This window comes from Colletotrichum lupini, chromosome 4 (assembly GCF_023278565.1).
Source record: "Colletotrichum lupini chromosome 4, complete sequence".
NCBI lineage: Eukaryota > Fungi > Ascomycota > Sordariomycetes > Glomerellales > Glomerellaceae > Colletotrichum > Colletotrichum lupini.
Genome location: NC_064677.1, coordinates 2,424,812 through 2,963,515, shown reverse-complemented (window position 1 = coordinate 2,963,515; position 538,704 = coordinate 2,424,812). Strand labels below are relative to the sequence as shown.

Here is a 538,704-nt window from a genome sequence, read left to right as displayed (position 1 = left end):
AGCTCGTACTATAGCTTAGTAATTAATAATAGCTTTTAATATTTATATTAAAAAGAGTAGGGGAGTATAAAATATAATCTTAGTAAGTATAACTAAGTAATTTAAAATAAAATATAATTAGGGCTATATTAAAATACATATTAATAATAGTTAGTAATATTAAATATCGAACTATACGTAACTAGTAATATTAATAATAATAAAAATAGTAAAACGCTTATTTTAGGATACGAACCTTAGTAATAAGTTTTTATAATAGGGTATAATTAGCGTTTTATACTAAAGTTATTATATTTAGTATATATATATATTTTAATAACTCCTTTATTACTATATTCTATATATATAACTATTATTATAATAACCGGAATAGGGATAAGGATTATTAATAACTATATTAAATATAAAGTACTTAATAAAAAAGATATGAGTTATATACTAGTATTTATATATAAGAGGATAGCGGACTTAATATCCTAATTAATTACTAAAAGCTATCCAAAACCTCCTCTCTAATTTACTATCGTCTTACTTCTTTTTAGTTTTATTACTTTAAATCTCGTTTAGTAATATTCGAATTATAGGCGAAAATTCTTAGAAAATTTAATATTAAACTTACTTACGGTCTTTAATAAATACTAATCCTTACGTAACTATATAAACGCTTATTAGGTTTATAGAATAATATTTTATATAATAAAGTACTAATCGTTATTTTAACGCAAGGCTTATACTTTAATAATAAGGCTACGAGAGGTATAAGCTTATTTACCTCCCCTTAATAAGTAAAACTAAGTATATTATAATAGCCTTAATAAGGATAATCGGGACTTCGATAATAATAACGACGAAAATACCGACTAGGATAATATTACTAACCTTAATAGACTTATTTATCCGTATTTTATTTACGATTAAAAGGAAGTATTTAAAATAAAGTAGGCTTAAATCTAATACTATAAAATACGTAAAAAAGACTCCTAGCTTAGATAGTAAACGTACTAACGTAACGTTTAAACGTTTTATATTACGAAATCTGCGTCTTTTATCGAGATTTATTTATCTAAGTACGTAAATATATAGTATATATATATAAAGTAAAAGCTATATTATATAAATAATAAAGGGATTAGTATAGAAAAGAGCGTTATACTTAGTTATACTAGTAGGTAGTTAAAAAGTTAAACAAGATACTAAACCTTAATAATAAAGCTTTTAAAAAAGAAAATTCTCGTAAACGTATATAAGACGTAAAGGTAAAGTGCGCAGACTAAGAATATATATATAAAAAACTACGTACTACTTATAACGTTAATAATTAGTATAATAAGCTATACTTGAATCCCTAATATTATTAAATTCTAATTTAAAAATAGAATATCCTAAATAGAGTAGTTTATTCGTATTTATATATCTAATACTTTTATTAACTATTTCGAGCTAATTTAAAAACTATTTAGTTTTTAATATATATATTCATAATACCGAACCTCTACTTAATATAAACTATTCGTTATTAAAAAGCTAATTCGGCTTGCTCCCCGGACGAATCTAAGCTCTAATCTTTTATAATATTATAATTCCTCTTTAATATAAGTTAAAGTAATAACTTTAATTAATATTATTTAAAAACAGATTATAGTCCTCTTACGCTTTCTTACTATCGTTAAGTAATAGTTACGAAAATATATTATAAATAAAAGTACTATAAGTATTAAAGTTCTTATTAATATAGTAAACTACTTAAGTAATTAGTTCTAATCGATAATTAGTATATAAAATTAGCCCTCTTTAGTATATACTATATTAATCCAGAGTATTCGACTTTTTATACTTATTATATAGTATTTAAGAGATCGTAATAACTATATTAGTCTCTATAACTTAGCTATATCCTCTTTCCTAAATATAAACGTAATAGCCGTACTAATAATAATTTAAAATATAGTCCTTATATTAATTATAGCGCTATATATCTCGTTAATAAAATATAATACGGGTATAAGCTAAACTTATAAACTACTCTTTTTAAATATTATCTTAATTAGCGTACTATTTTTAAATTATAAGCGTACGTAAGTAATTTATAATAAAGAGTTTATTATTTTAATAAGTTTAAGTTAATAACAATATAAACTAGCTTAGTATATAAATTTAAAACCTAGGCTTTATATTATAATTATAATAATTTCTACTTTATATCCTAAGTTACTATTAAATACGTAATTAAAAGGGGAGGGGCCTAAGGACCTATAAAGTCCTAGACTTAATATTTTGAGGAGGGATTTAAAAAGAGGTCGGATAATCTAGGTTAATTAGCTTAGTAAGATATATAATAACTATAATAACTTATAAAGTAAGAAAGGACGTTAATTTTAGCGAACTAAAGGCTAAAGGCTAATATAAAGGGCGTCGTATTATTTTTTATTTATTTAATATATTTATTAAAAAATAGGTCCTTAAAAACAAAGTATCCCCGCTCAATAATCGAGCTCTATAAAATAGGTATTAATTACGTAATAAAAGTCGAAGCTATACTATTTAAGATAACGAAAAGAGGGGATATAGTAAACTAAGTATAGGTTATATTAAAATAGTTTAGTACCTAACGTTAGCTTAGGCTATGTTATAAAAATAAGTTATTTTCATATAATACGTAATTTCGTTAGCGTTCTTTAGTACTAATTTAATAACGAGCCTAAGAAAGAAGGATAGAGTTACTAATCTATATTAAAAATATAAAATAAGGACCCATTTTATTATATTTATTATAATATAATAGATCTTTAGTATAGTTAATAATAGTATAATAAATAGGGATAAGTATAGTTATATTACTTAGAGTAATTTACTAAGCCTATAGTAGATCTATATAAATAAGTAGTATCTATTTTTTATAAGGCAATCCTAGCCCGGCTATATAGTTAACTAAGTAATAATTATATATAGTAAGTATTTATAAAAAGTAAGGTTTTAAAAAAGAACTACTTTATTACTTAGAGAATTAATTAACGTTACTAAACTAAGGGCTTATTAAACCGTTTCGAAACGCGCTACGTAGTACTAATACGACCCGCTACGTAATAACTTAATATATATTTTAACGTAATAAACCTTAAGCTAGATTTAATATTTATTATTATTACGAGGGAGGTAACGGTAGTAAGTAACGAGGACTTAGTATTATAAAAAGTACGAAAATATCTTATAAAATTATAACTAAACTAGACGTACTAAGAAATTACTAAAAATATAATTAAGTAAGTAACCGAGATTATTAATAATAACTAGCGAGCGATAATTACTTAAGCTATAACCCTAACTAAAGAATGCGTAAAGCCCGTTAAGAATAATAACAAAAGTCTACTCCTAACGAAATATAAATAGATTAAAAAGCTATACGTAATAAAAGTAGAGATTATATATATAAATAATTATCTAAGCCCTAATAGCTTAGTTAGGGCGTAACGAACTATATATATATTTATATAGCGAGTTTTACTTAAGCGCGGTATTTTAGGTGTTATTATAATACTATATATTATAGTTTCGTAATAGTAAATTTATAGAAGTATTATTTTATAATTTAGCTAATATTACTTTTTAATCTACTAGTATATATTTATAATAAGTATTAACATTGGATAAGTACTCACTAAGGCTTATATTAATATATATTAATATAATATAAAATCTCTACTATAAATAAATAAATTACGGCTTTATAAATATAAACCTAGATCTCTTATTATCAAAGAATCAGTAATATAACTACGATTTATATTAGTACTTATCTAAATATAAGAAATCTATCGAGGTTCCTTATTTCAACTCCTATAAGCGGTAGTTAATATTATTAAATATAATATATAGAATACTTTTTATACGTTATATATCCTCTTTTTCCTCCCTATTTCTCTATTATAAACATTTTATTCCTTAGTTTTACTAGCTTTATTATAATACTCTAATAGTTTCTTAATAAAACTATAAATAGCTATACTAGTTTATTATATATTTACGGGATATTAATAGTTTATAGTAAGTTCCTATATAGAACTATAGGAGGATTCGTTAATACTTACCTTAGTTAATAACCCTTTTTAAACTTATAATATATATTTAATATTCTTTAGTTTTAAGGGCTAATATTTACGATCCCGATAAGGTATACGATATATTAAATATATAGGTTTCTAACTAAGCCTTTTTTTAAAATACTAGCTCCTCGCTTATTATTATAAAAAGTAAACGAAGAAAAAGTATAACCTAGCTCTACCCTAATATTATAATTAAAAAGAACCTTTAGTTTATACTTTGAAAAGAACCGCTATACTTTTAGTATTAAGGGTACCGTTTTATTTTATAATATATATAAAATAGAGTATTATTATTTTTATATAATATAATAATAGTTTTATACGTTAGGTACTCTTTATAAGTTCTAAAGGACCTTATAGAAAAATATCGCGTTAAATATCTAAAGTATTTTAAAAATAAAACCTCGATCTTTAAGAACTATAATAATAGTTAAAAACGAACTATTATTTAAAACCTTAGACCGATTAATATTATTATTATAAACGAATAGTTTAAATAGACGCTTTTTAAAAATATTTATTCATTCTTTAACCCTAAAGCTCGGTCTTAGTATATAAGCTACGGGCTATTATATTAAAGAGGTTACTTATTATTTAGCTATCTTAGAACCGGAAAATCTAGTCTTAGTATATTTATTATTAGTTATTTTAAACTAAATATTTATATTCTTTTCTTTATTATTATAAATAATAAATAACTCGGTACCTTATTTAGAGAGCTTTTTTAATACTATATTATCCTACTTAAGGATATTAATATTATTAATATAACCTAATTACGTATATTTAATACTAATAATTTTAATTCTTAATTAAAAGATTTATAAAAATTATTAAAGTCGCTCGGGGCTATTTTACTATCTAGGCTCCTTAATATTCTTAATAGCGTCGTATTATAAAAAGGGCGCGTTTTTATTATAATAATAAATTATATAGAATATTTTGATAAAGCTTTAATCCGATCTAGCTACGTTAATAAAAAGATCGAGTTTTAGTTTATAAATACTAACGTAATTAAAAAGATATTTAATATTATATTTTAATAATTAGAAAAGGAGCTATTTAATTTAGATAATTAAAAAGAAAGTAATAAAAAAGTCCGGAAATTAGTAAGTTAATTTATAGCCCTCATACTAGAGCTAGAACTTAGTTTTACTAATATTCTTTTTTTTAATAAATAAAAACTTACCCTTAGGTACTTTAGCCGAGGTAGAGGGATAGGTATCCCGTATTAAAAAAAAAAAAAGTACTAAGATAAGGAAATTTAAAGCTTTAGAATAATTAGTTTATAATAGTCTCTTTATTTTAGTTTCTCCTTAGTCTATTTTCTTTAATATTAGCCTAACTCTTAGCTATTCTTAAAATACGTTATATTATCTTAATAGTATAAATAATAACTTCTAAGCATACTATTTTATATATTTTAAAATACGTTCTATAACGGATTCTAGTTTTTTTATAAAACCGCCTTTTTATTACTTATTTAATATTCTTCTTTATATACTTTATTCTTATACTATAAGTAGGCTAGGCCGAGACTTTTAGAAATAAACCGATTAAACTAAATAGGTAAAGTAGTACGGTATTAGTATTATAATTACGGTCTTTAGTAAGCTAAATATAAATAAGTTAGAGGAACTTAAGTTAACTAAAGTACTAATATTTATAATCTTAGAAATTCTAGTAGTGTTTATATATTAGTAAACTTTTAGGAAGTATTATAAAATATAAAACGGACGATTTTATATATTTTACTATTTTAGTTAGCTATATTACTAATTTCGTTTATTATATTACGGTTATTTTTTATCTAAACCTGCCCTTATTAACTTAGTAATAGCTTTTATATTAATATAAATTAATCGCGTCGGAGTTAGAGAAGGAGGTATTACTCTTTTATTGTTATTACTATTATTTTAATACTTTATATTATAATTAACTTATTTATACTAAGAGCGAGTTTAAATTAATAAGTACTTAAATCCTCGCTAGTATTAAAATTAATAAAAAGAGGTACGTAGTTCTTTACTTTTACGTGCCTTTTTAGAGATCTTTTTTAATATATTATTATATTTTACTACTTAAGTATTAAGAGCTATAGTAGTATTATACTAAAATAAAAGAGGTAGTTCCGTATAGAGGGCCCGAAGGATAAAAGTAAAGATTTATATAATAGCTATATTATAAAGCCCGTTCTTATTATTATCCCGAACGTTTAAGCTAGGTACGTATATAAAATAATATACGCTATTAGGGTTATTTAGAATATAAAAAAAGACGAACGCTTTATTTGTATATATATATCCGTACTAAATAGCTATTATATACTACTTATTAATAAAAGAAACCCGTTAATTAATAAACTATACGCATAATAACTTTCTTTTTTTATATTATATTACGACCTTATAAGTAGTATATATAAAGTAAAGTAATACTAAAAGTGTTTTATAAGAGGACTTTATAGGCTATTTTATAGGACTATTAAACCCTTTAATAAAATAATAAGTATATATTTATAGAATATTAAAGGAGCGTTCTAATAATTATTTATTAAAAGGGACTAGTTTAGTATACGTAATATTAAAGTATAGAGTCGTAGGGGCGTTAGGAAGTATTATAAAAAGTATAAATTAAGTTATCAATATTAATATTAAAGATTTATATAGTAGGATGCTGCTATTATTAGCCGTTTTATATAAGCACAAGGCCGTCGTATAATTACCTTTTAACTATAACGCTAATACTAAGGTAACGGACGAATAGGGCAAAACGTCTTTATTATAGGCTATTAAAAAGGGGGACGAGGTTATTATATAACTACTCCTTAACTACGGCGCTAAACTTAATATAATAAATAAATAAAATAAGACGTTATTATTATAAGTTATTAAAAACGGGTACGAGACCGTTATATAGCTTCTCCTCGATTATAGTACTAATACTAAAGTAGTAAATAAAGAGGGCTAAATATTATTATTATTAGCTACTTAGAACGGGTATAAAGCTATTATATAATTATTATAAACCTATCTTTATAAACGTAATTAAAACTAAATCGGGTCCGTAAAGATAAGATATTCTTACTTAAGTATTTACTATAAGAAATACGATAAACTATAGTAAAGTTAGGTTTATAATTTAAATTTTTAATGTTTATTTATATATAGAATTATTTAATATTATTAGGTTAAGTACTATTAAGAAATATTAAAACGCGCTATATAATATTAATATTAATACGATTTACTACGTAATAACTCTATATATATCCCGACGTAATAGATTTTAAGCTAAATCTAATATTTATTATTATTATAAAAGGGGTAATAGTAATAAGCGACGAGGACTTATTATTATAAAGGGTATAAAAGCTATTTATAAAATTATATTTAAACTAAATAAACTAAGAGATAATTAAAAGTTTAATTAACTAAGCAATCGAGACTATTAGTAATAATTAGTAAGTAACTACTCGAGCTATAACCCTAATTAAAGAACGCGCGAAGCTTATTAAAAATAATAATAAAAAGCTATTTTTAATAATAAGTAAGTAGATTAAAGAGCTATACGTAGCGATTAAGATTACGTTCGAGGTATAAAAGAAGTTAGAAATATAAAATAAGAACGTTAAGGTAGAGCTTTATATAATTATTACGGAGCTATAAATAGTTAAGAGCGAGCTATAAGCTATTAAAAAAGAGCTATAAGCAATAAATAAATAATACGTTTATATAATTCGTTTTAACTACATTCTATTAAACAAGCTTAATACCCCTAATAGGGTTTAAAGCTTTATTAATTATAAGTATCCTTTAACGGACGAAGATAAGGAGTTTAGGTATATAATTTTAAATTACTAAAATAGAGAGTACGATTTTATTAGTACTATATATAATAAGATTAAAAGCCGTTATAAGGCTTAGTCTATATTTAATGTTCTTACGGACTCGACTTATAATATATTTAGTCTCCTTACTAAGTATAAATAATTTTTAGCAAACGAAGAATAGAGGAAATAAAACTACTCTTTTAAATTATAAATTATAGTATAATAAATCTAATATAAATTATATTTATTCGACCTAGTGCCTCTATACGTATAACTTAGTTAATAAATACTATACCTAAACTAAGTAAAATAAGACTATTATTACTATTTAACTAGTTAAGTTAGCGCTACTATACTAAGTTAATATAATATTTAACTAATTTATTAGTCTTAACTAATAAAACGGGGTTTAAGTAGGGTAGCTTATTAATAAGGCTAGCTAGCTATACTTATTAAGCTCTTAATTACTATCTATTACCCTAAGTATAAATATACTTAACCTTATTTCTCTAGGGGAGTATTATAAAAGTAAATAATAAAATAATATAAATAAAATACTTACGTAGAGTAAGCTAAAATACTTTTATAACTATAACCTAACTTATTATTATATTAACTAGAACTAGTATAAAGGCCTTATTTCGGACTAAGTAAACCTAGACCCTTTTTTAAACCCCTTTCGGGCCGTATATTCTTAAATACTAAGAATATACTTAAAAAATACGATTATAATTTTCTAAGTAAGAGTAATAAGCTATTACTTACGTTTTAAATAGTTTTTATATATGTCGTAATATAGCTAGTACTAACTTATAGTAATAAGTTAGATTTTAATACTTTAGTTCGTATTTCGTACTAAACGTCGAGTCTAAAGAAATTATCTTATAATAATAAGAGATTTAAACTATTTAAATATTAAAGTCTTAATATTATTCTATTCTATACCCGGTACGGTTATTATATAAGTACTTAACTATTAAATTTAAAAAGTAAACTTTCGAAGGCTAGGTCGAGTTAATAAGTATCCTATTTAGTACCGGAGCCTTTTATCTCGTTAGTAGTACGATATAAAAAAGCTTAGATATTAAATAATAATATATATATCTTAGGGTAACTATAGTACTAAAAAGCCGGGAGCTAAGCTATTATTATTAAAAGAGATAGCTTAGTTACTCTTTAACTCCTATTATATACGTCTTAGACCTATTTATAAACCTTTTTTTATATACTTAAACCCTATATATACCTAACTATTTTTATTTAGTACTTAAGCTTAAAAAGTATTTAGTTAATAATCGTATATTACTTTTTAGGGGGGGGGGGGGGGGGGGGGGGAATTTGCTTAGTTAATAAGCTATTAGTTTTAACCGCCGTATTTTTTAAGATTACCGTTCTAGTAAGTTCGTAAATATATATATATTATTATTAATATTTATTAACTTAGTTTTAGTACTCTTAAATATAAACTTCGGTCGCTCTAATTTAAAGTTAGGTAGTTCGGATATACGTACTATTTTAAAAAACTATTATAATCGTACTTATTATGAAAAAGGCGTTAAACGTATTCCCTATTTAATATATACGTTAGTTAAGCTTTTAAAAAAAATACTTTTTAAGCGTTCGGGATTATAAAAGTATACTTCTTATTTAAAAATAATACGTAATTCGAGTTTTTATTAGCGTAAGCTAGGAATAGGTCTAGCTTTAGGCTAGGATATTTAAGAGCGTTTAATAGGTTTCGATAGCGCTCGTAATACCGTTTATAGAGCTCTCTTTTTAAACTTAATTATTTTATTTTTATTTAGGCCGAGTATATTTTCTAACTTCTCTATAATAGGTTTAGGGTATTTAAAAATAATTTCGTTACTATTACTATTATTATTATTACTTTCCTCTTTAAGAAAATAACTAATATCTCTAAGTTAGATATTATAGAAATCGGTAAGATAAGCGAGCGTAAACTAGTATTATTTAGTTTATAAATCCTTTAAAAAATAAAAATCGTTCGCGTTCTAAAAAAAACGTTTAGAATTAGGCTTAAAAATACTACGTCTAGGGTAATATATAATAATAAGTTAGATAAAAAGGGTTAGATTTTTTAAAGTATTATTCTATATAAATACTTAAGACCGGCTTATCTTAGCTTTGAAGTATTATATTTAAACTATAACGTCGTCTCTAAGCTTCTTAATATCGGCTTTTAACTCTTATTTAATATTATTAATAAAACATTAGATAAAAGCGAGTTTAATATTTAAATACTTATTTTAAAAATTTCGTAAATCTATATATTCGTTATAAAAGAGGTACTATAACTAGTATTTATTAAAAGAAAAAGAGGAAATAGGCGTTATTACTATAATAATAATAATAAGAGTAGTAATAGAAATAACTATTTATAACGATCGGAATAGTTTAGTTATAAGCACTATAGTATAATATTATTAAAATATACTTTAATAAGCGCTTATATTAAGAGGAGGTGGGCTATTAAGTACTTATTAAGGGAGTTATAGGGTAGATCTTAGGCTTTTATTAGCTATTTTCTCCTTAGCTAAGCAAAAAATACTTCGAGCTAAGTAGCGCTTCGTATAGTTTTATTAAATATTACTAACTATAACTAGTTAGAACTAAGAGTTTATATTTAAGGCCTAAGTAGTAATACTATAAACGTTTATATATAGTTTATAAAAGCTACGATATAGTATTATTACGTTATACCTATCTATCCCTCTCTATATTTATATACTAACCTCGGGTAACTACCTAGTTATAATATAGTATATTAGTATAATCTACTTCATAAATTATAAGTTACTAGCTATAATTTAAATTATAAATATATTTCCGTACTAAATAGAGGGGTTTAGACTTATTCCCTCTAACTTAAACTTATATTTTTAATAAATAGTTATATAAGTAACTAAGTAAAAAAGCGTACATAAGTACGTAGGGATATAAATAATATTTTAAATAGTACTAACCGAGATAGCTCTTGATAATATATATACTAAATCTAGGTACGAAATAAGGGCTACGTTAATACTTATAATAAAAGGGTATTTTAACGCGTTATACTTATTAATAATACTATTTCCGAGCGCTTATTACGATTTACTACTTAAGAACTATATATAGTAACGGGAATAGAATTTTAAATAGGTAATTTAAAGAATAAATAGTATAAATAATATATAAAGCGAAGTAAGTATTGTACTTAATTCTTAGTTATTTAGCTTTTAATAGCCTAGCCTTATTTATTTATTACTTAAGAGCGGAGTCCCTACTAACTATATAGCTTAAAATCTTAAATATAAAATATATAATAAAGCCCGTAGAGGGGATTATAATTTATTAAGTTAAACTTTAATTATAGTTCCAAGTTAAGAACGTAAATACTTAAGTATATAATAACTAGTAAGGAAACCGGATTTTTAAAAATATTTATATTAAATAATTAACGTACTATTAAGCTCTATTTATAAGCTATTATAGTAAATTATAAGTCCGTATTAGCTACTTAAGCAGTACGTAATTTTAGTTTATAATAAGGTAGGCTTATTATAAAACGTATTACCTCTCTTTACGTTATTATAGTTAGAATAATAAAAGGCTAGTTATAATACGCAAATTATATAGTAGGCGCCTACTTTAGAATATAAGCTTCGATTCGTTTTGATTACGTTTTTTAATTATATATTACCTATATAGCGTAGTATTTACTAAGCCTGCTTTAGTTTATAATAAAGGCTAAATATTAGTAAAGGATTATATTAATAATAATAAATATATATTACTTCCTTTTTATAATACGCATTATCTTTTTAAACTTAATCCTATATAAGCTAGATTAGAGTTAATTTATATAGTTTATTATACTTAGTAATAAGTAATAGCCGTTATTAAAGCTAAATAAGGTATTAAGTAGATTTTAATAAAGCGCCGTAACTCGTACTACTTAATACTATCCTAACCCTATATTTTATTTATAAATAAGCTACTATAGCTATTACTAAAGGTTTACTAAGGCTTATTATAATAATATTAGACTTTTTAAACGTTAATATATTTATAAAAAAGGGAGCGATATATACGCAATACTATAATAGCTAGTTATTATAGTTAATAACTTTATATTAATAAGTTAAGTATTTAAAGTCGCTTCGTATTACTATACTTATTATTAAGAAGGCTATTTTACTTCTTCTAAAATACTTACTCCTATAGACTTAGTTTTTATTTCGTAGCGACTACTTAGTATATATATTAATAGTAAAAAAGTTATATAGCTTTTACTATTATTTTAATTACGATTTCGATACGGTTAGTTCCTTCCTTAACTAGGACATTTTATCTCGAGATAAGTTTATAGCCGTAATTTCCAAATATATTTACTAGCCCTAGGTTATATTTAGTATTAAGGCTATTTTAAAACTAATATAAGCTAGCTCGGTTATACTTCCTTATATATATAATAGTAAAGTATACTTAGAATTAAATAGATATATACTTAGCTACTTACTAATTACTTTTATTAAAACTAATTTATAAGCTTTTAAAGGCGCGTTATTAATATATAAGTCCGTAAAGGCTAATAGTACTACTACCCCTATAAAGCATAAAAAGGATAGTAGAGCTAGACGTATTTTAGTAACTATTATTAAAATAAAGAAAATCGGTAGCTTAAAAACTCTCGTATACTTATAGGATAGCTATAAAGTATTAAGGGCTTATAATTAAAATATTATTAATAAAATACGAGAGGTCCTACTTAGCGAACTAAAAAGTAATTTAAATAGCGCGTTTATACTAAAACGACTTAATCTTTTTAAAAAGTAAGTAGCTATAACTAATTTAAATATTTACTTTTTTATTATTATTAAGCGCTATATATTATTATACTTCGATAGTCTATTTATATAATATAGTAAGAGACTTAAATAGAACGATAATTAAAATAATAAATATAAATAGCGCTTCTTAGTCTCTAGTTAATTAATTTATTACGAGGCTTTTCCTTAGTACTTTATTAATTAAAAAGTAGGCTAATTAGGGGCCGAAGCTTAAAAAGAAGTTATTAAAAAACGTATTTAATAAGTAGCTAACCTTTAAAAATAAGCTAATTATACTAATTATCAAGTATAAGTACGGGGTCCTTTTACTTTTACTAAGTAATTTAAAAGGTAAAGAGTTAATATATAGTATCGTTTACTTAATTAAGTACTAACTCCGTCTATATTCGATAACTTCGTAATAATAATCTGCTCGCGGTACTAAACTAATTAAATATATATATTTAACTAAAAAATAGTATCTAAGCCCTTATAAAAGTACTTCTTAGTCTAGTTATATAGGGTATTTTACCTATAGTAAGGATTAACTTAAAATCGTATACCTCTATATTATAAGTTCGAAACCTAGCTTCGGAGCCTATATTTCTAAGGGGCCTATTATTTTAGTATACTATTATAATATCTGAACTAAACCTCGCGCTATTAACGTAGCTAGCTCTCTATTTAGTAACTAAATACTATAATAGTACGGCCGAGATAAATAACTTTTTATTCCACGCTGATAACTAATATTTATATAATATTAGCTAATATAAGAAATATTACTAAAAAGTATAAGTAATCTTTATAAAAAGAGCCCTTGACCTTATTTTAAAAACCCCTACTAATTGGAACTCTTAAAAATCGTTAAAATAAGATATAATAAAAGCTCTAGAGGAGCTACTAATATTAGTTAAGATAATATCGCTATAAACTACTTACGAGAATATACTACGTATATAAATAAGCGCTAAAAAACGCCGATCTTATCCTTATTACTAAAAGAATAAGGATATTTAATTACGTTATAAATATTTATTATTTTCCGTTATTATCTACGCAGTAAATAAAGATACTTAAGTTAGTTTAGTACCCGAATATTATTATAGTTTATAAAATATATAATAATAAAGTAAATCGTTATATTACTTACGGACGTATATTACGATTATTATAAAAGGCTATTAATAACCTATTTCTTAATCGTTAATACTTAATGATAATCTTATAATAAGTCTCCTCTTATAAAAGCCTATTTTATTTTATAAGTAAATATATAGTTAGGATATTAGTTTATTTCGAGAGAATAGGGTCATAGTATAGCTAACGTAACTACTTTTATATTTTAATATATTTTCATAATAGGCTTAAGCTAAGTACTATTTAATTTATTATTTATTAACGAATTTAGTACTAATTAAAATATCTAAATAGCTAAGAAATTCGTCGATTACATAGCTATAAAAAAGACTTAGGTAATCTAGGCTATATAGGGATAGAGCTAATATAAGGATATATAAAAGAGGGCACTAACTTTAGGCCGGATAGTCCGAAGTATTAGGGTTCGGAAGTTATAAGTTTCTTTTTAATAATAACTATTATAATATTTACGGGCGAGTTAAGCGAGGCTAGCTTATATTAATACTTTATTAAATTAATTATTAATATATCTCTAGTATTTCTTTTTACGTTCGTAATAAAAGAAAAAGTTAAAACGACTAGTTATAATATAGATATAGTAAGAATATAAGTATTTTGGATAGTTAAAACGAAGTTAGCGTAAAGTAAAATATTAAGTATTAAATTATTTAAGTCGAGAGCTTACCTAAATAGACTCCTATATATATAGCTTTACTTATATAGCTTTGCTTATATATCTTTGCTTATATAAAACTCTATATAAATAAATATATGCTTAAGCATATTCTTACGCAGGCGGCTCTGCTCGAGCGTACTTATATATAAGTAGCTCTACTTAAATAAAAATAGGTAATTAAAAATAAGATCAAGCTAAGTAAAATTATATTAATACCGCAATTTTCCTTCCCAATAGAAATAAATAAGAAGATTATAAGTAAATAAGCTTAGTTCTTTAATAGTCGTCTTAGTTTTATTATTATTTAATAGGTCTTTATTTATAGCGAACGCCTCAAGGATAGCGTCCCGTAAACCCTAATTAGTATTAATAGTAAAAATATAGGCCTTATTAATAATATATAAAAAGTTACTAAGATACTAAACTTATATAATAATAACCTTAAATTTAGCTATAGTAAGGTCCTTAAAGCCGTTAATAATATACTTTTTTATTATTATATATACCTTAGTATATAAAAATAAATAAGATATACTTATAGCCTCTTTTTACTCTAGCTCTAATAACTATAAGAAGCTATTTATATAAAGCGATTATTAGTAATCTAAGAAGTAAAAGTATTATATTATTATATTAATAACGTAAGGGTCGTTATGAAAAAGGGTAATTAAATTATTAAAGAATTCTTATATTGCTACTTATATTAGTACTAAAGACTTTATAAGCGAGAAAAGTTTAGTTGATTTTAAAAAGATTATAATATACACTAATTAAAAAATTAAATTATAAATAGACTATAGCATAATAAATAAAATAAGTTTTAATAATAAAGCGAATTATTAAATTTAAATAAATCCCGGTTTAATAAAAGCTAAGATATTATAAATAAGAGATTAAATAAATAGATAAGTAAATAGGGAGCGTTACTTCTTAAAGAATCCGAAGAGGTCTTTTTAAAGTCGGCTATTAAAAGCTATTATAAATTAAGCTATAATAGTTATGAGGTTAGGAGCTAAGGCGAGTACTAATAAAATAGGCTCTTTAAATAAAAAGAGCTCTAAAAAAGCTCTATACGTAGTATAAGAATATTTAAATATACTATTCTTTTTAAAAAAATCGTATTATAATAATTAAGCGTTTTATAAAAATTCCGGAGACTTAAAAGTTATATTTATAAATAACGGGTATAATAGCTTTTTATTAACGTAGCTAGCTAGTATTAAAACTTAAAAATATAGCTCTATAGCCGGAGTTATAATAGACCCTAATTCTTTCAGATCTAAATAGCTTTATATATATATTAGTATTTTAATTATTCTTATATAATATATTTGCTAAATATAAGGACTTAGAAATAACTTATAGCTAATAACTAGGCCGATAAATTATTAAAAATAAGGCTAGTTATACCGGGGAGTACTACCCCTATAACCCCGTAAACTAAGTAAATAAATATTTAAATAACCCTTATTTTATTAATAACTACTCCTTAGTTAGTTATTAACTTAATAATAGCTAGGGGGTAACTATTATTTAAGTAGTTTATCCTTAATATAATTACTAATAAGTAGCTTAGCTTAAGGAGACTTTTATTTATAGTTACTAAGGCTTACCCTTTGGGGTAATATAAGAAGGCTAAAAGACTATGTTTAATATAAGTACTCTATAATATAAATCTCCGACTTAGTAAAGTATAATATCGTAATTTTATTATTACTATTGTTACTAAATATATTAACTATACGTTAACTAAGACTAAAACTACGTATATTCTAAATATTACGTTTAAAACGCTTTAGGTTACTTATTATTATCTTATATTATATAAGTATTAAGAAAATAAGTTCTAATATCCCGCGCTAGTTATATATTTATTAAGGAGGAGTTTTAGCGAAGCTAAGAATTTTTAAAAATTCCCTTACTATTTAAGTAATAATCTGCGCGGTGCGACGTAGCGGTAATTAAAAGCCTTAATAATAAACTTAGAACATATATAAATACCTAAGCTATAATTAAAATAAACCGGCCGTAATTAGTAAATTACATAGCTCTTTAATACTTCTAGGTCCCTAAATAATACTATAATTATATAAATACCTTTTATAAACGACTCTTAGTTCGTTTATATTAATTTATATATAAAGAGCTACGGAGAAGTAGCGTAATAAGCTTATTAATAACGAGCTAACTATTTTTATTTTTAAATACGTTTCCCTATATCTATTTAACCGTATTATTATAGTATTTTATTAACGTCCTATTACGCTAACCCCTCTTATTAAAATTAGTTTAGATATTATTTTACTTCCCTTATTAATATATAACTACTAATAGCCCTTTGTAAGGATATTTTATAGCTATATTACTTAGCTATATCTCCCTATTAGCTATTTGTAAGTAAAGTTTCCTCCCTAGTTAGTAATAAAACTCTTTTTAAACTTATTAATATATTAATCCTCGGAAGCATAAGGAATACTCTATTTGTTTATAGGTAATAAGAGTACTACCTAAGCTAGTTCTTAAATCTATTAAAATACTATACTACTCGATATTTATATAGCGACGGAACCTGCTTATATAATTAACAAACCTATATATAGCTCGAGTCGACCCGGTAGAATCCTTCGTTTCTCTAAGCTTAATATATTTATAAGTTATATTAGCGGCTATTTTTAATATAGATATTATATCAGTTCTTTAACGGTATATTAATCTAGAGCCTAGCTTTATTACTACTACTTAGTCTTAACTAAGTAGTCGACTTTTTTCCGTTCTTTTTTAGGTCGTATTAGTCAACTAGTAAATATCCTTTACTAATCTTATTAATTATATAAATACGTCGCAAAGCGCTATAAACCTTTAAAAGTACTTATATAGACTATATTATCGTCGTTCGACTCCTTAAGTAATTATAATCTAAAGCTTAATATAATTATTATAGTATACTTAACTATATTAAATAGCCTTCGCGCCTTATATATAATAAATATAATAAGCTATATAGGTAAAAAGGGTAATAACTGTAGAAAGTTAAAAGGGTAACTAGGTTTTTTAATTAGGCTCTAATTTGCGGGGCTAATAGGGGTCTTCGCCCTTCTTTATTAAACTAGCGATAAATAGAGTAAGTATATAAATATAAATAAAGCCTATTAGTTCTTTATTATTCTCTCTCTCTTTTAGATTTACTCATAGCCTTTTACTTAAAGTATCCTAATTATTTCGGACCCCTACTAAGTCTCTAATTTAGAACTAGAGCTAGTAATATTATACTCTTAAACTCGGTCTTCTAGACCTACGATACGTCTATAATATATAGTAATATATATATATTACTTCCTCTTTTATAAATATTAATAATGTTTAAAAAGCTATTCGTTACTATAATAGACCCTTATAAACCTCTAGTAATGGCTATAGTAACTTGTTTTTAAGCGAAATGTAGGATCGGGATTATTAGATATAGTACGAGTAATAGTACGTATTTAAGAGCTATTTAAAAATATCTATAACCGGCTTCTATAGCTACTATTCTCCTATTATTAATTATAATAATATATATATAGTAAGGTAGACTTTTAGCACAGCTTATATAAGTTAGGTTTAGAAAGATAAAGTGTATTATTAAGAGGAAGTAATATATAATTAATACTATACTTTTAGTTTAGTAAGCTATAGTTATATTACGATTTTAGAATGCTTATAGAAATAGGAAATAGAATCGAGGTACTTAGCGGAAGTATAAGCGATTTTAAAATCGGATCTATTTTAAAATCGAGGCCTAGCGGAAGTACTAGCGATTTTAAAATTAGATCTATTCTAAAATCGAAGTACTCGGGCTATAGAAATACGAATCTGCTTTTTATTTTTAAAAGTATATTATAAAGTTTCGGGAAGATTTTAGTATACCTATAGCTTTAAAGAAATAGATTTATTTTATTATTTATAATCCCTATAATACTTAAAGGGACGACTTTTATTTAAAGTCTTTTTAAAACTGGGTTACGAAGTATATATAACGAGATGTTTATAAATACGTATATATATAAAAGAAAGGGATATAATAAAAGTATAAAATAGCTACTACGGCTTAATAGTATACGACCCGCTTTTATAAACATACCCTACTAATAATAGTCTAGTCTATTTTAAAACTATAGTCTTATTTAGAGGTATTATTAAAATTAATAAGTAGATTCTAGTCTTTAGAAACCCTAAAACTATCTTTAAAAAGCTAAACTTTGCGGCCTTTTTTTATATTAGAAAAAGGTAAAAAAGTAAGCGGCTAGTAAAACATTTTTTATAATATTAATGGCTTTAGTACGTCCGTATATATTCTAAGGTAACCCTACTAATAGTTTTAATTAGCTAGCTACGGATTATCTTACGGCTCCTTTATATACCCCCCCCTATTACTAATTTTAAGTTCGGGGAATTCTCTATATTATAAATATTATAGTAGCTTTTTTTAACGTAGTATAGCTTTATTAACAAATCCGTAGTTATTTAGAGCTTAGTTTATTACTAAGTTCTAAATACCGCGGCCCTTTAGTATAATAGCTAGTTAGTAGCTCTTATTAATTAAGTAGTTTGCGTAAGTAATACTTTTTTAAAATAGGACCCGTAGGCTATTATTCTTAATAATAAAGTAGTCGACCTAAGTACTATTTAAAAATATAAGCGCAGAGGAAAGCGTAATATAAGTCCTCTTAATATAGTCCTAGCTAGTTAATATAAATAAAGACATAATACTCTAAAAATAACCTAAGTAATACTTACTTTATAAAATCTTTTATTTAGTTAAATAATAGCGCCGCAAAGTTCCGAGATATATTTATTAATCCTTATACTTTATTAAAAAAAAGTAGTTAGTAATATTTTAAAAGCGTTGAATATCTCTATTTTCTAATTAATAATTACGAGTATCTAATAATTTTTATTATAATTTAATATTTAATCTACTACGTTAACGTTAACTAGTAGTATTATATTATAAAATCTTTTAGCAAACGCATAGGCTCCTAAGGGTAAGAACGGCTCTGAGAACTATATAAGTAACGGGTTTATAATATAAAGTATAAAAGTACTATAAATTAATTAAAAAATAATAAAAAAAAGGATATTATTAATATACCGTCCTAAGTAAAATTAATCTAGCCTTTATTTAAAATAAGCTTAGTCGCGCTATAATAACTAACTAACGTAAATATACTTAATTACTTTATTTATTAATTTTATAATAGACCTTAAAAAAGGCTTATAACTAGTTCTTAGTTTAGTAATAGAGTCGGGGTTATAATTAGGACCGACGTTAATAAAAAATACTATATTTAGTTCGGCCCTATACTTAGGGCTATACTCTATTATTAAGTTAACGAAATATATATTACGAGATACTAAGTCGGCTCGGTATTTTCTAATAATAATATAATTAACTCTAGTTAGATTTATATTAGTCTTTATAAGTAATATCGAATTTAGAAGTATATTAAACGCGTTCTTTTTATAAGTTATAATAAAAAAAGTAAATAGTAAGCGAATAAATAGGACGTATACTTATGCCTTAATAAGCTTATTAACGTTAGAGCTTAGAGAAGAATTTTATATTAATAAGGGTTTATAAACTAAATTAACGCTTAATAATCGACTAAGCTAACTAAAGTAGTAGAGATATTACCGAACGATTTTATTAAGAAGCTTAACTTCGCTTTTAACTCTTAATAAGGAGTAAAAAATAGTATTTTATAATAAGGAATTTAATAAAAGCGAGTAGTCGTTTAATAAGTACTATAAGAAATCTAGGATTACCTAAACTTACTTAAGAAGAGCGGGAAGCATATCTAAACCGTTTTTTAGCTCGTCGCATTCCTTTTTTAATAATATAACTATAGTAGCTTTATAAATTACGAGCGTTTTACATAAGGAATAGGAGGAATTTTCGTATATAAACGGGAAGGGTTTAATACTACTTTTGAAAAATAGAAATAATAAATAAAAGGCTAAGTATAAATTAACCTCTATATTAGTAATAGCTTACTCATTCTCTTATCTATTTTATTCCTTACGGCGCTTATATTTATTTAATTATTAAAACTTTAGCTTATTTACTAAGCGCTACTAATTAGTTAATAGCGCCGTATTAGTATTTTTTAAAAAACAATATACTACTTAGTATTACTATTTCCGTCGTTTTAACCCCTTAATACCTAAAGTAAACATTTATTAAAAAAGCACTAAACTTTAAGTATTCGTATTAGAAAATATTAAGAACGGTAGTAATATAGTAATATTAGTTAATATAGTTATTATATCCCTTAAAGCGCAGCCCTAGAATATTATCCCCTAAAGCGTAGCCCCTAAAAGCATCTCCTATATATATCTCTTATATATATTCCCTAATACGCATTATTTTAAATTATTTAATAAAATATAATTCTCTATAGTAATTATATTAACAACGTGCTTTAGCTTAGCGCGTTATATAACTAAGTTTTTAAATAAAAACTAGTATTATTCGTAAATATATAAAAACGCATCCCTATTAACTAGCTTAGGGCTTTATATATATTTATATAAGAGTCCTCTAGAGTAGTATCCTTAGGCTATTAGAGCTTATTTACTATTATTAATAAACGTCCTAAGTATATCCTAGTCTAGGCTTAATTATAATAATATAAAGGCTAAAAATAAAAAACTCGATTTAGAATAAAGCTAGAGGCTATTATAACTAAACTATTACTAACGGCCTTATTTTATTATTAATAGTATTTAAGGCTTATAACGGCGTACTTGATATAAAAAATATAATACTATATATATTCTATTTCTTTTTTTTATATATACTTTTAAAATATAAAAAGCTAAAACGTACTATAATAGGCCTTTTTAAACGTTTAATAATAGTTAGATTTTTTAATTTATATTAAAAATAAGGAGATAGGATAATATATAATAATAAGACTAGCGAGCTACTTTATAATTAACTTTAAAAAATCTATCTTCGGCTCCGGACGGTTTATATAACTATTTAGAAAGTCGGTATTATACTTATTAATAGCCTTTAAATAATATAGGCGCACGAATATAATTCGTATTAGCCGTTATATATTTTATAAATACTTTTATACTATTCGGCTATATATAGCGCCTAGTAAATAGGTATATAGGTATTTTAATAGTATATATTATTACTTAGCGAATAAGCTAATACTACTACTATACGTCTTATTAATTTAAAAAATAAAAACATGGCTAAACCGGATTATAATAACTAAGTAAGCTAGCTTAATAAGAGGAAGTCGTAGCTTAAATAAGGGGCTATAACTTAAGAATAGTCGGCTAAGGTCTAACGTTTTATTAAACTTAAATATAATATAATCGAAGTATATACTTAACTTATACTTAATCCTTATTATAATATAAAAAATAGTTAAAATATATTATATAAGGTAATATTCCTACTCCCGAACTTATTAAAAATATTTACTACGTAAATAGTAAATAACTAATATCGTAAATAGCTATATACGGTACCTAAGATTATTATATATTAATAATATAATATATTATACTCTTATAATCTTAATAGTACTTTTGCGCTATTAAGCTTAATAATAAGGAATAGATAGAAGATCGATACTAAATAAATATCTATATAGTATTATACTATTTAGATATTATATACTTTATATAATTCAATTTAGCTATTAGCTACTTACCGTCTTACTTAGAGCCCGAAGGTATATTACTTTATAAATAGCCTATTTTATAATTCTTAACGTTAATAACTCGCGCTAATAGGTAATAACTCTATTTTTATAGTAATTAAAAAAAATAACAAACGTTACGTTTTAAGTAAACTATTAATATTTATAAACCTTTCTTTTACGGCCTTAATATAAATAAACGAAGTAAAAAGGTCTTAGTATTAGGATGCGCTATTTTTATTAGTTTAGCTATTTACTTACTAAGTATATTATAATATAGCTATATAGTTTTGTCTAGCTCTATAGAAGAGTAAATACGGTATTAAAATAATATAAAATATAAGTATTAATAACCTCTACTAATTAAAAGTGCGTATTAAGCTAAACTAGAGGTTATAATATAGCTAGCCGTAATAAGCTTATTAACTATTTTCTTAGGCCTCCCTAATATTAGTATTAAGTAGTATAATATTTTTATTACCCTAGTTATATTAGTATTTAGTAATTATTATTAAATTACGTAGTTACGCAGATTTTTTAGTAATATCCGTCCTTTTTATACTACCCTTTTATAATACCTAAAGTATAACTTTTCGATCCTAACGTTTATTTTTTTAAGTTATAATAACTTAATACGAGTAAATAGCTAGAACGTATTACTTATTATATTAATATTCTCCTAAATACTTACGATACTTAATACTTAATATATATATTAATTACTTATTAAGGGCGTTAATTTAAAATTCTCGCTCCGGCTTTTATAACGTTATATAATATAGCTAAAGAACGTAGAGCTTTACTTATAACCGATCGTATTATAATACTCTATATTTTATTATATAAATAATATTAAAACGTTAATAAATACTATTCTCGCTTTTTTTAAGCCCGGTATTAATAAATACGATAGCGCGGTGCGTAAAAGGGTTTAGTTATTATTATTAAAAAGTATCGTCCGAGCTCTAATTTTTATAAAAAAGGGGAAAGAGGGTATTCGGCTCTATTTATCTTAATTAAAATAACAATATAAGGGATTTAAATAGGCTTAGTATATTTTTATAAGCTTCGGAAAGTTATAAAGTTAAGATATTATTATACTTAGTAATTAAAAGAGCGACTTACGATTTAAGAATTTCTTATCTATTCCTAAGTACCTAGCGTAGTAATTTACTACTTTTTTAACTCTATTTTAATAAGTATTTAGGTACTAGTATAGGTCTTTAATATACTCTTAAATAGTAATATATTATTAATTATTAATATTTTAAAATATAGAGAAGCTAGTGCTTAGAAAAAACCCTAGGTTTACCCCGCTTATTAACCTAGGTATTCGCTCTATTAAGTATCAAAAATCTACTTATAAGTTTAGTCCTAAAAAGTTAAATATAAACCTATACTAACTAACGGTCTCTTATGCGCATTTAGTATAGTATATTAAATATATTATATTTATTAAGTATATTAAGTAGGGATAAGCCTTAATATAACTAAAATATAGTATAATCCGTAATATAACATAGCTATAATAAAATACGACTTAAATATAACGAACGTTAAAGTATTAATAACTAATATAATAAGTTACCTTTAAGCGTATTAATAAGTAGCTTTTTAAGCGTTAAGTAATAGTAAGAAAATAATAAAAGCCTAAGAAATCTCTCTAATATAATTCCGAAGGCAAACTATAGGATAATATTAGTATCCCTATTATAGGGATATTAATCGATTAGTTCGAACCGTAGTTTTAATAAAGTAAGTTAATTAATTATAAATCTAGACTGCTACGTAAGTATAAAAGGGAGGTTCTAACTATAGGTTAAGTAGGCTACGATAATTAAAAATAGGGGCCCTAATTGGCCCCTGCGCAGCCTCGCCGTACGCCGAGGTCGAATTAAACTTCTAATCCAATAAATAAAAATAAGAAGTACTATTCCCTATCTATTTATATATATATATATATATAGTTTATTACGCCCTAGCTAAGCTATTAAGGGCTTAGATAACTATTTATATAATCTCTACCTTTATTTATATCCTTACTTTCTAAAAGCCTATATAGGTACTATTTATCCCTATATATATTATTTTTAAAACTCCTTTTGAATACTACGGTTATTTGTAATATTAATAATAAGCTATTTTATAGTTATTTTTTAAAGTATTTAGCGTCTTATTATTAGCGGCTAAAGCTAGTCCTATTATTAATAATACGAGGGTACGTAAGGGGTTATTGTTAGTTAGTATATTAATATAAGTATTATATAGTTCTATTACTAGCTAATCTATATATTTAACCTCTCCGTACTTATTATAAACTTAATCGTCTCTTTAATAACGTTAATATATAGCGTTTAATTATTAATATTAGACGCGCTCTTTTGTTATAGTAGTGGGCATTAGGGCCCTGTAGGCCCTATAGCTTAGCCTTAGGCTACGAGGCTAAGCTTTTAGTAATTACGTAATAAGCTAGACCGCTAGGCCTAAAGGGCTAGCTCGCTAGCTTCTGCCCACTATTTTATTTTTTCCCTCTTTATATTAAGTCTTTAGTTAATTAAGTTAATATAATAACGTTCCGACCTATCTTAAGTTCCCTTTTATAATACTACTTAACGTTACTTAATTAACTATTCTCTAAAAACAGAACGATAATATCTTAATTAATTACCTACTTACTATCCTAACTAGCTACCCTTACTAAAAAAGCGTATAAAAAAGCCGAGCAATAGCTAACTAAATTAATTATACGTAAGTAGCGTAATTAATACTCCCTAAATATATACCCCCTTTACTAAAAGTAATAATTAGAGGATATAGCTAGGGAGGCCAGGTCTCCTTTTATACTAACGGCTTTTAATAAAGTCGCTACTTCTATAAGTCTTAATAGAGCGTCGTAAGCCTTAATGAAGGCGCTAAGCTCTTAATTATCGATCTTAAGGTCGCGCTATTTAATTAATTAATAAAGTACTTTTTACCTTCTATTACTTAGGCTAATCGCTTAGCGTACTTTAATAACGTAGCTAACTAGCTTATTTTACTTATTTATATTTATAATAATATCCTTTTTAAAAAGAATACTAAGTAATATATCGACCTCGACCTTATTTAGGAACTATATTTTAAAAATAATAGAAAGACCTTACTTAAGTAAATTAAATAATAGTTAAAAATACGTATTACTTAGTACTAATTAGAGCAGGTCCTAGTTTTTATTATTAACTAGCTAAGTAATAATACTAAGTACTTATACGCAATAACCTATAAAAACCTCGACTTTATATATATTATTATTATAAAGCTCTATATTATAAACAAAGCCCTTATTCAAGCCTATATTAATAATATAAGTATAGCTAAAAGACTAGAATAATTAGAGAACGGCTCCTAGGCTAGCTCTATTTAAAATATTACTACTCTTAGTATATTAAAATAATAGCTAGTATACTTAGAAACGTAGGGTAGCTACGAGACTACTTTAGCCTCGTCCTATCCTATTACCTACGGCTCTTTAAAAACTACCCGACGTACTTATCTTTATAAGTAATAATACTAGCTTTAAGTTTAATTACTAGCTCTAGTATATTATAAAGCGCTTAGAAAATACTAATTATAATATAAATAAGTACTACTTAGAGTATATTATTAATAAGATTAAAAGTAGCGCTACGGAGTTTATATACCTAATACTAACTTCTAATAAAATTACTATAGCTAAGTAACTATTTTACGAGCTTAAGTCGGCTTATACTAGCCCGACCGTTATAAATAATACTAATTATAAGCTAGACGTACTTATAATTATACTTAAAAACGTTTACTAAAAGTACTTTATATTTACTAAGCTCGCGCGTATTAATAAGCTTTTAAAATCTTAGTAAAAGCGCCGTTTTTATAATAAGCTACTTATTTGTTTTTTTATTTTTGCTTTTGCTAGCTGCTCGGGCGATTTTCGATGTCGTTTATATGGTATTAATACACGGTATTAGTGGATACTTACACTGTCTCGCTAGACTATTTTTTTTAGATTTTCTAACTTTTTAACTTTCCCTTTTATAAAGTTCACAACTACGGATAATAATAAGCTACTTATATATTTTCGTAACTAGGCTATATTAAAGTACCTAGATAATATAGCTACTTTCTAAAAGTATACTAAGTACGTTACTTAGCTAGCTAACGTAATATAACCCCTTTTTATAGAGGACCGCCCGGTTAAGGCTTCTAACTAGGCTCGCTAGACCTCGGGTAAAAGTAATAAAAGTACTAGAAGTAGCGGAAATAATAGAGGTACTAAAGGTACTAAATAGGACCGAGGTCGTACCTCTACTCGCAAGACAATCCCTAAAGCCCTATATTAAAAGCTTAAGGATAGCGGCGCTTATTTCGTTTATAATAATACTAAATATATCTTTAAGGACTACCCTAAGAAACCGAAGATTATTATAGCTGCTATTAATACTACTACGGGCCTTATTAAAATAGAGTTAGGTTTAAAAAACTAAAACCCCTAGTAAAAATAAACTGCTAGCTAGGGGATACGTATAAAAAAGATAGAAAATTAGTAATTAATTTAGTAAACCTATAGGATCTTATAGGGGGCTAGCCCCTTAAAATAGAGCTTATATTAGTATTTAATAAATATAGAATTTATTTAAGAGCTTTACTTAATATAGGAGCTAATAAGTACGGATTTATAAATAACTACGTAACCCCTTTATTATAATAGTTCTACGCGGCCCTATTTTATAAATTATTATACTTAATCCTTATTACTAAGTTTAATAAAGAGCGATTAGATAATACTAGCGTAATATAGACCGCTAACTTATATATTAATTAACGGGTCCTTTTAAAAGTACCCCTTTTTTAGCTTAATATAGGCCGCTACGACTTAATCCTAGGGTAAAAGTAGTTTAAATACTACGGAGTAAACCCTAATATTCGCTACTAATAGCTAATATAGCCTAAGGACCTATTATTATAAAAAACGCCCTCTATTATTATTAAAGATATTAAGGACTTATATACCCCGGAAGTTATTAATATATAATATTAAATTAACGCCGATTACTAATAGGACCTATTCGAAATAGATATAACCTACTATAACTAAAAGCTCTAATAATAGTAGGTAAAGGGTATACTAATTAGGATATTACTATGCCTACTAAAAATAATAGCCCGCTAAATATAATAATTAAACGAAGTTAAAAATACGAAGAAAATAGAACGCGCCCTTAATAATACCTATATTACCCCTATAAAGAGGGCTAGGTAATAAAAACTATACTTAGTAATAGTATAAATAAATATTACTTTTATTAGTACTCCCGCTTTTAAAAAGAACCTAAGATAGAACGACGTTAAAATAAGCTCTATATTATTCTATAAGCTTAACTATATTATAAAAAATAAAAAATAAGAGGTAGACTTTTTATATAACAATAACTAGGTTACTTATAACCTTATAATAACGAACTTATTAAAGTATTTATAGCCCTAGACCGACGTTTTTAATAAGGCGGCTAGCGATATATTAATACTTTATAAGCTATATAACTATAAGATCGAGCTCCTAGATAGTAATAAAAAAAGGCTAACTTACTACCCTCTATATAAGTAGTTAGTGCCCAAGCTAGAGGCTATAAGAGCCTATTTATTAAAATACTTATAAAAAGGATTTATCGAGCTAAGTAATACTCCTTTCGCATTACTAACGCTATTTATAAATAAAAAAGTATAATAATAGTTTACGCTTTTATATTAACTTCTATAAGCTTAATAAAGTTATAAAAAAAGACCGCTACTTACTATTACTTATTAATAAGACCCTCGCGCAGCTAAGTAGGACAAAGGTATTTACTAAACTAAATATTAAGTAGGCCTTTTATTATATCTAACTTAACCTAGCCTCCGAGGACTTAATAACGTTTAGAACCCGCTACGGGGTATATAAATATAAAGTAGTACCCTTCGGGCTTTATAACGGGCTTACTACGTATTAATAATATATAAATAGAATACTAATAAAGTACTTAGACGACTTTTATACGGCGTATATAAATAATATCCTAATTTTCTTAAATAACCCCTTTTAGTACCAAGAGCACGTTACTAAAGTACTAGACTACTTACGGAAAGTAGGCTTATAAATAGATATTAAGAAGTATAAATTTAATATTACCTCTACGAAGTACCTAGACTTCGTACTTTCGATAGAAAGTATATAACTAAACAAGCAAAAAGTTTTTATAGTTAAAGACTTAAAGCTACTTATATTACTTAAGGATATCTAGTCTTTCCTCAGGTTCTATAACTTTTATAAAAGATTTATAAAGAGTTACGGCTACTTAGCTAGGCCCCTTATAAAACTAACGAGTAAGGGAGTTCTTTTTAACTTTAGTACTAACTACGAAATAGCTTTTAAAGTTATAAAACTAATACTAATATCGGCGCCTATCCTCTATTACTTTAAACTAAAGCTACTAACGTAATTAAAAACTAACGCTTTTAATTTAGTATATACTAAAGCGCTATTATAGTAATAAGAGGATAATAGGTTATAATACCTAATAACTTTTCATTTAGAAATAATAAGTAGTGCAGAGCTTAATTATACTATTTATAATAAGGAAATATTAGTAATAGTATTATACTTAGAAAAATAGTATATAAAGCTTATAAGTTATAAATATAGGTTCGACGTTATTATAAACTATTAGTTATTACTATTCTTTATAACTAAGCGCCTACTTAACTTATAATAAGCCTACTAAGCTAATATACTAATAGATTTAAATTTTTAAATTTATTATTACTTAAAAAAAAAGAACGTATTAATTAACGCCTTTTTATAAAAAATAGAGGATATCCGTACTTAGTAAGTACTAAAAAAGGCTAATAGGACTTAAGTCCTCTTATTATTAAGACTATTATCCTCTAATATTATAATAGAGCTACGGGCGCTATTAAGCACCGTAATTAATTAATTATAGTTTATAATTAGCTCGCTCTTATTAAAAAACGAGCTCTAGGGGTACTTATTAATAAAGAAGATTTTAAAGCTTAATAGAGACCTTATTATAGCGTCCCTCGTGCTAATATAAGTATTAATAACTAAAGGGCGCGAGCGCTAGTCTATTTAAAACGACGGATTATTAATAATAAATAAGAAGCTCGTAGTACTTAAAGAGGAGAACTTTCGTATTATAGTTATTTATAAGGTCTATAAGTAAAAGCTCCTCGCCTACCTAGGGTATAATAAAGTTATAAAAATAATTAAATAGTAATATTACTAGCCGGGCCTAATAATAGATACTTATTAATATATACGGAACTACTATACTTATTATTAATTATAAAAGCTGCGCAATAAGCCCTGAGGGGAGCTAAGGCTATTGTTAGTACCTAACTACCCGTAGTAATATATTTTTACTAACTTTATAACTATCCTTACTAATTAAAAAGGATTTAATAATATTTAAATAGTAATAAACTACCTAAATAAGAGGGCAATATTTATTCCTTATTATAAAACTATTATAATAAAAAATATAAACTAAATATTTTATAAGCGGGTATTACTTATTTTCGGCTTACTAAAGATTATTATATTAAACCGAGGCCCCTAATTTATCTCTGACTTTTAGGGGGAGCTTTATAAGATTTATAAGGTTAAGTTATAACTATTAATAGCGGACTACTTTTAAATAAATAGCTAAATAGAGGTACTAAACTAATATATTTTATAATAGTTCAGATTACTAATTAATTAGTATTAAGATAATTAGAGTAATATGCTATTTACGATTGACTTTACTTATATTACTTAGCTTAATAAAATTATAAAGCTATTACTATACGAAGTAGAATTCGGTCGTTAGCTACGGCTCTTTTTTAACTAGTCTAAGCGAACTTACTAATTCGGCTTTATAAAGGAAAAGCTAAACCGTACTAATACGTAATATATAGCCCGTAGGATATACGAGGCTTAGGAAACTACTAAGAGTAATATAAAAGTTATTTAAGTACGATATAAGAGGTATACTAACTACTACCGGCGCCCGGACGACTTAAAGTTAAGAAACTAGGTCTTTATTAATACTTCGTATTAAAAGTTTACTAATATAAATAAGCTATAATAGCCGTAGGCCGAGCTATAGCCTATCGTTAGCGCCGGATAGGGGGGTATATAGATTATTAAATTATTAATAAATAGCTAAGTATACCCTATTTTTTACTTAAGTAAGCTAAAGAAGGCTACTAACGACCTATTACCTAGGTAGAACTAAGACCTACCGCTACTAATTATTAATAATAACGATAAACCGGAGTACGAGGTCTCTAAAATCGTTAAGTTATAATTATATAAAAGAAAGTTATAGTACTAAGTAGATTAGAAAGGGTATAATATAAACCCGACTTAGTATAATATAAAAAGCTTTAAGTATATACTAATAGCGCTCTAAGCGTTTTATTATTAGTACCTAATTACTAAGGGCCCGCTATAGAACTTAGATATATAAATAAAAGCTATTATAATTAGTAATTCGCTATTACTAAAAAACGATAATAATATAATAATAATAATTATAGCTATAAATTCGCTAAGATAAGAAGTAATTTAGAGGTTTATTTTTTAGCGCTATAAATAGCGCCTTTTAGTATAGAGGGGGGGGTAATATTATAGTAATAAATATTAGGGCCCTATAGGCCTTGTGGCTTAGCCTTAAGCTATGAAGCTAAGCTCTTAATAATTACGTAACGAGCTAGACTACTAGGCCCAAAGGGCTAGCTTACTAACTTCTACTTACTATTCTATTTTTTTCCTCTTTACGTTAAGTCTTTAGTTAATTAGGTTAATATAGTAGCATTCCGACTTACCTCGAGTTCCCTTTCGTAACACTTTTCTCTAAAAAAGTATAATAAGTTCTTTTTATATAATTCCGTTTATTAAAGTATCCGAGTCCGTTATACTATTTATTATATATAATAGAAAAGGAAGTACTCTATTATTTTTATTACTTATTTATAAGCGTATTATACTAAGGTAGTTATACTAATCTAATATAAGTACTAATTTAGTTTTATTATACTAATACGTAGTTATATTAAGATATTAGCTTCTTTTTAAAAGAGTCCGATATATAACTCGCGCGTATACTTTTTTAATAAAGCTATATCAATCTTTTTTAAATATACGCTTATATTATTAAATAAAGCTCTATATATCTATAGTATAGTTTATAAAGCGATTTTAAGTACGGTTAAGTAAGCTCTAATAGCTTTTTTATATAATATCTTACTTAGTCTCGTACTTTCCTTTATTACTACTTTAACTACTTTTAATAAGTTTAATTTTAATACTAATAAAAGCTAGAAGAGTATTATTCTATTACCTTTTTTTTAAAGAGCTTATATACTAGTATATAGTTAGTAGATCTCTCGTTAACCTAACTACTACTACGGGTTACGGATTACTAAAACTACCGCCTTATTATAAATAAATATATAAACGGCTCGGTATTTAAACCTCTTTAATAAAAACCTTACTGCTTTTATTAGTACTATTAGCTTTATTATATACGAGTTCTATTCTATTTTTAGAGCGAGCGTGCGCAAGGCTTTTATAATATTATTATCTTTTTTAAATAATATAAGTAGCGTTATAGCCGTTCTATAGCCTATAACCCCGTTTTTTATTAAGCTCCCCGTCATTATCCTAACTACTTATTTTAATTAAATTACTTTTAATACTTTAGCTACGTTATTATTAACTATTATATATATTCTCTCTTTTTACGGGGCTATTAAAAATGCTTTAATAATCTCTAGTTTATTAAGGAGTAGGTCGTAAAATGCCTCTATTATTAATTAAAAAAGTAATAAAAACTATTTAAATATTACTAACTATAAACGTTAAAATAAATAAGTCTTAAAAAGACTTTATATTCGTACTTAGAACGTCGTTAACCTCTTATTATATTTTTCTCGTACGAATTAAATACTTACCTCTACTTTAATAACTATTATAGCTACTATATTAAAGGTCTCTATAATTACCTAAGCTCCGACCCTTTATACTTAGTTAATTACTCTTATTTATATTATTTAATATTTATATTTTTAAAGGTTCGATATATAATTTATTATTAGTACTTTAGCTATAATAAAAAGCTATTTAGCCGTTACTAATAATAGACTTTTAAAATACCTAAGCTCTAATACCGCCTCTAGCCCTTTTATCGTTACTTTTATAATATACTTTTTAAAACGAAGCTTTATATTTATCGTTACCCCTAGTACTTTAATATAGTCCTTTAGTTAAATAATATTACGTTTAATAATAAAGCCGGTTAAGTTTAGTAATAGCTTCTAATTATATATAAAATAGATAATAGCCGTTTTATCCTTTTTAAAAGTTACTCCGCTTCGTCGTTCCTACTTAAGTACTTAGTTAATAATATTTTAAATACTTTAGTAGTTTACTTCGTATAATTAGCTAATAACCTACGTAATATAATTATTAATAAAAGCTAGCGCGCCCCCGTTTTTATTAATTTAGTATTATACGAGGTCGGTATTAAAAAAAAAGAATATGAGTAAAAATAATAAGCCTTAAAGTAGCCTAGCTTATAATAATAAACGAGCCTCGGATTCGTAACTATTAATTAAAATACTTATTATTTTATAAGAGTAAAAGGTATTAACCTATTTTACTAACTTTTTAAAAATACCCTGCGCCTTAAGTTATTATAATAATCTCTTTTTATATACCTTATTATAAGCTCCCTTAATATTAAAACTAACTAAACTAATTACTTTTCTCTTTTTTTATACTTTATAAATATACTCTTATAATAATACTAGCGCCTATTTTATAAACCTTTATTTATACGCGCCGAAGTAGTATATAAGAAAGAGGCTAAATAACTTAATTACATATAAAATACGTTTTATTAAAACCGATTCTAGTACTTTTTTAAGTATTAAGAATAGCGAGATTAGTTACTAAGCTTTTATTATGCTATAGTTACTTTTATTTAGTTTTTTTTAGTAAAATAATCCTTACGTATTATTATTATTAAAGTAGCGTCCCTTTATTTAGCAAGGTTTAGAAAAGTATTAGTACCCTCCTTTTTATTATTAACTATATATACTTTTATACTATTATTAATAGACCGTTTTCTTTAGGTACTTTTTATAGCTTTATTATAAAAAGCTATTTTTTTATTTCTCTTAGTATAAAGTTAAGGAAGGGTACCGGCGACCTCTATAGCCGCTCCCCCTCCTTTTTAATTATGTTAAAAAAAAGAGGGAAGAATATAAAAAATAGCTTTTTAACCTACTCTGCGGCGTCTTTTATTAAGGAATTATTAACTCTTTTTAAAAAGGGGATTTTATTAAAAAAAGCCCTTTTATTAGTATTAAGATACTTCGCGGCCTTTTAGATATTTATATTCTTAATTAAAAAGTCCTTTTAATAGCTTTTTTATTATTAAATAGCGTTATAATATTATTTAGCGGCCGAGCGGGCGCGTTTCTTTAGCTTAGGTTAGGTATTACTTACCTTTTTCTCTACCCTCGCCTAGTTCTTTTAATAAGTATAAATCTACCAGAGCTATATAAGGTCGGCCGTTTACTATTTTTTTTTATATAAAAATAGCTTAGTTTTAAGAGTTAATATTTCTATTATTTTATATTTTAGAAATATTAATTAATCTATTTACTACTATACTATACCTCCCGTTAGCGATCGCCCTAGGTTTACTTCTATTTTTTCATTAATTTATTTTTATAGGGCGTTTTTAAAAAGGAGCCGTAGTTAGCTTTTTATTTTAAATACGGTAATATCGAAGGTTATCTCGATTACTTAGTAGTCCGACCCGTAATTTATTTTATATAGGGCGTATTATACTACCGTTCTTACTATTTCTTTAAATATAAAAAATAAGTTAATTATTATTACTACCTTATTCTTTTCTTACGTCTTCGTACTTTATAAAAAGAGGCTATAAAATAAGTACTTATTTATTAAATCGATAATCGGGTTTACCTCGCCTTACTTATTTTTTAATATATTATCCCCTTTTTATAAATAGTCGTAGCGATTAAAGTCTCTTATTAAAACGACGTTTACCCTTTTACTTATTCTTTTTCAAACGTTTATAATAACTTACCTTAGTAAGTTATACGCTTACTATAATATCTCTAGCTTTTATACCGGTACGTATACTAATATTATTAGTAGTTTTCGGTCTAGAAGCCGGACGACGGCCGCCGTAATATTTAATAATAATATAAGTAGCTACTCTACCTCTATATCTCTATTTATTTATAATAAACTTCTAATCCCCTATTTTATTTCGTCCCTCTACTCCGTTAGAACTATCCTTATTTATTTATTATATTTTATTAAAATAGTAACGACCTTATTTTTTATTTTCTATACTTATAGTTTTTATATTACTAAAGTTATAAAGTTACGTAGCGCCTTATTATTTATTAAACTCTCGTAAACCTTAGCCTATTTTTTTATATTTAGCTAAAGGATCTAGACCTTTTTATTTATAAAAATACGAATATAGCTTTAAATAATTCTTATTAAACAACTCGTACGGTCCGCTATAAGGAACGTATATTACGATCGTTTTATTATATTTAAAGTAATAGTAGCCTATTTTAATATATCGTTTATATACCTAGAGGTTTACGTACTAATACGCTTTATACTTAGTAATTTACTAATAGTTATAATATTATTAAGGACGTAGCCGCTACTTAAATACTATTATTATACCGGACTCTTTTTAATATAAAAGAAGTTTTTAAAGATTAGTTTATACGTATTACTAGCCTTAGTTACGAATACGACTATAGACTTATATACCTTAGGCCTATTCTTTTTACTTAGCTAAGATATCTTAGTAACGTTAGTCTCGTTTTCTTAGCTAATATCTTAGTTCTTTTTACGTTATTAATTTTTATAAAATAGAGTTCGTCTTATAAAACTCGTATACCGGGACCGAAGCTCTTTTTTATAATCTACTTGATAAGCCTATATTTAGTATTATTATAATAAATAACCCGGATCCTATCCGTATTTTTTAAATTTATTATAATAGCCTAATAATACTAACTACCCTATCCGTTTATTATATATATCTCCTTCTCTATTATAGCCCGAACCTAACTTACGTTAGGCTTATTATTACTTTTTTTAACTCTTAATATATTAATTATATAAAATAGAGTATTACTACGGCTCGTTAAAGTTATATTACTTAGTATAGCTACTTACGAGTTACGACCTTACCTATTTAAGTTACTTTATATAACGTTTATATAAGATATGCTTAGGCTATTTTATATCGTAATTATTATTATAATTACTTCGAGGCTTTTATTCGTCTTAGCGCTTTTATCCTCTACGCATTCTTTTATTACTTTTAGCTCTTTTTTAATAACTTATAGCTCGCTCTTAACTATTTATAGCTCTAAAATAATTATATAAAGCTCTATTTTAACGTTCTTGTTTTATATTTTTAACTTCTTTTACGTATTAAGTATAATTTTTATTACTATATATAGCTCTTTAGCTTACTTATTTATCGTTAAAAATAGCGCTTTATTATTATTTTAAATAAGCTTCGCACGTTTTTTATTTAGGGTTACGGCGCGTATAGTTACTAGTTAGCTACTATTAATAATCTTAGTTACTTATTTAATCGCGTTTTTAATTATCTCTTAATACGTCGGGTTTAGTTAAGCTCTTAAGGATAGTTTTCGTACCCTTCGTAAATATAGGTCCTCGTTACTCGCTACTACTATCTTTTTCGTAATAATAACGCTTATAAATATTAAGTACTCTGTTTTTTAATAAGTAGTAAATCTACTAGTTTATCTTAATAAAAAAAGGCCTAAATAAGCTATAACGTAAAATAGAAAACGGTCTTTTTACTTAGTAAGCGGTTAAGCTTCTTAGATAGTAGCTTATTAATATAATAAGTAATAGAACTTAACCCGGTTATAGAGGAGATTACTTCTTTACTATATAACTCTTAAAGTAAGTAGTAAAAAAAGTAGTAAAGGTGCTTAGAAAAGATAGTTATTAAATTAAGTAGGCGGTATATAATACTAGCTAAGAGCTATTATTTCTTAAGGTTATTATTAATAGCGCTAATATCTCGTCCGATTATTAAAAAAAGCAGTATTACTAATCTCTAAAGTAGTATATATAATACTTTTAAGTAGGCGGTATATTATTAACTCTATTAAGAAAAAGGGAAGGCGGTATATAACTAATATTAGTTATAGTATAAGTACTCTATTCTTAATAACTAGTATATATAAGCTATATATTAAAATAGGGTCTATAGGCGCCCCCTTAGTATCGTAGCTCGAATAGCTAGGAGTATTTTATTAAAGTATTTATTAAGTTATTAAATTAGTAAAGTAAGGTCTATTATTCTTCTTCCTTTCTTATTAACTAACTATTTATTTTAGCGTTTTTTAAAAGCTTATTAAAAAGGGGTAATCCTAGGGCACTATTGCGTAGGGACTAATCTAATTAGTTATATAAGTATAGTGCTTAAGAGAAGTTATCTAGGTTACGGCGGTAGTAAAGAGATAGATAATTATAGTAATAAAGAATACTAGGATTATAAGTATATTAACGCTAGTTTAGTATACTATAGAGTAATCGCTAAGATAATAAATCTATATTCTATACTTCGTAATAGGTTTAAACTTACGAATCGTAGTAAATAATAACTTTTATTTTAAGTAAGCGGTCGGCCGGCCTATATACCTAAATAAAAGCGATATATATTTAAAAAGCGGTATATTTAAGTAGTTAAGCCTCCGAACTATAGTCCGCTAGTAGTTAAAATAAAGTATTAAAGGACGCGACGTAATTAAGTAAGTAGTATAAATATATTTTATATAACGTCGAGCTAAATTAGTAAGTAATAAAGCCCGCAAGATCGATTAGGGACTTTATTGAATAAGCGGTTAATAAAGCGGTAAGTACTTAGTAATAATTTATTATATTACGTAAGTAGTGTCTAAGGGTAGTTGAGGCTCTAAGCTAATATATCCTTATAATTAAAAAGTAGTTAGAAGTAGCGATTAAACCTTAACTTTTAAAAGAAGGTAGTATAATAAAAATAGGGGGGCTACTATTAATATTTAAACTTTTTAAGTAAGTAGTATATCGCTAAGTTATATATTAAATAAGCAGAGCCTAGGAAGGTAGTATAGGATATAGTAGGGTTAAACCTTTTTAACAAGCGGTATAGCTAAGTAGCTACTATTACCCTTTTAATAATACTATATTTTAATTATAATTAGCTATAAGCATAGTCTTATAGAAGTTATATATAACTATTAAGTTATATTTAATTATCGTTCGTAAATAACGCTTACGCGAGGGTCGTTTATTTTATTTTTTAAAATTAATTATATACTACGAACTAACTAGGGAAGTAGCTATTATTTTTTAAAAAGTCCGACTTAAACTATAAACTAATATAGGTATAGCGCACGCCCTCTACTAATTATTATAACGTTTTACGTATTAATCTATTTAATTTTACTAAAGATTTATAGTAGCCGAAATAACGGTTATAAAAGAGATAGTCTAATTTAAAAACTAATTTAATACTTTGATTTAGTACTATAACGAACTTATAGTATTCTAATAGTTCGTCCCGGAAATTTATTAAAGAACTAACGGTAGATTTCTTTTTAATAAAGCTTCCCCTCTCGCTTTAATTTATATAAACATCTATCCTCGTTTTTTAAAAAAGCCCGCTTATATCCTTATAAGAATTATATAAGGTTTAATTTAAATAATAAAGGACTGGGCGGGGACTAAATTACTTTTAGTAGGGCTTAGTATTAATAATAAGGGGGGTTTACTTATTACTATTTAATTATAAACGTCGTTATATAACTAATAATAGTATACTTAAGGGCGAAGTTCGTTAGAGGAGCGAAATATAAAGAAAACTCGTTAAATATTATAAGAACGTAATCCGTATTTTACCCCTTACCTAATACGCTTTTTAATTATATAAGATTAATTATATTAATCTATTTTATAAGCTTTACTACTCGCTACGACTTTCTCGTTCTTAGAACTTAAGTTAATATTTTTTATAATCTATAACCTTTTTTAGACGCTCTTATTTTATTAATAAATTCTTTATAAGAGTATGCCCTATATCGTTTATTACTAAGCTAGTTAAGAGAGCTAAGGGAACTACTCCTCTTATTAAATAGTTTATTATTACCTAAAGACGTAGTCGGACTCTTATTAGTATTACTTTTAGTGTTAGAATTAATTTTAGTATAGTTATTAATAGGGGCCGTACCCCTACGGGACTAATAAAAGACTAGAGTTAAAGGGGCTAGAGATAGAGGAGCTATTAAGGAAATAAGGGCTATATTATTAAAACTTATAATACTTTAAGGCGCTAGTAATAATATATAGCTAGTTAAAAAGGGTTTAGTAATAGTTTTAGGCTTAGCTTTACTTCTTAAGTTAATTTTAAGTTCCTTAACGCTAAGGACTATTATTTTCTTAGAAATAGTTAGTCTAAGGACGAGTTAATTAATACTAAGTATAACGCTATATCCGCTTTTTTATAATAATATTATTATAAATAATACTAATACTAGAAACGTTAAGTTATTTCTAGTTAACTATATTATAAAATTAAAAATCCTTAGCGTAGTTATAATAGGATTAAAGCCCTCTTAAGTTCTCCCGTTACTAACTAACTACGATCGATAATATTCTAACTAAGCTAGAAAACTACTTCTTAGTAAAACGCATAGCGGGATATTTTATTACTCCTATTTAAAAAGCGAGGTAATAGCTTTACTATAAGTATTAAGGGTTATTTTTAATATAAATTAAGTATAATTACTAATTACTTAGGGAGCGGCTATATCTGCTTTATTTTTAACTTTATAATACGATATTAGTAATAAGTTAGCTAAAGCTTTAGTAAGTATAGAGAGTCGGAAAGTTATAGGAATTAACGCTTCGAATAATAATTAAGTAGCTAATATCTTAGTTATTTTAATATTAATCGTCGTATTTAATTTTATTATTATAGACTTTTTTATTAGTATAAAAAATAATATTTCCGGTCTAAAATCGCTACTAGTATAGTAAGAAGTGCTGTTTATCTAGGTAAGTATATTACTAACTATTTTTAAATAGGCCTTAGAAATAAAAGTAGTAGGGTTTACGTTAGAGCTTATAGCTCTATAGTACTTATAGGATTTAGTTATAGATTATATAACGATTTCCTCTATACTAAAGGGGGATATATTACTATTCTATTATTCTTTTTCTTTAAGTACTCGTTAACGGACTACTAGTCTTAGTAGTTAATAAAAATAAATATTATTTAAATTAACGGATATAGCTAGAGAGAGGACTAAATAAGCGAGATATAGAGGACTAGAAGTAGTACTTAAAAAAGAAGTTAAAAGTATTTTTTTTTTAAAATATATAAATATATACTAACTATAAATAGAGTTACGCTACTTAATTAAAGTCGGCGTATTCGCTAGAATACTAATAGTCTTATATAGTTTTATAAATAGTACTAAAAATCGTCATTACCGCTTCTTTAGCCCTTCTTAAACTTTAGCTTATTATTTCCTAGCCTATTTAATAAGATTACGGAGGATAAAAGTATAACCCGAAGCTTAAACTTACTTTTATAATCCCTCGTAAAATTCGGAATTACTAATTAGCGGCATAGTACTACGCCCCTAACTTAATAATAAAAGTAGTTATTAACTCCTAAAAAAGAGGTATTTTTAAATAGATTATACTACCCTCTACTTAAGTAGTATATCTTATAAATATAGTTCCTAAAATATAGTATAAAGTATATTTATAAAAAGTCTAAGGTGTTAAAAATACGTATAATAGCTATTAATTAAAATAAACTTAAAAAGCGCGTTTTATAAATCGGACTAAATAAGAGTTATAGTTAACGGGTTTAATATAGAGCAAATAGGGAATATTAGTAATAAAATAGGGGTAATAACCGAGGCTACCCGAATAGTATTAAGAGACGTATTATTCGTTTATATTATTATAATAAAAGATAAGCGGGGTAATATTAATATTACTAGCTTTACTTAGTAAGTCGAGTTATTAATATCTTTGCTAAATATATACTAAAAGCCTTATTTCTTTATTTATATTACGTTTAATATACTTTTAGTATTTAAATAAATATAGCGAAAATAAGTAGATTAGGGTAAAAAGGGAGTATCTAGTTTAGTTATATACCCGGAAATATATATAGTAGAGACGTAATAAGGAGCGACGTATTAAGGGTATAGAATAGGAGTAGCCGGCTTGCGACGTCCGTAAATATATTCTAAATAAAAGGAAAAAGAGGATAATTAAGAAGCGGTAGTATTACGAGTTTAATAAGAGAAGTTATAGAGTATATGGGAAGTTATTATTATAAGTTACCCGTATTTACGTATTTATAGGCGTAGTTCGTTAGCGTTTATAAGGGTAGAGGTATAAAATAGTAAGGACGCTATACCCGAACGGGGGTATTACTAAATCTAGAGGGGAAAGTAGCGACTCCTCAATTATTTTAATTATATATATACTTTTTAAAATCGAACTAAAGCTTTTTTAATAATTTATTTTTAAACGTAATAATATAAAACGATTAAGAAGTTTACTTTTTTAATCTAGTTAATACTATCCTCTTTTTTTTAGTTATAGCTCCGTTAATTAAAATCGTATTAACCTAATTAAAAGAGGTACTTTATATTATTTTTATAAGTATTAGTAGTTTTTTTAAAGTACTATATTACGAGAGTCCTTTATATCTTATACGTTTTTATTATATATCCCTAAAAGCTATATATCCGTATTAATTCGTTATACGTCCCTATTAATTTCTAGTATAAATACAAAAGAATATATAAAGGGTCCCCTAATTTTTAATAAAAAGAAGTATATAATATAAAATTTAGCTACTTATATAAGCTAATACTAAAAGGTTTTATATATATTAAAATAAGTATAACTCGCTTTTTAAATAGGTAATAATAAGTTAGGAGTTATTTTAATTAATAATTAAGTATAAAGCGTAATATATTTAGCTTTCTTTAATACGTAATATATAATATATCCCTAACGGATTATTTTATTAAAAGAATAATTTCTCTTATTATTAATACTTAAAAGGACCTATAAAATATTCTTATTCATAATTTAATAAAATATTATAAATATTACTTTATACTTTATATTAATATTATAAAAGAAATACTTTAAAGTACTTAAATAAGAATAAAAATAAAAAAGAAATAAATATAAAAATATTTATAAGCTTTTATTTTACTAGCTTATTTCCTACTCCTATTTCCGTTAATTAAGTACTATTTTTACCTCTATTGCCCTATTTAAGCGATCTTATTTTATAATAAACTTATGCTCTTTATAAGCCTAGTTTATTAAAAACTTATATTTTTTACGTTCTTATTTAAGCTTAAACTCTTATTCTTTTTATTTTTTATCCTCTTAGATCTTATTAACTTGTATTTATTATTATTTTAAATATAAGATAATTTATATTTATTTATATTTATAATTAGGTAGCTTATTTTTATAAACTACTATAAGGTACTAAAGAACTCGGGGGGTTTCGACTTTTATTTAATAAAAAAGGTACTTTAAAAAATAAAATACTTATTTCGTATTAAAACTAAGTATTATTAAAATTATTATAATTATTAAAACTAAAGCTATTAAAGTTCTTACTTTAAGAACTACTTTATTAACTAATAACTAAATCTTTATAAGTTTTTTATTAAATATAAGATAATTCTCTAATATTAGTTTATAAATTCTTAGCCCGATCTCTTACTTTTTTTTTTAGTTTAATAGTTAATAAGTATTTATTAAAGCGTATTTTAAATATACTCTAACGTTATATTAAATCTTAAAAACGGCTTATAATACTAATATTTCGATATAAAGTTATAATATATTTATAACGCGTTATAAAATCCCGCAATATTAGATTCTAATCTTAGTTACGAGTACTATTAAAGTTAGCTAATACTTATAATAGCTAATTATTAATACGTATTTATTAATTATAATAAGTAAAGGGAGATACTAACTAGTTTAAATATATAAAACTAAGTAAAAGATCTTAATTATATTTATATTATTAAGTATTAGAAGCTAGCTTTCTAAAAAAACCTTAGTTATCTTATTATAGAACCCGGTTATAATATATAGTTCTTATTTATACTTTATTTAGTTAGTATATTACGGAAAGTTTTTTATAAAATAATAAGTTATTATTAATTAGGCAAGCCCCCCGACGGAGCAATCTGCCGGGGCCGTACTATATATTATATATTAAGGAAAACTAAGTATAATACGCTCTATACCTAATTACTAACTAAAACTCCTAACCTTTTACTACGTAAAGTCCTCCTAAGTTCTAGCCGCCTATAGGGCGAGCTTTACTTACTTTAACGCGCACAGGACCTCTTAGTACTAGCCTACGTAAGTAACTAGGTCTAGTATAATCTATTTTTTTATATAAGTATTATTATTACCCGGGGGGTCTTATAAGAGCTATTTAAAACGCCGGCTTATTACCCTAACCTTATATACTTCCGGCCCGTTTATTATAGTTATTATAACTAGGCCGGCGTTAATGTACTAGATTTTAATATTTATATTAGCCCGGCTATTCATAGCGCCTATAATATTACTTAGCTAAATTCTATACCGCTAGAAAGTACTTTACTAATCCTCGGGTATATTTACGTTAATTATAATAGCTATAGCGTCGAGCTAGCCGAGGGCACCTAGCCCGAGAGGAGTAGACTTATTAACGGGTATCTTTAAGTTCTTATTAAAGTAGTATTTTAACTAGCTAACTTCTTAACTAGTTATCTAACTAGCTATCTAAGTAGTAGTTTATATATTAATAAGTTTATTTAGTAGATTTATTTAGTAGATTTATTTAATAGACTTATTTAGTTTAAATAGAGAGTAGCTTTAAGTAATATTAGAAATAATAAGGATAAAAAGAATTTTTACGAGCTCTAGTACGAAGAGTAGTAAATATTAGCTTATTTAGCCCTTTTTCTAAAAACCTCTACGTTATTATTAAAGTTTAGAACTTCTGTGGTTAAAAAAGGCCGCCTCTAACTATTACGGCTAACTATTACGGTTAATTATTATAACTAACCTTTACTATTAACCTTTTTAACTAGCGCTGCCGTAAAGTAGCTTACTTATCCCAAATTAAATAGTAATTTTTATATCGAAATTACTATATTACGTTAAGCACGTACTTAGGATATATTATACGTATTATATAATTAAAAAGTATACTATATTATATAATTTCCCTTAAAAGCGTGATCCCGATAAGGTTAATCTTTTATACTTATAAAGCTAGAAGAAAAACTACTATATTAATTAGGCGAGGTATTAATAAGAAATATTTTAAAAACATTTTAAAACCATTTTCCTCTTTCGAAATATTTTTAAAATGTTTTTACTATAAGCTATATATAATAAAATATAATATTTATAATAAATTATATTATATAGCTCGTTATAATTAAGCGCCGTTTAATATTTTAGGAGAGATATTATTACAAAGGTAACTTTGTTTACCTTATTATTCGCCTTATTATCAATATTACGTAAGCAACTTCTCATATAATAATTTAACTATATTACTCTCTTTATTATAAAAACCTCTTTTATATACGCTTATTTCCCCTATATTTATATATTCTTGCTTCTATATAAATATTTACTTTTTATATTCTTTATACAAATATCCCGCATTACCTCGTTAAAGCTATACGTGCTAGAGATATTAATATATTATAAGTAGAGTTTATATTATAAGAATAATTTTTACCTAGGAGTTTTTTAATACTTCTTTTAAAATATACGTAATATAAGTATATATAGTTTTAGACTTACGTAAGCTATATTTATTAAGGGTTAAACCTTTTAATAAAGTATTTATCTAAGCTTTTAATTACTATATTTACTTAATCTAAAATAATTTTAAAAAGGCCGGTTTTATAAACGTATTTCTATTAGACCTAAACTTAATACTTTCGCTCTAGGATATTAAATATAACTCGAAATATATAGTAGTATATATTTATAGTTTCGGTATTTATATAGACCTATATAAGAAGCAGAGCTTTATAAGTAATATATTAATAATTTTAAAATAAAGGTTAAGAAATATTTCGGAAACATTTCTAGTATTATAATATACTTTTTCGCTATTTTAACTATATTAACCCTAAATAATTTCTTACTAACCTATACTCTTTATATATTTATAGTTTATATTAATTATAAACGACTTTATATCGTCGAACTTTTATTATTCTGCTTATTTTTTAAAAAAAAAGTAAATAACTATATAGTTAGTATTAGATTAGTACGTATATTAGATATACTATATACTTATTATAATATTAAAATAGCTATTCTTCTTATATTTATAAAGAAACTTATATATATTCGCTTCTTTACTTTTTTTTATTATTATAATATAAGAGCTAAGGTCTAACTTCCCTTAGGAAATAAAAGAATTTATTATTTATAAATAATATATTATAAAAAGTCTATTTTTATAAGGCTTTAATAAATATCTATAATTATTCGCTCCTTATTTTTAACTAAGAATTCTTAAAGTTAAGGAGATTAAAAAAAGGCGTTTAGACTCGTACTTAGTTTATTAATTCTTTAGAGAATTTAAAAAATACTTTAAATAATAGCTTTTAAAGTTTTATTTAGTAATAATAGAGGATAATTATATTTATTATAAGACGTTAAGATAATAAATAGTATTATCTTAATATCCTTTAGAATAAAGTATCGATATTTAACGGAATACTTTACTACTTTAAGTTTAAGTAGTAGTCTAAAATAAGTTTTATTTAGTTAGTAATAACTTAGTTTTATCCCTTAATAAAATATTTAATAAGCTTATTATAAGTAGGACGTTTTTAATAATTCGATATAAATATATAGTATTCTTAATCCCTTTTCTCTATAAATTGCGCATCCGTTTTATTTATAACTATTTTAATATATTATATATAATATTTCTAATTTAATAAAATTAAATAAAAGTAGTAATTTATCAGTCTTTATAAAGGATGCGAATTTTAGTATAATAAGATCTATTACTAAAAATTAATAAGCTCTTATTAAGTTTTTTATAAGTTATTTATATTATTTTATTAAATAATCTTATATATATACTATATTATATCTTTTTTAGTTTAAGGAAATATGTCGTATTCTATTCTTAATATATAATACCTTTTTTAAACTTAGTATATATAGTATAAATAGTACTTTATTTAAGAAGAAAACGATTAGAAATGTTCTTCAAACGTTTTTAAAATGTTTTTTAAATAACCGGACTTACTTAATAATCTTTTTTATAATATTAAATATCTTAACTCTATTTCGTAGTATATTATACTTCTTAACGAGGTCCTTTAAAATAATTATATAATAAAAGTCGTTATAGGGTATATATAGATAGGCTTTGCTACCTTAATAAGTATAATAATATTATATTATAAGTATATCTCCTAAAATAATACTAATTATTAAAAAACTAGTAATACCTCGTCGGGTATTATATTAAATCTACTATTTTTTAATAATTCTTAATATTAAGAAATAGAAAGTTAAATATACTATGTCTTATAGCCGCTCAATTTCTTTTATAAATAAGGCTTTAGTTAAAATAATAAGTATAACTTTATTATTAATAGTTAGAGGAAACTTAGGTATACTAGCTGTATATTAAAGCTATTATACTATAATAATACCTTAGTTATTTTAAGTTTTAGTACGGATATTTAAGTTATTAAAAATAATAATATAATTATCGGAATTATTATTTATAACCTAAGTATTATATTAATATTTAATATAGAGGTTTAATTTATATAATACTTACTTATTTAATCGACTCTTTATAAATAGGAGCTCGATATTTATAAAAACTAGGATATAAAATAAATACGCTATCGTAATCTAAATTTTCTTAGATATTTTATAATAAATTAAATTCGCTTTACTAAAATAAAAGTATTAAAATAATATTATTATTATATATAATAAATAAGTCTTATAAAAATAATTCTATAAAGTCGGTTATAATAAGTAAATTTTAATATAATTAAGAGGAGATATAATTAAGAAATATTTTTAAAATAATTTAGTAAAGCGTAAAGTAGTATATTCCTTTATTATATAAAACTCGTAATATTTAAATCAGTAATAAAGCGATTATATAATAAAATATTTCTAGCCCCTAATTAGCTAAAAATTTGCCCGGGGATCTACTAATAACTAAGCACTTACTACTATACACGGGACTCCTACCTTAACTAGGGGGGGTTATTATTAGTTTATTGAATCACTCGACATAGGTGAGTAGAAACGGCGATGGAGTGGTTAGTACGTATATAGACGCACATACACGTATCTTAACGTTCATCTAGAAAGTATGTACCGGCAACTATTAATTGCTCCAACTGTGCTTGCATGTAGTCGGTATATTTGACCATTGAGAGGGATAGGCGTAGGCCCCGGAGACAAACGTACACGTCCATCAACCCCCTCGATGGACTCTGCATGATGTGCCTATCTCCCCCAGACATGTCTATCTTCCTCCATTTGAGCAAGCCTAGAGAACTAGAAGACGAGGATACCTATGTCCATCCTGTTTCATTTGTAGATCGACCTGAGGGAAGAGATTGGCTACTAAGCCCCTTTCTGTTTTCCCTCCTCGCCCTGCTGCATAGCTGAGGCCGGAAGCAGGTAAGGCAAGCAGGAAGGAACTTCGGGCCTTTTTCTCTGCCTCTCACACACTCTCTCCCCTTCGTTACCTTTCGTTCAAGTACCCGACAGTTTTGTGGCCTTGTTCCTGCTAAGACGAGTAGAATACACACGTCAGTCAAGGAGGAAAGAGGAACGAGATGAACAGAGCGTACACATGTCAATCACCAAAGTTAACGAAAAAAAGAAAACTCGAAAGAAAGTTATGGTCGATGAAGCCAAAAAAAGCTATAGACAGGATAGACAGGATAGACGGGACTTCTCGATCTTGCCTTGCCCTCTCACTTTCTTTCCTCAATACTATTCCATTTCCCCTTTGCCCCCTACCCTTTCCGTCCCTTCCCTTCCCTCCCAATCCCAAGCCATTGTGTATGTGTATATTTGTAGTCTTTGTTTTAGTACCAATGAAAAAGCCAACCCGCCCCTCCTGGTGGAAAAACAAAAAAAGGTTTGATTTTTTTTTTTGTGTGATTTTGTCTAATCCGCTTTCATATCCCATTCCTCCGTCAGTGATGCTGCTGCTGCTGTACCCGAATGCTAAAACCACACCTCCCTTTTTTTCTCTCTCTCTGTCCTTTTCTGTCTCATTTTACCATTCTTGTTGGTTGTTACCGGAAACGTGAAAACCCCTTCTCCCCTTCTGAACCAACCCCCTGCTCATAGGCATAGAATAGCCGGTGTCAAGGTAGGCAGGCAGACAGGGGAACAAGGTTGATGCAAAGTATTTGGAAAAAAAAGAAGCAGAAAAAATCAGCCCACCCAGCGTCTGGCGCTCTTGAACATCCTGACCCACGGGCCGAACTCTCCCCAACCCTCGACCTGCTCCGTGGGGACGTAGCTGCCGACGTCCGCCATGATGGTCCGCTCGGGATGGGGCATGAGGGCAAAGACCCTGCCGTCCCTGCTCCTGACGCCAGCCACGCCGCCAGGGCTGCCATTCGGGTTGTACGGGTAGGCTTCCGGCTCCGCGACCTTGAGGCAGTTGTCGACGTAGCGGAGAGGCACGAGGCCCTCGCCGCTCAGGTCCTCGAGGGCGTTGGGGTTGGAGAAGGAGGCGCGACCCTCGCCGTGGGAGACGGCGATGGGGAAGGACGAGCCGTCCATGCCGTGGAGGAAGACGGAGGGCGTGGCGGCGCGGGACTCGTCAATCTTGACCATGGCGAAGCGCGCCTCGAACTGCCTGCTGGCGTTCTCGACGAACGTGGGCCAGTTCTCGGTGCCCGGGATCAACTCCTTGAGACGGGTAATCATCTGGCAGCCGTTGCAGACGCCCAGGGCGAAGGTGTCGGGTCTCTTGAAGAAGTTTTCAAACTCCTGGCGGGCGTGCTTATGCTCGAGGATGGACTGGGCCCAACCAACGCCGGCGCCAAAGACGTCGCCGTAGGAGAAGCCACCGCCGGCCGCAACACCGACAAAGTCGGCGAGTGAGCGGCCTGCGAGGACGTCGGACATGTGAACATCGATGGGGTCAAATCCGGCGGCCTTGAAGGCAAAGGCCATCTCCTTGTGACTGTTGACGCCGACCTCGCGCAGGATGGCGACGCGAGGTGCCTTGCGGAGGAGGCTGCCGAGGGAGGCCGTCAGGGGCATGATGTTCTCTGACGGAGAGAAGGTAAGGTTGTACGACAGACCGGGGTCGGCCGAGTCGGAGACGATGGCGTACTCGCTATCTGCGCACGCCGGGTTGTCTCTCTCCCTCTGCATGGCGTACGACGTCCTCGACCACCACTGTTGCATCTCGGCGCGGTCAAGGCTGACGATGGGGGTGTGGCCGCCGTAGCGGATGTTGAGGGTCTGGTTGCCCTTGGGCTGGACGACACCAAACGTGCGGACGAGGCCGGGAGGAGGACCGCAAGTGGCGAAGCAGCGCTTGAAGTTGGTCTCGTCCTCCTTGCGGACCTGGAAGACGGCCCCGAGCTCCTCGTGGAAGAGGGCCTCGAGAATGTCGTTGGGGGAGCCGGACTTGGCGATGCCGTCGAGCATGAGGTCGGCGCCGCAACGGCCGGCGAACATCATCTCGGCGACGGTGGTCAGGAGACCGCCGTCCGAGACGTCGTGGTAGGCGAGAACGACGCCGCTCTTGTGTAGCTGCTGCAGAGCATCAAAGTAGTCCGTAATGAGATCCACGTTGCGCACGTCCGGTGCCTCGTTGCCCATCTGTCCCAATGATTGCGCCAGGGCGGAGCCGCCCATGGCCTTCTTGGCCTCGGCGAGGTCGACGTAGATAAGGATCGTCTCACCGACGTCTTCGACGCGGCGCAGCTGAGGGGTCCATGTGTTGCGGACGTCCTCGACGACGGTGACGGCCGTGATGATGACGGACATGGGTGCTGTGACGCTCTTTGCCCCGCCAGACTCGCGGTCCTTCCACGATGCTTTCATGGAGGTAGAGTCCTTGCCGACGGGGATAGAGATCTTGAGCTGAGGGCACAACTCCATACCAATGGCTTGGACGGCCTCATAGAGACCGGCACCTTCGCCAGGGTGGTTGACGGCGGCCATCCAGTTGGCTGACAGCTTCACACGGTCGAGGCGGCCCAGGATGTCAGCAGCGCCGAGGTTGAGCAGACTCTCGGCGACGGCCATGCGAGCCGACGCTGCGGGAGAGATGAGAGCCAACTGGGGCTTTTCGCCCATGGCCATGACTTCACCAGTGCGAGTCTTAGAGTCAAGACTGAATGAGGTTGCCGTGACGGCGCAGTCGGCGACTGGAGTCTGCCAGGGACCGACCATCTGGTCACGGATGGACAGACCTCCGACGGTTCTGTCACCAATCGTGATGAGGAATGACTTGGAGCCAACGGCGGGCATGCGGAACACGCGCTCAGTGGCGGCGGTGATGAGGCCGGCGGTGTTGGTGGCCTCAGCGGCACCGGCGGCAGCGAGGGCCTCAGCAGCGTTGAATGCGGGGAGATCCAATCTGCGGGACTCGACGACACGCTCGAGACGGCGGCCGGGAGGGAAGAGGGCGTTGAAAGGCAGGTCAATGGGCATCGGCTGCTCGGGTGAGTCGCGGTCACTGAGAGTCAACTTGGCGTTGCCTTGTGCGTCCTGGGCGGCAACGGTTCCCACGTCGGAAAAGGGGCATCGTTCACGACCTGGAGAGCGGATTAGCATGATACAACAGCTGTGCAGACATGATGGAGAGGGACTCACGGCAGATGCTGACGAAACGGTTGATATTCTCCTTATTGACGAGCAGGACGTAACGCTCCTGGGCCTCATTGCACCAAATTTGCAAGGGGCTCAAGCTGCTGTCCGCGCTGTGAACCTGACGCAGCTCGAACTTGCCGCCGAAGCCAGCATCCTTGACGAGCTCGGGGAGAGCGTTGGACAGACCACCGGCACCGACATCGTGGATCATGGCAATGGGGTTCTGGTCGCCGAGAGCGGCGCAGGTGTCGATGACCATTTGGGCGCGGCGCTCCATCTCAGGGTTGCCGCGCTGGACACTGGCGAAGTCGAGCTCGGCAGTGGCCTCGCTGGAGTCGTTGGAGGAGGCAGCTCCTCCACCGAGACCGATGAGCATAGCAGGACCGCCGAGAACGATGGCATGAGCACCGTCGTGGACGTCACCGAGCTCCTTGAGGGCGTGTTGAGGACGGACTGTTCCAACACCACCAGCAATCATGATAGGCTTGTGGTATCCGCGCCACTCTGGGGACTCCTCCTTGCCGACGTTGGTCAGGAGAGTGCGGAAGCAGCCGAGAAGGCAAGGTCTTCCGAACTCGTTGTTGAAGCGAGCGCTACCGATAGGGGCCTCGAGCATGATATCGAGACTGCTAGCGAAATGAGCGGGCTTACCCAGATCAACCTCCCAAGGGGCCTTCTCGTCCGGGATCAACAGGTCAGAGACCCAGAAACCACAGAGACCGGCCTTGGGAGCAGAGCCTCTGCCGACGGCACCTTCATCACGAATCTCACCTCCAGCACCAGTGGCGGCACCAGGGAAAGGTGAAATGGCGGTGGGGTGGTTGTGTGTCTCAACCTTGACGAGGACGTGGACGACCTCCTTGGTGAGCTTCCAGCTGCCGGTGGAGTAATCGGGGGCCCAGAAGCTGGCAGTCTCACCCTGGAGAACGGCGGCGTTGTCGCTGTAGGCGGAGACTGTGTACTCGGGGTTGGACTTGTGGGTGTTCTTGATCATCTCGAAGAGACTCTTGCCCATGCGCTGCTGATCAATGGTCCAGTTGGCGTTGAACTGCTTGTGGCGGCAGTGCTCCGAGTTGACCTGAGCGAACATGAAAAGCTCCACATCGTGGGGGTTGCGTCCAAGGTTCTTGAAGACCTGGACGAGGTACTCAATCTCAGAGTCGTCGAGAGCCAGGCCGAATTGCTTGTTGTACGACTTGAGAGTCTCAACAGCCTTTGCGGCATCGGCGTTCTGAACATCTTCACCCAGAATGTCAACAATCTCCAATGGGAATCGCTGGCCCTCAATGAACATGGCGGAAAGATCGGGGCGCGACAGGCCAATTGTCTCAGTCATACGGTCGTAGACAACATCCTTGAAGGCGATTTCATCTTCAGAGACGGGGTTCTCAAAGGTGAGGGTGATGGCCCTGCCGCGCTCGATACGGTCGATGTTGTCTGCGAGACCGCAGACGTGAGTGATGCTGGTTCCCTTTGAAGACCAAGGCGAGATGTTCCGCGGGGTAATGTAGTAAGTTTTCTGGGTATCAGTGTTGGCGGCAATCTGAGCGATTGTCTGGTCGGGCAGGCCGAGCCATTTTGTCAGCTTTTGCTGGACAATGAGGTTGTTGTCACTGTTCTTGAGGTGAACGTAGTAGACCCAGATGCCGGCAACGCTGACGACCTTGTTTGACGCAGCGTCGAGCTTGTTGATGCGCGTCTTGAGCTCTTCGGCCTGCTTGGTGGTGTAGGCCTCCTGGCCAACGAGGATGAGAAACTCCATTCTGCCTACAGTGGGCGTAGGACACGGAGAGCGGCCTTCGATCAAAAAGGAAGTCTCGCCCGGCGTTCGTGGATGTCGGGTTGGCGATAGAGATAAGTTTTTAGGCGGCGGCATCTTGTGAGTCTTCCGCTCCGAGATGGCGGGGTGATTTTGAAATTTTGGTGGGGCAGCTGCAGATAGGCGGCCGATAATGAAAATCGGAGGCGTTGGTGACTTTTGTTTTTCTCTCGTCGACTGGAGGCGCGGGGCACTAGACTTATTTTGTGGCGGTGGAGTGGCTCTCCCGCATTTTGCGCATTCACCGCGACAAATGTCACTGTCACTGCCTTCAAACTACAAATGTTGCTGCTTGACGAGGTCCACGTCCGGGAGTCAGGGGCGCATGAATCGTGGCTGGTGACCTCTTTCTATTGTGTACCCGTACCCACATAGGTAGGTATCTGTTTGCCCTCCTCACTGTCGAAGTGGTGAGTGTGCCCGCTGTCGGAGCCTTTGTGTCTTCCAGGTTCCAAGTTGTTGCTATGTATGTGGCTAGTGCGTCGGTCTGGGTGTGGCTGGTGGGGTCAAGCGGAAAGAGGCGGCCCAAAATAAATCCAGACAGACACAGATGGGAGAAGAGGTCGGTGAGGACGAACAAGAACTATCCCAGAGACGTCGTGACTAGTGCTTCACTTCTTCGACTCTCGAGACCCATCACTGGTCGGAGCATGTGTCGAATCATGGGTCGACTTGGGATGCATGACCGAGGGCCAACCCGAGCACAGCGAGGAAGCCAGTCGTTCATGCTCAGGCCTGCCATCGCAAAATTTCCATCCGATGATGCCGAACTCAGGTCCATCACAATCTGCAACAGTACTCAGGTCTACCAAGACTTGTGGCAGCAAGGACAAATCTAGCGTGCCCGTCCTGTCGTAGCGCAATAGATCATCAGGTTTGGTAGGCACGAAGGTGTATCCGTAAGGTAAGGTTGTTCAGAACTTCAGGTCGAGCGTGACCTTTCCACTGCGAGTCCCGCTGTAAGATCGCCCAAACTTTCGGGATGCCGGGACCCTCCCACCTCTCCGTGCGACTAAATGGCCGTCAGCTGGCGGCACTTCATCACTTTCCTGCTCTTCCGCCCGCGTCCTCCACTCCCGCCCAGGTGCTGAACCCTGTCACTGCCACTCAGGCTCTACCTTCTCAGGTACGGAGCATTGGATTGCCGTACAGAAAAGGGCACTCGGGACATTTGGCAAGAGGTCAAAGGCGACGTCAGCAAAAAAACAAGCAATTCGCTTCACTGGTGGGAACACTGGAAAGCCCATACCTATCTTAGCTTCCAAACTGATTGGCTCCCCTTATAGCAATACCCATCTTCCATTCTCCAATTTCTTAGATCGGTCTCGACAACTCTGCGATTGCCCGCCCGCCGCGCTCCGCTTCGTCACTTCTTTTCCTTTTGACGCGTCCGTCGATTCTTGGGACGACTTGGTCCGGTTCCCCTTTCCTGCCAACCTCATCCAACTTGTCTTGTGCTCCTGACTTTGCTCCATTTCGCTCCAACATCTTGCGCGCCGCAGCATTCGCATCCTCAACCGCCGCAATCATGCGCTGGTTAACGTCCTTTGCGGGCTATCTAGCCCCCATCTTCCTCATCATGTCGCCAGTTCTCTCCTATAGCGACCAAGCCCTGTCGATGCACAAGAACAAGTCCAGCGCAGGCTTCTCTCTCGACATCCCGCTGATTATGCTGGTAGCCTCTCTGTTGAAGTACGTGGAGCGCATCTGCCCCGTCTCTTCCCAAGTAAGCTGACACAATTCGCATTCACGCAGGATCTTCTACTGGCCCGGCGCGCGATTCGATACTGCCTTGCTCATTCAGGCCCTCCTCATGATTGTTATGCAAGTCATCTTGCTCAAGATTGCTCTGGACCACCGCTTGCCGCCATCGGCCAAAGGAGGAGAGGCCGCGACGCCGTTCGCCAACGTCAACGACGGTCCTGTGTTTGGCGCACAAAGGCCCTACCACTTCTGGCAGTGGAGGTCACCCAAGCCGTGAGTCTCTCGCCTTGCGCAGCGCATCCTGTGCTACGACTGACAACTGCCATAGGTACTGGCAATTCCTCCTCTATCTCTTCATCGGCTTGACCGTCTGCGAACTGCTCCTCGCGCCCGTGCGACCCGTATACCAAACCTACTCGATGCTCATCGGCTACATTGGTCTCTCGGTCGAGGCGACGCTGCCCCTGCCCCAGATCTTCTCCAACTCGCGGTCCAAGTCTTGCAAGGGCTTCCGCTTCTCCGTGCTGGCGAGCTGGCTGATTGGTGACGCTATGAAGATGTTTTGGTTCTTCACGTCGACGACGGAGATCCCCTGGGCTTTTAAGCTGTGCGGCATGTTCCAGGCTGGATGCGACTCGTTCCTCGGTGTCCAGTATCTCATGTACGGAGATGGCGAGAAGGGTGAGATCAAGGAGCACCCCATGTCCCAGTATCCTCAGTACCCTAACGGGGTCTACAAGCCTCCTTTGCCCGAGCACGTCAGTGGCAGGTCCAGTCCGGCCGGCCGAAGAACCTCTAGCCCCTTTGGCAAGGAATTACGATGAATCGCAGCCATCTCGATTACCTGCTCTTCCAATGTAAGATGGTTATTTGGGTTCAAGATCTACCGATATGTACGGAGACGTCCCGCATCGCAGCGGTGTAAATTCTGCGAAATGTTGTAAAAAGATATGGGAGACATAGCTTAGACAGGGATTAGAAAAGGAGTTTCAGGGGCCAACATCCTAGGGCCAATGGTAATTGCCGTGGGACTGCAGGGGTCTGATGAGCGAACGAGAGCTCAATCTTCTCTAGATGGTGGCCAACGTCGTTATCTAGCGTTAGTGAGTACTTTACCGGCTGGTTTTCGAGACGGCGTTTGGCATCACGAATGGCGTAGGAAATGTTGTCCTGGGTGACGCACATTCATCTGGATACCCAAATCTTTAAATACATGCTTCAGAATTTTATTTGCATTCATTTTAGTTTGCTGAACAAGTAGTAAACCTGGCGACCAAGTCGTTTCTTAACTGGGTCTCACCAAACATCGCCAACACCCAGGAGTTGCAAAGGCTCCCAACCACCCACTTTTCGAGTTGGCCACCCAACTGACGACTGCCGTACCACAGCATTATCGTCAAATCCAATCTGAAGACGATTGACAACTCGAAGAGCTGAAGTCCAACATTGATCCTTCTAAACAACCAAACAAAGAAACGCTCACTTCTAATCTTATTTTCATTTTCTCACCCTTTCAATTTCAATATACCACGCCATATCGCCAGTTCTTTTGTCTGCCTTATATTCTATCCCACTGTTTACTCCTTCACCCGGCCAACCAGCAGCGAATTTCCTAAATCGTCGAAGCAGTTCTCCAGACACCAAGATCGACGATAGAGCAATCCGCAACTCGATATATCGGTTTTGAAAAGGAACTTGGGGCTTTGTCGGATGGTCTATCAACTTGCCCTCTAAGCTAGTCTAAGGAGCTCCGTCGCCGCGCCTCGCGCATCAGCAGCATTCATCCCAGTTCGGTTTCTGGTCTAGTACTTGGGTGTTCCTTGTACTGCGCGAAGAGCAGTCAGACTTGAGATCTGATAGAGGACATTCTACGTCAAGATCTGGCTGCTTCGCGGCTCATTATCCGGGTGGACAAAGAGCTCGGCTGGTCTGCGCCAGGCTGGAGAGTTGGACGGGCCTTTACTCAAGGTAAGCAAGTGCAGTGTATTCCCTACTGTCCAGAAATTGCCAAGAGACGAGTGCTCTAGATTAGATGTCGTACTCCCGTTTTGGATTCTTACCAGTCCATTTGATGGACTTTCGCTTCATTGAAAGTTGCGAGAAGTAGTATGATGGCCTGGCTTTGGATTCTGCTTCATGCCGGCGCTGGTCTTGAAGCCTGCTTTCCCGGTTTCCGTCTTAGACACACGTCAGTCATGGAAGGAGAACAGAGGACTTGGAACAGCTTCACCAAGAAGTGCTTCGCTTCTCGTATGACGCTATTGTCGTTCCCTACACAGAAGCATCATCTTCTTCTCCCTCTATCCCACGCATTGCTATTGCCTACAGCAGCACTATTTACCAACCTCCTTCATGCATTCCTTCCTGTGAGCTGCATTTGGTCTCGCAGGACTTACACTCAGACAAGATCCATCTCTTTCACCTTCCTTGACTTTCAGTCTCACATATTACAATACGCTTTGGCTGACTGGCTGACCTGTTTAGCCCGAATCCCGCCTTGACTACCTTGCTCGGTAGACACGCAACTGCGGAACCTCCTTCCTCGTGTAAGTCAATACGCTTGAGCCGCTCTTTCCCCATTGGGCTCGTCACCGTCTTCCCGCACTTCAGAGCAGCACATCCTTTCATGAGCGCAACCTCACTCTTCTTCCCTTGCCTCACTTGAACTCATCTATTCACACTCTCTCCTCTTCACCTCACACTCGGTGCCAAGAGCTGACATCTACACACACTTCAGAGGCATACGGCAAGCTGCCTATCACAGTTTTCGAGAGACTAGATCAAATAGCCGTCGTGCTCGGTAAGTTTACCGATTTATCACTTGAGATTCCTCTCTGTTACCAATCTTTGGAGAAAGTGCAGAGAAATTGTCGCCTGCCGCAATTGCCTGTCCACCTTTTCTTACCACTCCACCTTCCTTCTTTCCATCTGAGCTCCTCCTCCTTCCCACACTCACCCACCTCCGCACTACCTACCTCGCTTTATCCCTCGACACGTACCGGGCTTCTACCTTCTACACCACAACACAACACTCTCAACATCCACCCAGGCCTAATCCTTCCATCTTAGGTCACTCACAAACAGAAAGCCCGCCATCACCAACAGGTATATATTCACTAGATCGTCACTGATCACCTTTTCCACTGCGCTGTATTCCTTTCACTTCTCTCTGTGACCCTTCCGTCGACCAAATACTAATCCGCCTATTCTATAGATCACAGATGAAGATGGCTCCTGCCAACTTCAAGACCTACGAGTCTCAGGCTCGACTGCTTCGCGCCATCGTGGCCGCTCACTCCGATGTCAAATGGAACTACAAGGGTAAGAAATACGCCTGTTTCCTCTCTTGCCGTTCAGCCCAATCTTCTTTTTTCGTCTGTATCAATTTTTCTTCTGCATTTCTCCATGGTCGACGTCATTCCTGACGTACGGCAGACATCCAGAAGTTCTACGGTTCGGATATGACCAAGGACGCTCTCAACCATCGGTTCAGAGCCCTTAAAAACCAAGGATATGTGCTTCGGGAAGCCGATGGGCAGGGTGTGGATTGCAAGGCCATCCCCGTGGATCTTCCCAAGGAGAAGAAGGGTAACCGCCGCCTCTGCTTCTACGTTGATTTCCTCGCTTTCAATCATCAGTTTCCTAGCCGAACTTTCCTTCTATACATTGCTCGACTTCGCTGTCTCTTTACTACGATTCGACAGGAAGTATACTGACATGAGAAAACAGAGATTGCCAAGTTCTTCGGCGAATCCACTGCCGACGGCATCCAGTTCCAGTTCCGTGGCATTAAGAAGGACGCCGAGTCCCTTAAGCAGACTGCCAACAGTGGTGGTAACCCCGCGTCTATCCTGACTTTCACCGGCGGTACTAGCAGCAACGTCTCGACTCCTCGGAAGCCCCGAACCCCGTCTGGTGCTAAGGTTCGCGCCTCGGGTGGTGGTCGTTCTACCACGGCCAAGAAGACCATGCCCATCAAGACTGATCCCATGTCTGACGATGATGGGGAGGGTAGTGATGCCGTCGACTATAACGCGCTCGAGGACACTCCCTCCAAGACTCGCGTCCACAATGTCCTCGACGGCCGTGTGACTAAGAACAGACCCACTCCTCGTCGCAGCGCAACGCCGAGCCGCGCCGCTACTATCGCTGCGGCTGCAACTATTGCACAAGCTGCTGCCGTCGACCTCACCACCTCCGATAGTGAGGTAGACACCCCCAACAATGCTTCGGGCTACGAGCTTCCTCCCATCGCCGAGGCCAAGCCTGCTGCCGTTCAGCATCCGTCCTTTGAGGAGGCTGTTACTCAGCATCAGACCATCATTCAGCCCGACGCCATGGCTAGCTTCACCGGAAATGACAGCTTCGCGCAGTCGATGGATGCAGCTATCTTCAATCCCGTCAACAACATGAATGATGAGCTCAACTTCAGTTTCGCCGAGAGCATGGTGAATTCCAACGGCGGCTACGACTCTTCCTTCATGGGCACCGACGGAGAAATCTGAGCTGGCTTTACGAAGGAAGACCTGGGATACGAAGGATTCCGAGGTCCGCTTTCTTATGCCGCTGTTCTGACTTTTATTCCGAGTTGTGGCATCGATAACTCCTCTTACGGACTGGGATTTTGGCGTTGGGCTTGGACTATTTCCTTCATCCTGGATGGATATCGGCCACTGGTAGCATGTACAAAACAAAACGAAGGATACCGAAGTGGGATTTCCCCTATGCGTCTATAGATAGATGGACCTTTTCTCACCGAGCTCACCGAGCTATATGCGTGGAAGAGATTCTCAATGAGATACCAAGGCACTAGGCCGACTTGATTTGCACATCTCGGCATCGTGTTTTTTCCGTGACTACACACTTTTCAGTGATGATTGCCATAAGTCCATGGCACATTTTTATCTCAGTACCAGTATCCCAAAGATTGGGCTCCGACCATTACCTCATGATGTCTATTGCGGTCATCTCTAGATACCTAGCATGATCGACGGGATTTCACAATGCATCAAGTCGGATATTGAAGGCAATAATTGACGGGTATCTCCTCTTTCACTCATGGCTAGGGGTAATCGCAACTAAATAGAAGGACCAAGTCCTTGTGCACTTTACTATTTTTTCCCTTTGCCTCTTTCATTTTCTCCGTTGTTTTTTTTGTTAATATCCTAAATACGTTAAACCTCCTCAGGTCTCCTTCTCACCCGACAACAACTTCCACAGCGCATCCCTCTCGACGTAGTCGTGGTGTATAATGTTGACGAGCCAGTACTCGGAGCCTATCCGCTCTAGAAGCGCTTCGCTCTCGCTGCCCTTGCCGTAGACCTTGGCCCACTCGCCCCAGATCTTGAAGGCCTCCTCAGCCCAGGCGCGGAAGCTGACCTCCTCGATGATGGTCGGGGTGATGATCTCCTTGCCGGGGAAGACGCCCCACGTGACGGCGTTTGTGCTCGCCTCCGTGCCCTCGAGGACGAGGCCGCCGCTCGCGTCCGAAGAGACAAAGTCGCCGGCGCCGTTGGCGGCGTAGAAGCAAATTGTGTTGTCTCTCACCTCGTTGAGGCGGGCGACGAGGCCGGCCCAGTCCGAGGAAGGGATGAAGAGCTCGACAAAGGCCTTTTGGAAGACGAAGCCGTGCTGAGGGCCCCAGCCGAAGGTCGGGTCGCGGGAGGGGATGCCGTTGACGGCGGGCTGCGAGGCGACGGTCCACCAGCCGCGGGTGTTGAGCTCGAGGAGCTCCTGCTGGATGATGTTGGATTCGGGGAGGAGCTCTTCCTCGGACCAGGGGATGGCGGCGAGCTGGCCCTTGATGTGGCGGATGAAGAGGTTGTTGATGTCTTGGACCGTCTTGGGGGTGCCCCAGAGGCGCATGGCCTGCGTCACGGACATGTGCAGGCTGACGCCGTAGCCGTCGATCTCACCGTAGGCGGGGGAGCGGGCGTCACCCCAGCGGCCGTTGGGAAAGTCGTCCCACGTCGCCTCGCGGCCTACTGCGCCGACGCCCTCGGAGATAGCGAGGGTGTTTGCGCGGGTGTTGACGGGCTCCGAGACCATGAGGCCGGCGGTCGTGGTCTCGTATGCGGGATTTGAAGCTGAACCGGAGACGATGATGCGGTTGTGCGGGTCTGAGCCCATTGAAGATGGCCGTCGTCCGTTGGAGAGAGTGCGGGTGGCCGGGTGAGGTATCGGGGAGAGGCCGTTGAGCTGGACTGCGGGGACGGCAACGGGGACGGGAATGCCCGGGCCATCGTCGATAATAGCTTCTTCGTCCTCGATCTTAGGGTCAGGGATGAGGCCCGTCCGTTCGAGGATGAAGGACACGGCCTTTTCGAGGTTGAGGGTGTAGAAGTGGAAGCCCTTGGGGCCGGGCGTCCTGCTCTTCACCTCCTTGACCTGCTCGACGAGCTCGCTGAGGATGTCGACACCGACCTGCTTGACCTTCTCGTCGTCACCCTTGGCCGCGTCCAGTCGGGCCATGAGGTTGTCGGGGATCTTGGCGTGGCTGAGCTTGGTCGTCCGCTTGATCATTTGGTAGCTCTGGATAGGCATCAAGCCGGGGAGGAGGATGATGTCCTTGAAGGCGCCGCTGGGGTGTTCTTTCAAGATTTGTTCAAAGTTTTCGTACGCCTTGATATCGAAGAAGAGCTGGGTCATGATGAAATCCGCACCGGCCTGGACCTTGTCAACCAGGTACGGGAGGTCGTGCTCGAAGCTCTGTCCCTGAGGATGACTCTCATCTGCGTGTCCCTCTGGGTAGGCTGCGACTCCTATGCAGAAGTAGTCGCCGTAGTTCTTGCGAATGTACTTGACCAGGTCGACGGCCCAGACGAAATCCTCGGCGTCATCGGTCTCAGAGTCCTCGGTGTCGCGGTACTCGTTCTTCCGCGGCGGGTCGCCTCGCAGGGCGAGGATATTGCGGATACCTAGGGCCTTTGCGTCCTCCAGGGCCTTGTCTATGAGCTTGCGGCTCATGTTTGTGCATGTCAGATGAAGACAGGTGGTGAGGCCCAGCTCTCTCTGACATATCTCGGCCAGTTCCAGAGACTTCGTCGAGGTAGATCCGCCGGCTCCCCAGGTGACGTTTACGAAGAGAGGCCTCAACGCTCTTTCCATTCTATCTAGACGGTCGCGCAGGTTAGAGAGACCCATGGCCGTCTTCGGCGGAAAGAACTCCAAGGAGAAGTAGTTGGCGTCTGCCGGCAGAGCGGCGATCTTATCCGTGATCTTCTCCATCTTGAGGGCGACGAGTTGAAGCTCGTTATCTTAAAAAGAATGCTTGAGATGGTATTTTAGGGATTCAACGTGTTTTCCTCCTTGATCGTGCGTTGAGTAGAAAGATTACTCGGCGTTTAAGACCGTTTGAGGATTCCTTTGTCGATATCAGACCGCCACGGAGGGGCAGGGCGGGGGACGAGTCTTGAAATTTGATACCGCCAGGTAACGTGGGGAGCTTGGGGATGAGGAATGAGGGAACGAGCAAAGGGGTTACAGAAGACTCAATCGAACAGAGCTCCTTGTCTCAGCCGACGAAATGTGACGTGATTGGCTTGCTTGCGCTGTCGTCATTCCCCTAGAACGAACAAGTTAGATGTGCACCCGCGAAGATATTCAAAGACGCGGGACATTGAAAATGATTTTGGCGGGGCAATTTCTTTTTTGGAGATAGCAGCCCGCACTGTATCACCGACTTCGGATGAGGCGACCAAGGTGCGGCTAGGCGCGGTATACACAGTGTTAGCAGCCACGTAAACGGTTTTTAGTTATTCCGCCGCCCCCTTCTTTCTGCCGTCTGTTGCCCTTGGAGAAAATCGATCTCTGTTGACAACCTCAATGCACCATCTTAATAGTTTCGAAAAGGTGCCCTTGACATATTGTCCAATTCTACCTTGCCCATAGTAAGAATTGCAATGCATCACAAAATCCAAACACAGATTCCCCAATCACGACAGAGCCCCGTGCCATGGTGTTGGTCGTAACACCTTCCTTCACAGATGATATGTCCCAGGGGTGTGCGGAACAAATGACGTTCCCCTGCAGGACCACCTGCCAGTCTGCCACTAAAATCTCGCAGGGTAGGGGCGGAGATGCAGGGGTCCATAAAGCTCTCCGTTTTTGATGGAGCTGCACAGCAGCTGCAAACGCGACCACTGCTTTCTTCGCTTCAACCCGCGATAGCGTGACGCCGTTGCATGACTCTAAATTTGCTGCATTTTCTCTCCTCCACCAACGACCACTACCGACCTACCTTTATCTGCCCAACGACCATGACAACATCGTACCAATGCAATTGATACACGCGAAACATGTTGGCCGCCTCTGGTCCAGTTGGTCCATCGCGACCTTGGCGAAGAATACACGACCGTCCCCAGCACTAGTAGCTATTCGACAGCCTCCGTCTTTCGCAAGCCCGTACTTAGCCAAAGCGACGCAACGACGGAGCTATGCTGATATCAAGCTCGACTTTAACGCTCTCGACAAGAAATGGCGCCAGAAATGGGACGCTTCGAAAGCTTCTGCGGCAAACGATGACTCAAGCAAGCCGAACCAATTCGTCCTTCCAATGTTCCCATACCCCTCCGGTACCTTGCACCTTGGCCACCTGCGCGTATATACAATTGCCGACGTTCTCGCTCGCTATCACACCATGAAAGGGTCTCGCGTGATGCTGCCAATGGGATGGGACGCATTTGGTCTTCCGGCTGAAAATGCTGCCATCGATCGTGGAATCGCACCTGCAACTTGGACCAAGACTAACATTGCCAAGATGAAGGAACAATTGGAGGTTATGAATGGCAGCTGGGACTGGGAGAGGGTTTGTTTCCTAGCTCGCCACCTCTTCTTTGGCTGACATGATGTCTCTCAGGAACTGACTACCTGCGACCCGGACTTCTACAAACACACCCAAAAGATCTTCTTAATGATGCTCGAACGTGGCCTCGCCTACCAAACCGAAGCAGAGGTTAACTATGATCCTGTAGATATGACAGTCCTCGCCAACGAGCAAGTTGACGCAAATGGATGTTCTTGGAGATCCGGTGCCAAGGTTGAGAAGCGCCAGCTGAAGCAGTGGTTCTTCCGCATCTCCGAGTTCAGGGAAGCATTGCTGAAGGATCTGGACACGCTCGCCAAGAATGAGGCTTGGCCCGAGAGGGTCTTGGCCATGCAGAAAAACTGGCTCGGAAAATCGACTGGCGCCGTCATCAAGTTCCCAGTCATGGCCATGGGCCACGATGTCCACGCAGCTATCGAAGTCTTCACGACGCGACCGGATACCTTGTTTGGAGTTCAGTATCTCGCCCTCGCCTCTACCCACCCGATCGTGACATCATTAGCAAAGGCAGACCCTGAGCTTCAAGCTTACTTAGATACTCTACCCGCATTGCCTAAAGACTCCAAGGTCGGTTATATGCTGCCCCACGTAAGGGCTGTCAACCCGCTGGCATATCACGAGCAGACTCCCGATGACACCAAGAAATCCATCCCGGTGTATGTTGCGCCGTATGTTCTCGGCGACTACGGCGAAGGCGCTGTGATGGGTGTTCCTGGTCACGATCTGCGGGATAATGCTTTCTGGAAGGAGCATCACTATGATGAGCCCGTGAGGTTTGTGCTGGCGGCTTCGGAAGACGAGTCAACTTCCGCGATTGCGAACGAACCGTTTGTGGAGCATGGTGTCATGACAGCAAACAGCGGTCCTTTTAGGGGTAAATCCTCCACCGAGGCTGGCCGGATGCTCATAGGCATACTGGAGGCAGCAGACTTGGCCAAGCCTGTCGAGAAATGGAGATTGAGAGACTGGTTGATCAGCCGTCAACGATACTGGGGAACGCCTATTCCTGTCATCCACTGTGGCTCCTGTGGCCCAGTACCTGTTCCAGATGATCAGCTGCCGGTCACATTGCCTGACGTCAGTCAGCACTGGACGGATGGAAAGGTTGGCAACCCGTTGGAGAGAGCCGAAGATTGGGTAAACACTAGCTGCCCTAAGTGTGGCAGTCATGCAAAGCGGGATACAGATACCATGGATACCTTCGTCGACTCGAGTTGGTATTACGCGCGTTTCGCGGATCCTCACAACACATCACAGCCTCTCTCCCTTGAGGCAGCAGAATCACTGCCGGTGGACCTTTACATAGGCGGCATTGAGCATGCCATCTTGCATCTCCTATATGCCAGGTTTATCTACAAGTTCTTGGCCACGACAGAACTGTTCCCTGCTTCTGGTGAAGCTGACACAGTCCACGAACCATTCAAGAGACTTATCACGCAGGGCATGGTGCACGGCAAGACGTACACCGACCCCACGTCAGGGAAGTTCCTGAAGCCAGATGAGGTTGACTTAGAGGACCCTGCAAACCCTAAAGTTGTAGCAACGGGGGCGACGGCAAATGTGTCGTTTGAGAAAATGTCCAAGTCCAAGTACAACGGAGTGGACCCGACCGAGTTCATATCCAAGTACGGCGCCGATGCGACCCGAGCTCACGTTCTCTTCCAAGCGCCTGTGGGCGACATCCTAAACTGGGACGAGGACAAAATCGCCGGAGTCACGCGTTGGCTGCATAGGCTTCATGACCATGCAGCCAAACTTCAGGAGTTATCAGCCGAAGAAAAGCCCATCGTGGCTTACTTCGAAGAGCGCTCAAACAGCTTGTCTTCTCTCGGCGACAAGGAACTGGCTGTCTGGGATGCTGACGCTGCCATTTGGAGGGCGGTTCAAGGAACAATTAGTTCCATTACCCAGTCCTACGAGACTGTTTATCCGATGAACACCATTATTTCGGACCTTATGAGTCTGACCAATACCCTTCAGGAGAACACTGGAGCGAGCCCACTTGTCCAGAGGGAAGCGATGTCCGTTCTCCTTCGGATGATGGCTCCAGTTGCACCAGCATTTTCCGAGGAGTGCTGGAGTCTCTTGCATCCCGAATCCGGTTCCATATTTGAGGAAACCACCTTCCCTGCGCAAGACAACACGTTGTCCCTGTTGAAGCCGCGTAAGCAGCCAGTGGCTATCCAGATCAACGGAAAGCTGCGCGGTGTTGTAGAAGTTCCCAACCCTCCATCTGGTCTGGAGGGTGAGGCATTACGCGACTGGATGGTCGCGGAGGTTCTCAAGTCTGATGAGGGCAAGGCCAAGTTTACTGGAGGTCAATTCGATGTCACTTCCCCGAGAAGAGTCATCTTGGCTCGTGGCGGCAAGACAATCAACTTTGTAGTCTAGAGGTGTAAAAATATGTGAGATACCCGGTGGTTTGTACAACATAGAAGCCGAAACAAAAAAAGAAATCAACATCACTCGTCAAAACAACGACATTAATTCACTGAACTTGTCTGCAATGCTCGGTGTTGAGGCTGTCTTGGGTATACGTCAACATTCGCATTGAGACATCCGCACTGATAGTTCAAGGAACGGGCTGGCAACTCAGAGGCCTACTTAGAACCTTGAGACTTTGCGACTTTCATAGCACAATCAAGTGCGGTGGTTGATCTAAATTCTACGCTCTCAACTAACTCCTGCTTTCTGCTCGTTGCGCATTGCAAGGCCTCAAAGTACCACTTTGAAACTCCCCATATGCGCCTTTTATGTCGTGTAAGTATGTATCTCTATCATCTTTTCGTCTACTCATTTTTTTCATGCGATCTTTGTAACGATCAACTCGCCCTCGCCGCCCTCAACTTCTAGAAATGAGCCAGTCTCGAGCTTCTTCTTCCACTTGCCACTCTCGTACCGTCCCAGAATCATCGTCATTCGCAGCAAGGCCCCTTCACTGGAAGCATGCTCGGCGCCGCCTTCTGCGATGGGCGTGAAAGTCCACCGACCAAAGGCCCAGTTGAGAATGTACCGAGATTTTGGGTGCGGCGGCGTGGGAATTTGAGAGTCCTCGTCCGAGTCCCTCACCGTCGACGACGCGGTCAGGACGGCCTTTATGCGATATACTTCGTCCTTTGGCGCGGCGCGCAAGAGCTTCTGCAGGCTGTCTGCGTTGACAGCGGCGTCCTTGGGGCCTTTGAGTTCGATTGAGAGTACCTCAACCTCTGTCTGATGGTCGTGCGCGTGGTCCTCTCCCTTGTGATCGTGATCGTGCGTGTGCTCTTCCTTGAGGCCCTGCGCGAGACCGCCATCCACGCCAAACACAAGGTCAGCGCCGACCCAGCCCTTCTTGCTCTTGACCCAGGGGATCTCCACCTCGAGGTCACCCACCCGGTCGAGGACCTCGTCGAAGCGGTCCTCGGAGCACAGCTCCCACTTGTTGAAGACGATCAAGTCGGTGTACTTTGCCTGGATGCGCGCCGTGTAGCTCGTATCCTCGTAGCCCTTCCAGTTCTCCGTGTCAATGACGCTGATGACGCCGTCGAGGGTGTAGTTGCCCGTCTCGCGCGCGAGGCGGTTGACCTCGAGGGCCAGCGTCGCGGGAAAAGCCGAGCCGCTCGTCTCGATGACGATGTGGTCCGGGCGGACGGTGGCGTGCAGCTCGGCGAGGGCGACGCTGAGCTGGCCGACGAGGTTGCAGCAGATGCAGCCGTTGAGGAGCTCCTGGACGCCCGAGATGGCGCTGGAGGAGGCCAGCTGGGAGTCGACGGCCAGGTCGCCGAATTCGTTCTTGAGGAGGGCGAGCTTGTAGGACGGGTTCGCGGCCTTGAGCTGGGGGAGGAGATTGAGGATGAGCGTCGTCTTGCCGGAGCCGAGGAAACCGGTGATGATTGTAATTGGAATGGGGGCCATGATTGGCAAAAGAAGAAAAACTCGCAAAGTGCGCGCACGCGGGTGTCGGTAAATTCTACAAAAATCGAAGAACTGTGCACAGAACAGCTGGGAGAATTACAGCTGATAAGCTTTTGGTATTTGATGTCTGTATTGCCTACATCAGATCACCGCTCAGGTTTTTTTTTGGGTTGAGGAAAATGGCGCCGCCGCTCGGGAGCGGGTTGTCGCGTGGTGGTGGGATGGAGGGGTCGCAGAGCGCCCGGATAGTCCGATAAGAAGCCTGTGTCCGATAAGAGCCGATAAGGAGTGTTTTCGACTGGGGATTTTAAGGTTATCTTAGCGGGCAGCCAAGGGAGCTACAGTGCCGAGCTAGGCGGTTTGACGTCATTGGCCCCAGTTTGCGGGTGGCTCACACCATCTTTCCTGCATCACATCGACAGCACCCAAGCAAACCATGGCAAGCACGGCAGGCACCAGATCAGCCGTCCTCCCCGAAAAATCGACTTGAATCGCACCAATTCTCCAACGAAAACCTGGAGGAAAAGGTCCTGTCCCCCGCCCAGACTTATGCGATCATAGCCTGGAGCTGGGACGCGCGGTCACCGTCTGTCCCCTCCCTCGGCCAAGTCCTTGCTTTGCTGCATTCAGGTCCAGCCCAGTCTACCCCAGCGGCCCCATACCTACACCTCAGCCCGCGCAAAACCGTATGCCACGTTTGGATCCTGGCCGACCTTACCGTATTACTTGAAGTAACCCCCTTCCCCAGCTCCTCCAGCCCTGTCGGGCTATTTTCTCCTTCCATCTCACATTCTAGTCTATCAATGCCTGTTACTCCGCCACACTCGAGAAACTCAATTTGACTTCACAAGAAACTCAGTACCCGTATTCAATACTATCGCCCTACTGTCACTATCGTCTCTCTCCTCCGCGGCCCATCTGATATCGCACATCGATCCACCGTCTCAGCCCTACCACGTTGACGACCACACCATCATCGCATCCGAATCCCCTTCCCACCTATCACCCGACACCAATCAACTAAGTCTCAGCACAGCCACCCATCATGTCCGCCGAACCCAACAGCAAGTTCGCGCCTGAGCCTCAGATCACGCACAAAGGCCGCGAGTTGAGCTTCAAGCAGAAGCTGGATCAAGCGGCCCACGACGCCCGTAAATCCGAAGAAGAGCCCAAGCAGAACCCTATTGTCGAAAAAGGTTGGTAAAGCATCACACCCGTCCCGCCTTTGCAATCATGTCAAATCACATCACAGCAGTTCCAATAACCTCTACAATTTCCAAGCATAACCCTCACCATCCAGCCCAGCCCAGCTCCGTCCTAGCCACTTCAGTCCCCCCCCCCCTTGGTGTTTCCTCCATCCAATTTGTCGAGAATACGTGTAGCTCATCATGGACCAATTTCCACACAAAAAAGTGACACAGTACATTCCAGCCGCCGCCAAGATCCTCGGTAACCCGCAGGAGGAAAAGGAGGAAAAGATTTCGCGTCCAGGAATTCCAGGACCACCCGAACGGCCGTACGACGACGTCCAGGTGGAGGAATTCATCCGCCAGCAACACCGTAGCAAGGGAGAAGACGGCATTCTTCAATGAGAAAACAAAGCGCGACCAAAAAAAACGCCTGTGGCAGAGACCCAAAGCAAAAGGAAAGCACCACTAAAGAAAGCCTGGATACACACAAGCCTTCTGATTGAAATTGGGCGGCGTTTTTCTTTGGTATCTCAATCATTCTCGGGGTTTTTTTTTTTTTTTTGGTTTTTTTTACGGAAGCCTTCACGACGAAATGAAAGCTGGCTTGAAATTGGCACTCGCCTTCCCTTGTCCTACCACACTGTTACCCCTCGCAACGTCATCCCATAGCGTGATTCTGTCAACGGGCTTGGCGGTGATCAAAGCGCGGGGAATCCAACTACCTAGCATTCAACTTCACCACATCAAGCGAGAGAGAGAGAAAAGGGGATCATAGCAAAACACCCAAAAGGAAAAACCTGTATTCGTACTTCAATCTAAAAAACACAACAAACAACGTTATTGATTCAAAATAATATCGCAACACCTTAGGGCCCTTTGTCCACCTATGTCAACTCCGCTGTGGGCAGCAGTAGCCCACAAATGCCGCCAATTAGTAAAAACAAAATGACAACTTTCTTTCATGTATGAGAGAAATCGAGGGAAACTCCCGGGAATTATAGCCAAAAAAGGGATTTACACAGGAACAAGGATCAAAATACCCGTATTTCCATTTTGAACCCCTTTCTCCGTGAAACCCCCTTCTTTTTCCTTTTTCCCTCCTCTTTTGATCTTTGGGGACGCGAGCACACGGCGTTTGTGAATGGGGAGATGCCATGAATGAGAATCAGAAGACTAGAGAGTAGTGGTCGTCTTAAGCAAAGATGGTAAGGCCGGCAGCCATTGCGATACCGCAAAGGAGGCCGAGGCTCTGCTTGAGAGACGGTGCCGAGGCGACCTGGACTGTGGACGGCTTGGAGCCGGAAGCACCACCCGTGGCGGTTGAGCCAGAGGCACCGCCACCAGAGCCGCCAGCGCCAGACGCACCGGGAGCACCACCAGCACCTCCAGCACCACCGGAAGAGCCGCCGGTCCCGGGAGCACCAGATGCGCCAGGGGCACCAGGAGCACCAGACTGAGCGAGAGTTCCACCGGGAGCACCACCGGCACCGGGAGCGCCAGACGCACCGGGAGCGCCAGACGCACCGGGGGCACCGCCGGCACCAGGAGCTCCGGAAGCGCCAGGAGCACCACCAGCGCCAGGAGCACCGGACTGACCGGGCTGGGCAGGAGAGCCGCCACCAGGGGCAGCGTTGTTGTAAGAGCCGTAGCTGCCGTAGACACCGTAGCTTCCGGCGCCCTGGCTGCCAGACGGAGCAGCGCCGTTGGCGCCACCGCCGTTACCTCCAGCACCGCCGCCAGGGGTGGAGCCCCCGTTGTTGGAGCCACCGTTGTTGGAACCACCGCCGTTCTGGCCGCCTCCGTTGTTGTTGTTGTTGGCTCCGCCTCCGTTGCCGGTACCCTGGCCGTTCCCGTTGCTGTAGGAGCCGTAGGAGCCGTACACGCCGTAGGGGGCGGCAGTGATGACGGGGTTGGCGTTCATGGTGACACCGTTGCCGTTGATAACGACGTTGGCGGTAGGCGTCGGGATGGGGCAGATGATGGGGATGGTCTTTTGGGCGCAGGGCTCACAGTAGACGGTGGTGGGGGCGAAGCAAGGGGGGATGTCCTTGGTCACGTACTCCCACGGCTGGCCAGTGCAGACTTCGGTCACTGTGTAAGTGGCCATCCACGACGTGGAAGGGTTGGCGGCGAGAGCCGTTGTCGTGTACACGGTGGTGTAGACATTGGTGGTTGCGGTGGCGGTGACTGTGACTGCCGGGTCGCAGGTGAAGAAGGCCGAGGTGGTGAGGGCTCCGGAACTGAAGGTCGTATCAGCAAGTCTGTTTTATACGAGAGGCGATGGTACTGTATCGAGAAGGGGATACTGTTCTCACCTCATCTTGACTGTTGCTTAGTACTAGCTTGGGGGAAGAGTTGATTAGGTGTATATGGTTTGAGGATTTGGAATTAGTTGTATGGGCGAGCGAGGGATTAGATTGAGCTGTACGGAACGAGCGACAGACAGGTTATCCTGGAATTACGGAACGAATGTGAGGGGACAGAGTCCAACGAATGACCGGGTGAAGCGAGAGTTCTTCTGGGGGGAAGACCGGGGGACGGGGGGGAGGAGAGAGAGAACTGGGGAACGAAAGAGCTTATCCGAGAGTTTCCTTCATCACGGCCGGCCTCTTCGTCTTATAGGGAGAGATCAGCGACAGTCAGGAGCACGGCAAAAGAACGAGCCAAGAACCAAGAAGGGGATTAGCTGGAACACTCACTGGCCTGACGGGCCCCTGGGTACGTTGTCTCTCCTCGACTGGCTGTACGGAGTATGAAAGCAAGCATCTTGGTGGGAATGCCGGGACATTGCGGTACATTCCTCAGTGCCCGGGTCCGGACGACGATGGTCCCCTTGGTAGGAGCCGTTGACATCAGACATGTCCTTTCCATCCTGCGCGAGAGGCAAAGCATGCGGTAATATCCACCTTTGAGGGCCGGAGTGGATGCTAGAGGTGGTGCGGCTGATCCGAGAAGTCGGATTGAGGATAACCATCTTCCAATTCCTTGGTGTTGCTTGATTGCTAGAGGTGGGGATACTATCACCCGCTTGGCAACGACGACAGACGAAAAGAGGCAAGGGCACATATTGTGTTTGCCGGGATCAGAGACTCAGACGGGTGCCGGGGCGTTGACGCGCAGCAGCATTGCTCGGAGAGCATGGCCAAGAATGCAGCCAGGGGCTAAGACATGTGGCATGGTTACACCTCAACGGAAGGAAAAGAGTGGATGAGGGGGAGAGAGAGAGCGCGAGAAAGAGGGCCTATGGGAACGCTTTCAACCGTCTGTCGACTTGTCTTCAGAAACCAAGACACGTGCAAATTCGGGACTAACAGTCTAGAACCCAAACCGCTGTTTTCTCGTGCCTGGGTCTTTCTCCCTTGTACCTGAGGCTCTCACGGCTGTGTCTCGTCCTTTCGGGATTTCGATCGACCCTCACGGCAACAGCACTGGGAATGGAAGGAACCAGGAGGGACGGAGGCTCCCTTACGGCAGGAACTCCTACAATAGCGGATCCACCTTTCTTCTCTTCATGGTTCGCTGAGGAGTATCTTAGGTAAGGTACGAAGTGCAGGCCATGCTGACTGCACCTTCCTTTCCTCCAAAATGACGAGAGGTGTCATTGGCATGCTCTCTGCCTTCCACCACTTTCATACAAAGTTTGAATCCAGTTACGGCACGTAGGGAATGGCAATCATGGCATCAATCCAGTCTAGCCCATCAGAATGGCGTCAACTTAGGTAGACAGGGGATGAGGCTCAGGGCATTCTTGCATCACTTGCCGGCGCCGTTCCTGGCTACCCAACGGAGGAGCGAAGGTCAGAGAGTCGGCACTTTCCTCCAAACCGTCATATCTCTTCCATTCGCAAACGGAAATCAAGTCCACGGCTAGGAGTCAGTGAGCGGCTATCCGGGTTCCTGGCACCACAGGTCTCACTATTTCAAAGATAGCGTCGGGTTTTCTTTCGACGATCGTGGCGAGCACCAAGCGCGGACAAGAATTTACGACCCATGCCAGTTTTGAGAATATGGCATGTCCCCCATCAACAGCATCCCTCACCCACCGCCCGTGAAATGGGCCTGGGGAGAGACTTCCTATAATCCAGGGAATTTTAATCTGCAGAGCGATCCAACTCCGAAGAGAGGAAAAGGCAACGCGACACCGTGAGAAAAGACTGGGTGTAGGTCGTGGCAGCTCTGGGTTACTTTTTGATCTAAGGAAAAGAAAAAGAAGAAGAAAGAGAGAAAGAATTTTCGCAGCGAGCCGCCCTTTTGAAGCTGCTGGAATTCGGCGCTAGGCCGTTCTGGGGACCCGACCCATCGGTCTTACCGTGCAAGACACATCTCTCTTACTGCTCGTCGGCACTGTACGACACTGCAGAGATTTCTGCCAAATCCACAGTGTCCACTTGGATTGTGTGGGTCGCGCCCTTCAACCTAACCTTCACCGTTCCGGTGTTACCATCACCACGTTGATCACGCATGCTCAGGAATAAGATTATCATTCAGTCCCGTCTAGTCTAACCAGTCGAAGAATACCATCATACCAGAGAAACCAGGAAACTCCATTGCCACGCGGAATGACACCGAAAACATCAAAAGCCAAGATTGTTGGACTCCGCGGGCTCGACTCGCTCAAGTAGCCTGCCAGCCCTACATTACGAAGTGCTTTCCCCCCTCCCATGATCACAAGCGCCTGAACACCAAAGTATGCATCTACCATTAGCCGGTTCTCATGCCTCTCTCTCTCTCTCTCTCTCTCTCTCTCTCTCTACCAGTTCTTGGTGACCGTCATGGTTCTTGATCCCGCTGCGTAATCCTTGGCGTAGTCAGTGCCGATATACCGGCCCTTGAACGCCCAGATGATGATGCTGGGCAACCTCCACGTTCCCATCTGGCCGGTAGCCCTGCTCCGTCCAAGCGTGATGCCGGCCACGACCTTGGGGTCGACGACATACGGCGCCGGCCTGGGCGCGCCCGTGAAGTGAGCCTGGATACTCTTCACCACGTGCTGCACCTGCAGGTCCGCCAGCCGCCCGTACCCGCCCTCGAGGTTGCCGACGTCGCCCACCACAAAGATGTTGTCGTGGCCGACCGCGCGCAGGCTCTTGTCCTGCTTGACGTACCCGGGCGGGTCGAGCATGTTGGACGGCAAGAAAGCGGTGTTGGGGATGGCGCCGACGGTCGGCAGGTACGCGTCCGTCTGGAGCGTCGTCTTCTTGCCGCTCTTGTCCGTGAGCTCGAGCGTCTTTTGGCCGTTGGCCTCGGTCTTCACGCTCGTGACCTTGGTGTTGTGGATCGTCTTGATATTGAGCTTCTGCAGCTCATTGAGCGCCGCCTTGCGCACGCTGTCGGTGAAGGGAGGGCCGAGGGGCAGCTCGTCGTTGTAGATAAAGTAGACGTCCTTGCTGCGCTTCTGCGAGTACTCGAAGCCGATCTCGCCCACCGTCTCGGTGCCCGTAACGCCGCCGCCGGCGACGACGATGCTCTTTGCGTCGGAGAGCTGCCGACGGATGTCGCCGAGCGCCTTCTTGGTCTCCTCCGTCGTGCCGACCTCCTTCCACGGCATGCTCTCCTTCGCGCGGGTGCCGGTCGCGATGACGACGGCGTCGTAGGCGATGGACCTGCGGCTGCCGTCGTTGACCACTACGTCGACGGTGTTCTTGTCGTCGTTGAGCTGCTCGGCCTTACCGATAATGACCTCGTAGCTTTCCTTGGGGTACTTTGCAAATGACGGCTCAATGGGATGGAAGAGCACGTCGTCGCCAAATTGGCCAGGCACAACGCCGCGGACGGAAGCGAGGCTCCAGTAGCTGTGAAGCTTGGGTGTAAGTGGATGACGTCTTGCATAGTGCGTGTGTATGTGCGTGCTACGCCACCAAGTATGGGAACTTACTGCTCAGAGTTAGGCGTCACCAATATGACCTTCAGGTCCTTTACCAGCGGCACTGTATGCTTCAAGGCATGGTGTGCAATGGGCAGGCCGGCAAGGCCAGCACCAAGAACGACGAGGGTAGGCATTATCGCGTGGCTGTTGAGACTTGCGGTATGTTGGTGTGTGAGGCAAGATGGGGGGATGTTGCGTTACGAAGCTTCTATAGCTTCGGGAGCTTGGTAAGGTAGCTTGCAAACAGCGGTAGGTCGTATGAAGGGTTTCTGACCCCCCTTACAGTTATGCTAGGATGTAGCTCTGCCGGGTTTCTGATTCGTTTCGAAACGTTGGGAAGATGTATGAGTTGAGGTGGATAGGCAAACTAAACCCTCTAGTATCAAGGAGCAGAGCGTGGCGACGAGAAATGCTTTATACAAGATTGAACGGGGCAGGACTTTGGTATGCATCAACTCGTGGTTAAAGTTGTGGACGATGGGGAAGTCGGACTTCACAATTGCGCCTAGGTTTTTTTTGCGTTCAATGGGGCGCCAAGGTGTAGTACGCGGTGTAACTCGGAGACATTTCTGCTCCGTTTCGCTGTAGAGCACCCGAGCCATCGACAGGGCCTCCCGGAAGTCTCAAGTCGTCAACCCCGGACGGATACCCAAGACGGAAGGAACCACACCTCAGATAGAGATCTAGACGGGTACCTCAGGTGCTAGATTGATCATTGTGGGCTGTGACAAGACGCATCGTACGGATTAGCCGCTCGGGGCGGATACAGTTATTAGTCAGGTAGGCGACTACAATCTATTACCTGTAGACTAGGCGCGCGAGAAAAACAGGTGTAAGTGACTCATGCAATGCTTTGAAAGGGGGAAAAACATCCGCTTGCGCTATTTGCAAGGGAACAAATGCAAGAAACGGGCCTAGATCAAGAAAGACATTGAAAACTGAGTAGCAACACTTGCAAGGGAAAGCTGTGTTTGAGAGTGCGAGTGAGCGCGCGGTGCGGAGCGGACTTTTTTGCAGACACTGAGACATCGAAGGGCCGGCGCTGGCATGACTAAGGATCCATATGATGGCAGGTCGTGACGACCCTCTCGGGAAGGAAGGGCGTGACGAGATCACATGATTGTGCATGTGACTCGGGGATGATCAGCACCCCGGGCCCGTGCGGAGGAAGGCCACCCAGCCAGGATTTCGGGGACTGGACCCAAATCCCTCCGGACCGGCCAGGTCCTTATCCCGAGCTGGCTACGTTCTTGTCCCGACCCGGCCACGCTGTCCCTCCGACCTCGATCTTGACAGTCCCGGGGGGCTGAGTCGTGGCACTCAGTTGGCTGTCACCACTGTTGCTGTCAGCAACATCGACCCATCAATTGCGCTGTCATGATGGTTTATCGGTGGGAGATGCAAGTTTGCCAAGTTTGCGCCAAAACCGTTGGCCTGTTTTGGCTCTCCACGATCCACAGGTAGGGATGTGGTGCTAGCGAGCGAACCATTACCAGGATGTCTGTACGGAGGACTGGGATCATAGACATCACTAAGACGAGCTAATCACAACTACAAAGTGAACGAAACGCAATGTGGCCGCGTCTTAGCTATTGTATTGGCATGCTGCTCTACCCTATATACGACTAGCACCCCTCCACATTCAGCTTATAGCGGCAGCCAGGAAAAGAAAGGAAAACATCTTCTGGCCTCTTCAGCAAGTGTAACAAAAACTCCCCAACCTGGATCACTTTCTGTGCCCGTAACGACCCGTAAAGGTTACATGAAGACGAACAGGGAACCGATGAGGCAGAGACCCATGGTCATGAGGCCGAGACCAGGAGCGAGGCTGAGACCACTGGCGCGGGCAGGGTTCGACGGCTGAGCACCACCAATAGGGGGCGCGCTAGCACCCGGCATACCGGGCATGGGCATCGTCATACCGGGAGCCATGCTCATGCCGGGCATGTTGGGCATACCGGGCATTCCACCGCCACCGGGGGTAGTCGGGGTTCCGGCAGGAGGCGCAGGGGCGGGCATCGGCATCGGCTTAGGCTGCATGGTACCGCCTCCGCCACCGGTGCTGTTACCGCGGCTACCTCCACCACCAGTTCCTTGACCAGCACCAACGGGTCCGGCGTTCGTAACGCGGAAGAAGTTACCGGCGACAACCTTGTCTGAGAGACCAGCCGCCATGAGGCCGTTCATGACGTTGAAGTCACGACGGCTCTGAGCCGCGCCGGAGAGGGCCATCAGGCCTTGCTGCGTAATCATCGTGTGGTCGACCGCGACAAAGGTGTATCTATGGCTGAGAGGCTCTCTCGCGGGCGGGTTGGGGCCAATGTACGGCGCCAGAGCGGCTGCGTTCATCTTGTTCTGCATGAGGAACACCTTCTTGGGCCCGGCGGTCGTGTTGAGCGTCGTCGGGGTATCGGCAGACATTAGACCGGTCTGCATCCAGTGGAGGAGAGTTCCGGTCTTGGGAGGTTGGTTGGTCGGGACGTCGATATCCACCATTATCACTGCATACTGGCCCTTGAGCTGCTGCTCGGTCGCAATTGTGGGTTGCGTCTGACTAGCTATTGGGTTCTTGTTAGGTTGACCTCGCTCTTTGGTCTCGACCGTGTGAAAACTTACAATCTCTAGGCAGGTTCACGCCATCCAGTGCCGAGATGCCTCCGTAAGAAACAATTAGGGGAGTGTTTGATTGGGGCATAAAGCCCATGGGCGTAGCGGCCGACGTCAACGTCGCCGCCGCCAGGACGGCAATAGCCTTGGACAACATTATTAAGAAATATCTTGAAGGAGCGGACAGTAAGTCGCTACTGTGTTTAGAATCGAAAGAAAGAAAGGAATGAATAAGAACAACACGGCCAAGCGGAAAGACCTGGCTCAACCACAACGTCGTTTAACAGGAAAGAAAAAGAGTTCAGGCCACGCTCATCTTGCCTTTGAGCGACCTGCCCAGACATTATCTAGGGCGCCTACTCTTTTCGCCTCAAGTAAACCTTGGGGGTCATCCGTGGGTGCGGAAACATTGTCGATCCAGGGTGAAACGCAGTCTTAGCACTATTGTTACAAGACGCAACTGCCTGCTGCATGAAGCATTGGCCCGCGACCACACTTCCTGGGCCTCGGGAGATGCGCGTCGATGGACGGGGAGAGCCTGTACCTGGATTATGCAGGGTTGTCCTTATTTGAACTTAACAGGAACAAGCTGCGACTGCATGTTGCGACATCGCGCCCAGCCGAGGGATCGTGAGTTCTCCGCCCTCTGTCCGCCTTGGGTGTTTGCTTGAAATAACGATACACCATGCCGAGATCTCCAGCATTACCCCGCTACTGCCTTCTGTGCTCTATATCCTCCCAAGCGACCCCGGGAAAGGCCCTTTGAACCTGTCCAATATTGCATTGGCAGAGTCTGTGGAGATAAAGGTTGGCGATCATTTTCGCTGGCTGGAGTAGTCAGCTAAGAGATGGGATGCTTATGCGACGCCGGCATAGTTTCTGGACTTAACCCGAGGTCTGTGTGTTGGGGATGCGCCCTTACTGTCTTCTCCTAGAGACTGGCCATTGCGGTCAAAGCCAATCACGTTGTGTTGAGCTGGGCTCCGGCTCTCTTCCGTGCTGATAGTTGAGTGTAAGCCAATGACAAAAGTCCCCGTGACTTGCGAGATCAAAAACAACAAAGAATGATCTTTTCTGCTACGGCGCTCCCAAGAAATGGGGAAACGGATGCAGCCGGCCTGGCTTCAAGGAATCCATGTTGACCTAGTGGCTGGCACAACCCCGCCACTGCGAGTACTGAGTTGCAGGAGACCATGAAACATCGGCCTTTTGTTTCCGATGCTCGGCATCCGGAGTCTACCAGTGTCTTCGCCAATGGCCGTCCGGAACGTATAAACCCCAAAAAGGACGCCATCTGAACTTCACCACGAGGCCACAGGCTGCAGAGGAGATATTGCCGGTGAATATGTGCGCAAAGCCCAAATTACTGCTCGTCGGTGATCCAGCGGGTGATCCGGCTTATTGCGCAACAGACTTGGTTCAAGGAGGGAATTTAGAGGTGAAAGTGAATCCTAAATAACTGGAACTGACCCAAATCCGGATAGGAATGAGGCTCAAGCTTGTCTCACCTACCAATGACCTTTTCAGCAGCAAAATCGGCGTCAATGAGTCGTCAAGGCAAGGCTTGCCCGCCTAATGCGCCTCAGAGCCACGCCTATGTTGCATTCATATAATCAGCACCAGAGTACTGTGTGAACGCAAAGGTTCCGCGTGGGATGCCGACATCGTCAAGTTGCTTTTAGTGGTGATAGGAATGGTGCCTGGCCGTGGTCTATTGGCTTCAGCTGATCGACTGCGCAACACCAGCGATGGGAGTTTGCAGGAATGATCGTCCACCGTCGTCCTCTCATGAACACCCTTCTGCCACCTTGGATGAGCACAATGTGATTTGTCGCCGCAAGAGTGTTTGTCTGCTCCAAGAGATCGACAATGCGCACAACTCAATGGGGTCTCCCAGCCCGAACACTAATGCATTCGTACACTTTGGCTTTCTACGAGCGAACTCACCGTCCAACTGGTTGGAGGACATGATAGCCATGGCTGAACCACGATGACCCTCCGATTCCCTCAATTGGTAGCAGGGTCTGGGATGACTGATATACAGACCAAACCTAGACTTAGGTATTCGATGGTCTGCGGCGACTCAGAACACTCCGGCAGCGGGGTTGGTGGAGGATCGGCAAAAGATCGACCTGGGCTGTCGATTGTTGTAAGGCGAGACAAGGGTCCTTTAGGTAAGATCAGACGGGAGTTATCGTGACACACGTTGATGGATTCGACGGTCGTCATCCTCCTTCCCGTCTGCGTATTTGCTAGACAAGTCGTATTGTAATTCGTCGCGACTACGCACGTCTTTGCTCAGGAACGCAAGCGTCTGAACAATATTTCTCGGGCGGTCGATGCCGTGCCTACTCCCTTGGAAGTCCAGTTAGCATCCCAAGATCACAATCTCATGTAGACAGATTTCTCAAATACCGTGTCAGATCTGATGTGTGGTGGTTTCATCTGAATCATGTGCCCAACGTCGTTGTACGAGAGAGGAGGAAATCAACCGTGTGTCACTCGGAGGGGTTGATGTGAGCACAGCAACAAAGGCATACCTGCTTCGCTTTCGCGCTTGGAATTGAGTGAGGAGCTTAGGAACCTTGCTGTAAGTAGGCAGTGGGCGTGTTGGTACATACATTAGAAGGGCAGCCTTTCGGCCGGAACGAAGTGGGTGATATCGTATGCTGCACTACATCATCAGGATGCGATAGGAGGGAGAAGTTTGCCAAGCCCACTGATTCACCTAAAGTGGAAGTATGTGGGTGGAAGGGCCATTTTAAGGGCTTGTACAACCTTCCACGTTGCGCTTTTCTGACGATATGCCACCATGACGAGTTGGGAGAGAAGGACGCGCCGTTTGTATGAGCCATTAGTCTGGTGTCTCTCTCATTTTTCTATCCTGGTTACGGCAAGGACGATTGCCCGCGTGTCCTCTTGACCGACACGTGCAAGATAGATTACCCTACATAGGTGGTTTTGGTCCTTAACGTCACTTCGACCACTGCAATGTGCATTGAATTAGAGACTATCACCAGGATGTGAAAAAGTTATTCGGCAAATCATCATACCATCAAAGGAAAGTTCAATATGATGCACCTGGGCAGGGACTATTTTGTAGTGGGTTGAGAATGATGGTATCACGTAAAATAAGCTAATAGTTATCCCGTTTGCTGCCGAAGGCTTATACCACCTGCTGGGCTTTTCGAATTCGAGAAGATTCAGGGATATATCTGGTACTCTACCATTTGGGTGGCTTGCGTTGGTATGCCTCAAGGAAGGAGCAAGTAGACCTGGTTATCTCTCAAGAATGACTTCAATAGAGCCTTTTATTGGTCCACGGTTGAATGGTCACTCACTGATCCGAGTATCGACCGGTCTTCATAGGGGTAGTGCCGATTTCCGAGGTCAGAGTAAGAATTGCATACTCGAATGCTCCAAAAATTGCCTTCCCTTTTTAGACTTGTGTTTCGGTAATCATAAACTCGGCCACGCTAGAGTCGTACGTCTACTTACTTGAGATACAAAGACAACCCTCCTTGTGACTTGTTCCTCATACTGAAGAGATGTGCTACGCGATGGCAGGCTATGATAAAATGAAGACTTTTATCAGCTCCGGGGGCAACCACCACCACATAAACCATGCAACTGAGCAAAACCACCCTCGTGATGTGCTCGCTTGGCCCAGACCTTGAGTGAAATCCCTCTCAACAAGGATACGACCGTCAGGGTATGATGATAGTGGCGATTTAAATAGGACGATCAGCCAGCTTTCCCGCCACGCTCGCGTGCTTTTCAAAGAACGGATAGGCAAACACACCACAATTGCTTCGTCGAAATGCCGTCAAGGTTGACAATCTGACGTGAGTCGAAATCCACTGGTAAGAGCACCATAGGTCTCCTCTCACAAAGGATTAAACTCTAGATGGCTCAAGAGACTGCTCCAAGAAATCTTAAGGTAAGATTATGAGAGTTAAACCATGACGAAGAATCGCCAGTCACCACGCCCTCCCGCCCTGGGCGACACCCACTTTCATGATCAACTATAATTGGATCTGGGGGCCAGAATGACGGCACAGGCGTTGTTTAGTAGGACCATGAGGTCCTCTAGGTTACACTTACAACAACGCCTGATTCACTGACCGGTACGGCGTGGTACACCTCCGATAGGATTCTAAAAGTCTGGGGCAGTGAATATGGAGCACTCCTCCATCGCAACCTTTTCTTCCACGCTGAAATCCGCCTACGTTGTGGCCCGAATTGGCGTGATAGTGACGTACTATGGATCATAACAAGGAGAGAGACTGAAAACCAACAAGTCCCCAACGCTGATATGATATAGTAGACAGACGGGTCAACCGCCACAGACCCCTTTTGCTGCGAAACACGCACATCGACCATACAACCCTACTTGGACCGCGGCCGTATCTCGATCTCGATGTTCGGTATTGAGATGTAAAAGACGCTCGGTGCTCGATGCCTGCCCAAATTCTACCCGAGTCCCGTAGTTAACGAGCAAGCTTCGATATCGCAGAGAGGGTCGCGCGTGAGGAGTCGGAAAGGCCGTCAGGATGACGGAGGATCGCCGAAGAGCTCAGCGACAGCCAATCATTACTGGGACGGTTAGCGGCGAGGATCTCGTTGGACGACAAGTTCAAACCCCTTGGGCCCCAGTAAATTCGGACGCAGAGGTGCCGTAGAGTGGCGGGGGAAGGCACCGGGACGGTCAGAGAGGTTTTGGGGATCAAAGGGAGCAGTGGAAGAAGAGGACTCGGCGTGCTGCTATCTTCTCTGGCCCCAATCAGGCGGTTCAGTGATGCTCGAGCCTAGGACTATCATCGCTAAGTTTGAGGGTACGTGGACCTTGATACTCTCACGGTGGATCGGGGACTCGAGGTCGGGGCTCATCATTGTGGACGAGGCGTCGGCCGACAACTCTCTCAGGCGTAGAGGAAGCCATAGATGTCCGGTTGGGAACCATTCTCTAGAGGTAGTATAACATCATTCATGACGTTTCAGAGGATGTTTCCCCAGACCTCCACGACCCCTCGGCCTCCATCAAGGGCCCATCGCAGGCGAGATCGATGCCATTATGCGGGCCATTTGATCATACTGCGTGGTCCAGCCGTTGGGACGGCTCCTACCGTGGCCGAGAGTTGAGGACGCAGGGGCGAAAGCAACCCTCCTAGCTAGTACATATTTGCCAGCTGTAATTCAGGGGTCGTCGTTGAGTACCGGTATGCTGTCACAGACGACCATCCGCCCAAAGTAGGAGGATTGAGATCTGATTGTGTGTGCCAGCTCTTCGGGCATAGCGGCCGGTAGAGATGAGCTGAGGTGAGAGGCATGGCGTCATCACGTGTGATGGCATACCTTTGGCGGACGCGCAAAGAAACAGTTTCGTTCATATCACTTTGAGGTATGTGAGCTCTCCTTCTTTCTTGTGGTCCGGGTCAGACAAGAGTCAGGGTCTGGAACCTTGGCGCGGGCCTGTGTCTCCATTCGAGGCTGAGAGGAGCTCATAGAGAGTGTGGGTAGTCATGGTATGATGCAGGTGGCGGGAACTGCTTCATGGGTGCCCCCATAGTATAGACGGGAGGCTTTTTTTTTCTTCATTGTCAGCCGTCGTAAGGGTCGCACGATGATGAGAGAAGCTGTGGCAAGGGGTGATGCGAAGAGAGGGGGAAAAAAGAATCTAGCTCTCATAGCAGCTAGGTGTGCATGACAGACAATGCAGCAATGCTCGAGCGAAGCGAGACGGGAGCCGCATTCTAGCTAACAAACGTGCAAATCTTTGAAGATCTGAGAGAGAAGAGGGTTTCTCTCCGCCTCGTGGAACTCGGTCTAAGCGGGCTGTCGACGTAAAGAGACGTAGAAAGACGTAAGTTGTGGTGCTGTCCGTGGTGCTATGAGGTCGTCGCGCGTATCATTCCTTCCTGTGACGGAATGGACCAGCGTTTGAGCCTTTTGGGGGAAAGGGGGGCGTGTTTGTGGTGTGTGTGACGGAGCAGCTTGTCAAAACGTTACCAGGGAGGAAGGGGAGAAAATGGAAGAAAACGCTCGCTCCAACGTTTTGATTGGTTAACTAAAGCGAAAAGCAGGGGGGTATCCGACCGTCGGACCAGGGTGAGAAAAAGAGCAGCGAGTGACATCATAGGGCGCCGGGTTAGTGGCGCAGCGTGACTTCACACGAGACTTGATTGGCAAGACCTGACGACACACCAACCTCCAAACAGCTCCAACGACGTAAACTGAGGCAAGGCCGAACAAACTGAGAGGAAGGACGAGCTGCCTTCCGTCAGCCTTGACGTCTGTGTGTCCCATCCAGCCAGCCCCAAAGTCTGAATTTCTGTCGTCTGCCTACGGATGTACTCCCACTATTCGTACAAGCTACGGCCGGTTCGAGGTCTATCCGTCGCAACGGATACGTCCTGGCCACATGCATCCATCCATGGCCCATCCTCCATCCCTCCCCTGAGAGCATCCATCCCTTCTCGCGATCCCCCCGGCCGTCTATCTTACGTTACGGTTTACTGCGTATCGCGTACCTTCCGTCACAACTGTCTCGCCACGGTCGAGAGCGGCCAATTATGCTCCAATGAGGTTCTGGGCCATTACATAGCTTCCAAACGCGCAAACCCGCCGTTTCGGTTGCTTTCCTTTAGCGACAAAGTGTGTTTTCTTTCTTGTCAGATCTCCCCGGCCTTTCAACCCCAGCGTATATCGGAGCTTTAGTTCGCAGACCCCTGACGTCCTGGTAAATCTCTCACCCGAAGAGAAACGTCTCCAATTTCTCGGTGAGGGTCAGATCAAGACCGAATGCGGCCTACGGTACAATGAACCTTGTCTGCTCCTCCGTGACCCGGCTCCGTGATGTCGAGGGCCGGAATTTGTTCAGAGCTTCCTTGTTGCTGGTCTTGGCACCTTGCTGGCTTAGTGTTCAACTCTGAATAGCTTCGGCATGGGCTAGATCCGGTGGGACCAGGTCAAGTGTGGGAGGGCGTGATGGGGCAAGCCGCACGTCAAGATGCCCCTGACACGGGAATCATGAGAATCAGCGCAGAGGCCTCTGCTGAATAGGGTTGCCACCGAAGGGGGGAGAAGGGGGCAATTCCCATCCTCATCATTTCTTAGGGGAGGGGGGAATGGGAAATTGAGGCCCAAGAGTGCCGAAGTCAGTCTCGCCGCCATGGCAAATTTCTCAAATTCCCATGCCGACGGAGGATGGTGGGCATGAGGGCATCATGGGAATTTCCTACAGGTACGTCCCTGGCCCTTGGGCAAGCATGGTCACGATCTGGACAGTATTCCCACTAACACGAGGATCAAACCAATGATAGCCCTCAAAGACGGTGGGGACCCGGGAGGTAGCAGTTCCAAAAAGTTGCCGAATGGCTTCAGATTTGGCGGCTAGCCTTCCACACTCTTGTTTGGGATCCGTGCCTTCTGCCTTGACGGCATGGTGTCCGCGCCCCGGCACAGACCAGGGACGTCAAGTTGCACATAGTAGTGGTGAAAGGTGAAGTCTCCACTGCCCGAAAAGGTTGAGGGCGACGGCGGACGACCAGGGCAAAAAAGAAGGAAGGTGGGACACTGGACGGACCCACTGGCAGCAACGTCCACACCCGGGGTCCGGCCGACGCAGACGCTTCGGCCAATGACGTCTGCTCCACCCGCCGATCTTTGACGACAAGTCTTGCTTGGCTACTGCTTGGCCGCGCCGTTGCCAACCTTTCACTTCCCTTACACCACATTCCTGCTACTCTAAACAAGACAAGACTTACTACCGCCCATCTCTTTCCCGTCATTGACCTATTGACTAGGGAAGCTCTGGTCAAGTGCCAGTAGCGCCTGTCTTTAATGTGAACACGCTTCTTTTTGGCTGGCTTGTGACCCCCCGGCCTGAACCCTCATCGTCGTTCGTTCGCGCAAGCTGCTTGCTTGTGGATGGCGACCTAACCGTGAGCTTGCTTGCTTCCCCTGGACCTGGATGAGATAGACGTATCATGCAGCTGTGGCAGCACAATCGTACAACGAACATGCCGACCCTCCATCAGAGTTGGGGGAGGTTTCAAGCTTTCGATAATGCCGTCCTCCTGTAAGGTCATGGGGTGGCCAAAAAATCAAGGGTCCAACACACCTTTGAGCCTTTGGCGTCGGGATGGGCACGATGTTCGAGACAATCCTATTCGCTTGCAGTCTGGCCATGTCTATCTCGACGTATTGATGGGACATGGATCAGAAACCCCTCAAGCCTCTTTTTCTCAGGGTCTCCCGTCCAGCTCCACGCCCCGTCCGCCGGTCCAGAACCTCCAAGCGTAGGAAAGCGAAACGGAGAGGGGACTGATCGTCGCTGTCTTTGTCCGAGATTCGGGGGGCAGGTATTTTGACATGTCGACAGCTACTCCAAAGAAGCGCGAAAGGCAGAGAGGAACAAGCTGTGCTCCGTAGGTACGCGTGAGAATGTGTGGCCAGTAGGTACCGGTAGACATGCCCGGTGACTTTCGGTGTGGACAACTGATCAGCAGGGTCTTTCCGTTCTCGGCCACCTCCCGCACCCGCAAACCACCTCTCTTGTGCCCTGCAGTGTATCACCGTACCGCTTACTGCATCATCAGCCCTGTCCGTGGCAATAAACCCAGCAGTGGGCGAGGTCTGCTTGATTGGCCCCTTGCGCCTCGACCCCCGGCCCAGTTACGCCATATCGTGCAGGCCTCACCCGGGGGTACAGCAGAACGCTAAGACGCCGTCAATCACTGCCGATCCCTAGCGAATTGAGTGTAGGCGGGATATGCAGCAGCTCCTCTTTGCTGAGTGGGAGGGATGAGGGGGTGAAGAGGAAGGAACGGTGCCTGCTTTTCTCTCTCACTCTCTGTGCGTGGGCAAGTTGCTCTACTCTGCGCTGCTCAATCTCGTCTCTTCCCACACTCAGACCCCCTCCCCCTCGACCCTTGAGAAAAAGGGAGGGGGGGTGTACCTTAGCGTAGGTCCCATAGCTTGCAACATCCGCTAGTGACGGAGGACCCTGTGTTTTGCCTGATGGGCGACGTGCTGCTCACCACCACCACACACACGACCCCGTCCTGCCCAACTTTCCCTACGTCTGTGTTCACCTCTAGCCTTGCAGCGAGCCTTTTCGCCCCTCTTATTTTCTTTTATAAACCCAGGACCTTTCCTGCCATCCACCGTATTTCGAATTCCGTCGCATCAGCACCCAGCTTCAATAACAACAACTTCACACCGTTCTTAAATACATCTACAAATTTCTATATCTACCCAACGCTTCCATCACATCCAACTACCGGAAGCAATCTACCAACCCACAACTACTCCTCACACGCCTTAAGCCTCTCATCAGCGGCTTACTATTCAACAACACCACATATTGTATCTAAATCGCCTCCATGAGCCCTTCCACCATGCCCGCTCGCCAGGACGCCTACTCCGTCTCCATCCCTGTCTCTCCTCCTCCTCCATCAGATCTCTCCACCTACATGCGCTCGATGCACCAGCACACCAAGCGCCAGATGGAGGCTGCCAACCGCTCCTCTACGAGAAGATCTGGCGGCCGCACGAGTTACCCTCACAACTCTCACCACTCCTCATCCAGCCACGATTCATCGTATTAAATCATTTTTGATACACCATAATGGCTACTCCATTCATTGACCCTTTTCACCGGGTCTTCGGCTTATCACACCGGTCTTTTTATCGGCTTGAGAGCCTATTTTCAGCGACTGCGAATAGCAGACAACAGAATCAACTCGGTCTAGCATGATATTAGCGCGATGGAATCAGAATCTGGCAATATTAGCATTTGGCGCGAAAGAGTTTGCTTTAAGATGGCGGGTATTGTTTATAAGGGGAAACCCTCAGGCGTTGGTGGTTTGATGGTTATCGGGCAGCTTCACCCCGTGATGTCGAGGGTGATCATCCATGATTATGATAAGAACGAATAAATCATTACAATCGCTACAAAATCAATTACAACTTCTCTCACTTGTGATGTCTCATCATCTTTGCACCCCATAGCCGACCTTACCCAGAACTGCTTACAACTCTTCTGATGCGCATATGTCACAAAGGCCAGTTAGCATACGATCAATACATATCTTCACACCATTGTAAATTCATAACCAATCCTGCGGGGTACTGCAAAACAACATACTACGATTACTTCTCATACTCTTCCACCATCCCTCCACAATCTAGGACTTGCGACCACTTCCAGCAGATACTCCCTAAAAGGGCGGCCATCCTTTCCATCACTACTTGGAGCCACCAACCCTGCTACGATCGACGCGATCCAGACACCCAAACTCTGAATCGCGCAATCAAAGAAGAAACCCACAGAGAAAGAGAGAGAGAGAGAGAGAGAGAGAGAGAGAGCCAAGAGGTCGGTTGCATTACCGAACCTTGGAGTCTATTCACAAGCTCAACACACAAACGCGAACATGCGCGCGCACGCACACATACGCATCAGCTTTCGCAGCGCTGGACCTGTCAAGGTGGAAGATCGACAGTGGAGCTTGCGCAAAAGAAAAAAAAGCACAGACAACCCGGGAACATCTAGAACACAGCAAAGGACAAAATAGTGCGACGTACAAAGCGAGAGGAGGAGGGGGAACGGTCGAAAGTGACGTCTCAACAATGCTGGATGGCTAGAGTTTAATCATTTCGCTAGGTATTCATCGTCCGAAGAATGAAAAGTCAAAGGGAGATAGAACGAGAGGCGGGGAATGGGGGTGGGCTTCGACCCCTTCTGTCGGTGTTGCCTTTGATCGCTCAATATTCGTCTAGTACCTACAATGTCCTTGTACGTGTGCCCTTACGCCATCAACCGTCTGTCCACCCAATGCCTTGATTATGTACCCTGCGGAAAAGAGTCTGTGCGGTAAATCTCCGTTTTCCGAAACGCCATGCCCAAAAATTAAAGTTTACCACCAAGTACAATAACAGCCCTATTCATGATATGAAAGAGAAGAATGACGTGCAGCTGCTCGCCATTTCCACTGCGCGGTGATGCAGATGGGCAGCGACAAAGAGTCAGGGGGGAGAAACGAAAACAAAAATTGCTGCAGCCACGCCCTGGCTTGTATTCCCATATGGCACACACCTCTCAGACCAGCGAAGGCTTCTTTTTGATGCCAAGCGCCGCAGAGTAATCCTTCTTCTTCTTCACCACGCGTTTGGCGGGAGGCGGCGGCGGCGGCATCATTGAAGTATCCCTCACGGTCCCCGCCGGTGCAGCAGTCTCCGACTTCTCCCCTGACATTGAGGATGACGCTGCCACCGCCAATAATGAGGAGGAGGATGTGGTTGCTGATGGTCCACCAATGACCCCTCCGTCAAACTCATCGTCGTCGATAATCTCCTCTCCAAGCCTCTCCCTCGCAGCGGCGAAAGCCTTCCGCGCAGCCTCCTCGTCCTCCTTCTCTTGCCTCGCCCTCTCCTCGTCCTCGGGCCTGACGACGTACTCGGAGAAATCCACGCCATCCTTTTCAGACCGCTGGATGCGCGCGTTGCGCTGACGGATCTCGTCGAGCGCGTCAGCGGCAGCCATCTCCAGCCTCGCGTCCTCGTTCTTGGCTTCCAGGTCCGCCATCGCGTTCTTCTCCTCCTCGCCCGCGGCTTCAGCCTCCTCGCGCTCCAACCGGTCCAGCCTCTCGTCGACGCTCTCCTTCTCGCCCTCCTTGTTGCGCCAGGGTTCCATGTTCCGTATCGCGCCCTTGATTACGGCGTAGTCGGCGATCTTGGGGTCGGTCCTGATGATGATTTCCGCCGAGCACCGCGTGCACTTCAGGTAAAAGCGGTGAATCTGGATGTTGAGATATCGCTCTGCTTGGTTCGTCTCCTTTCTGGAGTTGAATTTGCGGCCCTTGTAGATGTATTCTCCGCACGTCGTGCACTTCATCGAAAAGGGCGCCATGATGCGGACGGTCTGGACCTTAGGGCCGGTCTGCTTGGGACCGCGCTTACGCGTGAGGGCGGAGGGATCGAAATCCGGGGGGTAGTACTTCTGGAGCACTTTGCGTTCAGACATTTTGAGCGATGGGCTTCCGCAAGGTTATGCGACGATAGATTCGGGTTCGGTAGGCGCAATTGTGGGTGAAAGCGAGGTTGTCGTTAAAGTTTTTCGAGGTGTTGATATCTCGCAGGCAAACCGTGCAGCTGTGGCGGATGTCACTGATGGTGGGGCACCGTGCCGTATCGGGAAGCCGGCGAAACAGAACACCCGGTTACTGATTACGGTCATGCTTACACAAACATTCAACTTCCGTTTCTTTCAAACCGTTTCACATGTGACCATTCCTGCCAAGAGTCTCATGAAGGCACCAGTATCTTCAACTCATTCGTGAGATGCTTCTAAAAGGCCATTTCCATGATCACGAACGAGGAGGTTTCAGGCTATACTTTGCTGTTGTTAGTTCTTGGCTACTCGACTAGAAATGGATTACTCCAAAGACCGGCCAAGATCATGCTGCCAGCCCTGAAAGAACGTGTGAAGTTCTCGGAAACAACCGCTGACGAGCCTCAGCAAACCCGCGAGAACAACTTTCCCTGTCTTCACGTGTAGAACCAAGGTCCACCTTCCAGCAGAGTCTAGAACTGATCACGAGCACCCTGGCTTGAGCTTCAATTTCCCGAGTTGGGCTCTCTTTCCCAGTTCCTTGCTCTTACGGATACTCTCGGGCACCAACGCAACACTCAACTCAAATCGTGGACGGCCACCGTAGACGGATCATGGACTTCCGCAAGGGAAACGCGCGGGGGCACGTCTATAGAGTAAAGAGACGTTACATGTCGGCAGGTCTTTCACCCGCTCGCCAGGCGGCGCCTTAGTCGGCGTCGACAACAACACACTCACACCCCCTCTGGTCCCAAAATCGTTGTAAGGGACCCTTGGCTTCCGGTCACAACCGTTGGGCCCCACCGTCGATCTTGCTCGTTCCAAGGTTCGAGGCTGTCTGGAGAGGGAAAAGTTGGCATCAGTGAACCCCGTCCCCTGGCGGGCAGGGGCACGAAGTCCATCTTGCCTCGATACCGCCGGAGAGACGTACAAGTACGTCGGGCGGCATCGTGAACACCGTCGTGGTGTTGTGATTCCCGTCGGTTCCGGCACAAGCAGTCTCGTGGTTGCGACTCCAAGGGTCTACGCTAGCAATCATGAATCACCACACTAGCAGCCTAGCACACCTTTATGCGAACGATGTTCTCTCTTTTTCAGGGACCACAGCCAACTAAGGTAGACTACCTAAGTGACCGGATCAGCTCATCAGATGCAACACCTAGGAGAAGTGGGTTGAAGCTCAAGTCTGCTGTAAGGTATTGTCGAGGCATCGCACGATACGGTTCAGTAAACCTCGTGTCCTGGCGGCACTTACCGAGCATCGTCTCATGTTGCTCTTGACCGCCCACCAAGTCAACTTGATCATCTCTGCAGGATTCCAATAATTTCAATCTGCTGCAGGACCCATCTGCAGTGGGAATGAGTTGGCGTTGGCCCGGCGGTTTGACAGGAGTATGGGAATCAAGGAATCCCATGTCGATCCCTATCCTTTTCCGGAATTCTGTAAACTCTAATGGTTTTGCGGGTCTCCACGACCAAATTCTCAATGCTGCCAGCCGTCCCCTACCAACTTGGCAAAGCCTTCAAGCGCCCTCCTTGACACCCACCTCCAGCATTTCAGCCAGGAGGTCCCATTTCACAGCCGCCTCGTCGCTTGAGGCCCTGGCAACCCCTCGTAGCCCCCCACAAATGAACTTTAGGTGCCTCTCAAAGTCCGTCTTAATCTCCCGCAAGCATTCTAGGTAGCCCTTGCCTGCATTAATTGCACCCCTTTTGGTTCTGGTCCCGAGACGCTCCGCACCTTCGTCGTCACTGTCTTCGGCGTAGACAGCCGGTTTTCGACGGCGGGGACTCGCTTTCATCGGCGAGGACATGATGGAAAGACGAGATAGCTCCTGTTGTTCCTCGGCCTCCTCGGCGACGCTAGCGCTTTGTGCGTCCTCGAGTTTCGCGGCTAGGTCCATGATGTCCAGGATGCCACTGCGTATTGGATCCAGTTTTCTGCCGAGACATGCAGCGTCGATAACTTGCTTCACGAAGGCTTCGTGAAGCCTGATCATGGCATCTACATCATAGGCCTCTCGCATTTTCCAGCGGAGGGATTCTGTGTAAGGCGCTAGAACCAGCGTTGCCAGGTATGTCTGGATGCAGTTACAAAACCACATCAACTTCGAGCGGAGCAGGTAGTACAGCGCTTTGCTACCCCATACATCGCTTCTCGAAGCAAGCTCTTCGAGGATCCGGTTGCGTTGGATGAGGCCGATGGCGCGTCTGATTTGCATGAGAAATGTGAAAACTGCTTGGTATGGGGCAGCTGTGTCTTCGGTGACAACGAGCTGCACTGGCCAGGGAAGACGGTACTGGAGGGTGATTTCTGGCAAGGCCGTACGGATGAGATCGCGACCAGCGACAACAGATTTCTTCTGGCCTTCGATCCGGACAGTGACAAAGAGGCGTGTGGTATCAACTCGTGGCGAAAATGCCTCCTGAGCCAAACCAGTCAAGGAGTATCGGTCATGCCAATCGGGCCTGAGGGCGTCTAGCCGGGCGAAAATGCCTTTGCATAATTCATCAGCCGCAGCTCCATCAGCCATGAGAAAGAGGTGATGCAGTGCGCCAATATTCGACTCTAGGTTGCAAGAGTCAAAGAGCGCCTGTTTCAGAGTTTCCGAGGTCGCATGATATTTGCTCTGCATCCATAGAGTGAAGGCCGATGTGAATAGTTCGGGGAATGGTGCAAGTTCCAGGCCCGGCGGGCAGACCGCTTCGAATGTTAGAGGGGGTTCGTGATCATCCCAGAGTTGACGAAGTGCATCAAATTTTCCAAGATGTTTGAGAACAACAATACTTTTCCCAGCCGTGAAGATTTTACCAACACTTGGCTGCAGGAAGCTGGGCGCATGCAAGACCCCTTCTGATGTTCGCCTCATTTTGAATTGTTCTTGCCAGACCTGGCGCAGCGGAACCTGGGTTGGCGACTCAGACACGAAGAAGATCTTATCGCCTGGCACGAGTTGCCCCTCTGACATCCAAAGTCGAATTGGTCGGAGATAGACTTGAAAACAGTTGAAGAATATGCGTCCTAGGAAGTCATAAGTCGAATCGCGACCTGAGAGCTGGGCTCTGCTAATTTCATCGTAGACAAGCTCGAGAAAGCGGAACGCTCCACCATTCGCAGGATCGTAAAGCTGCCTTATAATCTCTGAGAGAGATACTAAAGGTTCCATCCTTGGTCTGAGTTCCTCCAGGACTGCTGCCATGCTGATGACTGTATCTTCCCGCGCCACTGCCAGACTACTCTGGATATTGGATAACCTTTCGTCAAAGGATTGCAGACAGGCAATGACATTGTCACGGAAAACCTGAAAGAGAGGCGCTGTTTGGGATCTCTTCGAAAAAGTTCGTATTTGGGAAACTTGGCGCCCGCTTTCCGCGAAGCTGCTCACAAGGGCTTTGTGTGTATCCCATTCAAGACTGGATATCTGGTAAGCCGGGTCGGCAAGACCATCTTTCTGGAACAATGTCGTGGGTAGGCCTTGTAACATGAAGAGGGCCTCTCTCATCGCCTGGAACTCTGTGATGGCGACCTTCTGCGGTCGGGCTGAAGACGCAGTCTTCTTGCCTTTCACCCTCCAAGCCTGGCTATCCTGAACAACCTTGAGGGCTGCCTCGTCAGACGAGGCAATCTCGAAAGCCTCCGGTCTCCGACCAACTGATGTATCCAGAGTTGAGAGAGATGTCTCACCAGATACACTTGATGTATCTGACTTGGCCTCGCCATATTCATCGCCAGAGTGATCGCTGTAGTCAATGGTGTTCCATATCTCAGCTTCCTCGTGCCATCCATCCTCTTTCGCGATGTCTTCCCATCTAAGCGGCGGTTCGAGGTCTTTGTCGGGCTCTCGAAGGAGTTCTAGGTCGCCAAGTCGGGTTTTCTGTGTTGGCTTATCGGAAAGCTCGAGGAGAAAATGAAGTATGTCAGGGTGCCACTTCGTTCGGAATTCTGATAACGCATCGAGCCGCTCCTTGAAGGCATCTGCCAAGCCTTCACGATGGTGGACCCTAAATCGCTCCTCCAGGCCGACAAGCTGCTTGTCAACGTCGAATTGATTGGTGCGCAGGAAGTTGTGATGCTTGAGACTGCGATGCGAAGACTCGCGCAATAAATTGAAGCGCTCCCGACTGATGTGCTGCCGTTGGTGTTAGCGACGGGCCGAGCTGCATTGCATTGTGTATGCCCATGCAAGATGGGATGAACCGTCTCCCACCTTGTCCGGTGTCGATGTGATGATGACCTCAACCAGCTCGTCGGTCAAGGCGCCGAGCTTTGCAGCGAATGTCATTGTTTGTCGTCGGAAGTAGCCAGGCGGAGGATTTCAAGGTCAGATCATGAGAAACAGGGGGGCATGTGTCGGCCTTGAGCTAATCTGTCGGCATCGTCAGGAGACGCGTTGTAGAAGTGCTTGTCGCAAGTACACGCGACAGCCATCTGGAGCGCAGGTGGTGTTAGGATGCCGGCCGAATAGAGGGGCGCGCGGGGGTACTGATCCTCCCTTATCGCTCATTACAGGGGTGCGACAGCTGGACAAAGCGCCCATAGGTCCTTGGTTCTTCCAATGCAAGACGCTAATTGGCAAATTTCACGGGGTGACATCAGCCTCAAGCATCCAACGACCTGGGACAACTGCCATCAACGCCCCCTTTTCCGATTTTTTACGCGTCACTCTTCAATCTGGCCTAGTGGTCAACAAATCTCCCTTCCACACCACCGAACGGCCCTCAAAAACCGACGGCACGAGCCGCGACCGAGAAATCTCCCACCACTCGATCGACTTCGACGACCTGGCTTTTCCGCTAGCCGTTGACTATTTGCGCAAAAGTCGAACCTGACATCGCTCGACGGCTCGACTTGTCCAGATACCTCCGCCTTCCCACATCATTCCCACGACTGCTAGCTTGCTTCCAGTCCATCTGCCAAAATGGCGGTCGCCCGCCCAGTTCGAGCTCTGGCGTTAGCCGCCGTGATGCTTTGGTGCTTCTTCCTTTACCAGATCTTTGGCCCCGAAAGGCCGATAAGCCAGAAGCCAGTGCGCTACGAGAATGGACGGGACCCCAACTTGGATCGTGAGTTGCGCCTGCAATTACTACAGTCATCGCATAGATCACTGACGACAATATCCGTGCACAGCTACCGGTGAACCTCAAGGTGTTCTGACATATGTCTCCGACAAATATGCCCCCGGCATCGAAGACTCCGCTCGCATCAATGCCACATTGTTGGCGCTGGTCAGAAACGAGGAATTAGATGGAATGATTCAGTCAATGGTCGATCTCGAGAGAACCTGGAACCATAAGTTCAACTACCCATGGACGTTCTTCAATGAGGTTCCCTTCAGCGATGAGTTCAAGAGAAGGACTCAGGCGGCCACCAAGGCTGAGTGCAGATACGGTAAGCTTTTGCGACGATTCCTTACGCAATTCTCGCGCTAATCAAACTTGTTAGAACTCATCCCTAAAGAGCACTGGGAGATGCCCTCTTGGATCAACAAAGACCTGTACGAAGAGTCCGTCAAGATCCTCAAGGAAAACGACATTCAGTACGCCGATAAGGTTTCGTACCACTCCATGTGCCGCTGGAACAGTGGCATGTTTTATAGGCACCTTGCCTTGCAGCACACCAAGTACTACTGGCGTGTCGAGCCTAAGGTCCATTTCTTTTGCGACGTTGACTACGATGTCTTCCGCTACATGCAGGACAACAACAAGACATATGGTTTCACCGTCAACCTGTACGACGCGCCCAAGTCCATTCCAACGTTGTGGCCTGAGACTAGAAAGTTCCTCGCGCAGCACCCCGAATACCTCCACGAGAACAACGCCATGGACTGGCTCACCGACAAGGCTGGTCGTCCCGAGAACAACGTTGATGCGAATGGCTACTCTACCTGTCACTTCTGGAGCAACTTTGAGATTGCCGACATTGACTTCTGGAGGAGCCAAGCGTATGAGGACTACTTCCAGCATCTGGACCGCGCTGGGGGTTTCTTCTACGAAAGATGGGGCGATGCTCCTGTCCACAGCATTGCTTTGGGCCTTTTCGAGGACAAGTCCAAGATTCACTGGTACGTTTTGCCAAGCCTCACGAAGCTCCATACGGAAGATCAGTCAATTAACATGCACCAGGTTCCGCGACATCGGATACCAGCACATTCCCTTCTTCAACTGCCCCAACTCGAACAAGTGCAAGGGCTGCGTAACAGGCCGCTTCACTGATGGCGAGGCCTGGCTGCACAAGGACGACTGCCGCCCGAACTGGTTCAAGTATGTCGGCATGGACTAATCAACCGAAGTGGTTTCAAAGCACGATTGCTGTTCTATGTAATTTTTGGTTGGCACCGATTGGGGATTTCCAGGGAAGCATCTGGGTACATTGGTGTTGGGCGTCTGCGGAACATCCACTTGTGTGTGTAGAGTACCACGGGGTCAGAGACGGACATGACTCTGTATGATTTGGAACATTTTGTTAGATACGTGAACGTCCGGAATGACGATACCTCATCACTGTTGCGATTATATCATAGCGATGCATCATATATGACTTCTAGAGTGAACCAAAGACAGTAGCTATCCCTGACGTGCCACCGACGCAGAACTGATCTCCCCATCCATCGGCCCTCCAGGCCATGCAGCTGATGACGTTGCTCCTCTCCTTCTCCTTGCCATCTTTACCTAGCATTCTCTTCTTGGGCTCGAAGCCCTCTGGGCACGGCACCCGGACCGTTGCAACCAGCTTGCCCGTCAAGAGGTCCCACGCCCATATCTTGCCGTCACCGTTCAAGCCCGAAGGTCCCGTGCCGGCTGTAAGCTCATCGCCTGCAATGACATATTTTTCCTTGCTACCGAGGACGGCCTGCACGCGCAACTCCTCATTTCTCCATCCGTCATCTGCGTACGTCTTCAGGCACGTCCCGCTCTCCCGGTCCATCAGCCGGATTTTGCTGTCCAACGATCCGACCAACATGGCTTTGCCGTCCCGCGTGAGCTTGAGACTGGTCACGCTCGCCCCAATGACATCCGTCACGCAACGTCCCATCCGGACATCGTAGCTCCTCACCCTCCCGTCAACGCTGCCCGCAATGACCTCCGCGTCCCTCACCGCGAGCGCCGTGATGGCGTCCTTGGCCTCGTCCAAGACCTGGATGGGCTTTGCCGAGTTGGATTTGGCGTCCCATACGCGCACGCTCGTGTCGAAGCCCCCGGAAATGACGAGCGAGTCCCCGTCGCCGGCGAACGAGACGCAGTTGACGCGCGCCGTGTGACCGTGCGCGTTGCCGCCGAAGCGGCGGATCGTCTTGGCTGTGGCGACGTCCCAGAGGAAGGCGGCGCGGTCGCCGCCGACGGAGGCGAACCGCTCGTTGTCAGAGGAGACGGAGAGGTCGAGGACCTCGTAGCCGTGGGCTGTGTAGGTCTGAATGAGGCGGGCTTCGGGGACGGCGGGCTTGGTGGTTCCCGGCGTCTTGCTGCTGTTGATGGCTGAGCTGTAGCGCTGGGGCTGGTTGTGAGATGCCGGGTTGTAGAGCCTGATGTTGCGGTCCGCTGAACCGGTGAGGATGTATGTTCCTGGCGATGCTGAATATGAGACAGCATGAACGGGTCCTACTTGAAGTCAGCCTCTGATCCTTGTAAACTGCCGAGGAAGTCGACTCTTGTCTTTTCTTGGCCTATGAGTTTAATGGCCAAACGACGCAACTCACCATTCGAGCCCAGCAAGTGAGCGACCGGTCTGTCAGGAAACGACATCTTGAAAGGTCGGCAATGTGCCCATCACCGTGTATATCTGACCAGAAGACTACAATTTTTCATTTCTCGACGAGATACAAATTTCAAATTACGATGCGTCCATGTTTGCTCTCTCTTGCTATAGAGGAGGATTGATGATCTTGCAGTGCCAGTGAATAAGTGTTTGTCTGGGTGGATCGCTTTATTGCATATTTGGTACCCACAGAGACAGCTTCGAATGATTCTCACATCGCGAGCACTCACAGTCTTATCACTGACAGCTAAGAAATGCTGGCGAAGACTTAGAATATCACATAACAGCAGATTCTGTTGAAGGCAAGGTCCTTTGGTCCACGGCTGGTCCTGAATTCGGCATCGCGCCGGCTGGCGTAAGGATAGGCTTCAGGGACAACGTTCAGCCGGACTTTTTCATCAATGGCCGGTTGGCCCAATGGCAAGGCGTCTGACTACGACTAAGTGTGTTATCAGGAGATTCTGGGTTCGACCCCCAGACTGGTCAATTTCTTTTGCATTTTGGCTGCCATGAAGCAGCTACATCTTATTTTTTGTCTTCTTATCATCATCGTCGTTGGCTCATCTTCATCCTGGGCAAGATGCTTTTTGCACTGTCATGCTCTACGACAAAGCAAGAAGCGCGCAATCGACGTCCGCCGTGATACCCTCGTCAAATCCTCTGCCACATTCATGGTGCCCTTGATGTTTTGGCCACTCATTGAGGACGAAGAAGACTGTGATGCAGGACGCAGCTTGAGCTCTTCCAGTGCCTTTGCTAGCCGTTGGATAGCTATGGGCATATATTCCCTTTTGTCGGTGTAGACCAATCTGAAGCAGCCCGGAACCGTCGATAGGGAGAGCTATGTGAATGTCAATCATCTCATTACAGTTTTAGTTGACATGAAAGACCTACTTCTCCAGGACTGAGAAAGACACCTGCTTCATGCAAAAGATATCGACAGAGTCTCATCTCGCGGCTTCCGTCGCGTTCAGCCGAATGCTCACCGTGATCCAACCAAGCCGTCAGCTTGATGAAGATGAACACCCCACTGTTGGCCGGCACGAATGGAATTCCGCTCTCCTTCAAGAGCTGCGTGGTCAACCTATACTGCGCCTCGAGTCGTTCACGGTAGATCTTAAGATGTCTACCGACAGCTTCCTCGTCAAGCAAGAAGTGCGTGAAGAATGCAGTCGAGAAAGTCGAGACCCATGTAAACAGCACTAACCTCCTCAGAGAACGCCAGAGGAGCTCGTTCCGCGTCACGAGGAATCCGAGCCGCAGACCGCCGCAGCCAAAGTCTTTGCTTGCGCCGTACATGCAGTGGATGTTCTCAGCGAGCACACCGCGAGGTGGATCATCCTGTATGCTTAGCACGGAGGTGAATGGGGGAAGCGTCTGTCCATCTGCGTCCGTTATGCCGGCAAAGGTCGACATGGCGTAGATCTCGTCGGATAGAAGGTGCATGTTCTTTTGTCCGCAGAATCTCGCAATCTCGACAAGGGAAGTGCTTGGGTAGGTCCGGCCGCAGGGGTTGCTCGGGTTACAGAGGAGGAGGGCCTTGGGGACAATACCGTCTGCCAGAGCTGCGATGTAGGCTCTGGAAATTTCTTCAATGAGCAAAGGGGCAGACTTCTCGTCAAACTGGCTCTCAATGGGCTCGGGGTTGACCTTGATTAGGCTGACGCCTGCTCTGGCGCACAGGTCGTGGGGAAACATTATGTAAGTTGGAGTGATGACCATGATGCCCTCGCCTGGATCGCACATTCCGAATGCCATCATGTCTATGAGTGAGGTCACGCCGTTGGTCACCAGTATGTCAACGGATGTGACTGACCGCGCAGGACCGAAATAGCGATTCACAAAGCTACTCATTGCATCGGCTAGCTCTATCGACCTATTATTAGCAAATAGTATAAAGGCCTTGGAATATACTTAATACTCACCTTTCGGTCCCATAACATCACCGTATCGAGTTGCTGTAAGATCATGTCAGTTCAAACTCTCGACCAGACTACAAGCTACTCATGCCTTTCACAAAATCGTAAGCCTTGGAAAATCGGTCCATCTCTTCTGCCAGAACATCGCCCATCAAACCATTGATGGCACCGGAGAGGTCAATGACTCCATCAGGGCACGTAGCTGGGTCGTACTGCGGGAGTTTACTGGCTTCATTTTCCAAGTCGATGAAGCCTCCGGACTCCAAATTTGCCAAGGCTCGCGAGGATGGCTTGATAACGTGCTTTCCGGATGCCATGTTTTGGGAAACACTCAATCATTGATGTGAGTGCGATCCGGAGTCGAAGCCTATACCCCGCCCGAAGCTGATGTCGGATAAGATACGGTGCCTCCGATCTGATTCGGCGTGATGAGATAGCCGAAATTTTGATCCTGGCACTCTACCTTGATTCGTCTCCATAGTCGAAGAGTCTCCTCGCCCGTGAAATGGTGTGCCCATGTATCAGATTGTCACGAGAAACTCACGTTGATACACCAATTATGTGAAGCTGATAATCGAGATCAATCCGATCATCCTGGAAGAGGTTCATTTTCCAGGCTGCAGTTCTCCCACGCCTTCACTTTTTACTATCAATCCAAGTCGCAAGGAACCTCAGACGCCGTCAATCATGACAGGAGCTGATCTAGTTTCTAGCATTCCACTCATCACATCTGGACCCTTTCCCGCTGCCGTTCCGGCCTCATTCCAAAGAACCACGGCATGGCGCAGTCTCTTGGTGTGGCTTGCAAGGGAAGACCCCTTTCATTTGATTCTCTAGCTTTCACGCGCAATTCGAAATCTCAGGAACAACCCGGATCGTTGGGTCCGAAGGGCGCCGACGGCTGCACACGCGCAACCGACCGTTGATGATCAAGCTCATGGCTGGAACGTTTCTTTACGCCATCTGGACCCCGCTTGTCTGATCCCAATCACTTGAGGCGCACAGGGTCCAGCTGAACCGTGGGCAGCAGAGACACGATGTCTCTGTGTAATCAAACTGGAAACACCACTGATTCCTCGCGGGAAATAACTTCATCGCCGTTGCTTCCCTTGTTTCATGACACAGGTTCAGGTGCCTCGTCTCCTTCAATAAAGCTGTCAGTTGTGAACCGCAAAGACGGGAGTGAGCCAGCTGAGGCACGCATGTAGAAGCGCCCTGAGGAGAGGTCCAGCGGTTACAGACGTTGGGCCCGCTGAGCGACTGCTAAAGATTAGGGGGTCTCAGGCGCTAAACCGGCAGAAACCCCACCCTCAATCGCGGAACGATCCTTACATTGTCACCAGACCTAAGCTACCATTAATACCCACTGGCCCAGATCGTCTAGTTGGTTAGGATGATACGTTGTGGTTCTTCTATACAGCGATCCGTGTTGACGGCGGTTCGAATCCGCCTCTGGGCAATAACCTTTTGCTTTTGCCACACATCATCCTTATGAAGTCGAAAATGGTGATCTTGACTACTCTGTGCCGTATTATTTGTTCTCTTGCAATATTGCAAGCGCCTGACATATTCTGATGTGGGATGGTATTTTAAATGCGTATATATCCAAGCTTTTTGAAACTCAGTCTCATAGACGAATCAGGACTGATCGAACATTCCCGCTGCCCTTGACAGTAATCATCTCCCTATCGACATGGAATGAACTCATTTCATCTTCTTCGGGCGATAAGTCTGGCCAGTCCCTCCAGAGCTCGCACAAAGCATGCCTCGTAAAGTCATTGCGTCTGACGAGCTTGACAACCCTAAGAGCCTGTTCCTCATCTCCCACCTCGAATAGTAAGACTCGCGTCCGTAGCCGACTTCCAATGTCGAGCAATCTGGCGTAAAAGACGTCGGCATGATCACACCCCTCATACGTAGGCACCATCTCTCCCGGCACGAGCGCGAGCTTCGGCTCGTACTTTCGCACAGAGTAGCCCATCTGGCCCTGACCATAGGTCCAAACCTTGCGTGATATGTACGGCGGGTTTGATACCAGTACATCGCATCGTTGAAGCGACTGCATATCAGCCTCCTGGAAGACGTCTGCTTTTCGGAAAGTCACCTCCTTGTCGGGAGACGGCGGTATTAGTGAATTTGTAGCCATGTTGCGCCGCAAATTTTCTCGCGAGAGATTGACAGCGATGGGCGAGACATCAACGCCCGCGACGCTAAGCTTCTTGGCCCATCGTGTAAGACGCTCGTACAGCGCGAGCGCGATACACCCAGTGCCCGTACAAAAGTCCACGACCCGCAGCTCTCTGTTCTCGAAACCAGGCAGCTGGCCAAGCGTGATCATGTCGGCCAGATGGATCGCGTACGCCTCCGTCTCGGCGCGCGGGGCGAGCACGCCGGGCCGGCACTTGATGTCGAGTGCTCCGAAGGGCTGGGAGCCGAGGACGTACTGCAGGGGCACGCCGCGGCCGCGTTTTGCGCAGAGGCGTGCGACGCGGGCTTCTTGCTCATCTTGGCTGGGCAGAAGCGCTCTTGATGACGGCTGCCTACCGCTGCTTGCGACGTGCGACCTGATCCAGCGAAGCTCGGTCACCGCGGAGGGTACATCGCGGCACGCCGGCAGGAGGACGGCGGCATGGGGTGAGATGGCGTGGGCGCGGCGGAAGAGGCAGGGCGGTAGGCGAGGCATCTACCGCGGTGCGCGCACGCTTACTTTCTGTGTGTTTCTTCTCTCCGGCCGCTGACTCACTGCATTGCGCGTCATGAGGGGAAAGGATGACTAGATGGCGTGAGGAAATTCGTGGATGAGATGAAGTTTGTGTGAGGAAGACGAAAGGGTAAACCAGGTGTGAGGTGAAAGTTTTGGGGGAGCTTGGGAGCTTGGAGCTTGGGCCACACCGAGCCGCATACACCGCGGGAGGTCGAGCTTATTGAAGCCATCGTCGGTACATTGGAGGCCTGGATAGTGGAAGAAACAATGGTCTTTCTGGTGAAATATGTTAAGAGTTCCAAGCTTCCAGGTGTGTTTAGTATGTACGGGTAACCAGTGTCTTATTTCACTCTTGTCGGTGGGCGGAATGAACAGAACCCGACTGTCTCCCGTGCCTGACTTGAATTAACACGGCTCTCAACCATGATGGTTCTAGATTCTGCAGCCGCACGGGATTACTAGATTGCCTCACACTCCCCATCGGTTCCGTCAAGGTTGTAGAATCATGTCCTCAGGGCTCATCAATGGCTATCTTGGTCTCCAAACTAGACACAGCTTCCACTTCCTCTGAAGACTCTTCCTGTCGGCATACTTCAGGAAAGCACCTAGTTTTCTACAATCCATCCTATTTTCCTCCTTCAATCCAATAACTTCTCCATCAAACTCTTGCTATCAAGTCACCAAACCACACATCGCCGGATCAAATCACACCATACCTCAGCTCCAAAAAAACAATCACTCAACTCTCAGAAAAAACGAAATAAGCAAAAACCCAACTCACAACCAAACCCCTCCGACAAAATGCACTTAAGACTCCACCACTTCGTCCTCCTCCTCGCAGCCCTTCTCTGCCTCGTCGACCACGCCGACGCAAACCGCTCCTACTACACCTGGTACCGCAGAAGGTGCTGCAACCAACCGGAGCGGAAACTGTGCAGAGAAGCCCTCGTCCGCTGGAGGTATTGCAACGACGCTGCCCGCAGGGGCGGCCTTCCGCCGGGCCCGTGCATCTGGACCCAGCAGTGGTGGGAAAGGGCTCACCATGCCTGCAGGCCCGGTATCGAGGGCCCTACGGACTGGGTTGATCCCGATAAGCCTGTTCTCCCCCAGGTCGAATATTAGAAGTGAAAACATCGATCTTTTCTTGTTTTAGGGGGGGGGGGAGGGGAATGTCCAAGAATACGACGATGGAATCAATCGTGTCACTCTATTCGGTTCCGTCATAATGGGGATTCGAAAATGGGGGGTTTCCTCGACCGAGCGAGTTGGAAGGATGTTGGTATCGCTTAGGGGCTAGAGACATCGCCTCGTAGTACCCAAAGTCAAGGGATGGAGGCATCCCAAGGTGCTCTTCTTAGGTGCGGTATTTCGACTCTCAGTCTCCGTCGTGATGTATGGAGCTCCTGTACTTAGCCTATTAGCGCGGTTCGGTCAGTTTTCATCTAAGTTGTTAGCCCAAGGGAGTTGAATGATGTCATGTGACACGAACATTACAGAGACATCGATAATATTGAAGCATCAGGGCGACCCAAAAGGTAATAAATCATAAAGGCTTTCTTTTTGTTCCGAAATAACGACTGGGTAATCGCGACTAAATCTCAAATTCGTACAATACTGTTACAATGTCTCAAACCCCTGAAAGGTGATTGAGATATTATCCCATCCGTAAAACTCCCCAAATCCGAATGGGCGAAATAAGTAACGTCGAAGAAGAACCTTCACACCTCCGTAACCGTGATGTTCATGACGTTGTTCTTGTAATCCTTGATAAAACTCTCGTAGCGCGGATAAACCTCCTCATCGTCGACCCGAAGCCGGTCCTTTTGACCCTCGTTCCCTTCCTCCTTTTCTTCTTCTTCGTCGCCGACTTCTTGCTCCTCCTTCTCGATGGCGTCGATATCCTCCTCTTCCTCTACCTTAGTCTCATCTCCTTCCTCATCGCCGTCCGAATAGTCATCCCAGAAATTCCCATCCTCAAAGTAGTAATCCGCCCACTCGCCGTAGACCTCCGGCTCAGGTTGCTGTTGTTGCTGCTGTCCCCCCTCGGAATCCTCTTCCGGCCGCGCTTCTGGTAGCCACGACTGGAATCTTGATATCGGGGCCCCTGTATTGAGGATCGTATCTTTGGAAGAGCGCCATGAGTACTTCCGCGGCACCGGCTCAGGGCTTATGTTCATCTGGTGAACAATGTGATCTGAAGGCGGAGGCGTCATCGGTTCGGATGTCGCCCGTAGACAAGGGTCCGTGAACGGTGTAGCAGGCCGATCTTTCACTGGCGTCAGAAGGGGAGGCGAGTATGAGCCAACAGACTCGTCCCCGACGACAGTGGGTGACAGCGCCTCGGAGGATGAGCGGACAGTAACTCGCTGAGGGCATGGCGAGTCCATGTCTCTCGACGAGAAGAGGGACTCGATGCTGTCATCGGACCAGCGAGATGTATTGGCTTTTGGCGTGTGAAAGCTTAGCCTTGATTGACTGCGGGGCACAGTCGGCGGTGGAGAGAGGGGGGCAACACCGACGGCCACTGTAAGACCGCATCGGGGCTTTTCTTCGACGTCCCCTGCGTCACTAACACTGGGTGTGCTGGTGTGGTATGATCGCCGTGATGCCATCGTCGACTTGGTCGAGCTTCTGCCCACTTCCACAACCTTGGCCGGGCCGGAGGAATTTGTTCTCGCGAGACGAGCTTCCTCCAAGTGCACACTTTCGACCCTCACGCTCCGCAGATACCTACGGTCCTCGGCCTCCTGCTCGTCCGGGTACGGCCACATCTTGAGGCCCGTCTTGACGCCTCCCCTCTTGTGTTCTTCTTGTCTCTGCAAAGACATAAGGAATGCCATGCACTGTTCGTCATTCGGAATGGCCCGTTTTGATATCGGTCGTTCCGGCCTGTCAGGCGTATGTATAATTCGAAATGACGAGTCCTCGTCGAGAAGCTTTGGCGGTAGCGTTCTGGGTGATTTGGGTGATAGAGGGAATCTCGGCGATTTGGGTGAAAGTGGAAACCTTGGCGACTTTGGGGATTTGGGTGACTTTGGTGATTTAGGAGACGTCATGAGGTTCTTTATCTTGAGGCCTTTCAGGTACGGCGACAATTGCGTGGTCCAAGTCGATTTCCTTCCATGATCATTCATGTTGACTGTTTGAGGGATTGTCCATGAGGAAGGCAATGCCGGCGGGGTTGGGTGTTTAATGTCCATGGCTTCAAAAGAGGCTTCCATGAAAACCACTCCTCTTGACAGACATCCGAGGTAGGGGAAGAAAAACCTGGATGGCGAGAGTTCAAGCTGCTTATGCACCGTCGAGGGAAACTCTTTGTAAAGGCTGCAGGCGAAAGCCCATCATGGTGGTCCGGTCGCTGGCAGACAAAGAATGCTTAGTTGAATAGCTTCTCATTTCGGCCAAAGACACTGAGGAATGTGGCCGGCCCCAAAAGAGTTTACCACCACATGCCTTTGTTCCGGGTGATGATCCCCGACATAAGCCGTCTACACGCTGGAAAAAAAATAAACGCCAAAGTATGAATTAACCCCCGCGTGGTTTGACCTTATCATGGATGTTCTCCCTCGCAGGATTTGAGACATTGCCCCACCACGAGTTCAGACTATAGCCCAACCGTGACAGTCATGTTATTACTCAGGACCAACATGACGGGAGGGAGCTCGTGGCAGAGGACTTCAACGTCCGATAGATACTGCACGCTCGCCAGCTCATCCTGGCAAGTCCCCTCCGTGGGCACGGGCAACGTGGTGAACATGACGGCTGTATCTTTGCTGTTTTGCCGCATCAGCTCATTGAGGATGACATGCTGCGCTCGCGATGGCAAATCGTTGAACGAGAGCGAGATGCCTTGCGTCGAGTAGGGCGAGCCGGGCCCGTCTGCGTCGGGTCTCGAGTCTAATCTGTAGCGTCCCACAAGTTCCGCCATGTTCATGTGGACGTCGCCTAGATCTGCAGTAGACGCGACCGAAGCTTTGCGTGATCTGCACGAGAGTTCCGCAAACGTACTATTCGGCTCGAACTCTTCAGCCGCCGTCACCGTCATCTCGGGCACAGGCCGACTGGAGAACCGTCCTGCGGAGGACTGTCTTGAGAATGCGGGTTGTTCCGCCCGCGGCGTCTCTTCCTCGGTGGTGTCTGCAAACATGATTGTCGGACCAGACGCACCCTCCACATCGGTTCTGGTCTCCGGCATTGGACGACTTGAGAACCTCACTGCTGATGATTGTCGAGAGAGCGTTGGTCTCGTTGCTGGGGTTGCTTTCCCTGATACACTTCCCGAGGTCGCATCGTAAGTGTTGATACCCGCCGACCGAAACCCGCCCATGGAACGAGCAGATATGTTTCGATCAAGCACAGGTCGTTCCAGCGGAGTTGGAGGCGCTGACACGTTTTCGCCCCTTCCCACGTGGCTTGGGCCCGCCTGACCTTCAGAACGAGCTTGTGACACCATCGTGCCGTATGATGCTGCCGGTGCAGCGCTCTTATTCGATTTGCTCCTTTTTTGTTTCGATGGACTCGTGAGTAGGTCGTCGCTCTGGCTTCGCCCTCGTCCTCGCCCAAGTAACAACGGCCGCCTGGGAGCGTCGACCTCTGGCATCTCGTCCTCGCTGTAGTCACTGCTGCCAGGTTCAAATTCAGAATCGGAATCAAGGCAAGATGGTTGTTGTTCTTGATCACTCATCTCACCGTCGGAGCCAGAGGCGTCTTCAAAAACCTCATCTCCCAAGTGAGACGTATGAATTCCAACACTGACGCCAAGGCGGGACAACCTCGAAACCGTCGGCTTCCTGGGCAGTTCCCCAAAGTGCACCAGACTTGGTCGCCGTCCACTTTCAATATCGTCCAGTGATACATGCGGGTTGAACACGCCAGGCCGCCCTGCGGTTGACTCGATGATATTCGCGAAAGACGTAAGCTCTTCGGTTGAGTTCAGATTTGGCTCACGGCCTCGGAACCTCTGCAGGTCGTCCCACCACTCTTCATCCTTTAGTATATCGTGGACCATAATCTGAGACTCGAGGTCGTTACTTTGGCCGTTGATGATCAGCTCATACGTATTGAGGTGTCCGGAAGCCAGCCAAAACACGATGACCTCGGCCTCGATCCTCAGCTTATCTAGCAAGGCCTTGACTCGCGCCCTTTCTTCTTCCACTTCACTTTCGTACTCCACAAACACCATGACGCGAATATTGTATACTTTGTGCCATGTCGGAACGCTGTAGAGGATATAGCCTAGTTGGAGAATCAAGGTATCTGCAAATGTATCAGCGAAATTCGTATTGAAACAACAATCCTGCTCACATGTGTCGAAGTTGGTTGTCAAGACACTTTTCCCATCTGACAGAACTTCTGCCGACATTTGTATCGGCCAGAGATCGAGATGTTTCTTGACGTTGGCTTTGTCCTTGCGCGGCGTTTCCAGATTTTCAAAGCCTTTGCCAATTGCGACATTCAGTTTGTACCTCAGAGCGAGATCTTCCAACATAGTCATGTAATTGGTCACACTCATCATGCCCTCTGTCTTCATCACATCCGTAGGCAGCATGCCTTCCATCAGACGCGCTGATGTGTCGCCTCGTCTCCTGCGTGAAGGCCTCTCTTTGGCTTTGGCCTGAGGGCGGGCGTTCATGTTCGACGAGCTCGGTGCTTTCGGAACCTGGAAAGAAGGTCGAGAATCTCGCAGCTCGTCCATGTTGTAGAATCCCATGACAGCAATATTTGGCCGCATGCCCCCTAGCCCAGCCGATAGAATCAAGTTTCGGATACCCCAGGTAATGGTTGGGGACATTGTAAGCTGCACGAAGGCCTTGATACGGGAGAACTCCGAGATGTACTTTGTCCATGCTGCCTGTTGAAGTCTGGCTTCGTGAACGCCGCTGTTGAAATCGTCCGTCACAATGACGTGGCCGAGAATATAGAGACCGCCTTTCTTTACGGAGTTGCAGAATTGAATCAGTCGAGTTTGGCTCCTAGGATTGTTGATGAGCAGAATGATTTGGGGCCTCCAAAACTTGATATGCTCCGGCCGCAATCGCAGCAAGTACTTTCTCACTTGGTGGTAGATGAGATTTTGCGAGACGTCGCCCCATCGCTTTGGTGGGCTGAGATAGTGAATCAGGGAAAAGAGAAAGATGAGCAAGCAGACTGCAGTAGCCGCATAAGTCTGGTCGATGAAGAACATGGCCGCTGCAGACATGATGCTGCCAGCAAAAGCTGTCTCCCAACTGAAGAACTTGAATGCAGGCCGAAAGTTGGGAGCTGATCCTATCTTGAGTAGGAAACATGCCAGGTTCATGACGAAGAAGGTCATCTGCTCTCTGTTAGTCCCAAACAGCTTCGTCTAGACTGAGTAAGCGGGTGCTCACCTGATAGCCCATGGAGATTAAAGTCGCAATCTGGTTCAAATTGGCGAACATGGCGATCTGGGCAAGCACATATGTGAGGATAATGGCTTGAATTGGTTCATCAGCCCTCTTCGTTCCTTTCGAAAATGGCAGCAGACCGGGCAGCAACTTGTCTCTGGCCAGGGCTTGCATGAGCTTGGCAGCACCAATGAGTCCCATCACGGCGGAGAAGAAGGTGACGGCACACTCTCCTGCAAGGATCAAAGGTGGAGACAAGCTCGTGACCGATATAATGTTTGTGTTGTTGAGAAATGAAGCATGCGTTGTGGTGGAAGCCATGGAGAAGACTACAACCAGGTACGCAATGAAGGTGGTCATCATCGCCCAGAGAGTTCCCTTCGGGATGTCTTTGCTAGGATTTACCAGATCTCCAGACATTGAAGCCCCTGCGAAGATTCCTGACGTGGCTGGGAACAGGATGGCAAAGACCTCTCGAAAAGTTTCAAATCCTTTGAAAGACTCGCTTTTTGTATGGGGAGCAAAGTTGTCCACCAACGTCTCGATACTAAAGCCGGTGAATCGTACACCAAGTCCATCATCTCGAAAGGGAGACTTAAACGCGGAAGATATCGGAATGCTTATAATGGCGAGACTCAATATGACAAGCAGCGCATTGCTAGCCTTGGCAAATATGCCGCTCCCGGCCAAGCACAATCCAGCACAGAGCAGCAAAGCCAAGGTTTGGAGCATGTAGACAGTCCAGTAGCCTTGGGGAAAAGACCCCCCGACGTTCAGCTTTATGCAGTCAATGAGACCAACAACATTGAGAGCGGTATTGAGGACCTGAGCGAGGTAGAAGAGCATCCCGATGGAACCGCCAAACTCAGGGCCAAGAGACCGCGAGATTACGTAGTAGGCGCCTCCGCCCTTAACTTCGCCATTTGAAGCTATAGCAGACAGAGAGAGCGTTGTCAAGAAGTCTACAAGATAAGCCGTAACGAGTAGTCCTGTGGTTGTTTTGTTAGTGTAGGCTTAGACGGAGTGAGCGCGTCTGTGTTAGTAGCTGACGAACCAAGCATGCCCAAAAGCCCAACTTGACCAAGAATCCAGCCAAAACGGAGAAACATGAGAATGCTGAAGATATTGAGACAGACGGGGATATAGACCCCCGAAACTGCACCCAACTTGGCCTTGGTACTGGTCTGCTCCATGCTGGAGAGACTCGGTCGTCTGTCGTCGCCGCCCATAGTGAAGGTCGGAAAAGGGGGTCCGGTCGTAGTCAACAGGTCGAACCGGATCTCTTCCCGGATAAGGGGACAGGGGAATGCGCCACCTCCACGATCGTTTTCCTCGGTGCCGAACCACAGTGAAGAGCCGACACGACAAAGATTTGACGAACTTCAGTGACGGAGATGGGATGGTTGCTCGTTCGGTCAAGAACAACTTAACGGTGTGGGAGCGCAGCGCATAGGTATATACGTTTGAGTCCCCGCCCTTAATCGCACCAGTGTGTAATGTTGGACTGGGCTGGCTAATCAACCCCCCAGTGCGTCCAAGTGTAGTTGAACGATGGCTTGCGGCGCGGCGGCGGTGATCACGGCGACCAGTAAGAGAATGGCCTGGTTGGGACGGCGGGCCGCACAGGCATCCAACTGGCCCGGCGCATGTCTCGCGTCTTTCTCATCGTCTCGTTTTCAGGGTTCACCGTTCTGCGAGCCAGGGATATCTGGGGCGATCCAATGCAAGCCTCTCCAATACCCCGCGTGCCGATTGGAAAGCTGCGATATGCTCCAGCCGGTCGCGCCGTGTTTGTTGGTGGTCCACTCACACAAACAAGCACCAAAGTCTGGGAAATGCAGTGAGATGCAGCACAAGAGGCCGAAGCAGGAGGACGAAACGACGTCATCCAGCAGCGAAGGACAGATCGGACAGGTCAGTCGCCAATGCGTGACAAGCGGTCACTGTGGTAGCACTGTGGGTTGTGCAGAGCCGTTTTCTCGTGTCCAAGGATCTGTGAGGAGGGGTAGTGACTAGTAGGGTATCCTGCAGAATCGAGATGCGATTTCTTTGGAATCCCCTATGATATCCCGTAGTGTAAGGTACCTGTGATTAGGTAGCTTCTGGACGTTGTCGGTTGGGGGTACGTCGCCCGCTTTGCCCGATCCCCCACGAGCCTCGAGAGAGCTTCCATGCCACAGATAGATAGAGACAGGCGTGGTAGGGCGATGGGCATGGCATCACAGGCCAACGAGAATAGCGTCAAGTGTCAAATGCCTGGCATCTGCCAGCCATCTGGCTCGACATTCCATCTGATGCTGGCGTGGCAGGGTTCGACCTCCAAAATAGAAAACAAGAGACCGGTCGGTTGACTCAGGCGCATGACAGCGGTAAGCCGGAGATTCCAATGGGATGGGCCGGATTGGCCGCTGGTACCGCGAAATTCGAACGAGTACCTAGTTACCAGTGTGGCTTTGCCGCTTATCAGCCAGCAGCATGGGAGTGTCAGTGTGGGAGTGTCGAGTGTCTCTGCTTCATGACTCGATGATGGGGTTTCAATGCCGGAGGTGAAGGGTTGGTGAAGTGAACCTGAGGGTGAAGAGTGTAGGCGCACGGGATGCGAAATCAGCGATGCACCACACCCAGACAGACACCAGGTACCGCTACATGCGCGGGCTCATTCGAGTCTTGAGGTGAGGTGCTGTTCACCTACCTGACAATTCTGGCCAAGGGAGGTGAGAGGTGGAGAGCTGCCGAAAAGCACCCGCCGCGGGGCTCCAGAGTCCAAAACACGTTCATACGCAGCCCGCGCCAGGATTAATGAGCGCGCTAGCCCCCCACTCTCTCTCCCATTTCACCGTGCCACCGTCAGAGCAAGAGGAACAAGTGAGGCGGAATGTGCATGCAGCCAATGACATCTGTTCGCTTATTGTAGCGGTCGAGCTGTGCCTTACCTAAGCTGGTAAGATCCGATGGGAACCTTGGTTTTTTTGGTAGTGTGCGCTGGCAGTAAGACGAAATACTCGGCTCATTTCTAGTAAAAACTGTAGGTCGTATCCATTATGAGGCGTTTAGCAAGTCTCGAAGTGACCGGAGGATGGCCGGTCATTGGAAAGAAAGACACATATCCCAGAGATTTTCGCTGTGCTGTTTTGCTGTGCTGAATCAGACATGCGATTGACGGTCAATACCAGCCAGTCCGATGGCCAGAAGCAGAGGTCCTGGCGTAGGTAGTAGGTACAGTCGAATCTGCGGTTCCCGGTCAAAGTGTTCAAGATATTACATAAGGAAAAAGTCAGAGATGAGAGCAGAAACAGAGGGAATGGAATAAGACGAGAAATAATGATCGGAATCACCCAAGTAGACTATGTATTGTTGTTGTACCTAGGGAACTCGAGACAGCGCTGCAGCCATGTAGATAAGTAGATGATGCATTCGCATCTCATCGTTGGTTGCTGGAGCTTACCAGCTGTGACGTGGAGTAGCACGGCGACGTGATTATTCAAGAGTACCGTTACCAAGCACTGAAAACCTAGGAGACCTCGCAACCCATGTCTGAGAGACTGAGACAAGACCTCACCTGGAGGCTGGGGCAGCGTAGAGCGGCTAACACAGGCACAACATTGCCTTGCAGGTTCAGTACCAAGCATGGTCAGCATGCCCGGAGGGTGGAGCGAGGAACCCGAGAGAGCTCCTGGGTGCTACCTTAGGCTGTCGGTTGTCATAGCCCGACGGGTTTCGGCAGCGCAGCCACAGCTCCCGACACCACCCAGGGCCTGCTACAGCGTATGAGCCTACAGGGCAGGGCAGGCTGCCGCCAGGTAGCGCTACCTACCCGACGCTATCTGTGTGAGCCACAGACTCTCCAGACCTGCCAGATTAGGTCACCCGACCCGCTTGGAAGCGGCGTCCTTATCACGGGTTCCCAGTAGCAACAGCTTCGAACGCACATCCCCCCAAGCCGTGCGCTGCAATTGATCTCGTCAGCTGTCTTACAACTGAGTCCAGGTAAACTCTCCCCGTACTTGAATCGAACCTACGTCTTCTCCATCATCTAGCTCTCCTTCTCTTCCCGGTTCCGTCCCATCTCATCTTCTCCCGCCCATGACACCTCGCTAACTTTGTTGTCTGTTGTTGATCCAGTTCGGAATCTGCAACGCTGTGGTTGGAGGCTCCTCGATATACCGAATACCGGCATCCGATAGTCCGCGACCGGTTTCATTAGGCACCATCATGGCATCTCCTTCGAGAGATCCCCTCAGCATTCCCAGGGCCGACTCCCCGTCCCGACAATTCGGCTCTCTACCTCGAGCAGACGCCACCGCTCGCCTGGCATCGCCCGTACCCTCGCAGCAATATGGCACTCCCCAGACCGGCCGCTTCGTCGGGAGCTCAAGTAGGCTAGGCGATGCCAGCGAGACGGCAAGTCTCGCTCCTCTTGCCGGAGCTGCTCCTTCAAGCGTTCAAGGTCCCGGTGTCTCGGCTCTCGCCGCCGCCTTGTCCAACTCGCTGGGGACATCTCCACCGAGGCATGGCACACCACCGGTGCGCTCTGCCACCCCTCCGGCACGACCTCTTTCCCCTGCTGCCGCCGGCGCTCAGCTTTCGAGCACGCCCATGACCAACTATGGATCTTTCGACTCTCGTTCGCGAAACGCCGGTGCTGGTGCCTACGAAGACCCCGAGATTGTCAAGAGGCATTTGGTCCAGCCCACCGACGCTGCTTCTGAAGAGTCTAGCATGCGTGATGGTGTGAAGGGCAAGCAGGCCGTGAACGCCGACGCCGACACCGGACTGAACGAGGACGAGTTTTCGAGTTTGCAGCTACAAGGCGGAGACGTGACTCGAGGCATTTACAAGTGGACCGAAGAGGCAGAAGCCCGTAGCAAGATGCAGCGCAGCAAGAGTTTCAGCGTTTCGCGTCCGGATCCCGAGACTGATATTCTTGATATCAATACAATCAAAGTTCCCGGAGGTTTCCGTCGCAACTACCTCCGTAGAGCGGCAAGAAGCCCCTCCACGGCCAGAGATGGTGGTGAGCGCGGCGAGGCTAGCGAAGCTCCCCAGCCTCGGCTGCTGACGTCCAGCTTCCTCGAGTTCCTCTCGATATATGGTCACTTCGCAGGTGAAGAGTTGGAGGAAGACGACGAGGCCCTACGACCCGGCGAATACTTCTCCTCAGGCGAGGACATGTACGAAAGCGACGACGAAAGCGATGACGACAGAGAGCCTATGGAAGACAGCGCGCTGTTGACACCGTCGCGCCACAGAAGGAGACGCAAGCAGCGTGGCGGCAGTGGAAAGAACAGTCCCATGAGTGCGGCGCTGCTTCTGCTCAAGTCGTTCGTTGGTACGGGAGTTCTCTTCTTGCCTCGCGCTTATCTGAACGGTGGTATGGTCTTCAGCAACGCTGTCTTGCTTGGGGTTGCAGCGCTGAGCTACTACTGCTTCGTTCTATTGGTCACGACTCGTCTCAAGGTCGACGGATCTTTTGGTGATCTTGGCGGCATTCTTTATGGCAAGTGGATGAGGGCGACTATCCTATCGTCTATTGTTATAAGCCAGATCGGGTTCGTGGCGGCGTACATGGTCTTTACGTCAGAAAATCTGCAGGCCGTTATTCTAGCGGTATCGGACTGCAAATCCAACATCGCTGTCAAGTGGTTGATCCTCTTGCAGGTGCTTGTCTTCCTGCCATTCTCCCTACTGCGAGACATCGAGAAGCTGAGTTTTACTGCTCTGATCGCAGACGCCTTCATTCTACTTGGTCTTGCATACCTGCTATACTACGACATCCTCACCTTGGCCACCAATGGTATCGCGGACATCATCCAGTTCAACCGCAACGACTGGACCTTGTTCATAGGCACGGCAATCTTTACGTTTGAAGGAATTGGCCTCATCATCCCTATTCAGGAGTCGATGAAGAACCCCAGCAAGTTCCCTCGTGTCATGTTGGCGGTCATGATCATCATCTCGGTCATCTTCATCGGCATGGGTGCCATCTCCTACGCCGCCTACGGGTCCAAGACCGAGACTGTGGTGCTCCTCAACATGCCCCAAGACAACAAGGCTGTCAACAGTGTCCAGTTCCTTTACTCCATCGCCATTATGCTGTCAATTCCTCTGCAGCTTTTCCCCGCTATCAAGATTACCGAGAATGCGTTGTTCACCAAGAGCGGAAAGTACAATCCCTACATCAAGTGGCAGAAGAACCTCTACCGCTTTTTCTTTGTCATTCTTTGCGCTGTCATCGCATGGGGTGGTGCGGATGATCTAGACAAGTTCGTTGCCCTCGTCGGTAATTTTGCTTGCATTCCACTTGTCTACATCTACCCGGTGAGTGCAATCATGCACATGACCTAATTTGTCAATATAGAATCTGACTGCTAACCCTCAAATAGCCCCTGCTTCACTACAAGGCCGTTGCGAGAAACAGGCTCTGGAAGATTTCTGATATCATACTCTGCATCTTTGGCTTCGTCGCTATGGCTTATACCACAACCTTGACTGTTTACAGCTGGGCTGGTGGCTCCGATGGTGCTAAACCTCCGGCATACTGCGACCGCAGGGGGAAGTAAATCGGCACAAAGCGCCTGAGGGAAACGCATGCGACTGCATTTTTTAATTGTCATTCAGTGCTGTCTGAAAAGCGTTGGGTAATCATTGCATGGATTCCAGCGGGTTCTTCAAGGGTTTTGGACAGCATCGGCCGGTCGTCAATGAGCATGGGCTTGTACATAGACTGAAGAACAAGAGGCTCATCGCCACGTTTATAGTTCTGTATGTGTATACGTAGCAGTGGTTTTGAATCAACTTATCCTTCAACTCCTTTCGAAAATCATCTGAGGACATAGAGGCCAAGAAAACGAAATTTTCTTATGGCTTAGCGAGTTTCAATCTAATCTATTGAGGTGAAATGAAGGTCAAGGAAGACGTGGAAGGTCGTAATAGCTTATGCACCGCCACATTTGTACATCTGTGGCGCAGCCTAAATCTCTAGGACCCACTACCTAGGACTCCAGCCCATCTTTACTGAGAAGGAGCCTGAGCTTCACCACGTCCAACTCACTCACCAGCATCTCTCATACCCCGGCTGAACTCTCAAATTCAATCACATTACCAACCAAAAGGTAGTCATCAATTCCTCGTCATGAAAGAACGTTCCACTAACCATAATAGAGTCTCACTTCGGTATTCTGCGTTCAGTTATCTCCAACTACGCATTGTCTTCAGCTTTGTCCTCAAAGTCTCGTTACAACCGACTCCACCCTCCCCTTTACTATCACGAATCACCAAGATGAACGCGCCTGATCGGTGAGACAATCTTCACGCTTTTGTTTTGTGAGATTTGGAGGGAGTCTATGTCTGCCTGGTCGGAAGACGGACTCGAAACGGCTTCACCTTGTTATGATTCCCTTCAGGCTTCCCTTCACGTCACCCTTCCCGTCACCCTCGAGGAGGTGGCCATGGTCTTCTCCTGGCTTCCTTGCCGGGCTCTGCCAGAGGCTCCTTCGCAAGGCACGGAACTACGTCTTTAAATCTCTATCCTGCATTTCAACATTGCTCCTGTTTTTCCACGCACATAAACCATCGCATCACTGCTTTATCAGGCATATCAAAGACTCCCAGACTCCAGAACCACCCTCTCTCAACGCATCTGAGCCACATCATGTCTTCCCAATCTGAGAACCTTCCTCCTCGGCGCGTCTCTTTGCGAGTAAACGGAACCCGGAAATTGAACTAACTCTTTCATAGTTTCGAGCTCTTCCTGCTCGGTGAAGGCGAGAAGAAGATCGAGGAGAATGTCTTCTCTGGTACGATTTGTACACCCTTCAACCATTTTCCTAGCCATTCGGCCAAGCTAAACGCCTCCCAGGAATGTCCAACACGTCCGACTTCGTCATCAAGAAGGAGGACCACACTCTTGGCAACCTCCTGTCCGAGCACCTGAAGATGCACAAGAACGTCCTCATGGCGGGCTACAAGAGTAAGGCGCATTGCCCTCCAACCAGCGTCAAGCATACTAAACCTTTGTCACAGTCGCGCATCCAAACGTCCCCGAGATGTTCATTCGAGTCCAGACAGACGGCACGATCACCGCCAAGGAAGCCTTGGTACAGGTCATCAAGAAGCTCATGCAGGACTTGTCCCACCTCAGTCGCGAGTTTACTCGCGAGTTCGAGCTTCGTCGTATGGTCGAGGCCGGCCGTTCGAATCAGCAGGGCCAGTAAGGCGGACATACGAGACGATGGTTTACATCTCGCGTGGGATTTTTCCTCTGGGCGTTAGGCGGATAAGGTCATTACGGAATAACGGTCTGATACCGAAGTTTGGCATGGGGAATCGTCATATTGGTTTTCGTATTCCGGGCTGAGATAGGGCCTCGGATTAAAAAAAGTTGATCATTGCGCATTACGTCGTCAATTTCGCGATGCTCTGAAAGGCTCCCTACGTGACATTTTTTATGTGTATGCCCAGTCCCTTGAAGCCCTCTTTGGTGCTGTCTCCTTGGGTAGCGAGTCAACGCCTTCAGCCGTCATGGCATTGCTCGTACCACCCCTGGTGCCTCCCTCATGCCATCCTTTAGGTTATAGAAATCATGAACCTAGTCTATCTATGATCTTGAAGAGCGGCTGCCTCTGCTCAAATGCGACCCTTGTCCAAACTTCTTCATGCGGTCACCGGACCCTCTCCTCCAGGAATGAGCTGCTCATCATCAGTCTCTCTCCTCCACTCTCTTAGAAAACCCAATAGGAAACGTGACGTACCATGCAAATGTTGTTGCCGTTCAGCAGGATCTTGGGAAGCTTTGTGTGGTTGCCAGAGTAGTCGCTAGGCCGTAGTTAGCAGGGGTATACGTTTCCGTCAAAACGGCCACATACAATTCTGTCACGTCCTCCAACACCATGTCTGTTTTCTCGTTAGATATTTCCAGCCATGGGTAGCGCAACATTCAATATTTACTTACTGACGTAGTCATCGAAACCCAGGAGCGTGCCGCTGAATTCTGCCATCATTTGAGTCAGCAGATCAGGTTCACTCGAGCCCTTGATGGTCAGCTGTACCCTTGTCACCCTTCATGACAACCCAGATCCTCGATCCAACACATTTGTCGATAAGTTCTATCTTCGTCAGCTTCGACGATCTGCATTCATGGGCTTGTCCACTCACCCAGAGGGAGCAGTTGCGACGCCATTTTGCCGCTTAAATCTTTGAATCTGGTGGAGATTCTGAACTCTTCACGTTTGAAGTCTCCTTACAGGGGTTCCGCAGGGATTAAAGTCGTCGAACGAAATGATGGTCGTTTTGATACACCAAACGAAGGTTCTTTGCCTGACCAAAACGGCGCTGCTCAAGATGATGGACGTCGTGGACTTAGGCCGGAGGGGTGAGCGTAGAGGCCCATGTCAGGTGACTGCGCGATGAGCTGTGAATGACTAAGCCACATCACTGGAGCTCCCAGCTGTCGTTGCCGCCAACTGGGCGCGTATCACCCACAGAGCCTACTCCGTACTTTAATTGAACCCCTCCATCACCCACGACGCGTCTGCCTGAAGAATACCGTTCTTCACTTTGTCGCGCCAATGCCCGGTGGCAAATATGGCGCTCCACTCCCCCTTCAGATGCACCCGCGAGTAGCGGTGATGAGCTTCCCTAGACGCAGCAGTTCTATTCTATATAATCATCGACTTTTGCCGAGGTCGGTGCTGGTCCAAACGTATGAACACCGTTTTCACCAAACTGCAAGCTGCCCTTGGCTTTTCACTGACAGTATCGACGATTCGCAGACGTTCCAAATCAACAATGTATCCTTCTTCCTACGCCAGACTATGGAACCCCATTCGAGGCATCGTCTTCGGCCAAGCGAGTCAGAACGAGACATCCCATCCTCGAGTGGACATGTTGCGTTCTCTCCACACCACGACGCCAGACAACAGCCAGCCCTCAGTCGCGACGAAGCCGAATAACGAGATTATCGACTCTGACAGCGATGACCTGCCTTTCTACACCGCTCCGGAGTACCAGCCCGCGCTGGACAACGTTCCCACTGCCCAGACGCTCCAAGCAGAGACCGCAGGGGGTCCGAAGGAGGGCAAGGCTGAGGCTGAGACGAAGGCGGCTACAGAGCCAGCAGATCCTCCGCAGACAGACTTGGATTTCAAGATCCCTCTGCCGGCATTCCGGAAAGCCCAAGCTGCAAAAGAGAACACGGGAGACTCATTCTGGTCTTACACGCTCTTTCGAGGACCATCGGTAGGCGGGGCCGAGCAAAAGGTCAAGGTGCACTACTGCAAGACCAAACACACCATGGAGAGAGTGTGTCAATACTTTGTGAATGATTCAGTCCTTGGGTTCGACCTCGAGTGGTTCCCGGATGCGAAGAAGACCTCGGGTCCGAAGAAGAATGTTTCCTTGATCCAGGTCGCCAACGAGAGTCGGATCGCTCTATTTCACATTGCCTTATTTCCCACCGACGACTTTGTCGCTCCGACATTTCGGAAGATCATGGAGGACTCGGATGTGCGAAAGGTCGGCGTGAACATCAAGGGTGACTGTACGCGGATACGAAACCATCTGCAGGTCGATACGAGGGGAGTCTTCGAGTTGAGCCATATGTATAAGCTTGTGAAGTACTCAGCAAGTGGCGAAGTGAGACTGATCAACAGGAGGCCTGTACCTCTGGCTACAATGGTCAAGGAACACCTTGGTCTTCCCATGTTCAAGGGGCAGGATGTCCGGTCGAGTGACTGGTCCCAGTCCCTGAACATGGACCAGCTCATGTGTAAGTGTTAGCAGAAACTTTTCTCTACTGCTTGCTAACTCCGCCTAGACTCTGCTTCAGATGCCTATGCCGGCTTTCAACTATTCCATGTTCTCAATGGGAAGCGCAAGAGCCTCGATCCAACTCCGCCGCTCCCGTATAATGCTGAGCTCGGCCTGAACATCCGGCTCGCAGACGGTGTCACCCTCCCAATGGCAGAAGAGAATATTGAACCTCTGGAGGCTGACCCGCGCAACATCTCAGCACCTCTGTCGGCCTCGGAGTGCCAAGCAATCAGAGACAGTCTCGAAGTTGAGGCAGATGGCGAGGGTCAATCAATCGCCGAGAGCGTGAGAGCCGCCAAACTGGCTGCTCCAACCCAGAAGCGCCAAAAGGATGCCAGGGTCGTTGCTGCCGATGAGAAGCTGGCCAGCTACCGGACCACCATCAAATCCCTCCACGCCTCACCTTCCGCCGTACGAGCCTACTTCATCTGGAACGATAACGAGGACCTCACGCCCGAGGCCGTTGCCAAGGTCCTCCGAGACCCGCCGCTCCAGACGAACACGGTCGTGAGCTACATTCTGGAGGCTCTCAAGTTGGAAAAGCTGTCGTTCGACAAGAAGCGGCTGCGAAACGAGATTCTGCACACGCTGCCGAAGGAGGTTCTGCAAGGCAGGTACAAAGCTTTGATGTTGGAGGCTCATAAGCCCGATACTGGGGCCTCTTCTTCGGTTGCGTGAGATGATGCGCAGCTACATTCACGAAGAGGGTAGCATGACGAGTCAGCGAACCAAGAAAAATACGTCGTGTAGTTCAGCATTGGATTCATGCATAATAGAGATACCCGCATTGGTTACATTTCACCTCCCTCCACGAGCACAGTCTTCGCTAGTAATCAGCAGCCCGTGAGAAAACATATGGACGCGTCAACTCTTTGCCAATCGCCGAGCCGCACGTCAGCCACAGCCGCCCCTGCATGTTTCGAAACATGAATTGCGGTAGAGCTCTTTGATTGGTGCTCTTGTTTTGTCTTCATGATGTCTGCCGTCCATTGCGTATTCCACCGTAACAACACGCACCCGCCCTCGATGAACTCTCATCCCTATGGCTTCCATTATCGGCACCAAAGACGGACCAGTGCATCAACAAGCACCGTCCGTTGTAGTCGATGGCCGAGCGGTACGAATTCTGGCAAAGAACGTATGTTGGCTCACGGTCTTACATAATGCCATGGATAGCTTGTTTTTTTCTTGCGCGCAATAGGTTGCGGGGTCGAATCGACTTTTTGTTTTGTTTTGAGCCACAGGAATTTACTGTTATTTTTGTCATTTTCTATCTAACCATTTTCTTGGGTCAATTATTCAAGCTCTTCATGCATGTCAGTAAGCTTGTCGTGGTGGGGAGAGGCACAGCACAGCACACATCATCACACCGGACTTGTACTATTGACTCCTATTGCCTGGGTGACATGACTTTGGGGTTACACGACATGGGAGACCTACCCCATCGTCGTCGTCGTCGTTGTCATCGTATCGTTTGAATGGGTATTGGACGATATCTCTCGTCACAGCCACAATCTTGCGCGACGCGATGATACGTCGTTGACATTGTCTACGACTGTCGGCGCGTGGTGTGAGGCCTGTGGGCTTGATTTCAAAGCCTCTTTTCTAATTTGCCACATTTCCAAGTCAAGGTATAAGAATAAATGTATATGTGGAACAAAGGATATGTTCGGCCGAGTTTAGAATGCCGTCATTGTCTGTAGAGGGTACATGCGAGATGTAGCAAGCAACATGTTGCGATACGAGATGAACTACACGTGTGGTGGCGAACAGGTTGATGGGGACGGGTTGAGAGCATGGGATACTCATGACTATTTGGCCTCGAGAAAGATGCCTCGGTTGCTAAACAGAAGGAAAACCATCTGGGCTGTTATTCTATCACAAATTATAACCTTCTTCGACGGTTCGTCTCTTGTTGGGGTCTCAGGGAGGTGGAAAGTACAAGAATATCATCAACATACAACATAGTGACGATTGCCAACCGTGGAAGAAGCAGATGCCAAGGAGATTCTGGATATCACAGAGCAGCGATTGCGAAACGATGCTTGTTTAGTACACATGGGTTCAGACGAGCATGTATTCATGACCTGTTCAGTCGCCCTCACAACTATGATGAAGGGGAGTTGATTCAAGTCCTAAGCCAGGCCAGCTCAGATGTCTTTCGCAGTTGGCCACGACTGACATCCGAGGTTGAAGATAACTCGGAATGGCCGAGCGAACAGGCCTCACGGCTTTGCAGCGAGGAAACAAGTTCGACATCATCCCGAATCCGTCGCAGCTTGCGACCGGCCTCCCAAGCAGATCATCATCCGATTGTGGCCCGCCCGATATTTCCTGCTTTTTGACGTCCTTGCCTCGCCGTCCGAAGTTTGGCATTATAGGGCTGTCTCTGCATCTGCATTAGGGAACTCTCCACAATCTCTAGAACTAGGATCGTGCTCGGTCCTCGACAAAGTCGTGAGGTGACGTCTGGGGTGTTCTCGGAGAATCGCTCGGGCTGTTTTGGCGGTGCTTTTCCCGTACGGTTCCTGCCTCTTCCATGCATCATTGACATGCTTCTGACCCGAGACCTTCGTTCGTGTGATCGGATTGCGAAACCAATCCGCAGCTCTTTCTTTTCTTACCTGCGTTTAGGACCTTGGCGTGTGGACTTCACCGGGTATTGTGGCAGATTGCTACGGCCTACAGCCCGGTGATCCCGATTATCTGGCTTATACGAGGTATGGTACCAAGGACAAATGACTGCCATATTGAAATGCTCATCGTTTACTCCAAACGATCATGTAGCCTCGAGGCTTGCTGAAATCTATCGAACTGGAGATGAGGCACTCGGTCGAACATGTGATACATCTCGGCCTAATTCTACCAGGTTGTCGAGTAAAGCATGGCTATTCCATCCATGCTAGTAACGAGGCTCGTTCCTATTTTATGTCCAGTGGCTTCTTGTCTTTGGCCAGCGTAAAAAAGAAGGGTCTTAGCCGTGTCCAAAGCCCTTTGCGATCCCACTTGTGGATGCTGCCAACCGATCGGCTCATGGTGCTTGAAAGCTTATCGAGATAGCTGTGGAGAGCCAAGGGACCAAGCATGCTCTTCAGCTTGGTGACCAAGACTGATATCTAGACTTCAACTCGAAACCAATGGCAATTCGAAGAGCAAATGAGCAGTGGCACCATGTGGGGCACAATGAAGCTTAAGCCACACCCAATTTGCACCACATGCCCTGGATATTCTCGAAATTTCGACGAAAATCATCGTGAAATGCTCTCTGTAGTGCCTGGGGTGGCCCTTTGCCGTGAACTTCGACGTCAAGGTATACTGCATAGTCCACAAGACGGTCGATACCGCAAAGGCATATAAGGGTTTGGATGCTCATAGGAGATACTAGAAACAGGTAGCGCTTCGGCTAAGGCAGTATCTGGCCGAGGCTCCAGACTCTCGAAGGCTTCTTAGGCAGTACTGCGAGTTCGGACCGTGCCAAATTCATCGCGAAGGTGTCGTGTTAAACGTGATATGAGAACAGATGTGGAGGCAGTATACGGACAATACCGAGACCCGAACTTTTGTCTAGATCTAGACTAGCACACCAAGCTAGAGACTGGCTTCGCGGCCGTTGTCAAAAATTTTGTTCCAAGAAGGAATCGCTAAGGTGGACTTAGGGGGACGCTTCAGTCCTTGGCATAGTCATCTCACTGTCCAGCTGGGTCCTGCACCGAGTGGGACGTCTGCCTCTACACGTACGCAGTAGTCGCTACCTTAGCCGGTGAGATTGCAGATGAAGGTGGGACGGGACCAGATCCGTCATGACATCAACCAGGGATGTATCCGTCAAGTAAACGGGTCTCGATGGGCGCTATCAAGTCAAACACGGAGAATGAAGGCTCGGAAGCAACATCCTTGGTCCCTGGAGGCTTGGAAAAAAACCCTGCAGTTTCCAGGTGGCCCATTACAGGAAGCAGTACCAAAATCGGATGGCACAACTGATGCTTTCTGCTGAATGCTGCCAAGTCCGAAGCCCCTTGGGCGTGACATGTGGTCGCGAATGCAAACGCGGTTGGATGTGCAGAGGGAACCAAGAGAGAGCATCAGCCACGGCATCAAAGCAATTATTTTGGACCGGCCGGCGGCTGCAAAGCCGGGAAGCCGCCACTGGACGTTTTCAGCGGGCAATTGCCAGCTGAAAGTCCCCGCTGACAAAATGCAGCTGCGAGTCGCGCTCCATCCCGCCCCAAACAGTTGGGGAACTGTCAACCGTGAACGTGGCAACGAACCGACGCCGCCAGCCGCAGCCGCCCAAGAAAGAAAACAGCCAGGTCAAACGATGCAAGCAAGAGATGCCAGTGAGCTAGGTATGGTGCCGCAAGATAAACCAATGGTGAGGAGGAGAAACACCAGAAACCCAGAGAAGCACTGGCCAGTAAGACGACCACGAACGGTTGCCACACGAAACTGTCCGCCCTCCTCCCTTGCGCTAGTGTAGGTAGGTAGTCGGGTGTTCCCAAGCCATCCGCCATCTGAACCACCAATCTCTAGTGTCTGCTTCCAAGTTCCCACTTCTCTTTCTCTCTCTCTCTCTCAAGCTGCAAGTCGATCGAGATAGCGCGCAGCCGCCGCTGGTCGCCGTGCGCAACGTCTGGGTGACGACTTGGGCTGCGTCGTCGTTGGTGCTATTATCCAGTTGCCGCTTCCTGCGTCTCTAGCGCCTCTTATCGCACTGCCGCCTGCAAGCTCCTGCAGAGGTGAAAGCCAGTGGCGTTGTCGCACAGCTGCCATGACACCGATGTGTGCAACCTTCACGTCGCCTTCGTTTACCTCTTTACGGAAGCAAAAACAAAGCAAATAGTCCGGACTCTGTAATGAAAAAGAAAAAGAAAGTGGAGTGTATCTGTACCGCAGGTACTCTGGAACGTTGACTTTGGAGACGTCGGGAATATTCTGCATCGAGCGGGGGCAGAGACTGCATGTTTCAAGAAGTTTACCGGCGTGACATGGACTGTAAGGTAATTTAAGCTGCGAGAAAAAAAATGAGCGACCAAAGATTCAGGGTTCCCGCCGGTCCAGGCTTGTTTCGGGGGCGGGGAAAGCTGTTGAAATGAGGAGACGTGCGGAATGGAATGCTTCTTTCCCTGGACGGGTTCAGCTCTACCGGTTCATGGAAGACGCCTAGAAGACTTGGGCTTTTCCTTTGTTCTCATCTTTGCAGGTTCATTTCATCTGGCACATGTCCGAGACCTACATGAAGACTCTTTCGGGGCTTAAGCTGCGCTAATCAACAAGGTGACGACGACGACGACCAGACGGCGCAGATTGGAAAGCACTTTGTATATTTGGTTGCATATCAGGTAATCAGAGTTGGAGATGAGGCCCAGAGGTGAGTTGATGCGGTCCAGGGGTGGAAACGACCAGGTGCGGGTTGGAAATGAGAATAGCATGCGCCTGAGGTGGGAAACAAAATGGCGGTTTATGCCGCGTGGTTGACGACTACGTAGTAAGGTAATAGTACCTTACCTAAGTACGTATTCACAGTTGTTGCCAGCTGCAGAGATAAACTCGATGGATGTATCTGATGTACACTTGCATACCTACTCCGTCTTGTCCATATTGCCAACAGGATTTCGAAATTAAGAGAATCGACGGGTAGAGGCAGCCGTTTACGCCGGGATCTTCAGTGAAAGAAGGAACTTTCCAAAGCTCCTGACTAGCAAATTGGGCTCCAGTTGACGCAGCGGGGACCAAAAAGAAACGGCTTGATCCCGTGGCGTAGTAGCCCGCTACGTCAGTTCAAGACATTTCACACCAACACATTCGATTTGACCCGTTTCATCGAGGTATTTTCCTATCAGCATCCGGCTAATGCTTCCTACTAGTCAGGGGTCTCGGCAGCAACAGTGCACAAGCAGCGCCGGTTCCTGAGCCGCCACACAACCATCACCTTACACTCAATGACTCTGAGCCCACCCAAGACTTCCAGTTTCTGAACCACTTCTGCCACTCCCACTCGCCCGCCGCCCGCCCGCGCCTTCTCTTCGGCGCGTCCTCTTTAGCGGGCGGGCATTCCACACTTGCGAGACCTGGCCATCCATCCCTGTCTCCTATCTTTTCGTCCGTGGGCTGCGGCAGTTCTGCCCGCATGTCCTCTGCCGTACAAGACAACCCGAACAGGTACTTACAAAAAGGTATGTACCTTAGGTACCTTGCACACGAAATAGTCGCCTGCAAGAGATGGTAAATTTGGAGAGGGATCCAATCCAAGCCATCCTACACACCCATCCCTTCATCAATCATCAGTGTACTGTGTAGGTTGCCCTTTCGCCCCTTCCTAACACCGCCCCGAATTACGAGTACGGTGTATACTCCGTACGGTACCTTACAGTACTGTGGGTTTCTCGTAGGCAAAGATCTATCCAAAAGACCCGGAAATCGTCTGCCAATTGATTGTGAATCGTGGAAGGGGCGGCACCAACTTGACGCGCGAATCTCCGGGTCCCCTTCTGCCAATTTACCAGATTGCCAGATTGCTGAGCTTTGAATGAAGTCTTTCGAAGCCTGACGCCAGTCCTACGACGTCAAACGCCGTCCCATCCATCCCCCTCTTCCATCCCAATGTGCCAATCCTACCCTTATTTTGCCATCGCCATCCCGCTGTTGCAGTGACTTGACTGAGGCTGGGTTACCCAGTTTGTCAGTGCGCATTTGACCACCAAGCAACTTGCCCTGTATTCGCTGTACCACTTGTAGTAGTGTGATGGGAGTCGAATAGCGTGGATGTACCTCTATCTGTGATTGTACACGACATTGAGTGGAGGTCGTAGTTGCAGTGCTCCTGAAGATCAAAGATAATTAGCATCTACACTATGTTTGCCATTAATGCCAACTTCTTCTCCCTGTCCTGACATGAGCCGTGCTTTTCTGATTCTCCCCTTCTCGTCTTCATCTTCATCTCCATCAATCACTTACTTCCCACAGTCGTTGCCTACATTATCGTTGCACACACTCTCGCATGCAGAGCGTTCGTTATCACACAGGAAACATCCTCACCGACCTGACCGACACTCGCTCGCTCGCTCGCTTTCGCGTCGCAATTCGTTACTAGTGTCCTCTCTCGTTCCCTCTCACCTTGGCTTCACCTCGTCGCAAACTCCGCAGAAGCAGCAGACCTACCTACCTTATTGTGCCAAGGTACCTTACTGGAGTAACCTCGCCGTTCAGGGTCGCCGCGGCACTGCTTGCTTTTTCTCCCTCTGCTTTTTTAGTCTTTTGGTTTTGCTCGAGCAAGGAAGGCACCGGTTCATTTTGTCTAATGAGAAAGGAGAGACCAGGGGTCCCCCTTCTCTCCTAAACCGTTCTGAAGGTCCCACTTTCACTCGAACCCCCTCCTTCCCTCCCTCTCTCATCCCCAAGCCACTCCCAGAAGCCCACCACATCCACCACCATCTCGTTCTTACTACCACGAATACCCAGGTATCCTCGCTTTTTCCTGAGGTATCGACCAAGACTGACTGGGGAGGAAACACTGACACTGGGGCTCCTTCCTTCCCCTAAAGTGCCACAAACCACGCCGGGCGCCATCCACCAACCTGACCAGACGAAGCCTCAACGTCTCCAAATTTAACCCTGTCCACCTACCTTACCTGCCTGTCCAGTCCCGCTATCAGAGGTGCTCTTTTTCTTTCCTGGCCCTTAGTCCCTGAGGTAGCGAGAGAGAAAGATATCAAGGCACAGCTACCTATCGTTACCGCACTATTTTACCTGCCTCCACTTATTCTCCTGCGTCGCACTGAGAGCTGCAGCACACCTCACTCTCGCCTCCCGTCCTTCACTGCACTAACATCTGCACCCGCCTGGCACACTCGAGGACCGCGACGGGTTTACTACGCCATCGTCCCCAACTCTAAAAATTCCACGCCCCGTCAGACATAAACACGGGCACCTCACAATCCAACCCTCGCGGCCCGCCCCTGACCTGACCGCGCTGCCTCCGACCTCGAAGCCTCTTTTTCCCTCCAACAACCCAATTCACCACTCAGACCGCATACTTTCGCTGGTTGTGATTTCAACACTCCTTCACACTTTCAACCCCATTGCGAGTCGACAATACCTCAACGGCGGTGGGAAAAAACACAGCATCCTAAATTAAGGAGACTCCCACCCAGCACCTGCTGTCATCTGTCTTTGACGATTCGGCCGTTACCCCTAACCTCAACGCCAACGACCAAAGGGGTAAATCGACTTCTTCAACACCCCCCAACTTTCGCTGCCGTTTCCTTACTTTTCCACAACCGCAACCGGTCGATCGCGTCTCTTTATCCAACCCCGGAACAGGATCATTGTCTTGTCAAATCGGCCAGGGGCCCTATCGCCAATCATGGCGAACACGTACGTTGGCATCCGTTCTTTCAATCGTTCAGTCCCCTTTTCTTGGGACGCCTAAGAGGACCGAGACATTGACTTTGCCATGACAGGTTCGGCTTCGGTGCGGCTATGCGCTCTCTCTGGCACGATCTGACCAGCTACGACCGACGTACGTTTTCCCCTCCCGAACGACCTCTGCAACGCCTACCTTTGTCACAAAACTAACTTACCTTAGACTCTACGATTGACTCTCCTCACCGAACCGGTCGCCACGTTCCTCTGAATCGCCAGAGCGGCATCCTTACTTCCGTCGCGACAGCCTCCGAATCCCGCGCCGATGTATCCTCTCCCTTCGCCGACGATTATAACAGATTCTCGCGCGAGAACAGCTACCAGGGCGGTGGCATGCCCTACACACCAACTAGCCCCAACCCTTCTGCGCCTTATTCCCCAGGTCTGAGATCTCAATCTGCTCGCCGCGAAAGCCAGCACGATGGCTTTGAGCTACAGAGCCCCGGAGACGTCCCCATGCAGTCTTTCCAGGATGGCTCACCTCCTCCCCCTCCCGTTTCCCACTCGTGGAAGAAGATTGACGCTTGGGCTGAAGAGCACTACCCTGAGCTGTGGGACCAGCTCTGCGAGGGATGTACTGATAACGATCTCAACGAACTGGAGCATCAACTCGACTGCTCCTTGCCCCTTGACGTGAGAGAGTCACTGATGGTTCACGACGGCCAGGAGCGCCTGGGAATGCCTACTGGTATCATCTTCGGCTCCATGTTGCTTGATTGCGAGGAGATTGTTCAGGAATGGGATCAGTGGCGCAAGGTCAACCAGGAATTCCTCTCCGAAGCGGCTTACCAAAGACCTGCCGCTCTCCCCAAGGCCCTCGGCAGCAGCAACCAGGCATCGTCTTCCAGAGAACCCGCATCTCCTGCGGCCGCAAACAATGGCTCTTGGCGTCAGGACCTCATTGCTCGCCAGGATTGCGTGCCTCCCAACGCAGTGCAGCGATCGTATGCCCACCCAGCCTGGATCCCCTTGGTGCGCGATTGGGGTGGAAACAACCTGGCTGTCGACCTCGCTCCCGGTCCCAGCGGCAAATGGGGGCAGATTGTTCTCTTTGGTCGCGACTACGATACCAAGTATGTCATTGCCCGCTCCTGGGCTCACTTCCTCGCCATGGTCGCGGACGACCTCTCGTCTGGCAAGTGGTTTGTGGATGAGGAGACCAACGAGCTCAAGTTGCGGGAGTTTAAGGAGACACGTGTTGAGCCTCCCTACTTTGGCATTCTTCGATGGCGAATGGATCAGAAGTACGGCCGAAGAGCTGCGAAGCGCAGATCGGTTGCACCTACTAACAGAGCCGGATCTCCCGCTGGATCTGGCGCCAACTCTCCGTACACGAGCGCGAGCCCGACATCAGCCGAGCCTAATGGCGAACAACGAGGAAGATCAATGCAACGACTGGGAGGCACTTCTCCGATTGCCAGCCCCATTCGCCCTGGTTATGGCAAGTCCAGCCCCCTGGCACGAGTGGCCGAGGAAACCCCTCTGCCGGAGCTGCAGACAAACGGCCTCAAGCCAACGAAGCTTGTCGAAGTCGAAACTCCCCGGCCGAGCGAAGAGACCCCCAAGGGCTCCCGCGTGTCGCTACTTTCGCACGTCGAGACTGCGGAGGGCGAAGGAAAGGAGAACGCAAACCCCGCTGGCAAGATGAATGGCACCGCCAAAGCCAACGGCAAGCAACCTGAGGTATCGGAGGAGCCGATGAAGGAGATCGAGATATAGAAGGTGTGCAAAACTGGATACGACAGAACGACGATACGGTTTCCCCTATTCTCGGGGTCTTGTTACGCGACAAGGCCCGTCATACAGCAAAACATCGGCGTTTGAGGCGTCCGTGACTCTAATCATTATGAGAGGACGTCCGCAGGGGGTCATACAACATTGAAGACTTTTTTTTTCGAGCATCAGGGAACACGGCGGCTGGGCTTATTTCCAAGTCTATTTTCTTCTTCATTTTTTCTTCCTTTTTGGGCTCTCTCTGGAAAGGGCCGGGACCGGAATACGTCGGGTGGGCCTCTGCCCATTCTGAGGTTTCTGCAGTCTATGGACATAGCTGCGCGGCATACGTACATTCGCACCAACCTGCCATATTCGGCCAATTTTCGTGGGCAGCCTTGCGGCTGTCTCGAGATGGGCGTTGCGGACCACGTCCTCCTAGATGAGGTAAATGGGACGATAATATCCCAAGCTGGAATTGGTAGGCGTGCCGGTAATTGTTAGTGTACTATTAGGACCTTTTGTCTACTTCTTTTTATCTCGAGCGCTCCGAGGCAAGGGCGTAGGATTAGTCCTCAATACAGGTTGGCTGTGACGGCCTTGGCCAAATCGTATTCTGTTTCTCGTGTCAATATGAATTAGATAGGCTTTGCGCCTACGTGCATGTGTTTGGCGTGCAGCGGCATGCGCCCCTCAATTCCTCGTGTTCCGTGCTACTGGGACCGATTCGTGTTTGCGGGGTGTTAACGGGGGTCAACCTGAGCCCGGAGCATGGCGATGAACCGCTCCGCTTCGATCGGATCTACGAGGAAGGTTCCACGCCGTGTCTTGAGCAATGAAATGTCGTTCATGAGCACGGGTGCAGGCAGTGTCATGTACGAAGCAGGGGACTTGGAGGTGTAAGCTATGAGTTGACTTGCTGATGGCGTCGCAACAGCACATATTTACCAAGGTAGTCTATACATATGAGAGAGACTAGGTTCTTTTCCTCGGTTTCGATCATACTTTCGAAATGAGTGTTTTTCTATATTGTCTCGTTCCCCTTAGCTCCCTAAGATATACAGAGTCAAGATGCACGAGTACCTTTGCGATGTAAAGATCATGTGACATGTCGTGGGTCACGTGTGAACGGCAAAGCTCCGGGACAGGGATGAGGTAGTGGGACTGTGACGCCTCAGCTGTGCCGGATCAACGTCAAGGCGACCAACATCCGGAGCCCGTGCCTTCGTCACCCAAGCCTAGCCTTACACCGAAGCAGACGACAGCAGACGACGAGCAACGCACGCGCGGCTCAATCATCCCCCCCGGCGATATACCGACGACACTTTTCTTCTCCTCCAAGAGCATCGACTGCTCGAGAACACTCCCGACGAAACACGCCCAGATCCCCGCCCGCCCGACCCATCTACAACGATTCGCAGACTGGGAGCTATCTTCAGCTAATCGCTTCCGAAACCAACTACACCTCATAAGCCAATCCATCCCATCACCACATTCGCAACTATGGAGGAAGAGCGCCTCTGGAAGTTCAGCAAGCCGGAATGGCTCAACAGCGCTTGGGCTCGTAACTTTGGCGTCTACGGCGCCGGAGCTCTGGTAAGCTTGTTCCCTCTTCTCTCGCCTGATGGTCACCCGCCAGTGTCGTAGGATAGATAGCACGCGAAGGAACATCAGCTGGTTTCCTCTTCCTATCAAAGCCTTCCCCAAAAACCAAAAATCATGAGAACAGAAGATTCAGAAACCCTGCTAACCGTCGTCAACCCCCCCCAGTTCTCCATCGCCTTCTACGTCATGCTCGACTCCGCCGTCTGGTCAAAGTCAGCCCGCAACGGCTCCGACACCCACGTCACCTTTGTCGACTGGCTGCCCCTCATCTTCTCCTCGCTCGGCATGCTCATCATCAACTCGGTCGAGAAGGCGCGTTTGTCGGCCGACAGCTTCTCGTACAGCGGCAACGGCGTCGCGTGGAAGGCCCGCGTCGTGCTGTTCCTCGGCTTCGCCGCGCTGGCCGGGGGTATGGCGGGCGGCGTGACGGTCTTTGTGCTCAAGTTTGTCGTGCAGGATGTCGCCATGCCGGCGCTGGGCATGGGCATCGAGAACGTTGTCGCGAATGCGCTCGTGGGCTTGAGCAGTGTCGTGCTTTGGATCAGCCAGAATATGGAGGATGAGTATAGCTACAACCTTGCTCTGTAAATGGGGGAGAAGGGTGCTTTGTAGGTAGTCAGTGACGCGGGGGCTGGCTGGTCTTCGTGGAAGAGTCGTCCTGAGGTTATGGCATGGACCTATGGTATGGACGAACCGGGTTGGTTCATCCAGAATGGCTGAAGATTGTATGAATCGGGTGATTCGGATCGCAGGTGTATAATTATAGCACTGAGGATACTGTGGCGCATGGGTTTGACATTGGCGGCATGGCTATAGTCTACTTTATTCCCTTTATTTGAGCCTTCTTTTCGCAGACTCTTCGGTCTCTGTCCATTTTCCGCGTCCCGAAAAGTCCAATTGTCACCACTGACTTCGGGCTTACCGGTTTGTCTGCTTAACACAGGGATGCTGGGGCTGCAAATGAGAGCAAAGATTCGAGGAATCCTGGTAGCTTCTTTGGTTTCAGCGTGGAGAGAGGATAGTACATAGAATAATCTCTCCTAGAGCTGGAAGTCACAGTAAAAGTTGGCGATAAGTAGACAGAGAAGATTCTCGTTCCTTGACGAAGAATATTGACACGAACTCATCCTCACTCTTGAGCACGAGGACCAGAGATTGTCGCGTATCCATGACCATGAGTGCAAAGCAGGCAGGCAGGTGCTGGCTAGCCCTACATCAATACATACAGTACGTATCAGACCTTCATCCGATGAACACCCACGGAAAGGAGCCCATACGCCCCCTCTCATGTCCGTCACCAGCCAGCAGGCGCCCGTCTAGGTCGGCGGTTCAGGTCAACCTGGCTGGGTGGCGGAATGGTTAAAGGTCGACAATTAAAATCGGCAACCAGCCTACTCGACGACAGGCTTAGCGTATACGAGTACCCGAGTTCGAATCCCAGCATGAGCGCCCCAGAAAAGTTCCCAGCATGAGCACCAAGAGATGTAGCCACACCGGTGGTGAACTCCTTTTTTGTTCTTAGGTGAGTGCTTTTGTCTTGCGTCATGGCGTCATAAGAGATAGTATTTTGACCCGGATACTTTGATTGTATTACGCCAATGACTCCGAGGGGTTTGTTACTTGAATTGTATATTAGTCTTGTACTGGGCGTGTGCACTACAGGGCGGCTTTCTGGCAAGGAAGACGTCCATACCGTCGACGGATCGCGGCGGTCGTACTGGTGGTCGTCAAGGAACTGTTTCCTTAGGTGAAATACACCCTGTCCTATATTTTTATTCATTCCAAGTAAGCCCCTTGCATCTTTACTGATGAGTTCAATAGTTCGGGTGTTGTAAGCGGCTTCAAGTCGTGAAAGTCTCGAAACCAAGGCACCACTTCTATCCCGATTCGTTTCCTCCACGTACCACAACAACGGCCTCCTCGTAGTTTTCCTTCACTGGTGTTTACTATACGTGGGTCAGTTAGGTATACCATGGCAACATTCACTGGAGTATCTGTTATGGTGCAAGAAGCTTCTGCGGAAGAGGCTATGGTATGCCAAACATCGCTATGCTGTTCGTATGCGTGAGCCGCCTCTCGTATACAACTACACGAATCTACAATAGCGTACATTGCGTTGCTAAATTTCTTGGACATGGACCTTCATCGATTAGACAAGTACAAAAGTCCAAAAAAGTTACCTCGAGTTATATCTATCTAAAATATTTATAAGCAAGGGAGCTGCCTGGTCCCCCTTTCTCTAATGCTATACACTCTTTTGTCTTAACTACCTCCTCTTATTATAGGAAAGATGCTAATGTAGTATCAAATATTATTTACTACGGCTTCAGGCGGCTCGGCATTGAATTCTGGGGAGATATTTTGTGGCGCAATAATTATACAAAGAGAGGCTATAGGTGCTCTCGCTATACAACTCCACAGACTCCCCAAGTGAGTCTCCATCGTCAGGGTAGCAAAATCAGAGAGTTCAGTCCTTCTCGGTTATACGGGAACGGGTTCCACGTATTTACGTCGATCACATTGTGATCAAGAGGACCGCCTCTTTAGATATCAACACACTACCACTGTCCTCTCGATTCTTCCATAAGTGAATTCCATATGGAATATAATTCAGGCCGTTCTTAGCGAAGGGGGGGCGAAAGACGCAATTACTAAATAGCCTCTATCATTGATTAAACGTCATGAGTTTACCGCTTCCAGAACGTGGGCCGTTTCTAGCGCAGTAAACAAAAGGTGCTGCCCACAGGTTGGACCTTCCATCCTAAAAACCCAGTCGTCCTGGTGGTAAAAGGGAACCAGTGACAGACTTAATCATACCTCTTTCAGTACTTTCCTGTAGTGGCCGAAAGCTAAAGAAGCCTGCAGAGCTCAGGGCCTACTATGTTTGCCGAGCAGTTGACAATATGGCTCATGAAAAGACCTCCCATTGTTCCTTCTCTAGAGGCGTTCGCTCAATATATAAATGCCCGCTACGTAAACAGTCTCATCACGAAGGGATCACCACGCAATGATAACATCGTGCTCCGCGAATCACAAACTCGCAGTTTGGACATGTGTCGATTTCCGGCGTAGGTCCGCCTCGCCTTGTATATGCTTTAGAGTCAGTAACTATCCAGAAAATAAAGCCTAGATCCGGGTCATATCAGGACCAGCTTGAACCACCACGAACGACCATCTTCTTCTATAGACCCCCTTGTGAACAATCAACGACCAGAACTATACGATGCTGAGCGGTTTAGGTGAAATTGAGCCTATGCCACGACTGATACATTGCTTCGCCTCTCGCTATACGTGGCCACTAACCCCGAGGCCGAGATCTGCCCAGAGTTCGTCTTCCGACAACTGAGCACGACAGTGCCGATACTACATCCAGATGTGCAAACGCGGCCTATATATATATCCATATTAGATCGTACAAGAGGTCACGGAAGGGAGTCACAGCTTCGACAACGGCCCGCCAGACAAGAACCGACTCTCGGAGTCGAAGCCTGGAAGACCAAGTGGATTGATACATGCCTTTGGCTTCCGTTGCGCCGCCGAGCTGGTTTCACTGACTAGAACGGGTTGGAATCAGAATGGAACATACCACGGGGAACGAACCAGCAATCAGCTGTTGTTCGCAATTGCTCCCATAAACCAAATAGGAATGAGTAGTGACAAGTTGTTCGAACATGACAAGCCGACAAAAAGCTTGTTAAAATGAGCGGGGGATACCGCGATCTACGAATGGTGGAGAGGATAGTGTCCAGTAAAAAGGTATGTTTGGACCCTATCTCGCCCGTCGCCTTATTGTACTTAATAAACATACGTATCGTAACCTCGAGGCGGCAAAGGTGGACAAAGCTGGTACATCATCCGTAAGAGATCATATAGTTCTTTGTAATAGTATCGTGCTTTGTCTCCCTCATCGTGAAGGATCTACGTAGGGCTACATATATGCATCGTGGTCTATCTCAGGGGCTCATACTAATCGCCACCAGAGATTAGGGACTACACTCAGGGCAAACCCACAAGACATGAAGGACATATCGTTCCGAAATCCTCACCTTCCCTTTACGGAAGGTTCCAGATAGGAAAGGGCTTACAGCATCGAGTGTCAACGCACGACATCTCGATGACAAGGGGGGATTCCAACAAACCGGAAAGCACCTCACAGCTCCCCGACGCTTACACGGAAGACGGACAGCGCAAACCCGGGAGTGAAGCGTATTTACTTACTCCACAACGCTTCCCTCGTGAGTCGTAAGCCGCAGCGTGTAAACGACACTCGGAGGCCCTGAAATGGGCACCACCGCAGGGTCTTATCAAAAAACCTACCCATAAAGCCCCAGACCCCTCCGCGGGCCGGCCCGAAACAAGAAGGTGAACCGTCGACGAGGAAAACCTCCGACGACTCCCGGCCAGGGACGGGTTGGGGCAAGACTCTGCCGGGCCGAATCAGTGTCCCTGGGCCCCCCCACGCCCACCTCAGACCCCTGGATCCCGCTTGAGTGAAGAGAGTCGAGCACGTTTGGGGGCGTCCGTCTTCTCTTGGCAAGTCAACGAGACATTGATCTATATCCCAATCGGCACATACGACGTAGACGGATTTGTAGAATCCTAGCAATGTAGCAAAGCATGAAAAAGAAATCTACGACTTTCTGTGAGTAGAAAGAGGGCCACTCGCTTCAACACTCTAGCCAGACACTTGTCTTGGAAACACCGCAAATCAAAAACCCCGTACCTGCGCCGTGGCACACCTTTGGTCGGGTGGCTGTTGTCTCGTTCAGGAGAATCGAAAAATTCGGTCAAACAATCAGGCGGTGAAGAAAGAGTGAAGAAGAAATTTTTGTTGGGAAGCCGGAGAAAAGGAAAAGAAAAAAAAGTTTCTTCGACAGTCTCATCTCACCGCGCCACAACCCTCTCGAGAACCCGTCGGTGAGAGACCGGTCAACGTTTGCGCACCGACAGAAATTTTTCCTGGCGTTCAGACATGCAGGCGTTGAAACATGTTGCGCTGTCAAAATTGGTGTCATTCGCGCTCCCGGGCCTGCAGAACCTGTCCGTCATCGGCAGATGAAAGAGAGACAGAGAGGGAGACCAAAAAAAAAAAAAAAAAAAAAGAGGCTGCTTTGAACTCGGGATCCGCCTCCTGCCGATCCTGTTGGGCGGGAGATGCGCCCTTAGACCGGCGGCGTGCGTAAGAAGGCTTGCCGTGAGGTGCCACGACAAGACGCGGCTCGGAGGCGGCGATGGCGGCGACAGGAGAGTCCTCAAAGCACGTGGAACGATCTCATTCAGTCAAGGGAGCCGCCGGCTGACTTCTCTGTCTCCCAGACCGGCGATATGGGCTGGTCTTTGCTCCTCATATCGCAACAACAAGCATGGCGCGCCTGACGACGCTCGCATCAGAGGTCTCACCGTTGTTTGGCAGAGAAACAACCGGCCATAAATCTAGAACGAAGACCTAGTCGTCGTGCGAGAACCGAGAATAATTGAGGCCGTTGGGAGAAAAGAGCTGAAGATTTCACATCGAGTGAATCAGGATGCCATCGGTACGAGTCACTGGCACCATCTGGACGGGGCGCTACAGCTGCTTTCCGGAAAGGCTGACGGTGTCCTGCAGCGAGGCGTCCGAGGCAACTCGATGATGCAGGTGAATGAAACATCTCTGTGGTTGTGACACAAAGCTCTGCAGCACAACATCTCTGAACACCAGAGCAGACCAACCATGCCGCCATCATCCATGTAGCGTGCCGTTGCAAGGTTGAGGTTGGAGGGTGGTGATACGGGTTTAGCTCAGCATGCAGGTCGCTCGAAAGAGGTGAGGCACAGCAACTCGCAGGCACCCATTGAAGATGGATTGCTTCAGGTGTTCCCCAAGCAGACCGGTAGCTGATCTTGCGGTGGCGGGCTGGCTGGCTGTGACCCATGGCCGGACTGGCGATCTCTCCGAGAATCTGTCACGAACAAAACCAGGTTGGTTTCTGCAAGATGCTTCGTCAGGGACAAGATCATCGACGTGTCGTACGATGCGAGCCAATGCCGGGTCTCGTGCGTGTAATACGCAAGCCCATGTCAACGATGATGGCAATCCGAGATGAGAGAGGGAGGCGCCTTGGAATCGCCATCAGATGATGAGCCATTGGAGGTCGCTGCATTGCTACAATGTCGAGTTGGTGTGTACATCCTCAACATCTTGGCCGCCATCAGTTGTGATAAAAATTTCAATAGTTAGTGAATATGCACGTACCTGGCTGAAGACCATGGACCTAATACGGCAAGGCAAACTTACAGATGCCCATGCAAATTTGACCGAAGCGGGATTTAGGACGGGCGTCTGGTTGGCGATCTTGCCGAGCAAAGACACTGCCCGGCAAATGCTGCAGACGACTTGCTCTTCTTCTGTAAAGACCAAAGGTTATCAAAGTGACCGTCGCATCGCAGGGCCCACTCAGCAATACGTCCTGCCTCGTGCACAATTACAGAAGAGTTACATTTGACGCATGCTGTCAGAATAGCACCGTTCCGTCTGATACGCGTTCGCACACCTTACTAGCGGCGGTCGGTGAGAAAGCAGCAGCCGCCGAATGATCCGGGCTTTGTGCATGGAGTACACACACCGAAATAGCTCGGTGGCTGTCGGAGATACGTCAAGGGATCTCAAGACCTTAGTCCAGCCACAAGTTTGTTAGAACTTGCAGCTCGCCATTATTGGTAGCATGCGAGCCCGAGGTGTATTGAAACAGTCCAAGACTCGAAACTTGCCGACCTTTGAGCCGCTGTTTTGCTGCTTTGAACTTGTTTGGCACTGACAGCCCCAAGAATTAAAAGACGTTCGCCTCAAAGCGAGTGACCCAGAGCTGAGCTGCATACTGAATGCCTCAATCTAGAGATTACCGGTATGATGGTATCTCGAATCAAGGTCAATCTTTCCATGTCACATGTTGTCGACAGCAAAGTTATCGGACCTTTGCGTGTAATGTTTGTAATGGCAGATCATTTGGCAGCATTTGTAGCCCATCCATTGGCACGGGCAGCCCTGGTAACTAGCCGGCCGCTCGAGATGGGTCTCTGATGCTTCCCCGGGGCCCTCACCGATGAGAATTCGGGCCAGAATTTGTGGGTAAGAAGTCGAAAAGACCAGGCATGATTCGACTGTTCGGCACACCAAGCGGTCTCAACCCCAGCGATTTCCCTTGCGGCTGCAGGCGGCCGTTGCAACTTGGCATATCCATGGTTGAGGGATGAGGTCTGGTGACGATCCATCCAATGGTGAGAGCCGCAAAAATTGCTTTGACCAAGTTCATGTCTGTGCGGCAAGTAGCTAGCAATCCGGGTCAGTTGTTCTGCAGTTGGGTCGGGATGCACTGACATCTCTCCACTCGCAACCAAGAAAGGGTGTGACGAGAGGAAGTAGGAATAACATCGCCCACGGGACAACATGCCTTCTCTCTTGCAGTAGGCTGGCCTTTCTGTGGCGCAAGATTGTCCTTTGGAGTGTTTGAGGACCCACCATCTATCGACCGTGTGACGGTAAAAGTACGTTGCGCGGTTGCTTCGGTCGTGGGATTTCGCAGTACCGGGCCAGGCCGGAGATAGCAAGCGTTGACCTGAAGCCTGTTGAGTTGCAATGCCTGGAACTCTGTCGTATCGACGTGCTTCACTTTTGTCATATATCTTTTCTTTCTCCAACGGGTAATTTGGAAGGGTTTCATCGGGAATTCTGAGTTTTACGGCAGAATGCCACGTTGGAGTTCAGCCACGCGAACGACGAGCGGCTTTCATGGACCGCTTGCCGTCCGTTGAGTGCGCCATCCCATGAGCAACGTCTTCAACCCATGCCCCTGTGCCCTTCCCGATGGAGGCTAAGTAGGTTGGCGGCGGGATGGTTGGAATGCCATGGCCAGGAGGTCTGGAAGCCATGCGGCTGCCGCGAAAGGGATGCGGTGACGAGATGTAGTGCATTACCGCTCGGCTCAGGAATTCAGAGGAGGCCCTGGCAGGCCAGTCAACGGATGCGTGGCAGGGGGCCGACATGGGAACTCGCACACGTCTTAGTCCAACGACAAGCTCTGTCTGTGCATCTCAACCAACAGGAATGGAACTCCTTCTCCCCCAAAGATGGCCTGCAGGACATTAAATGCAAGTCAAACAAGTCCGTGACCCGGAGCGCGCCTCTCTACTGCCGTATATTGAAGCTGTGTACTTCCAGAGACGCAGACGCAGACGCGGACGCAGTAGGCAATCCAAATCTCGAGGCTCACGTGGTCGGAAGAGGGTATCGGATCAGACGTATAAGGTAAGTGGGCAACCCAACGCAAAGGTCGAGTCGGCGTCGGTGGCGGACCAGCCATGGTAGCCGAACGATGATCAGCCAGTCGCAGAGAACCCGAATGTGACTTTGAGGGCGACGACGGGAGCTCGTGGTTGCCAGTTAATAACGCACCGTAGGGGCGGATTCTTTCGACGGAGGCGGGCAACAATATTGGCCAGATCGGCCGACCAATCCGGGCAGCGACGACACGGCTGCAGGGACAAGCCAGCGCCCACGGCGACTGAGAAGGGGGGTATTAGTCAGGCCAGCCCACAGCTTTTCAATATGATGCTTCATGCCGTATGGAAGGCCAGGCCAGCGAAGAGACAAGGTACGTCGCGTTACCCGAGAGCAGTGTGCCAAGACTTGCTGGTATACTTGACTGGCGATGGCGAGGTATGTTGTAGAACTGACCTCGTCAGCCCAAAAAGCCTTCAGGGCGAGCGACATAGAGAGAAGACAGCGCAAAATTTTTGGCACATTGCGGCTTATGTGAGGCTAACCCCCCTCCCCCCCCCGGTCCGCGCTTTTGTCAATCGTGTGGTCACTAGTCCGTATGCCCGCGTCGCCCGTTCCTTCGGAGGTTTCATTTCGGCAGAGACAGGGCACCGGGCTGCAGACTGGATGCCGGGACGGAAGAGGGTCACCGCTGGTGTGTGAGGTGTGCGTACGTGTGGTGGGTGGTGGACATTGCTGGATGGGAGGCTGCGCATTCGATGACGAAGAAAAACAGCTGCGCATGGTTGCTGTAGCAGATTTGGTCCGATTCTCAAGCCCTGTTTGGAGACGGTGCAGTGAGCCGATGGAGACTCGGGCAGGAGCTTCAGGCACACGAACCCCTTGGTGAGGGAAGCTGACGACGTTGACAACCTGTGCTGGGTTGATTCAAAGTAAAGCTTCAATGGCTGAGGTGGTAACAAGAACCCAGATACCTTTGGGCGGCTTCTGGGTGGTGTGTGTGATTGTGAGAACTCAGAAGTCTCACAGTGAGTCGCTGCCCGCATGGGTGGGTTCACAATGTCTAGGTAGTCTCCTTTTCCTGAATCCTGGGAAGCTGCGTGCGTGCCGGCCGGTTTAGATGTGTCCCCTGATTATTGAGGCTCCCCGTTGCGTGGTACGATACCGATACAGCTCCTGTTCGGCGGCCGTGGTTGCCAATAAAACCTGCCACGATCCACGGGGGAATGCCCCTTGCGGCTCGTCGTGTCGAGCTTGCCTCGCTAGAAACGCCGGACTGAATATTATGACCATTGGCACCGGGGTGGGAGGGGAATACCCAGCAAAGAGGAGAGCACCTCAGGAGCAGGAGCAGGAGCATGAGCTGGGGCCAGATGCGCCTAGAGTGCCAGGCAAAGAATAAAGAAAAATGATCAGATGCTGCTGACCTCTGGTGGTCCAGGTGAACCTAAAATCCATCATTAGCGTCGCATGAGAAAGGTCATGAGACCTGTTTGTATCCAGAAAAAGACAGACCGAACCCTGGGGGGCTGCGCCGCAGGACGGGGTCTGCTAGAGAGGTACCATTGCTAACAGTTCCCACAGCCCACTACGCTCTCCTCCTCTTTCCTCCACAAGGGACCAGCCAGCCCACTGCACCTGAGGTGAGGTGAGGTGCAAGCCCGTAGTCCGCAGGTGAGGGTTCTCTCTTCATACGGTGAGGTACGGAGTCGTGAGAGTGTCGTGAGGGTGTACGGACACGCTTACTCGTGACTCTCGAGCCGTGATGTGATTATTTCTTTCCAGAGTCAAGTCCCTTAGGTAAGTTCCATTCTTTCCTCATAAGTTTTGCATCCATAGGATGGAAGGTACCTAGGTACCGAATTTTGTTTTTGCGAGCCCCTCCTTTAGTCCTTCCCGCCGTTGAGCTCTGGCCCTGGGCTGCCATTGGATGATAGACAGCCCGCTGCTGGCGGCTGGCCTACCTACTTGTAACCTTGCCCGTCATTCTAGCACTCCGTACCGAGTGCCTAATTACGCAGGAAAGTGAAGCATGTCACATGCATCGAAAGCTTAGGTAATGATCCATTGTCGAATCCTGCCTTACAGGTTACGGATACAGCATGGCAGCAACACGCGATTATATGGAGCACGTGGACAAGGGCCCTTGAGCCAAAGTGACGGCGTGACGAGAACACATCCCAGGCCCCTTGCTGGAGTCCCAGAAAGGCGCCCGCGAGTCGTAACCACCAAATCACAATTCCCAGGCACCCCAAGTTGCCTCCAAGTTACCAGAAAAGCAGGCCAGCCGACAAAAATAGACCCGCCGTTGCTTGCTGGATCCAGTATGTTGGTCAAGAGGCTCAAGAACCCATGCGCTTCCTGGCTGCATGATTCAACAAGCTTGCCTATCCAGCCAGTATCGAGTACGGGGTGCTCCTTTCTCGACTCTCCGTACCTTACTGCGTAGTACCTCACCTTACTACGGATACTTCGTACTGCGGACTGCCATTGTTATGCTGCCGCAAACTTTGGGCGCACGTTCTACCTCGTTGAAGCCCAAGCCCCAAACCAGGGCCGGGAGCTTGGACCGTGCGATGACGTAGGAGTCTTTCATCAACATGAGGCATTCGCAACTAGACCAGCTGTCATTACCTCAATTACTGCATCGCTGTGGGCATCGTCAGGAAATAACACATCCAACTATAATTGCCCGCTTGGCATGATCGGATGTTAAAAAGAGTGACAGCGCATCTGCCCACCAAGATGGTTGTGGTGGCTTGCAGCCGTAGCGTACTAATGCCGATGTGCTCGCGACAATCAGATAGACAGACGTTGGACGAAACTAAATCTGTGTTGGCTCGACTGCGGCAACCGCCAAGTAGTTGGACGTATGAAAGCCATGCCCATCCAAAGTCAATGGCTTTGATGGCCCCTTCTGGGTCTCGCACTGCGTGCAAATCCAACCCTTGTCGATCCAGTGCGGCCATTTTGGCTGTCGTTGTCGTCCAACTTCATCGTCGACTTGTAGCTGACAACGTCGCTTGCAAGGCCCTACCTAGCGGCTCTCACATCTCGATTCCGGCAAGGGAAGCCACAGAACCAGCAGGCAGATCCTACTATGCTGTCACGGCCCAAGGGTTGACGGACCCAGGCAATAGCAACCGGTTCGTGCGATGACTCCACTTGGTTGCTCACAAAGAGCATCCGCTCATGGGGATTGGTGTCATGCTGTGCCTCCATCAACTACTGTACTGTGCTTGGCCCGTCTTGCTAATGTAGTGTTGCTGCGATACATACTTCGTGAACGACTTTGTGGTCCTGGAGAAACACCAACTTCACATTGGCGAGCTCCAGGCTCCACCCTCTCGGCCCCTCCTCAACGAGACGCGAGCCACAACCACGACTCCTGCTGGGCTCATTGCCCCGCACTTGGCCGTTTCCTCCACACATGGGAACGTCGTCATAGGACCTTTCGGACAAGTCTCTTTGGCGGGGTTGGGCCCTAGAGGGGACAAGGCAATATCCAAGGAGGAGTGGGAGGATCCAGGAGCACAGGAACCCGGAGCCACAACAAATGAAGAGTCTCCGTGGACTCTGGAGAGAGAGAAAGTTCCAAAAGTCCATATCTGGGTTTCCCTGAGACTCTTTGCCTATCCCATGGACGGTGAGATGCGCAAAATCCCTCTGCTTTCCCCTTTTCTCTCACCCCTTCTCTGCTGTTGGCCGCCCGCAGCAGGGCACGCGCCAAGGCAAGCCGCAAGCCACGGAAGCTCTGACCATTGACTAGCACCAGCTTTATCCCTTCCCATCAATCCAGGCATCCCCTCCTCATCGTAGCTCGGCGAGGTTCAACCCAGTGACTGCATCCCTGCTCTTGCATGTCCAGACGGCCGAAGAGACTGTCAGAGGCGACCAGAGCGTCCTGGACTCCATTCGAGTGCAGAACATATGCGGCGGGCGAATCCCAACATAAAAGAAAGCATGATGTGAAAACTCTTTGCCCACCCACAGCGCCGTCAGAACAGGGGACTCTGCAAATCCAGGCCATCCGCAGCATAGACTGGATTCCTGGACCTGGAATCGCTGGACACAATGCTGGCAACTAGCTACTGCCAAATTCGCCGTCAAGCTGCTCGAGATGTAGAGAACACGCATTCTAAGGTGGTATGTAGATGAGTCTGCCATCCTGCAGGTAGAAAAACCTCCATCGGCGGTCGGATGTGGCGACTATGAACTGCAAGGTTCTGCGGTTGTCTTGACGCTGTCTTGATCTTCCAAACTGGAAGCGTTGCTGTCACTTCGAGTCCAGCCGTGTCAAAGGTAACATGTCGTTTCCACGAATGGCTAACCCAGGGGAATATGTTGTTCTCTGCCTTGTTAAGAAATCTAGTTGATTCATAGTGAACATCGAATCTTCAAGCAACGAACGATCAAAACCTCTCGTGCGGCGTCTAGGAGGCGGGCAGGGCCATTGGGAGCGTGGCGGGCCACGGAAGAAATTGAAGTCAGGTTGGAAGAACCGTGCGAGTGCCTATTGGACCCTGCAGAATCGGGGCCGCTCAGCAGGTTGGTCTTGAGGCGCATTGGTAGCCGGCTACGCAAGATACTAAGGTAGTGCGTGCCTTAATCACATCGAGTTGTCGCGCGTCGTGTACTAGGATGATACACGTAGAAGACCCAGCAGGTCAGCTGGCCAAAGGTACCCGGCAGTACCCTAGCGAATGACAGCGGATTAGTGGACACGGCCCGTTTTGGTCCAAGGTACGGTAGCAAATGTGGGATGAGCAATCCTCGATGGCCGGGAAGAGAGGGGTTTGTGGCACGTACATGATGGAAGCGTTATGGCCATGATGGAGGCTGAGAAGATGAAAGGGAGTTGACTGCTTCGGTATCTCAACGGTAGATATTGAGGAAGTATCCGTAAGGTAGGCAAGCAACCTAAGGCAACACGGCAAGATAGACTCGATAGTACTTGGGGGAGGCAGGGGCAGTTGCTATCACCTCTCCTTACCTACCCTTACAGACAGTCCGACGGTGTCTCAAAGAAACTACCGGCCTATTAGGTAAGGAAAGTCTCCGTACGTGTGAGTAGGCAAGCAAAATGCTCGTTGGGTTCTTCATCCTCCACCACTAGGGCTTGTCTGCAAAAGCCGCACCGAATGTTCCATTGGGATGTTGTGAATACTCTAAAGATTGTGATGAATGTGTGGAAAAGATTCGTATCGTATTGATTCTTTTCTTTCGCTTTTTCTTGCAAATGGGAAGCCCAGTCCGAACCCAAGTTTCTCTTCAGGTAGGCACGCAGATGCATACTACCCCATGTGCCTGCGTGCGTGCCTACCTTACCTTAAGTTACTTGCTGACCACGTCGGGTACAGAGTACTTGAAGGTATAAAATCAACTAAGGGAGAACGAGTGAACGGCCATGGTATTTACTGTGCCACCTACCTTACCATGACGGAAGACACATGTGTACTTGAGGTAGGCACCATGTTAGGTGGTAGGTACCTAGCTTCCATTGAGAAGAATAAGACAGAAGAATACGTATTCAAATGTTCGTAGCTGGCTTGGAAGACCTGGACAGCTGGGAAATAGCACGGCAGGTACCTTACTGAGGCAAGCCCGGTTGACAGCTGGAGGAGCAGACAGGGAGGTACTGCGTACACATCCATTGGCTTTTTTGACTTCCGCTTGCCGAGTTTTAGCGCCTGCCTCCCCGTCTCAAAATGAGCACATGAGCAAGCCTGGTGCAGCGGGTCCTTGTCTGGAGACGACGAGGGGACGACAATGAAAGGCTAACCTGGAGCCATTCGAACTGCGTGTCCCGCCGGTGCTTGGACCCCACCTCACCAGAGCTCTGGACTCAGCCTGGACTCTACATTAGGCACTCTGTAACAAGGTAGACTCGATGGGTTTGTCAACGGAAGATATACAATAGCACAGAAGAAAAAGACATCTATTTGATCTGCTCTCTACCCGTTGTGGGCGGGCAGATTTATCGACTTGAGTTGCTGATTCTGCCGTTAGTGTTTTGCTGCGTAGCGGCACTCTTCCTGGTCGATCAAGTGTTGTCTTTCAACCTGCCTCGAGCAAAAGCAGCGTGTCGTGCGTAGATCATCTCAAGTTTGACTTGCGTCGAGACTCGACAAAACCATACCCATCTGACTCTGCAACGCAACATCCCTCAATGCCAGAGTTTGGAAGCTCTTCAGTAATGAAGTGCTGCGGTTCTCTCCCGAACCGCACGCAACCTTGAGCTACTTTCCGGCACCTTGAGCACGGCCCCTCTCTGGATCCCGGGTGGTCTGCTCCTTCGAGAACCGTAGTGTACCCTCACGTTCTCGGCGACATGTCCTGGACTACATCACTTGCTTCGACTAATAATGTCGTTTCCATTGTGTATGGACAGTTGCATGGCATTCGATATCTTACTGTCTATTCGGGTCAACGTTCAATCTCGAGTGTGGTTCAGACGATCAAGCTGGGATCTCTTGTTGCCACTTCTGGGAGCCGCTTTAGGTACTTTGTCTGTTGCTTTGTGGGATAGGCCCGACAACCTTGAGGAAGCAGTCTTGCGGGAGTCCATGGTGTTGACAAGCCTGAGAATACTCTAGTGACTTGCCTGTTTAACGTCGTTCGAACTGTCACCGTAGACACCAAATTGTGTTGTGCGTGTGCTCTGTTCAGTCATTAAATTGCGAGCAACTCAGGCACTAGGCAGTCACACTGAGAATGAGGGTATCGCGAAGAAGGCGGATGAAGAGAAGGAAGGCCGGGAACCAGAGTCCGTGCAAGATCTATCATGAGGGGCGTCTAATTGAACATAACTTGATAGTGGGCCGAGGAGAATTGTCGAACGTGAAGTTGATGGCGATGTGGTATCCTGGCAGAGTCGTACTGAGGTAGCCGCGGCAAGTAGCAATGATGAGGTAAAAGGTACTGAGACATTTTGCCATGGATGGCGACGATAGCTTCAGTTCGTTTGCCTAGGTATGCATTTTCTGATGCATTTTTATTTTATCTTTATTTCATTGATATCCCCTCCCCCTCGTGCCGTACTGAGATGTACATACTTCAGCACCCCAAGGCTCAGGTAAGGTCAGTACCTAAGTAAGGTAGGTACCTAGGCCACCCCCCTTGTCCCAGTGACTGGACTTGGGACGCACTCCGTCATTCCTCGTCCAGCTGCGCGCGCTAGTCTGCCCTGCCGTGTGGTCCGCGAGGCCTCAAGCCCAAAAGGCAAAAGACCACAGAGCAAGACCAAGACGCACAATCCACCCCGGGCTGCGGGCTGCGGGCTGCTGCCCCTCTTTCGAAGTACCTCCCTACCTCTCCCCTGCCGTGCCAGGCGTGCCAGGCGTGCCTTCCCTCGTACCTCACGGATACCTTACCTTACCTTACCTTGCCTACTTCAATCCACGTCTCCACCACCGACCACTCCTTCCCACCAACCAACCCACCTCGCGTTTCTCTAAACGGCGTGACAACATCCTCCTCCTCCCACCTCTTGGGTACCTAACCTGAACTTCACCAAACCTGAACTTCACCAAACCTCTCACCCCCCCGTGCATTGCTCTTCCTCTTCTCACCTTCAACTGGCATTTCGCCTCGACTTTCGTCGTCTCCAACATACAGATACCTCAACGCAAAGCTCCCCTCCATCAGCCACCAGCCATTACACCCATCTGTCCTCGAAACCACTTCGGTTCCAAATCTCACGATCCTTCTTCGCCGCCCGAAGAAGCACTGTCTCCCGTCTGCCCACCCGCACCGCAACCGCACCCGCACCCGCAGACCACCACCCACCCCAGCAAACCAAAGCTCCCCCAGGCAGTCATCGCCTCTGCTCCATTTCTTTCTCTTTCAACGCACCTTGCCTGTAGCCGCCGGCCGCAACTACTCTGAGAGCACCACGAGAGGAGAAAGGTTCATTCTACCATCTTTCTTGTCTTCCTACAATCCCGCCTTCGTCGACAATTTCCAGTCATTGTAAGTAATTCTTGCCTTTCTCCCTCTAGCTAGCCCTCCTCCATCCAATTCCTCTCACTTCGTGTCCCATGAGGCAGAAACAACACCATCATCACTATCCTTGAGCTTGCTTGATCCGCCTGCCCTGCCCCTCAGCGACGTACTGTGCCGTCATCACCACATTCCCCCTTCCCAGTCCACTTCCTCCTTCTTCACCACTCGCTTCCACAACGCTGGACCGCAACCCGCCGAATCTTTCCCTGTTTCTCGGCCCGTCATTAGCAGCTCACCTACACGCGAGAGAAGTGGTCTTTGCTGTGTGGTGGTGACCTTAGTTTCCGCCCAAGGTGTTTCTAGGTAAGGTAGCTGCTTCGCTCGCACTACCAGCCTGCACGTACCTGGCATTTTCCCCTCTGCCTGAGCGAAAAATCACCTCACTGCGTACTGCATGCATAGCGCAGCGCATATACACACAACACTGCCCACCCCCTCTTATCCTCTCTGTCTTGTCTGTCTTCCACGTCCTAAACCTGTCCTGTCCTGGCTTGCTCTGCCCTCCTCTTCCTCCGCTGGCTGCTACCTCACCTCTTCCAATACTTCCGCTTCTTCTGCTCCTCGCCTTGCCACCATTCGCCTTGCATCGTCGCCATCATTCATATTCCCCTGCCCTGCCATTTCCTCCCTCTCCCTGTCAAAATACCTCCCCACCCCGCACCCCTCGACCGTCCGTCCGTCATCCTCGCTCATCACTGCTCGTCGCACAACACGCTCCATACCCTGCTCCATCGTCAACCTATCAATCACCACCGACTTGTTCGAATCTTACACTGCCAGACGGGCTGCTAATCAACCAAATCATCAGCCCCCCGGAGATTGCTCAACGTCGACTTTGACACAAATCCAAAATTCCCTTAGCGGGCGAGACTGAACCGATCCCCGACGCGAATCCGCTACCGGCGCCGCTCTCAATTACAACCTGCCTCGCGACCACACCTGCATCCATTTCTTTGGCTCTCGAAGCAAGCGATTGGTTCGTCGGCTCCCTACTTCACTCTCGTGCAATCACCCTTGCACGAATCCCACGCCAGCGAAGCATAGTTCTCGTCCTCCGCTGCCCATCACGGCCCGCCTTCGAGTCTCGGATCCGTTACCCCTCACTCCTCTCGATCTCAACTTGCCCAACTTCGGCCAACAATAGCAGGGCTTTGCCGTGCTGACAACACCTTCCGAGCCATGGCGCAGAACCGCCCCGCCGCCTTCAACACTCTCAGAATGGGAGGTAAGCTACAGCCAGCTGGAAACCAATTCCTTCCATGGCCATACTAACGTGACTGCCAGAGGTTATTCGCGAAAAGGTCCAGGACGGGATCACTGGAGAGACAAGAGATCTCCAGTACACGCAATGCAAGATTGTTGGCAACGGCTCTTTTGGTGTCGTCTTCCAGACCAAGCTCTCGCCTTCAGGAGAAGATGCGGCTATCAAGCGTGTCCTCCAGGACAAGAGGTTCAAGGTTCGCCATAATATCTACCGATCATGTTTTGCTATGGCATGCTGACTTGTCCAAAGAACCGAGAACTGCAGATCATGCGGATTGTCCGGCATCCCAACATCGTACAGCTGAAGGCGTTTTACTACTCCAACGGCGAACGCGTAAGCATTGTCCTATGCCCGAACCCGAATATAAGCTGACACGACACAGAAAGATGAGGTGTATCTCAACCTTGTCCAGGAGTTCGTTCCCGAGACCGTTTACCGTGCGTCCCGTTTCTTCAACAAGATGAAGACGACAATGCCCATTCTCGAGGTTAAGCTTTACATCTACCAGCTCTTCCGCGCTCTCGCCTACATCCATTCTCAAGGCATTTGCCATCGTGATATCAAGCCTCAAAACCTTCTCCTTGATCCTACTTCAGGCATCTTGAAGCTTTGCGATTTCGGTAGCGCCAAGATCTTGGTCGAGAACGAGCCAAATGTGTCGTATATCTGCTCTCGATACTACCGTGCACCAGAACTGATTTTTGGTGCCACAAACTACACTACCAAGATTGGTGAGCTAATTGATACCGTCGGCGAACCCCTAATGCTAACATTTTATGACAGATGTATGGTCTACCGGTTGTGTTATGGCAGAACTGATGCTCGGACAACCCCTCTTCCCTGGAGAGTCAGGCATTGATCAATTAGTCGAGATCATCAAGGTCCTGGGCACTCCAACACGAGAGCAGATTCGCACCATGAACCCTAACTACATGGAACACAAATTCCCACAGATCAAGCCGCACCCCTTCGCTAAGGTCTTTAGGAAGGCAGATGCGAACGCTATCGACTTGATCGCGCGCCTTCTTGAGTACACCCCTACCGAGAGACAAGCGGCTGTGGAAGCCATGGTTCATCCTTTCTTTGATGAGCTGAGAGACCCGAGCACGAGATTGCCCGACTCTCGTCATCAAAGCGGCGAGATTCGGGATCTGCCACCTCTTTTCGACTTCACTCGACATGGTCAGTATTCTACTCCGATTACGTCCGCTTCGTAATTTCTGACAACTTTGCTAGAACTATCGATTGCCCCGAACCTGAACCACCAGTTGGTGCCCGCGCACATCAAGCCCGTACTCGCAGGAAGAGGATTGGACATTGACAACTTTACTCCGATCCCAAAGGCCGACATGATGGCCAAATTGGATTGAGCCAGCCGAAGACTTGTCCAGGAACTCAGCGCACTCGTGGATCGTTCCCGACTTATCTCGGCTGCAAGCCTATCGTTCGACCAGCGCACACCGAGATGGAGTTCTTGCATGAAATGTAGGGGCATCGGCCTCGACCGGACGATGGACCAAATGACGATGAGATGTTACACGTGCGATGACGACTTGAAGCTGGACTGCATCGAATGCTCAAAGCGCAAAGGCTTACTGGCGAGGATTTGCGAGGTATCTTGTGCTTCGTCAAGTGTCAGCCCTTCCACTACAGTGTAGAGGAGGCACGGCAAGAACTGGGCTATTGGGGTACGCCTACGGATTCCGCAATACATGACCACCTTTTCATAGGAGGCTGTATTGCTGCGTATTGCGAAAGAGGCCATTCTGGACTATATCACGATACAGGATTCTGAATGGCTTTCAATTTGTTCTTCACCTTATTATCGAAAACGCTTCAGGACGCTTTGGCAAACGATTGTCTGGACGGCTCAGCCTCACCTTTCTTCGTCTTCTCGTCACTCAGTATGGTCTGGCAAGACTTCCTCAATTATCAGAACTCGGGAGTGCAGGGAAGATACTACGTACGATTGTGGGGTTAAATCATCTCATGGTTGCTGGTAGAGAAAGGAGGAAGCTCTGGAGTCGGGATGCCCTCTCCTGTTGGTTGGGAGACGTGGGCGGTAGGTCTGGATTGGTATTAGGCATGATTCCGAGGAAAAGATTTTAGCTTTCTCTGTTTATTTATGGCAACGCAACGACGGCGAGCCAAGGAGGTCAATTAAAAGGGTCGGGACTGGCTACTTTGCTCAGACATTGGGAAAGGCTGCTATTATGAATTTGGCTCGGAGTGGCCTAGCAGAACAACTGTCAGGCAATCGACTCTATTCTTCATTCTGGGCTCATGGCTGGTATTGTTTCACACTTGTTTGCATGTGATGATGTATTATTCTCGACCGCCGAAAGTAGAAACTTGAAGCCAAGAGACCATTTAGCGAGGTCGGGTGTACAGAGAGGTATTCACACAACGTGAGGATACGAGTGAGGTACCTAGCTATGGCTCTAGCGGGAACCTGGGTGTGTCCTGTATCTGTGTGGTTCTGCCTCAGGCCAAAACGCAACGTCTGGTGGCAGGCAGGGGCTCACTGGGGCCAATGGACACGCACCTGCCTTAGTACCTGAACTCACAGTTGCTAGCAGGGGAAGCTCGCGTCTTTCCTCCGTCACTTTTCGATGGATCCTGCCTCGAGGCTACGTGCAACTGAAAGATCTCGTCCCCGGTTTACCAATTGGCCTTCTCACACACACCATCACCATATCTAACCTTGCCCAATCATCAAATACGCAGCTGGTTGATATGGGCGACTACGAGAGAAGACGTTATCATGGTGGCGGTGGCGGCGGTGGAGGCTACAACAACAGGAAGAGAAGGTATCGAGGTGAGCCTTTCTCCCCATTGTGCACCTTGTCTCTGTTTCAGCGCAATCTCGCCAACTGACTCTGGCTACGACAGACGACGACGATAACGATCACCGACAGTCGCGACGAAGGATCGATACTGCGCCCCTTCCTGTGAGAGTGCGAAGACAGCTCCTCTCTCTCGCCGAATCCCCGCTGCGACGCTGGCATGAAGAGGTCCAAGGCATCGCGCACGTCGTCGCCGAAAACGCAGAGGACGCCGAACTCCGCGAGAGCTTCGTCAGTCTCGTCTTACAGCTTTCGCTAGAGCAACCGCTCAAGACACCGTTCGTCGCTGGTGTGGTTCTTCTCGTGAACACGCTGAAGCCCGAGATTGTGGATGAGGTTCTCACCAAGCTGAGCGTCGCGACTCAAGAGAAGATCCAAGCGGGTGAATGGAGAGATGTGAAGCTCTATCTCAAGTTGCTTGCGTGCCTACAAAGCTCTTTGGATGGCGAGGGAATTTTCCCCGTCCTCGAGGAGCTATTTGGCCGAGCGGTAGACTTGCAAACCGCGAGCTCTGATGACGTAGATATCCTTTGTCCTTCGCTATGTTTACCCAAGTTGCTAACATCCTAGTAGACCATTGGCACCGAGCTTGTGAAGATTATTCTTCTCACGATTCCGTACATCATGTCAGCAACGCCCGATCAGTGGCTCCAAAAAGCCGCCGACCTGATGGACAAGACCGAAATCATTGCCTCGGAGCCTCACGCCCTGCAAGTTCTGATCGATCCGTACCTCGCCGAGAAGCAAGACCAGCCTACCGGGTCCATGAGCTTCATCGGCATGCTACAAAAGCAACTGCAGCATGAAGCGGCCAACGGCTGGGAGCTATCTTGCCTGCCTAGGCCCTGGAAGCTGCCCCTAGAGGAGATCGAAGCACAAGAGAAGCTGGATAATGCTACAAAGCATACCCTCCCCACCATCACAGTACCCGAGAAGATTGTCGCTGGATCAAGACCGCTATTCCCTGAAGTCTACTATTCGGTTTATAGCACTCAGGACGTCGAGTCTGTCCCGCCTGTCACGGATATTGCCGCGTCGCTGGTCAGAGATGGCCTGGTTGATACGATTAACATTCTCGACTTCAACCGCAACGTTACTGCGCGGTATCTTATTGACCTAGATTGCTACTTCTCAGACTCAACTTTCGTCAAGCGTGCAACCCCCTTTGACAGACTTCGGGACGTCGAAACTGGCCGCTCAACGTGGAAGCCCGAGGATGTAGCTGTAGATGCCGTGTTTTCACAACTCTTCCAGCTTCCACTTCCGGAACACAAGCTTGTTTACTACCACTCAGTCCTGACCGAGGCCTGCAAGATTGCGCCTGCGGCAATTGCTCCCAGCTTGGGTCGAGCAATCCGGCACATGTACCGCAACTCTAGCCGAATCGACCTGGAGCTCTCTCAGAGGTTTGTTGACTGGTTCTCGCATCACTTGAGCAACTTTGGCTTCACCTGGAAGTGGACGGAGTGGGTTGATGACGTGTATCTGCCTGACCTTCACCCTCAGAAGGCATTCATTATTGGCGCTCTCGACAAGGAGATCCGGCTCAGTTTCGCTCAACGTATCAAGGGCACACTGCCCGAGCCATACCAATCACTGATTGGGCCCGAGAAGGAAAAGGATGTTCCAGACTTCAAGTTTAGTGATGAGAGTAAGTGACGAGCTGCGATTAGCGAGAAGTTTAGTAGACTGACAGATACGATAGGTACGCCCTTTTCTGCAGAGGGTCGCGAGATCGCTGCTCTGCTGAGACGCAAAGCACCTGACGAAGAGTTCCAGCCGATTATCGAACGGATCCACTCACTTGCGATAGAGCGCAGTCTGGATCCTTTGGTGACGAGCACCGATGTCTTTGTCACAGCCGTGTGCTGGGTCGGGTCCAAGTCGCTCAGTCACGTACTCGCGTGCATTGAGCGCACCAAGGATCGTCTGCTCGACGTTGGCGCGGCATCCGAGGCGGCTAAGTCCCAAATCATTACTGCAGTCATGTCGTACTGGGCGGCGCAACCCGGTGTTGCCATTTCCATCGTCGAAAAGCTTTTGAACTACTCGATCCTTTTGCCCATTTCGGTCATTGAGTGGGCTCTCTCCGGAGGCAGCCACGTGCAAGGACAATCTTCGGGCGATTCTTTGGCGCAGCCTCACGTCTTTGAGCTGGTGTTTGGTACCGTGTCCAAGGTGACTGGCCGCGTCAGACAACTTCTGACCAAGGAGGCCGAGGCCGACGAGGATTTGAAGGAGAGAGACACCAAGGCGATGCGCGATCTCTTCAAAGCGATGGAGGATGCGCTAGTTAGCTGGGCTTCAGGCAGCAAGGACGAGATGATGGAGGAGATGGACGGAGCCGGTCAACGCGATGCCCTGCTTCGCCGCTGGGGTGAGCGTTGGCTAAGGGTGTTCCGCCGGAGGTCCGCCATTGAGGAGGCCTTCATTTTAGAGGCGAGCAAGGAGCAAGTTGCTCTTGACAACGCCGTCTGAGTCAGCCTGGCTGATACTGACACGACGGGCGTTGTCCTTCGTTTTTCAGGCAGCGTGCCTTCAGTATGTATGATTACTTGAAAATGGTTCATGGGTTGGCAATGGACCAGGCGAAAGCCCTGGTGGATATGAGATCAAGGATTCCGATCTCGACAAGGTAGCTCAAAACAGGCACAGATTCTTTCCTAAGCAATTTAGTATACAATGGTGGTTTCAGTAGCCGAATGAGTGACCTGGACAGCGGAAAAGGCCATTAACGTCATCGGTCCAACTTGTGTTTGATTGTGATAGCGGACAAGCCCGTTGCGCAGGGTAGTAAGTCGGTCCCTTGTGACTTGATACTGAGTACGTCCTCAAGCCCCTGTGCGGAAGTCAGCGGATGCGGGGCATTGTTCAGCCTGCTGGCCCTAGCGTTGGTCCCTTTTTTGCGCTGGAGCCATGATTGGATATGCCTAGCTCGGCGGGGTGGAAGTCTCCTGCAAGGCTGACATCAAGCTTGGGGACAGGAAAAAAAAAAATTGGAAATGCCCCGTCTATCAACCACCGAACTCCAACATACGGGAAACCAATCGAAGCCACTCTCGCTGCCCTCGGACTATTACTTTATCACAGGGTATAAAGCAACCAAACTGTCCGGTATTTACGAATATCAGGTTCAATTTCGATTCTCACTCGGAAGCTTTGAGCCAATCGCAACAAGAAAGATTTCAGACCCTCTTCGCAATGGAGTCCTCAGTGGCCCAGGTGAAGGTGAACTTCACGACAACGCATGAGGATTTGCAGTTGGACGAGAGCAAGAGGCAGTTGATTGTGCCCGCAGGTATGCATGCCCGACCGGATATTCCAACCTACTGGCTTCCCACAGACTCTGACCTTGTACAACTCATCTATAGACATCAAGCGATATGGCCTCTCAAGGATATTGAACTCCGAGTCCATGCTCAACACCTCCTCCCCCGTGCCTCTCGACTTCCTCGTCAACGGAACCTACCTACGAACCACGATCGAAGAATACCTCAAGGAGAATGGCCTCTCCTTCGAGACGACGCTCACGTTGCAGTACGTCCGCAGTCTGCTGCCCCCCGTCTACGAGGCATCCTTTGAGCACGACGACTGGGTCGCCGCCGTCGACGTACTCTCCGCCACCTCGGCCGCGGGCCGCTGGTCCGGCGACGCCCTCGCCCACGGCCAAGACCGCATCCTCTCCGCCGGCTACGACGGCCTCGTCCGCATCTGGGACGGCTCCGGCCAGTGCCTCGCGACCTCCCCCTCGGCCCGCGCCGGTGGCCACGCCAAGCTCCTGACGGACGCCAAATTCCTCTCGTCGACGCAGATCGCCTCCGTCGGCCTGGACCAGAAGGTCGTCGTCTGGAAGTACGCCGAGTCGGCCGACCGCTTCTCGGGCGAGCTCAAGCCCACGCTCGAGCTCCACGGCCACAAGAAGATGATCAACTCGCTCGCCGTCCACGGCGCCTCCAAGAAGATGCTCACCGCCTCCGCCGACGGCCGCGTCGGCCTCTGGCTGGCCTCGAAAAAGGGCAGCCCGGACGTCGACGCCGACGACATCCCCGCCACCCACGCCAGCAGCGTCAAGCGCGCCAAGCTCTCCAACTCGTCCGTCACCGTCCCGCAAAAGGGCGCCCTGGCCATGATCCAGGCCCACGCCGCCGACGCCTCCGTCACGGGCGCCGCCTTCCACCCCACCGACGCCACCGTCGCCTACTCCGTATCGGCGGACCACACCCTCCGCACCCTCGACCTCACCACCGCCTCCGTCGTCTCCACCCTCACCACCCTCCACCCGCTCCTCTGCCTCGCGCCCATGCCGCGCAACTCCTCCCTCGTGGCCGCCGGCTCCTCGGCCCGCCACGTCACCCTCCTCGACCCCCGCGCCTCGGCGTCCGCCACCTCGGTCCTCACCCTCCGCGGCCACGCCAACATGGTCTCGGCGCTCGCGCCCTCCCCGGACAACGACTACAGCCTGGCGTCGGCGTCGCACGACGGCACCGTCAAGATCTGGGATCTGCGGAGCGTGCGGCCCGCGACAAAGGACGAGGGCGGCGGCAGCGTCAGCGAGGCCGTCTACTCCATCGGTCGGGAGTGGCTCAAGGGCAAGAAGGCGCCCGCCGGCGGCGAGGGCGTCAAGGTGTTTGGCCTCGCGTGGGACCAGACGTGGGGTCTGGTCAGCGGTGGCGAGGACAAGAAGGTGCAGATCAACAGGGGGAGAGATCTCGTTGCTTCTTCGTGAGAGGATTGGTGATGGATGGTGCTGGGGTGCTGCGAGTCTGAGTGGCGGGATGTATGGGTGAAATGTATGAGAGAGATGGAAGGACGAGAAAAGGTGGATGCGGAAGAATTACGAATTGTGTGCCTGTGTTTTCGTGTACATGTGGTTGGGAAAAGTTTGCTGGCATTGAAAAAGCTATAGACTACAAGAATAATACCCCCCCAAAATTTCATAAAGACTTGCAGGGTGTCATTTCTCCCAGATTTCGGTGATGAATCGGAAACGACAACTCTGGTGTGTGTGTCGTAGCCAAGCAGTAGGACCGAAACCACATGATAGGGCAAGTCCAGATGATGTCAGTAACCCTCTTTCTCTGTTTCTCTACCTCTCCTGAACGCCTCGCAAAGTGCAAGTAGAGTTAAATCATAGCCAGCCAGCCGTGATCGAATCAACTACACATCATCAGCCATGAAAAAAAAAGACCACTTCTCTCCCCGTCTTCTAAGTCTGCCACATGTGCTCGCTAAGCCCAAGCATCTTATCCGCCATCTGCCTCTTGGCGGCGCTGGCGATCCCCCGCTCGGGGTTGGACAGCTGCTCGCTGAAGCACAGTTCCAGCAGCGTCCTCAGCTCTTCGTAGCTAAATGTGTCAGACGGGTCCGCGTGCTCGTCCTTGTCCTTATCTTCGCTGGCCTTTTCGACAATAGCGTCGGGTCCCTTGTCAAAGAGGGCAAAGTAATTTGACGCGCGCGCGAGGTCGACGCCCTCCTCCACGTTCTTGAGGTTCTGCTGCAGGACCAAGATGTTGAGCTGCATGCGGCCGCATCCCTTTGCGTTCATGGGCGAGACAAAGGCAGCGTTGGTGACTAGGTAGTCGTTGATGAGCAAGCCCAGACCGGTGCGGATGAAGGCCGTTTCCTTGGCGCGAAGGTACCGCGCAATGGTCTCATCGTAGAGGACGAGGTCCGAGTTGAGATTGAGGATTTGCGGATCAGGCTCCGTAACTTCCTGGTCGAGAAGATAGGGGGCCGTGTCGGTGGACAGGGCAGTGCGGAGGGAGTAGATAATTTCGCATCGAATCTCCATGTGGAGGGTCAAGAGCGCGGTGCCGGCAAGTTCTTCAAACGACGAGACGATTCCATCGAAAGCCCTGGTATTTGTGTTAGCAAGGCAAGAATGGCATGGGGACTTCAAGAAGAGAAGAAAACTTACTGGACGGTCTCCTGCGTCATTGGCAGACACACAGGTCCATCTTCGTTTGTCGCCTTGTTGGGGTCGTTCATGAGCGTCCACCGCTTGCTCGAGCCTCGGTTCATGTTTGGGCGGGAAGAGTCGGATTCGTTGCGAGTAATGTGACGCAGACCTGAGATCTTGACTGCAAGCCACTTCATGCTGGTATATAAAAGACAAAGAGAAGAGATGGTGTCTTTGTCTTGGATGATGTCGGCCATCTCCATGCGCTTCTCATTGGTCTGAACAATGAGCAAACCGACTTCCTTCTCGAGAAGTTCGCGCTCCAGTGTGTCCGATGTCCACAGTTGCTTGATAGTTTCTTGGACATCGCCCTCCTCTAGAGCCATCGCTGCGGACATGCGTAGCTTTGTGGGTTTGTCTGGTTGCGCCTGAGTTTTACTCACAAGGGACTTGTACCATCCAAAAGCACGGTCGTAGTATCTCATCATCTGGGTAATGATGAGCGTGCTCAAAGCCTGATCGTGTGGGATGGTGCCCAGCATGCGGCAGAAAGCTGTGACAATGGCAAAGAAAGCTGTCGTGCCCTTGAAGACGGGGCGTCTGGCAACTTGAGTCCATTCCTGGTCTTGTAAAAATGTATCAGCTTCGCCAAAGATGGTATCACTCAACTTTCCGAGAGTCTCATCCAGCTGAGGCTGGAAGACGTTGACCAGGAAGTTATCCAAGAAGGACGTCAATGTGCTGGTGGCAAGATCTGAGCCCGGTGGTACAATCATCTTGAGACGCTGAAGGAAGACAAGAGTAGGAGGGAGGAGCAAGCTCATGTTGAAGACGCTGGGCTCGACCAGAGACTTGTATGTACCAGTTGTCTGCTTGTTCTCCCAACCTGTAGCGCCTCCTCCTCTCTTAGTGCTGCCCTCGGGTACTGGTCGCTTCTTGTCAGCCCCGGCCTTCCGAGAAGTGTCGGTCAAGCCGGGAACGGCAGATCGGATAATGCTCTCAAGAGCCTCGTATTCAGTCGTCATATCAACAGCTTTGGGGTCGCCCTCAGAAAACTTGAATAGGTGCTCTCTAGCGACATCCTTTTTGCCATTGGCATTGGTCCCAAGCTTTGGTGATGTACTAAACTGGTACACGTCGGCGTCCGTGGTGACGTAGTTGTGCAGCAAAGAACGAATCTCGTTCTGGTAGAGATTCCAAAGCTCCTTGAAGCTACCCAACAGGGCGCTGTTGTTTCCAGCGCCTTCTCGTCGGATGAGGGCCTTGATCGCCTCGTGGAACACGCGGTGACCCTCAGCAATAGCCTCAAACTTGCCAAAAAGCGTCCACAGGAGATCGTAAATGACATCTGCTCTCATTTGGGTCTCTCGACTGCCGTAGATGTGCAGTCCCTGAGAGTTGGTCGAGCCGCCGCGTAATGAGCTAGGATGCCGTTGGTCGACCTCGTTAAGTGTCTCATTCACAATGGTAAACAGCTCGACAGGTAGTCTCTGCTTGAGGGTGTCAACAGCCGTCTCTAATCTTCCCAATTTGTTAAGGGACTCCACGAGCAGTGACACGTATGAGAAGGTGTCAGCCTCCGGGTTTTTGGCCGGATCTTCAGTCGCCGATGCTTCGAAATCCATGGCGTCCAAGACCTGGTGGAAAGGAGCAATGGTGATTGATTCGTAATTGCCCTCCTTGAGAGCGCCTTGAGTCTTGGCGAGGTTCTGCCACCGCTCTTGACAATACGGCGACTTGAGGTACAGGTGCTCATGAAGCTCCTCAACCAAGATGTCCATGAGTGCTGTATCCTGATTGGCAAGGTAGCCCCTCAGATCGCTCAGAGCACCAATATCGTCCAGCTCTGGTTTCCTCAGTTTGCGCAGAGCATTCTGCAAGACCTCGACTGCGCTTAGGAAGCGCTTCTCGGAGATGCGGGCTTCTAGTTGATCCGGCACCAGACGCAGCTCCTCCAGCTCGTTAAGCGTGGTGAGCAGCTCATCGTAAGCCTGAGATGTGGCCGAGAGCTTCTTAAGGTCCGGGTCCGACGTGCAGAGGCTCACCTTGGACGTCAGCAGGGAGTCCTTGAGCGTGCGCACCCTCTTCTGCGAGGCCTGGATGCTCCCCTGGATCTTGTGGAACGTTCCGATCGAACTGTTGAAGCCCTGGTGGTGCTCGTGGACGATGCCTTTGAGGGAATTTTGCAGATAGTCGTGCGTCTGTCGGAACTGGTTGTAGTCGTGCGCGCGGCCTACGGAGCTGGTGTCGAGGAGCTGGAGGGCGAGCTGGACGGGCACGCAGTCGGTCTGGCACATTGCCGGCCACTCCACCTTGACGCGCTCAAGGACCTGGCCAATCTGTCTTTCCGCGTTCGTCTCCTGGATGCGCTCGCGGCTGCGGACTGGCGGTGGGCCGCCGCTTCGAAGTGTAGGTGGTGATCGGGGGTTCATCGCTGGCGGTGATCCCACGGCGTATCGGTCACCGCCGCCTCCTCTATCGCTGCCTGAATATCCATTCCCGTATGGATCGTAATCCTCTTCTTGCCTGCCAAAGTTGCCATATCCGTTGCCGTTGCGGTAGCCGCCGCCACCGCCGTACCGATTGGACATGGTGCGGAAGCAGGTATGTATAGCGAATTAGGTCGGTAGGGAGGGGAATCGCATCGCGAACGAGGGGTCGTCAGGCAGTGAGGACCGACAAGTATCGGTAGGAAGCGATGATCGGCTCGGAGGAGAGATGCGGCGCTTATTCTCGAGTCAATCGTGCTGTCAATCTGTTGGTGACCGGGCGAAGGGGGGTGAGGATTCCAAGTTGATGAAGTTGTATTCGTGGTTGAAGTGGACGGAGCTGGCTTGTCAACCTGGAAGGTGCTGGCGTCCCGCTGCAGCTAGGGGTGCCGGATGGCTCTAGCCCAGCCGTCCGCATGCATGTTTCAGCGATGTTTGGATGTCACCCAGGGCTATCAGTGGTTCGCTTCAGCGGTCGACATCAGTTCTCCACCAACCCCGGACGGACTCCATGCCAATTGACCCGCCCTGCCGTCTCGACGCGCCGTTGCGCCGCAGACGCTCCTTTCTCAACTCCCGACACCGAAGCTTGAGACCGGGGCTGCCGACCGAGCCCGTTACTCACACCGACTCCTGAACAATGGGATGCCTGCTGGAATAACACGACGCCTTCTGAAATTCGGATCCAAGTGCTACGCTGCATCATCAGCCGTCATGTCGGAACAATTTCCCATCCAGCCTATTGGGCGTTTCTATGCCGCAAGCCAGCCGGTCAAACGACCAAAGGTATGCATCCCGGGTTTCTTGTTCCGGTGGACATCTCGTCAACATAAGTCTCACGTATCAATGAAATAACTTGACACATTTTGACTAACACAGATCAGGAGTTTGCTTGCTTCTCATATGACGATAACCATGAGTTCCATCTAGGCGACTCTTCATTGAGATACTACTACCCACCTACCCTCGGCGCCGACCTATCCAAAGGCTATGATACCTTTATCAAGCACGACGACTCTCAGCCCGAGCACCTAACAGCTCTTCTCAAGACGATCAAGGCTCACGAGGAGGAGACGGGTCAAAAAATCGACGCCCAAATCGTGACATGGCGTGGCATGATGACCAAGGCATGAAGTTACTCCTGCTATCCCTGTCCCAGGCTCAACTAACCAAGAGAAAAACAGATCATGGCATCGCCCTTTGAGGATCGTGATGGGTTAGTCTTGCATCCACCATTGCAGATTCACTCAAACGATTGGGGGCTGACAGCACAGCTAGCTTTGAAATGAACGCAACGCTGTACCAAGTGCGCATGAACACACTCCCATAAGTTCCGCATACAAACAATTGAGCTGACCAAAACATAAATCAGGACTGCATGTACGGCAAGCACAGCAACGTCGTGACGATTCTATCCCTTCCGGCCAGACTGACAAGTGGAATAGTTACATTGAAGAGAATCACGAGTACAAAGTGGCGTCTCAGAAGCAGCAAAACGCACAGCAGAGACGGGGACCGATCCCGCCCGAAGTGATGCAGTTCTGGGGTATACCAGAGCCTCTCTTCTTCCTCTGCCAGGGAGATGAAGTATGCTGATAGGAAACCCAGGATACAAGTTCGAGACGTTGGCCACGCTCCCCAACACCTGGGGCGAAACGCCCAGAGAATACATCGAGAACAGAGACGTCGAGGTGGTGAACAACAAGGCCCAATACTGCTCCGTAGTCAGGACTGGTATAGGACAAACCGTAATCTGCATAGGCGGCGAAGTCGACGCCGGTACGTCGTCCCTCATCTCGCCCACTCAGCTTATCATCATCACCTATTGACATTACGCTACCCTTTCCAAAGTCTGGGACTCGAAGCCCCAAAAGCAGGGCGCCCCCACAAACTGGGTCGAGCTCAAGACCAGCCTCGCCATCCGCGACGACCGCGACGTCGACAACTTCCACCGCAAGCTCATGAAGTTCTGGATCCAGTCCTTCCTCCTGGGCGTCCCCAAAATAATCGTCGGCTTCCGCAACCGCCACGGCACCCTCACCGACGTCGAGGAGATTGAGACTGAAAAGATACCCGATACCGTCCTGCGCCGCGGGAAAGCGACGTGGAATGGCGACATGTGCGTCAACTTCGCCGCCGAGTTTCTCGTTTGTGGGTTCTCTCCTCCCTTGCCCCCTTACTCCCTTCTCATCTCGAACTCTCTTACTTTCCTTTTTCCATAATTCCTCTAAACCTACCTTCTGCCGTGCCAATTTTACTACATTAGCTGCTTGAGTATGAATAAAGCCGTCACTAACCCTCAGTCGCAGGGCTTCGGCAGACGATCAACGATGACGGCGTGTGGAGGATACGCAGGCGGGCGGGCGAGCCCACCATTGAAGTCTTCAAAGTCGACGAGGCCGGGCACGGGGAGCTCTTGACGGACGACTTCATCAACTGGAGGATAAAGCTCTCCATGAAGAATGTCCCATTGGCGGAGGAGCCATAGGTTACTACTTATCGGCTAATTCAAATATCAATCACGATGTTTTACACACAATCTCCACGCAAACGGGAACATGAATCATACCGCAACCAATGCCTCTTCATTGTTGAAAAAACGCAATCTTAACGCTACCTAGGAGGTATCTAACTACTACCAAATAAAGACACCAAAAAACGCCAAACCCAATGCGAAGCAGAAGAGCGAACATGAAAACCCGAATCGGCCGCGTGTAGACACTCATCCCGTCGTGAAAGTAAGATCATCAACGGAAAAAAGTCAGTCCCATCATCAGCGTCTTCCATCCGGATAGAAAATGAAAACCAAGCCTAACCCTCAGTGGTAACTCTCCAATCTGCCAAAAGCTGAAATGAAAACTCTCTCCCAATGCTTTTTGTGTGTGCTGTCCAACCCGGTATGCTGCGACGTGTTCATACACTTCTCATCATACAGCATGTTTCTCGTGAATAACAATGTTGTGTCAATCTTTACCCATATCCTTCAGATGACCGCCAAACAGAGATCGGAGCTAGACCGCTGGCCATCTGATTCTCAAGCCCTCCGTCCACCGGCCGTAAAGCACGTCCGATAGCTGCTTGCAGTGTTCCATACCGGGCCGGGGAGGGCGACCGGGATACTTGGCTTCCACGGCCGTCTTCTCGCTACGTTCCTTCTCGGCAGATTCGGGTGTCGCAATCGACCCATTGCGCCTCCTATGGCTCTTGAGGTGTGGGTTGTTTGCTGCCATCATCAGCTTGGTCGGGCTGCTTGATGGCGTGGGAGCGGCGCTCCTGATGATAACCGTTCCTTGGGGAGTGCCATCCGACGGAATCTTGACCGATTGCTGGGGCATCAAGGCCTGGTTCAGCTTGGGATCCTGGGAGACAGCTGTCATCATGTTCTGCATGAGGTGGTAGGCACCCTCGGGATCAACAGAGTCCAAAAGCGCGAAGGCATCGGTGAGCTTCGCAAGCGCCTCCCGCCTCTGCATGCCTGACGTCTGCGCGTGGAGCTCGGCGAGGGTAGGGTCCAGGACCCTGTTAAAGAGTCGCCGCCCAAGCAGCGCCTCTTTGCTATTGGTATCAATCGCGGCTGCCCGCATCGGTGCTTTGTTCTCATTGCCCATAGTACCCTCAGGCGAAGTGTCCTCCCATGCGGTGACGGAGCCATCCGAGGGCACCCGGCGGAAGAGCCGCACGGAGGACCCAGAGTTACCGTACGACATGTCTGGTTGTAAAGGCCGTCGAGCAACGGTCGAGCGAGGCGAGCCGTTTGTTTGGATCTGTGTGCCGGAACTCTGGCGGCTCGAGGGCTGGCGACGCACAGTCGACCGGCGAACTGTCCCGGGAGCGGGTGACGAAGGGCCGAGCGGCGCGTCCTTGGGGTCGAGCCGGCGCATGGCCTCCTCTGCCGCAAAGTAGGAAGGCTTCCGTGCATGACCATTCGGCCGCTTTGGCGCCACTGACTTGACCGTGTCAAACACCCATTCGTCCGTGTCGTCCCTGGAAGACATGGTATGCAGGGTCTCTTGGTAAAAGGTGGGATGGGACCTCCGGTTCTGGTTCGCATCCCACATCTGCTTGCGCGCAATCAGCTCCTGAAGAGCCTCAACTTTGCCCGCCGATCTAATGAATCGGTGACGGAGGAGATCTTTAGCCGAAGGCCTGCGATCGGAGTCCTTGACCAAGCACTGTGCAACAAAATCCCTAAAGTCCTTGCTGAAGTTGTTCTCCAGTCGTGGAGGAGAGTTCTTTGGGATGTGGAACAAAACTTTCATCGGATGAATGTGCGCCAGGGGAGGTTCGCCGTTGGCCATCTCCATGGCAGTGATTCCGAGAGACCAGATGTCTGCCTTGAAACCATAGCCATCCTGTTGGATGACTTCGGGGGCCATCCAAAAAGGAGTGCCGACGAAGGTGTTCCGCTGGGACTTGATATTGGTCAATTGAGCGGCGACGCCGAAATCGGCCAGCTTGACTTTTCCTGCCTCGGACAAGAGAACATTGGCAGCCTTGATATCTCTGTGGATTTTGCCCTCGGCGTGGAGGTATTCGAGGCCACGAAGAAGCTCTCGACAGATGATGGCGATGTGGACCTCGGCAAAATTGGCGGGTTTGAGCTGAGGAATGTTAGCTAGCCGGACTCCGGCAAACTTATTGCGCCAAGTGACATACCAAGTCGAGACATGAACCACCACCAAGATATTCCATGACGATCCAGAGCTTGTGGCCGCGCAGGAAACTGCCTTTGTATTGCGTGACGAAGGAACTCGCGCATGTACTCAGCACAGCGATCTCGCCTTGGATCTCTTGAATGTCATCTTCGCTTGACTCGAGGTCGATCTGCGCAGGCCTTTGTTAGTCTGTTGTTCGTAGTACACCAGGTCGAAGATGCGATGCGTCGACTTACATGTTTGATGGCGACCGTCTCGCCAGTGGCCTTTTCAATGGCTTTGTAAACGACACCGAAACTTCCACCTGGACATCATGTCAGCGCAATTGTTTCCAAAAGGACGTAGACAATGGCAAGACTTACGACCGAGCTCCTCCAGAACTTGATAGTGTTCGGCGACACCCTCGTCGGCCATCGCGGCCGATTTGGACGTCATTGAATCGTTTTTGTTCGCTCAACAGAATTCCTTGCAGCAAAGATGGAGTGGGAGGGAGGGAGGAGCTGGCGACGGTCGACCCGGGAGTCCTAGACCGAGGGATTTCGAGAAGAGAGTTGCGCAGGCGAAGCGACAGTATGCTAGGAGAGTTTCGAGAGAAGAAATGGGTATCCAGGGAACGGGCTGTCGTGTGTCAGTCAGGACGGCCTGGCTTGTGTATTTAGGGCGGACCAAAAGCAATTGGGTTTAATAAAGCAAGCGGATCGACAGCAGTCTGGTTGCTTGGGACAGCGGCGGTAGCGGGCGGGCTTGTTCGCTTGTTCGCTTCTCGAGCGGGAGTCCAGGGCCTGGTCCAAGGTGAAAGTGGTCTTTTTTTCCCCCTTGGTCTCCCACTTTGGCCGTGGGACTGTGGTGCCGTGGTCGAGTGTCGAGTTGGGCGTTGGACGGTGCTTCGTCGCAAAGCTCGGGCCCTTTGTTTACTTTCTTCCGTTTTGGTATAGCTGGGGGAGCTCCGGGGAACCGCAATTTAGCACCAGGGGGGGTACTTTGTAGTGTACTATGAACCGGGGCGAGTCAGCCGATCTTGCGACGAAAAAAGCAAGCGAAGAGAGATCGGTCGAGAGCCGCTGTTTCTGAAGCATCGTGAGAATCGCGAACAAGAAAGAAAGCGGAGGAGGAGAATAAGATGTGGGAGTGGTTGGTGTTTAGTGCTTCCTTGATATGCATGAGAGATGGAGTGAGAGAAAGAGACGTACGGATACAACGGGCGAGGGCGAGAATGCAAAGTGTGCTACGTGATTAGAAAGAGGTGTGCTCACTGATAGCTGTCGTGTGAGTGCTTGCGTCGTTTGCATGCCAGAGAGATGGAAGGATTGCGAGCGTGACCTTGATCTGGCCTTGATCCGGCTTGCAGACTTTCTTGTCGCCCGTCAGTCTGTCTTGCCATCCAAGTTTCGTGCGACCTTATTCGACGCGCCAAACGTTAGCTGCGTTGCCTTGCAGATTTCTGGTTGCCAACGGCAAGTGAGTCGGCGCCAGACAATGTGTTTGGTGTGCGATGGTGCTAAGCTAAGGTATGCAGGGCCTCCCCATGAGACGGCGCTGCGTTGTTCATCGCACTAAAACGACGTGCCTACGAGTGCCCCTGCTTTTCTACAGAGAACATCCTCACTCACGCCTCATTCTCGTCTCTCGTTTTTGCTGTCATCCCAGGTCCTCCCAGGTTTGCTGCTAGGAGACAAGCCTTTTTTTTTTTACCGACTCTCTTAAAAGCTGGCCGGGGTTGGATTCCTCTCTCCCTTGCCGAAGCTGGCCAAGACAATGTGCAGGCTTACGCAGTATATGGATAGTCGTATCTCAACGAGTGATACGTACTGCAAGGGAGAATCTACCTTAGTCCAGTCTCCACGCATCTGTGTATCTGCGACGTAATACTCCGTGGGCAGCTGGGCGATAACACGACTTGGATCAGGCAAGCTGAAGAGAAGGTTAATAGTGGGAAAGATGACGGGGTCTCTGCCCACCTCAAGCCTCAAGGTACCGAATCCAAGTGCTCTGAAAGGTGCGAAATACTTGGTCAGTGGTCCTTTCGGCATCGCAGGCGGTGACCGAAAGATTTCCAAGACTTCTCCAAGGTCCAGGGGTCTCAGATGTGCCATGCCAGGCTTAGCGCCGCGCCAAGGAGGCACTGAGAGGGTCCCACTAGTCGCCGGTGGAGATGCGCCAGCCGCACAGGAGGTCGCAACCCGTTACAAGCTTGCCCTGACTTACGGCAAGTACATACCTATTGTATTGTGTAAGGTAAGGTAAGCCTAGGCCCTGATTTACAGGTACACAAGGTACCTTACCTTACTGCGTCCAGTTGCCAGTGTTTAGACTCCCCTCTGGAGACTCCCGACGTCCCCCCGCCAACGAGCCCCTCTGTTTGTTGGTTGCCCCGGGTCCGCACCCCCGGCTTCGCTGACATTCACCGCATCCCCTTCTTGGAAGTCGTGTCCGACAGATCGACTTTCCACCCGACTTGTACTTTGTTCCGCCAACATTGACCATCTCCCACACCACACCCGACGTCAACTCCCATGCCCACGCCCACCTCGCGCATTTACCAACTGCCTTTACCCACTCAAACAAGGTCATTGTCGCCGTGCACGCGAGCCTCACCTGCATTCCTCAACAACAAACTCCCAGAGGCTTGCAAAAAAATTCCCACGAGCCCTGAATTCTCTCTCTCGCTTGCCTCTCGCTTCGCTGCGGGAGCTCGATCTTGTCATCATTCCTTGCCACCAGCCTTTGCGCGCGTCCACGCCTTTGCATGACCGTCACGATACCTCATTGCAACTTACACAATCGCGTCAAATCAACTTGTCACTGCGTGAGCCGAGTGCCACGCTCCGCCAACAGCCACTGAGGCACTCGACATCAACACGCAAACACTCCCATTCCTACCAGCAGCCTTCCCGATTGCAGGTGCATTTGCCGAATCTTCAACATGGTGCCTGCACCGCAATCTCTACCGACACGGTTCCCGTGCTGGTGCAGAGCCGTCTACTCTTGGGGCGGAGAGGTTTGTTGCAGCTATTCGAGCCTCGATGAGAGGACTGGCTTTCAAAGTACTGACTTGACTTCCCGCAGTCTAAACGAGATCTCGGCTTCATCGAGGGTGATTTGATCGAATGTCTTAACGCTGGAGATGGTTCATGGTGGACAGGAAGACTATGGCGCGACAGAAGGACTGTGGGAGTGTTTCCCTCCAATTTCGTCGAGGTCCTCCCCGCGAACTTTAGACCAACGACGAGGTCAGCCAGCCCTCTCCCGGCAGAGAACACACCGAGTCCAAGCACACCTCAAAAGTCGAGGACTTTCCGAAAGCCTTTCGAGGCCTATTCCAAAGCACCGCACTACACCGCTGCGAAACAGCCCGAGGTGTACCGGACGAACCCAAATCCGAGGCCTAGAGGGCACTCTGGAGAGTCGATTCACAGTGCAATGGAGGAGCAGACCAGAAGAGACCGGTCACCGGCCCCGGAAGCCTTCCTTTCGAGAGAGAACTCTTTCAATGAAACCGCCTCGACTAGAATGCGAGCATACACGTCGCCAGCCCCAACCGGTTACGTATCGCGGGGTAACTCGTTCAACGATGGCGCGCAACAGCAGTACATGCCGAGAGGAAGGACTCCTGTGCCAAGAGGAAGAACACCCGTTCCAAGGGAGAGAACACCAATACCCCCTAGAGAAAGAACGCCCGTCCCCGACTATGGCCACGGCCACGGATCAAGACAGAACTCTTACAACACGGAAAGGGGCCCGTCTCCCATACCGCCATCTCACAACTTCCACTCAAGAGGCCCGTCACCGGCTCCCTCAGTCAGCTATAAGCCTTACCGTCCTCCCACACGAGAAAAGGTGGATTCTCCTCCACCCCCGGCCCCACCTCCGCACCGACATGTAGCGGCTTCACGGCACAAGCAAAGCATATCCTACGACAGCAGGCACGATAGCTCTCGTCAGGACTCGCATGGCTCATTCGACAACCGCTTTACTTCCAGTCGACATGGGTCGGGTAACTCCTTTGACAAGCGATTCGATGTCGTGCGGCAGGACTCGAGCGCCTCATATGATAACCGCCATCCTCCTCTGGACAGGCACGGCTCTCATCTTTCATACCAAGCTCATCGGCCATCGCCGATACAGACTCAGCGGCATCACTCCCCAGCTCCACCTTCGCCATCAGCAAGCCATATGACTCCCTCGCCTTTGCGAGAGGCAATGGATGGCGTGATCGAGCAGCTGGACGCACTGGGAATGCCTCGAGATCCGACACCAGAGCCGCCACTGGATCCGTGGTCGCCCGAGTCGTTTGATATGGTGAATGACCGCGCTAGGAGAAAGAACACTTACCAAAGACCACAGACATCCATGGGCATAGCACAACAGGACGAAGGGTACGAAACCTGGAGCGGCGGATCGTCACGAGACCAATCCTATCATAACGGACATCGGGAGGATAAAGAGCAGCTACCTCAACTGAGTAACTACGTCGAACGTATGGAAAGTCGTCTCAAAAAAATGCATCAACATAGCGCAAGTATGGCTGACCTTGAGGATGAGGCACCGAAGCCACCCCCCAAAGGCCAGTTATACGAGAGACCCAAGTCTTCGATGGGTGGACCGGAGGAGAGGAAGCTTCGCGGGCGCAAGTCGGCTTACGACATTGGCCGCAACGTCCTGAACAGGACGTTTACGACGAAGACCAACTCTACCAGCGCCTCCTCAGGCAATCAGAGTTCGACGACGCAAAGCAGCGACAGGAGTTTGATGAGTGGGTCGTCAGCCGGCGCTATTAGCGCAACGAGCGCTGGCAGCTTCGCTCGCAAAACCCAGAAGCGGGCCCAGAGTGCCCTGGGCATGCGTGATGCTGATATCGAGCGCCCAGAAACCCCATTCACCGGGGTTACATATCACAGCAGTCACGCCTCAGAAGCATCTCGGCCAAAGTCGCAAGCTGGCTTTCATGAAGATGCTGGCCTTGGAGGCCTCGTCACCCCAAAACCCCCAAAGAGGAACATCTTCAAGAAGCTCCTCGACACAGCCAAGACCGGGGTGGCATCCGGGCGCAGTAGTATTGCCATGGGTGCCGACTCGCCCAGATCGTCGCCTTTTGCTCGCTCCATGCCCAATGTTGCCGCTCAAGCTGGTGCTAGCGTATCCAACTTGACCAACTTGGGTAGCACTGGCTTCGGTAGGGAAGCAGCCAGGGAAATGGGCCTTGCAAGCGGAGTGGACTGGGTTCAGGTCCGCAGAGACGTCAATCGATCCAACTCTCTGAGTAAGAACGAGAGGAACGAGCGGAAAGACCGCTGCCAAATGCTCGACTACCCTGCGTTGAACCCAGTCGATGAGTTGTACGAAGGCATGGAGGGTGACGAGGGCGCCGACGGTCAGCCTGTGGAGGACCCCATCGACTACCAATCAATAAATCTCACCCAGGTGGACAAGAACTCGAGGTTTGTGGCTAGCTTTCCACCAACGACGACAGCACAGAGCTTGGCAACAACCTATGTATGTCGACCATACCGCAGCGACGTCCAGAGACTGCGGGCAATTTTTACTTGGGTATCCGAGAAGCTTGTCTGGGAAGAGGACTTTGAAGGCGAAGTAGACACTCGGAGGGTACTGCAGTCAAAGCGAGCGAGTGCCGAAGAGTATGCGGTCATTGTGTACGAAATGTGCTCCGCCGTTGGTATCCAGTGCGAGGTCATCCGCGGGTACCTCAAGACGCCCGGCGAGATTCCAGAGCACAATATCATGCCTCGGGCGAATCACTGGTGGAATGCGGTTCTGGTCGACAACGACTGGCGAATGATTGACTGCTGCATGGCCAGCCCTTCATATCCCAGGCGGCATCTCTACTCGAGTGCTAGCAACAGCGCCGCGGACTTTTGGTGGTTCCTCACGCGGCCGACAGAGCTCTGCTGGACACATATCCCTGAACACCACACTCAACAACACATGTGCCCGCCACAGGCTCATGAAGTTCTCCTCAACTTGCCTTGCGCCTGCCCTCCCTTCTTCAAGAACACGCTCGAGATGGTCGATTACAATACGGCAGCAACTCGCATCGAGGATCTGGAGATGGTACATGTCAAGTTCAACGCTCCACCTGACGTCGAGATTGCTGCTGAAGTCGAAGTCCGCGGCTACACCAGAGATGTCGATGGTGACGTATTCGAGAGCGGCGAAGTTGTGAAAAAGAGAGCGCTGGCTCAAGCGGAGTGGTTCAACGGCACCAAACGATACACCGTCAAGGCTTTGCTGCCTGGTGATGAGGGCCAGGGAGTCTTGAAGATTTATGCCGGCAAGCGTGGTCTGATGCATAGCATCAAAGACATTCCTCATCCAGTGGCATTCGCGCTGCCCATCATTCATACGGGCGAGAACCCTCCGTACGAGTTTGTGACGCGGCACCCGACGCCTCATGCACAGCGTCACGATATCTACGTTGTTCAGCCTCAATGTCAACGTCTGGCTTTGAACAACACTTTTGTTTTCGCAATTCGGCAGCATCCCAGCTCTGCGGGCGCGGTCGGCTCGGTGATGACACCGTCATCCAATCCTGGAGGCGCAAGCCCAATCCCCTTTATAAGACCGAGCTCTGCCATGAGTATGACCGCCTCCAGCGCCAGCGGCTCGAACCTCAGTTCAGCAGCTGCCGGTGGGAAGAAGCCAGCCAAGTTGGCGATTCAGACTCCTGGCGGCAAAATTCTCCGTCTTATAAGGAAAGAGGAGCGCAGAGGAGTCAGTGTCGGCAGTAGAGGGGCTGAAGAGGATCTCAGTGATGGTGGGACGTGGGAGACCATCATCAAGTGTTCTGAGAAGGGAGTGTGGAGGGGGCTGGTATTGGCAGACCGCACCGCCCGCTGGTGCGTCTTTGCCGAGTGGGTATGTGTGGGATGATCATGCCGCGATTCACTGCGTCGTTTGTCTTTTGTTTGATTTGAAATGCGCGAAGGCAATGTCGAAAAAAGGGACTTGAGCGGTTATGACTGGGTGGGCTCGGGGTATGCATATCTCGGCGTTTTCTTTTCTACCGGTTTTTTCTTATCTTCTTCTTTTTGTGTGTATTTGGGAACTGGGTATCGATCGGTTGGAGGTCTTCGTCACGGCTGTGGGAGTTTTTCTAATGTACGATACATAATGGGAATCATGCATGTCCAGGCTAGGATGGTTCTGTAACATAAAAAGCTTACGCGAAAATGCAGTCAATGAAGTAAATGATGTTCAATTTGGTTGTTCCAGGTCGCGATGTTTTGACCGTGTAAGTGAGGTGCGAAGTGAGCTCGGTGAGGTGATGAGGTAGGTGCTACATGAGGCACTGTGTTTGCCTGTATTCTTGGTAATCCGCACTGCCCCTTATCGATAACTACCTCACTGCATTGCGGTGCCTGGACGACCTCACCCTCCAAATGTAAACAGAGGGGCGACCTGCGCTTACACATTACGAGCCCCATACCTGCCGACTCAATATTCAATCCCCCTTTTTTGAGAAGCTTCAACATCCAACATCCTTGTCTTATTTTACGAATTGAGATCCTTGAGTTGTAACAGCAGGAAGACGCTTCCTATCCTGCCTTGGCAACTACACGTTTTATAACTGAGAGGAAGTATCAGAAAAAACAAGGAAGGAGGATCGGAGATCAGCGACTCTTTATCGCCGTTACAGCATACTATTCCAACAAGAGACGGAAAAGCAGGCGAGGGAGAAAGATGGCAGACAGGCCCTCGAGAGCCGTACCACCACCACCGCCCGGCGCCCCGCGACGAGCGGTCCGACGGAATTTGTTCCAGGGACTTACGAGGCGAGCGACGGGGACTACGACGACGGGAACGATGGGGCAACCCATGGCCTCTACTGTCGGCGCGGGATCTGTATCTGCCACTGCTGCTGCTGCGACGATGGGAGGAGCGGGACCAGGCGGGAGCTCTTCAACTGCTGCTGCTGCTCACGGCAACGGTAACGGTCATGTCGGGGGCGGCGAGACGCTCCGCCTCGATGTCGATGTCCTCTCTGACGGCGGGCCGCCGTCCGCCATGGGACCCGCAGAGATTGTGGTGCGCGACGAGCACGGCGAGATTGAGCTCGGGGATCTGCCGACGCTGGTGTTTGACGAGGCTGATGAGGCTGCTGCGATGGACGATCGGGAGGAGAGCAAGAGTGAGACTTATTTTCTTCCCTCCCCCCCCCCCCCTTTTTTTTTTGTTTTGATTTGATTATTCACGGTTCTTGCTCTTGTTCTTGTTCAATTTTCTCTTTGTTTTCTAGTTCTTTGAAAGGGGTATTGATTTTTTATATGTAATGCTAACAATGCTTTTATGGAAGAGCGGCAGCGGCTCGCAGAGGCTGTGAAGCAGCATCAAGTCAACCATACCGCCGTCCGTGAACAGCCCGAAGGTGAGTCCCCCCTTGCGAGATACTTCTGTGTCCAACTCTTCATTGGAGGAAAAAGGGGTTTCTAACCGGCTCCTGTACGAAATAGAGCTCCTCGAAGCCGTCAAAGCCAGTTTACGAGCCAAAGTCTCGGCTCTCGCCGACGACAATTGGATGTACGAGGCCGAGCCGGAGCTGCCCCGTGGCTTCTGAACACGATGCCCAGCGTTTCCCATCTGGATATCCTGGTCGTTACCTCGACGACACATGTTTTCAACGTCTGGTTCATTACGAAGCGCGCTCTTACGCACGGTGGGCATCTACGCCGAATCGACGGAAACCCTTTTCATCTAATCCAAGCCCTCAGCCGCGGGTGCCTCCACCCGTCTTGTTGCGGGACGTCTCTGCTGAGGGGCGCCACCACCACCGGCGCCACCAAACAGGCTGCCCATCATGTCCATGAGCGGATTGCTCTGCCTTGGGCGCGAGATGCCAAAGTACATTTCGGCAATAATCTCGAGCGCCTCGCTCCACGCGCTGACCTCGGAAATGTTGGACGAGTACTTTGCCAGGAGCTGCTTGTAGGCGTCCGGGGCGCCGCGCTGGATCGCCAGCAGGAGCAGGCCGAGGAAGTTGAGGAGGGGCAAGCCGGGGAAGATGCGCAGGTCGGCGCTATTGCTGCTGACGTCCTGGACGCCGAGGCCCTTGTTGTCATCGCTGAGGGAGGAGGCGAAGAGGCGGTAGCAGGTGTTTGCGGCGCGGACGTTGCCGACGAGGAGGTAGGGGAAGATGGCGCGGGCGGCGTAGAGTGGCGCCGTGTGCGAGTCGTCCTCCTTGTACCAGACGTATTCCATCTTTGCAAGCACCTCGGCTGAGTCCTTTGTTCCTAGCACCAGGTGTCGTTCCGCCTCGTAGGCGTCGTGTTCTTCGGCGTAGAGGGATCCGGCGACATGGTGGAGGTCGGTATCGCCGGCAGGGTACTCGCCGAACTTTGATGACCATCTATAGCCCTAGTAGTTAGAAACAACTAATCGTATTTCTACCCCCCCGATGTACTGCCCCATGAAGAATAGATCCATGGTACTCACGCAATAATCTCCCCGATAAACTTCTTCCTCGTGGGCTCCTGGGCGGCGAACAGGCGCAGGAGGGTGAGCAGCTTGCCCTTGTTGGCGGCGTCGGGCTTGAGCTCGGCCTGCTTGAAGACGTCGACGAGCATGACGGCCAGGTCGCCGCCGCTGCCGCCCTGTTCGGCTTTCAGTAGGGACTGTGCGACATTGTAGAGAATATCGATGGCGGCTGGCCAGTTCGCGGCCTTGATGTAGCGGGCGGCGACGACGCGGGTCTGCTGCTGGGCCTCGTAGAACTGGCCCTCGCCGATGCGGGCCTGGAGCCGCGTGATGATCTTTTCAATCTTGTCTCCTTTGGCTGCCATGTTGGGTGGGTTGTCGGGAATGCCGTCTAGGTGTCGACTTTCGGAAGGGAGTGGGGTGGTAGGAGGGTGAGTGAGGTGAGGGCGCTGGGTGAGATGTGACGATGTCGTTTTGTAGCTTGCGCGGTGGCTTTGGGAGTTGAGATGGTGGGGCTTTGTGGCAGGTCAGGTACCTCTTCCAGGCTGTGGAGAGAGCCCCTCGTTTAGAGGGAGCTTCGGTTCCATTCTGTCATTCTTTCGGATAAAGTACGGGTAATGAGAGCTCTCCAGCCGGGGGGTGAGGTTCCCTGGTCAAAGCACCGACCACTACTTTATTTACGTAGTCCAAATGTTGCCTTTCTTCCCCCTTGATTCTCATCTTCACCAATCTCTCACTTACACTGAGAGAGCGATGGGCTCTCCTAGTCAACCTCACGATGATAAGAGTGCGATGGAGCGACTTTGATATCTCTATCTTCCCTGCTATGATCAATTGGAAGATGTAAGCCTCCTCCATAACTCGTTCTTCAACGCAGTGAACTCCGACTTTGTGCGGGATACCGCATCCAGGTTCTCGACCGCCCGCCGCAAGAGATACGACGTACAATCACCAAGAGAGCCCCAGCTCAAGCACTTGTAGACCTCTATAGGGGCATCACTTTCCGATCCCTTTGCATCGACTCCCTGGTCTGCAAGCTGGAGCAGACTGAAGCTGACTTCGTCGGCCATGCCCAGAAGCTGCCCATACTGAATCTTGATCAAGGCCTTCCCTTCCTTGGCGCGAGTTTGCTGAAGCTCGTTGGCCTTTAGGACGCTGTCCTTGTTGTGCGTTGCAAGGAACAACTCGATGCCCGGGAATGACTTCCCGCCCGGCACGCCATAGTCTCTGTAACCTTGTGACAAGAGCTCCCGTGCAATAGAGTCATACGAGTCGTCGGTTGCTTGCTTGGTATCATTGATCATGTGCCTTGGCTCTGAGCTGATATAAGCTCCGCGCACCAGTTTGATACCGAGGACAAAGTTGTCCTTGTGAGCTAGCGCCACGTGCTGAGCCAGGGTATCCGGTGTGCTCTTGAGATAGGCTTGGTAGGTGTTGAAGACGACGGCGCCTCTTTCTTTCGTGTTGAAGCGGCGCATGAGGTCTATTGCTACTGCGTCGATTCCGGGCTGTACTGGAATCTGTTCGGCGTCCATGAAGATGCGTGCTCCACGCTCCACCGCGCGAGAGCATACGTCTGCGAGAGCTGACTCCATCTGCGCTGGCAGGGGCTTCCTCGAAGTGAGCGCCTCTGAAACGGCGGCACCGGCACCAGTCAGTCTAAGGAGAAAGTCAGCAAATCACGAGAATGCATATTGATGTGTTCGGGGGCGCCTACTTGAGAGCCAAGATATCTCCTTCACTGAGCATATCCGCCGTTTCCAAGACACCCTCACGCCAGGCGTCGATCCCAGCATCTGACTCGATTACTGAAGCGGAATCCATCTCCTTCAACCCCCGACCACTCTCTTCTTCTGTCGTGTTGTCGACCACAATCTCGCGAGCGTACGTGAGGATGGCTCCCCGAAACCCCATGCGCTTGATCTCCGCAATCGTCGACGTCACCTCGTGTCGGTTCTCGCCGGCGCAGAAGTGGTTGTACATGGTCTTCTTTAGTATAGCGTGCAATAAAGGATTCCTTTGCACGTCAAAGACCCAGGTTCGGTGCGAGTCGTTTAGGAATTTCAAAATAGCCAGAGACGGGCCCAGCAAGATCCGGTGGGAAGAAATGGTCGCCACCAACAGGGACCGCAAGAGAATCTTCAAGGGCAGCTTGGAGTGTGGTGGCAATGTTTCTGGGTTCCCTGAAGTGGTGGATGCGTATCGCGACTGGAAACGTGTAAGAGACGCATTGTTGGCATAGTGAACAGCTGGATGTCGCCGGCTTAGAAGAGCTGCGAGCCGCTGGCTGTGAGGGTTTGACAGAGACATTGTTCGCTACTGGGGTCGCATCCGGCGAAATTTGGTTCACTCGATACTATGCGATAGAAATTGTAGGGCGAGCCTATTTGAATACCTTCGGTATCCTACATCTAGATGCGGCAACCCCTCATGATACCGTCGGACGGACATGTGTACCGTAGCCGATTTCGGGCACTGTGCCACCGGCAATGCGACATATTCCAATCGCTTCCCAGTGCAGCCTTCGGCAAGCGTAACGCGCTGTGGGATAATATCTCTCTATTAACAACAATCAGAAGAATAACTGATTTTGAGGGATTGGTACGCAACGGTTAAGGTCATTTCCTGACTGGACAGTCCATCTAGAGTGCGGGATGATAATATAGCCAACGTTTCGAAGGGCAGCGGACTTATACAAAAGTCTGGAGACAGTGAATAATTTCTCAAGTCATGGAAGAAAAAGAACACATGAAACTTATTCAAGGCCTGATTTTATGAGATTTGATCTACTGTATATCTATCACATGGATCGTCTCTATATCATGGAGTTTCAACTGAGAGCCCCTCTTACAAGCTCAGCCCTGCAAGTGTGTGTTAGCCAATGCCGAAGCGTGTATAGGACTGGCAGTAACGGAATGATGAACTGGTCAAGAACACTTACGTTGCAAAAGTCCCAGCAGACACAGGCATCGCCCTCAGCAACGCTGGAACAAGTCCTCGAAATAGTCCTCGAAACCGACCCTCTCTCCAAGTCTGGCGGAAAGCGTCACGCATAGTCAAGTACTTCTGGCCTCTCCCAAACCCGTCGCTCTGCATCTTACTCTTGATCACATCGAGCGGATGACTCCCCAGCCACAGCGCCTCGCCCGCAAGACCTCCACAGACGGCAATCTTCCAGCTAGCTAGTTCTCTTCTGTCCTTGACGCCTTCCCACGCCATCGCCATACTGAGAAATCCCTCATACGCGGCAAACCAGATGCCGTACCCGTGGAACTCTCTGTAAAGTGTGACGACCTGCCCACGGTACAGGCCCTTGATACCGGAGTGCTGCGTGATCTTGCGCACGCAGTCCCAGGGCCCAGAGTATAGACGGGCTGCGCCGTTTGGCTGAGTCTGGAGCCTGATTCGGACATGTTCGATTGGTCCGGATATGATGCTGTTGGTCAGGCCCGCGGCTCCTCCCACGAGGTAGAAGTCAGATAGGGAGAGTGATTTGCTGTTCGTTTTAGCGTCGGTTGGGTAGATTTCACGATACTCTTCGAGTCGCCGGCGGAAGAGTTGAAAGGCGCCGAATTGTATGCTGACCTATTCAATGTTTGGTATGGTCAGGCTGAAGCACGTTCCCTGAATGCGGTTATACAACTTACACAAGCACCTACACCTAGCAACGGAGCTAGAGTTCCCTGGATTTAAGTGTCAACTACCGATTTCATAGACTACAATTAGTCAAAGCTGACCTTGTAAAAAGCCAAAGGCCCTTCTTTAGTCCAGATGCTGCGGACCAGACCTAGGGCATTTCCTCCTCCGCCTTGGGTTTGAAGGCGCACTTTTACGAGGTCTGAGAGTCTTTGGTAAGTAACTGAACTTATACCACAGCCTCATGGCGTTTCAAGAGGCTTTTGACGGGTAGAAGTGTAGAGGGGTCGGTTTACCGAAAGGTTGGCCTATGCAAGACAGTGTAAGCCAAGTCCATTCCTACAAGATGCAAGACTCATTACGGCGAGTTACATACCTATTAGAACTTGCGCTATACCTCCTGCAGCTCCCGAGGTTATATCCTTGACTGAATCCAGGGCCGTAGTCCCCATGGTAGCGATTGGAGATCCGGTTGTTGAATTAACGAAAGGGGCTGGACAGCAGAAACTCGGTGGCTTTGACAAGTCAAGTAAGACTGATACGCACGGCGCAAGCAAATTGTAAATCAATATCCGTTAAAGACTTCTGGACATGGAACTCCCCCGCTGGTGACATGCATTAGGATAAGAAGAAGCGGTGGGGGCCATTCCGGTCAACGAATCGGCTACCGACACTATCGCTTGGTCAAATTGCCGACTTCACGGCAATGTGCCACAAGTGTCGGCAACGGTATCGCGATGCCGGAGCTCTGCATTGCGGCTCCCAAGACATATAAATGTAATCTTCATAGTCGATTTTCGCATTGCCTTCATTTGGACGTTAGAATTTACCGACAACCAATTCCGAAACTACTGGCACATCAAAATGTCTGTCTCTTTAGTACGAGGTCTCACGACCCCTTTTCAAAAGGCAGGCCGGCTCACAGCGCCATCCTCTCGCTTCGGAGTCAACTCTTGGCCACTCGAAAGAAGCACCAGGGGGTTCGGCAATTTCAAGGCACCTCCAGTCCGCAACGAGCCAAATGTAAGTATTCCGCAGTGAAGCATAACTCACGATAGGTTAAAGCATCAGCTGACAAAACGACCCCAAGCCATCATATAGCAAGGGCTCAGTCGAGCGTCAGAAGCTCCAAGATGCGATCTCACGACTGAAGAGTAACCTTCCCGTGCGAGTACCATCCCTGGCACCTGAAATCGTAAGTGGCATCTTCGCCCATAACTCGCAGCCTTTCGGCTCTTGGACTTACATACTCTGTCAATTCCAAAGACAAACGCAAAGTCAGTCCTAGCCAAGCAATACCTACCAAGCGACCACTCCGTCGCGTTGGCCGAATACGCCCAGACGAGCCCCGAGCAGGTGTCAATAGCCATTGACAGGGCGTTGGAAGCCAAACCCGCGTGGGAGAACACGTCTTTCAAGGATAGGGCTGCCGTCTTTCTTAGGGCGGCGGAGCTCATTGCGGGAAAGTATCGCTACGACATTATGGCTGCGACGATGCTCGGGCAGGGGAAGAATATTTGGCAGGCTGAAATTGACTCGGCAGCGGAGAGTTGTGATTTCTTGCGGTACGTTTACGAGAAGCAGATTCGATCCTCCGTACATTCCAACTTTCGCTGACCATTGATGGGATGTGGTAGTTTCAATGTGCATTACGCAGCTCAGCTGTATGACCAACAGCACGCGTTGACTGATGCCGGTTTCATGAAGTAAGTGTCCCCTTCTTCTTGTTTAAACGACCTAGGGGAGAGAAAATTTTGTTACATCGTACACGATCTAACGGGATCTACCAGTCGAACAGAATACCGACCGCTAGAGGGCTTCGTCTACGCCGTCAGCCCCTTCAACTTCACCGCCATCGGCGCCAACCTGACCGTCGCACCCGCCATCATGGGCAACGTCGTCCTCTGGAAACCCTCCGACTACGCAATCTACTCGAGCTACCTCCTCCAAAAGGTCTTTGAGGAGGCCGGCCTGCCCGCCGGCGTGATCCAGTTTCTCCCCGGCGAGCCCGAAGCAATCACCTCGGCCGTCCTCGACCACCCCCAGTTCGCAGCGCTCCACTTCACCGGATCCACGGACGTCTTCCGCCAGCTGTACGGCAAGATCGGCGAGGGCGTCGCCTCGGGACGGTACGAGAGCTACCCGCGCATGATCGGCGAGACGGGCGGCAAGAACTTCCACCTGGTGCACGGCAGCGCCGATGTGCGGAACGCGGTGGTGAATACTGTTCGGGGCGCCTTTGAGTATCAGGGGCAAAAGTGCTCTGCGACGTCGCGTCTCTACGTCGCCGAGTCCATCTGGCCAGAGTTCAAGGAGATGCTTTTGCGGGAAACGAAGAACCTGAAAGTCGGCTCCCCCGAGCAGGTCGACAACTTCATCGGACCCGTCATCCACGAGCGCTCGTGGACAAAACTCCGCGAAGTAATCGACGACGCCCAAAAGGACGCCGCAGTCGAGTTGCTGGCCGGCGGTCACACAGACAACAGCCAGGGCTGGTTCGTCTCGCCCACCATCTTCCAGACCAACAAAGCCCACCACAAGCTCATGAGGAACGAGCTCTTCGGCCCCATCCTCGCCGTCCACGTCTACCCGGACGCGAAGTACGAGGAGATGCTCCCTATGATCGACTCCACGACGCAGTACGGGCTGACGGGCGCCGTCTTTGCCCGCGACCGGAGCGCCATTGAGGCGGCGGAAAAGGGGCTGCGCCACGCGGCTGGCAACTTCTACGTCAACAGCAAGAGCAGCGGTGCCGTTGTTGGGCACCAGCCTTTCGGAGGTGGTCGTGCGAGCGGTACCAATGACAAGGCCACCAGCGTAAATCTTTTAACACGCTTTACCAGCATGAGGAGTATGAAGGAGGACCTTGTCGGCGCAGACACTGTGTTGTACCCTTCGAATGAAGCTTGATTCAGGCTTTTTCTGGCGTCTGTAAGATTGGCCGGTAGATTCTGGCTAGATCTTCTTCTGGCTGCTTTTGGAGCTGTTGCTGTACCTTATTTAGATGTCAAATGTAAAATCCAACATGTCCATACCAGTGAGACCCATCAGTTGCATGTGATTCTCGGCAAAAGTGGCCGGAGGGAAGTCAGCATCCAGACCTACATCGAACGGTGCCTCTTCTGGTAACTCAGGCGCAGACGTTGGCAGTGCAACATCTTCAACCACGAGTGCTTGGTTGGGTGTAGATGGGTTTCGAAGCTGGAGCAATGCAGCAGCTTCCTCCCACATTGGCGATGCGCCAGAAGCAGCTTGTGCAGCTTCTGAATGAGCACGCGACCGTTGTCTGGTTGCATTGGATCGATTTCTTTCAGTTCCAGATGCGTCTGTGTTCCTGTTCAGCCAGTCTGTCCAGAGAAGGTACTCAGAAGCCTCTTGGTTGACATCCCCATCGAATTGTGTCGAACCGAACGGCTTGGCCTTGGCCCGTGCCTCCTCGGCGATGGAGATGAGTGCCTCTACAAATCGTACTGCCATTCGACCAGCCATGTGCAAGTCAGCCATCCTTCTGAGACAGCGCAGACCGAAGGCGACTCGGGCATCGTAGGCCGAGTCTCGCTCCAGAATGCCGGTAAGGATCACGATGATTGTGGCGATACTGCAACCCTGAAAGTCCGTAAAGGATCTTGGGGCCATGTTTCCAGATTGACTAGCGTCTTCGAGTATGTTCAACATCTTCTTTGCCGCGATGCCACATGATCTGAATTGCCGCGTTATATCATCATCTTCCGTCGTTCGAGGCTCCGGTAAGCCTGATGCAGCTGACCGTAAATGGCTCCGAATCTTTGTAACGACAGAAGTTTTACCTATCGCAATCCAAGCAAAGTAGTAGTTCAGGTAGAGGTGGAATACGGCGCGATAGTATGGCGAGCGAGGTTCCACGTTTGGGAGACGTAAGTTGGGAGGCAGAGATCGTTTCCAGGTTTTTAGTGAAACCTCAAAGTCTTGCAGAGGGGGTTGAGAATTGCTTGACCACGTACTGGACCATTTCGAGTCAGTGGGAAAAATCAATAGCATGCATCAAAAGATAACTCACGCCGGCTCAATGAGAGTGTCAATGATTTTGACAAATTGCGCGTTGGCTACTTGGTGATCCAAGTTATCGAAGCTTTGCAGGGCATCAGTTGCTCGGCGCTGAGGCAGATGAGCTGTCATGACATCCTGAGATATCGATCTCGGTCGATTGAGCTTGATTGTTAGAGTTCTACGCAGAGGATATCAGTCCGGGTTCACTGTGATGGAACTGGGTGCTGGCAAGTCAACTAACCTTTCGAGAGAAAATATAGCCCACCATAACCTTCGTCTCATTTCCCTCTCATGGCTGTCGGTGTCCGGCTCTTCTGATTCATGATGCAGTCCAAGAGCGATGGCTTTCCTCAAGGCAAGACCCATATACAGGTATGAGGCCCCTACCGCACTCGACGGCATAAGGTATATCCCAAGGACGAACGCCGCTTTGACAGAGTACATACTCACTCTATCCATGGTGTCTGCCATCAAGATCCGGGCATGACCGCAAAATACCTGTCCAGGGTCTTCCGCAGGAATTTGAAGAGACCCAGACAGAGCGGATGGTCGGGCCCGCGGACTCCAGTGAGCTCCCAGGGCAAGAACTGACAGCAAAAGACATAGGAAGCTGGGATCCCGACGAAGAGGTGAGCTCAAGTCGTTGTAAAACTCCTCCACCTCAGCCAAGAAAGAAGGTTGATCAAAGTAGAAGAAGCAGTCGGTTCCATGTTGAATACAGAGCTTGCTCAGAAAGATGGCTACAGATCTGGGTGGGAGGCTTTCAGTGGCCGCCTGCAAGCGGATTGCTTCCGCAGACTGGTGAGATGCAGTGGCTCGCGACGAGCGAGCTTCAAGTCTAGCAATTTCTCTCTCGGCGGGTGACGAATTTGGCTCGAGATAGAATGCGTTTCTAAGTCTGGATAGAAATCGTGGCCACATGAAGTTCTCGGGAGCGTCACTGTCGGAGCAGAGATCCCGACGTGATGACTGTGTGGTGTCCGGGACATCAGCAAGGGGATCGGGGCTCGGGCTGGGACCCAGCTCTGCCAATGATTCGTCGTAGTCTCTTATAGGCGACTGTAGTACTCCTGGGGATATGCTCAACCGCTGCGTGACGAAGCTGCAAGTGTGTGACCCCTGAAGACATCGTTGGCATATACCCGACGTCGTCTCAATGCATTTGCTTTTACGGGCCTTGCAACGGGTACAGGCCCGAGGTGCCCGCTTTCGATCCTCGTCTGCGATTCTACGGCGACGGCTCCTGCGGGATGAAGGGACCGGAGTCATCCCGGTGGCCGTACCCAGTTCTTGTTTGAAGCCACAAGATAAGGGTGTGTGGGTGAAGAGTTGGCAAGGAGCCGCAAGATGGACATATTGCCGACGGTGCGCACGGGCCATTACATGGGCGCCGGGCCGATGTATGATAGTCATTCCTCTCTCTCAACTACCTACCTTACCTTACTTGCAAGAGTCACTTTGGAGGTTTTACTTGGGGGAAAGTGAGCAATTTATCTTGCTGAGAATTTGGAATGAAATCGTATTGAATCATGTAGTCTTAATTTCCGATGTAGCTGCCTGACCTTGAAGGTCTCTGAGGTTACTCGGCTCATGTGAAAGCCGGTATACCCGTGATAGCTTCAATTAGGTAACCCCGATGCTGTTTGTAAGGCGTTTCCATGCGGTGACACTACCACCTACCATTTTGGGAAGATATCGTTGAATGTGCCATCAATCTACCTAATTGCGAAAGTGGAACTCAGTCATCCATCCACACACCTACCCATCAAGGTAACGCTTACCTTCTCTCCTCTCACAATCAACTCACCAAGGCAGAACTGTGTGCAACGTGAAGCCATAATACCCTGGCATAAATGTTGAATTAAATCATGGCTCCCTAAATATTCCCAATATGCTCTATTTCCATTTCCCAATTCCGTTCCCTCCCTTTTTTTGGTTCATGTATATTCTTACATGGTATCATTATATTGACGGTGTTGAATGGACCCTCATCTGAATCATCCTAGTTTAAGCCTGGGCAAAGGACTCGATGAACTTGGCCAGCTTTTGGGCACCCTCGAGAGGGATAGAGTTGTAGTTGCTGGCACGAATACCGCCGACGCTGCGGTGGCCCTTGAGGCCGGTGAGACCCTGGGCAGTAGACTCCTTGAGGAAGGCCTTCTCCGCGGCGTCAGTGTCACCGCCCTTGGTGACGCGGAAGCAGATGTTCATGCGCGAGCGGACGCTCTTGTCGGGGACGATGCGGTAGATGTCGGGGTGAGCCTCGAGGGCGGAGTAGATGAGAGAGGCCTTCTCATCAGCGATGGCCTCCTGGCCGTCGACCTTGTTTTGGAAAGTGCGGAGAAGCTTCTTGAGGACCTGGCCGGCGATATAGACACTGTAGAGTGGTGATTAGTTGAGTGGATAGAAAATGTGGATAGATATAGAGGAATGACTCACTCAAAGATGCTCAATGTGTTGTACAAGCTGTTATTTTTGGCAATGGTCTCGTAGGAGAGAACAATGGGGGCGATAGGGAGACCAAGCTTGCGCATAAGCGCAGGAGAGGGCTGTGCGGCAAGAAGGCTCTTTTTGATGACGACGACGGTGATACCAGTCGAGCCAAGGTTCTTCTGCGCACCAAAGAAGATGGCAATGAAGTTCTTGACGGGGATGCGCCTTGAGAGGATGTTGGACGACATGTCCGCCACGACAATGGGGCCCTCGCCATTCTCCTTGGGCGCCAGCGCACTAGGGAAGCCGTTGAACTCGACACCGTCGACCGTCTCGTTGTCGCAGTAGTAGACCATGGCGGCGTCCTTGCTGAGCTTCCAGTCCTTCTCGTCGGGGATCTTGCCAAACTTGCCATCGTTGATCTTGCGGGCGTCGGCAGCGACGTTGACGAACTCTGGGCCGAGAAGCCTCGCAGCCTCGGCGCTGGCCTTTTGACTCCAGCCTCCGGTGACGAGGTAGTCGAGCTTGAGCTTCTCGTCGACAACCTTGCGGAGCTCGGCGACGACCTTTTCGTCATTCTCATCGGTGGCACCGAGGTTGGCCAGGACAGCGTCGCGCTGGCGGGCGATCCAGGCGCCGACAAAGTTGTAGACGGTGGCGGAGAACTCGCCGCTACCACCGGCCTGCATGAATAGGACCTCGTAGTCGGAGGGGATGTCGAGGTAGGTGGCCAGGTCGGCCTTGGCCTCTTCAATGATCTTGGTGGCGATCTCGCTGCGGTGAGAGTGCTCTGCAATGCCCAGACCGGTGCCGTTGAAGTCGAGGAGGGCTTGCGAGGCCGTCTCGAGGACGTCGGTGGGCAGCAGCGCGGGGCCGGCGCCGAAGTAGGTGATGTCGGCGCGGGAGGGCATGATGGGCGGAGCGGTTTCTTCGGGCGGGTTCAATTGGAATTGGGTGAATTGGGTTTGGGCGAGATTCGCACAAATGACAGACACAGGAAGGGTTCTTGGCGGAGAATCGAATGGTAGATCAATTAGATTTATGTAGGGCTGAGACTTGTTCTAATGAGTCACGGAAGACGGAGTTGCGGTGGTGCCAGAAAAAAAAAGTTGCTATTCCAGACGAGTAACCCCGCCAAAATGCGGAAGAGACACCGGTGTCGGAAACAACGACAGCGAAAAATAACGTGAGTGGATGGAGGGGTCGTTCCCCGGATTCTAGCGTGGGGATGCCGCTGGAATTGCATCTTGCTGGCCCGTCACCCGTGGCCCGTGGTGGGGCCTGGGCTTCTATGTATTGCTCGCTTCGGCCACTGCATTTGACTAGGTAGGTACTATCCTTAGGTACTAAGCACCTAAGGTAAGGTAAGGTAAGGTAGTGACAAAGCACTGGATCAGTGGACAGTGAGTGGTAGCTGCACCTCATGAGCAAGGTGGGCGGGGGTACCAGGAAAGGTAAGCTTGGGGGGCCTGGGGGGCCTTTCCTTCCCTCGTCACGGAGGCTACCCTCACCCATGCCCCTCGCCTCGACAGGGGTGTGAGATAGAGATTGGGCTGGAACGGCTGTCATCCACTGCCACTGCCGTGCCGTGTTTCTCTCAACCCCATCACCAAACTGATCAACTACCACGATTGCCACGCCCCCCTTCCCCTCGATCGACGCCCTCTGCAGACTACACCCAGGGAATGCGACCTTAATGGCACGTCTAGCCGTTCCCGAACGTGCCCCCTTGTGATTGAGATCGCCGTATCAGCCTCTTCGTCGGGAAGCTGTTAATAAGATAATGTATTAATATCCCTCCCCCTTCTCGTCTTTGATGCAGGTCTCCCACTCTCTCAAGATTGACCTACATAAAACTCCCCCCACGTATCCACCGTTTTTGATATCCCGTACATCACGTACATACACCTGCAGCTTCTTCATTTGTCTTTCTGTACATTGTGTAGTAGTATCGCGTTTGTCTTCGTGTGCTGATTCGCGTACTCAAGGGACGAGGATTTGTCAGAAGTGCCGCCGGGCATGGCGGACCGCAAGGGGGCGGACGCCGCGAAGCATTCCCATTCCATTCCCGCGGCGTCTTTCCGTGAGTATCTCACCTCACTTCACTAGCAAGCACGGCTTTCCTTGGCAGCGCATCTCTTGGCTAATGCGCCCCCTCCTCAGCTACGCACAACTCGCCGAGGACCTGGTTCTTGACGACAGCCCTCTCGCCGCTCATCATCAGGCTCATCAGACTGCTCCTGGGCCACGGAGACTATGTCGTCGCCTGTCTGCCACCGAGCGAGATTGAGGACGACGGCCGCAGCGCCGAGTTCAGAGAGTTGATCAATGAGTGTAAGAGCAACCGTAAGGACCGCGAAGGGTGGAAGGACAGGATACGTGGTATCCGCTGCGATGGCCGCGTCATGGGCCAGTGCGGCGCCGCCGTGGCCGAGGCCGTTCAGGTGTTCGGGAGGATCGACATCCTCCTCTGTTGCAAATCTGAAGGTATCTAATGACGAGCCCCCGTTGAATGACAATGATACAATGCTGACAACCCCTTAAACAGCCGTCGTGGGGAGCGTGGAGGAGTTATCCACGAATCCTCTGACACAGAACCTAGTCCGCGACCAGTTTGAGACAATCTTCTTCTCACAGGTCAATTTCATCAAGGCCGCCCTACCGCTGCTACGCTCACAGCACACGGGACACATCATCATCCTCTCTAGTACGGGCGGCCACATCGGCACACCGGGGATGCCCATCTACACATCGGCCATCTGGGCCCTCGAAGGCTTCTGCGATTCCCTAGCCTACGAAATTGCTCCCTTCAACATCAAAGTCACCATCGTGCAGCCCAACAAGGAGATCCAATCTCTCACAAACAAGATCATCTTCGCACCCCAGCTGCCGTGGTATGACGCCGAGGTCAACCCGGCGCCCAGCGTCCGCGACATGCTCGGCAACGTCCTCAACATGAACCCGGACACCGCCGTGCCCGACCTCAACGAGACCGACGAGGTCCAGGTGCGGTACCCGAAGCTGCCGCCCAGCGCCACCGATCGCCTCGTCTTGGAGACGGTGCACGCCCTGACGGCCATTGGCGGGCACGAGAACCCGCCGGCGAGACACATTGTCGGGTTCGAAGGCGCTACCGCGGTCAAGGAGAAGCTCAAGACGGTGACGGAGGAGCTCGAGGACTTTGTGGACGCGAGTCTGGCTGTTGACATATTCGATAGCGAGCTCAAGGCCGAGGCCAAGGAGGGAAAGACGAGGGAGTCTACGCCGCCTGCGCCCGCGTCAACCGCGTCAGGTTGAGCTGCAGCAAGTTGATATGAGGCAAGCAGATCTGCACGGGCTCTGCTGTTGTAAATGTCTTTGTCGTTCTCGATCATCTATAGGTATCTGGGAAAATCAATACAAGCGTGAAGCATACCTAGTGCTGTCCGATCATGACGGAGTCGTGCTTGGCATGCTGTTCCATCGAGCCGATCCATCCTCTTGAAACGACCATTACCCCCATTAACCAATTCCTAACACGCTCTCGGGCAGTTGACTCATCTTCCAGGACTGAGAGGCCGATTGAATCCGCCCTGCCGATTCATGTACTGCCGATACTCCGTCTTCTTCTCCTTCCTCACAGTCCCGACGTTATTTCCCGCAATCTTCTGGCCCTTTGTCGACCCGAAGCCGCCAAAGCCGAGCATCGCCTGCATAGCCGCCATATCGTCGTCCTCCACCTCGGGCTCAGGTTCGTCATCCTCCTCGCTTCGATCGTCTCGGCCGCGTCCGCCGCCACCGCCGCCACCACTCATCGGTGTATCTCCGCCACGCTCGCTATCTCTCCCGCTGTCAAAGTGCGGCGAGTCGTGTCGTCCGACCTTGAAGGACATGGTATGCTGCTGCTCCTTCTTCCCCCTCTGAACCGTGCGCGTGGGTAGAGACTCGGTGTATCCGCCGCCGCCGCCGTGCTCGCGGCGGGAGGCACCAGGCTGCGGCGGGCTGCCGCTTCGACGTGGGGAGGCGGATCGTCTACGGTCTCTGTTGTCGCGTGGTGTACCTTTTTTCACAAAAACGTCAGCCAGTCTCTCTCTGTTGCGCCGACCAAATAAAAGTCAAACAGCAAGTAACCAGGGGCGAAAAACTTACTGCGTCCCTCATCATCGTCTCCAAACTGCCGCCTCGGAGGCCGCTCGTCCATTGCCGGTTCATCATCGTCCCTGCGCCGCCTGGTGCTGTCTCTATCATCTCGCCCTTGCCAGCCACCGCGGTCTCTGCGCGGCGGCCTCGCGCCTCCGTCACGATCGTCGCCGCGTCCGGGGCGGTGGCCGCCGCTCTCGCGGTCTCTGGATCTTGGTCGGTGATCTCTGTCGCGGCGGTCGCGGGATCGGGAGCGGTATCGCCTGGAGGCACCGTCGTCTCGTCTGCCGCCGCCGTCGCGGTCTCTGTAGCTTTCGCGGTCTCGGTCTCGGTCTCGTGGGCCGCCTCCTCCGCCGCCGCCGTGGCGACTGCGTCGGTCAGGCTCGTCCCAGGTTTGTCTGTTATCGCGTCCGCGACCCATCTCTATGTATGCGTTCTTGAGAAATTGGATCGGGATGGGGGTGAAGCAAATACTTGGTGGTGTGGAATTCTTATTTAGACTTGAAATAACGTCACTGTGAGGCTGAGGAAATTTTGGGCATGGCAATCTTCTGACGGATTGATGTTCGGCAGGCACCTGAAAGGGTTGCTTAATTGGGCAGAGTTTAAGCTTTCCGCCCCCCGAATTTTAGCGCGGGAGCCTTGCAGGAGCCCAGTGGTCGGACAACGCTGGGCAAAGCTCCACTGAGCTTTACTGGAAAGCTCTAGCGGGTTCACTGGGTGCAACACCACGACATGTTAAGGTAATCTTGAGACATCACGATGTAACTCCACGTAGATCGACTGCTGTTGTCCACCGTGATGCATCTTTTCGAAGCAGACAAGAAGGAAGCATAATCAGCACAAAACAAGAACATTTGACGTCTTCTCCACTGCCCTGGACAAGCCAGAGCAAGCAATGAAATAGCCAAGCCTTTTGCGTCGCCTGGAGGCAGTGTGATACCAGGGACACGGTGGGAAGCAGTAATATGGCAAGCCAAAGGGACCGCTCCCCGAGAAGATCAAAAATAGGAATAATATTGATTGTCCCCCATTGGGAGACTTTCAGATATTAAACTGAAAAGAACAGATACTACACTTGATCTAAGCCAAAATGGCAAAGAAGAGCTAAGGAGAAAAGAAGGAAAAGGTGAAAAGTCGTGGGTGGGAGGAGGGGTTGTTATAGATCTTGGGCATGGCCTGTGCGACGGCCCCCGATCAGTAAAGATACGTACTGGAGATACCTTCCATGATGAGTGCCGAATTATTTAATGGGCAGGATCGAATTTCTTGATTGGTGAGTTCGATTATCGGGTGGTTGATGCCTGGTGATGGGAGGCAGCCGCGGGACGCTGCTTCCTTCCGTTTGACGTTTTGGCCTCAGTGGGGAAGGCAGGCGAACCACTACCTCAGGTTGGCCTCAGTTGCCTGCCTGCCTTAGCAAGGGCCTCAATCTGTGATGATGCCTGGCTAAGGTAAGGTAGCTTACATTCACCTCCCCAAAGTTCATGCGTAACCAACCGCGCTTCATGTTCATTCTCCAGGTGCCTCAGGAATATGTCACCTTCATGTTGCGTTTGGTAGAGAAAACATCATAATCGTAAGAGCGTGTGTTGCCTCTGCGGCAAGGCCGACTAAATCTCATCCTCCTCGTCATCAAAGTCATCCTCCCTACCCATCTCATACAGGATCCTGCCACCCTCACCAGCCCCTATGTCCGTTTGGGCGTCAAAGTAAGGAAGAACAATACCCTCCCTGTCCCTACGCTGCTTCTCTGTGAGACCCAGGTTGAACGTGCTCTCCGGCTCCTCATCCTCTGCGCGACCTGCTTCTGCCTCTCCAGAGCCCTCAGGGGCAGCGAAAACGGGGTGCTCCGAGAGGAGGAAGATCCTCGACCCCTTTGCAGCAGCAGTAGAAGCGGCGGAGGAAGAAACCTGCTGTAACTTTTGTGGCAAGATAACAAACTTCTCCGCCATGGCCCGTCCGCTACGCCGCCTGACCTCCATCTCGACCACGACGCCGTGATAATCCTCAGACTTGACGTCGCCCTTGAGCCCGACGAGGACGCCCTCCCGCCCTTCCCCCAGCCCCCACTCGGGCTCCTGCAAACTCCTGTTCCGCGCCTTTTGGCGCTCAATCCCCTGTCTTAGGCCCGAGAGCCTCAGGATCGAGGTCGCCAAGTGAGAGAGCACCGTCAGTGGGTGCGGCTCGTATTCACTCACCGCGCGCGGGAGGACGAGGGGCACGTCGGTGTGGTAGACGGCCACCAGCGACACGGCGGGCATGATGATGCTGGAGAGGAAGCTGGGCAGGACCTGCGACGCAGCTGTGGCGAGCTCGTTGAGGGAGTCGAGCAGGACTACCGTTTCTGGTCACGAGAAGATGTGTGAGTCAGAGGGTGGATATGTTATGGTGAGGCCATGAAGAGGAGGTCACAGGATGGGGGGTGCGACAGCACTCACTTTGAGACGGAGATGCACCCTTGACTGCCGTAGGGTCTATCTTGGGATAATGTGAAAGAATCTCTGCTCTCAGGGCCTTGAGGGTTTTGCCGCGGGCTCTGACGACGACGTCCACGCCTCGTGGGCGTTTGAGCGTCGCGAAAGACAGCAGAATTACCTTGGCTTTTGCAACCTATATATTTCATTAATACCAGATATTTGAACCATGACACCAAAACTAATAATTGTGTACTTGGGGATAGGAATCATATTGTCTATCTATAGAGTCATGAAAATCAGTAGCGCATACCTTGGCTCTGGAGACGAACTCCCGAAGGACTGGCGCAGCGCCTTGCTCGAGACTGTCCAGCACCAAGGTCAAAGGGCTCGCGCCATCCCTCAGGTTGAGCAGCTTCTGGAACAGTAAGAGGCTATGTGACCGACTGTGGTTTTCCGCCGAGGGGGCCATCGTGGCAGGTCTTGGAAGGAATCTTCCTGCTATATTGTGGAAGAGGGAATTTGCTGCGCAATTTCTAAGGTACAGCCTGGAACCGCGAATCTTCTCGCCGTTGATGTTTTTCCAGACTTCAACCTGTAAGACTGTGATATGTATGACTTGTACTAAGAAAAGCCTTGTCGCATGAGATAGGTAGTAAGATGATTGAGAGTAAAGATTGTCAAGGTGCGATTTCTGTGATGGACGCTTTTCGCCCACTCAATTTGGGGTTTGTCAGTGATGTGGGGCACTGAACGAGACTACCACCATCGGGCGTCGACACCAGGACCGTTTCGCCGAAGCCGACATCGAATCTTCCGTTATGATCATGCGCCTTTTCACGAAGACGGGTTTGAAGTGGCTTGGAACATACTACTAGATTCCATAGCTATCAGGCCCTACTAAAGAAAGCCTGCCTCCAGAAGACAATCCAGAAGATTTCGTGTCGCCCAACAAATAGGTATCTCCGATATGCCCAAATTCCATTCCCTTTCATGAATCATGATTCGTGATGCTGCATACAGACAAATGCGTTTGTATGTATCTCCCATCGGCAGCTCTCAGCATTGATGCTCCGGCACCTTCACACCCTCTTGAGCCTCGCCAGCACGATACTGCTTCCCTCGGATGAGCTTCTGTTAGTTTCCTTCTGTAATTACCGGCTTCTTTCCCTTCTGCTTCTCTGTCTGTTTGCTCGGGTTTTGGTGATTGGCCATTTGGGATGAATTGTCAGGAGAAACGCTTCCAAGTGGCACCTCCGAGGATTCTGGCACCTGCTCTTCGAGGGAGATCTCGGTAGTAGCTGTGCCAATCTTTGCTGATGAGATGTCTTCAGGAAGAGGAGACCCAAGTGCGACGCCCGGTGCTTCTCTCGCATCGTTATCCTTTGCCGTATTAGCGTCACCCGTCGTGTCCGCAGCCTTCGTGTCCGTCACTTGTTTGATGGCTTCTGCTTCCACCTGGACCTTGTCGATAACATCTCCCTTTGTCTGGTCGGTATTTTCCTCCGTCTGCTCGACATGGGCCTTTCCAGCTTCCGCAGGCGCAGCGGGGCCTGGTGCATCGCCACCTCTGTTTGGCTTAAAGCCCTCTGGCACCTTGCACGACCACTCATCCTCAAACTTTTGCGTGACATAGTCGTCAAAGTCGCCCGCCAGCCGCCGCTCGCGCGCAACCCACGCCTGCTCGAGCCACTCAGGGTCGTGCCTGCCCTGGGAGATGTTGTCGGCGTACGTGGCACAGTCGTGGCGAAAGTTGTTGTTATTGCGAAGTGCGTCAAAATCCGGGCGGGCTTCGTCGGTGCCGGCGTCGATGATACGCGTGCCGGCTGGGAAGAGGCTGACGATCTCGGCACGCTCCTCCTTCGTAAGTATGTCCCATGCCGCTGGCTGGCAGAGTATCGCCTAGAGAGAGTCGCGGTAAGTTAGCGTACTAGAATCGAGACAAGAATTTCTGGGATGACATAAAATCATCCCTTCTAAGCTGCGACGGTTCACTTACTCTCAGATCCGCGCTGGCAAGCGGCGACTTGGGATCCGTCAAGAGCTTCTGCGTTGTCCATTTTGGGCCCTTCTTGGGTACCACTTTGGTAGGCTGTTTTCTCTTGGCGACTTTTGGCGGGGAAGCAGTCGCGGGCTTGGGCTTACTCGAGTTGCGCGCCGAACGTCGAGCCATGTTGGGCAGATCTGTGCCGGGAAGTTGTGTGTTGATAGCTTCTGATTCCGCGTCTTCCCGCGCATTGGGAGAGCCGACAGTCTCTTTGACAATCTCTTTGGAAGAATCTTTCTCAGCTTTTTGGGAAAGTCCCTCGTAGTCTGAGCTGTAGGTGGGCGGAGGGGAGAGGCCAGAGGATGAGGATGAGGACGAGGATGGAGCGCAGGCGTCTGCCATCTCTATATCGGATGCGACCCCTTCCATTTTGAGTGCGTGGCCGGGTGGATGGAGGATGTTTGCCGGTTCACGTTTACGATGTCCATGGAAAGATTCCTGAACTGGGCATTAGCCAAAAGGAATTCAAAGACCTGTGCTATTAAAAGTCCTGGTGAAAGAATCATGTCGTTTCTGGAAGGCACAGTCGCAGTTTTGATAACATGGGAAGGACCTCCTTTGCTGATTGTTCCTTCCCACAAAGCGGTTTCCGGACATGAGATAATAAGGTAGTAAACACATGTTGAGAACTTACAAACGACACTCTAACATCAATAACAAAGATGAGACTACAGCGCCCTAAAGAGTTTAAAAACAGAGCAATCGAGTCCTTATCATGGAACCCCGAGGTCTTGGAATAGCCCAGGTGGTTTGTGCCAGATAATGATATGGCGGAGGGAGTTTATGTTCCCGCCGCACCTCCCTTCAAATGTGTGTAAGTGAGGTGGTTAAAGTTGAAGAAGAACCCATGAGAGCAGAGTACTGAGTGAGTTGGATGGTCCCCCTAAAAGTAACATGCTCTCAGTACACAGTACCTAAACAAGGCTGGATGGACCGAGCCACGGGCGCCACATCGACCACCAAATGCGCAGGGGCTACGCCCCCGCGTAAGCCCTCCAATTGGCCAGTGATGACCGCCCATGGTGTCATCTTCAATACTAGTACGTGGAGAGCTCCCGTCCCTATTACATCCCGGACATATTGTCGACGGCGATCCTTGGTCTTTAGTTTATTTGCTAGCGAAAAAGCGACCACCCCTGGTTCGAAAAAGAGGACACAACAACGAATATCTTAACGGTACTTCGAAAAAGTGCCCGTGACTTGATCAACCCAGTCGGAGATACCAAGCCACTCGAGTACAACTTCTCGTCAACCCGCGCATCCGGATAGCCTAAGAATAGGCATCGAAGCTACCTCAGAGGACACGTCGATACAACACCAACCCACCGTCGACAGCTCCTTTGCTATACCTACCCTCTTGACCTACGAACGACGACAAATACTTTTCCAAATACCACACGCAAGCAAACACATACACACAATGATCCGCTCAACTCAAATAGCAAGGCTTGACGGTACGCACGCGCGCGCGCGCACCCATCCCCATACCAAAAGCCACCCTTCACTAACACCCAGCTCCCCAGGCCTCATGCTCTGCGCTTCCGTCGACGACGAGCAACAAGAAGCAGCTCTCTCCGAAGTCAAGTCGCAAATCAAGCAAGTCCTACGCAAGCTCACCCGTAACTCGGAACCCCAAGCCAGCATCGAAAGCGGCGCCTACAACCTGAAGTCCGTCTACCCCTCTCCTGTCTACCCCTTTTACACCGAGAGGAGCCAGTCGAAAGAAGAAGAAGAAGAAGAAGAAGGAGAAGGAGAAGAAGGAACTCTTGCTAACCTTTGTGCCCAAAACAGCTACCTAATGGACTCGGACATCACCTTCATCTGCATAACAGACAAATCCTACCCGCGCAAGCTAGCCTTCACCTACCTCTCCGACCTCGCCCGCGAGTTCACGACAACCTACCCCGTCTCCCAGCTCCACTCCCCCTCCCTCCGCCCCTACGCCTTTATGGAGTTCGACACCTTCATCTCCCGCACAAAATCAACCTACTCGGACGCCCGCGCCTCCCAGAACCTCGACAAGCTCAACGACGAGCTGCGCGACGTGACCAAAGTCATGACCAAGAACATCGAGGACCTCTTGTACCGCGGCGACTCCCTCGAGCGCATGGGCGAGCTCAGCTCCCGCCTGCGCGACGACAGCAAAAAGTACAGGCGCGCCGCTGTGAGGATCAACTGGGAGCTGCTGCTCAAGCAGTACGGCCCCCTCGGAGCGCTGGGGTTCATTGTTATCGTCTTCTTTTGGTGGCGGTTCTTCTAAAGTGAGGGACGGGGTTTGGTTTGCCTCCTTTGGCGGTGCGAATAAGGACAAGGAACGGTTTTCTTCCCTTCCTTTGGGGGTATTGGATCCTTTGGCCTGAGAATGGCAAAGGTTCTTTGACGATGTTGGGCGTTATGTTGGCGACTGTGTATATCTTTCTTGATTCATGTACATCAATCAAACTACGGCACGGACTTCTCAGGCGGATGCAGGGGAAGACGGAGAGGGGCAACGAAACAAGAATTGGTTTTTGCGCCTTGAATGTGGATTGTGATCCAGCACTACCTGACTGTGGTATCTCTGTTGCTGCATCGGTCTGTCCAGACCGGTGGTGAGGACCATCCCCAACACTTGAGGAGGTGGAAAGCCTTCTGACATCGAGTAAAGTAAATAATAATTCCATAAGTCGTAGGTGCGGATGAGACATCGTCCGCCCTCTTTGGAAGCCCCCAACGCCTCGCCATTGTCAAGACCACACATTGTGAATATATGTACACGAACGAACGAACCGCCGTTTTTACGCCACCAACAAACATCGTTGTCGAATTAATGATGTCACATCACCACGCAGTCCTTGGCTGCCTTGGGTAAGGGGACGGCGGGTATCGATGCAGCTGTGTGTTGCCACTCCAGGTGCTCCTGGAAGGCCTGGAGATCTTCGAAACCGGATTCGTCCTGGGCATTCCGCATTTCATCGTCGCTATCACCGCCTGCCTCGGTATATGGCGCCTCATCGCAGAAAGGACATAGGAGTCGAGCTACCCAGTCTCCCTGATACGGCGCCATATGATTCGCTATTGCTAGAGGCGCAAATATGACCGTCTTCTCCTCTCTTCGTTTATCGGCGGTGAACCCGGTCGCCTGCCAATTTGGCATCCCGGTCGTAGGCGAAACAGGCGGTACTGGGCGCGTGCTGGATTCTTCGGCTGTCCGTAATGATGGCATGCTCTCCAAGTCCTCCCATACAAGATGGCCGTCGCAAAAGTCGCAAACGAATGCGATGCCTCCGTCGCCAAACCGCTCGAACTTGCCACTCGTGTTGCATGCTACTACCTCTTCCACGTGTCGTCGGTGGTGCTCCTCCTCCGAAGTAGCTGGCCGACTCTGCCATTCCCGCTGTTTTCTGTAGACGAGAAAGGCGCCCAGGCATCTTGCCGAAGCCTCTTGCTCTGCCCCGAATATCCTCCTAGCCGCTCGGCATTGTGCGCGATGCAGTTCGCGGCGCAATTGCGTCGTTTCTCGTGCCCAAACCGGATTGATCGGTCCGCCTGTTCTCGCCCAATCTTTAAAGTTGTCGATATGATGCTCAACCTTGGACTGTAAAGCTCGCAACTCGGCTATTGACGGAGCTTGAAGGCGAAATAGTTAGCGAGGGTTCATATATAGCCAGCTGTGCGTGACGTGAGCTAGCACGAAGCGAGATTTGATGGGGAGCTGGCTGGTAATCGCAGAGGCCTCCCTCCCTCCGCTGTACGGCAGGGCTCTGGAAAATCTCGAGCCAGCGCAAAGTAATCAAGAACGGTGTAAGTGTGCTCGTGAACTCACGTTTGCGGTCGTTCATATAATAGCGCTGTCCGTTGACAAGGACAGATAGCTCCTGAAAGTCCTTCTTGGCGTCGTCGAGAGTATCCTCCAGCAGGCGCAATTGCTCGTGCTCGTCAGGTCCCCATTGGCGCTTATCGGCGAACTTCAAGATACGCAGGCCATCGCTGACGAGTGTCGCAATGGCAGCCAGAAGGGACCCGACGGTAGGGCTGCTCATGATTTGGCGAGCCCTCCGGTTCCCTCGAAAGTGTCCTTTTCGAGGGAATCGTTGGGGGGATCAGGAGAGTGTTGCTTGGCGGCGGCGACACAAACAATGGGATCGAGGGGTAGTCGGATTTTGGCGGTGCGGTGCGGCGCGCGCCCCAATGATAAATGGGCGTAGGAGCGCCCCCTTTGGGCCCTTTGGGGGGTAAAATATCCCGACTGGGGGATCAGGGGACTGGAGCTGGAGCTGGAGCGAAGTGAATGACGGACGGCGGGCGCGGGCACGCGGGCGGCACGGCCACACCGTCCGAACAGGTTTTGTAGCTTACGTTTCCCGTAGAGTAGGCCTTGGCTCCCTCCCCTTGGAGCGAACGGGGTGCCGGGGACGACCCTATTTGGGATGATGAGAGACGCCAGGTACGCGTTGTGGAACTCCACTGTCCACTGCGTACGAGGCAGCGTGGACCTCGAATCCCCGTCGATCGAACCGAAGGTCCGGAGCTCTGCTTGGCGGGTGCGTTCGCTGTAGTCCGGCGAACTTTTGGGTGTGGCTTGTGTGCCTGTGTGCCTGTGCTTGTGCTCTTTGAAGCGTGCTAGGCGGGCTTCAAAGTAAATTTCTCGAAGTGGTTGTTGCTGGGGGACCCTATGCGGCCGTCCGTATGTCATGACCGGAGCGGACGCATGGGACGAACTTGGAGTGATGGACGGGGGAACCCGGGCATGTGACAAACGGAGGGACCGAGAGGCTCAAATGGAGGTTGAATAGGTAGAGGAGGAACCCACGAGACGGCAACGAGGAAAACGTCGAGGGACAACGTGGTGAAAGGATGGAAAGTGTAGTGCAGGCAGGAATGTGGAAAGAAAGTTTAGGGAAAAGAAAAGATACGAGACAAAAGGACACGGAAATCAGAGCGAAAGAAAAGAGACTGGAGAGTTTGAGAAAGATTGCGTTCGGTCGTTTATTTTCCCTTGGTTGGTTGGTCCCGGTGTGTGTGTTTAGTTGACTGCGCTGGCTGGGCGAAGGAAGGAACGGACTGGATCCAATCTTCCTAACTTCTAAAAGACAAGTATTATGCGGCTGTCAAAGACGGAGGAAGGTCGAGGGAACTTTAGGTTTTGAGGGTGCCTCTGAGAGTGGATGACCTGGTCAGCCATGACTGCTTTGGGCAACTTTTAACTCTTCGTATTGTCGATGACATTTGCAAGGCCCCAACCGGAGAGGGTCCAAGGGGAGACGGGGAGTGCCCTTCTTGTTTGCTTCCCAAATCCCGTCGCCTTCCATGAAACCTGCAGAACCACCTCACGTTCATCTTACGAAATACACATGCTGCCTTCACCTCGAAGCCATTCCATTCAAACACTGCATTGCGTGGACACGATCCGACCAACCGAGTTCAGGAGAGGCCAAGAGCTATTTGCTATGCAGCTCAGGAACGACGGCAATCATTGTGAACTATTTTCGGTATACAGATCCCGCAATTCTCCACCTTTTGACGAAAGACCGACACTAAAAGGTCTCCATGCCACATGGTCCATAACTCGGGTACTAGGTGGTTGGGGATGAGCAATGGATGCCTAGGTGCTCCGTACCCTACCTTATTACGTGCTGACCTTACCTTAAGGTAACGTGCTTAATTACCGTCTACGAATACCAGCACCTTACCTTGAGGTATGAATAGCCTAGTGTATAAGGTAAGGTGAGGCACCTCAATCGAAGAACAGGAGCAAAGCAGAACGTGGAGCTGGCACCGTCCTAGCCCCAAAACACAACCGTTGGAAGGGGACCTGGCGTCATCCCTCTTCGGGCCCTTCCAGGTTCCCCAATGGAACTCTCTGATAGGCGCGGTGACATACGAGCTTGTCTCTGCCCTACCAGGCACGGGGCTCCGACAGCTGCGAACCCCCCGCCAAGCGACTCTTCTGCCGGGGCCCCTGTTCGGTTCGGGGGGCACTCTTACCTTACCAAGTAGTCTGTCACGTCTCTCAGCGGCATCTTTAGCCGCGAAGCGACCCTCAGAAGAGTTTCCGTGCCGCAAAGGGGGGGGCCATTCTTCTACCCGTGGGCCGTGAACCTTACAAAAGGCAAATCAACGATCTGTCCGGTGGGATATTGCAAGCGTGTTGAGGTAGTAATTATACGTATAGAATACGGATGTCTGTTGGATCTTCTGCCCAGATTTTCACTTGACTTGGCTTGTCCGGTCTCCCTTGTACACAGACATGCGGAGCCCCCTTTTCAGCTGAACAGTTGCTTGTTGCTTTTCCTCAACACTTTCTTAGTCGTCTCGTCCTCTGTCCAAGCGTGCATGCGGTACTTTGATGTGCTTTTGCAGATGAGATGCACCATGCGCGAGAGATGTGAATTGCGATGAAGACTGGACTTGATCACATTTGTAGCCTCATGTCTCGACTAGCTATGTCCCATCCATGCTAGTCATTAGGCAGTACCCTGGACACGTAGCTGCCAAGGCTCATGTGTATTACTTGTGCCCGACTCCATGATGTACACGATATTGGCTGCACTCTCTTCCTCAGCCGTATAACATCATCTATTTACTTTCTCTTCTTGGCCTTGCCGGTGTCGGCACCCGTGGCCTTACCCGCCACTTGCTTTACCTTCTCGACAGTGGGGTCGGTCTCAAGCAGCTCCTTGGCCTTGGCCTTAGCCGCATCATCCTCTTCATCCTCACCACCCTGGCCGAACTCGTTGACACGAGAGTAGTCGATTCTGTAAGCCCAGCGCTGGTAGAGGTAGATGAAGAAGATGATATCGTCGCGGAAAGTGGACAGACGGTGGAGGAACGGCATCTTGATGGTGAATGCAAAAAGGTCGTCGATAAAGGTGTTGAGGAACTTGTAGATCATGGCCTTGCCAGGCATGTGTGCAACACTCTTGAGCCGGTAGTTGATGTAAAGCGAAGGAACCATCATGAGGAAGCCGTAAGCATACACCGATCCGACGAGCGTGGCGATGATGTACGAGTACCAAGACTTGTGCGTCTCGTAGACCAGCGAGTAGATGGCGTAACCGATGAGCAGAGGCACACCAGCCATGTACATATACTTGAAGGCAATCTCGTCGTACTCTTTGGTCTTTTCCTCCGTCTCGCTGAGCTTGTGCTTGTCCTCGACAACGATCTTAAACGGGAGCAATGAGCCTGCTGGCGCAGCCTTGACGGCAACGTTGACAATGGTGGTGATCTTCCACAGCTCAATAACGATGCCGATACCCTGACCACCCAGAATCATCCAGCTGGTATTTTGCGAGTTGTCGATGAGGTAAAGCAGGATCACGGACTGCATGAAAACGTTCGCCAGGATGGAACGGACCGAGATACCGACGTTGTCCTTCTTCTTGCGGTAATGCGCAATGTCGGAACCGAAAGCAAGCGTCTCCAGGATCATGTGCGCAATACTGACAATAATGGTAATGCCGAGGAGAATCGGGTTCGTGTCGCCAAAGATCTCCTTGACCATCTCAATCTCAGAGCCGTCGCCGCCACCGGGCAGCGATCCACCGTAAGCAGCCTGACGTGCCGACTCCTTCGCACTAGCCTCAATCGCGGCCAGAGTGTTGAATTGCCATGAGCGCATGTTGTTCAAATCAATGTGCAGAGGAACAGACGTGACGGTGTCATTGAGCAGGATCATTTGACTCTTGAGTTGCCAAAAGGTATTGACAAACAGAATAGGGTCTATGGCAGTTAGTTCTGTTCGCCAAGAATAGCGCAAAGGGCAACTTACAATACCAAGAATGCTGGCCGGAGCCATCTCTGGCACCAGTCGGCTCGACATGGAGGAACTGGCGAATTGCGGGATGGGTTTGGCGGTAATCGAGCACTCCAGTGTTGGGGATGATGGAGAAGCTGGCATTCGGGTGGTAGTAACTGGCAATGACGGGCCCAGTCTCCTGTTCCTCGGCCACCTCTTCCACCTCCTCCTCGGCCTTGCCCTCGAGAAGGGATCTGGTCTTGAACTCTTTTTTCTTGGGGATGTACTGAGTGAGAGGGAACGCAAAGTAGTAGGCAGAGGCTGGGTCGTAGGTCTCAACGTGAGGATCGGGCTGGCTACCGGGCAGTGAAACGTAAAAGTGGCCCCAAAGAGTACCATTGTTCTGCACGGAGGGCGGCACCTCGATAGTGGTATCAATGGAGCGTTTTTCGCTGTAGTTGCCAATCTTGAATTTCTCCTCCTTAAGAACAACCTTTTCCGAGGGCGTTTGGGCCAGAGGAATCGGAACAAAGGTGTCGGAAATAGTGACGGTCACGTCGATGTAGCTATCCATTGGCCATATAGGTGCCAACTTGCGCGGGATCTGGCTCCAGGTCGCACCCTCGTCCAATTCCTTGGGGCGAAGCAGGTAGGGCGGAATGTCTTCGGTATTCGCGGGTACGTTGACAACATTGCCGTCGGCATCTTTGACCTGGGTACCGGATTGCGTCTTGGAGAACATGTTGTTCATGAGCAAGTTCATGCCGAAATACATAGAAGCTCCAAGTAGCAGCTTTTGCGTCAAGCTTATGCCCTGCGATCATGGTACATTAGTTCAAGGCCTCTGGGCGCGATTCGCGGTGGGCGTGGGTAAGATACTCACGCCTTGCTCCTGCTGCTGGCCAGCAGGGCGAGCGCCGGCTGCTGCTGCGGGTTGAGACATCTTGCACAATGCGCTACAATGTCTTTAGAGAGAGGATGTTGAAAATCGCGAAGCTGCGGAGGACAGATCGCGTGCTCGTGAGAAGCGATGCGGGGACGTCGCACGGCGGACTCGGCTACCGATGGCGTATGGCAGCTCGGCTACTGATAGTTGCAATGATAGCAACTCGTCAAGTAGAATGGCAAGTGAAACCGTGTCTTTCTTCGGCGCAGATGCCGAGTATGCCAGCGATATCGGGTGCTGGAGGAGTGAAGTCGGAAAGTCTTCACGGAGATTGGATTGACATGGCCCCGGAATTTGGAAAGCACTGGATCGCAAACTGGACCCTGGAGGCTGGGTGGCGGGCGGGACAAATTGCGTGCTGTGCGGGCGAATCAACGGCCGAGGCGCCGCCACGATCCCAGCAGAATGGCGCGGTAGGCTTGGGGGGGAAACAGGGGGCCAAGACGCTGAAGGGAAAACAAATGGCTGCTGGAAGTGCAATGTCGATGCTAGATGCACCTGCCAAAGAGGCATTGAACCTCTGTACCTTTGGTGTTCCATCCTTGCTTGATTGGGAAGTAGTGAACGATTGATTGGGTTCCATTGACACCGAGAATGATCTCTTGCACATCGTGTTCTCCATCATCTTGACAACCCACGTACACGTACAATCAAACACCAGTCCAATCGACATCGAACACGGCCTCCCGTGGTCCATTCCGTCCATTCGTCAGCGGCACGTTGCACACGCGGGTGTCTGTCGTTGTCATACCGAGCATACGCGACCGCCCTCGAATCGAGAGACATTCGTCTCTACCCTAGGTACTTTCTCTTGTCTCTCCCAGTTTCCGTTCCTCGTCACCTTTGACACTACTGCAACTACCTTCCCAGATCATCTACTCGGATAGTTGAAAGTCGATAGTTCACGGAGAATGGTGCCTGGGACGCTCGATCATTGAGGCTCTTGAGTTTCGATCGATGACTTGAGTCTTCCTGGTTCCCTTTCTCCAGCTCCGGATGGACATCCCCGCGGGACGGACCTAGCCAAACCCAGCTTTAGAGTCGTCGAGGTTGAATTACGCACTACATTGGACTCGGACCTCGCCTCCGACATGTCACCTGGACACTTCACTGGTGCGGGCCAGTCGCAGCGTAACAAGTTGACAAACCAAACACGCAGGCAAACTAGGGTGCCCCCGAACCCATCAGGTCTCGGAAACGGCTGAACCAGTCGAATTCAACAGAGTCGATGAAAAGTGTATCAGACTTTCTACAAAGGTACCTCTCCATCTCAGGGCACAATGTGCTACTAGGTACTAGACCCAGGTCCCGGATCCGTCTTCTGGTTCCCCCGTCACCGTCCCAAGTCCACGTCCATGTCAACCACCGTCACCCGACCCCGTTCCTTGTCTCTGGTTTAGCAACCAGCGAGGGGGAAGGGGGCTCTCTGGGTCTGGAGTCTGCTTTGCTTTTCCTCCCCAGCTGGAATACCACGCATCGACTAAGGCCTACACTACTGTACCGGCACTGGAGCCACGGATCCCCGAGCGAACCCTTCGAAGCCATTGATTGTCCCAGCTAGTACGCTAAACCCAGAACTTCGGCCCGTCGCCATGCGCCGTGGCGGTAACTGACATCTCGTTGTCTCATTGCCATCTGTGCTTCCTCTCGCCTCGTCCAATCTTTCTTTTCTTTTTGTTTCTTATTGCCCTTCAGGTGGTTGCTAGGATAATTGATACACCAACTCGCCAACAACACACTTGTCCACTTGCCCTGAGCCCATACCAACCAACAAGACAAACTAGCATCCCTTTCTGGGTCTCGAGAGGAACGTATATAACAGCGCCCTTTTTCACCGCCATCTGCCTATTCCCCTAACTTTCAGTTTCTCTCTTGGGCTCTTCTTCTCTGATCTTTTTGTGGACTTGGATTCGTTGCCCAAAGTCGGAACCTTGAGGAAATACCGCAGAAAAAGGCGGCGTCTTCCGGGTACTTTCTTTCCGTTGTGACTCTTGTCTCTTGGCAGGAACGGAACCTCATACTATCTTTCTCCACAAATCCTCCGTCATCTTCACCTCCAATAACTGCACCTCTTAGTGTAAAGACTGAGTACCATCTCACTCGCAAACTACTTACTCTAGCATTTTCTCCCTTCTTCAACAAAAATTTCTACCTCGAAGCCCAAGAGTCACTTTATTTGGGAGTTCATCCTATAGTAAAACCCTTTTTCATCACAAATCAAGCAAGCAACGAACATCATGCAGTCCGGCGGCCCTTCCCCCCTGCCATCATTCCCGGCATCCCGGGATGGCACACCCAGTGGCAACGGCACCAACACCAACGGAACCACGAATGGTAACACCAACGGCACCAACGGTACCACGAATGGCGTGCAGAAGAGGACCAAGATTTGTGTCTACTGCGGCGCCTCCCCCGGTTTCAAGCCTCAGCACATGGAAGCCGCTCGTGAGTTGGCAAGAATCATGGCCGAGAACAACATTGATCTTGGTGAGTCACTGTTCTCCCGCTCCTCATCTCACTCAAACCTGTCGCCTCCCCATCTCCATCCACGATTTGGGCAGCGATAAAGTCCGAGTCACTATATCAATGACAACATGTGGCGCAACCCTTCTCAGACAAGATGAAACATAGGAGGCAAAACCTCTACCAATGTGTTTCTAGTTCATGATGTACTAACAAACATCTCAGTCTACGGTGGTGGAACCGTCGGCCTGATGGGCGAGGTGGCAAAGACACTCGTTTCCCTTGCCGGCCCGGACTCGGTCCACGGCATCATCCCCGAGGCCCTCGTCAAGTATGAGCGTGACGACACCTACGGTACCGTCAACAAGGACAACATGTACGTCCCGGACGAGACCGTCTACGGACGCACCACCGTCGTCAAAGACATGCACACCCGCAAGCAGATGATGGCCAAGGAGGTCTTCGCCGGCGGCCCCGGCAGCGGCTTCGTCGCCCTGCCCGGCGGGTACGGCACCATCGAGGAGGTTCTCGAGACGGCCACCTGGAACCAGCTGGGCATTCACGACAAGGGCATCTGCCTCCTCAACATCAACGGCTTCTACGACGGCATCCTCGAGTGGGTGAACAAGAGCGTCGAGGAGGGCTTCATCAAGGCCGCCAACGCCGACATCCTCGTCACCGCTACTACCCCCGAGGGTGCCATCACGGCGCTCAGGGATTACCAGGTCTCTGCGGCCACCTTCAAGCTCGACTGGACCAACTCTTAGGTCACATTGGTAGTCCGTCGGCAATGCTTTCCAGAAAACGGAACTTCATGTGCAGGAACTAGAGACGGAGAAAGACAGATGGCGTGTACAATGTAAAAGCGGATACGTACCGGAGTCTTGGCGCCCTTTCGTGTTTCCCAACTCCTATACGTTGAGGCTCGGTAGGTGGTCGGGTTGGATAAAATGAAGCGAAGCGAGGAAAGTGAGTCTTGTTTCCTCCATTCCGATCGTTGGTGACACGCGGGATAAGACATTCAAAGAAAGGGGTATGAACGGGGGATCGCTCAGCTATCTATCATGTCACATCGGTGTTGGTTGCACGTAATGTAGTTTGATAGACCTTCATGAGTTACACAACCCAATAAAGCAAACCTGCATCTTCAGGTACCTGTCTTAGGCTCCGGATCATCAGTGAGCACATAGATTGCGTGTCTTCCTGTCTCTTGAGTCATCGGATGCAGCTCATTTTTGGGCCATCGAATCTCCTTTTTGCAGTGTATTGGTACAAGTCTAATTGGGCCGGCTCTGTGCGTTCGAGGACGGTGAGTCTCCTTCCCATAGCTGTGTCCAGTCAGCCGAACCCCCGGATAGGAGGTTGTTTGGCGACGATCCGGCCTAGCCCAACGCAACGCAGCGTAGAAGCCCATCCGCGCATCTTTCCTGAATTCATGATTTCCGCAGCGCTTAGCCGTCAACCTCCATACCCTCACCGCCCTCTTCGCCGCCGCCCTGGCTCTCGCTAGCGGCGACACTGTCGAGCCACTCCTTGACGTCTTGGCCGTCGTACAGCTTGAATGGCTGGACCGTCTTGACACCATCCTTCTCGGTGTAGCCGACGACACCGACACTGGTGTTCTCGACCGTCAACTCGCGGTCCTGGACCAAACTCTCCTTGAGGGCCTTGAGACCGTGTTGCACGAGGTCCTCGCGGGAGCACGTCTCAAAGGCGTCGATATTGCGCTCGAGGTAGGTGCGGGCCATCTGGCTGCGTGCGCCGATGGCGAAGGCGACCATCTCCTCCGTCATACCACTGGGCTGGAATTCGAAGAGATGGGGGCCGCGCTCGTCGACGCCGGCAACGAGGAGACCGACACCGTAGGGCCGCTTGCCGTAGACCTGGGTGTTGATCTGGGCCTTCTCGCCAATCATGTCGACGAGGGTGCGGAGGGGCATTGAGCGACCGTACGTCATGCGGTGGCCGAGGCACTGCTGCTTCATGAAGTTGGAGAGGACGCGGGCGTCCGAGGTGAGGCCTGCGATGGCGATACCGGAGTGCTCATCGACGGTGAAGATCTTCTTTTGGTACGAGGACAGCTCTTCGGCGTTGCGCTATTGGGGAAAGAATGGCATGTTAGCTTCATGCGCTCTATAGTAAAGGTCCGCGAGTATCGATTGAAAACGGATGATGTAGGGAGAGGCAAGAGAGAGAGGTCCCAGGTATCGGCAAACGTCGTACCTTGATTGCTACTAGAACGGCGTGTGTTTTGCTGGCAATGCCCACTACCACGGAACCCTGCTTCACTGCTTCGGCTGCATACTCGATCTGGAATATCCGGCCTTGCGGCGAGCTATGAGACGTTGAAGGTTAGCACTCCATCTTTATGCTGGCCTTCTTCACGGCGGAGTCGGGGAGACTGGAAGGGAAGGCCGAGGAAGCGGGCCAAACAGCTTACAATGTCACCGAGTCGTTGTCGTAATTGTTTCTGAACATGGCGGGCGTGAGGGGTGATTCGTAGCTTCGTCAGGCGGTTCGGCGGTTTCTGGAAACGGAAGGAACTTGGAGTCTTCGTGTAGCGAATCGTGGATGGTTGAGGGAGACGGGAGGGAGAGATTCGATCGCGGGGTGGTTGTTGGGCGAGCAGGTCGGTGATGGGAGAGCGAGAGACAGCTTGGTGGATAATAAAGCGTCCCTCCCGCACGCCAGGCCCAGCTCAAGGCAGGTCGAGCTTTCGTAGCACTCTCTCAGCCTGGAGCCAGGTGCCAGGGTGCCAGGTGCTCCGTGCATCCCTCGTTGAGGTACGTACACTTTCCTGCCCCCGTACCTGACCTCACTCACAGCCGGGGTCTTTCCGAGTGGAGACCTTCCACTATTTGCGGTTTGTCATTGGAGGCTGTCCGGCCGCTGGAACAAGGTTGCGCCGTGCGCTGACGACGGTCTTCGTGCGTCAGGCCTGGGACCCGCCATCGCATCGCAGCTCAGCCTGCCAGCCTAGCCGCGAACTACTACTCAACCGACACGACCGAGTGATCCTCCACCACCACGAAGCTTCCCCACGACTAATCAAAAGACAGCCTAATCGCAAGAAACGATCGTCGCTCGAAGCTCTCAACGGAACCCCCAAGGAAATTTCGAAGGAACACATTTGCACCCCCGGCGGGGCCGTCTATACCCAGCTCCGACTTCGATACCCGTCCGAAACAAGTAAACCACAGCCCACCTTCCAACGATATTCAAGATGCCGACCGCCGGGCTCAAGACCATCATCGCCCTTTCCTTCGTCCTCGCCGTCGGATTTCTCCTCGTCATCCTCTCCTGCGCCCTCTGGAAGGTCTACTACCCGCTTCTCGTTGTCGCTACCTACGTGTTGGCCCCGATCCCCAACTGGGTCTGCTCGCGATGCACCAACCCTGATGACTTTGGCGAGGGTTCCGGCTCCGCCGTGCTGGACCTCGGCCGCTTCTGCACTGGGTTCATGGTGGTTATGGGAATTGGTGAGCTTCTCCCCCCCCCCCCCCCCCCTGGTGCGGCGGGCCACCCCCCCCCCTGGTTTGTGGGGGGGGGGCCGGCCCCCCCCGCTGTCGCCCCGCGGCGGTGGTCCCTGGGTTTTTGGGGGTTTTGTGGGTAGGGGGTGTTTCCCCCCCCCCCCCCCCCCCCCCCCCTTTCCCAACCCCTACGGCTCTTTTGTCTTTGATCATTGCGAGGATCGTGTTGCTGACCATGCTCTTCTATCGCAGCCCTGCCCATCGTTCTCGCCCACTCCGATCTCATCCAGGTTGAGGCCATGGTCATGTCGATAATTGGCGGTCTCCTCATTTACGGAACCATCATCAGCTTTAGCATGTTCTTTCAGGAGGAGCAGGACTTCTGACTAGCGTCGGGAGCAACGACCGGGGACAATTGATACGGCTATGAGCAGGCGATGGGGAAGTAGTGTCAGCAGAAGCAGCAGAAGCAGCAGCAGAAGCAGTGATGGAGGGCATACGCATTTCAACCAAATTGGCGGCAGACGTGTACAGTACGACGAGACGAGGTCGGAAACCATTGTGGCGCTCGGGTTCGGGAATCCGGCAAAGTGGGATTTGGAACGGGGTGCGCTTTACTTGGAGGCTTCACATGTATATCCAGCATCATTCCGTCAGGCGGGCGTTTCCTCTTTTTTCTCGCTTTTGTTATGCAACGACAAAACCATCTAATTCCCAATGACCGACTGCGGAAAACTGATAGCGTAAACATGGATTATTTAATAATGATCTTGTTTTTTCTACTAGTTTCGTGTGGATGATCCGGGTCGTCTAAAAGTTGAGTCTAATACCCGTGAAGGTCCAGAGTCTAATATCCCAGATACGTTGAGGTATCAACCAAAAAATCCCCCTTACCATGAATATCCCCCTTCATGACATAGTAAACGCCAGTAAGCCGATTCCAAAAATTGCGAGGCCCCCTCCTCCCAATCTATCCCCAAATCCCGAACCCGCTCATGCTTCCGCAAAGACGCCCAAAGGCCCCGCCAACTTGGTAAACATCTCCTCCCTCTCACCCTCGGCAGTGCTCAGGATAGTCACGGCACCGCCGGCTCCGATATGCCAGACCTCTCTCGGCTCCGTCTCGCCTTCCTCCGGCGGCGCAGCTTCATCATCCCACTTGAACATAGTTCGGATCGTGACGCTCCAGTCCCCCTTTCCAGTGGCGTCCATGTACCCCACCACGCCAGAATACAGACTCCTCTCCCTGTGCTCCTCGATCTCCTGCAGCAGCTCGCAGCTCCGCTTCTTCGGGGCTCCCGTCATGCTGCCCGGCGGGAGACTAGCAGCGAGGACATCGAGCCCCGTGTGCTGACGATCGGCACCCGTCGTCGTCGTCGTCTTGGGCTTCGGTAGCTGTCCGTTGACAATCGTAATCATCTGGAACACGGTCGCGTACTCCTCCACCTTCATCAGGTGCGGCACCGTGACGTTGCCAGAGCCGCAGACGCCGTGCAGGTCGTGGCGGACGAGGTCCACAATCATGAGGTTCTCCGCCTCCTCTTTGGGCACGTGCAGGATCGCCTCGGCCTGCGCGAGCGTGGCGACCTGGTTCGACTTGCGGACAGTGCCCTTCATCGGCCGCATGGAGCAGAAGCCGTCGGCGTCGTACTCGAGGAAACGCTCCGGGGAGCTGCTGATCAGGGTCGCGCCGCCGAGGCGGATGAAGGAGCCAAAGGGCGCGGGCTGGCGGGCTCTGAGCGTCTTGTAGAGCCTCCAGGGCGCAACGTGTGCGGATTTGTTTTGCACCTGTTCTGAAGACAGGTGTCCGTTGGCGAGGCCGTTTTGGTGTTCCTTTGTTGAGCGTCCGGGTAATGTGATTGTCGTCTGGTCCGTCAGGCACAGCTCGTAGGACTCGCCGGCGGCGATGAAGTCTTGACAGCGCGAGACCTTGCCTTCGTACTCGTCGGCGGCGGGGACCCGAATAACGGGCCTCGTAGCTACCGTCGAAGCATCCGAACCGTTGACGGTGGTCTTGCCCGGTGACTGCCAAAAGTGGGACGTCTGCAACGATGCCACCACGGAGTCGATCCAAAAGTCGGCATTGAGTTTGCGCTTCTGAAGGTGCTGGACATGCAACAAGCCCTTGACGTGATCGACCACAATACTCTTAGTGACCCAAGCGAAGCACAGGTCAGGCCTCTGATGCCCTCTTTCAGCAGCCACCTCCACGTCGATCCCCTTTAGTCCCATCTCGTACGTAAGGTAGCCCATGAAGCCTCCTCGGAACGGTGTCTGGAGCTCCCCCGAGGCCGGGATGCGTCGCTTCTCAAGGAAACCGGAGAGGAGATGCCAAATGTTCCTTTGCGACCCGAAGGGGACGGTCTCCACCAGGTCGACGGGCAGCCCCTGAATCGATGGGATCCGGGCCGTGGCGAAATCGTCTCCCACATGATGCTCGATTCGCAGTGACTCCTCCACATCCAGAGCAATGACGCTAAATCGGCCCCGAACGTCCGCAGCTCCCGTCGCCATGTTGCTCGAGTTGGACGAATCCAAAATGATGTGCTCCGTCCTGCCACTCTTTAGTATCTCCACGATATCCGGCACCTTGATGTTCGCCGGAAGGCTGATGGTCTTGTATCGGTACTCGCAGTCGAGTCCGACAGTCGCCAGGGGCGTAGGCATCTCCGTCCACTCGAGGATCGGGGCGTTCCCTCGCTGAGCCGCGGCACGGTTCTCACAGAGGAGACTCGGCTTCACTGCGTTCCTTGCCAGGAATCGCTCTCCGGTCAAGACAGTCCTATTCGCCTTCAAATTCCACGCCATGGCTTCGCGAAGCCAGTTGCTGATGACCGCATGACCTGCCGGCTGGGTACATACAGACTCTGGGTGATATTGAAGGCCCCAAAAGGGTTTGCTCTGGTGCTTGACCGCCATGAGGATTCTCTCGCGGCCGCTATCCCTTTCTTCATCCACCCATGCCAGAGGCAACAGCTCAAGAGCTGTCTTCTGGGTACGCCAACGGCACTCTGCCCAAGTGGAATCTGAGATGGAATCTTGTCCGATGTCGGCACAGAGGCTGTGATAGAGGGTTGCCTTGAACTCGGAGACGCCATCAAAGATGTCTTCGGCGCACGTCGCTTCAGGTTTCTCATGCTGAATAGTGCGAACCATCCCGTGCAACCCGCGTTGAAGCCTCCTTACTTTACCGCCCGAGCTGAAGACGAGGCTCTGGAACCCAAGGCAAATGCCAAGAACCGGCAGCATATGCTCATCTTGCAATCTCCAAATACATCTCATGAGCCCAACATCCGTTTCATTCTCGGGGGAGCCAGGCCCAGGTCCGCAGACTACTGCATGATACCGTGATAATTCCCGATGAAAATCGACCGAGAAAGTCGGCGACTTTTGGTCTAGCAAGGGCGTATCAATCGGTAAAACGTGTACATCGGCGTCAAGCAACGTTGTGAGAAGGGATACGATATTGTTCGTAAAGGAGTCGTACGCATCAAAAAACAGAATCTGAGGTCGCGTCATCCTTGGTTATTAGTGAGATCCCGGATTTTCCTTTTAAGACGACGACAGCGACAACCTCGAATGCAACGCTCGCAAAACGGGAATGGCTTGACCAAAGCTTGTACGGCGGAAACGGATCTCTTTGGGTTGGTAAAAAGGCCCGCTGTCGGCTAGCACCGGAAAGCGACTCCCTAAGGAAAATTTGGTGGCAACAGCAGAAACGAGAAGGCGGTCAGACCCACGCATGAATCGCCTGTGAGCCCTTTGTTCGGGACGCAGGGATGAGCTTAATTCGATCGCCGGGCTGATCGAGGTATCCCTGGATTGGACCTTGCTTGAACCCGTCGCAGCTAGTCAAGAATTGGTAGCGGCTTGAGTCGTCTATCAAGAAGTCAATTATCTACTTATTGGAGGCCGCTGCGATCGCCAACTCCACCATGGTGTGAATCACTTGTTCTACATGTCCACCATCATACAGTTCGTCATGTGAATGGCTCGAGTCGCTAGTCCTGATCCACCACCTTGATGATACAGGGTTGCCTTGAGTGCCATATACGCCTTTCCTTCGCACCAATGATCGCGTTGAGCATCGTCTGAGTATCCGATCGCTGTCGGCTCTCTTGTGTCTCTTCCTGCTCCTTCTTTCCCTTGGGCTCTTCCCAAATCTGGTACTCCTCAACGGATGCCCCTATTTCGAACTCTCCTCGACAGAGTGCCATGGCCTGAATCTCCACTTCTGTAGTCGCCTTGGCCGCCAACAGCGGAAGTGCCTGCTGTAAGGTACCGTTCCAGGCAAATTTTCGCGTAAAGTCCAACGCCACGTTCAACGGACGGTGACATAAGGCCGGCATCAGTCTCAACATCGGATAGACTGGCTTGGCTGACCGATTGGTGATACCAATCTTGACCTGGACAAAGTTGTCGACGAGTATCGTCTCTATGACCATTTCGCCTACAGTTTGGCCCGGGTCCTGTACCAATATTTCGATGCCGACATCATCAATCCTGAGAGCGTCCATCATCCTGGGTGAAAGCCTAATGGTTCTCAGGTCTATGTAACCGCTTCGCTTTGGGCCAGATACTGTTTTCCACCTGGCTGTGAGCGTTTCCAGTATTTTTTCCCTCATCCAGAATGCTTCGCGATTCGAGCGTTCCATGTCGGGCGTAATCTTGCTTGTGCTCACAACAAATTGCCGCTGTCTTGATGGGTTGAGTGCCGGGATCGATGCGTGAGGGTCCTCGAGGTAAATGCGCCGTAGGGGAACGATAACGCGACTGGTGTTCCCCGGGAGAACGTGTTCCTCAATCACAATACCGTCCTCACCATCCATTTCGACCTCCATATTGTTCGGCCAAGCATTGCGCAGATCCATAGACAAAAGACAATATTCATCTGCCAATGTCGAAGGATCAACCTTGGACTCCAGGTTTGTAAGACTGAGAAGCGGCTTGGGTACGGGTCCGCTGAGAGGCAGGATATCGAGTCGCGTGAGCTCGACGCTAGCATTTACAGTGACCGACAACTGCAGCGAGACCTGCCGGGTATGGAATTTGTCCGTCACTTCCTCGAGAGGCACTCCGAGATGGGCATAGTCGATCTGAATGGCAGCGTTCGTCAACCCAGGCTTGCCTAGGATTTCGAAATCAAATGTGGCAGTGCCTCCTGGAGCAATGTATCGCTTCTCCGGTTCCTTCTTGTTCAACCTTCGAAGACCTTGGCGCCTCATCAGAATGTATTCGTATTCGTACAATTCAGCTGGCGTAGCATCTCTGTTGTTGATGCCTGCCTGCAGCGGTCCCTGCGTGGAATCCTGGAAAGAGAAAAGCATAAAGTCCACTGGAGTTGTTTGGGAGAGATTCTGCAACGTGACAGAGAACACCTGTCTCTCTCCCTCGAGCACCATGACGGAAGCCTGGGGTAACGTTGTCGACTTGACAATAACAATGGGCTGTTTGGGGATGACATTCAATGCGACACTCTCTACCTTCAGCGGTTGGCCAACAAGGGCTCCTGAGGCAAGGGTGGTTTCCAAGGCTTGAAGTCCGGTAGCCTTTACCTTGACATCTGCTTGCGGCGTCCATGGCTGTTTGAATATGGGGAATCGTCTCTCGCGACAGCCGCGGACACGGATGATTGCGCCTGTTACCTTCAAGGCACCCGGTCCTTTTGGTGTTCCCGAGACTTTGAGAATCTGTGTTCGGTACGGGCCAATAATGGTGCTCTCAAAGCTTGATTCGAATTCTGCGCCGCTGGTGTCCAGGCGAAGGCTTTCGACATCCACCTCGATGTCATATGGGTTCTGAAGAGTAACTCTAAAGGTTGCGGGCTCGTTCGCAACGAGAAGGTGGTCAGCAGCTTTATCGGGCTGCTTAAGGAATGGGTTGTATATAAAAGGGTTGACGTCTTGAGAAGTTCTCGCAGTTACTGCTCCAGGAAGTGTACTCTTGGCATGCGGGACCGGAATTCTGGTAATCGGAAGTGGTTCTAAGGCGACGCCACGGACGAAGAACTCGTCCCAGTACTCCGCCGCGAGCTGATTAAGGCCTAATCTTTTCGCGAGATTCGATGTCTTTGAAATATTTGTGGCGAGCCGGGTCTGTTCGTCGCGAGTAATGACCGGTGATGCATCTTCTTTGCGAGGGCCAGGGGCAACTCCTGAGCCAGCCGTGCGAAGCAGATCACTAGAGAACTTCAAAACACCGTTGAAGTCAGGCAACGCCTCAGAAAAGTTGATGCATGCTCTCAGTATGTTCAGCTTGACACTGGTGAACCCAAAGAATCTCGCAGCTGCCTGTCCCCGAATTCTATCGATGACAGCAGCGTCCGAGTCCTCTGTCGAAATGGCATCGTCTGCGGGTTGTTTCTTCATGTCAAAGCCGACAACACCGTAAGACTTGCACAAAAGAGCCAAAAATGCCTCGATTCCCTGTTCAACGTCGCCTTCGCCCAGCTCGAGTGCGACTGCGCTATTACTGTGCCCGTTGGCAGCATTCAGAGCTACCAGGCCTGCCGCAGGGTGTATACCCATGTCTGCAGCACCACGAGTGCGCGCCTCAACCAGTCCGCTGATTAGGACGGAAACGAGTTCTCTGGTTACCATTGCTTTCTTCCGATGATGACCGAGAGGTCCAAGAACGGATGCGATTCCTGCTAGAATCGAAACTCTATCTGCGATGGTGAGAAGCTCCGACGAAGAGGCAGGAAACGCGCGGAAGAGAAATGTGACGATTGACTGTCGGCTCGGGACAACGGTCAACCGGGGCGAGGTTGTCAGAGGGGTCGAGGGCAGTTTTCCAAAGATCATGATCTCGTAGGCACGCTCTCCGAGCTTTCCGTCAGCAAGGTGCAAAGCAGACAAAATCTTGGAGAATCTAATTGTCGTCTCCGCCAGGGGTAAGGGAGGCAGATGCTCAGCAGATATACGAGAATACAGCCCGGCGATTCGGTCCAAAAGGTCTGGAAGTATAATCTGAAGGTTTCGAATATGCTTGGGCTGGCCTGCATCAGTTGGGGTCGCTGCTTCTAGGGCAGCATATGTAGCAGCCGTAGATTTGTCTTGTGGGGGCAGGCAAATAGACGGGACCTGAAAGTCGACCTTGACCCAGCCTAGCAGCAGTAGACAGAGAGTGATCAACTCGAGTGCCTTGCCATGCCATATGTGGTCGTTTATCGATTTGGCTACTGTCGCGCCATCTATAAGTTCTTTCAAAGCATCGGTCCAGCGACCTGCTTGCAGGAACAAAGACCCCATAAGGATCTTGACTCTGCTTTTGCCTTTCGCTCTGAAGCGATCGTTGAGACCACCGGGGCCGAAGCCCTGCACCGAAACTCGATCTGAACTTTCTGACCTGAAGTGGTCTCCAGCACCCGGCCTTGAATTTCGGTCAGGGGTCGAAGAGTCACTACTCATGCCGGAAGTCAAATCGTCAAAAGTGGTAGGAGGGTTCGACAGTCCACTTTTCACAGGAGTTGATGGCCGAGCGGGCGTTGAGTTGCTCGACGATACAGCCGAGTTGTGCTTCATAGGCGCAACCGGCATAGACATGCGATTCATGTGCCGATCTGGAATACCACTGGTCGAGCTCGATCTCTGCGGACCAGGAACGAATTGAGATGCCCTCTTATTTACCGAACCAGAATCATCTGCGCCCCATGATGCGCCGTTCGTTTGTCTACTTGACTGAGACTGTCCGGGAGAATCGATGAAGTTCCAGGCTTCAAACGACTTGGCCAGTCTTGTCATTTCCGCCAGGAGCTGCGACGTAATGTCGCACATTATAGTTTTCATGGTCGTCCGCTTGCACTCGTCCGGCGGTGGTATAGCAATGAGTCCCTCGGGTAAAGGTACCGGGTTCTCCTTCGAAAGCGCATGGTCGAAGATCAGCACTCGGTGAACCAGTGCCCTTCCGAAGCGGTCTCTCAAGTCCTCCAACTCCTGGTCCAGCGTTCGGATGTTTTGTTCGGCAACGGTGGGCGCATTTCCAGAGTGTCTCTTGCTGAAGGTGACTCGGCTGAGTTCCTCTCCGTCAGCGATTGCAATAACCGCTAGGGGTTCACGGTAGAAGTCGAACGGCGATAGCGCGAGATGCGAAGGTGGGGGGACGTGGGTTATGAGTTCGTAGAATACGGCGCCGTCAGGGAAGGCCAAAGGGGAAAACATATCTATAGATTGACGGTCAGTATGAGGGTTCTTGAAAAGAATATGGGAAATGGAAGGACGTGCTCCTGTTTGGCCGCCCATCAGGGCTGACATCCCGCAAGGATACGACATGTTCAGGCCGCAGGCGTTCAATGAAGGACGAGAAACGATCACTTCTGATTTGGCCCAGGGGTAGAATCAATGCCTTCACCCTCGCGGGAGCGATGGGTAACAGCGAGTCCAAGCTCATCCTAGCATATGTATCTCCCGTCCAGCATCTTCAACTCAAAGTATGTTGCGGGCGAGCTATGTGGCCATATCGCGATGGTCTCGTGCGTTTGGTGCCACACCAGGGGAACACAGAAGTGCGCGAAGCTCGACAGGTGGCCCCCGAGGTCGTCAAGCTGGTTATGCGATGGCTATATCGTGCGCGATTCCGTGATCAAGCGCAAGGCTGGGCTGCAGGTCGACAAGAGCTACTTGATGCAGGTGAACAGTGGAAAGGAGCATGTACCAGTGAGGTAGAGAGAGGTCAGAGTGGACGGGAGGGAATTGACATGCAGCCACTGGCAGCAATTGACGGTGTGCGACTCGGCAGGGGGGGGCTTTCAGTGGAGGAAGTCAAGTAGGCGCAACATTCCATTCCCCAAAGGCCCAGTGGAGTACATTGGGACAACCGACAGTTGCTGAAGTTTCAGGGATCGTAGCAGCTATCGACAACGGGGTTGACGCTAAAACACCCGCCGCCACACATAAGCTGGCCCAAGCTTGACATGCTCCAAGGGGGTTGATTGGTTCGTTTGGCTGCCGACGTCAACCAAGCTGTCAAAGCCACATTTCACCTCAGCCTCAATCCGAGCTCCATCCCGGGCAGCTTGCGAGTCGTCCAACGTGTTCACTCCAGCAGCGTTGGCCAGAGGTACATTGATACTTACCTCTTTCTCATCTTACACCCGACTTCGTTCACTTCTCTATTTCAAACCTGACATTACACACACAAACTGACGCACACAGCTTGGCAATTTCACATAGCTGTTGTGTGAGTGTCAGATTATTCCCCTCAGAGCTCCGATGAGCGCTGAATGATCATTCACACACTGCAAAGATGGCCCGCATAACGCAATTGGCCGTCTTCCTCACACTTTCCCTCTTCAATATCTTTGGGGCACAGCTAGCCCTTGCGGCGGAAGATGGTCCCGGCTCGGCTTCAATCTTGACCTCCGAGGTCGGTCGCCTCAACAACGAAAGCTTGTTCTGGGGTCCTTATAAGTCGAACCTGTACTTTGGCGTCCGCAACCGATCCCCCAAGAGTCTGTGGACTGGATTGATGTGGTCTAGAGTCGACAACTACCAAGACGTTCAGCAAGGTATGTTGTATACCGGCGTCTTCATACATATGTAAAGGCTTACAAGTCTAGGTTTCCGCTACACATGCGAACAGCATGAAGGCCTTCATGGCTATGGATGGGACGAGTATGATGCCCGGAAGGGAGGCATCCAGTCTATCCACGACGAAGGCAATCAGATTGACATCACCACTTCGTTTGTCAAGGTCCCCGGTGGAGCCAACGGCGGTAGCTGGGCTGCAAGAATCAAGGGTGTTCCGAGAGAGGGTGCACCCGCCGATCTGAAGACCATGATCCACTACTACATCGCCGAAGACAACAGCGAAGCAGAGCTCGCATTCTCCGGTGAGAATGACCCCGCTGGGTTCGACGGCGACGTTGCATTCGGAGGCTCTTCCCAGGAGCTCGGCAAGTATAAGCTGGTCATCACTAAGGGAAAGGGCAAGCACCCTTCCAGCAGCCACGATTTGTCCGAAAAGAGACACCCCGATCGCACGACGGTACGATCTCTGACAGTTCCTGAGGAGCATCAGTGGCAGGGCAAGGGTGTTGTTTTCAACCTCATCCAGGAAAGCGTCAAGTTTGTCCAGGAGAATTACGAGATGAACGAGCCGCCTCCGGCATACCTCACCTACCAGATCGAGAACAAGCCCGGCGAAGGGAACACGCACGTCGTCCAGAAGATGTTTGAGGGAGCTTTTGAGTTTGACGTCATCTTCTCATCTGCCTCTGCGGGCCCCGAGCTCACAAGTGCCGATGTCACGCGCGAGATCAAGTCGGTCACCGAGTTCTTTGGAGAACGCTTCTCTTCCATCTTCAGCCTGAAGGCTCCGTTCACTGCCGACAAATACAAGAAGTTTGCCAAGAGCATGTTCTCTAACCTACTTGGCGGCATCGGATACTTCCACGGCTCTCAGCTGATTGATCGTTCTTACGCTCCCGAGTACGACGAAGAGAACGAGGGCTTCTGGGAGGAGACCGCTGCTGCCCGCGCACGCAAGCAGCAGGAGTTGGAGGGCCCGTATGAGCTCTTCACGGCTGTTCCGTCTCGCCCCTTCTTCCCTCGAGGATTCCTTTGGGACGAGGGTTATCACCTTATCCCCATCGCCGACTGGGACATTGACTTGACCTTGGAGATCGTCAAGAGCTGGTTCAACACCATGGACGAAGACGGATGGATCCCTCGCGAGCAAATTCTAGGTCTCGAGGCTCGGAGCAAGGTACCCGAGGAATTCCAGGTCCAGTACCCGCACTACGCCAACCCTCCCACTCTTTTCCTCATCATTGAAGGCTTCATGGAGAGACTGCGCAAGACCAACGGTAGCCAGCCCGCCGAAAAAGAGCATCTCGGCCCTCAGGCCTCCCTGCAGACCGCCCACTTGGACAATGTCGAGCTCGGAGAGGAGTTCCTCCGAAGGCTGTACCCGTTCGTCCGCCAGCAGTACGACTGGTTCCGCAAGACTCAGCGAGGAGACTTGAAGACCTACGACCGCGACGCGTTCTCGAACAAGGAAGGCTACAGATGGCGCGGCCGCACCGAGACCCACGTTCTCACGAGCGGTCTCGATGACTACCCTCGTCCCCAGCCCCCTCACCCCGGCGAACTCCACGTCGACCTCATGTCCTGGGTTGGATTGATGACCAAGTCGTTGATGAACATTGCCGACGCTCTTGGCATGGCGGAGCAGGTTGACGAGTTCAAGACGACTCTGAACGCCATCCGCCGCAACCTGAACGACCTCCACTGGTCCGAGAAGGAGGGCTGCTACTGCGATGCCACGATCGATGCTTACGAAGAGAACACCCTCGTCTGCCACAAGGGCTACATCTCGCTGTTCCCATTCTTGGTCGGTCTTCTTGAGGCCGACGACCCCAAGCTGGGCAAGCTCCTCGACCTCATTGGCGACGAGGAGCACCTCTTCAGCCCCCACGGCCTGAGGAGTTTGAGCAAGCAGGATGAGTTCTATGGCACGGCCGAGAACTACTGGAGAAGCCCCGTGTGGATGCCAATCAACTACATGGCCGTCTCCCAACTGAGAGTAAGTCACACCGACCCATCTCCTACCGACAAGAATCACCCATCACTAACAAGTATCACAGAACGTCGCCTCCCAAGATGGCCCTTACAAGGCCAAGGCCGCGGACCTCTTCACCCGCCTTCGCAAGAACCTCGTCGACACCGTCTACAACAGCTGGGAAAAGACGGGTTTCGCCTGGGAGCAGTACAACCCGGAGACGGGCGAGGGGCAGCGCACCCAGCACTTCACCGGCTGGACGAGCTTAGTTGTCAAGCTTATGGCCATGGAGGAGCCCAGCAAGTCTGGCGGCGGCAGCGGCGGCGGGCACGTTAGGGACGAGTTGTAAATCACGTACCTTGTTTGTTCGTCACATCACACGGAAGCGCGCGCATCGAGGAGAGGCAATGCATGTACGAAGTAAGAAGAGAGCAAAAAGGGAAAAAAGCATAGAGTGGTTTTCGGGCGGCACGCTGGTTTGAGAAGCCCGTCCGGGGAATGAGATTATGCAAAAAGGCCGGTCTGTTCGGCTGGCTTGAATTCGTTGTACATGCAAGGTCCCTTTTTTTCCAGGTCCCTCGAACGTGTTTCCGGAGAAGGTCGAGATGCCTGGTTCGGCCTTGCCGGATTTTGAACTTTGATAGTCGCATGTAAGTGTGAATGTGTGTGGTGTGCTGACAATTCTACGTTCGGCCGAGGAGCGTAAGCCCACAGATACCAAAAAGGAAAAGGGGATATGTAAGCCGTCCTCGACTGAAGTCAGCACGCACACCATGTCCGTCCCTGTTGACCGAATTGAGCAGAAAGCGACGAGCAACGGCATAAGCATTCGTGTCCGTCATCGTTTCGACATCATCGGCTTCTGCCTGACAGATTTGGTCAGGCAACCTTCCCATCCAAACTTACCTAGGTGAGACCATCCATGTATAGTCCTTTCTCCAAGTCTGTACAAACGCGAAGGGTCCCCCTTTCGCCGCACCAAGGCATGAATGACGACTTGGAACGCGCAGCTCATGAAGGAAGTTATTCCCGCTGCGTCAATATCCGTAGACGAAAGCACCCTATAGCTCCGGAGTCAATTCCGCCTCAGGGGGACCAAAACACGTCGTTCAACACACGGGACCGCCCGCGTAGGCGCGAGCCGAGTGAAGGATCCAAGACAAGAATTTCTTAGTGATACCCCGAATCCGCCTGCCAAGCCCTCGAGAGAGGCTCCTCCTTAGCAGAACTCTTGGTCCGTGAGTGAGTAATCCCTGGGCTTAGCAAAGTCCTAAGCCATGGTACCACGTCCCTCCTTCCTCGCATAGCATTCTTAGTCTATCTGCCGTTATTTCTTCGCACCTCGTCGGTTCAATGGTGAGGAGGGCCGCGGACCCAGAAATGGTTGCCGCGGGTCCGCAGACCTCGGCGGCCGCCCGACGTGAACTTTGCTAAGCGTGGTACGTTACACATGATTTCCCAAATTTGCCATGCAGACACACACCTACACGCCTCCGTGTCACACCCCGGGTTGGCTCTATTTCCCTTTTCGGAGATCTACAAGGCTGGCAAAGGGGGGGGGGGGGGGGGGGGTTGACGAGGGACAGAGTTGCTCTGTCTCTTACTCACGTTCCACAACCACGAGGTCTCTCTCTTTGCAATTTCCCGCCCTTTTCTGGCTCTGGTTGCATTGCATTAGTAGGCTGTGTATGTGCGCCTCTCCTACTTTCGCTGACCGAGTGGCAGGGCTGTTGTGGAACCCAAGTCTTGGCTCGGTGGTCAGCACCAGACCAGCAGGAGAGATGTTGATAATGGTGGGTAGGTGGTGGTTACATGCAGGTCGTAAGGCTGGTGCGGCTCAAGTGAGATATCCTAAATCAGGTTAGCCTCTGTGTTTCCAAACCAGGCAGCCGTGAATTTGGGACAGGAAGGTGTGTGGATGTTTCATATTCCCAAGCCTTTCTTGGACGATTTCAGCTCATGTCTCGTGGCGTTGGGGATTCACTAGGGACTGTGAAGCATGATGTACATACCTTATTTACTTATTATCCTGCCGTTGCTGATTGCTCGGGCGAATAGTAGATAAACGGAGTATGTACATCGAGCCTCTTAGCTCATGGGCGTGTAAGTGATGTATTAGCTAAGTGAAATAGGACTATCGACTTCAAAGTCGATGTGGAGGCAGTGAGCAGATGTACACCGACCGACATGTTGCTAGGCTTCCCCTGGTTCGTGCTTTCAACTGCTTCAGAAACCCGTTGTCACCGTTACTTGTTCTCTTCTCGACCCCGAGTCCATCAGCATACCCCAACCGACGTTGTCAGTACACCACTACTGACAACACATGAGCTTCTCACGACGGTCAGCCGGAATTCCTTCCTCTGCACACCCTTTCCTGCGTTAATGAATGATCATATGCTCGGGTACCACCGGAAGGGGTATGTCGGCCGTCAAATTTATCCCCGACCCCAGGAACCTTCCAGGTCTCTTCTGTTCCCAAACCAGATCCTGCGTCCACAACAAATCGATGCCCACCGCCGCGAAGAGCCGGCGCGTCGGTTCCTCCATTGCCGCAACCATGTTCTCGTTCCCGGGCGACTCGCATTCGCTCACCCCAATGTGGATGAGCTTGAGATGCGGGAAGCGGGTGGGTGCCACGTCTGCTAGGTACTTCAGTGTCCCTGACATGACATAATGAAGATACCGAATCCTAAAAACGCGAATCGATGGCGGTAGCAGCGATGCTAGTCTCGCTTCGGGAGCATAGGGCGTGACGACGTCCCGGATTAACCGGCAGTCGAGCGAGAGTTCCTCCAGAGCGCCGCATAATCTAAACCGTTCGCTGTGGCGAAACTTGACATCCCACAGCTTCATGCCATGGTGCGGCTTGAGGTGGTAGGATATGTGAAGGCTCTTGAGTCGGTTTTGCACCGGCTTGAGGGCCCTTCGCCAGGAGCAATCGTAGTTCTGGTTGGTGATTTCGAGGCGTTCGAGACCAGGCAGACATGTCAACAGCTCCTCCAAGTGAGGATCCCGCATTCCCGCAATCGATAGGCTCTTCAACTTTGTCAAAAAGTCCTTCGGGTTTTTGGTCGGAAGCGTGCCGCGCTGAAGAATCCAAAGGCCTCCCGTGCTAGCATGGATAGATTCCACGTTGGGAAACATGTTCTGCATTCCGGCGAAATTGATATAGAGTGTGCATTGCCTGGATAGGCCGACTATGACACCCAGACGACGGATCGAGGGCATTCTCAGCCCCAGCCAGCTTTTTTCGGGCCAGATGGGGTCGTGGTCACTGTAACTGACGAGGAGACTTTGCAAACGAGGACATGACTGGATAGCCGCTATCAAATCTGGAATTTCGCCTTCTAGCATGCTGTAGTCCTTTATTGGCGTCGGTGGCTGTGGCTTCCTCGAGTGTTCAGCGTATAATGTACTGGCAGCTTCCCACACTTCGGGGGGCACTTCTGAATCCGACACACTGCTGTCGGAGCTGGAGGAGTCCGGTGAGGTTAGGCGATAATTGATTTCCAGGTCCCAGCTTGCAACCTGCATAGCATCGACGTATGAGGCCAAGTCAGGTCGCTGTCGGATGGTACGGGTGAATTTCTGAACCAGGTTCGGCTCGGGGGTATTTCTGATGGGCCTTTGCCTGGTGATAACTGTCTGTCTCAGATGCATGTTTCCCGTCGCATAATAGTGGTACAAGATCGGATAGGCTACCGCAGATATGCGTCTTGAGATTCTGCAAAGGAAAGCCAATGCTCTCTTGTCGTCTCGGACCTCTTGTGTATCTGCGTGAGGGAAGCCGGTGGGGTCTCGGCAATGCATACAGAGGTAACTCAGGGTCATTTGAAGGACCTCAACAGGTAGAGACTCCATTGCGCAAAATTTCGACTCGTCGCGGGGCAAAGAAGGCAGTCAAGGTCAAGAGAGGTGAGACGGCTCGTGGAAGTGGAAGAGAAATTCTGAAGAGGATAAGAGAAAGAGAAGATGGACGAGATACGGGTGAAACTCCTGACCCAGTAACCGTACGGCACAGGTACCCGAATCCATATTGACGGCCCAGCATTGTGTTGGAGCATTCTGTTGGTGGCGCTGGTTATTATTTGTTTGTTTGTTGGTTGTCACTTGGCAAACAAGATTAAACGCCGGGATTGGAAGGACAAGGACGAGGACGAGCCGTCGCTATCGCACCTATCTGAGGCGACGTATTTTCTGTTGCTCTATCCTTTCATACATTTTCAACACTATCGTCACTTGGAGTTTCCGACACGATAGTGGCTGATTATGGCTAATGCTCGATGGTAGTTGAATGTAGGCGGGAAGGATTTGGGTTCTAACCATTGGAAGTCCAGACGTTGGAGGGGGAGGATTGGATGGGCCGCATAGAAGGTCCGGGCGCCGGCCCCTAGCAAGGACCTGCCTCCTTCCCTTGCGTACCTTGGAAAGTGCGAACCTCTGCTGTGCCTTCCCGTCTGAGGGGGCGCAAAGCTCAGACCTTTTGCTGCCCACGTTCTCCTTAGTCATCCCTCCGTACAAATATCTAGGTACTGTACAGTAGGTACTCACGTACCTTGGAGTGAAATCAGGAAAGGAAGGCCCCATGGCCCCCAACTCCCATCCCGGCGGCGGACAATGGGTGAAATGTCGCACGTGGCTTCGAGCGCACCCGGGCACTGCAACTTCAAAGTTCCTTAGGCAGCTGCTTCAGGAACATTGAGCGGCCCCTTTTGGACCCAAACATCCCAGTCGCATCCCCGTTCATCTCGTCCCATCTTACGGATACGCCTTCAACAACGACATCTCTTCAAAAGCAGCCTTTACGGAGTACAACCATCTTATCAGAGGCAATGCGAACATGTTGGCACTCAAAAAATACACGAGAACCGCAGAGACTAGTCTGCCCATCGAAAAGCCTGATTTAGACTTTGCAACAGGGCTCAAGGCACTATTGCGCTGCATCCGCTGACTCACAGTGGTTTCTATTATTTCGAGTCGCTCGAAGGATCATGGGCCTGCACCCGAGTACACCTCTTTGCCCGAAACACGAACCTTGCGGCAATAGCAGCCGTACTCTGTCATATCCGTCGCCCAACGCTACCGATGCGATGCACCTCTGCAATCACAACTGCCAATGACTTCACACTTCGGTCTTGTCCGATCCCTGATGCGCCCTAGACCGTCTTGAGTATTCTCGGTCAAGAGACTCAAGCTGGACCACATCCGTTTCGGCATCACACACCAGACATGATGACTACAGCGACCACTCGATGCCTTGTCGACTGAGGCCAAAGGATCTTAGGTCATCTCCAGGTGCGGACCAGCACCGCCTTCTGCCGTCTCTCCGGATGCTCCACGGGGCCCCCACGGAGCCAAGGCAGTCATTTGCTGCGAGCACTGAGCGGAGTTTCCGGCATCACCCATCTTTCCGCTTCCATGCCCGTGATTCAATGCCCGTCACTTCGCGATGCCTCGCGTTCGTCGTCACATGAGATGTCTCACAAGGCGATTTCATATACAGGTACCTACGACACCGGTGACTCTTTCGCCTGCTCACCTGCAGTGTCGATCACTGTCGGGGGAACAACCGCCGGTGTCTTACCAATGACGGGATCAACGGCCATGACCGACCCGTCCGCTGCTCACCGACCATAGGACTCAAACACCGAGCAGCTCCGGAGCTTTGTAATTACTACGCCTATCCAAAGGTAGAGACATACGGGCACCGCCGGAGGCAGTCGCAGCCTTCACTGCAATCAACGAATCAAAATTACACGGGTGACCGTCAAGCTGGCTGAGGCGGTTAGATCACTTGCCTGTCTCATCGGTCAGTTGCTCAATGGAGATGCGCTGGTTGCCCTTATGTCAGCCTCCATCCCCTCCAATCGACCCTCTACCGTGGCCCACCTTCGAGCGTCTTCCGTCCTCGCTACTCAGAAACTCGAAAGAAGAAGAACATTTGCACAGCCTCCAAGATGCTGACAGAGACATACCCTGTGGCTGCTACGCGATCTCATCCGGGCCGACCTGAGACGTCTCTCTAGGCAAGCTAGGCTGGTGCTTACTTTCCTCTGCACAGGTGGTTCCCTTTGGTCTACTCAGCCCTACACATCCGACCTCTTCCCTGTCGGCGCCTCTCCCATTCGCCAAACAAGACTTGCTCACAATCTTTTCCTGTCTCTTTTAGCGCATCGACTAATCATGATGCACCAGTCCGTGTAACCAAAACCCGTCGCCTTGGATTTCGTCCCTGTCCCTCTTGTTTCCAAAAGTTCGGAGGACGAGCCAGTGAGCCACACCCTTGGCCCTCTGACGACCAGAAACGGAAATGAGCCATTGATATGACAGCCTATTGCGGAGCTGCTGGGTTACTTACAGGGAACTGATTTGAGAGCCACATCTGCCCAGATCACCGCAAGCCAGGCCCGCGGCACTCCAGCGCATGGCGTTCCCCCCTCGCCTCGCACATTGCATCTCACATCATGACGAGGAACCTTGCGAAACCCACCATCACGTCGCCCGGGTTTCTGGTCTGCCGTATGCCGAGTGGTCTGCAGACCGATGACAGTGACACACACGCAGACACTACACGCATACCACATGCGCGCGCGGCGGGCAGTGATGGATGTCATCTTTACTTCGTTCATGTTGCCCAGGGAAGAGGAAAGGTGTTACGATACTTCCTCGTACCTTAGTAGAAAGAAGGCTAAGACTTGTCCTTCAGGGGTCCTTTTTTTTTTCAAACTATTACCCGCCCCCGGTCGTATTCTTCTTTGGTTGCCTTGGGTACATGCCATCGCCCTCCACATGTCCCAAATTTGGAAAGCAAAAGGGCTGCCTAGAGAGAGCGAGACAGAGAAGCCGTGGGGGCCGTGCCGAAACTAGCATCGCAGGTATCTCAATCTCCCACACAAGCCCAACGCTCCAACCCCAAGCCGTTGCGATACCCGTTTACCGGGCGTCCGCGCCTCCTCGCACGGAGGCTGAGATGCCAAGTCGAGGTACCAATGGCCGGGTTTCTCTTCTGCTGCCCCCCCTTGACCTGAGGTAAATCGTAAAGGTACGTAGGGCTGGGATCTCACTCCGTACCTGTCTAAGGTACCTCACCCCTACACGATGAGCCTCATCAACGCCCAGCCCCGTCTCTCGATATGAGAGAGAATATGGATGCCTTGAGGCCTATATAAACTCCTTGATACATCCCCATCTGAGGCAGGAATATAATCCATCATCACACTCACAATCCGGCATCACAAGCTTAGACACAGCTCTCATACAATCTCAAAACAATCTCACGTCTCCTCTCTTATACACACAAACACCAACCACTTACACCATCAACAACCCATCTACCTCGCCTTCCACCAAAAGCTCAACTTCCTCCAACACACACACACACACAAAACCCACAAATTCAACCACAATGGCCGCTTTCACTCTTCTGTTCACTCCCGCCACTGCCGTCTACGGACGCTCAGGCTACAACAAGGACGGCGACGACGAGGAGAAGGACAACCGCGGCCGCTCCGGATACAACAAGGACGGCGATGACGACGACGAGGGCCAGAACAAGGGCCGCTCCGGCTACAACAAGGATGGCGACGACGAGGAGGACAAATAAGCGTCTCACCACTCCTTCGCGCACATCTTCTTCTCCTGGGTTCCTTGATCCCCTGAGGACTCTCGGTTACCGGCTTTGCATCCTTCAATCTTTTTGCTGCGGCTGCCTTCCCAAGCTTCAATGTCTTGTATAAGACGAGGGGCTCCGCCGCATCAGACTTGCGAGCTCGAAATTTCCTATCATATCAGCATTAGATCGGCGTTTTCATCACTTGCATCCGTCCGCCTACCTCGCCCTTCCCTTCCCTTGCGCGAGCATGAAAGGTTTGGGCTTCAAAGGGTGCTGGCGGCGGCGATCCTTCTTCTTCCTCTTCTTTTCTTATCTCATGCATTGGGCCGGAGTTTGGGGTAGATGGTAGCATTGCGACGGATCACACTCCTTCCGCCTCCCCCCCCCCTCCTTCTCTCTTCTTCTTTCATTGGAATTTGGGACTGCATAGCAAGCATGGCGTGCCTCTTCTCGAAGAGGAATGGTTTCCTTTGTCGCATTGGCTCGGCGTTGACGGGTTTGATTCGTATCTCTCTTCTTCTCTTCTTCTTCTCTTCTTCTTCACTCTTCCATTTCTCCTATTTCTCCTTTGTCTACGACAGATTAGATTTAGATATATGAGGACTTCACCGTCCGGGATCCGATAGTAGTCTAATCTCTATTTTCCTACACAAAACCTGAAAACGTCAAGACGTGTCAGTGAAACGTGCCAAAAACAGAACCATGGGAGATAAAATAGTCAAGACTTACTTTTCAAAAATCACCCCGAGAACCTCTTCAACATCCCCGGCCTCGACGCGCCCCGTAATCTTGGCAAGACTATCTGCCGCATAACGCAGGTGTTCCGCCGCCAGGACGATATCAGGCTCCTCGCCGTCTCCTGTTCCTCCTTCTTCTTCTTCGGAGTGCGCGACGGCCATGAATTCATCTAGGAACCCGCGACACTGCTCGAGCAGCTGCGCCTGCCTGGCCGTCACGCCCAGCAGGTCTTGCTGGTCCACGGGGAGGGCCGTCATACCGGCGAACGACTCGACCAGGCGGTCGATGAGCCCGTGGATCGCGCCCGGGTCTTTCTGACCGGCGCTGCCACTGGCGGAGGGAGACTTGGCTTGTGCTTCAGCCTCGCGGCAGGAGATCGCAATGATCTCCACTGTGCGGAGATTTGGTAACCGAGAGGCTGTTTCGTTTCTGAAGCCCTCAAGGAGGCTGGAGAAGGTGGCGGCGTCGACGGCGTCGCGCTTATTGACCACGATTAAGCAGGCCTGCGCTTCGGACGCCAGTTGTAGCGTCTCCGCGTCGTAGTTGATGCGGAAGCCGCCCTGGGGGCCGGAGCTGGGCTCGACGGCCGCTAAGACGATGATGATGTCGGATTCCGAGGCCTTTTGCTTCGCGCGCCGGATACCCTCCTCTTCGACCAGCCCCAACGCAGGTTCAGAGGAATTGACAACACCACCGCCGCCGGCAGCAAGCCTCGTCCTGATGCCAGCCGTATCGGCGAACGAGCAGAGATACCCCCGAATATCGAGACTGACCTCGACAACATCCCGCGTCGTGCCAGCCTCCATCGAGACAATGGATGCCTCCCTGCCAACAACGAGATTCATCAGCGAGCTCTTGCCGACGTTGGGAGGACCAAGCAGCGCGATGCGGATGCCGTTTCGGAGGAGCTCACTTCGCTGGCCCGCGCGCTCGTGGACACCGATACGGTGCCGCATGTCGGCGACGAGCGCGCTGACGTTGCTCATCAGCTCCGCGGGGGACTCGTCAAAGTGCTGGTCCTCGGAGAAGTCGATGAGGGCCTCGATTTCGCCCCTGGCCAAGAGAAGCTGCTCGCGCCAGGCTTCGTAGGTCCGGCCTAGGCTGCCCGAGCTGCCGCGCACGGCAGCCCGGCGCTGTTGCTCCGTGTCGGCGGAGAGAGTGTCGCCCAGGGACTCCACCTGTGCGAGGTCGAGTCTGTCGTTGAGGAAGGCTCGTTTGGTGAACTCGCCTGGTTCGGCGTAGCGAACGATACTGCTGCTGCTACTTTCGGAGGCGGAGGCGCATCGCGGGATCGCGGCGAGGACTGCCTTGACTGTCGCTGTGCCGCCGTGGACGTGTAGTTCTAGGACGTCTTCTCCGGTTACTGTCTTAGGTCCAGGGAAGTACAGCACCAAGGCGTTTGAATCCAAGATTGTTGCCTCCTCGCCAGCCTGGCCGTCTACGAGGGTTCTCACTGATGCATATCGAGGTTTTGGCGATGCCTTGTTCGGGCATAGGCCTTTGTAGACCTAAGATTGAGTTTTAGTGCCGACTTCTCATTCAATTGCTGGAAATGCTCTCACATCTATACATCCGGGACCAGAAATGCGTATTACGGCGATGCCGGCCCGGCCTTGTGCTGTTGACAAGGCATAGATGGTGTCTTCCTTGAAAATGACCTCTGACGTCGATGTGATGAATCGTGACTGAGCACTCGTGTTTTGTGGTATATTTGGTTGGTAGAAACGGCCTGAAGCAGTTGATGGTACCGCCAGGGGCCGAATTCTCAATGAGCTGTAACCTCGATCACTAAGACATCGTCGAGTGCGTAAGGGGAGGTTTCGGCCGAGGCTCCTCGTCGACCGAATGAGAGCATGCATGGACTAGTGAAACAGTGGATCGAAAGAAATCAATGAAGCTATTATATGCAGGACGACTACATCCGCATTGCGATCAAAAATACATGAGTGTAATATTATATGAGATGATGGGAACGAACTGTTCACTGAACGATTGAGCAGATCAGGTTGACGAAGTTCCGATTTGGGAGCTATTGCAATTCAAGACGTTCGATTGGTCGGCCGGGCCGCTTTACCCCCGAGCTTATCGCGATAAGGCTCGTACCCCTGCAACTTGCCCGTTGGATGGAATTTTTTTTTGTAGCGTCGAGAGCGAGGAAAACCAACCTGGAAGCGCCCCGCCGCCTCGGTTTTCTTCCAGCACTCGACGAACGGCAAGGCCTTTTGACAACTCTCAACCTCGTCCATTTTCCGCCAAAAACCGTCACAATGGCGTCCGACGAGATTATCTGGTGAGTCTGTATTTAACAGAATTAATTGCAGGCCTCAATCCTAATCCACCCCGCCCTAGGCAAATCATCAACCAGCAGTTCTGCAGTTTCAAACTTTCCACAGAGAAGAAGCAGACGTTTTGCAGAAACGAGAACAATGTCACAGGTCTCTGCAACAGACAATCATGCCCGCTGGCAAATTCCCGTTATGCCACCGTTCGACGCGCTCCGAACAAGGACACACTGTACCTTTACATGAAGACGATCGAACGTGCGCACATGCCTTCGAAGCTATGGGAGCGCATCAAGCTGCCCAACAACTACGCCAAAGCCCTGGAGATGCTCGATGACAAGCTCATCTACTGGCCCAAGTTCCTCGTCCACAAGTGCAAACAGCGTCTCACCCGTCTCACACAAGTCAACATTCGCATGCGCAAGATCGCCGCCGAGGAGGAGCGCATGGGCGAGAAGCTGGTACCGAAGATGGCGCCCAAGATCCGGCGCCGCGAGGAGGCCAGAGAGCGCAAGGCCGAGGCCGCCGCCAAGTTGGAGCGTACCATTGAGCGCGAGCTTGTCGAGAGATTACGTTCCGGCGCCTACGGCGACCAACCCCTCAACGTCAGCGAGTCGATCTGGAGGAAAGTCCTCAACTCCATGGAGAAGGAGGGCGCTGGCAAGCGTGATAAGGACATGGACCCCGGTATGGAGTCGGAGCAGGAGGGCGAGGAAGAGGATGAGTCCGAGGACGACTTGGAGAAGGAGGTCGAGTACGTCTCCGATATTGAGGAGAGTGAAGAGGAGCTCGAGGACATTGAGGACTGGCTCCAGAGCGACGATGACGCCGAGGATGATGACGAGGAGGAGGAGGATGACGACTCTGAAGACAGCGACGAGGAGGCGGCTCGCAAGGCTGGCGACAAGCGCAAGCGCGGCCGGGCGGTCAAGATGAACCAGAAGAGGCTGAAGCAGAAGCAGGAGGAGCGCCCCAAGATTGCGGAGGAATTGACCTGGTGAGAGAGGCTCGCGTGGAATTCCAATGGCGTCTGGCGCGGATACCTTTACGGCTGATTACGGGACGGAAAATCAAAAACTGGGGGCATTGTGCATACCACCGTGTGTTATGATATACCTTTTATCAAATGGCTGTTTAATATTCCTGCACTGTGGTTCTTTGTGTGCATGGCATATCGTGCTTGTCCTCTGTCTCATATCTTTTTTCACGTTTACCTTATTCATACTCCAGTTCTCTTACTTTAATTATGTTCACTATAGACCGTTTGAAATAAAAAGTCGTGCAAATAGGCGACTGCCTGGTAGGCTGCATGAATGTGCCAATATCTGGTACTAAATCTCCTGTACGTAAGGTTGGAGACTGAGGTAGGAGGTGACTTGCATGTGGCCTGGAGCAGTGATCCATGCTTCACCGAGACTTACTCGAGCCGGGGGGCGCTCGGTGAAGACAAAGCACCTCAATTAGTGCAAGTTCCTTTAGAACAATGCGGGTAGGCCCAGGCCCCACCACCCTGCATCATTCCGTCGGGCGACAAGTGTCGGACCCGTCAACCCAAGTCGCTTCCCATTCCCTATCATTCAAGACCGGCTTATTTGAAACGGACCACTTCAAGCAACCCTCCAAAATTAAAACAGCACAACGAAACCACCCGCCGGCATTTAGTATCCCAACTTCTCCTTTTTCTCACTACTCAACTACTTCGATAGCGAGCGAGCGATTTCACAGACACAAGCCCCGACGAGTAGCTTTCGTGCCCCGGAGCAGAGCTCTTTACCCCAACCCGTCCGAAAACAGTCGAAAACAGCGCCTTTTGCCTCTCTGCTTTTGCCCCGCAGGATCCTCGCGGCAAGGAACAAGGCACGATGTCATCTTGGTACTCGAGGATCCTCACCAACACCACCTCTCAGATCTCGAACCTGCAGAGTCGCTTGTTGCAGAGCGAAAACGACGGCGACACTGAAGACGACACCCACGTGTGCAGAGTCCTTAGAGGCTACTACACCGAGAAAGGCCGTCCGTTCCCAGGCTGGTTGCCGCCCGACCCAAAGGCACCACCCCCAGCAGCGCCCGTCTACGCCCAACCAGCCCAGCAAGTCGGCGCACGATACGGAGGTCTGCAGCAGCAACAGCAAGCTGGTCCTGCGACGGGCTTGAGCTCTCTGTGGGACAATAATGGCGGCGCGCAGCAGAGGCAGGACACGATGAGCCTGCGGCAAGGCCGCGGAGCTCCCCCGCCGATGCGAGGCGCCGAGCAGCAGCCCGCGCGACTGAGCCCCTTTGCCCGAGCCGGAGACAATGGACGCGAAGAGGTGCAGGCACGACCTCTGCCCAGTCAGCGAGCGGGCAGTTATCAGCAAAGTGCGGCATATGGAAGAGACACGACGAACACACCGCCGGGCAGCTCAGCGGGCGGCTCAGCACAGGATCGGCTTAAGCAGCGACTATGGGGAGGTGCGAGAACAACCAGTCCGGCGTCTGGAGGTCAAGGACCATTCCAACCACCGACGGGCAGAGGCGGGAGCGGTGACTACGAAGACCGATTTGCTCCCGGCGGCATGTACGTTGGGAATGGAGGCGGCGGTGGTGGTGGTGGAGGAGGCGGAGGTAGGCCATTTGTGGCATCCAACTCTCCGTGGTCGAACAACGATCCTGGCTATGGTGGAGGCAGCGGCGGCGGCGGTGGCAGTGGTGGGCGAACAGGACTGCCTGCTGGCCCAAGACGTCAAGGTCTCCCAAGCGGTCCTCGTATGAGGTAAAGTGGATGGGATCAAGCGGTGCGCGGAACGCGAGCGAGAATACGCCTTGAGGATGATGGGTTCTTGTTCGGGGGTTCTTCATTATGATGCGGGCGTTCGCAGTCAAGATGCTTGGCGGGCCGGAGTCAAGTTGTCGACAGTCGGCTTAGTGTGAGGATCTGCGGACCGTATGTAAACGGTGGACATCGCAGACCCTCGAGGCAAGGCAGAATGCGGATGTTGCTTGGAGACATGTATCCGGAAAGGTGCGAGAGCAGAGCTGAGGCACATACATACACACAATACACACACTACTAATCATGCATTTGGACTGAAGTCGCTGGCCTTGATGTATTGTTCGATCTGCTGGGCTTCATCAAAAAGTTGCAGGTATGTCGCCAGCTTCCGTCGTCATGGAATACGCCTCGATGCGCGAAATAGTGAGCTCGAGTGAGTCACGATGTTTACACCTAGAAACTCATTAACACGGAACGGCGAGTCCGCGATGAAGCTTTGTCTCGCGAGGCCGAATCTAGCGACGATGGAGCGAGTTGCTTGCGCGTGCAATACGTAGCCTCGGAAGGACCAACCGGAGGTGCGAATGACGACGCATGCATGCTGCAGATGACATGGTTCACCTTGATGCGCGGGTAGCTGTACCGCCACACTACGCTAAAAGGCTGCCTAAATCGCGGTACAGATACAGTGGGAACAACCCCTCCGAGACATGGATGCAAGCTTTCGCAGCGGGGTGATTCAGTGACGGAAGTGGGTGGCCACGCCCCTCAGAGGGCGCGGCGACGACTGCGCAGCACCTTGCCTGGGCTATTCGCCCCCAACGTCCCACATCATTAGCCACAGTTCGCTCACATGCCACTTTCCCCGGATCATCCTTTTTGTTTCTCGCTCTTGTCACTTTATTTTTCTACCGGAAACTTTAACAGTAGAGCCACTGTCGCAATAGCTCTGTTTCCTGAATAGCTTCACCCGAGACGACAGCAGGCCTTCGGAGCCGAAGCCCCCCGTACATCCCAGCTTACATCATCGGCGGCGCACTGCACGATGACCTCAGACTCAGATCCCCCGCCGGCCACCAACGCTCCACCACCGACGCGATCTCGTTCGCCCTCGGGGAGCTTCTATGCCCTGAGCGACGATGAGGAAGGGGACTACAACACAATCACGCATACAGAAACAGGACGGGGCGTCAAGCTTCTATTCTCTAAGAGCAAGGTATGTCATAGAAACCACTCTCGCCACCCCACACCTTACAAAGACCGGAACTAACGGGAATGTTGCAACGGCGCAGGTCTATGTTCACCCCACGCCATCTGCGAAAGATAATATCCCAGGCTACATAGCCTTACTCCAGCAGAAAGGAGGCTCAAGCGAACGACCGGCCTCCTCCTCGTCTCGAGACTCTCGCCATCCACCTCCATCCAACCTGCTCCTAGCATGGCTCCCCGAAACATCTCTCGGCGAATCCGAGAGTATTTACGTCAAGGTCGACCTCAGTGAAGGTGATTCGCCGCCTAAGCAGTCGTACCTGGTACCCCCTCCGCCGACGGTCACATCCCACAGAGGCTCTGTAGGCACATATGCTTTCGCCATTCCAGTCAGCGCAATATACTCGCTTCTCGTGAGACCACCAAGTCTGGGCTGGTGGTTCGGCTCTCTAATCATCAACTCGAGGGCTGGTGATAGTTTTCCCGCGCTATTTTTCCACGACAGCGAATGTCAGAGCACCATCCTTAAGAGAAAGAGGCGGACGAGGGATAGCTTCGACCCATTCGGTGACCGGGGTGAGATGTTCTGGGGCGGCGATGAGGTCCTGCGATGGTTACGGCGCTACGTTCCGATCGAGAGATCCGGCGCCGAGCCCAACATTTACTTGGTGGAGCCCTCGAAGGAGGACAGCGAGGCTTTCAGTGGCAAGCTCACGTCCAGTACGGCTCAGGCCGGCCAAAATGATGCTTCGGGGACTCGAGCCGGCGGCGCTGGCTCCAGTAGTGACGCGCAGATGGACCCCTTTGTAAAATTTGTCAAAGAAACTGGATGGAACATCATGGAGAAGTTCAGCAAGGTCACCACTTTCACCAGACGGGCTGCTCAAGACGTCATACAGAACCCGAATGTTCCCCCACAAGTCAAGAGGCTTCTTCGCAACCCAGAGGTTCAGACTCTTCAAGATGAGTTTGACAGCGCGAGGATATACCTGGCGCGCTGGGCAATGGGAATTGCCGAACAAAGTGAGCGAGATCGGAGCCAGAGGATATGGACTGCTAAGGAAGTCTTGGAGCTCGAGGATACCGATGTTGGAGAGTTTGAGCTGCTAGACGGCAGTAGCACCATGTCGTTGGAGGATAGAAGAAAGACGGTGACGCTGAAAGAATGGAACACGTTCTTTGATCCACGAACTGGAAGGCTTTCTGTCACTGTTGACGAAGTCAAAGAACGGGTGTTTCACGGAGGACTGGACCCTGACGATGGCGTGAGGAAAGAGGCATGGCTCTTCATTCTCGGGGTTCACGACTGGTATAGCACTGCCGAGGAGCGAAAAGCCCATCTCGCGTCCCTACGAGACGAATATGTTAAGTTGAAGGGCGCATGGTGGGAGAGACTAGTAGACTTGGGAGGCGAGGGCGAACAGGGCGAGTGGTGGCGTGAGCAACGCGGTCGAATCGGTAAGTCTCTATGTTGTTCCTTCGCATCTAGCCGCGACTAATATCATGACAGAAAAGGATGTCCACCGGACAGATCGTAATGTGCCCATCTTCGCCGGAGAAGACATTCCGCACCCCGATCCCGACTCCCCCTTTTCCGAGGTCGGCACCAATGTCCATCTTGAGCAGATGAAGGACATGCTCCTGACGTACAACGAGTACAATAAGGATCTCGGCTACGTGCAGGGCATGTCTGATCTTCTCGCTCCTATCTACGCTGTGATGCAGGACGATGCCATCGCCTTTTGGGGCTTCCAGCACTTCATGGACCGCATGGAGCGCAATTTCCTACGAGATCAGTCTGGCATGCGGTCTCAGCTACTGACTCTTGATCATCTCGTTCAGTTCATGGACCCCAAGCTTTACGCTCACCTGCAGTCTGCTGATAGCACAAACTTTTTCTTCTTCTTCCGCATGTTGCTCGTCTGGTATAAACGGGAGTTCGAGTGGATGGACGTATTGCGTCTTTGGGAGACTCTGTGGACGGACTATTTGAGCAGCAGCTTCCACCTATTTGTGGCCTTGGCCATTTTGGAGAAGCACCGCGACGTCATCATGACCCACCTGCAGCATTTTGATGAGGTGCTTAAATACGGTATGTGGTCATCTGAAATTCCTGTCAATTCGTCATACTAATCTGGTACAGTCAACGAGCTTTCCAACACAATGGATCTTGACTCAACTCTAATTCGCGCGGAGGCGCTATTCCGTCGGTTCCACCGCCTGGTTGAGGCCGTCGATAAGAAGGGCAATTTCCCGGGACCGAGAATCCGCGACCCGGGGTCTCCTTCAAAGTCGGCATCTACCGACAAAACTCCACAGGAGAGCCAAAGCAGTGCAGGTCCAGCATCGCCACGCAAGGACAAGAGCAAGGCAACTGAAGAGCCCGAGGTCAAGAAGATTATCACTCCCGAGTTAAGAGAGCTACTTAGCCGGAAGGTCGTGATCTTGCCGCGGAAAGAAGTAGCGAAGAAGGGCGACGGGCCCGGAAGGTCATGAAGAACACACAAAGTCACACGAGGACACGACGGAAAAATCATGGGTTGGAAACGGGGCAGGTATGACATTTTGGGCGTCTGGGTGTTGTGCCCGGACTAAATAGCGATCGGAGGCGAGAACACTTACGCTGCAAACGTGTATGATACGTCCTTCTATCCCCTAATACACAAATTATTGTTGGCGGCACCTATGAGAGCAAGATGACGGTGACCTATGCCCAGTTCTAGATTTCCCGGAAGAAAAAAAAGGTGTCAGAGGCCCCACGTGTGACGCTGATGAGGGTTCCGGAAGCCCGGATTCAACGATAGTTGAGGATGCCTTCTCCGGCTCAGCCCCTCCGAAGGGGTTCAGGGGCAGCGCAGCCGCAGCGCAGCCTACACCCCGAGACAGTTGCCCGCCATCGTTTTAGGCAGGCAGGCAGGCAGAAGAGAGATAAAAAAGGTTGTGGCATTGTTGGGTTGGGCTCTGCCACGTTCTCGCAGTCTGATCTAAGTCGAACTTAGACCGTGTTGGGTGCATCGTTAGCTTCAATCCCGCAGGGTACGCGGTCAGCTTTTGGTGTTTTGGTTTTGGAGCTAGCATCGTTGTCCCCCTCTCCCCCCTTCACACCACTTTTCAATCCCTTTTTTTTACTCTCCGAACCTGTGACCTCACCAGCTCCGTCTTGGCCTTCACGTCATGCATTGGGTGAAAGAGTCCCGCTAGTGGTGGTCATCCGGGCAGGGGAGACGGCCAAGGTAAGCTTTGGGGGTGACAAGCCATCAACAGAAAGTAACGGTACTGCCTCAGTCTAATGTGAGTTCAAGGAAAAGAATGATTCTGGAATCGCTTGGAAGGGGGAGGGTGTAAGTAAGAGCAAGGTGGTCAGTCATTGGAGACCTCCCTGTCTATTGTTGTTTGGTGTGTGTATCTTGGGCTTGCCCCCTTTGACTCTCACCTAAGGTAAGGTAAGGTAGTATAGAAGCCTGGGGTTACCACCCCCTTTTTTGCCCATTGCATTACTTTTCGAGACATCACAAGGACAACTCACTCAACATATCAGCACTTGTTTGTTGGCGGCGTCACGTTCGGAACTCAGCCGTCGGCACTCAGCTCCCCTCGGACATTTCAGCCCTCAGCTTGCGACTACAACTACAACTACACCTCCTCACGCCCCCTCCTTACGGTATTCCCTCGCCAACGTTCTCAAACGACACGAAGTGACCGAACTCAAGCATAAACAAACCACCAAATCCGCTTCGATCAAGATAAAGGGAGGGGAAAGGGGGACTCGAGAAACAAAGAAAGGAAGGGAAAAAAAGGCAACAAGTCACCCTCTCGTAATTATGCCCTCACATCACGGAGGTCACGGAGGTCACGGCGGTGGCGGTCCGGCTGTCGCCGAGGTAGTCAAGGATCGCGCCTCCGTCGTCGTCAACGAGGTCTCCCGCGGACCCGTCAACAACGAGATCATTGTCGCGAACAGAGAACGAGACGTGGCTGTCGTGCCGGCGGGCGCGCAGGTCATCAACGAGGTCACCACCACCGAGGTGTTCCCCGGTCGTCCGGGGTACGGGTACGGATACGAGCCTGGACCGGCGGGTAATCAACTCTGCACGCAATGTCGGCGCTGTGAGTAACACTTGTCTCTTATGGTTTTTCTGGCATGTCTCATCTACGAGCGTCATCGTTCTCTCGCCCTTTGAATCTTGATGATCCGGGGGGTATGCCCCTTTTCTCCCGACATACTCCCCTTTCCCGATGACATTACCCAACTAGACCTCTGAGACTAACGTCCTGATTTAACATCATAGACTGGCACAACTCCTTCACAGAGACAGTCTGCTACCGCTGCCGCTCGTCCTACGGCTACCGAGACCGCTTCGACGACAGGCTCAGCTACCGATCGGGGTACAGCGGCTCGAGCTACGGCGGCTACGGGTCGGAGCGGTGCGCCTACTGTGAGCGGTTGCGGTTCGAAGGGCCAGGGTACCGCCACGACGGCGTGAGCATCTGCCGGGACCGGTACGGCCGGCCTGCGCTATGTAGACCGAGGAGGGTCCTGGTTGAGAAGACTGTGAAGAAGTATTACTACTAAAGAGGGGGAAGGGGAAGGGAGGAACTTGGTCATTATGGATGGATACTTCCTCTTTCGAGTGCTGGGTTTTGAGGTTATCCCTTATTCGTCCGTCCGAATTCATTTAGGCATGGCGGTTGACGGGGAGACTTTGGGGTTACTTGAGCGTCAATTGTCTTCCTGTCTTATTTCTTTTCTTACTTGCACAGTTTCTCACTATGCTTTACGTTTTAGGGGTAGGATTAGGATATGGGTATTGTTCCAAGTTCTTCTCCCAACTACTCTTGGCTTTTTGGCAAACAGATGTCACTCCCGAATGGGGGGTGATAGTTCCATAGACTCTTCATTTCCTCAAACGCAAGTTTGTTTTGTGCGTCATGTACGGTAGCCAGCTCTTGTCATAATAACTCAATGTCAACTCACGAAGATTGTCTCGGATCTCTTGTCAGCATTCCCCGAACCCTTCAAGCAACAACCCACTCGCCACCTATCCGAGAGTGATCTCCTTCCACGCCTTTCCCGGGTGAAAAGAAGCCACGTCGAACGCCCGCTGATAAACCTTCGCCAGCCCAGCCCTTTCAGCAACGCTGCGATCCTTGTTCCAGGTGATGACGAACGCGTAGTACAGATGCCACTCGGACACCTCGCGGTCCTCGGGCACATAGTAGTTCCAGCTATCCAGCTCCTCCATTGAAAAGTCCCGGGCGTCCGAGATGGCTGCGAGCTCGACGACGTCGCCCACGCGGGCGAACCATGTATCTTCGAGGATCACGGTGCCGCACCAGTCGCCGTGGGCATCGAGTAGGCCGAAGCGGTGGAGGCCTGCCTCGAGCTTGGAGGCAAAGGACGGGCTGCTGCGGCTTGTTCTAGAGAGCTGGAAGAAGGCAGTGTAGGTCCAGAAGTAGAGGTAATCTTCTCGCAAAATGGTTGCGGTGGGCATGGTTGGCTTGGGTGCATGTGCGATCTCTTCTGGGTGCTCTTCATCGCTCTGGCTAATCTGACGACCGAAAGGGATGTCTTCTGCAGAGGCTTTGGCGTATCCGTGCCATCGATTTGGATTATGGTGGATTTCACCCGATGACCACACGACTTCGAAAGTTGACTTTTTGCTGGCCTTGCCAGTTTCCAGTGGACGGTTCCCCGTAAGGTCATCTCGTGTCATCTTATACCATACAACCCAAGTGTGCGACTTCAACCACTCGTGAAGATTCAGCAAAATACCAGAGACCATGGACAGCCGCCATGTCGACGCACCATGCCAGCCGCTCCACGACCAGCTGGGATATCGCGATCGACCACCCAAGTCTTCGAGCCTGAGGCCGTAAATCTTCTTCTCCCACAAGAGCGCAAAGTCGAAATAGGAGTCTGGCATCCCGTAAAAGAGGTTGGCGCGGAGCGGTGGAGAAAGGATGGCCGCCATGCCCTCAAAGGCCGGTAGCCGATCGCTCTGTAACGTCATGAGCCTGCCGCTGAAGAGCTCGACGCACTCCAAGTACAGCCTGACCGGGTTCTTCTCAAACGATTTCAGAGGAGACCGTATCATTTCCAGGGTCCACGACGGGGTGAGCACCTCGGAAAAGACCTCTTCGGACCACGTCGCGTGGCGGCACTGAAAGAAGACGCGATTCTCGACAAAGATCATGGACCGCTTGGAGAGCATCCGTTCCTGGAACGTCCAGGCCCTGCTATTCCACATTGTGTTTTCGACGAGCCCCTCGACCGTCTTGGTGGTCACCAGGTCGATGCCGTTGCACCGGACTTTCGGCTGCCGGGCCTCGCGGGGCGTAGCTGGGGATCCTGGGATTCCGTGGTGAGAGCCGCTGCCGGCGGCGGCGCAGATTGTGAGAATCGAGTGTCCGTATACGCGGTCCATCATCGGGACGACACGGAACTTCTCCTCCGTGTCGTCTTGAAGGATGCAGAGAGCGTCGACCCAGATATACTTGATGCCCAACGCTTTGACTAGCATCATGGCATCGCGGACGGTATTCGGTAGACCTGGCGTGTTGGGACCGAGGGATCCCTTTGAAGAGTACCCGGACACATTCTCCTTCGTCAGAATGAGAGGTTGGGTCCCACCCCATACGTAGCTCAGAGTCGCGTACTCAGTCACTCGAACACCGCCACGGGCGCTGGTGACGATTTTCTCCTCGTCCAAGTCGATGAACTTGAGGTTCTCGAGTAGCGAGAAGACTTCATCCGGCGGGGAGGGCTGACAGCCGCTGCCATGGTGTGTCCTACATATGTCGAGCCAGCGCCGGAGAAGACTTACGTCGGCCTGGTGAGGAGAAATTCGCCGGGCCAGGAAGGTCTTGTCCCACGTCGTGTGAGGTTCCGTGGCCAGCAGCATGACGTAAGCCTCGGTGAAGATTTCGTCCGGGCTAAAGACCTTCAAGCGGCGGGTCGGCGGCGCATGCGTCATGTCTCTCGGCCCTACAGAAGGTTCCAAGAAACGGCCGTCGAGCTGCCACTCGACGGAGCAGCGGACGCGGCCGCCATCCCTCGTGAGGCCATCGTAGCCGATTGCCTGGCGGACGTTGGGGCGGCTCCATTCGAAACGATCTGCGCCTTCTTCGTTCGTCGCGTGCGTTGCGTTGAAGAGAAGCCAGCACAAGGGACATTCGTCTCTTCTCCGGTAGATCTCGTCGAGGTAGCCCAGCTCCCGCGGCTGTAGCCCGACGGGGTCGATTGGACGGGCGAGGAAGCCAGGGAGGGAGCTGGCCTTGGGCTGGCCTGGGAGGAACTTCTCAGCCGAGAGGTTGAGTTGGCTGCACGTCGGGCATAAGTTGTCTGGGGGAGGGAGGCAGTCTACGTGCCCTTTGGGTGCGCCTATGGCTGGCATGTTTGCTGACTAGGTAATCAGTCGTCTGCAAAACAGTCGTCTACGTTGGTGGAAGTCTGGTCCCGTCCATGGATTTGCTAATACAATACTCCGAATTCAAGTCCAGAATGAGAAGACGCTTTCTGTCCAGAAGCCGTTTAGATGTCACTGTGTAGTTCAAGTCAAGGGGCGAGGCCAATGTTGAGACATGAAGAGGCGCCATCTTGCCCATCTTACCTAGACAGCTAGCTTGCAGAGCTGCAATCAAAATTGCCTGTGATAGGCTGGCACCGGCATCAAGTTCCGCTTGCGCCAGCCGCCCCGTCTGTACCGTGTGTCCCTGGTCAGCGCTTGCCACGACGATACCACATTCAGCTGCAGCTGTGAGATTGTGAGGTTCATCCAGTGTGAGTGAGCACTGAGGTCAACGTGAGTGGAGTATTTGCGGAGCTCGGGCCTTCGACGTCGGACGGCCCCACATCATGAGATGATTGGAGGTGGGGAGCATTGGATGACTTCAATGTAACTTTCTCTCAATTTCATCTTCAACCTCAGCATTGACGATCATACACAGACTTCCTTTATATATATGAAAACCTTTGAAAAGTCGTATGCTTATAGGATGAGAAAATCGAAATAAGACGGCACTCATCTCACGAGAGTAGCAACCACAAAACCCCCCTCTCATCAACCAACAACCTCACATAACCGTTATCATATCCCCCATCAAGAGGTACGCCACACACCTCATACCACACACGCACACACAACAATGTCAGACGATCTCAGAGACGAGATAAAAGCCCTCAACTCAATCTACGGAGACGACACCCTCCGCCACACACCACCAGACAACTATGTTCTCACGCTTCCCGGCGGCCCGGGTGCCTCCTCGCTCACCCTCCGCTTCGCCGACTCGTACCCGGACGTGCCGCCAGAGATCCTCGGCACCCACAGCGCCGGCGAGAACGCGCCCCGCGGCGTCGGCGCCCGCGACCTGCTGCTCTTCCGCGAGGCCGTCGCCGCCGTCTACCAGCCGGGCGCTGTCTGTCTCTTCGACGCCGTGGAGGAGTTCTCCCGACGCGTGGAGGAAGTTTCGGAAGCTGAGCCGTCAGGACCACCCACCAACCCACACTCTCCACCGGCGTCGGCATCGACGACACGGCTTGATGGAGAGCACGGGAACCAGAACCAGAACCAAGAAGCTGACTCTCTGCCTTCCTACATGCTAGAGGAACCCCCTTGGATCGTCTCCGACCCCTTCGTCGAACTCAAATCCGTCTTCCTCGCGCGCGCCGCGCCCGTGACGTCCCCCGAGCAGGCCGCAAGTTACGTCCAGCACCTCGTCGCCACGGACAAAAAGGTGCGCAGCGCAAGCCACAACATGACGGCGTGGCGCATCCGCGGGCCCAACGGCACGAGCTTCCAAGACTGCGACGACGACGGCGAGACGGCGGCGGGCGGGCGGCTGCTGCACCTGATGCAGCTCATGGACCTGTGGGACGTCATGGTCGTCGTGACGAGGTGGTACGGCGGGCAGAAGCTGGGGCCGAGGCGGTTCGCGCTGATTAATAGCACGGCGAGGGATGCGTTTGTCAAGGCTGGGTGGGCGGAGGAGGCGGGGCAGGGGAAGAAGAAGGGGCATGGCAAGTGAGGGACTCTGGATATAGAGGATCGCCTATCATGTCACTTCTAGCATTGATGTAGGCGGGGAAACCGAGGTCGGTCATAGACCGAATGGCGGAAGGACGTCGCCGGAGAGCTTCATGAGCTGCCCGCGTCAAGATAGGCATTGTAGATGTCACAGAGGGGATACCAAAGAAGTGGAGAACAAATCGCTTCGGGTTGAGTTTTGGGACCGACATTGGTCCCGTTCTCTCGCAAGACAAGACATACAAAAATTGGTATCGAACAACAGAGAGCCGCCCTCCGTAAAACGCCAATATGCCAAACCAAATTCGCGCGCGCGAAAATTTTCACAAAAACGACAGATTGCCAACCCGCCTATATCAGTTCCATGCTAGTACAATCGTTCCCTTCATGCAACTTCGTCAGATCTCGAAACGTGTGGAAAACTCGTAGTGGTCCCTCTGATTCTTTCCTTTAAAAGGATTCCCCATCTGGCAGATATCTCCGCAATGCAGTTGTTTCCTCCTCCTGTATTGCACAATCAAATGTCAAATCAGGCCTTGAAGAGCTTGGGCTTGAGGATCTCGAGCGCGAGTATCGACTGCTCGCAATCGAGAATGACGGCCCCGGCCCGGGCGGTGGAGAGGTACGACAGCCCCGCGCTGTCTCCCGTGCGCATATCCTGCACCAGGGTCCCCGCCACGCCGCATACGATGCCCGTAGCCTCGAACGGCAGGCTCTCGAGGTCCAAGAAGATGGGCGTCAGGTTCGTCTTGGTGTCGCCGACGAGGGAGTCGCCAAAGAGGCCGAGCAGCGACTTGTCGAGCAGCAAGGAAGGCGGGTCCTCCTGGGCGAGGGTGATGGAGAGGAAGCGCGGGCGCGCGGCCAGGGCGGAGATCATGGCCGTGTAGAGCTTCGCGTCGATGTTGTCGAGCCAGGTTTGTCGGTGGCTGTTGCCGGTCACCTGGCGGCTGAGCGAGGGCCGCTGGGTGTGGGAGAGCTCGCCGCCGAGCTGGGAGGTTTCGCGGCCGGAGCACTGGACCAGGAGGAGGTTGTCCTCGACGTAGGGGGCGACGCTGCGCTTCTTGAGCAGGTCAAAGGTGCGGACCTGCAGCTCGGCGATGGTGGAGGGTGGCGGGGTCAGCGGCGGGGCCCCGGTGCCGTTGCTGCCGTTGGTCTGGCTCGGTCCGCGGGAGTGTATCGAGGCGGCGGGGCTGACAAAGTTGGAGTCGTTGTCGGCGAGTTCGAAGCCGCGGGCGAGAAGGGCCTTTACAACCGTCTGCCTATCCTTGCTGGGGACGAGGATGAAGTCGGAGTAATAGGTGGTGATGAAGAAGATGGGAATCCCGGCGAGAGCGAGGGGAGAGGTCAGTTCCATGACACGACCAGCAGCATCCATGCCGGCGCTGATGACGGAGAGCACGAGGTAAGTGTCTTTGGATATTGATACGGACTTGGCCAAGTCTTTTGGGAGATCCTGGATGGCCGGCTCAAAAACGTTCTTGGCCCAGGAGCTGTGGCAGACGATGGAGCACTCCATGGGGGTGACGCTAATGTTGAGGAAGCCATGTTGGCTCTCGGCGTTGAGCCCTTCTAATTCATGTTCCGGCTCTCCTTTTGACGCCTTGAGGGTCTGGGTCTGCGGGAGAAGGACGCGGAGAATGGGCTGCAGGAGTACCGAGTACAGGTCGAGGGGGATGTGAATAAGGGTGTAGTGGCCATCCTGCAGGGAGCGCAAATGCGGTGTTAGTTGAGAAGCACGATAGAGTCACAGAGGTCTGCAAGGACCAAGACATTTTGTGTGTGTCATTATCTGCTTTGGCTCCGAGAGCAATGTGCAACTCGGGGCGGCGGCGACGGTGACGGGACACAGCGTTGCAGTGGGACGAAGTAAAGAGCCCCGCATTTTGGTGACTCTTTAGAGATTCATTCCCGTGTTGCGGTCGTGTGTGGGTGTCGTGTGCGCAGTATGGAGATGGAGGGGGGCAATGAGTGACACAGGATGTTGGGGAAACTTACGAGAAACGAGACCTGGGCATTCATTGTGACGCGAAAACTTCTGATGGCAGTTGGAGAGCCAGAAGAATGCTTTCCCGTGCGCCACAGTTCTCTTGACGAGAAAAAGGGAAAGACAAGAGGAAGAAATAGCAGGCTCGATGCGCCGGTGCACGGGTGGGTTGTTGAAAGTTTGCGCGCGCACCGGGGATGATATCGGAGGGGGACGGGGGCGACTAAAGGTGTTCCTGCAGCCGGCTTCGGTTTGATCTTTTCATACGGAGTGTACGCTGCTCGGGGGTTCGGGTGTCGTTGGGAGTTTCCTTGGTCACAACCGGCGGGGTCCGATGTCTGTCTTTTTTTTCTTTTTCTCTCTTTTGGGCCCTCTTGAAAAGTCCAAGAGTCGTTGGAAAAGTTTAAGCTTTCGGTAGTCGTAGGCTGACAGGGGAGTCGTCTCTTGTTATCTCTCTTTCTCTGATGTTGTAATTCCCCTTGCGTCTGATTTACGGATGGGTTTGCGGGGAACCAGATGCCTTGGTGGTGTTAAGAAAAGGAAGAGGACTGGGAGGCTTTACCAAGGCAAGGTAGAGGAAATGTGTAAGCCGGGAAAATGAACAAAGGGAGAGAGAATCCCCAAAAGTGAAAACTAGGGAAAAGGGAAGGGGGATGGGGAAAGGTTAAAAGGAAGTGCACGAGAGGAGACGTTGGAAGGGGAAAAGAGGAATTAGGTTCGTATGGGAGGACCCTGAAGACGAGCTACTGTCCAAGGTGGGCAGGGTAAGGCAAGGCAACAGAAGCTGGGCACTACTCCGTACTCACTTTTGATTTTGGGGGTTGCCTACCTACTTACTTTTGGCACCTACTTCTCACCTCAGGCTGGGCATGATACATTTACAGCCCAAATGAGGTGAGGGGAGGGGTGGGAGGGGTGTTCAAGAGAAGGAAGAGAAAGCACATGGGCCTTGGTACGTAGGAGTGCGGCGTGGTGCTGCAGCAGAAGCAGCAGCAGCAGCAGCAGCAGCGTACTTTCTGCGGCGGCGGCGGCCGTCCCAAAAAGCGCACTAGAGCACGATCTGTGCGTCTACATGCCGACGAGCACGGTACCTAGTCTACACAGCAAGATAAGCTGTAAGGAAATGTACTTCACGCAGTATGTGGGAGGAAGGGGGGCTGAGATGAGACGAGACGGGACGGAGCCAGATGGGCACTGAGCCTGAGCATGGAAAGGGAAAAAAACATGGGTTTTGCGGCTTTGCCTGCTCACTGCCCGTAGTTCATTTTTCTTGCCGCGATATTCCGGGCCACTGGAGGGCCTGGAGGGGGTTGCAGATAAGGTGAGGTCCGTAATGTCACAGTAGCGTTGAAACTTGAAAGCCTGTGCTTTTTGGAGCCAGGGCCCCAGGGGGGGTAGTGACGACGATTCGGTGATTTTGCGCCGAGATGGCGGATGGCATTTCGTGATTTAATTTCCTCATATCTCGTTGGTTTGACGAAACATCATTTGTTGTGGCTATCACCGGTTCTGGGTTCGGGGATCGACCGCGTTCCCGTGAATCCATTGAAGGATCATGACCCTCTGTGGAGACTGTCGAGTGGAATATTCCGTCAAAGGTTGTATCGTTTCCGTCCAGTCGCAGTTTTTTTTTGCTGCCGTGCTCTCTTCTGGTTCGACGATATCCTCTATATCTCACTTATATCGTCACTTCTCAAAGACGGCCAGACTCGGCCAGTACACCGGCAAAAGCCGAGTCTTGACCTGACGACGCTGACTTCGAATGAGGGCTATACCCGTAGATTCGAATGTGATACATGAAAGAACCCATCGTCTATCTTGTACCACATTACGTGCTGTGCGTGGGATAACTCGTGAGAAGCTTAGCTCGTGCGTGGCTATATGCGGACAATGGCATGTCTTGGAACGTATTGTCTCGAACTATGACGAGGACGGTGTGATTTCACTCGCAATTGTCTTGAACCCAAAACCCACGCGGCTACCTACCCATCATCGCCGAGAGCTACTGGGTATTGTTCCGTTGGTTCTGCAGGTCAGAGGGAAAAGGGTGTGGGCGGAGATGGGCAGCATGACATGGCGGGGTTGAGCAGGGGTTCAAGGAAGTACAAGGTTTTGAAAGACCCATGATTGCATCTTTGGGAAGTGGGCATCTGCACTACGGCCAGCCTGTCTCTCCTCAACGCCGCCGCCGCTGTCGCCGCGTCCACGGCGAGTAAGACCGAAATTGGTGAAGCGGGTGGGGGGGGGGGGTTTCGTGATGTTATGCTTTTTTTTTTTTTTTTGGCTGGGAGTTTCACGGGGATCTACTTCTACTCAGATCTCGTCTCACATTGTCTTCTTTCTTTTCTTATCTGATTGCGGGTGTTGCGTCAAAGGTAAAGAGATGTGCTTCCATCGGGCATCGGCGGCGCTTTCTCGCGACTTTCCATCCTCGGCCGTGAGGAAGTGAAGACACAGCGCGGTTCGGCGGGCGCTCTCGAGTCAGGTAGGCATATGCGCCTCGGTAAGGGGTCCCTCTCTCCATTTCAAACATGGGAAACCCCGTGTAAGTCAACAGTTGAGCCGCTGCCAATCTTCTCTCCACTATCAGAAAACCTAACCCTCGCGTTCCCGTTTTTTTTTTCTGTTCTCTTTTTTTAACTTTGGCCCTTGACATCCGAGCCAGATATTGCGACACTACAATGGTGACTCGGAATGGTCAACAAAAGTGTAAAATCGTGTCACCAATGATGAGACTGGGCTTTGCCGCGCCATGCTGGCTTTGCATCTCGCCATCCATCGCGACAGCTGGACCGTGACCTCCATGCCCATGTTCATGCCCATGTCCAAGTCGTGAGTCGTTCAGGGTTGGCATGGGGCAGACAGGCAAACGAGCGGTTAAGATGACTACTCTTGAAGCCTTGTCCTCACCTTGACTTGCTCTAGCTACCTACCTACCCTACCGAAGACTGCTCAAAGGACGGAGGACAGCAATGAAGTACACGAAGAGGAACCGGCCGGAGCTGGAAGCTAGACTGCAGAAGGAAAAAGGTTCAAAGTGCCGTTTCGGGCGACGTGCATAAGACTAGTTGAATAGGGAGCGTGGGGGTCTCAAACTCTGGGCGGTTCTCCGGTACTTTACTACTTGGTAGTTCGCGTAGTAGCCGAGATGCCTGCTTTCTTCTTGCTTTGGCTAGTTGCCAGCGACTACAGAACCCCAGAGAATAACTCCTTGGCCTTGGATCAAAAGCAGGCGTATCCGTACCCTGAATATGAACACGGCATTGCTAGCCTCTCTCTGAGTCCATAGACAGACAAGATGGGAAGACAAGGCACGGAAAACCTGCATTAGACCATGACCTTTGGGGAACGACTGGGGAAGTCGCTTACATCTTGTGTAACTCGTGAAGCAGTCACGTTTGTTTCCCATTTCCCCTTTCGGTTCTAACTTCTCACCCTCTGCCACTCTGTGCCCCCTCCCAAATCAAACCATGATGGAAATGATGTAAGACGACGAGGTGCCCTGGCTTCCAGGTTGCTTTGTGAGGTAGGCAAGGGATGGTGATCATGGATGATGGATGGGTGCATCGGCCACTTCTCCGTGCCCTTTACTACGTACCTCACCTCACCTCACCTCAACTTGGGGTCTGCTGCTACCTCGCCCGTCACCTCTCACATATCAACTCTCACCACCACACGGGAAGCAACGCTGACGGGCGTCTCTCCCATAGATACTGTACCAACACACGCACATGAGCGCCCAATTGCCTGGAGCAGCATATCAGCGGCTGGCCTCGGCATGCGCATCGACTTGCTGATTGAAAGACACGAAGAGGGAAAAAAGGCCATCACGATTCACCATTGTCAACCCCCGCGGGGGTTTTACGACGACCGCGCTTTTGAGCATCCGTATGCTCAATCGGGTCTACACGTCAGGTCATGGAACAGGTCCTTGAAGATGGTCTTCGACAATGACACGTCTGCAGACAGTGGCATTCACGGCAGTTGTGGATTTGATCCTCTCAGCTGAACCCCTCAATCCCGCCGTATGCTCATGCTCAAACAACACCTTGAGCCTAACTATTCGTTCTAATACGCTACTTCAGCTTCACAATAGCAGTCCTCAGCTTCGACACCCCACCTCATCTCCGACGCCATTGCGTCAGACCAGTAGATTCAGCCAGCCCACGGTGCGTGCCTGTGTAGCGGCCCGCGAGAAGAGGGAGGAAAAAGCAATTCTTGGTTTCCTTTCTCCCCCAGGTCCGACATGGACCGTGGACCAGACCCCCCGCAGATCACAACGGTTCCTGAACCTTGTCCGAACCCTTTCCCTCCTGGTCGTGCAACTGGCTCAATTGGCCTCTCTGATTTGCTTCGAAATCGGCGCTCCATGCACAAAGTCATCGGGGTTAAGCAAGAAGCATGGGTTCCCTCCAGAAGAATTTCACTAATACGGCGGAATACCTGGTCCAATACGTGTAGGTACTGCGTCAACCCCCCTCACTAATAGGACGGCTACTTTCTGCTACTGCAAGATGCCGTGGCAGCTACGACGTCCGGGTTTCCCATTATCGACAAGCCGGGCCAAGGAGGAACGACAGGTGTTTGGGATGGACAGGTCCTTGGGCAGAGTACAACCTGCCGGCGAGCGCCCACGGCTCCAATTAGACGGCGCAACTCTCGGTCAACTTGTGAGGGCGCATGGAGAACCCCGCTCCTCTCGGCCAGCAATTCCACAGTCCGCCCCCATCCCACTCTTCCTATTCCCCTCCCGCAACCCGGCCGCTGTATCCAGACCAAACTCGCAAAACCCCCATCCCAGAGCTGCAACCTGGGATCCGATCCCTCCAGCAACCGCGTCCAAATGTCACCCTACCAGTACCAAGTCTGCGATGTCCCTCGCCTGGCCGCTTCTAAGCGTCCTGCTGCTGCTAGAGCTGGTCATGGACCCCCAAATCAACGACCTAGAGAGGTCGGGAAACCTGACTCGCCAGAGAAGCATGGGTTGGGCGACGTCGCGGCGGCGACAAACTCCCGACGACGGTTGACTTGTGACACCTCCTCAGCCTGCTAGCGATACGTCTAGGAGTCGAAGGAGCAGATCGGTCCAGCTTGGTGCCCCGAATACTCGGTCGCGGCCTACACCACATGCAGATGGGAGGTATTGGCAGGTACAGTACGTCGGTCATCGTCACCGCGCACACCGATGACAGCATCGCACACCTTTTCGGGAAGACGTTGGATCATCATTCACGAGTTGAGTATCATATGTTCAAGTGATGAGACTTGGCGGATTGAACATGATCCCACAGAGCAAAAGGCAATAAGTGGTTCACAGGGTTTGACCCAAGCGGAATACCTCTGCTCTCGCTCAATTGCTCCATTCGGCATTGTCTGCATCGCCGGCGTGGGATGCTCAGTTCTCACGAGAGCACTTGAGACTCTCAAGCTGACAAGAACACGGAAGACGAGGCAAAAACCCTCAATGAGCCCACTTGACTGGAGACAGGTGATACTCACCGGTTTGCCACGATCCATCATCTGGCCGGAGCTTCGCCGAGGTCTCGACTCTTGACCTTTGGGCAATGAGTCTTTTTCATTCATCTGCTCGTCGTTTTCTTCCTGATCCAAGCCTCTGGAGAAATGCTACACCAATCATCTTCTTCCCTTTTTTTAGCCTTTGATCGTGCTTCCTCAAGTCTCCGATGGATCCCCCCTACGGCAGACTGCAAGAGGCACTCCGCCAAAACCGTTCTTTCTAATAGACCTACGGCCACCGTAAATTTTAAGTATTAATAGTGCGACTTTCTTATATATATAAATAAATATTATAATAAATCCCGTATATTATTATAAAGAATTACTTACGACTATAGGTAATAATAGTTACGTAAGGGTAGTTATGCTACCTAGCGAAAGTAGGGTAGCTAGGGGGCATATCCTCCCTATTAATTTCTATTACTAATTAATTTCCCTTTTTTTTTAACTAACCTAATATTCCTTAAGTAAAGTAAGTAATCCGCCTACGCCCCTATAGTTACTTATTAATAATTATATTTCGCCTTATTATACTTTATACCCTTTTCTATTTTATTTTTATTACTATTACCTAATTATATACGCAATTATAAGTATAATATTCGCAATTTACTAATTAGAAATATTAATTAAGTATAATTAGGTAATTTTATACGTAATTATTAGTATAATTTTTATTAATTAGTAATTGTGCTTCTTTTTAAGCTAATATACGCGCAATTATAAGTATAATTACGTATATATACTTATTTATAATTTAATTCTTTTTATTTACTTTTTTCTTTAGTATTAACTATTTACGTATATATACTAATAATTTCGTATAGGATACTCCCTTTCCTAACAATCGCGTACGCTATATAATATTTATAATAAGTACTTAATATAACGTTCCGGCCCGTATTAAGGGTATATAGCTCCTAACGGTCCCCGTATACTAACCTACGTAGTACCCTAACGACCTTACGTCCTATAAAATAACCTCTTACCTCCTTATTAATACGTATACCTCTATATAATAACTTCTTTATTATACGGATTCTTATATTATTTATAAGCTCTTTATCTTCCTTTTTAAAGACTTTCTACTAGATCTATAACTTTAATATTATATAAGTTAGTATATACTACCCTATACTATTTAATATTATTATACTAACCTATATAATTTAGCCCTAGCGTTAGATTAAGCTTAATCCTAAGATTACTAAGAATGGCCGTTATATACCTCTAAATATCGCCGTAACTCGTACTTAGGCTATTAATACTATTTAAATAACTATATATAATAATACTAAGACTAGTACTAAGTCGTGCGCCCGTTATAAAGCTAGTAAAGGCATTTTTACTAATTACGTTACTTTTATAAGTAAGGGCTATTTTAATTATAACTATATATTTACTATATATAAATATACGCTCGTTATACCTCTCGTTATTATTTATATATTACTTTATACTACTTTATATTTATTTATAGTTTATTAACGGTTCGTACTAGTTCGTAATACGCTTATTAAGGTCGTTAAGTATAGTTATAATTATAAGGGCCGTAATAAAGTCCGTATTAGCGCTCTATTTAAGTCTCTAGGTACTATCCCCGCTATATACCTCTATATAATAATAAAAGCCCTTAAATAAGTAGCTAAGTAGGCTAAAAATAATAAAAAGGGTATATATAATAATATATAGGATTATAAGGAGCGTTACTAACTTATATAGACTCTGAGTAAGGAGTAATTAATTCGATATTCTTATATAATATAGTATAAGAGTTTATATAGGTATATATTAAGATATAGCACGGTTAGGCTTAATACCCGGGTAATAAGGCCCTTATAGAGTCGTAGGGTACTTACTAGCTATAAGTTAGAATATATACGCTTAGTTTAGCCTATAAAAGGCCGTAATTAATTATATAAAAGCTCCCCCTAAAGTTTAACGTTTTTAATAAAATTATAAAACTTTTATTTATTATATATTATTATTATATACTTTTCTATCCTTTTTAGCGTTATAAATCCCCATAAGCGTCTATATTTCTATATATATACTTATAAAACCTTATAAGTAAAAGGATACCCCTATATATTATTATAATTATATATAAATATTTACCTCTTACTTAAAATTTCTTTCTTAATTTCTTACTTTATATATTACTACTTTCTTAGAATAGTACGACCGCGTATTAATTTTTTATTATATTAAATAATAATTATTATAAAGTTAGAGAGTAATTAAACCTATAATATAATTATTATATATATTTTCATAGTTTCTAATACTAGAATTATAAAGCGAACTTTTAAACGTTAACTTACGAAATAGGACTTACGATAAGAAGAGCATACGGTCTTTTTTAAAGATCTATTAATTCGTATTTAAGAATTATTCTTTTAATAATACTTAAATAATAAAGATATCCTTTTTTAACTCTAGTTTAAAGGATTTATAATTACGGCTATAGGATTATTAATACTTCGTTAATAAAATTAGCTTTAGTAATAATAAATACTAAAATAGCTCGTAATTATATAATAACGATTAAAAGAGTTCTTTTTTAGTATACTAGAGGTTACTTACCGTACTAAAGGGTATAGTAAAAAGTATTTTTATATATAAGTTCGCTAATAAGCTCATATTATTAACCAAAATAAACTATACTTTATATATTACAAAACCTTTTTATAATAAGTTTAAGATCGGTTAAGTAAAATAAGGTACCGTCGTAAAAGGTTTATAATTCCTAGACTAAATTATATTTAGTCTTTAGATATGTATAATAAGCTTTTACTATTTAAATTTAAGATCTATACTAGTATTAATACTTATTCGCGGTTTATTATATAGTTCTATATAAGGGTTTCTACTTATACGTCCCGGAATATACTTATATAATATCTTACCGTTATTTAATAACGGGGATTTATGTTATTACGAGTTCGTTTAAACTAAAGGAAAGAAACCGTTCTTATGTTTAGTGTTTATTATTACTTTTTATAATACCGTTTAATAATAAAAAGTCTAATTATATTCCGTAATTACTAAATCTTTAATAAAAGTATTTATAACGTTAAGATTAAGAGTTAGTAAAATCGTCTTTATTAAAATAAATTAGTATATTAATAAGTAAATAATATATATCTTAGTATATATAAGTATACTTACGTTTATAAGAATATTTCTAACTACTTAAGTTCTAAGGGCTATTCTATACAAATATACTCTCTAACTAAATTATACTTCTATTTACGTATATACTACTAATTCGTTCTAATTTTATTAACTTTATATAAATTTAGAACTCTTATCGAATTCGTTATTAAAAAGGTCGCCCTTACGTTATTTCTAGTTAGCTATAGTAACTATATTATTAACTTACGTTACGAACCGTATAAGACTTTATATAGCTAATTAACTAAAACTAAGTTCAATAACTATTAAACGCTATTTAGAATAGTAATAATCTAGACGTATATCTTCCTTAAGCTACTTTATAGATTTATACCTTAATTATTAAGAGCTCCCTAACTATATTAGTTAAAAGTACGAAGTTTAGTAAGACTAATTATCCTTATTTTAAAGCGTATTAATATCTTCGTGTTCGTTTAAAATAATATATACGTAATAAGCTCTAACTAAAAGTTACTTTACTTAATAAACTATAGGGCAGTATTATATAAGTTAAGTAGAAATTAGAAAACTTTAGAATTAATCTTAGAGTATTAAATAGCTTCGTAATTACGAGCGATATTAAGGATAAAGAGGAATTATAAATATAATTATAGTTTATTCTAAACTATTTATTAACGAGAATACTCGTTTCTATTTTTATAGTATACTAAGTTATTTACTATCGTAAACTTTATCTTTTTATTTATAATAGATTTAGGATGCGGCTAGCGATAGGATATTAATAACTTAGTAACTAATATATAGATCTTATTATAAAAGAACTTTTTAAGAAGTAAAGCCCTTATAAAGGACTTTATAAGCTTTAGTTTTATAATATACTTATACTTATATTATAACCTCGCTAGTTAAGTACTTATAGCCTAATCTCTTATAATTTTAAAGCTTCTACTTTTACGGAGTAATTAGTATAAGTAATAATAAATTACGAAAACGAACGGAACGTTAATAAAACGATACTTAGTTATTAATAAAGAGCTATTAATACTAACGAGCTATAGCTATTTAGAGTTAACTACTTAACCCTATTTTATTTAAAAAAACGAGCTTATTATAAAGCGAGTCCTACTTAAATACTAACGTTTATAAAAGAGCTAAATAAAAAAGATAATTAGAGTAGATTACCTTTATAGGCTAGTTACCTTATTAATACCCCGAAGACCTTATTTATTATAAATAGGGTATTTATTAATAATTAATTACCGGACGTACGAAGTTAAAGTATATATAAAAGCGCAGGTAATACTAAGATAACTAGTTTAATAGACCTTATAAGCTTAATAATAACCTATTTTTATAAAATAATAGAAATAATAGTTAAAAATCGAAACTAAGAGCGGCGTCGATATAAGGAGCTCGTTTAATAGCTTACTAAACGGCTAGTAACGCGTCTAAGTTAATAAGAATATAAAAAGCTTCTTTTTTATAATTATAAACCGATCGGAGAAGAGTTTATAAGTACCTAAGTAATAAACTAGATTATTACTATAGAAATAAGTAATAAGCTTTGCGTAAAAAGTACTATAGAATAGTATATTAAATAGGCCTTATTTAAAATATCCCTATTATTATAAACGTAATAGCGTAATTACGAAAAGAGCCTCTAAAATCCCCTCTCTTAGGGCGACTTCTTAGCGTTTATTTATTAATAATACGTAAACCCCAAGACTTAGGAATAGGAATATTATAAAGAGCTAAGGACGAAGAGGCTAAAAGAGGGCTAGACCCCTACTTAGTTCCTTACTAAGTAATTAGCGATTTATTATAACCTAAGTATAAAAAATATAGAGAATTCGAAAGTAGAGGCATACTAGTTCTTTTTTAAATTACTATCTTAGTTATAGGACGATTTAATTTATTATAAGGTTTTAATTAAAAAAGTACGCGATATAGCTTACGAGGCTAATAAACTATAGTTATTAAATTAGTAAAAGGGCGGCGACTAGTTATAGAAGGACGGTAAAAAGAGGCTATATCCGTTATTAAAATAACTATATTAAATATCCCCTTTTTATAAAAAAAAGAGTAGGGAGAGCTCTAAGGGGCTAGGCTTTAGGGACTCGCTAAGAGTAATATTATAAAAGCTATATAATAAAAGTACTCGCGCCGAGCTATTATAGAAGTATTATAATAGCGATATTAAGTGCTTTATATATAATAAAATAAGCTATATATTTAGTAAGTACTAGAAAAATAAGTTAGGAAGTAGGGGCGATAATAAGCCGACGTACCCCTAATTAAAGCTAACGTTAATAATTATTTAACGGGTTATTACCGAGCCGAGAGTTATAGAGGTTAACTTATTAAAAAATAAGTAAGTATAAGTAATATACTTAATACGCTTATACTAAGTATTAAAAAAGTATTAATAAAAATAACTATAAAAGGTAGGGCGATAGTTCTGCGAGGTATTACTAAAAGGCTAGTAAAAGTTAATATAAATATATACTCTAAGATAGATATTATTAGTACTAGGCTCGTAACTTACTTAGGGTTAACCCCGGCTACTATTATAGCTCCCTTGTTAAGGGACTTTTAAGGTAAAGCCGTAGGCTAGGGGAAAGCTTATTAATTAACGCTCTTTTTTATTAATTATTATAAATAGCTAAGGAAGATTTAGTAACTATTTGCTATAGTTAATAAGGATAAAAGAATAGTAGACCTCTTACTATTATAATTATTAATAAGCTAAGAGGGTATTCGTATTAATATAATAATAAATATATAGTCGTACGAGCCTATCTTAGTTACTAAACTAGAGGTAATAGCTCGTAATATTATTAAAAATTGCGAGAGGGTATATATATTATATATTATTATTATAAGAAGTATTATAGGGGTAACGGAGACTAAACTACGAGGGGGTTTATTACTAGAATTTTAATTAGAAGTAAAGACGTTTAATAAGTAGTTAATAAAGGGACCGTAGTTATATAGCGGGGCAAAACACTCTATTAACCTAGTTCTAAGTACTAAACTACTATATAGTCCTATTTATTTATTAAATAAGAAATAACTTAATAAGCTTCGCGCGTATATTATTAAGAACCTAGCGAACGGTCGTATTATACTTTTAGTTAATAAGGCTAGGGTACTAATCCTTTTTATATTAAAAAAGGACGGCACGCTATACTTTTATATAAACTACTATGGGCTAAATAAAGTAATTATTAAAAATCGATACCTATTACTACTTATTAATAAGCTCTTAAATAGGCTTCGCGGAGCGAAATAGATTTTAAAAATAGATATTAAGGATACTTATTACTATATCCGAATTAAAAAAGAAGACTAATAGAAAATAGCGTTCTAAAGCTAATATAGTTATTTTAAGTATACTATTATGCTTTTTAGGCTAATAAACGTACCCGCGACGTTCTAAGTATATATTTACTAAGCGCTCGCCGACCTACTAAATACTTACTATATAGTATATATAAACGATTTAATAATCTACTTAATAATAAAAGAGTAGTATATAAAGAATATTAAAAAGGTTTTCTAACGTTTACGTTTATACGGGCTTTTTACTAAACTATTAAAGTACTCGTTTTATTAAAAAAGGGTCGAGTTCTTAAGTTATATTATTATATTAAAAAGAATTAAAATAGACTTATTATAAGTACGAACGATCGCTAACTAGAAGGCACTAAAGTCTATTAGGGATATCTAAATATTCCTAGGGTTCTATAACTTCTATTAGAAGTTTATTACTAAATACTCGGGTATTATTATACTAATAATAATATTATTAAAAATAAAAAAGGGGTAGATAAGGGATTTCTAGTAGACTAAGAAAGTAAATTAGGCGTTTAATTAGCTAAAGGTTACTTTTACCTCGGTAACCGTACTTATATATTAGAACTTATAACGTATTATATAAATTAAAACCGACGCTTTAGTTAAAGCTATTATAGTAATCTTATTATAATAAGCTAATAAAGAATAGCGACCCGTTACTTATTAGTTATAAAAGCTTATAAATACGGAGTAGTAATAGGCTATAAGTTAATAAGAACTGCTCGCTATAATAAAAGGGCTAGAGTACTAAGCTTATTACCTCTAGAGCCTTTTATAAAAGTTTATAGTCCTAACGGATTACTAAGTACTTAAGGGAGTAATTAGCGCACCGGCGCAGGACTTTTAAAAAAGGCTCGCGAAATAAGTATATAAACTATTAATATTTAACTTTAATTTAAAACACTAGCTAAAGAAAACGAACTTAGTAAACGGTTTATTTAGAAAGTTAGACTATATAAAGGGGGAAGTATTTTATAAAGACGTTCTCCCTACGCTAGTTTAGAAGCTACGTTTTATTAATAAACTACTACCTAACGTTTAGTAAAGGATAATTAGCTTAAAAGGATAAAATAATATTACTAAGGTATATATTTAAGTAATTAAGGCCTCTTTTTACGATCTTAGCTAAATATTAATTAGTTCTAGGGACGGGGAATTCTCTCCCCTATATTAGTAATATATTATAGGGCGTATTAATAAAATAGTAATAGTTATTACTATAATAACTCGAGGTAAGAAAGTAAGAGAGTTATTAGTAAACGTTTATTAACGGTTTAGTAAGGATAAAGAGGAGTTAAATAGAGCTAGGGTTATTATATTAAAATAGTATATTTTACGCCCCGTTATAAAAGAATTTATAAGGGGTAAAACGGTATTCGCTTTTTATTTCTTATTAGAGACTAAAGAGCTCGTTAGAGGATTATAAATTAAAAACGAGTTTTATATATTATAATTAACGAGAGTTTATATTATAACTAGCGAACTAAGAATATATTTACTTAACGAATAAGGTATACTATTTTTTAAAAAAAGACTTATTATTCTTTAAGTAAAGTCTTTTTAAATAGAGATCTTTTATTAATATTATAATAATTATAGGGTAGGTTATATAAGAGCTACGAAAACTCTTAAGCTAATTTAAAAGAAGTTTTATTAAGAAGATATTTAATAAGATATTTAAAAATACGTTAAGAACTATAAGTATTATTTAGGAGTTATAACCCTAAGATATAAGCCGTACGAGTAGCTATAGTTATTACTACTACCCTTATACCTATTTTAAAAAATATTTATAAACTTTATTACGGGGCTATTACTGAGCGCTCGTAATAACGGCATAGAGTATAATAGTATTTTAGTTATTATTTATTATATAATAAAATTTACGAAGTTCTTACTTATTATTAAGATATTTAATATAGTATAAATAGTAAGTATCTTATACCGGGAGGTCGAATATAAGTTTAGTATGCCTAAAGGTATTATTATAAATAGAGATAAGCTCTTTATAAGCGTATTTTAAGAAGAGTTTACTAAGGAATAGGTAATACGTCGCTAACTATTTACTACGTATTATTTATAAACGGATAGCTAAACGGAGCGAACTTATTAAATATTAGAAAAGTATTTAAGGATTTATATTAAGAGCTCGCTAAATAAGTAAGTAGCGTAACTAGAAAAGGCTAAGTTTATATATAATAATAGCTAATACTTTATTATAAAAGTATCTTTATATATAGTACTATACGGCTATTACTTTAAGTATATTAAATATATACCTAATTATAAAGCTATAGTTTAGGGGGTTTGGGAAAGGGTTTAAAAAATTAAGGAAATTAGGGCCTAGGCTACGCGAGTATAAGTATAAGCCTCTAAGAGCTAAGTAGCTTATTATAATAAAAAATATACCCTAAAGGAGTTTAATTATAGAGAGGTCGTCGGCTTATTAATAAAGAATATACGATTTAAAAATAATAAACTAGCGCCGAGATATATTAAAATAGTAATAGCTAAAAGGGTAAAGAAATAGGCTTATTAAGTATATTTATTAAAGTAATATTAGAAAATATATAATATTTTCTTAATTTCCTAGCTTAAGTTATAAAGAAATTACCGAATAGTCGGCGATTAGATAGCGAATCTCCTAGAGTTAGAGGACGAGTAAAACGTTTAGGAAGTTAAAAAAATTGTTATAATATAAGGTAAGGGAGAAAACTTACGATATTTCGTTAAATAGGCTAGGTAACTTACTAAATATAATACGTAGGAGCTTATTAAGTATTTTAAAGGGGTAGCGGAAGTAGTTAATAAATTTAAATATTATAAAAAAAGGGTATATATAAAATAGGATAATAAACGTTAAGTTCGTAATAAAAGATTACCGAAAATAAGTTAATTAATAATATATTATAGAACCCTTTTTATTTAGCTTAGCGTAATTTAAAAAAAAAAAAATAATATTATAACCCTTAGTAATATGTTATTAAAAAATTATTAAGATCTAGCTACGTAGGGGGAGTAACCTATATAATATTAATAGTAATAGTAGCGGCTCTAGCGTATATTTCTAAAGCTTAATAATTAATAATAATAGTCTGCTTAGTAAGTAAGAAGCGGGGAGGCTTTATATATATACTTAGTTAATTACTTAGAGTAAGGCCGTTAACTTTATTAATATTACGATAAATAAAAGAGAGGTAGTTAAAATTACGTAGAGTATTATATATATTAATAATAGCGGTTTATAAAGCGTTCGCTACTTAGTTATTATTAAAGGCTATAATAAGAGGCATAACGGGAGCTATAATAAGAGGTATAACGGGAGCTATAATAAGAAGCGGAGTAAGAGGTAAAGTAGGGGCCGTAATATTATTATTATTAGTAATAGGTCGGGGACGGGGGGCGTTATTTAAGGCGACGCTCTTGTAGTCCTAATTAAGCTAAGGGACCTTAATAATATTAATATTTATAAAGAACTTATTAACGTTAAACTACTTATTACGACTCGTAGCTTTAATTTTAATATAAATAATAGCCTCGTTAAGCTATTATAAAGCCTTTACTTAGAATAAGAAGAGCGTAATACTAGCCTTATTAAGATTTAAAATAATATAACTAAGGGCTAAGGTACCCTCGTTTATACTAAAGAGAGCGTTATGGGTAGGGGTTAGTAAGTTATTAACGTTAAGGCGGTAGTACTTATTATAACGCTAAAAAAAAGAATTCTCTAAGTCGTTACTAAGCTCTTTAAATTCGGTATTTTTATATTAGGACTTATTAAACTTAAACCTAAAGTCGTCCCGCTTATTATTATTATTAAGAATATAGTTAGTAATAAAAATACGCTTTTTAATAAAAGTCTAAGTCTCGGGATTATAAGAAATAGGGGTAGCGCTATATATAGTAATAGTATAAGTAAGTACCTTATTTATTAAAAACTTAGTAACGCGTTTATAAAAAATAAAAAAAGTAAGAAACTCCTAGATATACGTAATAATAATACCTTTAGGAGTCTCTTTATAATACTAAGCTAGAGCGTTAAGGTTATTTTATAAAGCGATTATATAGTTATTATTATAAAAATAAGCTAGCTAGAGACAACTAAGGTAGGAGATAATCTTAATCTTATTATTAATATTAAAGATACTAGCTTAAAAAGAGAAATCTAAGTTAATAAGAAGAAAATTTACTAAACGATTACTAACGACTTATTATAATTAAGATTAATAAGTTTAGATACTTACGGTTAGTAGCGAGCTTTTAAAAAATAGCTTATTTAAAATAGACCTTTTTTATTTTATTACCCGCTAACGGGTTAGTAATATAAATAGCGACTTTTTTTTATATATTAGTAATATAACTAAAAATATAAAAAACGCGGCTATATTTATAAGAATTAAGGCTACCTTACTCCTTAGTACTATAAAACTTTATAAGAGTATTTTAAATAAACTAAGTAGCGCTATATAGCTCCTCGGGAACTTAAAAAACATCGTTAGCTAATATTTTAATAACGGATTAGCAAGGACTCGACGACTTATAATAAAATACTTTTTTTTATTAATTTAATAAATAATATACTTAGTAACGTAAGCGCTAATAATATAAACGAGCTCGTTAATATTATGATATAGGCTAGCTAAGTAGCGTATATAAAGAGTACTATTGCGGAGATTATAAAAGCCCTTTTTAAAATTATATTTTATATTAAGTATGTCCTAGATACGTAAAATAGTAGATATTTTAATAGATACTTAGCGATAGTATAGTAAGAGAGTTATAATTAAGAAACGATACGGAATTAGAATATTATAAAAAGAAAAGTATAGTTATATAAAAAAGAATTTATAAAACGGTTACCGAATAGAAAGAGGGAAGAAAAAGTAAATACGTAATTAATAATAGGAGAAAAATCTTTTATTATACTTAATAGCTTAGTAATAATAATAACCGCGAGGTTAGGTAGGCTCTTATATATTATAACGGTCGGAATACTTTATTACGAATATATATTACTAACTTAGTAACTAGTCGGCGCGCTATTACTAAATAATAATAATAATGTATTTATTAAATAAGGAGATAGGAGTAATACCTTATTCTTAAGTAAGAAAGGATATTATTAATACCTTATAGAATTTATTATAAATAACGACGTTAATAGCTTTATTATTAGTATTAAAAGAAGATATTACGTAATAACTTTAGGGACTAAAGTTACGTAAGGGGGGAGTAATTATAATAAATTCGGGATATAATTAGTAATAAGATATCGATAACTTAGCGACCGGTATACGGATCTTATTATAAAAGAACTTTTTAAAAAGTAAAGCCCTTACGAAGGACTTTATAAGCTTTAGTTTTATAATATACTTATACTTATATTATAGCCTCGCTAGTTAAGTGCTTATAGCCTAATCTCTTATATTATTAAACTACTATAATCTTGTTTTTTTTATCGTTTTTATCCTTTTTAACCTTTTTTTTAGCCTTTACCTCCTTCTTAACGATCTTCTTTTCTTACTTAATTAATAATTCCTCCTTGATTTTTATTATTAGTTTAATACTAATACTTATTAAAAGCCGTGTTTTCGGAACATTTTTATACGTCGTTTTGCCTAAAGTTTTAGTTATAATTGGCTTTATACGACCTTTTCCCTTCTTTACTAACTAAGGTTTAATATCTAGCAACTTAATTCTAATTTAAGAAATAATAAAAAGTTAGTAATTGTTTTTTTTATATAAGATCGTAGTTTTAGAGAGGAATCTTTTTAAACTTATAGCTTTATATACTATTTTATAATACTTTAAAATATCGTAAGGATTTTTTATATTAATTAGAAATACTATCTATTTTATTAAAAGAATTTGCTAGTTTATTATGAAATATAAAATAATAAATCGCATTATATTTTAATATAAAGTAAACGTTAAGAAGCGATTAAACTAAACTTTTTTAATAAACTTCTTAATAACTTAAACGTTAGTATAAGTCGTTACTTAAAAACTATTAAGTTTATTCTTAAAAAAGGATGCGTTATATAATATAATAGAGATATTAATTATTAATAATTACTTTAGTTCCTTTTTTATTTATTAAATACTTCGTTCCCGCTCTTTTAAGCCTATAAAAAGAGATTTTATTAATATCGAGGCTTATACGTTTATACGTTCTTATTATATAAAAAGGGCAGAGCTTATATAAGTATTATTATTAATCGGTCGTTTCGAAATAGCTTTACGAGGAGGTATCGTAAGGTCGATTAGTTTAGTAACGTCTTATATAAAAACTAAAAGTTATTATAAATCTATATTATAATATTTATAAACGAGCTATTAGTTTAATAACTTAAGTAAAGAGTAATTTTTATTTATAAAAGGGTAAAAAGTAGTAGTTATTTTTATAATAAAGTTATAAAAAGAAAAAAAACTTCTATATTAGGGTATAATATTGCGCGATTTTATATATTATCGTATAGTTTAATATATTACGAAATTAAAGTATTTCTTAAGCTATAAATCTCTATAACCCCTATTTATAGGTTACTATACTAGTCTAGACCCTATCCTAAGTAGTAGGGTGACTATAAAATACGATTTCTGCTTTGACATATAAAAAAAGTGTTTTAGCGGAGTGCCTCTTGTAGTCTGCCGTACCCCCGTTCGTCCGTGCTTTTTTCACTTATCTCTGGTGTTGCGGAGCAGATCGTACCCGTTCCCAGATCTACAGATAGGGGACTCACCAAGGGCCTAAACGTTTTGGCGTTATCTCAGACTATGACTGTCCACCCCCTGGTCCCTCGAATAGCGTCTGCCGACTTATACCTAGGCTCTGGCCAACTATGGAGTATGTAGACTCGGTAGCTTCAACGTCGGCGGGACAAACAGCGGCTAACGAAGGATGTGAAAGAAAATTTCGAAATATGGTTCGATATCGCGTGTACTGCAGTACCAGAGAGGTCTTTGGCGCGGTTCTACTAGGCTGTCCCATCGTCCTCCACTCATACCAGTGTTGTCGTTCCAACCCACGGGTGAGGCTGTCCACGCTGTAAATCACCGAATGTTCACCGAGGCACACCTGCCCTACTCCCGAGTCCCTTCTCATTGTTGTCACTGGCGTTTCACCCTATTGCGAGAAATGTGCAAGTAAGGTTGAATTAAGAGCTGCTTCTGTTTCCTGTTTCAGCTATCATTAGACACTACTAGCCAATCTCATTGTCAATTTATCAGTCCTACCAAGCCCACGACCCCACGGTCGATCCTAGCCAGCCATGACTCTCCTTGATGAATTCCATGATAGATATGAGATCATCCCTCTCTTCAAGAGGTCCAACCATGTACCAACATGACCCTAGTGATTCTCGTCGGCCATGTTATCGTCAAAGGTGTACTTCACAGGAAGGAAGTCAAGTTCGTTGTTGTAGATCACCGTAGCGACGTTTTGCTTCCTACCAGTGAAGTCGATAGTCGCGGTCTTTCCAAGTTGGGCAAAGTCTACGACCCTCCCAGGAACGAATTTCCCGGTCGAGATGTAATAGATCCTCTTAGGAGTGATCTGATACTTTTGGTTGGGCTCGGCCCGCCAGACGGAGACTGGCAAGACTTCGCCCTGGTCTGGAGTCGGACTCTTCATACCGAGGCCACAGAAGGCGTGCTCTAAATTTTGTTTTTAGCAACATACACACCATACGATTGTGGATCAACCAGAGGTCAGAAGCGACCTAGAGGGGAAGAGAGAGAGAGAGAGAGAGAGAGGAGAGCTCACCATACTTGGTCAAATCGTAAGCGGCGGTGTCGATTCCGAAAGAACCATCCTTTTCCAGTTCTCCTATCTTGTTCTTATCGAAGACGGCACCTCCCTCTTGAATATCCAGCCACTCGAGTGTGCCCTTGCCCGTCTTGGTTCCTAGCTTCACCTCGTCCCAATCAGACGTGCTCACAATCAGATCGGTACGCAAAGACTCGGGGGTCATGCCGCACACGGCAAAGTAGTGCTCCTCGATAGAGAAGTGAGTTGTGCCGTGCTTGGCTGCCGTGCCGGGCGAGCGGCCCCAGACGTTGGTCCAGGCCTTGCCGACTGACTCGGAGTACGTTGGCTTCTCGTTGAAGATGAGAAACTGTTGGACCTTGTCGCTCTCGTTCTTCACGATGATCTTGACGTTGGCCATGATGAGAAGCAGTTGATAGTGTAGGTGTTTTTAATAGGAGATTGTTGATTGGAAACTCGGGAGATGAACTTGATGGAAGATGGAGGATGCGAATTGTGAATTGAGCGAGGTCCACAGAGCCTTCAAATATCCATTCTTTTGTCTAGTACAGTTTTGTGTGCCTGTATGTCGATATCGTAGACCTTCTGTGGGTGTATAGTATCGATTGAAAGCCTTGATCGCAAACATCTCACGTACGGGCAGTTAGAATGCACGCATCGAATACTAGCCTTGCTCAGCCTACATCTAGGCACACGAGCAAACTCAGCCTCGGACACGATGCGCAGACATGCCTAACAATCACGTCTCGCAATCAGACAGAGTTGAATTGAGGATGCATACAGCAACACTCTCAGCTAGCCACAATGTGATGGGAACAAATATGGCCAGACAGAAGTCGAGTGTCAGGTGTAGGGTCAGCCGGTGGATGGATGCAGGCTAGACAGTCTGAAAACAGTGACAGTAGGATCTTTCAGCTCGGCATACCACTTATAGTTTTCATGAGGCCGCTGGCAGCGAGCCGGTCCAGTTCCGTACGACACTTCGAAGGTTTTGGGAAACAACGCATAGTAAATGTCTCGGAGCAGACCCTCCATACTGCGGACGTAGTGCCTAAAAACCCGTGTATGTATGTCTGACTCGCTATTGTATCTTCTGCTTCAGGATTATACAATACTAAGATCACATCGTGATAGTACCTCATTCTGAGGCGAACCTGAACCATCAGAACGCGTGAAGCCTCCAAGGATATCCCACCGGACACTAGATTTGTGTGTCGTATTGACAGCTCCTAATAGCTGAGTGAGACAGAGCAGGATGAAAGTTAACGCATGGGCATTTAATGCAGGAATTCCGCATTGAGTAAAAACAACAATCCTAAACATCACGTCACATTTGATGTCGCATTCTAATGTAGGAAAGAAGGAATATTATGGATATAGATTGAGGATGAATAGCATGCCGAGATTCGAGTCCTTTAATGAACTCCAATCTTCCGCCTATCTCTATTTAAAACCAGTTTTTAATAGTAATTGAGATAGTGTATACGAAGCTGCAAAGCCTTAGCCCTTGTTGTGGTCTCCCCAGTGACTGGGGTCACTACCCAACCCCAAAACGGATGAATATCCAGCTGGACACGTATGTACGGCCCTAGCTATACCCATGATAGTGGGCGAGTTCTTGTCCTGGATATGTTAATGATCCAATGTCGTCTCGTCAAAGACATTCTAAAGCCTTCAAGTCGAACCAAGACAGTCTTTCCAAAGACAGTAATCTTTACTAATAATCCGAGCTAGAACGTGGGTCGTGGCTAGCTGGTCGACAGTCATGTGTAACGTTGTCTCTCACTGCCCCGCACTACGAGCCGTGCCGAAGTTTTTGTAGTGCTGCACTAACCTTTCTGGTAGTCGGACGTGATCGAACGGTGGAAAAGTCAAGTTTCAGCTGAATGGGATCACCGCAATTTGCCCAATCATGATCGTATGCAGTGCTCATCATGCATATCAATTGACATGTAATCCTAAAGCGTAATGTAGATTCTTGCTAATCGCCACCGTCATCCGTTCCAATGACGGATTTGGGCTGAGCGAGGTGCGCCTCTTCCTCTGGCCTCCATCAAGTTTAGCACGCTTGAATGATTAAAAGTGACAAACCCATATCCGCCGCACCCCAAGGTTGAAGGGGTCTATGGATATTGACAGGTGAGATATCAGTGTCCTGAGTCTCGAGAGAGTGATTGACGAGATCTATTACTGTAATTTTGGCTGCCAGTAATCATCGAATCGACGTTACTATTACCAACTACTCCAATGTTACGATATGCTATCGTTATTCTATCTTCAGCTATGCTTCCTACACCTCGAGTCGCTATATCATAGGGCGTCCATCCCTCAACGTCCATACATAAGTTACCTTGGTGTCATATTCCAGCGTCGTGAGCTGCTAGAGTAGTTAGGGCATGGCCGTGACCTGCTGTTTTTTGGCAACCTTCAAATAACGTACCACAGTGAGATCAAGCGCATCTCTCAAGAGATGCATCCGGCGGGCTGATGGTAGCCACACTGAATGGTGTCTTAACAAGGAGTGGCTAAATATACCGCCTGAGGAAGTCGCACACGGAGTAAAGTCAACCTCGTTGGACAGGATCCGAAGAAGCATTGTTAGCCTGCCAACGTTTCGTGGGCGTCTTGTGAGCAGGAGTACCTCTCTGTTGTATGTGCCTGTCGCTGCATATAGTGACCGCTGACCATGTCCCATCAACCCCCTCACAAAGCTTGTGGAAAGGAGTCTACAACTACACTCTGCTTATAGACCAGTTATAGTCAAGTAAAAGTCTTTCTGAGTTTCTGAGGCTAGCTGAACGCTTCAAGATCAGACCACATGGCAGCCACAGAACATGATCCAGACGGCCTCGCATCTGCTGACTGGTTTGGCCTGTTGGGTTCGATGACAACGTCTGAACGAATGCGGCCGCAATCCAGTTGTCGCTTATTACCTGTCAGTCGTGACAGTAGCTTGACGATCATCACAGATTGTTGACAGGCGCAAGAAGAAGCCACGCTAAAGAGCCGTGACTTGTTCAATGTTTGATGTAGAAGCTGAAAATAGTGGCTGGCTGATGTCAACTTTTCCGAGAACGGAGACTGGCTGCGTCAAAAATTTCCACCCACGGACTGTGATGAGGGCTCACAAGTTTCGGTGTTATGCTCAATTGACATTTTGCCCACACGGTAGCAGGGTTTGGTAGCTCTGAAAGCCATACTCTGCTTTTTCATATCCTCTTGCGATACACATATATAACATCCTCTCGGTTGTTTGCATTTTTCCAGATTCCTTGGCTCATTCAAAGTACAGTTTCGCAGCCCTCGCAATACGCATCATCCTCCTACGACAAGCCTTACAAACATGACAAACACATACAACATTTCTGTTCTCAATAGGTCCGGGTCTGGATCGTCCGGATCTACTCAAGAATACACCATTAGCTACCCGGACGGAGCTTCAACTGGCACCAAGACGTTCAAAGTCGACATCAATGATTCCAAGCTCAAAACTTTTGACCTTGCAGCTACCCAGGGTAAGCTCAGAAATGTGCTACTAGAGCGATATCGATCATCTGACATAATTCCCAGTTCCCTTCGAAATCAAGTTAAACCCAGGAGGTAACCCACATGCCGCTTTCACTCTTGGCGTGAATGGGGCTGGTAGAACGGCAAATGTAACATCTCAGGAGAATGGTACCTTCGCAGTTGCGATTGTGTGAATCCTACGAAGTTGGGTCGGAGCCAGGGCTGGAGGATGAGCTCGTTAGTTAAATTATGGGAGGAACGTTAGCTTAGACATATGCATCCGTTACTGTCCTTGCGCAAATGGTAGCTGCGTGAACGAAGCCTGCGGTAAGACCCCGGTGTCTGTCTGGAAATATGTTGCGTGAGCGACGACGTAGAATAAAGTGTAAAAGCCAATGCATCTCGCATCACTCTCGAGCATAGGTCGAAGAATTATCAATGTCCAAGGGAAAGACTTGCGGCACGCTATGATAGTCCACATTCCCCAACCATCACATATGGTAACAGCTATGTATCTCTGGCCCATCCAGGGTTTCTTAGGTCTGTCTAGATGACTTGTCGTGAGGAATTTCTGCATGAATAATGCCCTACGAGCATATGGCTGGGATTGTTGGCTCCGCTTGTTTTTCTTTTGTCTATGAGTGTGAGAGGACTTGTGCCCGTCAGTTGACTTGTCATTACCACACAACTGACGGAAGAGTTGCATGACGTCGACTCTCTCGGGGGACAAAGCGACGCCCGCGAATTGTCCGCTTGCCGCAGTGACTGACTATACGGACGCGGCATGAGCCTTCTATTGTATATATCCTTGTCGGCGTCGGCCGTGTACCGAAGTCCAACGGATATATCTCCGAAAGCCGCTGAACAACGTGCTCGATGTCGTTGTGGTGCTGACTGTGTGGTACAGACCTGGGGATGGAGAAGAGGACTATGTCTTCTTGCTCTTTCCCCGTGGGCATACCAAGCTCCTGCCGAGACGGTAGTACGCGGCCATTGGTGGGTGACGTTGCCACATGCAGTTGACCCCGGGCGACTCCTTCGGTTCTGATAGGCCACTTTCCAGCAGTCTTTGATGCTCTTGCTCGAAGCAATCCCCGCCGAGAATGTATGTCTCCATGAGAACCGGCCACGGAGGGCATTATAGCCAAACCCGGCACACGGCAGACCAAATTCCAGATAGATAAAACGAGCATCATCCCCTCGGTTTCTCCTGCTTATTTCTTGATACCCACAACCACCATATTTCGCGGGCTCTCGGCGTAATCAAACACAGTCTCAACCCAGCAGTCTCGGACGAGGTCGTCGTGCTCCTTCAAGAAAAGCCAGCGGTCCGTGACGATGAGGGACTCGACGACAGTGGCGCTGAAAGCCATGAGACTCCACACGGCCGCGACCTCCTTCTTGCGGGAGGCGTACTCTCTTTCGTACACTTCAATCTCCTCGTCCGTCATATTCGCCATCTTGTCGCGGATCACGTTGCTGTACTGGCTGTACTCGCGGTTCGTCGTCAGCTTGGCGACGGCACCGCGGACGTAGTCCTTGAGGGACTTGTAGCACGCTTTTCGGAGGGAGCCGATGATGACGGGGTTCGTGGAGGTGTTAAAGGGGGATTCCCTCTCCTCTTCCGTCTGGTTTGAGGTTTCTTTGCCTTCCGTGCCGGTTTCGGCGGCAGCATCGCGGTGGTAGACCTTTGAAATGACACCGCGGTCGAGGAAAATCTTTTGCAGCACCGCGCGGAACAAATGACGCGTGAAGAAGTCGTCGCTCTCGGGCTGCGTCCAGTTCTGCGGCGCCTGACACGCCATCATCCTCGCCGTGATGTTCATCCGCACCCCGTGTCCCTTGTACCCGGAAAGCGTCTCGCTCAGGGGGAAACCCTCCGGGTCCCGCCTCGCCGATTCGCGCACGACGCGGCCGTTGAGGGCCTGCAGACTGGGGCGGGCGTACCCGGCCAGCTTGTAGGTCGGCGGGCCGAGCTTTTCCGTGAGCAGGTTGTAGCAGCAGCCCACGATGGCGACAGAGTGAATGGCCGGGTTCATGACAAGCGAGCGGATGCCGTAGTGAGAGAGGTTTCCGCACGAGTGGATCGAGACGGCCATCATTTTGAGGTCCTGGGATGATTCCTCCGGGAGTACCTCCTTTTCGATGCGTCCAATGACTTCGGTCAGGTCGCCGCTCTCGAGCCTGCCGACCACGTACGATACGGAGCCCTTCCCCAGCGCGCGGTTGTATCGCGGCTCAAGCTCCTTGATGGGCCTGAAATCAAAGTCCTCTGCTGCCGCTGCGGCGTCGGGCGAGGCTTTCGCGGGTGCCTTCTTGACAACGTCAGTACCGAGCCTGTCAGCCTGCATCTGCAGCCACAGCTTCTTGTTGCGCATGACGACCTCCTTGCTCGCCAGGCCGGAGAGCACGTCGAGCCCCTTTGCGCCGTCAATTTTGTGCTCGCGGCCCTCGACGGCGACGACGTGGCGGTTGTAAGGGGGCAGCGCGAGGGTACGGCCGAGGTAGTTTTGCCCGCTACCGAAATCCACGAAATGCGTCGTCTCCTTTCCCCAGCGTGAGGCGATTGAGCCGGCAAGAGAGTCAACGTAGCGCGCAAAATGGGCCACCTCGTGGACTTTCTTGGGCTTCATGCCGACGGCGACGGAGCGGGAGAGCTTTGGCGGGGGTTTACTCTCAGACGTGGTGGGGGAGAATGTCCTGCGAAGAGAGAGCTTGCGGATGCTGCGAATGTAGTTCAGGAAACTCTCTGGCGGGGCGACTGTCATGGCGTCTAATGGCAAGTTATCGAGGTCATCTCGCATGAGGAGGTCCAGGAGGGCGTCAGTGCCGTAGGAGAGAAGGAAGGGTTGCCATTCCTGAGGAAGGATCTGGGAGAAGAGGCCCCTTTCGTTTGTGAAGAAGTCGAGGACGTGGACGCCACCGCAGAGGATTTGGAAGATGTCTGTGGTTGTGGCAAATTCGAGGAGCTCCTCGACGTAGGCTTCTGGCGAGGGGAACTCGTCTGAGCAGGGGAGGGGCTTTTCTGGTATCATCTTTTTTCTCAGTTTGAGGCGCTTTTAATGATGTGTTTCTTGCGTGCGCAGGTGACTCTTCCCTGAGTTGAGTGATTTGTAAATATTCGATAAATCAAAGAGCATGAGTAAGATTCAGTGAGTGGCTCAGTGAAAGATGGTGAGAGCTTCGTACGGGAGTGAGCGAGCATGTGGAGTTGTAAATGGCGGTTGTGAAAATCCCACTTACATTAAATTGTCAATGGAGGGGAATTTTTCTCGGTGAATGAGGGGCACACCGAGAGGTCGAGCAGGGGTCTTCGGTGACGTGCATTGTCTCGGTGAGGAATGCTCGAACGTGCCGAAGAATCTCCGGAAGTACCCTTACACTTCCCCGAAGCTGCGACCACCAGTGACCTGCAAAAGTGGACACCTATGGAAGACGGGGACGGGAGGTAGCCGTGTCCGTAAAGGTAGCTCGCACCCACCCGACCCGGCCGGCCGCCAGACGCGCAAACGTCATCCCAGGCCGCGTTTACCTAACAGGGTACCTAGATTGACTACAGATCGCCAATTCCGCCTCGACGATAGGCATTCGCTCCTTCAATACCCTAGGACCAAGCTGCAATTTTTGGTTAGAAACCACATCCTTTGTGAAGAGATCCTAACCGCAAGCCAATGCGTCCGCGGATGCGCCTTTTCAACCCTTCGCCAGGATGATGTCTTCCGCCAACGAAGAGGATCCCTTCCTCCAAGTTCAACAGTACGCATCGCATCCCTTTCGCATCCAACCACATACCACTATGCATCCTTCCTCTAACTATCACCTCTGAACCAAAATTACTGACCAAGAACGCACAAAACAGAGACGTCCTCGCCCAACTGGACTCAACCAGACCCCTATTCACATCCTACCTACGCATCCGCTCCCTCTCAACCTCCCCAACCTCCCCCGAACTCGCCTCCGCCCGCGCCGACCTCGAATCCGCCCTCGCCTCCCTAGCCGAAGACCTTGCCGACCTCGTCGAGTCCGTCAAGGCCGTCGAATCCGACCCCACAGCCTTTGGCCTCTCCGGCCCAGAAATCACGCGGCGCAAGAGGCTAGTTCAAGATGTCGGCGGCGAAGTAGAAGACATGCGCGAGGAGCTCGCCAAAAAGCTCGGCGCAGCAACAGCGGCAGGAGGCAAGGGCAAATCCTCAGCCGCAAACTCGGACCTCCCCGATCCGAGCTCCTTCGCCATAGGCGACGGCCACCACGGAGACCACGACGACGACGACGACGACGACTACGCGGCCGAGTTCGAGCAGCAGCAGCAGCTCGAGATGATGCGCGAGCAGGACGGCCACCTGGACGGCGTGTTCCGCACCGTGGGCAACCTGCGGCGGCAGGCGGACGACATGGGCCGCGAGCTCGAGGAGCAGAGGGAGATGCTCGAGGTCGTGGACGGCGTCGCGGACCGCGTGGGCGGGCGGCTGCAGACGGGCGTGGCGAAGCTACAGTACGTGATGCGGCACAACGAGGACCGGCTGAGTAGCTGCTGCATCGCCGTGCTCATTTTTGTGCTGATCTTGTTGCTTATTTTGTTGTTGATTTTGTAAAAAAAAGGGGAGAGTGTCATTGGATTGCTGCCCGGCGAGACCGAAGTAATGATGGATGGCTGGAGGGATGTGGGAATCATTAGAAGACGACAAAAAAGGGAAGAGTGATGGCGAAATGCCGTTTCTCTTTGAAATGAGGGTTTGGGAGTTTATGGAGCGTGTTTGGAATTATTGTCAATGAAGTTTTTTGTCTTTTACTACTTTGAGAGCCTTTCATCTGGGGGCTATGATAGATCTCAGTCATCCAACTCACGATACGCAATGTCTAGAGTACGTGTCTTTGTATCCTCCCCTAGCAGACCGCCCCAACTTGCTTCAATGGATGAGCCAAACCAAAGCCCAGACCCCGTGCTCATCGCAAGTCATTGTGAAGTCTTGCTGTTTTGGTTCTTTTAGGTGTATAAGCACCCCCATGCCAGGATGTCCAGAAACGCCATAGTATGTGTACCCCCTTGAAAGCACTTCCCCAATATTGGCAACCCATGCCTCTCATGTATGTGTACAAAAGGTAATTCGTCTACCTTGGCTTTTGTTTCCTCCCCCCACCATCTATGCCACATCTAACCCAGAGTCTCGTCTCAAAACGTCGCCTAGGACCTGCAACGCCTGCGCGGCCGTGGCCCCCGGAGGGGCTCTCTTAGGAAACTCCACCAACGCCATCCTGAGGGCCGCGACGGCAGCGTTGCCGTAAAAGTTGATGAAGCGCTGTTCGTGACCGTCAATCATGGACTTGAGCACCACGTACTGCGTGTTGGAGACGAGCTGCGGCGGCGAGTTGACAATCTGCGCCATGGCCTTCCAGTAGTTTGTCGGCGGGTAAGGGTTCGTCTTGGACGCCTTGCTGAAGTCCCGGAGCGCAATGGCCGCGAAGCCGGCGCCGAGACCCGTCATCCTGTCGTTGTGCGCCTGCTCGGGCACCCAGTTGCCGTTTTCCTTCTTCCAGCCAATGGCTCTGCGGCCGCCCTCCGTCTTGTCGCTGCCTCTAGAGCCGAAAAGGACGGGGCAGGCCACGCGGAATTTGGCGATGAGGATGTCGATCATGGAGCCGCCGCGCCAGTGGTAGTCCTTGTTGGAGAAGATTTGCGCCGTTACGATGCCGACCGGCTCGGCCGACTTTGGGTTCGCGCCGCCTTCGTTGGAGAATTGCTGGATGATCGCCTTGGAGAGGATGTTGAGGAGGTATATGAACAGGGCCGGTAGCTGCGGTCCGTTGTTAACAGCGCCTTCGGCTGGCTCCCTGTTTTGCTGCACGTATATGCTTGCGTCGATTAGAGGTGACGGGACCTGGCCGCCGAGAGATTCGCGCAGTGCGGCATTGATCGTGGCAAGCTAAGACATCGTTAGCATTTGTCTTGTGACACCAACAAGACCAGACTTACGGGTTGCGCGTTTGCTCCTTTGCCAGCAGTCAGCTGCCCAATAGACTTCCTGATTTGTCTCCGCATTTCTCCCAACTTGCCCTTCAATGGATTCCCAGGCTGTTTCGACAGGGCTTCGACGTCCTTTCGCAGCTTCTTGAGAGCTTGGTGTATCTGGGTGTACCTGTCAACAGTCGGTTGAGCTGGCACTGGTGCAGGCGCGGCAGGCTGAACAGCGGGCTTCGGGGCTGAAGGCGCTGCTGCGGGCTTCGTGAGGAAACCATTGGATTGGGTTGACGGCGTAGCAACGATCTGTGCGGGTGCTTGTGAAGGCGCTGCAGTAGGTGCCTTCGCGGCTGGGAGAGCTGATGTCGTAGCGGTTGTCAAGGGGGCTGGCTTTGGTGCGGCCGGCGGCACAGCAGCGGGCTCGGCTTTGGCCGCCGTTGTGCCATTGACCTGAGATTCTTGCGACTTCTTCGGCTCCGGCTTGGGCGGTTCAGGTACGGGTTCGGGAGGGAGTTGAGGAATCTGCTTGGCCTTGAGCTCTCTCAGCCTCTCTTGCTCGGCGCGCACTGCTGCTTCTGCCTTGAGGCGATTTTCTTCCTCTTTTTGTAGCTGTGCTATCCTCCGTTGCTCAGCTTCCAACCTTTGCTTTTCCTCCTGCAATTGGTGGACCTCATAGACCCTCAAAGCGGCGAGGCGAACACGCTCGTGCTCGAGCTGGGCAGCGGCGAGGGCATCGCGATGGCTCAGCTCTGAATTACGATTCTCGGAGAGAAAATCTGCTGTGAAGCCTCGTTCGGGGCTTGACTTGATGTTGCTATCGTGCTGGCTTCTCCGCGAAGGAGAAGAGTGCGCCATGGTTGGTCGCACAGTTGGCTACCAATGGCCTCGATGGTGTGGTCGTAGGTGGGAATTGAGACCAGGCCCTACGGCATCGGGCGGTGGGGTCAGGCGCGGGATGCAAAATTGCACCGACAACCGAGAGAAACAAAATCAACAAAACCCAAGGACCCAACACACCAACAAACGGCCGATCGAAAGAGTGACGTCCGCGGGTGGGCGGTTGGATGGGGAAGGCAAGGCAAGGCTCGGGCGATTTCTGAGAGAGTCCAGACGAGGCTGTGCTTCTTGACGTCTTCGGGGCCGTTTGGGTCAAGTGGTGTCGTCAAGCGGACAAGGTATTGGTTGACGGTAGGTATGCCGTAGAAGGCGTAGGTACTGTCGAGTTCAGGTTGGGCGCGGCGTTGGTGTGGAGCAACAAAAAATAATACGATGTATCAGGCGCGCTTTGATGTGGGATAATGCTACCGTTCGCGGCGGCCTGGGGCTCTTTGAGGTGAATTGGGGGGCGGGCCTGTTGCTGAGCTGTGGGAAAAGGCGATGACCCTTGTTGCGCTGTCGCCCTGGACCCGTGTTGCTGCTTGCAGCTCTACCCTTTTTGCTCCATGGGGTGGGTGAGCAGACGAGCAGACCAAAGTGATGGAGCAGAACAGTCATCAGCAGAGCAGCCAAAGAAGCAGCAATCGACCAGACCTCAGGAAAAACGAAGAAGAGACGTCGCCGTGGTAGCGACCCAGGTGGGTCCAGTAGGAGCTAGATGGACGAATGATAGCTCTGAATCTTGGCAGAAAGGAGCACAGCGTCCCCGCTGTTTGGTCGGACCGCAAAGTGGGGCATTAGCCCGAACTCGGGCAGTCACATTTATTGCCGGGCGGTCAAGAACTGAGTACGAACTTCCTCGGTCTCTGCACCGTTATCCGTACCAAAAGTGCATTCATAGTTTACGGAGTGCCTAGGTCAATGAACAAAAGTGAATATTCCTGTCATGTCGTTGAAATTTTGCAATTGGAATCGGACCCGGCCCCAATTTCCAACTGGGGAGTCGGCTCAAGTCTGGATCTGGCCCGTCTCGCCTTGACTTTCCCTCTCGGTTTTGCTGGCCTGACAAATGAAAATCGGCAACAGCCAACACGACCGTAGACTGGACGGAGCGTCCGAGAGCTGGGCATGACGGGGAAGAGAATCTTTAACCTAGTATTCGTACCGATACCTGCTCAGATAGAGTGTGTGATGCCATTGAGGAGAAATCTTGTCAGGGAGGTACGTAGTGAACTCCACCGTTGCACTGGGGGGGATACCTAGGTATGTCAATCACAGCTCTGATGAATGATGACTGAGGGATGCTGCCATGCTGCCATTGCCCGGAGCTTCCTGGTCCTCATGGCTGGGGGACCGACCAGAGCAACGCAACGCAACGCAACGCAACGCAACGACAGGAGAGCTTGCTGCAGCCTGCAAGCCTCGCTCAGGTATCCGTACGGTACGGTACGGCGTAGGGGTTCTGTTGATGTGGTGTCCAACGATGCGGTATCCATCCGGAAACACTGGCGTATTCCTGTTCCCCCCTTGACTTGAGCCCTGCATTTGGCTTGCCCACCGCGCAGCACCCCCGTAGACGCCAATGTACCTAGTAAGTAGCCGCCGCTCGCCGGCCGCTGACCATCCTGTTGCCCCGAGGTACGAAGCCAAGGTTCCTGACTTGCTGGCCCTAAGTATTTCGTTTGTGCTGCTAGCAGCTTTATGCGTACACAAGGGAAGGTCATGTAGGTAGTCATACTGTTGACTGTGTCAGTAGTCAGTGCCAGTGTGCGAGACTAAAGGGCCGCAGGAGACGGAACTTGGCGGGCGTTCCAGTCCCAGTTCCAGCCCAGCCCTCGAGAGACTCGAGACTACGCAGTAGAGACTGAGAGTCAACCCCCCTCGGCTCGCTCCTTGCCCACCTACGTAAGGTGTCTGGGACGACGACTGTGGTGCGGGTGAGATGGGCGACAGGTCAAAGTCAGGGTGGTGCACTACGGCAAGGTACTGATCAACAAAGTATCCGAGCGGCTAACCTGTTACCTGTCCTCGAACCCGGAAGCCCTGACCTGGTTCTGGCTCTGTCTCTGGGCCTGGCGTGCAGCGTAGGTGCGGCGTGGACTCTCCCCACCCGCGTCGAGACCTGACTGACTGGAGACGTCTGACTGAGTCTTGTTACCTTGGGTAGGTATGTACTCTCGTACAGAGTATCCGCCACAAGGTACAAAGCACTCGACCCCAAGTCAGGCTCGTTCGGGGGCACGGGGGACAGGTACTTCCTTGCTTACCTATCCGCCCCTAGAGTGCCATGTTTGGGGACAAGCCGTCAGCCATGTACCTCTAGCTTGGGGTAAGGTACCTACGGATACCTGGCCTGGATTTTGTCGTTACCTCGACTTTTGGAGGCATTTCCAAGCTGGGCTGGTTGGGATAGCTACATACGAGACCCTTGGATGGGATTGCGAAAAGAGCTCGAGGTGCGAATGATGCATTTCGGATCCAGTTGTGAAGGAAGGGATGTTTTAGCAGAAACACATGCAGAGTCCAGCACGAGTGCACAAGCTTCTGCTGCAGACAAGATCAAACCAAGCAGCAGCCTGTACCACCATCGTCATCATCATAATCGCCGCGTCTCCCGCCTGCCTACATAAGGTAAGATACTTGGACTACCTACCTCGCCTGGGTACGACCTGTCTGTCTCCCTACAGGGCCGCCATGTGTGCTATTGCCTTCTGGTAAATCACTAGCGCACCATGTACCTTGTCGTCCACCAGCGGCTCAGCTTCCAGTGCCAGTTGTGCTCCTGGGAGGTGTGCTTCGTACCCAATGGTGGGAAGGCATTCGTATGGTGAGGTAAGGTAGGTAGGTACTTTTATACTTACCTTAGCTACGGGACTGGCCCGGTGTCTTGAGTCTTCCCACCAGGCGGGCCGGCTCTTGCTGCAACTGCCTGTCCCTCCTCCACCGGGGCGGGTGCTACTGCTGTCCTTGCTCCTCCTCCTCGCTCGCTTTCTCTCCTCAGGTCTGCTCCCCCCTCCCCACTCCACACCCCCCCCGACCCGACTCGCCTTTCGCAACAAACCCCCCGTCAGTCTCTCCCAGAGAGGACATTCCCATCCTGCCTCATCTTCTTCTTCACGTCTTGTCTGCCTCATCCTTTTTTTCCCACCTCAACCATCACTTCGCACACTCCTTGCGAGCTCCTTTCCCTTCCACCTCGCTCCGTCTCGCCAGACATCCAATCCTCTCCTCCCAATCACTCCCCAATCCATTCCATTTTCAATCCCTCATCGATCGATCAGACAAACAAGAACTACCTTCCTTGAACCAGAAGCAACCACGTCCACAAATCCAAAAGACCAACCAAGAGCCCAAAACCACATCCATCCCAGTTCTCCACTGTCTTTAGTCCGCAAACTACATACGTCAATACCTTACGTGCCACATCATCCCACAAAGCTTCATCGACGCCTACGCCGACCACTCGGTATCCGACGCTATCAATCCTACCCCCATCCGTCCTTTATACCAACGACGCACTTGACGTGCATTACAAGATACAAAAAAATCAAGAAGCCAATCTTTCATCTGCGTGACTGCCCATCATGGAGCAGCAGCAGCAACAACAGCAGCAGCAGCCGCCGCAGCAGCCAACCGGCGGCGTCCCAGGCCCAACCGGCCGACGGCTTCACATTGCGCACAGGAGAAGCCCTTCCGAGCTGACTCCGTTGATGAGCATGTTTGCCAACCCGGGTAGTACGTTGATTCGCATCTTCTTCCATCATTTCTCCCATCTTCACACATGATCTTGCGGCTCCTGCGCGATGCCCCCGACCCCTCGTCACCCGTTTCATCATACCAAATTGAACATCGATGCTGACAATGAGTCTTGCTTTGCAGTGGAACAGCTAGCTATTCAGCAGCAGATTGAGCTTTTGCAGCAACAGCAGCAACAGATCCAAGCTACGCAGCAACAATACATGAACATGGGAATGATGCCCCCCACCCAACAGCTCGGTCCAGGCGGTGCTTTCAATCCCCTGCAGCCCGGCATGGCTCCCCAGGGCGCCTTCCAGTTCCCCCAGCAGATTCCGCAGCAGAATGTCTCCATGGGCGGTCCTCCGACCCAGCCAATGTCACATCGCCGTAATCAGTCGGCACTCCCCAACATGGGAATGGGTCCTCCTCCCGCCCCCTCCTCTGGTGCATCCGGCACGAACTTCAACGATGCCTCCGGCGCCGGTCCCGGCAGGGAAAACTCCGGTGGCCGTGGCGGTCGTGGTGGTGGTGCCGGCGGCGGTGGACACCAGCGACGTCACTCTTTGGCGCTTGCCGACGCGAAGAAGGCGGCAGAAATCGCACAGCAGAAGCGCACGACATCCGCCTTCTCCTTCCCAATGTCCCCCTCCACCGAGGCCAGCGCCGAGGGTGGTGCCTCCGCCCCCGCCCCCGCTCCGACTCAACCCGAGGCTCCGATTGCTCAGGGCACCAGTGCCGGCCGTGGGCGCGGTGGCCATGGTCGCAGCCAGAGTATGGCTGTGAACGGTCGCGGCGGCGCCGCTGGTCGCGGTGGCTTCTCTGGTGATGCTAGCCAGAACGACTTTGGTCGTCGCGGCAGCCAGACTGGCGGCGGTGGTCACGCCAGAACCGGCTCTCGCAACTTTGACGGAAACTGGCGCAACCAGGGTGCTAACCAGGGCCAGGAGCAGGGCGGCTTCCAGCCGGGCCACCGCACTCGTGGTTCTGTAAACCAGTCCATCTCCAACATCGGCGCATTCCAATACCCCGGTCAGCCTCAGCTTATGCAGATGCCTGGCAACATGCTCCCCATGGGCATGTACCCGGGCCAGCAACTGAACCCCATGCAAATCCAGCAACTTCAGGCCCTTCAGGCTGCCCAGATGGGCGGTCAGCAATTCGTTGGCCTTCAGGGCGGCCAGCATGGTGGCCAGCTTGGTGGAAACCAGCAACAGCAACAGCAGAGGAAGACTCTTTTCACTCCTTACCTCCCCCAAGCCACCCTCCCGGCTCTTCTCGGCGATGGGCAACTCGTGTCTGGTATTCTTCGCGTGAACAAGAAGAACCGCAGCGACGCCTACGTTTCCACTCAGGACGGCCTGCTTGATGCTGATATCTTTATTTGCGGTAGCAAGGATCGCAACCGTGCCCTCGAGGGTGACTTGGTTGCCGTTGAGCTTCTAGATGTTGATGAAGTTTGGTCCCAGAAGCGTGAGAAGGAAGAGAAGAAGAAGCGCAAGGACATCACCGATACCCGTTCTGGATCCACCAACGGCCAGAACCAGTCATCCGGTAACAACGATGACAACACGCAGCAGGAGGGCGGCATTCGTCGTCGCGGCAGTCTGCGCCAGCGCCCCACTCAGAAGAAGAACGACGATGTCGAGGTTGAGGGTCAAAGCCTGCTTCTCGTCGAGGAGGAGGAAATCAACGATGAGGCCAAGCCCCTGTACGCAGGTCACATTGTGGCTGTCGTTGAACGTGTAGCTGGTCAAATGTTCTCGGGCAACCTCGGTCTGCTCCGTCCCAGCAGCCAAGCTACGAAGGAGAAGCAGGAAGCGGAGAGAGCCGCCAGACATGGAGGCAACAACCGCCACCACGACAACCGTTCGCAGGAGAAGCCCAAAATTGTTTGGTTCAAACCTACCGACAAGCGCGTGCCGCTCATTGCCATTCCGACTGAGCAGGCGCCGCGCGATTTCGTCGAGAAGCACCAGGATTACGCTGATCGCATCTTTGTTGCCTGCATTAAGCGTTGGCCGATCACCTCTCTGCATCCCTTCGGCACTCTTGTCGAGCAGTTGGGCCGCATGGGCGACCTTAAGGTGGAGACCGACGCTCTGCTGCGCGACAACAACTTTTCTTCCGATGAGTTCTCCGAGGCTGTGCTGCGCAGCGTCGGCCTTCAGGACTGGTCTCTCGCTAAGGAAGAGGAGGCTGCCTTGGCTGCTCGCCGGGACTTCCGTGATGAGAAGGTTGTTACGCTCGACCTCAACGGTTCTCCCGAGCTTGCCAATGCCATCCACATCAAGACTCAGCCTGATGGCAAGATTGACATTGGTATTCACATTCCTGATGTTACTCACTTCGTCAAGCCCAACTCGCTTGTCGACCGAGAAGCCAAGAAGCGCGGCACCGCCGTTCACTTGGTCAACCGCACATGCGCACTCCTTCCTCCCAAGATTGGTGGAGAGGTATGCTCTTTGGCTCCTGGTGAAGAGCGTCTGGCTGTCAGTGTTCTCTTCCGTGTTAACCCTCACAACGGCTCTGTTGCCGAGGGAGACACTTGGATCGGCAAGAGTATCATCAAGAGCACTGCCAAGATCACTATTGAGGAGATCGATTCGGCTCTAAACGGTCAGGCCGATTGGAAGCACGAGTCTCTTCAACTGAAGGATGTCCAGATCCTTAACGTAAGTTCCACTGAAACTTGCATCTGAGCTGCACTGACATTATCTAGGCTGTCGCTCAAAAGTTCACCGAGGCCCGTCTTGGTGCTGGCGGTGAGCCTATCGCGCCCCTCAGGCTTCTGCAGCAACTCGATGATGAGAACATTCCCATCAAGCACAACATCTTCGATTCTACCCCTGCCACTGAGCTCGTCGAGGAGCTCATGCACAAGGCCAACACTTACGTTGCCCAGCGTCTCGCCCAGGCTCTGCCTGAGAAGGCTCTTCTGCGCCGACAGGGCCCCCCCAATGCTCGTCGCCTTCAGACCTTCGCCGATCGCATGAACGCCCTTGGCTACGAGGTTGAGACTTCTGGCAGCGGAAGCATGCACAACAGCCTTTTCAAGGTTGACGACGCCGATATCCGCAAGGGAATGGAGACGCTTGTCCTCAAGTCTATGCAACGTGCCAAGTACTTCATTGCCGGCAAGACTGCTAAGCAGTTGTGGCCTCACTATGCCCTCAACTTGCCTCTTTACACTCATTTCACTAGCCCCACGCGGCGCTACGCCGACATCATCGTCCACCGTCAGCTCGAGTCTATCCTCTCCGAGGGTAAGATTGAGTACACGGAGGAATTGGAGAGCCTTGTCAAGACCATTGAGTCTTGCAACACCAAGAAGGACTCCGCACAGAATGCCCAGGAGCAGAGCATTCACATTGAGTCCTGCCGTGAGATGGACAAGAAGCGCCAGCAGGTCAACGGCGATCTCATCACGGAGGGTATCGTCCTCTGCGTGTACGAGTCGGCCTTTGACGTTCTCATTCCCGAGTGGGGCTTTGAGAAGCGGGTGCACTGCGACCAGTTGCCCCTCAAGAAGGCCGAGTTCAGAAAGGAGAAGAGAGTCCTTGAGCTCTACTGGGAGAAGGGCGTGCCCAGCTCCGCCTACGTTCCGGAGGACGAGCGCCCCAAGGCTGCTGCGTCTGTAAGAAACGCCAACGCTGCTGCTGCTGCTCGCCAAGCGGAAGCTGCAGAGCGTGCCAAGAAGGAGAGGGAGGAGGCTGCACGCAAGCAGACCGAGACGGGCACCATCTCTACTGACGACGTCGATGCCCTTTTCGACGACGATGACGACAATGCGTCGGACGTTACTGAGGCCATGGCTGGAGCTTCGTTGGCCGAGAGACCCACACAGAGCGTCCCCGGCTCCCCGACCCGATCCGATGCCAAGCCCTTGCAACGCACCAGGTCCGACTCCAAGGTTCCCGCACCTGAGGCCCCCGAGGCCCGCCTGTCGAACAAGGAGAAGTACCTCAAGCTTTTCAAGCTGCGTGAGGAGGGAGGAGAGTACATTCAGGACGTCACGGAGATGAGCAGGGTTCCTGTGATTCTCAAGACGGATCTGTCCAAGAGCCCACCGTAAGTTTACAACTATCTATCAAAGTCTGGAGACGTGTGCTGATTCGAAGTAGCTGCTTGACCATTCGGTCTTTGAACCCCTATGCTCTGTAAAAAGGAGTTGTCTTGACATTACCTGTCCCGTGTGGGGACACGGTGTGATGATCGTTTCCAACAGATTGGCGGGCACATTGTGCCTTGTCATCGACTAAGATGCATCATGAGTGATGTAGAAAAAGTTTGGGTGAGAAGAGGGATGATACATTGCGATTGGGAAGGGAGTAATAGCCAGCATATCTTCGTCCCTGGATGAGTCATATAGCACGATAGGCCTGAAGTCTGAAGTCGAGAGGAGGGCGGTGGATGAAATAGTAGAGATAGCGCCCATGAGTTAGTCAAAATGGTACCACCAATTGCACACACTATAACGCGCAACCAGTGTCTTGAAAACTGAAGGATCGCCCAGATACTTTCGAAAGCTGCGAGTGGTCAGCCAGGCATGTGGAGAGGCATGGCGTCTGCAGACTGCGAGATTATACGTCTTCCACGCGGAGTGAGCAGGGCTACCCTTGCGCCGCGTTGCAGAGTCAGCGGGTTGGACTCCTGTGGTGCGTGGGTTCCAGGGAGAGGAACTTCGGTAGAGTTTCAGCTGCGGTGGTTGACAAGAGAGCCGGTTTGGAAAATTGACGTGATGACTTATGCCGGTGATCGGGGGTGTGTGGGGACGACAACATCTTGCACAAAGGAAGACGTGGGATGGGCTTTGGTGGTGGACCGGAGACACGGGATCGTGAGGCGCTGAATGGGCTCGGGAACAGGGAAAAATCCAATGCGACCCTCTGGAGGAGTTGAGGAGGCCGCCGTTCGGACAGTGGGTATTTCAACATCTCCATGTCCAGAGCTTGAGCAATTACTCAGCTGCACATTCATGTTTATTTCCTCATAGGTACGATTTACAGCACTAGCGCAAACGCGAATACGATGCTGTTCGCAGGTGTATCGAATCTCTCGACGAGATTCCGCAGCGCGACGCTGCAGTTGCGCTGCATCCGTCGCCAAAGACGGGCTGTTCAGAGGGCGGCACAACAAGTCCCATCACAATCGTGGACTTCTTGGCACGGAGAAACTTCCCGTCTTCACAGGGACCTGACCTTTTGTGACCATGAAAAAGGATTCGTGCGAGGTTGCATGAGTAGGGAAAACTTGGGCAAGGTTTCTAATTCGACCGTACGGCGCAAGTTTGTGGGAGCAAAGGGTGAAATGGAAGCATTATAACCCCGATGACGAGGGAACCCCTGGCCCTTTACGTGTTAAACTCCTGGTTATGGTTGTATTCCTGACCCCCTCTCCGAGTTCCACGACGGGGGATCTGCAACGAGTCCAAAGTTCAGATTACCTGATGTCCTGTGAGATCTGCGCGGCGATCGCCAGGGGCGATGGGGGGGAGGAGAGGGACGGAAGACTAAATTTTTCGTCGGATTGAAGCAGCATGGCCCGGCTTGATCGTCGTCTTCACATAGATAGAGTGGGAGATCTTTTTTTGACAAGCCGTTGGGTAAGAAAAGATGCGAACTCGCCAAGCCCGGCTCGCGTAGGATCGAGAGACCGGAGCCGTTGTCGACCGCTGCTTGACATTTCCGGGCTCCCGACATTGCTTCTTCAGGCATTACTCACAGACCTTTGACATATTGGCATTGGAGGCGCAGCGCGCTACCTACCGAGAAGCCGGAAACCTGAGGAGAGTTGCTTCGCTATTTCTCTCCGAGCATGCTGTGGCCCAAACGGCTGCGGGGCAAAGAAGAAAAAGTTGTTTCCGAAGGCTTGAACGGGATGCTCAGCTGTCCGAAGACGAGTCGGCGAGTGGGATAATCCACAAAATGGGCTTGCGCCCGACACGCAGTGTAGAGAGGTAGACAGGCAAGGACGAAGGGGTTGCGTTTTTGTCAGGCGCGCGCATATAGTGTACGCTAGCAAACGATGCTGGAGTCATGATGTCGTACTGGTTCAAGCAAGGCAAACCGGGGCCAGTCTTCGAGTTTCGAAAGGTTGATAACAGGGGTGTGCTTGCGAAAGGGACGGGCTTTTCGGAGGTTTCTTTTCTCTGGCTGGTGGGGATGGGTGATGAGAAGGACTTGAAGAAAGAGATGATGAGCGTGGCGGTCGTGGCTCCCATACGACTCGGGTCACGGGTAGACGGAATGAAAGCCTGGTCGAGTTGACCCAGACAGGCTCCCCGGGCAATAGAGAAATGGGATGGGTTCCCTTCTCTTTGCTCACAAATGGCGAGTTGGGACGAAAAGAATGGTTTGGAGCCTCCAAAGGCTTTTGAAACGGTTTGCAAGCCCTGCAAGGTCTTGGCTTGCCGAAACGAGCCGTGGAAGAACGGGTCTGGCTATGTGGTTAGCGACCATCCGGTGTCGAGTCGTTGGGATGGACTGAAAGAAAAGGAGAAGATTGAACGGAGGTCGAGACTTGGATGCCATGGCCTGATAGAAGTTCGATGTGGCTAAAGAGCATATTTTGGCCCAGCTATTGGACGCTGCCGAGTAAGATTTCCGAGCCTAATGTTGTTAACACATTCGAGGAACACTGAATCTCTAAGTCCCTGCCGAGGCAGCCCGCAGGCAGCTCGAGGTGTTCCATTGCCGATAAGCTTAAGTGGCTAGTGTATTGAGGCGGTTTGGAATTAGGACCAGGCCGGAAAACAGGCTGTCCATGAAGTGACAAGGTCAGTGCTTTGGTTGCAGAGCCGCCCTCGTGTAGCAGGCCTCGAGAGTGGGATGGCCGTTTACTAGTGGGCTGCGAGGAGCTTGATGGCGTTAGGCTAGGTGAAAGGCTAGATCTGGGGTTGCTTTGCGGTCGTTTCCAAGAAAGCCAGATCACGAGTACATGTTGGTGGTCATTCGTTTCTCAACTCCTTGCATGGCCTAGTCAGATTAGAAAGCTAGACACCCTCGAGTCATCCCAACGGCCTACCTAGCTCTCCCATAGAGGACGCCTGCGAGGCCAGTGCTCTGGCTGTCAAGATCACGAATTGTGATTGACGATGCAAGACAGATAACCTCTGGCAGCCGGGGCTTGCAGATCATGGCCCTAGACCAACGGAGCGTGACACCCTTGGCGAGAGACGAAAGGAGGATCTGAAGTCCTTAATCTTTCATCACCCAGTTGGCAATGTCAGAAAGGCGTCGATCGCAGTGGAAATGAGCATCGTCTCCGTGTCGCAGGATAGCGGCAGTATACGACGCCCGGGTGAGTTGAATACATGCCTGCAGCCTTGCCCAGGAACGCGAGTTGTCGGATGGATGGATGGATGGATGGATGGTTGGATTAGTGGTGCGTGATTGTCTGGTCTCGGCTGTGTGGGATGGACGGAAACAAGAGACCGGCGTGGGAAGTTGAAGAAAGGCGGCTCAGAAAGCGAGGATTGAGGCAATGGAAAGAGACGTTACCGAGAGAGCGTTCCTGCAGATGGCCGAGTACGTACCCGCGCTAAGCCCAGCGAGGTTCTGCCGGGAGTGACTCCACCCGGGCGGCGACCAATCAATAATCGCAGCAGGAGCCAGTGACAGAGTGGTCCGGGCGTTCACGGACCGGGGTTTCTGACGTGGGAGACGTATCACATTGGTTTCGGTCGGCGGCCCGTCCGTGACCCGGGTCAACGTCTAGTCTTGGCTGGGGGTCACGATGCAACAAAGTTGGCTCGGCTGCAATGCCAAAACAGTGGCGAGTGAGGGGGCCTTCAGTTACGTTTACCTCTTGACCTCCTCGAGGGCACTCAGGAACCTCTATTTCTCTCTTCCCCCAGGACTCCCGGTGGGGTCACCGCCCGCAGGACCCTTGCATTTCACAACAAAGTCATCGGGTAAAAAAGAAGCGCAAAAACAAGCTCGGCAGGGGGTCGCTGCAACATCTGGAAACGGGCTTCATCCTAATCTAAGGAGTTGATCAAGTCCCTTGCCCATTTCTATTTGGCCCCTGTTTTTTAATGATCTATGTTGTCTGATTGGTGCTTTGGGCCCTCGAGTCTCTGCCGATTCGTCGAGCTTGTTTGGACCGCAGCGAAACGAAACATGCAGAGAGTACTCCGTACTCCGTAGCCCTTACTGCTGCACCTGCCCACCAGTGGCCACGCTGCGTGGTCTCGCCTCTGCCTCGTTCACGGAGTACTCACACTCACATTCTCCTTCCCACTCACAGACGTTCCCTACTTCGTAAGGTACCTGGGGCTTTCCGAAGGACGAGGCAAGCCTCGCTGTCATCTGAACTTTTCACCATTTTCTCCAACCATGCACCCCCCTTGACGCCATTGGCAAGGGGTACCATCCACCTCTTGACTTGGCTTGCCCGCTAGATCCCCCTTCCCGTCTTCCATGATACGCACCGCGTGCGCGCACACACACGCTCTTCCAGGCAAGCGCTGCAGTTGTTGCGGCTTGCGGCTTGCCCTGGACTGGGCTCCTCCCCCAGTACGGATAAGATGTAAACTCCTGCTTACTGTACCCATGTACCCCTGTCGGGTCTGAAGCTTTGTGGTCGAGCGTAATCTTGTTACCCGCATTGTGGGCTCCCGTGTGAACCGACGACGGAAAGAAAGCTAGCCGCAGACAATCCCCAGCAAGGACCCAAGTCGATCCGACCCCTCCCGAGTAGCAGAACATGAGAAAGGCCATGCGTGGGTGGGCGGCGAGATACCTTACGCCATGGGAGAGCGGCAAGATACCTATCTTACTGAGGCTAAAGTGAACCTTCTTTATTGCTCGCTTGTTTCCCACCTTCATTGCTCTATTCCCGCCCCTTCTCTTCTTTCCTCTTCATCCCGTTCACTGTGTGTCAATTTCTTCAAACTTCCAAAAGCGCTGGTCTGCTTTCCTGGTCCACCGGTTTTGCTTACACTTTCCTTTCCCTTCGAGACCTACTACGACCCTGTCACTCCCTCGGACGACATTCTTAATACCTCTTTCTAATCTTTCGCTTCATCGACCGTCCCAGGTGGCACCGATCGACAACAACATTATATCCGAATTTCTGTCCCGAGAGAACAGCCGATCGAAAAGGAAAAGAAAGTCTAGGGCGAGCAAAGCTGAAACCACACAACATATCTTAATCAACCATGCCTTCCACAATGAAGTCTGTTCTCGTCGCCTGCCTGGCCGCAGTGGCCACCGCCGCCCCCCTCGGCCCCAAGTTGAACGCCGACCAGATGAAGATCTACGATCTCGCCAAGAGGCAACAGGCTGGAGCTGGGGCTGCTGGATTGACGGATATTGATATCCTGCAATTGTGAGTTTGGGACTCGAAATAGGACAACATATGTTGGGCATTGGAACTAATATGGACTTCATAGCGCTCTTACTTTGGAATGGCTCGAGGGTACCTTCTACCAGCAAGGCTTCCAAAAGTTCCCCGCACAAGACTTCCAGGCTCTTGGTCTGTCCAACGAGCAAGTCAACGACCTGCAACAAGTCGGTGCTACTGAGCTGTCTCACGTGTCTTTCCTGCAATCCGCTATTGCCCAGGCCGGCACTCAGCCCGTCCAGCCTTGCCAGTACAACTTCGGTTTCACGAACGCTGCTGGCATGGTCGCAACTGCCGGTGTACTCGAGAACGTCGGTGTTTCTGCCTACCTCGGCGCTGCTCCTCTCGTCAAGGACAAGGCCATCCTCGGCGCTGCTGGCTCCATCCTCACCATCGAGGCTCGCCATCAGACCTTCATCCGTGCCGCCTCTAAGCAGATTGCCATTCCCCAGGCCTTCGACGCCCCTCTTGGTGTCCGCGCCGTCTTCTCTCTGGCCGCACCCTTCATCGTCTCCTGCCCCCAGGGCTCCAACCTGGCTCTGCAGCCCTTCCCCAAGCTGGCAATGACCGCCCCCGCCGACCCCAAGGCCGTCGCCGTCGGTGCTCCGATTATGCTCCAGTCCGATGCCGCACCCCAGGCCAAGGCTTGCGCGTTCACCACTGGTGGCATCCAGCCCGGTGGAACTGCCTTCACCCCCTTCAACCCCCAGACTGGCTGTGTCGTTCCCCAGGGTCTCAGCGGAGTCGTCTACCTCTCCCTCACCAACAACGCCCCGATGGCTGGCACGCTCACCGATGACATCATTGTGGCCGGTCCCATGGTGCTTACCATCTCGTAAGCGCGTTCCGACAGTACGGGGTTTGCGGCCGCCCAGTTATGGGTTGGGCTGAAAGGACGTGACGGGTGTGCGTTGATTAATCCCGAAGGTCAAAAACAAAGCTAAAATTGGGGGAATAAAGCGCATGATGCCTTCGCTTTACGACATCGGAAGTTGGATAGTCAAGAGTCAAATCAGCCAGTATTTCGAAAATGTCGACCTCTTTTTTTTCTCTCTTTCTGACTCTTCGCTCCCTCCAACCTCACTATCCGATCCGATCGAAAAATATTTCACTTCTCTGGCTGAATAGATAGCCTGTATATATGATGGTCATATTATATATATTCCCAACGGGGGTTTCAGGAGTCTTACCAAGACTTTTATGTATTGTTTAACTGGTAACTCATTTTTCTTTTCTCATCTCGTCTCCTCAAAGAGTCTTTTGTTACATTACTTTTCATTTGTCGCATCAAATCCCTCGCAGTCTTGGAGTAGACTTGGGAACAAACATCAGGAAGGGCGAAAAGGGCCAGGAAAAATCGTGCCCCGGGCAAGCGGAAGAATTCTATGATACCAGCAGAATAAAGCACGATTTTTGAAACATGTTCAACACATAGAATCTTCACCCTTCCTCTGTGCGCAAATCAAAGAGATGATTCTACTGAGAGAATAGGGGAAAGTAGAGGAGCTGGGAAAAATGAGTTGAGTAACAAGGGAAGCGATACAACTGAGACCAGCGCGCAATTCAAAAGCTATCTTTCATCAGCCGCAGAGGCTGCTAACTCATAATAGGTTCCAACTTGGTGGTGAGGTGTGAGGTGTGAGGTGTGGGGTGATTAGCTGAGCAGCGGCCAAGAGCCGCAGTGGCTCAAGCTGAGCATAAGTGACCCTGAGGATGAGACTAGTTTTCTGGGTGGGCTGGGTAGGGGTATGTTCGAAAGAATGGTACGGATAGCCGAGCCGACGACGAGTCGGTGCCAAATCGGTGTCTATTATACTTACACAGTCGACTCGGCGCCAAATCTTCTTGCGAGTCAGCCTGGCCCGAGACACGGCGGTAGTTGTGTCTCGGGTCGGGATGTGCCTACACATACCGGTGCGCCTGTGGGATTGTTGGTTTCTAATGCGCCCTTGAAGTAAGCCGGAGGTATCGAGTAAGCCGTTATCTGACTTTTGCGGAATCTTAGTCTGGGTATCGTGTGCAATTCCCCCGTCTCGGCTTTGTCATGAATCCAAGTCTGCTTGATGGTGGCCAAGAGCTGAACATTGAGACAATCTCGTCAGGTGGTCATCAAGACCGAAGCACGGGATAGCGATCGACTGGCAGTATTTCAGCATATGGTACTCGTTCAACTGTGATCACTCACGTTCGAAGTCCACGATGAAATCTGTACAACATTTTCGTTGACCGAGACTACTACCGGTCGTTAGCAATAAGTGGTAATACTATGAAGCGAGAAGAACAGCAAATACATGTGGCCGAGGAGGTAAAGTCTATGAATTTCTACCGTTTTGGAAACTTGCAGGCGCTGTTATGATACTGCGTGATCTTTGATATAAATCTTACGACCTTGATGAGCATTCACATAGGTATGCAAGTAAATGTTTCCGCCCCCAGTGGCGTATGACTGCTAGGTAATTGATCTGGGAGGCGTGTATTTCTCAAGGACCATGTTTGAACTTGGAGCGTACCTTGTACTGCCGTGGTCTACCATTGTCAAGAGCCAACGGTGTCCCGATAGGGTGCCCTGGATACATCTCGCCGGAACAGGTGCCGCTGCTCCAGGCCAATGTGGGGTCGGCCGGCCCTGGCAGAGCGTGGGGCAGGAGCCGGAACTCTGAGATGCATGCCCCCGCATCGGAATGATACTAATCACCGTCTTTTATTCACCTCAGCTAGCAATGAAATGGAACAGGTCATTTCAGCCACGAGTTCTCCGGAAAGTATCATTTTGTTCTCTTGAACTCGCTTAAAACTGGCTTTCTCTGCAACCGAGGTTCTCATAGCCGACTAGGCTCATATCCCGCCCGACGGAGGCATGGCGACACAATCCTCACGCAAGCAAGGTCGTCTAGTATTCATCATAAACCTACAACATGAGACTTTGTGTAGTAATCCCCCAAATAACCACTGGCATTCACGGTTTCCAGGTTTAGCGCAAAAGCTTATAGGGGAACTCCATCCGCTCTAGATTGCTCCCATATACTCCATACGGACAATTGATCTAAAAATGATCTGCCGAATATCAACCCCGCGCGTGCCCCTCATCTAGCTCCGTCTGGCAGTTCGGTCGCCCGCGTGGTGACGTCTGCGGGGTCAAAGTCTGCCCGCAAAATGGAGCAGATAAGTCAACATTCTTCGGAATGGCACCCCGGCGATGGGGAAAAGTACCGTTGCATCAATGGATCTCTGGCAATATGTCCGGGTCGATGCGGTCCCGTTGCGGGGTTGATTCGGTTCTCATAACAATCAGGGTCCATTCGACGATCTTCAACTTCTTCACTCCAGAGCAAATTTACAACTGTTGATCATACACACTTAGAGCTTAAGATGAGTCGTCCGTTCAACAAAGTACTGTACTTTGCCCGGCCCTCCCAGATGAACAGTCTCCTAACATATTGAACAGGTCGTGATTGTCGGGGCTGGCCCCTCCGGTCTCCTACTCGCCTTACTGCTGTCCAAGCACGGCATTCCCGTTCACATCCTCGAGGCCCAGGACCACCTCGACCAGCAACCGCGCGCCGCCCACTACGGTCCCGCCGCCATTCCCGATCTCAAGCGAGCAGGGATCTTGGAGGAAGTCCGCCGCCGCGGCATGACGCTGAACAAGTTTGTATGGCGCCGGCTCGACGGCCACGGCGTCATCACCGGGTTCGATGCGGGCGTGCTCCGCGACGTCGACGGCGAGGATCTGAGGACCACGTGCCTCGTCCTACAAGAGCTTGACCAGCTCATGCTCGACGAGTTTTTGAACAAGTACAACGGTACCATCAGCTGGGAGCACCGCGTCGTCGGTCTCGGACAGGATGAGGCCCGCGCCTGGGTCGACGTCGAGACACCCGGGTCCGATGGGGAGAAACAAAAGGAGAAGAAGCGGATCGAAGCTGATTACATTATCGGCTGCGACGGCGCCAACAGCGCCATCCGCAAGGGCCTCTTCGGAGACGAGTATCCCGGCTGGACGTGGGATCAGCAGATCGTCGCGACGAACACGTACTACGACTTTGCGGGGAAATTCGGCTTCGACGACGCAAACTTCATCATCCATCCGGACCATTTCTTCATGGCGGCCAAGATCACGAGTGACGGCCTGTACCGCGTGACTTACGGCGAGAAGCCGAACCTCTCGCACGAGGAGCTCCAAGCGCGCCAGCAGGAAAAGTTTAGGACGATGCTGCCGGGCCACCCGGGGCCCGACGAGTACAAAGTGGTCAACTTTGCGCCGTACAAGATGCATCAGCGGTGCGCTCCGCGGTTCCGTGTGGGCCGGTTCATGCTGGCGGCGGACGCGGCGCACTTGTGTAACCCCTGGGGCGGGCTGGGGATCACGGGCGGGTTCGTCGATGTCGGCGGGTTGTACGACTGTCTTGCGGGGATATGGGACGGGGTGGCGGACGAGGGGATACTCGATTTGTATAGCGAGAAGAGGCGGGAGAAGTGGAAGACGATTATCGACCCGATATCGCAGGAGAACTTTAGGAGGGTGTCGGATGCGGATCCGGGGACGAGGTTGGAGAGGGATGGGTTCATGCAGATGTGTGTGCGGGCTGAGAAGGATCCGGTGTTTATGAAGGAGTTGATGATGGGGAGCTTCGAGGTGAGGTACGATTTTACGCAGCATTATAAGAAGGTCAATGGGCAGTAGTGAGGAGTGTTGATAAGGAGCCATTCACCTCACCTCGGCAGAGGTTCCATTGTATATGTTGAGCGAAGGAGCAGTATCTAGGTATGCCAAACCGATCATTAAGCATGCCACATTTTCGCAAGTTATACGCCTTCATGGCCAAGCTCACAGGTCTTCGGCTGAGCAACATGCTGCCACAACTTACACCAAGGAAACTAAGCCAAGGACCAGGTATCGTACCGTCTCTTAGGCTACAAATTCCTTAACGTCGCGTGCAAACCCCAGGAGTGAAGAATCTATACTAGGTAGACTGTTTGGATTATATGTAGCGGTACCGATGATGGGTTGACATGATCTGAAATGACTTCTCGTCATAATCTACGTTTTTGTTCAACTGATACAAGCAGTAACGCCCCAGGTGTCCCTCCGCCTTGGTGCCCTCGAGATCATGTTACCAGATCCCAACTTAGATAATTTCAATGTCCTTATTACTTAAAACAGTAACGATAATATTCATACCTCCGTCCAACCTTCTCGCAGGTAAGTGCTATGATATAAAATATAGCTACTGAGCGTTTTATCTTGACCTAGCACCGCAACATCGGCGAAGCTACGTTGTTTTCTGGCGTTGTGTATAAAGCAGATGAGCATCAAAAAATCAGTAGGGTAAAAAGCGAATATCTTTTAGTCTCTCTGAAGATTTAGTATCTCTTCGGTGTGGCCTTAGGGAGTAAATCATTTAGAAGACGGCCGCCTACCAAAATTGGAAAGGTAGAAGCCGGTGAGAAATAGGGCGCTGGAATGACGAGGCTACTCGTATCATCCTTTCTACCCGTGATATAAGAAGACAACGGTTAGCGACTGGACTGATGTTGTAACTTCGGGAAACTTATTCTTAAGGGTCAATGTATTATCCTCACGTAGTATGGATACACGCTATCTCCTCCATTCAAATTTGGGGTGTGAGGGGGTAAAGGGAGACTAAGAACGGAGTTTCGAATATGCTTGCTTCCAAGGATTAAATCCCGTAGATTATCCCTTCTGGGTAACTAGCATCACCGGATCGAAAACACTATGTGTTAAGCTTTGTGGGAGTCTGTGACGACCGGCAGGCCGGCCCCACCTACGGGACAACATTCGGAATATATGGGCCCAATACTCCGTCTCCTGTCATTTACGCTACAAGACGCCGGCGTTCGGGATGACTCCGATACAATGTTTGGCCTCACCTACCGCAACGCCTGGCATATCTTCACTGATTCTAGCTCACACTCACTCAATTCATTGCACAAGCCGATGAAGTGACCGAGAGAAGGATTGTGTTGACCTTGCACAATTGCACAACTCGCTCGGAGGAGTGGGGTTGCCACGATGGACCGTCGGCCCACACCTATTCTCAGCGCTCCAATAAGAGACTCGCGCCCGGCGCTTAATCCTAACGGTTCACTGCAACCCAATTTGTCACTGCAGACAGTCTGTCATACCCCTGTCAACCTCTTCCCCTTCTTCATACAACTCATGCTGTCCATTGTTGTCAACTCACGGAGTATGTGATACGAAGAATTGGAAAGGCGGACTGGAACTTCCGCGGGAAGTGACATCCAGAGTCTGGTAACCAAAATAATGACTTTGAAAGCGGCTCAGCAGTGGCAAGGCATTCTAGGTCCTGGTCTAGCCCCCGCAGGGCCGCGACCCCTCGATCATCTCTCGAGCGCTTAGCCATCACCTCTCATTCCTCAATACCCATGGCCGAAGGCCCACGTCGAGCACCGAGTTGGTGCACGATCCCTGGACGCCATCACGTCCTGTTGGCGCGATGTAGTATTCGAGGCCAGGAACGGCTCAGAATCATGCGCATCGGCTCGTTGCCGCGCTGAGGATTATGCTGTTGGTAACAAGTTAACCTCTTAGTCTGTTTCGGCGACCCAAACTGTCGGGTTCAGTCTGTCAGTCAAGTTCCCTTAAGGTTCTGCGTCTCCCAGGAATAGAGATTGTCTGACCTGAGTTCCTTTCATCTCTCTCTTCCTCGTCTTCTCTTTCGTCTTGTTTCCTTTGTTACTCGAGCTATTCTGGGCGGCATTCTCTTTTCGGTCTTCGTTTTGCAAAGGTTTTAGAGTCCTTTGTAAGAGCTCTAGTCAACTGAGCCACCCAACTACCCAACCCAATACAGTCGAGGATCATTCTATTCTGCGCCCTTACTGCCTGTGGCCATTGTCCATTGTTCATTGTCCATTGCTCATTGAAGCCATGGGCATCAAGGGACCCGAAATCCATGAGACTCAGCTTCTAGAAGGCCAAGATGGCTCACCTGAGGAGCAGAGTCGAAAGTTTTCGCTGCCCTTCTTGCCCAATAGGTCACGGGGCAGCGAATGCAGTCTTGATACAGGTCATACCGAATGCGAAGCCAGCCGGGAGTCGAACTCTACGAACTAACAAGTCCAACAGTCCACAAACACGGTTGGAAGCCGTTGACTCTCGGCGCTCCTGCACTATTCTCTTTCGCCTTCGCCTCTCTCCTTCTCGCAGCCATCATCGAGATACTAGCTCAACAAAGCCAAAATCAGGGGGGTCTCGCCTTGTCCGATTCAGCGGATGACATCCCTGCCTTTGCCAACTTCTGCTACCTGTTCCTTCCGACGATCGTTGCCGTCATATACAGCCTACTTTACAGTTGGATTGATCTCGATGTAAAACGTATGCAGCCGTGGTTGGAGATGTCAAAACCGGAGGGTGCCACAGCTGAACGCTCCGTCTTCCTGGATTACCCATATGACTTTGTTGCCTTTGTTCCCCTGAGAGCTGCGAAGAGACGGTAGGATATCAATGCGAGGCTTCTCATGGACAGCACTGACAGATTAAAGGCACTGGGCTGTCTTCTATGGCGGTACTGTGATGGTGATGATCTTTTGGCTCATCACACCTCTACAGAGCGCAATTATGGGTACTGGGCCTGTCAATGTCCAGCAAATAACCAGGGTATCCCATCCCCAAACCCCCCTCCCTGCGTCAGAACAGATCATGACTATGGACCAATCAATACTCAACGAAGGATATGCCATCACATGGCTCAACCAATCGTATCCTGAATACACGACTGCTGAATATACGCTCTTACCGTTCACTGTTGATAGTAACGTCAAGCATGTAACTTCGACTAACTGGACTGGACCTACAACCAAATACTGGACTGAAATCGATTGTCGGCCGGCCGAATTCGGGCCCCGTGGACCGGGTTATGACTTCCTCGATGGCCGCGGTTGTAATGCCAGCGAGATTGTGCCTTATGGCGGGGTACCCAGCACCGGTAACATCTACAAGATGCACTACATCGGCTACCACAACAGTCCTTGGGCTGACTACTGGCTTTCAATGACATGCTCCAAAGCAGCACAGCATGAGTTCCTGGCTATCTGGGCGCGCCAGCGTGAAAATGAGACGGAACAGGTTACTGCCTCCTTTTGTGAGACCAGTTATTTCAAGCAACAAGTGAACGCTACAGTTTCTTCTCTCACCAAGCGACCCATCGAGAATTCTGTCGTGCCCATCGGTCCCCGCGAGCTTGTTTCTTCAACAGAGTTCAATTCATCGGCCTTTGAGCATCTCCTCGGCGCTGGGACATCCTCCGTCGAGCTTGAAGTCTCGCGCGAATACCCCTTTGGTCGTCTACTCGAGCAACACTTTCAGGTCAGGAAGATGCATATCCGGTGGCCTTCATCACCGTTGGTTGGATTCGCTATTGGCTCTCAGAACGTAACCACACTGGAACCCTTTCAAGACAACGCCTTCATGGACGCTGCTTACAACAAGACACACAAGATGCTCTTTTCGATCGCTCTGCGCCGGATGCTCGCCAATTCCTCATCGGAAGCCACGGCAACGGGAACAGTGGACTTTGTAAAACACGGCATCATCGTGAGCAGGGTCTTCTCGGCTATCGTGGAGGGGTTACTAGTTGTGGTCGGAGTTTTCACGATGATGCTCTGGTGGCACAGCAACAGGGCACAAAGCAGACTCACTATGGACCCGGCTTCTTTGGGGTCTCTGATGAGTTTCTGTCAGAACAGCTCTACCTTGTTAGACAAGTTCGCCGGAAAGGGCTGCCTCCCCGACGAGAAGCTCCGAGAAGCATTGGAGGACAAGAAGTTTCAGCTATTTTGCGGATGCCAGAGCAGTTCTGGCCAAATGGTAATTAAGGTTGTCGATACCCGAGAAGAATTTTACGAAAGCCAGCGCATCAGTATCCAGCCCGATACCGCCTTTTCCGTCGGCCATTACTCACCTGTCAAGCCATTAGCGTTGAGAAGAAGCATTGGTTCTGCCGTAATACTCTCTATGATAGGAGCGACGGTTGCACTCGTGTACTTAAAATGGAAGGAAAAGCAGATTGGAGGTAGGAATTATCACTTAAGTAAAGAGAAACCAGAAGAATCGGGCGACTGACAAAAGCCACAGGACTCATACGACCGACGACGAACTTCGAGCTGCTTCAAATTCTCGAGAATTACATTCCCACACTATTCGCAACATTCCTGGAACCATTCTGGGTGCTGGTCAACAGATTACTCTGCATCATCCAGCCCTTCAAAGACCTTTGGTCCGGCAGGCGATCCGCGAGAGGTTCCATCGACGCAAAATACACTTCCTTACCCCCTCAATTAGTAGTCTGGCGCGCGGCTAGGTCAGGTCACTTCGTCCTAGTTGCGATTTGCCTCCTGGCTCTTCTATCGAACTTGCTCGCCGTCGGTCTCGGTGGTATCTTTAATGAGCTACCTATTAGTGTCAACAGAACCAGCAGATTCCAACAAAGAATCAAAACGACATTCAATAATGACACGGTAAACAGTTTTGACAGCCACAGTACTTTTTATGGGAATGTCATCTCATACGAAATGCATTTCTACATTGCCATGAACAACATCACACAAGGCACCGCTTTGCCGCCTTGGGTCAGCAAGGACTACTTTTTCCAACCATTTCCCATTGCTCCCGGCGAAGAGAGTCGGAGTGATACGTACACAGCACGTACAAGAGGATTCAGCACCATTCCATCATGCATAGATGCTGGCACTACCAAGAGCTGGGGGAGAGCTCCAGTCTTGAACTATACGTACAAGCGCGGTGGAGAGACGGTTCCTGGATGCCCGACGACATACCAACCTCAGAAACTCGATCTCAATAAGACGACATCATCAGGAGAGATCTCAGGCCCTTCGTCAGCGGAGACAGTGGGTGTATTGAAGGATGACCATACTCCTTGTGGTATCCCGCTTATTCTTTCGTGGTCGCGGACCTCAGAGGTACAGAACAGGGAAGATGGCGAGATAGACACTTGGTTTGCTGTTTGCACCCCCGAGTTCACGACAAGTATGTTCGATGTTACCGTGGACCCGGTAGGTCATGTACTCCACGCCAAGCAAGTCTCGAAGCCGTCGTTCACGCCCGACTTGCCCATACAAAAGAACACGACAGACACGGTGACAACATATGTCAACGACCTCATCGAAGGCTTTGCCTTTCCTTGGCACAACAACACACTGTCGAAGGACTGGATGAACTACCTAATCAAAATCCAGCCCGGCTACGCCGATATACTCGACCCATTGACGATCCCGAACCCCAAGGCTCTCATCCCTGTGATCGAGCGCACTTACCGACAATTCTACGTGATCTTCCTCAGTCTCAACCTCGACTTTTTCGATAACTACACGCAGCCCGTCATAATCACAGGCACCGAACACCACATCGAGACCCGCATCTTCATGGACACTGCCGCGTTCATCATCAGCCTCTCCGTCCTCGCTCTCAACATCGTCGTCGCCATCACACTCTATGGCTTCACCATCAAGCACTTTCTCCCACGAATGCCGACGACCATTGGTTCGATCCTCGCATACCTCGCACCCAGCCGAGCAGTACGCGAATATGAGTGGCCTGACAGCGCGGGGAGCGGCGACTCCAAGGACGGCCCTAGAGGCAGGAAAAACGGTCGGGGCAGTGGCACCGGCGGGATCGACAAGCAGGCGCCGACGTTCAGTTTCGGTCGATACGTTGGCGATGATGGGCGCGCTCACGTGGGTATCGAGGTGGATCCGTACGTGGTACCGGTCAAACTATCAGCACTGAGGAAGGGGGATACCGAACCGAGGACTGGGCTGTTGAGACGGATTCTGGGTCGAGGCAAAAAAGAGAGACAGGGGGATACTTGGCTATAGGAGCGATCACTACGGAACGACATCTGACGTAAAGAAAAGCGAGCGATGATGATATTTTAAGGATAATATGGTTCTCGCTGGCGTTTAGAAGGTGGACCACAAAGCATATCAGCAACAGCGGCGGCATATTACAGCATTATGGAGCCCGAAAGCGATATCTCCAGCGCGATCTGACGAGCCCCCTTGGCAAGAAACAATAAACGAGTTAGAAAACTGCCTTGCGCACAGTCAGTATATCACCACAAACGTTGTGTTTCTTTCATCTGCGACGATCACGTCCATGCGTTTCTCGTCGTCTGAAGTGGCATGTGTCAGCCTGTTCAGCTCGACAGGGTACAGCTCTCATTCGGCCTCGACACGTACCCTTCTCAAACGCGACGCATGTGGTTTTCTATAAACTTTTTCCTCTGCTTGTCCCCGCGAAGGTTTAAGTTATGTCACGCTCCCGGGGTTTCCCCATCTTGAATCCCAACCCCACGCGGTCCTTGACTCGACTCCAGGGACCTCCCCGCGGAGCGTGTCAGAGTGGCCACATCGGATTGTTGAGCTATGGGCTTTAACTGGATGGCCTTATGCGCTTTGGCATGAGACGAGAGTTTTGGAGCTTTGGCAAAGTTGTGCATGAGAGCTGAGTGAGCTCAGCTTGTTTTAACTAAATAATAAGAATTGCTGATTACCTATTCAAAGGGGTGTGCTATTGAGCGAGTCGAATCACATGTGGTCTTGAGACGGGAAACTTTTGAGAGATCTTTTTCCTATTGATGGTATCACGCTTTTGATAGCTGATCCAAACATCTAGGCCTCTGAAGGCATGCTAAGAAAATATGTATGTACAGAAATGGTTGTAAATGTCCAAAGAAAACAAAACGCCGCAGATCTTTGTGCCGTAACCTATATGTTGATCATGAAATTTTTCAATGTGCCCCAAGGTATCATATCCATAAAATGCTTCACCGTTCATGATTGAATGTTCGCCATCGACCAGCTTAGGCGGAACGGAAGCGCAGGCTGCGCTGGCGCAGAGCGCGCTTGCGACCATTTCGGGTCACAACCATGCTGAGCTCAGAGCTGATACCAGCAGTGCAAGAGGTACCGCCGGCCAAGGCCTGGACAGATGACCAGGTGCCGCTGGCGCAACGCTGGAAGGAGCTGCCTCCGACACAGTTCCAGGCACCCTCATCAGTGCAGGCGGCGCCGACAGTCTGGGCACCGGCGGTAGTGCCGTTTCCGCTGCCAGTACCAGACGAAGGAGCGGCTGAGGGAGCGGCGGAAGGGGCAGCACTGGGAGTGACTGCAGGCGCCTTTGTAGCAGAGGCAGAGGCAGAGGCAGTGGGGGAAGCGGAAGCTCCACCGTTGGCGGGAACAGTGATGAAGACACCGCCAGGAAGGGAAGCGTTGCCAGTGGGCTTAGATGCAGACGGCTTAGAAGAAGCCGGCGCAGAGGTGGGAGCGGCAGTGGGTGCGGCACCTCCGTTACCAGCGGTAGAGCTGGGAGCGGGAGAGCCGGTAGAGCCACCGCCGGAGCCACCGCCGCATGCAGAAGGAGGCGCCTTGAGGTTGTTGGCATCGCCAAACTTGTCGACTGAGGTGCCGGGGTTGGGGAACTGGACATCGGTGCCCTCGACAGTTTGGCAGTTACCGATGTTGGCAGTGAACATATCCGGAAGAGCTTGGTAAGCCTCCTGGGAGCCAGCCGATCCAGTGATGGTGACGGGTCCGCAGTTCATGTACATCTCGCGGTTGCCAATTCTGTTGAACCAAGTCCATGCGATAGTACCGTTACCAGCGGGCATGTCATCGGGGATGGTGAAGTCGTATGTATCCTTGTTCACCTGATTCGCGTTGTCACCGATGTTGCCATCAACGTTCTTGGCAGGGCAGCCACCCTCGATAGACTTGATGACCTTCCAGACGCTGTTCTTGTCGGGCTTAGCATCGTAGGTGATAGAAACCTGGCAAGATCCACCGCCGTGGACAGCAGAGCCGATGAAAGCCAGGTCGCCCTTAGCACCCTGAGCGTAGACGTTGGAAGCGCCTGCGGCATTGTAGCTGCTGGCCTTGCAAGGGAAATCAGCGCCGTTGGCTTCGAGAGGGCTGTTGTTGAGGTTGGCGGCGTCGTAGGGGACGGGCGAGCTCATCTTCATGTGGGCACTGGCGAGGGTGGCCAGGCCGAAGGCGACGATTGCGTTGGCGTACATGTTGAGTGAGTTTTTTGAGTTGTGAAGTTAAGAATCTAAAACGTTCCAGACGTAAGAATCTACGTATCGTGTGGTTGTCGTTGTGACTGTGAGTTGAGTTGGAAAAAAGTTGTGGTTTCCGAAGAATGAGTACCTTTATAGAGCATGTTAGTTCTCGATCTCAACCTAGCCATTACACAAGATCCAGCATCTTCGACAGCGCATCTGTTCCTCAACAGGCCCGACTCGAAGCAACCAGCCACAGCCACGACCGTGAAAGTCCCGGTGTGACGGGACTGGATGCCTTCGAAGAATGACATTGTTTGTGATACAGCGCGGGCCGCGATGTCGGACAAAGGCATCGGAATCGGGCCAAGGATGGCCGAGGCTGCGTGCCGTAACATTCCAGGTTACTTACAATGTCGTCTCGCTTTGTCTTGCTAGGAAGCTTTGACGTTGTGGGATGTTTCAACAAAAAAGTGTTGGAGTGAAGGTTGAGAATCGGATAGCTGTCGATGGGTCTCGAAGTTTCGATATTCGTTTGATTCCGGAAAGGATGGTATTTGCACCAGGCGAGTTGGATATGTTGATGGAAGTTGTGAAGAAGAATAAGGACTAGCCTTTGTTGAATGAGAAGTGAGAGAAGGTAAGATGTCGAAACGACAAGTTCTTTCCAAGCCCAAAGAATGCGAGAAGACGTGATGGTCCGAGAGGATGAGGAGTAGCAGAATGGGATTGTGAGGTCGGACAAGGCCAGGTCTTATAAGACCGGAAACAGACCAAAAGGGATGATGGGCAAAAACGAAGTGAGTACCTTAGTGACTGTGACTGACAGGGCCCCACGGACAGAATATGCCGGGCTTAGTGTGCAGAGAGTGACTTAGTGACTAAACGAATGGATACGGGAAAGGAGAGGCAAAAAAGCAATAAGCACGAGCTGCAGCAGAGAACGGCGGTAATCCCAGAAGGACTGGAGAAGGATGGACTGGAGGTCGGACCGGGAGGATGAGTAGCTGAACAAGATCGGTCCACTTGGGACGAGAGAGACATGGCGTTCTTTTTAGACAGGCGTTGAGCAAAATGGGCCAGTCAAGACCAGACATGGGCATCAGATCAAGGGGATTCGAAGCATGGTGGATCGACCGAGGGGTACAGGGGCAGGCCGTTGAAGAAGGAGAGGCATGGCCTTGAGGCTATGATAGGCCGGAGACATGCCCCTCGGCTTGTTTCGACATGGCTCAAAAAGACCGGACTAAACATTCTCGTGAGTGGGCAGGGGTGTGGAGGGTAGAGAGAAAAAGGACATGGAGATGAGTACGGAGTATAGGTGATCAGTCAGGGTGTGGGTGGCCATCTGGAGCTCGAGCTGCGGCTGTCGTCTGCCTGTCGACTTTGACCCATGGTCTCGCGGCAGAGGCTAAGACGGTAAGACCATGCCATGTTCCTGGGAGAGACAGATGGTGGTGGACTTTGGTAGGTAGATGTGGGTGGGACATGGAGGGACGGGGACCTTGCAGCAAGGCGCGCCATGGTGCGTTGCGGGTTGGGCTGCGCTCTTTTCCAGTGACGGATGCCCCTGACTAAACTTGTCTAAGGAGGAGCCAAGGACAGCCAAAGGCGGGGGAGGAGGGAGGGTTGTCCTGTGGTGCATCTGTGGACCAGCATCGAAGTGGTATAGACTATAGGGGAGGGATTGGTGAGGAGTTTTTCGAGCTGTCGTTGATAGCGAAGATTGAATGGCTGGGACGAGGTGGGAAGAGAGACAAGTGACACCGAGGATGGTGCGCTAGTGGGAGGGGAGGTCCGGGACTGGCGACAGGGAGCAGGGAGCGATGATGCAGGGAGCATGGGTGCATGTTGTGGATTCTAGACTCCAGGGACCCACCGGACAACGCAGTACGTACCCTCACCACTCCCGTCCAGGAACGACGTCCCATTGGATGCTCGGTACACGCTAACGGAGCACGAGTGCACGGTTCCTTGCCTCTCTCGATACGTACTCTTTTGGCACCAGCTCCTTTTTTCGCATAGTAGAAACGTCCCGTCTATACGTATCTGTCCATGCTACCTACTACTACGTAAGGTAGGAACAGATGTACGTAGTCACGTAGTTCACTTGGAAGGGGCGAGGATGGTAGGCACGGGAATATGGAGGATCGCATAGGTGCAACCACATGTTTCCATCTAGTGCGTAGATGGCAACCCTCAACTTGCTCTAGAAGAGCGGTAGGAACATTGAAGCGCTCGAGCTGCAGCTTTCAAGACAGGAGAAGCACCAAAATCGGCGGGGACTACTGCAAGGCACCATCTGGGAGATGATCACAGCATGCAGTAGTTCTTCTGGTTGTGAGAGTCAGACTGCCATGCCCAATTCTCTAGTATTCTTGGTTCCCGTCCTGTTCCTGTTACTAAATGCATTCGTCCAGACTATCTTAGTCTTGCTTGAGGCTAGATTGGAAGGGAGGCGTTGCGATGCAAGTTTAGTCATCTCATCCGGTGTATGTATATTTTTTCCACCTTGGACGGTAATGAGGCAAGTTGTTGCCTTCGCCTCGCCAAGCCTCAAGGTCCCAGGATCAGTGTCGTATACCTGGGCCTGGTAGTTAATTCTTCAACACCAGAACTTTGCCTGACAGGCAAACAGACAGCGCGGCACGGTAGCGCGGCTCGTTTGCTGACTGACGGCTCGACCGTATGCACTGACTGGGTCCAAAGTCAAGATCGTCGAAACACGAAAAGGGCGAAGCAGTCCAGTCCATTCCAGACTTTTCGCGCTTTGCCGAACGTCGTTTCTCTCCCTTTCTTTTTTTGGGACAGTAGGCGGCCTCCAATCAGGACATGTCGAACCTTGGATTCGGAGACGGGACTTGGGTAGTGGTGATCCATCAGCGGCCATCTTTTGCGACCCTCGCTTTCTGTCGCCCAAGAGGCCTTGGTGGCGGCCACTTAGATCCCTCGCATACCCTCGCGGGAGAGAGGGTACGTCACGGTGCGGCGCAACCCTGCCTGATCGCATTGGCTACGCCGCTTTCCCAGCTAACAGGGCCTGCGTTTTCGGATGCTCACCTCGTGAGCGAGAGTCCAGTGCCTTGGTGTGGGAGAAGACAGAATTGGCCTATTGCCCCCTGTCAACGATTCTGAGTGCAGGGGTTATGAGAGCGCAGTCATTCCTGATGTGGACTAATGCCAAAAGGGATGGGCAAGGGGGGACTTTTCAAGAGTCAAGACCAAGACCTGCAACGACTGGACTGGACTGCCATGGTGTCGCCGCCGTTGTCGCGTAGCGAGCCTCACCCGTTCATCCAGCCCAATGAGCTTGGTGCACGCACGAAGCGGGCGACGAGGGAACATGGAGCCTGGAGGACGTGTTAAAGAGAGGAAGAGAAATATCAGGGTCAGGGATCGGAGAGGTGGGCGGAAAGGAAAACGCAAGTCAAAAAAAAAATCGTGGAAGAACAGGGGGGATCCGCTGTGCCGCTGAACCACGCATCCACGGCTTTCGGCAAGGCCTGATGAGCAAGGGGGTACGGAACGTGGAAGAAAGGGGGCAGACGGTATCCAAACTCTGGTTCGACGATGGAGTTCGTTCCGCGATTTTTCATATCATTCCTTTTTTTGCAGTGAACTCACCGCTGGCCAAGACATGAACTTCTGGGACCGACAATCATCCTCAGTCCACTTGTATGTCAAGATGTCTTACTCTTGACTAAGGTGAAGAAGAACTAAAAAAGAATATCCCAGACCTCAGCATGCCAGGCGAAAGCGAGACATGCAACGGGCATCTCGAGCCGGTGGTGAGACTTTGGGAACGAAATGCCTTGACCTTTACTCGGGGGGCACACCTTGTTGCTAGTTCAGCTCACCGTCCACACCGAGAGAAACACCTCCACACCTCGGTGCGCTGAGTGATCCTGATAGGTACCTTACGTGAGGGAGGGAGCAATGCACGGAATGCATCAGTCAGGCCCCATCCCTCCGTCCATTGTGCGCATTGTCGCTTGACAAGCTAAAAAGCCAAGACCCAATATGAACAAAGTCGCGTCGATCGACAGGATTCTCCCGAGTCAGTGATGGGTCATCCCCGTTGTGGGAAGTTTACGTTGACTTGAGTAACGTAAAGTGAGAGAGTGTAGAAAGTTGAATTGTCATCGGATGCTCCCTCAACTCAATCTACTCCGTCTCGACCTCGGTATTACTCCTTTGGCCCCGGCCCTAGGCCACAAGGCGCACTTAGAGTGGATGTTTTGGCTTGTGGATTGTGGGAAGGCGAAATCTTAAGAGAAAGAAAGGTGACTGGGAGGGAGCACCGCTGTATGTACAAGCCGCACACTCGTTTACTGCGTCTGCTGTCTTAACACGTCATAAGTCTCTTTCCGGTAGTGCCGCGGTGGCAGTGTACCTTGTCTCCCGGTGTTGGCCTGATAGTGGAGACTGCGTCCGTATCCATACCTACTCCGTACCTTACACGTGTGTGCGTGGACCACCTTACCTAAGCCTCAGGTCAAGATAGAGACAAAGTCGTGCATATGGGTTGTGGCGGTCTACCTTATTAGTTGCTTTAAACGATCAACGGTCTCCCCCACCGAAGACATGGAAATAAGGAACGAGGTGAGCGGCTCACGACAGCCACTCGTTTTCACTATGCTGTGCGCACTTGCTTCTTTCTCTTCTCTCTCCGAAAAGTCTCTCATCCCAGTGCCGAGACCTAGTGCGCTGCGTACCCATGTTGACATGCAAAAGACAGGCCAAAGTCCCCTGACACTGCGACCTGCCCATCTGGATGTTCCCCGCTAAATCGGAGAGCAGGCGGGGGCAGGCGAGCAGATCCTCCTGTGCAAGTGCAGGGGCACAGGGGTTGGTGAAAAGACGACGTTGGTAACGGCAGGGGCATGTTTTCTCGCTTCTCTGAAGTTCTGTGCATTTTTCGGTTCGGTCCATCAGGGGTTCACGTACCCCCGGGCTGGGAGTCCTCCTGTCCACAGGCGACGGAGTACATGTCCACAGAACATGACAAGTTGAGGCCTTTTTCTGCCCTCTCGTTAATCGTGCCCACTTCACAAGTGCACCTGACGGAAGCCCTAGGTGCTTTGGCATGGGTTCATTCCTTCCTTCGTCGCACCTTACTACGTATGTGCTAATATACCATCGTCTAGGAACAAATGGTAGGCTAATCAGTCGTCACACATGCTACGTTGTAGTGGACGCAGGATCTCGTGGAAGGGGTCACTGGGTGGCCGTGGTGAGGTGGTTTCCTGCAAAATGCCTAGGGAGGAGACGAGACTTGCTGGCAATGGGCATTGGTCAGTGGTGGTGCAGTGGTGACTGGCAGGAGCCCCCAACTCCAACACCCCTGCGCAGAAGCGAGGATGTGAAACGAAGCCAGTTTCACGACCACCCAAGTTCGCCTCTTCTCCTTTCGGACATTTGAACCTGCACCTACGAACCACTGACAACGAATCAATGGGATATTAACAGTCACCTGTTAATGGGATTACCATAACCGGTACGCAGTAATTGTGCCGCGTGCGGCATCATATGGTTCCTGCGTGTTTTTGAATCTTTTCCCAAGCTAAGCTTTTTTGACCGTTTGTTTCTTCAGACCAGTCAGTCATGACCCAGATGTCAGTCCCGTCACAATCACAGGCCATCGCGGATCGCGGAAAGCGGGAACATGGCATGGCATTGCCGCATCGCATGGTATCTACGATTCAGTCTTAGCAAACCAGGGCCAGTCGTTTTTCCTTTGTCCAACTACATCGAGAGAACGTCGTCACAACGACCTTTCCCCCTCTTCCTATCCGCCGCGTTTGGAGTAAGCGCTCTAGGGAACGAACCAGCTTCGTTCGTTAGTTGAGCACCTGTCACGAGCTGTCAGCCTAAAGGTGCTTAACCCTCCGGTTGCTCTGACGTTGACCAGTCGTTTGACAACAACGGGACGACGACGTGCACCTACGACAACCAAGTATCGTGCGCCGAAGCTCTCAGGCCTGCTGAACATTTCATGCGTCTTCTACTCCGTTCTTAGCAGCTAGCTGCTCTTTCTGCGACCTTGGACGCAGCCCGTCGCCCGGCTGTCACTCTGGCACGTTCACGGTTCATCAAACCCCCAGAGCCCAAAGCGACCACGGCCCATCAACCTGAACCCTGCAGATTCTATGTACTCTCTCCTCTCCGAGTCTCTACTGCGTATAGATACGTATCATTGTCCCCCGGCCTTTGCCCGACCGCAGTGGGACATTTCACCGGCTGTTGTCCACTGTCACGTTGCTGATCGCCACCCCGTGGTCCACCGTCCAATTCCCGGATGGTGGTGGCCCGAAATCCACGGCCGAGTGGATATCGACAGGGACCGCTCGCAAGAAAAAAAAGAGGCTCATAACACTTGCTTATTCACGTGAGAGGGGAAGGAGGGTGACGCTGAGAGAAACAAGAGACGAGATATTCCGGTCGGTTCGTTGCGCGCGGCGCAGTACGTAATTCTTTACCCATGCGTCGACATATCCTCATCTATCAACTACACAGATGGCTCTGGTTCCTTTGAGTCTGGTACGCTATTGCCCCTGGTCGAGATTTCCATCGTCTGATGATTTCGACAAATCCCTCCTCCTTCATCTTGGCCCGTCCACGTCCGTGTTACTGCCTCCCCTGAACATCGCAGCTGGTTGGGCATTGGGTAGAATGAGCCCAGGCTCGACAAGCGCCGTCTGGAAAGACGACTCGAGTAAGGGAGGGAGGTGTGGGAGGGAGCCACGCACAAACGGGAGCTGAGAAGGCAGCCAGCGCTGGGAGGCCCGTCTTTCCTCAACTTCTCCTTCATGTTCGGACGATCTGGTTGAACCGAGTCTCGTACTTGCGACACTGATCGCCCGCCAGCGCACACAGCCCAGCGCCGTACCAGCTACGAAACGGCACCCGTTCCCGCTCACGCATGAATTCCCCGACATGACCTCTACCACCTGATGGCCCCTTGCCAATACCCTACTCTTTGCCGTCGTGCGGTCCTCCTTTGGGCAGTCGAGCCGCCATCAGCTTAAGTCATGGGCAACGACACATATCAATCTCGGTGGGGAGGGGCATCCCTGGCGAACACCCAATTCGAGCGCGCCTCGGCATGAAAGATCGCCTCTGAGCCACAACCTCACGAGGAGATCCGAATATTTCCCAGGTAACGCCACCCGCCATCAGCCACCCCTGTTCGGTACCACCTCGCGAACAACGGCTTGTGGCGCGGTGTGGCTTCCCCTGCCTGCCGGAGCCACAAAGATCTCTCGTATACTATCCCCCCTTGTGGCTCGTAATTCGTGCTTCCCGAGAAAAGGGTCCAGCTTTGCGGTACGTGGGACCAGTTCGCTTCGCTTCCTGTACCATAAGAGCACAGCTTTAGAGATACCGATATAGTACCGATATAGTGTTCTTCATCGGATGCCTCTGGACTACTATCCTTGCATAGCTGGAAATCCCGGCCCTCAAGAGTCAGCCGCTATTAGCATGCTTGAATTCAGAATTCAAGAGTGGGTCGGCATTGTTCACGAAGAGGCGGGCACTTTACAGGCTTTTACACGACGTATTGGCGCCTGTTCCTGAGCTAGTTCAAGCTGCTGTGGCTCGCTTTTCCGTGGCATGATTCTCAGCCGCTCAACAAAAACGCCGGGCTTGCATGGCCACTCAGCAAGCTTGCATAAGCGTGGACCACTCAGAAGCTGTGTTGCGGTCAGCGAGTATTAGTGCACTTATGATGGGCGTTGATAATATCATCAAGGCTGCCCCTCGGATTGAGGACTTCCCCCGCTTTGAATGGTTGCATTGCCGCCCAAACTTGGCCATAGGACGACGACGACAGCCACGACAGCATCACATCACAGCACGGGGGAAGGCATGCGTACTCAAGCTCTGCAGCTCTGTGCGCCAAGGCTGGCGGCAGTCATTGACTCATTCACGGAGCATGGCTGGTTAGCAAGACGTCGTCTTCTCTATTTGCTGATATCGCGTCCTGGTTTCATCTATCCGTCACATCGTAATTGCCCGTCTGCCATGTGTGGGCGGCGGCGGCTCAACTCTCTCCAATGCCGTGAGCCGGCGCTGACATGTCCACCTCACACCGCCCTATCGGCCCAGTTGCAGACCTGCGTCGGCTGCCTGCCTGTCTTGAGAGCCCATCAAATAATGCCGTTTGCCGCCATGCGTAGAAGAAGAGCAAGAAAAAACAGAAGTATGCTGACCCAAGTCCTGGGGCTAAGCACCCGCTCTACTTGGCAACATCGTCCTTCTCCTCGTGACCGTTTGCATCTTCCTTCTCGACCTTCTCAAACTCTGCATAATCGTCGCAGCCTAGATGCGATTTTACCGATGTTAGTGGAAAGAGTAGTCCAACACGTCGGGACTGAGCCCTCCCCTAGGCCAGCCGAGCCAGCCCGCCCCCCATAGACAGATTGAAGCCGGGATGAGTCGCTTGTCTCACCTTCAAAGACGTAGCTCTCGCGCGTCCAGACGTGCATCTTGTCCCTGCGGAACTCCTCAAACGACCACTCCACGCGCTCCAGGTTCTCCGGGCGCTTGTAGATGTAAGCCATGGCCTGCTTGTCCTCTTCCTTCTGCTCCGTACCACCACCGGCACCAGCACTGGCACCGCCGCCGCTGCGGACCTTGACGGTGACCATCTTCTTCTCGTACTCGGAGCCCTCGAAAAAGTCGAGCTTGAGGACGTTGGCGTCCGTGAGGCCCGTCGCGTAGATGCCGAGGACGGAGCCGCCGGCTTCGGGGATCATGCCCGGGTAGTCGGCGAGCTGGACACGGTGGCGGGTGTGGTCGTGCAGGAGGGCGGGGGTGAATGTGTAGAGATCCTTGATTGCCTGGGGCGGATTGCCGTTGCCTTGGACGACTGTGAAGAAGACCTTGGGCTCCATCTATGGGCCAAGTGTTAGTGAATCGAGAGCTCCTTTGAAGTTTGAGGAGGGTGGTGATGATGAAGAACTGACCAGAGTGCCTGTCGATAATGTTAGCTCATGTCAATCAGTAATCAAAAAACCAAAGCTCCAGGACTTACCATAGAAGAAGGCTGTGTGTGATCCACTCATTTTAAACGTGTTGTATTGGTGTCTGATAGGAGGTTGTGTGTTGTTGTGGCAATAACTTCGTGAGGTTTTGCAGTTGGTTAGATGAGAGTTGTCGTGCCGAAATTGAACAGCTTTCGGGGCGAGTCCAACGCGGGAGAGTCTATCTTCTATATACTACTCTGGGATCTCAAATTTGACTTGTGACTCACTCATGTCTCTCTATCCAAACTTTTGAATATCCGTCTGCCTGGTTGGAATGGATTGACAACTTTCAAGAAATGCCAACAGGTAAAACCGTTGTATGCGCCTCTCTTTGTGGGCTTTACACAAACCTGAAAGAATGACGTATCTGCGAAAGAAGCTTTTGGTAAGCGTGAAAGAAAACTGAGGTAGGCAAACAACGATGTAAAGTTGAACAAAGGTGACCGAAGAATGAAGTGGAATCCCGGCCCGCCTCCGGACCACGATTCACCGGCGGCCGGAGCTCTTATCGCTCCCCAGACAAGATAAGGCGCTCTAGGCAAACACCCCTGCCCCCAGAAGCGGCCCGGCGAGCGCTCCGGGTGGATCTTTGTATGGAGTCTGAGCCACGGATCAATATTCTTCAGATGCCTAGCGCCAAATGATTTGGCGGCTGGTTCCCCCAGCTTCGCGACTGCCTTTGGAAATTTGAGAGCTCACGTCAAGCCTGGGCCATCAAATCCATTTAATCAAGCCGCGCGACCTTGAGCGATTGGGAACGACTGGGGCACCCCGATTACCAAGGCACACGCGAAGACAACCCGTAATTGTAAAATTACCTTTTGGTCTTTCTATTCACATTTTACAACTGCAGCGGCCCTTTTTTCCCTTTCCATCGATTAAAGAGATACCCCTCCAACTCCAACGCGTGCTCTCGTCCGCAACCTCGATCCATCAGCCTCGCTGCGACACGAAGTCATCCACGATTCCCTCCCCTCCCACGCATGGGAACGATTCACGCGTCCCCCGAGGGCCATTGACGCCGCCATGTCGGGCACCACAATTGACGATGTCGTCAAGCGACTTAGCAGTCCGGACACGGGTACGGAACGAACCCCTCGTGCAAATGCGATGCGATCAATCCCTCGAACCTGGAACCCCGCCGTGGTGGAGGCGCATCACCTTTCGTCAGGACCTTGCTGATACGTGTGTGGTACAGACTCGAGAGTCAGGTTAGAGGCGGCGACTACCTTACGCGACAGCTTAGATCACTACACCAATGGAACTATATACCCCCCTTTCCTGAAGCGAATGGTACCGATCTTCCTCACAATCCTGAGAGGACCATGCATCTTTCAGAGCAACTCCCCGGAGCAGGTGAGGCATTCCCGCATCGATTTAGATGAGTGCGCCTGCTGATAATGGATGTCAGAAACTGCGGACGTGTATCCTCGAGGTTCTCAACCGATTGCCAGCGACACCATCCCCGACCGAACCCTTCGAACCGTACGCGGAAGAGGTCGTCGATCTGCTGATGCAGCTGGTCCGTACGGATAACGAAGAGAATGCGACACTATGCGTCAAGATCATCTCGGATGTCATGCGTCACCAACACAAAGTCCTGCAGGGCAAGGTGCAGGCGTTCCTCAACCTAATCCAGGAGCTCTTCGAACAGATGGAAAAGGTCGTGCGGGAACAGCTGGACAACACGTCACTCTCGACGGCATCAAACTCTGGCGCACCATCAACGCCGGGCAGCTCCCAGACGAACTTCCAGTCGCCTAGACCGGGTTCCCCTGTAGCGTCGGTCACAGATCTCGGCCCGGATCCCCAACAGCAGAATCGGCTACTGCTAAAGGGCATGCAGTCTTTCAAAGTCCTCTCGGAATGCCCTATCATTGTAGTTTCCGTCTTCCAGGTCTATCGAAATACCGTCGCATCCAACGTCAAAGCTTTCGTCCCTCTCATCAAGGGGTTCCTTTGCCTACAGGCGAGCGCGCAGAAGCAGGCCCATGCCGATGCCAAGGCCAGGGGACAGATCTTTACGGGAGTCAGCCCGTTGATTAAGAACCGGGCTGCTTTCGGCGAGTTCATCACGGCCCAGGTCAAGACGATGAGCTTTTTGGCTTACCTCTTGCGTCAATACTCTCAGCAATTGACGGATTTCTTACCGACACTTCCTGAGATTGTGGTTCGACTCTTGCAGGACTGTCCCAGGGAAAAGTCGAGTGCGCGCAAGGAGCTGCTTGTTGCTATTAGGCATATCATCAACTTCAACTTCCGCAAGATCTTCTTGCCAAAGATTGACGAGCTCCTGGACGAGAAGACGCTGATCGGCGATGGCCTTACGGTATACGAGACTATGAGACCGTTGGCGTATAGTATGCTCGCCGATCTCATCCATCACGTCAGGGATAGTCTCACACCTGAGCAAATTCGCAAGACGGTCGAGGTTTACACCAAGAATCTCCAGGACAACTTCCCAGGCACGAGTTTCCAGACCATGAGTGCGAAACTCCTCCTCAATATGGCAGAGTGCATCGCCAAGATGCCTAACAAGGTCGACGCGCGGCACTATCTGATCATGATCCTGAACGCTATTGGCGACAAGTTCGTGGCAATGAATAGACAATATCCCAACGCAGTGAAGCTCTCGAAACTCTACGCCCAGCAAGCCGCTGACGGAACCCAGGATAGCTACCTTGCGGACAAGGACCACCCGCCTGACTGGGATGAGACCGACATCTTCACTGCTATGCCGATCAAGACGTCAAATCCAAGAGACAGAGGCGCAGATCCCGTTGTTGACAACAAATTCCTGTTTAAGAACCTGATGAACGGGCTGAAGAACACTTTCTATCAGCTCAGAACCTGCAATGTCAACAACGTGATCGACGTACAGAATGCCCCTCAACACTGGCAGGATGTTGCCTATGGTTTCACAGCAGAGGAGGTCAACGTCATCGTGAAGCTGTTCAGAGAGGGCGCCTACGTTTTCCGCTACTACGAAATTGAGAAGCCGGCAACTGAGTCCCAGTACATGTCGCCCGTAGAGTACATGGCCAACTTCTACATGGTATCTAGCAGTAAGGAGGAGAAGGAACTCCTGGAGACCTTTGCGACTGTCTTCCACTGCATTGACCCGGCGACGTTCCATGAAGTTTTCCAGCAAGAGATCCCCCATCTCTACGACATGATCTTTGAGCACACGGGACTGCTCCACATCCCTCAATTCTTCCTCGCGAGCGAAGCCACCTCGCCAAGCTTTTGCGGCATGTTGCTGCGCTTCTTGATGGAGAGAATCGACCAAGTTGGCTCAGCGGACGTCAAGAAGTCGTCAATTCTGTTGAGACTGTTCAAACTGGCCTTCATGGCAGTCACGCTCTTCGCCAACCAAAACGAACAGGTCCTGCTTCCTCACGTCGTGGACATTGTTACCAAGTCCATTGAATTGTCGACAAAGGCTGAGGAGCCCATGAACTACTTCCTACTTCTGAGATCGTTGTTCCGAAGCATTGGTGGCGGCAAGTTTGAGCATCTCTATAAGCAGATTCTGCCATTACTTGAAATGTTGCTAGATGTGCTCAACAACCTGCTCATGGCAGCAAGAAAACCTGCCGAGCGTGACCTTTACGTGGAGCTGTGCTTGACTGTGCCGGCACGTCTGAGTAACTTGTTGCCTCATCTCAGCTTCCTGATGCGACCATTAGTCGTCGCGTTGCGCGCCAATACCGATCTGGTTGGTCAAGGATTGCGGACTCTGGAGCTCTGTGTCGATAACCTCACTGCGGACTACCTGGATCCCATCATGGCCCCGGTCATTGATGAGTTGATGACGGCACTGTTCGACCATCTCAAACCACATCCCTATAGCCACTTTCACGCTCACACCACGATGCGCATTCTAGGAAAGCTTGGAGGTCGGAACCGAAAGTTCATGACTGACGCGCAACCCCTGAACTACAAGGACTACGCTGATGACCCGACAAGATTTGATCTTCGCCTAATCGGCTCCAAGAAGGATAGGGCTTTCCCTGCGGAGACTGGCGTTGATTTCGCCATCAGGAAATTGATGGAGCAGCCAAAGGCGGGCAAGGGCAACCAGGCGCGGCAGTATGATGGTTACTACAAGAAGCAGTCATTCCACTTCATCAAGTCTCAGCTGAAGATGCGGATCGGCTTCGAGAATTTGCCCGACGACATGCCTAGACTTCTGCGCCTCCAAGCTCAAGATCTAGCCGCCAGAAGAATCGACTTTGACTTCTCTGTTTTCACGACACATGACAGAGAACGATCTATCCCTAAGAAGGACGAGCAAGACGACCTTCTCAAGCGTTTGCTGAAGGCTGTCATGTTTGCCGAGTCTTTGCCTGATTTCAAGGAAGAAGCGCAGGCATTCCTCATGAATCTCTGCAAACACTTCACAATCATTGAGGTCGGCCGAGCTTTGGTCGACGTCAAGCGAACGTACAGTCCATTCGATCCCAACGCTGGAGAAGGCCCACTCTTTATCGATACCCGGGTGCTCTCTGATGCTATTGTGGAATCGTTGGCGTCGGATCACCCAGAAGTGCGAGAGTCTGCGCAGCGCGCGATCCGGGAGGTGTACGACTCTGCCACCACAATCTTGGGCAACGAGCAGAGTGTTGCTAGGCTGCCTCTCTTCAATAACTTGAGCACCACATTCTGCCATGGCTGCTACGAAGAAGAGTGGTTTACCAAGACTGGTGGCTCGCTCGGCATCAATTTCCTTCTCAATGAGCTTGACCTAGGTGACCAATGGGTTGCAAGCAAGCAAATCGAATTCATTCGCTCTCTAATGTACGTCATCAAGGACATGCCCCAAGATCTTCCTGAGAAGACTAGAAGATCTGCTCAGGTCACCTTGGAGACGTTGCTGCACAAAATCACGAAGAACATCAAGAAGGAGGATGCCATGCCGCAGCAAAACCCTGGTCAGCCGCCGCAACAGAGGTCCCGCCTCGCCCAAATTTGCATGCAGTTCAATACGGAGTTGGCGCATATGAATCGCCATGTTCGCGAGACTGCGAAGCGATCCCTCGAACTTATCGCTAAGGCTGCTGGCTGTGCCGTGTGGGAGCTGATTGAACCCTACAAGGAGCGATTCCTTCAGCCAATCTACTCGAAGCCCCTTCGTGCCCTGCCGTTCCCCATCCAGATCGGCTACATTGATGCGATGACTTACCACATGACTTTGCGGAAGGAATGGGTTACCTTCGACGACAACTTGACCAGATTACTCATGGAGTCTTTGGCTTTGGCTGATGCGAGCGATGAGTCTCTGGCGAATAAGCCAGGAGAATTCAGGACGCACGAATACATTGTCAATCTCAGGGTGGCCTGTATCAATATCCTCAGCACCGCCACCAGTTTCGAAGAGTTCGCGCCGCTCAAGCAAGGCAGCCACCCTACACGTTCCAAGATCGTCTCGGTTTTCTTCAAGTGTCTTTACTCAGACTCAAAGGCCACAATCGACGCGGCCAATAGTGCCCTGAAGAATACCCTGGAGGCCCATCAGAAGCTTCCGAAGGATTTGCTCCAAGGTGGTTTGAGACCGGTTCTTGCCAGTCTCCAAGACCCCAAGAAGCTCTCAACTCATGGTTTGGACAACCTTGGCCGACTCTTGAAGCTGCTTACTACGTACTTCAAGGTCGAGATTGGAGCTCGCCTGCTCGATCACGTCAAGGTGCTTGCAGAGCCCAGCACTCTGCAACAGCTCTCCTTCACCTTCTTTGAGCAGAATGGCCCCATGAAGGTCATCGCTGCCGTCTTCAACATCTTCCACCTCTTGCCGCCACAGGCAGAGGGCTTCAAGCAACGTCTCATTGACCTGGCATTGGAGCTAGAGGAGAAGCTGCGCCGAACCCACGAAAGTCCCTTCCGAGCACCGTTGTATAAGTTCATCAACCGATACCCCAACGAGGTTTGGAACTTCATTCTGCCTAAGCTTGAAGATCTCAAGTACGGACGCTTCATCTCACAAGTGATCCGTAACCCGGAGAGCGGCCCCCTCAGAGAAACGGTGTCTTCCAACGTTCAAGCCCTAATTGACTTCTGCAACAACGCGCTTTCGCAAAATAAGGACAGCAAGCTCGTCACCGTCGTCAATGCCGTTCACATTCTCTATTCTCTCACCCTGTCACCTGGAACAGACACTTGGCTAGAGAAGAAGGAGCACTTGACCTGGTTGAAGCAAGTTGGCAAAGAGCTGGAGAAGCAGATGCGGGCCCATACTCTCGCACCCAACTTGAGACTTCCGGCGTGCCAGGCGTCAGACCAGCTGATGTCAATCTTCATCAAGTCGTTGGAACGCAACCCCAAAGACCTCGAGTCACTCTTCAGCCTGGTAGATTCAGTCACGACTGATGACCTTCGTGCCTCGCAGCCTCTGATCGCCTACATTTACAAGAACATCGTTAGTAGCGATTCGCCAGAGTTCTGGAAAACGACGGTTCTCAGATGCCTTGACGCCTACCCTCAGAAGAACATCACTCAGAAAATGAAGTGTTTCTTGCTGCACTACATTGTCAACCCGATCGTCGCCATGGACGTGCAGCGCAACTGGAGCCTGCCGCCGCAGACAAAGGGTCGATTTATGGACAAGACCATCATCGATGCTGTTAATGCGAAGATATGGAAGTTGCACCAAGATGCCAGCCAACATGACAACGACGATCTCCTGCAGCCAGGCATCGACCACACCAAGTTTGAGGTTCTCCAGCTGTCAGCGATGTTGGTCAAGTACCACTCCACCATTTTCCAGGAGGCTAGGAAGGACATCATTAAGAGTTGCTGGACCTTAATCCGACTGGACGATGTCATCAACAAGCACGCCGCCTACGTTGTCATCGCCTACTTCATCGCGCTATATGAGACGCCGGTGAAGATTGTCACGCAGGTGTACCTCTCACTCCTGAGAGCAAACCAGAATGAGGGACGAGCATTGGTAACACAGGCTCTAGAGCTAATTGCTCCCGTTCTGCCCAAGCGACTGGGAACACAGGCTCATGATCGTAATGCGGGCTGGGCGCTGGCTCCTAGAAAGATCCTTGCCGATGAAGGTCAGAATGTGCAGCAAATGACTAGCATCTTCCACTTCTTGGTCAGGCATCCTGACTTGTTTTATGAGTCGAGAGATAAGTACGCTATGCTCATAATCTCGTCTCTGAGGAAAGTTGCTGCACCACCTAACCCTTCGAACGAGTCGAAGAAGCTCGCTCTCAACATGATGTGGCTCATCTGGCTCTGGGAGCAACGTCGTGTTGAGGGCAAGGGAGACGCAGTGTCGCGTTCCATATCCGAGTCACCGACGTCTAAGAAGCGCAAGTTGGACAATGGGGACCAGCCTATGTCGTCACCTCCTACTGTCAGACAAAGTCTGGGCGGTAACGACTATCAAATTGCGGCTATGGCGCGCCAGAAAATGATCAAGTATCTGGTCGAATTCATTGCTCAGCTGAACGAGCGGTACCAATTGCCGTCCACCAAGGCAAGAGACAATGCTTCTACAAACGGCCCCGCCATGCCGCCTACGTCTACCGAGTTGTGCAAGAAGGCTATGAGCCTGTTTTACAACCTAGTTCAGCCCCAGTACTGGGGCGATCTGGATATCGACCTCTACCCCAATGTCACCGATGTTGTGTTGGCCAGCGATAAGACGCAGAATTTCCTCGCAGCGGATCCTTCTGACGAGAAGTTTGATGAGAAGTTCATCACAAACATCATCAACACTCTTCAGGTTGTTCGCATCATCTTGAACTCCAAGCCAGATGAATGGATTGCCAAGAACATGCCATCGGTCCAGAAAGTTCTCGACAAGGTTCTTAAGAGCGAGAATCCTGAGTTGCAGGATTGCTTGCACCTTGCGGACAAGAAGTACGATGATGACCGCGACCTCAAGTCAATCATCCAGAGGGTGCTCGATGCTGTTCCTGAGGACGTGCCGATGGAGGACGCCGACGCTGAGGGTGAGACGGAGTCGCAAAACTCTGAGATTATCAACTCTTTGTCATCAATTGCGGGCGAGGCTATGGCGGCAGGTCACTATGGATCTGGAGTCAACATTCTGTGGTCCTTGGGTAACCGCAAGCCCTCCGTCATTGACCAACACATCCCAGTCCTCATGAAGGCTCTGCAGAGCAAGTTGGCACGTGAACATGTTCAGCATTACACAGCCGTCGCCAATCATCAGGCTGGGCAGCCTCGGACCCAGGATGCAAACACTCCAACGGGAGAAATGTCTACGTACGATCTTGAGGTTTCGACTGCCCTCATGACCAAGGCTATCCAGGTCGTTGCACTGCGAATGGAAGTTCTAGGTGACAACCGACGACCTTTCCTCAGTGTTCTCGCGACGCTGGTAGAGAAATCTATGCATATCCCTCTATGTGAGGAGATCCTCAACATGGTGGAAGGCTGGGTGTTCCGTTCTGAAGGCACCTGGCCTACGCTCAAGGAAAAGACTGCAGTCCTCCACAAGATGTTGTCCTTTGAGCATCGTCAGGACTCGACCATGTTGACGAAGTTCCTTGAGTTGGTCATTCGCATCTACGAGGATCCCAAGATTACCCGTACCGAGTTGACTGTTCGCATGGAGCATGCTTTCCTAATCGGCACACGCGCTCAAGATGTAGACATGCGCAACCGATTTATGGCTATATTCGACAAGAGTCTTTCAAAGACTGCCAGCGCACGTCTTGCCTATGTTCTGACCTCTCAGAACTGGGATACTCTGGCCGACAGCTATTGGTTGGCACAAGCATCGCATCTTCTCCTTGGTGCGGTTGAGCTGAACAGCCCTATTCAGCTGCATCAGGAAGACTTCAAGACAATGCCGCTCACCCAGCTCTTCTCAATTCATGCCAAGGACAACAGAGAGCCCACCAGTATGGCGGATGACAAGCTTGACAACTTAGTAACTGCTCACCGACGTTTTATGAGCGAGCTTGGCGAGGTCAAGGTTCGAGACCTTATCGAGCCTCTTGTTCAGCTTCAGCACGTCGACAACACCCTCGCTCATCAGCTTTGGATCGCCTTGTTCCCTATCTACTGGTCTGCGACGATGAAGGAAGAACGCACTGATCTTGAGCGTGGCATGGTAGCTCTCCTCACTAAGGACTATCACAGTCGCCAGATCGACAAGCGGCCGAACGTGGTACAATCCCTTCTGGAGGGTGCGGCCAAGGCTTGGCCTGATTGCAAGATTCCGCCGCATGTTCTCAAGTACGAGGCCAAGACGTACGATGCGTGGTATACCGCGCTTGTTCAGCTTGAGAATGCGGCCATCAAGCCAGAGATCGAATCGGCAACTGTTCGTGAAAGCAACCTTGATGCACTTGTCGAGCTGTATGCTTCTCTACAAGAAGACGATCTTTTCTACGGCACGTGGCGTAGGCGGTGCCAGTTTGTGGAGACAAATGCCGCGTTGTCCTATGAGCAAAACGGAATGTGGGACAAGGCCCAGAAGATGTACGAGGCCGCTCAGATCAAGGCTCGAACGGGTGTCATCCCCTTCTCTCAAGGAGAATATGTTCTGTGGGAAGATCACTGGGTCTTGTGTGCGCAGAAGCTGCAGCAATGGGAGATTCTCCAAGATTTCGCCAAGCACGAGAACTTCCAGGACTTGCTTCTAGAGTGCGCTTGGAGGAACAATACTGAGATGTGGCAGACACAGGAGCATCGTGAGGCGCTCGACAACCTTATCAAGGGCGTTATGGACGCTCCGACGCCTCGACGTGCCTTCTTCCAGGCCTTCATGTCCCTTCTCAAGTTCTACAACAAGCAAGAGACGCCCCAAGACTTTGCCAAGTCGTGCGACGAAGCCATTCAACTTTCTATCCGGAAGTGGCACCAGCTGCCGAAGCAGCTCACCAAGGCACACATTCCTTTGCTTCAGAACTTCCAGCAGTTGGTCGAACTGCACGACGCCAGCGTGATCTGCAACAGCTTGGCTAGCACCAATCAGTCCAACTTGGATGTTAAGAGTGGAGAACTCAAGCTCCTGCTTGGTGCATGGCGCGATCGTCTGCCCAACGTCTGGGACGACATCACTGCCTGGCAAGACCTAGTAACCTGGCGCCAGCATATCTTTGGCCTCATCAACCAGACGTACCTCCAGCTGCTCCCTCAAGGAGGCGGGCAAAACGCCAGTGGTGCCTCGTTTGCCTACCGTGGATATCATGAGACTGCCTGGATTATCAACCGCTTCGCACACGTCGCTCGCAAGCACAGCCTGCCGGAGGTTTGCATCACACAGCTGAGCAGGATCTACACACTTCCGAATATCGAGATCCAAGAAGCCTTCCTCAAGCTACGAGAGCAGGCTAAGTGCCATTATGAGAATCCCGATGAGCTTACAAGCGGATTGGACGTTATTAACAACACGAATCTGAACTACTTCAACCCGCCCCAGAAAGCCGAATTCTACACACTGAAGGGCATGTTCCTCGAGAAACTCAAGCAGAAGGAAGAGGCCGATTCGGCATACGGCACAGCCCTGTACTTCGATATTACCGCTGCCAAGGCTTGGGCCGAATGGGGTTATTTTAACGAGCGCAAGTACAAGGAGGATCCGACTGATATCAACTCGGCCCGTCAGGCACTTACGTCGTACCTGCAAGCCGCCGGAAGTTACAAGAACGCCAAATCACGCAAGCTCATTGCTCGCATCTTGTGGCTGCTCAGTCTAGACGATGCCAACGGCTCTATAGCAGCTGGCTTCGACGACTTCAAGGGCGAGACTCCTGTCTGGTACTGGATCACCTACATTCCTCAGTTGCTCACTGGTCTTGGCCACAAGGAAGCACCTAGGGTCCACCAGATCCTAAGCAAGATTGCCAGGTCGTACCCTCAAGCGCTTTACTTCCAACTGCGAACCAACAGAGAAGACATGCTTGTCATCAAGAAGAACCAGGAAGCCAAGGAGAAGGCCCGCCAGCGTGCCCAATCGACGGTGTCCAATGGTAAGCCCAGCGCCTCGCCTCAACAACCCAAGCAAGACGGCGTTCCCAAGCCGGATGCTTCTGGTTCGAGGCCTGGTACTGCTAGCGGCGGCGACGCGAATGCCTCCGTTAAGACCGAAGGCAACGACGCCAACGGCACTCCGGCTGCTCAGGCCAATGGCGCAGCTGCTGGCGGAGACCAGTCAACCGCCGGTCAGAAGAAGCCGCCATGGGAACTCACCGAGGAGATTATGAGCGCTCTGAAGACCGCCTTCCCCCTTCTCGCCCTGTCTATGGAGACCATGGTGGACCAGATTCAGAAGCACTTCAAGTGTCCGCCCGATGAGGATGCGTACCGTCTCATCGTTGCTCTGCTTAATGACGCGCTAGCGTACGTCAGCCGCATGCCTTCATCGTTCGCCAAGGACGTCAAGCTTCCCTCTGCCACGGAGACCAACATCACACGCTTCGCCGAGACGATTCTTCCAGCTCACATCAAGAAGTCGTTCGAGGCCGATTTTGTTACTGTCAAACCGACCATGTACGAGTACATTCATAAGCTCCGCCGTTGGCGCAACAAGTTTGAGGAGAAGCTTGATCGCAGAACGACCCGCGTCTCGCTGGAGGCATTCTCGCCGCACCTCTCCGAATTCCGTTACCAGAGGTTCGATGATGTCGAGATCCCTGGCCAATACCTGCAGCACAAGGATAAGAACCAAGACTTTATCCGCATTGAGCGCTTCTTGCCCAATGTCGATCTGGTGCGGTCGATCAGTGCCTCATACCGTCGTCTCCAGATGCGCGGTCACGATGGAAGCATTCACTCGTGGGCTGTTCAACACCCAGCTGCGAGACACTGCCGTCGCGAGGAGCGTATCCTGCAGCTCTTCAGACAGCTCAACCAGACGTTGGGTAGAAGAAAGGAGAGTCGCCGCCGAGACCTTCAGTTCACTCTGCCATTGATGGTTCCTCTTGCACCTCACATCCGCATTGTGCAGGAAGACACCTCATACATCACCCTCCAGAGCGTATATGAGGACCACTGCAGACGCCACGGCATGTCCAAGGACGATCCTGTGTTATTTACCATGGAGAAGCTACGCGGCGTACTTGACACGAAGAATTCGGTAAGTAGTCCCATCAGAGAGCGAATGACAAAACCTAACAATTTTTCACAGAAGCATGCTGAGCAAAGCGCAACCGCCCGTCTGGAGGTGTTCCATGCCATCCAGGAGAAGTGGGTGCCACAAAACCTGGCCCTGGACTACTTCCAGAAGGCCTTCCCCGACTTTACCGAGTTCTGGCTGTTCCGCAGACAGTTCTCATACCAGCTTGCGTCACTCACTTTTATGACGTACATTCTGTACATGCACAACCGTTACCCGCAGAAGATTAACATTGCTCGTGGATCTGGAAATATCTGGGGCTCGGAGCTCATGGCGTACATGAGCGCTGCGAAGCCCTTCTTCCACAACCCGGAGCCGGTGCCATTCCGCCTGACTCCCAACCTCCAGACGCTCATGGGCCCACTGGCGACAGAGGGCATCTTCAGCTGTGCTCTTATGGCCATCGCACGATGCCTCACAGAGCCCGAGTACGAGCTGGAGCACGCCCTTACGCTCTTCGTGCGCGATGAAATGATTTTCTGGTTCACGAGCTCCCACCGGACGGTGCAAATGACGGAGAACCAGCTCCGCGAATCGGTGCAAGTGAACAGCGACTCAGTGGTCAAGCGGGCCGTGAGCCTGGCACAGAGCCCCGTCGGCAACTTGCCTGCCAACCAGACGGTCATTGACCTCGTCGCCAAGGCAGTCAACCCCATGAACTTGGCGCAATGCGATGCGCTGTGGATGCCGTACTTGTAAGAAGACTTGTAAAGAGGATGGAGAGGAAGCAGGAGACTTGTGGATTACGCGGACGCGTATGTCTCAGGAGGTTAGCCCGTTGTATGATTTTAGCAAGGCGTTCTTGGGATGCGAAAGAGGATCGAGGGATCTGGAGGTCATGAAGCCCATGCATGATTGTTTGGAGGGAGAGCAGGAAAAAATGGATGGTTAGAGATGACGATTCCTTGTTGTATTTGTACGGCCGTCTAGCATCGAAGCTCTCCTACACATTAGCTGGTTAGAGCTCTCGATGTTGAAGCAAGATACAGCTTCATGATAATCAGATTGTCTTTGTTCAGGTTTATGATTTTGATGGGAGTTCAATTTGCATCTTTTTAGACTTTGTAGTGACATGCACGCGACGTTGAGGGAAACATGAACTTTCAGACGTAGAGTTTCGGGAGATCGGGAGAAATGGTAGTTTGCCGCGCGTGGAAGGCCGGGGTCGACCCGGCTCGCTAGCCCAGACCCTTGTCCCAAGCCTCCCAGACGCCAAACGCCAACTTACCAAAGCATCGGTGATAGTCCGAACTCGCTTGGCCGCCACATTCCTTCTCCTCGTTTTGTGTGGTTCACCGTCTAGAAAGTCCGCACCCGCCAATACGGACTACTGGACCTTATGGATACGTACCCCCCTACCCACTCACTCACCGCGGAGAGCCACCGGGCGAGTCGGGGCGCTCTCTTGGCTTGGCCTTATCAACAAGTAGTTCTTGAGCTTCCTTATCGGGGCACTCACTCACACACACAAAACTCCACGTTGGAAAGATGGATGACGATTTGTAATCCCGGGGTTGAGGAGCCGTCCGAGGGGGTAGTGGTGGACTGGGGTACGGCGGACACGGAACTGTCATTCATTCGGTTGCTTGCTCTCTCTCGGTACCTTTTGCCTACCTACTTCTCAACACTTCTTATCTTTCAAAGTCCGTTCGCATCTTCCCCTCCTTGGCTTTTGATTCATAGTCTTGTTGGTGGCTCTTGAGACTTTGGTATACCGCACTTCACATTACAGAACTCAACTATCAACATTGAGTTGTCCAGCGCAATTCGTCCACGGTATCGTATAGACCTTATCTCCGCCGAGGCACGCGACAGCTAGCAGCATCACCATCATCCCCGTCACCATCGATTGTATCGCCGTACCAACGTCAATCACCATGTCGGCAGCCACCATGGACAGCTCATCCAAGAAGGCGCCCTTGAGCCTGGAGCACCACTTCTCCGAGGTCACGAAGAGGCGTGAGCCCAGCAAGATGAAGGAGTATTACAAGTACTTTGAGATTCCTGGCATTGGGAACCTAGCTGGAGGTTAGTAAGAGAAACCCGAAAACCACAATTTCACCCCTTGGATTTTCTCTTTTCTTTACTTGAGTCTTACAACAGCACTTTTTTCCTTTTCGTTACCACTCTCTTATGTTGCTTCACCTTGAAGGTTGCACGGCATCAAAGAGGTAGACTTGGGCTGTCGCAATCTGTCCTACCCGTCTTGCAGTGAGACGGGAAGGATGCCGCAATATATGCCGTAATGTGCACCTTGCGTTGCGTGCTCATCACGTATACATGCGGGATCGCGCGTCAACGCTCCAATGATATTCGCAATCCCGATCTCGGCCAAACCTTGGTACCCCGGACAAAGCATGAATCGCTGACACTTTTTCGGAACCCCGATTGTAGGCCTGCCGCATTCGAGCCTGTTCCCGTTCGACACCCTCGAGGCACAGGCCGCGAAGCCCGAACGATGGGAACCGTCTCCGATCCCCGATGATGGCATCACCGGCAACACCACCACCCTCCCGATCCGGGGCACCGCCGCCGCCGCCGCCGCCGTCGCGGGCCAGGACAAGGAAAAAGATGTCAAGGCCTCCCGGCACGTCACCGTTCCCGGCACCGACGACGACCGCGACCCGCTCCGCCGCATCGACGTCGCCACGGCGCTGCAGTACGGCACGGCAGAGGGATACCCGCCCCTCCGGTCCTTCATCCGCCAGTTCACGCGGGACCACCTGCACCCGGACGTGCCGTACCTCGGCGGACCCGAGGTGATTCTCAGCTGCGGCGCGACCGACGGCTTCTCCAAGACGCTGGAGCTCATCACGAACCCGTGGAGCCCCGCGAAGGACGCTGCCGCGGAGCGGCCCGGTATGCTGTGCGAGGTCTTTGTGTACAGCCAGGTCCTGTCGCAGGCGCTGCCGCGGGGCATCCAGGTCGTGCCGGTCGAGATGGACGACGGCGGCATGATTGCCAACGGACCTGGCGGGTTGGAGGAGGTTTTGGCTGGGTGGGATGAGAAGAATGGCAAGAGGCCGCATTTCATCTACACCGTGACGTGAGTTTGTTCTGTTCTCTCTCGCTTTGTCCCTTTTTGGAGGAGGATCGTTGCTCTGAGAGGTGAGACAGCACACATGGCTAACACGTGGCATGGGATGTTTCTAGAATGGGTCACAACCCGACCAGCGGTATCTTGTCTGTGAAACGCCGTAAGGAGATTTACGCCATCGCCAGCAAGTACGACATCATCATTGTCGAAGACGACCCGTACTGGTACCTGCAGTACCCCTCCGCGGTCGTCGAGGAAGCCAAGTCGCGCGGCCTGGAGGTTTGTCCCTCTCCTCCGACTTACAAGCCCACCAAGTCTTCCGGCTACCAGTTCCTGGATTCCTTGACCCCTTCGTTCCTCAGCATCGACACGGACGGCAGGGTCATTCGCCTCGACACTTTCTCCAAGACCATCGCGCCGGGATGCCGCATGGGCTGGATCACGGCGCAGCCGGCCATCATTGAGCGCTTGCTGAGGTATGCACCATCTATCTATCCAACCTCAACGTGTCACTTAAACACCATCGAAACTAACGTGACCGCGTCTCTCCAGAATCACCGAAGTCACCACCCAGCAACCCTCAGGCTTCGTGCAATCCACCGTAGCAGAGCTCATCATGGGCGACCAACCCCCCGCCGCCCGCTCCGCCTTCGCCGCCCTCACCTCGCGCCAGAAGCAGACCTTCGAGGGCTGGAAGATGGACGGCTGGGTCCGCTGGCTCGCCGGCCTCCGCGGCGTCTACGAGCGTCGCATGAACCGCATGTGCACCATCCTCGACGAAGGGTCTATCCAGCTCAAGCAGTCGACCCCGCGCAGCGCCGACGACGCCGACTGGGGCGTCGTGAGCAAGACGCAGCTCTACGAGTTCGCGTGGCCGCGCGGCGGCATGTTCATCTGGCTCAAGCTGCGGCTCGAGACGCACCCGCTGTGGATGGCGACGGGCGGTGAGCGGATCCCGCTGCTCGACGGGGAGAGGCTTTCGACGGCGCTCATGTTCTTTGCGACCAAGAAGCCGTACCGCGTGCTCGTGAGCCCCGGGCTCATCTTTAGTGCTACGCCGGCGATCCGGGCGGAGAGGGGGTGGGCTTACTTCCGTTTGTGTTTCGCGGCTGAGACGGAGGAGAATGTGGACTTGTGCGCGCAGAGGCTGGCGGATGCGATTCAGAGGTTCTGGAGGATCAAGAAGGTGGAGGAGGTGGAGGATTTACTTGGGGACTTTTTCATGTTTCAGGGTGGAGATGAGGAGGGGCTTGAGGGGTTTGGCAACCTGGGTAGTTTGATGGGATGTTGAGGACCCCTTGGATACATCTTGCAAGTACGAACGTGTAACGAATCTGATGAACCAAACTATCCTTGTGGCATATAAGAGGACGTGGGTAATAGCTCACATATGATATGCACCATAGAGTTTAGAGAACTTTTTGTAGCTACCTTACAGTCACTACGTAATAGAGAGAAAATACAAAAACAAGAAAAGGTCATAATCACGTGGAATAGAGTCGTCACGGTCCAGGGGCAGACCAAAGTGCACCAAGACTTTTGTTGTGTGAATTCAAGGGAATCATTTGTCCATTGATGAATTGAGGTCAACATTTCCTAGTTGCCATTACGCCTCAAGCACAAACCATGCTAAAATGTAGCCCCGTCCGTTTCAGAAACCTGCATTCCACCACCGTCGTCAGAACACCCGTCCCAGGTAAGAAATTGTTTATTTCTTCTGGGCAGCCTCCTTGGCGAATACCGAGGCGTAGGGGTTCAGGCGAAGCATGACCTGCTTGTTCTTGAGGGGGTTCTTCTTCTGGACCGCGGAGCGGCGGGTGACGGCGTAACCCTTGGGCTCGTTGAGGGCGGACTGGGTTTCCGAGCTGTTGATCAGACGGGTCAGGTCGCTCTGGGAGACGATGTTGGAGGGAAGGAGGAAGTCCTTCTTGAGGGCGGAGGGCTGGGTGGTGGTGCCGTAGATGGTGTCCAGGGACTTGAAGGCGGCGGAGGTCCAGACGACGAAGCGGCCGAGGTGGCCACCGGGGGCGAGCTGGAGGAGGTTGAGGGCGGTGACGGGGGAGGTCTCGACACCGGGGACGTTGCGGAACGCGGTGACGAGCTCCTTGCCGTCGACCTCGGGGTCGTAGATGACCAAGGGGCCGCGGCGCTGGCGGTGGCGGCGGCCACGAAGCTTACCCTTACCGGCGCGGAGCTTCTTGGACTTCTTGACCTTCTCGACGTCGTCGGAGGCACCGACGGTCTTCAGGAGAGAGACGGCGGCGGAGGTGCGGGCGACAGCGGCGTTCTCGAAGAGAGCAGAGTCGACGACCAGGGGGACCTCAGGGACGTTGGAGACCTGGTGACCGCGGGCCTGGAGGAGGGGGGCAACGCCGGAGGCGGCGATGGCGGAAACGGTAGCGTAACGTCTGTAGTTTATGCCTGTTAGAAACGACGCGCTTTTGGGTCGATCTTCACGATCCCCGCAGTGGGGATGGTGAAGAATCTGGAGACGGAAAAAATCTCACCTCTGGCCCTGGGAGACCTTGACGTGCCACTTGCGCCAGGTCTTGGTAGGGGCGAACATGCGACCGGAACGGCACATGTTACCGAAGGCGGCCTGACCGGCACGGTGAGTACCACCACCGGAGACACGGGGGATACGGGCAACAGCGCGACCTGTGGTGTTTCTGTCAGCACAATTATTCCCCTCTCAGAGTGACGTCTTCGGTGAAGTCCTCTCTCTTCTCAGTCGGTCGGGGATCCTCCAATTCGTCGAGAAAGTTTTCACTTCGGGACCTCGGACATCCACCTCGTGGCAGGTTGTATCGAACCCCCCTTCCTAGATGTCTGTCTCGAGGTCCCGATTGCCTTTCCTTCCCCGTCGAATTTTCGGTTCCACCACTCCAGCTGAAAATTCGAAGATCCTCCCCTCGTGACGCTCTCGCTCCGGATAGGTGTCGACTAACCAGTTCCCCAAGACTCGGCAGAGGTCTGGTGACCGGCCTTCTCGCTGACGGAGTAGGGCTGGCGCTTGTTCTTGGCCAGACCCTTGTGAACCTCCTGGACGATATCGGGACGGATAGGGCTCAGGAAGACAGCCGGCAAGGTGTGAGTGTTGCCGGAGGACTTGCCATCCTTGCCGATAATGGTGACGGTAGGTCTCGAAGCCATTGTGTTGATCGTTGATTGACCTGTGAAAAGAGAAAAGCACAAATGGTTAGTTGATGATAATGGAGGACAAGAAAAGAATTGAAATTTGCCGGGACGCCTTGCTTGAAAATGGAGAATTCGGATTTTTTCGTAGAGAACCAGGGAGCAAAGAAAATCGAGCTTACCTGGGTCAACGGTGGGCTTCAGTGGCTGCTGGTTAGTGACGGGGTTGGAGTTTGCACTTTGGCTTCGCGATCAATTTCACACGACAATGTGAGAAAAAAAATCGGTGTGGGCGGCGGAGACCCTAGGTACCCAGGTACCCAGGTACCTGTTAGCGAAGCCCGGCTTGAATCACGTGAGGCACTGGAGGCACAGTGCCTCCCCAAATTGCTCTGGCACAGTAACTGCCCCACCTTTCACCTTCGCTATGGAATGCCGGAGGACGGTGTGGACGGGCGGCGGGACTCGGGTCAACGGGTCTCTCCAGATCGTAAAGCCCGCTTTACCGCATCCTTGGAGTGCCTGGGCACTTGGCCAACTTTTATAACCTACGTCGATGCCAGTTGACCCAACAATTTCAATCTCATCATATATGAGATTCAGTTCAATGCGTCTTGGTTTGGCGTTCAGAGTTGAGAATAGTTCTGGTGCATACCAGGGGGTTGATGCTGAGTATACCGCAAACACTTTGCCTCCATTTCTAGCAACAAAAGCTCTGTTTCTCGAGCGTCTGTCAGTGTTCGGCAACGTTTCGATTCGTTGATGTTCTTTGACAAGTCTGATGCTCCAAAGCTCAGACAATTCAACGTTATGTTTGGCCAGAATATATACATATCAAAACGAAATGACTGACCTAAGATGCCTATGCCAAGTGGAAGTGAGAATATTGTCAAACTACAGTGTCATGCTCTGTAGACAGGCCATATTCCCCTGCACATAGCCCCAAAAACACATACAAAAGCTGTTTTAGAAACATAGCTGCAGCGGCTAAGCTTCTGGATACAATTCTTGGCCAGCTGCATCTATTCCCTTGATGTATTGTTTGCATAGTGAGTGGGTTGCACACATCTAGTAGATGAGTTCATACATATCCGTGTAAGTGCAAGCGGGTGGCCGCAACTACCTCTTTACTGACGCCCACGCTCAACCAAGCCAATGCAACGCCAAAGAGAAGTTTCAGCAGAAGTATCAGTCACAAGCAAGTCCATCCTGACAATCTTAGCTAAAATGCAAAAGACTTGGGCCCTAACCAGGATTCGAACCTGGGACCTCTCCCAGACATGTCAGAAAGACCCTAAGGGAGAATCATACCGCTAGACCATCAGGGCTGATGTGGTATTTGTTGTTGTTGAGCTACCACCCGATATTACTGACCATAATCTTTCTCTCTAGCTCCCTTCCTCTAAGCCTGTTCCAACCGGTAGTCAAGCGCCAATGGTCACCGTCTCTCAGTTCGTATGAAGTTGCCTGTAGGTTGGTACGTTACAACTCGCGAATCAAGCCTTTGGAAGCCTCTCAGAATCATTGTGCGCACAGCTCACAGGAAACAGGAAATAGTCCACTATCTTTCCCACCAGTGATGAGGATGAAGAGCAGCCGGATCTGATTAGATGCAGATTGCCAAAGGCTATCCGGAATCATGCTATCAGACCCCAGACAGGGCGCAAAGATCCCTGTCAACTGCTCCAGAGATAAGGTAAAACGCTACGCGTCCAGTGTCGCAATCGAACGAACCCTTTTCCTCACAGTCGGCATCCGAACCGATTACTTTATACCCGAGCTGGTCTACTTTTAGACTCGACTTCCCTCCCCTTATATGTTTTTCCTCATGAATTCGTAAAACGCTGTTTACGAGACTGAGAAAGGAGTGAACTCGAACACTTCTCGGATCCCACCACTCACCTTGCATGGATTTCAAAGGTCGTTTGTAAGACTTAACGCCCCTCGGCTCTAAGCTGAGCAAACTCAAAGTCAGCTCCTCCGATAATGGCGGACCTCCGCACCGACGAAACCTCGCCGTTTCTCCAACGGCCCCCGGCAACAGCAAGATCCCGCGATACTTCCCCGGCAGCGTCGGCGGCGTCGGCGTCACGCAAGCTCACCCTCTTCAACGGCCTCGCAATCGTTATCAGCCTACAAATCGGCTCGGGGATCTTCAGCGTACCCTCGCAAATTAGCCAATTTGTCACTGCTCCAGGATACGGCCTCTTGGCCTGGCTTTTTGGTGGTCTTCTCGTCTGGACGGGCGCCGCCTCCTTCATCGAACTTGGGTTGCGCATCCCCAATAATGGCGGCATCCAGGAATACCTGCGGGCCTGCTACGGCGAGTTCGCCGGGTTCTTGTTCACCTGGGTCTGGTGCACCATCATCAAGCCCGCGGCGAACTCAATGATTGCGACAATTTTCGCGGATTATCTGACTGAGGCCTTTGTGGCCGACCAAGAGACGCTGCCGCCTTGGGTATCAAAGGTGGTGGCGGCGAGCTGCATCGTGACCATGACACTGGTTAATTGCCTGGGTGCGACCGCGGGCGCAAAAGCGGCCAACTTGTTTCTCTTTTTAAAGATGACGGCTCTGACTATCATCATCGTCCTTGGCTGCGGCGTCTGGGCCTTCGGTCACGGAGAGGGTGTCCCCTCATCCGAGTATGGATGGTTTGGCCAGGCTCCTGAGCAGCGAGAAATCAGTCTTTGGGAGTGGCTCGGTGATTTTGGAACGGCAACGTTTGGAGCTCTCTGGTGTTATGCCGGCTGGGAAATGGTGAGTTTGACTGCTCGCTCACTTTAGCAGTGGATGGGAACTGATAACCCGGCAGGTTGGCTTTGTCTTGGGAGATATGAAAAATCCAAGGAGAGATCTGCCCCTCGTGATTAATGGCTCCATGATTGTGGTGATCATCGGCTTCATGCTGATGAATGCGGCTCTGTATGTCTGCCTACCCATGAGCGTCATGCGGACAAGCAGCACCGTCGCGGTGGTAAGCATTACAAGCGAGCCGGATGAAAAAGTTTTGTAAGGCTGACTCGAGAATAGGAGTTCGCCAACAGGATCCTTGGAACTTGGGCTGGGCTTCTCTTTTGCGTGATAGTGTCCATTTCGGCAATGGGTGCTTTGAACTCCAACGTCTTTGCGACCGCCAAGCTCGTCGTTGTTGCCAGTCAGAGGGGATATTTTCCTGCGATCCTGGCAAATCTGCACTGTAGCCACGAAAAAGACGAGGCTGCGTGTGTCGACGAATATCTTTCGTCTACGCCGAGACTGATCCGAGGACCTATCAAGGGCTTCTTGTCCTGGACCCAGAATCGTCGGTGGAGGAGAAACGTACCACTGCTCCCCCTTATGTTGAACTGTGCCTTGTCAATCGTATATGTAGGTGTCGGGAGCTTCAATGGGCTCGTTACTTTTATCGGTGAGCCTCTCCGTTTGGAAAGCAATCGCACAGAATTATCACCTAACACATAGTCCAGGTTTGGCGGCGTATATGATCTTCTTCTCCTCGGCCGTTGGCCTCATACTTCTCCGTAGAAGAGACGGCCGCGTACCGGGGGTGAAGGCCGCCGAGTATAGCACTTGGCTCATCAATCCTGTCATCTTTAGCGCCATCAGTGGCCTGTTGGTCGTCAGAGGAGTCATCTCTGAACCTGTGCAGGGAGGGGCTATTCTTTTGGTCGCCTTGCTCGGCATCGGCTTCTTCTCGCTCAGGTTTGGCTTGCGCGGCTTCACCTACGCAGAGACCGGATGAGGCTCGCCCAGCCATCCATATTTCTGTTGTGGTCGTGCGGCAGCTGCATTGCTCCCCCGGCCGGAGCAGCCATACGCGGCTGGCCTGTCCGACCCGGAGCTTGGACTGTCCTCTCAAGCACGCTCTCTAGTCGGACCTGAGCTTTCAAAGTCTGTGACGCGGTAAAGGCTTGCCGAAGCTGCTCTTGCGGAACAGAACCGCTTAATGGAACGGCACACATCCCGCTGGCTGTGAATTCGGCCAGCTTCCCCACAGCTGGCCAAGTCGCAGTCGAGTGTCAGCGGTTAATCGACAGGCGTTAGGCACGTTGGATACCGGAGGCGGAGAGGTCTGTGGAACTTTGGGCAGTAGCACGGTCCGTGTCGGGCCTGGGTGCCTCCTTATTCCCAGTCAAGTGGAAGGCGTGGTGAAACTGTACCAATTCGATGCTATTCAAAGACGTCAGGGGATGGCCGCCGTGGCCCCAAAGATAGGCTTGTGGCCACGCTAGACGATGCAAAATGCACGGTGTCTGAAGAGCTTGGATGACCGCAACCAGGGGCCACCGCAGTTAGCTTCGGCACAATTGACTTGAGATCTTTAAGTGATTGGCAATGTCAAAGTCGCTCAAGATTTGAGCTTTTGATCATGTTAAACGGAGACCATTGTTGTGGCGTGAGAAGCGTTGCACTGAAATCCCACCGCTCTTTCTCAATGCAGATCATCGGAATTGAAAGGTGTCGATGGTAGTCTGAATGACGAGCTGGCGTAGATAGCTGCAGCTCTAAGACGTCGGAGACTTTGGGTATTCTAGAAAGCGCAGACTTTTGCTATCCAACAATTGCGGCAGCTAGCCGTGTGCATGACCCCGTTATGGGATGGAGGGGGGAGAGAAGAGGCGAGTCTCGCAGCCTGGAGGAGGTGTGGGGGTGGGTAGGTAGGACGACGTCTGACATGGCCACAGCATCTCTGCTAACTTTTCAGCAAAAAGATACGTAAGGTGACCTAGGATGTTGCATTTTCTCTGTCATAGATTAGTGCCAGAAACGAAAGATAGAGGGCAATGCGTTTCACTTCATACTATTGTTCCCGCGGAACTACCTAGTACACGGCAACGGGCGGATAGGGTCGATGCCCGTCTTATCACCAAGATACGAACTCAACGCCGTCTGGGGGAACGGGAAGTGTTGCTTGATGTCTGAATTTCGTCACATCGTAGAACGGGCAGTCGGCATTCGTTGACCGAAGGGGGCGAGCCTTGGGAATTGACCGTGGTGCCAGGCATGGAATCCAACGTAGACTAAGCCTCGCCCCTCACCTTCACGGCGACTAGTCGGCCGTTAACTGACCTCACCAAGAGTACACGGCAACGCCGCGTGGCGCATGCTGCTGTCGCTCTGGGCCAATGACAGATGGACCGTTGGAGTCTCGTTTGGAGAACCTTCGTAACCGTATGTTTAGTCTGCCCTAGTCATCGGATGTTCTTTCTTGATCGACCACAACCAACGAATTACAACCAATTTGTCTTCATCTTGAGTACCTATCTGTAGACGGGCATCGTAACCTCAAGGGTGTGCAAAGATCAGGGTCGGGCCCCGTCAAGGCAAATCCGTGCAACCGTAGAAAGGGTTGAAATGCAGGCAGGGACGGCAGGCTGTCGTGGTACCGTGCCAGGCCTCATCGCAGGTGGACGGTCGAATCGACAGCGTCAGTTGCCCTAAACAGGTTCCCAGCATATGCAAGAAGGTATCAAGCTAGGTAGGCCGGAGGTGAGAACCGGGTGGAAAGTGGATACTGGTCGATGCCGATGCACTCTGGCCTTGGGCCGTCCGCACGCTCGAACGTTTCTTAGGCTTTGACCTTGGACGTTGGGAGGGGGGCTAAAGGGCTCCATCTGCAAGATGCGCCGTGGGCATGGCCATCTTGCCATCATTCGTATGCAGGTTGGGGAGGGCGAGTAGCAAGGGCGAAAGAAAGTGTGGAAATGGTGCATCTCGGATCGAGTCATCGCCACCATCCTTTCCGAAGAATTGAGTAATGCTTTGTGTCTTTTCGTTGTATTTCTGTATTGCTGAACAGACACTCAGTGCGACAGAGCATTCGTAAACAGAAGAGAGGAGGCGTGCGTAAGGTAGGTGAACAACACGTAGGCTGCATGGCTGCAGGTGGAGAGGGAGACCTGGCGAGGTTTGTTTGTTGTTGGAAGTTGGAAAACGGCAATGCAATGCACTGGCACTGGTGGTCTCCCACAGACAGAGAGACAGCCAGTCGGTTGACCGAACAAGACGGGGGGGAATATGTAAGGCTGGGAGGCTATAGTTCGGTCGTCGGGCCCAGAGCGGCAGGTTTTGTTGTGATAAGCTGCGAGGAGGATTTTCCCGTGCCCTCGAAACTCTGAATCCAACATCAGAGAGTTGCGTCTTGGGAACGGTGTCACCTCGGTGACCACAGGGCACTGACTGTGAAGCTGTGTTCCTGCCCTGAATGGCGACGGCGGAGGGCACCGAACAGGCAATCCTGGAAAGAGCCATCGAACGCCCGGGGCAGCTGGGGCACTGCGCTGGCTGGCTAGATGACAAGACCAGGAAGGCCCTTCCTACGTGCCTGCTTTCCGGCTGAGGTGTCTTGGTATCTTCTCCTACCTTAGGTTCGTACGGAGTAACATCCAATGTATCTTGTAGCTGTATCCGTACGGAGTACCTTAGGTAGTTGGAATGGAACGGCGGGGCGGGAAAGAAAGAGAGCCCAGCCCAGCCCGGGATAAACACACGCGCGCACAGCAGGGCCCAGCACCACAGCACCACACTCGCAGGCCAGTATCCATACCACAGCAGCCCGTCGGGTGGGGATACAAATTACCTCTAGTCTGCACACCTGCGCCGCACCCCGTCATCATGGAGGGGCACCAAAACGACAACACTTTCCCACCCTCAGTATCCTTTCCCCCCCCCCTCCTCATCATCCACACCCCCCTGTCGCCCATGTTCAAATAAGGACTTGCACCTACGCCGCATCTTCAACGCTTCTCACATCCCACCTTCCCCCTCCCCGCCTGACACCAAACAAAACGCCTTCTTGAATTTAGCCCGTCTTTCCAGCCCCAGCCGTTTTTGGGGGAATTCGTCGTGGTAGCAATCTTCCGCACCTCTTATCTTTCCTTCAATCTCAATACCGACAGCTACAACTCCCCCACCGCCCGGCCAGTCGGAACGCTTCACGACTCTTACGTCCTTGTCCAGGTCTGCCTTCGCTTCCGCTGACGCGATACCGCTACTTATATCTCGATCCGTACATATCTTGCCTTGGACAAGCAACATCACCGTCTACCACAATTACCAATATTCAGTGCGACCAAGGCCAGAAAACACACCTCAGCGGAAAAAACGAAACGTTGCGCAAGGCTGCGACAACCGCCTGAGAGACCGGGGTCTTTCGCTCCCGTCCTCGTCAGCTGCAGAGACACACGATGCCTTCAAAGTCCCGATAATCTGTCTGAGTTTTCGTTCCCATCTGGCACCCCAACTCTCCGAATATGAGCGAATCACGCAACATAGAAGATCTTCTACAGACGGGCTTCTTCACAACCTCTAGGGCCAAAACTCCCAAGCAGTAAGCCCATCTTTCCCTACCTCTCTGCTGTATATCATGTCTTACCCAAGTCGCAGACCTAGCACGGATGCTCCGGCCGTTCCTCCTCATGTTTCCAGCATCTCCAATATTACCCGACCGGCCTCCAACCCGGATCCGCTAGTACCCAGGTCCTTCGACCCGCCATTGAGGCTCACCCGTCGCAAACACTTTCCGCCCCCGCCAACAGTCGAAGATGAGACCGAAGCGCTTCAAAAAGAGCACGGCAGCGCCGCCTCGCGTATGAGCGACACCGAGCCTCCATCGCGAGGTGATGCCGATCAATACCCCATCATAATGGAGGTACACGAACACAATCCCGAACGCCGATTCGTCCTGGTGCCAAAGTCTACGAGCGGGACAGAAGATGAAGATTCGTCAGACGACGCCAAAGCACGCGCTGCCGAACGCTCGCGTCATGCTAAGCCTGAGACCAAGGGCGACTACGGAGCAAACTACGAAGCGAACACTGGCAGAAAATACCGGTCGCCTCCAGTCGAGGATCTGAATCAACACAAGCGACCAGATCTCGAGAAGAAAAAGAGCAGACAAGAGCTTCCGCGCATTGAGACTGATGTTAAAGACGAGGAGATCCGGCCTCGAAAACATGAACGAACAAAATCCGCGACTCGTGTGGAGCAACAATCTACCGATTACTTCTCACCAAAGGACGACAAGAGACAGCCCAAGGAGCCTCTTCTCTCACCACAGGTGATAAAGCATGCAACAGGTGGGCGCGAGAAAGTGTACTACGATTATTCGCAGTCTGGTCGGAATGGTGCACCGCGGCCCCAGAGAAGCCGTTCGAATCTAGCCGAGGATAGCAGAAGGTTCGACGACAACTACACACGGCAAAACGCATCATCGAACCCGCCGCCAACGCGTCGTTCCAACACTAATATTGACTCTCCTCCAAAGGAATCAAGAGTTGCGTCCGGCGACAGGTTGAACGAGTCTCCTCGTTACCAACGAGAACGGGTGGTACCGCGTGGTGAACGGCCACAGAAGAAGGCTCCTTCGCCGCCGTATGATTGCTTGGACCGCGACCGCGACCGTGAGCGTGAGCGTGAACGTGAACGTGAGCGAGATGGTGGCTCGAAGAGGACATCGAATTCCAAGCGCGAAACTCCACGACGCAGAGATGACAGTGGCTCCAGCAGTAGCGATTACACGCAGACTCCACGGACAGCCAATATTCGGCGGAGAAAGTCGGTTGTAGAACAAGAAGACAAGGACATCTTGCTGAGTCCTGTCCAGCTTAAGCCATCTCAGTCGGCAAGGTCAAGATCGAGACCTCCCCCGGCAGAAGTTGTGATGCCATCTCCACGAGTTTCCACAAAGTCGTTCGCCGACGACATCCCGCCTCCTCCTCCGCCTCGATCCTCACAAACATTCCCAGTAACAAGGGAACCCAGGGATAATGGGGATGTCAAGGAGAAGTCTGTTCCATACCCTGATGACGACCTATTGCCTAGAGTAAGCCGCCTCAGCGTCCGCGATCCCGAGTCGCGTCCTTCAAGAGCGCGTTCAAGGTCTCGGGCATCTACCTTCAACAACCCAGTGATAGTACCAGCGGTCATGCCTGCCATGCCTGCTCCTGCTGGACCACGGAGCCCAACAGAAAAAAGACGCTCGCCTGAGAGGAGGGCCAATCTAAGTCAAACAATTCCGCCCATGGAAGCGTGGCCACCAGCCAAATTTGACCCGGCCAAGGGCGCACCAGTCGTTGACGGACCCAGGGGTAGCTATCGACGGTATTCGCACGATGCAGACCGTGGCGGCGTATCTGACTTTCCCGATTGCCCCCGGAAGAAGGGCATTGTAGGCAAGGCTGATTGGCTTAGTCTGCCAAGGTGCGACAACTTCAACATCTGCCCAGACTGCTACAACGGAGTGTTTCTCAACACCGAGTTCCGCAATGACTTTATGCCCATGTTATTCCGGCCGATGGACAAGCCAATTGCCTGCGATTTTGGTTCTATTGGGTGGTATCACATTGCGTGGCTGTTGACGTTGAAGAATCGTTTGACGGACTTGCGCCTATTCTACCAGGTTGCCAACGTCACCAGCAAGGCGACTAGCAGTATTCAGCCCTGTTCGGGAGACCGTCGAAATACCCGCGTTTGGTACTCGATCAAGAATCCGTATACGCAGATGACGATGCCAGACTTCACCGTCTGTTACGAATGTGCCAAAACCATCGAGGCACTACTTCCCAACCTGATAGGCCTTTTCGTCACGCTCCACCCCACGGCACAACCTACGAGGAGCGTGTGCTCGATGCACTTTAATCCCGATCGAAAGCGTTTCGTGATGTATTTCGATGCGCTTGAGACGACTTCAGATGTCGCTCTCGCAACAACGCAAGCGCCCAACATCGCGAAGCTTGTGACAGACATCGAAAACCTTTCCGTGTTTGCAGAGTGCTCAAAGGACAACCCAGTCTATGATCAAAACTGGCACGTCATGCAATTCCTCCCCCAGTTCACCGTCTGCGGTGACTGTTTCGACGAGGTGGTGGCGCCTCAACTGAGAGACGGAAACGTCATTGCGAGGAACTTTTATGTGAAGCCACAGCGCTTAGAAGAGGCGTCGTGTCAGCTGTATTCTATCAGAATGAGGGCTGTTTTCGACAAAGCATGCCGTCGTAACGAGCCAAAATATCTCGAGACCAAGGTGATTGAGCGGCAAAAGATGTTTACGGAGACGTACAAGAGGATGGCAAAACTAGAGCAGGAGAGGACGCAATGGGCGCGAGAGGAGAGCAAGAAGCTACTCGAGGAATGGGAAAAATGGGAATGATGAATGCGTATGAATGAAATGAACATGAGAAACAGACGAGCATGTGGTTGGAATCATTTTGTAGCACGGCCCATAACGCCATAGAGCCTCTATGAGACTTATGAGTACATGGAGAAACCAATCGTCTGTACGAAATTGGAACAGCCATTATGAATGGTGGAAGTCCTGCCACGATGCGCTATTATGGTGTGTCTTTCTCTCAGAGCTTCGGGCTAGATGCCTTACACAACTTTCCTCTGTAGTTTTAGTAGTCAATTCTCAGTTATCAAATAAGAGATTAATCAGGGTTGCGAAGATGTAGTCATCCATGTACGTGAGACAAGAAGTTTAGGTTCAGCCTGTAAAGTTTGCTGATGGCGTTAATACTGGGCATTTACCTTTGGGAAGATTTCTAGACCATTCAGCTCAGTGCTCACATGCCCTCGATCGCTCAAGAAAACCACAGGCTAAACGGGGCTGGATTTCATACCCAGATGTGGCGGTGAATTGACATGCGGTTGCTATACAACCGTTCCGTGCATCAAGGTCCCGGAACCACAGAAGTAAGACGACCGGTCCAACGGTTTCCCGAAACGGGAGGACTTGCAGATCGGTGGCTGCTACGACTCTGCGGCGTCATTTTACGACTCTAGGCTAACGGTTGACGGTTGACGGTTGACGGCTGTCGGCTTCCGCGTGTAAATGGGGTAGAGCTTTCTTTTGCTAGAGGCCCCGAGTCACAGCTCCAGCGGCATGTTGGTATATACCTGCTTCCATGACACAATGTGGCATTTGATGCTAATGCACGAAACGGACAAGTTCTACTTGTCCACGAGGAAGCAGTAATACCCCGTGGGTGAGGATTGACTCAAGTGTCCCATGTGTCTTTCGGAGTAAAAGGTCGATCTCGTACCTCGGGATCCGCGGTCCATGTGCTCAACAGTCGTTTTGGGTCTTGATTGACCTCGCCTCGGTCGATCAAAGGTAGAGATGGCCAGCTAGCGTGATGAGGGGTGCGGCACTATTTGAGATATTTGTCTCTTCTCCCTTTACGAACCTTGAATGGTAATGCATTGCGAGAAAGGGAAACCCGGCATTTGTGGCGCAGAACATCTTTTGGGGGGTTTTTTTGGTAGAGCTACAAGCCATGAACCATCCCAACATTGTATTTGGCAGGCGAGAACGAAAATAGTCATGCAGCAGTTCCTCGTTAACGATGAGTGGGAGAACGATGCGAGAGGGGGTGGGTGTGAAGCACGGGCCTGGTTCCCTCGGGGGTGTGGTTCAGATAATCCTGGACGTTGCTTGCATGCGTGACAGCCAACTTTGCCGAACGTCAAAATGGATCTCAACTACGGCAGACTACAAGAGGCACTCCGCCAAAACCGTTCTTTCTAATAGACCTACGGCCACCGTAAATTTTAGGCATTAATAGCGCGACTTTCTCGTATATATAAATAAATATTATAATAAATCCTATATATTATTATAAGGAATTGCTTATGACTATAGGTAGTAGTAGTTACGTAAGAGCGGTTGTACTACTTAGCAAAAGTGGGGTAGTTAGGGAGCATATCCTCCCTACTAATTTCCACTACTAATTAATTTCCCTTTCTTCTTAACTAACCTAATATTCCTTAAGTAAGGTAAGTAATCTACCTACGCCCCTATAGTTACTTATTAGCGATTATATTTCGCCTTATTATATTTTATACCCTTTTTTACTTTACTTTTATTACTATTACCTAATTATATACGCAATTATAAGTGTAATATTTGCGATTTGCTAATTAGAAATATTAATTAGGTACAATTAGGCAATTTTATACGCAATTGCTAATATAATTTTTACTAATTAGTAATTATGCTTCTTCTTAAGCTAATATACGCGCAATTATAAGTATAATTACGCGTACATACCTATTTATAATTTAATTCTTTTTATTTACTTTTTTCTTTAGTATTAACTATTTACGTATATATATTAATAATTTCGTATAGGACACTCCCTTTCTTAATAATCGCGTACGCTATATAATACTTATAATAAGCGCTTAATATAGCGTTCCGGCCCGTATTAAGGGTATATAGCTCCCGACGGTCCCCGTATACTAACCTACGTAGTACCCTAACGACCTTACGTCCTATAAGATAACCTCTTACCTCTTTATTAATACGTATACTTTTATATAATAGCTTCCTTATTATACAGATTCTTACGTTATTTATAGGCTCTTTATCTTCCCTTTTAAAGACTTTTTACTAGATCTATAACCTTAGTATTATATAAGTTAGTATATACTACCTTATACTATCTAATATTACTATACTAACCCGTATAATCTAGCCCTAGCGTTAGATTAAGCTTAACCCTAAGATTACTAAGAATAGCCGTTATATACCCCTAGATATTACTATAACTTATACTTAGGTTACCGATACTATCTAAACGACCGTATACGGCGACGCTAAGATTAGTACCGAGTCGTACGCCCGTTATAAGGCCGGTAAAGGTATTTTTACTAATTATATTACCTTTATAAGCAAGGGCTACTCTAGTTATAATTATATATCTACTATATACGAGTATATACTTATTATGCCTCCCGTTATTACTTATACGTTATTTTATACTATCTTATATCTATTTATAGTTTATTAATAGTTCGTATTAGCTCGTAATACGCTTATTAAAGTCGTTAAGCGCGGTCGTAACTATAAGGGCCGTAGTAAAGTCCGTATCGGCGCTCTACTTAAGTTTCTAAGTACTATCCCCGCTATATACCTCTATACAATAGTAAAAGCTTTTAAATAAGTAGCTAAGTAGGCTAAAAATAATAAAGAGGGTATATATAATAATATATAGGATTATAAGGAGCGTTACTAACTTATATAAACTCTAAGTAAAAAGTAATTAATTCGATATTTTTATACGGTATAGTATAGGAGTTTATATAAGTATATATTAGGATATAGCACGGTTAGGCTTAATACCCGGGCGGTAAGGCCCTTACGGAGTCGTAGGGTACTTACTAACTATAAGCTAGAGTATACGCGCTTAGTTTAGCCCGTAAAAGGCTATAACTAACTATATAAAGGCTCCCCCTAAAGTTTAACGTTTCTAATAAAATTATAGAACTTTTATTTATCGTATATTATTATTATATACTTTTCTATCCTTTTTAGCGTTATAGATCCCCGTAAGCGTTTATATTTCTATATATATACTTATAAGACCTTATAAGTAAAAGGATACCCCTATATATCGTTATAATTATATATAAATATTTACCCCTTACTTAAAATTTCTTTTTTAGTTTTTTATTTTATATATTACTACTTTCTTAGAATAGTACGACTACGTATTAATCTTTTACTATATTGAACGATAATTATTATAAAGTTAAAGAGTAATTAGACCTATAATATAATTATTATACATATTTTTATAGTTTTTAGTATTAGAATTATAAAGCGAACTTTCGAACGTTAACTTACGAAATAGGACTTATAACGAGAAGAGCGTACGGTCTTTTCTAAGGATCTATTAATTCGTATCTAAGAATTATTTTTCTAATAATGCTTAAATAATAAAAATATCCTTTTTTAACTCTAGTCTAAAGGATTTATAATTACGGCTATAGGATTATTAATACTTCGTTAATAGAATTAGCTTTAGTAATAATAAATACTAGAATAGCTCGTAATTATATAATAACGATTAAAAGAGTTCTTTTTTAGTATACTAAAGGTTACTTACCGTACTAAAGGGTACGGTAAAGAGTATTTTTATATATAGGTTCGCTAATAAGCTTATATTATTAGCTAAGATAAACTATACTTTATATATTATAAAACCTTTCTATAATAAGTTTAAAATCGGTTAAGTAAGATAAGGTACTATTATAAAGGGTTTATAACTCCTAGACTAAATTATATTTAGTCTTTAGATACGTACGATAAGCTTCTATTATTTAGATTTAAGATCTATACTAGTATTAATACTTATTCGCGGTTTATTATATAGTTCTATATAGGGGTTTCTACCTATACGTCCCAGAATATACTTATATAATATCTTACTATTATTTAATAACGGGGATTTACGCTATTACGAGTTCGTTTAGACTAAGGAAAAGAAACCGTTCTTATGTCTAGTATTTATTACTACTTTTTATAACACTATTCAATAGCAAAAAGTCTAATTATATTCCGTAATTACTAGATCTTTAGTAAAAGTATCTATAACATTAAGATTAAGAGTTAGTAGAATCGTCTTTATTAAAGTAGATTAGTATATTAGCGGGTAAGTAATATATATCTTAGTATATATAAGTATACTTACGTTTATAAGAATACTTCTAACTACTTAAGTTCTAAGGGCTATTCTATATAAATATACTCTCTAACTAAATTACACTTCTATTTACGTATATACTACTAATTCGTTCTAATTTTATTAACTTTGTATAAATTTAGAACTCTTATCGAATTCGTTATTAAAAAGGTCGCCCTTACGTTATTTCTAGTTAGCTATAGTAACTATACTATTAACCTACGTTACGAACTATATAAGACTTTATATAGCCGATTAACTAAGACTAAGTTTAATAACTATTAAACGCTATTTAGAATAGTAGTAATCTAGACGTATATCTTTCTTAAGCTACTTTATAGATTTATACCTTAATTATTAAAAGCTCCCTAACTATATTAGTTAAAAGTACGAAGTTTAGCGAGGCTAATTATCCTTATTTTAAAGCGTATTAATATCTTCGTATTTATTTAAAATAGTATATACGTAATAAGCTCTAATTAGAAATTATTTTACTTAGTAAATTATAGGGCGGTATTATATAGGTTAAGTAGAGATTAAATGACTTTAGAATTAATCTTAGAGTATTAGATAGCTTCGTAATTACGAGCGATACTAAGGACGAAGATGAATTATAAATATAATTATAGTTTACTCTGAACTATCTATTAACGAGAATGCTCATTTCTATTTTTATAATATACTAGGTTATTTACTATTATAAACTTTATCTTCTTATCGAACTACTATAATCTCGTCTTTCCTATCGTTTTTATCCTTTTTAACCTTTTTCTTAGCCTTTACCTCCTTTTTAACGATCTTCTTTTTTTACTTAACTAATAATTCCTCCTTAATCTTTATCGTTAGTTTAATACTAATACTTATTAAAAGCCGTGTTTTTAGAATATTTCTATACGTCGTTTTGCTTAAAGTTTTAGTTATAATTAGCTTTATACGACCTTTTCCCTTCTTTACTAGCTAAGGTTTAATAACTAATAACTTAATTCTAGTTTAAGAAATAATAAAAAGTTAGTAATTATCTTTTTTATATAAGATCGTAGCTTTAAAAAGGAATTTCTCTAAACTTATAGCTTCGTACGCTACTTTATAATACTCTAAGATATCGTAAGGATTCTTTATATTAATTAGAAATACTATCTACTCTATTAAAAGAATTTACTAGTTTGTTATGAAATATGAAATAATAGATCGTATTATATTTTAATATAAAGTAAACGTTAAGAAGTAATTAAATTAAACTTTCTTAATAAACTTCTTAATAACTTAGACGTTAGTATAAGTCGTTACTTAGAAACTGTTAAGTTCGTTCTTAAAAAAGGATACGTTATATAATATAATAAAGATATTAATTATTAGCGATTACTTTAGCTCCTTTTTCGTTTACTAAACACTTCGTTCCCGCTCCTTTAAGCCCATAAAAAGAGATTTTATTAATATCGAGGCTTATACGTTTATACGTTCTTATTATATAAAAAGGGCAGAGCCTATACGAGTATTATTATCGATCGGTTATTTTAGAATAGTTTTATAAAGAGGTATCGTAAGGTCGATTAGTTTAGTAACGTCTTATATAGAGACTAGAAGTTATTATAAATTTATATTATAATATCTATAAGCGAGCTATTAGTTTAATAACTTAAGTAAAGAGTGATTTTTGTTTATAAAAGGGTAAAAAGTAGTAATTATTTTTATAATAAAGTTATAAAGAGAAGAAAAACTTTTACGTCGGGGTACGATATTGTGCGATTTTATATACCGCTATACGGTCTAATATATTACGAAATTAAAATATTTCTTAAGCCGTAAATCTCTATAACCCCTATTTATAGGTTATTATACTAGTCTAGACCCTATCCTAGGTAGTGGGGTAACCGTAAAATACGATTTCTACTTTGACATATGAAAAAAGTGTTTTGGCGGAGTGCCTCTTATAGTCTGCCGTACTTAACCTTAGAATTACAACATTGCACACAGAGAGAGGACTGCAGCAAGCAACACCGGATTCCCGTCTGCACGACTGCAGCAAGTCCAGTTTGCATGCAGCTATGCGTCGTCCAGTGTATCGGGGCTCCCTCTCGTACAGGAGAATAACCTGCATCTGCTAAAAGGTCGGATCATTACCCACAGAACTTCCAAGTTTAGAGTGATGGTCCATCTATTCCCCATTTCTCCAATACGAATTCTGTATCGCGAACTCCTCGCCATGGAGACCCCAAACTCAAGGAAATCCTTTTTGCTCAACCCGCCGCAAAAGCTGCAAACCAAATAACCGTTCCACCCAGAGAGATCCAGATCTTCCAGAGGCTTGGCAACACAAGTCTAAAATGTTTACTCGTCTCTTTTGGCTTCCGGTTACACGTCTGTGGTCGCAAGGGGGTTCCGCGGCCAATCTTGAGACGGAGAGGCTGCCAAGTTCGAACCGCAACGGTTTCATCTCTCCCCGTACCCGAACGCACAGCCTCGCTCGCCTCGCTTCTTGCCCACAACTCTACAGTCCCTTGTCTCTCATCGTCGCTGTCTATCCGTACCTTAGTAATAAAAAAAAGGGGGTGGGAGAGTTCATGGCGGTGCGACACGATGACAAGGGCGCCTGGGGTTCGGAAACGTCGTGTACGGGGGTTGACGCAGCAGAAAATCGGTCACGACGTTGAGTGTTCGACGAAGTCGTCCAAACTCAGTCATGGGGGGTGAAAGTCCCCTCCTTTCCCTCCAGTCTGTCTCTCTTGTTGCTCTCCTTCACGTCATTCTGGTCTCTTTCTCTTCTCCCGCTCAACCCTTACCCTTCTTGTGCTCCATCTCGGCTTCGTTGACTATTGTCTCTGAAGCATTCCTTTCTTTTTCGTCAACGCGAGACCGTTGCGAAGACTTGTTCACAAGTCTATTCCATTCTTTACTCCTGGTCGAGTGCTCTCTTCGTATCCGCTTGTTTCAGGCTTCTCTTGTTTAATTCTTCCCTTCGCAGTCCAGGAGACATCTTGAGTAAACGAATTCTGTTGGTGATTTATTTTTATGTTGTTCTTTATCCATTTATAGCCAACTGAACCAACTAGCTATCTGGCACGGTAGCATCGAAAGAGCCAAGACGAAAGGCAACAAACGTTGTCCACGAAGGAGCTGCGGCCTCGGTCTGATATCCCATAACGGATCACAATCTTTGCTTAGACGACGACAACAACTTGGAACTCACAGTCAATCATGCGGGGGTTCTTGAAGGTTGCTGGCGCAGCATGCCTGCTGGGCCAGCTCGCGGACGCGGCTGTCAAGATCAACTTTGACCAAGACCAGTCCATCAAGGATGGTGCGAGCACAATAGCCTTCGGCTTGTTGAAGTTCTACACAGGAAACAACACTGGCGACACACCAGGCAACTTACCAGATCCGTACTTCTGTAAGTAATTTTGCCGAGGGGTTTCCATATCCGATATATTCTAACAAAGCATCAGGGTGGGAGGCTGGAGCGATGTTCGGCACAATGGTGGATTACTGGCGCCTGACGGGAGACGATTCATACAACGCAGTAACAACACAAGCGCTACTTCATCAGGCAGGCGATGACGCCGACTTCATGCCGAGAAACCAGACGAGGACGGAAGGAAATGACGACCAAGGATTCTGGGCTATGGCGGCAATGAGCGCGGCGGAGAACAACTTCCCGAACCCTCCATCAGACAAGCCTCAATGGTTGGCGCTGGCTCAGGCTACCTTCAATCAATATGTTAGCCGCTGGGATACGGCGACGTGCGGTGGTGGGTTACGGTGGCAGATCTTCACGTTCAACAACGGTTTCAACTATAAGAACTCGATTTCAAACGGATGCTTTTTCAACATTGCAGCTCGACTAGCACGATTTACCGGCAACCAGACGTACGCGGACTGGGCGGAGAAGATTTGGGATTGGGAGACGAGCGTCGGCCTGATCACGCCCGAGTTCAAGATTTACGATGGCGCCACGGTCGACAACGGGATGAACTGCAAGGATATCGACACGATCCAGTGGTCATACAACGCGGGCATCTTCCTGCACGGTGCCGCGACGATGTACAACTTGACCCAGGACAAAAAGTGGTTAACGCGAACCGAGGGCGTGCTGACCGAGGCGACGACGTTGTTCTTCAACCAGACCGCCATGTTCGAGCAGGCCTGCGAGGCATTCAAGCTGTGCGACCAGGACCAGCAGAGTTTCAAGGGGTACTTCACGAGGTGGATGGCCGGAACGGCGCAGGTGGTGCCCTCCCTGTTTGACAAGATTATGGGTCTCCTCAGACCCAGCGCCGAACTCGCTATTGCCGCTTGCAACGGTTCGCCGGCTACAGGCTACAAGGGCCAACCGGGTACGGCGTGCGGATTTCAATGGGTGCCGAAAGGCCAGTTCGATGGCCTGGTCGGTGTGGGCGCGCAGATGAACGCGCTCGACGCCGCCATGTACATGCTCGTGAAGAAGGCGGACACCAAGACGGCGCCGGTGACGGCCGACACGGGCGGCACGTCGGTGGGCAACGCCAACGCCGGCATGAGCTCGCAGCCCAAGATTCCCACTTTGCCGCCGATCGAGACCAAGGATAAGGTTGCTGCCGGATTCGCTACGACGGCTATCACTTTGAGCATCGTGGCCGGGTGCTTTTTCATCATGAAATGAGAAAGGGCATAACTGTTCCTTTGGCAGCATTTATTCAGCACTGGGGTTCTCGTTCGAACATTTAATATGGCAACGGCATGTGATGAGGCGTTTTTGGGGGGAAAGACCAGCTTTGATAGCAGTCTGGTATGATATACTGGCATTGGTATGTGGGCGGCAACAAGTGTACAGACCTCTATCCAGAAGAGAGTTCGGGTTTACGATATACCCTACATACACATACATTCATATATACACACTCTATTTTCATGATGCCAATTTGTGCTCCGATGCTCCGTCGCCTAGACTTTCCCTCATCCTCATTTACAGTATCGAGAGCTTGCGCAAGCGGTCATTACTTTGCCTCTCAATAGACGTGTCAGCCACAAGATGATGAAAAGGCGCTTGCAATGTATGAAAATTGAAAAGCCAATTTAGGCAAGCTTCCCACGGCAACAGTTGCTGTCATGAACCGGTTCAAATTTTACTCCCCTCATTTTCTTTTTAGCGTTGCGGGAGGTAAAAATCTCCCAATTCGTACGGTGCAGAAGAACATCGGCGAGACCCCGGGCGCTTGCGCTTGCCGGATGAGGTGACGTTCCCACCCCCGCGGGCCCCGCATAAGGTACATACCACCCGACCCCGCGGCGCGGAAGCTGTTGGGAGGAGGAGAAGGAGGACCAATTGAGGACCTAAAGGAAGTCATTGGAGAGACGTGAAGTTTGGGTGGGACGTCATGGTCGTCCAATTGCTCGGTCCCTTGGGGCCGACTTACATATAGTAGACTCGGGTTGTTCCCCCGTTTACCTTGTGAACGAGAAGGATGTTCTCTCGCTCTCCTCATCTCCCCTCAACTACTACCGTCCCCCTCATATCTAATTCCGAGGATAATCTTTGATTACTTGCCTCATTCCCAACTCCAAAAGCACCGTTATAAGAGGTGACGTTGTTCAAGCTAAAGAACGCAGTATCTTATCTGGGCATCACACCACAACACATCTCACCCTATCACCAGGCAAAACATATCCGAAGCAAACCCCCTTCAAAATGTCAGCCAAACACTTCATCAATGACCCAACCAAGTTGGTCAACCAGGCCCTCCACAGCCTAACCCTCACAAACCCAAGCCTGGCCCTCGACAAGCCCAACAAGATCATCTACCGCAGACCGACACCCGATGCCGCCAACAAAAAGACCGTCTCCGTCGTCTCGGGCGGCGGCTCGGGCCACGAGCCCTCCTTCGCAGCCATGGTCGGCCAGGGTCTCCTCTCCGCCGCCGTGGCGGGCACCATCTTCGCCAGCCCGAGCGCGGAGCAGGTCCGGACGGCCGTCGCCTCGCGCGTCGACACTAGCGCGGGCGTCCTCGTCACCGTCATGAACTACACGGGCGACGTGCTCAACTTTGGGATGGCTGTCGAAAAGGCCCGCGCCGGCGGCCTCGAGGTCGAGATGGTTGTCGTCGGCGACGACGTCGGCGTCGGGCGGGCCAAGGCGGGTAAGGTCGGACGGAGGGGCATCGCGGGCACGGTACTCGTGCACAAGATTGCCGGCGCGCTCGCGGCCCAGGGCAGGCCGCTGGCCGAGGTCGCAAAGGTCGCGCGCCTGACGGCCGAGAACCTGGTCAGCGTCGGCGCGAGCCTGGAGCACGTCCACGTTCCCGGGCGCGCGGTGCCCAGCGGCGAGGAGGAGGGCGCGCTGCAGCTCGGTGAGGCGGAGCTGGGCATGGGAATCCACAACGAGCCGGGTTCCGGCCGGGAGAGCGCGGATCTGGAAGGGTTGGTGGGCAAGATGCTCACGCAGCTGCTGGATCAGAGCGACAAGGACAGGGCGTTTTTGAACGTCAACTCGAACGAGGTCGTGCTGTTGGTCAACAACCTCGGTGGCGTGAGCGCGCTCGAGCTCGGGGGCATCACGGCCGAGGTCGCGGCGCAGTTGGAGGGCAGCTACGGGATCCGGCCCGTAAGAATCCTGAGCGGGACGTACATGACGAGCCTCAACGGTCTGGGCTTCAGCATCTCGCTCCTCAACGTCGTCAACACGGACATTGGCGGCCCGAGCATGATCCAGCTGCTCGATTACCCGACCGAGGCCACGGGCTGGTCGTCGCCCATCCTCAAGGAGACGTGGGAGGCCAAGAACCAGGCCACGCGGGAGGAGGCGGCGGACGCCGGGCAGGCGACGAAGCCTAGCGATCTCAAGTACGATGCTGCTGCGGCCACCAAGGCTATCACGGGCGGTCTGCAGAGGGTCATTGCGGCCGAGCCCGAAGTGACTAGGTATGACACCGTCGTCGGTGACGGCGATTGCGGCATCGGTCTGAAGAGAGGAGCTGAAGGTGAGAGACAAACATGCTATCCGATCTAGATGTCACACCACACATGCACAGTCCGCTGACAAGCTTCACGCTCACTAGCAATCCTCAAGCACATCTCACAGAACCCCCTGACAGGCGACGCCGTCGTCGACCTCGCCTCCGTGGTCCCCGTCGTCGAGAACACAATGGACGGCACCTCGGGCGCCCTCTACGCAATCTTCCTCAACGCCCTCACCGCCGCCCTCCGCAGCCTGTCCCCCGGGTCCGCCGACGCGAAGACCTGGGCCGCGGCCCTGAAGCAGAGCAGCGACGCCATGTCGCGGTACACGCCCGCGCGACCCGGCGACCGGACCCTCGTCGACGCGCTGTACCCCTTTGTCGAGGTCCTCGGCGAGTCGGGCGACGTCAAGAAGGCGGCCGAGGCGGCGCGCGCGGGCGCGGAGACGACAAAGGGCATGAAGGCCAGCCTGGGGCGGACGGTGTACGTCGGCGGCTCCGGGTTCGAGCAGGTGCCCGACCCCGGCGCGTGGGGGTTGAGCTGCTTCTTTAGCGGGTTGGCGGGCCTGGAGGGTGAGGATGGGTGGGAGAAGCTGTAGAGATGGATTGCCGAGTCCGCAATTTCCAAAAGGGTTTCCTTGTGTATGGGGCAGATCGCGCCTGTTTTAGTAGTAATTTTCCTCGATGAGTGAATCGGATAATAGGGGGGTTTCGTGTGGTTGCACGAAGCTTGGAAAATCGGCAGAATGCTCAAAGAGTCAGGGAGAAAATGAAAGAACCCAATTGATCCATTTTGTCTTCAACGCCTATCTCATCCCATTTTGAAACAACAAAACCACTTTACCGTGGGTATTTATGCGAAACTTGTTTCCTTCTCAAGTTCTTGGTTCGTCCGCTGCTCTTCTCCCCCGCCTCTCTCTTAACTCATACGGTATGGCACGGTGAGCATGCGCCAAGTTGTCACCAAACCAAGCGCGCCTCGTTCACGGTCCCAATTCATCTTGTTGAGGCATATTCTTCGTGTGGCCGGATAGTGCAGTCCCTTTGTTCTCCCCGTTTTCTCGGTTTCAACGTTATTGTGTATGGCCCAGATGATTATCGTAGAGGGGCCGCATAACAAGACCAACACGCTCAACTCCTTCTCATCCGCGATTGTTGGATTTCTTCAGCTCAAGAGGACCAGGATGACGCTATCACCACGGAGAAACCTGTACAGGTGTTAGCCTCCAATTATGGGGGTACTGGGCATGCGGTGGGCGTAAACTGACATCTTGCTGATGAAGCGGTCCTTGTTCACGGGACGACCCTTCTTGCCGTTGGCCAGGCGCGGCGTCTCTGTCCACATTTCCTATAGAATACCAACGTCAGCCTCGCTTTTTGTGATTTCTGGCGACGAGCGAGAGTAAGAAGTTGTCGCACCTTGACGTTCTCCAGAACCATGTTGCAGTGTCTGTCAAAGGCCTTGACGCGCGCAAGGAGCTTTCGGTTGTTTCTGATGGAGATGAGGACCTGGGTGTGGCTACGGACGGCGGTCTGGAGGATGGAAAGGGGTCCGGCGCTGAACTCGTGCTCTTCGAGCTGTGCGATTTCGTACTCGGTCAACTCGTTGCGCGACTTGGTGAGAAGCTCCCTGTTGGTTTACGTGTTAGCACAATGGATGGATATCCATACAGGGGATAAGGACAGGTACGAACTGGATCTTAGGATCGGTCGACATGATGGGCGGCAGTCTGATGGGGATAGGCGTGGAGGGTGTTGATGTGGTGTGTGTCGCGACAACGTCTTTGAATGCTGGGCAAAGGTACACACAGCAAGGCTGAAAGAGTTTGGCAGTCTCGCGGCTCGCCGTAATGGCGCACAGATGCTCTGATTGGCCAATAGCTTCAGTGAGGTCGGCGCTGGAAAAAGTGTCCCCGTCCAAAAATTACAGGCGAAAGCTGCACTGGAAAGCTTGCAGCGATGCGCAAGGTTTAGTGGGGGTTTCCTGCCGGGCGCACCTTGGTCAGTGCGCACCTCAACTGGCAGTTGCCAATTGCCTTACCGGACAGACCCATGGTTATTCTCGGCCTCGAATTTGACGTGGAGAAGAGCCTTGGAAAACCATTCCCGCGACATCACCTACATCGAAGCTCCTTTACCACCCCCCCTTCCTCCCTCCCCCCTCCCCCGTCCGGCCCGTCTACCACACGCCCACTATCCGTCAGTCGATGCATCGCTTGTCCTAGACGAGCGCATTGGCAGTTGGTAGCAGACAAATGTTCTCGAGAGCGATCGCACTTAGAGCCAGGCCGGCAGCGTTAGCTGTTCCTTGCCGGAGCTGCAGCAGGAGCTTCGGTATGCCTCTCAGAGCCAAGATCATCGGCGCGGAGGCCTCATCACGCGCACAAGTGAGTCATTCTATCCGTCTTGCTGTTGGTATAGTCGACGACGTTGACTAACAACCCCCTTCAACAGATGTCGACGCAGATTCCGAAAGGGTTTGAGCAGAAGGCCAAGGACGACCCTGACGATGTCATGTTCAACAGCAGTTACGGTCTGAGGACCATTGAGCTCAACCGCCCGAAGAAACTCAACTCCCTGGACGGAAGCATGATCCGAAAAATTCTGCCGAGATTGGTCGAGTGGGAAAAGTCGGACCTGGCGAACGTGGTGGTCATGAAGGGATCGGGCGAAAAGGCCTTCTGTGCCGGCGGAGACGTTGCCGCACTGGCAAAGTGGAATAAGTTTGAGGACGGATGGAAGCGGAGCGCAAAATACTTCGAGCTCGAGTACAAGCTGGACCACTACATCGCGACGTATCAGAAGCCCTATGTTGCCTTCATGGACGGTATCACCATGGGCGGCGGTGTCGGTCTGAGCATCCACGCGCCGTTCCGCGTTGCCACTGAGCGCACCATCTTCGCCATGCCCGAGACGACGATTGGTTTCTTCCCCGACGTTGGCGCCTCATTCTTCCTGCCCCGGATGGCCGGCTCCATCGGCACGTACCTCGCCCTGACGAGCGAGAGACTTCAGGGCGCCAACGTCTTCTATTCTGGTGTCGCCACCCACTACCTCCACTCGACTTCTTTGCCCCAGGTAGAGGCCCGTCTTGCCGAGATTCGATTCCGCGACCACGACTCACTGGAGAAGCGCCTCCAAATCGTCAACCAAACCCTCGAGGAGTATGCCACCGGTCTCCCCCACAACGAGCCCATCCTTCTCGGCGGCGACCTGCGCAAGGCTATCGACCGCTGCTTCAGCCAGAGCAACATCGGTGCCATCATCAAGGCTCTCAAGGCTGAGAAGGGCTCAACGAAGCAGTGGGCCGCGAAGACGATCGAGACGTTGCACAAGCGGTCGCCTACGGCCGTCAACGTTGCGCTGAGGCAAATGCGCATCGGCGGCACTTGGTCAATCGCCGAGACTTTCAAGCGCGAGCACAAGATTGCAGAGAAGTTCATGCAGCAGGGCGAGTTCACCGAGGGTGTGACTGCGTTGCTGATTGAGAAGAGAGCCCCGGCGTGGAAGCCTGCTACTTTGGAGGAGATCAAGCCTGAGATGAACGTCACGGAGCCCTTCTTCGAGTCCAGCGGAGAAGACCTTGAGCTGCTGAACGACCGGGACTACAAGGAGTACCCGTACACATACTTTGCTCTGCCGACCGAGGCCGATGTACGAAAGGTCGTGCTCGAGGGCCAGCACACGCCCGAGGAGGTCGTGAAGAAGCTCGCCGCCTCGAAGAACAACCGACAAGGTGTCGAGGCGGTAGTCAAGGAGATTGTGGACCGTAAGGTCGTCACGAACAAGGAGGGTCGCGCGGTCTGGCCCGAGGAAAACCAATAGATGGTGTTGGGATATGTCACCGGGATAATTCCTAGGCGTGTATGATACTGTAGATGCTTTTGCCATGTATCTGAATAAATTTCACGGGTTGTATTGTGATCCGTTATTGACATTCGATGGACTGCATGGCTGTGTTCGTTGTGAAAGTGGAGATCGTGAACTGTGTTGATTAAAAGCTTCATCATATGTTCGTTGTTGAGCCTGATTGGCCCAATAAGTTTCGCATTCAGAAATGCTGGAACCTCGGTGGATTGGAACTGATACAGAAAAGTTGGGGTAGCGATGGCTTCGTGCTGATAGGCGGGCCTGGTATTGTTGCCTGCACGGCTGTGGTGGTTGCTTCGAAATTATCGGAGATAAGATGAACCAGCTATTCCGTCATACAAGTAAAGTAAGGCAAGCCTCCAGCCAGGCCTTACTTTTCATGACAAACCTCTTAACGTGAAGAGCGATGACTGTGGCGGATGGGCTTCGATGGCTTCGCTGTAATAGGTTAATGGCTACTGGTTGCCGGATGAGAACGTGGAGTCATGGATGCAAATACCATGGTAGCGCTGAAAACCTCTACACTAAGAAGAGATGAGGTGGATGAGTCGGGAGTTGGAAGGGGGGAATGAATGAATGATCGATCTCTCGGTTGGACGGGCAGAACTTCGACCCTGTCACCCTGGTCCGTGAGATTGATTGTACGGACAACCCAGGCGAAAGACGGGAAGAGTAGAGGAATAGAGAGAGACCTCAGGCCCAGGCTTCAAGAAGTGGGCAAGTATAAAGAGGGCCCCCGGCCCCCCTTCGCCGTCTTCGGGCAGGAGAGCAAAGAGCAGCTTGCATTTCTCCCCTACCAATTTCTCATCATCTTTTGTAAGTTCCGGTGCTTGGTCCGCCCTGGTCCTGAGTCGCCGGTGTCAAGTCCCGGTTGCCAGCGCAAAGTCCGACCAAGAAGAGGCAGTAGCAACCGGCTGGTCAGCAGGAGGACGAGGCCCCACCCGCACCCGAGAACCTCAGAAAGCGAGGAAAGAGGGACCCACTTACGGCATTCACACAGCAACCGCCTCCAGAGGCTCCAGAGGCTTCAGGGGGGGTCACATCCGAAAATCCAGCGGTAAAGGTCTCGGCCGAGCACGGACCATCACCGGAAGCCCTTTGAGGCCTTCCTCCGCTTTCCCCGGTGGGCCACTCAAGTCGCGGACGAAAGCGTGCACAGCGTGTTTTTGGCGCGTTCTGGATTCGGTGCAAAAGCTGGGTTCGCGCTAAGAAGCTAAGCGGCCCTTACCCCTGGTCCAACGTCACAGCACCCCCTGCTGGTCTAACCCGCTTGGGCGGCCTGTATTGAGACTTCCTTCATTGCGTACCTTACCCGTTGTGTTCTTTTACTACCTTACACGCGACAGACTTCACGTCTTTCTTCCCTCATCGTACTGTCCGTCCCAGGTTACAGTTCTTTTTTTTACAAGCAAACGCTCGAGCCTTTCCATTGAGCTGTCCAGCATTGAATTTGAGAAGCGTCTTTACTTTTTCAACTCTGCACCAAAACAGCGAGGCGTGCGTTTGTCTCAGAGCTGCTCTCTAGTCGCGCATGGGCTTTAAGTGGTTTGATCCACTTCCCAAAAACGCGACTTACACCAAAGCCGGGCCCAGGACGCGACTTCCTTCACGACCACGGCCATGATACCCGCCCCGCGCTTTACGTGACGCCTGCACTTTACCACTTTAACCACTACAAACACCAATTCGTAACCCACTCTCAACTCCCAATCCCTCCACTTTCTTTTCCTTTTTTCCCACCCTTGGTCACCGCCCAACAACTACTGCCGGCACCACTCGACTCTGTCGGCAATACCTCTCTACCTATTCGTCTTTTCGTATTCGCCCGTCACCTCACTTCCGAACTGGACGAACACTCGAGTCGGTGACAGCCTCGCCTACGATGGCGTCGCCAATGCCATCAGCGCCTGTGGGTAACTGGGGAGGTAACGGCCAAGCGATGCCACCACAGCCTCCTTCTGGCCCGGCAGATATGGATGATGCGGGTGTACAGATTCGAACCATGGGCCGTGAGTGCTTCCCGTTTTGTTTCTGCTCTGGCGCTCGCCGGATATACTGACTGGGAGATGAAGTCAAGGTCATTTACGCGTTCGCCGACAGCGGCGAGAGCTTCCTGGCACGACACTCAGAACTACTCACCGTCCAGACAGTACCAATCGACGAGAAGACCACAGTCGGCATGGTAGACTTGAAGTTGTGTGCCCAGGCCGTTGTTAAGTGCAGCCCTGAGCTGCTGAGCGACGCCACCCGCGACTTTGCCGTCTACGCATACGACTATTCAGAACCCGATGAGCCATTGGTCGGACAGGGCTTCCTAGGATGGATCATGAACAACACAGATGGCAAGAGGATCATTGGTCGCACCACCAGGAATCCTCTCTCGGTCTTTAGCGGTGGCGTCAAGGAGATCTTGGAGATCAAACTGAAGCTGAAGCCAGTAGCCGCCATGACACAACCGAGATACGAAGTCGAACCTAGACCAGACGCTCGACACTCATATCAGCGCTCTGAAAGCCACATGAGCGTCGAGATACAACCCACGATACACAACGATGGTGCACTCACGCCCAATAGCCATGCCGAGTGGGCCAGCTTCATGCAGTCGAATCAGCAGATGGGCAACCAGCAACATCCCCAAAATGTTGCATCCCCTCACCACCTACCCCAGCACCACAACGAATTCCAACACCAACCACAACCACCACCCCAGCAACGACAACAAATGCAACGAAGCAATTCTTTTGCTTACAATGGGCCCCCGCAACAGCAAATGCAAAATTCACAACTTCAACAGACCATACCCCAACCGCCTATGCAAAATTCTGAAGGGCCTAATCGGGTGGCCCCTACCCTTGTTGACACAGCAACCGAGACTCAAGTGAACCCACCATCGAGACCATCGTCCAGGGCTTCAAACACATCAAAGAAATCAAGATCTACCGGACGACCGCGTGGTCGCCCCCGGAAGCAGCCGAGGGCTGAGACTCAAGGTAACACGTCGGGCTATGAGGATGGAACCGATGGCGACGATGGTCCAGCCAAGAAGAAGAGGGCAACCATGACCCAGGTCACAGGCAACATCAATGCCCCCTTCGGTGGCGGCTCTGGCCCTCTCCGCGTCACAGCAAGCACGGCTGGCTCCTTGCGAACCTTGCGACCGGCCGGGATTTCTCAAGACCCTTCTATGGGCTCTCACATGCAGGATGTGCCTAGAGCCCCAACACCCGTCCCCGACAGAGGTCCCTCAATGCCACAGGGTGGCAAGGCCACGAAAGGTAGCAAGTTGCGTCGGCAGTCGACATTGAGCCAGGCCGCCACGCCTCCTAGCCAACCCCAGTTTTCCGAACCGCCCTTTGCCATGTCTCCGAGTCAACAAGATGGCCGTTCCCCGGACTCAGAGGCCGTGTCTCCCAACTTTTCCGAGGATAGCCCTGCAGCCATTGGATCTTCACCGCCTGTCCCTCGTACCACCAGCTTTGTGCGGTCAAGTCCGCCGGCCTCCAGCCCGATACTCCCCCCTATGCGAATGCCGATGCCAATGCCACAGCATGATTCTGGCTTTATGAGCGGCGGCGTTGACGACCTTTTCGATGGCGACATTATGAAGCCACTTCCGAAACCCGTTGCTACTGCACCGAAACAATCCAAAGGGCGGAAAACGAATCGCAACGAGACCAAGGAACAAATAGATGAATCCGGTATCCCCATCCAAGTCTTTCAGTTGGCGGAGCATGTACCCAGCGAAATAGATACTGCTCCGAAGATCCGGAAGCAACTCCCTCCCAAAGCACCCACTTCGACGCCGTCGACAGAGCCATCACTGCCACCTCTACAGCACGCCGTCAGCGAGTCCAACATGACAGTGCCTCCGCAGCCTGCGGGAAAAGAGCCCTCACCACAACAAGAGGAGCCGGTTGTGGTGATAAAGCCTGATGTCGACATGGACAGTCAAAGTGCTCCCAGTTTCGAGGCCCCTCGGTCTGAAGATAGCCTCGACATGAGACTCGAGCAACTTGTACAAGCTGTGCAGGATAAAGCACCCGACGTAGTGTTGCCAGAGCCTTCGACATTGGCTCCTATCGCGGCCGACGTCTTCGCTCTTCCTTCCGCACCACCATCTCTTTCTCGGTCTACTTCAGAATTTTCGCAGGCACTTCCAATGGTCCCGGCCAGCGACCCGATCGGCCCTATCGCATTCCCAGCTCTCCCACTTCCAGATATAACCTCTTTCTCCGAAGCGCCTTGCCCGCCAAGCGACGCGTTCCAACCCCCGAGATCACCAACCCAGGCTCAGAAGGCAAACAAGAACTATGTCAAGAAGAAGGCCATCAGAGAAAAGCTATTGCAGGCCATCGAGAGTGGGCAAACCCCTATGTACTGCAACAATTGTGGTGCTATTGAGACTCCCACGTGGCGCAAGATTTGGTCTCAGGAGCATGAGGGTGTCCCCGAATTCACCGAGTTTTCAGATAAGCCTGGCAGAATCACTGCCATCCTGGTCTTGGAGCGAGATGATGAAGATAAGGTTACCAAATACCAGGTCATCAAGAAAGGCCTGGCACCTCATGAGGACAAGTCAGAATGGAAATGGCATATGCTCTGCAATCCCTGCGGTATTTGGTTGTGTAAATGGAAGGCACATCGGCCATCGGAAAAATGGGAGAAGGACAGATCTCGCCTCAGTCAACAAAGACGGCCTCGGGGTACTGGGCGAGCTCCTAGACCGCCCAGGACGAAGAAGTCTGATTCGGCAAACCCGCTCAATCCGACGTCTGAAGCTTACTTCACTACGGACCCCATCGGGCCCGAGGATCGAGGCATCTCACCCATGGATGAAAGCAGATCTCGTGGCATCTCACAGGTCAGCAATGCCAACGAAGCTTCACAGCGTTCAGTCTCTCAGCTATCGATGTCTCAACCGCCTGACTATCAGGGCTCACGGCCAGCGTCGCCCGGGCATGCCTCCAACCCAGGATCTACCCACTCTCGAGGAAGCGGTACCGCCAAGAGCCCAATCACCCTTGACAACACCGACGTGGTGCAAGATATGGGTGGTACCCGACGGCTCCTATTTCCTTCACCTCGAAAGGAAGGCGTTGCTAAGGTCCTAGGTGAGGTTGCCGTCAACGTGGTACAGACTGCGCCGGAACTCAACGTCTCAGCGGAAGCTGCACAAAACAAGGAGTCCACCGACAAGTCTAGCAAGGATGAGGCGCAGAAGGACACCGGGTCGAATAAGGAGAACCTGGCTATTCCTGATGATGACCTGGAAGATCTGTTTCGGAGCCCCATCGCTCGCCCATCCACGCCGCCCCCTCGGGAAAGGCCTGCTAACAGCGGCCCCTTCAAGACTCCCACTCGGCCGACACCCAGCCACCGTCCCATCACTAGAAGCGTCACTAGGAGTGTCTCACGATCGTTGAGGTCCGGCGATATGCTCCGATCCCCCATGGCTATGCGCCGCACGCCTATGCGGACTCCGCGGTCGGCTAGAGGCCAAATCCGGAGAAGCCCTCGCCTGCATCATGAAGAGTTCTCTCAGATGGAGATGGCCTTGGAGGAGTACCTCTCAAGCCAACCGGTCGACCACCAGTATGACTCTGATATGCTGGAGGCTATGAACCGAGCATTGGCGGAGTCTATGAATGCTCCTGGTTCCAGTTTTGATATCACCAGTATGATGATGGATTCAGACTGTCAACTCGAATTCGGTGATCTGTTGGATTCGCCATCCAAGCCGACGCCGCGACCGGCTCGGCAAACGAATGATTACGAGGATTGGGAGACGTGGGAGAAGAACATGCGTGAGCGCCAGGCGGCAGATGATGCCGCACGCGACTAGATACCCGGTGGGAGGATAGAATGGTCATGATGTTTACTACGAGGGATTGCAGTGGAAATTTTCACGAAAGCGCGGGACATGGATCCACGCAATACGCGCAGCGTCGCCACGTGTCGTATGATATTTATTGGTTCTGAGAGAGTGGCATTATAACAGCGCGCCTGCGGGCATGAGATATATGGGAGAAGGCGTTTCGGGGCATCATAAAGAGGATGCCTGGAGGACTTAGAGTTCCAAACACCGGCCTTGGTGCCATGGTGATGAGTCACACGTTGCCTCTGCTACCTTACTGCATTGATTCAATAGTTTAAGATGAGGCCATTGGCCTTGTCACAGCAATACACTTGTTAATGACATATTTACGTCTCATTCGTGACAACCCCATGTTATATTCTTACCTCATAGTGGCTTACACCGTTCCGTTATTACATATGCCATGCACAGCTTCAATCTATTTTTCATAATTAACCGAAGGATGAATAACACCAGTCGTCGGTAGATAGGCTTTCGTCAGTACTGGCGGAGAGCGAGGCGCAGATTACCAACATAAACTTCAGTTACTGCAGTTCTTCTAAGCCCGGGTGGGGACTTGTATATTGAAAATTGAAAGTCCACATAAATACCAGTAGTATCATCTAACGACGTTCAGTAGTACTGCATGCACGCCCGGAATCTCTGGGGTTAATGTACCAAGTCGAGGTGATGGCTGCCTACTTTGTCTCTTGGCGGTATCTCAAGATCCAAAGTTCCTAGTGTAGCCTACCTTGCCTGTCGAAACAGCTGTAAAAAAAAAAAAAAAAGGGGGTAAGCGCAGAGGTGTGTCTCAGAAGTGCTAGTTCAAGCGCTCCTGTCTAGAGTCGTATCGAGAATCCCACTGAGAATTGCGTTGAGAGTCGTCAGAAGCAGCCATATCAAGTTAAACACCAAGTCATATCTCGAAACGTCAGCAGAATCGATTCTATTGGTAGTCGCTTGGACTCGAGAATAGAGTCGATGTTGAAAATTCGCCCATTAGGAGTTGAGTGATGACAAGCAAGAGTTATCAATGAAGTCTTGTTTCTTTTTTATTTGCCTCCCTTTTACACACACACACACACACACACACACACACATTTACTACAGCCCGTCACTCTCGTCATTCATGGGTGACCTCTTTGCTATTTCCAGGAAGAAATAAATGCCCGATGAAGCATCGAGACTTGAAACGTGAATGAAGAAGAAGCAGAAACAAGTCATCGCAACCAAAAGGAGCATATAAAACTATACTCCAGACCCATAGCAGCCGATGAGGAGCATCTAAGATATTCACGCCTGATGCAAGTCTCAACTACTGGAACCAAACCAAACCCGAGCACACCTAGTTGTTGAAAAAAGCCGACCGCTCAACGTGCTCTTTGGACCTGAGGGAAACAATACCCTCTCGCAGTTTGAGTTAAAGGACATATTTCCTCTCTTTTGACGCCACTCTTTACACCATGGTAACGAATAATTCCTTTGCTACTTTGCTACCTTTAGAAAAAAATGAATACTTGATGTACTTCTTTAATCAGGGGAAGTAGTAGATTCCTTATGATCAAAACTTTTGTTCGACTGTTGTTCTCATGGTTAATATCAAGTGCATCTTCGCTCTCGTAAACCATTGCTCTTCATGCCCATATTCATAAACAATCACTTTACTTTCATGGGCCACTACTCCCCACGCACGTATTCATGGAGAATTACCTCGCTCTTTTGAACCACTGCTCCTCGCGCGCTTATCCGTGAACGACTTGTTCAACGCCCCCGAGAAGATATGAACGTCCGACATGATAACCAGAGAGATAAAGTCTTGTCCTGCCCAGATCTGATGTTGGGAAGCAGCTCCCCAAGCGCCAAAGGAGCGGAGAATCTACGATGCGGCCCTCGCTAATGCGCCCGGATCCCGGCACTGCAATGCTAAGGCTGGTTCTACAAAGCCCAATATCGAGATATAGTTCCCTAAGCCCCCGAAAGATCGGACAGAGTCACGTTCACCCTGGTGCCTTCGTCCCCGAGTGTTAGTGTCTCTACTGGATGACAACGACTGGCTCAAGTTTGCTGGTGTAACGTCAATCATCTTCGAAATATACATCGATTCAGGAGAAGCACATCTTCAGCCCAACCTTTCGTCTGAATATAAAGGTAGCGGAAGATTAGGGACACAGAGCGAGGATAATGGTGAGGAGGCCGAGGATCCGGAGTTGACAGTAGGTGATCTATAACAACCGCGCAGCCATGAGACTGCACCCATCTACGGTCAGGTGATAGGACATAAAGTACACGTATTCTACACATTTTAACAACACCGCACTTGCTTCCCCGATTTTCGCTTCCAGCTTCTTCCGCTGCGTTACATCCCGGCTCAGTGGTGGTTCGGCCGCCCGAGTAACTGTCTCCGCCCTCTCTGCTCTTATAAACACGCACGACGCTGACTCCTCTACTTCCTCCTGACCAAGCCCTTGGCGTTGGAGTACCCCTTGATGCGCTTGGTGTACTTCCACAGATGCTTGTACTTGGCGGTCTGGCGCTTGGCTTCCCAACCGCGGGCCTTCTTGGGCTCCTTGAGCGAGAAGACACGCTTCGGGCGGAACTCAATGTCGGCGCCCGGCACACCGGCGCGCTCCATCACGCCAGCCGTGTTCTCGTCCCAGATGGTGCGGAAGATGTTGAAGCCGACGGGCTTGAGGTTGAACTTGTCGCGGTACGACTTGAGGGAGAAGCCGTCGCGGGCCTGGTAGAGCTTCTTGAGCTGGGCGGTGTCGAGCTTCTGGTCACCCTGCTCGAGGATAAAGATGGAGAGGCGGTGGTAGGGGGAGCCCTTTTGCGCGAAAGCGGGCAGGTAGGGAACGGCGAGCTGGGCCTCGTCGCGGATCTTGGAGAGCGGAATGGACGTTGCTGTCGGCGAGACGGGGATGTTGGCGGCGAGGTAGTGGCAGCGCTTGGTGAAGCCGTCGGTCTCGACGGAGGGTATGTCCGAGTCCATGATGACGATGGAGACGAGACGCTCGCCTGCCGTGAAGGGGGTGATGCGCAGACGCGGGGGCACCTCGGAGATGTTGCTGGGGAGGATCTTGCCAGGGGGGACCTTGGAGCGGCGGAAGAAGAGCTGAACGTCGTAGGTCGGCTTGATCTTGGGGAGAATATCGGGGATGATGTTGAGCTGTTGGATACGCTGCTCAATCATCTTAGCCTCGTAGGATTGCCACTTGCGCTCGGCAAGGAAGCGGTAAATGGGTTTGCTCATGTCACCTATTCCAGAAGGCACATTAGCACTCAATGCGCGTCTCAAGCATAGAAATGGACGTCATGTATCCTTACCGAGCCCATCCTCGAACCGCCTCTTGACAGCGGGATCGTTGATATCCGCCAGAATCTTCAATCTCTCGACCTGCTTTCGCAGACTGGACAGCCTCATCTGACGCATCCTCTCTCCTCCCCTAACCTGATCACCACTCAAGCCCTCCAACAGCTTGATCGCCTCCGTCTCCTTCACAATAGCACGGAGCTTCTCCTCGCGATCGGCGGCGAGGATCTTGCGCGCCTCCTGGAATGCCTGGTAGGGCAGCTGCTCAAAGGGGATGTTTGAACTCGTGCGGATGGCATAACGGCGACGTCTCGAACCAACGGGCGGTGTGCCTGCCTTCCACAGATCCTTCTCGGCCCACGGCGCGACGGCCGTGTTGGGGTCCAGCTCGACGGGGTCGACAGTCTCGGGGCGCTCGCGCGACACCTTGTACACTTCGGCGGCAGGGGCGGGCGTCGTTGAAAGACTTCTCCGTATCGGCAGGGGCGTGGCGACTCTGTTCAGGCATCGGTGAAGCGGCCGGATGGCCTGCCTACACGACGATGACATTTTGGGCTGTGAAAAGAGAGGGGGGCGTGGTGGGTTCGGTAGGTGGTCGTCTGATTCCCGACCAGAGCTTCTGAAGGAGGTTTTTCAACAGAGCTTCACGAGTCTGCTCTGCGGGTCCCCATAATTATTTTTCCAATTGAACGGCGGAATATCCCGCCCCGGACAGGGGACTGGAGCTCCCATTGACAAGCCACACAGCGTGCACGCTGCAGGTACGTACCGGCAATTGACGCTGTCTGATTGGTAGCTTCCTTCGACAGGACGGGCCAAATTTTCGTGTTTCCTGCGCAAAGGGTTGCAGCTCCCGATATTCTAACGCATCGAAGGAGCAGCCCATCGAACATCGCGAACTCCCCTTGCGACGACCGTATACACAATGGCCGGCAAAGGAGTCAGGAGCCTCGGAGAGGCCATGAGGGGGCTTTCCCTCTCATCGACGTGCAGGAACGCGAGCCCTGCTACCTCCTTCATCGGCTCATCCGGCTTTACGAGATCAATGGCCACCGAGGCGCCATTCCCCGGCATCACAACCTCCGTCTACAGCACATCTAAGCAGGCGGAGTGGACACCAAGTACGTTCTACGGAAACATACTCCATTCTTCAAAAGATGCAAGCCCTAACACCCCTTCTTAGCCACATCCGTCCCCGTCACAGTTCACGCCTTCCCGACGCTCGAACCCCAATCCCTCGAGTCCTACTCGACGAAGCACCTCTACCTCCCCCTCCGCCGCGACCTCCTCCATCTCGCTGTCGTCTACGAGGGCGATTCCACCCGCCAGGGTACGGCCAGCACCAAGACCAGATGGGAGGTTCGCGGCTCGCACAGAAAGCTACACCCGCAAAAGGGAACCGGCCGCGCCCGCGCCGGCACGAAGCAGTCGCCCATCCGCCGCGGCGGAGGTGTCTCCCACGGCCCCAAGCCGCGCGACTTCAGCACCTCACTCAACCGTAAGGTCTACGACGTCGCCTGGCGCACCGCCCTCAGCTACCGCTACCGCCGCGGCCAGCTCATCGTCTGCGAGGACGGCATGGAGCTGCCCCTACCCCAAGACTTCCTCGCCCTGACCGACGGAGGCTTCGTGGGACCCAAGATTGCGGAGGAGTACCGCCGCAAGTGGATGATGCAGGTTCTCGAGGCCAACCAGTGGGGCAAGGCTCACGGCCGGACGCTGTTCATCACCAACGGGGACAGGCCGAGGCTGGAGGAGACAATGGAGACCGTGGGAGACCAGGGCAGGTGCCTCGGTGTTCACGATGTGGATGTCAAGGATCTGTTGGAGGAGGGACGCGTGGTTGTTGAGCGCGCGGCGCTCAACGAGATGATTGAGTCGCACCAGAGTGACTTGATCAGCAAGATCTTCATTGGTGGTGCTTTGAAGCGCGGCCCGGCCATCGGTGGTTCGATCATTTCATAAAGTATCGAATGTGCTTCGAAAAGGGGGAAAGGGGAAGAAAAAGAAGAAGAGAAATCTGTCGATATATGTAACACCAATCAACGAGGAGATCTTCAGGTTAGAAGGCGCCTCTCCGGCTTGTAGCAATAGAAGGCACAAATTGCCGTTCACTCTGTAACCTATTCTAAGGGAAAGATGTATTTGCGGATCTGTGTGGTAAAATCGAGTCATCGAATGAACACGAGTGTGTTATTCCAGATATCAACTATGATTTCCAATAGCGAATAAATGCTTGCGACAGAAAAAGACTCTGATCTGTTGATCCAAAAAGGGGCCAGATGTCTAGACTTTGGAAGTTGATAGGAACTTGCGCATATGCTCAGTTGCAATGAATCGAATTGATGCTACCTCAACGAGGGGCTACCTGAGCACCTTACGCTGTCACATACTTGGCTAAGTTGCATAAAAGTATCAACACCAAAGTTGCGACTTGTATGTTACCCTTTTCCCCTTCCAGAAAAGGCGATATGGACTAAGGTGGTCTGTAGAATGCATAAATTCAACAATTCGTGTGTGTTTGCGTATGCTGAAACCAAAAATGGCAATTGCTGAATATGGCTTTTTTTTCTCTCTGGCGACTATGGGGCTGTTGACGTCCGACTTGCCTCTATTCGGAAACCTGACACGCCATACTGCGTCGTAAGAACCTGGCAAGAACCCGGGGTCTTACTGTGTCGCCCCCGACTTGAGTCGAACGGAAACCCACACGCGCATGTGCACGCCCAGTCAGCCGAAGAAAAGACGAGACTGAACAGAGATACTCAACACGGGTGGAAAAAAACGACATGAAATCAAACCTTGTGATTCCAGTACTCCGTCTAGTATCGCAGTCCAGTCCGCATCTCAAAGGACCTACTTCAAAGCAAGGTACTTTTGAAGAGCAAAAGTAGTAGGGTCAGTGAGTTAGGCCACCGGGGAACGCTCCGGGTATTTCCCAGCCCCATATATCTCCCATCGGGTAAAGTGGAGCGAGCTGCAACCAACCCGGCCCGAAAAAAATCGAAAACAAAGAGGGCGTTTGCAGGTTTCCCGCGCCGCCGCCGCGCTGCACCGCGGCGGAGCGAGACGTACCTATCGGGGTCCATGCGCCCCAGCCCTACGTCATCACAAGCAGGGGCATTTTCGTCCTTGGCCTCACCCACTCTCCCGCCCCGTCAGTCAGTCGTCGGCGAACATCCACCACCACCCACCCGCCTTACCTCAATTTAGAGTTTCCGCTGTCCAAGGCAAACTACCTTGCCAGAAGCCCGCGGGCACCACCCCTGCTCTGCGTCGTGTTATACATCATACGGTGGATTAAGGTACGGATAACTATTTTGCCTCATGTTTTGACGACCTTCGGTATTGTATCCGTCTTTTAGATGCCAAATTTGAGGGGTGTAGAGTAAGTCTGGATGTAGTCAGATGTAAGGCACGGCCTTCGAGATTGGAGTAAGAACAAACTGCGTCAATATGTAGCACCTTCAAGTTGGGTAAGTCTCGAGAGAACAACATGCAAAAATGTCATCCTCCTTCTCCTCCTTCCTCCCCGAAGAATGGAGCCCTGCAAGGCTAGACCAGATCCCTGCTTTCCCGCCTTGATGCCTGCAGGAGGGAGTGGAAGCAACAACTGAAGCACCGCCGTACAATACGATAGAGTATTCTAACCTGTGTTTGCTGGGTTAAAACACCCATGGATACTCCCTCTTGTCTACCCGTACTCGGCGACGGTCGCCGAAACTCGCCGCGAGCGACCTGACAGGACTCAGGTTCCTCTATATACATGAATTATAGCGAGAAAACAGCGGGTCGTTGAAAGAAGCGTTTTGAACGTTGTCTCCTGTGTAATGCTAATTAGTGTAGTACCTATTCGGCGTGGCGGGCCGTCCAAGGGATGGTTGGGCTGGATTTTGGGGCCGCTGCCGGGTACACCTGCCCGTCGTCCTAGCTCCCCGTACCCATCATCCCGTATTTGGACATTTGGGGGCTACCAGTGACGTACTCCGTAGATATGTGGTAGTTCAGACTTCAGCCCAACGAGAAGGAGAGAGGTCCTTGTATGACCATTGCATAGGTACCTTAGACTAAAGAATGCTATCCTACTTGACTTAATCGTCACTCTTATTCCCTCTCTTCATCAACGTCTACTCACCTCTCATGCGATGCCATGAGCGACATCCCCTCCCTCCTGGAAGCAAGTGAAACCCCCCCGGAAGACGACTAGACAAGGTCCCCCTTCGACCTCCCCCACTTCGCTTCTCGAGGCCACTGCTGTGGTGTTGTATAGTTGTCGTTGCGAATGGGGAACCCAGGGAATCGACTCCAAGGGGGCCCGTACTGACGTAGTGCAGGTCAAGCTAAGGTACATCCTGTAGCTACCTAAACCTGACGTAGGATCCCGGAGCAAGCTCCTCCTCCTCCTCCTTCTCCTCCATGCCAATTTCTTCTAGTTGATAACCGACTTGCCCTCACAGCATATCGACCTGATCTTTTCCTGCTCCTCTTTCCTCCCCTTTCCGCTTCTCTCTTTGCATGGCGATGTGCCCGTACTTTGGTACTGTCGCTGAAGCTGCCTGCCAGCCTGAACACACTTCCAAGTAACACCAGGTACACCCCCAAGCTTCTCAGGCAAGCTTCCCAATTCTCCTCCGACGGCGCCAAGATCTACGGGAGAAGGGCTTTGATACATACTACCACTTGGTACCAGCGCGTCAGTCTCCATGGCAAGGTCTTTGGGAGCCTCGATCTTGTTCAACCGCCTACTCACGCTATTGTTCCCGTCTCACACCCCGCTCCTTCGATACATCGACTGCCCTCGACTTCGCGTATGCGCCAGTGGCTTCAAACCCGATCTTCAGTCCGTCTGTTACCTATCCCCCTCTACCCTCGAACCTTTTGCCTCCATCCAATCCCTCGTGAAACCGACCGGCTCCCCAAGGCTTCGCCTCTTCCTCAACCTTCAACTCGACTCTCTTAACACCACACGCGCCAACAGCCGATAAGGACATTCATAGTGACCCATATTCCACCAACAAGGATATCACATCATGCTCTTGGCAAGAACTTGCTCAAGCGCATTAGAGCCGACGACCCCTGACACCGATTACCCCCCTCCCCGGAAGCGAAGTCGAAAGCTCAACTCATCCCACCCCAGCACCACTACGACCGACGTCGAGAACTCATCGAATACGAGAATACGAAACCCGACGTTCCCTGCTGCCAACGATCGTTGAACACCCCTCATATTTTGCTCGACCTGGGGAGGATGAAAGTGTTGAAGTGTTTAGAGGAGATCGACTCCATCGCCAAACTTGCCTTTCATCGACACCCACGCAGACGATTCGATGAAGTGTATTGGAGAGAGAAAAGATATCGAGAAAAAACATGAAGGAACGGCCACATACTCAACGTCTCGACCGTCCAAGATACGGCAAACGACAAACTCGTCACCGCCGATGACAGCGTTCTAGCTCGCTTGTTTGGACCCGCCATAACAACACTCTGCGAGCAAGCTTCTCACGGGTAAGCTACAGATGGTCGGCTGGCTCTGCCGTAGGGCTCGAACCAATGTTCCGGCCGTTTGGATATCGTCTCCATGTACCTATCCACGTCGTACTACCACTTGGGAGAACGGTGTCCCAAGGGGCTCCAGGGGTCAGCATCTTGCCCCATCAAACATCCTGTCTGAACAGGGCCTTACACCTCTCGCGTAAGATCATAGCATTTGCCCAGTGGCTTTGCGCCGAATTTTCTTTGTTCATATCGTTATCTTGTGTCTATCCGAATCCCCTATTGCTAGTTTGGTTTGTGGGATTCTCCACCTCAAAAGATGTACAGCCCAACTTTCCCCCCGGGTATCAGGTCGTTTCCCCAGCTTTGGTCCGGTAGCTGGCGGCTCAACTCCTCCGTCTGGTCCCTTGTTGTAATTATCCTCCCAAGTCATTGATCATAGCATTGCTATGTCCTCGAATCCATCCGAACTCCTATTCTGGAAGCCCCACTCAAGATAGTGAGAGCTTCTTAATCATGCTGTGCCCAGAAAAGCTCAGCTTCTCAAGTTTTAGCGCCTTGCTATCCATTCCACATCGTCGCCAGCCACAGCGCTCTATGCGTGGTCGAAAGCACTGTCGGGCATATGGTCGTAGTTGATATCGGCATCACTTCCAGATCTCGATGACAGGCTCGTCATAGCACGCTCTGAGCGGGCAGGCGATATCAGAGACATTTGACCTGGCATCAATCAATACCTCCAATGCTGTGTGGTGGGACAAGGGGTTTTTCTTACTGTCAATTGACGGTCTATAACCTCCCCCAGTGCCGAGTGGCCTGTTGCCAGCCATGCGGCTGGCATCAAGACTTTGCTTTTTTACACGCTCTGCGCTCACCTGAACGAATCGCCGGGCTTCGTTGTCGAGCCATAGGTTGATGTTCGGATCATTGCAATTTGCGTGCGACATGAGCTCGTTCTTCATTCTCGTAACTTCATCAACCAGTCCATTGTATTCCATCTGCAGCTGTGCATGCTGGTTCTCCAGTCCCTGTTTGGTTTCCTGAAGGTCTGAGACCCACTCCTTCTTCTTTTGGCGACATTTGCTCGCAGCGACGCGGTTCCGTTCGAGGAACTTGTCTCTTTTCGGGTCTTGGTCGTTCTGCTCCGGAGCTTTGCCTTTCCTTCCCTTCTTCCTGGGTGGGCTGGCATCATAAGGGTCCGCTGCTCGACTCGGTTTTGACGGTCGAGGCTGCGTCGAGATATTGGCGTCGACCCGCGCACCCGATTGAAATGTTGAAGCCGGAGGTATGTTGAGTATTGTCGGCCTATCTTCGACGTCTTCTTGCTTCGTGTTGTACTGTGCTTGGCCATGATGGCCGTAGAATGAGGGCATGCCAGTCACCAGTGGATCCCAGGCACCCGGAACAGCCATATATACGGAAGGGTGGTGTGCCATGTTCTCCGATGTGTCACTGTCTTCCGGTCGGACTAAATCGAGCGAATCTAGAGGTAGTGTTCGTGGTTGATCGCTGGGGAAGTCATTGTTAGTCGGTGTTGCAATATCAACCGCATCATTGAAGAAGCTCGGAGGGGTATTCATCGTCCAGGTTAAGGACCTCGCCAGGTCTGGCGAAGGTGTCGAGCTCAAATTCTGCTGAAAAACGGTGTTCCAGTGGTGGGGAAGCGTTATCTGGTCCAAAGTAGGACAATGAACGTTTTATCGTGCGCTGCTGACCTACCCAATGCGTAAAGACTACCAAGTGGTTTGCGTGTGACACTGGCTCTGGGCTTGCTGACTGGATCGAGAGACAGTACCCAAGGGACCGATAACGACGCCGGGCAGTACGAGAGGGTAAAACCAGGCAAAAGCGAAGATCGCGGGCAAGAAGGTGGAAAAGCGAGAAAACACACGATGAAGAGTTTCGCCAAAAACGCGGACTGATCTCGACGCCTGCGTGTACTTGGCGATGAACAAGACCCGAAATTGGCTGGGGGGCGCGGTGTCAACGAGGACGTGTGGTGGCTTCGGGTACGAGAAGGTGCTGCTTTATTCAAAACGCGAAGCTGATCCTCGTCGAGATCGAAAACGTAGGAGGGCACGCTATAATGCCTAATGGTCAGTGTCTGCGTTTGGCAATATCAAAGAAGGTGTACACAGGATTAAGAAGAGGTAGTATGAGGGAACGATGGATTAGGATTGCGACAGGTCAATGATGCGGATGGAAGTGGGTGACTCGGTGGAGCCGGGAGACAGGCATCATCAAGAGTAATTGAGAATACCTTGATATTGTGTAGAAACGGAGGGGTCGCTTGTAAACGGGGCACCGTATTCGCACTCTCCCACACGCAGAAAGGCAATACCACACGCTGGCCCGAAAAGGGTTCTGGGATGGAGCGACAGGGCGAGGAGACGTACGTTACATAGAAGGGTAAGGTCGGCGCAAACGGTAAGGACGGGAGGGGCTGGTGAAAGGGATGTTGCGATATATCGCTGAGGACGGGAGTCTGAAGGTACTGCGGGGTTCTCAATGAAGGTTTGAAATCTGCGTACCACGGATGATTGGGGCAGCTGATCGCGCGTCAGTGAGAAAAGTCACTGTCGACGATCTGGAGAGCTGCCGATCCGGACAATATGAGAGCAATACGGTCGAAGCAGGCCGGCGACCGGGCGTTTGTTGACGGGAAACGGTAGGCAGAGATCAGCGGAGCGCCGTTCCAACGAGCCGAAAGACTGCTAACGAGCCGGAGCGTACGGAAGCTCTCGTGGTTCGAGGAAGAAGCGGAAAATGATGCACCCAGCTAGACAGAATATCGATCAGTCGTAAAACTGAGCTTCGAGTATTGCTTTGTCGATGTCGGCGAAGAAGGCCAATGTCATGACAGTCAGCCTATTGTCGTTGTGCCGGTTGCAGCGTGGTGAGAGCGCGGCAACGTCTTGTCATCAGCCAGACAAGGATGCTCAGGTGGTGGTGGTGTGGGCACTGGGCTGGTAATGCTTGCAGTTTGATGGGGCCGTCGCAGTGGCGGTCACACAAGGAAGATGTCGGCGGGAGGGCAGGGATGGGTCGGAGGTTGCCAAGCAAGAGACGACGGAAGCAGAGCCGGACGAGATCTCCCAGGTTGTTGGAGAGAAGAGAGGGATGGTGATGCTCGGAGCCGTGTTGAGGATCGAGGCCAAATTGGCTGAGGCGAATAGCAGCGGAGTAGGCTCCGGCAATCGATCAGAATGATGCTCAGAGCTAGCAAGCTGTGACAGAGAGGAGCAGAGGTGGAATCCAGATGGAGCGGAATTGACAATGGATGTGGGATCAAAGAGGCTCGGTGTGGGCAGGTAGGAGCTTTTCTCAGGAACAGACAGTGTGCAGGTTGGGAAGAGGGGGGATGGGAAGTCGTCGTCGGTCGAAGGCGATGAAGGGAAATGGGGGGTGGGAATTTCAATGGCATGAGGTACGGAGTACCGCATACCATACATGAGATGGGCAGTCGGGAAGGACGGGAGCTTCGACAATTGCATTGCCTCGAACACCACATTTCTACTTTCCTCAACAGCATTTTCCCTAACAATTGCCTTTAGCTCAGGCTCCAATTACCTCACGCTACCTTGCTTCCAGTTAGCTCGAAGAGGGTAAGGCAGGTAGGTATCCGTAGAACATTCAGAACTGAGAAAAGCAGTTAGGCGAGATGGTGCATCTACCTCAGCTTAGCTAGACTGAAGTGTTGCTCCCTCGGCAGAAGCAATCACATTGGATCAGGTCAAACCAAAAAGCTAACACACAGGCACCTTATCTGTCAGACACGGGCAGACACCCAGTCGATGGTAGATGTACACATGCAGCGCCAATATCAGCACCGGTTCCAGACTTCCAGCACCACCATTGCGACCATTTGAATCTGTGGCTGGGCAACTTCACTCGTTAACCTCCCTTGCTTTGGGTACGTACGATGCACCATACACTACATGAATTCACCTCAGCTTACCTTGGCTGCGCGACACAAAATGGCGGGGTAAGTAAGGTACCTAGACAGTATAGCTTCTACGCTAAGCACTTTTTACCTCTCAGACAGTGCCATAGCTGTGCAGTGTAGCAGAGCTGGATGTTAATAATTATCGCAGATAAGTACTGCTGGACAAGCTAAGGCAACCAGACCTCCCGAGTCCCCGTCTAAGCTTCATCCAACACTTCGTCTTCAGACACAGACACACACCCACCCGATCCGACCCCTCTGCTGTGCAAGGTTAGGTAAGGTTGGCACCCATTGGATGCCAGAGACTGACGAGAAGGCAGGCACGCCGCACATTCATCAAAGTCACTAGGTACCTACCCTGCCGGCCCTTCCCCCCTCCCACCATCACCTTGTCCTTCCTGGGTTCGCCATGGGGCCGTTGCCTTGGGGGCTAATTGTTGGCAGAAGTTGGAAAGCTGCGACCAAGTCCCTGTTCTTTCGGATGAAAAACTCCGGAGAACAATAAAGATAATGGTAGGCACCTACGCTTCAATACCGTCGCCGGTTGCCGTTTGTCATTGCATTACAGTCCTCAAGATCCATATTCTTCCTTACGCTTCTTTCTTCTTCCCTTTCTGTACGACACACCGGCGACCGAAATGGGCCCACGGCGCCGAACTGCCTTCATAACCCCTTGAGCCATTGCTTGCCAGGGAAATACACGGACGACCGGGGATGAGGGGACGCATCGAACGGTGTGTCAGTGCCTAAGTTCGAGCTAGTTGCAGTTAGCAACCTCAGAAGAGGCACATTCAGCGACGCATTCCAGACGACACTTTGCCCGACTTTACCATAAAGGATACTCCCAAAAAAGCCATGGAATCCAGCCCAAGTGCCCACCAGGGACCATGACCGGTGCGGGTGAGGGCACAGACCAGAGAGCGACTTGGAACAGCGAGGGGTGGGTGTGAAAGTCTGGGAACAGCAGCAGCAGTGCAGGACCAGCAACCACCACCGCGACCATCAAGACAGATGGGATGTGACATTGATGTTGTCCGGGAACCAATGGAAAGTGCTCTCGGTGGAAGGTCCGGGCGCCGGGTTGAGCTTTCCTTCCACCATCCATGCCACCTAAATCGTCGCGGCCCCGCCGTTGCCAGCTTCCTGCCTGCCCAGGGCCCTGCTTGCTTCAATCCTTCCTGGCACTTGCACTTGCTGTTGAGGGTGGCGTGCGGCGTGCGGCGTGCCATGGCCCATGGCTGGTAGGTGCAGGGGGAAAGCTCGGGAACGCTTGGTACCTTGAGTGGAGAAAGTGAGGGGCAGCCCACCTCATCCAGAGTGCTCACTGTTCAGTAACTTCAGTGTCGCCCAAAACGGTCACGCCAAACCACCGTGAACAGAAAACAGCTCTCAACTTCGCCCACCTTGGACACCGCACTGCATCAGTGCATGCTCCTTCATACCTTACCACTCACACCGTAGGGACACTGTGGACGGCGGAAACCCAACTACCCTTCTCGTCCACCCACATCAACCTGCATCTTGACAACGAGAATAATGAGGGAGCCAGCTAAGCACTCGCGGTGCTTTCCCTCCCTGGAAACCATCGAACACCAATGTTTTTGCCTCTGCTACCGTCTTTGGTCTTGTCTTCATCCCGTCTCGACTTGTCCCGGCGTGGTCTCATCTTGGGTAACCTTCATTCCTCCATGGAGCGACCGGCATACCCGGCAGGCCGCATCTGCACACATTACACACTACGTGAGCGTGGTGAGTAAGAGATGCGTCGGGACCAAAAAGTCACGTCCAAGTTGAACAGATTGCCCCAAGCTCACGATGTCTCTCAGATCTACAAGTATATCAATCTATGTTTTGGGCTGTCTGCGCCAGATATCACGATGCCAGATCGCCGATTCTACGCCAGCGATTCATGTCGCAATGGATCCCAGCGAGCACCCTGACAACCTAGTCCGGGTAGCCGTGCTGCGATCCACGACACTGTCACGGCCCGAGAAAAAACGGCAACTCCAAGCCTGATGTCACTCGCTATTCCCGCCATGTCCGCCTATCTCCTGCTGCTGGCGGAGACTACCCCCTTTGAGGCTTTGACCAGAAATACAATATCTTTGGAATGCCCCAGCATCCGCCTATAATAGAAAGGATAGCGGCCAAGGAACCTCCCAAAACCGCCTTCTTACAGACCAACGAACTTTGGACAAATCATTGAGGTCATTGGGATGTTGCGCGCGTGAAGAAACCAGCGGCTCGCGTCCCCGAACGGATATACTACAGTATACAGGAGGTCAAACTTTACAGAATGCCCTGTTTTCAACCGAGATGTCTGCCCAACCCCGGTCAGGGGCCTTGGCCTCACTGGCCACTCCCTGCAGCTATGTCTTGCCGCCAAAGGACCCTGAATTCGTCTTGTTGCCATTGCCACCCGCCCAAGTCAATATTTTCTTATCAGCCGCTGTCTGCTAGGTGCATGATCCGAGGAACGACAGGTGATGTTGTCAACGCAGCTCAACTCGATGCCACATCGTCTTGACAAATGCATCATGTGCTAATATTGGGTCACAGAATGGTAAACAACACGGAAAGTTTGCTACTCTGTCCACCCACCGCCAATGCCAGAGTGGAGTGATTACGGCGTCCCCATCGCCGACTCATGTCCCGTCTTGCTTCGGTCCTAGGCGAGTCGTCGCGTTTCGATTGATTGCCTGCCGCTGTCAGAATTCCAAGTTTCTCCCAGCCTGCCATGCACCGCCGAGACCGGTAGCCCCCAAAATGGAAAGAGATTGACGTCTCAACCCGCGATGAACCTCGACAGGTGTTAGGGGCTTAGAAATAACATGCTGAGCGACAGAAAGCCGTTGTTATTTTGCGTAAAAAGGTGGTTTGATTGGATGGTTGCACCGGAGGACCCTTCATGCGTCCAGAAAGTCAATATAAACGAGCAATGTCGTCAGAGGGCGACATTGAAACATGCCGAGCAACGATGGACCAGGCGTAAAACGAGATCGATAACATCAAGGCCAACGTTCTAAAGTCGACCTCCTTCGAAGAACGATGTGATGTAAGACGAAGCCGTCAAATAATGTCGTCTTGTGCTAGAGGTAAGGTCAGTTGCAGCGAGGCACTGTAGGAACTACCAGGGAGATTTGTCCACTGTCAGCCATCAACACGGTGCGCTTTTCCATCACGAGATACTTAATGATCGGCCGGAGCCCTGCAAACTCTTTCAGGGAAAAGAAACAAGCAATGGGACTCAGATGACATCATAGGGATGCAAGGAAACCATCCTGAGAAAAGTCTTGTGTGGTAGGATGAGATCCACAGGGCACCACTTTGGTGACTCGCTCACCATGCTTCGGTCTGGTGGGTGGACTCGACACAGTCTTTCAAACCAACAGTGAAATGTCCGATTGGGCATAAACACCACGAGAATTTCAGGCGGTCAAAAGTCAATTGTCCCGGGGCCACGTCATGGTTCGCCAAGGGAACGATTCTGTCATCTCCCCTGTGATGGGTAGATAATGATTGAGACGGTTGCGAGGATAGGATACCGTTAATATAACGTTTTTGACGATCTCTAAGAACGGTTCAGGGACCAGCGCAGATCTCCAAGGGCCGGATAGGGTAAGGTGTGTCATCACAGACCACCTGACAGGTCACCTGACACCGCGACAAGTGCCGGGCGAGGGTGTCTTGTCGCGGCGCGTCTGCCCCTCAATCAAGGCCTATTCCATCCCAAAGATCTCGACCAACCGTCCCGCATAAGACGAACTGCATTCAATCAGTGTAATCACTGCCTTTCTGTCACAACCATATACTTTGGGTCTGTAGCACTCATCGCAGATCCTCGCACAACCAGCAGCCTGTTGAACCAAGAACACCGACAGTCAAGCCATGGCCGAAGCGACCTCGACCCCGCGCATCACGGCGCAGTACCTCGACAACTACGTCGGTCGCAACGTCATGCTCATTGGCAAGGTCTTGCAGCTGCGTGGTGATTCTGCCGTTCTTGACGCGGACGGAAACGTCACTGCAATTCTCAATCGCGTAGGTCTTTAGCCCAAGATCTCTGTCAAGGCAACACGGCTTTGCTTCGACCGACTTTAATAAATCGATAGATGGACGCTAACCCTTGACAGGATGTGTACCTCACCAATGGTAACGGTGCTCAGATCATCGGCAAGGTCAATCCTGATCTGTCCATCAAAGTCCTTACCTCCCGCGATCTGGGACCCGGTGTTGGTGAGTACCACTAGTTCCATCTGTCTAGAGATCATGTGTCCCGTCACGTTCAAACGGCATTCTGTGATGAGGACTTAAGACGTCGTTCGAGCCTAGCAACTTGTATTCTTGGCACATCATGGGGCTGTTCTGCTCAAAGATCCATCCCCATCTCATGTCCAAGAACGTGCTTCATACTCTCAACATCTCTAGCAAACCCTCTTGCAGCACCTTTCTTCATGAACACCCCCCCCCCCCAAAAGCACACCGCTGACAAACCTCTCTAGACTACCAGCTCGCTGCGGCCGTAGTAGAGGCAACGCATCACTACAAGCCCCTCTTCGTCTTTGACAATTGACGGCACCAGCCGTCTGGGCGTGTATACGGGCGCAACCAGTTCAACATTCCCGCACCCAGTCAACCCGCGCGCATTACGCCCCGAGCTCCCGTGACCCGGCCGGCGACGACCACCACAACCACGGCGAACTCCACTCAGCTGCGCAGACAGCAACAGCACCCTCCCCAGCATGATTATGAGAGACAGCAGCAGCAGCAGCAAACACCACCTCCCACTCAACGTCGACCGCCCCGATATATCCCGCCCACGCCAACCCCACCTTCCCCCAACCTGACGCGGTACCGATCAACTACCCCTATCCCTTTAACTCACCCCCCATCACCCCAGACCCAGAAGCGTCATGCCTCCACCATTCAGGCATCTCAGCAACCCCGCCAACATGATCGAGACTACCGACAATCTTCAACCGTGAACCACGACAAGAGGACAGGTCTCCCCTACCGCCCTTCTCGCACACCAGTCCGACCTCCAACACCGCCATCACCAGACATACCCACGTGGCCAAGCTTCGCCTCGTCAACGCCCGAACTTACCTCCACCTCAAAGCATCCGCAGATCAAGGCTTCTTCTGAGATCTCCAGTAGGATCGTCAAAGCCAGGAAGGGGCGAGAGGTTGAGGAAGGCAAACTTGGTCGGCAGAGGTCGAAACCAGGGGAGCCGGAAGTGGAGGTCAAGGAAGTTGTCCTCGACGACGACTCGGAGCTCTTGGGCGCTATTTTGGACGGTATCGGACGTATGGCGGTCGGCACCGTCGCTATGCGCATGGATGATGCAGGGCGGTGGAGGATTCGCCGTGACCCGGGGGAGGACAGTGATTGGTATCCCGTTATGCTACTCTCGGGCGTTGCGGGTAATGCGCAGTCGGGGACGGGCCTGATAGGTGGCCCTCTTTGCAGAACATAAATTCTACGACTTCATGATAACACCTTTGTTACAACTGCGTGTCGGCTCGTCAGCGTAGGACATGTAAAACCATATTGATACCCAGACAACCCCAATGTCTATAATCAAGCCCCGATGCATGCTTCTGGCTTCCCAGCGCCCATATCCTGACACAGCCGGCTCATGGGCCTCCCGTGCCAATATTCAGTCTTCATCCTCCAATAGCAGCTCCTGTACTGCCTGCCAAATCTGAAGCAATGCTTCTTCAGTCATTTTCGGCTGATGTTGCCCACCCACGCTTCCCGAGTGCCTGGTGTTGCTACCTCGCCGGTCATCGTTCCACCAAGCTGCAGCCCCGCCATCACTGCTCCTCGTTCCATCCATCCCTCTCATAGCCCTCCTGATTCTCTCCGCCACAACTTCTCCATCCTCTGTTGCCAACGTTTCGATGCTGTCTCTTCCGCTTCGCGACGTAACATCAGTGTCATTTTGCGCATCCCCTCCTTTGATACCCTTCAGCTTCCGCGTGAAGTGTTCAAGGACCGAGACTCGTTTTTCTGCGGCTTCGGCACGAGATTTCCACATGGCACACTCTCTTTTGGATACTCGAAGCTGTTCACTGAGTGTTCCAATGTCCAAGTTATCTCTTGTCTCAAGTTGACGCCGAAGAGACGCGTTTTCATCATTCCTGACATCCAGCTGCCTCTGAAGACTTCGAATCTGTGCATGAAGCATGGAATTGTTCCCCGGGCTTCCTGCTCGTGCCGGGATGGTATCCTCGCTTAGTTGACGCACTGATAGAGTGGACGAGGGACGGGGAAATACGACATGCTGTGCAATAGGCGGCTGCTGAGCGGGACTTGTCATGGCCCCAAGATGAGGTAAGTTCTTGTCATTCTCCAGAGTATATACCTTCAAAGGAGACTTCCTGTACCCCGAAAAATTTGGTGTTTGCCGAAGTCGTGTCAGAGATGGCCTATCAAGATGGACGGCACCTCCGTCAGCTTCGGTTGTCTCAGGAACAGTCAATGACCCGGTGCTGTCAGTGACAGACCTCAGTCTATGGCCTGTCTGTCGATTCCTTTCATCCGAGAGCTCATAGCCTGGATCTGGGTCACTCTCTCTCGGAGCTACGACCAATGCTTTCGTTTTCGGTGTTTCAAAAGACCCAGTTTCTTGCCTTAAATGGAGCAGACCCAAATCCGTCACACTCGTCCGGGAGGGGCGAGGGGTTGTAGGGAAAGACACATAAGGCGACTCCTGGGACGCATTTTCAAACATGGCCGCCATGGCTCGCACTCCCACTGGTTTTGAGATAGACCCATGTGATGGTGTCGAGCTACCATAGCTCCCGCCAGACGGACGAGCTGGTGTTATGACAGGTCTCAAACTTGATGCTCGAGAGCGTTGCGCGATTTCCCCCGCCATGGATGCTACACTCTGCGGCCTTGAGAGAGTCGACTGAGGCGACATTGGCGGTCGTTGAGACTTTGACTGACCCTGAGAGATGCCACCACTTACATCGGCTCGCCGAGGAACAAGCTTGTTTGCATTGTCCTTTAGATCTCTAGTATTGATCGAGGAAGGGAGATTATCGTCGATTAGATCGGCCGAAGGCAGTTTTTCCTAGAACGCCTCTGGCGAGACCGCAACGGGGAGTCGAGGCTGAATCTGTGACGCACTTTTGGTCGTAAACTCCTTTGGAGTGACCTGAACGGAGCCAATGCTTTCACATCTAGCATTTGATTCTGTGCTCTGACGCGGAGTTTGAGAAGGCGAGTTCGATCTCGGGACATCTCCATCTGGTTTCTTCCCACCTAGCCGGTTACCGTCGAAGCTATTTTCTCTGAAGTTCGCCTTGGCCGAGATTGACTTGTCAAGGTTTTCCTCAATATAATTTGCGCCTCTGCCCATATCATGGCCTTTAGACTTCAAATATGACACGGACTCTGGCGTCGTTGTTATGATGAAGTCTGTTTTAGGCGGAGTGGGCGTACATGGGCTTACAGCATCCGGCGATGCATGCCTTGTCTTCGAGGTTCTAGCTGTTGGGCTTCCGGAACTTGAGATTCGGCTGGAATCACTTCCAACGAATCGACGAAGTGCCGAAGAGACCATCCCGCTTGTCTTTGGCCTACAGCCCCCCGACTGCCTTACGAATTCGTTCCCTGGATTGGGTACATCTCTTTGTACAGGCCAGATACCCTTCTCGGAAATTGCGTATGGCAGTCGATTTGGAGATGTCTTCGCCGAGTCTCTTTCGACTGGGACTTCTTCCGATACACGGGGACTCCCTATTGAACGCTGCCTGCGATGTCCCGCCAATTTCTGGGCTGCGTCAAGCGAGCTCTGATTCTTTGAACATTCACCCACGTAACCAGCCAGACACTCTGCAGCAGCTGCATGGGATTTGATGGCGCGTGGCCTTACGCTGCTCTCAGAGTCATTTGATCGATCTCTTCCTAGCTTTCGCGTATGTGGTGAAACAGCTTTTGTGTCCGATCCTAATTTCCTCTCCTTGAGGTCTCGATCATCTGCTAGACTTTCTTCCGCCGTGGGAGAGAGTGGATTGAGGGACTGGTGCAAAGGTATTCTGTTAGTCGATTGCACCTGGAAAGACTTCGGCCGTAATCTTCCAACATGAAGCGAATCATCTAGATTCCCTGTAGTCTTCGACAATGTCAGACCCAAAGCCTCTGCAGGTGTGTCAGCTACCACAGTCCTGAGACTTTGAATGCCTCTCTACTTACTAGGCGCCGGTGTTGGAGTAACGGGTGATTTCGACCTATGTTGGTTGATGGAAGATCGTGGCGAAGAGTGCTTGCTCCTCCAGCCTCTAGGCAATCCGACGGCCAGAGAGTCAGAGTTTGATGAACGAAGAAATTTCCGACGACTCGTGCTTTCTAGATCTTCATTTGGCCCCCGGAAACTCGACAAGCCTTTCATATTGCGCACCACCTCTCTCCAATTTGAGATGAGCATCTCGGTGATGTCGTTTGCCACGCGAATTTTGTCAACAGACATGGAATCTGTATTGTCTTGGATAGTGCTCTTTCGCTGTCGTTCCCTTTTCAAACGCGGCGGGGTAAGGGGGAAAAGCAGCAAGCCCGAAGAAGGATTTGCGAGCTTCATTGTATAGGAGTCGAGCAAATTGCCGACCAGGAGAGGACCGAATACGATCCCCAAAGCTGCGTATCCCATCAAATCTGACGTTGGAAGTGGCCGGCCCTGCTCATCTTCACGAGCTGCTGTCTCAGCAGCACGTCCAATAAGGGAAAGAAGACCAAATACAGCGCAAATAAGCTCCCGACGAAAGTGAGAATTGATGGTCCCGATAGCCATGGCAATGAGTCTAGCACGAAGCTTGGATTCTTTTGTTCTGCTGAGTTCTTGCTCCCCACGAAGCTGAGTGTGAATCGCGACCAATGCGTCAAAAAGGGTGAGAGAGCCAAGGATGCCACCCGGGAGTACAGATAGCAGTTTTTTGAAAGCTGAAGCTACATCTTGTGCACCGGCATTGATATGTGATGGCAAAGTAGGGCAACGTATGGTACTTGTGACTTCTTCTCCCGGCTTTTCGTAGCAGTAGTAGTCGAATATTGCATTGACAACGCGCAGCGAACCGGGAATGCGGAATACACCGCGTGTAACAGGTCCTACAGAGGAAGATATCAGAAGAAGCTTTCACATGTCCGGTGATGTTATTCACATACCATATTGAGCCAAGTATTGGGCAGTTGCCCTGAAGCAAGTCGGCACAACAAGTGAGCCAATAGCATAGTCGGCAGGGAGATGCAAAAGGCTCTTCCCACTCAGTCGAACCATGGCCTGTAGATCGAGTATCTTGGGTTCAGGTTTGCGAGAGTGTACCAATTGTAGGGCAATGTCGCTGACGCTTCGCTTGTGACGGACTCCGTGGGGTGCTCCTCGCGAGGTAGGTGGTTGCCCTGATGATGTTGAACGGAGTACTCGAGACCACCACCTCCGTTTCTCAGTCATAATGGCTGGCAGTGCATGTCGCTAGACTAGTTAGTGATGTCCCATGCCATGAGAACGTTGAAGCTTACTCCTCCCTCGAAGCCATCCACCGACAATACTCGAATTCCTTGCTGTCATCATACGTTAGTGAAATGCCGAATGCTTCCAAAGGGTCGAATGCTGCTATACTTTCTTGGCCAACCGATTGTAGTCCTGTACAAATATTCGACGGTCCTGAATCTCGTCTGTGTCTGACAACAGGGCCAGGTCCCCGACAGAAGAAGTCCATGTCGCGCTGCTTGGAAGAGCCCTGCTCCGTCGACCATCTCCAGTGACCAAAGCAGGAAGAGTACCTGATGTGGCTAGCGGTTGAGGATCGGCCCTTGATGGCAGCACAGAGGTCGTGATGGGTAGTTGAAGAGGCGCAGTACTGGTTGGCGCAGTGCTAACGGTCTGGCTTTCGATGGTGCCAGTCTCGATGTCCCGAGACAGGCCCGATGATAGTGATTGATCATTGTCGTAAGGCTGCATAGCAAAAAAAAGAAATCGATTCTTTGGCCAAAAGTGGGCGAGATCGAACGCTGGAGCCCGCTGGTACTGTCTGGTACTGAAGCGGAGAATATCCAATGTCAGATGTCGAAGATTGTTGACACGGGGACGATGGAGAGGGTCAAGAAGTCAACGGTGCTTGGGTCTACCTACCTGCCTACCTATTTAGGCTCGTATGAGAAGTATCGTACCTGCCCAGCATGGCCGAGCGAGCTGTTGGTGGGATACCTTATCCGATGTTCGGATTGTGAATGAATACTACTTGCCATAGGTACTTCGGCGTACGAGTACTGCTCCTGCAGGCCTCCCCGATGCCGACCCAGTCTCGTCAGGCGTATTCCGAAAAAGCTCCTTGCAAGGCAACTGCTTTGCATCTTGCAACATGCCGAGAGGCACGGGGGCACCTCGCAATAGATAGTAATGACTTGGGACATGTTCTCATTTCGTAATGCATTCAGGTGGCCAACTTCTCCGTGAGCCTCCCGATCGTCTATAATGAAAGTAAAATGAAGAAATTCGGGCACCATCTGGTATTCCTCCCAGTTACGCCTCTGTACGCCTAGCACATGCTCATTACCATGTCTACCAGTTCCCAAGTCATTCCAGCGAGGATCCGTCGCTCTTGGTTCTATGCAATTCCTTTTTTATTCCCACTTAATGCCCCACGACGTCGTCCTCTTCGCCGTGCAAAAGCACATATTTGAGAATATCGGACAAGGAGATGACACCTGCCAGTCTGTTATCGTCGTCCACTACTATGAGACGGTGAACTCTTGACTTCCGGACTGTGTCAAAGATCGAGTCTAATCTGTCCTCGGGACTGCAAGTGTAAATGCCAGGCGAATCGTCGGGACGCTTGACGAGTGCCTCTCCGATGCTTGACTGCAATTCTTCGTAAACGCCCCCCTTGATGCACGGAATAATGTCGACGGCTTCGAAGACGTTCAGTAGGCGGTTGTACTTGTCGACAATCGGGACGCAGGATATGTTTTGCTTGACCATCATATCGACCACACTAAGGACAGAATCGTGCATCTGCGCTGTAGCAAGGTCCTTGTATGTGCCCAACCCGATCTCCCTAAGGGACTTCTTGAGTAGAACAGTGTTGTGTTCGTTATTGACGGCGATGAATTTAAGAATTCTGTACTGTGTAATGACGCTAACAACCATCTCGCGCCCGGTCTCGTCGTCAACGTCAACGAGGGGAATTCGGCGCGCACGAGTCTTGAGCATGCGGCGGCAAGCCTCGTAGAGTGGTCTCATGGGGTTGACGGATACGGTCTCTAGAGGAGAGGCCCCGATGGCCTTTTCAATATCTGACAAGCGTCTTAGTATGCAACCGAAAGCCTGGACGGCGATGGGAGCGTCACTGACCTCGCAAGCTGCTGAGTCGGAACTGTTCCAGCTTATGCATCTCGTCAGGGAACTGGCAATAGTACTGAATCACATTGATGAAATCTGTCGCCGTCAAAAGGCCGGCAAATCTGGAATTGTGTGAATCCCATAGCGGCGCGGACACGATGGCTAGGACGAGGGTCAGAACAAACATTCCGTTATGACAGAGTAGCATGACTCGTACCATTTTGAATGAGGATATTGAGACTCTTCTTGATCAAGAGGTCGTTGTCGAGGACAATGAGGCGGAAGGAGAGCGGTAGGACATCGTAGCTGGTTCGGACCTTGAGGAAATCGCGAATTGCCCTCTACAAAGACGAGCAAAGTTAGCGACGGTTTGTTGCGGTACAAATATGCCCATTCGCAACGGTCTCGAGGCAGAAGCATAACCCCGCATGCGCTCGCATCTAGGGGCGCACGCGGGCTCAAGCACATAAATCGGCGATGCGCGAGATGGTCGAGGGAGGGGTCCAAGGACACATGTAGCTTACCAGGCCTTGAATCTGGTCCTTGTCGAGCGGACTGGGCGGCTTCTCTGGCATTTTGCGAGCAACCGAGGGTGGTCTTGGGCGAAGGTATGAAGAGGGCGTGACGAAGGGAAGCTCGTGACCATGTGGTCTCGCGATGGACGCAGCGGTAGCGACTACAGGCGGTTGTAGTGGACCATTACCGCTAGGCTGTTGTTGACTTGGATGCGACGTGGGCATGGAACCAGGACCGGCATTGTCCTTCGAAGCCGAGGAGGAGGAGGGGTCGTCCATTGCGTCGTCGTGGGAGGGCTAATGGCGCGCGTGGCCCCTCTGGACGTGTGGGAGGAACGGCGGGAGACGGGGAAACGGGAGGCAGAGACAATGGGTAGGAAAGAAAAACGGAGGGATGGAATTCGTGGTTTGGAGAATGGATTGGGCTGGACTGAACGCCTTGGTGATTTTTTTCTCCTTGCGCCGTTCTATTCCCCTCCCAACCTGCATCAGGAAGCAATGAAGTAGAGGCAAGGTCGTAAGTCTGAGGTAGTGGCACTGGTGGCACCGGCAGTAGCAAGGTACCTAGGTAGCAAATAACAGTTATCTCAGCTGTACCGTCCCTCTTGTCTTACCTCAGATGAAAGGTACATACCGTTCCTAGCTGCCTTGCCCACTGCAGCCGTACCTCTGTTTCTAACTGGACTACGTCGGGTATCCGTTAGGTTCCTCTTGTTAAGATAAGGCAGATAAGGATAAGACAAGGAAAAGTTGAAGCTGATGGGTTGAACAGTGAACTTGGGCAAACCCAGTCGATGAATTAGGTCGCTGGGGGCGTCCAACGCCTGATGCTTGGTGTTCTAACTTGTAGGTATTCCAGTCGAAATCTGGCGTGTTTAGCCTAGCGGGTGCGGTCGTCAATCAGGTCAACGAGATGCTTATAGCTTCTATCTAGCGCTGCGCTCATTGTGTACAGCAGCATCAGCTCCGTATGGCGATGGAGGCAAATTGCTGTGCAATGACGCATTTCGCCGTTGGTAATGGATGGTGCTACATCTCCACGAAGCCTCTATGAAGCCCTCTCGATGAACAAGCCCATGTGCAAGTAGGTAGTGAGATAAGGTATACCTACCTCGTGAGGCACTTTTCAACACTGCAGGTGCTCAACGGGATATCTGAACGATGATCCCTTCCGCCTATAATTGTCCGATACCTCGCCTTACTCGAGACAAACTGTCTTGCTTCGGCTCAAGCTTCAGAGACACGTCCAAAATCTTCGAAGGGGCGTGACGAGGCATGCACCTCGAGACATTTTTTGCAAATTTTCCTCCATTCCATATAGGTTAGGTACGTGGCCGACACCGCACATGATACTTACTTGATCAGACGGAAGATAATAGGACAAAATCCCCTGTGTTCTTCTATCTACTTTCGTTTTGCATCGCCAAAGCATCACAAAATGAAAGTCGAAGGCGCCGGTTAGAAGCTCTCTACCCAGCTCTACGGATACTCGGTATGTATAAGTACAAGGCACAGGATCAAAGCGGCCATTGTAATTGCGTGTGACTGGACCCTGGATTTCTGACTCCAAAGCGCTTGGCAACTTGGCTGCTATCGCCAAGTACCACAGTTGAGTGTGCTGTAGGGAACGTCTGCACGTTGAGACCTAGGTATCTGGTTCGCGCTCATCTGGAGCTTGGCTTTAGGCCAGGCAGATAGGAAGGCCAAATCACGGAACGGGCGGTCATGAGGTGGTGTATCGTGAAGCAACGTAAGCTACCTTACCTGTGTCACATTTCAATGCGACCCCAGGAATGCGTGCATTCCCAGATAAGAGCAATGTCACGATCGCTCAGGTGCACATTGTGGTTGGCTTGGTGGGTAGATAGTCAGCCATGTGAAAGTTGGAGATGGTCTTCACCACAGTCCTCCATAGAGAATCCCATGGAAGGCTGTCAACCACTCACCCAAAGGTAACCTTAGGTACGACGGCGCAGAAATATCCGTACGTAGTACGTAGAGTCATGTCAAATTCAAGCCACAACGTCGCTAGCGTAGTTCCGGGAATGCTGTCACCCCGGACCGGCCGCCGCACACTGCAGGCGCTCATCTGGATAAAAGGAAAGAAATCTCGATGCAAGATGAGGCGGGTGCACAACACAAGGTGACAAACTCCTCCCTTCATGGGAGACGCTTGTTGAATTTAGTTCCCACATGTGAAGGCATAAAAAGTGGTGGAAGGGTAGCAAGATGGTCCGTGCTCGTTGTTCCCGATCAAGCTCGAGGCTTCCCGCGGCAGGTCCGCCCGAGGGAAGAGACATGGAAGAGAAGCCTAGGAGGAGGAGGAGGAGGAGGAGGAGGAGAGGAATGCAGGAGGTCCTAGGAGTAAGGTAGGAATTGGCCCTCCAAAGTCTTGCTGGCTGCAGCGGCGGTGCGAAGTTGGAAGAGTGAGGCGGTGGGTGGGGTCCTTCTCTTTTTCCACGTCTCGTCGCAGAAACAAACAACCGTCCACTCACAGCACGAGTAAAAGCCGGACGACGCTGCAGGTACACTCGCTACGTACCTCTTGCACTGGGTCCCTTTGAAAGCCTCTAGGCCGAAACAAGTTAGATTGCAGGTTCAAGGTCACCAGTCCCACTGGGCTCCACGGGCATTTGCTTCGTTGTGCTGGAGCTGCTGCTGAAGCTGCTGGCAGTGCTGGCGCGGTACGAAGCGTGGAAGCCCACCCCAGAGGTGAGGTATGCAGAGTGCACCGCTGTTTTGTGCTGTCCATGCTGTCTGACGCTTTCCGAGCAGGGCAGCTTTGCTTTCCATTTGCTGGTTGCTTGGTGACTGCTACTAGCACTTTGGTACCTATGCACTCTCTGGTCGTTCCTGTCCCCACTAACCTCAAAAAGGCCCAGTGCTGCTTCTCCGATTGCTGCTGCGGGCTGCTGCAACCTGATCCTGGGTCATTGCTCCGCGAGAGACAACTGGAGCAGCCGTCGCTTTCTTCCCAAAACCTCACTTGACCGACTCTATCGCCCATCAACCGACTAATATTCGGGCCTCTCCCACCCGCTAGAACCGACCGTCGCAATTCGCTGACCATCGACTTGCATCAAAATCTGCTTCTCAGACTAGCTCCATCGTCAAATCGACACTGCTATCCAGTGGCCAGAGTCACCACAGGCTCCGCATCCCTCTGGTCGTCGGGCGGTCAAACCGTTCGTGTTGCGAAGAGAAGCCCCATCCAAACAAACAAGGCCCGACTTTCTCGACCACCACCTCGACATCGAGTCTCGATATCATCAACATCGGCCTTTGTAGCCCACTTCGGCCATGGGAGCCTGCCAGTCATGTTGCGGAGGTATTAGCTTTCCATCGTCATGCCGACTACATCGCCAAAGCTAATGGGTGATCATGTAGGGAGAGCCCGCGATGGTCTCTACGAACCAGTCCTCGCCGATAGCGAAAGAGAAGCCGTTGCCGACCTTCTCCAGTATCTCGAAAACGTATGTGCTTTTTTCGTCATGGTCTATTTCGTCGACCTTCCATACTGACGTTGTTTCAGCGGGGTGAAACCGATTTCTTCTCAGGCGAACCCCTTCGAGCTCTCAGCACCCTCGTCTTCTCCGAAAACATCGACTTGCAACGGAGCGCAAGCCTGACTTTTGCCGAAATCACAGAGCGAGGTACGTCCTCTAGCCTTGTAGTCGATTAAAGGATCACATTGAGGATGCCATTTGCGACGTAGCATTTGGCGTAGATATGCTGACAAGCTGCTCCAGATGTTCGCGAGGTCGATCGTGATACTCTCGAACCGATCCTCTTCCTCTTGCAAAGCCCCGATATTGAGGTGCAGCGTGCCGCCAGCGCGGCGCTAGGAAATCTCGCGGTCAACAGTGAGTGAAGCGTAACAGGCAAGACTGCAGAGTAGATACTGACTCGATTTATCAGCCGAAAACAAGGTTCTGATTGTCCAGCTCGGCGGACTCACGCCACTCATTAGGCAAATGTTGTCGCCGAATGTTGAGGTACAGTGCAACGCAGTTGGATGTATCACAAATTTGGCCACACATGAGGAGAACAAGGCGAAGATTGCGCGCTCTGGCGCCTTGGGTCCTCTGACGAGGCTGGCAAAGTCGCGGGACATGCGGGTTCAGAGAAACGCGACTGGAGCTTTGCTAAATATGACACATTCAGGCAAGGCGTTTTTATCTCGCAAATTTGAACTCTGAACTAACCAGGACGATAGACGAGAACCGCCAGCAACTCGTTAACGCCGGCGCAATTCCGGTTCTTGTCCAGCTTCTCTCTTCATCTGACGTCGACGTCCAGTACTACTGCACGACGGCTCTCAGCAACATTGCAGTCGATGCTAACAACCGACGCAAACTTGCCCAGACTGAGTCCAAGCTCGTCTCGTCGCTGGTCACGCTTATGGATTCATCATCACCTAAGGTTCAGTGCCAGGCAGCGCTCGCTCTTCGCAACCTTGCTTCTGACGAGAAGTACCAACTCGATATTGTGCGATCAAACGGTCTCGCGCCTTTGCTTCGACTCCTGTCTTCATCCTACCTCCCCTTAATTCTTTCGGCCGTCGCCTGCATACGAAACATCTCGATCCACCCCCTCAATGAGTCGCCCATCATTGAAGCCGGTTTCCTGAAGCCCCTTGTCGACTTATTGGGCTCTACCGAGAACGAAGAGATCCAGTGCCACGCCATCTCAACCCTTAGGAACCTCGCTGCCAGCTCTGATCGTAACAAGGCCCTCGTCCTTGATGCCGGCGCAGTTCAAAAGTGCAAGCAGCTCGTCCTCGATGTGCCGGTTACCGTTCAGTCCGAGATGACCGCTGCGATTGCTGTTTTGGCTCTTAGCGATGAGCTCAAGTCTCATCTTCTCAACCTCGGCGTCTTTGAAGTTCTTATTCCTCTCACTCATTCACCTAGCATCGAAGTCCAGGGCAACAGCGCTGCAGCTCTTGGAAATCTCTCTTCGAAAGGTTTGTTCAGCTCCATCATACCGTGTTAAACTTTGATCTAACACCTCAATAGTGGGAGACTACGCAGTCTTCGTTCAGGATTGGAAAGAACCCAACGGCGGTATCCACGGATACTTGACAAGATTCCTCCAGAGCGGCGATGCTACGTTCCAGCACATAGCAATCTGGACTTTGCTTCAGTTGCTCGAGTCCGAGGACAAAAACCTCATTCAGTTAATTGGCCAAGCACAAGACATTGTTGATCAGATCAAGGAGATCGCCAACCGTCAGATCGAGCCGGACAACGAATTCGAAGACGACGATGAAGGCGAAGTTGTCAACTTAGCACAGCGGTGTCTCGAGCTTCTTGGCCAGAGCGGCTCGAAGTCTCACATTGAAGGTTAAACCATGACCTCTGCAGGGCATTTTGCAACATTATTTCATTCTCCAACTTCCCTAGCAGGGTACTACAGTAGGACCGAGGGGTCTGGGGTTTATGGTCGGTGGTGTTTTGGCGTTGGTCATGCAGAATGAGATTCGGTTGTTACGTTGAGTTTATATTTCGGCGTAGAAGCATTTTGAAGGAGCGTTTATTTTGGCGTGCCTGCCCTCACTGGCGAGATCATGCCGCAAGAGGGGCGGGCTAGTTTCTCCTATCAGGAAGACCCGAACCCTTTACTTTGTACCAAGCATCATGGCTCGTTTGTCGGGTCGTCCGTGTCTCATATTATTCGGCCTTTTAACAGGCTTGATGAGCTTTTATCTGGTGCCATTGGCTCCCCTACCCGTTGTAATTAGGATCATACTTTAGAGGATTGGAAGAACAACTCACAATCTGTGACGAATTCAGCTTACGGAGTCTTCCGTCGCCAACTTTCGCGTCTTTCTTGTATCGTATTTATGACATGGCACAGTTGCTCTTGAATCTTGTGCGCCACTCACTCCCGGCCATCTTAGACATCGCGAAGCCCGTTCTCAGCTGTCCCTCCAGGGGAGAGAAGCGATAGCCACCATGGCTTATTGACAGCTTTTCCCCTGATCAGAGCCAAAGGCACTGGGCCATACAATCGCGAATCTCTCGATGCTTCGAGATTATCACCCACAACCCAGCAATGACCCTGAGGAACCTACACAGATATTCTTAGCAAGGGTTTCCGGTTGGGCGATGACCTAGATGTCGTTACCTGTATCATCTTCTGCTTCTCTGCATCAGGGCTGCCTAGCATAACGTAGTCGCCAGGCATACCTATCACGCGTTTGATGCCATCGGATTCTGGGAAGATTGGAATCTTGAAGTGAACTAAATCGCCAACAAGTACGTTGCGACCGTAACGATAACGATGATCGACTAGAATTGATTCGCCTGCCACTTGAAATGTTGGAAGCATGGACGGTCCCGATGCTGGGCCCATGAAGAAGCCATATTCCATCATGACATGACTAAGAGCCAAGGTTTTGCCTACGTTCATGGCCAGACGGAGAGGCTTTCCTGCCATTTTGCTAGGACTACTGTGTCTGTGGACTTGCAGTGTATCGATTGCCTGAATGTTTGATCTTTGGTGATTCAGGACGTTAAGACGGGGTGTGAAAGTGACAAGACACACGGAGCCGGCGTTCCGCGGGAGCTTGGACCATCGAAAGCTCGTCGCATAGGATTGTGATGTGTGATTGGTGGGAGAGCTGCCTTAGTTACCAAAGACCCCATGTGTCTTTCGCCTGTCTCTATTCCTCAATTCTGCAACTTGCAATCACAGGTCCAGCTCCAAACGGCAACCGTACAACAAGAGTGAGACTGACAGATTCGTGCCCGAACCGACACTCCTGAAACCCCGAGACGGCCATCTTACCAAAGAACGGGATCCCCGAGCAAACATGAGGATCACACAATGCCTGCACAACAGCAGGACGGCCCTGTATAGGGTCTTCGTCTCGCCCTTTGAAAAGGTGGAATCGATTTCGCGACGAAGCGCTCTCCTAAGCCCAGTCTCTAGGACCCTACCAACAATTCTGTCACCGCCGCTACAAGGTTTCTCACGCCACGCCGCCCTGATTCCCCGATTCAAAAAGAAGAAGCCATCGCCATCAGGACAAGTACCCGGCGGCGACGCTGCTGCCAAGCCAGGCCAGCTTCCCCAGGACAGGGCGATCTCCGATCGTGAAGTCATGGTCGTCGACGAGAACAACAAGCTCACCGGCCCGCATAACACCCGAACGTTCCTAAGGTCGCTCGACCCTGAGACGCAATCCCTCCGAATGGTCTCCAGACCGCCCCCGCGCCCCGCGCCAGGCCAGCCGCCGTTTGCAATCTGCCGCATCGTCGACAAGGTCGCCGAGAAGGAGAAGGAGAGGGCACTGCAAAAGGCCAAGAAGGATAACGCGCGCAGATTAGCGAGGGTCAAGGAGCTTGAGCTCAACTGGGCCATCGCGCCGCACGACATGGGCCATAAGATGAAGCAGATGAAGACGTTTCTGGAAAAGGGGTACAAGGTTGAAGTCATTTTTGCGAAGAAGAAGAATAGCAGAATCGCTACACTGGAAGAAGCTGGCGCGCTTGTGCAGCAGGTCCGGGATGCTGTGGCGGAGGTTGCGGGCGCCAGGGAGTACAAGGAAGCCGAGGGGCAACCGCGTAAGGTCATGAGGCTGCACCTGGAATCGACAGCGAAGCCCGCAGTTAAGGCTACCCCTGCACCAGAAGCCCCGGCTGTAGAGGCTGCGCCGGAAACATCGACCTGATGTAGTGGCGGGCTGCTTGAGAATCGGGGTGGTTGAGCTGTGCTTGCTTACTCCATGAGACGGCACCTACGATTTGGACAGAGTCGGTGTTGGCCTGTACATCAGAACTTCCTTGGAAGGCTTGTATCATAGGAAAATAGTAGAAAGGGTCGTATTGTCCGAATAGAGCGGCCATAATTTTTGTGTCTCGTTCCTCGTCAGCAAATTATGTGTCCTCTGGACTTTGAGATTACATTAAATCGCTGCTCTTTGCGACAGAGTAACAAACTGAATTGAACAGCTCGCAGCGTACCATATGATTACGGAACTCTTGCGAATATATCTCTGGAATCAAGTTACAAGCAACATGTGACTAGAATGACTATCTAATGGATTGGTGCTCCGCAGAGCCTTGCGATACTTGTTTAGCACTCTTCCAAGAGGAATAGGAAGAAAGCTAGTGCTTGTTAATCTTTCACAGTGCGACCATGTAGTACAATTGGCCTTCTTCAGCCCGGCATTCTTATGTCTTAGTCTACCTTGGGGTAGTTGAGAAGTCCCTGTATGTGTTTCTCATGGGATTCATACATATCTGAAAGAGAAGGACAAGCTTTGTTCATTAAGGTGGCTCCAGCAATCATTTGCACCGTTGAGCGGTGATTGGCACCACAACCAAGAACGTCACTCCCCGCACCATGCAGGTAAGCTTTAGCGAGCTTTTAGCGCGGGGCACCCGTCGCATCCCGCCTTGCAAACCCCTGTGACTCAACCCTCCAAAACTTCTCAGCCTTTTTGACTCGATCAAAGGAAACTCCGACCGCCAACCCGAAGGAGTCTCGACAAACGCTCCTAAATCCAACACAAACGATCCGATTCTACACGACTTTCGGTCTAAACTGAACCAAGCCCACCAGAGAAATTTCGCAACGCAAAATAGGGGAAGAGGGACGGAGCAATGGCGACAGAGACACCAAACACTGAGCCGCCTAAGGCTGTCGAAGACAAAAAGACTCAGCAAACTGCCAAGAAAGATGGCGGAGCGCAAAAGAAGGACGCGCCAGCTGCCCCAGCAGCAGAGGGAGGCGAGAAGAAGCTGTCAGGTGCCGAGCTGAAGGCAAAGGCAAAGGCTGAGAAGGCGGCGAGAAGAGCAAAGGCCAAGGAGGCGCAACCAGCACCACCGCCTGGCCAGGGAGGAGCTCAGCAGACCGGAGGAGGAGAGGCAAAAGGAGGAAAGTCAAAACCCCGACAAGATGGTCCTCAGGGCGCTGGTGGAGCTCGAGGCGGCCCTGCGGTCAAGGCCGTTCCGGTCGCGATCCCCAAGGACACCAGGCCCAAGGTCCCCGAGTGCTTCAGTCACCTGTCTATGGCCAAGAGGATACACATGACGGAGGTCGATAAGGACGTCCATCCGGCAGTTCTGGCTCTGGGCCAGCAGATGAGCGCGTTTGCGATTACCGACAGTACTACAAGACTAGAGGCGACTCTGTTGGCATTCAAGAAGGTAAGCCAACTACGGCCCCTTGTCTGAACCCAATATCAAGTGTGAGTCTTCTAACATTGAATCAGGTGATTGATTCTTACACAACACCCCCGGGCAACACATTCTCGCGCCACTTCACATCACACATCCTGAACCCTCAGATCGAGTACCTCTCGGCATGCAGACCCATGTGCTTCTCCATGGGCAATGCCGTCCGCTGGCTCAAGCTCCAGGTCAGCAAGATCGACATTGATCTGCCCGACTTTGAGGCCAAGAAGCTCCTCCGCGAGTCCGTCGACAACTTCATCCGCGAGCGCATCACCCTCGCCGACTTCGTTATTGTCAAGACCGCGGCTGACAACATCGCCGACGGCGAAGTTGTCCTGACGTACGCCCACCACCCGCTCGTCGAGCGCGCCCTCCGCCAGGCCCACGCAGACGGCAAGAGATTCTCCGTCACCGTCGTCGATGACCCTTTTCAGAGCACCGGCCGTGACCTCGCGAAGCGGCTGCGCGCCTTGCAGGGTGTTGAGGTGGCCTATAGCCCCGACCTGAGCGCCATGCGGGATCATCTCCGTGATACGTCGCGCGTGTTGGTCGGCGCGGAGGCCATGTTCAGTAACGGCGCCATGTACGCCAGGGCCGGCACGAGCGATATTGCCATTACAGCGGCTGATCAGGGTATTCGGGTCATGGCTCTTAGCGAGACCATCAACTTTACCGAGAGGGTCGCCATGGACTCGCTCACGTATAACGAGATCGATCCCGAGCAGAACACCGAGGAGGCTTTCAGACTGCTCTTTGACACCACCCGTGACCGCCACATCTCAGTCGTCGTCACCGAACTGGGCATCACGTCGCCTGTGTCTGTGCCTGCCATTCTCCGAAAGCTGGAGGAGTTGTAGAGCACGGGCGTAGAAATGGGGCAGGTGGTGTTTGTAGCAGCCATGGGGAAAGTCTTGAGGGGGGCGAGGGGTCCTGCTGCGGTGACCCACTTAGATAGATACCAGTCATGAAAGCTCGATTGAGGTTGCACCATAGATCAATTAAGCATGAGAAGCAGTTCTGGAGCACGTCCTAAGCCCAACTTGATGATAGGGATGCCTTAGGGATGGCACTGTAGATAACAATGACTTTTACGGCGTCAATTAAGCCTCCCCTTCTTTCTACGTAACATATACAAAGGGACTCTGAAGGGATTTCCCAATTGGCGTCCTAATCAGTTCCCGCGCAATCCCAGTTCCCCCTCTAGAACGAGAATGATTCCTCGAGGCCCCGAATCGACACCCGAATTGACCGGTCCCCATCTGCCTCTTCCTCACTCAGACGGGCGTCACAAAGCTTGTCTCCGCCAGAAAGCCTTTGGGTCTGGTCTCTGCCCCCCCTCTCTCTGTCTCTCTCTTTTGTCGATGATTTTCGTCCACTCTTGAAATTCCGTAGTCGTCTATGACTGCTCTGCCTCCTTGCGCGCCGCCGCCCTCGCGCGCTTCTCGAGCAGGATGGACTTGCGCTCGCTGAGGATGGACGACTGCCTCTCGTCGACGCCCTGTAGCCAGTAGCCAAAGCTGCCACCGCCGAGCATGTAGACGGGGTAAACCCAGAGGGACTCCTTGTTGAAGAAGGGGCGCATTTCAATGCCCATTTGCCAGAAGCGGACGGCGAAGCCTGTTGGGTTGAACGTCGAATGTTAGTGGACTACGTCTTGAAGTTTCCCGTGTTTTCAGTGGCGAAAAAGGAGCTTGTGACTATTCTCTCGTGAATCCGAACCAATTGGCCTCCATGGCAACCGGGAGATCCATTCCGTAGATTATCGTCGCCTGATGAAGGGGGGAGGGAGGTATCACGCACCGAAGCCACTCCAGAAGAGGACCCTGCCAACCATTGTCGCGGTGAATATGTGTGTTTCGTCTCGAGGGTGAGTGTTGGTAAGTCGATTGACGAAGGTGGGCCGCTTTGTCCGCCGGGACGTAGAATTGGGGTGAGTAGTTCGATTGGATTGGGCCGTGACAATTCGAGATACGATGTGAAGCTTCCCCCGGTGGTGACGGGCTGCAAGGTGTGTGGGAGGTCCGCGTACCCGCCGAGTGCACGGCCAAATGAACCAATCGCTGCGGTTCGCGGAATAATTGCAAATCCAGTTTTTCCGATTCGATCGCTGCCCTGCGCGGCGGCGCGGGATTTGGGGGCGTGCTTGGGTTTTAGGTGCTATAGCGCTGTAGGGCCCTGGAAGTTTGGCTGTTGAGGCGTCGAAGCACTGGAGCATCGCTGTAAAATCCGGGCTCTGACAAGCTCAACTAGCTGGCTAGCTACAGGACCCCAATATCGATGGCGTTTCTCAACAACATCCGATATGGTGTAGTGGCCAACATGATGCCCTCTCATCTCTGTGAGAGGTTAGGCATAGCCCCGAGTTCGATTCTCGGTTTCGGAAACTTTTGCTTTTCTTATGCATCTATCCACATTCTTCTGATTCTCCCTAACTTAAGGCAGCTTTGTTTCTTCCCTAGTCATTGATTCTGTCATTTTCACTGCTCACGATGTTCTTCAGGACGCACGAGTTTGCCGCAGCTTTCAACAAGTGGTTCAACTCTTTAACACAACAGATGACAACTGACAATCAAAGGGATGGGTATCTTTATTATGCAGGTCGTACACAAGAGCTCTCACGGCAGACTTCCGCGAACAGAGTCCAGGTAGCTCCAAGTCTATCTATCTTACACGGCCGAAAGTTTACAAGGCACCGCCCACGGCCTGGGCGATCCACATGGCTATCCTCACCTGGATGCCAACCCGCCTCTCATTTTTGGAAAAGTCCTCACGGGTTACTCGCTCTGCGTGATCTTGGAGCCACGTCTGCTCCTCGCCGAGGCGCTTCTTGAGGTCTTCGTCCTTTGTGAGGATCATGGCACCAGCCTCAAGATCGTGGGTATAGCTGCGTTTGGTATAGTTGGAACTTCCCACAATACTAATTGATGGGTTTTGTTCTCCCGGCAGTGTGATCCAGAGGCCCTTGGCATGGTATGTCCAGCCGCCGGGCTCGCCGATCGTTCCCTTGCGCCACTCTTTAAGAGCGATTGAGTCGTCGAGCTTGCGTTCGTGGACGGCGCGGACGAAACGGCGCGCGAGAAGAGTGTAGGCGCCTGGCAAGAGTCCAGACACGCCTGGGGATTGGTAGAAACCGTTTGCCTGCTGAGAGGCGGTGATGACGACATTGCTTTGTGATGCCGTCGACAGCAGGAGCTTGGTCAGTGACGGCGCAGGGTTGAAGTAACCTGCGGTAAAGGTCCACGACGAGCCGGCGTACTCGGGCTTCCCAAGTGTTGATAGTACATGAGTGACGGCAGGAAGCTCTGTAGAGGTGTTTGGGCTCATGAGCTGTGTGAGTTGGGAAAGCATGTAGACCTTGGTGTCTTTGCCCACATCCGCAGAGGCTGCTTGCGTGGGCGAAATCAGAGCATTGAGGGCAGGAGTCGTGGTGCCGATGAACTGCTTCGGCTCTTTAAGGGGAGACGGCGCGGGGTTAGACTTAGGCCAGGTCAGGGCGAAGCCAGCAGGTTCTTGCGAAGGCTCAACGAGAAAACTGAAAGAGGATACGCCCTGGTGGATGTTCCAGAAGTAGTCGGTCACCTCCTTGGAGGAAAAGAGGTGGTAACGATCTTGTCGGTTCGTGAAGTAGTCTGATGAGAGGTTCGCCCTACATGGTTGTTAGTCTCAGTCCCAACTCGGAAATCCTTGCAGCAGCTCCATACCCAGAGAGAATAATTTCGTCATCAAAGCCATATAGCTTCATGTGTTGTAGGCCCCAGCCCTCGTTGATGCGCTTTGGTATGTACTTCTTCCTCAACCCCGTCAGGTTTGGTGTGTGGTACATGCGGATTTCCACTCTATCTGGGCCAAACTCCGATACGAGTGGTGCGAGAAGTGATGCGCATGACGGATTCGGCTCCTCACGCGTGCCTCGTAGGGCGTCCGTCAGAATGCTTAGCTTCAGCTCAGGGTTGTTTCGCAGAGCTTCGTGTAGGGTCCCAATCTGGACATGACCACCGTCAGAACCTGTTCCAACCCATGCGCGTGCAATATAAACTGACCAACTCTTTCTCTGTCTTTCCGATGTATAACGTTGACAGGAAGATCCTCTTCTTTGCATTCCGTATCCGCTCCTAATGTACACCCCGTATTAGTCCCCAAACCCATAGCCAGTGCTGCGCGCGTTCGTAATGCACACCTTTAATGTCTCGTAGAAATCGGCCGGCGTTCTGATAATCTTAATCTGGGAGCCGTTGATGCTGAAAGAAGGTGCAATCCTATCGAGTTCGTTCGCGAACGGCGCAAGCATGCCAGCTGCGCTACCGGAGCCTGAAGCCGTTGGGGTACCAGCGGCAGGCGTCGCGAATTGTCGGCATTGCGGTTGAGCGCGTGTAATGTTCGTTCGGGCAAATGGGAGCTTGAGCTTGGTAGAGCACCGCGACACGCCACGGACAATCATATCGTATTCGTCGTTTGGTATTCCACCGCCACGTCTAGATGTCTAGTAGGTACTCTTCCCAAAAAAGTTCATCCAAAGACGGAGAGCTTTCGAGGTTCCAAAGTTCTGGGGACAAAGGTGCGTGCATGAAGCTCTGTCATTGGCGGCGGGGGTTGCCGTGAGCGCCAGGGAGTCCAAAGACCAATTGCCTTCGAGTTTATGTAATCCAGAGCTCCACTCTGGCACCAGCATCGCTCAACCTTCCCAAACGTCAGGTCTTCAATCACATTGTCGACAGCAATCGATAGCTTCTTGAGGTCAATTGACCAGCCGCCACCATGTCGACCCCCGGAAGAACAATCGCCAACCTGCGCAAGGTTGGAATCAAGGCATGTATCCTCCTGGTTCAAACGTTGTCGCTGCCATCGCTAACTTTCGCTCCTAGAACTATTTCCGCCAATTGCTGGTACATGGCCTCCCCAACCCCCCGATTGCAATTGCCCCTCTAACGCTCGAGAATAGTACATCGGTGACACCAAGCATGGTCGTCTTGTAGGCGAGGATAAGGCCGGCAACAAGTACTTCGAGAACAACGACGAACTCCCCCGTATGGAACCCCCAAGCGAACAGCGCCAGCAAATTGACAATGAAGGACCGTGGGGCTAACAAGCAACAAATAGTGCGTACGCGCTGGGTGGACTTCAAGGTGCACGACTACGACTCGGCGCAGGTCGAGCCTGGCTGGCACGCTTGGTTGGGATACATGGTCGACAAGCCGCCCACCGAGGACGCCCTTCTCCAGACCAAGACTCGCAAGTGGGAAGTGCCACATGTACTTCCCAACTTCACGGCTACCCCGGGAGCCTACAAGCCATACAACACGTAAGCGGAAGTGTCATCACTTCAAATTGAGGATGGAATGCTGACAATTGGTGCAGAGTCAAGCCGAAGATTCGTACGTGGGAGCCCAAGGCAGTTGAGAGGCAATGAGTTGCGGAAGAACGGGGTTGATGTACATAAGCCAAAGTCGCTTAACGCAATTTCAGGGTTTTGCTTTGTGTTAAAAATGTTGTAGATGTTCGACGACGCGGATTCGCATTGAGTGACAAATGACCAAGCACCGGCATTGGCATTGGCATGAAAGGTGATTTTGCAATATCTCAAGGAGCAGCCTCAAGTGGCTTGCGTACCGCTTCTCTCACCATGGTAAATTCGTTAGGAGAATGAACAGCCAGGCTTCCAGCAGATTCAATGTAACAGGAACGAAATACCAGGCATTGCAGCCCGTTTAGACGGAATAGCTGGGGCGTGTGACGAGTCTGATGTTGGAGTGTTGGATGATAGCAGCGTTCCTATCTCGATAGTTTTAGCTGCTGTTGACTTTCGAGAGGTACACAGAGGGGAGGCCGATGAAGAAGAAATTCGTCTTGTCTCAAGTGGCTTGATTAATGATTTCGACACTACTAAGGCCTCTCCATTTCGCTGGCTTTGTGAGTGATAACCACTATGGCTCCTGATCATTCATCGGGCCCTTCGTAGGCGAACAATGTCCGTTGTCTCGGACTACTACTTCTTGCCAGCGACCTCAGCGAACCCCTTCTCCTCAAGTTCCAGCGAACCCAGATCGGGCACAAGCGGCGTTTCCGTACCCTCCGCTGCTACCGCCGCCCCGTTTGCCTTGGCTGCGACGCCCTCACCGTCCGCAGCGTAGTCAACCCAAGCTGGCGGGTTGATTCTGCTAGGATTCGCCTCGCCCTTGAAGTGGTAGCCTCTCGCCCTCGGTCTCGTCCCCGTGCCCTGCGGCAGCTCCGCTTCGTACGCCGCGACGAAGCGCTGCGACTGCTCCTCAAACTCAGCGGCGCCCTTTGCGAGGGTCGCTCGGATACCGGCGAAGAAGTCGGCCATCACCTGGTGGTTGTGAATCTGTAGTAGCGTCCAGCCGAGCATCTCCTTGGCGTTCAAGAGGTGGTGGAGGAAGGCCCTGTGGTGTGTCGTGCAGGCGTAGCACTTGCAGCCTTGGGAAAGGGGTTCCATGGCCACCTCGTTTTCGGGAGCCCACATGTCGTCGCCGAGAGGCTTGGTAGCATTGCCTTGATTTTCAGGTGGAGGGAAAGTGAAGGACAGCGCTACACCTGCGTCGGAGATGGCGTTGATGAATGGTATCGTGCAAATATCGACTCCTAGGGAAATCTGTCGGAGAACAGCTTGTGGTGTCTCGGGAATGTGCAATGACAGACGAGGAAGAGAATCCAGGGATTTGTGGTGGTCCTCAATATCGGGCAAGATATCAACATCGTAGAGAGCAAGTCCCGAAAGCGAGTCGACGACCTCATCTGCTAGGTGGCGAAGATACTCCCACTGCACGGTGTACGGCACCGCAAGAACAGGCGCAAACACCGAGACCCCAGACGCCTTGAAAAGTTCGCGCCTCTTGGCCGTCAAAAACACATCGGTCCATTCCTCGGTCCGCTCAGCCATGCGAACAAGCTTCTTTGAGGCCGGCATCGTGCTCGTGTGAAACAAATCAGCGGGGCCGATGGCGATATCAGGCTTCAGCGTCTCGACAGCCGCACAGTACTCGTCGGTGGAGAGGTTCCTGAAGCCGGTCGAGGTGAAGATGGCCACGAACTTTGCGCCATTGCCCACGGGAGTCTTAACCGCTGGGTTTCTCCTGGCAGCAAGAACCGTAGCTATGCTTTCGGGCAGGCAAGAAAAGGTATGGAGTGGCTTCTTTTCTGGCGAGGGTATTGAAAGCGCTGAAGGGTTCTTCTTCTCAATGACTTTAGTCGATAGTTAGCTTCGCGCCATGATAGACAGGTTAGGACAGATTGATTAGATTAAACTGCTTACAGTCCTCGAGCGCCATATACGCTCCACTGAAGGGCGCATGTTTCTTCAAGTTATCTGGGGTGACATGAGGAAGTACACCCCTCGAAGCGACGGCATAGTAATTTGGTGTATCGATGGGTTTCCGCTTAGGAACGCTCAGTTTCCCGAGACGAGCTGCAGTTGTGCCATCCAAGGTCTTTTTTAGAATTTCGAAAATCATGCCTTCTGCCCCGTCGACTTTTTCCGCATCACTCATCTTGACACATCGGCGACCCTTCCAGCTGTGTGTGAGTCAACCCTGGTGCCGCAGAGTTCCGTTGTAGTCGGTTGTCAGGCTCACAAAGAAATCCTTGCAACTTGTGAGGTATATTAACAAAAACAAAGTTTCTCAAATGGCACTCGTTGGTTGTCACTCGCTCACTTTCACCATATCACCATGTCGAGGGTTAGCGGTCGTTCTAGCGTAAATGGTGTGAAAAGGAAAAGAGCAGCCACAGCATTGTAAAAGCCACACTTTACCGTCTGATTGTGGCTTGATCCCTGGCTTGCCCTCCTTCCCTCTCGGAATCTGTGGGACGGTGGATCTGGCGGGAAGCAGGTGCCCCGGCCCCCGGGCCAAGTGATTGCGGCGGGGTCCCGATGGGGGAGACGCTGCAGGGGTTTCTGGGCAGCGCAGATGCATTTCGATTTTAGCCAATCGTCAAATCCCATGTTTTGATCCGATCACCCCATGGCCAAAGCATCTTGGAGTGTACCCGTATGAATGTATGGAGACCTAACGGAGAGTAGCGTTGTTGCTGCTTTTGCCCACTGCCTTCAACATTTCACTCACATTCGGTACCGCCGCGCCGGTCGGTACGGCTATCGGGGTGCTTCGGAGGCTTGGGGAATGACGTACATATGCCGTAGCTGATGCAATATTGACCGATTTTCAGATTGAATGTTTGGAAAGAAGTGACAATTCAATGGTCGGCAGGCTTTCGATGGAATAGTTGAGGCGAATCTGCCACTCTGCGTCCATTAGCCTAAGGAATTGTGCCTCGACAGCTACAGGACAATTCGATTACATATGGCCAACAAGTGTAATGAATTCATGAAGGCATTTGAAATTCGATTTGATGTATTATTCAGATCGTGGAACACAATTATATACCATAAAATAGCAAGCCTATCCCCTCTATCCTCCCATCTATCTGCCAAATGATGATCCGAGATGATCAAATAGGCTCATCTCTAGGCTCAATGAGCACCTCGTTGACAGCAACATGTTCTGGCTGACACAGAGCGTACACAATCGAAGAAGCTACATCCTCGGCGTCCAGGACCTTGGCACCAGTAGGCTCGCCGTACTTCTTGATAGCCTCAGCGTCTGTAGAGATACCCAGCAGCTCTGTGGCCGTGTTGCCAGGTTGAATAGATGTGACGCGGAGACCCGTACCGGCCGTCTCGAGACGCAGGCTCTGCAGAGTTGCTTCCACAAAGAACTTGCTAGCAGAGTAAACACCCAGGCCGGGGAAGACCTTGCGGCCAGCGTCGGACGAGATGGCTACAATGTGACCCTTTCCTCGGCCCAGCATGCCAGGGACCGTAGACGACAAGCAGTGCAAGAGACCCTTGCAATTGACATCGACAGTGCGCTCCCACTCGTCAGTCTGGTTGTTCGCCATCATGGTGAAGTACATGACACCGGCGCAGCTGACCAGAATGTCGACCGGTCCAAGCTTGTCAGCTGCCGCCTGCATGAGCGACTCAACGTCTTCCTTCTTCGTCACATCCGTCTTGTGAATGAGGACCTTGCCGCCAGTGCCAGCAAGCTTGGCCTTGACACCTTCCAGGGCTTCCGTTCGTCTTGCCGCAAGAGCGACATGGGCGCCCTCCTTAGCCAGCCCAGCTGCAACAGCTGCACCGATGCCGGAAGAGGCACCAGTGATGACGGCGACCTTGCCAGCCAGACGACCCTTGTTGACGCGAGATGTAGCTCCGTTAGCGTTTTCTCGGCGCGGAGGTCGAGAGAGCCAGCCTCTCGCGCAGAAGTGTCGAGTGTAGGTCTCGAGTAGATCAGTATCGATCTTGGGGCGAGGCAGGTTGTACTTGAGCAAAGCGGGAGCCGTAGCCTCGTCCTTGAGGACGGTCACAGCCTTGAGAGTCTCTGCGGTAGGCATACCACCACGAAGGATGTCAACGGTGAAAGGGACGTCGCCTGCAGTGCCGAAACCTCGCTTCTTGGTCCACAACTCCACCCAATCGTCCCAGGGCACGCGCTCGGTCGGGAAACCGAGCTCATTCAGGCTGTCGAAGATGTAGTTCGCAGACACTGGGTTGGGGTCACCAAGGTGGTAGACCAACTGCTCAGAGTCGGTGTGGTTGGCGAGAGTCGTGATAGCTGCGCTGACGAAATCGACAGGCGTCATTTCGGCGAACCATTGGTCAACATACGGCGCCGTCTTGAGGTGTAACGACTCGACGATCAGGGCGTTCAGAAGATCCCATGCGTTACATGAGCCTGTCTTGCTATGACCACTGATCGTACCAGGGCGGTAAACCTTACACGGCATACCTCGACGAGCGGCCTCATAGACCAGCTTCTCAGCCACCCACTTGGTCTGTCCATATCCGTCGATCAGCTTGTCGGGAACATCGTCAATGTCAACCATGGCGTCTTCAGAGTGGCCTGCAACAGATGGTGTCAAAACACCATTTGTGGAAACGTGGTGAAGGGTGGCACCGCTCTTTGACGCCAGGCGTAGGATTTCTCTTGTGCCTCCGACATTGGGGCTTCTCAGTGCAGCATAGGGATAAACCAGGTTGACAGTCGCAGCAGCATGAATGATGACCTCAACACGGGAAACGATGTCATCATAAACCTCTGGGGCAAGACCGAGGTGCTCTCGCGATAAGTTTCCGGGCAGAACCTCCATTCTGTCGAGTAAGGAGTCTTCCCAGATGCCAAGATCAATCAGGTTCTTTCGGATTCTAGCCATTCCAGCAGCACGCATCTCGTCGGTAGGATCCGTGAAGCGGACGAGGCAGATAATGTGTGCCGAGGTGGTCTCCACAAGATACTTGAGAAGGAAGGCACCGAGGTATCCAGTTGCACCGGTTAAGAGCACGGTATTAGCATCATTCAGACGCCGCATAGGAGTGCCGTTGGATTGGATGTCGTCAGGCAGAATGGAATCAGCACGAAGGACGGCTGGGAGGTCCGCTTGAACAGCCGCCGTGTGACCATCACGAGCATCGCAAATCGCTTGCAGGTGTCCTTGCAGTGTTGGCGTACCCGCAAGAGGTGCCAGCGGAACCGGGAACCCAAACTCCTTAGCGAATCTGTTTGCTAGGTCTGCGAGAACAAGGGAGTGGCCACCAATATCGAAGAAGTCGTGCTCCTCGGTGATGGCACTATCAGGCATGTTGAGGGCAGCCGCCCACAGCTTCTTGACGGTTTCGATCTTGACCTTGGTGTTTTGCTCCTTTTCGCCATTGACTGCAAGCTTCGGGCTTGGCGGCGGCGGCAGGGCCTTCAGATCAGTCTTGCCGGAGACGCCGTGAGTAGGGAGTTGTTCAAGCTCCACCCAGTAAGTTGGAAGCATGTACAGAGCAAGATGCTCTCCAAGGACACGTCTAGCTGCAGGGCTGTATCCAGACTCGTCAATAACCACATCTCCTCGGCCCCGCTTGTCATCGTTGTCGCGAACGATATAGGCAACAAGTTGTCTTTCAAGGCCTTCTCCGTGAGAGGAGACAGCGCAGTCACTCACAGCCAAGTGCTTCACAATGGCGTTTTCGACAGCACCTGGCTGAACGGTGTAGCCACGGGTCTTGATCATACCGCCTGCGCGACCAGTGATCTCCAGAAGACCGGAGGGAAGGACTCTAGCGAGATCTCCAGTACGGTACATGCGTGCACCTTCTTTGTTGACAAAGGGATCCGGGTGGAATGCCTTGGCTGTTGTCTCTGGCAGGTTGAGGTAACCCCGCGCCAGGAGGTTGCCGCCCACATAGAGCTCTCCGCTGATATTGTTGCCAACCCTGTTACCGTCTTCGTCCATGATGTAGATGTTTTCTGGGTTCATCGGTGGGCCAACCGGGCAGACACGGGCTTCAAAGTCAATGAATGTGCTGATATCACCGGCTGCGACCTCGTGGGTCTCGCAAGCGCTGTAGACATTGAGAAACCTGGTTTCGGGCAGGGCCTTCATTCCCCTGCGGCAGAGGTCAGTTGTGACCACCTCGCCGTTCAACCAGAGAGACCGCAGCTTGGGCAGGCGCTTGCTCAAGTCAGGGTGACGAGACAAGACGGTTGCCAGAAGGGTAGGTGTCATGAGCGTGTCTGTGATTTGCCGAGACTCGAGCAAGTTGACAAGAGCTGATGGGTCGTAACTTGCACTGTCCGGAACAGCAAAGACAGTCGCTCCCCGCAATAAGGGGCGAAGCATCTCCCACACGAAGAACACATTGCAAGCTACACGATCTCCCGGTTGCAAATCGCTGAGACCAAATCTGAGGTCATATGAGAGCACTGCTGCCCTGTGGGGATTGCAGATGCCCTTCGGTTGGCCAGTGGTGCCAGAAGAGTATGAGACGAACATAAGGCGTTCGAGATCATCGCTGGCAGGCAATGGCGAAAGTTCGCCATTGGCGTGTCCATTGACTGTCGTTTTACTGGGCTCATCAATGACAATGATAGGCACTTCCGCCTTGATGTGGTTGACGTGTGCGCTTTGAGTGATAACCACTGAGGGCTTCGCGTCCTGGATGACATCGCGCAGGAGCCCAGAGGGGTATGCGAGCTCAAGTACCAGGAAAGCACCGCCCGCGCGAAGAGCTGCCAATGAAGCGATCACGTAGTCGGCGCTTCGGCTCATGAGCACACCAACGAGGCTATCTCTGCCGACTCCATAATCTCGACGCAATTGATCGGCAAGAGTCTGCGTCTCTTGGTCCAATTCCGCATAGGTAAAGGTTCGTGATTCATCTTCAAGGGCCACAGCGTCTGGGGTAGCCTTAGCCTGCTGCTCAAAGAGCGCGGCGATATCCTTGGTGATGTCGAGAATAGGCATGTTTATCAGTTGTTTGATAAGGGGTATATGGAAGACAACTTGACTGGTTGAAACAAAAAGGAATCACCTCTAGAGAAGCCGATGAGAGAATAAACGGGAAGAAAGGTCACAGACAGTGAAGTCTAGATCAAAGGTTGACTGTTGTAGAGGAGCAGATTAAGCTCTGGCGCCTTAATAAATGTGGCAGAACAACTGCAGTGTTGAGTCTGGGAGGGAAGGAGGTCACGAGACAAGTTGGTTGCGAGAAGCTCTTGCAACCACTCAAGTACTTAGTTGAGGCGAAGGAGTGACGCGGAAAAAGCAAGGCCAACAGAAGCGAAGGCGAAGGTGTGTACCTTGCTTGGCTACAAGGCCCTTACCGGCTAGAGGTTCCTCAACAAGAACGAGTCCCCCGCCGACGAAGCGTACACGTGTAGGGAAGAGACGGTAGCACATGCACACCGACAGCCGTCGCGAAGCGATGAAATGTCGGTACGGGATAGCCCAGTCCAGTCCATAGCATCCACTATCAGACACCATGTCCAATGAGGTACATGGTTGCCAAGTTGACCAGCAGTTTAAATGGGTCAAAAGAAGGCGATAGAAGCCAGGAAAGTTGCTGCATCCAACTCAGTCTAAGATGAAAGAGTGTGGAAGGCAAGGTTCAGCTGGATCGTTTGTCTACTATGTAACTATCAGTACCAGACAAAGCCCTAGCGCCATCAACCGCATTACTGGAGGCTGGGATTGATCCAACAGTGACCCTAAGCATACAGGCGGCGTAGGATGCCTCAATTGAGAGATTCACTCTCGATATTGCGGTAATTATATCGTGAGCCTGCAAAAAAGTCAACCTTGATGTTCCAAGCACATGTCAAAGTTGCAAGGGCGATGTCGGTGACGAAAAAAAGTCTAAACACGTGGGGGCCAGAGTGTCATTATAAGCATGAACAAGTGAGAGAGTTGCAGTTTGTCATTTAAAGCCAGATGAACGCGCAAGATCAGTCGCGCATCTGTCAAATGACTCGCCGTTTTTCCCGACAAACAGATGAGGGCGGCGTCTAGACTGCGCCACCAGATCGGTATGGGAGTCGGTCCGTCATGTGGCTGAGACTCGGCGTGGGGTATCGGTGGCTAGAGAGAGCGGGTCGCTTGCCCCTCCGACACCCGCTCGCCGCAGCTCCGAAGCAGGATGCAATTCTGTCCGTTTCTGGTCCACTAAAGCGGCACCCACGGTACGTACTCCCTCTTTTGACGTTGCACTTCGTCGCCACGCGGAACGCCGTGCAAGAGCAAGGACCACCCGATGCTCCACCTGCCAGGGCCAAGTCAGACAGGGAACAGAGGTGCTTCGGTGCCGCGGGATCGTCTGCTTCAGGATCACCTGGCTAATGCGGTTCCTGAGCTGTCCCTCAGCCACAGCGCTGTCACCCATAGGCTGCCGTTCTTTCGTCTGAAGTTTCCGAAGCCAATGCGTCGCCTCCGTGAGCAACTCGATGGGAGGCCAGCGAAACATTCGTTTCACGACCGAGAGAGCCTCGTCACTTGATAGCATCGCATTGATACCACGGTTCACTGCTCTTCTGGTATGACCTCTCGCCCGACCCCAATGCCGAGCCATCCTCTTGCTGACTGATCGTCATGGCGTAGCCGCCCTCGGTTTCCTAACCACTTAGGTCCTTAGGTCTCGCCCCTTGTCCGATCCGCCGAATCGTCGACGACTCACCCTACATATCTTGCCTAGCCCCCACGTACATTCCTCCACTATGGATGACCGAAGACATGAGCAGGAACCGCTCTTGAGCATCATGGAGCGACAGCAGGCCGACGAGCCTACGAACCGGGCAAATACCACAGAACATCCCGATGCGCCGCTCGAGGATGGCCCTCGCCGCGAGCTCGAAGTCGATGACGACTCCGGCCCATCGACACCCCGGTTCATGCAGGACGATGGACACTGGAAGCGCTGGAGATGGGTGCCATTCCCGGTGCGCCGCATCGTGAAGGCTACCGCAAAATGGTCCAAAGGTCCGCCAAACCCACACGATTACGAGATCAAGCCCATCTTTCCTCAGGTTCAAGAGTTCCCTCTTGTGTTGGCTGATCGATACCTCCGAAAATTCAAGCACCGGGTCGGCATCGTTTTTCTTTACTTCGCCATTTGGATCATCACATTTGCCTTGGTCAAGAGGAGCGAGACATTCGCTACTGAGGTTGAAGGATGGGGAGCCCCCTCGCAGATTGGGTGTGGTGCGGCATACTGGACGAGAGGAAACAATTGCGGCCTCAATGGTGCGGACTGCCGCCCGTTCAATGGCAGTGGCTTTGCCTTCAGGTGCTCAGCCAACTGCGCCGGCTACATGGTCTTGAATCCAAGAGCTGTCGGAGACCAGGAGATTGTCTACCAGCCGCTTGTTATCGGCGGACAAACCGACAACACGAGCTCGCCGATTTACCGAGGTGACTCGTTCATCTGCGCCGCTGCGATCCATGCCGGTGTGATATCTAACGATAATGGAGGTTGTGGTGTTGTCCGCCTCGTTGGGCGAAACGAGGACTACTTGAGCTCGGAGAAGAATGGGATTGACAGCATCAGCTTTGACTCCTACTTCCCACTCTCGTTCACGTTCGAGCCTGGCATTCAATGCCGCGCTAAAGACCTGAGATGGAATTTGTTGGCGGTCTCGGTTGTTTTCACGACGGTCCTCTCTCTGTTCACGTCATCACCTTCCCTCTTCTTCTTCTCAATCTTTACTGGCATATTTTGGCATGTCGGGCTCGCCTCCGACCCCCCAAATCACTACTCGGTTGCGGACTTAGTATCGAATATCGTTGGCAAATACCTCCCGGCGATGTTCTGCGCCTGGGTTATGTTTGACAAGATGGGAATTCGACGAACGCTCAATGGGCTTACTGCTCAGGTGGAGAAGACGATCTTGTGGCTCGGTGGTTGCTGGGTTGGTGCGCTTACCAACTATACCTTTAGCTTCATTCCCATTCAGCGTCTGAATGCGCATGATCTGAACCAACAGCCGGGAGCAAAGGCAGCGTTGGCCATCATCATCATCGTCTTGGTGGTAATCACCGCCAAGCAAATCTGGTATTTTAGACAGGAGGGCCGTCTCCTGAAATACCTCAAGCTGTATCTCCTATTCGTGGCGGGTATCATTGTATGCCTTGTCCTGCCAGACCTGAGCCTGCGCATTCACCACTACATCCTGGCGTTACTCTTGCTCCCGGGCACGAGTATGCAGACCAGACCTTCACTGCTCTATCAGGGCATTTTAGTCGGTCTCTTCATCAACGGCATCGCCCGCTGGGGCTTCGACGCTGTTCTCCAGACACCTGCGGCCCTCCAAGGCGACGCTCAGCACGGGTCGGTCTTGCCCAGCATTCTCCCACCCGTCATCGACCTAGGTCAAGCTATGTGGAGCATCAACTTCACTTGGGCTACTCCTCCCGATGGAGCGCGCTACGACGGCATCAGCGTTCTTGTCAACGATGTAGAGCGCTTCCGTACCTACTTTGACGATGGACCCGTACCTCCAACGAGTTTCCTCTGGAGCCGCCAGAGCGATCTCGGCATGAACGAATACTTCCGTTTTGGATTCATGGAAGGCAGCGAGAGCTATGACTTTACGAAAGCTGGCATTTGGAATGCGGAAGGTAAATGGATAGACATGCAGCCGGGCCCTTCGATGATTAGGGGTCGGTCACTGGTAGATGATGACGAGAGCGTGCCACGGTGATCTTTAATACGTGACGATCCTGCTTTTGCTTTAGATGTCTAGAATAGCGTACGAATCTCAAAGACCAGAGTTTGTTCACCATCGCAACTTTTTCGTTCTACTTTGATCAACCGACGAATTTGAGCAAAACTTGGACTCTTTTGGTTGTAGTGGTATCTTAGTGTGAATGAGAACATGCTACCCAAAAAAAACGAAATACCAAAGTTCGCCCAGATTACTCCATCTTGTCTGCATCAAGATCACACCCCCTTTACGCTCCCTGCCTGCGGCGGCAAAGGGGACGACCACGCTCGAGCGTGTTCGGGTCGCAATCCAACCTACTGTCCTCAATGCAAGTCAAGCTTGAGCCGCCTATTTACGGAGAGTCTCATTAGCAAACGGCAATACATAAAAAGACCCATACTAGAATGTAAGGGGTTCGGAGTGAGTCTTACAATTGTTGATGCTGTCCGGAACACAACGGCCAGTCTGGCCGTTGACGTTGCAGACATCCTGCTTCAAGCTCGTGTTGGCGACGCAGCAGGCGCCGTTGGGGACGGGCCGGTTGGCGTTTGCGCCCTGGCGCTCCATCAGGAGGACGTCGCGGCGGGCTGCGGCCGAGGTGGGGTCCTCTACGGCTGCGGCGCTGGCGCCGATGGCCATGGTGAGGGCGAAGAGGGCGGTTTGGACAGTGAACTTCATGGTGCTTGGGTGTGTGGTGTTCGGGCTTGGGGTATCTCGAGAAAAGAACCGATGAAATGAGAGGCTGTTTGTGATTTAAAGTTATGGATACAGCAGAAAGACGAAAAAGAGTGTCCGGCCGGCGGTAGAGAAGCAGAAGAGACTGAACTGTGGTGATGGGGTCAGAGACGGTCAAGGAGAGATGGGACGAGCGAGAATGGCTATTATATGCGTCTGCTCAGGAGTTGGAGCATGAGGCCCGATTAAGCTTCCCCTCTCTTAAGTGTCAAGTCTATAATCCCGTAAAGGCGGCTCACGATGTGTCAAAACGAACACCTCCTGACTTCAGCCGGCCACTCTCAAACAAGCGAGCAACTCGACGCGAGGAGACCGAAGTATTCGGATTTTGGTTTCCAGGATCTTACCGACGGGATGATGAGAGATCTAATGCAAAATCCTGGCAAAGAATGGGGAGGGCCTGGTAACTCTCTCCCCTCTTCTCGGCTGAGCCAGCCGTAAGCGAATAGGAGCACATTTCACCCTCGCTTGCTCGTATCCAAAAAAGCAGAGATCTTGAGCCTTAAGGAGAGAGAAGGGGAAAGAGAGCAAGAAGAAGAGGGCCTGTCGTCTCATGCAACATCCCAAAAGGGATCGAAGCCAAAAGAAGCTCAAGTACGGATGAGACGAACAGGGGTGAGGGAAAGTGCTCATTTCTCTATTTTGGCAGCCTCTCCGTCACAATGCTTGAACGCACAGGTCCAAATATGGATTAGTCCAAGGGATGTGTTCGGGAGATGCGGCGACGATGTGACTGTTTGGGGTTTTGCGGTGTAAGATGGTGGGGATTTTTTCGTCTGGACAGTCGATGAAACGTGTAAGAGGCAGGGGGGTTAGTCGTGGGCTTCCCCTGCCTTTCGGCGAATCGCCGTCGGTAGAAGAGGCCGAATTTGGGGGAGGCGTGACTAACAGAATTGGAAAGTTGACTCTTCCTGAGATGCACGGGAGGAAGACAAGATAGACTTCAATTTTCGGGTCACTGGCGTGTAAGTGAATTAGGTAGGCTGAGATGGGCATTGAAAATGTGCCTTACGAAATCCTCGGTGATCACCACGACGAGTGACTATTTGGGCTGGGTGTTTCTATGAAGTATCTGCAAGTGCACACTATGTAAACCGTCCAAGCAAATGCCACAGGACCGTGGTCTAGAACATATTGGGTGATGAGAAAGATCTGCCGAGTCTATCACACATCGTGGGGTATCGTCCCAGTGACAACCATTTGATCCACCAAACAATACGCATCCCCGATATCTGCCGTCCGATCTCAGATGGCATGTAGATCATCTTCGGACTTCAATAGCCCGGGAGTCGTGGGACTGTTCTCATGTTCAGCAGAAGTCTTACTGGCTTGCTTCTATGTTGAACGTGAAAATAGAGCTCTGACAACTCAAGAGGTGCTTCTGGCACGGTGTCAGACGTAAGCAGTTTTGAGCAAGACCTTCACAATCAGCTGCAGAATATTCGTAGCCGACCTAGTGGTGTCTCTGGGACGGAATCAATCAACGAGTTGTCGACCTTCAAAGTCGCAACGACAGTACGTGAGCAGTGACGTGCTTCACGCCCAACTACATGTTGAAAGCACTGTCATTTTCCGATGCAAGCTTGGAATCGCAAGAAGACTGGTTGAAAGTTGCTTTAAACATTTATTGAGAATATCCTCGCGAGCCACCAGAGCCCAAAACGAGTTTTGCACCAACCCACCCCCTGGTCGGCTACATTAATCTGGACCTCACTTCTATGAACCAGGTAAACCTCCTTTACTCCTCGTCCTCCTCCTCAGCAACCTCAGCAGCCTCGACAACAGCCTTGCTCGCCGTCTTGGTTCCCTTCTTACCCGTACCCTTGGCCCCGGCAGCGCCAGCGTTTCCGCCGGCGGCCTTGATGGACTGGTCAACAACGTCACCGGCCTTCGTGGCAGTGGCATCGTCCTTGGGCACCTCGCTGGCGGCCGGGTTGTCGGTGGAGGCGTTGAACTTGAGGGCGGTCGCGGGCTTGCCGGCGTTGGCGACGTCGTCGGCAATGTTCTTGTTGAGCTTCTTGGTCTCCTCGTCCAGCTTGGCCGTCACGTTCTTGCCCTGCGCCTGCTGGGCCTGCAGGCCCATGACGGTGGCCGTGAGCTTGAGGACCTTGTTCTGGATCTTTGCGCGCTGTAGTACCATGTTAGTCGCCTGTTTCGATCGATAGAAGAAGATCCCGATATCTTACCTGAAGGGCCAGGGCGTCCTCGCCGGGTGCCGTCTTTGCGATTTCAACATTGTAGGCACCGCGCTCGGCCTGGTTGGCAATCTTGTTGACGTTGTTGAGGAAAGCGAGATCCGCCTTGTCGACGGTGGACAGGTCCGTCGGCAGACCGCTCAGCTTCTGGAGGGCATCCTCCTTTGCGGTGCCGGCATTCTTGCCGCTGATGGATAGCTCGTCAAAGGTCTTGGCCGTCGCGAACACGGCGGCGCGCTTCTGGAGCTTGCTGCCGGACGAGGAGATGTCCCGGGAGGGGGCGGCCGAGGCAACGGCGACGAGAGTAGTGAGAACGACGGAGAACTTCATTTTGTCTCAGTGTTTAAAATTGTTTACAAGAAAAGAAGGGTAATAATAGAAAGGAATTGATTATAGATGTTTCTTGAGCGAAAGACGGGTCTGTTGGAAACGACAGCACAGCTGTGAAGAAAGAAAAAGTGAAGGTATTGGAACTGAGGCAAGAGATATTGAGTTGATGAAAGAGCTGGGTATCCGAACAGCCCGGCGGGATGTCTGACGATCTTATAGATCGAGTGTAGGCCTTCCTCCATCACTGCCTTACCTACACCTAACAAGCTCATCTCAATGTTGTCTCTCCATCCATGGAAGAGCATTGACGCCACAGGACGAACGTTCGGCGGCGCCGTCGGAAGTGACCAACTCTCGTCAGCGTGTAACGATTCCCGCTTCTCGTCTTCTTCCTCGAAAGAGGTAAAGAGAAGAGCGAGGAAGCAGGGCTGGCGGCGGGCGCGGAGGCCGTTTCAGGGTGAGATCATTCCGTGCTGGGGTCTATGGACAATCATCTTGTACAAACATAGAACGGGTCCTTCGCTGCCTTGCGGCGAAGAAAACTATCCGAAAGAGACGGAAATTGGAGGAGAGAAAGGGAGTCTGGAGATCCGGCAAGCGGTAACCACACTGGTGGATCGTCCCTCTAGACGTCCACCAACGCGGGTGCCGGGGCCTTCCTTGCCCAGTATGGAGGCTGAGCCTCAATGCCATCCCCTCCACACCTAGCCGTCTTGCATGTCGTCTCATGATGTGATGGCGACGAGTAAGGTACAGAAGTTGGAGAGAGGGGGAAGGACACGAGAAAAGGCCTCGAGTCAGCCGGCGCAGCGCAGCATTGTGCGTGCTTTTGCTGCGACGAACACGCTACCACTTGGCCACGAGGGAACCACCGCCGCCTGAACTGTGCGGGAAGATTGCAGGACAGCCAGCACGGAGTGCTCTGAGGGAGGTTGAGGTTGAGGTTGTTGGCTGACGGCGGTGCTGGAGTGCGGCTCTCGCTCATGCGAGAGGAAAAGTCAATCTTGAGACGAGTTTTACTGATGTTTTTGACAGCCTGAACCTAGAAGAAGAGATGAGATTGGTGTCTGTGTGAAGAGCAGCTATGAGCGTTTAAAGGTCAGATTTAGCCGCTAGGTCTTTCAAATCCATCAGAAAGATGAATATCTAAACTTCTCCCCCAGACTTAATGTCCCGCATGAGTCCCTGAAGAAAGTAATTATGGATAGATTGTAAGGTTATTGCCCCCCATATTACACGCTCACGGGAAACATACGGTGGGCTAGAAAGATTGGGTAGGCGGGAGGGAAGTGATTAAAGTCAGCCCTGCGGTGATTGCAAGCATTGAGAGGCTGAAAACTGTTAATCTATCACACATGGCGTTTGAAGCTTGAATTTCGTCGGGGAAAAGTGGAGACGGCGGTTGGGTTATTTTCTGCCTGTTAATTTACGTCTTGTTCCTCCACTCACACAACGCTCACTCGCCACTGCGTGAGCAAGAAAAAAAGCTCGTGTCACTGAGAGTTCAAAGTTCAAACTCCCAGTGTGAGGAGCCGAAGGTCCCGCCCCACTTGGAGATAACTTCACCTCATCCGACCTGACTGCTCAAACCATCCACACGCGCATAGTCCTGCCCACCTCACGCGATCAACACTTCACCAGGCCAACCCAGCCCGTAAACACTAAACATACGCGGCTTGTCGGACTTTATTCCTTCTCATCGCCATTTATCAAATACCGGCCGAAAGAAAAGTCCAGAACAACAAGGGTGTACTCTCGCCCAACTACTCAACGCATCACGTTTCTCAGAAACCGCAGACTTTCCACTCACACTCAACCCAAACGCCAAGACCACAATCCAGACTCACGCCAACAACCTAGACAACAACCAAAAAAATGCCTCCCCGGATCCCAACCCCAGAAGACTTCACCCAAGTCCAAAAAGTCCTCCCCCTAACCCTAGCCTTCCCAAACCCCCCGGAATCCACCACCGCAATCCTCCTCCTCTTCCACGGCCTAGGCGACTCCGAGGTCCCCTTCGCCTCCTTCGCCCGCGCAATGTCCCTCCCGGGCGTCCTCTCCATCTCCCTTCGCGGTCCCTCCCCGCTACCCCCGTCCATGCTGCCCGATGACGGGCCATCCACCTCCTCCGCAAACTCCTCCGGCCACTTCCACTGGGGCGACGACATCACCTTCGACCCCTCCACAGACGCCCTCGCCACGGACCCTGGCTTCTCCAAATCCTCAACCCTCGTCGTAGACCGCCTCATCCGCGACACCCTCGTCGCCCGCTGCGGCTGGGAACTCAGCGACATCATCCTCTTCGGCTTCGGCCAAGGCGGGTCCCTGGCCTTGGGCATCGCATCGCAGCTCCGTCTCGGCCCAAAAGTCGTAGACGTGACTGAGTCCTCTGATCCCACGGCTGCTTCCTCTGCATCCAAACCCAAGAGGAATGACAGCCACTTTGACGAAAACACCCTCAAGGGCGTCCTCTCGATCGGCGGTCCCCTGCCACCCTCCATGGTTCCCACGGTCAGCACGCGGGGCAAGTGCAAGACGAAAGCGTGTCTTTTCCAGCTCGACGACGACGCCTTTGATGCCGTTAAGGAAGAGTTCCTCGATGTCAGGGTCGTCAAGTGGAAGAGGAGGGACGTGGCCATGCCCCGTGATCGGGACGAGATGTTCCCCTTGATGAAGTTCTTCGCAGAATGCCTCAAGAGCGGTTGGTGAAGTGGCCCTCAGCTTGATGAGTTACGAATCGAACCGGACACACGGACTCGACTACCTTTACTGACGGTTCCTCAGCGTTGACCGCGCTTTGGATGATGACAGACTTGATCCTTGCTTAGTTTACTAAACTTATAGAGGAGCTTGGGTGGCTGGCTGGCAGACAAAGCAGTGACGTGAGGTTCGTCGTTCCTAATCATATGGAAACTTGGATCATGTCACTCCTCATTCAAGTGCACAAGGTCTGAGGCGTTGATGAGCATATGGGATACTCGTTATTGACTGTTGAAAAACGCCTCCGAGGATCGTGGCTACGGACTATAATCATAAGGCTATTCAACGGTTTGTTTCTTTCTCTTCGTTTCCTTCTATTCGCCCCCAGAGATGGAGTCGAATCTACGCCATCAACTGCGCGATCATTGTAGCGGGGCCGGTGCTGTCGAAGCACGGCCAATGTCTCCCAACTGGTGGGGGTTCGGCTTCTGGTTCTCGGGTGCCGGAGTCGCTGCGCTTGGTTGCATTGCGTGTTGCTTTGGTTCGCCCTCATCAACCTTGACCGTGGGATCTCCGCTGAGAGCATGCGGAGCTGTCTGGCCCTGCATACTAACCGTTTGGTCGTCGTGGACGCTGTGGGGTACTGCTCGTGTACTGACTGGCGCCATGACATCCTGGCTAAGCCTGTGATCGTGTACAGGAGCGGCCGTCTTGGTTGTCAAGTCATTGTGTACCGTGTGCTCCGTTGGCTCTTCAGCTACGTTGACGGTGGGATCCTGGTGAACGCTATGAGGGAGGCTGGCAGCCGGTGTCGCTGTCTTGGGATCTATATTAATCTGATGAGGGGAGAGCCGTCGAGCCACTTGAACTATTGGGTCTTCGTGGACAGTATGCGGATGAATCTCCTCGGCAATTCCAAAGAGAGGATCATTGTGAACAGTATGCGGGAACTGTCTGTTTCCAACTGGCCTCTTTTGGTCTTGACTGAGCCGGTGGGGCTCAGCGAAGTCAGCCACCGTGACGCGAGGATCTTGGGAACCCAGAATCGGACTCTGACTTTGCTGGGTGTCCGGAGTTCTCGCAGGAGTGTGTTTGTTGCTAGTAGGAGGAGGCAATTGCTGGGAGCTGGCTTCCGGGGTAGCCTTCGCCGGCGGACTTTGTGGCTTTGCTCTCTCCTTTGAACTACCGGATTCAGGTAACTCGACAATTCTCGGTAGGCTCTTTTCCTTCATCTGCATCTGCGCGGGCGATTCATACGGATGGTTGGGCTGAGGCTTGAAGCGACGAATCTCAACTGGTGGAGGCCCTGGCGAGAAAGGGTAAGTGTTAAACTTTTTACATATTTTCTCTCGCACCAGGACTTCATTGTGATTCCCCATCAGAGTCCAGAATGGGTGGGCACAGGCGTGAAGTTCGTCGTCCTCGGTGCTACCCGTGATGGCATATCGGTTCCGAATGTCACCACGTTGGTTGCTGAGCGGCCTTCTCCAGTTGCACACTGCAGCAGTCAGGGAATGCCTACAAGGTTTTTCAAAGAGTTTCCTTACTCAGAGAGCTCAGGAAACAAGACCAACATGGACTGCTGCAACCACCTGAAGGCGGAGTCAAGGGGTCCTCGCCATAGGCAGCTCGCTCGAGTCTCTCGGCGGTACGAGCATATACCATGCATGGGCATAGCGCTGCTTCTGTAGTAACCTCTCGTTGCTTCGCCAGCCAATTGTGCGATCGGACCTGTCCCATGATGGGCTGTTTGTCTGGCTCTCGTCGTTGTACTGTCTCCGTTGAATTGTTCTCGCGCCTCCGTTGCCCTGCGCTGCTAGATGCTCGCGTGTTTTTGGGTCGATCCATGTTGATCGGAGGGTGGATAATGCAATCTGAAGAGGAAGGTCGATGATGTAACTAGTGTCAAATGACAGACCTAAGTAACCAAGACGGTAGACAATGGACGGTTCCTAGAAGTTTAGAGTTAGATGGATGATGGACGTCAATGAGCGATGTTAGTCTGTGGTAGTTGGGGGTTACTGGAGGGAAAGGTACAGTTCCTTTCTAGCAAAGCCTCAAGCAGGCAGTGTGCACTTGCAAGATGCTAAAAAGGCTGGTCCTTCCCGGGTTGACGTCGCTGCCGCAGTCTTTTGCCACAAATACGCGAGAATTGCCTCTGTCCAGACCAGGCTCGGCATGCACACGAGAGATTGCCTTCCACCCATTTTGCCACTCGTTTATGGCGGAAAGAAGCAGGGCAAGATTCTTGACTATGCGCGGTTCAAGTGCCTGCTTCCTCGTTCCATGACAGTGAACAATGCTCGCACCAAGGAACTGTGCAAGCCAGCAATCAGCACCGCTACGATGACAGTCTTAATAATAGGGACGGTAATACAACATTGATCGTTCTAATTTCAGTGAGCCAACCCAATCGTGGTGGTATCCACGAACGGCTCCTGTCACCTTACTCTTATACCGCAGCCCAAAATGCGCCATGACACCATAGTACGTTGATGAAAGGGGGTTAATTTCCATTCCGATTCCGAACCTGCTCTACTCGGCCTTGAGTCGCACCGCAGTCTGCTATTCCTCGGCACGCTCTTCATCTCTCCAGCCATTCGAACTTCGAGAAGCGCCGTTATGTAATGATCTTAGAGCTGTGCTCCGAGTCTTATTCGACCATCTGGGCGGTGTCAGCGATAATAAACGAGGATTTTTATGGCAAACTCACATTTTGACCTTGCCATCGTCGCCACATGAAGCCAGCATACAAGGGTCTGCGGGGTTCCAGGCGACAGCGTTAGTCCGAGGCTGATGCCCTTCGAGTCTCTCCACTGCAGCGCCGCTAATCTTGTGCCAGATGAGGATGTTTCCATCTAAATGCAGTTTATCAGTGTCTGCCATCATACACTCAGCCACTCTTCACATACCTTCACTGCCGCTTACAACGAAGCTCTCGTTCGCGCCGCCAAAGGCACTCCGAATTATGAAGTCGCCCCCAGTGTGACCCAAGAACTTCTGGACCGACGTTCGGTTTACCAGATCTATCAGTTGCAGCTCGCCATCCTTTTTGTTAAGGAGCAAATGCTGTGAGTCTTCGCTAATACTCACGCATGTCGGTCGCGACTTGACCTCCATTTCGTACTCTAGCTCGCGTGTGAAGGCGTTGTAGACGTGGATCTTCTGTTCGTCGTCGACAGCCACGAGCCAGTGACCGTCCGGAGAACCACAGATGTCCTGAACTCTATGCTTTTTGCCCCATTCGCACATCATTTCGCCAGAGATACTCCACGTACGTAAGCCGTGTTGCTTGTCTAGAGATCCGGTAACAAAGGTCTTGCTGTCCGCCGCCCACACACAGCCACTCGCAGGCTCCTCAAATCGCTCGAGCTTCATAACTAGCTCTCCAGTCTACGAATTTGTTAGCACCAGGATCGAGGGAAATTCGGTGAATGGAGATTACGCACCGTGGTGTCCCACAGCCTGGCATACTTGTCCTGTGAGCATGTGACGATCATGGAGTCATCAGGGCTCCAGGACAGACCACCGACACCCTGAGCATGCGGGCGCAAGATTTGAGAGACTGAGAAAGAAGGCAAGTCCCAGATGACGACAGCTTCGCCACTTCCGCAAGCAGCCAGTCGCTGGCCGTCGTGAGAGAACAAAACTTGCCAGACTTCGCCAGTCAAGTCTGTGAGCTCCAACGCGACGTCAGTAGGGAAGTGACTCCGTTCACAATAGTGATCCGAGTATAATGAAGGAGATGATGCGGTTGTATGCCAGAGGCAGCTGTCTATTTGGCTCTGCTTCACCTGCTGTAGAAGAACGGCAAGACGATTCTCTGGCAGCATGACCGAGGGCGAGATGCATTCTATCCTTTTGTCAATCACTCTATACGTCACTATAGGCATCGGTGATACTCACTGGACAGTTCAGACAGCAGGACCTTTCTCGACTGGCCGTGAGCACCATCCCATTCGGCTTTGGCCTTCAAGTCTTCTGTTGACTGGCACATGAGAAGACTGGAGAGGAAATGGAGCTTTTGAGTATCTTGGTATAGCGGCGTCAGTTCGGTTCGCAGCACCATCAGGGCCCGGGAGGTATCTCGCTGCTCCAACAACTCGAGAAACTTTTGTTGCCGCAGCCAAAATCGCATGACATTCCGGTCAGAGCCAGGGGCTAAGACGAGACCATTCCCGGGTTGGCTTCGATCTTCGGACATGACGGCTCCGAAAAGCAGCTCTTCGGCTTCACCCCACTCGCCGCTAACGACTGCGCTCCTAAAGGCGGCGACCGTCGGGCTCTCTAGCTCGTAGCCGCTGTCTTTGCTCACGCTCTCGGCAGCACCCTGGTATCCCATGTCGGACAGAGCCTGTATGAGTATGCGGGTGACCTCCTCGCGATCATGTCCATAGTAGGTTGAGGGAACGGATGTCTGAGCTTCCTTGTCAGAACGGGATGACCCGTTCAGGGCAGCGGCTTTGCGGGCACCATTTGTCGCGGAGGCAGTCAGTGGGGCTTCCGTCGTTGCGCCGTTGGAGTACGTCCTCGACGTTCCATTTGAGGCAGCTCCATCGCCGTCTGAGATCATGGTGGAGTCTCCTCTTCTGCGTTTTGAACGATGTAAGCCGATTGGACTGGCAGCCGCGGACGAGGTAGGAGAGTCTCCCCGGTCCGCGTCGGAAGCTCTTCGTCTACGGCCCAAGACCTGACGGGGCGCCGAGGGAGATGCTATCGCTTCGGAGACAGTCGAGGAGAGTTGGACGACGGTCGCTTGGTAGTGGCTCGAAGTTGTAGAATCGTCAGAAGAGGAGGGGCGGGAAGCCGCGGGGGCTTGGGTCGGAACTGCGGTTGAGGATGTCTGGTGCGGCGGGGTGGGCACTTGTTGGTTGGCTGGAATAAGATGGGAATTGGAATTCGGATTGTAGTTGGGGTCCAGGTCGGCCTACGTTACCGCGGGAAGGCCCCGCGGTTGCTCTGGTCGGTCGATATCTTGGAAGGGACGGCGACGCCTATGTTATGGTAGGAATGTTGTGGCGAGTGCTTTGTCGCCCGGCGTTTAATTACAGAATAGCTCGCGAGAGGGTCGTGGTGCGGACTGGACGCGGATGCGGACGGACGGACTTGTGGGCGGACGGTGCAGTAGGCGAAGCAGATGAGGTGCGTGAGATGGGAGGCCGAGGTCTGGGAGCTGAGAGGAGGTGCGTGAGGAGGGAAGAGAGAGCGAGGGAGAAACGTAGGCCGTGAGACGTAAGGTAGTGTAAGATGGGAGGTGAAGCTTTGAAGTTTGGAGTTCATGGATGCAGGTGTCGGGGTTGCTAGATGGCAGAGGTCATAGGTAGTAGACGTCTCCTTACCTTCCAGGTTCCAATACCTCAATCCCGGTGATGGGTAGCACTCTGTACCTTCTCTGTAAAGTGTTCGGTAGCACAGTACCTCTGCAGACGCAGCCTTCACTTGCCGGGAGAGGTCGCTACGTAGGCTAGGAGAGACCCGTGGCTAGCAGGGGCACACTGCTGCAGCACCCTGACTGGGCAAACGCTGGGACAAGCGGGCAGGCAGATGACGGGATGCTTTTCGATTGGACACCCGGCAGTGTCTCTGCGCACAAAGGTGGAGACGGATGACCTGCTTGCTGGGGTGGTTGGAGGAACGACTCACTAAACGCAACCTGGGACAGTGAAGCTCACTAACACACCACCCAAGAACACCAGAAGGATCTCAACCCGCCTTACCTTACCTTAAACGACCAGACTGAGAGGGGGGAGAGGGTCACATGCTTAGCTAGTATCTCTCTCATGAATCAGTGAAGTAGAAGGGCGGTTTACAATAGATGATCTATAACGTTCTCTCGCGTCAGTACAAATGGCTGGGGAAGCTTATCAGTCGGCTCGGTGGATATCTCCGAGAGAGAGCAGAAGTTATGTACCGGTATTCCGTAGGTTACCTTACTTACCTTCCAGCGGTGGTACCTGAAGAACATTGACAGTCATACACTTTGCGAGACGTTCCCAAATTACACCAGTTGCTGTCGTCAATATGACGAGACGTTCATCTTTCAAAGTGTCTCGGCACAAGGCATTGTCCATATCGAAAGTGTGGACGAACATGCAGTCTGCCGTCAGCCGTCTTGATCGAGGTTGCATGTCGCACTGCCGGCCACTTAAACGCACCTCAGCTGCCAGAAAGTCTCCAACGCATCAACGCCTCGTGGAAGTGCCCTGGCCCAGCTCTTCACCGGTTCCTTATCGCCATTCGTCTTTTCGGTCCGGGCGTTGAAGCAACGAACCCTTGTCCAGGTGGTATGCAACTTGCTGCAGTATCTTGCGTCCAGCTGCAGAAGACTGAGGGTTGATTCAAGCCTACCTAAATTGCCAGGCAATAGACTACAGCAAAGCTCCCAGGGAAGCGCCAGTAGACACTTTTACTTTTTTGTCAGTTGAACTGGATTTTGGAGGTACATATTGCCCTTTGTTCACAGTCAGCTTATGCCGAGGTGCATGTATTCTTTGGTGTGTCGGAAAAACTTAGGTTTCAGACATTGCTTGAGCAGACAGGCAGGAGGAAATAGGTAATCAGAGGAACAAGACGAGCAACGACTGGTTGAAGGTGACTAAATTCTGAGCATCTCTAGACTTACGTATTGCAATCCATGTTACTCGCCGGCGTAAACATCATTGCAAATGCTACTCGTCTGGCACTTGCGTGGCACAAGTGACGTACGCTTAGGCACCTACATTTTGTTCCAAAATGTCTAAAGGTGTGAGAAGTGCGGTGTACGGCGTACCCAAGGTGTGCTTCCCAAGAGACCAAGGTGTGTCAGGAGCTGTCCTCGGTGTGCGTAGCCGTGTACACTACCTTCCTAAGGCCAGCCCGTCACGTGTGACACCTGTGCCCAAGTGGGAGAAGTGGGAGGTCGCCTGCCAGCCCAACGCCCCGCCAAATGCTGTTTCGCTGCGCCTTTGGTTGTAGGCAGAGTGACAGGGGGCTACGACACCGGTGGGGACCGGACGCATGTGGCTGGTGCGTCAGGGATCCTAGGCACACCTACAGGACTCTCAGTCTAGGGACAGCAGCAGCAACAACGTGTGTACCAAGTACGGATAGGCTCTTGACATCTGTGATCTGGGCCCGGTGCTTGCGACGTCCGCCTCCCACCATCCCTCAACCAAAACACCTGCAAACTTGCAACTTGCACGATACCTCGCATCTTTGCTGATATACATACCCGTCGACGCCGACACAAAGGTGGTACAACGACTGCCCTCGACTTGTTCTGCGCTCCCGCCCTCTTCCTCACCTCCTTCTCGAACCCCAACCCCCCTTTCCGGGAGCTTCCACGTATTGCGATTCAGGAGCCATCTGCGACACTACTCTCGACAAAGAAGTCTGTCCTCGACTCGACCCTCTCCTCTGCCCAACACACGACCACCGCATCTCCCCAAAGTCCCACGCCGCATCGCAACAATGAGCGCGCCCCCCGCTTCCAGCCAAGGTGGTATCTCGGATCCCGCCTTGATCACGTACGTGACACCCAGCAACACCTCTCGACCCCTCGATGCACTTTGGAAGCTAACTATGCGCTGCCCCTCAGCCTCGTGAACAAGCTTCAGGATGTCTTCACAACAGTTGGCGTCACCAACCCTATCGATCTCCCTCAAATCGTCGTCGTCGGTAGCCAGTCTAGCGGTAAGAGTTCCGTCTTGGAGAACATCGTAGGAAGAGACTTGTGAGTGTGACAACCACCACCCGGCCCCGCCATCACATGTCTTCCAGCCCTCGAGGCATCTAACAACTTTGATCCTTTCAGCTTGCCCCGAGGCTCTGGCATCTGCACCCGTCGACCCCTCGTCCTGCAACTCATCAACCGTCCCGCGACTTCACAGAATGGCGTCGAGGAGGTGGAAAACAGCACCGACAAGGCGGCCAACGCCGACGAATGGGGCGAATTCCTCCATATCCCTGGCCAAAAATTCTACGACTTCAACAAGATTCGCGATGAGATTAGCAGAGAAACGGAGGCCAAGGTCGGCCGCAACGCCGGCATTTCACCCGCTCCCATCAACTTGAGAGTTTACTCCCCGAACGTTCTTACCCTCACCCTGGTCGATTTGCCAGGTCTGACTAGAGTGCCAGTCGGAGACCAGCCCCGCGATATCGAGCGCCAGATCCGCGACATGATTCTCAAGTACATCTCCAAGTCCAACGCCATCATTCTCGCCGTCACAGCTGCCAATATCGATCTTGCCAATTCCGACGGTCTCAAGCTCGCCCGCGAGGTCGATCCTGAGGGTCAGCGAACGATTGGTGTTCTTACCAAGGTGGATCTTATGGACGAGGGCACTGATGTAGTTGATATTCTGGCTGGACGCATTATTCCTTTGCGGTTGGGATACGTCCCTGTGGTCAACCGTGGCCAGCGAGATATCGACAACAAGAAACCGATTATGGCAGCCCTGGAGAACGAGAAGAACTTCTTCGACAACCACAAGGCATACAGGAACAAGAGCTCTTACTGCGGAACTCCCTATTTGGCAAGGAAGCTCAACCTCATTCTGATGATGCACATCAAGCAGACCCTGCCCGACATCAAGGCTCGCATCTCGAGCTCACTGCAAAAGTACTCTGCCGAGCTGGACAGCTTGGGACCTAGCATGCTGGGCAACAGCGCAAACATTGTTCTCAACATCATCACCGAGTTCACAAATGAGTGGCGGACGGTCTTGGACGGCAACAACACAGAGCTTTCCAGCACGGAATTGTCGGGTGGTGCGAGAATCAGCTTCGTGTTCCACGAGCTATACTCCAACGGTGTCAGGGCTGTGGATCCCTTCGACGTGGTCAAAGATGTTGATATCCGTACGATCCTGTACAACTCGTCCGGTTCCTCTCCGGCGCTCTTCGTCGGCACTACTGCCTTCGAGTTGATTGTGAAGCAGCAAATCAAGCGTTTGGAAGACCCGAGTCTGAAGTGCGTGTCCCTCGTCTACGATGAGCTGGTACGCATTCTGTCTCAGCTCCTGGGTAAGGCGCTGTACCGCAGGTATCCTTCCCTCAAGGAGAAGGTTCACACCGTGGTCATCAACTTCTTCAAGAAGGCCATGGAACCCACCAACAAGCTGGTCAAGGATCTCGTGGCTATGGAGGCATGCTACATCAATACTGGTCACCCTGACTTCTTGAACGGCCACAGGGCTATGGCTATGGTAAATGAGCGCTACAACCCTTCCAAGCCTGTCCAGGTTGACCCAAAGACCGGCAAGCCTCTCCCGGGAGGCACTCCCAGAGCGTCCAGCCCAGTTGTGCCTGAAGATGCCGCCAACGGAGGCTTCTTTGGCAGTTTCTTCGCCGCGAAGAACAAGAAGAAGGCTGCAGCCATGGAGGCTCCTCCGCCGACACTCAAGGCTTCCGGAACGCTGTCAGAGCGCGAGAACATTGAGGTGGAAGTCATCAGTATGTCTCCCTTGTTTCACTTGACTCGAAGAAACGCTAATCATGATGCACAGAGCTGCTCATCTCTTCCTACTACAACATTGTGAGGCGGACCATGATCGACATGGTGCCCAAGGCCATCATGCTTACCCTTGTTCAGTGAGTACACACACCAAGTTTCGTCAGTGAGGTTTGGTCAGCTAACAGTAGGGCAGATTCACCAAGGACGAGATGCAGAAGGAGCTCTTGGAGAACATGTACCGCACCGATACTCTGGACGACCTGCTCAAGGAGAGCGACTTCACCATCCGTAGAAGAAAGGAGTGCCAGCAAATGGTGGAGTCCCTTGGCAAGGCCAGCGAGATTGTCAGCCAGGTCCAGTAAGAGACGCGAGACGACAAACAAAGTGGCTTCTGAGAAGCACTCAAATTTTTGCCTGCTGAGATGCTGGCCGCCCCATGCTTCCGGGGGCACGAAAACTAGAAAGAGCGCGGCGTTCAGGCGGTGAAATCTTCCCAAAAATCGTCGGCGGAGACCCTGGAGGCGTGGGAGGCGGTAGACAATCGGACAGCAGCGGTTGCGGTGATAGTCCTTTAATGAGAGTGGCATACATTTGTTTCTTGTGATGATGACTGAATCAAGATGGCCAAAGAGGATATAGCAAGAGAGAGGCAGCAATGAAAGACCACGTTCCCAATTCGCTTTTCCTGTTCCTGTGCGACGCGCCTCACTTTCCAGTCGAGAGCCTCTCTGAATTGGCATGTGCTTGGTTTGCGACACTCTAGGGGGCGTTATCAATCATGCTCTACAGATCATCATTCAGACGATCTTTCGAGACGCACGTTCGTCCCTCTTACGTAGTAGGGATCCGGCTGGCCGGCCGTTGCCTCCGGATTCAAGACTACTCCAATTGACCAAGATCCGGTAGATCATGCAATCAAACTAAACCTTGACCTAGATTAGGATCTCCTGGCGTTATTCCGTTTGGCGTATGGAAGGAAAGCTGGCGTGGGGCGGATATAGGTATCAAAGTAACGTTCATACTTCCGGATGCCAGCCACTATGGCATAAGAGATGAGCAGATTGGGTACAGAGGAGAGGTACGGATGCGTCTTGGAGACATGCATGCACACGGGTATTCGCCCGGATTCCGTACTCGCTACTTATCGTGTTAACGAACATCTCTTTTTGGCTTTTTCACCTCATGTTACCTCGCGCTAGTGCGCAGGTTAGTGTTCCACGTCGGTCAATGCCTGCTCGCTGAGCTTGGTGAAACATTTCCCGGGTAGCGGGAAGCATCAGGGTAGCTTCCGTGCTCTGTGTCTCTCTCACTCACTCTCCGTCTCGAGGTTCCCTCCCCTTCCCCGCAGCATTGAATGGGAAAGCTTGAGCTCTGGGAGAGAGTGGTCTAGACAAGGTCTAGACGGATAGGTCGGGAGAGGGGAAGGGGAAAGGTAGGCCGTAAAGGTAGGTATCTAAGAGAGAGAGAGGGGGGGGAGATGGTATTGATAAACTCACCGTGCCCTCCCTTACCTCCCTTTCTTTGTTCATTCTCTGCGTGCATTGCTCCATATTCAACTGCAAACTACCGACTTACCAGAACGTCATTAACCGAAAGACGCGGAAATCAAGTGCTGTAAGAAATACAGCTACAGAGCTTCTTCGAAGAAATAGGCTTAGTATCCAGGGCTCCCAAACTTTAAAGTGAGGAACGAACCAGCAAAAGAAGAAGAAAGCCGCCAAGATGATGGCAGTAGACTTCCTCCGCTCTCAATTCAAAAAGCTCCCCTACCCATCCGACGACTGCGCCGGCCGCACCATCATCGTCACGGGCTCCAACGTCGGCCTGGGCCTCGAAGCGGCGCGGCACTTTGTGCGGCTCAACGCCGCCAAGGTGATCCTCGCCGTGCGCAGCACCGACAAAGGCGAGGCGGCCAAGACGGACATTGAGCTGACGACGGGCCGGCGCGGCGTCGTCGAGGTGTGGCCGCTGGACCAGGCGTCGTTTGAGAGCGTCAAGGAGTTTGCGGCGCGCGCGGACAAGCTGCCGAGGCTGGACTTTGCGGTGCTGAACGCGAGCATCGCGACGGGCAAGAGGGTCGACGCCGAGGGGTGGGAGAGCACGATTACGGTGAACGTGCTGAGCACGTTTTTGTTGGGGTTGAAGTTGTTGCCGGTGCTGAGGAGGACGGGCAAGACGCATAATGTTACGCCCAAGATTGTGATTGTCGCTTCGGATGCGAGTCAAATGGTGAGTTTTGTTGTGCTTTTCCCCCCTCATTTCTACCTCATACTGCGCGTGGTAGTATCATGGGAGAGTTTCCATCCACTTACACGCAATTCGTGCCCCGCAGGCCAAGTTCCACGAACGCAACGAGGAAGACATTTACAAGGCCCTCAACACCAACAAGAGCCTGACGGACCGGTACAACACGTCGAAGCTGATGCAGGTGATCCTGGCGCGGCAGATGGCCATCGCGGCGGACGCGTCTGGCAAGGGGCGGGTGCAGGTGACGACGCTGAACCCGGGCCTCTGCGCGACGGCGCTGTTCCGCAACATCCCCTTCCCGCTGACGATCGTCGTCAAGGTCGGGCTGAAGCTGCTGGCGCGGTCGGCCGAGGTCGGGTCGCGGTGCCTGACGGCGAGCGTGTTCGCCGGCGAGGAGGCCCACGGGCGGTACATGAGCGACTGCGTCGTCGTGCGGTTCCCGAAGGTCATGCAGGGCGAGGAGGGGGAGCAGATGCAGGGGCGGGTGTGGGAGGAGACTGTGGAGCTGCTGAATGGAGTTGATCCCGGCGTTTCGATGAATCTTTGAGTGCGCTTTTTGGAGCTTGGGCTGAATGGTATTGTGTGCGATGGTTCTGTTCGTGAACAATAATTTGTAAGATACCTTTTTGGGGGGAATATGTCATGTTGATTGCTGTCTGGGCAGTGTTAGGAAGCGCTCTACTTTCTCATGTGAGTATACGGATACTGCGCTAAAACATTTACATGTCAATAATATCTACAATCTTAGACGATAGGCATGTCTAGGTATCGAGGAGGAAATGTTCTTACAATGCCAAATCATTAATTCTTTCTAATAGTTATTATATCTATTATTATCGGATTAGAAGTCTAATTCGACCGCGGCATATAGCCGACTACGCAGGGGCTAATTAGGGGCCCTATTTATAATTATCATAGCTAGCCTAACCTATAGTTAGAACCTCCTTTTTATACTTATTATATAGATATTTATATAGTTTAATTAATCTCTTCGTTAATTACGGTTTAAACTAATTACCCTATAATAAGGATACTAATACTAATTAGTAATTAAATTTTATTATCGTAAATTAGTAAGGTATTTTATTATATAAAAAAGACGACCTCTTAATATTATATAAAATAAGAGATTCGTACTAATTAATTTTATAAAAGTAAATAAAAAAAGAAGCGATTCTTAAATACTATATAGAATTAAATAATCGTAGCCCTTTACTATTTACGAGAGGTCGATGTTTATTACGTTAAACTACGTTAATTAATAAAACTACTTAAATAACTAGCCTTTTATTATTACTCTGAATAGCTTTTTTATTAAATAACTTTTCTATAGCTAGCCCGTAATTAAAAATTAACTAGTTAAATTAATAAAAAAAAATACTTACGTAACGACTACTTACTTAATTAATTAGTATAATAAATAAGCTTAATAATATAATATAAAAAAGTACTGCGCGATTGAAAAAAGGGATCTCTAAACGTAAATATTCTTATTTAATAATAAAAGTAACTTTATAAGAGTTATTAAGTTAAGAGATCTATAATATATAAAAAAGTCTATTATTATAAAGATCTTATAAGTATAACTTTAAGCCCGCGATTTAAATAACCTCTTTATAGCTCCCTTAATTACCCCCCGAATATTACTTAGGAATATAATATAAAAAATAGTTTAATAAGGGAGGAGGGGATTTAAAAATCCTAATAATATTGAGTTAAAAATATTACGGATCTTAGAGATTAACTTAAGAAGAAAGCGGCTACCCTAAAGTAGTTTTATAACCTCTTATTAAAGTTATTATTAACCTAAAAAAAAGCTAAAAAAACGAGGATCTAAGAGGAAAAGAAAAGAATCTTTTAGAGGGCTACTAAAGGGCTTTTTTTATACTAGCTCCCGGTATAAAATTACTAATTTTAAAAAATTAACTAAGTAATAAAAAGGATTACTAATAAGTAATAATTACTTAATTATAATTAAGCTACGAAAAAGACTATTTAAAAAATATAAAATAGAGTACCGAGAGGCCATAAAAAATAAGATTTTTAAAATATTTAACCTTATTACGTATAAGTAATAAGTAAGTATTTTTAATAAGTCCTTAAAATCTACGATTTTATAAAAAAGAGGGCTTAACCTTATTAATTATACTTAACGGCCTATATAGTTTTTAATAGCTTATATAGCTTTTTTATAAGCTACCCGGCGTTTATTTTTAATTATTTTTATAAAATACTACCCTAAAAGAGGTAAGTTAAAGAAAGAAGCTATTTAGAAATTATAAAAAGTACGAAGCTTAAAAAGCTAAAAGTATACGGGATAGCGGAAATCGGTAATTAATAAAAATCCCGAGACTAATTACTATATTTTTTTATAATAATATAAACGTTTATTACTATTATTGTAAAAAGGAACTACTAAAACCTACCCTTTTATATTAAATAAAAAGGAGGATCTTAGTAAGTATAATAGCTAGCAATTTAAAAGGGTAGTAATAATTATTAAAAATAATAAAAACGAGAGTAGTAGCGAGATAGTAAGAAGAAGCGGGAATTTCTTAGACCCTAATAAATTTATTAAGTAGTAAAAGCACGGATTTATTATAATTAGTACATAGATTAAATATATTTTTATTAAAATTAAATACGCTAATAATTACTAATATAAGTATAAGCTAAAATACGACCCTTAGCGAGTTAAAATAAAAAAAAAGAGGACGAAACCCGATCTTAAATAGAATCTTAATCCTTTATAAATAAGTAAATATTAACCCGGATTATTAAAGGATATAAATATATAGAATCGTAAATTAGCTTAATAATAAGTAAATTAACGCAGTATTAATCTATTTAATTAAGGTTTATAAAAAAAAGGAGCTATAGGAGTAACCCCTATTTTATAAAATTATAAACGACCTTAGTTATTAATTAAATAAATAGTTCGCGAGCGTAAGCCTAGGAATTATAAAAATAGTTAATAAATTCTTTTATAAATAAGGGGTATTACTAGCGTAATTATAATTACGAGAGCTATATAAAATACTAATAGCGATAATTATAAAAGAGGAATTTATATTATAGAACTAAGTATAAGTTAATAGAGCGTATAATTACTTTAACGAATTTAGAAAAAAAGTAAACGACCTAAATTTCCTCCCTATAATTATTAACGGAAATCTATCGTTATAAAAGGATATACCGGGGTAAAATATAGTATTAAAAGTACGATAATTAATAATTCTACCTATTTCGATTTATAACTCGTTACTATTATTAATACGAAATTCGGTACTAATTAGTTAATAAAAAAAGAGGTAAATAACCCGAAGTTATTAATAGTACGTAGTAACGTAAGGATCGTATATAAATACCGAAAATTTAATAATAAATACGAGGTAATTTATAAACTTTAAAAAGATCTTTTTAAAAAAGAAATTATACTTTAAGGGGAAGTATAAGGTCTTATAAAAAACCCTAATAATATTTTATAATTACTACGAAAAAGTCGGAATTAGGGAATATTAGTACTATTTGGTAATTAATATCGTATTCGTAAATAAAGCCTTTAATTATTATTACGAAGCGGTGCGTAATCTCGATTAAAATAACTTTTTTAATATAATTAACGTAATCCGAAGCTATTTCGAGATTTATAATAAGAACCTAGAGCTCTTATCTAAGCTACGAGCGATTTTTTTTATATTTATAGCTAGGATAATAGAAAGTAAATTACGAATAGAAATTTTTAAAAAGCTTATTAATCGAATTAATAAGCTAATAAAAACCTAGCTAAATAAGGGGATAAATAAATAGAAAGTTAGATATCTTTATACTACAGTCTGGTATATATTAAAAATAAAAATAACTTTATATTAGTTATTTAAAAACTACGAGACGCTCTACTCGAGGCTAAGATTTAGTTTTAATATTAAAATAAAAATACTATACTAAACCTATTTCTAAGTATACGACGGCCCTTATTAATAATATTAAGTCGATTAAACGTATAATAAAAAAGGAAAAGAGGCTAAATACGGTAATTACTAATAAGGAGGCCTAGATTTATTAAATAAATAGAGATTTAACTTATAAGTAGGGTAATAAAAGAGGTAATATTATATTTATAAAAAGGATAGATATTAGTTAAGTAACTACTCCGAGGAAGAGCGTACTAAATTATATAAATAGTATAGAAAGTTAAGGGTAGTAAATAGTAAAACTAGCCCTCGTCGGTTTAACTAATTCCTCGTTATATATAAAAGTAAATCCGGGGGTATAAAACTTAGTAATAGTAGCTAAAATAGCGGCTTAAAGTATATACCCTCTATAAGAAATTTAAAAAATAAAAAAAATCTTACCCCCTATACTAATAAATTAGATTATAATAAAATCGACGATATTAACTACTCTTTTTTCGCCCCGTTAGCCTTTAGAGGATATACGAGGCTAAATAAATAAAGAGTAATAAAAGCTCTTAATAAATAAGCTTTTATTTATAAATAATAAAGGAAGGTCCCTTAGATAACGGATATAAAAGCGGCTAAAAGGGCAAATCTAATAAGGCTAAAGCCTATTTTTTTAATAATTAAGGAGAAGACGCTATTTTTCTTAATATTTAAAAAAAAAGAATATAATACTAAGTAAATCTAGGGGTAGCTAGAGGGGTCCTTTTTATATTACTTAGATCCCTCGAATACTAAGCTCGTATAAGTATTTTATACGAGCAAAAAATACGGCCTAGATAATTTTTATAAGATTATTTTAAATATTAAGGTATCGTAATAGTTAACTAAAAAAAAAAAGGGTAATTCTAAGTATTATAGAAGATTGCGCTAATAACGCTTAATACGTTAATAGCGGGTATTATAAGGATTAGTTTTAACTTAAGTAAGGAAATCGTCGCCCTAAGTATAATAAAAGTAGAAACGTACTTCGGAACGATAACTTTTTATATTTTACTTATTAATACCCTATTTCCTTTATATTTAAAAAATATAGATCGACTAGGTATTATATTTAATAATATGAGGAATAGAATTTTTAATAGTAAGTACTTCGAAATAATTAAATAACGATGGGGATATACGTTTATAAAGCTTACTAACAATACGAAATTAATTAATTACTTAACGGAAAGTAAGCTTAGAAAACTATACTAGAGATTTAGGCACCCGTTAGTTACGAGGCTATATAACTTCTTAAAGTAATTAAGTAATAATAATATTAAAATAGGGGCGCTAAAGTAGTTAACGAAAGTATATTATTAATACTAAATAAATACGCAAAGCCTACGTAGATTTAAGTTTAAATTACGTAATAAGCTTAATTTTAATTAGGAAATCGTTATTAATATTTTTTATTTAAATAGTTAGTTAGTATTATATATAATCGACGTAGCTATATCTTTTTAAATAAGGTAATTCTTCTAGGATCTATAAGTAAAAATAGTATAAGTAGCTTTACGAAAAAGCTAAATTAATATATATTAGGGATTACTAAACGGTATTAAAACCGACGCTAGTACTAGCTTTAAGTTAGTAAAATTTAAAGATAATACGACGGCTTATAGTATATAGCTAAAAGTCGTACTTATTAAAGCGTATTATAGTATTAGAAAAGTAAAAAGGGTATATTAGTAATTAAAAAGGGCGTTTAGAATTATTAAAGAGGAAAATCCGGATTTTACTAACGACGAATGCCTTTAGATAGTACTTAAATACTATAATAATACTATAGGGCCTAACGGACTTATATTAACGCTATTAGTATTTAAAGTATATTTAAGAACGACCTTAGCCTCGCTATTATTACTAAGCATAAGCTAACGAGCTTAAGTAATTAAAAAAGTAATATAAGTACTGCGCGAGATAAATATAAAAAAGTAAATTAATAAAGTAATTACTATACGTAATAAGCCCGATATAGGGGATAATTTAAATATATTACTAAATTTAGATATATAAGTATAGCGCGAAATTACTTAATAATAAGCTAGGCTATATAAATTAATTTTTATTAACGAGCGCTCTTATATAGTTACGAGAAATCGTAACTAGTTACTTAAAATATTAATTACGGTAGTTAGACCGTATTATATAAATCTTAATAAAGTAATTTCTAATTTATAAAAAAAAAAGAGCTAGGGGAAACTATATAACCCGTAGTAAAGGTATAAGAAATTATTTTTAACGAAATCGTCGTAGTAATATTAATAAACGACGAGGAAGAGGAAATTATTAAAAGGGTATTAATATTATTAGTAAGACGTTACAGAAGATTACGACGGTAAGCCCTAACGCGGCAATTTATTATTAATAACGAGGTAATTAATACTTTTTATATAGTAAAAAAGAAAGCTAATTTCGAGCTAGTAGTTAAACTACGTAAAGAAGGTATAATTATAATTATTAAAAAGCCGTATAAGGGATTAAATCTTATTAAAATAAATACTCTTTATAATCGAGTGGTTTATTAATTTATCTTATACGACCTAAAAAAATATATAAACCTCTATATATTTAAATTATAAATAGTTCGTAAGATTAAAGGGAAACGAATACCCTAGCCGTATAAGAAGTTTAAATACGTAATTTAGGGGTACGGCGATATTAAAAAAGCGACGCTACTTATATAATTACTTATTATATAGTGCTATAGCTAACGATTAATAATAGTACTAATAGTATTATTATAAAAAAAGGGATACGAGATTTAGAGCTATAATATTACCTAGGCCTATACTTAATTAGTTATAGGGCTTATAAGGAAAATCCTAGCCTATTTACTAAAGGAAATAGCTAGTAAGTACTTAGAAAGTACGATTATTAAAGTATTTAAGCTATTATATAGGCTTATAGAATCGGGTACTTATTAGTAAGCTATATATTACGATTTTTATATTAATTAATTATTAATAGTTACCTCTATATATAACCCGTACTTACTAATTATAGAGTATAAAAATAACTAATTTAGGATTATCAGAATATAAACCGATAATATATTAGGCCTATTTAATATTAACTTTATAAAAAAAGAGGATAAAGAGCTTTAAAAAGCGGGCTTCGTAATAAAGCTAAAAGAGGTCCTTATAATAAATACTCCCCTAGTATTTAATAATAGGATTTTTATAATTAAAAGGAAAACCGTTGTTTTTTAATAAAAGGGGTAAAATAAAAAGATTAACTTTATTAATCTAAATATAATTAATATTAAGAAGTAATATAAAGCTAAGCTTGCGCGAGGGGTATATATTATAAGTATTTATTAGCCCGAGGCGGTTTTTAATTATATTAGAGTAGTATAAGTTATAAATTTAACTAAATAAAACGTCGAGGTACTTAATAAGTAGCTTAAATAGTAAAAAATAAATCTCGATCGAGGTCTCGTTTATTACTTAATTAACTTTATAATTAATAAGCTCTACGTCTTTATTAATAGGTTATTTATAAATAATAACGACTTTATTTCGTAATTAAGGTATATTATTATCCTAGCTAATAAGAGTATAAGTGAGAGCGAATTTACTATATATAATAATATAATTTACTACTCGTTAACTAAAAATAAATAAATAATAAGAAGTATACTAAGGTTAGAAGTTTATAATATAATTAACGGCGTTAACTTCTCTTATATAATTTTAATAATACTAAAAAAGATTACCGATCGAATTAGCTTTTTACTTATTCTAACGGTTATTTATACTAATTCCTACTCGCTATATAAATACCTTATTAAATTAAGAACGACGAAGGAAAAGAGGCTTATAATTGATATTATAGCCCTTAAGTAATTATATAAAAAGCGCGAGATACTTAAGATCCGTTAGATTAATAATAAAAATAACCTCGTAAACGCTTTTATAAAAGTAGTACTAAATAAGGGATTAGAGTAATTCGTAAGTAATAAAAAAGTTATTATATAAATAGAGGGATAGGTTATATAAAAAAAATAAAAAAAAGGGGGAAAAGGAGATAACTTAATAAACGGGCCCGAGGTCGAATTATACCTCTAACTATAGTAATTAAATTAATAAAAAAAAGAGAAAGTTAGTATTAGATTAGAAATCTAATTTAACTATAGTATATAGCCGACTGCGCAGGGGCTAATTAGGGGCCCTATTTACGATTATTATAGCTAGCCTAACTTATAATTAAAACCTCTTTTTTATACTTACTACGCAGATATTTATATAATTTAATTAATCTCTTCGTTAACTACGGTTCGAACTAACTACCCTATAATAAGGATACTAATAATTATCTTATATATAAAAGTATACCTTACCTAGACACTAGAGTATAGGTACGCAGGGGCTGTATGAATTGTATTACATATCACCACTTAAGAAGGAATAAACTTCAATAAGGGCTGCTCTTGTGGATACCTATACACTTGGAGTACTTGGCACTCTCAAAAGTGATAAAAGTACGGAATACTTAAGGGCCAACGAAATCTCGTCCCATCCCATCGGCCCTGTGTTGAAGTCCATATCAAGCAACCACCTCACATCATCTTCAGGAACCCCACACCGAGTACATCATGCACCGGCAATAAGGTGCTCACCGACCCCACAGTAGCTCCCGTCCCGTCCCCCCCGCGATTCGGTGCCAGTGCTAGGAGTTGCTTGTTTTCAGCAACTCCGACCACCCGCCCACAGGCGGACACTGCCTCGGCTTCTTGGGAGCTTCCCCAACTCTAAGTTTACCGGGCTCATGTCTCGGTCACAACTAACAACCGGGATTACTTTATTTCACAATTCTGCAACAATTTCGTCTACATGTATCCGTAAAGATTTCTTACAGTATTACGAACAAGTACTAAGTCACTTAGAATCAAGTACATAAAGACATTGTCATTATCCCAAGTCTTCTTACATTTATCCTCATCTTACACTCAACCATCTTCAACATCGTCTAAGTAGATTACCTAGCAACCATGGTCGGCCCTCCGCCCCTAAAAGGCATCAAGGTTCTAGAATTCGCCGGCCTCGCACCGGGTCCCTTTGCAGGCATGCTCCTCTCCGACGCAGGCGCTTCTGTCCTCCGCGTCGACCGTGCCATCGAGGGAAGCCGCACGCCCCTGCCGACGGAAGACATGCTAGCCCGCCACAAGGCCTCCGTCGCCGTGGACTTGAAATCGCCCGCCGGCCTCGCTCTCGTTAAACGCCTGGCCGAAAAGGCCGACGTGCTCATCGACCCCTTCCGCCCGGGCGTGCTAGAGAAGCTGGGGCTGGGGCCCGAGGTCCTGGAAAAGGCAAACAGGGGCTTGATTTACGGCCGCATGACGGGGTTCCGAAGGGACGGGCGGTATAAAGACATGGCGGGGCACGATATCAATTACCTCGCTGTGTCCGGGGCGCTGAGCATGCTCGGCCGGGACGGGGAGAAGCCGCACCCGCCGTGGAACATTTTGGCCGACTTCGCAGGCGGCGGGGCGATGCTGTTCCAGGGGATTCTGATGGCGCTGCTGGCACGGGAGAGGAACGGTGGGAAGGGCCAGGTCGTGGAGGCCAACATGGTGGATGGGTCGGCGTACTTGGCCACGTTCCCGCGGTTCGCGCTCAAGAACCCGCTCGGGGACAACGGGCGCGGGAGGAACATGCTCGACGGCGGGTGTCCGTACTACGACACGTACGAGACAAAGGACGGCAAGTACTTTGCGGTCGGGGCGCTGGAGCCGCAGTTCTTTGCGGCGTTTATCAAGGGGCTCGGGTTGGCGGGGCAGGGGTGGGAGGAGGAGAGGTTCGATCGGGCGAGGTGGGGGGAGCTGCGGGAGTTGTTCACCAAGATCTTTCAGAGCCGGACGAGAGGGGAGTGGGAGAAGGTGTTTGACGGGACGGATGCGTGTTGTACGCCCGTGTTGGAGTATCACGAGCTCGAGACGGAGCCGGCGAGGGAAGGTGACCAAAGGCCGGCGGTGACGTTGGTAGAGACGCCGTGTTTGGCTGTGGCGGCCGGCGAGGATAAGGATCCGAGACGGGGGCAGGGGCCTGGTGTTGAGGGGGGAGGGTATGTCGGCGTTCCGCTTACGCCTGGTGATGGTGGTGAGAAGGCGCTCGAGGAGTGGCTTGGATGGAAGAAGGGGAGAGAGTTTGAGATTAGGGAGGGGACATGGGTGCTTAAAGAGAAGTCTAGGCTATGAAAGACTGCCCGGTGTTGAAGATTGATATTGTGAAAGTATGCCTATAACTGTTGGAGTATTCGGTATTCCAGCACGTCTCCATCATATATAAGTTTTCTGGTGTTGTTCAACGTGAACAAGTTGCTACCCAAGACCTTGTTCTTTCCATGTATATTTTAGTCACTACGTAACCTTATGTTAGCTTTTTGGTCATGTCGATAGCATGTAATCGTGTGCTAACTTTCGCCAAGCATGAACCGAGATACGAAGACATAGTGCCTCAACTCGGACTTGGTGGTGGGTTCGGCGGTGGTCGAGGCGAGGGGGGATCTTTCCTCGACATGTCCGTGGTTGTGACCGAGGCAGCTGCTTTATGTATTACGTAGATACAAAGACTCAAACGCCGCTTTGTCCAGAGAATTAGTCGATATTTCCGAGGTATGGTAAGGTCTTGAGCATACCAACGCTCTCTTGAATGACAATACTTGTCTTCAGTGACTTCTAATAAATATGAACATTCTATTTTCTTAAAAGAAATTCAAGCATGAAATACTTCTTAGCCTGCTTCATCAGAGGAAAAGCTTTGCCAGGGAACCATCCTTTGAGCAACGTCGGCCTCTCTTCGTGTACACTGAGCCGCCGACAGCTGCGCGCTCCCGTTCCGTTCCCTGACCGCCACTACTGCCTCTTCATGTCTTCTTGTCGGTGATGAGAACATAGTAGTCTGAGGTGTTTTTTCCCTTGGCCGCCAGCACCTGTCCATATGCCGGAAGCCGTTCCCGCCTGTGCCGGCCCGGGGAATGTCAAAGGTGGCTGTCATCTTCTCTGGTCTGCATATCCAGCCCGTCGGAACCCGACGGCTCGCGCTCCCCGGCATGACTGAGGACCTCTCTGGACTCGCCTATCAGATGCGAGCCTTACTTGAACGTGGGGGAAAGGTGTGGTGGCCCGACTTTGTAGGCGTGTTGTAGCACTGCGTTGTCTCTTGTTGTGCCGACTGTCTCCCCCGGCTCACCGCCACGAGTATGGCTGTCATTGTGGATGCGGAAAAAGCAAGTTGACCCTGACACTGTACGTACCGTCACAGAGGGCGGAGGTGTTCGGTTCATAGGAGGTTCTATTTCTGTAGTTTGAATACCTCCTACTTTTCATAGAGATAAGCTGTTGACCTATGTGCCAGTCTTTACCAAATGAAAGCACACAAAACGTCTATCACGACTACCGCAGTCGACAAGGTTTTGAAACGTCCTGCACTATGGAATAGTTTGGCCTTCAGGAATGAAACCTACTATCCCTACGAAGCCGGTGATGCCTTTGAGTTTTTAGGCGCCACTACGGCTCTCAGACTTGAACCACGCCCGTGTTGCTGGCAATACTGTACGGGCTGTAAACTTCTGAAGTTCATATCAATCATACCAGCCACTCATAAACCCAGCCTTCATTTCGAGGCCTATTTATTCCTCGTGCGATACCTTCATGGCATACCAATACTGATTTTAAGGTTTCATTCCCACCAAAGGGCATTCGACTTCCATCAGCGAGATTCTTCTCAGCCAGCGTATGCTCTGTTCAGAGGCTAGTTGCAGAAGCGGCTATCATCATCGCAGCTTTCCAATTCGAGATTTACCACGTTATCTGGCAGGTACCTCACAGAACCTTCTGAACCAACTCGACTGTATCGAAAAAAGCTTCCCGCTCAGTGTCGACCTTAGTGAGCCCCAGTCCCACCACGAGCGTCCTGCGATCCTCGGGATCTCTCGTGGACATGAGACTGGCAATCTGTGCTGCGTAGAGCTGCCCCAAAGTTTCTCTCTCATCACCTCCACCTCCGAGAAGAGTCTTGGGCGTTAGGTGGACCGATGGGAGAAGGCCCCCGCTGGTTGAAGGCAGGCTCAGGTCAACCATGCCGCCTGTGGAAGCTTGCAAAGGTACTTGGATCTTTGAGAATGGTCAGTAAAATCAATTTTGGATAAAGCCCAGGGAAACTTCGAGGACGCACCCATTGTGAGAGCTTGCCATCTTGTGAGATTGTCAATACGAACTTGTCGGAAAAGGAGACTGAAGTGACTTCTGTTGGGACGCCGTTTACTGTTCCCGTTTCCTGCCTGCTTCGTGCGGGGAAGGCTTCTTCTCTGATTCCCTGAGGTTCCATCGTGTTGGGTGTCCCGAGATAGTATCTTTGGGGGGGAGGGTAGAATGATTTTATGATGAGTCTTCTCGATTTTTGGAATTGACTTTACTATTTGATCGTGTAGGCGTATGATGTAAATCGTTTATTAAAGTCTCAAGTTGGACTTGTAGGTCAACTCGGACTGCAGCCAGTGAGGGACTCGTCGAACCCACAGCAGCGGGTGACAGGGGTGTGGATCGCCCCGCACTAGGCCCAAAATAGCTGGAGACCCGGCGGTCAACCCGGCAGAACCTTTTCCATCCAAAAATTTCCAGAATTTGGCGGCGCATCTTAGCGACCCTCAGCGTTGAGTGAGAGAAACATGAGATTATACTTCACGTGCATCTCCTAATCTTGATACCCTTGTTAAAATGCCAATTTCCTGGCGTCATTGACAATTGTTTTGCAACGCATTTTTCCAAAATTCGATCGCTTTTCTAGGCTTCCACGGCTTGATCTAATTTCACCTGGATCAGCAACGAATCTCAGTCTCATCCACCTAAACTTTTCCCAGTGAGGTGAGAGGCCGCATAAGAAACAGCGACTTTTGCTTCGGTCCAAAGCAGCACCACTCACGCCACGAAGGATCTGCATTGAAGACAAATTCGAACTTGTCATTGTCACATCAATCAAGATGGGAAAATTCGTCCCAAGGCAACGAAAGCACAAGGTGCTCGCCCGCGAGAGGGCCAAGGAGAACGGCATCATCCCCCAGGACTCGAATGCGGATGAGATTCTCCCCGAAGACCAGAAGCGTCTCCAGGAAAAGAGAGCGCAGCTCAAGGCCGAATTGCAAGGAGACGGTGCCAAGGCCAGCGGCAAGAAGGCGAAGCGGTTGGAAAAGTACATCACCAATAAGCTTCGCAAAGATGAGAATCGCGAAATCCTCGCCAAGCTCGCGCAGCAAAAGGTCGACACGAGCTTGTTCACGAGCACCAAGACTCTCGGCCAGGGCAAGGAGTCCAAACGCCAGGCTTTGACGAGGGCGTTGCGGGAGAAGAACGCCGGGTTGGCAGTCGACGCGGATGCCGAGGAGCTGCTTTATGAGGAGAGAGAGGAGGCCCCCGAGGTGGATTCTGACGACAGCGTAGATGACACTTCAAAGGCACCCAAGCCGAAAGCTTCTAAGGCTGTAGTCAAGGCACCTGTGCCGGTATCAGCAGCGAAAGCGAAATCAACACCAGTACCGCCTCCACAAGTACCAGCACCTGAACCGACAACTACACCCGCACCTGCATCAAAGCCGGAACCGCAACTCGCCGCATCTGTAGGCTCTGGTCTGAAGCGTCCATTAGATGTCGATGATTCAGGACGACCAGTGCTTCAGAAGCGTCAAAAGAGAGGCGGCGTGACCTCCAAATTCTCCATCGCTGAACCGGAGAAAGCGAAGGATGCAGAGGACGAATGGAATGGTTTGAGCGATGACGCAGAGAACAGTTCAAGCGATGAGGATGACGATTCAGCCGAGGAGTCTGAAGAATCAAGCGAAGGATCCGAAGAGTCTGAGGAAGACGACGAAGATGAAGACGAAAGCGAGGACGATGAAGAAGAGTCTACCAGCACAAGGCAGTCTGCCTTCAAGGCTTGGGCTCTTGCGCAAAGAAACGAAGCCCTTGGTTTTGAAGGAACAACAGAGGCCTCCACAGCACTGGAAATTCCTAGGCCAGAGAATTTTGAGCCACGCCCGCTTGAGCAGGAACCACTACCTCAGGAACTACAGCCGACAACAAACCTTGCACGCAAGGCATACGCAGTTGCTGTGACGAGAACGCCAGATATCCAGGAAGTCCGCATGAAACTTCCGGTGGTCACTGAGGAACAGAAGATTATGGAGATGATTCACAATAACGACATTGTCGTCGTATGCGGTTCTACAGGTTCCGGTAAGACAACTCAGGTGCCGCAATTCTTGTACGAGGCCGGGTACGGTTCTCCTGGCTCTGCTACTCCGGGCATGATTGGCGTCACGCAACCCCGACGAGTTGCTGCCGTGAGCATGTCAAAACGTGTTGCGCAAGAACTAGGCGACCACTCGGACAGAGTGGGATACCAGATCCGATTCGAGGGTACAGCTTCGGCCAAGACGGCCATCAAGTTTATGACGGATGGTGTGTTGCTGCGAGAGATGGGGCAAGACTTCTCTCTGAAGAAATACTCGGCAATCATTATCGACGAAGCTCACGAAAGAAGTGTCAACACAGATATCCTCATTGGAATGCTGAGTCGTATCAATAATATTCGCAAGGGCGACGACAAGGTGGATCCTTCGATCAAGCCACTCAAGATCATCATCATGTCCGCGACGCTAAGAGTCGAAGACATGACCAACAATACCACACTATTCCCCACCCCGCCTCCTGTGGTTGAAGTCGAAGGACGGCAGCATCCCGTCACAATTCACTTTGCAAGGCGGACACAGTCCGACTTCGTCGAGGAGGCCTTTAACAAGATTATGCGTGGTCACCGGAAGCTACCGCCAGGAGGCTTTTTGGTGTTCCTTACCGGCCAAAACGAGATTAGGTATCTGAGCAAGCGCCTGAGGGAAGCATTTGGTGGCTTCACAGAAGCCAGCGCACCCAAGGTCCAGATCTCGGCCACCGATGCGCCCATGGAAGTCGAAGATATCGACTTTGGCGAGGTTGACGATGTCATCGGTGCCGACATCGATGACGGCCTCGATGAGGATGAGGACATGGAGCACGAGGACGACAAGGAGTTCGAAATTGAAGGAGAGGAGGGAGAAACGGGGCCCATGAATATGCAAGTCTTACCTCTTTACTCTCTCCTGCCAACTAAGGAGCAGATGAGGGTATTTGAGGATCCTCCCGAAAACCACCGTCAGGTCATCCTGGCAACCAACGTTGCGGAAACCAGTTTGACGATTCCGGGCATCCGTTACGTCTTTGACTGTGGCCGGTCCAAAGAACGCCAATACGATCGCTTCAGCGGAGTGCAAACCTACGAAATCGGCTGGATCAGCAAGGCCAGTGCCAGTCAGCGCGCTGGTCGTGCCGGTCGTACGGGGCCCGGTCACTGCTACAGACTCTACTCCTCGGCCGTCTACGAGAGAGACCTGCCCGAGTTCACGGACCCCGAGATCCTGCGGATGCCCGTCGACGGCGTCGTGCTCCAGCTCAAGGCGATGAACCTCTCCAACGTCGTCAACTTCCCCTTCCCGACGCCGCCGAACCGTATGGGTCTCCGCCAGGCCGAGAAGCTGCTCACCTACCTCTCGGCCATCGCGCCGGAAGGCCAAATCACAAAAATCGGATCGACAATGTCCATCTTCCCGCTCTCGCCCCGCTTCGCCCGCATCCTCCTTGTCGGCCACCAGCACGACTGCCTGCCGTATACCATCATGATGGTGGCGGCGCTCTCGGCCGCTGAGGTCTTTGTCCCGGAACACCAGGCAATCCCCTCTCTTGAGGCGCGTGACGAGTCTGAGTTCCGCCGCACCGCCGACATCATCGCCGAGGATCGCCAGGCCAACATCAGGCGCCTCTTCAACGCCGCGCACAAGAACTTCTGCTACCTGGACGACAGGTCCGACGCCATCAAGCTCCTCCAGGTCGTCGGCGAGTACGCCCATGACCCGACGGAGAAGTGGTGCGAGGATCACTTCGTCCGGTACAAGGTCTTGAAGGAGGTGACGCAGCTGCGCCAGCAAATCACCGAGCTCCTCCGCGCCAACATCCCCGCCTTCAAGAACCTCAAATACCAGGACCGGCTCGACGCTCCCTCGGACAAGCAGGTTGCCTACCTCAAGCAGATGGTGGCCGCCGGCTTCATCGACCACGTCGCCCTCCGCGCCGACAAGGCCCCCGTGCCGCCCGAGGTGACGCGCAAGCCCGGCCGCGCCATCGACGTGCCCTACATCCCGCTCTCGCCGCTCGGCGTCGGCCACGGCGCGGAGAAGTACATCTACATCCACCCGACGTCGCCGCTCGCCCACCTCAGCCCGGCCGAGTGCCCCGAGTTCGTCGTGTACTCGCAGCTTCAGCGCGCGACGCAGGGCGCAGACGTGAACAAGACGCCCAAGACCAGGATGCTCGCGCTTACGGACGTCACGGGCGGGCAGCTCGCGAGCTTGGCCAAGGGCACGCCGCTCGTGAGCTACGGGAAGCCGGTCAAGGAGATTTCGTCGACGGCGAATACGCGCGAGGTGTGGGTTGTGCCGTACCTCAGGGCCGAAGGGGTCGGTGGTCAGGGGTGGCCGTTGCCGATGAAGAAGGTCGTGCAGCGCAGGGTTGCTGGTAAGGGATGGGTTGTTGAATGAAACGCAGGGGAATCAAAATTTGGTATAAGCATATTTTCAAAAGAATAGAATGTGTCACAAGACATTCACTGTTACTCTGTCATCTCCACCTTGGCGGCGATAATGAATCGTTGATTTACGGTGTTAAAAATTCGGCTTCTCTCAATGAGTCGAAACTACAATACGGGGCCGACTAGAGTCAGTTCTTCCCCCTCTGATTCAGTCCTTCGCCAGTCGTACCGGCAGAGCCGCTTCTACATAAGCGAATCGGGTGAGACGGTACCTTTGGATGGAAACTCCTCCTCGCCCGAATGCCAAACCTCCCAAAACAAGAGTCAAAACCGGCCGGTGATCCAAACACGTGGCGAGCTGGGCCGGTTGAATCGGTTCATAAACCTGAACCTTCTTTTTCCGACACAGGGGTTCTCTTCGCACTCAGTATGGACCATGCGTTCTCCTCCCTCCTTCTCCGTCTTTCTGTCTTCATCGGCTCGTTCGCGGATGAAAGGGGAGGGGGGGAAGACAAGTCTGAGATTCAGGCCTCGAGTAATACACGGCACACGCACTCGGACACGGGTGGCCCTAAGGGAACTTCGGACGAAGGAAATTGTGAAGCGGGTAAAGCTGCAGATGCACGCCCGTGGCCGGGCCCGAGCGAGACTTGACTTGCACTGTCGTTTTCCTTCGAGAAGGACGTTTTCCGTTTGTTCTAGTGTCATTTGTCGTCGATTCTATTCGTTCATCGAAGGAATACCAAATTTATAATCTTTCTGAACGAAGCCGAAGTGAAGCCCAAGATAGCAGATTAGGTATAGCCGACTATCGTGACGACGACGACCAACAAGCTTTACCTGTTGCTGATTCATACGCCAAACTTATTTTTTGTTTACATAGCCGTTTCAATTTGGAATTCACTCTGCTCGAGTGTGGATTAGAGAGCTCTTACGCAATCCCGTACCCGTCACAGGACCGTCGTTACTTACAGAGAGTCCCCCTTCCCTCTTGCGGACCTGGCTCCGATGATATTGCAACAGCAAAGGTCGACCTGGAAGGAAAACGAAGCCCTCATTGACGAATGCATGAGCGCCCTCCGCGAGATTGAGATGAAAATGACACTCTTCTCAGGCGTCGCCGTGGTCACAGGCGCTGCTTCAGGTAAAGTCACACGTCAAAATCTCTGGCTCCTGAACGCCATAACATCCAATTATGAAATCAAGAAATGGGTGAGAGGGAGGATGAGATGGAATGCAAGCCTGGGACTGACAGAGTGATCTCAGGCATCGGCCGCCAGGTGGCAATCTCATTCGCCCGTGAGGGCTGCAAGCGCATCGCTCTGCTCGACAGAGATGAGGACGGCGCGCTGGAGACGGCTCGCATGTGCCGGGAGGCCAACGGGGAGACGCGCACTTTTGTCATGGAGATTGACAACCGCAACGACGAGGACATTGCATCGTGTATGGAGAATGTTGTAGAGGAATGGGGCCGGATCGATTATGCAGTTAACTGTGCTGGTGAGTCTATTCAAGATTGTTTTGCGACATCCCTAAGCATATCGGGAAGATTAATGACGGTAACTTGAAGGCATGTTTGGACCAAAGGCACCGTCGCACCTCCTGACGCCCGCCGAGTTTGACGAGATCACCAACATCAACTACCGCGGCACATGGCTATGCTCGCGGGCGGAGCTCACGCATATGATTAAGCAGGAATCCATGAAGACGCACGACGGCAGACCAGGGAACCGGGGGGTCATTGTCAATGTTGCGAGTAATCTCAGCCTGGTTAGCCGGCCAGAGACACGTGAGTCCAAGCCGAGAATGCCTCTTTCATTTCCATGTGTGAAGGACCACAGCTAACAACAATGATAGCGGCCTACAACGCATCCAAGGCGGCTATCTTAAGTATGACGAGAAGCGATGCCATCGATGTGGGTTTCCTTCTACGACGAGAGACTCCGAGTCTGACAGCTAGTAGTATGCAAAGTATAATATCCGCGTCAACTGCGTGTGTCCAGGGATCATTGAGTAAGTTCTGGGAGAAAACCGGATGAAGGGTGTTGATCATGAGAACTGACCGAGACAATCCAGCACGCCCATGACAAGTGAAGTCTCATCAGATGATCCCATGATCGCAGTAGCGCCAATGAAGCGGAAAGGAACGCCGCAAGAAGTCGCCGATGCCGTCTTATTCCTCTGCAGTTCTAAGGCGTCTTTTATCCACGGCGCCTCGTTGTCTGTTGACGGCGGCTACGTTATCAACTAAGGCCGAGCCTCATTGACTCCCTTGGTGTAGCCTGTTGAATAGTAAGAATGAGGATGAACGAGAGAAATAGATAGATGGGAACAGGAAAATTGCCTATAGAGAACATTGGCCATGAAGAAGCCAGTTGAAGAGAAGCCTGGCGAACAAATTGAGATCGGAAAATAGACCTCACTGTTTCGAGTCCTTCGACAGAAAGTCGCAATGGCAATTTATCAATACAGTCACTTGTGTCGATCCAGAGTGAACTCATGGCGCTCATCTTGCCATTGCTCGGGGCTGTGTTGTCTAAGTCCTGGGAGAATCGTAGTCGAAGTAAGGGCGAAATGTAGTGCGCGTAATGTTGCAGTCTTGGCAGAAAATCACTAAAGTCAAAATAACAAAGTCTCCGAAATGTTTTCTTCTTGTTGCGCAACGTCCGGGCGGTGATCTTCTCACGGTATTTATCCTAGTATTAGAATAGAAAGACTAGCGCAATACGACGCCAGTCAAAGTACCCGAAAAGTCTCCATGATCTACACTCTCATTATACTATATGTAAGACGCCTTTCGCTCGCTACATTGGAATAACAATCTAGAGCAGTCCAGATGAAAGTCCAATCCAGAATAACTATCGCTAACAATGACATCTATAACACCAACAATCCTCATCGTCGGCGCAACCGGCCAGACGGGAAGCGCAACAATCGCAGCCCTCGCCTCAACCACCAACCCGCCCCAAATCCTCGCCCTCACCCGCTCCTCACCCGCTCCCCATCCTCTCCCAAATCACAAGCCCTCCTCAAACTATTCACAGATCGTCAATCATCAGTATCCTCTTCAACAATAACACCAACATCATCACCAATAACCCTCATCCAAGGCACACCCGAAAACCCGACGCCCATCTTCGCCTCCCACCCAGACATATCCGCCCTCTACCTCGTAACCGTCCCACCCGGAGACGAAGCGCAAGCCATACCCCTCATCGACGCAGCAATCGCCCACAAGATACCGCACATCGTCTTCTCGAGCGTCGACCGCGGGGGCGACGAGCGCTCGTGGACGAACCCGACGCCCGTGCCGCACTTTGCGGCCAAGCACCGCGTCGAGGTCTACCTCCGCGACAAGACGCGCGGCACGCAGACCAGGTGGACGATCTTGAGGCCGGCCGGGTTCATGGATAATTACCGTGCCGAGGCGGGGGTTATGGGCTCCGTCATGGGCGGGCTGTGGGCGACGATGCCGGCGGGTGGGAGGAAGATGCAGCTTGTTAGCGCGAGGGATATCGGGCTCTTTGCGGCTCGGGCGCTGATAGAAGGTCCTGGTACGGAGGAAGAAGGAGGAGGATGGGGTGGTAGGGCGCTGGGGCTCGCTGGTGATGAGATTGGTTTCGACGAGGCGGAGGAGGTATTTGAGAGGGTTGTGGGGCAGAGGATGCCGAGGACGTGGGGGGTTGTCGGTCGGGGTGTGAGGTGGGCCTTTGAGGATGCCGGGAGGAGTATGGAGTGGTTTGAGGAGGAAGGGTATAAGGCTGATGTTGCGATGTTGAGGGGCATGGAGCCGAGGTTGCAGACCTGGGAGACGTGGTTGAGGGAGAGTAGTGGGTGGGTGAAGGATGATGAGGAGTGAAAGGGGGGTTCAGAGAGGCTCAATGGAGTTCAGCGATGATGTTTGATACCATTTTCTAGGGGTCTAAAGAGCGCCGAAGACTATAGATTTCCATATATGTCAGATCTCTGCTTGAATTGTACATGATCATTAAGTAAATATGAGGGATGGGCTGAAAAGAAATGCCTGTTCTAGCTATAGCTCTGTACGTCGCCTCTTTCCTGATCACAGGTCATGGTAGGTTCTGAGATGGAAAGTGTACGCGAGCCCAATCCACTGCGAGGGACGCCTCGGAATACCTGCAGGATACCCGCGAGGCTCTATAGCCGATGAATCATCGCCAGCTCTCAACAACAAGTACCTGGGCCGTATGGTCGAGGGGTTCATCGGGCTGCAGAGGCCCCGGTTAGGCAGTGAAGACTCCTGTCTATTTCGGGATCCAAGTTCGATTCCTCGATCGGTCGGACCATTGTTGTTTTTTGTCTTTTTTCTTTTTCTCTCTGTAAGAAAAACAATAGAAGGCATGCTTTCCTAGGCAAAAAGGGGGTATCATTACTAAATCAAAACGCTATGAGTGAGTCGAATCCGTCTCTTCTTCTTTTTTACTTTTTGTCCTCCGGAGCAAATTCTCACGAAGACGGGCCAGGCGTCGTAGCCGGCGTCGCAATCTTGCTCTTCTTCCTCTTCGGCTTCGGTCCGTTGGGCGTCTTGGGACTCTTGCCCTCCTTACCCTCCTTCTTGGCCTCCTCCGCCAACTTAGTATTAATCACCGGCTTGGGCTGCGCCGACGATGGCGGAGGCGGCGGCGCAATCTTGTCCTTGCGCCCCGTGCTTGCAAAGTGGAAGTCGCCGGGCCTGCCCGTGATCGGGTTCTCGTCAAAGTAGTCGCCGCCGTGGCGCATATGGATCGCAAAGGACTCCTCCGCCAGCCTGTCCAACGCGTTGGCCGTCGAGTCCTTTTTGCTGTTGCTGCCTGTTTTGCCGCCCGCCGAGGTCTTGCTGCCGTTCGTTGCGCCTTCGGCGGCGGGTGTGTCTGCTGCTGCCGCTGCCGCTCCATCTTTCGCGCGGGCGAGGGCTGAGGGGGGCGTCGGTTGGGTGTAGACGTGGCCTAGGGAGGGCGTCCACTTGCGTACGCTGTCGGCCGCGGGAAGAACCTTTCTCATTGATTCGGCAATTGATTCCTAGCATGGTGTCAGAGTCCATCATCCTTCAAGAAGAATGCTATCTCTCGTGGGAGAGAGGGAGGGAAGTGGGGACTTACAATCCTCGAACTGAGAAGATCGCCCAGCGTCGGCGCCTGATAGATATTCTCGCCGACGACAAAGTAATACGCCAATGGCTTCGTCTCCATGCGCCCGCGGTCGAGGTTCTTCTGCCTCGTCTGCTTCACAATCGTCCACACGCCCGTGCCCATGACCATGTCGGCGGGCGCGTGCAGGACCCTGAACTCGAGGCCGGCCATCTTGTCGAGCTCGCTCTCGAACGCCTCGCGCGTGGCGAGGTTCTTGAGTAAGGCCGGGTTGAACATGGCCTGGTTCGTGATGACGGCGTTGTTGGACTGACGGTCGAAAAAGGGCGACTCGGCAAAGTAGAAGAGCACGCTGTTGGAGTGGATGCCCTGCATCGAGGCCGCGATGTCGGGGGCGCGCCATTGGATCTCGTCCAGGGGCGGGTCGTTTGGGTTGGCCATTGTGGAGGGGGGGGTTCGGTCGTTGGAGGAAGGTATGCCGAATGAGTTGTTGACGAGTCGTTTTGTGCTGGGTATGCGTGGGTGACGTTCGGAGGACGGACTGCGGAGCTTTTTGAGCCGGAGTGGAAGCTCTCCAACTTTTGTATCGTGGGGCCGGAGCTTGTTCGACTGCAGGGGCTGGATCGACAGGGGTTTTTGCCCGGGGGGGGGGGGGGGGGGGGGGGGGGGGGGGGGGTGTTTGGGGGGGGGGGGGGGTTGTGTCCTGTTGTGGTGGGGGGGGGGGGGGGTTGGGGGGGGGGGGGGGGGGGGGGGGGGGGGGTTTGGGGGGGGGGGGGGGGGGGGGGTGGATGGGGTCATCACGTGATAGTCCTGCCCGCCGACCATCTTCAAGCTTCAAGACCTTCAATTTGAATGGAGCCTCTTCAACGACGACCATTGTCAAACCTAACACCATCAAATACCATTAATACTCAACGGAAATCCCTTACCAAAAATTTTCATCACGAGAAAATCAAAGCACCGCTACCCAAATCAAGAACTCAAAGCAAATCGAAACCGCCCCCGAAAATGGACCTCCTCTCGAGCGTCCGCAAATCCGGCTCCCGCGGCGGCGTCAACTTCAGCTGGGACGAAGTCGCCAACTCCTCCCACCGCGAAAACTACCTCGGCCACAGCCTCAAAGCCCCCGTCGGCCGCTGGCAAAAGGGCCGCGACCTCAACTGGTACGCCAAGGGCGACGGCGACGACGCAGGAGCGGTCGAAGGCGAGACGGAACAAGAGAGGCAGGAGCGCGCGCGCAAGGAGGAGCTGCGCAAGATCAAAGAGGCCGAGGAGGATGCGCTCGCGCGCGCGCTGGGATTACCTGTGCCGCAGCGGGATTCGTCCGGCGCGAATGCCGTTGAGGTGAGCGGGGCCAGGGGGATCGGTGGTGCTGGTGCTGGTGCTGGTAATGCGAAGCCTGTAGAGGAGGAAGGGGCCAAGGGCGGGCTCGTTGTCAGTGAGAAGAGAGAGCGCAGGGATCGGGACGAGGATAGGCAGAGAAGGCGGAGGCGGAGTCGGAGTCGTAGCCCCCGGCGAGAGAGGAGGAGGGATGGCGAGAGGAGGCGGAGTCGGGAAAGGGACATGGATCGCGGGGAGGAGAGGCACCGCCATCGCCGTGGTGAAGGACGGGAACACGGTGGCCGAGAACGCAGGGATCGCGACCGTGATGAGGGACGGGAGAGGCGGCATCATCGTAAGGCGAGAAGCCGGAGCCGTGAGGGTGGTGGGCGAGAGCGCGGACCGAGAGAGCATCGACGGCGGAGCAGGAGCAGAGAGGGTCAGCGGCCGCGGTCGAGCGACCGCCGACGTAGTCCGGATGAGCGCCGTCGATAAAGGTCGGTAGACTGGTGAGCGTGGTGAGACCGAAGAGACAGAACAATGATACCCACGTCGCTTCTGTTGCGCAAAGAAGCACATTATACAGTTCACAAGAACATACACTCTCAAAATAGCGTTAAACGAGAACCAGCAAGCAACTTGTGCCTGGTCATTTGAATAACATACACAATGTCACCATATGCAAATCTATAGCACGTTATGGCTTGGTAGAGACCCTTTGACTAGTGACTTTGCGAAGATAGAATCCCAGTATCGGCCTCATCTTCAAACTGGTCTGCACCCAGCCACTGGGGCTCACATAAACGCCGACATCTACCTCAGTGCTCCTGCTTTTCATAAACCTGAACGCCGGTCCCAAATTACTACAGTACCCTCCTTGACAGTTCGAAAACGCAAAACAGCTCATGCGCTGAACGATGTTACGTAGTACTGTGAGTAGTCAGCCAGTGTTCTCCCCTAAGCGCATGCAAGGGATCTCTTACGGTCAGTACGGCGTCATCTGCCGTGGCATCGTCATACTGCGGCACGTAAACATACAGAATCAAAGCATGGTCGTCTGCGAATGCAGCAACGACTCTCCCCTCGAGCCGCCCTACACTCAACACCCGGCTCCAGTCCTTGCCATCTACCCGCACGGTTGCCCACTTCTCCGGGCCACCCTCCTTAAACTTGACGCTTGGGTGCTCTTCAACGGGCATCTCCAGCTGCGTGGGGTCCAACTCCGGGTTGACGAGTCCCGACCATGTACTCGAGACGTCGACGGCCTCGGTGGCGATCCGCAGCTTCAGGTTGCCAAACATGTTGGCGCTAAGCTCCAGCTTGGGGCTCACGCGGGAGTTTGTGCCGGACGAGAGCGCGAGCTTGGTGAAGCGGTCCGAGATGGCCTTGAGCTGGAGCAGAGGCGGCATGGTGATGTGCACGTCTGTCTCGCGTACCGTGGGCTGCATGATTGTCTCTACCGTCTCTGGATGCAGCACCCGGACGGGAATGTCCTGGGTGATGATCTTCTCGCGCTCGCGGCGCAGAGACGTCTCTAGATGCTCAGCGGCGAACCCCTGGTCATCCTCGTCAAAAGGATCATTTTCAAGACCGGCGTAGGCGGCGTTGCGGCCTGGGAGACCTGACCCCGAGGAGGCGTTCGTCGTGGTCGTGATGGTCATTGACAGTACGGGGACTCCATCCTTCTTGGTGAGACGCAACGAGGCAGAGGTGCTGTTGAGCGCAGAACGTAGGGCACGTTGGAGAGGTTGCAGTGGTAGCTCTAGGTTGATGGTGTTGTGGTCTTCGGCCGATTGGATGTGGTAGCTGTCAAAGATGAAGTCCATGGGTAGAGAACTGGAGCCATGATTCAGCAACCATAGCTTCTCAAGACGCTACCAGAGTCAGAGTGCAGCAATCTTACGACCAGACTTGAGAACCCGTGTCGGGAATGACGGTGAAGCGTGCCGTTTCATCGTCTAGGCGAACCCATGCGATCTTCTCGAGCGAGTTGAGGGCAGCTGTGAGCTCTGTAAAGCAAAGGGAACGAATAGAGAGTCAATAAGGGAACCCAAGGTTGCAGCAAAGCCGGCCGGCCGGCAAGCAGGTAGGTAGGATTGGGGTGTTGTGGGTTCAAACGCACTGGAAAAGGTACGGATGTTCTTGAGCTCCGTTTTGAATCGCATTTTCGAAATCTCGATCTCTCAGCGAGATGGCCGTCCGTCCGTCCGTAAATAAAAACCTTATAGATAAAGGGAGTCACACAAACAGAAAGAAACACCCGGCTGCAGTTGAGGTACGGGCGGAGAGGTATGGGGGGGGGGAGCTGATTACCTCTTTTGGTGTAGACGCGTAAAGTGGAAAGAGAAACGACGCGATCTTGCCTTTCAGAGGTGCGTTGCAGTGTGCGGTACGCCGCCGTGCGTGGTGCTGCCACTGGCAGGGAGAAGGCACCGAGCAAAGGTGGTACATGCCTGCCAATGCCTGCCGCCACGCTGCACTGCAGGCGCTGCCAGCAAGATGGTCTGCAGAAAACGGCACGGGAGTCTTTAGCGCGGGGCATCCACCCCTGCCTAGCGTGTCCACATTGGGAGACCTCACCCCATTCACAGTTCGCGCCTACCCCGCCATCACCTGAGGTCCCCGGGGATGCGCAGAAGAAGGGAGAGAGGGTGAGACCGCTTTGGAGGGCCGGCCAGTTGGATAATGTCCCGACAGGCTTCACTTTCCCCCCTTTCGCTTCTTGGTTCAAGATCTCTGGGAATATGGTGGATGCTATGGACGTCAGAGGGTGTATTGAGTCTCCCAGAGTGACGTCGACAGGTGTGGAGTGAAGCCTAGGTGGTTGGTGATTTTGCATCACCGTGAAGCAGTCCATGTCGGTCGAGAAAGGCTGGCTTCTAGATAGCCTTGAGGTTTCATTTCTAATACCCTATGAGAAAATAATTGTGTTTAAGATTGTTGTGAAGAGCTCGAAATTCGTTACAGGTATTTGGACAAATGAGATCCGTCACCTATACCATCTGCTGTCTTATAACAAGACTGATGAGGCTTCGCCCAAGTCATGATGCTCCCATCAAACTATTGCGTAGAGACCTGGCTTGGTTATCATAATGCCAGTCCTACCGGCCGCTATGGTGCCATAGTCTACCGGCCTTTAGAAGCCACCGCCGTGCATTCCTTTCCCTTGTGCATTCATCGTTGTGTACGCCGGCGGTGTCAAGCCGAACTTCTCAGCACTAGAGAAGTCGCCATGTCTCTGCTTAGGTAGGCCCCGCGACGTTGGTATCTCCGGTCTCACCAAGAGACGGAAACCACACCCACTGGTGTTATTTCTTTGGCGATTTCGATCCAGAAGCTTTCCGATCTTCTTGGATAAAATGTTCGGTCCACTTCCTCCTCCATACTTCACGATCCTCCCAAGGCTCTTTTGTTGGTGTTTCTTCCTGTTCCTTGGGCACCTCTTGAGGAATGGACGCCATGTTGTGATCGAGCGAGTGGATGAGGGAGTTGAGCCGCGGTAGAAGCTGACCGCGAAAATATTTGGATGTTTTGCGAGTACGGTGTAGTTGCGTGTGACATATTTCGCACGGCATCCAGCCCCAGTACATGTAATTGCGCGTCGCCTTTGTCGTCGGCACCACGGGATGTCCACAGTCGCACCGCATGCTCACCCTACACCAAGGGCAGTGCGGCTCATCGACGCTGGCGACGCCGAGCCAGTGTTGTATGCAGTCGCCGCCGAAGCGGTGGCCGCAGGGGAGATATCGCCAGACCTCCTTGTCGCCCTCCTCCTTAGCCTCGCCTACTTTTTCGTAACATATTGCGCAGCAGGTGTCGTCGGCAGCGGGATTCGAAGCCATCTCCTGCTTCCGCATAACAGATTTCAAAATGTTCATCGTCTCCAGCGGGAAAGGGACATGAGATTCGCTATAAGACCCAGCGTCGGAAACAAGAAAACTTGCTAGAGGAAAACGAGTCCCGGACTAACCGAAGCCTTTGTTGCTAGACCAAACGGCGGTCGAACAGTGATGAACAAAGACGATGAGGAACATAACAAAGAAGGGAAAAGGAATACAAACACCCGGACAGGAAGAGCCACTGACTTTAGGAAAGCTAATCGTGCCTTGCAGATGGATGGCTCGACATTGACCTCCGCCGTTGGACCGTTCCGGATCCTCTGCCGGGTCAGCCATGTCTTTCTCAGGAAAAAAGGCATGGTGCACGGAGCCATACCTTGAGTACAAGGTGTGCCGCCGACTCGCTGGGCTATGCTTGACATGTGCGCTGGCGGCATTTAGTCTTGGTCTGACCTTTCTGGGAAACATGGAGCATTGGCTGGAGAGCGTGTGACGCTCGACGCTTGTCAGAAGGAATGCGTGCCCCTCTTCCCAGTCCTCCAGGAGGAGGAACCATTTCGGTGCTGCTGACCTCCACCAACTTCATCCCACTCCTTACCACACTAAACAAGAGTAAGATGCCATGCTGAGGAGGGGCAGAAGAAAAAAAAGAGAAAAAAAAGGATGAAGAGCCGCCGTCTCCGATAGCGAAAGAGAGAAACATGACAGGCCAAGCTAGGTAAGGTGTAGAAACCTGCAGGACGGAAACACGGGCGCCTGAGCGGTGCTTGTTTCGGACATGTGGTTGCGCCTGACCCCAACTCAGACCAAACAGAGCAGAGATGGAGCGAGACAGTCGACCAAAGTGAGGCAGGTTGGCAGGCGGCATAAGGTTCAGCTGATGTTGATTTCAGCATTGAAATGAATGCAGTTTTAGCCACCCCTTATCGCCACTTGATTCCCACGTTTGCCGAATGCCTGCCTTAGTAATGCGGAACCAGAACTTGAACTTGGATGGGTGCGAAGTACGAGATCCGGGTCGCTTGACATGGCAGACTTTCCTGGAACAGGCGATTGCCGAGAGAGACATCGCGGGCTTAGCCTCTTGGTGACAGGCTGACTAGATCGGCCAACTCGGCCGAAGGCTTACCAGTTCGCGTGTCCATGTCCATTCACCACCTACGTTGTATGCAGGCGGAAGAAAACGGGGTTTTATGCGGTAGCAAGGCGTACGTATGATGGAAAGGCAAGGCGAATATTCAGCTGAGTGTCCTCGTGGCCGGTAACGAGGCTAGGCATCCGGTACATGGAAGCGAGGCTGAAGTGCGTATTAGATTGATGACTACCGCCTATTACCAGCTCCATCATCTTCATCGTCACTGTCATCTCTAAAGCCCTCTTCCAGGCTGGCACAGAGACACATGTGTTAGTTACAAGGCCAGGCGACAGAAAGAATAAAATACGGAGGCGGGGAGCATTGCTCGACTTACTCTCGGCTCAAGCGCCTCGTGCTGTCGTGCCTGTCTCGCCGAGCATCTTCTGTCAGAGCTCTCCGGGTATCTTCACCAACCTCCCCAAGCTCCTCGCCATCTTCTGACGAATAACCGTCTTCGGAAGCGTCGGTCGCGATGACGAGTCGTTCATGAGCATTCCGCCGCCAGGTTGACGGGACCATCATCCTTGCAAACGCATTTTGCACGCGGTGTCGCAATGACACAGTCGAGGTCGATATGGTATCGAGAGGTAGATATTGGCTATAACGACTGCGCCATCTGCGCCAGAGCGGCAGGGCAACGTAGGTCGAAACGAGGAAAAGAATAAGCGAGATGATGGCAGGCACGATCAAGGTCTAGACATATGATGACAAAAGGTTAGCTCAGGAGATATATCGGGAGACAATCGCGGAGAGAGATAGAAGCTTGATTGCAGCAGGATGAAAGCGTACCTTGATGACTGACATCGTGGTGCCCATGGTGGGCCTGTGGGTGATGTCGCGTAGATATTTGTCGACCTTGCGTCCTTGTGGGAAAGAGTTCCCGGGATTACAATGTTGAGCTGAACGATGACAAGGCTACGATTATCAGCAAGCTTAGCTGAGAACTGCCGCCGGCGAGCGCGGACGAAGCCAGGCTAAAGCCAAAAGAGGCGGTCCTGTCAAGCTGTCTGCCCAGGTGGTGTTGACGTGACACGGAGCAAAGCAGCAGAGCAACCCAGTGGAGGTTGACAGGCATACGCAATCAGGAAGCCACTTGGCCCCGGCCGGCGCCAGGCATGGCAGCTGGGTGCTCCATACCTAGGTACGGATGGAGGACACAGGCTAACCTTGATGGGCCCACTACAAAAGCTGTCGATTGCGCGCATCCTGCTAGAAAGTGGTCGGACAACCTAAGTACCTTCCCTACCTTAGGTACCTTACCTGCCCGTACCTGACACTGACAGAGGCGCTTTCGATAGTTCCGTTCGCGAACGCCTTTTAGCATGCAACGAGCGGATGTGTCGCGAGCGACTAGGTACTGGCTTTTACCATGATATCTCTTTGGGTGCGATACTGTCATATTTCTCCTTAGTATATACCTACAGGCTACAGACGTTGATGAGTTTTAATAATATGTATCCGTATTCTGTTCCTTACTTACCTAAGTTGGCAGGTGAGGTCTATTGTTTAAAAGGTCGAGTCGCGGGACTGACTTGAGCGCGGACTCCCCGGGACCCTTATCTGACATACTCAAGCGAGAGCCGAAGATAAGACACCTCGAGAAATGGCACCATTCAGGACCACCGTGCTACTGTGGGATTGCCGTTAATGTTTCTATTCCTGCATCAACAAAGCAACGCTTAGTGAAAATGCCAGTCTCGTACGATATCGACAGGCAATCCGCAAACGAGCCTCAGGAGCAAATGCCCAAAGTTTGCTCTATTGCCCTGTTACCAGGTAGTGTAAGCAGACAGGTCGTCGTAATACGGGAATAGTCGAGGCTCCCGAGGTTTTTGATCAAATATCGCTTACGGTGCTGGGCCCCAATGGTGGACCGCCCGGGACGATGCCTTGTCACCCCACCGCCACCTTTCCATGTGGAGGTACATGGTTCGAGAGGGCTCTCTGGCTCAAAACGGACAGACAGGGCAAGCATTGTAATTGGGCCTCAGGGTTCTTGTCGCCATCTTTAGCATCAGCACCACCGTAACGGAGGGTCTGCGGAAGGGTTAGGGGAGCCTGGGGACTCGGGGAGGGACCAGCCCGCCCATACTTTAGGAACCCGCCCAATGAGGGGGGTCCATTAGGCCTTTGCATGGACAGTCTAGAGATCCCTCGCAAGGAGAGGGCGAGTGTTGGCTCTTTTGGGCGTTTACAGACGGACGAATGCGAAGAAGAGATTGCAAGATGAGAGAAATCGACTACCATCTGAGGTGTGAAGGTACTCCAAATTCTCGCTCATGCGAATGGCTGAAGCGCCAAATGTGAATGAATGAACGTCGGCGATAAGGCAAGGTAGAGAACCTACGGAGTACCTAGGCAAGGCTTCAGTTCTCTCGCGATGCTGCTTGACGTATCGTTGGCGAATCCAGCACGAGACTTGCAGATGCCGATGGCGATCTTTGGCGCATTTGATTTGGCTCAACCCACGGACTTGGGTTACTCGTCGCCGGACTCTCCTCTCCCTCTTCGCGCCTTTCTGAACTCGTCCGAGTCCACGTCCCTCGGCCCTCGACCCCTGAAAGACGCAGCGGGATGCGGCGCCCCGTAGCATCGCATGCCAATACTAATTAGCCATTCTACGAGTGCGGTGTGCCATTGAATACGGATGCTGAACGGATCTTGAGCCTTCCACGAGCCCACTGACTGACTCCTTCGCACTTTGAGTTGGAGACGGAGTACCTTACGCAATATTATCGCGCATTTGAACTTCTCTCTCAAGTCAAGCGCGCCAACAGAACATCCCCACCGCCCAACGCCAGCGCCGCATGCGTTCGACTTTCCTCTCTATCTCTCGCACCTTCTCCATTCTGCGTCTCCGTCTGCATTGGTCTCTTTCTCTCTCTGCTCCCCTTCCATTCACGTAATCTTCTCGTATCCATCTCGTCCGGGCTACATCTCTAGCCGCGCCCGCACTCATTCCAGTCCACCTGTCACTACTGCAACGCACTGGACTGGCCCGTACCTTAGCAGCCAAGACCTCGAGACTTGCAGTTCGCGCCGCTTCTCCTCCCATCCTCTTCTCCCTCCCACCCCAGAACGCTCAGGCAGTTTCCGCAGAAGAAATCGCAATTCTGCTGCCCTTGAAGTGTCAAGTCAATCGCGGCCCCTTGTCGAGCCCCGTTTCATCAGGGAACTCCGCACTTTGCAACGTCGTCTTCACAGTGACGAGACAACCCGCCGCCCAAAAGCAAACCTGCACGGCTACCACCTCATCCCATACTGGAACTGCTGCCACTGTTACTGCTGGCTGCCGCTGGCCACTAAATTCGGTAGTCTATTTGCTCAACTGCCGCCTAGCCAACGCCCTGGATTGTCTGTTTAGCTACCTACCTACCTTACTTGAGCCTAGGCTGGTTTGTGGAGGAACCAGTTCTCGACGGAACGCGCGAGCGAGCACTATCTCAGCTCCTCGTTTCCCCTTCCCTCCTCTCCCCCTCACGTGGGAAACCTGGTCCACGGTCACAACATACACACAGCCAAAGGCTATCGTCAGCTCGTCAGACCCATTTGCAGTTCGTCAGCCTGCGAACCGGCCGTGGCAGACTTCGGATACTTGTCCCGGCTTTGCTTGATACCCGGCAACCCAACCACACACTCTTTGTGACGCACCACTTGCTTTTCGCGATTCTATTTTGTTCATATTCCTAAACCCCTGCTCCCTCCCACGGCGCTCGCTGCAACCTGCGCAACTTTTTCGGCCGCCTACCTATTGCCTTACGTCCCTTTACACAGAAACGATTCTGCTCGAGAAGGAGAATAAGTACCGGCGGATTATTCTGCCTCTTTGCCTCTTTGTACTATACCACCATTGTCGCATTTCGAGGGTGACCAGAGAGAGGTATGTCGAGTGCCCCAGGGGACCCCCTCCTTTCAGTCCCTGGTCTCAAGTCCCAAACCTCTGTCTGCTTCGATCCAAACTTGGGCAGAAGACATGCTAAAACATAACCGATTCATGCAGACAGAGATTCCAACGCACCACATTGCAACTTGCTCTCCCAACTTGCCTCCGAAAGGCTCCACGTCCGTAGGCTAGAGAACTTCAATCATGCGACCGGCCTTGGCCATCCCTCTCGCCCGAACTACTACCCAGATCCGTCAGTTCTGAATCTGAAGAGACACCCAATCGATCGAGGTTTACGTGAGAGGGCCAGGTGTTTCACCTGCCTCCCCGTTCTGCGACCGTCATGTCTTCCACCGACAAGTCGAGACAATCTTCAGGAGGAAAGTCTTTCTTCTCGCGAAGCAGGAAAGACAAACGCAACACCAGCGACGAAGGTCGCCATCTGGCCGATTACTCCGATACGGCCAGCGTACACTCGCGCGCATCTCGCCACCATCGCGACTCGTCCGTCGTTTCGATCGACCAATACCCCGAATCCGGCATGACTGCTGGCCCCATGACGAGTATCCCCTACGACAGCATACCCGATTCTCGATCACCAGTGCCCATCGAATACTTACCCAAAGGCGACCAAGCAGCGGTGCTTCGCCCGAGTCCTTCGCCGCATCATCTCAATAAAGTTACAAGCGACTTTCATCAGTATCCCACCTTCGACCCGTCCACAATGGCGGGGGGAGCGGGCTCACATGCGTCGGCGCAGCGTGCGACGCAGTCAAATATCACAATGGCCAGTACAGGCCGCCAGACGCAATACCAACAGTGGGGACCAGGGCCTGCTCGCGGAAGCACGGCGAGCACAATCAATGGGTCCCACAACCCCAGATACGATTCGTACATGACATCGGCGGGTCGTAGTTCCGCTGACCAAGCCAGCATATTCTCATCAGGTAATGGAGGCACCTATGACTTGGCAGCAAATCGCTCATCAAGACCAGCGCTGCCCAGTGCTTCTTCGCAGAGTTCCTATTCCTCGCACATGTCCTATAGGGACTCGACGCACCCTTCCTCGCACCGACTGACAAAGTTCCCCGGCATGGGGCCCACTGGACACGATGGGTTTCATTTCCCCCGGCCGGATAACGACGAAATTATCGGCCAGATGTTTCTGGCCTTGATGCAAAAACGAGGATGGCACAACCTACCCGAGCAGGCTCGCCGACAGATGGTCGCGTACGCGCCGGACAAGAAATGGACGCTTTTATACCAGGACCGATTGACCGAGTGGCAAGGAGAGCAGAAAAGGAGGCAAACAGCGAAACCGAATCAGTATGCGGCCCCAGAGATTCTGGTCAACTCGGACGAGGAGGGTTCACCAGAATGGTATGTCCGGCGCGTGATGGATAACAGCTTGGACACAAAGGGCTTGGGGAGTTTGGAGGTCAATCTCAGAACGCAACAGATTGGTTGGGTTAAGCGCTTCATCGAGTGTCAGGGGCAAGTCGCGTTGACCAACGTTCTCATGAAGATCAACCGCAAGACCGCAACGGGACCAGTACAAGATGGGAGATCAGACCGAAACTTCGACCGCGAATACGACATCATCAAGTGTCTCAAGGCCTTGATGAACACCAAGTTCGGCGCCGACGATGCTCTAGTCCATCAACAAGTCATTATCGCGTTAGCGACCTCCCTGACCTCCCAGCGCTTGACAACTCGCAAGTTGGTCAGCGAAGTACTCACTTTCTTGTGTCACTGGGGCGATGGGGAAGGTCACCTCAAGGTTATCCAAGCTCTCGATTCCGTCAAGGCACAGCAAGGAGAAAATGGCCGCTTCGACGCTTGGATGCGGCTTGTTGAAGTTACAGTGGACGGGCGTGGAAAGATGGGCAGTATGGTCGGAGCCAGTGATGAGGTCCGGAGCGGTGGCATCGGCATGGAGAACCTGCTCATGGAATACGCCGTCGCGACGCTGATTCTTATCAACATGATTGTCGATGCGCCGGAGAAGGACCTGCAACTGCGAATGCACATTCGCGCCCAGTTTACAGCATGCGGCATCAGGCGCATCCTGACCAAGATGGAGTCGTTCCAATACGACCTCATCGACAAGCAGATTGAGCGTTTCCGAACCAACGAGGCCATCGACTACGAGGATCTGCTGGAAAAGGAAAACAACAGCATTAAGGACAGCGTCGAAGGAGAAGTTAAAGACCTCAACGACCCTGTCCAGATTGTGGATGCCATCCAGCAGCGCCTGCGTGGGAGCAAGACGCAGGACTACTTTATCTCAGCGCTGCAGCATCTGCTGCTCATTCGTGACAATGATGGCGAAGAGCGACTGCGGATGTTCCAGCTGGTGGACTCAATGTTGAGCTACGTGGCCATGGATAGGCGTTTGCCCAACATGGACCTCAAGCAAAGTCTGAACTTCACTGTCCAGAGTCTGTTAGATAAGCTTCACACGGATTCAGAGGCCCGGCAAGCCCAAGATGAGGCACTCGAGGCACGCCAGGTTGCTGACGCTGCCATGGCGGAGAGAGATGAGATGAGGGAGAGGTTAGAGCTGGGCGCCGATGGACTAGTGGCAAAGCTCCAAAAGCAACTAGATGAGCAGGCGAGATTCATTGAAGCTCAAAGGCGGCAAGCCGAAGGCCTGAAAGCTGAGCTCGAGAACATTCAAACGCTGCGTCAGAAGGAAGCCCAACGGTACGAGCTCGAGACCCGAGAGCTTTACCTCATGCTTAGAGACGCACAAGACGTTGCTGCCTCTAATGCCGTTAAGGGCACCAACAAGCTTGGGGAAGAAGATCCGGCTCGGATGCAGGGCATTTTGGACCGTGACCGACTCATGGAGCGTCTTCAGATGCAGATCGAACGCCAAAAGACCCAATTCAAGCTGGAGGGTAGAGTGTGGGGAGATGCCGTCGGGCCATCTGATCGACTACGCGCTCTCCGCGAGGAGATGGACGACAGCACGATGGGGTCAGGACTTGGTACGCCGCCAAGAGACTTCACAAACAGTATGCTCGGAAGCGTCAACCGCAACACAAAGATCACCCGCAAGCCAGTCAACGGCCGTGGCGAACCTATGGAAGGTGATTTCCCCGATGGCGAAGATGTCGAGATGGACGAGGACGGAGTTGTCTATGAGAAGCCCCGGGTCGTTGAGATCCGCCGCCCCGTTATGGACCCCAACCAAAAAGCCGGTCTCTTTGGCGAGATGGCCGGCAAGGTCAAGAAATACGAGGGAAGCGATTCAGAAGACGCCGAGGGCGCAACCACTGGCCCTTCTCATCCCAGCCTCGAGTCCGGCTCTCCAATTACACCTGCCGATGGCGAACCTCCCAAGATCCAAATTACCGGGGCTGCCGCTCCCCCTCCTCCACCTCCCCCGCCGCCTATGCCCGGTCAAACCGGTGTTCCACCACCACCTCCTCCCCCGCCACCCCCGCCTCCGCCTATGCCGGGAATGCTGTCCCCGACTGGTGCTCCACCTCCGCCGCCTCCGCCACCGCCTCCGCCACCCCCAGGCGGTCTTCCGGGAATGCCACCACCTCCCCCTCCCCCATTGCCTGGCGCCATATCAGGCCACTTCCTATCACAGGCAACACCCTTCGCCGGCGGGAACACTATCGGCTTGCCTATTGTTCGTCCAAAGAAGAAACTCAAGGCTCTTCATTGGGACAAGGTCGACTCTCACATGACTACGCATTGGGCTGCCCATGCCCCGTCTGCTGAGGAGCGCGAAGAGAAGTATCTCGAACTCAGCCGCAAGGGCATTTTGGACGAGGTTGAGAAGCTCTTCATGGCCAAGGAAATCAAGAGACTCGGAGTTGGTGGTGGCGCAAAGAAGGATGACAAGAAGCAAATCATCTCCGGCGACCTCCGCAAAGCTTTCGGTATGTTCCCTCCCTCTTCCCGCATTACTTTAAGCGACAGCAACTGACTGACGCTATTTAGAAATTGCCTTCGCCAAACTTTCTCAGGTTTCCGTTGAGAAAATCGTGCAGTCCATCATCCATTGTGACAAGGAGATCCTCGATAACTCGGTCGTCATGGACTTCTTGCGCAAGGATGATCTGTGTAATATCCCGGATAACACAGCGAAGCAGATGGCTCCGTACAGCAAGGATTGGACTGGCGCAAACCCCGACAAGGCCGAACGCGAACAGGACCCTGCCGAACTCACCAGACAGGATCAGATTTACCTGTTCACAGCCTTTGAACTGCATCATTACTGGAAGGCCCGTATGCGAGCTCTGGCCCTTACTAGGAGCTTTGAGCCCGACTTTGACGAGATCACGGAGAAGATGCGACAAGTCGTCGCCGTGTCCGAGTCTTTGCGAGACTCCGTGTCCCTCATGAACGTTCTCGGTCTCATTCTCGATATCGGAAACTACATGAACGACGCCAACAAGCAGGCCCGCGGTTTCAAGCTGAGCTCTCTTGCCCGTCTGGGCATGGTCAAGGATGACAAGAACGAATCTACGCTCGCCGATCTCGTCGAGCGAATCGTTCGTAATCAGTACCCCGAATGGGAAGACTTTTCGGAAGACATCAACGGTGTCGTGATGGCTCAAAAGATCAACATTGAGCAAGTTCAGCAAGACGCCAAACAATACATTGACACAGTGAAGAACGTTCAAATGTCTCTCGACGCCGGTAATCTCAGCGATTCCAAGAAGTTCCATCCCCAAGATCGCGTTAGTCAAATTGTCCAAAGAATCATGAAGGACGCGAGAAGAAAGGCCGAGGAGATGCAGCTGTACCTGGAGGAGATGATGAAGACATACAACGATATCATGGTCTTTTATGGCGAAGACCCCACCGACGAGAACGCCCGCAGAGACTTCTTTGCCAAGCTTGCCATGTTCATTATGGGCTGGAAGAAGTCCCGGGAGAAGAACGTTCAGCTCGAGGAGACGCGCAGGCGCAACGAGGCGTCTATGAAGCGGAAGCACGCCCAACTCCAGGTATCAAATGCCAAGGTGGACGGAGCACCGCCCTCGCCATCAAGCGCAGGTGCCATGGACTCCCTGCTGGAGAAGCTGCGCGCTGCTGCGCCTCAGACACGAGACCAGAGAGATCGTCGTCGCAGGGCCAGACTCAAGGATCGTCATCAGGTGCGAGTCGCATCTGGACAGAAAATCCCTGATCCAGACGAAATCCCCGAGGTCGAAGCCTCCATACAACAAGCGCCCAAGGAGGCGACTATTGACGAAGAAGGCAACCCCATCAGCCCGGGACTGTCGTCACCCAGAGAAGCTGGAGAGGACGACGTGGCCGATCGTGCGGCGTTGTTGCTACAAGGTATACGTGGAGGAGACGGGGCCGATGAGGCCGACCCGGAGAAGCGAGAGAGCTTACGGCGCTCGAGGAGGCAGACGGCCGAGGAAGAGAGGAGGATGAGAAGACGCAGGCGGGAAAAAGCAACATCCACAAACACTGCCGTCAGCGAAGGAGACACGACTGTGACGGAAGCGAAGGAGGAGGAGATACCCCCGACACCTTCGACCGAGAACACACCTGTAGAGCCATGAGCCCGAACCTCATGTGGGAAGAAAAAAGTCACCAGTCGGAGTCATATATACACAGAAAACTACGTAATGTTTACTACTTCGAAGAACACTAGCATTGAGGGGGGAAATACCCATCCCCACCTTACACAAGCTCAATCACACAGTACCTGCCATTTTGTCAGTTGGAGGGGAGGAAGGGAACTGAGGATTCGGAGTGGTTCCACCCTTTTTTTTCGATTGTGAATTATTCCCCCACGATGTATAGGAGGGCACGAAAGGAGTCGAGGCGCTTGCAAATCGTTGGGGCGTCTTTGTACTGCATCGCTGCATCGCTGCGTTATTGCCGTTTTACGTGGTCACTTTGGCTCTTCCTTTTTCCAGGGTTCAAGACATTCAAGCATGAGGGAATGGAGAAGAATGCTGGGCTCCCGGCTGGTCTCTGGGTTTGGCATTCTGAAATTTTCTTTGGGGCTGTTGGTATTTCTGTTGCATGGGCGGGTTGTGGCGGCGGTGCATGCCATATGGCTCGGGTGAAGCTGTTGGAGGATGGGTTTGTAGAGGATTGGCTGTAGGGAAGAAGAAAGATGAACCGAAGATGAATATTATGTTCCGACGATGCGGATCTGAAGTAGTTGATCTGATGCCTGGGTTCCGCGTGATATATATGTGAACGCTCTTCTGTGATATTACGTTTATCCTGAGTACGGTGATAGGTTAAAAACGCGAGAAATCTCGGCCCATACAAATGCACAACATCGAACACGTCTTGGTGGGTATTTGAAGTTGAAGATGTGACGGGCACCATGTCCTCTCGGGACCTACTCCTTCTAATTATGCTCCAGCTAGAAGCTATTAGTTACCTCAGGTAACGTGTGAGTGCCTACTCTAGGTAAGTGACTTAGATAGTCGAGTGTCCTCGTGAGACTATGTGGTCCGCGCCTTCCCACTATTGCCTCTTGTCTTTCTGTCGTTACCGTTAGAAAGGTGTATATATACGATTGCTCTCTTCTGTCTTGACATGATTTCTCCAGGCTTGAACTGAATCAATATCAGCGGCCCACATCTCTTATTCGGCAGTGGCTTCTTTGCCGAAATACTGAATATGCTTTTGGGCCCGCCTGGTATATTTACACCTATACGCGATGATACAGCCTAGCTACACCACTATCTACCTCTGGCTTTCGTCTGCGGATCATTCAGATGAGAATACAATGGGGTTGCTAGAGAAGGATATAGGATAGTGGCTTGTTGACCGGCTTCTCTTCGCTAGAGACATAGCCCTTTAGTATCAGCTTTACTTCTTCTTCACTAACAGCGTGAGCGAGATGCATCGACGTCCTGGGCACTTTCTCAAGAGGCATCCCTATCTCGTACTTGGTTGCCGTAAACGAGATCTTGAGGGCTTATATACAGGAAGAATCACACAGTAAACCAGCCAAAGTTCAAGCAATGGCAGGGAGAACAAACGCCTTATCAAATTCTACATAGAGAAACGGATATGTAGGTCAAGTATTCCAAAGTCATCAAGGTCAATGAGACTCAACGCGCAAAGCGTAGAACTGCGGAACTTTGGTTAAAGGTGGGAAGGCATCTACGACTTACCTTAGCATATGAACCTTCTCCGAACTCACCGACACCAGCTTCGACTGAGTTAAAATACAGCGAGATGCAGTGCAAGGGGCATAAAATGGTCAGATACCTTCATCTTAGCAAAAGAGTATCTTATCAAATGTCAAAAAATCGAAAAAATGAAAGGGACGAGACTCGAACTCGCGCGGGTTGCCCCACCAGGAAACAGACGTTAAGCTGACCTTAACCTGGCGCCATAACCAACTCGGCCACCCTTCCGGTTGTTGGATATTCCGAGGGTTCAACTTGTACTTACTGGTAGCCAGTTACACAGCTGCAGAACCACATCTGTGATGCCCCGTCCTCAGTCGGGCCTACTGACGGATGCAAACACCGCAGTTACGAGCTACAGCAGGAAATACGGCGAGCCCTTCACCCGGAGAAATTTGGTCTCCATGGACCATACGATTTGGCATATTCTTCACCTAGGTGACAGCACATGCATCACCGGTCTCTGCACCATGTATCTCCAAGACTATCTAACCTGCAGTAGAGCAGCCCCCAATGCATTAAGGCTGAACGGCCGGCATGGTTGCCGGTGCTGCAGGTTGTCTTCCATTTCGCATTTAGCCGCGAACACGGATACAGGTCACCCTTCCCCTCCTCCGCATCGCCGTTAGTAGCACTTATTCATACGAGGGTATCCGTACTTTGTCGTAGCAGCCCCTCCCCCTCACGCTCCACCCCCACCGAACCCCAAACATTGAGCGGGGAGGAACCCCCAAGCAACAACCTGCTTTGACGATCTTGAAGGGGAGAGAAGAAGAACATTGGACAGAGCTCCCCCCGAAGACTGAAGTCGACCCCACCATCTTACCATCCCGCAAAGCTAGACCCGATGGTTCTGCGTCTACACGGCACGGCGAAAGTCGCCCGACTGCTCGTGTATTCATGCTGGCCGGAGTAATTCTAACGCGAGGTTCGTTGCGTGGGATGCCGGGTTATGACCTCGATGCTCCCCCGCGTACATAGCTACTCCTTATTCCGAACGTTTTTCTCTACTCTTACCTGACGTTCTCATCTCGTTCTTCTTACTCTCTCTCTCACACAAGGTGTCCCTCATTCTTAATTGATAATCACACCTCAAGCTCGTCATGGAGGACCCCAAAACCGGCCTCGTGCTGGGCTACAATGGCGCCCACCCCTTCTCCAAAGTAAACCTCACAGACAGGTCCTCCGTCCAAGAGCTCCTCCGTACCCTCCTCGACCCCCTCGAGCCCTTCTTCTCTCCCCAGAAAGCCCGCGTCAGGGTCCCCGGCGCCACCGCCGTCCGCTTCGACCAGGCCGCCTCTGAGGTCGAGGGCATCCTCCGCCCCATCTGGGGCCTCGCGGCCCTCCTGGCCGGCGGGGGAGAGTATCGCGGCACCGAGTGGTGGATCCAGGGCATCAAAGCTGGTACCGACCCCGAGAACCCAGAGTACTGGGGGTTTCCCCGGGATAATGACCAGCGCATGGTTGAGATGTGCCCTTTTGGTATGTTTGATTTACCTTGCACGAGTGAATATGCCAGCCACTTCGCAGAGACTGACTAGATATGATAGGCTTCACTCTCGCCGTAGCACCAACTATCTGGGAAAGTCTATCCGAAAAGGAGCGTGTAAATGTCGAGAACTGGCTAGGCAACTCAATCAACGAGAAGAAGTAAATATGCAGTCATATCCCCGTTCAAAATTACATTACTAACACTTACACCCTCTCTCAAAGCATGCCAAACACAAACTGGCTCTGGTTCCGCGTCTTCGCCAACCTAGGCCTCAAGAAGAACGGCGGTAAATTCTCACAGGCGCGCCTCGACGCAGACATCAAGCACCTCGACACCTTTTACCGCGCCGGCGGCTGGTCCAACGACGGGCCGGAGGGCATCCACCAGATGGACTACTACTCCTCCAGCTTCGCCATCCAGTTCCTCCAGCTCCTCTACGCCAAGATCGCCGGCGACGACGAGCCCGAGCGCGCCGCTGAGTTCCGCAAGAGGGCGCAGCTGGTCGCCCTCGACCTCGCGCACTATTTTGACGAACAAGGGCGCGCCATCCCCTTTGGCCGCAGCGTCGGCTACCGCTTCGCCATGGTCTCGTTCTGGGGCGCCCTCGCGTACGCCGGCGTCGAGCTGCCGAAGCCCCTGACGTGGGGTATGGTCAAGGGCATCGTGATGCGTCACCTGCGCTGGTGGCAGACGCAGCACGACATGTGGAGCCCGAGCGGGACGTTGACGGTTGGGTACTCGTACCCAAACATGTACATGGCCGAGAACTACAACAGTCCCGGAAGTCCTGTGAGTTTTTGCGCCTGTATAAACCACCTTTACAAGTTTATAGCCGGCTGATATCCCCTGCCAGTACTGGGCCTGCCTAGCCTTCATCTGCCTCGCAGTCCCCGAAGACCACCCCTTCTGGACATCAAAGGAAGAACAAGCCTGGGATGTGATCCCCAAGCTCAAGCTCCTCTCCCAGCCAGGCCACATCATGAGCAACATTGGCGGTCACTGCATGCTCCTCTCCTCCGGCCAGGCCTGCAGCTACCCGATGAAGGGCACCCACGCCAAATACGGCGCCTTCGCCTACTCAAGCGCCTACGGCTACTCCGTACCCCCGGGCCTCTTCTCCCTCGAGCAGTACGCCCTCGCCTCACAGCTCGGCCTCTCGGACGACGGCGGCGAGTACTGGAAGACGCGCCGGCTCTCACAGTACGCCGGCATCGAGTCCAGAGACGGCAGCGGGCCGGTCCTCGTCTCCGTGTGGAAGCCCTTCTCTGACGTCGAGATCAAGACCATCCTCGTGCCCCCTGCCGATGCCACACCCAACTGGCACCTGCGCATCCACCACATCAAAGCCGGCCGCGACGTCATGACCGCCGACGGCTCCTTTGCCATTGCCAACGAGAACTCGACAGACGGGCGGTACCTCGACCTCTACGACGTAGCCAAGGGCGAGGGCACATCTCCCAAAATCATTGGCAACTACGACACAAACACGCCCGAGGGGCTCGCAAGAGGCCAAGACGGTTCCTTTGCCGTGTCCAAGGGCGCCGTGGGCATAAAATCCCTGGAAGGCGAACGCATCGAGCGGACGGCGAACCTCGTCAACGCCGACCCCAACTCCAACCTCGTCGAGAGCCGCACCACCATCCCGACGCTCCAGCACACCATCAAGAAGGGCGAGACGGTTTGGTACGTTACGGGCATCTACGCCAAGCCGAGTAGTGAAGGCGTCTCAAGGCAGAGCTACCTCGACGGCTGGGAGCATCCGCCTGCGATCCCAGCATGGCTCCAGGAAGAGATGAGCAAATCATGAAAGGGGGGATTAAATTTTCTCGGGTCAATGTAAACAATCTAATGTGCGTATGAAAATTCAGCAGGGAAAAAGAAAAAAAGAGTTCACCACCGGTGTGGCTACATCTCTTGGTGCACTTGCTGGGAATCGAACTCGAACTCGGAGCCTGTCGTCGAGTAGGCTATGGGCGTAATTTGATTGTTGACCGTAAACCACTCCACCACCCAGCCAGTTTGACCTGACCCGTCGACCTAGACGGGCGCCTTCTGGCTGGCGACAGGAATGGGATTGTTGGGACCTATATGGGCTTTCTCTCCCGTCCGTGTAGTATTCATCCGAAAGGCAGGAGCAGTCACCAGATCCACCTTTACCAATATCGTAGATGTAGACAGAGGTTTGGGACGATGAAATGGGAAAGTTTGTAATCTTACTTGGGCAGGTGCGTTGTGTACTCATGCAGCCAAATCATTCGAACCTAATTCGATCATGCTGTCTGGCTATCTAGCCTACGTCCTTAGGAAGTGTACGTATGTATGAGTCGGCCTGTTTCCTAGACAGCATCGGGTACGGCGATATCGCCCGGTAGACTAACGGTAAAGATGAGCTCCAGGGCTTCAAGCACAGAGCTAGCTCTGTTGTTATTGTAGAGTTGGACGTAGCTGACCAGGCACCTTCGAGTGCCTCGATCTACATCTTCACCCACGCGGTATGCCGGTCTCACTTTCAACTGTAAAGCGCACTTCGGCTATAGTAACGTTCATTTACAGATAGGATATACTAGCCGAGACTACGAAACAAGGAACTACCATGCATGATGCGTCTTCGCCCTAGACTTATCTATTGAAACCAGAGACATCCCCTCACGGTGCAAGGAATGCAGACTAAACAGGACAATTCTCAATGCTTAAACGCAATTACTCGTCAACAACAGAGGCAAACTTGTCCAGCATCTGCTGCTGAATATCCTCGTACTATTCCAATTGAGTTAGCAAATAGACAACGACCGGTAGTATTATCACGTAGACTCACCTTCTTCTCGATAGCCTCCTGGCCCTCGGAGGGAACCTCGAACTTGAGTTGACGCAGCTTGGCCTGCAAATCACCGGTGGCCTCACGGACCTTGGCCCAGCTCTGGCCTTGAGCAATGGCCTTTTGTGCCTCGTCGTGGAAGCCAACCATAAGCTTCATCATCCACTCCGTCTTCCACAGCGGGCAGAACTGGTCATAATCTGAGTAACCGTTTTGCTGCAGGAAATCTTCCTTCAGAAGCGCGGCGATATCCAGAGTGATTTTGTCGGGGTCAGACAGCGCACTCTTTCCGACCAGCTGCACGACCTGGTCAAGCTCCTCAGAGTCGGACAAGAGCTGTCTGATGCGGTCACGGAGACGGGGGAAGTCGGGGTAATCCTTTTCATACCACTTGTCGAGAACCATGGTGTACTTGGAGTAACTGAGCGAGGTGTTGATGGAGGGGAAGTGCTTGCGCTGCGCGAGCTTCTTGTCGAGACCCCAGAAGACCTGTACGATACCGAGAGTTGAAGTAGTGACGGGATCGGAGAAATCACCACCAGGGGGACTGACGGCACCGACAATGCTGACACTGCCGTTTCGCTCAGGTGAACCGAGAGACACGACGCGACCGGCACGCTCGTAGAAAGAGGCAAGCTTGGCACCGAGGTAGGCCGGGAAACCTTGATCAGCAGGCATTTCTCCCAAACGACCAGAAATTTCACGAAGAGCCTCAGCCCAACGCGAGGAGGAGTCAGCCATCATGGCAACGTCGAGACCTTGGTCACGGAAGTACTCGGCGACCGTGATACCGGTGTAAATAGAGGCCTCACGAGCAGCGACGGGCATGTTGGAGGTGTTGGCGATGAGGGTGGTACGCTTCATGATGGGCTCCTTGCGACCGTCAACGTCAATGGTAAGCTCGGGGAAATCCTTCAAGACTTCGGCCATCTCGTTTCCGCGCTCACCACAGCCGACATAGACGATGACATCGGAGTTGGAGAACTTGGACACAGACTGACTAATGACAGTCTTGCCACAGCCGAAAGCACCAGGAATGGCGACGGTACCACCCTGGACACTGGGGAAAAGGGCGTCCAGCACTCTCTGACCGACGATGAAGGGCTCGTTCGCCTGGAGCTTCTCGGTGGTAGGGCGGGGAACTCGCACAGGCCAAGTCTGCATCATGGGGTACTCGGTCTTCTTTCCATCGAACTCGACCTCGAGCAGGGGCTCGGCGACGGTGTACTGTCCCTTGCTGGCGATCTTCGTGATGGTACCGCGGGCGCGAGGAGGGAGCAAGATTCGGTGGACGGAAATGAACGAGTTCTCGTTGACGGTACCCCAGACGTCGCCGCCTGAGATGTGGTCGCCGACCTTTGCGGTGGGTTCGAAATCCCACTTCTTATTACGGTCGAGGGCAGGGACGGCGATACCGCGGGGAATGTAAATGGTCTTCGACATTTCGCTGATCTTCTCGAGAGGTCTTTGGATACCATCGTAAATACCGTTGAGCAGACCGGGGCCGAGCTCGACGGAGAGGGGCTTTCCGGTGCGGTAGACGGGGTCACCGACAGTGACACCAGCTGCGCATTGCATTAGATTCGGAGAGGGGTGAAATCGGGAGTCGGAAACGTACCAGTCTCCTCGTAGACCTGGATGGTTGCTTGGTCGCCGTTGATTCGAATGACTTCACCGACTAGGTTATCGTGACTGACTCTAACCTGCGAAGATGTTAGACATCATCCCAGACGTTTCACGAGCATCTCAACCTACCAACTCGTACATAGCAACACCAATCATGTCCTCGGCAACAATGACGGGTCTATCTACATGATTAGTCGTCGCGCGCAACAGATTGAGGGGCCGAGTCGAGTCGGGGGAGCTTAAACGAACCCTGAGACGGAGAAGATCTTGCCTGCACGATATGGTCAGTCAATGGCATCATCAAGATGCATCAGAGAGTATCAAGAGCTTACCATGTCCGAGATCCTCCTCCTGCTCGACCTTGGCTTCTTTCTTCTGCTTCTGTAGGGGTTGGCGTCCGAGGTCAGCAACCAGCAATCGAGGTCGGTGGGGCTGGCATATGCCGCATAACAGACGCGGCGATGGCGACAACGGGGCGTTGGGATCGGGGTGCTTACAGGAGGCATGCTGGGCGGTTCGACGCGAGCAGGGCTCGGCTCGTGTAGCGTCGTCACAAAGGGAGAGTCGATGGAGGATGTAGGAGGGTCGGCGGTTGAGGGGAAGGGCGGGCTAGATGAATGTCGTCGAGGTGTTGTTAGAGGTTGAGCAGAAGCTATCTCCAGAGCTTCGACGTCACTGTAATCCATGTGTTGCAGACAACGGCCCAGCTCCTGACTGGACAGTTAACATCACGTGACTGCATTGGCCAGGCGCCCGGCGCTAGGCGAGGTACCTTGCAGGAGCCCGATTACTGATAGTGAACCCGAGAGCACTTTACAGCATATCTATTTGTTAAGGATTCCTTTTTGGTACTTGATGAGCTGCTCCTAGCTTATGTGTTGTTTAATGCGCCCCATCTACTTCGAGTCCGACTAATTTGACTGTGCCGTCTGGCTGAATTGACCGTGTACTGCTACCAGCTAGGCTTACGAGATGCTACTACCATCAGTACTGCCGCCATCGTAACTAAGCTATTGTCGAATACTTATAATATTGCTAGTCAGGTGAAATGAGGGACCTTAAAATCGAAATATGCTGGAATGTCGGACAATCCCTTCGTACAAACGTCTTTCTAGATCTTTGTAAGTACTGGTGATAGTAGCTGCGGCTACGGTAATAGTGGTAGGCCTAGTTAGCCGTGATAAATAAGGCAGCCAATACAGCCAAACTGCGCAGTCAAGTAAACTTCATTTTTTTTTCCCTCGACAGCTATGTAAGCTCGTCTCGTCTCAACCACTGTTCTGTCAACCACTGCTTTTCTCGACACATTTCGCTTTTTCAGCTACTATTTTCTTTAGTTTCTTCCACCCTCTCCCCGATTTTCCCGTTTCCTTTGTCAACCTCCCTCTCAGTTTTCCTTTCTGCAATAGACATTTCACGCCTTGAGAATCTTGGACAGCTCAGCAACGATGAGATCTCCTGCCTCGGCGGTGCTCGTGTTGCCGCCCATATCCTTGGTTCTCAACCCGGCATCGATGGCGACGCGAACCGCGTCCTCGACGAGCTTGGCCTCGTGGCCGAGGTTCAGAGAGTACCGGAACATCATGGCCACGGAAAGGATGGTGCCAATGGGGTTCTGGAAACGATGTCAGCTCTGTAATTGCAGAAAATGGATGGGAATCGCCCAAAATGGGGTCCTGACGTACCACAATACCCTTGCCTGAAATGTCCGGCGCGCTCCCTGTCATCTGCATTAGCGACTGATGTCTCTATGAGGGCTTGAAAAAGAATTCAGGCTTACCGTGAATAGGTTCGCAAATAGAAGGCACTGCGGTGCCCACTCCGCAGAGACTTGCGCTGGGGAGGAGTCCTATGCTTCCAGTGATGGCGCTCGCCTCGTCGCTAAGGATATCGCCTATGAATTCATCAGCTACACCGCCTTCGAGTTGGGTGAGGAGCCTTGCTCACCAGCCAAGTTAGGCGCCAACAGGACGCCATTCAGATGCGTCGGGTTCTTGACCATGATCATGGCGGCGCTGTCGATAAGCTGGTGCTCAACCTTGAGATCAGGGAACTCGTTCTTGTAGACCTCATCGACGACAGTACGCCAGAGTCTGCTCGTCGCCAGCACGTTTGCCTTGTCGAGCGAGATAACCCGCGAATCTCCCCTTTTCCTGGCCAGGATACCGCCCAAGCGCGCGATACGCTCAATCTCTGGTTTCGTGTAAACGGTAGTGTCGAACGCATTGGTTCCATCGTACTCCTTTCGCTCTCCGAAATACAGGCCCGAAGTCAACTCGCGAACGATAATCATGTCGGTGCCGCGGCAGACGGACGCCTTCAGGGGGGAGGACTCGACGAGGGCGTCGGACGCGAAGAAGCAGGGACGGAGGTTGCCGTAGGCGCACATCTCACTGCGCAGCTTCAGGAGACCCTGCTCCGGGCGGACGGCGCCGGTGCCCCATTCGGGGCCACCGATGGCGCCGAGAAGCACGGCATCGGCGGCTTTGGCGGCAGCGAGGGCCTCGTCGGTGAGGGGGGAGCCGGTCTGGTCGATGGAGCACTGGGGAGAAACGCCGAGATTAGCACTAAGTTTCTCTCGTGGATGTTCTTTGGGCCCGTGTGATCCGTCATCGGGGGATGACTTACCCCTCCAAGCAGGTGGTCCTGCAGATTGAACTTGCCAGCAGTCGGGCTCAACTTCTCGACTGTCTTGATGACCTGTGTCCTGCGTCAGACGAGCTCAATTTCTAAGTCGCAATAACCGGCCTCGTACCTTGATTGCCTCAGCAATGACCTGTTGTATAACTAAAGTCAGCCTCTCTCCATTCAGAGCCAAGAGTGGGAAAGCCCCGGGGTGTCAGTCACCTCTGGGCCGCAGTGGTCGCCCGCAAAGACAACAATGTTGTGTTCCGCCATGTTTGCAATACTTTTATGAATGAGGGGTATCGTAGGAGGGGTAATTGGAAGAGAAAGTGAGGTAACTGAAGAAAGTTCGACGAGATATATAGCTGAGCGAAGTCGGGGACGAGTTATTCGTCCGGAATGGCCTGCTTTCGCTGGCAAATGTAAGTAGTGCCCCGCCCTGCTAAGTGCCCTGGAGAACCCTCCCCTCAACCCCACACCCCACCTGCCGAGATCGGGGGAAGCTTCGGCCTGCTCCAGGGCCCGATAGCCTTCTCGGCTTGTTCCCTTGCTGATCTGGGCATCAACTAAGGTAAGGAACATTGGCTTTTGCCGAGTTGTCGATAACGCTGCCAGCACACTTTACCAATTGTTCGCTGCCTTAGGCTTTGAGACTGCTGCTCTTCACCACGGCAAGCGCGGACCTTACATGTAGTCCAGATGCTTTTCGTGTCGAATTGAAATGAACCCGAGTAACGCGCTTGAGACGTTTGACCTCAAGACAAGTAACCATCATCAGATAAGTATACGAGAACAGACGTTGCACATCCTAGCTTCGTCGGCTTTTGTACTCAGGGCTCGAGGACCTTCACTTTCAGAGAACCTTTGGAGCAGCCAAACTACCAGAGATAAGCGGTTTCCATTGACCTTGCCAATCATCTTTTCCATCATGACGGGGAGTGCCAATCGGCGACGAGACAGCCGGCGGATTTGGCGTTGATACTGGAGGCCAACTGTCACCAGCGCCATCTTACTTTCCATAAATAAGCAAGTCAACCAGTCACGGTCACACCCGAAGCCGAGGATGGAATGCGACTTGCATACACTTTATAATCCAGGATCTCTTGTCACGTCTCTGGCCGTACACAATGCTTGGGAGTATATCCTCTTTCCGTGGTGTTCTTGAAATGGCCCATAATAGTATGTTTTTCGCTCTCGGAAAATGGTTTAACACAAGTTCGGTTCAACACGGAGCGGCAGGCCAGTAGTCGTCAAGCAAAGTTCCACCGGCCACTTTGGGTTGCTACGAGCCTGAGGGAGCTGCACTGCCACGACCAGGATAGCTACTTCTTTCTAAGACACAGCTTGTTCTCCGCACCGTTGGCCCCGAGACGGCACCTATCGCAGGCATCCCTTGCTTGGATATCACCTTTGCGAACTCGTTCACCGCGTACGCAATTGCACAACTTGACATACTTCTTCAAGCTCATGTTCCTATTTCTCTAGAGCACACATGAGGAGATGCCATTTTATAGATGCAAAAAACAGACTGCAATGGTTAGATAGGCAATGGACGACTTCTGAAGTGAAGTCATTTACAACATAAGGTATTACATGGTGAGGCACCATCATCACTTGGACTAAACGGATTGACCATCGAATCATAAACATTTAACACTAAGTCTAACTAACTACGTCTAAGCAAGTCATTCCTGAAGCTGCAACTCCCGTATTGTCACCATGTCGCAAGTAGACAAGGCCTGAGAGTTTCTTAGCAACAAGGTCCAACAGTATCGTACGCCAATGTTTTGATCCCATCCCAAAGCACGAAAACTTAACGTTCGTACATTCATTAGTATCGTCATTATGCCATTGCCAATATCCAACAGGTCATTCATCATGAAATGACTGCCAGACCGCGCACCCAGACATACGTCGATATGAGCTACTTTCACGGCAGCTCTGATTATCCATGCACGTCCTTCTTGACTTGCCGATATCTGAACAGCATCATCGCTGCTCTCTTCCTCTCCACAACTCTCCCGAGGCTCTGCTCTGGCCTCCAGTGGATATTCTATGTTCAGCGGAGAAAACCTGTCCGCTCATCTCATCTGGCCGCTTTGTGCAGTTCGGTCCAGTTTTTTGTACTTTTATCTATACTGTAATCAATGCGATGAGGTCGTGTATGTGCAGCGTCGGCTTTTTCGTTGCAATGCTAGCATGCCGATTCTTGTGTGTTTTCGTCGTGATGATTGTGACCCGTAGACGTAGCTCAAGCCGTGGTCTCCTTGAAGTCGATGAGCTGCTCCTCTTGGTCAGTCTCCTTGAGGCTCTTCTCCCATTCGTCCATGAGGTTGTTGGCTGTTCGCTTCAGATTGCCGGGCGACAGCTTGTTGACGACGGTTGGCAGAAGCTCCTCCAGCCTAGCGGGAGATAGTAGGGCTGACTCAGGTCGAGGCTCGGGCCGAGCAGCGGATGTGTCAATGGTGATCGACGACTTCTTCTTACTGTTCACACACATGTCTTAGTATATCTCGAGAGTGGCAAAACATCATTAGCGAGGCTCTTACAGTGGAGTCACATTCTCGTCGTTGGTCTCGGCCATTGACGCAAGGTCCTCTGCTCCACCAACGGTCGATCCACTCCAGCGTGCTGGTTTGGCCGAGGACGGCTGGGGTGAGTCCCAATTAGACCAGTCGTTATCATCAAAGGAGTCGAAAGTCAGCGGAGTCCATGAGAAGTGCTTGGCCTTGGTCGTTGTGGACTTGGTCGCGGGCTTAGGGTTCGGTCTTTCTTGCAACGCTTTCGACGGCTTGCTAGGCGTGTCCATAGGCGGCAAGTCAAAGGCAGAGTTCACCGGGACCCTGGTACGAGAAGAGCTGTTGGCCTTGATGGTGTCCTGGTCTGCAGCATACGATCTCCTGCCATGAGGGTCCGTCGAGCCTGAACGTCCACCATTGATGGGCTCATCGCCGACAGTGGCTTGTCTGATATCCTCCACGAAGCTCCACAGACCTAGCTTAAAGTCCTGTGCCATTTGCTTTGCGACAGGGGGAACGGCTGTATTGTATGAGCGCGGCTGCCAGGATGCTCTCTTGGAAAGAGCAGCATGAGAAAGCATGGGCGGAGACCGGATTTCTGGCGATTTCAGACTGGCGGTATCCTCATGCACAGCAAAACCCTCCGGCTTGGTTGGTGACAGCAGCGATAGCGTCCTCGTGTGCCCGCCACGGAGGACTCTTCGTCTATATTCTCTGGGTCCGGTTTGTCCCTGCAAATCTCTCAAAAGCGATTTCCTCCGATCCAGTTCGACACTCCTCTTTAAGCCTGCCTCGTCATCGTCCAATAAGGATGGCTCAAATTGAGGCGCCAGTGGACGCATTGGCTCATTGCGAATCTCTCTCTTTCGTTGACCGCCTTGGATAGTCCACTGCTGCTTCAGTCTCGTCAGTTCACCCTCCGCGCGAGCCAATTCTTCGCGAATCTCCAAGACACGTCGCTCTTGCGCTGCTATCGCAATGATGAAGTCATTGGGGTCTGAAGGTGATGTGATGGTCGAGCTGTCGACAGGCGTCGGGGGATATGATGTCGTCGCGACGGAAGCTGGGCGAGAAGGATCGCTGGTTGGTGGTGCGATAGGAAGGGTGAGTGAGAGTCGGTTCGTGTTACGCGATGCGTTCGACTCTGAACGTGACGCGCGCGAGAAACGTTCTTGGGTTGAGGGAGTAGGCGGAGGAGGCGTCACAGCCTCTGGGGTCTCCATCTCTCCGATCAGAGTCTCGAGTTGGGCTTCTGAAGGCTTGAAATATGAAGATCTCGGGGTGACGGCAGGTTGTGGTGTAAAAGCCGTGGTGGTCGTGGTGGCCGGGGGGTCCGCCGGCGGACGCTCAACCACAGAGGCACGACGGCGTATGATCTCGTGAGTGCTCTGCATCTCAGCGCGAGCAAAGTGCGCGGTGGACGCCTCGTGCAAGGATTGGCGATCGGCGGCGGTGGTGTATGCTCGACGGCGTTTAGGCGAAGAATGCGAGGGAGAGGCGGTGATGGGTCGCCGAGTATGCCGCTGTCTCCAGACGGCGGAGGAGTGAGCGTTATTCGTTCTTTTGGCAACGACAGCCTTGTAGGAATTCAAGTGTCTCTGGTGGTCATATAAGAGAGTGCGTGAGCAAGCAGAGATGAAGCAGATTTGTAGCAAAAAAATGGCTGTCATGAGTAGAGTGGAAAGAGGGTCATTATTGACAGCCCGAAGGTGTGCGTGTTTGTTGTTGTGCAGGCACAGGCACAGGCTCAGCAAGAGAGTGAATGGACCGGGCAGATGGCCACAAAGTGCAGCGATTAGAGGGCGGCCCGGAGAGAATTGAAAGTTCGGGGGTCGGGGGGGATCCAGGTTCAGGAACCTAAGCAGGAGATCCAGTTGGTGCTCCGTAGTGGCAGACTGCCAGTAAGGGTAGTCGGATTGCGTGGGCTGGGGACTTGAAGGAACTCCTCTCTGGGTCTGCGGTCTGGGTCTGGTAGGGGGCCGTTGAATCAGGGTTGCAGCGCAACGGGGGCGACGATTGGATAGCGAGATTGGCCGAGCTGGCGTGGCGGACGAGGGTGTTTTGCTGTACTGCGGTAGATAGGGGCGGGCCTCGACCTCTTTCAATCTTGCTCTGTCACTGCAGTGCTAGGTGTGTGACTGACTCCTAGGTTGTGGAGTAGAAGCTACCGGGTGGGAAAGCTCGGTAGTCAGGGAGTTGCGTTGCTGCAGTGGTCCAGTGGAAACTTTTGATCTCGCCTGTCTTCGCTTCGTCGAGAACCTTGGATGGGTTTGAATGACGGATTCGGGCACAGATTCCCAGTTGGATGAGGAACAAGGACTGAAAATGGGGAAACGTGTGTTGATGTAGAGATTGTGACGATCAAGCGAGGTCGAAAAGAGGATGCGGCTATGGGCGAGGCCCTGTACTGTGGCTCTGTGCTGTCAATGCTGCTCGAATTGCTTGATGCTTGCTTGTTGATGCCTTGTTGATAGAAGACGTGTTGTTGACCTGGGATCGTACAAGGGGAACAGGGAGACCGATGTCTGGACCCAAAGTATGAGGTAAGGTACCCGTCGTCGTATGCTATGTAATTGGTATCCGTAAGGTAGAGGAGCAAGGTTGGGTAAGGTAAGGTTGAGATGAGGTGAGGAGGTGTTTGGATGAAGGCTGGCAGAGAAGAAGCAATGGCGAGAGTATTGACAGCGGCAGGAGCGAACAGTGGCGGTGAGATCGAACCAATGGAGGAGGAGGAGGGTGTGTGAGAGATATGAATGTGGTGGGATGAAAGAATGAAATTGACAATGGACGAGTAAGAGAAGAAGAACTGTGACTAGTAGGGCACCTTCAAATTGATAGTCGGGTAGATGCAATGCGATGGCAGCAGCGGCAGTAGGTCAGTTGACTCTTTTGTTGGCTACGTCCCTGGTTGTTGGGATGGGAACCGGAGCATGTGGTCTGACCTTGAGCCGTTGATGACGGAGCCGTGGACGGGTGGTGGTGTTCTTGAGAGTGGTATCCGTAAAACGCATTGCCTTTGTTTTAGTCTGGGCCTCTTTTTCTCTCTTTCTTTCTCCAGTGCAATGTTTACTCTACATCCATCGTCCCTGTTGACAGTGACAGCCAAGCTAATAGGTACTACTGCGTAAGGTCTCTGGATAAGCAGGCATCATCCTCCTCCGCTCTCTTCTGGGCCAATGTTCTCGACCTTGGATCTGGCATCGCACATGCGCTTTTCCATTGTTTTGATGGACGCCTCGTCAGATCAACAAGAAGAAACGAAACCATCGTCCACGCTCACACGGAAACCAGTGGGCCAAGGCTTGCGTTTGCAGGCGTGGCGATCCACTAGGACAGACGTTATTCAGGGGCTTGCAGCAAATGCAGCAAGCGTGCGACACCGTCGTCTGCAAGGAACCTGTAAAGACGCAGCGACGCTGCAACAAGCCGCAGCAGGAGTCAAGAACCTGTCAGGAACCGATGGGCGGCCGGGCAACAGGCTCGAAAGATGGGCGGCGGACTGACGGCGGCGCCGGACGGGAAAGTCTTGGAAAAAGGGCCCAAGGCATCAGCTAGCAGATCTCCAGGAAAACTACTGCGTAATACGGTACAAAATACTATGAAAGAGTGCTGGTGTGCAGGTGTGCAGGTCCCGGCAAGGGTCCGCAGGAAAGAGCTGGGATGAACCGTGGCCTGTGTGGGGACTCCCCAATCTGACAATTTCCTTGAAATTAGCAGCCAATCACAGCCGCACTTTGTTTCCCCGACTCTTTTCAGAGACCCACGTGACTGCTCCTTTCGACTTTCCAGAACCTGCCCATTTATGCATTCACTCGGACCCCCATTTGTGCATGCACTACGGGTAAACTAAGGGTGGAACATCGTTGCATAATCACACCACTATGTAATTACGGACGCACTTAATTGACTTTCACCCACCTTTTGAGCCGCCAGTCTGGGTCTGATGCATGTCACTGAGGTGGACTTCTAAATCCGTACATTCTGAGGTGCCCTCCCTCCACTACACAAACGCACGCCCACACGTGAGACCGCACCACCACTAATTGAGACGCGTGACGCGACCTTCCCGCAGTGGTCAACATCTGCATGACGCTCGCAAGAGGCACAGGAGCCAACTGGAAGCGGTGACGGAACAGGAAGGCAGCAAAAGACGGTAGCACTTCACCTTAGGCATCATCACGGTTCACTGTTGAACTGCCCTTCATCCATCATTCATCCACTGGTGCCTACCATGCTTTTGGCCCCTCGGTGACGTGAACCTAAGACGCTTTCTCTCGGAAGAACAACTCGATCGATTCATCTACAATATCTCAAGTAACTCTCTGACGACTAAAACCACCATTCGCGGCCATGCTAGACCTACGAAGCCGTCACGATGCCTCTTCCCTTTGTTCTCGTCTGCGATCTTCTGGAGCAGGCTCACAAACAGTGTAAAACCGGCGAGAAAAATCTAAAGCAACGTGTATCCAGCTGGTTCACGCTGCACCGCCAACATATCGACGACCCGGGAACAGATGCCTCTGCTCTGCTCTCTACTCTCCTCCCGGATAAGCGCACCGATCGTGTATACTGCATCCAGGCCGACACGCTGGCCAACATCGTTGGTCGCACTTTTGGTCTCGGAACGTCACGTCTCCAAGAATTGCGTCGATACAAAGAGGCCGGTCGCGGCGAGGATCTGGCTGACTGTGTTGAGAGAATCTTCAAGGAAACGGTGAGTTATTGGCCGCGTTACAGATTGGGACTGAGGAGCTTTTCCCAGCTCATGGATGAGGGAGCAATAAGACGATCTGCCCATGCTGACATCACTGTTAGCCTCCTCCTATCTGCAACGAAAAAGATGCTGTAACTGTTGAAGAAATAGATTCAACCCTCAACAACCTCGCTGCCTTGTGTAGGTTCAGCTCGCCCGTTGTTCGGGCCTCGCAGCCCTATTCCAGCAGCAACAATCGGCAAGAACTCCTCGGTCACTTATACCTTCGCCTACAGGCGCGAGAGGCCAAATGGCTCACCCGCCTGATACTGAAGAACTTCCAGCCAGTCATGCTGGATCCTTGCCATCTCTATCATTGTTACGACCCCCTACTACCCACGATACTCAGAGTTCAGGACAATTTTGATGCGGCCTTGTCTCTCCTCAGAAAGCTGGGGAGAGAGCCCTCGTTCCGTAATGCCACGGGAAATCAGAAGTGGAGAGATCTAATACAACACCTGACGCCCGTCTTGGGCACCAAGGTTGGAAGACCGTTCTGGCTGAAAGGGAGGAGCATAAAACACTGCATGAAGCTTATCCAAGGCCGCATGAGTTGTGAGAAGAAAATAGACGGCGAATACTGCCAGGTTCACATAGATTTGAGCAAGGGGTTCAAATGCATCCAAATCTTCTCCAAAAGTGGCAAGGACAGCACCAAAGACCGCGCTGCGTTACACGGGTGAGTCTTCAACATCACTTTACCACACATTTGCCATTTACTGATGAGAGCAGAGCTATACGCGACTCTCTCAACATTGGGAGAACGAGCTGCAAGCTCTCCAAGGGATGTATCCTTGAGGGCGAGCTCGTCGTCTACAGTGACTTGGTATGCTCCATCGCATCAGCACAATGTCCGAAAACTGACAAGATGAATAGGAGAAGAAGATTCTGCCGTTCCATAAGATACGAAAATACGTTACGAGGTCAGGTAGCTATCTCAATACGGAAGCGGATTCGCAGTAAGTCAACCTTTCCGGGAACATCAGCCCACACCCCATCATTAAGCCATCTCTTTCCTTGCCTGTAATGCTTCTCCCTCCTTTTTTCGCTCGGCGCGTCTAGCTGACGGGACCTTTGTCCGCCTGACCAACATGACGGATCCCAGCTAATGTTTCTAGGCGCTACGACCATGAACACTTGATGATTATCTACTTCGATGTTTTACTCATCGATGGGGAATCTCTGCTGGGTGCCAGCCAGAATGAGAGGTTCGAGCGACTGACGAAGTTGATCAACCGCCGAGAGGGTCATGCCGACCTTGTGGAGCGCCAAGTCATTGATCTCAATGATAGACTGGGAGTGCATTATCTCCGACGAGCCTTTGCTGAGTCTATCACTGCCCGGGAGGAGGGCCTGGTGCTGAAGCCAGACGACCCCTATTTCGACTTCAGTGAGAGTCGCCGCTCCTTTGCTGGTTGCCCCGTCAAGCTGAAGAAAGAGTACATCGGAGGTTTTGGTGATGTGGGCGACTTTGCTGTGGTTGCAGCGCGGTACGATGCAGACAAGGCAAAGTGCTACGGCATTCCCAACCTCAAGTGGACACACTTCTACCTCGGTTGCCTTGAGAATAAGGAGGATGTAGAGAGGTGCCAGGCACGGCCTGTGTTCACAGTGGTTCACCAGGTGGAACTCAACGAGACCCTCCTCAAGGCCGTCTCGATCTACGGAAACCCGATGCCAGTGTCTTTTGATGACAATGATGCCTTGATCCTTCATCTCGCACCAGGCATCGCTCAACAAAAGATGCCCACCGTTGTCTTCACCGAACCGCTGGTCTTTGATGTCCGCTGTTTCTCATTTGATAAGGAGGGAAACACCAACTTCTGGCAGCCGAGGTTCCCTCAGGTGTCCAAGGTACACTTTGACCGATCCTTCATGGACACAATCTCTTTCTCTGAATTGCAGGCCGTGGCTGAAGAAGCAACCACCACTCCGGCCATGGAAGACAGTCAGGAAATGCTGGACTGGATTGCTAAACTGGAAAGAGCGGACCCTCGTGGTGTTCCCGTTGATGCTATCAGCCAGTCCACAACGGGCTCTCTCATGACGCCATCTCGCACTTCTTCCGTACGGCCTTCAACCTCGCCAGCGCCGAACTTTTCCGTAAGCCCTGCCAAGCCTCTCCAGCGGTTACCGGCATTGGTAGAAGCCCCAGAGCCAACTCTCATCACTCCTCCAACCTCATCAGCCAAGGCAGCAGAAATGGACTTCGTCGCTGAAGACAAGACTGCCGGTGAAGCAGCAACTTCGCCGAGGGCCAGCAAAAGAGGTCCAGAGAGGGAAGACGCTACTCCGCAGAAACGACCGAGGGTTTCTTCCGAATCTGGCACCGCCGGGCGAGAGCTGCCTCCGCCAACCCGTCGACCGCTCGGGGATATCAGTGCCAATCAGATGTCTCTCTCTCCTCAGGCGTCCCAAACACGGCCAGCGACAGCAAAGCACATCGTGGTGGACCAGACAGCGTCTAGTTCAGCCATTGCTGCTTTACATGAGCCGGGCAAAGCGATGGAAGGATCTGTCGCAGAAATACCTCAGCCGCATCGTCAGAGCGCGCCAGGACCTTCGTCTACACAAGCGAAGCCCAAGTGCCAACACGCAGGCGACAATTGTCTCTTTGCAGATACGACGGTCTTACTCGCGCCCTGCATCGCCCAACAACCCTGGGTCACCGAAAATCTTCTCCCTCTTCACGGTATCCACGAATGGACCGCGGATCCGCAAGACTGGATAGCATCCTCCGTCATAACCGCATCAACATCATCATCATCAGCAGCAGCATCCCTGTCATCGACACCCGCATCTACCTCGGCCACGAACCGCCCCAGAAGAAAACGACCCCGAAAAATCTGCTTCGTCGAACACAACCGCAGGGAAGCAACAAAGACCTTGTTGAAATGTCTGAACGATAATCCGGTTTACTTGTCGAATGGCAGGCGCGAGTACGTTGAGGTGTACGACTGGCGGCTTTTGGAGGACGTCACGGCGTTGGAGAAGACGCTCAAGGGGTTAAAGCCGTCCAAGGAGCAGCCGGATCCCAAGCGGAAGTGGTGGGTTGGATTGGCTTAGCAGAGTGTCCTTTTGTTTTTGTTTTTCTCCGGATGTTGACTTTGGGAATGGGGATGATTATGTCTGTACTTTGCATAGCGTGGCCAGGGATACTACACGTCACGGCGTTCATGGTCGTTTCACGAATGCATACAACCATTGAGAATTTCGGCTTGTCCGATTGTTACAACTCATGCCTTGGTCTCCTCCTCCTTGTACAGTCCCTTATAACTCTCCCTCAGCCTCATGAACAAATGATCATCAGCAGTCATGACCTTGCGCTCCGCGTAGGGATTCGCGTTCGGCGTCCCCTCGGGCGCGACAAACTCCTTCACCCTATCGCTCGGCACGGGATCCAAGGCCACGGAGCCCACGGGGTGACAGAAGAAGGCCATGGAGTACCTCGGCCCGGTGTCCGTCTCGCCCTCGGCGCCCTCCCCGCCAAACACGACGCGGTGGACGGTGCTCCGGAACAGGCCGTTGGTCCAGTAGCTGAGGAGGTCGCCGATGTTGATGAGGATGGGAGGCAAGGGGTCGGCTTCGGTGCCGGGCGGCGTGACGGGGACGGGGGCCCAGGTGTTCTCGCGGGTGAGGATCTCGAGCCCCGCCTGGCCGCGGAGGCGGAAGAGAAGGGTGACGGAGCCGTAGTCGGAGTGGGCTCCGGCGCGGACGTCGTCTGGGTTGGAGGAGGTGGCTGAGGTGGGCGGGTAGTAGAGCATGCGGAGGATCGTGCCCGAGTCGCCCTTTGAGCGGAGGTGGGCGGACGAGAAGAAGTCTGTGGGGTTGACCTGATGACAAGTTTAGTGAGCTGCTCGTGGAGAGAGGGTAGCTGGAGGAAAGGGGGAGGAGAAAATACATCGAGGCCAATGCCGAGAAGCTCGAGGAGTTCCAGGCAGAGGGTATGGCACTGATCTCTGAACGAGTTCAGGAAGGGCTCATCTGATTGAATGGTGGGAGGCAGAGGTTGCTGGGCCTTGCCATCCTTGAACTCGCCAAAGTTGAAGGCCCTGAATGGTGTGTAAGTCAAAATGTAAAGATGCTCAAAGACCCTTTGACCTTACTCCTTGTAATCGCCAACCTATGAAAAAGTCAACATCTGCATATTCCCTAGATTTGGGTAGGATCAGTCATACCTTTTGGTTCTTGGGGTCGAGAGTCTCAGAGTGCATACCAGACCAGCCGCGGTTGTTCTTCTGGATGGTGCAGGCGGCCTTCTCCTCGACCGGTGCCTTGAATAACTTTTTGGACTGTTTACTGTTGTCATTTAAATTGCTCTGGAAAGAGGTTCCATTTCAAGTTGGGTCATACCAGATCAAATGCCGACTCTTGGTCGCTTAGCGCAATGTACTTGCCCGTGTTGCGGATATAAATGAAGCCATGTTCGACGGCGGCATCGACAAGTTGGCGCGCAATGGCGGTCCTGTCGACACCCTCCGCAGCAATGTCAATAATTGGAATATTAGCCTTTGGCGCCATGGTGTATTTGTCTCCGTCTATTTGTGATTTCACGGTGCGGTAGGTCAGATAAAGTACTACGAAAGGGAGGCGGCCGGAGCTGACTTATTAGAATGGAGGGTTGGAGGGGCGAGATTCAACCGAAGTCGCGCGAAGTGGGATGCGATAAGCGATAAGACTGGGATAATGGAGGGGCGGACGGGACCGCTTGGGGCCGGGGCAACGACTTGGGTAATGACTATTACGAAGCGTTTGATAGCGACTGAAGGGCGGAGAGGGCCGAGGTAGCGGGATATCCGTGGTCAGATTTGGCATCACGAGAGGTTGACGGGTCCTGAGGTGTCGTGTTGCACTTGTCGGATGTGTAACCTGTCTACTGAGGGGGACAGTGGATGTTCGGGTATTGGAATGGAGAAGGTAATATTCAAGTAGCGAAGCTCAAACTTGACAAGAGCTTGTCAGCTAGCAAACGTTCCCCAACGCCACGGAATCCAACAGTCAGACTAGGCCGACAGAGCGAATAGCATGTAGTCCAAGCTTACAATAGATGAAGTGAACAGAGCCCGTCTACTCGAAGTGTTGATGTTGGTGTTGCTCTGCTTGAAGGAACCTCCGCATGCACCAGGGCCAGGTTGTCAATTGAGCAGGGTTCAGGCCGTATAATCGCACTTGCGCCATCGTGTGCTCTTGGTAAATTGCTAGTTTAGGCTTGGCCACGTGTTTTCGGATGAAGAACAGACAGACGGAGGCTGATACAAACAATTGCTATCATCTAGTCCTTGGATATTCCGTATGAATAGGTAGCCAGCTGCGGGTGTTTGAGATATGAAGACGCCATTGAACGTATATGCGGGAGGTGAATAAATACTAGTGACCAGTTGTGAAGGCTCAAACTTGGGCAACTCCATAGTCGCATGGTAGGGGCCGGGTATGCGAAGATGATGGAAGTACGCGACGGCAAATCCCATGGCAGCTGTAACCTGAAAGCTTGCTGTGCTCTCGAGAAATGTCATTTGAAGATGTTTGTCGGGGGGCAGACATGCAAGGGGCCGGCGAAGAAGAGGGATCAAGACATGGCTGCATCGCACATCCCTGACACAGAGGACAGGCGAATATAAAGAGCGGGGATCGGGGGGCAGCGGGGACGGGAACCGCTGCATGGTCGGTCAATTGATGCTGCCTGTGGCTTGAGCGATGGCTCGTGTTGGCGGGAACTTGGACCGACACCGTGCTGCTGGTAGGAGATGCTTGCTTGACATCGTACCTATAATCGTGAGGTGGTGGGCGTATTTCTCTTGAGGCTTAGGTTGTCAAATTAATTAAGAGAACCTCTGTATATGCATAGTGCAGCCGATGATTGTTGTTGCACTACCATATCTAATGTAACCCTAAGGTAGATAGGAAAGATTCAAAATGGACACAGGCGTCTAAATATGCAACCGGAAGGAAAGGCAATGCGTTGTAGGCGTAGACTGAAGGGAAACTAGCACCTTCAAAGTGGAAACATCGTGGGAGGAAATCACCTCAGGGAGACAGAACAGTCGTGGAATCAGCAAGCCACATGCACCGCCACAAACAGCACCCACATCTTTTTCCCTTCCATAGGTTCCTTCCACCTCTCACACACGCTAACCCTACAACTTCCCTAGCGCCTCGAAACCCAAGGGTTGCCAACTTGCTCCCCCTGTACAGCGGTGCGGTACCTCGCACCTGCGTTCCTGAACCCCCAAACTTTCCAATTACCTCCCCTCCGCCAGCGCCAGCGTTCTTTTCCAAAAGCTCCCCTCTTCTTTTGAGACACGCTTGTCAGTGTCATTGGCCCTGCAGACGGCCGTTCCCTTTTTCATGACAAGCTCAGCCATTCCTTTGCAAGTTATTCCGACTTCTTCTACAAAGCGCCCAGTCTCTTTGCTTCCGCTCCCCTGAGTGGTCTCGCGACCCAAGCTCCACCCGCTTCCCACCTCCAAACGGCTTGTTGTCAACTCGAGCTGACGAGCTCCTCGCCGTTGCGCAAGGCCCGACAAGATGCCTTGTGAGTCTTCCTCCTCTCTCCCGCCTCTTCGAAATCCCAACCCCGCGATGCGCTGGTCCTCTGCTCTGCTCTCCGATCCCTTTCTTCCCGATCCTCGCCTCGCCGTCACATGTCTTCAAGGCTACCTGCGTCATACCCGCTTCCTGCGCCCCAAAACATCCGATTCCGCCGTACCTGCCTGGAAGCTCTACACACCCACATACGTCGTAGCTTCGCCTGTCGAGAAGCATCAAGACTCTGCCTGAGCATTGGCATCGAACATTTCGAGCTACACCCGTCAAAAAGAAGGCTATTTCGGCTTTCTGGGAACAGCACAACTCACCACACCAGGAAGGAGCGGCGGGCAGGACGATTCCGGCCGGGCACATCAGCCTCTTCTCACTGCTGCGCTTCACAACCGCCGGGCTACGCTCTGCGATTTGTACCATGAGATTTACTGACTCGATATGACAGGTCTTGTGGAGGACGCTTGGATCAATGGCCAGGCAACGTAAGTCGAACAGGGTTTCAACGTTGAGATTCCTTACAACTAAATCATTTGGGCAGGAGTCACGATGTCTCCGAGCTCGAGGACTGCGCGATAGCCATTGACGCGACATACTACCTCCAACTCTTCCTCGACACCCCTCCTTTCCACGAACCTCTCCTGCCCGCTCTGGGTGGCATGACTGGCATTGAGCACCATCTCCGAGCTGATATCGACCAATGGAAGGCACACAAGATCGTACCGTTCTTCATCTTTGATGGACAGTCGGTGACCGGCCAAGAGGAGGTCGCCGTTCAGCGAGGCCGAACTGCCAACCAGAAGACGGACGAAGCTTGGAAGCTATACTTCAACAGCCACGCACAGGAAGCTGTCGACGCGTTTGGTGCCAACAGCGGTACGCATCATCGCTGTGATGCCGATGGGCCACACTGACCATGAGACTGCAGGCGCTTTTCGCATCCAGAACCTCTACCCCTTGCTCAAGTCTATCCTGAAGGACAACGACCTGCACTTCCTTGTCCCCCCCTATAATGCCTCCGCTCAGGTAGGTTCGAGCTTGAATAGGACGAGACTTTCGATGCTGACGAGCTATTAGCTCGCCCACTTCGACATGATCGATTCAGACCAATGCGCCGCTGTCATGGGCTCGCAGGAGCTGATCCTGTATCCGATCAAGGACACCCTGATTCGAACGATAGATTGGGAGGCAAAGACCGTCACATCGTTATCCAAAAAGAATCTTGTGCGGTCACTGAACATCAGCGAAGGCATGTTGAGCGACGCTCTGCTCATGACCGGAACCTCCTTCCTACCACCCTTCCCACCACTCCTGGACACTTCACTCAACCCACGCCAGCCTTTCACGATCAACGATGCTGTCAACCTCTTAAGAGCGTCGGAAAAATCTGTTCAATCAGCCTGCAGCTCCTACGGCGACATTCTGAAGTCAAAGGACCCCAAGTGGCTGGACAAGTACAGACAAGCCAAGATGGCCGTCAACCACTTCATCTATATATCCGAAGAAGGCGAGATCAAAGTCAACGACTTTGACCACATCACAAGTGATAATCACGAATACCTTGGTCTTCAGCTTCCCGGAGAATTGTTCCACTACCTCAATACTGGTCTAATTGGCTCTCGCGTCCTCGACTATATAACACATAGTCGAATCGTCGTCACGCCTACGCTGGATGGAGTTGCCTCAGAACAGTATAGAAAACTGGTTACTAGCCAACTTGTTCCTCTCAAGGAGCAGAGCATCGCGCTTCTGATACCGAGACTTCACCGTGGTCTCCAGCACAACGCCATCACCATGAAGGTTTGGTTCGACGACAACTTCTCGTATAAAATCAACAAGTCTCTTCAGCCATCACCATCTCAGCGTGCCGCCACATGGGACGTGAAGGAAAGCTCCTTCAAGACTGTCGCCGAAGGCGTCGATGAACCCCCTGGATCCATCGCTTTCGAGATTTTGGCACTCCTGTTCGATGATTTCGTCAAAGGCACCTTCCCCAAAGAGAAGAAGCGTATTGGAGGCATTGATTCTGTTCAGAATATCACGGCGGTCGCCATCTGGAGATTCCTCCATCTCCGCGGCTACGTCGATGATTCGCACACATTGACGAACTGGGGTAACGCCGTTGCCAGCGCAATCTGGGCGATGAAGGATTCGCTCAAGGACTTGCAGGTACCTGAAGGTCTCAACATATTTGAGGCGATCCTGAATGCGTTCGAGCTCATCAGGCACGATGTGCTCAATTCAGGCCATCGACACGAAGAGCTTAATGGAGCGCCAATGAACGGTACTGACGAAGAGAAGGCGAGCATCCTTCTCATCAGCAGATGTGCCTCCCTATTGAAACTTCGACACGAGTCTAATGGATACACCGGGCCGCTCAACAAGAACCTTCTCCTCTTCCGGTCACTTTCGACTGCTGTGCGTGAGGCGGATCGCGACCTCGTTGAGGCAATTGTGGCGTCCATGTTCCTGTACGCACAGTCAAAGAGAGATCGCAACGACTACCTGCAAATCAGCCAGACGTAAGTGTCTTTGTTTGACCTCAATCATTTCAGCCACTAATCGGTCTCACAGTTTGCCCTTCCTCCACAACCCTGACATCGCTCTGGGAATTGCGGTCAAGACACTCATGGACGAGCTTCCCGTCGGTGATATCGAGCTGCGACAAGCCAAAATCGAGGAGTTCCCCACTAGCTTCTTCCCCTACGCTACCAACTTCAAGGAGGATATTCAACTTGCATTTGCCTTTTTCGACGCCATCCACAAGGGCGTACAGACGCTCGACAAGGAGGTTCCGGCGGCTGACAAGGCGGTATGGTCAACAGCGAGCAAGTACCTGGACCAGAGGCGGTTTTAGGGCTGAAGATGTCTGGCCTTGGAGCGTGGCGTTGGCGAACCAAAAGCAGACGAAGGACTGGACAGCATAAGAGACGCCGAGCTGCGACCCCACGAGAGCACTATGCGCTCCCGGGGTGGAATATGAGACATTTGTCAGTCCGTGTATAGCCTCGGGGGTTTGGAGCGTGCGGCAGGGCTCGAAGCTGGATCCAGACAAAGATCAAGTTTGCATTACAATTTTCATAAAGCCGTAGGTTAGCTGTCCTATATCAGATGAATGGAAGCAGACTTTACCTATAAATCAGTAGTGGCCGAGGTATATCAATGGCGTACTCTTGGCCGATGACGCGGGTGACTTTGGGTGGGTGTTGAGCTAACACTGGGAGACTCTGTTTCTCACATTCTCTTGCTTACTTCGATGGTACACAGGAGCACTCGTATGCCAAGACGGACAGCTGCTTTGGGTATTAAGTCATTTGATTCCTACAAAAGTGACTTGAAAGCCAGCCGCTCAAAGCCAAAACCTTGGGCTGATAATAATGCACGTCATCGTCATGAGCCAATCCGTGTGATCTCTCTCTAACCAACGCCATCAGCTTATGCCGTGCTGAAGATGCCTGCTGAATCTCCCCTAAACGCCAAGTCCATGCAAATAAACTAATTGTGTTTCTGTCCTCGAACCTTGTCTCGCCGTAAGCAACCCCTGACTACGTCGAAGCATCGCTAGCAATTGCCCATTCAAGTGAGCAACCGTCTTTTGATGGGTTGAGGCACGACCGTCTCATTGATCTCCAACTCTTCCGTCGCTTGGATCTTGTGGCCCATTTGGCGGATCTTCTCGAGCAGGTGACTAGGACAGTTGTTAGCAAAACTCATCTCAAAGGGCAGCTGAACCAGCTGCAAGGTCGCCCTAGGTGCCTGAAAAAACATCGCTCTCCTTTGTGTCGTCTACATTAGATTCGACCTGCCACAAGGACCATTTTCTGGATTTGTGTCCCAAAAAGGAGAAACTTCTAGTGGCTCGTCTGAAACACAAGCATATCTAAATTCAGGAGAGGAGAGTGGGGAGGCATACTCTATGGGGAGATGGTTCTTGTCACCCTCCGTCACTGCCAAGTTGATGCGCTGGACCTGGTTCTCGTCTTCGTGGTAGTGTTCGTTCTGCATGTGCTCGTTGATTCTTATACGTCCGTCTTCTGATTCTGGATTTCGTTCGACAAACCCGCAGTCGTCCTCGTCACAGACCCAAGTGCCATTAGGTCCTTTAGGTATTGTTGTTGGAATGTTCTCTGCTCGCACAACGACCTTTAATGCGGTGGGCGATTCTGCAGAATCGACACTGGAATCGTCACCTTCAGAGCTGCTGCCATCATTCATGACTTCATCCTCGTCAGAAGCGTCACCGGCATGGAACCTCTTTGCGACCTGTCGGGAGACGCTTTCTGGGGTCTCATCCCCGGAGTCAAAGCGTCGCTTACCACTGGTGCCCGCAAGCCGAAGGCCTGACATCTTTCCAGCCGGTCTACCGACACGTCTTGGAGGAGGAGTTGCAACATCCGTGCTCCCCTGGGCCTCTTCAGGAAGTGATGGCCACCGATTCCGTGGATTTGATACTTCCTTTGCCTTACGCCGCGTTAGGGCTTCAGGAATTTGCTCAAGCTGAATGTGCTCAAGAGAGAAGCGAGCACCTTGGGCAGATTCCTCGAGCGTTTTCCAGAAACCAGACCCTCTCCACTCATCCTGATCCAGGCGTTCAACCAGCTCTTTCGCATAGTACTTGAGAATGTCTGCCGCTCCCAGGTAGGCTTTGACCTTGTACTTGTAGTACAATTTTGATGACACTTTGGAGAACGCTGCTTTACTCAACGGCTCAGCTTCGGGTTTGATGTCGTCGATGGCTTCTAGGAGGGCATCCACGTTGGATCGGTCATGGACAGTTCTGACAAGTTCCGTTTGGTTTGGAACCTCTGGGGTCTCGTCCACTGCCATGGCTTCCTCCAAAGGCTCGGGGGCGGAGGGCGACTGCGTCTTGGTCTTGCCCCTTGATCTGGACCTCATGTCCCTTGCAGAGAGAGCAAAGTCGTGTGAATCGGTCTGGCTATCGTCGGCAGGTGTACCCCTTTGCTTTCGTTTCGACAACGCCTTCTGCGCGGGCGGCTCGTCCGAAACAGTCGGCGTCACCACAGCTTCGGTCTCCTCTGGTATCGATGGACCAGGCTTAATACCCGCAAGTTTCTTCTTCCTGAGCTCAAGAACTTTCTTATGAATATCCTAAAATGATTAGTTGGGTCTCCAGCAAAGCTCGGTGGAGCTACACATACTGGGTGTCGCTCTGTCATCCACTTGAAAAAGAGCGTCGGCGTCCATTCGAATTCTGGCTCTTCATAGAAATGGGATATGAGGAAAGATGCATGATCGTCGCAGCGCTGTTCCACCTCCTCAAGAGTAGCACCATCACCCATGGCTACTGCATACTGTCACTTGCGTCAGCATAGATCGCCGGATCCTTCTCAGCGCCAGGCTCACCTTGAACAACAACGTCTCAATGGTCATTGCTACACCCTTCTTCTTCTTGGGGCCCTTCCTGTTCGTATTGGCTGCAGCGTGCTCCTCGATGATGTCTAGAATCGTGTAGTAGATCGAAACTCCTTCGATTGTGTGGTCGAATATCGCCTTGTAGGCGGCTGATGGTGGTCGAATTTCGTACCATCCCGCCGCGCCCCCAGCCCATGCGCCATAGCCATTGTCGCTAACGCCGATAGCGTAACGAGTGCATTCGTGGGTTTCGATCAAGGCTGATTTCGTAGAAGGTTTTACGGCTGCGTGATGTAAGCGATTGGAGGCGATGGGTATTCATGGATGAAGCCAGACCTCTTGCCGTCTGCGGTCCGTCGATGACGACGCGACCTCGAACAGTGAATGGGCCCTGGGTATTGACGGTAAAGAGCTCAACGGGATTGCCCTTCTTGTCGCAGACGATGGCATCCTCAAGAACAAATGTCTGTAGCATGTCTCCCTCCACAGGATCGTATCTCTTGAGAATGCTAAGTTCTTTAGCATAGGCCCGTCTGTCGGGTTCGACGGTGCCAGTCGTCGAATCCGACGTTCGTCGCCGCCGTCCAGCCATTGTCCTGTTCAAAGCTGCAATCGTTCGAGGTAGTGAGGGTGGGGGTTCTCGGTGTACGAGGCGTAAATGTGTGCCAGGTGCAAGTTCATCGGGCTTAGGATGCGTTTCCCAGTGGGGAGAAGAATGAGATGTTGCGGGGTGATAGTGCAAGTTGCGACGGGCCACAACGACGATGTGTGGGTAGGTGGGAAGGGAGCACGCGAACGCGGTTCTCAAATCCATTAAAGAAAGCTGGAGCGCGCGGAACGTTGTGCATGCATGCCGTATGAAGTACAGTTACTGATGCGGGGCAGGCGACCACCGCTTCCTCCCCCCACTGAAGCTGGGAAGAAAGGTAGCGGGACTCGTCGCTGTTACAGGGGACTTGCTAGTCCACGGGTCCAGCAGACAGGGGCTCTGTCATTCCTGGACCAATAGATAAGCCGATAGGAATCACTGGAACGTCCCTTCCTAAAAAAAATTTCCCAGAACTGCATGCAGAGAAGCGCAAGATCCACGGAAAGCGCAAAAGCTAAAGAGAAGGTCGCACCTACCCCCACCGGCCGCATCGTTTCTTTCTCTCTTTTACCCCTCAAGATCCTTAACTTCGGGCGAATGAGAATTACGCCCAATCTCTGGAAGATGGCGAAAGACACCGTGTACGAAGGCGTCTTCGGTAAGCGATGCCTCCTTGCTTCCCATTGTTGCTCTTTGGGCGTCTGCAGGCGTGCGATGCGATTCGACAAACGCTGACCGTGGTATCTCCAACCCAGCCATCAACAAGCCATACGGCATGAGCTCTGCGCAGGTGATCCGCGATTGCCAGCAGCAGATGAACCCCTCAGCCATGTTCAAGCCGTTGATCGAGAGAGACCTTGCCGCCAAGATGCAGGAGTCCAAGCAAGAGTGGAAGCGCCGCCGAGCCGTTAAGAAAGACTCCCGCGTAAAGATGGGCCACGGAGGCACACTCGACCCATTGGCGACCGGCGTGCTCATTCTGGGTGTCGGATCGGGTACCAAGTCACTCGGCTCCTTCCTCGACTGCACCAAGACCTACGAGACGGTGGTACTATTCGGCGCAAGCACAGACACCTACGACCGCGTCGGTAGAATATTGAGCAGACGGCCGTACGATGAGATCACAAAAGAAAAGGTCGAGAAGGCGATGGACAGCTTCAGGGGCAAGTTCGAGCAGATCCCGCCTCTGTACTCGGCACTCAAGATGGAGGGAAAGCCGCTGTACGAGTACGCTCGTGAGGGCAAGGCTATCCCTAGAGAAATCGTGGGACGCGATGTCGAAGTGTCCGAGCTCGAATTGGTCGAGTGGTACGAGCCTGGGACGCACAATTACAGATGGCCTACCGAAGAGGCTGAGACGGCCGAGAAGAACCTCGCTGAGCAGGTCTGGCGAGTGGAGAAGCAACAGGGCTCCGGCCGCCGGCTCACTCCCGAGGAGGAGAAGGAAGAAGAGAAAGCCCTCTCTGAGCACGAGACTGTTAAGAAGAAGTTTGAGGAGCGCCAGGACGGTCTTATTCGCGACAAGCCTGCCAAGAAGCAGAAGCCGCCCAAGAACCCGGCCCTGATGTCTGGCGCTTTGGGGCAGCTCCCCGGCGGCAAGGGCTCCAACCTCATCCCGCCACCTCCATCTGCGGATGAGCCCTTCCCTTGGACCGACAAGGGCCCGCCCGCTGCTAGAATCCGCATGAAGGTCACGTCTGGATTCTATGTTCGCAGCTTCTGCCATGATCTGGGTGCCAAGGTCGACTCTGCGGGCATGATGGCCGAGCTTGAGCGATCCCGACAGGGCGACTTCGAGGTTCGCACTGATAGCTGCTTAGAGTACGATGACGTTCTCAAGGGAGAGGAGGTCTGGGGACCCAAGGTCGCCAAGGCATTGTCTGAATGGACCGAGAAGTACCCCAACGGAGCACCGCAGTCGCAACGCGAGCGACAGAATGCCCAAGGTCAGCAGAAGCAGCAGCAGAACCACGGCCGCAAGGATGACAGGAAGCGCAAGTGGGAGAACAAGAGCTTCGAGAAGAACGACAACGCGTCCAAGAAGAGGAGAAACTCCAGCTCGGGAGACGAGGCGCCCGCCGCCAAGGTGGTCAAGTCGGAGCAGGCTAGCGATGTCAAGGAGTCTTCGCCCAAGAAGTCTCCCAAGGCATCACCTAAGGCGTCACCCAAGGCGTCACCCAAAGGTTCTCCCAAAACTTCTCCCAAGGCGAAGTCAGCTAACAAAAAGAAGTTTGATGACGTATGGGAAGGTATTCAAGACTAAAGCTTGAGCGTCGCATAGGGTAGACGAGACATAACGTACACAGAGACACAAGGGCTTCTTCGTGATGAGAACATTTCAGTTTGTGAGGCTACGGCCTGGGAAAAGGGCACGGCGTACGGAGGCTTCATTTAGCATGACCCAGAAAAGCATTGCAGATCGAGGGGTGACCCGACAGTTGGACACTTCATTCCGACTTGCCCATTTGCCCTTATAAATAAGAAGGTGACGAAGTTCATCAGTTAAAACAGCTCAATCATGTCGTTTGAATTGTGTTCTCCGGACCCGAAGGCCGTGTGACCTCATGTGCAATCTCTCTCCGGTATTCCCTTTGTGTATTCGTCGATACGTACTATACTAGAGGTATAATAATCGATTTGCTTCCTTTCCTGCCGTCAGTTGAAAACGGGACTTCTGCCCAGAAGCTTGAGATGGTTATACCCCTAATCCTGAAGTGCCGCGCTACCTACAACTGTAGCTCACAGGTTCGATTATTGTGGGCGGGCTTCGGTGTTGCTTCTTCCTCCTCCGTAGGACTTTTTCCCAGGCCATGATGATTCGTTAAGTTTACCCAGTATTTCCCGCCCAATATGCAATTCGTGTCGTATCGTCATTAAAAAGTCCCGCGGATATCGCACCGCTATGCATCGTACATACCTACTCCATCATGATTCCCAAAGTCCAGGAGGCTCTTCCCGTCACGGCTGCGAAGCCCTCTTCTGCTCCGCCGCCTCCCTCACACTCTCGTCCCTGGCATTCATCTCCCCCAACAGCGACCTCACCCTCTCGATCCGGCCCACGGCGCCCTCGAGCCGATCCAACCGCCTCAGCTTATCCTTGTCCCGCTTCTCCAGCGTCTCGACCCTCTCCTCGAGCTTTGCCCGCGCCCGCCGCTCCGTCGCGACCATCTCGTTGGCCTGCTCGAAAAGACTGACGCTCAGCTCCTCCACCTCCTGGCTCGTCGTGCTCAGCCTGCTCTCCGCAGCCATCCTCATCTTCTGCTCCCTTCCCAGCGCCTCCCGCAGATCCTCCGTCGATGCGGGACCGTCAGGCGGCGGTGACGGCGTGCGCAGGTTCGGCGAGGACTTCATGCCCCGCGGGCTGAGAAGCTGTGACAACCTATTTGCGCCGCCGCTCAAAAAACTGGTGCGGGTGGGCGAGGGACTGGGAGCGAGAGGCAGCGCGGGGGCGAGACCGGGAGAGGCGGCGGGGGTGGAGGTTCGGTGGGAGGCGGCAATGCGCAGACGTGTGAGCTCGTCTTCGTAATCGGCCCAACGGTCGACGGCGGCGGCGGCCTTTTGGTTGAGGAGGCGGACCTGGGCTTCTAGGTCGGCGATGCGGGACTGAGCTTCGAGGAGGGCGGGGGGCGCTTCGAGGACGACACCGCAGGAGGGGCATGAATGTTGCTCTGAGCGGTCGGTTGAGAGGGAGAGGGTTGGCGGTGTTAGCGGCGGGTGCGCGGCGGTCATTGTCATTGTCGCGCTCATGGCTTTAGCGAAGGGGATTAGGTGTATTGTTCGTTTCAAACGCTCTTCTCGGTTGTGCGGTGAAGATGAAGCTGGGAGGTTGTTCGTAATCCTCGGTGCAGTTCCGTGGGAAGTTCGATTTCTAGATACGCAATCGACTTGGACGTTTGAAGTGGCGGGGGATATAGATCAAGCTTCTTTTTAGGTTGTGCTCGAGGCGTTGCAAAGTCCCCGCGTGAGGAAAGGAAAAGCTACTTTAGCGCGGCGGGGGGGCTAGAGAGTTTGAAAGGTGTGACGTCGAGGTGCCAAAGGTTCGTCAGGAGGGGGGATGAAATGCGAGTGGTGGGTGGCCGCGCACGATCATATGTCGGGCTACTATATCTGGGAAAAATAGAGTGTTCGCACAGGGTGGTTTGGAACTCTTATTCGTAGCAGCGCGGCGCTTTGGGGAGGCAGAAAAAGTCAAGGTGTAGTTGGCTCTTGTTGCAGGTTCGGTGAGGTGTATTCGTTCGTAGTCGAATGGGGAATATTGAATATCGATAAGTCCACCAAGAGGAAAAAGCAAAGAGAAGGGAAGAAGAGACAATTGAAGGGTATGGGTTCGCAAAAGTAATCAAAGATGGCAGAGAGAGAACCCCATCTGCCTGAAATCCCGCCCACATGCCACCTTAGCCACCAGACTTACGTGACACCACACACCTGCCCTTTTCTTTCTATGCCGTTTCCCTCCACGAATAAATTGACGACGCGAACGGTAACTGCGCCTCCTTGCTTTCGTGGGAATTCGGGGGTGATACCAATGATTGGGGAGGAACGGTGGACCGGGGTCCTTCAGTGTCCCAAACGGGCGGGTCCTAACAAAACGGCGTCGGGCGATTGGGTGAAGCAACCCAATTTGGGCTTTACCTAGGTACTCCATACGGGGGCCGACACTGCTCCACCCCATTTTCTGTTCTAGCACTCTCCTTGCTGTTGAAAGCCTCATCAACCGAGATGGCAGGGAGAGACGGGAACGGTTGTACGACTGTTGCTTGAGCCTTAATTTGCTGCCATTTCTTTTACATTCTCTTTTATTTGCGGGTCGCAACCGTTTTGATTAAACAAAGTCATGTTTCTTCCTCTTGGTCCAAATTGACTGGTTGTTTAAATTAATGCCAATTGCGGAATGTCCGTTCATGTCCATGCCCCGACGGGAACGGAACGGCAGGTTACACTTGGGAATTTGGTGACATCTTAATCATGTAGGTGTCATGATTGACGACTATAGAGTGTAGACGACCATTTTCTGGCGATTCCTCCCCCTTCGCTCGTGCTTTGTCTCTGGCGCCCAACATCCGTTCCCTTTTGACAACTCTTGATCGTCCCCTTGCATGAATAAGGCTCCCACATCGGACTGCCCATCAATCAGTCCTTTGACCTCGTCATGTCCCGTGCTGAGTCGTTGCAGTAAATCCGTACACAAAGGGCACCCTGCCGACCATGCAACCCCTCCAAACTGCGACTGCATCGTTGGTTGGCAGTGGAGCTCATGCTTTCATCTCTCGTCAAAAATTCATGCACTGCCGCTGACGGCAGCTGTTGCTGATGCTGACGCTACCAGGAAGGATAGTAAAAGGCCGTAATTCTTGGTTTGCTGCGCTGATGCACCAGCCAAGTCGGCCCTCGGGTTCGGTCCAGAACTCTGAAACTGCCCCAAAATTCGCTGTCATGTCGTCATGCTGGCTCTCTCGTTTCGAAACGCCGTGAGATCACTTCCCTGCCGAGCGAGGAGGGGGTACGAACGGCCATCAGCCCTCAGCCTCGTTGGCGAGGCGGTGCAGAATACTCTGCAACCTCAAGCGTCTGAGCGTATCCAGCTGCAAAGCTCTCCGCAGCTTGACCTGCACATCGTGAAAAGACAGGCAAGTAGATGAGAAAATGCGCCAATCAGTTTGGCTTGGCCACCTTGCGCGGCTCTCCGATGCCGGTCTCCGGGTCCTTGTACTCCTTCCAGCTGACCGGCACCATGTCGTTGCCAGCCTCGCTGGTGGCCATGATGACTCCCAGCTCATTGGCAGCGGTGGAGAGGTAGTAGTTGGCCTGGTCTCCCAGAGAAATCTGATATAGCAAGTCAGCTACCCATCACAAGTCACTTTTCAATGTCTTGCCAAAGGCCACTCACCACCTGCGCCCGCACCACGTCACCAGGCTTGAAGCTTTCATAGATCTTGACCTTGTCCTTCTCCGTCGCCCTCACGTCTTGAGAGCGAATGACACCCTGCCACTCCGTCTGCAGCACCGTGTCGCCAACCTGCTGGATCGTGACAATGGCCTGCTTCGGCATCAACCGCACGACGCGGCAGAGCACCATGTTGCCCACGTCGGGAAGCACCTCGCGCTTCTTGCTAGCGCCCTTGCGTGCCACGGAGATGGTCGCCAGCTCCTCGGGCGACAGCGGTGTGATGCGGTTGAGGCGCTTCGTGAGGCCGGCCTGGGCCTTAGCCGATGCTGTGACGGTCACATCGCCGAGCAGGGAGGCGACGACATTACCGTTGTAGACATGTGTTCCTGGGCCGGCGGCGAACCGCGTGGTAGGGCCGAGAACCTTGCCCGGCACGGCGGTCTGGGGAATCTCAACCGTGGCCATGGTGATGAGATATGGGGGTGGATGTATGACGTGTGAGAGCTAGCTGTGGTTGGAGCCGTTTTCACAATTGAGTTTGCGTGTATGTGACTGCTGAGAAGTGAGGTGTCTGGTGTGAGCTGGCCCCAGTCGCGAATCTTCCTTTCGGCTCCGTATGTGAGGCTGGAGTATCAAAGTCCGTCCCGTTTGCTCGGTGGTTGAGATTGCACTTGTCAGAAACCCGAAAGTCCGATTTTTTTCTCAGTGAATTGCCCAGTCGACGGCCCCGCCATCCCGGATAGCTGCAGCTAAATAACAAAACCCATGGCCAGCCCCACCATCAAAGCTCCGTCAGGCCACTGGCAACTTGAGCTTCCGGGGGCGGTGGCGCATGGCAGAAAGGGCAAAATGCAGGGTCCTGCCAATCTCTCAACCAAAAACAATAAGCGATGCGACAACGGGTACTGCAGCTCAACGAAGCCCTTCTTAAACCCATCTCGCCGGTGCTCCCGTCGCCAAACACCTTTCCCGTGTGCGCCCTCCCCGTTCTCCTCCACTGTACACAAGTCCGTCAATTGGACCACCACATTCCTTCCCCTTTCTTTGCACTTTGGTAACCCAAGTCTTACTCCAGACTTTTTGCGCAAATCACAATGCCGTCTCTCGGGCGCCTGTTTACACTGGCGCTGTGGATCGGTCTCCTGACCCCCATCTACATGTTCCTCGAGAAGAACTTGGAAAAGTTCTACATCTTTGATCACGAGCACCTGCACGACCTCTCTAAGCGCGCCATCGCCACCCATGGAAACGACACGCGCTCCGTCGTCAACTACATTGTGACCGAGCTCAACGGCCTGCACCCCACCAACGTCAACCTCGACGAGGAATGGGTCTTTAACAACGCCGGTGGTGCCATGGGCGCTATGTACATCATTCACGCCAGTGAGTCTCCTCATTTCCATCTCTCAATCTTCCAAAGATGATGGAAGGCAGTTTACTAATAAAACCCACCAGGCATCACCGAGTACCTCATCGTCTTCGGCACCGCCATCGGAACCGAGGGCCACTCCGGCCGTCACACCGCCGACGACTACTTCAACATCCTCTACGGCACCCAGCTCGCCTACGTCCCCGGCAAGTACGAGCCCGAAGTCTACCCCCAGGGCACCGTCCACCACCTCCACCGCGGCGACGTCAAGCAGTACAAGATGGACGAGGGCTGCTTCGCGCTCGAGTACGCCCGCGGCTGGATCCCGCCCATGCTCTTCTTTGGCTTCGCCGACGGCCTGTCCAGCACCCTCGACTTCCCCACACTGTGGACGACGACCCGTATCACCGGTCGCGAGATGATTTCCAACCTGCTCAAGGGCAAGTTCTAGAAAGCAGACAACGTCTAGGTATGGGGAGGGCTTCTTTGAAGGTCTCAGTCATGGGCGTAAAGTAGGGTGGTTCAAGAGATGGAAATCTTTGGGCCTAGTGATGGAGCGCGTATAGAGTGATTTGTTGCGCTGCTCTCTTCTTGCATATCCCATTCGGCCGTTCCGAACGTTCATATAGACATTTAATAATACCGAGCAGCAAGGCCGCTTCTTTCATCAAGATTAACTCCATCTCCTCGTTCAAAAAGAATTGCCGCTACCTTTGCATCCATATGCGCCGTCGGTCGAGACACTTTGTTTGCAAGTGAGAGACATGCATCAAATGCGCGAACCAATGAATATCATTCTCCTGCGCAACTCTGAGGATGAATCTGCGGGTGAGACATCCTTGTTATGCTGGCCAAACAGACGGAGCCTGAGACCAAGAGTTTTCCGAGCAACGTCTCCGAACTTTTCTCATCCACCCGGACATTCCGATATCTGCCCCCTGAGCCATCCGCATCAGAGAAGCGCCAATCCGCCAATGTAACGCGACTCCATATATACGGCCCCCCTTCTGCCGAGCCGGAGTTAGCGCCGGCGCCGGCCCAGAGTGGAGCCGCCCGGAAAACGTCAATGATGACCTCTTCCTCTTTTGAACAGCGAAACGTTGACCAGAGGGCGTGAGATTGTCGCCTGACGACACGCTTCAAATCTTTGCCATTTCTCGTATGCTACATTCTTTTCCTGACTCGGAACGACATGCGCCACGCATCGTCACTTCACCTGGACGTCCGACGGCCACGTTTCCCGCTGAGGGGCCGGCAGTAACTCGGGGCACTGCGTAATCGCTGGCTCTTTAGATTCTCTACTGCGATTAGAGCTCGGGCTATGAAGCTGAAGGCCCTGCCGCCGGCCGTAATCGAAACGCGATGGAGGCAGGATACGCCGTGTCTAAGTTTCTGGGCAACTTTCCCTTTACTGGTGGTGAGAATGTGTGAGGTGAATCAGATTATAAACCATCCCGCCCGATGGGTATTCGTATGGTCGCGACTTCACACCGTCTCACGTACTATGGCCCAACGAGTACGCATGTGAGTTGTACAACATGCAGAGCGGGCATTGTAGCAGGCCGGCACAGAACAGTCATCACGTAGTTGTCGTCGACGAAGCATCGGCACTTGGAATGGCCCGGTTTGGCCACACCCGACCATTCGGGCGATTGACGCGTCCATTTAATCGATTGCCGACTCGGAGATCACTAGACTTGACACCTAAGGATTTTTCTTCTCTCGAATCTTCAAGTGTCAAGTCTAATCGACCGTACAGCTAAAGCATGTCTCAGGGATTGGTCGGTTGAATGATTCGCAGCCGAAGCCAACGATAATCACATACAAATATCAAGGTCAATCGGCTTGATTATTAGGACAACTATAATACTATTCTGTCTTGATACATTTCCTACAATGGATTTGCAAAGGAGAAGACGCGCGAAGGTTCAACATCCGCCAATCTGGTTTCCATCTCGTCTGTACTTCTCTTACACTTGCCCCCTGAGCTCAGGCCTGCTCGCCCCAAGTCCGCTGCCGCTCCGTGTAGTGTTTCCTTCCCCCTCCCCCACGATCTGCTACGAGCCCGTCCGTTCTTTCTTGGTTTTATCATGGCCTGAGTATCCCTGCTTGTTCCCCTTCTACCTTATCATGAGCCAATCCTTGCCCTTCTTTCCCCAAGATAGCGAGTGTCTCTTCCCGTCTTCACCCCTGTGTCCTTCACGGCTTCTTTAATCGTGTTTCACATATCGGACCGGAAGAGCCAAGACCATAAATGCGGAAGACCACCCAACGTCTTCTTATCTCTCCGTACGACCACTCTCGTGTGACGATCACAGCTTCAATATCTGATTTGACACCAGAGAAACCAAAACACGATGCCAGCTGGGGATACGATTGAACAGTCACTCTCTGAGTCTCAGCTTAGAGAGGGTTCATACGACATGAAGTATTATGAAGACGTATCTCTCGACGAGAAGAGGGGTATCCAGCCGCGGCCAGATGCGCCGACCGACGAAGAGTTGCAGACTCTGAGGAGAGTTTCGGACCACATTCCCTTCAAGCTCTTCACCATCGCCTTTGTCGAGCTGTGCGAGCGCTTCTCGTACTATGGCTCCGTTATTGTCGTGAGTAGACTCGAGTTCTCCGCTTTACAGAATAAACTGACATTGGAAGTGTATGTTTTGCGAATAAGTGAAGTCATAACGGTCGAGGAATACTGACCGATCCCAGTCACCAACTTCATCCAACAACCTCTCCCAGCGGGCTCGACGACCGGCGCCGCGCCCAATGGCCAACCCGGTGCGCTTGGGATGGGCCAGCAGGCGTCAACCGGCATCACGACCTTTAACCAATTCTGGCAGTACTTCATGCCCTTGTTCGGTGCCTGGGTCGCCGACAAGTACTGGGGCCAGTACAAGACCATCTGCATCTCCATCGCCGTTGATCTCGTAGGCCACTTGATTCTCATCACCGCCGCTATCCCACCCGTCGTCACGAAGCCAGCCGGGAACTCGCTATCGGCACTGCTCGTAGGCATGATGTAAGTGGTATTCTGGCTGCCGGTCCGGATCACCATCAAGCTGACTCTAGCTAGAACGATTGGTTTTGCCACAGGAGGTTTCAAACCCAACGTCAGTCCCTTGATCGCGGAGCAGCTCGAGATCGATCACTTGACCGTAAGGACGCTCACGACGGGAGAGAAGGTGATTGTCGACCCTGCCATCACCATCAACAGGGTCTACAACTGGTTTTACATGTTCATCAATATTGGCGCTCTGGTCGGCCAGATCTCAATGGTGTACGCTGAGAAGTACGTCGGTTTCTGGCTGAGCTTTACGCTGCCGACCTGCATGCTGGCGCTGTGCCCCCTGGTCATGTGGTGGGGAAAGGGTAGATATCGCGATCAGCCCCCGACGGGCTCGGTTTTGGGACCGGCTCTGCGGACGTTTCTCTTTGCTCAGAAGGGTAGATGGTCGATTAACCCAGTCAAGACTTGGAGGAACATGCATGACGGGACCTTCTGGGAGAGGGTCAAGCCTTCTAACTTCTCCGATGCGACTCGGCCAAAGTGGATGACCTTTGACGACGCCTGGGTCGAAGAGCTGTAAGTATTGCTTCGGCGCACTTGGGTTGACTGGTTCCTAACCTCTGCAGGCGTCGTGGCTTCGCAGCTTGTGCCGTATTTTCATGGTATCCCATCTACTGGCTCTCGTATAATCAATGTAAGCCTCAAATCTTGCCCTCCCTCCATTCGTAGGTTATCACCCTCATCTAACCCCTCACAAGTGAACAACAACCTAGTCTCTCAAGCCGCCACCATGCAGCTCAACGGCCTCCCCAATGATATCCTCTCCAATCTCGACCCCATAGCCCTCATTCTCTTCATCCCGCTCTGCGACCTAGTGCTCTATCCGACCCTCCGCAAGCTCAGGATCCCCTTCACGCCCATCAAGAAGATCGCTTTTGGCTTCTTCACCGGCGCCATGGCCATGGTCTGGGCCTGCGTGCTGCAGTACTACATCTACAAGCGCTCCGCCTGCGGCCAGTTCGCCTCGGGCACCCTACCCAACGGCGACCCCTGCCCTCCCGTTGACATTCTCGTCTGGGCCCAGACGGGCGCCTACGTGCTCATCGCCCTGTCCGAGATCTTTGCCAGCATCACCAGCCTCGAGTACGCTTTCAGCAAGGCGCCTAAAAACATGCGGTCCATGGTCCAGGCTGTGGCGCTCTTCATGTCGGCCATCTCCGCGGCGTTGGGGCAGGCTTTCACGCCGTTGAGTACCGACCCATATCTGGTATGGAACTATGGCATCGTGGCCGTGCTGGCTGGCGTGGCGGGTGTGATCTTCTGGTTTCAGTTCAGGGATTTGGATAAGGAGGAGGATGCGATGAACGAGTTGCCCGAGGGTCGTATTGGGCAGGGTGTTGCTCCTGCTACTGAAATGTCACGGATGGATAACAGTGGGAAGAGGGACTGAGACTTGGAGTGTCCGACTATGAGTTCAAAGACTGCAACCAGAGTTGATGACTTGGTCTTGTTATATTCTTTTCGATCCTAGACTCTAGCGAAGATGAGTTTGAAAGGAAATCCTGCATCCATGCGTGAAACATCCGGCTTTGCTTGATGACATTTGGGCGACAAGGTCCCAAGAACGATTGTGGACTGGCGATCAAGACCCCTTACGCCTACAGCGACCATCAATCAGGTGACAAGATAAGCTGCCAGTCCCCTCTTATCGTCACTGTCTTTGTTACTACCTGTCTTACCGTGCTTCTTCGGGTACGTCCGTGAACGAATCTCCTTGAAGATCTGAGTAGACAAAGTACGCAATGCAAAAGAGCAAGATATTACTACTCGGAAAAGCACTAAGCCAATTTCACTAACTTGGAGTAATCATGGATTACAGCTAATAACAATGAAATCAAGTGCGAAGTGCCCTGATCCTAACCTCTAGAATACTTGGCTGCTGCTGGGCCGGGGGGGATGGCCTCATTGTGATCTCAATACCGTAAAGACAGACATCATATCAGTACTCAGTTCATATGAAGACAACATGAGCTACGTACTCGTTGCAAGCGACCATTTCTGCTATTTACCACCTCAAGGTAATGCGAGTGAGCCACCGGAGGGACTTGGCTTATCAGGGGTAATCTAAAGCTTGGGTCGAGCAAGCTGATAAGGATGTGAAATCTCTACCCACCCAGCCCTGCCCACCGTCGGCTCCTTTGCACGCCTAAAAATATGCTCTCGGCTTCTCAACATAAGAAAAAACTAATCTACTGAGTCTTGTGGTAAGACTTTGCGAGTGATTCTGTTAGCTAATGCGTATCAGAGGGCGTGAGTAGCCCACGCCCTGCTGGGTGTCGACGCCCTACGAGCTTAAGACGAAGGCCTGTAAATCATTCCTCATCCACCACGCTTTGAAACGCAGCTTCTAGAGCTATTTGGGCTGAATTGGCAGGGTTTATATTTGTGCTAGGTTGAAATGAGGGCCAGAACGCATTGCTGGGCGATGTGTGAGCGTGGAAGCATACAACAGCCGCCGTGACGAGCATTACTCTCCCATCAACCATAATTTTAGAGAAAATGAGGAAAATAAGTGCCCACAGAGACCCTTTCTGAAGGGCTTAAGTAAATGAAAGGCTCATTTGGGTTGTTAAAAGTGACTCTTATTAATTTTCTGGTGGGCGTCTCGAGTGAAATTGTGGTGAGATTCGATAAGAACTCACACGCCGCTTAGCTCTTCTTCGTATGCAATACCGTCGTCAGGTGGCACTTTGAAAGGTGTCCTATCACGTACGGATACATCAGGGAAGCAAGAGCTTCATTTGTGAAGCTGACCACACACAGCTTGCGCGCGCGTGTTTTGACAGCGATCGCAAGTCCAGGGGCAGTTGAATACGGGTGCAATTTGGCTACCGTGCCATCTCTCTGCTGAGAAATCACAGTCTATCCGTATATTTGGTGATTCAGATTGACAGCCTGGGGCGGGTTTATGAAACAGAGGTGAAGAGGCTGCGTGGGCAGGTACTCCCTGGTCATCCTAGACCACTTCATAGAGAAAAGAAAACCTACAGATGCCGGATGTTGGTAAGCAATGAATAGGATAGTCTTAAAGATAGTTGTTGTTGAAGAGAAATGTTTCACGATTGGGATTTCCTGGGTCAGGCGCCGGCTCAGCTGTCGATAGGTGACGGCGAAGAACACATTGACTGGATGGTCTGGCTTCAGTGAATCTACGGAGATCTCACCCTGGAATCCTCATTGTGCATCTTCATGGTAGCAGAAAAGAGGACGCGTCTTTGCTGGGCCATGATAAGGAATTGCGGTCAGATCCCCCGGATAAGGGGTATCGGGAAACGCAGCGCGGCGGTGGGCGTCACTTTGTGCCGTCGAGTGATCGGGAGCTAGGGACGGCCCTGAGGATCAGCTTACGCCGATGAGATGATCGCTCGTGAGAGAGGAACGCCGAGATGGAAGCTATCTTTAGGCGACTCTGATGTATCTTGAAGTGTGTCCATATCGAGCCTATGAGCCCACACGGTCATCAAGGGTCTGCATCCGTAGCTTTGAGCCGCTGTCCGAGATTGACCAAGCCGAATCCTCATTGTGTCTTCCGATCATGCATAACCAACCGCTACAGTATGCAAACAATGGCGCACCCATTGGTAAGACGGGATGTCGCTTTCAGCCAAATCGTTGCTTGTAGAGGCAACACGGCTTGAAGGTAGCGAACAAGGCCTCACCGAAGACTGCATGATATCCCCCCTACATAGCAGAGTCTTCCAGACATGAGCCTGATCTATATTCCGCGTCTTAGGTTTTGGCTCAAGGTGACAATAAACACACTGCGCCGAGAGACAAGGAGAGGCGCTGAAGGTTCAGAATCTAGGCCACCAAGCCTTTTTTCCTCACTTCACATCACCCGGCCGCGACCCATACATGGAAGTAATCTGTACTTGGAATTCCAAGCCAACAGAGAAAACGTGCTCCTCCGCGCGGCATACAACGAGACCCGTTGGGCCACCAAGCCCATCACGAAGAAAAGGCGTAATGAGGCGTCATCGGGTTGCACATGGCCCCAGAACTTCCCGCCGAGAAGATTTTCATGCTGCATGACGGTCTCGTGGGGGGAGACTCCCACTACCGGAGTTTGTCTGCTGGTTCAGGGGTTCACAAGGAGCAGGGGAACGCGGGAGCCGTAGTACAAGCAGGGCAATGTGTGGGCAAGGAAGAGCTCGAACAAGCAAAGCGGGTTCAATTTGCTGCAGTCCGTAGAGAGCTGAACCCCCGTTCCTGCAGTACAGACGCGAGAGGCACAAAGTGAGTCGATGGGAAGGCCCCAAACCCAATGGATAGTGAGCGGAATCTATCTCAGAGGGAAAGGGATTTCCGCCCTCCCGAATCTCTCATCTATGCCATCTGAAGGACGCGAGTGTCCCGTGCTGATGGGGCTCCGGAATTCCGTTCCCGGACACCTGTGATAACGAGAGAAAGCTCTCTGAGAACCCTCTTCCACGGACATGATTAAGTCGCTGGATACAAGCACAAGCAACTATGGGGGGGGCGTCCCTGGGTAATGTCAACGTAATGACCCTGCGCTCTCCCACGTGGGGTGATGAACGGGTACCGGCGGCATCTCGGACATGAAGCATGTGTGTTGCCCTTCTAGAAGGAACGTTAGTTCTTTTCGAATGCATGTCGAGGATCTCTGCTTTAGCCTCAGAAACCTGCAGTAGTACATAAGCCCTGTATCCGTAGGCGAGGGAATGGAAGGTTTCTCAACTTCCATGGGCCGTTCGTCGGATCTCGGACGGGAGAGGTGGTGTGGGCTTGGTCAGGGGTCAAGCCAGATGAGGCGCGTCGCCTCACCCCCGAGCCCCAAGGGCCCCGGCCGATAAGGGAAAGATCAAGCGCTGACGGTTACTTTGCCCTTGTTTATGATACAGCTTTCGAAGGAGAATATGGTGGGCGTGCTGTAAGGTAGCGATCGATTGTAGTTGTATCTCTGTGGTAATGTGCTCGAACCTGAGAGTTGGTGAGAGAGCCCCTGAACTCGGACATATGATCTATCGCATGGATCCTAGGACCGTATAACGTCGACTTAAAGATTTGTTCCATCCACCGAGAATAACAGTACGCCGTGATCAACGCTATCACGAATCTAATGGACGCGGCCTTGTCTGTGAGCCGTATCGGTGTGTACAGGGGACGTACATTACGCATAAGCTTCGTGAGAGAACAGGCCCCTCGTCAACCTATCCAACTTGCATCAGAATCTTCCCAGACTCTCCAGCCTAGCCCCATATCCATCCCCATTCCTGTACCGTTCTTTGAATTCTTGAAGGTGTGTAACGAGAGAAAAAAAAAACAACTTGGCTCTCCTTATCGGATATGGAGTCCGGACACTAGAACGAGAGAAACAGTCCGGACCCTCTCCTATCAATCCCGTCGTATCTATCCGTATATCAAAGCCGGGGCCAATCTCACACTACAACGACCGAGCCCCGAATTGGGAAAGACTGACTCGGGAAGAAGGCTTCTGGAAGGAAAACCCCCTTGCACACCAACTTTGATCATCCATGAACCGGAATTTCCGCGGGGGCCTTCGTCACTTCTTGCCATCACTTACATCACAGGCAAAGGAACCAAAAGCAGCGTTTCTACAAAGTATCGTACTACGATACTTGGAAAAGAGTATGTCTTTTCCGTCAAAGATGATTCCACCAAGGGCTCTAGAAGCTGGAAAAGCCTTCAATGTAGGGTGTCCCCCTTTCAACAACCTGCTGCCCTCCATCTATCTTATCTCCCCATGATCCAGGTCGTTAGCCAAGCATCAAGTTGTCAAAAGACCCCCAACAACCTCACAGTCCATACCGACATAGAAACGAAACTGTGAAGAAATCACTAAAACGGCTGCGTAAAGGTACACCGAACCGATCTTCCCCTCGGTCAAGACCATCTACAACGAACCCCCCTTCCTCTCCTGCCGTATCCGTGTAAACCTAAATCTAGAACCCATATGAAGTCATCCCATGCATCTCCCGGGGCCCTTGTGCACATCCTCGGCGGGCGGGCGGCGGCGGCAGCGGGCGGCAACGCCAACCCCCCCCCCCCCCCCGCGTCAAGGTACCGCCCGCCCGTCGGTGTTGCCCGTCTTCCCACCCCCATGATCCCCCCCATCCCGCGCGGTGCAGCGGTGCTCACCGAGAAGAAAAAAAAAGTGTGGGCTCCACGGGGGTCGCGCGTTGTCGACTTTGACTCTCTTTGTAAAGAGCGCGCGCGAGAAAGGATGGAAAACCCCCACGCTGTAGAGCAAGGGGGGCAATATTATGATCAGGGGGAGGGAAAAAACATGGAGCGAGGAACCGATATCTGTGCCTTATAAATGACCTGGGTCGTTCAACCGACGACAAGCGCCCTCATAAATGAGGAAATTCTGCCTTTTAAACTGGTTGCGGCGCCCCCCTACTTCACCCACAGGTTTCCTTCCGTCTCGTCTTCGTAGGCTGCATTGCGGTTTGAAGTTGAACATTGTCTTTATGTATTTTGTGATGAATAGGTACCGTTTGAGGCCTATTGCCCTTCTTCTCTTCTCGAATTCATCCCCTATCGCTTCGTCATGAAGTAAACCAAAAAGCCCAATAACCAGAGAATAATCGCCCGGGAGCTACCTTATGCACAACTAGCTGCCCTTTTTCTTTTGATTTTGTCGACCACGCAACGCCATGCCAGCCCATATGAATGATATCGAGGGAAAAGAGCCGTCATCGCCATCACACAAACTGGCTCCGCTCAGAGAGGTTTCAACTCAACCCCGACTTGGGGGGAGGTACGCCACCGCCGGGCAGCAAAGAAAATCGACTCCCCAAACGCACGTTATTTTCCGAACCGTTTTTTTTTGTCGTTATTCAACAATCCTCGGCACCTGGACGCCGCCGCATGCAATGTATAAGTTGAATGTGTGTGTCGATGACACGTGTGAAGTCGTTCGAGCCCAAGGCTGTCGAAATCAAGTGGTATCGCGTCCCAAACTTCAACGCGTCCCGGGTTCATGCGAGCCATTCCTCCTCGTCTCTCTTCAGGCCTCTCATCGTCAGGCCTTCGTCTTCCTCGTCTGAATACTCCTCCTCTTCTTCCTCTTCTTGTTGTTGCACTTCATGATCCCGTTGGTGAACTACTGACGCAACTTCCTCCTCGGGCGCCTCTTCCTCTTCCTCCAACATCCACGTCAAGCCGTTGGCTTGTTCCTCCAACGGGAAAGCTTCCTGTGCGTATTCTTCCAAACCTCTCGGGCCCTCCCAAAGTGTCATGGACTGAGTAAGGCAGTTTTCTTCCAGCTCTACATCTCCAAAGTAGGGAGGTTGCTTTTTGGGATCTTCGTGGCCGAGAGAGAAGAGCTTCTCCAGCGCCTCGAGTTGTTGACGATAGCCATTGGGGATCTTCACCTTGAGCTCGATCGGGCCCCGGATGTACTTGACTGGCCGTCCAACACCTCTCGCAAAAGCCTCACAGGCCTCGCGTGGAGTCAGCATCTCCCAAGCCAAGGCGACACGCTTTGTGCGCCACTTGGCCACACCATCCTTGAATATTTGCAGGATGGAGGGACCAACATCGTGCTCAGCATCCAGCCAAGGCAACTTCACATCTTCGTGGAATGGGGCTTGCCAAGTGAAAGAACCATCCTGCTGGAGTTCCATGCAGAAGAGCGGGTAGGGCAGCGAGGTGAAGTTGTTGTTGTAAATGCCAGTGTACACAAAGGTGGCAGGCATGCCAATGGAGCGGACATACTCTTCGACCTGATGCTTGGCAGCCCAGAGAGGAAGTGATGGCCAATCTGAGCTGTATGCGGCATGATCTGGCATCGTGGAGTAGACATAGTGTTGTACACCAGCCTTCTTAGCGGCGTCGGCAAGTGCCTTTCCAATCTGGAACTCATCTCCATAGAAGGTGGTGTTGATGAAAGCCAGCTGAGTACCGCGGAAGAGGTCATTGATCAAGTCGTGGTTTACACCAACACCGGAAATGGGACCGTTGGTTGTCACGTCTCTGTTGTCCGGAGTGGGCTTGTGTCTAGTGTACAGCTCGCCGACAAGGACGGTGACATTAGGATTTGAGTTGACTTCGGTGGCTACGACGCCTTCGAGATTCCGCAGCTGAGCGCGTACGTGGTAGCCCACAGCCGTGGCAACTCTAATGAATGATGCAGCCTGACGACCGCTGGCATTGATGACAGCAATCGTCTTGTTCGGGGTGGGCATCGGACGCTTAAAAGGGCGGAAGGTGAGGGAGTTGTTTCTTGAAGAAGACAACGGCGATGCGTCAGAGTATGATGAACGCGAGTGCTTGTGTGTCCTGACGGCGCTGTAGACAGCTGAGTCGCCGTGGTAGTGGTGATTTGAGTGATCCTGCTGTTGGTGTTGCTGTTGTTGCTTGGCGGGTCGGATAGGGATCCCAATCCCGTTGAGTTGGGAAGGCATCAGGGTCACCATCTGAGAAGTCTCGGACACGTACTGCTCTTGCGGGGAAGAGCAGAGGCTTTGGCTGTGCGGCCGGCACAGAGTAGAGGATTTTTTTTTTGAGTCGAGAGAAAGGGTTGCTGCAAGGGCTTGTCGTCAACCCCGCTATTTCCCCCAGAGAATGCGCTGTAGGGAGGGTGTAAGTGCGGCCTCGGTTTGTGGAGAAGGGTGAAAAAAAGAGAGAGGGCGATGTAGTGGTAGGCTGGTTGTCCCGAAAACGGCTTCGTCGATCGTTAAGTCGGATTCGATGGATGGATGGGATTTGGTTTCTTAAAGAGGAGTATCAACCATGACAAGCCGATACGTAAAATCCCGCCTCGAACCTATAGCAAGCCGAAGGCCTTATCGCGGAATAGGGGAGGACTGAACGGGCCAAGTGCAGGTCTCTGCGCACGCGACGTCGAAAGAACGCGGAGAGAGGCAGGCGTTCGGAGTAAAGGTGTGGACGGGTGACGGGTGACGTGACGGGGTGCGTTCTCGAAAAAAAGGAACAAGAATCAAAATGCGGTCGGTTCCTGAAGCCGTGGACCGGAATGATTCAAGAACCCTGAGGGGTCGGTTGAGGAGAATGGCGAGATACCTTAGATAGCAATCAAACCCGCTATCAAAACAGCGAGCTCCTTATTTTGGTCGATGGCGGGGTCAACCCCAGCAAACAGCCAAAAAAGCCAAGATCCAAGAGATGGACACACGCCTGTTCAGGCCAAAGGTCGATCAAAAGATCTGGGGGAATGGACGGATAGCAAACTAGGCTGCGTCCGTCGGCGGAGGCGGCGAGGGGAGGTAAGGTATCCGGTCAACAAGGGGGGGAGGGGTGTGGTAAATGGAAGTGCTAGACTTTTTGTCGATGCTGCTGATAAGGGAAATTTGGCGAGGCGAGGCAAGGACTGCAGGCGAGCAAGATATCTCCAGGATTGTTGTACGCTCTCTCGTATTTACCCCGGGTGTTCCTGAGATAAGTGGCTCGAGGGTTGGGACGTTGGCAGCTGCAGAAGCTGTAAAATGGATAGGATAGAGGGGTGTCTAGATGGGATGAGACAGCTCTCAATGGTGTGCGGATAGATTTGTCCCGCGAAGATTGCAGCAGGCGTCAATGATGAGGAGAATGCGTGTGCGAGAGACAAGAGATAAAGCGTGCGAGAATGAGTGAGAATGTGGTGTGTGTGTGTGTGTGCGAGTGTCCCCTGCCGGTCTCAGTCAAGTGAGCAATTGTTCTAAGTCGACTTGCCCACTCAGGAAAGCTCCGGGATGACGGCAGGTGTGCGTGCTTGCTTGCTGTATGTACTTTGTCGTCGTTGTTGTCGGGCTATCCACCGATAATCTGCAACCGAATACTCACGGTGCAAGGAGGCCGTCCAATCGGGGTATATACTGGCTGACCGTGCCCCAGTATGCGCGTTGGAGCGTCACCGGTTAGATTGCCTCGTGGGCACTGGACTGGTCGTCTGTAAAGAGACCGGCCTAGGGGGGCAGGTTGGGGAGGGAGTTCGGCGTGGAGATCCGATGCGAAGCTGGCTGATTTCGGAGTGTTCCTCACCAGCGGTGAATGGTTTGAGCCTGGGGGTTGGGTGGCCGCCAGGAAAGGAGAAAATAAAAGAGGTCCACGGCGCAGTGGTCCAGTGGATAACGGCTGGATCAGATGATGTTCCTTGGGGTATTGGATGGTGCCGTTTTGTGTCGCGATGGCCTTCTGCTTATGTCGTTGGGCGGCTCTTTTACCTACAGAACGACTAGGGCGAATCTGTAGAGTGGTTCGGGTAGAAACAGGATGGGGTTGCCTTATGTGAAGTCGAACCTTAAGGTGCTTGAGACGACCGGAGCAGAAAGTCCAGGCTGTATCCGTACCTGATGCGAAAAAGGTAGGTAAAGTCGGGGCGTTTTTCGGTTTTCGAGTATGAAAGAGAAAGCCAAGCCAACGATCCAACGCTTTGGGTATAAAAGGTTAGAAGGAAGGCAAAGACCAGATGACCTCAGATGGAGGAGTCTCCAAGCTTTTGATACCGGTCCTAGTCAGTCCGTGTGGTGATATGACCAACTGGAAACGGACAAGGTATGCCGCGATGTTTCTGGGCCGTGCTGGTGGTGCTGGTCCTGGGCCAAGTGACTGGTGATGATGATGGGCGAACAGGAAGACAGGCCGAAGCAGAGTGCATGCAGTTCGACCAGAGGAGTGTAGCCAGTGGGATGGAAGGATGTGCGAGGAAAGAGGGTGAAGAAGAGGCGTAACCGTGGATTCGGTAGGATTGATAAGTCTGGGAGGGGAGGGGGAGGGAAATCAGTGTAAGGTAAGTATGTATGGATAAAGTACCTCAGGTAGATATGTATGCGGGTGTGGGAGAGAAGGTGTGCGACGGGAACAACCTAATGCTGTAAGTATGGAAGAGAGTGTGTGATATCCAATCTTCTTGGGTGATGGAAAGAGCCAGACAAAGTACAGCAGCAACCGCGAGGTTCTCAGAGTAGGTAGAGTTAGTCGGCAAATGCAGCAGCAGAAGAAACACAAACGGGACGGTCAGAGTCAAAAGTAAAATTCCAATACGGATAAAGAATTTGTATTTTTACTGGAGTGATTTCGGTGGCCAGGGCCAGGCGCGGCAGGACCTTGCGGTTGGCCCTTTTCTGTTAATAATTGAATCTTCGCCGGCGGCCACGAGGTTGAGCACGTTGCGTTTTCTCATTCGAACCTTGATGCAAGCGCAAACAACGGGGCCCCATCGAGCGGAAACACCACACCCAGCCATCAAGCCATCATCCATGGGGCCGGAAGCACGCCCGGATCCCAGAACGTGCCTGGGAAGAGGGGGGGGGGGGGGGAGGTACTCGCGGAACTGCGAGAACGCAAGGACAAGTTGGGATGAGATGAGATGGAAACACTAGGAGTGCGATATGGGGGTTGTGGTTCGAGTAAGTAAGTACTAAGTGATGAGAGAACTCTGCTCTTAACCACTGATGATGAAGAGCCGGGAAAGCATTACCACGGCCATCGAGTAATGAGAGGGTAAGTGGTGTAAAAGCGGAAGATGCGAGGTGGGAAGTTAAGTGGGATGGGGAAACACACCTCTGTATCCGTACCCCGTACCTACTAGGTAGTAGGTAGGTAGGTAAGTAGGTAGGTTGTATGGATACATGAGAAAAGATACGCGGCTACCTCAGCCGGTACGGTGTCGAGGTGGGAGCACGTGTACCGCATTACCTTCCCATTCCATCTAGCACCACCTACCAAAACTTGTGTCTCTTCTTTCTTTCCGCTACTGCGTAGGTAGCCGACTCCAGTCCCTCACCAAGCAACTTCCAGAAGCTACGCCGTTGTCTGTACTTTCCAGGGTGTACCGGAACCACGCCTGCTACAGCGCAACCAATAGCAGGCCGGGATCGATGACATGGTCACTGAATCGGGCGATGCATCAACGAGACGGGGACTTCTGGAGCCGTACTGGAGCAATTCTCCAAAAGAGGGGCCGCCCTGGGCGGGTCCTGGAACGGGACTATGGCGGGCAGGCCCTCAGTCCATTCCGTCTCAACTCTCAAGGCAAGTCTTTGTGTCCATGTCTCATGAGCGGGAAAGAAAACTTGGAAGGCGCTGATGTATCCGTAGTGGACCTGAGGAGAGAATCTGAGAAAGAGAACGACCTGGAAGAAAGATTACTAGGGCCTCCCCAGTGCCCCATTTGCAGCAATTTTTCTCTTCCCGTGAAGCCTAGCGCAGTAAGTTGGCTTTATTATGTAAGAGCATGGCCGCGGTTGGCTCGGGGTTTCGCTTACACAGTTGCTCTTACCTACTGCGAAACTCCTCCAACTTTTTTTTCTCCTCAGACAGTCGGACCTCTCACCATCTGTCCCCAGTCTTTTTTTTTTTCTTGCGCAATGCTGCGGCTTCAGAAAATTTTTCCTCATCTTTGGCAACTTTATTACCCTTCTCAGTCTAACCTGGAAAGCACCCACGCCGCAGTCACTCACGGCGAAAACCTATGCAACCAAGCCCTGTAATGCCGCCATTCCATTGTCTCCCAAGGCGTCCAGGACATCAAGAGCGGTCACGATAGAGACGACATGGGTACAATACATTACAATTTACTTACAACCTTTGGGGCATCTTATCATCCCTCCATGCTACCCAAGGCATAGGGAGGTAGTCGTACATCGTACGTCGTACGTACGTTTTGCATCAATGCCATATTGAAGTATCAATGTGGCCCTCGGATATGCTCACCGACTACAGTCCACTCCGTACGCTCACTGCCTGTCAAATACGAACCTACCTAGGTACCCTGACGGGCTTGACCTGCCATCACATCATCAAATCAGACCGAGACATCCGCCCATGGATATCGGGGTGTCTGCGCCTCCCTCCATACCGATCCCTCATGCCTATCTGGACGGACACAGATGCTTGCCCGGCTCGGACCATGGCATCAGATAAGGGCACCTTGATGAGTCCGACTTTGTCGGTTCACGGGCCCTATTACGAGCACGGTCGCCCATCACGGGGTCCTCGATTTTAAGCACTACTGCGCCGGTCAGCCCCCGGCGCAAATCAATGTCTCCACATACTGTCAACTGGCGCGTCGTCAGGTTGGTGATCGGAGTCAATCCCGATGTCACAATACTCTCCGAACCCTGTGCAAACTTTTTCTGGCTCAGAGCTCCACACGACTCGCAAACGTGATCCAAAGAAATCTGCATCGTCCACCATCACAGAGCCCACCGCTTCGTTATTACGTCCAAAGCTCGAGCCTCCGGACCATGCCACTACCGATACCAAATGGGCATGACCTTACGGATACTTCGTACACATACGTCTGTCCACGATGCTCGACCAGGTTCTCGCGGTATCTCTCAGAGTCCCCTTCTACGTACGGAGTACAGCATGGCCCCCCTGGCCCGGATGGCTGGGTCCCACTGCTAGCTCCCAGGCAGAAGAATCATCGAATATCGCAATTCTACGCCATGATGGGCAAATTGTACTGCACACCCAGACACCATCCAGAATCTCCCACCCACCACACATGCAGACACTAGCATCTGGGCTCTAGCCTCTAGCCTCACTCTCTGCAGGTCTGAGATTAGCCTCTTCGCTGAGCTACCCGTGCCACGCTCCCACCGGTTACAGCGCTTGCTGCATCACCCGGGTTCGACCTAGCACCGCATCACAACGCCGCCTATTTTGTCTTTGAGGGCCCTTCATGCACGTCGGCTGCAGGAGCGTCAAGTAACCGCCTTCGCGGAGGCGCACCCACGTCTAATTCATATTTGTTCGAGACTGACGCTGGTAATGCCATTGGTCATGGGAGCGTCGTTGTTATCAGCCAATTATGCTGTCGTATGATGCGATATGGACTATGACGGGCGTGGAGGGAAAGGATCAAGGGAAAGGCGCTGTCGCCCGTGTGCTCACATTCAAGTCCACAGAATTCCGGTTCCGATGACGTTCCGACTGATAACATTGGACGTGAGTAGACACCCTCAAAAACCGAAGAATGGCCTAGGCCAAGCCGCAGGATTCAAACGCAACCCAGCGGGGGATCCCTAAAGGCTAACGCGGACTTTGAGGCGGAACCTGCTTCTGCTGAAAGTCTAGACGTGCAGCATTTGTGACCGTTGTCTACTAGAACTTTCGTCATCAACGATCGGATCCAGTGCCTTGGGACGAAGCTCAACTCCCTTCTGAATGCGGTCCGGCAACGAGCCACCGGGCATGGCGAGACAATAGGCTGGCGGGCAACAACAAAAGAGCAGTCAACCTCAATCTAGCTATCGGAACTCGGGAGGCGCCAGTATCCGTAATCTGATTGACAAAGAGCTGAGACGACAGGTCAAGCACGAGCAAGAATGCGCCAATGACGACCCAGGAATCGCGCAATGCCGACCTTGCTAGCACCGCATTTTCCTCATTACGTACAAATGGAGCCAAGCAAACGTCCCAGACGACCACCATGCCGTCATCAAGCGAACCAACTGGCGTTCCGTACTGCTCATAAGCCAACGTTTCCCCTCCCTCTCCGAAGTGGGCATCTCCGCGGAGGAGCCTGCAAATCTCCAAATTTACGCGACCAAGAAGCTTGTTACTGCGTGCGGTCTGGCCGTCGCCAAAGGAACTCGGCTTTTTGCGTAACACACCACAAAGAGCCGAGAAAAAGAAGCAGCCATCCAGCATGAGGGCGAGCTCAGCTCAAGGGACAAGCGCCACTGGTCCCCCAGCTGCTCCAGCCTCCAGATACCTACTGCTACTAATGCAAACAGCCCCCGCTTCGTTGCCGTCGAATCTGCGGGTTTTGCGGGGAAGTTGGTCCATGCCTCGTAGGGCACCGTTGCGCGCCAGCTCCCTCGTCGGCAACTTCGCGCCCTTGAACGAAGAGTGTATGGAGACGATGCCGGCGAGACGTACACATGTAGGACCGAAACACGCCCTAGATGGCTTGCCGTTGTCGAAGACGACATTGTTGGGATTCCATACGCACGTCGCCGCCGGCCACTTCCACCGGCCCACCAAATTTACGTTATAGTATTCACTATGTGTCGACCGCCGAGAGAACCCCTCATCGAGCTGGCAGGGTCCAATTCCCCGGAGGACGGCCGCTCATCGCACACCATCGGTCCAGCCAGATGTTTAGATATTGGCGCGGACCCGAAGGAGAAGGAAAATCCGGGGTCTATTGTGAATTGCTGTCCAACGCCGACCTCGCGTCTATTTTCAAGTCACCTGAGCCGACCTTTTTTTGACATCCCTGCCAGCTAGCCAGATCCATCAGGGCAATAGACTGCTATCCCCCACGGGCCCATCGTGCTTGTGGGCACCGATATCGCGTGTTGAGGAGAGAAAACTTCACGAGGCCCAGTTGGCACCTAAGCGAGCCAGTTACTGTACTAGGGCCGGAGGTATTGGTGGAGGGGCTTCATGTCCAAGAGGAGGAGCTTCTTTTGGAGGAGCTCGCGGAGCCGCAGCCCCATGTACCCCTTCTGGGTCGGCCGAGCGCGAGTACGATGCTTGTGTGCCCCAGATCAGCTCCGTTCAGCTGCCAAGTCTTTTGATATATAGGCCTGGGAGCTCGCTGTGCTCATCAGCTTGAACGCGGTAGGCCGTGACCTCAACGTGATTATCCCAAGCTTGGATCCCATGCACCAGACGTAGAGAAATCAAAATCGTCCGGTCCCAGTGTCCGTTCAAACCACGGCTGGGACGCGTCCAGTGACTCGAGACCGACTGGGTCATTGTGAGGCTGAGCCATAATGTTGTCAAAGTATCGCTGCAGATGTCAGTCAGATTGTACGGCTTTGCTTGCTTGGTGAGTGCGTGAAACATACCCAGTCCATCTCTTCATTGCCAACCGCCGCCCATCCTCGATCGAGCCCAGGTTCACTTGGCCCGAGGCCCGACGTGACAAACTCAAAGGGCTGGAAGCGGTTCGTCGTAGTCGTAGGGAACGATGTCGAGTCTGTCAGATCGTTAGCAGGTATATCACAAAAAGGGGCTATCTTCACGGCCGTACCACTGATTGAAAGACCGTCGAGGAGCTGTTGGTCGTCTTGGGCGGATCGAGCAGCCGATCCCGGCCCGTCACTCTGGCGAAGCCCCGATGCCGACGACACCTTTGCGCCCCCGTTCTCTGGCGGAGAGTTCGGCGGCGACCCCAGCTTGTTCAGCATCGTTTCCAGGATACCCGCCGTCTTCCTCACCTCGGGCACGCCGCCGGCGATGGCGATCCAGACGGAATACGACCTCTGCAGGAGGTGCAGGAGGTACGCCCTCGTCGGCGGGGGATTCATCTCCGCCATCCACCCGGGCGAAGTCGTCGTCGTCGTCGTCGCCGCGCCGGTCTTGCCGTCCACGCCGCCCCAGAACGGTTCGTGTCCGATGGCGAGGTATAGGATGGTGGCGGCCAGGAGGAAGTCGTGCACGGCGAGCGAGGAGACGAACCAGCCGTTCTGGCTGAGCATGTTGCCCGGCTGGCAGGCGTGCCATATCGTGTTTTGGAAGTCGAGGAGGACGACGGCGCCCTCGAGGCACTGCCGGCGGGAGTAGTCGTGCTCGCGGCGCGGCGCGGGGTCGAGGAGGAAGCGGCGGTGGAGGACGCAGCGGCTCTTGTTGTAGAGCGAGGCGAGGCCGAAGCGCTGGATGATTTGCATGGGCGGGGTGGTGACGCACTCCTGTAGGGGTTTGACCATCATGAACTGCGGCACGGCGCACCACGAGGCGTTGAGGAGGTCGTCGAGGCGCATTACCTCGGCGTAGGGCGGCGGGGTGAGGAGGTGGGACTGCCGCGCGACTTGGCCGAAGACGAGCATCATGGCGGACTTGTTGATGGGGTAGGTCATCTCGGTGTAGTCCGTCGCGGGTCGGGCCGGCGGGAGCACGAGGGTGTCCTCGTCAAAGTCCTCGTCGATGAGGTTGCGCGGGAGGCTGCAGTCGGCGTCGATGCCGTTGAGCATGCTGGGGAGGCCCATGTGGAAGGAGACGAGGAGGTCGAGCTGGACGGCCATGTTCCACATGCGGCGGCGCATCTCGCCCTCGTAGGGTGAGATGACGGTTCCCGCGGCGAGGAGGCGGTCCGGGTCGCGGTGGAGGCCCATCTTGAGGAGGAGGCGGAGGCAGACGGAGGAGAGGACGTAGCAGTTCATCTGGGCGGCGCGGGAGATGATGAACTCGGCCTCGACGTAGAGGATGAAGGGCGGGATGGTGGCGATGGTCGGGTGGGTGTACCTGCCCCAGACGAGGCAGCAGGCGGCGGCGGCGCGGAAGAGCTTGAAGCGGTCCATGGGCGGCTGCGGGGAGTCGACCGAGAGCTCGTGGGGTGCCATGAAGGTCGAGTAGAAGACGCCGAGGGACATGACCATGAAGAGGAGGGCGAGCCAGTGGAGGTCGGTGCTGGACGGGTCGGTCCAGAAGTGGGCGTACTGGATGGGAGTTGTTGGCAAGATTGTTGGCAGTAAGGGTATGAAGGGGGGAGACGGCGGATAGGAGATTGGAGACTCACTTGTTTTTCAAAAGTTGGTCTGTGAACGATATCTGCCGCCTTGTCAATACATACGAAGCCACGGGGTGAAGATCGCGAGAGCCGAGCCGTGGTGTCTTACGCTGTGATGGACTACGGGAGGAAAAGTACCTCATGATGAGTCTGTCGACAATCTTTTGCTCAGGGAGCAGCTTCAACAGGTCCTCTCTGCTGCGAGGCATGTTCCTCGAGAAGAGCATGAGATCAGGGGCCTCGATCTCGTCTGACGGTTCAGGGCTCTCGTCGTAGTCGGTCTCCGGCTCCTCAAAGTAGCTCTTCATATCCTCAATCTGCCAAACCCTCTCAGTCAATATCTCATCCAGTTCGGATTTCCTTCACATCTTGCATCGAGCATCACAGCGGGGGAAGGGAACAACTCACATCCTCGAGAATAGCCATGAAATGCGTAGCCCCAACATACGTACTCGCCCTACCCCCCTGAACAAGCTGACCCCCAGGCTGCGCGATGCCCTTCTCCTCCTCCTGCACGGCGTCGACAGCAGCACCAGTAGTCTGCGGTCCTCCTGGTCCCGCTCCCGCGACACCTCCTCCCTCATCCATCATCGTCCTCACCATACCCTCCAGCCTCTTGAGCCGCGCCGCCATGCCCTTGGCGGGCTTCTGCTTCTCGGGTTTCGGCGCGTAGACGCAGCCTTCCGGGCGGGACTTCTTCAGACACTGGCCGCACGGCTCGGAGCGGTCGCATTTCAGCTTGGAGGCGCGGCAGGGACCACAGGAGAGGAGGACGCGGGAGCGTTTTGCGGCGGCTGCTGCTGATGCTGATGCCGAATGGTAGGCGGACGAAGGTCCGGGGCCGGGGGCGGAAGAGTTGGAAGTGGAAGAGGGGTTGCTGCCGCCGGTGCTTGGTCCGGCGGGTGGGGTTACGTGGTCCGGATTCATTGGAGCTTACGGATACCCTTTGGGCGATTCGCCGGAGACCGGACAGTTAGAGACTGTAAGGCGTGTCCGATGCGGTGCCCGACGCCGCATGTGAGTGGGTGTGACGGGAATGACGGGGGTGGGGCTTAAGAAGGGGGGTGATGCCGTCCGTATTCAGATCCGGAGGTCTAACTTTATTTGACGTCAGTTCCGGAGCCGAGTTTTGTTTCTCCTTTGACAACCGCTAATGTTGTTTGTCGTCCTGTGTCAGCGTGTAATTGCGTGTGAGTCTGAAAGGAATACCCGTTTGGGGATGCAGCAGGATGCAAGTCACGTTTGGGTCATTCTCTTGATTCAAAAAAGCGGCCAAAAACCACCTACTAGGCAACTATGAGCTGACGGCTCCATCCGTCGGCCAGTCTCGGGGATACGGCTTGGTTAACCCCGACTATTTTGACGACCACCAAGGTTCCATACCAATAATTACAAAGTGCCAATCCACGATACACAATGGCTGGGTCGAATTGCATCACGACCCGACCTTTTGAGGGAAAATGCCAACAAAAACCGGAACCCAGATATGCTTTTACTTCTCCCTTGCCGTGCTCCATTTCCAGGGCTCGGCGCGCCACTCGATGCGGCGATCTTCTCGATTTCCACGGTTTTTATATCGCCTTTTCTTGTCGGGAGATTGAGCTAGCACGGCATTCAAGCCCTTTTTCAGCTTGACAGTCCAATTGTCGTACCGTTCAAGCGACTCAATGTTCTCTCCCGCGCTGTTGGAGTGACCGTGATATCCCTCCTACATCGTTGATCCAAGCTTAAATCGGGGCATCGGGCAATCTCTCGATGGTGTACTTTCCGCGTCCACACTTCATGATAGGAACACCGGGTATGCGACGGAGCTAGAGAGATTGATGTTAGCATCTTCGTTGACTTCCGGGCGAGGTTGAACATACCCTGGACACAAGGCCCTTATCGTTGGTTGCGACGAGGTACACTCTGTCTTTAGATACCTTGGACACCTATGAAACATTGATCAGTATTTCGATACAATCATCTGATGATGTAGAGTTCGGAGCCTTACGAGGCAGTCATCGGCATACACCTGAGGGAAAACGTAATTAGCAAAGGAAAATCATGATGGGGCTCGCAGTGGACCTTACTCCTTTGTGTGTGCACTTGTGTCGTTCGAAACGGGGGTCGCGCGCTACTCTGAGAGCAAGGCGGAACTTGGGACCAAGCTTTTCCAACTCGGCCATGACACAGTCGGTCACGATGGGGTGGCAGGTAGCTGGCTCGGACGTCAGTTGGTGCCAACAGAATTCGTGCGGTGCCGTAACCTACCGTAGAGACAGTCCATCATGGTTTCTATCACTGGCAACTTCATCTGAACTGTACTAGGAGTAGGTTAGTCGACGAGGGCGAGAGTTATACGTTCGGGCAGGCTTGTCGTACCGGGAGAAGACTGGAGTACGGTTAGCAACTGCGATTCAGAGGTAGGTAGGGGCGACGGGGCCTTACATGAGGTATCGACGAGGACGCCATAGGGAGGCACAAGACTTGAGTTGCTCTCAAAGAACATCTGGGAGGGGACCTGGGGAATCTCCCTGACGATTGTCTCGCCATCCGGACCGCCTCTTTCACGCTTCGCCTTCTGCTCAGCCTCTTCCGCCTTCTTCAGGTTCTCCTTGCGCCGGGCATCGTTCTTGCCGATGACTCGCTTGACCTAGCAGGAACGTACATGGTTAGCAAACTTGTTTGCAAGTGACAGTGTCAGAGAGACGTCAAGCTTCCAACGTCCGGTTGTAGGAATCGCAATCATCGTGAACTTCCGCTCGGTGAACCAAAAAAAGTTCTTATCGATAAGGATTCCGATATTTTCTTTGCGATGCGCGCGAGGTTTGGCGCAAAGTAGGGACTGGCGGACGTACTTCACCAAACTTTCTGGTCTTCTTCTGGACACCCATGGTGTCGGTCTCGTGCGGGCAATCGGGTATAGGTCGTCGTCGTAGTCTTCGAGTGGAGGAGTACTGGCGTATGCGAGGCTGGACAAGGCTGTTGCGTTGACGTTTTCCTGAGTTTAGTCGTCCTGCGTATGTGGCGGGGCCGAGAGCTGTGAAAAAAAGTTTTCGGTGTAGGATGGAGGGTGGTCTCGGTGTCTGGCATACAAGCCCAGGTGAGGACATTGTCAGTCTGTGCGCTCGGTGAGAACTTTGGGCGAGGCCGCGCAGCGTTTGCGAGCAAGGTGGGTCCTGGGGAGGGTGACCCAGAGCAACCGGAATGAGGGGACAATGAGACTCTCAGGGACCGAGGTGGACGAATGGCAGGGGGTCTCCTCCTCCACGGTTTTCTTCTGTATTTCTACCCACTCTGCCGCTGTCGGGCGTTGGTCTTCTAGTGTTGCAATTTCCTCTCCCACCTCAGGAAAAGCAAACGATCGATCAACGGCGCTCAAACGCCGGAGGTAAGGTGGGCGCTGCGCTGGAGTCTGGACTGGTAGTCTGGTGGTGCCTTGCATCAGCACTTCTGTGCACTGCCCTGCGCATGCATAATAGCAGCCCATTATGATCAGAGACGGGTCTGATACCCGCCGCGCCCATTCATGAGCTTGCCTTAGTCTGAAGCATCCGGCATGAATTTCAAACTACTGGAGCACTGGAGGTCTGACGAACGCGAAGACGAAGCGAAGCAGCAAAGATAGGGGACCACCGGAACTCTGGTGGAGAGGAATGGGGCATCATTCGCATTCCACAGCGAGGCTCGCCATCACTTCACGGCCCATATTTTTTTCCAACGAGTTTCGATGATCTTTGGCTAATATTGGGTAAATGGGTGGGCATCTGCCAGGTACGCTTAGGTACACGCTTACCCCGGATGGATGGCTCGTGTTGATGATGGTTGCGACCTGCAGCCACTGTAGCGCATGCTGGAAGCCTGGAAATGATGATTAGTGGGATCAACCCTCGCCTGTTGGACACCTCAGTTTTCAATACGAGAGCGTGTGGGCATACGACAGAAGGCGGAAGCACATCATCATCATGGAGGGCGACTTGTGTACAACTCTGCAGCATAGTGTGTATAGATGGCACACCGTGTCTGTTTCCCCAGACTTGCGCGTTTCCTGCAGGTCAAAAACCTGGCTTGCATGAGCTGGCAGCACTGTGTCTGCATGTCTCTCTCCCTCTCGCATTCCCAGGAAATGCCGCCCAAATGCACAAAAATAAACAGACCCCAACACAGCAGCACGTCAGAACTTTCAGGTGCAGCCATTGGAAATGCGCCGCGCCACAGCCCAGGCTCCAAGGGCAGGGACGAGAACCGCCCAGTCCGCTAACACGAAATGGATGCTGTAGACTGTCGCCTGTTGTGCTTGCTCTCAGCAGGTTCCTCCAGAGCAGGCAAGGACCCTTCCTCCTTTTTTTCCCCAGGCCCGTTCCCTGCTGACCAGGGGCCCGCCTTCGCCATCCATTCCCTTTCTCTTCCCCATCACGCACCCTCATCCCTCCCGTCCCTCTCCTGCTCCCTCCAACCCTTCCTCCCTAACTGACTCCCTCACGACAAACCTCGGAAGCCGCCCACCCAGCAAACGATCAGCCGGCACCAGCAATGTTTTAGCCAGCGGGACCTTTCCTTCTTTCATATTGCTTTGCCTGTCCAGTCTGCATCCGCAACTGCCTCGATACTTTCGTTCGATTCTCCCGAATTCATCGCACTCAGCCTGCGCCAGCTGAATGAACCGAACCGCCCCATCCGGAAGGACACCACAACGACGACCCAACCCCGTTTTCTACCCACGGGGACCGACAAAATCGCCGTCATCGACCTTCTTTCATCCATTCGACAACCGAGCAGCATAGAGTGTCTAGACCAGAAGTGACCGACGACTGCATCACCCTGAGTTTGGAGCATCGCATCCCACCGTAAACACCGGACCTCCTCGGACGTAACTGAATCGACCGACCATGGTTTCGTCACGCCATTCGCTGAAGCGCTCGCTTCTCCTGTCCACCTTTGCCGCCTTGTCTCTCTTCTCTGCCACGGGTCTCGCGCAAGATAGTAGCAGTGGAGGAAATGCCCAGACCAGTGCTTCGCAGGCAGCTTCTACAGACGATGCCACCACCTCGGCTGCGCAGCCTTCGCGCACCAACGCGGCAACCGCCGTCATCACCAACACCGGCGCCGTTGCCACAACGGAAGCGAGCATCAGTGCCCCTAGAATCACCGGCACCTCCGATTCCACTGGCGATGTCCTCACGGGTCTACCGTCCCTTACAAACCAGCCCATTGTGACGACATACCCGCCGGCCAGTGTACCCCCCACCAACAATGCTCCTTATATGCACCGCTCGAGTGCTCCTCAAGGAACCGTCTTCATTGCCGTGGGCTCCATTCTTGGTGCCTTTGGCCTCGGCATTCTGATCTGGCGCGGCATCATCGCTTGTCTGCTGCACCGCTCCGTCGCCCGCGCCGCCAATGCTCAGTATGTCGCCAACGACAAGCAGAGCTTCCCTGCCCCTCCAGCGCAATTCTACAAGTATACCGACCGCGAATCCACTCCTTCTCTCGTTCCCAATGGAGGACGTGGTGTGCGTAGAACGCAGCGCGGCCCCATCCCCTCTGCGACGCCGAGCCAGTCGAACCTCTTCTTCTCGCCCACCGCAGCTGGCGGCGGCAATAGCAACAATAATAACAATAACTCGGCCACCAACCGCGACTCTCGTTTCCTTCCTTCTGGATTCTACGCCGCTGCCACCTCGTCTCCCAGTCCTGCTCACGGTCACTCAATAAGTTTGACGAACCTCCGCCCCGAATCCCGAGGCCAGTATGGAAGCCGCAACAACTTGAGGGAATCTACGCCTCCGGAATCCCCTTCGTACGGCGCAAGGCGCGACTTTAGCACCAGCTCGGTCAACTTGTCTGCGGCGCCTGGGAACGGACAAAGAGCTCCCAGTGCTTACCTCGAGGATCTCTTGGACGAGAATCCCAATGCCTTCCCGCCAAGCCAGATGCGCCCCGGATCTCGAAATGCCAACAACTCTCCCGGTGGTCGATTCTAGAGAGAGGGGTTCTTTTCTATTTGGTTTCATTCCATCTATGCATCAAAAACAGTTTCATTACGTCATGAAAAAAAAATGGCGAGACGTCACGGCTTGGGGTTTTTTGAATGGTACATTCATGGCGTTTAGGGGTATCATCAAGTTGCATCACTGGTTTGGAATACTGTTTTTAATCATCATCCAGTGAGGCTGGGCACTTTTCTCGGTACCGGCCTTTCAGCAAGTTTGAGATGGAGCGCGGGTCAAAAGGCAAAGGCGGCTCCCTTTTCAACAGGGCTGCTGCGCAAGGGTGGTTGTCTAGTTGTATTTTGGCCCTGTACACCACGACAGGCGTGACGGAGCATTAGACTGGGAGTCTTGGTGACGACGATCCGCCGGTGGCATTTTGTCTTCGCTTCTACATCGCTCGCTGGTACATATTCTTTCAATGAGCAGAACTACTCGAAAATATCTTGAGACAATAGCATGTGATGTTTACTAACCTTCAAGCTGTAGTTCTTTGTACATGTCGTCACGACAACCGCTGACAATATGCTTCTGCATGGAAAACCTTATGTACGGATTACGTCTGAAGTGTACTCGTCCGGATAGAGATAAAGCTGGTCCGATGTCGTCAGCCCATTTGACTTTTCTCGGCAATCATCCCAATCTATTAAACTTTTTTGACACAACGTGGGCAAGGGGGGGGAATCTTTCCTTGGAAAAAGGAAACATGAGCCTCCTTTTTTATACTTCGGATTCGGAGCTGCTACACTATGTAAATGGAACCGAGCGGACCGAGAGCAACGTCGCATGTACGGATGGTATGTCCATCGCCCGAGGTTGTCTGATTAAACGTGCCCCGCGATAGGGGGAATGAGACGGGGTTCGCATCTTGACTACTTTTTCTTCGTTTCCTTTTTTGATGAATACAGGATATACAGGATATACAGGACACATCCCCAAATGTCTGGTATCTCGATATCAACCGAGATTTCGCTTCCCAAGCTATCGAGGCCGAGCTGTCGAGACGCATACGACATATCTCGACCCCCAGGGTTTCTACCACCATCACGAGACTAAGAACATCGCTCACCCACTTATTCCTTGAAGTATCAAAACTTCTTTTCCACATCCTCGTTTGAAACAGCTGCGAACCGCAACCAAGCGTACGGCGTACCAGGGTGCATCTACCCGTCGTGAACCCACCAGATCTTGTCACACCCTTTCCAGCGCCATGTATCACGATTCGTCTAACCCCCCTTCCGTGCGACCTAGATCCGGGGGAAGACGAACGCTGTAGATTCGTGACAGAGAGAGACATTTTCGGTTCTTTGCTTCCTTGGTCTCACGATCTCTTGGCTGTCCAAGGCTTGCGGGCGCCTGGTGGGGTTGTGCTAACGAAGAGCAGCAGCAGCAGAGACGACTGGATCACGGGTGGTGCAGGTATGATGAGGGCTTCGGCATCACGTTCTATGCGAAACGTCGGTGTGCGGTTTCTTCTTTCTTAACATTTTTTTGTTTTCTTTTCTATTTTGTATTACACGCCCTCTGTTTACAGCAAGACATGCTCGATGCTTCTGGTATATGGAGGGTCGGGTATGAAAATTACTTGTCCCAGACGCTATTGTCCCTACGATTTCCTTGCCTTCTCTTTCTTGAGGGACCATGTTTGTTCTTCCTGAATATACTGCATTTTATGTTATCCCCTTACATTCACTTATACCACCAGCTCATAATGTCCCCGACTAACTCGATCTGCCAGCTTGGATCTCCAGAGCAGCAGTACCTTCGCTCGCGCCGCGGATATCCTCTAGTCTGATGCCACTGCGGTCACACATGCTCCTGAAGATACCGCCCTCCCGCTGCCACAGCGCAAGAGGCGTATCCAGCTCCGCGATACGGCCGGCGTCCATGACGCAGATGCGGTCGTAGCCGATGATGGTGCGCAGACGATGGGCAATGCACAACAGCGTCCTGCCCCTGAAGCTCGTGGCAATCGTGTTCTGGATCTTGTCGTCCGTTTCCATATCAACAGAGGACGTCGCCTCGTCACAGACAATGATGCGGCTGCCGCGGACGAGAGCACGCGCCAGGGCCATGAGCTGGCGCTGTCCGAGGGAGAAGTTGAGACCATCCTCTTCGACGACGGAGTCGAGGTGGATGCTTGACGACTCCTTGGACCTTGGATCCTCGAGGTTCGCGTCTGCTGGAACGAGATCGGCCTGTCGCAGGGCGGACCACAGTTCCAGATCCGTGTGCTCGTTGAATGGGTCGAGGTTGGAGCGGACTGTGCCCCTGAAAAGCGTCGGGTCTTGTGGAATGATTGCCAGGCGGGATCGTAGGTCATGGAGACCAATTGTCGAAATGTCGACACCGTCAATTGTGATGTGTCCACCCGACAGCTCGACGAGACGGAAAAGAGTCGACATGATGGACGACTTGCCCGCACCCGTTCTACCGACGATACCGATACGCTCGCCGCCTTGCACGTGCATGGAAAGACCGGACAGCACAAGAGGCAAGTTGGCGCGGTAGCGCATCTCCACGTTGTCAAAGACGATCTCACCCTTCTCAGGCCACTCTGGTCGGACTTCGATAGTGTGCAAGGGCGCCTCTTCCTCCAGTTGAGTGCCGTAGTACTGAATTCGCTCCACGGCGTTCATACCGTTCTCAACTTCTGCGAGTTGACGGACGGTAAACTGGATCATCTGCACGATACCGAGAATGTAGCTGAGTACCAGCCCACCAATGCTCGGCGGCACGCTGAATCGCGAGGTCACGACGAGAATGCCGACGGTGAAGACAAGAAGGTTACCAATCAGATCGAGACGAGTCGACAGCCAACGCTGGTTCGAGAATGTAAGGTAGTACGCAGCGTTCATCTCGTCAATGGACTTTCGCAAGTCAGCAATGAAATGCGTCTTGAGACCATACGCTCGAATGCTGGCAACACCGCTCAATCCTTCACCAAACTTTGCGAAGACAGTAGATCGAAGAACCGACTCGAAACGCTTCACCTCGCGTGCCGATGCGCGGTAGTAAGAGGAAGCGAGGATGAAGAACACAAACAGTGGTCCGAGGGCGATCGCGAAGTAATGGAAAAAGGCGATGATGAGAGCAAAGACGGACAAGATCATGGCCAACGTGAAGAAGTACATTCTCATGGCATCCGTCAAGTTGTTGTCCATCACATCCACGTCTCTTGAGAAGCGATTGGTGATTCGGCCAAGGGGTGTGGTGTCGAAGAAGGACATTGGCGCACGGAGAACCCGTGTCACTGCCTGCCTCAGCATGACCTTGCTGGACTTGGTGCCGAGGATGGACAGAAGTAGCGAGAAAACGAACATGAGGATCGCTTGGAGGGCACCCAGACCGGCGTATATACCGATGTACTGCCCGTCAGACAGCGGATAACGCTTACTTGTCCAGTATGAAAGCCAGAGACTGGTCATAATGTTCGCTCCTTGGGAGAGAATCAGGAGGAAGATCAAAAAGGGTGCGTTGAAGATGGATCCGGAGGCGCGGATGAAGTCTCCGTACACCTTCCAGGGGACGCTTGCCACAGCGCGCTCTTCTTGTTGCATGAGTGCAGCCCCCTTCTTGTTCTTCTTCTTGTCGCCTTGGGGCGCTTCAGCCAGGTTGGTCGGTGCTGTCTCGTCTTCCTTCTCTTCCTGTGCAGTTGTCTCCAAGAGTTGTTGGAAGCCACGGTGGTCTCTCATCAAGTTGTCAAAGGTGTCGACGGCTTGAATCTTGCCGCCCTCCATCCAAATGACTCTGTCACATCTGTTCAGAACCCAAAGCTGATGAGTTGCTAGGATCCTACATTTGCCCTTCAAGAGGCCGAGGATGGCATTGTCGAAGATGTGCCGTCCCACGTGAGCGTCAACAGCGCTTAAAGGGTCGTCCATGAGCACGATGTCGGAGTCAAAGTAGATGGCCCTAGCAATGTTGAGACGCTGCTTCTGCCCTCCCGAAATTGTGATTCCTCGTTCGCCAATCTCTGTCAAATCTCCGTTCGGAAGCATGGCAAGATCGGGCCGTAGAGCACAACTAGAGCTAGGTCAGTCCGATTCTTGGCAAGGAAACTACCATGGTGTTACTTACGCGTTGATGACTTCTTGGTACCATGCTCGGTCCATATCCTTGCCGAAGAGGATGTTGTCACGGACCGTGGCATTTTGGATCCATGCATATTGTGGGCAAAATGCTCGGGAAGCACCGAGCACAACTTCGCCAGATGTTTTTCTCATGTCACCTGCGAGCGCGGCCAGCAGCGAAGTCTTGCCGCTCCCGACTGTTCCAATGACTGCGACTAGCTCATCCCTCTTGATCTCAAAGTTGATGTCTTGCAGCTTAAAAGGTTCGCGTTCCTCCTCGACAAGCGTGCTGGCACCATCTCCCGTGCTATCGCCAGACGAGGCAAGTGGCTCGTCAGGCTTGGAGATGTTCTTTGCGGGTGCAGGCGTTTGAGTCGCAACCTTCTTGCCACCCTTTGCGGCGCCAGCTACAGTTTTTTCAGACTCCTGCGTTGCAGTTCGCTCCCAGGTGAAGCTAGCATTTGTCATCTCCAATGCATTCTCTCCCTCTGGCTTGAAAACCACATCTTCCTCTTGCTCCTCCGCCAGCAAAAACTCTTGGATACGCTTCAACGATGACCAGGCATCGACGACTTGACCAAGGACCAGGGGCAGCAAGTTGAGGGGGATCCGAAGACCATTGAACAAGGCCAACGAGGAGAAGACCTCGGCGGGGTTCAAAGCGTTGTTTGTCTTTGCATACGTGACGAAGGAGAGCATGGAGGCGAAAATAGGAAGCGATAGACTGACGGCGTTGATGGCATTACGGATTGCCAGTAAGATCTGGATAGCGTGAATTTCTCGTTTTCGGATTTCCTTGAGACGGTCAAGGAACGCGGTCTCCCATCCAAAGTACTTGACGAAACGGACCGACTGCAGAATCTCCTGGGTCAAGCTGACTCTCTGATCCGTAACCTTGTTAATGGACTTTCTTCTTTTGAATAAGCTTCTGATGGCTCTTGTCAATAGTGGAATGCCAGCAACCAAAAGGGCGAATCCGGCAAGTGCACTATAACTCAAGTTGATGAGCAGAACGACCAGCGTGATGATGCAGGAGATGGGTGCAGTCCAGGTCAAGTGGAAGAGAGCCGAAGCTTGGTCGATACGATATGTATCAACGCTCATGAGGTTGACAATTCGACCGTTACCCCATCCTGTGCCATCTCCAGAGACACCTGGCCCTTTGGTTTCTCCCTTTTTCGCATTCTTCTTGGCCTTCTTCTTGCCTTTCTCGTCAACTGGCGGGGCGTTGGCGGCAGCGGCGGCGGTTGCATCTTTAAGGCCACCAGCTTTGGCACGCCCTGATAGAGACATGGCCTTTTCGAAGATTACGCTGATGAGCACAGCTCTTGACTGGCCACCAATCATCATGCCGCGGTAGATGAAGTGGTTCGTGCCCAAACTGTGGAGAATCTGCATGACGGTGACACCGATCACCAAGCCGATTCCCCTGCCAATCGCAGGCGGTGGCAAGCCCTGCTGCGAAGCTGCGTAGGCATCGTTTGCAAACTGGATGAGATAGCGCAAGGTGAAGGGTGACATAACCTGGAAGACGGTGGACGCGAGCTGAAGCATACCACCAAGCCAAAACTCGAAGAAGTACGTCTCATGCAATGCCCACAACAAGGGGTATTTGCCTCCCTTGTCAATGTGTTTCTTGAAAGAAGCTTTCAACTTGTCTGTCATGACATCTGTGGCCCTGTCTGGATTGACAGCCCAAATATCATTTGGTTCAAGCTGCCGCTTGTACCCAGCCTGGAAATCAAGTCAGTCTACATTTGTCCTGAGTTATGCTTGGCTTGTAAACGCCCAAGCCTTCTAGTTAGGCCAGCGCAGTTTCACTTACACTCATCAAAGGAGCCATCCATTGGAAAGTCAAAAGGCTGAGGAAGCCGGCTTTGTACTCTCGGGAGACGATCTTCTCGTCGGGTACCGGAGGGATGCCGCCCCATTTCAGTGGATTTGGCGTCTTGTACCATGGTTTGCTTTCTGGCAACCGCTGGGCTGCAGTTGTTGTGGCGACGCTGGTATCGGTGGCATGGCTCTTGGTCGCCCTCAGCTCTGGTCTAATATTCTTCTCATCAAAGTCTGAGTTTTCATCCTTCTCATCCACCTTGTCGATGTCGATGGCGAATGTGGCATCCTCTGGCTCCCTGGGCGTGACGGGCTCAACGGCAGCGGCTTGTGGGTCGGGAGCTGTAATGTTTGTTTTCTCGTCCTTGTCTGCCATTCTCTGGCGAAAGACTCAAGCGAGTCTGAATACGATACTGACTTTCAGATCGGGCAGCTGGGCCCAAACGTCGTCTCAATCTTGGCGGTAGCAGTGGATCTGGCTACAACTTCAAGCGCAACGGAGGCAATATAGATTCTGGGCCAAGTTGCCATGCACTCGCTGCGTTGACGGGGATAGATGTTTATGTCCGTCACTTGGGCACAAGCTAGCTCATCACGGGGTGACTAGATGTGCGTACCCTAGACCCGCTTACAAACAGTGAAGGAAAGCTGTCGAAATCCGTTCGAATTGGTGACGAAGTCCGAAGGGTTTGGCACAAGGCGCTTCGTCAGGTTCCGCGAGGGGAGAAGAGAACAGAGGAAAAGAGGCCGGGGAATGCAAAGGGAAGAATGGGTCAGAGATGGTCAGCAACGCGTTCCCTCCAAAAGAGAGAAAAAGTGCGTGTAATGATAAAGTACTACCGACAGATTGATGTGGACAAAACGGGACAGCCTGCAGTAGAGCACACACAGATGGATTAGATTGTCCGGGCCAGGGAGACAGGATTTTCTAAGTTGCTATACTCCCCGAAGGGGATTTCTAACAACCGGATAGTGGAGGTGGATGTGCTGGGCCATTATGACCATGGGTACTCTGTAGTCTGTACCACTCAGAACAAAGGACATTCGTCCCTGCAACAGGTAGGGAGTACTGGCGCACCAGAGGGGAAAGCAAGCAGCAGTCCACCTCAGTTGCGACTGCTCGATATACACAGTACATGGGGGCAAACACCAAAGGCTCAAGGGGAAGTTGGGGTGCGGCGTGCCAGGTGGACTTGGTTCCGGTGGGAAAGAAAGTGCAACGGCACGCAGCACGAAACGGGACAGGATGGGGCAGGAGGAGACAGGGATGCTACGATATGACTAGCACGAGGCAAGAAGGTGGCCAGTCCCGGCAAGCGCAACTGCGCAAGTGACTTCACTCCCATCTTCATTCGATGCAGACAAGCAGGCACCTTTGGTTTCTAAGCGGCCATTTTTTAGCCGATGCAGTTGTCTCTTGGACAGGTGGGCAGGGCCGGACTGGCAACGGCTCGGCAAGACGACAGACAAAAGGGTGAGCTACCCGAGCTACCTTAGCTCCAAGGTGCTGTTCGGTGCTGACAACTCAGTCTTAAGCTTAACCAACAAAAGCTCTGCCAACCATTGCTTCTTACCTACGTTTACGTTTGCGAATATGCATCCACAGTCTCTCTTCGCCCAGAATCTCCAAAGACTGCATCACAATGCTACATAATTCTAGGCCCTCTAGTTTGAACATTCCAACCTTCCACTACGCCGCGTGTGCGTTTCGATCTGTCCTGCCCGCTGCCGTGACATCGGCAAGTCGAAACCAAACCCGGCGAGGTAGCTGACAAAGCCGCAGGGTATTCCGAAGCTACGCCTCGAAACCGTCTACTGTTTCGACCAATGTTCAGCCAGCTTTTATCAATCTGCGATTGGTTTCTCAACGTGGTTTGTCATGTCCGACATGCTTCCTATTGCGGAAATCCTCGTATTGTTCGGAGACCGGCAGAGAATCAGCACCTGTGGGCTCGTCTATCAGACGAACGCTCAACTCTGCACCATCTGAAAATTGTCCATGAAGAATGGCCAACTCCGTCCCAACAGTGAGCATCCGACTCACGACTCAAGACAATCGAAAGTGCAGGTAGACTTGCAAACCGTTCCAGAGAATTTGTGGTCCTCTCCACACAGGACGTTTGTGGTCTTCTCGGATGATGGCTGCGAAGAGAGAATTCGTCGCAGTTTAGACCCGCTGATGCCAGGTATCCCGGGCACCAAAGACGAACCCTTCAAGAAGCCTGGTGTTGATAGCGGTCCAAGCTGGCCTCAAAAAAACCAGCACCAGGGTGGACGCTTGCCGGCCGCCTGCACCCAGCGTCCATCCCTGGAGCCAACCACCCTCGTGGAAAGATCGTTGGCACACACACACATCCGCTACAGTGGATGGGTCCATGATTCATCAAACGACCCTGTACTCGCCGGGGGACTCAAGAGAGGAAGAAAAAAAATCGCACAGGATGCATCCGAAGCCAGCCTCTTCACTGGCCGCGTGGTCTGCGCCAACCAAGAATCGAGACGAGTCTTGCCAAGCCGCGTAAGACTATCCAGTCTCGACAGCCATCCGAAGTTGTCACATCATAGTCGAGGCAAGGTTTCTCTTGCGTTCGTTCTTCTGATGGATCATAGACCTGCGAATAAGCTACTCTTGGCAACAATCGATGAACCTTAACCCCTCGTCCTCGTCCAAAACTTTCCGTTACGTCTGCGAGAAAAAAGAAGAGCAGCAGAGGACGTGACTCCACACCACCTCAGTCTGTACCCGTTCGGATAGACGACTCAATTCTCCCCGTCATCTTGGCACAACAGCCAGGTAGGTACCATATCTTTGGCCGAACCGGTCCCGAGAGAATTGGGTACAGGCGGACTTAGTCGGCAAGGACTTAAGCCCCAGAACGGCCCATGCCACCCTCGTCTTTCTTAGGCTTCCTAGCTTCTCAACAGCCTGGCAAGCAAGCCCGCCTGCTCTGAATACGCGTAATACGTACTCACATATGGACTTCACCAACTCCGATATCTTACCACTCTACCGTCATACATTTCTGGTGTGTTGATAAGACAACCAGGCAACGTGGGTTTATCTTGACACAAGCTTCAAGCCTGAACGTTTCAGGAACAAATTCTCTTTTACAATGTAAGTCTCACAGAATTGCAGATGGGAGAGAGATTGGGCAGTATGCAAAAGGACATCCGAGGGCGGCGGGGAGGATTCGGCTGCCCGTCACCATCGGCTCCACCCCCTTTGGAGCCGGCCCCGCTGCCAGCCAACCGAACTTCCAAGACTGACCAGCCTAAACAAGTAAAAAGATGCTCAAGACTTCCAGGTGGACAGACCACTCGTTCTCGGTTCTGAAGTGCGTTACTACCTACCCGTAGTCTTTGGAGGAATGCAGGCCTTTTGTAGCGTGGCTGCTGGGGGCAAAGGTAGGGTTAATATAATATATTAAGTAGTAGTTAATTCTTTTAAGTAATGTGGGTAGAAGCCCCTAATATAAGCAGAAGCCCCTATATATAGTTATAGCTAGTCACTATTAGTTATAGTATATAGCCTATAGCTATATAGTATAATAGCCTGCCCCCTAATTAAAATTTTATAACGTCCTCGTTACTTATATTCCCTAATTATTTCCTCTAAATATAATATTATTATAATCGTTATAAATATATTATCTAAAATATTCTATAGTAATTATAATTATTATACTTAATAATATAATATTTTAATAATAAGTTATTAAGTTATTTTCGTAGTTTAGTATCGAGATTACGGAGTACCTTTTTATAAATTATTTTCTACTTATTATTTAGAATTACTATATTAATTATTTTTATTATATAATTTACTTCTTCTTATTATCCTCTTTTTTATATTTCTTATTAAAAAAGAATTATCCTTACTTTATTATTTATTATTGTTTTAATAATAATTTTCTATGTAAACTTATAAAATTCTTTATTATTATCCTAAACTAGGGTCGTATTATGTTATAAAATTATATCCCTAGGCTTTTTTTTTATTAATAATTATTTTAATTATTTTAAAAATAAGTATTAAGGCCTAGGAGTTATAATAATAGTTCGAAGTACTAATTTTTATTATTTATAAGTAATAAGAAGTATATTTAATATGTTATTATATTTAAGCTTTATAAAATTATAAATAGTAAAGTATTTTAATAACTTAATTTAGTTAAAATAGTTCTACTAACTTTTTAATAGGCTAAGGCTATATAAATATATTATTATTATAATTTCCTTAGCCGTTACCTCTTTTTTAATAGTTTTATATAAAGCTCTATATATAGGATATAATAATAAGTTACTTTTCTTTTAGTTATTTATAAGTATTTAATAAAAAGTCGTTATAACCGAAATTTTTTTAAACTTTAAGAAAATAATATTATTTAAATTATTATTAAAGAATACTATAGCGTAGTATAAGCTATAATAATTCTTTTTATATAATTAACCTTATTATACTAACTTAGGAATTAAGTAGTACTACTTAGATATTATTTTATTTAGAGTAAATATACTTAAATTAATTTTAATTAATTATATTAAAAGATCGTTAAGAGTTAGCTTTAAGAGTACGGATATCTTTTTTAATAAATCGTTTTAAAAAGGATTTTTTATAATAATATTATTTTTAGCTTCTTATTATTCATATTTTTTATTCCTTTAGTTTTACGTTTTTTTTTTTTAATAATTTCTTATTAAATAGAATACTATTATTAAATTCTCTTTTATTAAACTCCTCGTTACTAATCCCTTTTTTAATTTTTAAAAAATCGTCGTTATTATTTAATAATAACTTCGTACTATTAGTTTTTTATTCTTAATCTCTAACTCTATAAATAATAAGTCGTTATTAATTATAATCGGGGTTTAAGTTATTATTTTTTAACTAAAATAATAGCTTCTTATTTATTTAATTTTAAATTCTCTAAGTAATATTATTTAGTATTATAAATAGTTAAGTATTAAATATTCTAAATCTTTTAAGAAGTAAGTTTATAATAAATAAGTTATATATATTAAATAAACTAATAAATCCCTTACGTCTTATTTTAAGTCTAGGGTCCTCTTTATTTATTAAATCGTCGTCCTCGTTTCCTATTTTAAGTAGTTTATTATTCTTATTTTTAATAATTAATAAGTATTATAATAATTTAGAAATATTTATATTATTAATATTAGGAGTTACTAAATTATGAAGATTATTAATAAACTTTTAGTTAGTACTTCTTTTATTATATACCTAACTAGCTAAGTTAATAAGGCTATTATTAGTCTTATTTAGTTATACTATTTTAATATAAATATATAAAGGGGAAGAAAAAGGTATAGCAGAAATAGGTAAAAATAAGGTTTAAATAGTTAGCTATAAGTAATATAGAGTCGAAATTAAATAATAAGTTCGATTTTTAGCTTTAGGTAAGTACTTAAAATTAGGAATAATTAATACTATCCTCTATTATAAAAAGGAATTATTATTTAGCTAAATTAAATATTCTTCCTCTTATAATAATAAATACCTCGTAATAATAATTTTATAGGGAAGTTCTAGTTACTATTTATATTATTTACCTAGTCCCTCTAGTTATAATAAAAACTATAGTTTATTTTTATTTTATTAAACGTTAATAACTTTCTTTAATAAATTAATAAGTAAAATTACTATCGGTATTAGTAATACTCGTTCGTAAATATTAAATAGTAGTACTAGTTCTAAATAATTAATTAACATTATGTTATATATTTTTATATATTAAAATAAGTCGAGCCTATATACGAGTCGTCCGACCCGTTCGAGGATTATAAAAGGCTTAGTATATTATTATATATATTTCTTTTTTAGCGTTATTAATTATAGTATATTATAACCATAGTATAGTTTTAGTATAATACGTTATTTAACTTTAAAAAATTTAATAAAGTACTTCTAATCGTAATATAATTTTATCTAAACGGCTATAATAATAATAATATTATATACTTTAAGTCGTATTTCTAATCTAATTAGTAGTTTATTTATTATATTTATAACTATATTAATAATTTTATTAAGAATTAATTTTAAAATAATTTCGTTAAGCAATTTATTTATTATAGCTAATTTACTATTATTAATTTCGAATTATAATTAGGGAATACTATTAGGCTATTAGTCTAGGGATTTTAGTAATATAAAGTATATTCGTAGTACTAAATCGATTATAAGGTTTATTTATTTATTTTAGTTATTAGTCTAAGGATAGTAAGTTACTAAGTATAATAGTTTATTATTATAATTATCCTATATATATTTTTATATTATAAAAAAGAACTTAGGGTCTTTATTACTTAGGATTACCTTTAGTAATCCCTAGTTATAGTACTATAAAAAGTCTATTAATAATATTACCTATTCCTTTATTATTATCGTTTTATACTTAAATATTGAACTAATTTATTTAAATATTTTATTAGTTATTAATAAGATATAGTCGTATCCTTTTTTCGAAATTAGTAATCTTAAAATAAAATCGATAGTAATTATATAATAAGGATATAATAATAGTATAATAGGTTATATACTACTATATAGTTAGTATATTTTAAGTTTTATTATTAAGTACGTTAGGTAACCCTAGATATAGCGCTTTAAATTTTATATAAATTATAGTACATAATATTTAAAGAGTATCATAACTATTTTATCGTAACTTATATAGTTTTTTTTATAGGCCGTTTTAAAAATATTAGCGTAGTATATCTAAAGGATATATAATTAATTATATATATTATACGTTAT

At 50.0% G+C, this 538,704-nt stretch overlaps 169 protein-coding genes and 5 non-coding genes across 174 annotated transcripts; 83 read left to right on the top strand and 91 right to left on the bottom strand.

Annotated features, from left to right (window-relative positions):
• Nucleotides 1-47,958: 47,958 nt before the first annotated feature.
• CLUP02_08019 (phosphoribosylformylglycinamidine synthase) lies at nt 47,959-52,435 on the bottom strand (the record flags this gene model as incomplete). The annotated part of the gene is made up of 2 exons (XM_049287011.1): nt 47,959-50,306; nt 50,365-52,435. Coding segments are annotated over 2 exons (4,419 nt in total), but the record flags the coding sequence as incomplete, so codon positions are not given.
• A 727-nt stretch (nt 52,436-53,162) lies between these two features.
• On the top strand, nt 53,163-54,809 carry CLUP02_08018 (uncharacterized protein; the record flags this gene model as incomplete). Its single annotated transcript, XM_049287010.1, has 5 exons — nt 53,163-53,306; nt 53,499-53,872; nt 53,936-54,157; nt 54,213-54,653; nt 54,716-54,809. 5 exons carry the CDS (start codon nt 53,163-53,165, stop codon nt 54,807-54,809), a joined length of 1,275 nt encoding a protein of 424 aa, XP_049144153.1.
• A 1,183-nt stretch (nt 54,810-55,992) lies between these two features.
• CLUP02_08017 (uncharacterized protein) lies at nt 55,993-56,385 on the top strand (the record flags this gene model as incomplete). Its single annotated transcript, XM_049287009.1, has 1 exon — nt 55,993-56,385. The coding sequence occupies one exon, from the start codon at nt 55,993-55,995 to the stop codon at nt 56,383-56,385; it is 393 nt and encodes a 130-aa protein (XP_049144152.1).
• Nucleotides 56,386-57,105: 720 nt separating this feature from the next.
• Nucleotides 57,106-58,389, top strand: CLUP02_08016 (uncharacterized protein; the record flags this gene model as incomplete). The annotated part of the gene is made up of 3 exons (XM_049287008.1): nt 57,106-57,205; nt 57,320-57,472; nt 57,614-58,389. 3 exons carry the CDS (start codon nt 57,106-57,108, stop codon nt 58,387-58,389), a joined length of 1,029 nt encoding a protein of 342 aa, XP_049144151.1.
• Nucleotides 58,390-59,068: 679 nt separating this feature from the next.
• On the bottom strand, nt 59,069-61,111 carry CLUP02_08015 (methylenetetrahydrofolate reductase; the record flags this gene model as incomplete). Its single annotated transcript, XM_049287007.1, has 1 exon — nt 59,069-61,111. One exon carries the CDS (start codon nt 61,109-61,111, stop codon nt 59,069-59,071), a length of 2,043 nt encoding a protein of 680 aa, XP_049144150.1.
• A 727-nt stretch (nt 61,112-61,838) lies between these two features.
• CLUP02_08014 (leucyl-tRNA synthetase) lies at nt 61,839-65,099 on the top strand (the record flags this gene model as incomplete). Its single annotated transcript, XM_049287006.1, has 3 exons — nt 61,839-61,887; nt 62,008-62,690; nt 62,742-65,099. The coding sequence occupies 3 exons, from the start codon at nt 61,839-61,841 to the stop codon at nt 65,097-65,099; spliced, it is 3,090 nt and encodes a 1,029-aa protein (XP_049144149.1).
• Nucleotides 65,100-65,510: 411 nt separating this feature from the next.
• CLUP02_08013 (CobW/HypB/UreG) lies at nt 65,511-66,602 on the bottom strand (the record flags this gene model as incomplete). Its single annotated transcript, XM_049287005.1, has 1 exon — nt 65,511-66,602. One exon carries the CDS (start codon nt 66,600-66,602, stop codon nt 65,511-65,513), a length of 1,092 nt encoding a protein of 363 aa, XP_049144148.1.
• Nucleotides 66,603-66,781: 179 nt separating this feature from the next.
• Nucleotides 66,782-68,194, top strand: CLUP02_08012 (uncharacterized protein; the record flags this gene model as incomplete). Its single annotated transcript, XM_049287004.1, has 6 exons — nt 66,782-66,850; nt 66,947-67,363; nt 67,454-67,559; nt 67,628-67,798; nt 67,855-67,931; nt 68,024-68,194. 6 exons carry the CDS (start codon nt 66,782-66,784, stop codon nt 68,192-68,194), a joined length of 1,011 nt encoding a protein of 336 aa, XP_049144147.1.
• A 790-nt stretch (nt 68,195-68,984) lies between these two features.
• CLUP02_08011 (uncharacterized protein) lies at nt 68,985-70,112 on the bottom strand (the record flags this gene model as incomplete). Its single annotated transcript, XM_049287003.1, has 3 exons — nt 68,985-69,340; nt 69,722-70,032; nt 70,108-70,112. The coding sequence occupies 3 exons, from the start codon at nt 70,110-70,112 to the stop codon at nt 68,985-68,987; spliced, it is 672 nt and encodes a 223-aa protein (XP_049144146.1).
• Nucleotides 70,113-70,204: 92 nt separating this feature from the next.
• Nucleotides 70,205-70,858, bottom strand: CLUP02_08010 (uncharacterized protein; the record flags this gene model as incomplete). Its single annotated transcript, XM_049287002.1, has 2 exons — nt 70,205-70,407; nt 70,492-70,858. 2 exons carry the CDS (start codon nt 70,856-70,858, stop codon nt 70,205-70,207), a joined length of 570 nt encoding a protein of 189 aa, XP_049144145.1.
• A 1,684-nt stretch (nt 70,859-72,542) lies between these two features.
• CLUP02_08009 (uncharacterized protein) lies at nt 72,543-73,792 on the bottom strand (the record flags this gene model as incomplete). Its single annotated transcript, XM_049287001.1, has 2 exons — nt 72,543-73,584; nt 73,668-73,792. 2 exons carry the CDS (start codon nt 73,790-73,792, stop codon nt 72,543-72,545), a joined length of 1,167 nt encoding a protein of 388 aa, XP_049144144.1.
• Nucleotides 73,793-75,416: 1,624 nt separating this feature from the next.
• CLUP02_08008 (uncharacterized protein) lies at nt 75,417-76,675 on the bottom strand (the record flags this gene model as incomplete). Its single annotated transcript, XM_049287000.1, has 3 exons — nt 75,417-76,216; nt 76,275-76,435; nt 76,626-76,675. The coding sequence occupies 3 exons, from the start codon at nt 76,673-76,675 to the stop codon at nt 75,417-75,419; spliced, it is 1,011 nt and encodes a 336-aa protein (XP_049144143.1).
• Nucleotides 76,492-77,031, top strand: CLUP02_08007 (uncharacterized protein; the record flags this gene model as incomplete). The annotated part of the gene is made up of 3 exons (XM_049286999.1): nt 76,492-76,652; nt 76,743-76,895; nt 76,959-77,031. 3 exons carry the CDS (start codon nt 76,492-76,494, stop codon nt 77,029-77,031), a joined length of 387 nt encoding a protein of 128 aa, XP_049144142.1.
• A 1,425-nt stretch (nt 77,032-78,456) lies between these two features.
• Nucleotides 78,457-78,884, bottom strand: CLUP02_08006 (uncharacterized protein; the record flags this gene model as incomplete). The annotated part of the gene is made up of 2 exons (XM_049286998.1): nt 78,457-78,620; nt 78,758-78,884. The coding sequence occupies 2 exons, from the start codon at nt 78,882-78,884 to the stop codon at nt 78,457-78,459; spliced, it is 291 nt and encodes a 96-aa protein (XP_049144141.1).
• A 604-nt stretch (nt 78,885-79,488) lies between these two features.
• Nucleotides 79,489-81,228, bottom strand: CLUP02_08005 (uncharacterized protein; the record flags this gene model as incomplete). The annotated part of the gene is made up of 7 exons (XM_049286997.1): nt 79,489-79,540; nt 79,607-79,695; nt 79,764-79,818; nt 80,068-80,168; nt 80,370-80,551; nt 80,761-81,038; nt 81,125-81,228. 7 exons carry the CDS (start codon nt 81,226-81,228, stop codon nt 79,489-79,491), a joined length of 861 nt encoding a protein of 286 aa, XP_049144140.1.
• Nucleotides 81,229-81,305: 77 nt separating this feature from the next.
• On the bottom strand, nt 81,306-83,438 carry CLUP02_08004 (uncharacterized protein; the record flags this gene model as incomplete). Its single annotated transcript, XM_049286996.1, has 12 exons — nt 81,306-81,454; nt 81,497-81,579; nt 81,621-81,687; nt 81,726-81,811; nt 81,888-81,901; nt 82,032-82,091; nt 82,362-82,558; nt 82,635-82,678; nt 82,796-82,906; nt 83,018-83,040; nt 83,090-83,171; nt 83,230-83,438. 12 exons carry the CDS (start codon nt 83,436-83,438, stop codon nt 81,306-81,308), a joined length of 1,125 nt encoding a protein of 374 aa, XP_049144139.1.
• Nucleotides 83,439-83,644: 206 nt separating this feature from the next.
• On the bottom strand, nt 83,645-84,055 carry CLUP02_08003 (uncharacterized protein; the record flags this gene model as incomplete). Its single annotated transcript, XM_049286995.1, has 1 exon — nt 83,645-84,055. One exon carries the CDS (start codon nt 84,053-84,055, stop codon nt 83,645-83,647), a length of 411 nt encoding a protein of 136 aa, XP_049144138.1.
• A 1,596-nt stretch (nt 84,056-85,651) lies between these two features.
• CLUP02_08002 (uncharacterized protein) lies at nt 85,652-85,876 on the top strand (the record flags this gene model as incomplete). The annotated part of the gene is made up of 1 exon (XM_049286994.1): nt 85,652-85,876. One exon carries the CDS (start codon nt 85,652-85,654, stop codon nt 85,874-85,876), a length of 225 nt encoding a protein of 74 aa, XP_049144137.1.
• A 1,490-nt stretch (nt 85,877-87,366) lies between these two features.
• Nucleotides 87,367-88,290, bottom strand: CLUP02_08001 (uncharacterized protein; the record flags this gene model as incomplete). Its single annotated transcript, XM_049286993.1, has 1 exon — nt 87,367-88,290. The coding sequence occupies one exon, from the start codon at nt 88,288-88,290 to the stop codon at nt 87,367-87,369; it is 924 nt and encodes a 307-aa protein (XP_049144136.1).
• Nucleotides 88,291-88,501: 211 nt separating this feature from the next.
• CLUP02_08000 (uncharacterized protein) lies at nt 88,502-88,984 on the top strand (the record flags this gene model as incomplete). Its single annotated transcript, XM_049286992.1, has 3 exons — nt 88,502-88,602; nt 88,695-88,820; nt 88,897-88,984. The coding sequence occupies 3 exons, from the start codon at nt 88,502-88,504 to the stop codon at nt 88,982-88,984; spliced, it is 315 nt and encodes a 104-aa protein (XP_049144135.1).
• Nucleotides 88,985-89,111: 127 nt separating this feature from the next.
• CLUP02_07999 (uncharacterized protein) lies at nt 89,112-89,792 on the bottom strand (the record flags this gene model as incomplete). Its single annotated transcript, XM_049286991.1, has 4 exons — nt 89,112-89,211; nt 89,271-89,405; nt 89,503-89,566; nt 89,633-89,792. 4 exons carry the CDS (start codon nt 89,790-89,792, stop codon nt 89,112-89,114), a joined length of 459 nt encoding a protein of 152 aa, XP_049144134.1.
• Nucleotides 89,793-89,900: 108 nt separating this feature from the next.
• CLUP02_07998 (Spc97/Spc98 family protein) lies at nt 89,901-92,660 on the bottom strand (the record flags this gene model as incomplete). Its single annotated transcript, XM_049286990.1, has 2 exons — nt 89,901-92,507; nt 92,586-92,660. The coding sequence occupies 2 exons, from the start codon at nt 92,658-92,660 to the stop codon at nt 89,901-89,903; spliced, it is 2,682 nt and encodes an 893-aa protein (XP_049144133.1).
• A 636-nt stretch (nt 92,661-93,296) lies between these two features.
• Nucleotides 93,297-94,657, top strand: CLUP02_07997 (glycolipid 2-alpha-mannosyltransferase; the record flags this gene model as incomplete). The annotated part of the gene is made up of 4 exons (XM_049286989.1): nt 93,297-93,441; nt 93,506-93,766; nt 93,821-94,439; nt 94,501-94,657. The coding sequence occupies 4 exons, from the start codon at nt 93,297-93,299 to the stop codon at nt 94,655-94,657; spliced, it is 1,182 nt and encodes a 393-aa protein (XP_049144132.1).
• A 261-nt stretch (nt 94,658-94,918) lies between these two features.
• CLUP02_07996 (WD domain-containing protein) lies at nt 94,919-98,366 on the bottom strand (the record flags this gene model as incomplete). The annotated part of the gene is made up of 5 exons (XM_049286988.1): nt 94,919-95,946; nt 96,737-96,971; nt 97,025-97,893; nt 98,056-98,088; nt 98,207-98,366. 5 exons carry the CDS (start codon nt 98,364-98,366, stop codon nt 94,919-94,921), a joined length of 2,325 nt encoding a protein of 774 aa, XP_049144131.1.
• Nucleotides 96,534-96,616, top strand: CLUP02_tRNA134. Its single transcript has one exon. It is a non-coding gene; the product is annotated as a tRNA-Arg (tRNA).
• A 1,052-nt stretch (nt 98,367-99,418) lies between the features above and the next one.
• On the top strand, nt 99,419-99,508 carry CLUP02_tRNA135. Its single transcript has one exon. It is a non-coding gene; the product is annotated as a tRNA-His (tRNA).
• CLUP02_07995 (HemK family methyltransferase) lies at nt 99,430-100,732 on the bottom strand (the record flags this gene model as incomplete). Its single annotated transcript, XM_049286987.1, has 2 exons — nt 99,430-99,620; nt 99,685-100,732. 2 exons carry the CDS (start codon nt 100,730-100,732, stop codon nt 99,430-99,432), a joined length of 1,239 nt encoding a protein of 412 aa, XP_049144130.1.
• A 71-nt stretch (nt 100,733-100,803) lies between these two features.
• On the bottom strand, nt 100,804-101,178 carry CLUP02_07994 (uncharacterized protein; the record flags this gene model as incomplete). The annotated part of the gene is made up of 2 exons (XM_049286986.1): nt 100,804-101,056; nt 101,132-101,178. 2 exons carry the CDS (start codon nt 101,176-101,178, stop codon nt 100,804-100,806), a joined length of 300 nt encoding a protein of 99 aa, XP_049144129.1.
• Nucleotides 101,179-101,277: 99 nt separating this feature from the next.
• On the top strand, nt 101,278-101,875 carry CLUP02_07993 (uncharacterized protein; the record flags this gene model as incomplete). The annotated part of the gene is made up of 2 exons (XM_049286985.1): nt 101,278-101,335; nt 101,475-101,875. The coding sequence occupies 2 exons, from the start codon at nt 101,278-101,280 to the stop codon at nt 101,873-101,875; spliced, it is 459 nt and encodes a 152-aa protein (XP_049144128.1).
• CLUP02_07992 (uncharacterized protein) lies at nt 101,561-101,887 on the bottom strand (the record flags this gene model as incomplete). The annotated part of the gene is made up of 1 exon (XM_049286984.1): nt 101,561-101,887. One exon carries the CDS (start codon nt 101,885-101,887, stop codon nt 101,561-101,563), a length of 327 nt encoding a protein of 108 aa, XP_049144127.1.
• A 584-nt stretch (nt 101,888-102,471) lies between these two features.
• CLUP02_07991 (amino acid permease) lies at nt 102,472-108,347 on the bottom strand (the record flags this gene model as incomplete). The annotated part of the gene is made up of 7 exons (XM_049286983.1): nt 102,472-104,077; nt 104,165-104,241; nt 104,300-104,357; nt 104,401-106,009; nt 106,058-107,066; nt 107,122-108,107; nt 108,173-108,347. The coding sequence occupies 7 exons, from the start codon at nt 108,345-108,347 to the stop codon at nt 102,472-102,474; spliced, it is 5,520 nt and encodes a 1,839-aa protein (XP_049144126.1).
• A 1,570-nt stretch (nt 108,348-109,917) lies between these two features.
• CLUP02_07990 (uncharacterized protein) lies at nt 109,918-110,055 on the top strand (the record flags this gene model as incomplete). The annotated part of the gene is made up of 1 exon (XM_049286982.1): nt 109,918-110,055. One exon carries the CDS (start codon nt 109,918-109,920, stop codon nt 110,053-110,055), a length of 138 nt encoding a protein of 45 aa, XP_049144125.1.
• A 690-nt stretch (nt 110,056-110,745) lies between these two features.
• CLUP02_07989 (transmembrane amino acid transporter) lies at nt 110,746-113,678 on the top strand (the record flags this gene model as incomplete). Its single annotated transcript, XM_049286981.1, has 3 exons — nt 110,746-110,883; nt 111,241-113,436; nt 113,502-113,678. 3 exons carry the CDS (start codon nt 110,746-110,748, stop codon nt 113,676-113,678), a joined length of 2,511 nt encoding a protein of 836 aa, XP_049144124.1.
• Nucleotides 113,679-114,016: 338 nt separating this feature from the next.
• Nucleotides 114,017-115,331, top strand: CLUP02_07988 (uncharacterized protein; the record flags this gene model as incomplete). Its single annotated transcript, XM_049286980.1, has 8 exons — nt 114,017-114,034; nt 114,115-114,230; nt 114,280-114,414; nt 114,455-114,630; nt 114,711-114,771; nt 114,856-114,914; nt 114,977-115,087; nt 115,141-115,331. 8 exons carry the CDS (start codon nt 114,017-114,019, stop codon nt 115,329-115,331), a joined length of 867 nt encoding a protein of 288 aa, XP_049144123.1.
• Nucleotides 115,332-115,714: 383 nt separating this feature from the next.
• On the bottom strand, nt 115,715-116,296 carry CLUP02_07987 (U6 snRNA-associated Sm-like protein LSm5; the record flags this gene model as incomplete). Its single annotated transcript, XM_049286979.1, has 6 exons — nt 115,715-115,806; nt 115,865-115,932; nt 115,983-116,010; nt 116,069-116,107; nt 116,166-116,222; nt 116,272-116,296. The coding sequence occupies 6 exons, from the start codon at nt 116,294-116,296 to the stop codon at nt 115,715-115,717; spliced, it is 309 nt and encodes a 102-aa protein (XP_049144122.1).
• Nucleotides 116,297-116,904: 608 nt separating this feature from the next.
• On the top strand, nt 116,905-118,605 carry CLUP02_07986 (3'-5' exonuclease; the record flags this gene model as incomplete). Its single annotated transcript, XM_049286978.1, has 2 exons — nt 116,905-117,883; nt 117,932-118,605. The coding sequence occupies 2 exons, from the start codon at nt 116,905-116,907 to the stop codon at nt 118,603-118,605; spliced, it is 1,653 nt and encodes a 550-aa protein (XP_049144121.1).
• Nucleotides 118,606-119,033: 428 nt separating this feature from the next.
• CLUP02_07985 (uncharacterized protein) lies at nt 119,034-119,405 on the top strand (the record flags this gene model as incomplete). The annotated part of the gene is made up of 1 exon (XM_049286977.1): nt 119,034-119,405. The coding sequence occupies one exon, from the start codon at nt 119,034-119,036 to the stop codon at nt 119,403-119,405; it is 372 nt and encodes a 123-aa protein (XP_049144120.1).
• A 6,884-nt stretch (nt 119,406-126,289) lies between these two features.
• CLUP02_07984 (SMI1/KNR4 family protein) lies at nt 126,290-128,067 on the top strand (the record flags this gene model as incomplete). The annotated part of the gene is made up of 3 exons (XM_049286976.1): nt 126,290-126,300; nt 126,387-126,445; nt 126,512-128,067. The coding sequence occupies 3 exons, from the start codon at nt 126,290-126,292 to the stop codon at nt 128,065-128,067; spliced, it is 1,626 nt and encodes a 541-aa protein (XP_049144119.1).
• A 321-nt stretch (nt 128,068-128,388) lies between these two features.
• Nucleotides 128,389-128,964, top strand: CLUP02_07983 (uncharacterized protein; the record flags this gene model as incomplete). Its single annotated transcript, XM_049286975.1, has 2 exons — nt 128,389-128,542; nt 128,825-128,964. The coding sequence occupies 2 exons, from the start codon at nt 128,389-128,391 to the stop codon at nt 128,962-128,964; spliced, it is 294 nt and encodes a 97-aa protein (XP_049144118.1).
• Nucleotides 128,965-129,564: 600 nt separating this feature from the next.
• On the top strand, nt 129,565-130,254 carry CLUP02_07982 (uncharacterized protein; the record flags this gene model as incomplete). Its single annotated transcript, XM_049286974.1, has 2 exons — nt 129,565-129,657; nt 129,832-130,254. 2 exons carry the CDS (start codon nt 129,565-129,567, stop codon nt 130,252-130,254), a joined length of 516 nt encoding a protein of 171 aa, XP_049144117.1.
• Nucleotides 130,255-133,682: 3,428 nt separating this feature from the next.
• CLUP02_07981 (uncharacterized protein) lies at nt 133,683-136,148 on the top strand (the record flags this gene model as incomplete). Its single annotated transcript, XM_049286973.1, has 13 exons — nt 133,683-133,728; nt 133,789-133,865; nt 133,940-134,028; nt 134,071-134,245; nt 134,317-134,468; nt 134,544-134,706; nt 134,833-134,927; nt 134,983-135,059; nt 135,117-135,301; nt 135,370-135,425; nt 135,491-135,699; nt 135,780-135,860; nt 135,943-136,148. 13 exons carry the CDS (start codon nt 133,683-133,685, stop codon nt 136,146-136,148), a joined length of 1,611 nt encoding a protein of 536 aa, XP_049144116.1.
• A 188-nt stretch (nt 136,149-136,336) lies between these two features.
• Nucleotides 136,337-144,858, bottom strand: CLUP02_07980 (uncharacterized protein; the record flags this gene model as incomplete). Its single annotated transcript, XM_049286972.1, has 37 exons — nt 136,337-136,445; nt 136,503-136,520; nt 136,590-136,616; nt 136,744-136,972; nt 137,031-137,371; nt 137,438-137,724; nt 137,802-138,174; nt 138,237-138,371; nt 138,572-138,907; nt 138,948-139,008; nt 139,081-139,196; nt 139,258-139,367; nt 139,436-139,471; nt 139,535-139,558; nt 139,616-139,697; nt 140,007-140,307; nt 140,399-140,509; nt 140,697-140,911; nt 140,972-141,015; nt 141,050-141,145; nt 141,200-141,552; nt 141,609-141,703; nt 141,756-142,129; nt 142,201-142,275; nt 142,331-142,474; nt 142,534-142,556; nt 142,644-142,896; nt 142,985-143,032; nt 143,356-143,697; nt 143,753-143,777; nt 143,844-143,955; nt 144,033-144,159; nt 144,240-144,261; nt 144,335-144,358; nt 144,460-144,512; nt 144,630-144,699; nt 144,761-144,858. 37 exons carry the CDS (start codon nt 144,856-144,858, stop codon nt 136,337-136,339), a joined length of 5,289 nt encoding a protein of 1,762 aa, XP_049144115.1.
• A 107-nt stretch (nt 144,859-144,965) lies between these two features.
• CLUP02_07979 (uncharacterized protein) lies at nt 144,966-154,760 on the top strand (the record flags this gene model as incomplete). Its single annotated transcript, XM_049286971.1, has 29 exons — nt 144,966-144,995; nt 145,088-145,413; nt 145,538-145,891; nt 145,997-146,187; nt 146,258-146,752; nt 146,786-147,016; nt 147,072-147,149; nt 147,209-147,381; nt 147,438-147,521; nt 147,571-147,919; nt 147,972-148,370; nt 148,425-148,480; nt 148,580-148,840; nt 148,919-148,997; nt 149,063-149,133; nt 149,192-149,243; nt 149,381-149,478; nt 149,537-149,583; nt 149,677-149,694; nt 149,765-150,006; nt 150,081-150,553; nt 150,608-151,685; nt 151,740-152,506; nt 152,566-152,634; nt 152,762-152,788; nt 152,859-152,924; nt 153,019-153,165; nt 153,224-153,332; nt 153,406-154,760. The coding sequence occupies 29 exons, from the start codon at nt 144,966-144,968 to the stop codon at nt 154,758-154,760; spliced, it is 7,725 nt and encodes a 2,574-aa protein (XP_049144114.1).
• A 480-nt stretch (nt 154,761-155,240) lies between these two features.
• On the bottom strand, nt 155,241-158,524 carry CLUP02_07978 (Sec8 exocyst complex component specific domain-containing protein; the record flags this gene model as incomplete). The annotated part of the gene is made up of 2 exons (XM_049286970.1): nt 155,241-155,889; nt 155,952-158,524. The coding sequence occupies 2 exons, from the start codon at nt 158,522-158,524 to the stop codon at nt 155,241-155,243; spliced, it is 3,222 nt and encodes a 1,073-aa protein (XP_049144113.1).
• Nucleotides 158,525-159,136: 612 nt separating this feature from the next.
• CLUP02_07977 (uncharacterized protein) lies at nt 159,137-160,910 on the top strand (the record flags this gene model as incomplete). The annotated part of the gene is made up of 6 exons (XM_049286969.1): nt 159,137-159,208; nt 159,307-159,499; nt 159,795-159,968; nt 160,031-160,201; nt 160,274-160,573; nt 160,732-160,910. The coding sequence occupies 6 exons, from the start codon at nt 159,137-159,139 to the stop codon at nt 160,908-160,910; spliced, it is 1,089 nt and encodes a 362-aa protein (XP_049144112.1).
• Nucleotides 160,911-161,433: 523 nt separating this feature from the next.
• On the bottom strand, nt 161,434-163,512 carry CLUP02_07976 (uncharacterized protein; the record flags this gene model as incomplete). Its single annotated transcript, XM_049286968.1, has 4 exons — nt 161,434-163,023; nt 163,079-163,246; nt 163,314-163,381; nt 163,440-163,512. The coding sequence occupies 4 exons, from the start codon at nt 163,510-163,512 to the stop codon at nt 161,434-161,436; spliced, it is 1,899 nt and encodes a 632-aa protein (XP_049144111.1).
• Nucleotides 163,513-164,777: 1,265 nt separating this feature from the next.
• On the bottom strand, nt 164,778-165,107 carry CLUP02_07975 (uncharacterized protein; the record flags this gene model as incomplete). Its single annotated transcript, XM_049286967.1, has 1 exon — nt 164,778-165,107. The coding sequence occupies one exon, from the start codon at nt 165,105-165,107 to the stop codon at nt 164,778-164,780; it is 330 nt and encodes a 109-aa protein (XP_049144110.1).
• An 893-nt stretch (nt 165,108-166,000) lies between these two features.
• Nucleotides 166,001-171,649, top strand: CLUP02_07974 (variant SH3 domain-containing protein; the record flags this gene model as incomplete). Its single annotated transcript, XM_049286966.1, has 5 exons — nt 166,001-166,075; nt 166,144-169,950; nt 170,680-171,223; nt 171,389-171,460; nt 171,546-171,649. 5 exons carry the CDS (start codon nt 166,001-166,003, stop codon nt 171,647-171,649), a joined length of 4,602 nt encoding a protein of 1,533 aa, XP_049144109.1.
• A 137-nt stretch (nt 171,650-171,786) lies between these two features.
• CLUP02_07973 (uncharacterized protein) lies at nt 171,787-176,501 on the bottom strand (the record flags this gene model as incomplete). The annotated part of the gene is made up of 11 exons (XM_049286965.1): nt 171,787-172,438; nt 172,525-173,021; nt 173,248-173,393; nt 173,453-174,165; nt 174,224-174,793; nt 174,857-175,065; nt 175,358-175,367; nt 175,448-176,091; nt 176,154-176,189; nt 176,244-176,332; nt 176,486-176,501. The coding sequence occupies 11 exons, from the start codon at nt 176,499-176,501 to the stop codon at nt 171,787-171,789; spliced, it is 3,582 nt and encodes a 1,193-aa protein (XP_049144108.1).
• Nucleotides 176,502-177,006: 505 nt separating this feature from the next.
• CLUP02_07972 (delta-1-pyrroline-5-carboxylate dehydrogenase) lies at nt 177,007-179,052 on the top strand (the record flags this gene model as incomplete). Its single annotated transcript, XM_049286964.1, has 5 exons — nt 177,007-177,165; nt 177,233-177,337; nt 177,409-177,707; nt 177,780-177,848; nt 177,933-179,052. The coding sequence occupies 5 exons, from the start codon at nt 177,007-177,009 to the stop codon at nt 179,050-179,052; spliced, it is 1,752 nt and encodes a 583-aa protein (XP_049144107.1).
• Nucleotides 179,053-179,142: 90 nt separating this feature from the next.
• On the bottom strand, nt 179,143-181,548 carry CLUP02_07971 (thiamine repressible genes regulatory protein thi1; the record flags this gene model as incomplete). Its single annotated transcript, XM_049286963.1, has 3 exons — nt 179,143-180,121; nt 180,179-180,346; nt 180,410-181,548. 3 exons carry the CDS (start codon nt 181,546-181,548, stop codon nt 179,143-179,145), a joined length of 2,286 nt encoding a protein of 761 aa, XP_049144106.1.
• Nucleotides 181,549-182,175: 627 nt separating this feature from the next.
• CLUP02_07970 (phosphoserine aminotransferase) lies at nt 182,176-183,512 on the bottom strand (the record flags this gene model as incomplete). Its single annotated transcript, XM_049286962.1, has 2 exons — nt 182,176-182,545; nt 182,608-183,512. 2 exons carry the CDS (start codon nt 183,510-183,512, stop codon nt 182,176-182,178), a joined length of 1,275 nt encoding a protein of 424 aa, XP_049144105.1.
• A 1,108-nt stretch (nt 183,513-184,620) lies between these two features.
• CLUP02_07969 (short chain dehydrogenase/reductase) lies at nt 184,621-185,898 on the top strand (the record flags this gene model as incomplete). The annotated part of the gene is made up of 3 exons (XM_049286961.1): nt 184,621-184,684; nt 184,765-185,088; nt 185,150-185,898. The coding sequence occupies 3 exons, from the start codon at nt 184,621-184,623 to the stop codon at nt 185,896-185,898; spliced, it is 1,137 nt and encodes a 378-aa protein (XP_049144104.1).
• Nucleotides 185,899-186,137: 239 nt separating this feature from the next.
• CLUP02_07968 (uncharacterized protein) lies at nt 186,138-187,141 on the bottom strand (the record flags this gene model as incomplete). The annotated part of the gene is made up of 2 exons (XM_049286960.1): nt 186,138-186,640; nt 186,730-187,141. The coding sequence occupies 2 exons, from the start codon at nt 187,139-187,141 to the stop codon at nt 186,138-186,140; spliced, it is 915 nt and encodes a 304-aa protein (XP_049144103.1).
• A 1,192-nt stretch (nt 187,142-188,333) lies between these two features.
• Nucleotides 188,334-191,553, bottom strand: CLUP02_07967 (histone acetylation protein 2; the record flags this gene model as incomplete). Its single annotated transcript, XM_049286959.1, has 5 exons — nt 188,334-189,067; nt 189,162-189,333; nt 189,451-189,732; nt 190,296-191,039; nt 191,137-191,553. The coding sequence occupies 5 exons, from the start codon at nt 191,551-191,553 to the stop codon at nt 188,334-188,336; spliced, it is 2,349 nt and encodes a 782-aa protein (XP_049144102.1).
• A 594-nt stretch (nt 191,554-192,147) lies between these two features.
• Nucleotides 192,148-193,444, top strand: CLUP02_07966 (transporter sec22; the record flags this gene model as incomplete). The annotated part of the gene is made up of 3 exons (XM_049286958.1): nt 192,148-192,170; nt 192,454-192,638; nt 192,708-193,444. 3 exons carry the CDS (start codon nt 192,148-192,150, stop codon nt 193,442-193,444), a joined length of 945 nt encoding a protein of 314 aa, XP_049144101.1.
• A 555-nt stretch (nt 193,445-193,999) lies between these two features.
• On the bottom strand, nt 194,000-195,859 carry CLUP02_07965 (uncharacterized protein; the record flags this gene model as incomplete). Its single annotated transcript, XM_049286957.1, has 3 exons — nt 194,000-194,793; nt 194,990-195,241; nt 195,523-195,859. 3 exons carry the CDS (start codon nt 195,857-195,859, stop codon nt 194,000-194,002), a joined length of 1,383 nt encoding a protein of 460 aa, XP_049144100.1.
• A 1,887-nt stretch (nt 195,860-197,746) lies between these two features.
• Nucleotides 197,747-199,847, bottom strand: CLUP02_07964 (cleft lip and palate transmembrane protein 1; the record flags this gene model as incomplete). Its single annotated transcript, XM_049286956.1, has 3 exons — nt 197,747-198,888; nt 198,938-199,718; nt 199,788-199,847. The coding sequence occupies 3 exons, from the start codon at nt 199,845-199,847 to the stop codon at nt 197,747-197,749; spliced, it is 1,983 nt and encodes a 660-aa protein (XP_049144099.1).
• A 2,240-nt stretch (nt 199,848-202,087) lies between these two features.
• CLUP02_07963 (uncharacterized protein) lies at nt 202,088-203,080 on the top strand (the record flags this gene model as incomplete). The annotated part of the gene is made up of 2 exons (XM_049286955.1): nt 202,088-202,337; nt 202,539-203,080. 2 exons carry the CDS (start codon nt 202,088-202,090, stop codon nt 203,078-203,080), a joined length of 792 nt encoding a protein of 263 aa, XP_049144098.1.
• Nucleotides 203,081-203,764: 684 nt separating this feature from the next.
• CLUP02_07962 (proteasome A-type and B-type) lies at nt 203,765-204,791 on the bottom strand (the record flags this gene model as incomplete). The annotated part of the gene is made up of 3 exons (XM_049286954.1): nt 203,765-204,409; nt 204,537-204,648; nt 204,754-204,791. 3 exons carry the CDS (start codon nt 204,789-204,791, stop codon nt 203,765-203,767), a joined length of 795 nt encoding a protein of 264 aa, XP_049144097.1.
• Nucleotides 204,792-205,536: 745 nt separating this feature from the next.
• Nucleotides 205,537-206,494, top strand: CLUP02_07961 (vacuolar protein sorting 55; the record flags this gene model as incomplete). The annotated part of the gene is made up of 3 exons (XM_049286953.1): nt 205,537-205,792; nt 206,036-206,141; nt 206,218-206,494. 3 exons carry the CDS (start codon nt 205,537-205,539, stop codon nt 206,492-206,494), a joined length of 639 nt encoding a protein of 212 aa, XP_049144096.1.
• Nucleotides 206,495-206,776: 282 nt separating this feature from the next.
• CLUP02_07960 (aminodeoxychorismate synthase) lies at nt 206,777-209,032 on the bottom strand (the record flags this gene model as incomplete). Its single annotated transcript, XM_049286952.1, has 1 exon — nt 206,777-209,032. One exon carries the CDS (start codon nt 209,030-209,032, stop codon nt 206,777-206,779), a length of 2,256 nt encoding a protein of 751 aa, XP_049144095.1.
• A 752-nt stretch (nt 209,033-209,784) lies between these two features.
• Nucleotides 209,785-213,942, bottom strand: CLUP02_07959 (uncharacterized protein; the record flags this gene model as incomplete). Its single annotated transcript, XM_049286951.1, has 1 exon — nt 209,785-213,942. The coding sequence occupies one exon, from the start codon at nt 213,940-213,942 to the stop codon at nt 209,785-209,787; it is 4,158 nt and encodes a 1,385-aa protein (XP_049144094.1).
• A 131-nt stretch (nt 213,943-214,073) lies between these two features.
• Nucleotides 214,074-214,550, top strand: CLUP02_07958 (uncharacterized protein; the record flags this gene model as incomplete). Its single annotated transcript, XM_049286950.1, has 1 exon — nt 214,074-214,550. One exon carries the CDS (start codon nt 214,074-214,076, stop codon nt 214,548-214,550), a length of 477 nt encoding a protein of 158 aa, XP_049144093.1.
• A 476-nt stretch (nt 214,551-215,026) lies between these two features.
• On the top strand, nt 215,027-217,631 carry CLUP02_07957 (mannosyl oligosaccharide glucosidase; the record flags this gene model as incomplete). Its single annotated transcript, XM_049286949.1, has 3 exons — nt 215,027-215,288; nt 215,370-217,306; nt 217,368-217,631. 3 exons carry the CDS (start codon nt 215,027-215,029, stop codon nt 217,629-217,631), a joined length of 2,463 nt encoding a protein of 820 aa, XP_049144092.1.
• Nucleotides 217,632-218,267: 636 nt separating this feature from the next.
• Nucleotides 218,268-218,456, top strand: CLUP02_07956 (uncharacterized protein; the record flags this gene model as incomplete). The annotated part of the gene is made up of 1 exon (XM_049286948.1): nt 218,268-218,456. One exon carries the CDS (start codon nt 218,268-218,270, stop codon nt 218,454-218,456), a length of 189 nt encoding a protein of 62 aa, XP_049144091.1.
• A 1,205-nt stretch (nt 218,457-219,661) lies between these two features.
• On the bottom strand, nt 219,662-220,942 carry CLUP02_07955 (uncharacterized protein; the record flags this gene model as incomplete). Its single annotated transcript, XM_049286947.1, has 1 exon — nt 219,662-220,942. One exon carries the CDS (start codon nt 220,940-220,942, stop codon nt 219,662-219,664), a length of 1,281 nt encoding a protein of 426 aa, XP_049144090.1.
• A 925-nt stretch (nt 220,943-221,867) lies between these two features.
• Nucleotides 221,868-222,233, top strand: CLUP02_07954 (uncharacterized protein; the record flags this gene model as incomplete). The annotated part of the gene is made up of 2 exons (XM_049286946.1): nt 221,868-221,953; nt 222,014-222,233. 2 exons carry the CDS (start codon nt 221,868-221,870, stop codon nt 222,231-222,233), a joined length of 306 nt encoding a protein of 101 aa, XP_049144089.1.
• Nucleotides 222,234-222,273: 40 nt separating this feature from the next.
• On the top strand, nt 222,274-224,885 carry CLUP02_07953 (uncharacterized protein; the record flags this gene model as incomplete). The annotated part of the gene is made up of 10 exons (XM_049286945.1): nt 222,274-222,334; nt 222,443-222,740; nt 222,828-223,042; nt 223,097-223,260; nt 223,344-223,390; nt 223,452-223,552; nt 223,673-223,794; nt 223,847-223,932; nt 224,180-224,311; nt 224,522-224,885. 10 exons carry the CDS (start codon nt 222,274-222,276, stop codon nt 224,883-224,885), a joined length of 1,590 nt encoding a protein of 529 aa, XP_049144088.1.
• Nucleotides 224,886-225,531: 646 nt separating this feature from the next.
• Nucleotides 225,532-227,491, bottom strand: CLUP02_07952 (GTP-binding protein TrmE; the record flags this gene model as incomplete). Its single annotated transcript, XM_049286944.1, has 3 exons — nt 225,532-225,550; nt 225,624-227,140; nt 227,228-227,491. The coding sequence occupies 3 exons, from the start codon at nt 227,489-227,491 to the stop codon at nt 225,532-225,534; spliced, it is 1,800 nt and encodes a 599-aa protein (XP_049144087.1).
• Nucleotides 227,492-227,899: 408 nt separating this feature from the next.
• On the top strand, nt 227,900-230,933 carry CLUP02_07951 (uncharacterized protein; the record flags this gene model as incomplete). Its single annotated transcript, XM_049286943.1, has 6 exons — nt 227,900-227,922; nt 227,982-228,911; nt 229,311-229,377; nt 229,660-230,641; nt 230,709-230,820; nt 230,876-230,933. 6 exons carry the CDS (start codon nt 227,900-227,902, stop codon nt 230,931-230,933), a joined length of 2,172 nt encoding a protein of 723 aa, XP_049144086.1.
• A 108-nt stretch (nt 230,934-231,041) lies between these two features.
• Nucleotides 231,042-236,448, top strand: CLUP02_07950 (GTPase-activating protein GYP7; the record flags this gene model as incomplete). Its single annotated transcript, XM_049286942.1, has 15 exons — nt 231,042-231,089; nt 231,124-231,199; nt 231,274-231,354; nt 231,439-231,560; nt 231,631-231,882; nt 231,959-233,333; nt 233,386-233,967; nt 234,019-234,314; nt 234,385-234,430; nt 234,593-234,760; nt 235,029-235,108; nt 235,178-235,216; nt 235,414-235,570; nt 235,716-235,982; nt 236,165-236,448. 15 exons carry the CDS (start codon nt 231,042-231,044, stop codon nt 236,446-236,448), a joined length of 3,873 nt encoding a protein of 1,290 aa, XP_049144085.1.
• Nucleotides 236,449-236,914: 466 nt separating this feature from the next.
• On the bottom strand, nt 236,915-239,269 carry CLUP02_07949 (uncharacterized protein; the record flags this gene model as incomplete). Its single annotated transcript, XM_049286941.1, has 1 exon — nt 236,915-239,269. One exon carries the CDS (start codon nt 239,267-239,269, stop codon nt 236,915-236,917), a length of 2,355 nt encoding a protein of 784 aa, XP_049144084.1.
• A 751-nt stretch (nt 239,270-240,020) lies between these two features.
• Nucleotides 240,021-240,902, top strand: CLUP02_07948 (RWD repeat domain-containing protein; the record flags this gene model as incomplete). Its single annotated transcript, XM_049286940.1, has 1 exon — nt 240,021-240,902. The coding sequence occupies one exon, from the start codon at nt 240,021-240,023 to the stop codon at nt 240,900-240,902; it is 882 nt and encodes a 293-aa protein (XP_049144083.1).
• Nucleotides 240,903-241,430: 528 nt separating this feature from the next.
• On the bottom strand, nt 241,431-242,920 carry CLUP02_07947 (uncharacterized protein; the record flags this gene model as incomplete). Its single annotated transcript, XM_049286939.1, has 2 exons — nt 241,431-242,600; nt 242,897-242,920. 2 exons carry the CDS (start codon nt 242,918-242,920, stop codon nt 241,431-241,433), a joined length of 1,194 nt encoding a protein of 397 aa, XP_049144082.1.
• Nucleotides 242,921-246,435: 3,515 nt separating this feature from the next.
• On the top strand, nt 246,436-248,439 carry CLUP02_07946 (uncharacterized protein; the record flags this gene model as incomplete). Its single annotated transcript, XM_049286938.1, has 8 exons — nt 246,436-246,795; nt 246,851-246,910; nt 246,982-247,034; nt 247,125-247,290; nt 247,375-247,907; nt 247,931-248,040; nt 248,078-248,125; nt 248,177-248,439. The coding sequence occupies 8 exons, from the start codon at nt 246,436-246,438 to the stop codon at nt 248,437-248,439; spliced, it is 1,593 nt and encodes a 530-aa protein (XP_049144081.1).
• Nucleotides 248,440-257,525: 9,086 nt separating this feature from the next.
• Nucleotides 257,526-262,002, bottom strand: CLUP02_07945 (uncharacterized protein; the record flags this gene model as incomplete). Its single annotated transcript, XM_049286937.1, has 3 exons — nt 257,526-257,541; nt 261,641-261,672; nt 261,739-262,002. 3 exons carry the CDS (start codon nt 262,000-262,002, stop codon nt 257,526-257,528), a joined length of 312 nt encoding a protein of 103 aa, XP_049144080.1.
• Nucleotides 262,003-262,248: 246 nt separating this feature from the next.
• CLUP02_07944 (uncharacterized protein) lies at nt 262,249-263,065 on the bottom strand (the record flags this gene model as incomplete). Its single annotated transcript, XM_049286936.1, has 2 exons — nt 262,249-262,553; nt 262,663-263,065. 2 exons carry the CDS (start codon nt 263,063-263,065, stop codon nt 262,249-262,251), a joined length of 708 nt encoding a protein of 235 aa, XP_049144079.1.
• Nucleotides 263,066-263,769: 704 nt separating this feature from the next.
• On the bottom strand, nt 263,770-263,988 carry CLUP02_07943 (uncharacterized protein; the record flags this gene model as incomplete). Its single annotated transcript, XM_049286935.1, has 1 exon — nt 263,770-263,988. One exon carries the CDS (start codon nt 263,986-263,988, stop codon nt 263,770-263,772), a length of 219 nt encoding a protein of 72 aa, XP_049144078.1.
• A 177-nt stretch (nt 263,989-264,165) lies between these two features.
• On the bottom strand, nt 264,166-264,598 carry CLUP02_07942 (uncharacterized protein; the record flags this gene model as incomplete). The annotated part of the gene is made up of 3 exons (XM_049286934.1): nt 264,166-264,288; nt 264,403-264,417; nt 264,500-264,598. The coding sequence occupies 3 exons, from the start codon at nt 264,596-264,598 to the stop codon at nt 264,166-264,168; spliced, it is 237 nt and encodes a 78-aa protein (XP_049144077.1).
• A 1,410-nt stretch (nt 264,599-266,008) lies between these two features.
• CLUP02_07941 (uncharacterized protein) lies at nt 266,009-266,366 on the top strand (the record flags this gene model as incomplete). The annotated part of the gene is made up of 2 exons (XM_049286933.1): nt 266,009-266,180; nt 266,236-266,366. 2 exons carry the CDS (start codon nt 266,009-266,011, stop codon nt 266,364-266,366), a joined length of 303 nt encoding a protein of 100 aa, XP_049144076.1.
• Nucleotides 266,367-267,386: 1,020 nt separating this feature from the next.
• CLUP02_07940 (uncharacterized protein) lies at nt 267,387-269,207 on the bottom strand (the record flags this gene model as incomplete). The annotated part of the gene is made up of 1 exon (XM_049286932.1): nt 267,387-269,207. The coding sequence occupies one exon, from the start codon at nt 269,205-269,207 to the stop codon at nt 267,387-267,389; it is 1,821 nt and encodes a 606-aa protein (XP_049144075.1).
• Nucleotides 269,208-269,881: 674 nt separating this feature from the next.
• Nucleotides 269,882-270,764, top strand: CLUP02_07939 (syntaxin 6; the record flags this gene model as incomplete). The annotated part of the gene is made up of 2 exons (XM_049286931.1): nt 269,882-269,928; nt 270,032-270,764. The coding sequence occupies 2 exons, from the start codon at nt 269,882-269,884 to the stop codon at nt 270,762-270,764; spliced, it is 780 nt and encodes a 259-aa protein (XP_049144074.1).
• A 549-nt stretch (nt 270,765-271,313) lies between these two features.
• On the bottom strand, nt 271,314-272,983 carry CLUP02_07938 (GLE1-like protein; the record flags this gene model as incomplete). Its single annotated transcript, XM_049286930.1, has 2 exons — nt 271,314-272,093; nt 272,144-272,983. The coding sequence occupies 2 exons, from the start codon at nt 272,981-272,983 to the stop codon at nt 271,314-271,316; spliced, it is 1,620 nt and encodes a 539-aa protein (XP_049144073.1).
• Nucleotides 272,984-274,779: 1,796 nt separating this feature from the next.
• On the bottom strand, nt 274,780-276,138 carry CLUP02_07937 (uncharacterized protein; the record flags this gene model as incomplete). The annotated part of the gene is made up of 4 exons (XM_049286929.1): nt 274,780-274,854; nt 274,910-274,990; nt 275,658-275,705; nt 275,866-276,138. 4 exons carry the CDS (start codon nt 276,136-276,138, stop codon nt 274,780-274,782), a joined length of 477 nt encoding a protein of 158 aa, XP_049144072.1.
• A 124-nt stretch (nt 276,139-276,262) lies between these two features.
• On the bottom strand, nt 276,263-276,370 carry CLUP02_07936 (uncharacterized protein; the record flags this gene model as incomplete). Its single annotated transcript, XM_049286928.1, has 1 exon — nt 276,263-276,370. The coding sequence occupies one exon, from the start codon at nt 276,368-276,370 to the stop codon at nt 276,263-276,265; it is 108 nt and encodes a 35-aa protein (XP_049144071.1).
• A 344-nt stretch (nt 276,371-276,714) lies between these two features.
• Nucleotides 276,715-280,903, top strand: CLUP02_07935 (RNB domain-containing protein; the record flags this gene model as incomplete). The annotated part of the gene is made up of 4 exons (XM_049286927.1): nt 276,715-276,739; nt 276,884-279,414; nt 279,462-280,810; nt 280,864-280,903. 4 exons carry the CDS (start codon nt 276,715-276,717, stop codon nt 280,901-280,903), a joined length of 3,945 nt encoding a protein of 1,314 aa, XP_049144070.1.
• A 277-nt stretch (nt 280,904-281,180) lies between these two features.
• On the bottom strand, nt 281,181-282,441 carry CLUP02_07934 (uncharacterized protein; the record flags this gene model as incomplete). Its single annotated transcript, XM_049286926.1, has 6 exons — nt 281,181-281,268; nt 281,338-281,438; nt 281,516-281,690; nt 281,752-281,940; nt 282,131-282,299; nt 282,363-282,441. 6 exons carry the CDS (start codon nt 282,439-282,441, stop codon nt 281,181-281,183), a joined length of 801 nt encoding a protein of 266 aa, XP_049144069.1.
• Nucleotides 282,442-282,623: 182 nt separating this feature from the next.
• CLUP02_07933 (uncharacterized protein) lies at nt 282,624-285,570 on the bottom strand (the record flags this gene model as incomplete). Its single annotated transcript, XM_049286925.1, has 9 exons — nt 282,624-283,181; nt 283,328-283,598; nt 283,679-283,716; nt 283,786-283,929; nt 283,954-284,201; nt 284,277-284,454; nt 284,897-284,943; nt 285,013-285,139; nt 285,193-285,570. 9 exons carry the CDS (start codon nt 285,568-285,570, stop codon nt 282,624-282,626), a joined length of 1,989 nt encoding a protein of 662 aa, XP_049144068.1.
• Nucleotides 285,571-285,902: 332 nt separating this feature from the next.
• Nucleotides 285,903-286,926, top strand: CLUP02_07932 (twin-arginine translocation pathway signal; the record flags this gene model as incomplete). The annotated part of the gene is made up of 2 exons (XM_049286924.1): nt 285,903-286,072; nt 286,137-286,926. 2 exons carry the CDS (start codon nt 285,903-285,905, stop codon nt 286,924-286,926), a joined length of 960 nt encoding a protein of 319 aa, XP_049144067.1.
• Nucleotides 286,927-289,456: 2,530 nt separating this feature from the next.
• On the top strand, nt 289,457-290,771 carry CLUP02_07931 (FAD binding domain-containing protein; the record flags this gene model as incomplete). Its single annotated transcript, XM_049286923.1, has 2 exons — nt 289,457-289,477; nt 289,533-290,771. The coding sequence occupies 2 exons, from the start codon at nt 289,457-289,459 to the stop codon at nt 290,769-290,771; spliced, it is 1,260 nt and encodes a 419-aa protein (XP_049144066.1).
• A 2,226-nt stretch (nt 290,772-292,997) lies between these two features.
• Nucleotides 292,998-296,962, top strand: CLUP02_07930 (uncharacterized protein; the record flags this gene model as incomplete). The annotated part of the gene is made up of 4 exons (XM_049286922.1): nt 292,998-293,136; nt 293,196-293,562; nt 293,612-295,140; nt 295,203-296,962. 4 exons carry the CDS (start codon nt 292,998-293,000, stop codon nt 296,960-296,962), a joined length of 3,795 nt encoding a protein of 1,264 aa, XP_049144065.1.
• Nucleotides 296,963-297,190: 228 nt separating this feature from the next.
• On the bottom strand, nt 297,191-297,923 carry CLUP02_07929 (uncharacterized protein; the record flags this gene model as incomplete). The annotated part of the gene is made up of 3 exons (XM_049286921.1): nt 297,191-297,258; nt 297,441-297,590; nt 297,797-297,923. 3 exons carry the CDS (start codon nt 297,921-297,923, stop codon nt 297,191-297,193), a joined length of 345 nt encoding a protein of 114 aa, XP_049144064.1.
• Nucleotides 297,924-297,948: 25 nt separating this feature from the next.
• CLUP02_07928 (uncharacterized protein) lies at nt 297,949-299,160 on the bottom strand (the record flags this gene model as incomplete). The annotated part of the gene is made up of 1 exon (XM_049286920.1): nt 297,949-299,160. The coding sequence occupies one exon, from the start codon at nt 299,158-299,160 to the stop codon at nt 297,949-297,951; it is 1,212 nt and encodes a 403-aa protein (XP_049144063.1).
• Nucleotides 299,161-299,219: 59 nt separating this feature from the next.
• CLUP02_07927 (uncharacterized protein) lies at nt 299,220-302,741 on the bottom strand (the record flags this gene model as incomplete). Its single annotated transcript, XM_049286919.1, has 18 exons — nt 299,220-299,246; nt 299,337-299,527; nt 299,554-299,898; nt 299,973-299,999; nt 300,074-300,170; nt 300,293-300,391; nt 300,458-300,505; nt 300,572-300,925; nt 301,044-301,093; nt 301,151-301,184; nt 301,247-301,354; nt 301,445-301,479; nt 301,657-301,729; nt 301,782-301,913; nt 301,955-302,145; nt 302,206-302,254; nt 302,368-302,495; nt 302,597-302,741. The coding sequence occupies 18 exons, from the start codon at nt 302,739-302,741 to the stop codon at nt 299,220-299,222; spliced, it is 2,133 nt and encodes a 710-aa protein (XP_049144062.1).
• A 41-nt stretch (nt 302,742-302,782) lies between these two features.
• Nucleotides 302,783-307,325, top strand: CLUP02_07926 (uncharacterized protein; the record flags this gene model as incomplete). The annotated part of the gene is made up of 23 exons (XM_049286918.1): nt 302,783-302,820; nt 302,903-302,933; nt 302,993-303,066; nt 303,159-303,202; nt 303,260-303,397; nt 303,462-303,574; nt 303,640-303,889; nt 304,006-304,266; nt 304,338-304,538; nt 304,651-304,677; nt 304,759-304,951; nt 305,015-305,144; nt 305,199-305,471; nt 305,539-305,589; nt 305,662-305,860; nt 305,920-305,970; nt 306,013-306,053; nt 306,154-306,369; nt 306,458-306,500; nt 306,590-306,715; nt 306,771-306,936; nt 307,002-307,153; nt 307,213-307,325. The coding sequence occupies 23 exons, from the start codon at nt 302,783-302,785 to the stop codon at nt 307,323-307,325; spliced, it is 2,931 nt and encodes a 976-aa protein (XP_049144061.1).
• Nucleotides 307,326-307,384: 59 nt separating this feature from the next.
• Nucleotides 307,385-308,213, bottom strand: CLUP02_07925 (AIG2-like family protein; the record flags this gene model as incomplete). Its single annotated transcript, XM_049286917.1, has 4 exons — nt 307,385-307,467; nt 307,598-308,042; nt 308,115-308,122; nt 308,183-308,213. The coding sequence occupies 4 exons, from the start codon at nt 308,211-308,213 to the stop codon at nt 307,385-307,387; spliced, it is 567 nt and encodes a 188-aa protein (XP_049144060.1).
• Nucleotides 308,214-309,200: 987 nt separating this feature from the next.
• Nucleotides 309,201-324,608, top strand: CLUP02_07924 (FAT domain-containing protein; the record flags this gene model as incomplete). The annotated part of the gene is made up of 13 exons (XM_049286916.1): nt 309,201-309,340; nt 309,416-309,530; nt 309,586-310,523; nt 310,566-320,241; nt 320,293-320,975; nt 321,146-321,237; nt 321,370-321,524; nt 321,584-321,923; nt 321,984-322,035; nt 322,100-322,308; nt 322,675-323,326; nt 323,434-323,793; nt 323,870-324,608. The coding sequence occupies 13 exons, from the start codon at nt 309,201-309,203 to the stop codon at nt 324,606-324,608; spliced, it is 14,151 nt and encodes a 4,716-aa protein (XP_049144059.1).
• A 417-nt stretch (nt 324,609-325,025) lies between these two features.
• CLUP02_07923 (ribosomal protein L4/L1) lies at nt 325,026-326,470 on the bottom strand (the record flags this gene model as incomplete). Its single annotated transcript, XM_049286915.1, has 3 exons — nt 325,026-325,725; nt 325,825-325,975; nt 326,266-326,470. 3 exons carry the CDS (start codon nt 326,468-326,470, stop codon nt 325,026-325,028), a joined length of 1,056 nt encoding a protein of 351 aa, XP_049144058.1.
• Nucleotides 326,471-327,693: 1,223 nt separating this feature from the next.
• CLUP02_tRNA116 lies at nt 327,694-327,780 on the bottom strand. Its single transcript has one exon. It is a non-coding gene; the product is annotated as a tRNA-Pro (tRNA).
• Nucleotides 327,781-328,438: 658 nt separating this feature from the next.
• CLUP02_07922 (large neutral amino acids transporter small subunit 1) lies at nt 328,439-330,194 on the top strand (the record flags this gene model as incomplete). Its single annotated transcript, XM_049286914.1, has 4 exons — nt 328,439-329,212; nt 329,268-329,429; nt 329,486-329,861; nt 329,920-330,194. 4 exons carry the CDS (start codon nt 328,439-328,441, stop codon nt 330,192-330,194), a joined length of 1,587 nt encoding a protein of 528 aa, XP_049144057.1.
• Nucleotides 330,195-332,328: 2,134 nt separating this feature from the next.
• CLUP02_07921 (uncharacterized protein) lies at nt 332,329-332,571 on the top strand (the record flags this gene model as incomplete). Its single annotated transcript, XM_049286913.1, has 1 exon — nt 332,329-332,571. The coding sequence occupies one exon, from the start codon at nt 332,329-332,331 to the stop codon at nt 332,569-332,571; it is 243 nt and encodes an 80-aa protein (XP_049144056.1).
• A 1,134-nt stretch (nt 332,572-333,705) lies between these two features.
• Nucleotides 333,706-336,602, top strand: CLUP02_07920 (uncharacterized protein; the record flags this gene model as incomplete). The annotated part of the gene is made up of 2 exons (XM_049286912.1): nt 333,706-333,782; nt 333,839-336,602. The coding sequence occupies 2 exons, from the start codon at nt 333,706-333,708 to the stop codon at nt 336,600-336,602; spliced, it is 2,841 nt and encodes a 946-aa protein (XP_049144055.1).
• A 6,170-nt stretch (nt 336,603-342,772) lies between these two features.
• On the bottom strand, nt 342,773-343,015 carry CLUP02_07919 (uncharacterized protein; the record flags this gene model as incomplete). Its single annotated transcript, XM_049286911.1, has 1 exon — nt 342,773-343,015. One exon carries the CDS (start codon nt 343,013-343,015, stop codon nt 342,773-342,775), a length of 243 nt encoding a protein of 80 aa, XP_049144054.1.
• A 1,097-nt stretch (nt 343,016-344,112) lies between these two features.
• CLUP02_07918 (glycosyl hydrolase family 76) lies at nt 344,113-345,553 on the top strand (the record flags this gene model as incomplete). The annotated part of the gene is made up of 2 exons (XM_049286910.1): nt 344,113-344,305; nt 344,361-345,553. The coding sequence occupies 2 exons, from the start codon at nt 344,113-344,115 to the stop codon at nt 345,551-345,553; spliced, it is 1,386 nt and encodes a 461-aa protein (XP_049144053.1).
• Nucleotides 345,554-346,579: 1,026 nt separating this feature from the next.
• On the top strand, nt 346,580-348,442 carry CLUP02_07917 (dihydroxyacetone kinase; the record flags this gene model as incomplete). Its single annotated transcript, XM_049286909.1, has 2 exons — nt 346,580-347,867; nt 347,946-348,442. 2 exons carry the CDS (start codon nt 346,580-346,582, stop codon nt 348,440-348,442), a joined length of 1,785 nt encoding a protein of 594 aa, XP_049144052.1.
• A 151-nt stretch (nt 348,443-348,593) lies between these two features.
• CLUP02_07916 (LSM domain-containing protein) lies at nt 348,594-349,958 on the bottom strand (the record flags this gene model as incomplete). Its single annotated transcript, XM_049286908.1, has 7 exons — nt 348,594-348,649; nt 348,774-349,006; nt 349,112-349,191; nt 349,263-349,473; nt 349,538-349,741; nt 349,787-349,840; nt 349,894-349,958. The coding sequence occupies 7 exons, from the start codon at nt 349,956-349,958 to the stop codon at nt 348,594-348,596; spliced, it is 903 nt and encodes a 300-aa protein (XP_049144051.1).
• Nucleotides 349,959-350,098: 140 nt separating this feature from the next.
• CLUP02_07915 (enoyl-CoA hydratase/isomerase) lies at nt 350,099-351,668 on the top strand (the record flags this gene model as incomplete). Its single annotated transcript, XM_049286907.1, has 2 exons — nt 350,099-350,230; nt 350,298-351,668. The coding sequence occupies 2 exons, from the start codon at nt 350,099-350,101 to the stop codon at nt 351,666-351,668; spliced, it is 1,503 nt and encodes a 500-aa protein (XP_049144050.1).
• A 1,927-nt stretch (nt 351,669-353,595) lies between these two features.
• CLUP02_07914 (GATA transcription factor) lies at nt 353,596-357,555 on the top strand (the record flags this gene model as incomplete). The annotated part of the gene is made up of 2 exons (XM_049286906.1): nt 353,596-353,722; nt 353,786-357,555. The coding sequence occupies 2 exons, from the start codon at nt 353,596-353,598 to the stop codon at nt 357,553-357,555; spliced, it is 3,897 nt and encodes a 1,298-aa protein (XP_049144049.1).
• A 2,455-nt stretch (nt 357,556-360,010) lies between these two features.
• On the bottom strand, nt 360,011-361,426 carry CLUP02_07913 (phosphatidylethanolamine-binding protein; the record flags this gene model as incomplete). Its single annotated transcript, XM_049286905.1, has 2 exons — nt 360,011-360,822; nt 360,892-361,426. The coding sequence occupies 2 exons, from the start codon at nt 361,424-361,426 to the stop codon at nt 360,011-360,013; spliced, it is 1,347 nt and encodes a 448-aa protein (XP_049144048.1).
• A 376-nt stretch (nt 361,427-361,802) lies between these two features.
• CLUP02_07912 (ribosomal protein L4/L1 family protein) lies at nt 361,803-363,109 on the top strand (the record flags this gene model as incomplete). Its single annotated transcript, XM_049286904.1, has 4 exons — nt 361,803-361,998; nt 362,061-362,825; nt 362,866-362,995; nt 363,067-363,109. The coding sequence occupies 4 exons, from the start codon at nt 361,803-361,805 to the stop codon at nt 363,107-363,109; spliced, it is 1,134 nt and encodes a 377-aa protein (XP_049144047.1).
• Nucleotides 363,110-365,027: 1,918 nt separating this feature from the next.
• CLUP02_07911 (uncharacterized protein) lies at nt 365,028-366,884 on the top strand (the record flags this gene model as incomplete). Its single annotated transcript, XM_049286903.1, has 10 exons — nt 365,028-365,058; nt 365,148-365,202; nt 365,255-365,721; nt 365,799-365,873; nt 365,942-366,088; nt 366,148-366,211; nt 366,251-366,382; nt 366,417-366,569; nt 366,698-366,767; nt 366,813-366,884. 10 exons carry the CDS (start codon nt 365,028-365,030, stop codon nt 366,882-366,884), a joined length of 1,266 nt encoding a protein of 421 aa, XP_049144046.1.
• An 81-nt stretch (nt 366,885-366,965) lies between these two features.
• On the bottom strand, nt 366,966-367,806 carry CLUP02_07910 (bZIP transcription factor; the record flags this gene model as incomplete). The annotated part of the gene is made up of 2 exons (XM_049286902.1): nt 366,966-367,057; nt 367,146-367,806. 2 exons carry the CDS (start codon nt 367,804-367,806, stop codon nt 366,966-366,968), a joined length of 753 nt encoding a protein of 250 aa, XP_049144045.1.
• A 1,503-nt stretch (nt 367,807-369,309) lies between these two features.
• Nucleotides 369,310-369,864, bottom strand: CLUP02_07909 (uncharacterized protein; the record flags this gene model as incomplete). The annotated part of the gene is made up of 1 exon (XM_049286901.1): nt 369,310-369,864. The coding sequence occupies one exon, from the start codon at nt 369,862-369,864 to the stop codon at nt 369,310-369,312; it is 555 nt and encodes a 184-aa protein (XP_049144044.1).
• A 1,243-nt stretch (nt 369,865-371,107) lies between these two features.
• CLUP02_07908 (uncharacterized protein) lies at nt 371,108-371,545 on the bottom strand (the record flags this gene model as incomplete). The annotated part of the gene is made up of 1 exon (XM_049286900.1): nt 371,108-371,545. The coding sequence occupies one exon, from the start codon at nt 371,543-371,545 to the stop codon at nt 371,108-371,110; it is 438 nt and encodes a 145-aa protein (XP_049144043.1).
• Nucleotides 371,546-371,911: 366 nt separating this feature from the next.
• CLUP02_07907 (uncharacterized protein) lies at nt 371,912-372,332 on the top strand (the record flags this gene model as incomplete). The annotated part of the gene is made up of 2 exons (XM_049286899.1): nt 371,912-372,056; nt 372,115-372,332. 2 exons carry the CDS (start codon nt 371,912-371,914, stop codon nt 372,330-372,332), a joined length of 363 nt encoding a protein of 120 aa, XP_049144042.1.
• Nucleotides 372,333-372,360: 28 nt separating this feature from the next.
• Nucleotides 372,361-373,055, bottom strand: CLUP02_07906 (uncharacterized protein; the record flags this gene model as incomplete). The annotated part of the gene is made up of 5 exons (XM_049286898.1): nt 372,361-372,419; nt 372,498-372,617; nt 372,677-372,754; nt 372,814-372,838; nt 372,918-373,055. 5 exons carry the CDS (start codon nt 373,053-373,055, stop codon nt 372,361-372,363), a joined length of 420 nt encoding a protein of 139 aa, XP_049144041.1.
• Nucleotides 373,056-374,204: 1,149 nt separating this feature from the next.
• CLUP02_07905 (replication factor A protein 3) lies at nt 374,205-375,792 on the top strand (the record flags this gene model as incomplete). Its single annotated transcript, XM_049286897.1, has 4 exons — nt 374,205-374,357; nt 374,450-374,552; nt 374,819-374,841; nt 374,899-375,792. The coding sequence occupies 4 exons, from the start codon at nt 374,205-374,207 to the stop codon at nt 375,790-375,792; spliced, it is 1,173 nt and encodes a 390-aa protein (XP_049144040.1).
• Nucleotides 375,793-375,975: 183 nt separating this feature from the next.
• On the bottom strand, nt 375,976-383,452 carry CLUP02_07904 (uncharacterized protein; the record flags this gene model as incomplete). The annotated part of the gene is made up of 19 exons (XM_049286896.1): nt 375,976-377,338; nt 377,405-378,467; nt 378,522-379,427; nt 379,485-379,513; nt 379,594-379,761; nt 379,839-379,880; nt 379,952-380,346; nt 380,584-380,722; nt 380,823-380,857; nt 380,965-381,614; nt 381,673-381,822; nt 381,878-382,001; nt 382,043-382,117; nt 382,185-382,472; nt 382,500-382,712; nt 382,790-382,999; nt 383,129-383,204; nt 383,287-383,329; nt 383,389-383,452. The coding sequence occupies 19 exons, from the start codon at nt 383,450-383,452 to the stop codon at nt 375,976-375,978; spliced, it is 6,033 nt and encodes a 2,010-aa protein (XP_049144039.1).
• Nucleotides 383,453-385,546: 2,094 nt separating this feature from the next.
• CLUP02_07903 (vacuolar protein 8) lies at nt 385,547-387,525 on the top strand (the record flags this gene model as incomplete). The annotated part of the gene is made up of 6 exons (XM_049286895.1): nt 385,547-385,648; nt 385,708-385,828; nt 385,925-386,038; nt 386,094-386,277; nt 386,384-387,141; nt 387,194-387,525. 6 exons carry the CDS (start codon nt 385,547-385,549, stop codon nt 387,523-387,525), a joined length of 1,611 nt encoding a protein of 536 aa, XP_049144038.1.
• Nucleotides 387,526-388,073: 548 nt separating this feature from the next.
• Nucleotides 388,074-388,616, bottom strand: CLUP02_07902 (uncharacterized protein; the record flags this gene model as incomplete). Its single annotated transcript, XM_049286894.1, has 2 exons — nt 388,074-388,247; nt 388,305-388,616. The coding sequence occupies 2 exons, from the start codon at nt 388,614-388,616 to the stop codon at nt 388,074-388,076; spliced, it is 486 nt and encodes a 161-aa protein (XP_049144037.1).
• Nucleotides 388,617-388,992: 376 nt separating this feature from the next.
• Nucleotides 388,993-389,853, top strand: CLUP02_07901 (translation initiation factor IF-3; the record flags this gene model as incomplete). The annotated part of the gene is made up of 1 exon (XM_049286893.1): nt 388,993-389,853. The coding sequence occupies one exon, from the start codon at nt 388,993-388,995 to the stop codon at nt 389,851-389,853; it is 861 nt and encodes a 286-aa protein (XP_049144036.1).
• A 674-nt stretch (nt 389,854-390,527) lies between these two features.
• CLUP02_07900 (initiation factor 2 subunit family protein) lies at nt 390,528-392,217 on the top strand (the record flags this gene model as incomplete). The annotated part of the gene is made up of 3 exons (XM_049286892.1): nt 390,528-390,533; nt 390,770-391,333; nt 391,399-392,217. 3 exons carry the CDS (start codon nt 390,528-390,530, stop codon nt 392,215-392,217), a joined length of 1,389 nt encoding a protein of 462 aa, XP_049144035.1.
• A 539-nt stretch (nt 392,218-392,756) lies between these two features.
• On the bottom strand, nt 392,757-393,194 carry CLUP02_07899 (NADH2 dehydrogenase subunit 14K; the record flags this gene model as incomplete). The annotated part of the gene is made up of 2 exons (XM_049286891.1): nt 392,757-392,977; nt 393,161-393,194. 2 exons carry the CDS (start codon nt 393,192-393,194, stop codon nt 392,757-392,759), a joined length of 255 nt encoding a protein of 84 aa, XP_049144034.1.
• A 462-nt stretch (nt 393,195-393,656) lies between these two features.
• Nucleotides 393,657-393,743, top strand: CLUP02_tRNA136. Its single transcript has one exon. It is a non-coding gene; the product is annotated as a tRNA-Glu (tRNA).
• Nucleotides 393,744-394,042: 299 nt separating this feature from the next.
• On the bottom strand, nt 394,043-395,798 carry CLUP02_07898 (uncharacterized protein; the record flags this gene model as incomplete). Its single annotated transcript, XM_049286890.1, has 3 exons — nt 394,043-395,006; nt 395,062-395,342; nt 395,538-395,798. The coding sequence occupies 3 exons, from the start codon at nt 395,796-395,798 to the stop codon at nt 394,043-394,045; spliced, it is 1,506 nt and encodes a 501-aa protein (XP_049144033.1).
• A 317-nt stretch (nt 395,799-396,115) lies between these two features.
• On the top strand, nt 396,116-396,767 carry CLUP02_07897 (NADH ubiquinone oxidoreductase subunit NDUFA12; the record flags this gene model as incomplete). Its single annotated transcript, XM_049286889.1, has 5 exons — nt 396,116-396,154; nt 396,223-396,243; nt 396,300-396,384; nt 396,458-396,659; nt 396,716-396,767. The coding sequence occupies 5 exons, from the start codon at nt 396,116-396,118 to the stop codon at nt 396,765-396,767; spliced, it is 399 nt and encodes a 132-aa protein (XP_049144032.1).
• A 576-nt stretch (nt 396,768-397,343) lies between these two features.
• CLUP02_07896 (tRNA-guanine transglycosylase) lies at nt 397,344-399,268 on the bottom strand (the record flags this gene model as incomplete). Its single annotated transcript, XM_049286888.1, has 3 exons — nt 397,344-398,557; nt 398,628-398,887; nt 399,126-399,268. Coding segments are annotated over 3 exons (1,617 nt in total), but the record flags the coding sequence as incomplete, so codon positions are not given.
• A 555-nt stretch (nt 399,269-399,823) lies between these two features.
• Nucleotides 399,824-403,663, bottom strand: CLUP02_07895 (AMP-binding enzyme; the record flags this gene model as incomplete). The annotated part of the gene is made up of 1 exon (XM_049286887.1): nt 399,824-403,663. The coding sequence occupies one exon, from the start codon at nt 403,661-403,663 to the stop codon at nt 399,824-399,826; it is 3,840 nt and encodes a 1,279-aa protein (XP_049144030.1).
• A 1,078-nt stretch (nt 403,664-404,741) lies between these two features.
• On the bottom strand, nt 404,742-405,197 carry CLUP02_07894 (uncharacterized protein; the record flags this gene model as incomplete). The annotated part of the gene is made up of 1 exon (XM_049286886.1): nt 404,742-405,197. One exon carries the CDS (start codon nt 405,195-405,197, stop codon nt 404,742-404,744), a length of 456 nt encoding a protein of 151 aa, XP_049144029.1.
• A 211-nt stretch (nt 405,198-405,408) lies between these two features.
• On the top strand, nt 405,409-407,391 carry CLUP02_07893 (LCCL domain-containing protein; the record flags this gene model as incomplete). The annotated part of the gene is made up of 1 exon (XM_049286885.1): nt 405,409-407,391. One exon carries the CDS (start codon nt 405,409-405,411, stop codon nt 407,389-407,391), a length of 1,983 nt encoding a protein of 660 aa, XP_049144028.1.
• Nucleotides 407,392-407,641: 250 nt separating this feature from the next.
• Nucleotides 407,642-408,072, bottom strand: CLUP02_07892 (uncharacterized protein; the record flags this gene model as incomplete). Its single annotated transcript, XM_049286884.1, has 2 exons — nt 407,642-407,742; nt 407,826-408,072. The coding sequence occupies 2 exons, from the start codon at nt 408,070-408,072 to the stop codon at nt 407,642-407,644; spliced, it is 348 nt and encodes a 115-aa protein (XP_049144027.1).
• Nucleotides 408,073-409,867: 1,795 nt separating this feature from the next.
• On the bottom strand, nt 409,868-410,654 carry CLUP02_07891 (uncharacterized protein; the record flags this gene model as incomplete). The annotated part of the gene is made up of 2 exons (XM_049286883.1): nt 409,868-410,257; nt 410,316-410,654. 2 exons carry the CDS (start codon nt 410,652-410,654, stop codon nt 409,868-409,870), a joined length of 729 nt encoding a protein of 242 aa, XP_049144026.1.
• Nucleotides 410,655-412,529: 1,875 nt separating this feature from the next.
• CLUP02_07890 (phospholipase/Carboxylesterase superfamily protein) lies at nt 412,530-413,363 on the top strand (the record flags this gene model as incomplete). The annotated part of the gene is made up of 1 exon (XM_049286882.1): nt 412,530-413,363. The coding sequence occupies one exon, from the start codon at nt 412,530-412,532 to the stop codon at nt 413,361-413,363; it is 834 nt and encodes a 277-aa protein (XP_049144025.1).
• A 413-nt stretch (nt 413,364-413,776) lies between these two features.
• On the bottom strand, nt 413,777-415,094 carry CLUP02_07889 (uncharacterized protein; the record flags this gene model as incomplete). Its single annotated transcript, XM_049286881.1, has 2 exons — nt 413,777-414,852; nt 414,929-415,094. 2 exons carry the CDS (start codon nt 415,092-415,094, stop codon nt 413,777-413,779), a joined length of 1,242 nt encoding a protein of 413 aa, XP_049144024.1.
• An 825-nt stretch (nt 415,095-415,919) lies between these two features.
• CLUP02_07888 (WD domain-containing protein) lies at nt 415,920-418,634 on the bottom strand (the record flags this gene model as incomplete). The annotated part of the gene is made up of 6 exons (XM_049286880.1): nt 415,920-415,959; nt 416,068-416,212; nt 416,267-416,747; nt 416,804-417,207; nt 417,261-418,281; nt 418,404-418,634. 6 exons carry the CDS (start codon nt 418,632-418,634, stop codon nt 415,920-415,922), a joined length of 2,322 nt encoding a protein of 773 aa, XP_049144023.1.
• Nucleotides 418,635-420,803: 2,169 nt separating this feature from the next.
• Nucleotides 420,804-423,152, top strand: CLUP02_07887 (vacuolar protein sorting-associated protein 1; the record flags this gene model as incomplete). Its single annotated transcript, XM_049286879.1, has 5 exons — nt 420,804-420,859; nt 420,931-421,065; nt 421,147-422,789; nt 422,843-422,927; nt 422,984-423,152. 5 exons carry the CDS (start codon nt 420,804-420,806, stop codon nt 423,150-423,152), a joined length of 2,088 nt encoding a protein of 695 aa, XP_049144022.1.
• Nucleotides 423,153-424,512: 1,360 nt separating this feature from the next.
• On the top strand, nt 424,513-425,584 carry CLUP02_07886 (short-chain dehydrogenase; the record flags this gene model as incomplete). Its single annotated transcript, XM_049286878.1, has 2 exons — nt 424,513-425,019; nt 425,123-425,584. 2 exons carry the CDS (start codon nt 424,513-424,515, stop codon nt 425,582-425,584), a joined length of 969 nt encoding a protein of 322 aa, XP_049144021.1.
• An 8,390-nt stretch (nt 425,585-433,974) lies between these two features.
• On the top strand, nt 433,975-435,180 carry CLUP02_07885 (CoA-transferase family III; the record flags this gene model as incomplete). The annotated part of the gene is made up of 1 exon (XM_049286877.1): nt 433,975-435,180. One exon carries the CDS (start codon nt 433,975-433,977, stop codon nt 435,178-435,180), a length of 1,206 nt encoding a protein of 401 aa, XP_049144020.1.
• A 1,626-nt stretch (nt 435,181-436,806) lies between these two features.
• CLUP02_07884 (uncharacterized protein) lies at nt 436,807-437,311 on the bottom strand (the record flags this gene model as incomplete). The annotated part of the gene is made up of 2 exons (XM_049286876.1): nt 436,807-437,097; nt 437,159-437,311. The coding sequence occupies 2 exons, from the start codon at nt 437,309-437,311 to the stop codon at nt 436,807-436,809; spliced, it is 444 nt and encodes a 147-aa protein (XP_049144019.1).
• Nucleotides 437,312-437,963: 652 nt separating this feature from the next.
• CLUP02_07883 (helicase associated domain-containing protein) lies at nt 437,964-443,846 on the top strand (the record flags this gene model as incomplete). The annotated part of the gene is made up of 9 exons (XM_049286875.1): nt 437,964-438,398; nt 438,669-441,582; nt 441,808-441,970; nt 442,552-442,739; nt 442,802-443,095; nt 443,166-443,384; nt 443,453-443,485; nt 443,599-443,608; nt 443,672-443,846. 9 exons carry the CDS (start codon nt 437,964-437,966, stop codon nt 443,844-443,846), a joined length of 4,431 nt encoding a protein of 1,476 aa, XP_049144018.1.
• A 585-nt stretch (nt 443,847-444,431) lies between these two features.
• Nucleotides 444,432-445,454, top strand: CLUP02_07882 (uncharacterized protein; the record flags this gene model as incomplete). Its single annotated transcript, XM_049286874.1, has 1 exon — nt 444,432-445,454. One exon carries the CDS (start codon nt 444,432-444,434, stop codon nt 445,452-445,454), a length of 1,023 nt encoding a protein of 340 aa, XP_049144017.1.
• A 204-nt stretch (nt 445,455-445,658) lies between these two features.
• CLUP02_07881 (MED6 mediator sub complex component) lies at nt 445,659-447,507 on the bottom strand (the record flags this gene model as incomplete). The annotated part of the gene is made up of 4 exons (XM_049286873.1): nt 445,659-445,860; nt 446,067-446,614; nt 446,695-447,291; nt 447,484-447,507. The coding sequence occupies 4 exons, from the start codon at nt 447,505-447,507 to the stop codon at nt 445,659-445,661; spliced, it is 1,371 nt and encodes a 456-aa protein (XP_049144016.1).
• Nucleotides 447,508-447,690: 183 nt separating this feature from the next.
• CLUP02_07880 (kinase phosphorylation protein) lies at nt 447,691-448,497 on the top strand (the record flags this gene model as incomplete). The annotated part of the gene is made up of 1 exon (XM_049286872.1): nt 447,691-448,497. One exon carries the CDS (start codon nt 447,691-447,693, stop codon nt 448,495-448,497), a length of 807 nt encoding a protein of 268 aa, XP_049144015.1.
• A 408-nt stretch (nt 448,498-448,905) lies between these two features.
• Nucleotides 448,906-450,167, bottom strand: CLUP02_07879 (Hus1-like protein; the record flags this gene model as incomplete). Its single annotated transcript, XM_049286871.1, has 4 exons — nt 448,906-448,932; nt 448,986-449,838; nt 449,906-450,011; nt 450,125-450,167. 4 exons carry the CDS (start codon nt 450,165-450,167, stop codon nt 448,906-448,908), a joined length of 1,029 nt encoding a protein of 342 aa, XP_049144014.1.
• Nucleotides 450,168-451,310: 1,143 nt separating this feature from the next.
• On the bottom strand, nt 451,311-455,257 carry CLUP02_07878 (uncharacterized protein; the record flags this gene model as incomplete). Its single annotated transcript, XM_049286870.1, has 17 exons — nt 451,311-451,911; nt 451,969-452,298; nt 452,336-452,466; nt 452,575-452,718; nt 452,775-452,916; nt 452,971-452,999; nt 453,054-453,111; nt 453,167-453,226; nt 453,311-453,669; nt 453,766-453,799; nt 453,867-453,983; nt 454,054-454,185; nt 454,509-454,603; nt 454,680-454,734; nt 454,828-454,884; nt 454,937-455,104; nt 455,172-455,257. The coding sequence occupies 17 exons, from the start codon at nt 455,255-455,257 to the stop codon at nt 451,311-451,313; spliced, it is 2,598 nt and encodes an 865-aa protein (XP_049144013.1).
• Nucleotides 455,258-457,202: 1,945 nt separating this feature from the next.
• CLUP02_07877 (cytokinesis protein sepA) lies at nt 457,203-462,399 on the top strand (the record flags this gene model as incomplete). Its single annotated transcript, XM_049286869.1, has 2 exons — nt 457,203-460,758; nt 460,820-462,399. The coding sequence occupies 2 exons, from the start codon at nt 457,203-457,205 to the stop codon at nt 462,397-462,399; spliced, it is 5,136 nt and encodes a 1,711-aa protein (XP_049144012.1).
• Nucleotides 462,400-462,635: 236 nt separating this feature from the next.
• On the top strand, nt 462,636-462,950 carry CLUP02_07876 (uncharacterized protein; the record flags this gene model as incomplete). The annotated part of the gene is made up of 1 exon (XM_049286868.1): nt 462,636-462,950. The coding sequence occupies one exon, from the start codon at nt 462,636-462,638 to the stop codon at nt 462,948-462,950; it is 315 nt and encodes a 104-aa protein (XP_049144011.1).
• Nucleotides 462,951-464,127: 1,177 nt separating this feature from the next.
• On the bottom strand, nt 464,128-464,226 carry CLUP02_tRNA115. Its single transcript has one exon. It is a non-coding gene; the product is annotated as a tRNA-Leu (tRNA).
• An 875-nt stretch (nt 464,227-465,101) lies between these two features.
• CLUP02_07875 (uncharacterized protein) lies at nt 465,102-467,297 on the top strand (the record flags this gene model as incomplete). The annotated part of the gene is made up of 4 exons (XM_049286867.1): nt 465,102-465,480; nt 465,549-465,648; nt 465,712-466,279; nt 466,344-467,297. 4 exons carry the CDS (start codon nt 465,102-465,104, stop codon nt 467,295-467,297), a joined length of 2,001 nt encoding a protein of 666 aa, XP_049144010.1.
• Nucleotides 467,298-467,395: 98 nt separating this feature from the next.
• CLUP02_07874 (uncharacterized protein) lies at nt 467,396-467,732 on the bottom strand (the record flags this gene model as incomplete). Its single annotated transcript, XM_049286866.1, has 2 exons — nt 467,396-467,457; nt 467,528-467,732. 2 exons carry the CDS (start codon nt 467,730-467,732, stop codon nt 467,396-467,398), a joined length of 267 nt encoding a protein of 88 aa, XP_049144009.1.
• Nucleotides 467,733-467,826: 94 nt separating this feature from the next.
• Nucleotides 467,827-472,829, bottom strand: CLUP02_07873 (V-type proton ATPase catalytic subunit A; the record flags this gene model as incomplete). The annotated part of the gene is made up of 15 exons (XM_049286865.1): nt 467,827-468,003; nt 468,203-468,247; nt 468,306-469,870; nt 469,924-470,008; nt 470,061-470,109; nt 470,181-470,202; nt 470,264-470,312; nt 470,387-470,606; nt 471,350-471,546; nt 471,617-471,651; nt 471,712-471,825; nt 471,879-472,473; nt 472,560-472,631; nt 472,687-472,707; nt 472,779-472,829. 15 exons carry the CDS (start codon nt 472,827-472,829, stop codon nt 467,827-467,829), a joined length of 3,297 nt encoding a protein of 1,098 aa, XP_049144008.1.
• Nucleotides 472,830-472,942: 113 nt separating this feature from the next.
• CLUP02_07872 (uncharacterized protein) lies at nt 472,943-473,564 on the bottom strand (the record flags this gene model as incomplete). Its single annotated transcript, XM_049286864.1, has 4 exons — nt 472,943-472,969; nt 473,034-473,175; nt 473,211-473,295; nt 473,387-473,564. The coding sequence occupies 4 exons, from the start codon at nt 473,562-473,564 to the stop codon at nt 472,943-472,945; spliced, it is 432 nt and encodes a 143-aa protein (XP_049144007.1).
• A 1,243-nt stretch (nt 473,565-474,807) lies between these two features.
• CLUP02_07871 (uncharacterized protein) lies at nt 474,808-476,469 on the bottom strand (the record flags this gene model as incomplete). Its single annotated transcript, XM_049286863.1, has 2 exons — nt 474,808-475,042; nt 475,106-476,469. The coding sequence occupies 2 exons, from the start codon at nt 476,467-476,469 to the stop codon at nt 474,808-474,810; spliced, it is 1,599 nt and encodes a 532-aa protein (XP_049144006.1).
• Nucleotides 476,470-479,450: 2,981 nt separating this feature from the next.
• On the top strand, nt 479,451-482,894 carry CLUP02_07870 (ATP dependent DNA ligase domain-containing protein; the record flags this gene model as incomplete). The annotated part of the gene is made up of 5 exons (XM_049286862.1): nt 479,451-479,789; nt 479,891-480,507; nt 480,561-480,654; nt 480,705-480,787; nt 480,947-482,894. The coding sequence occupies 5 exons, from the start codon at nt 479,451-479,453 to the stop codon at nt 482,892-482,894; spliced, it is 3,081 nt and encodes a 1,026-aa protein (XP_049144005.1).
• A 170-nt stretch (nt 482,895-483,064) lies between these two features.
• CLUP02_07869 (2OG-Fe(II)oxygenase superfamily protein) lies at nt 483,065-484,349 on the bottom strand (the record flags this gene model as incomplete). Its single annotated transcript, XM_049286861.1, has 5 exons — nt 483,065-483,661; nt 483,730-483,880; nt 483,935-483,951; nt 484,007-484,120; nt 484,182-484,349. 5 exons carry the CDS (start codon nt 484,347-484,349, stop codon nt 483,065-483,067), a joined length of 1,047 nt encoding a protein of 348 aa, XP_049144004.1.
• Nucleotides 484,350-486,469: 2,120 nt separating this feature from the next.
• CLUP02_07868 (uncharacterized protein) lies at nt 486,470-486,790 on the top strand (the record flags this gene model as incomplete). Its single annotated transcript, XM_049286860.1, has 1 exon — nt 486,470-486,790. One exon carries the CDS (start codon nt 486,470-486,472, stop codon nt 486,788-486,790), a length of 321 nt encoding a protein of 106 aa, XP_049144003.1.
• A 16-nt stretch (nt 486,791-486,806) lies between these two features.
• Nucleotides 486,807-489,222, top strand: CLUP02_07867 (XPG domain-containing protein; the record flags this gene model as incomplete). The annotated part of the gene is made up of 5 exons (XM_049286859.1): nt 486,807-486,850; nt 486,907-487,241; nt 487,294-487,391; nt 487,443-488,887; nt 488,940-489,222. The coding sequence occupies 5 exons, from the start codon at nt 486,807-486,809 to the stop codon at nt 489,220-489,222; spliced, it is 2,205 nt and encodes a 734-aa protein (XP_049144002.1).
• Nucleotides 489,223-489,941: 719 nt separating this feature from the next.
• On the bottom strand, nt 489,942-492,330 carry CLUP02_07866 (uncharacterized protein; the record flags this gene model as incomplete). The annotated part of the gene is made up of 5 exons (XM_049286858.1): nt 489,942-490,053; nt 490,279-491,474; nt 491,525-491,677; nt 491,730-492,022; nt 492,075-492,330. 5 exons carry the CDS (start codon nt 492,328-492,330, stop codon nt 489,942-489,944), a joined length of 2,010 nt encoding a protein of 669 aa, XP_049144001.1.
• Nucleotides 492,331-492,804: 474 nt separating this feature from the next.
• On the top strand, nt 492,805-494,590 carry CLUP02_07865 (TruB family pseudouridylate synthase; the record flags this gene model as incomplete). The annotated part of the gene is made up of 2 exons (XM_049286857.1): nt 492,805-492,985; nt 493,083-494,590. The coding sequence occupies 2 exons, from the start codon at nt 492,805-492,807 to the stop codon at nt 494,588-494,590; spliced, it is 1,689 nt and encodes a 562-aa protein (XP_049144000.1).
• Nucleotides 494,591-495,285: 695 nt separating this feature from the next.
• On the bottom strand, nt 495,286-496,074 carry CLUP02_07864 (ribosomal protein L32; the record flags this gene model as incomplete). The annotated part of the gene is made up of 1 exon (XM_049286856.1): nt 495,286-496,074. The coding sequence occupies one exon, from the start codon at nt 496,072-496,074 to the stop codon at nt 495,286-495,288; it is 789 nt and encodes a 262-aa protein (XP_049143999.1).
• A 1,766-nt stretch (nt 496,075-497,840) lies between these two features.
• Nucleotides 497,841-498,679, bottom strand: CLUP02_07863 (exosome component EXOSC1/CSL4; the record flags this gene model as incomplete). Its single annotated transcript, XM_049286855.1, has 3 exons — nt 497,841-497,933; nt 497,998-498,150; nt 498,215-498,679. 3 exons carry the CDS (start codon nt 498,677-498,679, stop codon nt 497,841-497,843), a joined length of 711 nt encoding a protein of 236 aa, XP_049143998.1.
• Nucleotides 498,680-498,704: 25 nt separating this feature from the next.
• CLUP02_07862 (C-8 sterol isomerase) lies at nt 498,705-500,034 on the top strand (the record flags this gene model as incomplete). Its single annotated transcript, XM_049286854.1, has 5 exons — nt 498,705-498,711; nt 498,782-498,902; nt 498,988-499,213; nt 499,279-499,597; nt 499,670-500,034. The coding sequence occupies 5 exons, from the start codon at nt 498,705-498,707 to the stop codon at nt 500,032-500,034; spliced, it is 1,038 nt and encodes a 345-aa protein (XP_049143997.1).
• Nucleotides 500,035-501,940: 1,906 nt separating this feature from the next.
• Nucleotides 501,941-504,043, top strand: CLUP02_07861 (POT family protein; the record flags this gene model as incomplete). Its single annotated transcript, XM_049286853.1, has 5 exons — nt 501,941-502,193; nt 502,296-502,605; nt 502,660-503,169; nt 503,220-503,287; nt 503,367-504,043. The coding sequence occupies 5 exons, from the start codon at nt 501,941-501,943 to the stop codon at nt 504,041-504,043; spliced, it is 1,818 nt and encodes a 605-aa protein (XP_049143996.1).
• A 3,461-nt stretch (nt 504,044-507,504) lies between these two features.
• CLUP02_07860 (uncharacterized protein) lies at nt 507,505-507,792 on the bottom strand (the record flags this gene model as incomplete). The annotated part of the gene is made up of 1 exon (XM_049286852.1): nt 507,505-507,792. The coding sequence occupies one exon, from the start codon at nt 507,790-507,792 to the stop codon at nt 507,505-507,507; it is 288 nt and encodes a 95-aa protein (XP_049143995.1).
• A 1,826-nt stretch (nt 507,793-509,618) lies between these two features.
• On the bottom strand, nt 509,619-511,058 carry CLUP02_07859 (NmrA-like family protein; the record flags this gene model as incomplete). The annotated part of the gene is made up of 1 exon (XM_049286851.1): nt 509,619-511,058. One exon carries the CDS (start codon nt 511,056-511,058, stop codon nt 509,619-509,621), a length of 1,440 nt encoding a protein of 479 aa, XP_049143994.1.
• Nucleotides 511,059-513,839: 2,781 nt separating this feature from the next.
• Nucleotides 513,840-518,152, top strand: CLUP02_07858 (uncharacterized protein; the record flags this gene model as incomplete). The annotated part of the gene is made up of 20 exons (XM_049286850.1): nt 513,840-513,871; nt 513,963-513,989; nt 514,044-514,083; nt 514,296-514,744; nt 514,965-515,139; nt 515,211-515,227; nt 515,305-515,529; nt 515,607-515,747; nt 515,784-515,926; nt 515,992-516,046; nt 516,105-516,214; nt 516,286-516,405; nt 516,488-516,501; nt 516,543-516,665; nt 516,723-516,758; nt 516,817-516,897; nt 516,961-517,193; nt 517,254-517,335; nt 517,387-517,750; nt 517,818-518,152. The coding sequence occupies 20 exons, from the start codon at nt 513,840-513,842 to the stop codon at nt 518,150-518,152; spliced, it is 2,802 nt and encodes a 933-aa protein (XP_049143993.1).
• Nucleotides 518,153-518,179: 27 nt separating this feature from the next.
• Nucleotides 518,180-520,975, bottom strand: CLUP02_07857 (fungal specific transcription factor domain-containing protein; the record flags this gene model as incomplete). Its single annotated transcript, XM_049286849.1, has 5 exons — nt 518,180-518,329; nt 518,388-518,518; nt 518,573-520,056; nt 520,112-520,365; nt 520,457-520,975. 5 exons carry the CDS (start codon nt 520,973-520,975, stop codon nt 518,180-518,182), a joined length of 2,538 nt encoding a protein of 845 aa, XP_049143992.1.
• Nucleotides 520,976-521,464: 489 nt separating this feature from the next.
• Nucleotides 521,465-521,683, top strand: CLUP02_07856 (uncharacterized protein; the record flags this gene model as incomplete). The annotated part of the gene is made up of 1 exon (XM_049286848.1): nt 521,465-521,683. One exon carries the CDS (start codon nt 521,465-521,467, stop codon nt 521,681-521,683), a length of 219 nt encoding a protein of 72 aa, XP_049143991.1.
• A 92-nt stretch (nt 521,684-521,775) lies between these two features.
• Nucleotides 521,776-522,924, bottom strand: CLUP02_07855 (uncharacterized protein; the record flags this gene model as incomplete). The annotated part of the gene is made up of 8 exons (XM_049286847.1): nt 521,776-521,859; nt 521,914-521,979; nt 522,042-522,062; nt 522,121-522,248; nt 522,302-522,354; nt 522,413-522,422; nt 522,479-522,683; nt 522,889-522,924. 8 exons carry the CDS (start codon nt 522,922-522,924, stop codon nt 521,776-521,778), a joined length of 603 nt encoding a protein of 200 aa, XP_049143990.1.
• A 1,995-nt stretch (nt 522,925-524,919) lies between these two features.
• On the top strand, nt 524,920-526,014 carry CLUP02_07854 (uncharacterized protein; the record flags this gene model as incomplete). Its single annotated transcript, XM_049286846.1, has 1 exon — nt 524,920-526,014. The coding sequence occupies one exon, from the start codon at nt 524,920-524,922 to the stop codon at nt 526,012-526,014; it is 1,095 nt and encodes a 364-aa protein (XP_049143989.1).
• Nucleotides 526,015-526,161: 147 nt separating this feature from the next.
• Nucleotides 526,162-532,302, bottom strand: CLUP02_07853 (ABC transporter; the record flags this gene model as incomplete). Its single annotated transcript, XM_049286845.1, has 11 exons — nt 526,162-526,227; nt 526,287-526,423; nt 526,497-526,645; nt 526,767-526,887; nt 526,952-527,072; nt 527,152-527,207; nt 527,268-527,290; nt 527,346-527,466; nt 527,747-530,046; nt 530,101-531,827; nt 531,919-532,302. The coding sequence occupies 11 exons, from the start codon at nt 532,300-532,302 to the stop codon at nt 526,162-526,164; spliced, it is 5,205 nt and encodes a 1,734-aa protein (XP_049143988.1).
• A 44-nt stretch (nt 532,303-532,346) lies between these two features.
• CLUP02_07852 (uncharacterized protein) lies at nt 532,347-533,278 on the bottom strand (the record flags this gene model as incomplete). The annotated part of the gene is made up of 4 exons (XM_049286844.1): nt 532,347-532,498; nt 532,563-532,797; nt 532,890-533,207; nt 533,267-533,278. 4 exons carry the CDS (start codon nt 533,276-533,278, stop codon nt 532,347-532,349), a joined length of 717 nt encoding a protein of 238 aa, XP_049143987.1.
• A 291-nt stretch (nt 533,279-533,569) lies between these two features.
• CLUP02_07851 (uncharacterized protein) lies at nt 533,570-535,193 on the top strand (the record flags this gene model as incomplete). Its single annotated transcript, XM_049286843.1, has 9 exons — nt 533,570-533,656; nt 533,710-533,872; nt 533,955-533,988; nt 534,042-534,263; nt 534,291-534,444; nt 534,663-534,763; nt 534,832-534,952; nt 535,007-535,041; nt 535,103-535,193. The coding sequence occupies 9 exons, from the start codon at nt 533,570-533,572 to the stop codon at nt 535,191-535,193; spliced, it is 1,008 nt and encodes a 335-aa protein (XP_049143986.1).
• Between the last annotated feature and the right edge of the window lie 3,511 nt (nt 535,194-538,704).